The sequence below is a fragment of the Symphalangus syndactylus genome, chromosome 16 (genome assembly GCF_028878055.3).
Source record: "Symphalangus syndactylus isolate Jambi chromosome 16, NHGRI_mSymSyn1-v2.1_pri, whole genome shotgun sequence".
Taxonomy (NCBI): domain Eukaryota; kingdom Metazoa; phylum Chordata; class Mammalia; order Primates; family Hylobatidae; genus Symphalangus; species Symphalangus syndactylus.
Window position 1 is genome coordinate 61,083,239 of NC_072438.2, and position 559,166 is coordinate 61,642,404.

Consider the following 559,166-nt stretch of genomic DNA (forward strand, 5'->3'; position numbering starts at 1 on the left):
TAAAAGAAATCTATTTTTCTGAATGTCATTTTCAACAATGGGCTTAAAATATTCAGTAAATCATACTCTAAACAGATGTGCTGTCATCCAGGCTCTGTTGTTTCTAGAGCACAGGCAGGGTAGATTTAACATAATTCTTAAGGGCCCTAGGATTTTGAAATGAGAAATGAGCATTGGTTTCAACTTCAAGTCACCAGCCGCATTAGACCTTCACAAGACAATCAGCCTGTCCTTTGAAGCTTTGAAACCAGGCATTAATTTCTCTCTGGCTATGAAAGTCCTGGATGACATCTTCCACTAGAATGCTGTTGCATCTACATTAAAAATCTGCTGTTTAATTTGGCCACCTTCATCAATGATCTTTGTTAGATCTTCTGGATAACTTGCTGCAGCTTCTACATCAGCACTTGTGGCTTCACCTTGCCCTTTTATGTTACAGAGATGGCTTCTTTCCTTAAATTTCATGAACCAACTACTGATAGCTTTAAACTTTTCTTCAGCTCCCTCACCTTTCTCAGCCTCCATAGAATCGAAGAGAGTTAGGGCTTTGTTCTGGATTAGGCTTTGGTTTAAGGGAATGTTGTAGCTTGTGTGATCTTCTACCCAGACCATTCAAACTTCCTATCAGTAATAAGGCTGTTTTGGTTTTTCTTATTATTCATGTGTTCACTGTAGTACTTTTAATTTCCTTTAAGAAATTTTTCTTTGTATTCACAACTTGGCTGTTTGACACAAGAGGCTTAGCTTTCAGCCTGTCTTGGCTTTCAACATGCCTTCCTTACAGGCTTAATCATGCATTTCTAGGTTTTGATTTAAACCTAGAATGAGAGACATACAACCCTCTTTTACTTGGACACTTAGAAGCCACTGTAGGGGTATTACTTTGCCTAATTTTGATATTGTTGTGTCTCAAGGAATAGGGAGGCTCTGGTAGAGGGTGAGAGATGAGAGCGGCCAGTGAATATAGCAGCCAGACACACACATTATATATCAATCAACTTGTTACTAGTGGAAGAGATCTGAGTTACCCCAAGTTACCAGCAGCCTATCCTTGCAGGTCCATAGCAACTTCAGTCCTGGCCTCCTCAGAGAAGAAAGAATTTGACTGAGAGACCTAAAGCAGAAAAGAGACTGAGGCAAGTTCCAGAGTAGGAATGGAAGTTTATTTAAACAGGCCTTAGAACAGGAAAGAAAGGAAGGTACGCATGGAAGAGACCCAAGTGGGCATGTGAAGGTTGAAGAGAGAAGGCCGGCCAGGTGCAGTGGCTCACGCCTATAATCCCAGAACTTTGGGAGGCCAAAGCAGGTGGATCATGAGGTCAGGAGTTCAAGACCAGCCTGGCCAAGATGGTGAAACCTTGTCTCTACTAAAAACACAAAAAATTTAGCTTGGTATGGTGGTGGGCGCCTGTAATCCCAGCTACTCGGGGGTGGGGGGTCTGAGGCAGAGAATTGCTTGAACCCAGGAGGCGGAGATTGCAGTGAGCTGAAATCGTGCCACTGCACTCCAGCCTGGGCGACAGAGTGAGACTCCGTCTCAAAAAAAAAAAAAAAAAGAAAAAAAAAGGAGAGAAAGAGAGAGAAGGTCAAGTGCCGCATTTAACCATGATCTTAGGATGGGCTCCCTGCATGCTCAGAGCCCTCTTTACCCTTGGGAAGTGAGCACACACAGTGATTTTATGGATTTATACACATGTCCATCTGAGGCTTTCTTCCTTTTTCCAGTGGAGTGTACCAAAAAAATCATACTTCATTTTTGTCTCTTAACCGGCATGCTCAGGAAGTTGCCTCTCTCTGGGGCCTGCATTCAATTAACATTTTGGTGTTAACAGGTGTGGGCCATCAGGAAATGGCCTTTCCCTGGCGCTGCCAAATTATCATTTTTAGAGAGGCCATGTGATAATTGCTGAACCATCATCACCCAACATTTCTAGTGGGTGGGTGGCGGGGGAGAGCCCTCTCCTGCCTTGCTCACGCCTAACTACCTGTAACAGATTCAGTTCACCATTTTATAATATATGAGCATGATCTGTGGTCCCCCAAAACAATTACAGTAGCAACATCAAAGATCAGTGATCACACAGATCACCCTAACAGATACAAAAATAATGAAAAAGTTTGAAATATTGTGGGAATTACCAAAATGTGTCACAGAGACACAAAGTGAGCACATGATGTTGGAAAAAAATGGCACCCATACACTTGCTCCATCAAGGTTGCCTCAAACCTTCCATTTGTAGTAAACTCAGTATCTGCAAAGCACAATAAAATGCACAATAAAACAAGGTATGCCTCTCTATGCTCTCACAAACCTCTGTATTTTATCTTAGAAACACTCACCACAACTGTAATAAATGATTGTTTATTCTTTCTTTCCAGTTAATCCCTAGCTCTGATTCTCACCCGCAAAGAACTGGGCCACCTTCCCTGCTTTATCCCCACTATGCCTAAACACATAGTGTTCCATAAACACTTGTTTAGTGGCAATAAATATAGCAGACACGTTTATTTGCCATTTTATAAGGAAAAAAGGTACAGATACATAGACGACCTATTTTCTGATACCAAATCAGGAAAAGAAGAGTTCTCCATCTTTGGCCAAGTTTTTTTTTTTTTTTTTAAACAGCTTTACTGAAGTATAATCGTTTTTTAGCTTATTTAAAAATAAGTACCACTCCACTAAAACGCGCTCTGTGGTTAGTTCTCGGCTGGACCGTTCAAAAGGCTGATCCTTACAGCCTTTATTATTAATACAACCAGGTCGGACCGCTCTTGCGTGGGACACCAGAAATAAAAATCAAAGAGGAGCCAACCCGATTCCGAACAAGGAACCACCCCTCCCCTTCCTACACCTCTTCCTGCTCCGCCCTTCGCAGGGAACGCAGCGAGGGCAGCCTCCGGAGTGGAGGGGCGGGACTTCCGGCCCTCCCCTGTCGTGGAGGGGCGGGACTTCCTGTCTTCCCTGTTGCGGAGCGGTGAAGCGGCTGAGGGCGCTGGTTTTGAACCGCTCTTGTGCTGTTTGCGCTTTCTCCTAGTAGTTACAGTTGGCGCTGTCTCCGCTTTCCTGTTGCCTGGTGGGCGTCTTGGCCAAAACACTCTCCCTGCCACCTTATTCCTCTAGGGTTGTGATTTTTTTCTTTCCTCAGGAAATATCACTTGCTGGTAATTTGTCAAACTCAAGAAAACCCTGAAGAAGCAGTCGTGGGCAGGCGCCGACGCTGCGGCTTCCAGAGCATTTTGGCAAATCAAAGCCAGGGACCGTTGCTGGGCCTCATTTCCGCAACTTTTCGGCTCCGAACTGCTGTGAGTGGAAGACTTTTGGTGGTGGTTTTGATCAGGCTCCTTCTGTAACTAGAGACTATAGCATTTTGAAAGAAATGAGATTCTCATTCATATCAAGAACAGACTTGTGGATTTTTGAGTGTTAAACATACCCTGACGTAATGTGCTGGGTGATGAGAACGCAAGCGGGAATGAGACTGTAGAGATGAGAATGGCAGTGTGGGTTGGAGCCGGGTTATGCTTTCCTATGGTATGCCAAGAACCTTAGTCAATTACACTGTTTCTTGTGTATGCTTGATTATTTAAAATTAGAAAACCGCCTCAGTAAAGCTATTAAAAAAAGAAAAGAAAAAGACTTGGCCAAAGATAGACTATTTTTCCCAAATTGGAATCAGAAAATGTCTTCCATCTATGTATCAGCACCCGTTTCTTCCCCTAAAATACCAAGTAGACATATCCGATATATACGTGTGTGTTTATATATATATCTGTAATCTATATTGCCATTTGATAAGTACGTAAACAGGTGATGTAAAGCAGTTGGTATGGTCTAACTTGTGGAAAGTTACCTATGACATCAATACTAGAGATGGATTGGAGAGAGAAGAAATTCCAGACAGTTGCAGGAGTTGGAGAGTCTATGGGCTGAAAAAGAGAAAGAGGTAGAGAGAGCCAGGTTCCGAGGACAGAAAATCAACAGGACTTGTTACAGGGGCATGGAGTGGAAAGTCAAGTTTTAGAATATTGGCTACTAATAATGAGACACCATTAACTCAAATTGCAAATTCAAGAGGAGCAATTTACTTGTTTTTCATCATTCAAATATTTATTGTGCCATTACTATTTGCCTACTACTGTTTTAGATGCCAGAGATACTGTTGAATATAAGACAGATAAGGCCCCTGCTTCGGTTGAGTTTATATCCTAGTGGGAGAAAACAAAAAGCAAGTAATCAATTTTGATGATAGATTCTATGAAGAAAAAACTTGAAGAGGGATGACAAATGATTGGGAGATGTTTGGGAGTAACTTTAACTTAGTTGGTCGTTAGGCCCTTGTAGGAGTTACATTTGTGCTGAAACCTTGATGATGATAAAGAACCAGCCTTGTGATTAGCCAAGGAAAAGACAAGGCAGGCAGAAAGAACAGTGCAAAGATGGGAAAGCGCTTGTTTAAAGAACATTAAAAATGCCAATGTATCTAAAGTGTCCTGTAGAAGTAGGAGAGAGTTGAGAAATTACATTGGGAGAGGTAGATAGGACCAGATTGTGTGGCCTTTGTAGGCCATAGTTTAGGAGTTTGTATTTTATTCTAAGTGGAAATGGAAGGTACTGGTGGGTTTTAAGCCACGAAGTGATAGATGTGATTTTCATTTTAAAAGATCCCTCTGGGTACTACTGTATGCAGACTGGATTTGAGAGAAGAGATGAGAGTGAAAGTGGAATTAGGGGATATTACAGAAGCCTGCTTTTGGTAGAAGTGATTAAGTTTCATTTTAGTTATGTTAAGTTTGATTTATCTATAGGACAGGGACATAGAGAGCGGTCTAGCAGGCAGCCACCTGAAAGCTCTGTGAGAGGTCAGGTACATTTAGAAGTTCTCTAGAGAAAGAAAATAATTAAAATTGTGTGAATCTACTCAGGAGAGACCATGTGGTTAAATATTTACTTATATCCTGACATATCCTCAGAAGATTACAGATGATATCACCTACAGCTGATTACATACATTAAAAGGGGTAAGGTTAAAAAAAGACAAGGTGGGCCGGGTGCAGTGGCTCACGCCTGTAATCCCAGCACTTTGGGAGGCCAAAACGGGTGGATCACGAGATGTGGAGTTCGAGACCATTCTGGCCAACATGGTGAAAACCTGTCTCTACTAAAAATACAAAAAATGAGCCGGGCGTGGTGGCACGCACCTGTAGTCCCAGCTACTCAGGAGGCTGAGGCAGGAGAATCACTTGAACCGGGGAGGCAGAGGTTGCAGTGAGCCCAGATTGCGCCACTGTACTCCAGCCTGGCAACGGAGCGAGACTCCGTCTCAAAAAAAAAAAAAAAAAAAAAAGAGGAGGTGGGGCATAAAAGTGACATGAGTGTTAAGAAGGGATGAAATATGGACTAAGGTCAGGTCTTGAAGAATCTTTGATTTAAGGGAATGGTGAAGAAGAATGATTAAAAACAGAAGTGAAGAAGAAAACTGTGGCAGCCCAATGTTGAGGGGAAAAGAGAGTTTGGTGCAAGGGAATGTAGACAATGCTGTTACACGTTGATGAGGTTTAGTAGGATGAAGACTAAAGTCATTGGGTGTAAGAAGACATTGGCGACCATTGGGAAACAGTATCAGTAAAGAGACAGAGGTGAAAGCTGGATTGCAGTGAAGACTGATAGGAGAGAAGGTTGGTAGTGAGTGAGTACTACACTTGAGCTGTTTATAGGTGGGAAATAGGGATAAAGTGGTGGAAGTGTTTTCTATAGAAAGTTATTTTTTTCTGGCACGTAAAACTTGATCATCTGGGTAGTAGAAGGGGATAATGTGGAAGGGGATGGGGTTAGTGTTAGAAAGGAATAAAAACATTTCATAAGATTGATTGAGTGCCTGCAAGGCAGCATCCACAGTGCTGGTCACTATCATATTTGTTTTCTCTTTTAATCCACACAACAATCCTGTTACTACTCCCATTTTACATGAGGAACAACCTGAGACTTACAGCTAGCTAGTAAATGGTAAGGTGTGAATGAAACCCAACTCTTTAGTTCCCCTTCTGTCACTGCTATATGGAGAGCATAAGTGATTAGAGGTAGAGAAGAGGAAACTGAATGCAGCGAAATAAGGACAAATCCAAGACAATAGGAGATTAAGTTGCTCAGTAGTAATTAAGAGCTATTTCTTTAATGCTAGGGTAGAGATAGGATTCCAGGTATTTGGATTTCTTCTTCAGAGTCCTTTTCCCGTAGGCCTAATAGTTACTTTCTGCCTGTCTTTTGAATTTGTATTACAAACAATTTGCTGCATTCTTACCGTAAAGGTGGAATTTGCTTATTATTTGAAATTTAAAATGAGATAATGAGCATGTAATTTATAGAAATTAAATGTCTTTAGGCCGGGCGTAGTGGCTCATGTCTGTAATCCCAGCACTTTGGGAGGCTGCAGTAGGCAGATCACAAGGTCAGGAGTTCCAGACCAGCCTGACCAATATGGTAAAACCCCGTCTCTACTAAATTACAAAAATTAGCCAGGCATGGTGGCACACACCTGTAATCCCAGCTACTCAGGAGGCCGAGACAGGAGAATCGCTTGAACCTGAGAGGCAGAGGTTACAGTGAGCCGAGAAAACGCCACTGCACTCTAGCCTGGGCGACAGAGTGAGACTCCATCTCAAAAAAAAAAAAAAAAGGAATTAAATTTCTTATTGGTTATGTTCCTGCATTGGATTAAACTTCTAGAAATTATAAGCTTCTAAATAATGAGCATATAATTTACAAAAATTAACTTTCAGTAGAAGTGAAGCTATTAAAATTATAAAGACAGTTATCACTTGTGGTTGTCTCTTCTTGGTTATGTTCCTCCATTGGAGTAAACTTCTAGGGGTTAATTAAGGCATTTTGTTAAGGATATTCATTTCAGATTTATCAAGTGTAGTTAGTATTCTTAACAAAAGTAAATGCAATGGCAATGTCATCTTCTTAGAAAATGCACCCTTTTATTTTGATAAAAGTTTTGTACATTAAGAGAACTATTTGTGCTATTGTTTTTCCTATTCCATTCAGTCTTTGACTTAGAAGGATATCTTATCCTGTCATAGTAATGGCAGCCGAACTGCGAATGGTACTTTATGAAGATGATTCAGTACAAGTGCAATATGTTGATGGTTCCACATTGCAACTTTCTCCCTGTGGCTCTGAATTTTTATTTGAAAAGTCACCACCTGTTTCAGCACATCCTTTAGAACAACCAGAAAGAATTCGCCAAAGGACACATTTTGTCATTAGCACTTACAAAGTAAGTAAAGATATCACATAAACAACTTTTTTGTTTTTTAGAGACAGGTTCTTGCTCTGTCACCCAGGCTGGAGTGCAGTGGCACTGCCATAGCTCACTGCAGCCTCGAACACCTAGGCTCAAGTGATTCTCCTGCCTCAACCTCCTTTTACAAGGGAGTTACTCTAGGACTACAGGTGTGCACTACCACATCTGGCTAATTTTTAAATTTTTTGTAGAGCATTGTCTAGCTATGTTGCACAAACTGGTTCTCACACTCCTGGCCTCAAGTAATCCTCCCATCTCGGCCTCCCATTATGCCAGGATTACAGGTGTGAACCACCGTGCCTGGCCAAAACTACTCTTTGAATACCAAAATATTGTTGATGTGGCTAGAATATGAAAAGTAATTAAGTATTATGGATTATACTGTACTGTCATTTTTAATTGATTTTCAAATCATTTTACATTAAGGTTACATTTTATATTTCTTTTCATAGGAGCAACTACAGCGAGCCCTAGATTTTCGAAACTCTTCAGCTACTTGCCCTTTTTTATCTGAAACCATCATACCTTCTGAAAGAAAAGAGGTGAATTTTTTAACTTCATTTTTGTTAGTATTATTTGAGGACAAGTAACTAGAAACAGGTAATTTAATATTTAGCCTTTTTTTCTTTTTCAGGACACCTGGGGATACATTACTATAAAACATTGAAGTTACATAGTGTATCCCCTTGCCATTTTCTTTGTATCCAAGCATTATAACTAGAATGTTTTAGATTGGTGACTTTTTCATTCTCAGAGGTCTCAAAATTAAGAAATTATGTGACCATTTTCAGTAACAGCATATTTGTTAATGTATAGTAGAGATATGTAACTATGGGTATGACCTTTATTATTTTGCTTATATAGTATTGTATTTGGACTTTTAGGAATAATAACTGTCATTTACTGAGGGTTTACTATGTCCAACAACTATGAACAATATTAAAAATATTTAATAACACCATACTGATCAAAATGGATGTCCATCCAGTCAAAACAGGTATATTGGCTAGATGGCAGCCTCTTTTTTTTTTTTCTGAGACAGAGTCTTGCACTGTCGCCAGGGCGCAATCTTGGCTCACTGCAACCTCCGCCTCCCAGGTTGACGCCATTCTCCTGCCTCAGCCTCCCAAGTAGCTGGGGCTACAGGTGCCCGCCACCACGCCCGGCTAATTTCTTGCATTTTTAGTAGAGATGGGGTTTCACCGTATTAGCCAGGATGGTCTCAATCTCCTGACCTCATGATCCGCCCGCCTCTGCCTCCCAAAGTGCAGGGATTACAGGCGTGAGCCACCGCGCCTGGCCGGCAGCCTCTTTTTATAGGCAAGGAAATTATGTCTTAGAGAGTTTACCTAATTTGTCTATGGCAGTTTTCTAAGTGGCAAAGTCAGGATTTGAACCTAGTCTGTCTGACTCTGTAAACTCTATTTCTCAACTACTTTCTGCTACCTTTCTATGCTGTCAAGATGCTTGCCTGCCGGCTGAGTAATTTTATATTGTCTCGTGGCAAAGGAGCCATAAAAAATTAAAAGTTGTAACTTAGCCTAGAATGGTAATTTTCCATTGTGTCTTTTGAGTCACTGAAACTGCCTAGCTTGTTGCTGATGCTGCAGCAGGATTATTAGATAGTCTAATTCTAAAAGAGGACTTTGATGACCATCCTTACAAACCAGCTTTGCTGTCAATAAATACAGCTCTCAATTTTAGTGTCCTAACATTGTACATATAGATAGCATGGTAAATTTAGGAAGCTTTCTTGACAATAGTTTGTGTAAATGTAAGGTTTTACATAAATGGAATTGAAATGCTAAATGCTTGGCAAAATTAATTCAGTAAAAACCTCTCACACAATATCTACTGTTTATATCTTATATGAAAAGACGCAACCAACACTGTTACTTGTTATGAGTCTGTTATTAGTCAAGATCAATTTTTCTTTGAGTAATTAAACTTCTTTAAAGTTTCCTCTAAGCCTCCTGAAATTTATTTTAGTGTATGGTGTGCCAGGTACTGCCTAGGATGGGTACTTTTTACATGTTACCTTATTTAGTTCATGTGATAACCCTGCAAGACAGAATTTCCCAAATGCTGTTCAGTAATTCTAGTACTAGTTTAAATAATTTTCTCTTTTCCCTCTTGCTCTGAAAAACTTCTGTTATCTCATGTAACATTTTAAGATATGATTGAGTTCGTTTTTGAATTTTCTGAGTTGTTCTGTCAATAATTTTTGTGCTAGTCCTGTACCATTTAAGCTATGGTTGCTTTTATTTTTTTTTTTATTTAAAACTTAAAGAAAAATTTTTAGCTATGATTGCTTTTAATATATTGTATCATAGTGTTGGTCTTCCCTTATTTCTAGTTTTTTTTTCAGAGTAAACTTTTGCAGGGTGAGGGGAGGGGTACAAATCTGTTTATCTCTAATTCATTGTACATTTAAAACCAAAATACATTTAACACTAAATATGACCATTTCTCTCATTTTGTGTCTGTTTTACATCTCTTTTTCTTAAGGGTGATAATCTTAACAATATCAGATATTCTCTGGAAAATCATATATAGGCTGAGATCTGACCCTCCATTTTTTCATTCTCTGCAGATAGTAAAACACAAATATTTAAGAGCTTTCCTACACAATACTTAAATATCAAATGTATGGAAAAATTGGACTGTTAACAGAAAATACTCACCATCTCTTTTTCCCCCCTCATTGCAGCGTATCTTCATTGACATCACAGAAGTGAGATGGCCCAGTCTGGATACAGATGGTACCATGATATATATGGAGAGTGGCATTGTGAAGATAACATCTTTAGATGGTCATGCATACCTCTGCCTGCCCAGATCTCAGCATGAATTTACAGTACATTTTTTGTGTAAAGTTAGCCAGAAGTCAGACTCATCTGCAGTGTTGTCAGAAACAAATAATAAAGCCCCAAAAGATAAACTAGTTGAAAAAGCTGGCAAAATCTGTGTACATGGAAATTTATCAGGACAGAGACTGAAGAATAAAGAAAATGAGTTTCATTGCCAGATCGTGAAATCCAAAGAAACTTTAAAGAAGATGAGTTGTGTAAATGGAACTGAAGGCAGGGAAGAGCTGCCTTCGTCTGGTACAAAGCACACATGTGTATACACATGGGTCAAGCAGTGCTGGTCTGTGGCTGCCTGTCCAGAGGAATGGAAATATCCTTTGTCTTTAGCACTTCATTTTCATAATAAAATCAGCAATATGTCTAAAATTGATGCACATATAACTCAGAGTAGATTTTTAACTTCTGATATTTCCGAGGAAAGAGGAGAAGTGGTTTCTGTTCTTCCCAGGGCCCTGTCACTCAGCTGTCCAGTCCCACACCTACACAGGTAATGCAGTAATGGCTATTGTTCATGAAGCTTTTATCAGAACCAGTCTTAACCTGGATAATTTTCTTTTTATCTGATACCATTCACAAGGAAAGTTTATCTCATCCAAAATTTTGCTTTTAACTGATAGTAAATAATTTCCCTAGCAGATATGTTGCTTACGTTTCTTACTCTGTGTCCATGCATTGAATGTAGAAGGCTGACTCTACACTAGATACTGTGCTAAGTCCAGTAACTGCAGAGATGACTAAGACACAGTCCCTGCTTTATAGCAACTTAGAATCTAATGAAGGTCACTGTACCTAAAAAGATTATTAAAGTATGCTAAATGATAGGACAGGAGTCCGCACAGGGCTCTGTGGGCCCAGGGGAGCACCTGCTGCCGCTCACTGGAGCCCGTGACCTTGCTTGCTGGAGTGTGGATCTGACACAGTTTTTTGTCCATACCTAGCTTCAGAGGCTGCCCCTGTCTTTGGTTCACTGACTATAAATACGTCTGTTTTCAAAAGGGGTACACATGGAGTGGCTTCTGTAAGGCTAAGTAGAAAACTTTTAACTCCACTAAGGATTGTAGATTTGTAACATCAACTTTGCATAAATAGTGCAAATAATAATGATAAAAACTAACACTTACAAAACACTTATGTGCCAGGTACTGTTGGACTTTACCCATTTGATTCTCAAAGCATTCCCATGAAGTTAAAAAATGTATCATCCCTATATGTAGAGGAACTTGAGACACAGAAATGTTAAATAACTTGAGGAAAGGTACACAGCTAGTACTTGTAAAATTGAGATTTGATCCCAGGCAATCTCTGAGTATACATTTGTTATTTAAAACAAAAATATGGGAATGACTGTTAGGCTTGTCATGATTATCTGGTTAAAATGAGAAAAGTATTACGAGTACACATCAAAAGGGAATTATGCTTCAAAAGTAATGATTTTTCAATAACTTACCATGATGTTTAGGTTGAAATCCATGATCCTTCACATAGCTTACCAGGTGTTTTGTGATCTGGTCCCTTCCTATATCTGTAATCCTCAACTCTCTCACTACTCTTGCCCTTGCTTTCTCTATTCTTGCTAAGCTGGACTTCAGCAATCCCTAAAATGCTTGCTCAAGCACTCTGTGACCACTGTACCTACTCTTTACTCTGCAGGAGCGCTCTCTCTTTCTCTCTGTCAACTGGCTAACTTGTGCTCATTTCCAGGTTTCAGCTTAAACCTAACTTCTTTAGAGTGGTTTTCCTGAAGACTCTAAACAAGTTAAGTCCTATACAATTCCGTAGCATACAGTACTTGCCTTTTCTTTGCACTCAATGTTTATTATTTGACGTCCCTGCTGAGGGCAGGGACCATGTCTACCTTTTTTTGGTTGTTATATCCACAGTGTGTATAGCACAGTGCTTGGCCCACTATAGATATTTTAGTAAAATTTTTTTTTTTTTTTTGAGATGGAGTCTCGCTCTGTCACCCAGGCTGGCGCGATCTCAGCTCACTGCAACCTCCGCCTCCCGGGTTCAAGTGATTCTTCTGCCTCAGCCTCCTGAGTAGCTGGGATTACAGGCACATGCCACCATGCCTAATTTTTGTATTTTTAGTAGAGACGGGGTTTCACCATGTTGGTCAGGCTGATCTCGAACTCCTGACCTCGTGATCCACCTGCCTTGGCCTCCCAAAGTGCTGGGATTACAGGCATGAGCCACTGTGCCTAGCGAATCTAGGCTAAATTTTAAATGTTAGTAAAACTTCATGTAATTGTGCTGAGATTCAATAATGAGATTATTGAAAATACTGAAAAAACATGGAAAAAGACTTGCTTTTTACATTTCATTAATATATCTTCATATTAATTTTTATTCTTTGATCTAGTGAGTTAAACAAGAAATTAATCCTGTTACAGTAGCACCATTTTGTTGACTTATAAAGGCAATTATATTGAGCAACCAGAAGTAATAGCTTGTATTTTATCCTTCACAGGTGGAATTTTTGTGATTCACTTTTACAGAGACAATCTGATGAATATTCCTATCCTGAACTAGTGAAAATGGTTTGGTATAAAGGTGTTACATATAGGTAAGGCACCTATGTTGGCTTCTGTGTTGGAGTTAGAGCTGTTTATTGATGTCACAGAGAAGATGGGACTAGCCTTGTAGACAGACTCTCAGAAGAGGACACAGTTCTGTTGGGCCAACTGTGCTCCTGTGTTTGATCCTGAGTTTTACAGGTCTCAAAACTGATGTTATTAGTGCACACAAGCGTCTTGTGACTCACTCACATTAACCATTTTTATAAGACTTATGTGGTACCTCCAAAGCCAATGAGGGATTGATTTGCTAGTGAATGTAACATTCATATCAGTTATTTAGGATACCCCTTCCAAGCATTGGAGGATCAAGTTGTTTGAAATAGTCAAAACAGAATTGCTTGAGCATGGAATTAGAGAAGTTAGATCACCTAAGGGAGATTTTAGCCTTCATTCACAAAGCAAATACTCACTGAGTGGCCGCTCTGTGCCAGCACTGTTCCATTGAATTATCCCTACCCCACAACAAAGGACACCCTTCTAGTGACTAGAATACTAGTGTTAGCCAGTTTGAGAGTTTCACTTCCATGAAAAATGCTAGAAGAGCACTGCTGAATTTTTGGAGAGCGAGGGGGCTCTCCTTTTCCTATGTGAAGACCTATTCCTTCTAACAACATATTCTAACATATATGTTAATAAAATTAACTTGGCTTAAGTTTCTATTTGGTATATACCCAGTACCTTGATTGTACCTGGCTGCTCCAGGTACAGCCACCTTTTCTTAGGGATAGCCCCTTGTGCAGATGGCTAATCTTATCCATAAAGTATTGATTCCACTAGTTTCATTAATCTATTTATTTTCAGGCTCTGGAAATGTTGTATTTAACTCGTATGCCATAGACATTGCTTTGGTGACCCTTATATGCCAGCGTTGTGATTAGCAGTGGGGATATCAAGAAGATGATAAGTCAAGATGCCTGAATTCCAGAAGCTCTTAGTTTAGTTGTTGAAATAAATGCATAAACCAATTCTATTTATCTTTTTGTGAAAGAGTTAATTTAGCTGGTTGGGTTCAGAATATGAAATTATCTGCTTCACTGGACAGGCAAAAAGACTGTGCTGCTTTGCTTAGATTTTGTTACTGTTTTTTGATGACTATCTTCATGCATGTTTTAATCTCAAGTGGAAAAAAAATTTTAATGGTTATTTCTCTTTCTTAGACTCACCCATCAAAATATGAACTCAATAGAGATTTATTCTGGGGATGGATCTGTTTTCAAATCAGAAGGGGCTTATTTTGGGAACTATTTTACTTATTATTCCATTCAAGAAGGATCAGAAGAGGTAAGCCAACAATGAACTCAACTCAAGAAGAGTTTTGCTGTATAGCTCTTTCTAAATAATTCCAAATATATATGGGAAATTTGGTCATTATATAACATTGCTTCCTACTCCCCAGTCTGGAGAATTAATATAATCTTACTGCCAGCATTGGTACAGTAATTATTAACCACCTTATTTTTACTGTATTTTCACCTGCTATCTCCATTTGCCTAAGCAGTTCGTGTTTAAATCAGAAACTTCCTTTTGTCGTAGACTTTATTGATGGAAAATGCTGAAACCAGTACCATTACTTCAAGTTAATACACTACTTTGAATTAATATTTGTACATTGAAAAGCAAAAGCACATTCTTTTTTCCCCATCATGTAATTGTGTATTTTAAGCACCTCTTAACTTCTAAATCTTTATGTACAACTAGACCGTTGAACAAGATTCTTCTCTGTTGCTGAAAACAGTGAAACATAACATGCTATAATTACCAGCCCATAGTCTTAATAATGTCAATATTTTGTTAATGAGTTTTAATTTGCTTATTGCCCCTCTGATATTTGACATCCACCCTTTCACAGCAATCACTATAGTATCACACTACTTTGCATGCTAGAACAAAATAAGTATGTTTTCTCTCTTCATTACAGAGTGGAGTATTTAAATACTAATCAGATTATCAGAATGCCTAGGGAATAGAGTTAAAAATTGAGATTGTTTTTAACTATGGAGATTTCAAACATATACAAAAGTAGACAAATATAATGGACCCCTATGTATCCATCACCCATCTTGTTCATTTATACTTCCTGCTACTCCCTCCACTCCCTGTTTATTTTTAAGTAAATCCCAACCAAATATTGTTTTCTTCATAAATACTTTAGTATATATTGGAAGAGATTTCCAACTGGGGCCTATTTCTAGGAAAGTATTTAGTAAATAAATATTAATTGAACAGTAACTCTTTGGCAGGCATTCTGGTAAGCACTGACAAGGATGAAGATGAAGAAGAGTTCCTGCCCTCAAGAGTTCACAGTCTTGTGTTCAGTTAGACAGGCAAACAAGCAAATGAGATACAAGCATGCCCAGTAACATGTATATGTATATATGTGTATATGTGTGTGTATATAGTACATCAGACAATCAAGTGAGCAAGCAAATAGAGTAGGTATGCATAGTCACATTGCCGACTGCTGTATATCAGAGGGTTTGCAAAATTTCAAGATAAAAGGAGTGTATCTTCCTGGAGCTTCAATTATACTAAAAGCTGTTGTGGGAGGGGGTGATATAACATTGCTTCCTACTCCCCAGTCTGGAGAATTAAATAATATAATTTGCTTTTTATACTAAAGCAAATATATCATGGAGTAGAAGCATGAGCTTTTGGGTTAAAAAGCATTTGGGTTAAAACTGCCTTGGGCTTCACTCTCCAACCTTTGTGTGCAACACATTCATCCTTCTCTGCTTTAGTGCAAAGGTTTAGAAACAATTGACCCTCTTTTTGGGATAAAGTTGTTTGCTCCTTACTTTAACCCAGACTCCAAAATAAATTTCAGATGAATTAAAGAGCTAAATGTAAGAAACCAAACTTCGTAAGTGTTAGAAGAAAATATAGAAGAACAATGTTTAAAATCTCTAGGTAAAGGAGGCCTTCTTAAGCAGAATACAGGAAACCAGAAGGCATAAAAGAAAAGTTTGACAAGCTTGAGATCTTCAAACTTATGTTAAATTATAAATATTTAGGCTGGGCACAGTGGCTTATGCCTGTAATCACAGCACTTTGGGAGGCCAAGGCTGGTGGATCACATGAGGCCAGGAGTTCGAGACAAGCCCAGCCAACATGGCGAAACCTCGTCTCTACTAAAAATACAAAAATTAGCCAGGCATGGTAGTGCATGTGTGTAATCCCAGCTACTTGGGAGACTGAGGCATGAGAATCGCTTGAACCTGGGAGGCGGAGGTTGCAGTGAGCCAAGATCACGCCACCGCACTCCAGTCTAGGAGACAGAGCAAGACTCTGTCTCAAAAAAATTTTTTTAATTAAAAAAAATTTTAGAATTTCTGTTAAAAAGATAAGCAAAGGCCCAGAAGATATTCCACACTATAAATCAGTAATAGACCAAAAAAACCAAAATCCCTAATAGAAAAATGGGCAAAGGGTAAAAAATGGATTTAGCCATAGAAAAGATAATGTAAATTAAAAAGTCATAATATTTGAAAACATATTCAACTTAACTACTTGCATCAGGGAAATGCAAATTAAAATATCAATGACATAACATTTTTCCCTTACCAAGTTGTCAATAACTAAAAAGACTGATGACATCTTCTGCTGGGAAGGGTATGGGAAAAGGGGTGCTTTCATAGTGTTGGTTGAAGTGTTAATTGGTTTGGCTTTCGTAAAGGACAATTTGATAACATCAAATGAAATTGATGAGAAATTCTGCTGCTCCGTATCTGGCCTAGAAAAATATTTGCACATGTGTTCAAAGAAGCATGGCCAAGGGTGTGTTTTGTGGCATTATTTGCAGCAGCAAAAAATCAAAAGCAACCTAAATAAATGTTCATTAATAGGGGAATGGTGAAATAGTTGTAATTATCAAATTACAGGAATGGTGTGCAGTAGTTGAAAAGAATGAGGTAGATGTCGATGCATAGAGTAATAGATTCTGGAAGATCTCAAAGATATTGTTGAGCAAATAAAGAAACTTGCGTTAGAACACATACAATGATATCTTTTTTGTAAAGAACAAAAAATAAACCCCATACCTATATAGTACTTTCTGTAATACACATGCACAAGCACAAGAAAGGATCCTGGGCAAATACACACTGAAGTAGCTACGTTTGGGAAAGAGTGTGGGATTTTTTGAGGGAAGAGAAGTCTGAGAGGACTCAATTTTCATACTTTTTTAACTTTTTTTTTTAACAAAAACGTAATGTATTATTTACTGTGTAATTAAAAATTGAAATAGGAAAGATTGACAAGTACTCACAGTGTAAGTACTTCCATAGAGATAAGAACTTGGTGCTTTGGGACCACATAAGAAATGGCATGTGACCCAGTGTTTGAGGCTCCAGAAACAACTCCTGAAGGAAAACTTGGCTAAGCTAGGATCTATAATTCCAAAGGAGGAGTTGTACAAAAGACAGATGGAGGTAGGAGGAGCATATAGCTAAGGGAACAGTTTACTTTCTCAATTCTTTGCATGGCTGGCTTCTTGTCATTTCTATCTAAATGTCATCTCCTCACAGAGGCTTTTCCTGACTATTCAAATTAAAGAAGCTACCCAAGACACTCCCTATCATGACATCCTCATCTTTTTTCTTCAAAGCACTGAATATTGGGTGACATTTTCTTAATGATGTATGTTTGTTCATTATCAGCCACACTAGAGTTAAGCCCTATCTTATTCAACACATTATTATTGCTGGTTCTTAGAACAGTTTATAAATGGCACCTAACTGGACACAAGAGCCTGGGATGAGTGTGGAATGTTGAAGGAAGTAAAAATGTTGTAATTTGTTAGGCCAAAACATAGATGGGATGCTGGGGGAAATGTCCAGAGAAGAAGCCAGATCACTAAGATGGCCAGCTTATAACTGGAGCGAGAGAAACCTCACTGCATTTGGGGAACCATTGAAGGATTTCAAGTAGGGAAGTGACATCAGATTTTTGTTAGATTATTTCAGAGGAAGATGAACTGGGTGGGAAAGAGGTAAAACTTGAAGCTGTAGAACCAGTCAGAAGACATGTATAGTAGTTCAAGTGAAGGCCAGGCAGTGGTAGGAAAAATGGGAAGAAATATTAAGGAGACAGAACTGATTGCTGACTGGACACGGAGGATGAGGAAGGAGTTGAAAGGGATGCCAAATTATTAATCAATGAATGGTGGTGCCCAATACTGTGTGAAACCAAAGTTTTTATCAAATCTAAATTTTTTTGATGATGGCTTTTTTTTCTTTTGCACCTACCATGAGATGTCAATTAAGGATTTGAGATTATTAAAATTCAACTATATCTCAACCCCCACCTGCCTAATAGATTATAAGACACAATTGTAAGATGGATCCAGATTTCAGAGAGGTTAAATTGTGAAAAATGAGCATTTTAGAGTTGATGAAATAGAATATTGGAAATAAGAACTCAGAGGGAATTCAATATCCAGTAGAGAAAGACATGAATAATTAAAACATGGTATTTTGAGTGCTTGCCATGTGCTAAGCACTCTGCTAATAAATGATAATGATACAGACATGAGCAAAACAGACACAGCCTCTTCCTTCATGGAGCTGCATTCTAACAGGGAAAACAGACATTAAGTAAAAAACTATTAAATTGAAGTTGTATTTAAAACCAAGAGGCAGGATTAGAGGGAACTGTGCTTGTGGACATAACTAGGGGATTTCTTCTAGTCTGTGGGACCTCTGCAATGGCTTCCCTGAGATGGAAGGAAAAACAGGTGCTAGCCAGGCAAAGGGAGGTGCTGGAGGAGGGAACTGAATTCTAGGTAGAGGGAACAACGTGATAAATGACATACCAAAGGTAAATACAGCGTAGAGAAAGTGAAAGTGCAAATTTTGAAATGACACTAATTCCAGTTTTAACATGGTGATGTTGAGGTGTCTGTTTTCATAGCCAAAAGAGAAGCCCAATAGAGATTTAGATAGTCAGTTCTGTAGACCAAGATAAAAGGACAGAGACTTTTGTTTGGTACCTATTATATGCTAAATTCTGTCCCAGGAACTTCATATGTATATTATATCATTAATCCTCAGATAAATCTGGATGGTAGGCAGTATCCCCATTTCACAGGCTGCAGGCACTGAGGCTTACAAAAGGTTGTATAGCCTCCTCATCATTATAGTTGGTAAGAGGCAGACCTGCGATTTGAATCCACATCTGTCTGACTTGGAAGCCCATCTTCTTCCCCTAATGGTAAAGAGTATGAGCTGCACTCTATTGGTGGTTTAAATCAGATCTCTACTGTTTCTTAGCCCTCAGTCTCAGTTTTCTCATCTGAAAAACAAGCATTAATAGTTACCTCAGAATTATTTTGAGGAATAAATGAGATAATCCATGTAAAGTGAGTTAGGATAGTGCCTAGCACATAGTATCTGCTCCACAAATGTTAGCTGTTGCTATTATGATATTTAATGTGAACACAGCTTTGGACCCTTTTAGGATTATCTAAAAAGAAGTCAGAAGAGAAGGCTGGAGACAGAGTTCTGGGAAACACTAGCAAGTCTGAGGAAGAGGAAATTCAGAAAGAATTTTAAAATAACATGTTTTTTCAAATTTCAATAACCTCAGACTGTAAATAATTTTTTCTTCCACAAACTGTAACAGTATTTCTTCCATTAATGTAGCAAAACGGTATATTCATTCAATTAAAATAGTTTTTTTAAAATCTATATGGCAATTTCTTTTTGTCTTAAGGGAAAGGGGTGGCTCACGATAAATTTCCTGCTAATGTGTAGGAAAATTAGTTTGGTTACCACGTTAATGTAAATATAGCTAATATTTAAATTGCGCAATAAGTTATAAGTTTTTAGAATGTAACTTTTGGGCCAGGCACAGTGGCTCATGCCTGTAATGTCAGCACTTTGGGATCCCTTGAGCCCAGGAGTTTGAGACTAGTCTGGGTAATATAGTAAGACCTCGCCTCTACAAAAAACTTAAAAAATTCGCCCGGTGTCGTGGCATGTGCCTGTGGTCCTGGCTACTTGGGAGGCTGAGGTGGGAAGACTCCTTGAGCCACAGAGGCGCAGTGAGCTATAATTGCGCCACTGTACTCCAGCCCCGGGCAACAGAGTAAGACCCTGTCTCAAAAAAAAAAAAAAAACCCATAAAAAAAAACTTTTGAATGAATTCTATATTTTTAAAAAATGGGAAAATGGCTTTTTTTTTTCACAACGGTTTTGCCACCAGAACACAGGTGTCATGAAAACTACCCCTAAAAGCCAAAATGGGAAAGGAAAAGACTCATATCAACATTGTCATCATTGGACATGTAAATTCGGGCAAGTCCACCACTACTGGCCATCTGATCTATAAATGCGGTGGCATCGACAAAAGAACCATTGAAAAATTTGAGAAGGAGGCTGCTGAAATGGGAAAGGGCTCCTTCAAGTATGCCTGGGTCTTGGATAAACTGAAAGCTGAGCGTGAACGTGGTATCGCCATTGATATCTCCTTGTGGAAATTTGAGACCAGCAAGTACTATGTGACTATCATTGATGCCCCAAGACACAGAGACTTCATCAAAAACATGATTACAGGGACATCTCAGGCTGACTGTGCTGTCCTGATTGTTGCTGCTGGTGTTGGTGAATTTGAAACTGGTATCTCCAAGAATGGGCAGACCCAAGAGCATGCCCTTCTGGCTTACACACTGGGTGTGAAACAACTAATTGTTGGTGTTAACAAAATGGATTCCACTGAGCCACCCTACAGCCAGAAGAGATATGAGGAAATTGTTAAGGAAGTCAGCACTTAACATTAAGAAAATTGGCTACAACCCCGACGCAGTAGCATTTGTGCCAATTTCTGGTTGGAATGGTGACAACATGCTGGAGCCAAGTGCTAACATGCCTTGGCTCAAGGGCTGGAAAGTCACCCATAAGGATGGCAATGCCAGTGGCATCACGCTGCTTGAGGCTCTGGACTGCATCCTACCACCAACTCCTCCAACTGACAAGCCCTTGCGCCTGCCTCTCCAGGATGTCTACAAAATTGGTGGTATTGGTACCGTTCCTGTTGGCCGAGTGGCGAGTGGTGTTCTCAAACCCGGTATGGTGGTCACCTTTGCTCCAGTCAACGTTACAACAGAAGTAAAATCTGTCAAAATGCACCATGAAGCTTTGAGTGAAGCTCTTCCTGGGGACAATGTGGACTTCAATGTCAAGAATGTGTCTGTCAAGGATGTTCATCGTGGCAACGTTGCTGGTGACAGCAAAAACAACCCACCAGTGGAAGCAGCTGACTTAACTGCTCAGGTGATTATCCTGAACCATCCAGGCCAAATAAGCACTGGCTATACCCCTGTATTGGATTGCCACACGGCTCACATTGCATGAAAGTTTGCTGAGCTGAAGGAAAAGATTGATCGCCGTTCTGGTAAAAAGCTGGAAGATGGCCCTAAATTCTTGAAGTCTGGTGATGCTGCCATTGTTGATATGGTTCCTGGCAAGCCCATGTGTGTTGAGAGCTTCTCAGACTATCCACCTTTGGGTCATTTTGCTGTTCGTGATATGAGACAGACAGTTGCAGTGGGTGTCATCAAAGCAGTGGACAAGAAGGCTGCTGGAGCTGGCAAGGTCACCAAGTCTGCCCAGAAAGCTCAGAAGGCCAAATGAATATTATCCCTAATATCTGCCACCCCACTGTTAATCAGTGGTGGAAGAACTGTCTCAGAACTGTTGGTTTCAATTGGCCATTTAAGTTTAGTAGTAAAAGACTGGTTAATGGTAACAATGCATCGTAAAACCTTCAGAAGGAAAGGAGAATGTTTTATGGACCACTTTGGTTTTCTTTTTTGCGTGTGGCAGTTTTAAGTTATTAGTTTTTAAAATCAGTACTTTTTAATGGAAACAACTTGACCAAAAATTTGTCACAGAATTTTGAGACCCATTAAAAAAGTTTAATGAGAAAAAAAAATGGGAAAATGAAAAAGCATCATAAAATACCATGGTTTTATGGGCTTTATTTTGTTAAAATCTACTCATCGTCACTATTGTAAAAACTTATTTCAAAGAAAAACAGCTAAGTAATAAAGGCCAAAATTTATTATTAATGAGATTTTTCATTTTAACTAATTTTCAGAGAGAAGAGAAAACTTACTCAGTAAATAACCTTCCTCCAGATAGACCAGGAAGTCCATTCTCTGTCCGTTCTCTAATTAAACAGGCAACAAGGTAAGTTCTTCCCATTCAATTGAATAAAATGTTATATGTCTAAACATCTTGGCACATTTTCTTGTGATTAACGATAAGATTAAGAATTGGCAGGTACAATGGAAATATATGCCTTCGGTAAAATTTGTCAACTTTTTTGGTGTCATAATTTATATAATAAGGTAATTTTTATGTCATTTATTAAGAGTACTTCTGGGTTTGTAATTTAAATACGGAGAAATATCCATATTTGGTGAGCAAGTGCTGAGAGGAAGTAAGTGCCCTTTCACTGCATAAGTGTGGCATCATTATTGTTCCTTGAAATCAAGTTGGAGATTTGATGTTACATTTAAAGTTTTTATACTTCTTTTTTTTTTTTTGAGATGGAGTCTCGCTCTGTCGCCCAGGCTGGAGTGCAGTGGCGCGATCTCGGCTCACTGCAAGCTCCGCCTCCTGGGTTCACGCCATTCTCCTGCCTCAGCCTCCCGAGTAGCTGGGACTACAGGTGCCCGCCACCACACCTGGCTAATTTTTTTGTACTTTTAGTAGAGACGGGGTTTCACCGTGGTCTCGATCTGACCTCGTGATCTGCCTGCCTTGGCCTCCCAAAGTGCTGGGATTACAAGTGTGAGCCACCGCACCCGGCCCTATACTTCTTTATTATCTTCAGAGTAATAGATTTCTGAGAATATACTAATGATAAAGCATAGATTGGTTCTTTGGTTCATATGTTTTTAAAATTCTCTCAATCTATAACACCCAGAAGAATGCAAGTGGACTGTTGTTTCTTTTTATAAATTTATGTACAAGCAATTTCCAAAATAGATTTGAAGAAGCATATTCTGTAATTTGATTTCCTAGGGATAGTTGATTCACATCCCTACCATTTTTAGGCTATGTGAAACCTTCCAGGCAGTGTGAATCTATCACCTCTTAAAAAGGAGTTCCTGAAAATTCTGTCCATGGAACCATTTCGTTGCTAAAAATTAAAGGAATAGCCTTAAGTAGGTAAGATTAGCACAAAGGGAAACAACAGTGGTTCCCTTCTAGGGGCTTAAGGATTTCTGGAGAAAAAAAGAGTTCCCAACACATTTCAATGGAAATGATTTACTGATCATCTAAAATGTTGTATGGCAGTGAAAATGGGTTGCTAGAATTGGAAAATGTCATTTGCAAATGTTTAGTATTTTTTGTGTTCACAGAATTCTTCAACATTGTGTGAAGATGAGACTTTCTTTAAGCCATAACTATCGTATATGCTGCTGGAAAATGGTATGTTAAAATTATTTTAAAAGCAAGATATTTTTAAATTGTTTTATTGTTTGTATCCATACTTTTGAGTTCAAACAGTTTTCCTCTAAGTCATGTGAGAAATGCTTGTAACATTAATGTTGGTTTAGTCAGAAAAATACCTACCTAGTAGACAAGCGCTGAAAGTTCAGGCTTTTATGTTATAGTTTTATTGTATGTGGTTTGTTTTTATTTTTCGTGAAGAGGAACGGATAGGGGAACTGATTGGATTTGAAGTATGTAAAAACATTAGTCATTATAAACCATGATATTATAGTGTTCTATATTTTCATAGCCGTAAAAATAAATTCCTTAATGCTGATTTGGAGGAAGTGATTCTCAGACTTTGATTTCTGTATCTGTATTAATTTAATTACAAATCTATAAGCTCCTAATTTTTGTCTATAATGGATGTAAAGTTCAGAGGAGAACAGTGACTTTACAAAGATATTAGAACTGAATCTGCTTGAAAAAAAGACTGTTATGGGTATCCACTTCTGGAAAAATTAAAATATAAGGATTTTACAATATTCGACTTCTGAATAAGTATCCAAAATTGCCCTAGAGTCATTAATATTCATTTAAATCTTGTTCTTAGATAACTCTATTTCCTGATATTTTTATTTACTTGGTTTTAGGTACGTGGGATAAATGATAGCAATATACTGCCTTTGGTTTTGAAAGAGTCACTCATACCCAACGTGGGAAGATTTCTTGCCTACTCTGATGACAAAGTACATGCTATCTTTTTAGATGGCATTACTCTAACCCTAAATTGGAATTTCAGCTCTCCTATTGAGAAGAGACAGGTGGGTATACTTCAGACTTAGATCTATTTTTTATTGGTTATCTGTGGAAAACAGAACAAAGAAAATAAAGTACCACACTATTTTAGTTCATTTTTTGAAGTATAAAATTTGTCAAGAGGCTTTACTGATCTCTTTGGATTTCCTAGCAAAAATCAGAATGATTTGACAAATAGTCATTTTTCTAAAGATAACTGATTATAGAGAAAGGGATTAGTATTTTCATTTGCTTTGATAATTACCTATGAGTGGTGGTTACATAACACCCATATCTCATGTAAACAACATTTAAACTGTTGCATCTTTAATGATTCCTCTACTTATTTCTTTAAGTTAATGAAGTTAGAATAGGTTGTTTATGTTCTTTTTTGCAGTTCTAAAATGATAAAACTTATCTTTCCACTTCTTAAGGTAAATCAAGGTCTTAACTTAGGTTGGTGTAAGTTAACTTTTCCTGATGGACAAGATCAGTTAATTCAAATTGAACACCCTGAACCATATGAAAGGTACTGAAAAGCAATTTTAAAAATTATTTTTATGTTTTACTTTTAACTAACAGAGAAGAAGCAATAAGCATTATTTAAGTGTTATATATATTTTTAGTTTTTCCATGTGGATAATAATGAAGGCATTTCAGTCGTTTCAGAGTTGATAGTTGTACTTGTGTTTAGCATAACTAAATAGATCAAGTCAGCTTTTTTTTTTTTTTTTTGAGACAGAGTTTTGCTCTTGTGGCCTGGTCTGGAGTACAATGGCACGATCTCAGCTCACTGCAAACTCCGCCTCCTGGGTTCAAGCGATTCTCCTGCCTCAGCCTCCCAAGTAGCTGGGATTACAGGCATGTGCCACCATGCCCAGCTAATTTTTGTATTTTTAGTAGAGATGGGGTTTCTCCATGTTGATCAGGCTTGTCTTGAACTCCCGACCTCAGGTGATCTGCCCACCTTGGCCTCCCAAAGTGCTGGGATTACAGGCATGAGCCACCATGCCCGGCCTTCAAGTCAGCTTTAATCATTTCATTTGTATTCAAGTAACTTTTCAAAATGAAATGTGTTATAGACATACTGATTTGCTGTGGAAGCTGGATATGGTCAGCTGTGTTAACAATTAACTAATCCTCTAACCAATTTGAAATAAGGTTTGCAACCACAAATAACTAAAATTGTGTATATTTCTATAAAGTGGATAAAATTACCCAATGATTACTCTTAAAATGGGGAAGATTCTTCAGCTTTTTATGAATTTTTTTCTTTTGGTTTATCTAATTTATTACAGTAATTCTACTTGTGATAGTCTTGAGATTTTAGTGATTTTACTTGAGAATATTCACAAAAGAATTGCTTTTTATTACCTCTTGAATGTATTTTTCTGTTGGGTTTTATTGTGTTTCAGTCTAAGTGCTCATTCATTGCTATTAATGATTTGCCTCAAAAAAGATAGTTTCTTTAGCAAACATTTCTGTTGATTCAGCCAATCATTTCAGATCATTTTATTAAACTTGATACTTGTTTTAGATACGTAGTAAGTTACATATAATTATACATATGCATACAAGCATATGTGTATATGCATTAGCAGGTGTTTTTTGGTTTAAATTTTAGTAAGCAAATGCTCACTTAGTCTTATTATGTGTCGATATTTTTTGATAAAACTTAAACGTATTTTACTTTGAAAAACTAAAAGAATTAGAACATTTAAAATTGAACTTTAAATGAAATCCAAATATCACCTTTATTTTGATTCTTAAATGTCACTTGTATTAATCACAAATATAAGTAAATCATTTTATTCTTGATGAATAATGGAAAAAACTTGGCTTTTCTATGACCAGGGAAAAATATTTTGAGAATTGCCCAGTAAATGCTTCACTTTAACATTTTTTCTTTATCCTTTTTTCCCAAATTGTCTAATTATTTTTACATTGGTTTATAATTTTATAATGTATTCATTTTTCAAGTATTTCTTTTAATGTATTCACTTTAGATATGTGACAGCAGTAACATCATGGTGCAGGAGACTGACCCAGACTAGTCCCAGAGAGATGCCCACTCATTCGTCATCTTCTGTTCTCCAAGAAAATTGGTATTTTTCTTTTAAACTTAATCTGTTTAGAAGAGCTAATACTTTAAAAAAATTAAAATGTCAAACAGTAAACTGAGACTTTTTTCCCTAAAAAAAACTTTCTTAGTTTTGAATATGTTTAACTCCTAAAGTATTTTTGAGAGCTTAAGCTTGAAAATAATTTATTTCCAATCAGACATCTAATTGATTACATTTCATCATATTCTATTTTACCTAAAGGTAAGAAAACCTTGCATTGACAACTTAACATGAAAATGAGTGGCTCTTTTTATGTGACAAATTCATCCTGAAAACTTTATGGAAAAATTTAAAAGGGATTCTTAAATTTTTAGTAATGTTGAAGGAAATAAAAGGTTTAATAACATAAGCTTTCAGAGAACATTGATTTTTAAATAATTTGTCATATTAGTTATTTCCCCCAAATTAACTGGCAGATCAAATAAAGCAAGTATTTTAGTCCCTCCTGTGTGCTTTTCAGTGTGCAGGGTACTAGAACTGGGCTTCAAGGGAACTTTTTGTGAAAATATAAGACATTTTAGGGAGGAAATAAGGGCAGAAGTAAAAAGGATATTTTAGCTTGTGGAGACAGAAGATAGTTTTTATGGAACATATGCTATCTATTAGTATATAGTATGAGTTTTGAGGGCTAGGAATGGATCTTATAATAAATAGGAGTTCAGACCTGATGGAATTAGAAGGTCCTAAATGGAAAAATGATAGGAAGAAAGGTCATTCGAAGATTAGTGTCACTGAGAGTCTAACCTGAATATATGGGAAGACAGGGATACCAGGAACAATTTGGGAAGCTTTTTAAGTAAGTTTTGTGAGGTGACCTGACATAGTGTAGTGATACAAAATGTAAACATTAAGCCAATTTTTGTTACCTTTTCCTAAGTCCTTTCTTAGAACAAATCAAATCATATCAGTAAGCGTTATTTGACTATCTCAGGTATCTAAGGATCCAGCTTTGCAGATCCCTCATCCTTTAGCTGTAGCCTGTTTGAAAGCAGAAAAGTTGCCAAAGTAACTAGCAAAAAACAATTGTGATGGAAGGAAAATCGTACTTGTCTATAAAACCGTCACTTCACCATTGCTTAGCTGGCAGTTTGTAAAATATCATCAGCCTTTTTATTTGAAAGCTGAGAAGAGGCTGTCAATACACACTAAAAACTGCAAGTAGAGATTGGTGATAGCAGCTAAAGGTGAAAGTAACTAGGAACAGCAGAGGCAAGATAAAGAAATTGAGGAGTAGCTCCATTCCCCTTATAAAGCCTTAGGTATCTCCACTTTGGTTTTTCTTATCAAAGCGGGTAGGTTGAAGGAAGAAACAAGATTGTACAATAAAAAGCTACCTAAGTTGTATTGTAGTATTTTTTTCCACCACACCCTCCATTATTAGCTTATTAATTCAACTTTTTAGTTAAAAATTGTACATGTTTCATAAAAAGTTCATTATGTGAGCAATAACAATAAAGGTATTGTTTCTTACATCCAGAAAAATGTGTCGGGTTTTTAAAAAAAAAAAAAAAAAAAGACATTTTGCAATAATGAAGAATCAGGTGGTTATTGGAGTAAGTTGTATCTAAGTTCTTTGCCACAGGTGTTTAAAATTATGAAATTTCTTTTCATTCTCTATCCATAGGCTGGAGTACAAGGGAAAAGAGTACAAGCTGATAAGGAGGTGCATGTGATCTGTTGTAGTAAAGCCAATAAAGCAGACAAGTCACACACCGTACTACGAACTGTGAAGATTTTTCTAGTGACTTGAATATTTTAGACTAATGTCTTCATTAATTTTGCAGAGAGCTAGTCAAGTTACAGTTTGTAGTTGTATGCCATTGCTCGTATTTCACTCTAAGTTGATAAGAAAAAGGATAAAGAAGAGACATTTAGGGGTTCTGCTGGAGATGTATATATTAACCCTCTACTCCATACCGGTTGTCCCACTATCTTTCTATAGAACATGGTAAGAGCTAATGTTTATCATGTTAACCCTTTGTGCTTAAAAAAACAATGAAATAAGTAGGTAGTCTATTCCAGAAGGAATTTAATAAAAAATAGTTGTTTTGACACGTAATTCAACTATTTAAAAACTTGGATCTCCCATACCATCCATTCCCAAAGAGTTCCATATAAATGAGGTCTTAATATATGCACAAGTACAGAAAAATAAAAAACCCTTTCTTCTGAGAGAAACTAGGTAGGAAGAGCAGGAAGTTAAATAGTTCAAGAGAAGATATTACAAATAAGTATGTGATTAATTAATATGCTATAGGAATTCAAGGAAGGAGAGAGCACTTCTTTCACAGAAGGAATGGAATTTTAATAGGTTTTTAAAGTTTGAGTAAACTTTAGGGAGGAAAGTAGAGTGTATGCTAGGTTAGTACTAAGAAGTAACAGGAAGGCCCATTATCCTCAAACGTCAATATTTGATTACAAATTCCTTGAATTGGATTTACAAGGGGTAGACTTTTATTCACTTACCTTTAAAGGCACTCAGTATCAGTTGAGTCAAGTTGATTTGTTGCTAAATAAAGGTAACATAAAGAGAATTCTTCTGCGTTCTTCCATTTAAAATTCTAACCTTTATGAAAAAAAAGTCAGGTACGCTTATTTGAAATACCATGAATACAAAAGAACTGAATGAATTTTTTCTTTTTCCTTGGACAGGTCTGTTGCCTCTGAACTTGAAAAGATACAGAAGTTTAACTGTATCCTTTAAACAGAATGCACTGTCCTACATAATTACTCTGTTTCATTCTAGGCTTAATTCATGACTTCAGTACTTTGTGAATATTAATCTATACTTAATATATTGCTAACCTTTATTGAGTCAGCAAATACCTAAGATTGTAATTTAAGATGGATCTTGTCCATAGAAGGTATAGCATGTTAACATTTTTACCTTTCTTTGAGTTTAAATTGGGCAAAGAACAGTTATTTAGGGTTAAGTTCTCCTTTGGAGGCTTTTAATTATATTATAAAATTTTAACTTTAAGACCTCTTTTTTTAATGAAATATTTCATTCTGTACATTCTCACCCAATTCATCTAAATTTGTTTTCTCTTGTGGTTTTTCTCTAATCTTATTCAAATAAGTTCTGTAGTGAACAGGTTTTTCATTCTAAATCTTTTTAAATTAAAAATAGACACTACACAGATTCCTTATAATCCTGTCATCCTACTCTTTAATTCCCATATCATTTCTTCACTTAAAGAAATGTTACTGAAATTTTCATTTCCTCTTTACCACCAAACCTCCACCCAAACACACACATATACACTCTGTTCTCTTTCCCCCTCCCTTATACTGTAATTAGTTTCTTCATCTACAAGGAGCAGACTTGATAAGTCTTGCAGTTCCAACTCTATTTTGAATCCAAGAGGTCTTCCAGCTGAGAAATATTTTAATATGAAGCCTATGCTTTCTGTATATAAAGATATTTATATAGTGAAAAATGTGGGGAAAATCTCCTTAACTAAGCAACTTAGTGCTACTAGAGAATAGTGGTATCCTAAACCAGATTTCTAACAAGAAAAATGAACAGTCTTTTGATCATTATAAACCAGGATCTTCAGAAACCTTGCTAGAAGTTAATGAAAATAGAGTATCAATAGCATTGAAAAAAACCTCTGAAATCCTTCACGATATTGACTGTCTTCTATCAAACTCTAAAAAGTGAAAAATTGAATTATTGCAACATATTATTAAAGTTTAAGGATGTTGTTTCAAGTGACTGGTATAAAATTACTAGTAAGCCAAGATATTGTACGTATTACCCCTGCACAATGATTGTGAAAGAACTGACATTTAACTTTGAAGGTATTTTTATTTAACTTGTACTTAAAATATGTATTTATATTTTAATAATAAATAACTATTTTGAAGTTTTGAACTGTTTCACATTTAATTCTTATTTCAGATTAACAAGAAAAAAATTTGTAACATTATAAAGTTGTTGCTGTTTTTATCTTGTGGAGCATTCACTATTAATCTTCAGGTTTTTTCATTTTGTTTGTTTTTACTGTTTGAGATACGGTCTTGCTTTTGTCACCCAGGCTGCAATGCAGTGGTGCAATCATAGCTCACTGCAGCCTTGAACTTGTGGGCTCAAGGGATCTTCCCACCTTAGCCTCCCGAGTAGCTGGAACCACAGACATGTACCACCACGCCTGGCTAATTTTTAAAAATATTTTTTGTAGAGACAGGAATCTCCCTATCTTGCCCAGGCTGGTCTTGAACTCCTGGCTTCAAGCTATCCTCCTGCCTCCGTTTCCCAAAATGCTGGAATTACAGGTGTGAACCACTGCACCCGGCCTCTTTTTTTTAATATGCAGAATTGTGCATTTGTTCACTTGCTATTTGGTCCCTTTACTCCAAGTATTTTTCAATACAGCTATAAGACAAGAACCAGATCTCAAAAACAAAAACGGAGACAAGTAACATTGTAAACTAAAAATCAGGCACTTTGGCAAAGACTGTATCTAAACTGTCTCATGAACCAGATACTTTCTTTCAAACACAGGAAAAGATTTATGCTGCAAAATGTTTAACAGAAATGAGCTCACCAAAAGTGCTATTTATTATAAGCTTGTCTATTAGGAAAGAACAAAACCACATATCTATAAAGACGTCAAGCTTACACCAAACACAACCAGAAATGTCCTAATTTTCTGATTTCTATAAAAGACCTGGCTCTTCAAATAAAAGGGAAGCAGTAACAGAGAAAACGAGAAAAATGGGGAGAAGACTGTAGATCAGGAATGATAATGTCACCAAGTTAAAGGGGCACAATGCCTTTTTTTTTTTTTTTTTTTTTAGTTCCTCTGACACTGGATTCCTTCACATTTCAATTCTCAAACACGTACCATTTCCTCATAAGGGCCTTCCTTACTACCTGACTAAAGTTAGCATCTCCCAAGTCTATTACATCACCCTATTTACTTCCTTTATAGTACTTACTACAATCTGTCTAGCTTGTTTCCTTGTGGCTTACACCCTCCACTAGAACTTGAGCTCCATAGTCATTCCGTAGCACACTGAGAGCACTCTGTTTGTATAAATGAATCAGTAAGCTGGGCACAGTGGCTCACGCCTGTAATCCCAGCACTTTGAGAAGTCAAGGAGGGGGATCACTTGGGCCCAGGACTTCAACACCAGCCTGGGCAACATAGGGAGATGCCCGTCTCTACAAAAAACTTAATTACCTGCACGATGGCATGTGCCTGTGGTCCCAGCTACTCCAGAGGCTGAGGCCGGAGAATCCCTTGAGCCCAGGAGATCAAAGCTGCAGTGAGCTATGATTGCACCACTGCACTCCAGCCTGGGTGACAGAGGGAGACCCTGTCTCAAAAAAAAAAAAAAAAAAAGCATCTACAGGCAGTAGACTGACTACAGACAAAAGAACTATTATTACATTGTTCGGGTTTGCATGAAGCCATCTATGTTGTTCCTCAATAGCTCCATAAGGCCTAGATTATAAGATTTTGTACCACACTGCCAAAAGGGTAATGCCAAATTATTACTGCATTCAGAAGGAGAAAATTAGTCCTTAACATGGCTAAAAGCACTCGAAATTATAAATACATTTGCTGAGAGATACTTTAAATTCATTTAAGGTATGTGGGAGTTAAAAGGTGTTTCATTTTCCCTGTCAGTTGGGTCTTTTACATTGGCTAAGAACCAACAGTGTGACAAGAAATGAGTTCTATGATTGAGAAACTCTAAGATTCTGGGGGTGGCCTAGGAGTTTACTTTGAGATTGAAGTTTATTTTCTATGGTCAACTACGATGATAATACGATGGTCACTTTACGATGGTACCACCCCTTGCTTTCCATCTGACACTTGGTTTGAGATGATAATTACGATGATACCACCCCTTGCTTTCCATCTGACACTTGGTTTGAGAAACTGTAGGTAGGAAAGGGAAAGAAGAATGTCCCTCGTTGGGCCTCTTCTTTTGGGCCTGTGCCTCCTAGAGTCAAATGTCAAGCTGGTATTTCCTTGGTGCTAAGAGAGCAACCACCACTCTGAGGCAGAGACGGGATGGGACCTAGCCAAAGTCCCAGTAAACAAACTATCTTGTAAGCGCGATTTAATTAGGGTCAAAGTACTCTGTATGGACTTGCTTTTTCGACTTCTGAGGATTTAGTAGTCATGATTAAGTGTTGTCACGCTACTGCGGTCTACAAACAGTAGCTCCACAACATCCGCCCGCATCGTGGCAAAGAACTATCAAGAAATCCCCAAGGGGGCGGTGAGGAGCCGCCGGTCGGCCAGGTCGCCCGGTCCCTCAGTCTGGTGAAAAGCTCCGTTGCCCACCCTGAGGGGTTCGCGGAAGGAAGTTGGCAGTATCGCTGCACCTTCGAGACGTGACGGCCGAGGCTCCTAGCTCAAGCTTCTGGTAGTAAGGCCTGTGTGCCTGGCATTCGGGGAGGCCACTTTTCTGTCCCCAGCTTCCGGGCCACCACTTGGGTGCGTCGTGGGGATGTCGGCAGCTACGTTTGCGGCACGGCTCCGGCTAAACTGAAAAACGAATCCTCAGGTTTGACAAAAGTAAACTAAAAAGACACTTTTCTCCTCTCAGTCTGACGTCCCAAAAGTTTCCTTTTTAGGGGTCGGGGCCTACGGTGGGCGAGGAGAAACTCGAGGTATCTACCCACCGCACCAAACAGTACTCATGCGTCGCTTCCTTTCGACTTGGAGCTGGCCAGTATCCCGGCGTCCTCTCCGCCGAGGCTGCGGTTTGAAGCCACTCTGGCCGGCAGCCGGCGTCTCTATGGCTCCGACCGAGGGGCGGAGCCGCTGCTCGAGGGGCTGCTGGTTTGAACTCAGAGAACCCGGGGTGGGTACGGCTGAGCCGCTGCGAGGGAGTGAGGGGAGGGGGCCGGATGGACGCCGCGGAACTGCGTCCTGAGGTGGGAGACGGGAGGTGGGGACCACTGAGTCTGATGTCTGGAGGGTCCGGTTGCGGGTCGGAGGGCGTGCTGGAACAGCCGGCACGCGGGAGCCAGGAGCCTGCTGGGTGCGTGTGACCCACGAGCTGGCACTGTCCCGCGGCCCTGGGGTCTGCGAGGAGCCCTGGCGCCGCCCTCCGGCTTTGCGTTTTTTCCAGATCCCTAGAACCCCAGCCCTCCGCCTATGCTCCGCGCCCCTGGCCCAGGGTAGGGTTCCGGGAGTTGCCGAAGGAGCCCATTGCTGTCCTTAACTGGTTGTAAGAGCCTTTCGCGCCCCGGAGCCCTTGAGACTTGAATGCTGAGAGTGTGACATGTTTCTTTCCCTGCAGCCTGGCCCATTTTTTTAAATGACATTTAAAAAATTATTGCATCACACCAGACTCAGAAAAGGATGTCTGGGAACTTCTGAGGCTTGAAACATGTTGAAATACAGAATTTTGTTTTATTCGTAATGGGCATAGGAACTAAACATTTTAAGTGCAGATATCTGATGGCTATAAAAAGTTGCAGTGAAAGTAAGCAAGATTTGTGTTTCCTTTCTTTGTCAGTTAATTGCATCAGATTTGGCATCTGCTTTTGTTATTTTTCCGTTAAAGAAATTAAATATATTAAGTTTACAGCAACTACAGTTCAGTGAAGAGGACTTACTGGTAAAGCATAATAAAGGCAGTTTCTTGAATTTGGACCATGTTTTGACCTTGGGTTTTTGCATATAATGTGTAAGGTTGGTGGGGAAGGGGGAAGGTTAAAACAGATGACATTTACTTAGAGAATGTATCAGCTCTTATTTGTTTTGACAGAAATAATGTCTAAGATTATTAGCAAACAATACATGATAGCGTATAATTAAAGTGACCAGCTAATTATATGTGGAATTCAGGAAGGAGAAAAGTACTGCAATGTATACTCTGAAGGCCCCAAAGTTACTGGTATTTGCTATAAGGGGGATGGGGTGTGACAAAGTTTGGCCATTGCAGAAAGTGGCTTCTGCGAGTCATAGGGAGGAATTTATAATATGTCAGTTATGTCAGAGAAGTTATCCCAAACAGTATCTTTAGTTCATAGGCTGAGGATTTATTATGTGATTACCCCTTGTATTGGTAAAATGGAATATTTATTAAATACCTTGAGCACATTGGATTTTAAGCATGACAAGTTTAAAAGAGATCACTACTCTTAACGAACCTTATCAACAAAAGTGAATATGTAAAATAAAAGCTTATGAATTTAGGAGGTTCGGGAGTCCGTTTTATTTGTAGGGGGAGGAATAGGAAATGGAAAAGGAAATAAAAAGTTTAAGAAGAAAAATGGGTACCCTTAGGTGTATTATTCAGAGACAATAAGTAATACAGGAAGAACACTTATTAAATTTCTCTTTTGCTAATACTCAGACTCTGAGCCAGATGTTAAATATCTGCACCAAAAGTTGGAGTAAAATAGATGCCAGAAATTTGGGGTTCTGGAACTGCAATTATACCTTTCTTAAAAATAGAAATAGTACTCTTCTACATATCTATTGTGTAATAAATTACACCAAAACTTAAAGGCTTAAAATAGTAGACAGTAGGGGCCGGGCGCCGAGGCTCACGCCCGTAATCCCAGCACTTTGGGAGGCCGAGGCGGGCGGATCACGATATCAGGAGATTGAGACCATCCTGGCTAACACGGTGAAACCCCGTCTCTAATAAAAATACAAAAAAATTAGCCGGGCGTGGTGGCAGGCGCCTGTAGTCCCAGCTACTCGGGAGTCTGAGGCAGGAGAATGGCGTGAACCCGGGAGGCGGCGCTTGCAGTGAGCCGAGATCACGCCACTGCACTCCAGCCTGGGCAACAGAGCGAGACTCCATCTCACACAAAACACAAACAAACAAAAAAAACAGTAGACAATAATTTTATTCTTTCTGTGGGGTCAAGACTTAGCTGGCGGTTCTGGCCCAGGGTCTCATGAAGTTGCAGTCAGGATGTCGGCAGTGGCTGTGGATATCTGAAGGGCTGACTGGGGCTGAAGGATCTGCTTCCAAGTTCACTGTGAGCTTTTTCCTTCCTCTTTCATCAGCAAGCTGTTTTGTAGTTTCCATTAATAAAATGGCATTCGCATTATACCCATTATGTATAATGTATGTGTTCCTATTCGTAAACCGTGATACAGTTATTTGTAAACAGTAAATTTTCCTTGTTGAGGTCGCTTTAAATTTGGATCATCATGTAAATACTTCAAGTAATCTTTTGATTTTTCACTTTGCTCATGACACTTTATTAGCAAACTAATCCTTTTAAAATCTGCTCATCATGTAAAATGTAGGGTTAGTAGGTTTGGTGTGGTAGTTTCTGCCTGTAGTCCCAGCACTTTGGGAGGCCAAAGTGGAAGGATCACTTGAGGCCAGGAGCTAAAGACCAGCCCGAGCAACACAGTGAGACCCCATCTCTACAAAACACTTTAAAAACAAAAATTTAGCCAAGTATAGTTGTGCATTTCTGTAGTCCTAGCTACTCAGGAGGCTGAAGCAGGAGCCCATGAGTTCAAGGTTACAGTGAGCTATGATCGTGCCACTACACTTCAGCTTGGGCAACAGAGATACCTTGTCAAAAAAAAAAAAGTAAGCCGGGCGCAGTGGCTCACGCCTGTAATCCTAGCACTTTGGGAGGCCAAGGCGGGCGGATCACGAAGTCAGGAGATCAAGACCATCCTGGCTAACACGGTGAAACCCCGTCTCTAGTAAAAATACAAAAAATTAGCCGGGCATGGTGGCGGGCACCTGTAGTCCCAGCTACTCGGGAGGCTGAGGCAGGAGAGTGGCGTGAACCTAGGAGGCAGAGCTTGCAGTGAGCCGAGATCGCGCCACTGCACTCCAGCCTGGGCAACAGAGCAAGACTCCATCTCAAAAAAAAAAAAAAAGTAAGGTTATTAACATTTAAATATATGTTGTGATTATTAAAAATTGCTTCATGACTGAAAGAAAATATAATGGACTGGCTTTATAAGGACATCATGAAATTTGCAGTTAAGTGGATATTGGCTTTTTATTTTTGTCTCCCTTCTGGAATGAGGGTTGAAAATAAATTTGTAATTGGGTCAGGCTCAGTGGCTCACTCCTGTAATCCCAGTGCTTTGGGAGGCCGAGACGGGAGGAACACTTGAGGCCAGGAGTTTGAGACCAGCCTGGACAACAAGGGGACCCTGTCTCTTCAAAAAAAAGAAAAAAGAAAAAATTGCCCAAGCTTGGTGGCACTTGCCTGTAGTCCCAGCTACTCAGGAGACTGAGTCAGGAGAATTGCTTGAGCCTAGGAGTTAGAGGCTACAGTGAGCTAGGACCATGCCCCTGCACTCCAGCCTAGGCAACAGAACAAGACTTTGTCCCTAAAAAAAGAAAAGAAAATTTGTGATAATATATAAACAAAGATTGAGTGGCAGCAGAGCTTTTGTGTTAGGCGTCTGTGTAGTCTGTGCCCAGCCTAGGTTCTTCTCATACCTGAATGGCCTTCTTTCTCCTTAGGGCTAACTTACAGGCCATACTTTACTGAAGGAGGGGAATATTGCTGCGGCTGCTCTGGGTTGGCCATTAATTCAAGTTTTCAGTGTCCCTGTTTCAGTCCAGCTAAATGGATAAGGGCATTTATTTTTAGTTGAAAGGGACATTTTATCAACTTTAAAGTTATATGCATTAAATATTTAAATATGTTGACTTCTTTATCCATTCAGGTGTTGAATGTTTGTTTTCTAAAGGAGACAATGATTCATAATTTGTGACACTATAAATCCTGAGGTTTATAGAAAGGATTCATGACTTTGTAATGGAGGTATCTTTTGCATTTTTTGTATTTTGGTAACATCTCTTGGTTGAGAGTACCTGGAAATCATTATTTCCAGATCCTGGAAGAATCTATAGAAAATAATCCATCTTAATGCTTTAGAGAACAATTTTAATTATTGCAAATGATCAAGAATGAGCATTGTTGTAGACTCCATTATCATTTAAAAAATAGTTGTTATCTGCAAAGTGAGTATGCGTCACATAAGGAATCTGCATAAGTTATTTCTTGTGTCTATTATTACATAACTATGAACAAATTGTTTTTATGTTATACAATAAATTTGATTTATGAGATTGGATGTAATTTTATTAATACCAATTAGTGTTATATATTTAATATGTTTATTAATATATATTTATAATGTTATACCTTTTTTATTACCTTTTTAAAATTACAATTTTAAGAGGCTGACTTTAACAATCAAGTATAAGTTGTTTAATTATTTCTGGCTTTAACTTTTCAAAGTAGCTTTATTGGTTTTATGGTCATAATAGTAAGACATTGAAATTTTTCAAAAATTCAAAAAAGGAAAAAAAGTAATGATTACATTTGTAAGCCCACCACTGAGAAACAAACCAAATGAACAGCCTTCCAGATTTTTTAATAGACCTGTATATATTTTTTTAACAAAAATGTAATTTTTTACATATTATTTTATAGGTTATCTTTTAAATTTTAATACTTAATGAACATCTTTCTATGTCAGTAAATATGAGAATAAGTATTTTTTAATGGCTGCATATTTGTGGAATTTATTTCACTAGTGCCATATTTCAGACATATACATTATTTTAAAATTTTTCTTGTAAACAATGCTATGCTGAACATTCATATATAGCTGTTCGTATTTATCTAATTATTTCCTTATTTTCCTAGAATTGGAAATGTAGCATCAAAAGTGTTTGCTTATTTTTTGTGGTTTTTGATACATAGTCAAATTGACCACGAGAAAGTTTATACCAGTTTACACTCTTGCCAATAATCTTTGAGAGTGATCATTATTTCCCTACTCCTACTATCACAGAGTATTAGTAATCTTTTGTCAGTCTTACATTGAAATCTCATTGTTATAATTTGAATTCAACTGATTACTAATAAAATTGAAATCTTTTCATATTTTTTGACCATTTGTATTTCTTTTCCAAATTGTCTTTTTATGTACATTGCCCACATTATTATTAGGATGCTTATTTCTGTATTAATTTTAAGAGCCCTTAATACATTAGGGCTACTAATCTTTCTCTGTCATAAATGTTCTAAATTTCCTCCATTTATTTGTCTTTAACTTTGCCATGCAGAAACTTTATTGTGTAGTCATGCTTATCAGATTTTTAAAAATAATTTTGAGCTCTTCTAGCTAAAAGCTTTACATTATTGTGTAGTCATGCCTATCAGATTTTTAAAAATATTTTTGGGCTCCTCTAGTTAGCTGGACTATGTAGAATTCTATTGACAAATGCATATAAATATCCTAAATTTGATAACCCAGTTGATTACAAAAGCTATCTAACCATGAAAGTTTTCCAGGCAGCTAGTCAACCAAACTGATTCCCTTTCTTAATTTAATCAGAGAAATGGTCTGTATTGTAAAACATGGGGTGTGACATTTTAAAATCTAAAGTTGTTTATATAAAATTACATTATACAGACTGAAAGTTGGTTATCCAAACTAGGTTTGTCTGATGATTGATTTTCTTCAGTGGTATTTAGTAATTATAGCCTTTTCTACCTACTGATTACCAGTATGGACAGGTCATTTCCTGTTCAATGTAATATATCTGGGAGGTTCCTCTTCCAGTCCATTGTGAAGGAAGATAGAACCCATGTTCTTCTATACAGATGTTCCTTTACTTATGATGGTGTCCATGTCCTGATAAACCCGTCGTAAGTCAAAAATTACATAAGCTGAAAATACATTAATGCCCACAAACCCACTGTAGAGTCAAAAAAATAATAAATTGAACCATCGTAGGTTGAAACCATCTGCATATACTGAAAAGGCCACATACTGTTCTGTCTTCTCCAGCCTTGCAGCTTGAGTGTGGTCATATGACCTAGACTTAGCCAGTCAGACACATACCTTACCCCACTCCGAATTTTGTATTGAGAGCAAGGAAACAAATAACTGCCAACAATCTTTTATAGCAGCAGCAGACAGGGCAGCACTGGCAGCAATGCCATTGGAAATACCTGGTGACAGGAGTTTGGGCAGTGCAAGCGGGTCTTGGTGGCAGGGAAATCTTCATCCGAACAGTTGTCTGGTGTCCTTTTTTTTTTTTTTTTTGAGACGGAGTCTCGCTCTGTTGCCAGGCTGGAATATAGTGGCCCGTTCTGCTCACTGCAACTTCTGCCTCCTGGGTTCAAGCGATTTTTCTGCCTCAGCCTCTCAAGTAGCTGGGATTACAGGCACACGCCATCACGCCCGGCTAATATTTTTGTATTTTTTTTTAGTAGAGATGGGGTTTCACGGTCTCTGATCGTTGGTCAGGCTGGTCTTGAACTCCTGACCTCGTGATCCGCCCGCCTTGGCCTCCCAAAGTGCTGGGATTACAGGCGTGAGCCACCGCCCCCGGCCTGTGTCTGGTGTCATTTTAACTGAAGGTCTTGAGGGATAGTTTTGAAGCCTGGTTTTCAAAACCTGACAAGTCTGTGATTTCCCCATTTCCTTATTTGTTGTTGTTTTTCAGACAGGGTCTCACCCTGTCATTTAGGCTGGAGTGCAGTAGGGCAATCGTAGTTCTTTACTGCAGCTTCAAACTCCTAGACACATGTGATCCTTCTACCTTAGCCTCCCGAGTAACTAGGACTACAGGTGTGCACCACCATGCCTGGCTATGTTTTTTTATTTCTAGGACAGACAGTCTGTGTTGCCCAGGCTGGTTTCAAACTCCTGGACTCATGCAATCCTCCTGCCAGGGCCTCCCAAAGTGCTGGGATCACAGGTGGGAGCTACCACACCTGGCCTCAAAAATTTTAATAAATTTTTTTTTACTTATACAAAACTGTTTTTGCCCTTCCTTGCACTTGGAACCATAGTTGATAACGAGATTTGGGTCAAATATTATATCATTCCTCTACCAATTCAGAATTATGTACACATTTCTCCCCACCATATACATACTGGGTCTGGTTCTCGATTTTGTATTCACCTTTATGTACTCACATTATGCTACTTTTTTTCAAAAGTTTATTAGCATGTACTCTTTCAAATGAAATTTAAAATTATTTTGTGAAGTTCCTAGAAGAAAATCCCTTTATGATTTTGATTAAAATTGCATTAAATTTATAGATTAATTTGGAGAGAATAACACCATCAGTGTTGTCTTATGCAAAAAAAAAAAAAAAAAGATCTGGCTTGGGTATCAGTTAGGATCCATCAAAGAAGCAGAACTACTTTGTGAGCTAAAGACCTATGAAATTATGGGAGGTGGTAGAGCGGTCTGCAGACTTGCCTCCGAGTCTCTCGTTCAGCCTGAAGTTGCTGCAGATCAACTAGACTGGCAGTCAGACAGGGATACTGGATGTGGATGAGAGAAAGGACAAACTGAAATCCTTGGGGACAAAACGGAACCTGCATCAGCCTCTCACCAACCCTAGTTTTGATGCCTGAGTAACCTACAGGAGAGGATGACACTTTCGATGTCAGAGCTGCACTTGTGGGCCCAGGATTTGGAGAAGTGGAGAGAAGGTCTGATGGGAGTTGAAGGAGCTGCAGGTCCAGCTTCTTCCCCATGCCAGCAAGGTGAGCTAACAGATCAGCAGCACATGCAAGCTTCACAGTGTGCTCTGCATTGACCTTCACGGTGTAAAAAATATGACTTGCTTCATTTGTGAGTTCCGTATAATGTCTCCTGTAGCCAACAGTACCCAGAAATATATAAGGAAGGGAATTCTGGGAAATGTTTTTAAGTCTGAGTTACCTGAGTTGATACAGTACAAAGCCATTAGAGCTCTAGTTAATTGATATTTTTCATCTTTTAATAGAGTTTTGTTGTTTCATTCTTGCTATTTTAATTCTTGGCATTTTGAGTTGCTGTTGTGAATGTTCATTTTGCCATCTTTCTTCTTATGATTATTGCTATTATATTGAAAAATTGTTTTAGTTCATATCGTGAACTAACCACATTTTTCAACTTAAATTCCAACAGTTTTGTGTTGGTTCTCTTGGGTAGGCCGTCATTTCACCTGCAAACTAATGTAATTATCTTTTCCTTCCTGATAATGTAATGACACATTTTCTTCCCTCCCTCTCCCGCCTTTATTCTTTTTCCTCATTACATTGATTAAAACCGCCAGAACAATGTTATAATAGCTATACTGTTTCTGACTTTTTTTTTTTATTATACTTTAAGTTCTGGGGTACATGTGCAGAATGTGCAGGTTTGTTGCATAGGTATACACATGCCATGGTGGTTTGCTGCACCCATCAACCTGTCATCTACATTAGGTATTTCTACTAATGCTATCCCTCCCCTAGCCCCCCACCCACCTATAGGCCCTGGTGTTGCCCTCCCTGTGTACCCTCCCTGTGTCCATGTGTTCTCATTGTTCAACTCCCACTTGAGTGAGAACATGCGGTGTTTGGTTTTCTGTTCTTCTGTTCTTTCCAGCTTCATCCATGTCCCTGCAAAGGACATGAGCTCACTCTTTTTTATGGTTGCATAGTATTCTGTGGTGTATATGTGCCACATTTTCTTTATCCAGTCTATCACTGATGGGCATTTGGTTCCAAGCCTTTGCTATTGTAAACAGTGCCACAATAAACATATGTGTGCATGAGTCTTTATAGTAGAATGATTTATAACCCTTTGGGTATATACCCAGTAATGGGATTGCTGGATCAAATGGTATTTCTAGTTCTAGATCCTTGAGGAATGGCCACACTGTCTTCCACATTGATTGAACTAATTTACACTCCCACCAACAGTGTAAAAGCGTTCCTATTTCTCCACATCCTCTCCAGCATCTGTTGTTTCCTGACTTTTTAACGATCACCATTCTAACTGGCGTGAGATATGGTTTTGATTTGCATATCTCTAATGACCAGTGATAATGAGCCTTTTTTCATTTTTTTGTTTTTTAAGACAGAGTTTTGCTCTTGTTGCCCGGGCTGGAGTGCAATGGCGTGATCTTGGCTCACCGCAACCTCTGCCTGCTGGGTTCAAGCAATTCTCCTGCCTCATCCTCCCAAGTAGCCAGGATTACAAGCATGCGCCACCACGCTTGGCTAATTTTGTATTTTTAGTAGAGATGGGATTTCTCCGTGTTGGTCAGGCTGGTCTCGAACTCCCGACCTCAGGTGATCTGCCTGCCTCAGCCTCCCAAAGTGCTGGGATTATAGGCGTGAGCACCGCCCCTGGCAAATGTCTTCTTTTGAGAAGTGTCTGTTCATATCCTTCGCCCACTTTTTGATGGGGTTGTTTGCTTTTTTCTTGTAAATTGGTTTCTCTGTAGATTCTGGATATTAACCATTTTTCAGTTGGATAGATTGCAAAAATTTTCTCCCATTCTGTAGGTTGCCTGTTCGCTCTGATGATCGTTTCTTTTGCTGTGTAGAAGCTCTTTAGTTTAATTAGATCTCATTTGTCTATTTTGGCTTTTGTTGCCATTGCTTTTGGTGTGTTACTCATGAAGTCTTTGCCCATGCCTATGTCCTGAATTGCCTAGGTTTTCTTCTCAGGTTTTTATGGTTTTAGGTCTTATGTTTAAGTCTTTAATCCATCTTGAGTTAATTTTTGTATAAGGTGTAAGGAAGGGATCCAGTTTCATCTTTCTGCATATGGCTAGCCAGTTTTCCCAACATCATTTATTAACTAGGAAATCCTTTCCCCATTGCTTGTTTTTGTCAGGTTTGTCAAAGATGAGATGGTTGTAGATGTGTGGTGTTATTTCTCAGGCCTCTGTTCTGTTCCGTTGGTCTATATATCTGTTTTGGTACCAGTACAATGCTGTTTTTGTTACTGTAGCCTTGTAGTGTAGATTGAAGTCCAGTCGCGTAATGCCTCCACCTTTGTTCCTTTTGCTTAGGATTGTCTTGGCTATTTATGTGTGCTCTTTTTTGGTTCCATATTAAATGCAAAGTAGTTTTTTCCAATTTTGTGAAGAAAGTCAATGGTAGCTTGATGAGGATAGCATTGAATCTGTAAATTACTTTGGGCAGTATGGCCATTTTCATGATATTGATTCTTCCTATCCATGAGCATGGAATGTTTTTCCATTTGTTTGTGTCCTCTCTTATTTCCTTGACCGGTGAGTGGTTTGTAGTTCTCCTTGAAGAGGTCCTTCATATCCCTTGTAAGTTGTATTCCTAGGTATTTTATTCTCCTTGTAGCAATTGTGAATGGGAGTTCACTCATGATTTGGCTCTCTGTTTGTCTGTTATTGGTGTATAGGAATGCTTGTGATTTTTGCACATTGATTTTGTATCCTGAGACTTTGCTGAAGTTGCTTATCAGCTTAAGGAGATTTTGGGCTGAGACGATGGGGTTTTCTAATTATACAATCATGTCATCTGCAAACAGAGACAATTTTACTTCCTCTTTTCCTAATTGAATACCCTTTATTTCTTTCTCTTGCCTCATTGCCCTGGCCAGAACTATGTTGAATGTACAATTAAGTTATTATTGACTGTAGTTACCCTGTTGTGCTATCAAGGACTAGGTCTTACTCATTCTTTCTTTCTTTTTTTTTTTTTTTTTGAGACGGAGTCTCGCCCTGTAGCCCAGGCTGGAGTGCAGTGGCGTAATCTCGTCTCGCTGCAACCTCCGCCTCCTGGTTTTGAGTGATTCTCCTGCCTCAGCCTCCTGAGTAGCTGGGATTACAGGTGCACGCCACCACACCCAGCTAATTTTTGTATTTCTTGTAGAGACAGGGTTTCACTGTGGTGATCAGGCTGGTCTTGAACTCCTGACCTTGTGATCCACCCACTTCGGCCTCCCGAGGTGCTGGGATTACAGGTGTGAACCACCACGCCTGGCCTTCTATTTTTTTTAGTACCCATTAACCATCCCCACCTCCGCCTGCTGACTCCCCACCACCCTTCACAGCCTCTGGTAATGATCCTTCTACTCTCTATGTCCACGAGTTCAATTGTTTTGATATTTAGATCCCACAAATAAGTGAGAACATGTGATGTTTGTGTTTCTGTGTCTGGCTTATTTCACTTAGCAAAATGTACTCCAGTTACATCCATGTTGTTGCAAATAACTGGATCTCATTCTTTCTTATGGCTGAATAGTAGTCCATTGTGAATATGCCCCACATTTTCTTTATCCATTCATATGTTTTTAGACACTTAGGTTGCTTCCAGATCTTAGCTATTGTAAACAATGCTGCAGCAAACATAGGAGTGCAGATATGTCTTTGATATACTGATTTCCTTTCTTTTCAGTGTATACCCAGCAGTGGGATTGCTGGATCATATGGTAGTTCCATTTTTAGTTTTTTGAGGAACCTTGAAATTGTTCTCCATAGTGGCTGTACTAATTTACATTCCCACCAAGAGAGTTCAAGATTTCCCTTTTCTGCACATCCTTATCATCATTTGTTATTGCCTGTCTTTTGGATATAAGCCATTTTAACTGGGGGAGATGATACCTCATTATAGTTTTGATTAGCATTTCTCTGATGATCAAAAATACTGAGCACCTTTACATATGCCTGTTTGCCATTTCTATGTCTTCATTTGAGAAATGTCTATTCAAATCTTTTGCCCATTTTTTATTAGATTATTGTATTTTTTTTCCTATAGAGCAGTTTGAGCTCTTATGTATTTTGGTTATTATTCCTTTGTCAGATGGATAATTTGCAAATATTTTTTCCCATTCTCTGTGTTTTTTCTTCACTTTACTGATTGTATCCTTTGCTGTGCAGAAGCATTCTAACCTGATGTGATCCCATTTGTCCATTTATGTTTTGGTTACCTGTGCTTGAGGGATATTGCTCAAGAAATTTTTGCCACACCAATGTCCTGGAGATTTTCCCCAATGTTTTCTTGTCATAGTTTAATAGTTTGAAGTATAGATTTAAGTTTTTAATCCATTTTGATTTGATTTTTGTATATGGTGTGAGATAGGGGTCTACTTTCATTCTTCTGCATATAGATATCTAGTTTTCCCAGTACCATTTGTTGAATAGACTGTCTTTTCCCCAGTGTATGTTCTTGGCACTTTGTCAAAAATTAGTTCACTATAGGTGTGCAGATTTGTTTCTGGGTTCTCTATTCTGTTTCATTGGCTGATGTGTCTCTTTTTATGTCAGAACCATGCTGTTTTGGTTACTGTAGCTCTGTAGTATAATTTGAAATCAGGTAATGTGATTCTTCCAGTTTTGTTCTTTTTGCTTAGGATAGCTTTGGCTATTCTGGGCCTTTTTTGGGTCCATATAAATTTTAGGATTTTTTTTTCTGTTTCTGTGAAGAATGTCATTAGTATTTTGATAGGGATTGCATTGAATATATGGATTGCTTTGGGTGGTATGGACATTTTAACAATATTGATTCCTCCAGTCCATGAACATGGATTATTTTTCCATTTTTTGGTGTCCTCTTCAATTTCTTTCTTTACTGTTTTATACTTTTCATTATAGAAATCTTTCACTTCTTTGGTTAATTCCTAGGTATTTAATTTTATGTGTGGCTATTATAAATGGAATTACTTTAAAAATTTCTGTTTCACACTGTTCAATATTGTCGTATTGAAATGCTAGTGATTTTTGTATGTTGCTTTTGTATCCTGCAACTTTACTGAAGTTGTTTATCTTCTCTCTTTTATCTTCCCTCTTTTTTTCTTAGTCTGGCTAGAGTTTTGCCAATTTTGTTTAACTTTTAAAAAAACCAACCTTGTGTTTCATTGATCTTTTGTATTTTTTTATTTCAATTTTATTTATTTATTCTCTAATCTTTATTATTTCTTTTCTTCTACTAATTTTGGGCTTGGTTTGCTCATGCTTTTCTAGTTTAATAGTTTTAATAGTTTTCTTGTCATGTCTTTAGGTTTTTCCAAATATAAGATCATATCATCCGCAAACAAGGCTAATTTGACTTCATCCTTTCCAATTTGGATGCCTTTTATATCTTTCTCTTATCTGATTGCTCTAGCTAGGATGTCTATTACTGCTGAATAACAGTGATGACAATGGGCATCATCCTTATCTTGTTCCAGATCTTAGAGGAAAAGCTTTCAATTTTCCCCCATTCGGTGTTGTGAACATAAAATATCTGAGACAGCTCTCAATCAGTTTAGAAAGTTTATTTTGTCAAGGTTAAGGATGTGCCCGTGACACAGCCTCAACAGGCTCTGATGACATGTGCCCAAAGTGGTCAGGGTACAGCTTGCCTTTATACATTTTGGGAGTCATGAGACATCAATCAGTGTGTGTAAGATGTATGTTGGGGCTGGGCGTGGTGGCTCACATCTGTACTCCCAGCACTTTCGAAGGCTGAAGCAGTGGATCACTTGAGATCAGGAGTTCGAGGCAGCCTGGCCAACATGGTGAAACCTCATCTCTACTAAAAATACAAAAATTGGCTGGGCATGGTGGTGTGCACCTGTAATCCCAGCTACTTGGGAGGCTGAGGCACAAGAATCACTTGAACCTGGGAGGTGGAGGTTGCAGTGAGCTGAGATTACACCACTGCACTCCAGCCTTGAGGTGGCAGAGCGAGACTCCATCTGAAAAAAAAACAAAACAAAAAAGATGTATGTTGGTTCCTTCTGGAAAGGCGGGACAACTCAAAGGGAAGACTTCCAGGTCATAGGTAGATAAGAGACAAAAGGTTGCATTATTTTGAGTCATGGCCCAGCCTTTTACTAAATACACAATTTTGTCTGGCTCAGTGAATCTGCATTTTTACATAAATAGGGCAAAGGAAGCAATCAGATATCCATTTGTCTCAGGTGAGCAGGGGGAGGATTTACTGTCCTGCACCTGTGAAGCCATCAGTTTACGTTGCCAGGGTGAAATTCAATGGAACTCTTTCAGGGTAAAGATCTTGAGATCCACAAGGAATTTCCTTCTGGGCAAATTGTGAGGGAGGTATTTAGCTTTTTATCTTTGTAGCTATCTTATTTGGGAATAAAATGGGAGGCAGGTTTACCTGACATAGTTCCCAAGTTTACTTTTCTCTTGACTTAGTGATTTCAGGGTCCCGAGATTTATTTTCCTTTCACAGTATGATACTAGCTATGGATCTGTCATATATAGCTTTTATTATGTTGAGGTATGTTCCTTCCACACCCAGTTATTTTTAGGGTTTTTAAAACAAATAAATGTTGAATTTTACCTAGCCCTTTTTCAGCATCAATTGAAATGATCATATGGTTTTTGTCCTTCATTCTATTGATATGATGTATCACACTGATTGATTTGCATATGTTGAAGCATCATTGCATCCCAAGGATAAAGCCCACTTAGTCATGATGAATGATCTTTCTAATGTATTGGTGAATTCACTTTGCTAGTATTTTATTGAGAATTTTTGCATCAATATTCATCGGAGATGTTGGCCTTTAGTTTTCTTTTTTGTGTGTCTTTGTTTAACTTTTCCAAAAAACAACCTTATGTTTCGTTAATCTTTTGTATTTTTTCATTTCAATTTCATTTATTTGTTCTCTGATCTTTTTTATTTCTTTTCTTCTACTAATTTTGGGCTTGCTTTGCTCTTGATTTTCTAGTTAAGATGCACTATTAAATTGTTCATACGAAGTTCCTCTTTTTTGATGTAGGCATTTATAGCTGTAAAATTACCTGAGTACTGCTTTTGCCATATCCCTTAGGTTTTGATATATTATGTTTCCATTATTATTTGTTTCAAGAAATTTTTAAATTTCCTTCTTAATTTCTTCATTGACTCACTGGTCATTCAGGAGAATATTGTTTTATTTCCATGTATTTGTATAGTTTCCAAAATTCCTCTTGTTATTAATTTCTAGTTTTATTCCACTGTGGTCAGGGAAGATGCTTGATATTAATTCAATTTTTTTTAATGTTTTAAGACTTGTTTTGTATAGTCTATCCCTGAGAATATGCATGTGCTGAGGAAAAGAATGTATATTCTGCAGCTCTTAGATGAAATGTTCTGTAAATATTTATTAGATCGATTTGGTCTGTAGTGCAGATTAAGTCTCGTGAACCCTAAAAATTTGAAACAGGTTTCAGTTAATTTAGAAAGTTTATTTTGCCATGGTTGAGGATGCACCCATGACACAGCCTCAGGAAGTCCTGATGACATGTGCCCAAGGTGGTCAGGGCGCAGCTTGGTTTTATACATTTTAGGGAGACATAAGACATCAATCTGTAATGCCCAACTTCATTTTTACTAACCCTGTTTTTAGACTCTCCCTTTTTCCTTTAATCACTTAGCCTTGTTTCCACCTGAATGGACTCTCCCTTAGCTAAGAGAACCAGACAGACTCCATCTTGGCTCTTTCCCTGGCAGCCCCTTCCTCAAGGACTTAACTTGTGCAAGCTGACTCCCAGCACATCCAAGAATGCAATTAACCAATAAGATACTGTGGCAAGCTATATCCGCAGTTCCCAGGAATTCATCTGATTGATAACGCCCAAAGCCTCGCGTCTATCACCTTGTAATTGTCTTAAAGCCCTTGCACCTGGAACTGTTTACTTTCCTATAACCATTTATCCTTTTAACTTTTTGCCTACTTTACTTCTGTAAAATTGTTTTAACTAGACATCCCCCCGACTCCCCTTCCTAAATCAAGGTATAAAAGTTAATCAAGCCCCATCCTCGGGGCCGAGAGAATTTTGAGCGTTAGCCGTCTCTTGGTCGCCGGCTAATAAAGGACTCTTAATTCGTCTCAAAGTGTGGCTTTTTTCTAACTCGCTTGGGTACAACAAATCAATATGTAAGGAGTACATTAGTTCCATCCAGAAAGGCAGATACAGCTCAAAGTAAGGCCCCCACCACTGAGGGCTTCCAGGGCACAGGTAGGTGAGAGACAGATGGTTGCATTCTTTTGAGTTTATAATAAGTCTTTCCCAAGAAGGCACTCAGAATATGTATCTATCTCTGCGAGCAAAGGGATGACTTGAATAGAATGAGAGGCAGATTTGCCCTGAGTGGTTCCCAGCTTGAAAGGACCCAAGATATTTTCCTTTCACAGTCTGATGTTTCTTTGTTGATTTTCTGTCTGGAAGATCTGCCCAATGACAAAAGTGGGGTGTCAAAGTATCCAACTATTATTATATTGGGGCCTATCTCTCTCTTTAGCTCTAATAACATTTCCTTTATATATCTGGGTGCTGCAGTGTTGGTTGCACATACATTTAAAATTGTTATATCCTCTTATGGAAATTACATCTTTGTCATTATACAGTGACCTTGTCTCTTATACTTTTTGTCTTGAAATCTATTTTGTTTAGTATAGGTATGGCTATTCCTGCTCTTTTTTGGCTTCCATTAACATGGAATATCTTTTCCCATCCCTTTACTTTCAGTCTATGTGTGTCTTTATAGGTAAAGTGTGTTTCTTGTAGGTAACAGATCAATAGGTCTTGGTTTTTCTTACATTCAGCCAGTCTATGGCTTTTGATTAGAGAGTTTAGTCCATTTATATTTAATGTTATCATTAATAAGTAAGGACTTACTCTTGCCACTTTGTTGTATATTTTTTTGGTTGTTTTATGGTCTTTTCTTCCTTCTTTTTTTTTTTTTTTTTTTTTTTGAGACAGTGTCTCTCTCTATTGCCCAGGCTGGAGTGCAATGGCACAATCTCAGCTCACTGCAACCCCCACCTCCCAGGTTCAAGCAATTCTCCTGCCTCAGCCTCCCAAGTAGCTGGGACTACAGATGTGTGCCACGACATGCAGCTAATTTTTGTATTTTTAGTAGAATTGGGATTTCACCATGTTGGCTTGGCTAGTCTCAAACTCCTGACCTCAAATGATCCACCCATCTTGGTTTCCCAAAGTGCTGAAATTACAGGCATGAGCCACTGCATCTGGCCTCTTCCTTCTTTCTTTCCTTCCTGTCTTCCTTTAGTTAAAATGATTTTCTCTGGGGATGGATTTAGTTTCTTGCTTTTTATTTTTTGTGTATTCACTGCATGTTTTTTTGGTTTGAGGTTATTATGAGGTTTGTAGATACTCTTACAACCCATTATTTTGCCTGATAACAACTTAACACTGTCTGCATAAACAAATAAACAGCAAAAAGAAAACTAATAAAAACTCTGTTTTAACTTCATCCCACCCGCCTACTTTTTCACTTTTTGTTGTTTCTATTCATGTCCTATTGTACTATGTCTTGAAAAACTGTAGGCATTATTTTTCATTGGCTCATCATTTATTCCTTCTACTTAGGATAAGAGTAGTTTACATTCCACATTTACAGTATTATCATATTCTGTTTTTGTGTGTACTTACTATTACCAGTGAGTTTTGTACCTTCAAATTATTTCTTATTGCTCATTAACATCCTTTTCTTTCTGACTGAAGTTCTCCCTTTAGCTTTTCTTATAGGACAGATTTGGTGTTGATGAAATCCCTCAGTGTTTGTTTGTCTGGGAAAGTTTTTATTTCTCCTTCATGTTTGAAGGATATTTTTGCCAGATATGTTATTCTAAGATAAAAGTTTTTTTTTCCTTCAGCACTTTTAAGATGTCGTACCACTCTCTCCTAGCCTGAAAAGGTTTCCACCGAAAAGTCTGCTGCCAGATGTACTGGAGCTCTATAGTATGTTATTTGTTTCTTTTCTCTTGCTGCTGTTAGGATTGTTACTTTATCCATGACCTTTGGGAGTTTTATTATTAAATGCCTTAAGGTAGTCTTCTTTGGGTTAAATCTGCTTGGTGTTCTACAAGCTTCTTGTACTTGGATAGTGATATCTAAGTTTGAGAAGTTCTCTGTTATCCCTTTCAATAAACTTCTACCCCTATCTCTTCCTCTGTCTCATCTTTACGGCCAATAACTATTAAATTTGCTTTTTTAAGGCTATTTTCTAGATCCGTATGTGTGCTTCATTGTTTTTTATTCTTTTTTCTTTTGCCTCTTCTGACTGTATTTTCAAATAGCCTAGCTTCAAGCTTACTAATTCTTCCGCTTGATCAGTTTTGCTATTAAATGACTATGGTGCATTTTTCAGTATGCCAATTGCATTTTTCAGCTCCAGAATTTCGGCTTGATTCTGTTTAATTATTTCAATCTCTTTGTTAAATTTATCTGATAGACTTCCTTTTCTGTGTTATCTTGAATTTCTTTGAATTTCCTCAACACAGCTATTTTAAATTCTCTGTCTGAAAAGTCACGTGTCTCTGTTTTCCAAGATTGGTCTTTAGTGCCTTATTTAGTTTGTTTGGTGAGGTCATGTTTTCCTGGATGGTGTTGATGCTAGTAGATGTTCTTCAGTGTCTGGGAATTGATGACTTAGGTATTTATTGTAGTCTTCATTCTTGGGGCTTATTTGTACCCGGCCTTCTTGGGAAGGTTTTCCAGATATTTGAAAGGACTTTGGTGTTATAATCTAAGCTATATCTGCTTTAAGGGGCACTCCAAGCCCAGTAATGCTGTGGTTCTTGCAGACTCCTAAAGGTACTGCCTTGATGGTCATGGACAAGATATGGGAGAGTTCTCTGGATTACCAGGCAAGGACTCTTGTTCTCTTCCTTTACTTTCTCTCAAAGAAAGATTCTCTCTCTGTGTTCTGAGCCACCTAAAGCTAGGGTGAAATAACGCAAGCACCCCTCTGGCCACAACTACCATGACTGTGCTGGGTCAGACCTGAACCCAGCATGGCACTTGGTCTCACACAATGCCTGCTATATTCACTTCCTGGCTACTGCCTATGTTTGCTCTAGGCCCTGGGACTCTACAATCAGCCAGTAGCAAAGCCAGCCAGGCCTATGTCCTTCCTTTCAGGGCAGTGAGGTCCGCCAGGCCCTGGGTGGGTCTAGAGATACCATCTGGGAGTCAGGGACTAGAGTCAAAAACCTTAGATGTCTACCTGATGTTCTATTGCACTGCAGCTGACCTGGCACTCAAACCACAAGATGCAGTTCTTCCCACTTTTCCCTCCCCTTTCCAAAGACAGAGGAGCCTGACTCCATAGCCACCACCACCCCAGGTCGCAAAGAATACTGCCAGAACACTGCTGATGCCCCTTAAGGCACAAGGTCTCTTAAGTCAGTTTGTGGTGGATGCTGCCTGGCCTGAGACCCACCCTTTAGGGCAGTGGGCTCCTCTCTGGCCCAGGGCAGGTCTAGAAATGCCATCCAAGAGTCATATCCTGGAATCAGGAACCCCAAGAGCTCACTTGGTGCTCTATCCTCCTATGCCTGTGCTGGTACCTAAGGTGAAAGACAAAGTCCCCTTTAGTTTTCCCTCTGCTTTTGTCAAACAGAGGGAGTTTTTTCCCATAGCCACCACAGCTGATAATGTGCTGAGTCTCACCTGAAGCCAGCAAGTCTCAAGAGGCTCACGCAAGGCCGTTGATGTAGTACCTGCGTATCACTGCTGGTTTTTCAGGTCCCAAGGGCTCTTCAGTTAGCAGGTGATGAATGCTGCCAGTTTTGGGTCCTGTCCTTCAAGGCAGGGGTTTCCCTTCTGGCTCTGAGTATGTCTAGAAATGACATCTGGGAACTAGGGCCTGGAATGGGGGCCTCATGACTCTGACCAGTGTCCTGTCTTGCTGTGGTTGAGCTGTTATTCTCCTCAAGCAAAAAGAAGGGGTCTCTTTTGGAGCCTCAAGATGTGCAGCATGGGGTTAGGTGAGGGTGATGCCAGGGCGCCTTTGGCTGCCCCAGCTGGGGGTCTCAGTATGTCATGTGCCCACCCAGTCGACTGTCTCTGGGCCTAGTTCAGCTCTAGGACTCACCTAAGGGTGAGTAGTAGTCCTTAAGGCCTGCACTGCCTTTCAAGTTTACCTGGAGACAGAAGGCACTGTAGCCCTCAGTGGCGAGGTTTGCAGAAACTCAAATTTGGACCAATGGAATGGGCATTTTCCCTCTGGCTTGGGCTAATTTAAATGCTCCTTCCATGGCTGGACATCAACTGAGTTTAGTCTGGTTTTCCTTTCTGCTCTAACAGGACAGCACTGAGTTCAGTGCCTCAAAACTGCTGTGTTCTCCCTCCCTCAGTGCCCAGAGATGCTCTCTGCCCCCACTCTGCCACTTCTAGGGTGTAGAGGAAGGGTGGCGTTAGTGATTCAGGACTGTTTTTGCTTTTTTGTGTTTGTTTTTTAATCTCTTCTGTGCCTCTTTCAGTGGTGTGAAGTTAAAACCAGGTACTATGAGTCTCACTTGATTTTTGGTTCTTATGAAGGTGTTTTTTTTTCTGTGTAGATAGTTGTTGACTTGTGTTTGGGGATGATTGGTGGAGCCTTCTATTCTGCTATTTTGCTCTGCCTCCCTAATTCAAATATGTGGTTAACTTTTATGGGGTTTCCATGAACATTTGAAAAGAATGTGTACTGCTTATAGCAGGAGTCCCCACCCCCAGGCCATGGACCAGTACAGGTTCGTGGCCCATTAGGATCCAGGCCACAAAGCAGGAGGTGAATGGCAGGCTAGCAAGTGAAGCTTCATCTGTGTTTACAGCCACTCTCCATCCCTCACATTACTGCCTGAGCTCCACCTCCTTTCAGATCAGTGGCAGCATTAGCTTCTCATTGGAGAGCGAACCCTATTGTGAACTGCACATGCGAGGGATCTAGGTTGCGTGCTTCTTATGAGAATCTAATGCCTGATGATCTGTCACTGTCTCCCACCATCCTAAGATGGAACTCTCTAGATGCAGGAAAACAAGCTAAGGGCTCCCACTGATTATACATTATGTTGAGTTGTGTAATTATTTAATTATATATTACAATGTAATAATAATAGAAATAAAGTACGCAATAAATGTAATGCACTTGAATCATCCCCAAACCATCCCCCTCCCCAGTCCATGGAAAAATTGTCTTCCACAAAACTGGTCCCTGGTACCAAAAAGGATTGGGACCACTGCTTCATAGCGTGTGAAGTTGTACACCTGAGTATAAAATAAAATTTATAAATTATATTATTCAGATTATGCCTTTTATCGACCACTTAATTTTTTACTGCTGTGTTGTTTGACATGTAAGCATCCTCTTACCCCATAGAACTTTACTGTGATGTGAATATGTTATCCTTTTAAGTTCTAATTAATCATTTTTACCTTGAATTCTGTGTTTGCAGTTAATATTACCATTCTACTTAATTTTGTTTGTATTTCTTAGACATATTTTCTCATCTCTTTATTTTCTATATTGTTAAGACTTTTTGTTTGAGGTGTGTTGTTTTGAACAATAATTTAGTGATGTTTTCTTTTGCCCCAATCTGATTATGTTTGTCTCTTTATAGAGAAATTTAACACATTCACATTTGTTGTGGTATTTGTATTTTATTTGGTCCCTATTGCTTTTTGCAGAGTGGAGGTGAGCTGCAGGGAAGTAAGGTTTTCTTTTTTTTCTTTTCTGTCTTGCTGTATTGATCAAATTTTCTTTATTTGTCTCCCTTCCTGCTAGAGATTGAGAAGTTCTACTGCTCAGTTTCCCCTACCCCCCAAAATCATACATGGGTGTATAATTTCTAGGGCAAAACTTTTAAAATTCACAGTTGCCACATAGGTGCCATAATTTAGCTATGCATAGAATGCTGCAGCCTATGATCTTTTTCTCTCAGAGTTCTGTAAATGTTACCTCACAATATTCTGACATTTAGGGTTGATGATAATCACATTCTCTTTCTTTTGAAGATAATTTTTTTTTGGACATAGAAACTCTAAAGGTTTTCTCTTTATTTTTGGAAATTTTTTTTCAATGCCCAACTCTGTCTTATATTTTCCCCTTAAGCTTTGGAAAAATTCTTTGCAAATGTTCTCATTTACTAATTTTGATGTTTGAAAGATTCACGCCACTGTGCATTGCTTCAGTGCAGAGTAGACTTTGCATTGAGTTTTTATTTGGGTAATCAACTTTTTCATTTCCATAGTTTCTTGTTTTCATATTTCTCCTTTTTTACAAAAGCCTGCTGTTTTATAATCAATGAAGTGTACCTTCCTAACTTTTTAACATCTTTGTTGGAGTATAATTGACATGTAATGAACTGTATATGTTTAAAATATACAGTTTGATATGTTTTGACATACGTATGAAACTGTGAACCATGGAACTATCACCACAGTCAAGATAATGAACATATGCGTCCCTTACCAAAGTTTCCTTATGCTCCTTTTTAATCATTCCTGCCTCTCCTGTCTTCAGGAAACCATGGATCTGCTTTCTGTCACTATAAATTAGTTTGTATTTTGTAGAATTTTAAATAAGTAGAATTATACTATGTACTCTTTTTAAAAGCATATTTCTAGGCCAGGTTCAGTGGCTCACGCCTGTAATCCCACCCAGCACTTTGGGAGGCTGAGGTGGGAAGATTGCTTGAGGCCAGGAGTTGCAGACCAGCCTGGGCAACATGGTGAAATCCCATCTCTACAAAAAAATTTAAAAATTAGCCAGGCATGGTGGCCTGTGACTGCGATTCCAGCTACTCAGGAGGCTGAGGCAGGGGGATCTCATGAGCCCAGGACGTAGAGCCTGCAGTGAGCCATATTCACACCACTGTACTCCAGCCTGGACAACAGAGCAAGACCCTGTCTCAAAAAATAAAGAAAGAAATAATTTTTTAAATTAAATAAATAGAAATGGAAACATATAGCAAGGCATGATGGCTCATGCCTATAGTCCAAGCTACTCAGGAGGAGAGGTGGGAGGATCACCTGAGACTAGGAGGTCAAGGTTACAGTGAGCCAAGATCAAGCCACTGCACTCCAGTCTGGGCAGCACAGTGAGACCCTGTCCTCAAAATAAATAAATTTAATAAAAACATTTCTAAATGAAAATTTTAAACATAGAGAAAAATATAATGAACTACAGAACATCTATTACCTAAATTTATAATATTTGTTGGTGGTTCATTTATTTAATTGTTAAAAATAAATTGACTTTATTTTTAAGTTTTTGTAAGTTTTTTTAGTTAATAGACTTTATAAACTGATATGGTTTGGATTTGTGTCCTCACCCAAATCCCATGTCAAATTGTAATCCCCAGTGTTGGAGGAGGGGCCTGGTGGGAGTTGACTGGTTCATGGGGGCAGATTTCCGCCTAGGTGTTCTCATGATAGTGAGTGAGTTCTCACGAGATCTGGCTGTTTAAAGTGTGTAGCACCTTCCACTTTACTCTTCTACTCTGGCCATGTAAGACGTGACTCCTTCCTCTTTACCCTCCGCCATGATTGTAAATTTCCTGAGGCCTCCTCAGCCATGCTTCCTGTACAGCCTGCAGAACTGTGAGCCAATTAAGTTTCCTTTCTTTGTAAATTACCCAGTTTCAGGTAGTTCTATGCAAGAACAGACTAATACATAAACCTAAACAGTAGTTTTAGGTTTACAGAATAATTGAGCCAATATTGAGCATCTTATAGATGCCCTTTGCCCTGCATACATTTTCCCCATTATTAACATTTGCAATAGTGTGGTATATTTGATACAAGTAGGGAACCAATATTGATATGTTATTATTGACTAAAGTCCATACTTTACATTAGGGTTCATCCTTTGTGTTGCACAGTTCTGTGGGTTTTAACTGTGTAATTTTTGTTTGTTTGACTTCTTTCACTTACTATAATCATTTCAAGATTCATTCATGTTTTTATGTGTATCACATGTTTGTTCCTTTTTATTCCACCTTTTGTTTATTCACATGTTTGTGGACATTTGAGTTGTTTCCAACTTGGAACAAATTCAGATAAAGCTGCTATGAACATTCATGTGTAAGCCTTTGTGTACACATATGCTTTTGGGAAAATACCTAGAAGTGGAATGACTGGGTTATATGGTAACAGTACGTTTAACTTTCTAAGAAATTGGAAAACTGTTTTTCTAAAATAGTCATACTGTTTTTTATTCCAACCAGCAGTGTATGAGTTCTGGTTGCTCCACGTCTTTGTCAACATCTAGGATTGTCAGTCTTTAATTTTAGCCATCTTAACAGGTGTGTGATATCTCATTTTTAAAATTTGCATTTCCCTAATAATTAATGGTGATGAACATATTTCTTATACTTATTGGCTATCTGAATATCATCTATGGTAAGGTACCCATTTTCACATCTTTTGTCCATTTTTGTATTGGTTTGTTTTCCTATTACTCTGTTTTGAGAGTTCTTTATATATTGTGGATGTAAGTCCTTTATCAGATGTAAGATTTAAAAATTGTTTTTTCTTTCTCTTGACATTGTCTTTCAAAGACCAGAAGCTTTTAATTTTGATAAAGTTCAACTTACCAATTTTTTAATGGATCAAGCTTTTGGTATTGTATCTAATAACTCTTTGTGTGACCCAAAGATAAAAAAATACTTTATGTTTTTTTTCCAGAAATTTTATCTTTTTATGTTTTATTTACATTTAGGTTTGTGATTCGAGATAATTTTTGTATATGGAGTAAGATATAGATTCAGGTTTATGATTTTTGCATATGGATATCCATTTGTTCTCACACAATTTGTTTAAAAGAATATTCTTCCTCCATTGATTTATCTTTGCACCTTTATCAAAAATTAATTGATCAGGCTGGGCATGGTGGCTCATGCCTGTAATCTCAGCACTTTGGAAAGCCAAGGATCACTTGAGGCCAGGAGTTCGAGACCAGCTAGGAGTTCGAGGCCTCTCTAGAGATAGGGAGACCTTGTCTCTTTGAAAAAAAAAAAAAAAAGCATGGTGACACACATCTGTGGCTCCAGCTACTCAAGAGACTGAGTTAGGAGGACTTCTTAAACCTGGGAGGTAAAGGGTGCAGTGAGCCATAACTGTGCCACTACACTCCAGTAAAACTCTGTCTCAAATAAAAAAAAAAAAACTGGCTGGGCATGGTGGCTAATGCCTGTAATCTCAGCTCTTTGGGAGGCTGAGGTGGGTGGATCACTTGAGGTCAGAAGTTCGAAACCAGCCTGGCCAACATGGTGAAACCCATCTCTACTAAAAATACAAACAAAATTTAGCCAGGCATGGTGGCGGGCACCTGTAATCCCAGCTACTTGAGAGGCTGAGGCAGGAGAATTGCTTGAACCCAGGAGGCGGAGGTTGCAGCAAGCCAAGATCACGCCACTGCACTCCAGCCTGGGTGACAGAGTGAGACTCCATCTCAAAAAATAAATAAATAACTAAATAAAATTGACTAGGTATGTTTGGTTCCATTTCTGATCCCACTCTGTATTCTGTTTTGTTGGTCTGTATGTCTGTCATTATACCAATACTACACTGTTTTGATTACTGTAGCTTTTTTTTTTTTTTTAAAGACAGGGTCTCTGTGTTGCCCAGACTGGCATGCAGTAGCACGATTACAGCCCACTGCAGCCTCAACCTCTGGGGCTTAAGCGATCCTCTCACCTCAGCCTCTCAAGTAGCTGGGACTACAGGCATGCACCACCACGCCTGGCTAATTTTTTGTTATTTGTAGAGACAGTGTCTCTCTATGTTGCCCAGGTTGGTCTCGAGCTCCTGTCCTCAAGCGATCCTCCTGCCTCAGCCTCCTAAAGTGTTGGGATTACAGGTGTAAGCCACTGTGCCCAGTCTGCTGTAGCTTTATAATGAAACTTAAAATAAGATGGTATAAGTAGTCCTCCAACTTAGTTTCTCTTTTTCAAAATTGTTTTATTCTTCTAGGTCCTCTGCAGTTTTAGAATATATATAATGAGCTATGTATAGCTTTTATTGCAGAATAGAAGTTGAGTTATTATCAATAAATCAGTTATTCTTTAGTCTCAGGATTAAAATAAAACAATGTAGAAGAAAAAACTTCATGTGTCACACTTTAGATAGACAGATATTTTCTAGCTAGGTAAATAATGTCAATATTCTGTGCCACGTGAGAACTCAGCATAGAATTATGATTGCATTTTTATATCAGTTAAGGTTATTTGGTTCAAGGCAACAGAAATGTAAAGGGGATTTATTGGGAAAATGCTGGGGTAGCTCATTGAAGTGGAGGGGGAGCTGCAAGATCTAGGGTAGCTCTGAGAACCTTTAGACATTGGACATAAGTACTCACTGTCGTCATGATTCTATTAGCGTTTCTCCTTTGTGCCTCTCTGGGATTTTATTTTCCTAGGCTATTTCATGTAGTGGAGCCCATGGCCTCCAAGAAGAGGAATTTTCTCTACCACTAAGACAAATTTTGGAAAGGAATCTGATTGGCTCAGCCTGGGCCACTTTCGTTACTAAATTAGTCACCATTATTAGGGAAATGGAAAACTGTAATTGGCGAGCTCTGGAGTTTAATGTGAGAAAGTTTTCCCAAAGGAAGGGATTACTGTTGTCTGAAGTACGGAAAGTAGTTGTTGGGTACACAAACCCAGTGGATATTCACCACCATGTACTACACACAGCTGAGAGATAGAACTATTTGATGACCTTAAAGCAATAGATTGCAGTTGGTGGGCTTTCTGAAATTCTCCTTGATACATACTATGTACCCTGTTTTTCCTAAAAAAAAAAAAAAAGAAAAACTATTCTCCTTGGGCTATATGGCATATTATATGTAACATGTAAAAGTTGCCAGTATTTACATCTTGGTTTTATATTTGTGAAATTATTGCTGATACTGTTTTGTTTAAATATTATGTGGTAGTCCATAATCTTCATTCATATTTTTCTCTACTTTCTCCTTTAGGGTGCTGGAAATGTAAACAAGAATAGACTGTTCATTCCTGATGGCTTTTAGTCTATACTAACATATTGTTTGTCATGGCATCCGAGACTGAAAAGACCCATGCTTTACTGCAGACTTGTAGCACTGAATCTCTTATTTCCAGCCTTGGTCTGGGGGTATTTTGCCTCGTAGCTGACAGACTTCTCCAGTTTTCCACAATTCAGCAAAACGACTGGCTTCGTGCTCTCTCAGATAATGCAGTACATTGTGTAATTGGCATGTGGTCATGGGCGGTAGTCACTGGAATCAAGAAGAAGACTGACTTCGGAGAAATCATTTTAGCTGGATTTTTAGCCTCTGTTATTGATGTAGACCACTTTTTTCTAGCTGGATCCATGTCTTTAAAGGTAAAAAGCATAGGCTTAATTTTTCTGATCTTTAATTTCCTTAGCACTATTTTGCTGATCTTTACAGCATCATTTAGAACTAGAGAAGATTTGTCTTAAAATAGGAAAGCACATTCATTTAACCTTTTTGACCACTTAGTACTTCCCTAAAGATGCACACAGACATGTTGCTAACCAAATTATTTGCCATCACAAACTGCTATGGATTCACATAGAGCAAAGACCCACGAACTGTACCTAAAGAGTTCGGTGCTGGCTTACAGAGGATGTGTTTAGGCAGGTCTTGAAGAATGTATTAGCAAACCGGTTTAAATTAACAGGGGTGATTCTCAAGGGTGTCCTGGTTCTTTTTGTATCAGTGTAGTTTCTTCAGGAGCACACTTAACATTTCCCCCTTATTCTTTATGTTTTACAGTTAGTATACAGCTCCTAAGTACTCCATAAAAGTTGAATAGCTTTAAGATGATTCCCAGTCCTGAGGAATGACTTGAACAGATTAATTCTCCCAGTCCCTTTTGGGGCGAAAGGCATGTATTTCAACTGGACTGGCTAGAACACAGTCCCTTGTGGAGAAATTGAGGAATTTCACTGAGGCATTCAGGAGTTCAGTTATATAGTTCAGAAATGAACTAAACTTAAAATGTTGGTTCAGATAATATTTTCTAAATGTCAGAAGATTTGCCTACGTTTTATGTGTTTATGATCTATAAACATTTCAGGAAAGAAATCTAAACTCATAGAGCAAGGACTTTCTGTTTCATTCACCCCTGGCCTAGAACAATGCCTGGGTTACCTAGTAGATATTCAGGAAATATTTGTGGAATGAATGAGAAATATTCACTTTTTCCTATTATGCATCAAGTACCAGGTATTTCTCAGAAATTGTTTCACTTATTTAGAAACTTAATCAGTAAAGAATCAGTAATTGCTAATTAAAGACAAACTTTTGTGCTATAAGTAGAGTTAGCATAACATTTTGTTTAAGATTGAAATGAGAAGACTTGAGTTTGAATCCTGGTTGTTTGGTGTTAGTAGAGTACTTTTCTTTTTTTTAGTTTTTTTTTAATTTTTATGGATTTAGGGCCACAAGCACAGTTGTATAATGTGTATGTATTGCATAGCGGTAAAGTCTGAGCTTTTAGTGTACCCATCACTCTAATGCTGTACAAACAGTATTTTATCTCTCACCTCTTCTCACTCTCCCACCTCTTGGAGTCTCCAATGTCTGTTATTCCACTCTGTATGTCCATGTGTACCTGTTGTTTAGCTCTCGCTTACAAGTGAGAACACACGTGGTTTTTTACATTCTGTTTCTGCATCATTTCACTGAGGATAATGGCCTCCAGTTCCATCCATGTTGCTGTACAAGACATGATTTTATTATTTTGTATGGGCAAGTAGTGTTCCATGGTGTGATTATATATCACATTTTATCCAGTCATCCACTGATGGACACTTAGGTTAATTCCATGACTTTGCTATTGTATATAGTGCTGCATAATCATACAAGTGCAGGTGTCTTTTTTATATAATGATTTTTTCTTTTCTTTTCTTTTTTTTTTTTTTTTTTTTGAGATAGGGTCTTGCTCTGATGCCCAGGCTGGAGTGCAGTGGTGTGATCACGGCTCACTGCAGCATCAACCTCTTGGGCTCAGGCGATTCTCCCACCTCAGCCTCCTGAGTATCTGGGACCATAGTCACACGCCACCATGCCAGGCTAATTTTTAAAAAATTATTTGTGGAGGCAGGGTCTCCCTATGTTGCCCAGTCTGGTCTCAAACTCTTAGGCTCAAGTGATCCTACCTCCTCAACCTCCCAAAGTGCTGGGATTACAGGCATGAGCCACTGTGCCTGGCAATGATTTATTTTATATAATAACTTATTTTCCTTTTGGAAAATATTCAGTAGTGGGATTGCTGGATCAAAAGGTAGTTCTATTTTTAGTTCTTTGAGAAATCTCCATACTGTTTTCCATAGAGGTTATACTAATTTATATTCCCACCAACAACGTATAAGTGTTTCTTTTTCTCTGCATCCTTGCCAACATCTGTTGGTTTTTGACTTTTTAATAATAGCCATTCTGATGGTATGTGATGGCATCTCATTGTGGTTTTAATTTGCATTTCTCTGATTATTAGTGATATGGAGCGTTTTTTCATGTTTGTTGGCTGCTTGTGTGTCTTCTTTTGAAAAATGTCTGTTCATGTCCTTTGCCCACTTTTTGATGGGGTTATTTGTTTTTTTCTTGTTGAGTTATTTGAGTTCTTTGTAGATTCTGGATATGGGCCCTTTTTCAAATGAACCCTACTTTCTCCCATCCTGTAGGTTGTCTGTTTACTCTATTGATTATTTCCTTTGCTGTGCAGAAGCTCTTTAGTTTAATTAAGTTCCCTTTACTTCTTTAAGTTTTAATTTCTTCATCTGTAATATGTGGATTATAACATTACTTACCTTGTGGGGTTGTTGTGAGGATTAAGTAAGCATGATAAGTGACATGGCCTGATAAATATTAACAGTAAATGGGCCGAGTGCAGTGGCTTACGCCTGTAATCTCCCAGCACTTTGGAGGCTGAGGCGAGATCAAGAGATCGAGACCATCCTGGCCAACATGGTGAAATCCCGTCTCTACTAAAAATACCAAAAAAAAATTAGCCGGGCATAGTGACAGGTGCCTGTAATCCCAGCTACTTGGGAGGTTGAGGCAAGAGAATTGCTTGAACCCGGGAGGTGGAGGTTGCAATGAGCCAAGATCATGCCATTGCACTCCAGCCTGGGCAAGAAAAGTGAAACTCTGTCTCAAAAAAAAATAAATAAATAAAATAAATGTTAGAGATTGGGATAAGCTATGAAACATTATAAAATATGTGATTCATAAATGTATTCATCTAGAATTTATTCTATTATAATTTTTAAAAGCATTTAGGCTGCATAACGTATTTATCCTTTAATTCACTTAGAAGCACTATTGTTAAAAATATGAATTATAGAGTTAGACAGACCCAGGATCAAATCCCAGCTGTGCCACTCATTAACTGCACAGTATGGGGGAAGGAACTAGCCTCACTGCCTCAGTTTCCTCTGCTATAAAATGCTACTTACCATATAGAGTTGTTATAAGGATCAAATGAGATAGTGCACATAAAGTACAGCATAGTGCTAGTATTAATCATTATTTTTGAATTAAGTATTAAAATATTTTACATCCACCATAAGGTGGTATGTGATTATCAGTAATAAATATCAAAACTGAATAAGTATTCATGACAGTGATCTATTTTTACTTCTATGATAATTCCACTTTCTTTCCTTATTCACTGTTTTTCTATTAGTAAAAAAATCAAAGGCCAGGCACAGTGGCTCATGCCTGTAACCCCAACACTGGGAGGCTGAGATGGGAGGATCACTTGAGGCCAGGAGCTGAAGACCACCTTGGGCAACAGAGCAAGACTCCATCTCTACAAAAAATAAAAAACTAGCCAGGCATGGTGGTGTATGCCTATAGTTCCACCTAATCAGGAGGCTGAGGCAAGAGGATCACTTGAGCCCGGGAGTTACATTGAGGTTACAGTGAGCTAAGATTGTGCCACTATACTCCAGCCTGGGCTTTGAGACAGCACAAGTCTCTGTCAAAAAAAAAACAACAACAAAAAAACACTACATTGACATTTTAGAAATCAGCCAACAACAAGAATTTCCAGTTTCTTTTTTAGCAGCTATTAATAGAAATAGATGTTAATTCACAAATAAGAGTATGAAGAATCAGTATGGCTGTAAACATATCCCGAGCATAACTCAACATCAGGTTATTGCTTTCTTGCAAGTAGTGATTACCATAGGCTCCTTAATCCCATCCTGTTGAAAATGTTGTACTTCCTATTAAAGGTGTCACCAGTCTTTCCAATCAGTTCTATGATTTATATTTTACTAATATGGATTATAAACTAAACCTTTATTACTATAGTACATAAAAGTGCTTTTGTTGGGGGGAGAAATCTGATGCCAGTGTAATACTATTGCCTTTGGAAGTTATTTTATCTTTTGCGTGGAGGGCTTAAAAACTGTTCTTTTATCATTATTACCGTAATAGCTCTACTAAATTGTCTCGAAGCTTATCATTGAGTCAGTTTTTTAAGATGGGTTCTTTTAATATATTCGCGTTTTTATTTTTGGTTTTCTTGGATCATAGCTTTAAATACAAGTTCCATTCTATTTCTTTGTTTTTCTTCTTTAGGGACTTCAGTTATACGTATGTTGTTTCTTTTTGCCTGTATTCTGTTTCAGCTATTTGCCACCTGACTGTTTTTACTTTTTTCCTCATATCATTTTTATTCTCTTGGTTGGTTTCCTGCATTTTTTCTTTTCTTTTCTTTCTTGAGACAGAGTCTTATTCTTGCCCAGTTTGGGGTGCAGTTGTGCGATCTCAGCTCACTGCAAGCTCTGCCTCCTATGTTCAAGGGATTCTCATGCCTCAGCCTCCTGAGTAGCTGGGATAACAGGCATGCACCACTATACCCAGCTAATTTTTGTATTAATTTTTTCAATGTTCCTTATTAAACTTTCATTTGACCTATTCTCCCTTGGATACATTGCAATATAGTCATTTATTAGATTGTTTTTGTTTTTTTCCATACTGAGTTTAATCAGTTATTATCTTTTTTTAATCTATTTTTTTCCATTTTTGAATTTCTTATTCAAGATTTTTTATTCCCCATATGGTTGTTTGAGATTTAATTTAGTTTGGAGTCTTGTGATATAATTTTCTTATGTTTTATGTAGTTAAAAAAAATTTGTTTTTTTGTATTTGTTACTAGGAACAGGATTCAAGAAATGGTTCTTTTTTTTTTTTTGAGGGGGGGCGTTGTTTTTTAGACAGAGTTTCACTCTTATCGCCCAGGCTGGAGTGCAATGGTGTGATCTCAGCTCACCGCAACCTCCACCTCCCAGGTTCAAGTGATTCTCCTACCTCAGCCTCCTAATTAGCTGGGATTACAGGCATGCACCATCATGCCCAGCTAATTTTGTATTTTTAGTAGAGACGGAGTTTATTCATGTTGGTCAGGCTGGTCTCAAACTCCTGACCTCAGGTGATCAGCCCACCTCAGCCTCCCAAAGTGCTGGGATTACAGGTGTGAGCCACCCCACTTGGCCTGATATTTTTATTCTGTTTTTTATTTTCCTCCTATACTAGCTTTTTATAGATTTGTTCTATTTTATCACTTTATTTCATGATATTACTTGATTCTTTATTCTAACACATTCTTGGTTAAGTCAGTGTTAGTAAAAGGACCGATGATGAACTTAACATATTGTGGATATAGAATTTAAAAACAAAGGTGAAGACAAAAGTAGAATAATAATACAGAAATGGTACATGTTCTGATGAAGTAGAAGTAAAACAAAATATGGAGGAGAAGGCAGGGAAAGAGGAGCGTAAAATAAACTCTTTGATGTTCATACCATAGGTGAGAGGTAAAGAATACTCGTTTGAGGAGAGGGTTTACAGGATTCCTTGTTCAAGGGTGGTCTGATTTGACAGTGGGACAAGGTACAGTCTCTTTAATAAGTAACTTTTTTTCATGTGGTCGGAACATTGTCTGATTTTTGTTTGTGTTTTTTGGACAGGAAACTACATTTCTTCCTTTTACTACTTCTTTTCCTTTTCACCATCCAGTCTCCAAAGGGTGTCTCTCCCTTTCTTACCATCATCTCCCCCAGAATCAATACCTTTCAGAGTCTTGAAGGTCCACTTTTAAGTCCTTTCCCTGCAGTTAGTGCTCTGACCTACTAGGACACTCTTCAGTATTTTCACACTTAAGCTGAACTTCCTAGTGGTAATTTTAGATCAATCTTAGGTTTCCCCTCTTCTCTCTTCAATATAGTTTTTCCTGACTTGGATGGAAGTGTGAGAGAGAGAACCCACTGATTTGGTGTTTATTTTAATACTTATGGGTAATTTCAAATATGGGCATTCTCTGGCTTCTGTTTATGCTGAGGGTTTGAGATTTTGTGTAGTTTTATTTCTCCTTCATGTTTTGTAATACTTTTAGAGGATATGTGCGGAGATTCAGATTTAGACAATCATAACTATCCTCAGCTTTATTTTTGTTTAGGGATTATCTCGCTGCAAATTAGTCTTTAAAGCAGGTGGGAACAAAACCCTACTCATGAATCATTCAGGGATTAAGCCTGAAATTTTTATTGGTTCAGATATTGAGTATACATTTTGGTAGTGGTTTAGAAATTTACTGAAGTTTGCCGGGCATCATGGCTCACATCTGTAATCCCAGCATTTTGGGAGGCCAAGGTGGGTGGATCACCTGAGTTCAGGAGTTCGAGACCAGCCTGGCCAACATGGTGAAACCCCGTCTCTACTAAAAATACAAAAATTAGCCGGGCATGGTGGCAGGTGCCTATGATCCCAGCTACTCGGAAGGCTGAGGCTGGAGAATTTTAACCTGAAAGGCAGAGATTGCAGTGAGCTGAGGTTGTGCCACTGCACTCCAGCCTGGGCAACCGCGCAAGACTCCATCTAAAAAAAAAAAAAAAAGAAATTTACTGAAGTTTATTTAACTCAATTTTAGAGTACGTGTTTAAAATAATATAATTTTTCTAAATGTTGTAAATAAATTCCAAAAGTGTTTATAGCTAATATAAAATGGATATAATAAAAATATTTCCCTCTTTTGCCTTGACCAAAGAATATTTTATTTGGTTGTGAGATATTTTTTACAGTGCTTTTAGAGGCCCTGGGTAATTATATAAAACTGTAAATTACACAAACCGTACACTTAGATTATAAATTATGTTCATATTGTGAATTTTCTAAGCAAATAATGGGAAACTTAAAAAATTAATCTCCATATTCCTGAGACCTTGATTTTATTTTTAATGTAAAGGATATCCTGCTCACACTTTTATATTCTTTTATATATATATATAATTTTGGTATATGTATTCTGAAGTGGCATAGAACATCTGTCTTTTGCATGTCCAATAGACTCGGGAAAATATTTTAAAAGATTAAGAAGCATGTATAAAATTTTGTTTTGCTAGAAAGGAAATGATACTCGCTATTACTTTGCTCCCTCAGGCTGCTTTGACTCTTCCACGAAGACCTTTCCTTCACTGTTCTACTGTGATACCCATTGTGGTTCTGACCCTGAAATTTACTATGCACCTTTTTAAGCTCAAAGACTCATGGTGCTTTCTTCCCTGGATGTTATTTATATCCTGGACTTCACATCATATCCGAGATGGGATTCGTCATGGTTTGTGGATATGCCCATTTGGAAAAACTTCTCCTTTGCCATTCTGGCTTTATGTAATAATCACATCATCTTTACCTCACATCTGTTCATTCGTTATGTATTTAACAGGAACCAGACAAATGATGTCTTCAAAACATGGAGTTCGTATTGATGTCTGAGGTAACCACACGGCAGTCTTAGAGAAGCAAATGGCTCAGATGATGATAATTAAGAGTAGCCAACATTAAAGTTAATTTTTAAAAATACAGTTAGGTGTTTACATTATTTACTTATTATAATTCTGGAATCCTCTTGCTCAGGAAGCATGTACAACTTTTTAAAAAATTATACTTGTTATTATTCTACTTCTCTCTTCTATGACAACTCTAGTGCAATATTAGAGTTTCATTTATTCCACACACACTTGATCTTAGCCAAAAGGCCGAGAAGCGATCATTTATTCCACGATATATTTTTATTGTTTTTTTCTGTGTATCTGGCTTTACTAGTAGTTCTTTTAGATTAACATCCAGTTCATTTTCTGGAAATATACCTGGAATTTAGTCCATTTCCTAATGAAAAACAGCTCAAATTTTAGGGTAACTAGTTTGTAAAGAGTTAACATTATATTTGGATCCAATTTTCTTGAGATATTGAAATAGTGAAATCACCAAATAAATGATATGAATCATTTAACTATACAAATGTATAGTTAATGCTAACATGTATTTATTTTCATATATGTTGATCCTGAGTGAAATTTAATTTGCAGAATGCTTTATGAGTTATGATTACTGGCAAAACCTTCAGAACACTTGTGACACATCATTATAATATCCAGTAGCTAACATTAGATCTAGCTTATTATTTCAGAAATTAATTTAGGAAATAATTATTAAAACATGTTGGCTACAGTAACACTTTACTGAAGTAGTATTTTTTAGTATCTCTAGCCTAGAATCTCATGTGTCAGTTTTAACTGTTTTGAAAAACATAACTAAATGTAATATTTGTTAATAAGTAACATTAACAAAATATTGATATTGGGATCATAACCATAACATTTGAATTCATGCAAAAAAAAGACCAGAAATGTCATTTCAGATGTAAATTCCTGAATGTACCATTAAAATTGTTTTAGTTGCTATCAGTTTGTTTATATACTATTTTATATACTATTCTATTTTACTCTGCCTGATACTGAAAGACAGCATATATTTTTTTCAAAATAAAGTTTTAGGAAATTTGCTTTTTCCTTTTTCTTTCAGGTTGATCTTCTATTAAAATGATTCCTCTTTATTAGAGAAGGAAAATTTAGTTGCTATACATCTTATATTTGCACAGTTTATTAAAATCCGTGCCCTAAAGGTACCTGCTTTTCTCTGTGGCATATATGGCACCTGCTGTCTTCAGATTTTCTTACAGTTTTGTGATTTATAATGCTAGTGATTGGTGCCTTATTCTCTGAGGAAAGATGGAGGGTTCATAAAGCAATGCCTTATCCACAGCAGATTTTCTTGTATATCAAGTTAAACAGAATTCTGTAAATTATTATGAAGGTTCAAGCTCTTTAGGGGAGTTTTTTTTCTTGTTGTTAACAAATTGGTTGCAATCTATTATATTTTGCAATTGATTAGATACTACAGTCTACTTATTTTTCAAGAGTAATTATTGTATAAGTTTGGTTGGTATAATGGTAAATATTATATAGTGGGGGAAAATTTGATTAGAGTTTTTTTTAAGCATCTGACTTCAGAAACCCATGGAAATAAAGTCTGTATCTTGTGTAACAATTCCTGACTAAATTGCAAAACCTATTCTACTTTTTCTTTCTTCATATTAAACAAATAAATATTATTAAAAATATAGGGCCTTATTTAAGAATGCTACATAGCGACCAGACGCGGTGGCTCACGCCTGTAATCCCAACACTTTGGGAGGCCGAGGCAGGCAGGTCACTTGAGGTCAGGAGTTTGAGACCAGCCTGGCCAACATGGTGAAACCCCGTCTCTACTAAAAATACAAAAATCAACTGGGCGTGCTGGTGCGCACCTGTAGTTTCAGCTCGGGAGGCTGAGGCAGACAATGGCTTGAACCTGGGAGGCAGAGGTTGTAGTGGGCTGAGATGGGGCCACTGCACTGCAGCCTGGGTGACAGAGGGAGACTGTCTTAAAACATAAAAATAAAATAAATAAATAAGAATGCTACCTAGGCATTTTTTGAGTTGTCATAACTTTCCTTTATTAGAATGGGAATTCACTTTTGAACATAACTTCTTGCTTAAACAATACTGCACATTTTATGTGTGGGTTCATCGTGGTTCCTACCTCTACCATCAGAAATCTTCCTTGTCCTCTAAATCAGCAGTCCCCAGCCTTTTGGCACCAGAGACTGGAGGGACTAGTTTGGTGGAAGACAATTTTTCCACAGATGGCAGGGGCGGGGTGGGGGTGCGGACGGTTTCAGGATGAAACAGTTCCATTTTAGATCATCAGGCATTAGATTCTCATAAGGAGCTTTCAACCTAGATCCCTTGCATGCGCAGTTCACAGTAGGGTTCCTGCTCCCATGGGTCTCTAATGCTGGAGCTGATCTAACAGGAGGTAGAGCTCAGGTGATAATGCTCGCTCACTCACCACTCACTTCCTGCTCTCTCGCCCAGTTCCTAACAGGCCATGGACCAGTACCTGTCCACAACCCAGGAGTTGGGGACCCCTGATCTAAATGGACCCCAAAAGTTGTGATTATAATGTCTGGAAAACCAGCAACCACCTCCCCATGCCCACACTTTGTTTTTGCTTCTAGTGAAAGAATTTGTGTCAATACAACGTTGTGTTTGAAAGTTAGATTGTACCTTATTTGCATGTGTGCATTTTTCTCCATCCTCTAGACTAACTTCCTTCACCTAGTGTTTGTTTCTTTACTGTTTCACTGATCCGACCTCCCAGTCTACCATTCTCTTTTCTTGAGTTGTGTTATTCATGCTGGCTTCTGGACAACTTCTGCCACTGAACTATATTCTACTCATCCCCAAGCCCAGCTTTCTTTAATGGCAGGCTTAAGAATCCCGTTGTGGAGAACGCCACAAAGATACTCCTTGAGAAGAGCAACTCCAAGACACATAATTGTCAGATTCACTAAAGTTGAAATGAAGGAAAAAATGTTAAGGGAAGCCAGAGAGAAAGGTCGGGTTACCCATAAAGGGAAGCCCATCAGACTAACAGCTGATCTCTCGGCAGAAACTCTACAAGCCAGAAGAGAGTGGGGGCCGATATTCAATATTCTTAAAGAATTTTCAACCCAGAATTTCATATCCAACCAAACTAAGCTTCATAAGTGAAGGAGAAATAGAATCCTTTACAGACAAACAAATGCTGAGAGATTTTGTCACCACCAGGCCTGCCTTACAAGAGCTCCTGAAGGAAGCACTAAATATGGAAATGAACAACCAGTACCAGCCACTGCAAAAACATGCCAAATTGTAAAGACCATCGATGCTAGGAAGAAACTGCATCAACTAATGAGCAAAATAACCAGCTAACATCGTAATGACAGGATCAAATTCATACATAACAATATTAACCTTAAATGTAAATGGGCAAAATGCTCAAATTTAAAGATACAGATTGGAAAATTGGATAAGGAGTCAAGACTCATCAGTGTGCTGTATTCAGGAGACCCATCTCACCTGCAGAGACACACATAGACTCAAAATAAAGGGAGGGAGGAAGATCTACCAAGCAAATGGAAAACAAAAAAAGGCAGGGGTTGCAATCCTAGTCTCTGATAAAACAGACTTTAAACCAACAAGATTAAAAGAGACAAAGAAGGCCATTACATAATGGTAAAGGGATCAATTCAACAAGAAGAGCTAACTATCCTAAATATATATGCACCCAATACAGGAGCACCCAGATTCATAAAGCAAGTCCTTAGTGACCTACAAAGAGACTTAGACTCCCACACAATAATAATGGGAGACTTTAACACCCCACTGTCAACATTAGACAGATCAACGAGACAGAAAGTTAAAAAGGATATCCAGGACTTGAACTCAGCTCTGCACTAAGCAGACCTAATAGACATCTACAGAACTCTCCACCCCAAATCAACAGAATATACATTCTTCTCAGCACCATATCACACTTATTCCAAAATTGACCACTTAGTTGGAAGTAAAGCACTCCTCAGCAAATGTAAAAGAAAGAAATTATAACAAACTGTCTCTCAGCCCACAGTGCAATCAAACTAGAACTCAGGATTAAGAAACTTACTCAAAACCACTCAACTACATGGCAACTGAACAATCTGCTCCTGAATGACTACTGGGTTCATAACAAAATGAAGGCAGAAATAAAGATGTTCTTTGAAACCAATGAGAACAAGACACAACATACCAGAATCTCTGGGGCACATTTCAAGCAGTGTGTAGAGGGAAATTTATAGCACTAAATGCCCACAAGAGAAAGCAGGAAAGATCTAAAATTGACACCCTAATATCACAATTAAAAGAACTAGAGAAGCAAGAGCAAACACATTCAAAAGCTAGCACAAGGCAAGAAATAACTAAGATCAGAGCAGAACTGGAGGAGATAGAAACACAAAAAAACCCTCCAAAAAATCCATGACTCCAGGACCTGGTTTTTTGAAAAGATCAGCAAAATTGATAGACTGCTAGCAAGACTAATAAAGAAGAAAAGAGAGAAGAATCAAATAGACGGAATAAAAAATGATAAAGGGGATATCACCACTGATCCCACAGAAATACAAACTACCATCAGAGAATACTATAAACACCTCTACGCAAACAAACTAGAAAATCTAGAAGAAATGGATAAATTCCTGGACACATATACCCTCCCAAGACTAAACCAGGATGAAGTTGAATCCCTGAATAGACCAATAACAGGCTGTGAAGTTGAGGCAATAATTAATAGCTTACCAACCAAAAAAAGTCCAGGACCAGACAGATTCACAGCCGAATTCTACCAGAGGTACAAGGAGGAGGTGGTACCATTCCTTCTGAAACTATTCCAATCAATAGAAAAAGAAGGAATTCTCCCTAACTTATTTTATGAGGCCAGCATCATCCTGATACCAAAGCCTGGCAGAGACACAACAAAAAAAGAGAATTTTAGACCAATATCCCTGATGAACATCAATGCAAAAATCCTCAATAAAATACTGGCAAACCGAATCCAGCAGCACATCAAAAAGCTTATCCTCCATGATCAAGTTGGCTTCATCCCTGAGATGCAAGTCTGGTTCAACATACGCAAATCAATAAACATAATCCATCATATAAACAGAACCAAAGACAAAAACCACATGATTATCTCAATAGATGCAGAAAAGGCCTTCAATAAAATTCAACAGCCCTTCATGCTAAAAACTCTCAATAAACTGGGTATTGATGAAACACATCTCAAAGTAATAAGAGCTATTTATGACAAACCCACAGCCAATATCATACTGAATGGGCAAAAACTGGAAGCATTCCCTTTGAAAACTGGCACAAGACAGGGATGCCCTCTCTCACCCTCCTATTCATCATAGTGTTGGAAGTTCTGGCCAAGGCAATCAGGCAGGAGAAAGAAATAAAGTGTATTCAATTAGGAAAAGAGGAAGCCAAATTGTTCCTGTTTGCAGATGACATGATTGTATATTTAGAAAACCCCATCGTCTCAGCCCAAAATCTCCTTAAGCTGATAAACAACCTCAGCGAAGTCTCAGGATACAAAATCAGTGTACAAAAATCACAAGCATTCCTCTACCAATAACAGACAAAGAGCCAAATCATGAGTGAACTCCCATTCACAATTACTACAAAGAGAGTAAAATACCTAGGAATCCAACTTACAAGGATTTGAAGGACCTCTTCAAGGAGGAACTACAAACCACTGCTCAATGAAATAAAAGAGGACACAAACAAATGGAAGAACATTCCACGCTCATGGATAGGAAGAATCAGTATTGTGAAAATGACCATACTGCCCAGGGTAATTTATAGATTCAATGCCATCCCCATCAAGCTACCAATGACTTTCTTCACAGAATTGGAAAAAACTACTTTAAAGTTCATATGGAACCAAAAAAGAGCCTGCATTGCCAAGATAATCCTAAGCAAAAAGAACAAAGCTGGAGGCATCACACTACCTGGCTTCAAACTATACTACAAGGCTACAATAACCAAAACAGCATGGTACTGGTACAAAAACAGAGACATAGACCAGTGGAACAGAGTAGAGCCCTCAGAAATAATACCACACATCTACAACCATTTGATCTTTGAGAAACCTGACAAAAACAAGAAATGGGGAAAGGATTCCGTATTTAATAAATGGTGCTGGGAAAACTGGCTAGTCATATGTAGAAAGCTGAAACTGGATCCCTTCCTTACGCCTTATACAAAAATTAATTCAAGATGGATTAAAGAGTTAAATGTTAGACCTAAATGAGAGTAGCACCTCGCCCGGCCAATTTTTTTGTATTTTTAGTAGAGACGGGGTTTCACCATGTTAGCCAGGACGGTCTCGATCTCCTGACCTCGTGATCCACCCGCCTCGGCCTCCGAAAGTGCTGGGATTACAGGCATGAGCCACCGTTCCCGGCCCTTTTTTTTCTTTTTCTTTTTTTCTTTTTCTTTTTCTTTTTTTTTTTTAAGACAAGGCCTTGCTCTGTCACCCAGGCTGGAGTGCAGTGGCATGACTGCATAAAAACCCTAGAAGAAAACCTAGGCAATACCATTCAGGCCATAGGCATGGGCAAGACTTCATGACTAAAACACCAAAAACAATGGCAACAAAAGCCAAAATTGGCAAATGGGATCTAATTAAACTAAAGAGCGGCCGGGCGCGGTGGCTCACGCTTGTAATCCCAGCACTTTGGGAGGCCGAGGCGGGCGGATCACGAGGTCAGGAGATCGAGACCACGGTGAAACCCCGTCTCTACTAAAAATACAAAAAATTAGCCGGGCGCGGTGGCTGGCGCCTGTAGTCCCAGCTACTCGGAGAGGCTGAGGCGGGAGAATGGCGTGAACCCGGGAGGCGGAGCTTGCAGTGAGCCGAGATTGCGCCACTGCACTCCAGCCTGGGCGACAGAGCGAGACTCCGTCTCAAGAAAAAAAAAAAAAAAAAAAACTAAAGAGCTTCTGCACAGCAAAAGAAACTACTGTCAGAGTGAATAGGCAACCTACAGAATGGGAGAAAAATTTTTACAATCTACCCATCTGACAAAGGGCTAATATCCAGAATCTACAAAGAACTTAAACAAATTTACAAGAAAAAATCAAACAACCTCATCAAAAAGTGGACAATGGTGTGAACAGATACTTTTCAAAAGAAGACATTTATGCAGCCAAAAAACACATGAAAAAATGCTCATCATCACTGGCCATCAGAGAAATGCAAATCAAAACCACAATGAGATACCATCTCACACCTGTTAGAATGGCCATCATTAAAAAGTCAGGAAAAAAACAGGTGCTGGAGAGCATGTAGAGAAATAGGAACGCTTTGACACTGTTGGTGGGACTGTAAACTAGTTCAACCATTGTGGAAGACAGTGTGATGATTCCTCAGGGATCTAGAACTAGAAATACCATTTGACCCAGCCATCCCATTACTGGGCATATACCCAAAGGATTATAATTCATGCTGCTATAGAGACACATGCACATGTATATTTATTGCGGCACTATTCACAATAGCAAAGACTTGGAACCAACACAAATGTCCATCAATGATAGACTGGATTAAGAAAATGTGGCACATATATATACCATGGAATACTATGCAGCCATAAAAAATGATGAGTTCATGTCCTTTGTAGGGACATGGAGGAAACTGGAAATCATCATTCTCAGTAAACTATCGCAAGGACAAAAAACCAAACACCGCATGCTCTCACTCATAGGTGGGAATTGAACAATGAGAACACATGGACACAGGAAGGGGAACATCACATTCCAGGGACTGTTGTGGGGTGGGGGGAGGGGGGAGGGACAGCATTAGGAGATACACCTAATGCTAAATGACAAGTTAATGGGTGCAGCACACCAACATGGCACATGGATACATATGTAACAAACCTGCACATTGTGCACATATACCCTAAAACTTAAAGTACAATAATAATTTTAAAAATGTGGCACATATACACCATGGAATACTATGCAGCCATAAAAAAGGATGAGTTCATGTCCTTTGTAGGGACATGGATGAAGCTAGAAACCATCATTCTGAGCAAACTATCGCAAGGACAAAAAACCAAACACTGCATGATCTCACTCATAGGTGGGAACTGAACAATGAGAACACTTGGACACAGGGTGGGGAACGTCACACACCGGGGCCTGTGGTGGAGTGGTGGGAGGGGGAGGGATAGCATTAGGACATATACCTAATGTAAATGATGAGTTAATGGGTGCAGCACACCAACATGGCACATGTATACATATGTAACAAAGCTGCTAGTTGTGCACATGTACCCTAGAACTTAAAGTATAATAATAAAAAAAAAGAATCCCTATTGTGAATGGATAAAAACTCCCTTTTTATTTTATTTTATTTATTTATTTATTTTGAGATGGAGTCTCGCTCTGTCGCCTAGTCTGGAGTGCAGTGACATGATCTCGACTCACTGCAACCTCTGCCTCCCAGATGCAAGAGATTCTCCTGCCTCAGCCTGGGATTACAGGCACCTGCCACAGTTGGCTAATTTTTTTATTTTTAGTAAAGATGGGGTTTCATCAGTTGGCCAGGCTGGTCTCGAACTCCTGACCTCAAGTGATTCGCCTGTCGCAGCCTCCCAATAGTGCTGGGATTACAGGCGTGAGCCACCGTGCCTAGTCAAAACTCCCCATTTTATTTTCACCTCTTTAACTTGGCCCTTTCTCTGAGGCAGCAACCTTCCCACTCTGACTCTTAGGCAGACACCCTTGGCTCCTGTTTCTTTTGGCTGGTGGAATGATTACTTAGTTTGGCCCATTTAACCAACTGGTCTTTGCTCACCGCTGTCAGAGTTCTCAGTTTTTTTCATTTGATAGCTCATTATGTTGCTCACTTCAAATCCTCCTCACCTTCTAAGACTCACTTTCCCCTTCTTTGATGATATGAGTAAAAAGGATCCCCTTTTTCCTTTTATTCCAACCCTTGCTTTTATCTTTCCCAGTTACAGATAACCTGCCTGAAACCTGGACTTTTGCATTCCCCTATTCTATGCCACTACTCTCATTGCCACATCACATCAGCCACTTATCAGTACAGTGGGCCCCTGTACCTCCTTCTTAGATGATACTGGTCACCTCTGAGATCTTAAGCTTTGTTTCCTTTCTCTAGACCAGTAGTTCTCAAACTCTACCATACATCACAATCACATTCAGGGCTTGTTAAAACCTGGACTGCTTGGGACCCATCCCCAGAGTTCTGATTTGGTAGGTCCTGATCACTTACATTTCCAACACATTTCCAATTGATGTCGATGTTGCTGGTCAGGAATGATATTTTGAAGACCACTACTCCAGAACCACCCTGCTTCTTTAACTTCATTTTCCTCATCTGTCTTTTTTTAATTGAGCCAGCTGCTCTGCCTTATCGATATCTTTAATTTTTCTTAAATGTCCCTCATCACCAAGTCCATCAGCCGTCTGCTGGGTACATTTAACTCTGCCAAGGCCCTACCTGTACAGTGGTATAAGTTCAGTCACCCATCAGTGCAATGTACAGTACAGTGTAAATTACTGTGCACTTCCTCGTGTATCATACAATTAGTCAATCTAGAATAGTCTATGTAGAGGGCTTTTCCCAGTTCTACTTTAGGCCATATGTCTTTGAAGTAGTTATGGAAGCATGCTGACTTGGCTTACTACAACTCATGCAATCTAACTTCAGCCAGGTACTTGATAATGTGTTCCTCACTACTGAACATTGTAGTGTGATATTGTAACATGGAATGTCTGCTACACCACAGCTTTCTGATAGTGGCATAGGCTTGGGTGGGTGCTTAAGCATAACTGATCATACTGACCTCATGACCCCACTCTATTCTCTTCCCTCCCCCACACTGACATACCACAGGAGGGTGCCCTTGACCCTTGACGCAAGTGTTGCCAACTGACAGCAGGTTAATCTTTGGAGATGACCTGATAAAGAAGTTTTGACCAATTCCTTAGAGAAGAGAAAGCACCTTAGAACCTTAGAGAAGAGAAAGCAGACAGCACAAGCCACAACATATGCACAACCGGTAAAGGTTAATATTTTCCTTTTTTTTTTTTTTTTTTTTTGAGACGGAGTCTCGCACTGTTGGCCAGGCTGGAGTGCAGTGGCCCGATCTCGGCTCACTGCAAGCTCCACCTCCTGGGTTTGCACCATTCTTCTGCCTCAGCCTCCCAAGTAGCTGGGACTATAGGCGCCCACCACCATGCCCAGCTAATTTTTTTTTTTTTTTTTTTTGAGACAGAGTCTCGCTCTGTTGCCCAGGCTGGAGTGCAGCTGCACGATCTCGGCTCACTGCAAGCTCTGGCCTCCCCAGTTCACGCCATTCTCCTGCCTCAGCTTCTCCGAGTAGCTGGGACTACAGGCGCCCGCCACCACGCCCGGCTAATTTTTTTGTACTTTTAGTAGAGACGGGGTTTCACCGTGGTCTCGATCTCCTGACCTCGTGATCCACCCGTCTCGGCCTCCCAAAGTGCTGGGATTACAAGCGTGAGCCACTGCGCCCAGCCAATTTTTTTGTATTTTTAGTAGAGACGGGGTTTCACCATGTTAGCCAGGATGGTCTCGATCTCCTGACCTCGTGATCCACCCGCCTCGGCCTCTAAAAGTGCTGGGATTACGGGCATGAGCCACCGTTCCTGGCCCTTTTTTTTCTTTTTTTTTTTTTAAGACAAGGCCTTGCTCTGTCACCCAGGCTGGAGTGCAGCGGCATGACTGCAGCTCATTGCAACCTTGACCTCCCAAATTCAAGCACTTCTTCCACCTCAGCCTCTTGAGTAACTGGGACTACAGGTGCAATATCGTGCCCAGCTAATTTTTTAAATTTTTTTTTTTTTTTTGTAGATGCAGGGTCTCACTATGTTGCCCAGGCTGGTCTCAAATTCATGGCCTCAAATGATCCTTTTGCCTTGGCCTCCCAAAGCGTTGGTGTGAGCCATTGCACCTGGCTTATGTTTTCAACTTATATGAAATCCAGGGGTATTTTTCAATCCATTCTATGGACTTTTTTTGAAGGATATACTTTTTTACTAAGAGTTTCAGTTGATGGACTCCGTTTCCCAGAGCTACAGAATGATGAGTGAGGTCATTCAGTCCTGTGCTCTGCCTTCAAATTGGATGAGCCCAGTGACTGTCAAGCCTACTTTTACAGCTTTCAAGAGAATTTCAAATTCTTTCTGCTTTTTATATCCTGCTCCAAAGAAAACACAAGGGTTTTTTTTTTTTCCACATTATCTGTATGCATAGTCTGCACATGCCCTCTGATTTGTGGTATAACAGAGCTTATTGGCACCTTGCACAATTTTATGGCAACAACACAAACATCAGGATGATGGAGTAGGTAACATACTCAAACCTCTGAGTGTGGACTTCTGTAGAATCTTTCAAATATAACTGTGCCATATTTTAAGTGCCATGGCCTCCTGAGCATGGATAATGATGTATATTGTGTTGCATTTTAAATTCTCCCTGAAAAGCAAACTTAGCCACCTAGCAATTTATTTCATATACCAGATTATGAAGCAGTAAAATGCAAATATGATGAGTCTAAATGTCTACCCCACAAATTAGAAACCAGTAAAGTCTTCTGATTTCTGGGGTATAGAAGTGACTCTCACTCCTTGGCTGGTGTGGGTGCCATGCTGAGGAGTTTAGCGACCATGAGCAAGCACTTTTGACAATTGTGCTGGTTTCTTCCTCACCATATATGGCTGGATCTCAGTGGAAATGTACGGGACTGAAAGCAATTATGCATCATTTGACAAGCAGTGTTCACTATTTTATATATTTTGTGCCCTCTTCTGAATGTTGTCACACATGCATGTGGGGGAGACAAAGAGGAATTTAATGGGATTTTACTAGTGTGCCAGAGTATCCTGCCAAATGTCTGTCATGTTAGATGGTCTGTGATGCACTAACTACAAAATATAATACATATATGGCCAAACAATAATGTGTCTGGGCCAGGCACGGTGGCTCATGCCTGTAATCCCAGCACTTCGGGAAGCCGAGGTGGGCAGATCACTTGAGGTCAGGAGTTCGAGACCAGCCTGGCCAACATGGTGAAACCCGTCTCTACTGAAAATACAAAAATTAGCCAGGCATGTTGGCGGGTGCCTAATAATCCCAGCTACTTGGGAGGCTGAGGCACGAGAATCACTTAAACCTGGGAGGCAAAGGTTGCAGTGAGCCGAGATCATGCCATCGCACTCCAGCCTGGGTGACAAGAGCCAGACTCCATCTCAAATAATAATAATAATAATAATAATGAGTCTGTCAAAAGTTTTCTGTTTGTTTTCCTGTGGTTTTTCCTCTGGGCCCAAATCATGACCTTAAAAAAAGAAAATGTTGATCTAAATGTTATTCACAAAGTTCTAAATCTAGAGCCCTTAAGGAATATCTTAATTAGTAACTTCTTCTATGTGACTCATTATGTCTGTTTCATGTGATGAAAAGACATACTGAACTTAATTCTAATGGAATCTGCAGATGTGGTAACAGGTTGATTTTCATCTAGTTTTGTTACGAATTTATAGATATTTTGTGATTGGAGTACTTTTAACTTCTCAGTTACATCAAGAAATGCTTATTTCTGGCCAGGCGCAGTGGCTCACGCCTGTAATCCCAGCATTTTGGGAGGCCGAGGCAGGTGGATCACCTGAGGTCAGGAGTTCGAGACCAGCCTAATCAACATGGTGAAACCCCATCTCTACTAAAAATACAAAAAAAAAAAAAAAAACAAAAAAAACCTAGCCAGGCGTGGTGGCAGGCGCCTGTAATCCCAGCTACTCGGGAGGCTGAGGCAGGAAAATCGCCTGAACCCGGGAGGCAGACGTTGCAGTGAGCCAAGATTGCACTACTGCACACCAGCCTGGGCAAAAAGATCAAAATTCCATCTCAAAAAAAAAAAATGAAAGAAATGCTTATTTCTGATTATTGCTAATTATTACAAGTATTGTAATTGTTATGTTATAGAAACAATCTATTAAAACGTAAATCCCAAGATATTTAATGTAACTAAAATGCAAAATAAAACATTAACAAGGTTTTTTTAAAATTCTCAGTTTGGTACATTTTAAAAAGATTGATAATAGTATCGGCAAGAGGTGTAAGGAAATGGGCACTGTTGGTGAAACAATAAAATCACACTTTCTTGCTAGAGATAAATTTGGTAACATGTTTTAAAAGTACAAGCCATTTCACTCAGAAATTCTATTTTAGGAATTTATTCTAAGAAACAAACAAGTAAGTATACAAAGGAGAGGGATTTCTATTGGTTGCTTCAGATGGCAAAAATAAAACGAGACAAAACTTGCAATCGCCTGAAAGTCTGACTAGAGGATTAGTAGCCTAAGCTATTGTGCAAACAATGGAATACTAATGGCTAAATCACTTAAATGGATGAAGGAGATAGATGTAATGATATGCAAAAATGTCTGTACGAAATATTTTAAAAATAAAAGCCGGTAATAAAACAGGATGATTCCATTTTTGTAAAATAGGCATATACATGTGTGTAGTGTAGAAAACAATTCTGAAACCCAGCTACCAGGCAATTTACAATGGTCACCTCAGGAGTTGGGGGAGTGGGTCATGAGGAACTTCTGCTTTTACTTTATATATTGTATCATGTTTTACAATAAGCATGTATACTTTTATATGACACAGAGGTAGCTCCATTTCCTATCACAAATGCAATTCTCCGTCTACGGAGCAGGTCTGGCCTGACACCAGCACCTGACTCTCCCCGCAACACACCTCAGACTGGTGCTGATTGTTCTGGTGGGTCAGTGAGCCGAGCTACTGATGAGCTACTCTGTTTCCACACTGGATTCAGCACCTCATTTAAGCCCACATAGCTGTCCTTATTATTTAATCTGTTATTTCATCAGACTCCAGCTACATACCAAGATCTATTCCAAGCCAGAAGGTTCACAGCCATTTCATTGATCTGAGAAACTCATGTTAATAATCAGTCTCCACAATTACTTTGCACTTTGCATAAATCAAAGGTTCTGCCACCTGCATCTCCTTGGCATTTCTTTACTTGCCAGAAATAACAATAATAATGAAAGGGTGTATGAAGCATTTTACCATTTCTTCTGACTTTGCAAGGAGTCAGTTTGACTTACATATCCAGTATCGCAATTAATATTGTTGCTTCAAGGTCTGGGCAGCATTCCAATTCCATCAGCCCCACAACTGCCTGCACAGGAGGGGAATGTCCGTTTAGAGGTCTAGCACATATCCTGATCTTCCTAAGACCTCTGTGTGAGCCTTCAAAGAAGGTGGTCATCTGAATTCACACCCCCTTACTCATTTGGTATTAATTGGTCTTATATTGAACACTGCCCAAGTTTCCAGGTCAGTGATATTGACAGCATGCACATAAAGTGGAAGGCAGAGAGAAAATTTTCCCTAAGTATCCAGGTGATACTAAATAAAGTCTAAAATGTGGGACAGTGGTTACATAACAGGCACATATAACATATCTTAATGACAGTAGTAAAGTATTCCTGAGAGTACTATTAGGAAACATTGTATGCTGCAGAGGCCCTGTCTCTCTTGGAAAGCCATGTGTAAATATCACAGTTCCCTCTTCCTGGAGGTCCACAGCTGATTGCTCAATGTCTGACAATAGTCTCTCAGTGTTAGGCCTGGTTCCCTGGCATGCAGAGACTCTAGTGTTTCTCCAGATTCTAAAATGATTGGCACAGGTTGCTCTTGTGCAATCTGGCCTCCAGAGAAGATGGCTTGGGCCCCAGGCCAATCGTGGAAAGGGCTCTCCCATTGCTAGGGTGTGACATCTAAGACAAACCACTCTGCAAGCCCTCTGCTTCCTTCTCCATATACCAATCCAGGTGAGATCAGATGAAAATCAACTTCAAGGGATCTTTGAAAACTACAAAAGGGTGGAAAGGAAGTATGGAAGTGAGGAATTCTGCCTACTTGGACTGCTTAGGGGTTATAGGGTATGAGTTTGTGTCTGTGTATACAGTATTACTTTTCTTTTGCTGCTGTAATAAATGACCACAAACTTAGTGCTTTAAAACAAGACACATTTATTATCTTATAGTTCTGTATGTCAGAAATCCAACACAGTCTCACTGAACTAAAATGAAGGCATCAGGAGGAAAGTGTCCATCTGGAGACTCTAGGGAAGCATCTGCTCCCTTGTCTTTTTCAGCTTCTGGATACCACCTGTGCTAAGACTCAATGCATCCCCCCAAAAGGCATACAATCCCCCTGTGATGGCGTTTGTAGGTGGGGCCGTTTGTAGGGCAGAGCCCTCATGAATGGGATTAGTACCCTTATAAAAGAGACTCCAGAGAGCTCTCTCGCCTCTTTTACCCTGCGAGGTTATAGTGAGAATTCAGTGTGTGCAACTCAGAAAAGAACATTAATCAGAAACTCGACCTTGAGAACTATGAGAAATAAATTTTTGTTGTTTATAAGCCACCTAGTCTATGGTTTTGGTTTTTTCATTTGTTCGTTTGAGACGGAGTTTTGCTCTTGTTGCCCAGGCTGGAGTGCAATGGTGCAATCTCGGCTCACTGCAACCTCCACCTCCTTGGTTCAAGTGATTCTCCTGCCTCAGCCTCCCAAGTAGCTGGAATTACAGGCATATACCACCATGCCCGGCTAATTTTTTGTATTGAGTAGAGATGGGGTTTCACTATGTGGGTCAGGCTGGTCTCAAACTAATGACTTCAGGTTATCCACCCGCCTTGGCCTCCCAAAGTGCTGGGATTACAGGCATGAACCACCGCACCTGGCTAGTCTATGGTACTTTGTTATGGCAGCCCAAACTGACTCAGACAACCTGCAGGCCTTCGCTTGTGGCCCTTTATTCTGTCTTAAAAGCCAGCAATGGCAGGTCAATCCCTTTTCATATCACGTCTCCCTGATCCTCCTTCCATAGTCACACCCTCCTCTGACCACAGCCAAGAAAGGTTCTCTGATTTAAGAACCCAAGTGATTAGACTGGGCCCACCTGGATAATTCGTGAGCATCTCTTCAGCTGAAGGTTCTAATCATGTCTACAAAGCCTCTTTTGCCAGGTTGCAGGGACTTGGAGGCCATTACTATATTCTACCTGCTATGACTGCTTCAGTATTTTCAGTTGTTGTAGTTTGTTAGTGGTTTTGTTTGTTTAATACAAGCTGGTGGGTCACCTCCCATACTCCTGAAACCACTTTCTAAAGTCACTATGCCCTGGACATCGCTGTGTTCCTGGTGTCTTTGGAGAAGTCATCATCTGTTCTGAGCCAACGAGGGATAGGCCAGATGCTTCCCAAGATTCCTTCCTGCTCTATTTTTTTATAATCTCCAGCTCTTTGTCCAAGTAATGCTGGGGCTCCTCAAATTCTGGGGAAATGGCCCGCAACTTGCCTTGTCAGTTAAGTTCATTCTTGGGATATGCTTTTCTCCTTCGATATCAACGGTTGTATTTTTCCTTTATTTTCTCCATGTAGAACTACTGCATCTTTAGAAAAACCCTTTCTCTATTCTCCACGAAAAAAACTTTAAATTCATAAAAGTCTTATCAGGGCCAGGCATGGTGGCTCACACCGTAATCCCAGCACTTTGGGAGGCCGAGGTGGGCGGATTACCTGAGGTCAGAAGCTCAAGACCAGCCTGGCCAACATGGTGAAACTCCATCTCTACTAAAAATACAAAAATTAGCCAGTGTGGTGGCACATGCCTGTAATCCCAGCTACTCGGGAGGCTGAGGCAGGAGAATCACTTGAACCTAGGTGGTGGAGGTTGCAGTGAGCCAAGATCATGCCACTGCACTCCAGCCTGGGTGATACAGTGAGACTCCGTTGCCAAAAAAAAAAAGAGTCTTATCAGTTAAACGTTTATAGCCCTTTTGATGAAAATGAATATAATATTTGCCCTCACAGAATACTGGTTTAGTTAGCAATTGAACAAATGTTCAATGTGTTCCTATTATGTAGCAGGCCTTGTATTAAAAACTAATATTCTAATGGTGGAAAAAAACAGGCCCCATCTTAAAAGATCTCCTAGGCTAGTTGGAAGATGGACAGGGAGACAGGACATTTCAGTAGAGGGTGGTAAGTGCTGCAGTCAGGTCAAGCACAGGGGCTTGGAGGTCCCCCTAGGGAAGACAGGGAAGCTCCCTGAGAACCAGTAGCTGAGCAAGAGGTCTTCAGGTGAAAGTGAATAAGGTGATGGAGAACTGCGGAGAAGCTCCCTGAAGGCAGAGAGAATAGCATTTACAAAAGCCTTGAGTGGCAGCTGGTCAGTGGGGTTGTAGGAAACGCAGGAGCAGAGTGTTTGAGGTGTGAGAGTGACAACAGTTGAAGTCGGTAAGCTAACCAGAGCTGGGTCCTGGAGAACCCTGTATACCTCTTAAGGACTTAGGAACTTACCTTGAGGCAATGCAGAAGCATTGCAAGGTTTAAGCCTGAGAATGGCATGATCAGGTTTGCCTTTCTTCCTAGAGGTGATAATTGGGAGCTGAATCCAAAAGCTCCCAGATTTTAATTTGTGTCTTGTAGCTATGTACACTTCCCATCAAGAACTTCAGAGGTTAGAGGCATAGCAGCTAAGAAGCCTCTATACAGATTCAGTATAATGTGGGCTGACTCTTAATATGGGCTATTTACAATCTAAAAATAAAGCACTAAAGGCTGGGTGCAGTGGTTCATGCCTGTAATCCCAGCACTTTGGAAGGCCAAGGCAGGCTGATCACTTGAGGTCAGTTCAAGACCAGCCTGGCCAATGTAGTAAAACCCCATCTCTACTAAGAATACAAAAATTAGCAGGGCATAAAAATACAACAATACAGATGGTGGGCCCCTGTAGTCCCAGCTACTAGGGAGGCTGAGGAAGGAAAATCACTGGAACCTGGGAGGCAGAGGTTGCAGTGAGCCGAGATCGGGCCACTGCACTCCAGCCTGGGCGACAGAGAAAGACTCTGTCTCAAAAAAACAAACAAAAAAACCAAAACAGCAACAACAACAACAACAACAAAAACCCACTAAAAATAATATCTAAACAAAAGTCACCCCTACCTTAAGCAAACCAGGGACACATTCCCTGTCCTCTGGATTGTAGCCTTTTGGGATCAAGTCCAGCTTCTACGCAGAGCGCTGGACTGTTTGCAGTGCCTGGAACTGAACATGGTCTGGCTCCCTATGCGTACGCTGTTCTCCGAGAAGCTTTTCCTCCACCACTTAAATATCTGGGTAGCCGCTACTTAAGAGAGAGTGCCTCAAGTGTGTCCTGTTCTGCAAAATATCTTAGACCTTCTCCATCTGACTCCAAGAGGTAGCTACGGCTCCCACTTGTGCACATTCTTCTGTATCATTCTGTTGTGTGGTTATCACATTAATGTGATGGCAAGAGCTAAATGCTTTTCCTGTCCTTTTCTTATTCAGCTACTTCATCCCCCCACCCCTGCCCCCACCCCACACCACCACCACAAAGGCCAGGAAAGAAGCCTTGTAATTAGAACATGTGTGGACATGCACCGCTTATTATCAGTTAGTGTGGTATGCTCAGTCAAGGCAAACGCCATCTTAGTATAGTAGCCCTAGGATATTAGTTAATAAGAAATCAGTTCAAAGATACATTAGTGAAAGGGATAGGACTTTCTCACCTCACTGGGGGTTCAGAAGAAAATTAATTTGGGGATGCCGAACCAACCACAGCCCAGAAGGGAAGAACTTCACAGTGTTTCCCTCATCCTTACCTTTTGCTGAGTAGCAATAACTTGGCAGAGAGCAAGGGACCAGGCTGCAAATTCTGCAAGTCCCCAGATGGCACTGATAAGGATTAACACGTGATTATTTCCACAGAGGGACGCCAGAGCCTGGGGTGAAGGAACACTGAGGCCAGGTCAGCTATGGGGAGGAGGCTGCAGGGAGGGAGTAGCAGTGGGAGAGATTGGAAATGATGTCCACGTGAAGAGGCCCTCTGATGGCCCAGGCAGGTGAAGACGTTCTCCCAAAGAAAGAATGATTCAAACAGTACGTGTTCACTTAGAAAAAAAACAAGGAAATATCAGGAAAATTGATGGATGAGGCATACTAGAGGCTCCCACACTTTCTTGGCTTACAGTTGATGTCCTTAATGTCTCAGTAATTTTTTTTTAACTGCACCACTAGTCCGAAAGAAATACCAGTTTCTGTTTTTGTTTGTTTTTTGAGACAGAGTCTCGCTCTGTCACCCAGGCTGGAATGCAATGGCGCGATCTCGGCTCACCGCAACTTCTACCTCCCAGATTCAAGCCATTCTCCTGCCTCAGCCTCCCGAGTAGCTGGGATTACAGGTGCCTGCCACTATGCTTGGCTAATTTTTGTATTTTTAGTAGAGACGGGGGTTTCACCTTGTTGGTCAGGCTGGTCTCAAACTCCCGACTTCAGGAGATCCACCCACCTCAGCCTCCCACAGTGCTGGGATTACAGGTGTGAGTCAGCGCGCCCAGCCAGTTTCTGTTATTTAGTTAGATTTGAACAACCTAATGGTATTAGTTATGCCATGTCCAACAGATGTCTCCGTTTCTCTGAAAATTTTAAAATATCTCACAGCACCACTGAGTTTGTTTCAGCATTCTGGGTTGCCTCCGCACATAGTTTGGGAACTGCATTATTAATTTTAATAATTAATATTGAATGCTTACATTAGTTTTGAGAACTCCAGCAGTCAACTGGACTGCTGAGAGGGACTAGTTAGTCCCTTTCACTAACATATCTTTGAACTGGTTTTGTATTAACTAATAATATCCTGGGGCTACTATACTAAGATGGTGTTTGCCTTGACTGAGCATACTACACTAACTGATAATAAGTGGTGTATGTCTACACGTGTTCTAATTACAAGGCTTGTCTAGTAATATACTTGGAATTTAAAGGTTTAACTTTATCTTTTTTCTACACAGTTAACCAGTTGTTTCAAAACCGTTCATTGAATAATCCACAGTTTTCCCTGATGTAGAATACTAACTTTGCAATATATTAAATTGGCACGAGCCTTTTTTCTGGTTATGCATCAGTGATACACTAACTTAATTACAGTAAATTTATAATATATTTTAACATCCAGAAACGTTACTCATCCCTCACTGCTCTCCTTTTTCTGATTTCCCTGGGGGTGTTTTTATTCCTATTAGCACAAGGTACCATTCTGCTCTATGGTTCCCAAATTATTGACTGACCTTAGGCAAGTCACCTAACTTCTATGCTTTAGCATATAATAAGGCTGGTGATGGTGATATGGGAATGAATTTGTATGCATATATCTGGAAAGCATGAATGCTAAAAAAAAAAAAAAAAAAGAAAAAGTTATAAATTTAAGCCAGAAAGGACACTATAGAGTTAACCAGGAATAAGAAAGTCAGTGCAAGGGAAATTCCCTCCATTGGCCCCAGGTCCAAACTTTGTTCCTAATGACTAGTCCTGCATTCTTTCCTCTCTGTTTACTTTGGCATACCTCATCACACATTTAATTACAGAGTGTAAACTGTGAAACCACAGCACTGAAAGGAACCAAACCTGGCTCTCCTAAAAGCTATCTCAGCTGGAAAATGTTCCATCTTGTTTCTAAATACAGATTTCTGAAATTCTCTCTCTCTCTCTCTCACTGCCCTTGGTCCTTGTTTCAAAACTATAAATCTTCTGGTGATATATTTTTACAACTAATTATCCTCCAAGAGTAATTTATTATTTTCACTGTGGTATATAAAACAATCTCTTCTGAGAAATGAAAATTTAAAATATTATTACCAATTAGGCTATAGATATTCAGAAAAGGCCAACAGTACCAATTGTAGACTTCTGTGACCACACTGGCAAGATTTTGCTTATGTAATGAAGGCCTTCTCATTTAAGTTATCCAACTCATGATTCATTCAGTGAACACTAGTCATCTACCATTTGCCGAGCACTGAGCGAGGCACTGGAGATCCTGCCTTCACTGAGCCCACACTATTGGAGGAGAGAGGCATGTACAGAGATATTTTCAATACTGTGAGATAATTTGGCACTATATATGAAAAAGTGATTTCTATGGGCATACCCTTTGACAATTTTCACTTCTAAGAATTTATTTTATTTTTTTCACGGCAGAGTCTCACTCTGTCACCCAAGCTGGAGTGTAATGTCGCAATTTCTGCTCACTGCAGCCTCAACCTCCTGGACTCAAGCAATCCTCCCACCTTAGCCTCCCGAGTAGCTGGGACTACAGGCACACGCTACCATGCCAGGCTATTTATTTTTATTCTTTGTAGAGACAGTGTTTCCCCATGTTGCCTGGGCTGGTGGTGAACTCCTGGGCTCAAGTGATCTGCCCACCTCGCTTTCCAAAGTGCTGGGATTACAGGCAAGACCCACCATGCCTGGCCCTAAGAATTTATTTAAGAACACCTAGGTGCAGCGCTCACTCCTGTAATCCCAGCACTTTGGGAGGCCGAGGAAGGCGGATCACAAGGTCAGAAGTTCGAGACCAGCCTGATCAACATGGTAAAACCCCGTCTCTACTAAAAATACAAAAATTAGCTGGGCATAGTGGCACACACCTGTAATCCCAGCTACTCGGGAGGCTGAGGCAAGAGAATCACTTGAACCTGGGAGGCAGAGGTTGCAGTGAGCCGAGATTGTACCACTGCGCTCCAGCCTGGGCAATAGAGCAAGACTCTGTCTCGGAAAAAATAAATAAATAAGTAAATTTATTTATTTAAGAAAATATTGAAATGGATGAACAAAAGATATATGAATGACTATCACAGCATTTCCACAATAATAATCATCATCAGGAAAGAGACAAAATCAAACTACCTAAATATCCAGCAACTGGGAGAATCAAGTAAATAAACTATGACAAAACCATGTGATTGAATACTGTCAAACCACTGAAAGAAAAAAACTATACAAATCTATAGATATAGCTACGGGTGGTGATTCCTGATTTATTAACTGAAAAAAAGTCACAAAACAGGAAGTGTTATATGACTATTTTTGTAAAAATAAAATACACTTACGAACAAATTTTTAAAATATGAAAGGATGTACATCCTAACATTAAAAAAGAGTTATTTAACATTTGATTGGATTGTTGGTTATAAATTATTATATGTAAATGATTATATGATGGTTTATAATATGAATTGGGTATCTGGTTATAGATTATTTTTGTATTTTCAAAAAATAATATAGTGTAAAACCTAATTATATATTCATATATACATTTTACAAAGAACATGTATATTTTTAGTCAGAACAAAAGTTTCTAAACCTAAGGCGTAATACAGTAACAGTGATTCAACAGGCATTCCTTTCAGTAACGGGAATATAGCACCTTCTGTGTGTTGGGCCTGAGCCGCACTAGACGAGGCAAAGCTAACGGGAGGGGTTTCCTGCTCTCAAGGCCCAGCCTAGAAGGTTGTGAGAGCAGAGGGTCACCCACCGGAGCATGGGGAAACATGGATGGGCAGCAAAGAGATACACAGAGTGTCATTGGAGCTGTGCCTTAAAGAATGAGGAAGAGTTTCCTAGACGGTATGGGAAAGGCTGTGAAGGTTGTCCAGGCAAGGGCAATAAGATCAGAGTCTCAAGAAAAAACAGAAAGGTCAGGGCTGCAGATGGTTGTACAGTTTGCACTGCAGAAAGCTACCTGCTGAGGAAGGAGGAGTGGGGCGGATATGCAGGATGGGCTTCACTCGCCAAGTTATACGTCCCAGTTGCAACCACCCAAAGAAGTATCCACTCCCCCTCTTTTTTTTTTTTTTTTTTTTAATAGAGGAAAGGGGACTTTTGTTTCTGCAAGCACCTTCTGCTTGTGAAGCTGTGGGTCTGGAGGCTTTGTCCACCCAGAGAGGGATACCTTTTCCTATTTACAGAAGTTGCACTGAGGGCTTTGAAACCTCTGTCCAAAAAAGTCCTTAAATCCTGACTTGGGAAAAACCATACCTGACAATGTCTTCCTGAGGATGAAAGAGCCCTGTCATGTGCTCTCTAGAGCCATTGTAATGCATGTGATAGGCTTTATATAATAAGAGCCATCATTGCAAGATGCTGGGAAGATGTGGAAAGTGTTGCCGAGAAAAAATTAAAATTAGGTAAATGTTTCAGCTTAACAGCATGAATATGTATCTAAGGCCTTTCAAATAAGGATTCCTTTTTACTTTGCAATTCCGCTTTTCAAAAAAAATTTTTTAATGCTTTCTAAAGAATAAGTATAAAGGTTTGAATGTGATTCATTGCAGAAGTTATTTATAATAGTCGAAAAAAAATCCATAATCTTGGTTGAGTGCCCTGGCTCACACCTATAATCCCAACATTTCGGGAGGCTGAGGCAGGTGGATTATTTGAGCCCAGGAGTTTGAGACCAGCCTGGGCAACATGGCAAAAACCCATCTATATAAAAAGTACAAACATTAGCCAGGCGTGGTGGTGTGCACCCACAGTCCCCACTACTCGGGAGGCTGAGGTGGGAGGATCACCTGAGCCCAGGAGGTCAAGGCTGCAGTAAACCAAGATTGTGCCACTGCACTCCAGACTGGGTGACAGAGCAAGACCCTGTCTCAAAAAACAAACCACAATCTTAATGTTCAGCATTAAGAACAGTTGGTTGGTTCAATAAAGTACAATACCTCTGTATTAGGAAATACTAAACTAGGCAGCAGTTAAAAATCATGTTTTAGGCCGGGCATGGTAGCTCATGTCTGTAATACCAGCACTTTGGGAGGCCGAGGTGGCGGATCACCTGAGGTCAAGAGATCAAGACCAGTTTGGCCAACATGGCGAAACCCCATCTCTACTAAAAGTAAGAAAATTAGCTGGGCATGGTGGCACTCGCCTGGGAGCTACTCGGGAGGCTGAGGCAGGAGAATCGCTTGAATCCAAGAGGCAGAGTTTGCAGTGAGCCAAGATTGTGCCACTGCACTGCAGCCAGGCTGACAGAGCGAGACTCCATCTAAAAAAAATAAAAATCACATTTTAGAGCTGATTCATTTCCAGACTAGGTGAAGTGCCTCTGCAACAACACCCTAAGCACTGTGCTTCTCCTGTGTTTGCACTGAGCAGACTTTATTGCTGTGGCTTACTGAATTGTGTGTCCTCCCTGCAGACAGAGACCATGTCTCTTTTGTTCACCATTTGTCTTCAATGTCTAGCACAGTGTCTTACATATAGTAAGTATTTCCTTTATCAAGGTTTAGTCAATGAATGAATTACTAGATATGTACAGAAAGAAGACTGGAAGAATATATGCCAATAGATTAAGAAAGCTATTTTTTTATATTTAAAATGTTTACTTCTTTATACTTTTTTACATGTTCCAAATTTTCTACAATGGCCCTAGTATAATTTTGTAAACAAAAGAGAACATACTATTTTTAAAATTTGTAACTCAGCAGCCTGCCATAAAGTATCTGGAGCCCAATTTTTTTTTTTTTTTTTTTTTTTTTTTTTTTGAGACGGAGTCTTGCTCTGTCACCCAGGCTGGAGTGCAGTGGCGCGATCTCGGCTCACTGCAAGCTCCGCCTCCAGGGTTCACGCCATTCTCCTGCCTCAGCCTCTCCGAGTAGCTGGGACTACAGGCGCCCGCCACCACGCCCGGCTAATTTTTGTATTTTTGGTAGAGACGGGGTTTCACCGTGGTCTCGATCTCCTGACCTCGTGATCCGCCCGCCTCGGCCTCCCAAAGTGCTGGGATTACAAGCGTGAGCCACCGCGCCCGGCCTGGAGCCCAATTTTTAATATAAGACTTCTGTTTGGCTCTGCCCTACTTTAGCAGATCTATTAACTACAAATCAGAACTCAAGTATTGCCGGGCGCGGTGGCTCACGCCTGTAATCCCAGCACTTTGGGAGGCCGAGGCGGGCGGATCACGAGGTCAGGAGATCGAGACCATCCTGGCTAACACGGCGAAACCCCGTCTCTACTAAAAATACAAAAAATTAGCCGGGCGTGGTGGCGGGTGTCTGTAGTCCCAGCTACTTGGGAGGCTGAGGCAGGAGAATGGCGTGAACCCCAGGGGGCAGAGCTTGCAGTGAGCCGAGATCGCGCCACTGCACTCCAGCCTGGGTGACAGAGCAAGACTCCGTCTCAAAAAAAAAAAAAAAAAAAAAAAAAAAAAAAAAAAAAAAAAAAAAAGAACTCAAGTATTACACAGGTTAAAAAGTGATTATTCTCAATGCCAAAGGATTTATCAAAAGGGTCCATTACATTATAAATTATCCTAGGATATTTAAATGTTGATATGATTTTCAAAATATTCCATCCAGACTGGGCACGGTGGCTCATGCCTGTAATCCCAGCACTCTGGGAGACCAAGGTGGGTGGATCACTTGAGGTCGAGAGGAGTTCGAGACCAGCCTGGCCAACATGGTGACACCCTGTCTCTCCTTAAAATGCAAAAATTAGGAGGGTGTAGTGGCACGTGCCTGTAGTCCCATCTCCTTGGGAGGCTGAGGCCGGAGAATCTCTTGAACCCGGGAGGCAGAAGTTGAAATGAGCCAAGATTGTGCCACTGCACTCCAGCCTGGGTGACAAGAGCGAAATTCCATCTCAAAAAAAAATTTTTTTATATATATATATATATACACACACACATATATATATATATTCCATCCGTATACTAATTTTCCAAGACAAATATTCAAGGAAGCTTCAGTGGCTTAATTTTATTTTGTGCAAGTTACTGTTTGGAAATCATCCTCCTAATCCAAGCAGGTCATTTTGCCCAGTGCAGGGATGGCAGCAGATATTTTTATGATCATTTGAGATTTACAATTTACTTCTTTTTAAAGTAAAAACTACATGGTTCTTACTGGTAATTTTTTTTGTTTTTTTCCTAAAAGGTTACATCTAGATGTTCTTAGCCAGGACCATTTCATAAATGGAAAACACAAAACCAGACATAGTTTTAGGTCCTCAACTGTTTCATTCTATGGCTCAACTATCCTCTGGGCCCTAACGGCACACATTTCTATCTCCTCATTTTCTTTTGCAGAGTCCCCGTGCACAGAGAAAAATATTTAGGTAATCAAAGTTATTCATCCGAATCCACCCCTTTGGGGCTCCTTCCTAGTTTATGGGTGGTCTATGTCTGCCTAGTTAGCACCCCTCTCAAACACAGACACACATGCCCCATAATTATAAATTGTCCTGTGTTCTCTCCAGACAAAAATCCCATGGTTCAGTTTTTCTCTCACTCCAAACAAAACTGATGTGCCCAGCATTCCTCTTATTCATGTCTTAATACAAAAACTTAGTAAAAAAAAATGACATGGCATAGGGTTTTTAGTGGTTTACAGGTTCCTGTTGGCAGATGTCAGGCTTGCTTTTTAGCACCAGGGTAACATAATACCCTCCCATAAGGTTGTAATTCCAGTGGTGGTAATTTCATGAGTGCTTTAATAGTTTCGGTTCTACATGTTATAGCAACTGTCTTCTAGTAAGCACTACCCAACCCACGAACCTGTTCCAGTGCCCCCAGGAAAGTGTGGATGAAAGGTAGAATGCTAACAACCCAAGGAGGAGTCCCTTTGTTTTCCAAGTCCCTGGATTCTGTCCCTATGCCTTCCTGCTGGCAGGGGCAAGGTGGCATTTCCTAGCAGAAGAAATATGCACACAGTGAAAGAGAAGCTGTCTTGTCAAATACAAAAGCAAATAAAAGTACACGAGTGAATACAGGGGGCCTAATTGCAGGCTCATTCAAATTCAGTCCAGCCTTTCTTGTCAGTGCCCTAATAACTCTGTGTGAATTTTGTCCCACTGGATTAAAAATCACTCCTATTATCCAATCGCCACCCTTCATCTGAACAGAGCCATTTTCTCCTGCAACAAAGTCATCCTCAGGAGGGGACTATGGTTGGGAATTTCAGTTGTCTGGCAGGCTGGTGAATGTTTAGGTACTCGTGTTGAGTTTGCAAATCTTCATGGCTGTTTCAGACTATAATTTTTGCACAGCTTCCCCCACTTTTTTTTTTTTTCCCCTAGTGACAAGGTCTCGCTCTGTCGCCCAGGCTGTTATACAGTGGCGTGATCTTAGCTCACTACAGCCTCAACCTCCTGTGCTCAAGAGATCCTCCCACCTCAGCCTCTCAAGTAACTGAAACTACAGGCTCATGCCAACACCCAATGCAAATATGTGATCTACCCATGTGATTTGAAATATTCTGGGTTTCAATTACATATATAACTGTTTTAGTCTGTTTTATGCTGCTATAACAGAATATCTCTGTTTGAGGAAAAAAACTCTTAAACTGTTTTTCCTCTGCTCTCACACCACAAAAATCATCAACACAGAAGACTTCTATAACCAAATATGTAGGGGGTACATTGGTGCATACACCAAGCAGCAGACACCAGCTAGGTGTCCTCCAATTCAGTTCTGAGACTATCTACCAAGAGATAGTGCCAGAAGCACAGGTTGAGGGTTCAGTCCCATGAGATCACCCCCTACTTCCCACCAGGCACAAGTCCAGACCTGCAGAACTTTGAACAACTGGCTCCAAGTTGGGATTCCCACAACCCCTCTATGGGTTTGATTAATTGGCTGGAGTATCAGGGGAAATTCAGCCAGATATCAGGCAAAATTCACCCCCGATATTTCACATAGGTTATTTTCTATATTCCCTAAGTGTTGGCCAGTCTGAGAAATAAAGGGACAGAGTACAAAAGAGAGAAATTTTAAAGCTGGGCGTCCGGGGAGACATCACATGTTGGCAGGTTCCATGATGCCCCCTGAGCCGTAAAACCAGCAAGTTTTTATTAGTGATTTTCAAAAGCGGAGGGAGTGTATGAATAGGGTGTGGGTCACAGAGATCACGTGCTTCACAAGGTAATAGAATATCACAAGACAAATGGAGGCAGGGCAAGATCACAGGACCACAGGACCAGGGCAAAATTAAAATTGCAATGAAGTTTCAGGCATGCATTTTCATGGATAACATCTTATCAGGAGACAGGGTTTGAGAGCAGGAGACAACCGGTCTGATCAAAATTTATTAGGCAAGAATTTCCTCATCCTAATAAGCCTGGGAGTGCTACGGGAGACTGGGGCTTATTTCATCCCTACACTTTGACCATAAAAGATGGCCACCCCCCAAAGCTGCCATTTTAGAGGCCTGCCCTCAGGGACACATTCTCTTTCTCAGGGATGTTCCTTGCTGAGAAAAATAATTCAGCGATATTTCTCCCATTTGCTTTTGAAAGAAGAGAAATAGGGCTCTGTTCCACCCGGCTCACCGGCGGTCAGAGTTTAAGGTTATCTCTCTTGTTCCCTGAACATTGCTGTTATCCTGTTCTTTTTTCAAGGTGCCCAGATTTCATATTGTTCAAACACACATGCTCTACAAACAATTTGTGCAGTTAACACAATCATCACAGGGTCCTGAGGTGACATACATCCTCCTCAGCTTATGAAGATGATGGGATTAAGAGATTAAAGTAAAGACAGGCATAGGAAATCACAAGGGTATTGATTGGGGAAGTGATAAGTGTACATGAAATCTTCACAATTTATGTTCAGAGATTGCAGTAAAGACAGGTGTAAGAAATTATGAAAGTATTAATTTGGGGAACTAATAAATGTCCATGAAATCTTCACAATTTATGTTCTTCTGCCATGGCTTCAGCCGGTCCCTCCATTCGGGGTTCCTGACTTCCCACAACACTGGAGTGGCTCACAGAATTCAGGGAAATACTTACATTTAACGGTTTATTATAAGAGACAGTACAGAAGATACAGATGAAGGCCAGACATAGTGGCTCATGCCTGTAATCCCAGCACTTTGGGAGGCCAAGGCAGGAGGATCACTTGAGGCCAAGGTATGGGGGAAGGGATGCAGAGCTTCCATGCCCTCCCTGGGCACGCCACCCTCTAGGAACCTCCACATGGTCAGCTATCCAGAAGCTCTCCAAACTCTGCCCTTTTGGGGTTTTACAAAGGCTTCATTACATAGGCATGATTAACAACCATGTAGAAATGTGATTAGACAAAAAGCACATAATCTAAACCCAGCAAGTCCTGCCTGTTCAGGCTTTTCTTGGCCTGTGTAGCATTCCTTCCTCTACAGTACGAGACAGAACCCTTTCTGGAATGAGGATATTACGACCCACAATCAGATTAGAGTCCTGCCTTGGGCAGGTGAAAGAAAAACAGAAGGTCAGAGAGAGATTCGGTTTCCTGAGGCCTGTTCCTGAGGCCTAAAGTGCCCCAACATTATAATATAAAAAAAGACTGGGCTGGGCACGGTGGCTCACGCCTGTAATCCCAGCACTTTGGGAGGCCAACGTGGGTGGATCACAAGGTCAGGAGTTCAAGACCAGCCTCTGGCCAAGATGGTGAAACCCACTCCAGCCTGGGCGACAAAGCGAGACTCTGTCTCAAAGAAAAAAACTATAACAAGGGTTATGGGAGTTATAAGCCAGGAACCATGGATGAAAGCCAATATATATATCATAACATGACAACCCGAGACTGAGCAATTTATAAATAACAGAACTGTATTCTCTTACAATTATGGAGGCTGGGAAGTCCAAGATCAAGGCACCAGTGATTTCAGTTTCTAATTCCAAGTTGATGCCACTTTGCTGCATCTTTTGGAGAGAAGGAGCATTGTGTACTCACCTGGCAGAAGAGCAGAAGGTACCAACACATTCCCACAAGCCCTTTTTATAGTAGCATTCATCCATTCATGAGGGTGGAGCCATCATAACCTAAACATTGCCCATTAGGCCTTATCTCTCAGCACTATTAGGGATTAATTTTCAAAATGAGCTTTGGAGAAGAAAAAAATATTCAAACCACAGCAGTAATTTGAAAATATAAAAAGAAATGGGTGAAATTAATTTTAATAATATATTTTATTTAGCCCAAAATGTCCAAAATATTATCATGTAATCAATAATCAGTATAAACTTTATTAACAAGATATTTTATATTTTTTTCTGTACCCAGTCTTTGAAATCCAGGGTGAATTTTATACCTATAGTACATCCGAGTTTGGACTAGTCACATTTCAAGTGCTCAAGAGCCACTCAAGAGCACAGTTCTAGAGGAAGCATGGCATGACTTTGGAGGTCATCTATTCTGACTTGTTATTTACAGCAAAGTTAAGTACATCGCCCGAGGTTATACAACTTATTAGTAGATGAGCAATTAGAATCCAATTATCTTCACGCTACCCCATGGTTTTATTCACAAAGCTGATTGGCAGCAAAGCTGAACTAGTGCTCATGCCTCTTCACACCTGCTCTTGGGCTCTCTTCTACAAGGCGTTGCCCCTCTTTCCTGTCTTTCTCCTAAATAAGCTATTGTAAAAAGCTTCACTGGAAACAATTTGGCTGTGAACCAAGACTAGAGTGGGGTTTAATACTTCCATATCTTTCCACAAAGATAAATTTTTTATGACTTGTCACCCTTGTCCCCAGAAACCCATGGTTTCCATAAGCTACTTAAAAACTGATTATGCAATGGGTCTCAACATAAGTGTCCATCAGAATCACCTATGGAGCTTTTACAAAATTCAAATGACTGGTCTCCTACCCGAGAGTTCTTGTTTACAAATCAGGGAAAGGGGAGAGTCATGTAGATTGATTTTTTTTTTAATGTTTCCCAAAGGATTCTGATGCACACCCCATCTCACAGTGACCCTGCCAGCTGCCAGATCTCCACTGACATCCCCTGGCCCCCAGGCAGGGTGAACACAAGTTAGGAGCTTGATAAGTCTGGGAGGAGCCTGGTCTTAAGGAAAGAAACATGAGAAATAGATACCCTGAACGCCTCCCAGGGCGGGGCCACCTGGCTTACTTTTCCTCTACACTTTTCTCTGTGCCCAAGGACACCTTTAGCCTCATTTCCTGATCGAACAGCCTCACTTGTGTTGCTGTCAGTGCCAGTAGGGCAGGCAGGAATGCAGCAGACAGGACTCGCCATCATGGCCTTGGCTGTCTGTGCAGCCCTACATGCCTCAGAAGGTGAGTGGGGGCACTGGCCACTTAGGCCTCCACTGGAAGGGGGGTATCTCCCAAATCTGTGCTGGAAAGATTGAGGTGGGGCAAGAATATCTATCTCTTCAAGCAGGAATTTCCAATTGATTTCTGATTACCTACAAGAGAATGACATAGGTTTAAATTCTAGATCTCCCAGAAGTTTCAGGAAGGAACCTCATTCTAACAGGCATACTAGAAATTTTTGCCACCTGGAGGATGAGGTCCTTCCATATAGGTACCCCTTCAAGCTGTGTTTCCTTTTCTGATGACAGTATCTTAGAAAATCCCCAGCTAGAGGCTGGAGTAAAGCCCCTACTATTCATCTGTCTTCCTCCACACCCCAACCTGCTGAACGGTCTGAACACAAGTGTGCACATTCCTGGAGGGAAATACAGACTTGGCCAGCTGCATTCAAATTAGGTAAGTTGTAAATTTCCTGAGCGAAGTCAGCCCTGTGGGTACAGAAAACTGAAACTTCAGTCTGATCTTTAAAAAGGGAGGGCAGAGCTGAGCACAGTGGTGCATGCCTGTATTCCCAGCTACTTGGGAGGCTAAGACTGGAGGATAGCTTCAGGCCAGGAATTCAAGATTGCAGTGAGCTACGATCACACTGTGAATTGCCACTGCACTCCAGCCTGGGCAACATAGTAAAACCCCATCTGTTAAAAACAAAAAGAGGGGAGGGGAGGGGAGAGAGAAGGAAAGGAAGAAAGGAAAGGAAGAAAGGAAAGGAAAGAAAGAAAAAGAAGAAAAGCAGGATGAGGGAGATTGAACCATACAAATTATGTCAAAGAGAATTTAAATTGTGAGTTGCCAGCATGTATATGGAGATTGTAACTGCATTTGAACTAGAAGGAATCTCTTCTAAAGTAGCATTCACTACTATATTCAGGAAACCCTAAGTGTCAGTACTTCATACTTGACCAATGACTCTTTTCCATTGTCATCTTTTCTTTAAGCTTTATCCTGAACAGATTCTCTAAGTCTAGAGCAGAGGCAGAATATAAGTCTTCTTTGGTCTGCTTTTTAAAAAGTTGAGCTAACATTTTAAAACTGAAAGCTTTCTCATGTACATACTCATACATACACGCATACAAATTGGATTTTAAAGCTTTTCTTGAAAAATCAGATGTGGCAACAATGATTCCGCCATACCGTGGCAAGAACTGGCTAAAACAGATGAGCCTCTGAAGTTTGCTGTATTAACTGCCTGGTCCCTGCAGGCATTTGCTTAGGGACTCCAGTATAGTCCATCAATGTACTGGGCTTATACAAATAAGCAACAAAAAACACCTGGACAATCTCTTCTCAATTTCTACTAATCTATCTATCTTACCAAGATAAAGACAAAAATTTGTCACTTTATGTTTCTGTAACATTTCTCAGAAAAATTCACCATTGAGATTTTGGGACTCATTTTCACTATTTCTGAAAGGTCTACCTGCTAAGGCTTCACTCCTACCTCTGGTAATTCCACCAACTCAAATTTTTTACATAAAACTTTGAAATGTGTGCCTCCATCCAGCTTCCTGACCTACTCCCACCTGTCCCTACAGCAGCAGCTCTCCTACAGGAGAGAGGGAACAGCAGGTCGAGGAGGCAGAGGTTAATGAGGAAGGCTCTGCCATACCCAGGACCCACCTTCACGTGGGACTGAGTCCTGGTAGAGACGGTGGGGTGGGACGGCAAAATGCAGAGGTGTGTGAAAAGGTAGAGAGACCCAGCAATAGCCTTTTGGGTTAGTCTCGATGCTTTACCTAAGGCAGTTTAGACCACAGGAAAATCACATTGCCTGAGAAGCTCCAACCTTCTGCCATTTAAAAATAAGTGATACTGGGTAAAAATACACAAGTAGGCCTGAGAACAGTTGCGGAACAGAGGGGCAACACCACAGCTATTCTTAACAAACTTCCACTCAAGTGTCCATGTAAGCCAGGTGCCCTGTGGGAGGCACTTAAGTGATTCTGGCTCCAGGGAGGGGGTGGAAAACCAAGTGGGGAGGGAGGAAGGTAGAGAACACTCAACAACTCAACAGTGCAGAGAAGAGGACAGGTGGCCTTGGCAAGGGGAATAGGGAAATGGCCTGTGCCAGTTTGGAACTTTGGGAAATATATTTTGTTTTCTTCAGGCAGAAAGCTGTTCCCTTATCTTAATGGTGACTTAAATGGCTATCTTGCTGTGATGGCTCAATAACTGGCATTCCCTAAGTGTTTTGCACAAATCAGGAAGCAGGTGACTTTATGTATAATTAAAAGCCTTGGATTCTGCCCAAAGGTAGGGCACACTCCACCTCTGCTGACGTGGCTGCTGCCTCCCAGAACTCAATACTGAATCCATAAACATGTCTATCATCCTGTTTCGGTGGCCCTGAGCCCGATTATTTGAACCCACAATCTAGGGCTTTGTGGGCCTGGCTGTTTTATTGTACATTAAGATTAAGGCTCACTTGTGCCCAGCAGATTCAAGTTAGGAGGCTTTGCTGCAGTGAGTCCCAAATTGCCTTCCCACTGACAACCTTTCTTCTCAGAGTACAATGGCTACTGAATCACACCAATACTTGTAGAGATTTGCTGCTTGCATCCTAAAACGTTTATCTTTTGTTTTAATCATAAGACTCTGGCTAGGGAAGGTTACCACGAATATACATTTGTGACTCAATGTTGTTCTGCACAATTGGGACTCTCCAACTGTGGTCCCTAAGAGGTCTGACATAAGTGGGACTACAGGTGCATGCCACCACACCTGGCTAATTTTTTGCTTGTTTGTTTTTGGAGATGGAGTTTGTTTCTCTTGTCACCCAGGGTGGAGTGCAATGGCGTGATCTCGGCTCACTGCAACCTCCGCCTCCTGGGTTCAAGCAATTCTCCTGCCTCAGCCTCCTGAGTAGCTGGGATTAGAGGCATGCACCAGCACACCCAGCTAATTTTTGTATTTTTAGTAGAGACGGGGTTTCACCATGTTGGCCAGGCTGGTCTCGAACTCCTGACCTCAGGTGATCCACCCACCTCAGCCTCACAAAGTGCTGAGATTACAAGTGTGAGCCACCATGCCCAGCCACACAATTTTTGTTGTAGAGATAGAGTCTCACTATGTTGCCCAGAGTGGTCTCGAACTCCTGGCCTCAAGCAATTTTCCTGCCTTGGCCTCCCTGCCTGTAATCCCAGCAATTGGGAGAATGAGGCAGAAAGATTGCTTGAGCCTGGGAGTTCAAGGCTGCAGTGAGCCATGATCGCACCGCTGCACTTCAGCCTGGGTGACAGAGTGAGACTCTCATCTCAAAAAAAAAAAAGTAAAAAATTACCAAAAAAATAAAATTACCAAAAAAGTCACAAAAATTAAAGAATTTATCCTAATATTATGAAAGTTACAAATACTTGGTGTATTTTCAAATATAAAAATATAAAGAATTTTAAAAAAGGAAAGTCCCTCTTCATCATTCCTTTAATCCCTCTCCCTTCTCCAGAGGATTCTGCATATCCTTCCAGAATTTCCTCTATTCATTTGGCAATATGAACCCACACATACATCCACACCAATTTTTTTTTTATCATACTTTAAGGTCTAGAGTACATGTGCACAATGTGCAGGTTTCTTACATATGTATACATGTGCCATATTGGTATGCTGCACCTATTAGCTCATCATTTACATTAGGTATATCTCGTAATGCTATCCCTCCCTGCTCCCCACACCCCGCGACAGGCCCTGGTGTGTGATGTTCCCCACTCCATGTCCAAGTGTTCTCACTGTTCAATTCCCACCTATAAGTGAGAACATGCAGTGTTTGGTTTTCTGTCCTTGCGATAGTTTGCTCAGAATGATAGTTTCTAGCTTCATCCATGTCCCTACAAAGGACATGAACTCATCCTTTTTTATGGCTGCATAGTATTCCATGGTGTATATGTGCCACATTTTCTTAATCCAGTCTATCATTGATGGACATTTGGGTTGGTTCCAAGTCTTTGCTATTGTGAATAGTACCGCAATAAACGTACGTGTGCATGTGTCTTTACAGCAGCATGATTTATAATCCTTTGGGTATATACCCAGTAATGGGATGGCTGGGTCAAATGGTATTTCTAGTTCTAGATCCTTGAGGAATCACCACACTGTCTTCCACAATGGTTGAGCTAGTTTACAGTCCCACTAACAGCGTAAAAGCATTCCTATTTCTCCACATCCTCTCCAGCACCTGTTGTTTCCTGACTTTTTAATGATTGCCATTCTAACTGGTGAGAGATGGTATCTCATTGTGGTTTTAATTTGTATTTCTCTGATGGCCAGTGATGATGAGCATTTTTTCATGTGTCTTTTGGCTGCATAAATGTCTTCTTTTCAGAAATGTCTGTTCATATCCTTCACCCACTTTTTGATTGGGGTTGATTTTTTCTTGTAAATTTGTTTCAGTTCACTGTAGATTCTGGATATTAGCTCTTTGTCAGATGGGTAGATTGTAAAATTTTTTCTCCCATTCTGTAGGTTGCCTGTTCACTCTGATGGTAGTTTCCTTTGTTATGCACAAGTTCTTTAGTTTAATTAGATCCCATTTGTCAATTTTGGCTATTGTTGCCATTGCTTTTGGTGTTTTAGTCATGAAGCCCTTGCCCATGCCTATGGCCTGAATGGTATTGCATAGGCTTTCTTCTAAGGTTTTTGTGGTTTTTGGTCTAACAGTTAAGTCTTTAATCCATCTTGAATTAATTTTTGTATAAGTTGTAAGGAAGGGATCCAGTTCCAGCTTTCTACATAAGGCTAGCCAGTTTTCCCAGCACCATTTATTAAATAGGGAATCCTTTCCCCATTTCTTGTTTTTGTCAGGTTTGTCAAAGATCAGATGGTTGTAGATGTGTGGTATTATTTCTGAGGACTCTGTTCTGTTCCATTGGTCTATATCTCTGTTTTGGTACTAGTACCATGCTGTTTTGGTTACTGTAGCCTTGTAGTATAGTTTGAAGTCAGGTAGCATGATGCCTCCAGCTTTGTTCTGTTTTGCTTAGGATTATCTTGGCAATGCAGGCTCCTTTTTGGTTCCATATGAAGTTTAAAGTAGATTTTTCCAATTCTGTGAAGAAAGTCATTGGTAGCTTGATGGGGATGGCATTGAATCTATAAATTACCTTGGGCAGTATGGCCATTTTCATGATATTGATTCTTCATATCCATGGGCATGGAATGTTCTTCCACTTGTTTGTGTCCTCTTTTATTTCATTGAGCAGTGGTTTGTAGCTCTCTTGAAGAGGTCCTTCACATCCCTTGTAAGTTGGATTCCTAGGTATTTTGTTCTCTTTAAAGCAGTTGTGAATGGGAGTTCACTCATGATTTGGCTCTCTGTCTGTTATTGGTGTATAGGAATGCTTGTGATTTTTGCACATTGATTTTGTATCCTGAGACTTTGCTGAAGTTGCTTATCAGCTTAAGGAGATTTGGGGCTGAGATGATGGGGTTTTCTAAATATACAATCATGTCATCTGCAAACAGGGACAATTTGACTTCCTCTTTTCCTAATTGAATACACTTTATTTCTTTCTCCTGCCTGATTGCCTTGGCCAGAACTTCCAACACTATGATGAATAGGAGGGTGAGAGAGGGCATCCCTGTCTTGTGCCAGTTTTCAAAGGGAATGCTTCCAGTTTTTGCCCATTCAGTATGATATTGGCTGTGGGTTTGTGATAAATAGCTCTTATTATTTTGAGATATGTCCCATCGATACCTAATTTATTGAGAGTTTTTAGCATGAAGGGTTGTTGAATTTTGTCAAAGGCCTTTTCTGCATCTATTGAGATAATCGTGTGGTTTTTGTCTTTGGTTCTGTTTATATGATGGATTATGTTTATTGATTTGCATATGTTGAACCAGCCTTGAATCCTAGGGATGAAGCCCACTTGATCATGGTGGATAAGCTTTTTGATGTGTTGCTGGATTCGGTTTGCCAGTATTTTACTGAGGATTTTTGCATTGATGTTCATCAGGGATATTGGTCTAAAATTCTCTTTTTTTGTTGTGTCTCTGCCAGGCTTTGGTATCAGGATGATGCTGGCCTCATAAAATGAGTTAGGGGGATTACCTTTTTTTCTATTGACTGGAATAGTTTCAGAAGGAATGGTACCAGCTCCTTTTTGTACCTCTGGTAGAATTCGGCTGTGAATCTGTCTGGTCCTGGACTTTTTTTGGTTGGTAGGCTATTAGTTATTGCCTCAATTTCAGAACCTTTTATTGGTCTATTCAGAGATTCCACTTCTTCCTGGCTTAGTCTTGGGAGGGTGTATGTGTCCAGGAATTTATCCATTTCTTCTAGATTTTCTAGTTTGTTTGCATAGAGGTGTTTATAGTATTCTCTGATGGTAGTTTGTATTTCTGTGGGATCGGTGGTGATATCCCCTTTATCATTTTTTTATTGCATCTATTTGATTCTTCTCTCTTTTCTTCTTTATTATTCTTCCTAGTGGTCTATCAATTTTCTGGATCTTTTAAAAAAAACGAGCTCCTGGAGTCATGGATTTTTTGAAGGGTTTTTGAATCTCTGTCTCCTTCAGTTCTGCTCTGATCTTAGTTATTTCTTGCCTTCTGATAGCTTTTGAAAGTGTTTGCTCTTACTTCTCTAGTTCTTTTAATTGTGATGTTAGGGTGTCAATTTTAGATCTTTCCTGCTTTCTCTTGTGCACATTTAGTGCTATAAATTTCCCCCTACACACTGCTTAAAATGTGTCCCAGAGATTCTGGTATGTTGTGTCTTTTTTCTCACTGGTTTCAAAGAACATCTTTATTTCTACCTTCATTTTGTTATGTACCCAGTAGTCATTCATGAGCAGGTTGTTCAGTTTCCATGTAGTTGAGCGGTTTTGAGTGAGTTTCTTAATCCTGAGTTCTAGTTTGATTGCACTGTGGTCTGAGAGCCAGTTTGTTATAATTTCTGTTCTTTTACATTTGTGGAGGAGTGCTTTACTTCCAATTATTTTGGAATAAGAGCAATGTGGTACTAAGAAGAACGTATATGCTGTTGATTTGGGGTGGAGAGTTCTGCAGATGTCTATTAGGTCTGCTTGGTGCAGAGCTGCGTTCAATTCCTGGATATCCTTGTTAACTTTCTGTCTTGTTGATCATATTGACAGTGGGTTGTTAAAGTCTCCCATTATTATTTCGTGGGAGTCTAAGTCTCTTTGTAGGTCTCTAAGGACTTGCTTTATGAATCTGGGTGCTCCTGTATTGGGTGCATATATATATTTAGGATAGTTAGCTCTTCTTGTTGAATTGATCCCTTTACCATTATGTAATGGCCTTGTCTCTTTTGATCTTTGTTGGTTTAAAGTCTGTTTTATCAGAGACTAGGATTGCAACCCCTGCTTTATTTTTGTTTTCCATTTGCTTGGTAGATCTTCCTCCATGCCTTTATTTTGAGCCTATGTGTGTGTCTCTGCAGTTGAGATAGGTCTCCTGAATATAGCGCACTGATTGGTCTTGACCCTTTATCCAATTTGCCAGTCTGTGTGTTTTAATTGGAGCATTTAGCCCATTTACATTTAAGGTTAATATTATTATGTATGAATTTGAGCCTATCATTATGATGTTAGCTGGTTATTTTGCTCGTTAGTTGATGCAGTTTCTTCCCAGCATTGATGGTCTTTACAATTTGTCATGTTTTTGCAGTGGCTGGTACTGGTTGTTTCTTTCCATGTTTAGCACTTCCTTCAGGAGCTCTTGTAAGGCAGGCCTGGTGGTGACAAAATCTCTCAGCATTTGCTTGTTTGTAAAGGGTTTTTCTCCTTCACTTATGAAGCTTAGTTTGGGTGGATATGAGATTCTGAGTTGAAAATTCTTTTCTTTAAGAATGTTGAATATTGGCCCCCACTCTCTTCTGGCTTGTAGAGTTTCTGCTGAGAGATGAGCTGTTAGTCTGATGGGCTTCCCTTTGTAGGTAACCTGACCTTTCTCTCTGGCTGCCCTTAACATTTTTTCCTCAATTTCAACTTTGGTGAATCTGACAATTATGTGTCTTGGAGTTGCTCTTCTTGAGAACTATTTTGTGGCATTCTCTGTATTTCCTGAATTTGAATGTTGGCCTGCCTTGCTAGGTTGGGGAAGTTCTCCTGGATAATATCCTGAAGAGTGTTTTCCAACTTGGTTCCATTCTCCCCATCACTTTCAGGTACACCAATCAGACGTAGATTTGGTCTTTTCAAATAGTCCCACATTTCTTGGAGGCTTTGTTTGTTGCTTTTTACTCTAAACTTCTCTTCTTGCTTCATTTCATTCATTTGATCTTCAATCACTGATACCCTTTCTTCCACTTGATCGAATTGGCTACTGAAGCTTGTGCATGCATCATGTAGTTCTCGTGCCATGGTTTTCAGCTCCATCGGGTCACTTAAGGTCTTCTCTATGCTGTTTATTCTAGTTAGCCATTCATCTAATCTTTTATCAAGGTTTTTAGCTTCTTTGAGATGGGTTCAAACATCCTCCTTTAGCTTGGAGAAATTTGTTATTACCAGTTGTCTGAAGCCTTCTTCTCTCAACTTGTCAAAGTGATTCTCCATCCAGCTTTGTTCCGTTGCTGGTGAGGAGCTGCATTCCTTTGGAGGAGAAGAGGTGCTCTGATTTTTAGAATTTTCAGCTTTTCTGCTCTGGTTTCTCCCCATCTTTGTGGTTTTATATACCTTTGGTCTTTGATGATGGTGACATACAGATGGGGTTTTGGTGTGGATGTCCTTGCTGTTTGTTAATTTTCCTTGTAACAGTCAGGACCCTCAGCTGCAGGTCTGTTGGAGTTTGCTAGAGGTCCACTTCAGACTCTGTTTGCCTGGATATCACCAGTGGAGGCTGCAGAACAGCAAATATTGCAGAATGGCAAATGTTGCTACCTGATCCTTCCTCTGGAAGCTTCATCTCAGAGGGTCATCCAGCTGTATGAGGTGTCACTCGGCCCCTACTGGGAGGAGTCTCCCAGTATGGCTACTCAGGGGTTAGGGACCCACTTGAGGATGCAGTCTGTCCATTTTCAGATCTCAAACTCCATGCTGGGAGAACCACTACTCTCTTCAATGCTGTCAGATAGGGACATTTCAGTCTGCAGAAGTTTCTGCTGCCTTTTGTTCAGCTATGCCCTGCTCCCAGAAGTGGAGTCTACAGAGGCAGACAGGCCTCCTTGAGCTGCAGTGGGCTCCACGCAGTTCGAGCTTCCTGGCCATTTTGTTTACCTACTCAAGTCTCAGCAATGGCAGACGCCCCTCCCCCAGCCTCACTGCTGCCTTGCTGTTCAATCTCAGACTGCTGTGCTAGCAGTAAGCGAGCCTCCGTGGGTGTGGGACCCTCCAAGCCAGGCGCAGGATATAATCTTCTGGTGTGCCGTTTGCTAAGACCATTGGAAAAGTGCAGTATTAGGGTGGGAGTGTCCCGATTTTCCAGGTACTGTCTGTCACGGCTTCCCTTGGCTAGGAAAGGGAATTCCCCGACCCCTAGCAGTTCCTGGGTGAGACAACGCCCCGCCCTGCTTCAGCCCATGCTCCATGGACTGCACCCACTGTCCGACAAGCCCCAGTGAGATGGTCCCGGTACCTTAGTTGGAAATGCAGAAGTCACCTGTTTTGTGTTGCTCATGCTGGGGGCTGTAGACTGGAGCTGTTCCTATTCGGCCATCTTGGAACTGACACACACCAATTTTTTAAAATAGAAACAGGATCACAATCTACATATTGTCTTAACACATATTTTAATCATAGGTAACAGTATATCTATTCAACATAAAAAGTTAATTCTGAAAATCTGCATCTTCATCTTATATAAAACATTTAAACTTCCCAGAACAATTGGGAATGTTAATGTTTCATTTATTCATTTATTATTCATATTAATCAAGGTCCTATTAGAAGACAGAAACCAGATAATGTGAAAGTTTAATATGAACAAACTATTAACTATAACAAGAGATAGGCTAGAAAGAAAGATAATTTTAAGGAATGTAGGAAAAGCAGATATTCCAAGGGCTAAAACAAATCACTCAAGGAAGAATTCCTGCATCCTTACCCGCCCCAGCTGAGATCCAGCCATGGCTCAACAAATGGCAGAAAAGTCACCTGTCTGTACTGGCAGAACATGCTGGATATCCACCTTCTAGTTTGCAGGGGAAAGTCCTTCACAGGGAAGCATCTCACTGGATGCACTGGGCCACAAACCTGCCTGTAGGGGTGCTGCTAATTGCCATGCACTGGAGAAGCTAACGCACTGCAGAAGCTGGGTCTACAGGAACCTAAAGAGAGAACCCTGGAGCCAGGGAGGAAAACCCCCTCTTCCTGCAATGTCCCTTCAATATCTTCTATAGATAAAGTTTAACAATGTTCCAGCTAGCCAAGGAAAAATATTTAAGGGCCCATCTCAATTTCATAGAACAGGAAATTAAGGGTGAGTTTGAAACTGAGGGAAAATAAATAAACAAGTGGCCCATTCCACAAACATTTAATGGGCACCTGTATACTTACTATGAGCCAGGGACTGTACTGCATATTGGCCCGCATATGTCCTTTTTGTTTCCGTTTATTGAGTGTTGTTTGTCACTCCTGTTCTAAGCACTTAAATGTACAAACCCATGCAATCTTCACAATAACCCTGAGGTAGATGCTAGGACCATCCCCATATTACAGAAAAAAGGATTGAGATACAGAGAATTAACTCACTTAAGGTCAGCTAGTAAGTAGCAGAAGCAGAATTTAAATCTGGTAGTCTCCACATGCTTAAGTACCATGCTACAAAGCCTCTCAGGATGTTTTTATGGCACACAATTATCCAAACCCCTTCAAGATATTCCCTGACCACTCTAGTGTCTGCATCATGTTAAAGCAAAGAAAAATCCCCATCCACTCTCCATGCCCCCAAACATTATCCCAGGGTTCCAAAAAGTACCTGGCAAGACTTTATTTGGGAATAGCAGTTCCATACATCATGGATTAGTGAGTCCTATCTGCCCACTTAGTGACAGCAGTGGTCATCTGTCGGCACCCACTGCATGATCTGGCTACATTAAGGTGTGAGGTCCACAAGAATGGAGAGATGTGTTCTAACCACATTCTGAACATTATGTGTTGCCTTTTTTTTTTTGAGACGGAGTCTTGCTCTGTTGCCCACGCTGGAGTGCAGTGGCATGGTCTCTGCTCACTGCAACCTCTCCCTCCCAGGTTCAAGTGATTCTCCTGTCTCAGCTTCCTCAGTAGCTGGGATTACAGGCACCTGCCACCACGCCCGGTTAATTTTTTGTATTTTTAGTAGAGATGGGGTTTCACCATGTTGGTCAGGCTGGTCTTGAACTCCTGACCCCATGATCCGCCCACCTTGGCCTCCCAACGTGCTGGGATTACAGGCGTGAGCCACTGCACCCAGCCTGCCCTTCTTAAATTGCACTCAGTCTTGAGACACTGCTAGCAGCTAAGTGAATCTTTTGTATCATTTTTATCTTTAGTCTGCAAATCCTTTCTCCAATAATTGCATGTGCCTTTCTTTACTCTGTTTCTGTTTTGCTGTGTTCTATATACAGTACCAGTGCTTTTCAAACTGCATTTCTAATCAGCTCCCAGGTGATGCCATTGTTGTGGCTCTGAGAGCCACACTTTGAGTAGTGAGATCCTATACAAAACATCCAAGTACGAGAGGAAGCTGTTCACCTCTCTACAGTGGCAGGATCCTTTCCTTAAAAGCCAAAATCTGCCAGGCGTGGTGACTCACGCCTGTAATCCAGCACTTGGGGAGACAAAGGTGGGAGGATAGCTTGAGTCTAGGAGTTCGAGACCTGCCTGAGCAACAGAGTGAGACCCCGTTCTCCAACAATAACAAAACCCAGAATCTAACTTTTGTATCACAAATTTGATGTGTAGTGCCAACAGTTCTTGAGCACTAAGAGATCTTTACAGCCCTCTAGTGACCAAAACTGGATCATAGACAGAACCAAAACATGGACTCACATTCCTGGAAAATCATCCATACACTTAATACTGGGAATAATAATGACAACAACCCAAAACTAATAGAAATAACACCAGAATAAGGCCAGGTGCAGTGGCTCATGCCTATAATCCTAGCACTTCAGGAGGCTGAGGTGGGAGGATTGCTTGAGGCTAGGAGTTTGAGATCAGCCTGGGCAACATACAACACCCTGTTTCTGCAAAAATTTTTAAAAATTAGCCAGGCATAGTGGGGTGCATCTGTAGTCTGACCTACTTGGGCAGCTAAGGCAGGAGGATCACTTGAGCCTGGGCATTCAAGGCTGCAGTGAGCCGTGATCATACCATTGCGCTCCAGTCTGGGCAACAGAACAAGACCGTCTCCCGCCCCCCAAAAAAAGAAAAGAAATAACACCATAATAAGACAAATAGGAATGCTTTTAATCAGATACTAAAAACATCTTTAAAATATTACATGTAGTGAACAAATGATTTATCATATTAACTGACCCCTTATTACTTCAATGTGCAGGGATGGTATCTATGAAAAGCACTGTGTAATTGTAGGTAATTTGGGACATAAGATCTTGACCAAAAACAGAAAATACTATTCCTAGAAAAAAAGCAAAAATATTTTGGACATTAAAAGCCTTAAAACAAGATAAAAATGAAACACTGATAAGATCAGAGCTTAGTTCAGTCCAAGAAACTTATTTAGCACTAATACCAGACAATGTGCTATGTGGTGGGGGGTTACAAAGATGCCCTGTGGGAGCTTACAGTCAAAAGACAGTCATATAGACTCTTAATGTCATACATGGTAAAGACTAAGATATAGGAAAGCACAAGATACTGTGGGACCTCAGATTCAAATGGGGAAATGACAAAGTTGGAAGAAAGTAGACAACTGAGAGGTTCAGCACTCCAGAAGCCAATTAATAAGGTCTTGAACTAAGAGTGGTAACAAGGATGAAGAGGAGACAGATCTGAAAAGTGTTAAGGAAAATACAATCTACAGGAGTTTGGCCATGGGAGTGCAGAAGGAAGATGGAATTACAGTTGGATAACAGTATAAAGTGATTAAACGAGATGAGAAAAGGAAAACAGAAGTAGATTTAAAGTGGCAGGAGATGATGTCTTCAGTTGTGGCTCTGTTGAGTTTGGGGTGCCTGTGGGATATCCAAGTGCACGTTCAATAGCAGGTGGATAGACATCAGAATATTTGGGTAGAGCTAAAAAACACATTTTGAAGTTACTGACATAGTGAAAATTTTAAACATGAGATGTGGAAAGAAAAGAGCAGTAGGTTAGGGATGGAACTTTGAGAATGCTAACTATTGAGGAGAGGGCAAAGGAGGATGCATTCAAGAGGCAGAGAAAGTAATTTCTCTTTTTTTTTTTTTTTTTTGAGATGGAGTCTCTCTCTGTCGCCCAGGCTGAAGTGCAGTGGGACAATCTCGGCTCACTGCAACCTCCACCTCCCGGGTTCAAGCAATTCTCTGCCTCAGCCTCCTGAGTAACTGGGATTACATGCGTCTGCCACCATGTCTGGCTAATTTTTTTGTATTTTTAGTAGAGATGGGGTTTCACCATCTTGGCCAGGCTGGTCTTGAACTTCTGACCTCGTGATCCTCCTGCCTCGGCCTCCCAACGTGCTGGGATTACAGGCATGAGCCACCGTGCCCAGCCGTAATTTCTCATTATTCAGAAAATTAGAAGAGACTAGTAACTAGGAATATGGAAATTTTCAAGGAAGGAATGGGTAAGTGTTAAATGCAGCAGAGAGGTCCAATGAGACAATGTTAGAAAAATGTCTGCTCAGCCTGGGCACAAAGTGAGACCCCGTCTCTACAAAACAATAAAGAAACTAGGCGGGCATGGTGGTGTGCACCGGTGGTCCCAGCTACATGGGAGGCTGAGGCAAGAGGATCACTTGACGCCAGGAGGTGAAGGCTGCAGTTAGCTGTGTTTGTACCACTGCACTCCAGCACTCCAGCTTGGGTGACAGAGCAAGATCCTATCTAAAGGAAAAAAAGAAAAAAAAAAGTCTGCTAATTGCTAATTGTAGGCACCCTGAGGGCAGGTACTATGACTAATTCTTATATACTCGGCGTCTGTTACAAAGACTGATACAATGCAGGCAGCACCCTATAAATACTTCTAGAATTTTACTGATGTGACAATCACTTTAATTAGTAAAATAGCACACTTCTACGATTCAAAAAGAAACAGGTCGGTACTAGATATTGTAGACATTTTTCCCAAGGGAGCTTTTTCTTGACCCAACTGAGCCTAAATTTTTAGTAGAAAAATATTAATAAAGGAAATATAGAAAATACCTTTCCAACAGAAAGAATAAAAAGCAAAGAAAAAGTATTTAAAAACGCAAAAGAGAATAAATGAATACAAACCAAAAGATTAGTGTAGCAATGTCAGTAACAGAAAAATATGACTTAAGCAAAAAGTTATGGTAGAAATAGAGGAATCTTAACCGAAAGATAAAAAAGTTCACTTCACAGAAAAGCTGTCTCTAGGGCCCAGACTCCTGTGAGGCAAGAGAGGTGACCGAGTCGTGAAAATGCAGTCACATTTTGTTTTTATTTAAAATTGCAGCATTTTACTAATTATAGACTTTTTGCATTAATTTTTATTTTTTAAAATATTGCATCCAAATATTGCTTATCTTCATTACGGAGTTCTTTTGGCGGTCCCTTAAATTCTGCACCTGAGGCTCGTGCCTCATTTTAATCCTGGCTGTGGACCAGGAAGGTACTTGGACGTCTGAAAACATAACCCCAAGTGTTATATCACGTAAGTAGACAGAAATGCAAGAAAAAAAAAACTGGCATAATCCCAATAACAGTGGGAGATTTTAACATATCCGCATCAAAAGCTGACCGATCAATTAAAAAAAAAAAAAAAAAACTAGTAAAGGTTAGGGAATGCGCGCACAATACAACTAGTCTTCTCCTGCAGCTCTGTGAAGGGCAGCCCGCGGTAGGCTAGGCCTGGTCCTGGGCGCCCCAGCCAGCTCCCCCGGGTCCAGGCGTGCGCTTGCGGGCGACGTGGGCGTCTGGGCATCCGGCCGTCACGCGCTGCCTGGGACTCCATCCTACCCTTCGCGTAGTACTTGTTACACTTTGGCAGCTTCTTCACGCCGGTCCTATCCGCGCGCCGGTAGGAACAGTCCACCGCCTTAAAGAAGCCTCCTCACCAGGTCAGTGGCGCCAAGCAGGTTGCGCACGCGCAGAGGCCGGAAGGGCGGCTGGACGTCGCCCAGGTAAACGACGTCGCGCGCCGCCCATTTCTTGTTGCTGTCGCTCTGCACTTCTCGCGCTCTTCCTTGCTCTCTGCTTCGGCTACCGCCCACTGTTTTCCACTTCAGTTTCTCCTGGTCCACGGCAGCCACGACTACAGATACGAGTAGCGCGACAGCCGCAAAGCGCCATAACGTCGTGCTTTTCTTTTTTCTTTTTCTTTTTTTTTTTTCCCTCGTGCTTTGTTTCCTCTGATTTTCCTTTTCCGGGTTTTTAGTTGAACACACGTTTTTTTCGTGTATGTGTTTTAAATAAATGCATTTAGGGCTAAATTGAACTGTATCCCACCCATTATAATAAATAGTACTTTTACTATTTTCCAGAATAAGATTTTGTGGTTTCCTCTTTAACCCATGAGTTGAATGCTTTGTTTCTAAGCTTAGAGCCAAACATTTATTTATTATTAGAGACAAGGTCTCTGTCGCCCAGGCTGCAATGCAATTGTCAGAGGCGAGTGAACCAGAGCAACTCCATCTTAAAATAGGAGCTAGGTAAAATGAGGCTGAAACCTACTAAGTTGCATTCCCATCTAAGTCACAGGATGAGATAGGTCAGCACAAAATACAGGTCATAAAAGACCTTGCTAATAAGACAGGTTGCAGTGAAGAAGCCGGCTAAATCCCACCGAAACCAAAAATGGCCACAAGGGTAACCTCTGGTCGCCCTCACTACTACACTCCCTATCAGCGCCATGACAGTTTACAAATGCCATGGCAACGTCAGGAAGTTACCCGATTTGGTCTCAAAAGAGGAAGCATGGGCCGGGCACGGTGGCTCACGCCTATAATCCCAGCACTTTGGGAGGCAGAGGCGGGCGGATGACGAGATCAGGAGATCGAGACCATCCTGGCTAAAACGGTGAAACCCCGTCTCTGCTAAAAATACAAAAATTAGCTGGGTGTGGTGGCGGGCGTCTGTAGTCCCAGCTACTCGGGAGGCTGAGGCAGGAGAATGGCGTGAACCCGGGAGGCGGAGCTTGCAGTGAGCAGAGATCGCGCCACTGCACTCCAGTCTGGGCAACAGAGCGATACAGAGCGATACTCTGTCTCAAAAAAAAAAAAAAAAAAAGGGCGGGGGAAAGGCATGAATAGTCCACTCCTTGTTTAGCATATCATCAAGAAATAACCATAAAAATGGGCAACCAGCCACCCTCAGGGCTGCTCTATGAAGTAGCATTCTTTTATTCCTTTGCTTTCTTAATAAACTTGCTTTCACTTTGCACTGCGGACTGGCCCTAAATTCTTTCTTGCATGAGATCCAAGAACCCTTTCTTGGGGTCTGGATGTGGACCTCTTTCCTGTAGTGCAATGGCAGGATCAAAGCCTCCAACTCCCGGGTTCAAGCGATTCCCCTGCCTTAGCCTCCCAAGTAGGTGGGCCACAACGCCTGGCTAATCTTTTAAATTTTTTGTAGAGACAGGGTCTCACTATGTTGCCCAGGCTGGTCCCGAACTCCTGGCCTCAAGCAATCCTCCCACCTCAGTCTCCGAAAGTACTGGGATTATAGATTATATGAGCCACCACATCTGGCTCAAACTTTTAAACTATTACTTTGCACAGGAATCTTCACTTCAAACACTAAGAATTTTAAAAAGGAGTCATGACTGCAAATACAGTGAGATAAAGCTATGACACTTTGTGAGAATAAAGTAGAAATTGTGGATAAAATGAACAATTTCTTGGAAAAATAATAAATATATAAATATATGTAAATATATATATTTTATATATATATAAGTAAGCCAATAACAAATCCAACTTAAACATCTTTCCTCAGACACCAGGCCTAGATAGTTTTTGAAGTTTTACCAAAAACTGGAGGAACAGAAAATTTTTCTTATACAAACTCTTTCAAAGGATGGAAGAACAGAGAAAACTACCCAATGCATTGTTGAGATTAACATACCCTTAATACCCAAAACATGGGTATTAAGGTATAGATGGTATACAGGGTATAAAAGTATAGATTAATTTATGAACAGAGGTGCAAAAATCTTAATAAATAGCAAATCTTATACAAGATATAAAAATTAATATATTATGAATAAGTATGGTTTATCCCAGGAGGGCAAGGAATAAAATAGATTAATCCACCACAGCAATTTAAAGTTATGTATTGAACTTTCAATGGGCTAGGTACTGTTCTAGGCATTTAGCAAAGTAACAGATTTTAAAAGAGAAAAATCCTTTATTTCCTACACAGGAATTGAGAGGAAAGAGAGAAAAATGACGATTTACCTATAAAACTGGAGTATCTACTCCAAACTATTACAAATAAAAAAATTCAGCAAGGTTGCTGGATACAAGAGCAACATTAAATAATCAATAGAATTCTTTTTTTTTTTTTTTTTTTTTGAGACGGAGTCTCGCTCTGTTGCCCAGGCTGGCGTGCAGTGGCGCAATCTGGGCTCACTGCAAGCTCCGTCTCCCGGGTTCACGCCATTCTCCTGCCTCAGCCTCCCGAGTAGCTGGGACTACAGGCACCCACCACCGCGCCCGGCTAATTTTTTGTATTTTTAGTAGAGACGGGGTTTCACCGTGGTCTCGATCTCCTGACCTCGTGATCCACCCGCCTCAGCCTCCCAAAGCGCTGGGATTACAGGCGTGAGCCACCGCGCCCGGCCTAATCAATAGAATTCTTATACATAAAAATTAACTAATTAGAAAAAAGTATTTTTAAAAAGTTCATTCACAATACAACAAAATATATAAGGTACCTAAATATAGATCTAAGATATATGACATTATCTTATCATTTTCTTCATAAAGATCTTGGAGGACCAAGAAAATCTGAATAGCTAGAGAGATAATTCCATACTGATGAATGGGAAGACAATATATTTCAGATCTTAGTTGTAAATTTAGTGCAATTCCAACCACAATTCCTGAAATTCTTAAAGAACTGAGCAAACTGATTCTAAAATTTATCTAAAAGGTAAAGGATCAAGAACAGCCAAGACAATTTTGAAGAATAAATTGGGTGGGGAGACTTATTGTATCAAGTTTTGAGATTTATTAAAAAGTGTCTTAGTTGAGACATGTGGAATTGATGCAGAGATCAATAAGTAGAGCATGAGACAGAAGAAAAAGCCCAGAAACAGACCTATGTGTATGTGTAAACTTGAAGATTTAAGGAGTGTCTGCATATCATTGAGATGGGGTGGTTCTGTTATGGAAAGAGAACAATCCTGCCAATGAAAGATTCCTCTGTACCAATACAGAAGAGAAAAAAAAAGTATTACTGAGTAAGCATTAACGTATTTACAAGCATGTATGGCAGCACAAAAGTGACTATGAAATTGGAACAGAATTTTATATAGCATAGCAGAAGAAAGAATAACTTCTCGCCTCCTCAAAAGATAAAAGGGTCACACCTTGTCACAGTTTCTACACGTCTTGTGAGAGACCCTGAGCTAAATCCAGAGGTGTTTTTAAAAATACATCTGGAGGTTATTTGGCCCTTGGCCTTGGATATATATAGCTATTATTACAAAAACTGAAGAGTGGGCTTAATCCTTGTAGAGATTGATCTCAATCCAAAAGTAAAGATTAAGATACACTATGTCTTCAAAGAACCTCATCTTAAGAATGGAGGAAAGGAGGCCAGGCGCGGTGGCTCACGCCTGTAATCCCAGCACTTTGGGAGGCTGAGGTGGGTGGATCATTTGAGGTCAGAAGTTCAAGACCAACCTGGCCAACGTGGTGAAACCTCACCTCTACTAAAAATACAAAAATTAGCTGGGCATGGTGGCCGGCGCCTGTGGTCCCAGCTACTTGGGAAGCTGAGGCAGCAGAATCGCTTGAACCCAGGAAGTGGAGGTTGCAGTGAGCCGAGATTGCGCTACTGCACTCCAGCCTGGGCAACAGAGTGAGACTCTGTCTCAGAAAAAAAGAAAAAAAAAAAAACGGAAGAAAGGGATGGGTGTGGTGGCTCATGCCTGTAATCCCAACATTTGGGGAAGCCAAGGTGGGCGGATCCCTGGAGTCCAGGACTTGGAGACCAGCCTGGGCAACATGGCAGGACCCCCTTCTTTTGAAAAGACTTTTTAAGTAAAAAATACATACATTTTAAAAGTATGGAATAAAGGGGGAAATGGTTTCTTTGCCCTTTGTAAATGGAGAAAAAAATTTCATTTACCACTACAGTTCTGAGACAATAGATATTCTTATGCAAAAACCTTTTTTCTGACTCACAATCTATAAAAAATAAATTACAGGGGTAAAAAAGCTTTGCTTTTTAAAACAAAATTATTATTATGTTATTTTTATGACATCTGACTATGGGAGGATTTGCTAAATAAGACATAAATAGCAAACTGTAAGGAAATACGTCAAAGTTAAAAGATACACTTACCAAGGGGGAGAAAATATTTTCTAATTACTGAGAAGAGATTAGTATCCCAAATATTTTATGAGTTCTTATAAATAATTTTTTAAAAATCAAGGTAAAAAAATAGCTGGCAAAAATAAGATTTGGCAATTCAAAGAGAAAATGTGAATGATTAATAACTTACCAATAGGGGAACACAAATGAAGCCACATTAAGGTACAATTTCAACCCCATCAGATTGGCAATATTTTAAAACGACATTATGAAAAGTTGTTGAGAATGTGCAGAAATGGAACTCTCATCAACTGCAGGTATGAGTGTAAATTGGTATAATCACTTTGTAGAGCAATTTGCTGATATGAAATATAGTTAAAGATGCATATATCCTACAACCTAGCAATTCCATGTGTAAATCTGTTCTCCAAGAACAGTGGTTCTCCAAGTGTGTTCCAGGACTAGCAGTATCAGCATCACCAGGGAAGTTATTAGATATGCAAATATTGGCCCAGCACGGTGGCTCACACGTGTAATCTCAGCACTTTGGAAGGGCAAGGCAGGCAGATCACTTGAGGTCAGGAGTTCAAGACCAGCCTGGTCAACATGGTGAAACCCTGTCTCTACTAAAAATACAAAAATTAACCAGGCGTGGTGGCACACACCTTTAATTCCAGCTACATGGGAAGCTGAGGCAGGAGAATCTCTTGAACCCAGGAGGCAGAGGTTGCAATGAGCCGAGATCGCGCCACTGCACTCCAGCCTTGGTGACAGAGTAAGATTCCATCTCAAAAATAAATAAACAAATAAATAATAAGATATGCAAATGTTCAAGCCTCCCCTCAGATTTACTGAATCAGTAAGAGAGGGATTTGATTTTGATACACATAAAAGTTTGAGAACCACTGCTGTAGAGAAATTCTCACACAAGCCCCAAGGAGACATCTAGAAAAGCAAATAAAGTATAACCAAAAGGTCTAAAACGTGCCAAAATGTATGTATTCAAATTCCAGCCCCACTATTTATTTCTTGGCCCTTTGATCTCGGGGAAGTCATGTAGTTTTTCTGCATATATTAATCACCATTTTATAAATGGTGATTAATATACTTCCTTCTGCATATAGTTGCTGTGTAGATTATATAAATTAATTCACACATGGTAGTTACACTAGTGCCTGGCACACAGTAAGAACTCAAAAAATGTCTGTTATCATTAGGATGTTTGTTGTAGCCTTGCTTATAACAGTAAATTACTGGAAACAGCTACTTAAAAATAAGACTGAAGGCAAATATGGAAAAGATTTAACATAAATAACATTTGGGTGATGAGTATATAGGTATTTTTATTATTCTTGGTAGTTCCTCTGTGTTGAAATGTTTCACAAGGAAAGGGGAATAGTAGTAAAGTCGTCATTTATTTATTCACATCTACATTTCCACAGAAGTATTAGTTTAGGTGAATTATCATGTCTTGATTTTTAAAGTTTCCATAGAAAGAGGTTACCGAACTTGTGTTATTGGTATAAAATATAAAGCTGTCTGGCCTCAAAATACTTTTCATGTCATCCTCCTACAACTTACATTCATAAATTCTATATTCCAACCAAATTTGCATGAATCTGCCTTTTCCCACATTTGTATCTTTGCACCCACTGTCTCTATATTTACTGCACTATTCATATTCTATCCATTTTTCACATTTTCAGCTCAAATGCCGCCACCCTGATAAAGATGGACCCCAGTCGCTATAATTTATCTCTTCTGCCTTTCAGTGTTCCAGATACCATTCTGTTTATCACATAGCCCTTGCCACATTTTCTCTTATGTTAGAAATGTTTTCCCTCTACTTTCTTTGACACACACTCTACAGAAGCACACCATTATTTTAATTTTATTTTGAGATTGATACAATCTCAAAAATGCCAGAGCAAACTGATTCAAATATGATTTACATACTGATTTCACTTCACTGCACAGACACATCAGATGCTACCCATGGAACTCCTATACTCTGGCTTCACTGGCCGGTGAGTAGAAATTGTGATGTTCTGGGTCCCCACTTTCTTGCCTGGTAGTAATTACAAAGTTGCTGCAGGATTTCTCAATCCAAATATTCTTGACAATTCTCAAATAATGGGTCCTGGAGAAGGGTACTTTCCCTCTAAGAGTCTGGGGGAAGTTGGTCTGATAGTGTAGGAGGGATGATCCCTTGCATAATCAGAACCCTTACTCCCAGTTTTGTGGTTCCTCTGTTGGACAGCTGCTCTAGATCCATTTGAAACCCACTGGTGGTTGCCCACTTCTCCAGAGAGCTGACCTCAGTGCTTGCTTCTCAGGCCAGCTGGAAAACGCATCTGCTGATCTCACAAATCACTTTTCAGAGAAATTCCCAGGTGGATCTGTTGGGCTTTGTCCTTCCCAAAGCAAAGGGAGCACCTGTAGGAGGGGTTAGGGAAGCGGTTGGGGGTGGATCAGGCAAAGTCTTGCATTATACCTCAGATCCTTGCTCGTTCATACCTCTGGACTCCGCAGCTTTATTAAGCCCACTCTGCAAGACTTCTCTTATTTTCAGTAATAGTCACATATTTCTCTTCGGGGGAACCCCTTCTCCATCAGACAGGTTTGTGTTTGTGTGAACTCCAATTCTGGAACATAAGCTGGTTATTTTCCAATATATACCTGACCAAGGTGGTCTTTGCAGACAGGTTTTGGCCTCCCCGATCTCTTATCAGCTTGCCTCCCCGACGACCCCTCCAACAACCATTGTTCAGTATCATCTGAACAAAACTATGTAAATGCTGAAGAAATGTCACATAATTATCTTTTTCAGCCTGACACATCAAAATCTCTCCTATATAGAAATTCTGGAGTCATAATTGAAATAAAGGGAAGTAGCTGATGGCTTTTTTAAAATGGAACTATTCTGACAGGAGGCTGCAGGATGGAACCTCTAGGGGGCGATGTTATCTAACAGAATTTTACAGTTGCCCTATTCGGAAATAACCCAGTTTACATTCTCCATTGCCTAACTTCCCGTGTTCTCTCCAAAGTTGTTTCCTGGCCTCTTATATTTTCTGCTTCCTGTGGAGGGCGCTAGTTGCACCTACTAACATGTAATAAATGCTGGCCTGCTTCTTGCCTTTTTATAGTTAATCTGACTCAGATCAAGTGATCTCCAGCTGAGCCCATCCTACGTTTATATTAATATTTGAGAAACGCAATCCAGTTTACTAAGTATATATAGGCCCCCGGTACTCTTCTGGCTTAAGACTGTTTGAATTGGCCGGGCGCGGTGGCTCACGCTTGTAATCCCAGCACTTTGGGAGGCCGAGGCGGGCGGATCACGAGGTCAGGAGATCGAGACCACGGTGAAACCCCGTCTCTACTAAAAATACAAAAAAATTAGCCGGGCGTGGTGGCGGGCGCCTGTAGTCCCAGCTACTCGGAGAGGCTGAGGCAGGAGAATGGCGTGAACCCGGGAGGCGGAGCTTGCAGCGAGCCGAGATTGCGCCACTGCACTCCAGCCTGGGGGACAGAGCGAGACTCCGTCTCAAAAAAAAAAAAAAAAAAAAAAAAAAAAGACTGTTTGAATTGATATCACTCAGATAACTCAAATTCCTAAACACACAGATTTTCTTGTGATTCTTAATTGCTACCATGCTTCTGAAAGTACGTTTCCTATTAGACATGCTTGGGTCACAGCTAATCTTTGAGGCTAGTAACCTTTCATCTTTCTACCTTCAGGGTCTAGCGTAGTGATTCACATATAGTGAGATGGGTGAATGAATGGGTGGATACGTGGATAAACCCAATACCTTGTTCAGGATATTAAGAGTTTGATTTAGGCAGCACAGCATAGCTAAAGAAAGAAACAATTAGTTTTAGGAAATAAATGCATTAATAAATGTAGGAACAACCAGTATTCACACACCATAAAATTTTCCATTTTAAAGTATAAAATTCAGTGGTCTTCAATATATTCACAGAATTGTGTGATCACCAATATCTAATTCCAGCACATTTTCATCACTCCAAAAAGAGATCTTGTATCTGTTCGCAGTCACTCCCTGTCCCCTCCTTTCATTCAACCCTCTCCATCCCTTAGCCCCCCAGCCCCTGGCAACCACTAATCTACTTTCTGTCTTTATGAATTTGCCCATTCTGGATCTTTCATATAAAGGGAATCATACAGTATGGCCTTTTGAATCTGGCTTCTTTCATGTATAATCCCATAACACTTTGAACATAACTCTTTAACACTTATTTTTCTGTGTTGGATTATTATGGCTTGCCTCCCACTGGACTATTAAGCATCACAAGGACAGATTACGCCTTATTTCAACTTTGAATGCAGAGCTCAGGGCCTGTCACAGAATGGGCAATCAGTAAATGTTTGCTGAACAAATGATGCTTTTCCAGTTCCAAAATGCATGAAACACCGTGTTGACCTCACTCCTTTCATCTTTGATCAGTCTGCAGTACCACCAGAATCCTTGTCTGTAACTCTTTTCATCTCTTTCACTTGTTTTGTGTCTTTGCCTAAATTTACATTTTCTCTTTCACAAATACAGCTTAAAGTCCAGAAAGTGGGAACACGTCCTGCCCCAAGTCTGTATTCACAAAGCCATGTTTGCCCCTTGTTTGTGTGGATTAACATTCTGTTTCTCTGAAATCTTCAAAATGAGAACCATGCCAGTGTTCTATAAACTGTAAGATTTAACATTTTCTTTCTTTTCTTCTTTTAGCCATACTTCCCATTGCCTCCAGCTGTTGCACGGAGGTTTCACATCATATTTCCAGAAGGCTCCTGGAAAGAGTGAATATGTGTCGCATCCAGAGAGCTGATGGGGATTGTGACTTGGCTGCTGTCATGTGAGTGCCTTTCAGCCGGGAGGTCTAAACCTGCACAGTGATTATTTCCCTGACCAACGAATAACAGGTTGGAAAGGCTTTGCATGATTACAACATACAATCAATCATCCAAACAAGGGAGGGAAGAGTAAATATTCTGTCCGTTAGGCCCCAGGCTCCCTGGAGTAAATCCATAGTCTCTCTGTCCAAAGATGTCCTGAGCCCCATACCAGCACACCATCTACTTCCACCCTGTAGTGCTGTGGTTAGGACTGAATTCTCCCCGTCACCAAAAAGTGTTCATGACTTTCCCAAGCAAAACAAAACCCCAAACAAAAATAACTCTGTTATATTTCATGGCTTTTAACCTTTTCCAGTACATGGGTTGCTGTCATTTCTACTTTATGAATTCATCAGGAGCATATTATAAGGTTCAAAAAGGTAGGCCGGGTGTGGTGGTTTATGCCTGTAATCCCAGCACTTTGGGAGGCCAAGGCAGGGGTATCGCTTGAGCCCAGGTGTTCAAGACTAGCCTGGGCAACATGGCGAGACCCCATCTCTACAAAAAACTTTAAAACTAGCCAGGCGTGGTGGCATGCACCTGTAGTCCCAGCTACTTGGGAGGCTGAGATGGGAGGATCATTGAGCCCAGTTCGAGGCTGCAGTGAGCCGTGATCATGCCGGTGCACTCCAACCTGGGTGACAGAGTTAAATCCTGTGTCAAAAAACCACCACCACCACAACAACAAAAAGGCAAAGAAAAACAAAAGATTCAAAAAGAAGCGTGGAAAGATCTATACCTGTCGCAGTGCTATATGCAATCCAATCACAAATGCCAATCCAATCTCTGCTTTTGATTCTGTCGTGTTGATTCATGGTGAAGCCTCCCACCCCTGCTCCTGGCTCAGTTATTAAAAGATTTGTTTGTATATGTACTTAACATCTCTATGGAGGCTCTAACATCTGAACTGCATTGGTATTTAGTAAATCTGGATTCTGACAACAATGCCGTGAGGAAAGCATAAATGATCTCCCAATCATACACAGGAGAAAGCTGTGACTCAGGTTACACAGTTCACTTGTGTACAGCTCATGAATTGCAGAAACAGGATGTGAACCCAGGTCTCTTAGTTCAGAACACTGTATACCTCCAATGTCATTCTAAAGCAGTGGTGGGACTAACCATAAAATGCCCTCTCCAAACTCTACTGCATCCGAGTATCAGGCATCTCCCTGGCATGCTGGTTTAACACCATTTGTGGCTTCAGGTGATGCTAGTGGGTCATTTGGTGCTCCTTTCTTTGGGCTATAAATAAACCCATTGCTTAAGCCTGAGCTCCTGAGTCACTCAGAAACCTTATTCTTTCAGTGAATTCAACAAATATTTATGAATTAACGATTATGCGCCAAGCACTGTTCTATATGCTGGGGATGCAGTGGTGACAAAATGGGTTCTGTCTGCCTAGAGTCTCGAGGGGATTCTTTATCCAGCTGGGTTCTGCAGATCATCTTAATGATTTGAGATGATCTCTGGAACTTGAAATATATTTTCCCCCTTTTCAGAAGGGATTTATCCATTATTCAATTTTGAGGAAAAACTGCTCCAAGATAAGTGTTCTTAAAAGTTCAGAGGAAGAGTTTGTAAGATGTCTGTTGATAAGGCTGGGCGCGGTGGCTCACGCTTGTAATCCCAGCACTTTGGGAGGCCGAGGCAGGCGGATCACGAGGTCAGGAGATCGAGACCATGGTGAAACCCCGTCTCTACTAAAAATACAAAAAAATTAGCCGGGCGTGGTGGCGGGCGCCTGTAGTCCCAGCTACTCGGAGAGGCTGAGGCGGGAGAATGGCATGAACCCGGGAGGCGGAGCTTGCAGTGAGCCGAGATTACGCCACTGCACTCCAGCCTGGGCGACAGAGCGAGACTCCGTCTCAAAAAAAAAAAAAAAAAAAAAAAAGATGTCTGTTGATAGACTTTCATCAGGTTAGGGGCTGTGAACTTCCTGAAATTTTTGTGTATGAACTTGCGAGCATTTTTAGAAGGTCCATAGGTTTTATAAGATTCTCAAAGGTTCTGAGATCGAATAAAGTTTAAAGATCACACTCAGGGTCAGATGTAGGGGAGGAAACAATTCTTGATCCAAACTTGTATTAAGCATGAGTGTCTTTGTGGGAGAAGGGAGAAGACTGAGAATTTTCTCAGCATCTCCTCAGTTCAAGCCACTACGTGGCTCCATTGGCTCAGGTGGTTTAGTCATTGGGAACCAGCATCACCCGTGGCACTCCAGGGGCTACATACCAATGAGGATTCTGAGGGGTGCTCCAAGTTCCCAGCTTCTTTGAAAAATCCCTTGGTACATGTCTGGCCGAGATTCTACCAGTCTTTTATTTAATCTTAAAGAATATTGTTGGTAATAGTTGGAAAGTAAAAAGTTCATAGACAATGCATGGGCAATGCTCTAGGTAGTTAGAAACAGCTGGATATCTGTGTTGAGTGGACACAGCTGCACTAAATCTGTCTGAACCTGCTCCAGTTGCTCTGAGAAACTCCAAATTTTCAACTCCTCTCAATTCCTTCCACCTCATTGGCATATATCACCTCAGACTTGAAGCTTGAAGCTCGTGAGGGCTCCAGTAGGACTCCCAGAAAGGCTTGAAGAAAAAAAACAGAGGAAGTTTCTGTGGGTGTATAAGAGAGTGGAGGTTATCTAGGGAAGGTATTGGTAACAGGATTTTCAGGAATGTTTCTTTGGGATAAGCAGGTGTCAGAGATCTGAAAAAGGCATAAGAACAGAAATGATGTTTCGCTGTGATAAGGGAAAATATAATCAGTAACGTAAGTCTTCATTTTCAAAAGGACTCAATTTTAATTAAAGAGGAGCTAGGAAGCCAATCAGTTGGATCTAAAAATATTTACTTTATTCGAGCACAATTTGTAAATTGACCTCTCTGTGCTAAGAAAGCTGAAAAATACAGAGTTGTTATGACCTAATCTCAAATAAAATTAAATTCAACTCTGTAGTATTTTTTAACCATGAATTACAGATCCTATCTGTTGTGTTTCCTGATGTTCAACATAAATAGATAAAGATTCTCTTGTTTTCAGATTAGTTTAGTATGGAGCATGTCTTTACTTATCTAAAATGTAGTCCCTTATCCCTGACTGGGTATAAAGACTTTAAGATTTGAGAAAGTGTTTAAGATGCAGAAAGCATTACTAACACTGGAAATGTAATTCCCAAGTAGCATGTATTACTAATAACAATTAATTAATATAAATCAACATACAGTTAACTTACTAGGCTTCTTTTTCTTTTCTGCCTAGAAATAGGTCCTTTGTTTCATACCTTATAAATGGTCATTGTAGTTTTTGATGCCTGAGACAGCAGTTTTCTTGTTCAAACTCCTCTACAGTGACTTCATTAATGAGCTTCTGGATGTTTCTGAACATGAATACAATAAAAGGTTGTTTATCATGGCCAGGCGCGGTGGCTCACACCTGTAATTCCAGCACTTTGGGAGGCTGAGGCGGGCGGGTCACGAGGTCAGGAGATCGAGACTATCCTGGCTAACACGGTGAAACCCCATCTCTACTAAAAATACCAAAAAATTAGCCTGGCGTGGTGGCAGGCACCTGTAGTCTCAGCTACTCGGGAGGCTGAGGCAGGAGAATGGCGTGAACCCAGGAGGCAGAGGTTGCAGCGAGCCAAGATCTCACCACTGCACTCCAGCCTGGGCAACTCCATCTTAAAAAAAAAAAGAAAGAAAGAAAAAAAAGTTGTTTATGTTGGGCAGAGGCCTGAGGATTCTTGAATCAAACAGACATTTTTTGTTGTGAGAAAATTTGAGGTTTTTAAATAGAATTATCTGGAAGGCTTGAGTAGTTTTTCAGATGTGGGTGTGAGGCACTTGTTGTGTTTAGAGGAATGGGTAAAGAAATAAAGCTTAAGGGATATTAAAGGTATAATCTCTATGGCAGGGCCACCCCTTTACGTCCATCAGACTATCTCCAGCTATCCTCCTGAGGGTTAAGAAAAAAAAAAATCAGGGGATTGGCCTCAGGATTTCTTACAGTCAAAACTCTCCACCTACAAACTCACCATTGGGAAGGTGGAGATTGGTGCCCATCAGAATACTGTGGAACTGCGAGTAGGGAAAGGAATGTGGAATAGGCCAGCCCCCTTTCCAGCATTACTTCATCTCTTTCTATCCTGGTGGAAAATACATGGGATCCAAGTAGAGATTTAAGAAGTTTTTAAACTTTAGGATTCTAAAACATCATAGGATCTCAGATTTGGGAGCTGTATTCTGGTAGCTGATTTTTTTCCCCAGTTGAAATTACATTGAGAGGTTGCCTCACCAGCAAGTCTTTGAAAAAGCCCACATGCTAGTTGTTGCCTGTTTTCCTATGGTCCTCCACCTTTCTGAATCCTCTGTCTATATCTCTTCCATCTGGTTCTCTCCTTCAGCCCCGGTGCCAATGCCCCTCCCTGAATCCCATCTCTCTTATTTTTATAATGGACTTGAATCCTAGGTCTTTCCTGTGTAACTTATGGGCTTATCTGCGTGTCACAGAAATCTTTTTTTTTTTCTTTTTGAGACAGAGTTTCCCTCTTGTTGTCCAGGCTGGAGTGCAGTGACACAATCTCAGCTCACTACAACCTCCCCCCTACAGGATTCAAACGATTCTCCTACCTCAGCCTCCCAAGTAGCTGGGATTACAGGTGCGTGCCACCATGCCCAGCTAATTTTTGTATTTTTTTTTTTTTTTTTTTTTTGAGACAGAGTCTCGCTCTGTCGCCCGGGCTGGAGTGCAGTGGCGCAATCTCGGCTCACTGCAAGCTCCGCCTCCCGGGTTCACGCCATTCTCCTGCCTCAGCCTCCGAGTAGCTGGGACTACAGGCGCCCGCCACCGCGCCCGGCTAATTTTTTGTATATTTTAGTAGAGACGGGGTTTCACCGTGGTCTCGATCTCCTGACCTCGTGATCCGTCCGCCTCGGCCTCCCAAAGTGCTGGGATTACAAGCGTGAGCCACCGCGCCCGGCCTAATTTTTGTATTTTTAGTAATAGAGACGGGGTTTCACCACGTTGGCCAGGCTGGTCTCGATCACCCGACCTCAGGTGATCTTCCTGCCTCGGCCTCCCAAAGTGTTGGGATTATAGGCGTGAGCTACCGTGCCCAGCCTGCATGTCACTAAAATCTTTATCTGCTCAGTTTCTTTCTGACATCACAGGGAGAGGCAAGAGTTGTAGTCCTTTGGAAAGGGTAGGAGCTTCAGTGCCAGTTTTTTGTTTGTTTGTTTTTGTTTCCTACACAGCAGTGCTGCAGCCACGTTTTCTCCTATGATAGCAAACCAACTGACCATAGTGAGAATTAGGCTGTTGTTTTTTTTTAAGACTCTCTATCTAATACACATAGGGAATATATTGTTCTCTTATTAATATGCTCCACTTCTTTCAAATTAATATTCCCCACATGCTGGCTTTATTATGTTAAAGCTCATTTGTAACTTTCCCCCCATTCTCCCCACTTTTCTCCCATTTCAGGAGTCCCTACATTAGCTGAAAAAGATTCAGCTTGGGTCATCTAGAAAAATAGCAGCTTACTCTCTACCCCACCTCTGTTTTTTCCCTGAATAACAGAGTCAGGAGTTCCAATTTATCTGGATACAGAAATATTGTATATGTAGAGCCAGCAGGATTTGTGACATTTTGTAAGAGCTGATGACCCCTCATGGGGAAATTAGAAGTCACCAATATCTTTTTCAACAAAAAAAATTCTTCTAGTTACCAGAAACTGTGCATGCTATAGCATTCTCCCAGCCCATTGTGAAAACTTCATATAGAAAAATGAAAATGAGCCAGGTGCAGTGGCTCATGTCTGTAATTCCAGCGCTTTGGGGGCTGAGGCAAGTGGATCACCTGAGTTCAGGAGTTCAAGACCAGCCTGGCCAACATGGTAAAACCCGATCTCTACTAATAATACAAAAATTAGCCGGGTGTGGTGGTGCACACCTGTAATCCCAGCTACTTGGGAGGCTGAGGCAGAAGAATCACTTGAACCCGAGAGGCGGAAGTTGCAGTGAGCCGAGATCACGCCATTGCACTCCAGCCTGGGTGACAAGAGCGAAACTTCATCTCACCAAAAAAAAAAAAAAGAAAAGAAAAGAAAAATGAAAATGAAAGCACATTCTGAACTGTGGCATAGATCTATATCATATTAAAATGTTAACAAATGCCTAGAATATCTTAGTTTTGTTTTGTTAATTTAAGTTTTAAATTAAGTTTAAGTTTTAAATTAGTTAAAGTTTTGAATAAGGCGTTTTCAAGACACTTCTAGATTATTCCTCCTTCAAGGAGCATAACTCCAGTAGGAAAGATGAGACAAGTACTCAGATAAAAGACAGAATAAACTAAGTGCCAGAAAAGAGATAACTCTCACCGTGGAGAATCAGAGGGGAAAAAAGACGGCATCTAGCTGAGAGAATCTACAAATCCTTACGGATCAGAAAAACCTTAAACAGCCGGGCGCGGTGGCTCACGCCTGTAATCCCAGCACTTTGGGAGGCCGAGGCGGGCGGATCACGAGGTCAGGAGATTGAGACCATCCTGGCTAACACGGTGAAACCCCGTCTCTACTAAAAATACAAAAAAAAAAATTAGCCGGGCGTGGTGGCGGGCGCCTGTAGTCCCAGCTACGTGGGAGGCTGAGGCAGGAGAATGGCGTGAACCCGGGAGGCGGAGCTTGCAGTGAGCCGAGATCGCGCCACTGCACTCCAGCCTGGGTGAAAGAGCGAGACTCCATCTCAAAAAAAAATAAAATAAAATAAAAAGAAAAACCTTAAACAAACCTTAAGGATGTGTTTGAGATGGGCTGTGAGGATGAATTGGTTTTGTTGGGTTCACTTGGTTTTTATTATTGTCTCTTTTCCTCCTTTTCTTCTTCCTCTTTTTTCTCTTTCCTTTTCTCCTTCTCCTGCTCCTCAACAAATTCCTTCTTCTCCTCCTCTTTCTTTTAATACTCTCTGCTGATATCTGAGGACCCACAGGCAGCAGTGTTTGAAAGTCAAAATTGAACCTTGTGGTGCTCAGCTTTAGAATTCACTTCATTTCTTTTTTTTTCTTTTCTTTTTTTTATTATACTTTAGGTTTTAGGGTACATGTGCACAATGTGCAGATTTGTTACATATGTATCCGTGTGCCACGTTGATTTCCTGCACCCATTAAAATTCACTTCATTTCTACACTGAATTCAGAAATTTAGTCTGAATTTAGTCTCTAGGAATACAGTGTCCCAAAGTGGGAGCTGCATGTAAGTCACTAAGTGATTATTTATATATGTTTTATTTCAGTGACTTTCTTTTGCTTCCTTTTCTAACAGCCTTCATGTCAAGCGCAGAAGAATCTGTGTCAGCCCGCACAACCATATTGTTAAGCAGTGGATGAAAGTGCAAGCTGCTAAGAAAAATGGTAAAGGAAATGTTTGCCACAGGAAGAAACACCACGGCAAGAGGAACAGTAACAGGGCACATCAGGGGAAACACGAAACATACGGCCATAAAACTCCTTATTAGAGAGTCTACAGATGAATCTACAGAGACAATTCCTCAAGTGGACTTGGCCATGATTGGTTGTAAGTTTATCATCTGAATTCTCCTTATTGTAGACAACAGAACAAAACAAAATATTGGTTTTTAAAAAATGAACAATTGTGCAGTATACAAATGTAGCCAATAATATACTCAACTGGAAAATGAAATGAAAAGATAATACTAGCTGGGTACGGTGGTTCACTCCTGTTATCCCAGCACTTCGGGAGGCTGAGGCAGGAGGATCGCTTGAGGCCAGGAGTTTGAGACCAGCCTGGGCAACATAGCAAGACCTCATTTCTACAAACAAAAAAAAAATTAGCCCAGCATGGTAGTACTTGCCTATAATCCCAGCCACATGGGAGGCTGAGGTGGAAGGATCACTTGAGTCTGGGAGAGTTTGAGGTTGCAGTGAGCAGCCTGGGTGACAGAATGAGACCCTGTCTCAGGGCCGGGCACGGTGGCTCACGCTTGTAATCCCAGCACTTTGGGAGGCCGAGGCAGGCGGATCGCGAGGTCAGGAGATCGAGACCACGGTGAAACCCCGTCTCTACTAAAAATACAAAAAATTAGCCGGGCGTGGTGGCGGGCGCCTGTAGTCCCAGCTACTCGGAGAGGCTGAGGCAGGAGAATGGCGTGAACCCGGGAGGCGGAGCTTGCAGTGAGCCGAGATCGCGCCACTGCACTCCAGCCTGGGTGACAGAGCGAGACTCCGCCTCAAAAAAAAAAAAAAACAAAAAACAAAAAACAAAAAAACAAAAAAAACAGAATGAGACCCTGTCTCTAAAAATAATAATAATAATGATAGTGCTTATCTTCATATAATATTTTAAGAGGAGCATATAGATATAACTTCTCCCAACTTTTTAATTATAGTTTTCCAAACTTACAGAGAAGTTAAAAGAATGGTACAATGAACATCTATATATCTTTCACCACAATATTAATCATTGTTAATATTGTGTCACATTTGCTTTCTCTCTCCTCTCTTTGTATGTGTTTCTGTATAAAATATTATAACTTTTTAAATATATCTTGTTTGCTAAACCATTTGAAAATAAGTTACAAACATCATGACACTTCACCCCTAGTTTCTTTTTGGTGTTATAACTTGACATACCCTAAAATAAAGACATTTTTCTACATAATCACCTTACCAGTTTTATACCTAAAAAATTAACAGTTTCATCTAATATATTCCATATTCAAATTTTCCCAACTATTTAGAGAGCATTTTATGTAGTTTTTTTTTTCACTCCAGTAATCAATCAAGGTTGACATACATATTGCAAATAATTGTTATTTTTCTTTAATATCTTTCAATCTAAGAAAGTTCCTCTATCTTTTTTTTTTTTTTTTTTAAATTATTTTGTTGAGGGAGGGTCTTGCTGTGTCTTCCAGACTGGAGTGTAGTGGCACAATTTTGATTTTGGCTCACTGAAGCCTCAACCTCTAGGGCTCAAGCAATCCTCCCACCTCAGCCTCCTGAGTGTCTGGGACCAAGGTGCATACCCACCACACCCGGCTAATTTTGCTTATTTTTTGTAGAGACAGGGTCTCACTATGTTGCCCAGGTTGGTCTCAAACTCCTGGGCTCAAGCGATCCTCCCACCTTAGCCTCCCAAAGTACTGGGATTATAGGTGTGAGCCACAGTGCCTGGCCTAATTATTTTCTTATGATCAAATTCAGGTTTAATGTTTTTGGTTAGGAATATCCTATGTGAATTCGTATACTTATTTTGTCATTTAGAGTTCATAAATATTAGGGTTTATTTTCTAAATAGAAAAGTTTAAACTAAATATAACTTCAAAACGTCTAGTTTGAGTAGCTACCATTGTTTGGATTGAAATTTTCTGATACTGAAAAGAACAAAAAGCCTGCCTTGCTGCCCAGAACCTTTTGCCTCCCCCAGTCAGTTCTTGGAGCAGCACTAGTTAGGGGCCCAGAGTTCCGTCCTCTGTGTGGTGATTTTACGCTCTGCTTTAACAAGGAGTCTACATCTTTTAGCTCCTATCCCACCCTTCTCACACCTTTTTGTTGTTGTTTGGTTGTTTTTTTTGAGACAGAGTCTCACTCTGTTGCCCAGGCTGGAGTGCAGTGGCACAATCTCGGCTCATTGCAACCTCTGCCTCCCGGGTTCAAGTGATTCTCTTGCCTCAGCCTCCCCAGTAGCTGGTATTACAGGCGCCCAGCCACCACACCCCGCTGATTTTTGTATTTTTAGTAGAGACAGGGTTTTCCCATGTTGGCCAGGCTGGTCTCAAACTCCCGACCTCAAGTGATCCACCCGCCTCTGCCTCCCAAAGTGCTGGAATTACCGGCGTGAGCCACCGTGCCAGGCTCACGTGTTTGAGTTGATACCATTGTGCCATTCCTCTTTTGGCCTCTTTTTTGTCCATAGAGGCTTCAAGATAGATAGGTAAGAGCCCAGTAGTGTTCACAAGAAGCCAGTAGAGAGCAGGAGCCACTGTATCAGGTGGCAGGTGTCCCGGGCCTTCCTGCTGGCTAGTCCCAAGCAGTGGTGTTGCCAGGATGTCTTGGAGGTGATAATGGGACACACAGAGGCGCTGAGTCTCCATAGGTTAAAATGCCACCAAAACTGGCCTTTGCCTAATATCCCTCATTGACTATTTAGCATTTAATTTATTTATTTTCCTGACATTTCTGCAAGCTTTGTATTTATATTTCCACTTTATGAATGAGGAAACTTGAGGCTCTTAGAGGTAAACTGACTTGCCCAGGTCACACAGTAAGTGGCAGAGACAAGCTTTTTAAATAAGAAAAAATTAATAAAATATAATATGCGAGTAACTTAAAATATTAATAAACCACAATTTTAAATTAATTAACCATGATAACCAACATTAATAAAAGTTAAGATACCAAAACACTGGTGTCTAATTCTTTCAACGAACAACTTGAATTATTTTCCATTTTGTTTCTTCTTACTAGTTCGAGCTGCAATTCTACACAATTTTTGGGTAGCTATGAATGACAGTAGGTTTACATGATATATTTTAAAAACTGATTTTTCTGCAATGCAAATAATTGAAACTTTGTCTGAAGATAGTGTGCCTGGGAAACCAGATTTATTTTTATTTTTATTTTTATTTTTATTTTATTTTATTTTTTTGAGATGGAGTCTTGCTCTGTCACCAGGCTGGAGTGCAGTGGTGCAATCTCAGCTCACTGCAATCTCTGCCTCCTGAATTCAAGCAATTCCCTTGCCTCAGCCTCCCAAGTAGCTGGGACTACAGGTGCGCACCATGTCCAGCTAAATTTTTGTATTTTAATAGAGACAGAGTTTCACCATGTTGGCCAGGATGGTCTCAATCTCCTGACCTTGTGATCCACCCACCTTGGCCTCCCAAAGTGCTGGGATAACAGGCGTGAGCCACGGCACCCAGCCAAAACCAGACTCTTAAAGAAATTACATTTTACAGGTTATTTCATGTGTTTAGTAAAACATAATTGTATCACTGTTACTGTACTATGTACTATTATTGTACTAAGAGTAAATACTGTTACTATATCATGAGTTACTGTATTATGAGTAAATCACCTGGTTAATCCTTTAAGTTTTCTTTTTGAAAAGTTACATTTTTATTGAAGTAATATAGGTGTGTGATTTAAAAAATCAAAAGTACAGCAGAATTTATAATAAAAATAACATCCTCCCACCCTATCCTCCCTATTCCTAGACCTATCCTTGAGGCAACATCTTGTAATCCTTTTTTTTGAGACAGGGTCTTGCTCTGTTGCCCAGGCTGGAGTGCAGTGGAGCAATCTGGGCTCATTGCAATCTTGACCTCTTGAGCTCAAGCAATCGTTTTACCTCAGCCTCCCTAGTAGCTGGGACTACAGGCATGTGCCACCATGTGTGGCTGTTTTTAAAAAACTATTATTTTCTGTAGAGACAGGGTCTCGCTATGTTGCCCAGGCTGGTCTTGAACTCCTGGGCTTAAGCAATCCTCCCATCTCACCCTCCCAAAGTGCTAGGATTACAGGCACCAGTCACTGCACCTGGCTTTCTTAATCCTTTAAAAAGTTTAAGTTCTAGTGGTTACTTCTGTTATTTCAAATGAAATGCTTCAAGTATCATTTCTTTGCTTATCTCCTCCCTTCTTTCTCCTCATCCTAGTGCTTGATGTTTCATTACAATTATTTTTCTTTATCTCTGTAACTTTCAGTAATATACTTGTCTTCCATTTATTAGTCTTTTTAAAATAACTTTTTCTTTTTTTTTTTCTTTCTTTTTTTTTTTTGATACAGAGTCTCACTCTGTCACACAGGCTGGAGGGCAGTGGCAGGATCTCAGTTCACCCCAACCTTTTTCTCACGGGTTCAAGGGATTCTCGTGCCTCAACCTCCTGAGTAGCTGGGATTACAAGTGTGCGCCAGTACGCCTGGCTAGTTTTAGTATTTTTTGTTACAGACAGGGTTTCACCATGTTGGCTGAGCTGGTCTCAAACTTCTGATCTCAAGTGATCCATCTGCCTTGGCCTCCCACAGTGCTGGGATTACAGGCATGAGCCACCGCACCTGGCCTATGTATTAGTCTTTATATAAGATGTACGTAATACTCCATACTCCTTTCCTTTTCCTCCTATTGAAACTGTTCCTATAAACTTTATAAAATTAATCAGAGAAGAAGAGAGGGTGAGAAACATAAATAACCCAAGCTTGCAGCACATTCAGCATTAATCACTAGGTCAGTTTGCTTGCTGACCCCTTCCTCATAGTTGTTTGGCTATTGCTTCAGAATTACGTGGAGTCTGTTACAAGATTATAGTTCCCCTTAACTGCTCTATAGATAATAGCTTGAACATTATGAAATGTTAAGTTTTCCCTTCGAGACATTCTTTCAGGTCCTGCATACTGATGAAACTACTGATGTCAGCTGGTCTGAAGGACCCTACCAGAAGCTAAATCATCAAAGAATGCAATTTCCATATCCTAATGATTTAATCTCCCTTACCCTGACCAATCAGTGACCCAAATTTTCCAGCCCCTTGCCTCCCATGATCTTCTTAAAAACCCCAGCCCAGAACTCTTCAGAGATTTAAGAATCTCCTCCTACCTCCTGACTCAGCACCATGTAATCATTAAACTCTCTGCTGCAAACTCTGCTGCCTCAATGTATCAGTCTGTGACTGCACAGTGGGTGTATAAACCTGTTGGTCTTATGACACTATCCTCCTATGTTATGTCACATCAGCTATACTTTTACATTTACATGTCTGATGTTGGTCATTCTAACTCTGCACTGTAGTAATAATTGTCTTTCCTGTTTTGCTTAGGGCAAGGTTTCACAATCCTGGCACTACTGACATCTTGGGCTGATAATTCTTTGTTGTGGGGGGCTCTCCCCTATACTCTAGGTGGGTTAGTAGTATCTCTGGCCTCTACCCACCAGATGGCATCCAAAAATGTCTCAAGATATTGCCAAATGCCCCCTGGGGAGGGGTATAAAAATCTCCTCTAACCCCAGTTGAAAACAACTGGTCTAGAATCTAAGGTAGATTTCAAAATTGAAAACCAGTGTAGTCGGAAAAATCTGAGATGACCCCTAAATTTTCTGCCCTGGTATGGACATACCTCCCAAGCACCAATCTAGGTGCTGCAGTGAAGGTATTTTGCAAATGTAATTAAGGTCACAAATCAGTTGACCTTAAGATAGGGAAATTATCCATGTGATAGTGACTTAATCACAGGAGCCCTTTCAATTTTTTGAGACAGAGTTTTGTTCTTGTTGCCCAGGCTGGAGTGCAATGGCACAATCTCAGCTCACCACAACCTCCACTTCCCAGGCTCAAGTGATTCTCCTGCCTCAGCCTCCCGAGTAGTTGGGATTACAGGCACACACCACCACACCTGGCTAATTTTTTATATTTTTGGTAGAGACGGGGTCCACCCGCCTCAGCCTCCCAAAGTGCTGGGATTACAGGCATGAGCCACCACCCCCGGTCCCAAGTTCTTTATATAGCCTACTATTCTTGCCTTTATCAGTCACTCGAAATCTTGAGATGACCACTTGTGCATTTGAAGCTGTTTATAGTTCTAAGATTTTTAAGTAACAGCATTCATGTCAACTGCATTGCTGGGGAGGGCTGTGCCCTTCAAAATGAGTGCAAAATGTCTGCCTCCAGATCCCTAAAAGTGGGCAATGACTTTTCTTTTCTATCAGTTAGCAATGGCTTTTTTTTTTTTTTTTTTTTTAGCTTTCTGTCGGTTTCTGATGGGTGCTTCTGTTTCTGGCTACCCTGGGTTGGTAGATGAGTTTTTACTCCTTTTTTTTTTTTTTTTGAGACGGAGTCTCGCTCTGTCCCCCAGGCTGGAGTGCAGTGGCATTTTTACTCCTTTTAATAGGAAGACTATTGGCCTGGCGCAGTGACTCACACCTGTCATCCCAGCACTTTGGGAGACCGAGGTGGGTGGATCACGAGGTCAGGAGTTTGAGACCAGCCTGGACAACATGGTGAAACACCTTCTCTACTAAAAATACAAAAAATTAGCTAAGCATGGTGGCAGGCACCTGTAATCCCAGTTACTCAGGAGGCTGAGGCAGGAGAATTGCTTGAACCTGGGAGGCAGAGGTTGCAGTGAGCTGAGACCGCAGTATTGCACTCCAGCTTGGGCAATAGAGCGAAAGTCCATCTCAAAAAAAAAAAAAAAAAAAAAAAAAGGAAGGCTATTGTAGCTTTCAATTTAATCTGAATTGGAAAGATCTTCCAGGCCAGGCACGGTGGCTCATGCCTGTAATCCCAACACTTTGGGAGGGCAAGGCGGGTGGATCACCTGAGGGTGGGAGTTCGAGACCAGCCTGACTAACATGGAGAAACTCCGTCTCTACTAAAAATACAAAATTAGCCAGGAATGGTGGTTCATGCCTGTAATCCCAGCTACTTGGGAGGCCGAGGCAGGAGAATCACTTGAACCCAGGAGGCGGAGGTTGCGGTCAGCCGAGATCTCACCATTGCACTCCAGCCTGGGCAACAAGAGCAAAACTTCATCTCAAAAAAAAGAAAAGAAAAAGATCTTTCATTTTGTAGAAAATGGATTTTGTGGGTAATGCCATTAAACTTCACTATTTCAATCCAAATTGGGATGGCTAGCAGACAATCTAAAATGCTTCACTCATTCTATGAAGCTTAACTAGAGAATGAGAGAGGACAAAGATGACCTAAATGGGGTATTAGTACGCATCCCTGTGAGATCTGAATTTTTTTTTTTTTTGAAACAGAGTCTCACTCTGTCGCCCAAGCTGGATTGCAGTGGCTCGATCTCGGCTCACTGCAAGCTTCACCTCCTAGGTTCAAGTGATTCTCCTGCCTCAGCTTCCTGAGTAGCTGGAATTACAGGCGTGCACCATCACACCTGGCTAATTTTTGTATTTTTAGTACAGATGGGGTTTCACCATGTTGGTCAGGCTGGTCTTGAACTTCTGACCTCGTGATCCGCCCACCTCGGCCTCCCAAAATGCTGGGATTACAGGCGTGAGCCACTGAACCCAGCCTTGAATTTTTATACTATCACAGAATAAATAGAACTATGACATATGTTTCACAATTACATAGCTAACTCGATCTTCTTTTGACAATTCTAGCACATTTTTTTACAATGATAAAATCATTGTTTCCCTCTGGTAAATGTGGGTGACTCCAAGCTCATTCCTTCCTAATGCCATGCTTGTGCTCTTCCTCACTATTCCTGACAGATAATTGATTAACTGGCATATTGCAGCCTCTATATATTCTTGCCATTCTACCTCTATGTAAACTTACCAAAACACTACGGCATCTCCTTTCTTCATCCAGGGTTTAGCACATAGTCGGCACTCAGTAAATATTTATTGATAAAACAAATATATGTAGGCAAATGACATCTTATTTGCTCAATTACAATGAAAACAAAACACCACAGAGCAGTCATGCACTCTTGAGATGACCAACTTCCACTGAAAAATGAGAAGGCTACTGAGAGTTAAATTCTGCCAAGACCTGGCCTAGGAAACTATGTTAAATTAAGCCAGTGTGACTGGGCTCCAGCGTTTCCAAGTTTTTCCTAATATCAGACTTTTCATGCCCTCGGCCTGTCTATAAGATAGACTTATCTCTATTTCTGCTCATTTTTCTCCCAGGCCATAATTATATGCATTAGTGAGTTAAAAAACCTTCTTTGCACAGTAGGTAGGACAGGAGAAACGGCTTCTGGAAGACCAACTTTGCTAAACGCAGGCCACAGTGAAGACAAATGGCACAATCTGTGAGAAAAGTCAGTTTTGGAAACAGTGTGGGAACATAGTGGCCTTGGAGATTATAAAAGATGAAGAAAGGAGGTGATGCCCTGTTGATTCTTTACTTGGAGAGTTACCCTGGACCAATCAGAAGGGCTAAAATTTAAAAGATAAAAATATGAAGTGTTAGTCCGGGTGTGGTGGCTCATGCCTGTTATCTCAGCACTCTGGGAGGCCGAGGCAGGTGGATCACCTGAGGTTGGGAGTTCAAGACCAGCCTGACTAACATGGAGAAACCCCGTCTCTACTAAAAATACAAAATTAGCTGGGCGTGGTGGCACATGCCTGTAATCCCAGCTACTCGGGAGGCTGAGGCAGGAGAATCACTTGAACCAGGGAGGCAGAGGTTGCAGTGAGCTGAGATCGTGCCACTGCACTCCAGCCTGGGCAAAATAGTGAGACATCATCTCACAAAAAAAAAAAAAAAAAAAAAAAAAAAAAAAATCAAGTGTTAGTAAGGATGTGGAGCAACTGGAACTTTTATGTGTGTGAGAGGAGGTGCAAATTAATAAAATCATTTTGGAGAACTGTCTTCACTATCTAGTCATATACCTATGCTATGACCCAGAAATTCCACACGTGTGTATTAATAATATCTAGTTAAGTGAATATGTTCGCCAAAACACATGTATAAGAATGTTCAGGCTGGGCGTGGTAGCTCACGCCTGTAATCTCAGCACTTTGGGAGGCCGAGGTGGTGGATCACCTGAGGTCAGGAGTTTAAGACCAGCCTAGCCAACATGGCGAAACCCCATCTTTGCTAAAAATACAAAAATTAGCCGGGCGTGGTGGTGAGTGCAACTGTAATCCCAGCTTCTCAGGAGGCTGAGGCAAGAGAATCACTTGTACCTGGGAGGCAGAGTTTGCAGTGAGGAAAGATCATACCACTGCACTCCAGCCTGGGCAACAAAGCAAGACTGTCTCAAAAAATAAAATAAAGTCAGATAACAGCTCTAAAAAAATAAATAAATAAATAAAATAAAATAAATAAAAATAAAAAGAATGTTCATAGCAGCCCCCAAACTGGGAACTACCTAAATGTCCATCAACAGTAGAATGGATAAATTCAAAATATTATATGCATATAGTGAATATAACATTTGGCTGGGCATGGTGGCTCACCTTTGTAATCCTAGCATTTTGGGAGCCCAAGGTGGGTGAATCAGTTGAGGTCAGGAGTTTGAGACCAGCCTGACCAACATGGAGAAACCCCGTCTCTACTAAAAATACAAAAATTAGCTGGGCATGGTGGCACACACCTGTAATCCCAACTAATCAGGAGGCTGAAGCAGGAGAATCTCTTGAACCCGGGAGGCAGAGGTTGCAGTGAGCTGAGATTGCCCCACTGCACTGCAGCCTGGGTGTCAAAGCAAGACTCTGTCTCAAGCAAACAAACAAACAAAACAAAAAGAATATAACTGTGTAAATGAGAAAGGACGTCTAAAGGACATGAGTCCTCTTCCAGGACTCATGAAACAATACAGATGTATCTCACAAGCATAAATATAATTAAATTGTAAATGAAGTAGAAAAGTTTTGCAGATGACATGATTCTATATCTAGAAAACCCCATAGTCTCGGCCCAAAATCTTCTTATGCTGATAAACAACTTCAGCAGTTTCAGGATACAAAATCAACATACAGAAATCACTAGCATTCCTATACACCAAAAACAGCCAAGCTGTGAGGCAAATCAGGAATGTAATCCCTTTCATAACTGCCACAAAAATAATAAAATACCTGGGAATACAAGGGAGGTGAAAGATCTCTACAATGAGAATTACAAAACACAGCTCAAAGAAATCAGAGATGACACAAACAAGTGGAAAACATTCCAAGTTTATGGTTAGAAAGAACAAATATCATTAAAATGGTCATACTGCCCAAAGCGATTTACAGATTCAATGCTATTTCTATCAAACTACCAATGACATTCTTCACAGAACTAAAAAAAACTATTTTAAAATTCATATGGAACCGAAAAAGAGCCTGAATAGCCAAGGCAATCCTAAGCAAAAAGAACAAAGCTGGAGGCATCACTTTACTGGACTTTGAAGTATACTACACGGCTACAATAACCGAAACTGGTTAGATCAATGGAACAGAATAGAAAGCCCAGAAATAAGGCCACACACCTACAACTATCTGATCTTCAACAAAGCTGACAAAAATAAGCAATGAGGAAGGGATTCCCTATTCAATAAATAGTGCTGGGATAACTGGCTAGCCATATACAGAAGATTGAAACTAGACCCCTTCTTTTTTTTTTTTTTTTTTTGAGACAGAGTCTCGCTCTGTCACCCAGGCTGGAGTGCAGTGGTGCGATCTCGGCTCACTGCCAACTCCGCCTCCCAGGTTCACGCCATTCTCCTGCCTCAGCCTCCCGAATAGCTGGGACTACAGGTGCCCACCACCATGCCCGGCTAATTTTTTTGTATTTTTTAGTAGAGATGGGGTTTCACTGTGTTAGCCAAGATGGTCTCGATCTCCTGACCTCGTGATCCGCCCGCCTCGGCCTCCCAAAGTGCTGAGATTACAGGTGTGAGCCACCGCGCCCAGCCTAACTAGACCCCTTCTTTACACCATATATAAAAATCAACTCAAGATGGATTAAGACTTAAATGTAAAACCCAATACTACAAAAACCGTGGAAGACAACCTAGGCAGTGCCATTCTGGACATAAAAACTGGCAAAGATTTGTTGATGCAGATGCTAAAAGCAATTGCAACAAAAGCAAAAATTGATAAATAGGGTCCCATTAAACTAAAGAGCTTCTCCACAGGAAAAGAAACTATCAACAGAGTAAATAGACAACCTTCAGAATGGGAGAAAATATTTGCAAACTATGCGTCCGACAAAGGTCTCATATTGAAATGCAAATCAAAACCACAATGAAAGACCATCTCACTCCAGACAGAATGGCTATCAAAGGAATATGTCATTCTATTATAAAGATACATACATGTGCATGTTCATTGTAGCCCTATTCACAATAGCAAAGACATGGAATCAACCTAAATGCCTATCAGTGATAGACTGGATAAAGAAAATATGGTACATATGCACCATGAAATACTATGCAGCCATAAAAAGGAACGAGATCATATCCTTTGCAGAGACATGGACAGAGTTGGAGGCTATTATTCTCAGCAAACTAACACAGGACTAGAAAACCAAACACTGCATGTTCTTACTTGTAAGTGGGAGCTGAATGATGAGAACACATGGGGAGGAACAACACACATTGGGTCCTGTCAGGAAGTGCCAGGGGAGGGAGAGCATGATGAAAAATAGCTAATGGATGCTGGGCTTCATACCTAGGTGATGGGATGATCTGTGCATCAAACCACCATGGCATGTGTTTACTTATGTAACAAACCTGCACATCCTGCACATGTACCCCTGAACTTAAAATAAAAGTTGAAGAAAAAAGGTTTCGTATCCAGAATCTATAAGAAACGTAAACAAATTTACAAGAAAAAAAACATTAGAAAGTGGGCAAAGGATGTGAACAGACACTTTTCAAAAGAAGACATACATGTGGCCAATAGGCATATGAAAAAAAGCTTAATATCACTAATCATTAGAAAAACACAAATCATTTTGCATTTAGTACATATACACCATGAAATACTATGCAGCCATAAAAAAGGAGATCATGTCCTTTGCGTGGACACGGATGAAGCTGGAGGCCATTATCCTTAGCAAACTGATGTGGGAACAGAAAACCAAATACCACATGTTCTCACTCGTAAGTGGGAGCTAAATGATGTAAACACATAGACACAAAGAGGGAAACAACAGACATGGGGGCCTACCTGAGGGTGGAGGGTGGGTAGAAGTAAAGGAGCAGATAAAATAACTATTGGGTATGAGGCTTAGTACCTGGCTGACAAAATAATCTGTACAACAAACCCCCATGACATGAGTTTACTTATATAACAAATCTGCACTTGAACCTAAAATTAAAAAAAAAAATCCCAAAAAAATCGTGATAAAAAAGAATATTAATATTATTTCATTTCTTTACGTGGGTCTGGGGACCAAGGGAGAATATTATTTCTTAAAGCCAATGTTGACATTTGAGTTTTCATTTGTGCAGCATTACCTGGTAGTGTAATTGCCCAAAGGGTTCTTCTTGTCTGCTACATGGATAAACCAATTCACTGAGACAGCATTATTGCGGTAAAGAGTTTAGTTTACACAAGACCAGCCAGGTGGGAGGACAGGAGTTCATTATTACTCAAATCAGCCTCCCTGAGAACCCTGAATCCTGAGTTTTTATGGATAATTTGGTGGGCAGGAGACTAGGGAATGGGTGCTGCTGATTAGTTGGGGATGAAATCACAGAGATGTGGAAAATGGTCCTCATGCATTGAATCTGCCTCTAGGTGGGGGCCATGGGACTGATTTTGAGTCATGAGTCACAGACCTGGGGGATGTCATTCAGTAGCCAGAATGCAAAAGTCTGAAAAAATCTCAAAAGACCAGTCTTAGGTCTTACAATACTGATGTTATGTGTAGGAGCAATTGAGGAAGTTACAAATCTTGTGATCTCTGGCCACATGACTCCTGAGCAGTAAAGTATTATAGAAAAACAATCTAGGGGAACAATGGCTGCTTATTGTTGGGAACAGGCCCCCAAATCTGGCCCAAAACTGGCCCCAAAACTGGCCATAAACAAAATCTCTGCAGCACTGTGACATGTTCGTGATGGCCATGACACCCACGCTGAAGGTTGTGGGTTTACCGGAATGAGGGCAAGGAACACCTGGCCCACCCAGGGCAGAAGACCACTTAAAGGTGTACCTAAGCCACAAACAATAGAACGAGCAATCTGTGCCTTAAGGACATGTTCCTGCTACAGATAACTAGTCAGAGCCCATCCCTTCATTTCGACCCATCCCTTTGTTTCGACCCATCGCTTTGTTTCCCATAAGGAATACTTTTATTTAATCTATAATCTATAGAAACAATACTTATCCCTGGCTTGCTGTTAATAAATATGTGGGTAAATCTCTGTTCAGGGTTCTCAGCTCTGAAGGCTATGAGTCCCCTGATTCCCACTCTGTACTATATTTCTGTGTCTTTCTCTTAATTCCTCTAGCACTGCTGGGTTAGGGTCTCCACAACTAAGCTTGTCTCAGGAGCTTATCATTTAGCTATACCTACACTTTAGCAGAATTCAGGCCCCTTTCATAATCCTAATCTTGTGGCCTTTCATTAGTCTTACAGACATGGTTTCAGTCCCTGAACAAGGAGGGGATCAGTTTTAGGAAGGGATTATTATTATTCTGGCTTTATAACTAAACTATAAACTAAATTCCTCTCATAGTTAGCTTGGCTTTTGCCCAGGAGTGAGTGAGGACAGTCAGCCTGTGAAGCTAGAAGCAAGACAGAGTCAGTCATGCTAGACCTCTCTTGCTGTCATAATCTTTGCAAAAATGATTTTAGTAGAAAAAGTATGGGACTATTTGGGTCAGACAGACCTTGATTCAAATCCTTGTAATTAACATTGGTTTGTTTATCCGTAAATATATATATTTTTAATTTGCTTAAAAGATTATGAGGATTTAATATAAAGCACAGTGCTTGACATAAGAGTTGCTCCGTAACTATTATCTCTGTTTTGGTGAAGACCTAATTCCCAGCAGTTGCTGGATAAAATTTATTGAAGACCAATGGTTTGGACTGGTCTCCTGCACTAGGTCCAACAGATCAAACAAAAATGAAGTTACTTCTGCTGAAGTTCCACACCACCAAACGGAAACTAAGTTATCTGACCCTCCAACAAACGAGAAGAGAGAAAGATAGCCAAATCTTCAAACAGGCCAGTTTTGGCTGACATAAGGAAGTCCCCTCTGCTTTAACCTTTACAAGGAAAGCAATTTTGAAATGACCAATCTGCTTTTTGTTCTCTGTTTTTGCTTTTTTGTGACCTTTTCTGTCTATAAAGCCAATTTCCTCTGTTCAGCTCATGGCAACATTCGTTCTACTTTGTACGATAAGGTGTTGCCTGATTCTAGAACTCCAAACAAAAGCCAATTAAGATATTTCAGCTAAATTTTTTGTAATTTGTCTTTTGACACACTTGAGCACTTATTAAATATTACAGCTTTGGCTGGGCGCGGTGGCTCACGCCTGTAATCCCAGCACTTTGGGAGGCCGAGACGGGTGGATTGTGAGGTCAGGAGATCGAGACCACGGTGAAACCCCATCTCTACTAAAAATATACAAAAAAAATTAGCTGGGCGCAGTGGCGGGCGCCTGTAGTCCCAGCTACTCGGGAGGCTGAGGCAGGAGAATGGCGTGAACCCGGGAGGCGGAGCTTGCAGTGAGCCGAGATCGCGCCACTGCACTCCAGCCTGGGCGACAGCAAGACTCTGTCTCAAAAAAATAAATAAATAAATAAATAAATAAATAAATAAATAAATAAATATTACAGCTTTGCCTCAGCCATGCTGCAGAAGTTGGGGAAGGGCCTGTATTGTGCTTCAGAATGAATTGCTAAGAGGAGAGCTGTATCTTCACAAGGCCTGAGTGGTGACATTAGGGGCTGTCACTAATAGAACAGAAGACATCTGTGCCTCTAAAAGCAGCAATTTAATGTGGGGCATTAATAGCTGAGGTAGTGACAGGGCAGCAGAAACAAGGCCTGTCCCTGAGCACAGTTGGGACAATACCCTTGGGCCCTGGGTGGAGGTGAGAGTGTCACACTGAAGAAAGGAAATTTTTGACAGTTAGTTTGGTGGAATTACAAGATATCTTAATTGAGCATCAGAATAACATGCCCCTGTCTTGCGGTCACATCAGTTATTTTTTTCACACCATGAAATTGGCTTCTGTTTCATTGATTTAGATTGGATTTGGGAGTAGTTTGAGAAAATGTTGTAGCCTACACTCCCCTTCCCTTTTTTTTTCCCCCTTTCTTTCAGGAACATCAGAGACCTGGGTGGGAGAGAGTAAGAGAAAGAACACAAGAGTAAAAAATAAAATATAACCACAGCTTTTGGAAATAAGGAGGAGAATTTGGGAGCTTGATTATGTTTTTGCTTTTGTTGTTTTCCCATTCTGCTTCACCTTCCACCAAGCCTACTTCCCCAATGCCATGGCAGAAGATCAATGACAACAACTCTTAATCTTTTCTGACAGGCTTCACTATCCTGAACGGTGTCAAAGAACTGGTTCTTCCCTGCACTGAAATTGGAGTCTATTATGATGGTCCATTGTATACTGAATCATTGGCCCCAATTTTTTGTTCTTCCCTGTATGCACACCCTTTGCCAAGTGACTTTGCAGTTCCTCCCACAAACACAGAGTGTATTTCTTCTCACCTTGACTTTGGACTTGACCGCATGACTAACCGGCATGTTAGCAGATGTGATGCAAAGGAGAGCTTGAAGAGTATTTGTGCAGTGGTGCTTGCCCTCTTGTACTCTGCCACTGCCATAAGAATGCTCCACTCTGGGTAGCAACTCCTTCCATTCTGGGTCCTAGAATGAAAACACCCCAGCACAGATCTAAACTGGCCAGACCCATATTTTGAACAGAGCCATTCGGTTGAACCTACTCTGGATCAGCTGACCCCTAGCTAACCTGCAGAGGTGAACAAATAAATGTTGCTGTTTTAAATCATTGAGCTTTGGGGTGGTTTGTTTTACAGTAGTAGCTGACTAATGCCATATTTCTATAGAAGAGAGGTAGAGAGAAATGTATGCTTTTTTCATAGGAATTCATCTGTCACAGGGGAAATCCTGCTACATCAGGGAATGGAAGAGAGGAGGTGATAAGCCAGAGTGACAATGAGGTTGTGAGAAAAACAAGATAAATCTGGGGGATATTACAAAATAAAGTCGGCTTGGCATGGTGGCTCACACCTGTAATCCCAGCCTGGGCAACATAGTGAGATCCATCTCTAAAAAGAAAAAATAGGCCAGGCACAGTGTCTTATGCCTGTAATCCCAGCACTTGGCAGGTGGTGGGGGGGCCGCCAATGCGGGTGGATCTCCTGAGGTCGGGAGTTCAAGACCAGCCTGACTAACATGGTGAAATCCTATCTCTACTAAAAATACAAAAAATTTGCTGGGCATGGTGGCAGATGCCTGTAATCCCAGATACTTGGGAGGCAGAGGCAGGAGAATCACTTGAACCCAGGAGGCAGAGGTTGCAGTGAGCCGAGATCATGCCACTGCACTCCAGCCTGGGCAACAAAGACTCTGTCTCAAAAAAAAAAAAAAAAAAAAAAAGCTGGATTTGGTGGCACGTACCTGTAGTCCCAGCTACCTGGGGTAGTGGCAGGGAGGGTAGGGCTGAGGCAGGAGGATCACTTGAGCCTAGGAGTTCAGGGCTTCAGTGAGCCTTGATCATACCGCTGTACTGCAGCCTGGGTGAGAGATCAAGACTCCTGTCTGTAAATAAATATGTCAGAAGTATACTGCCCTTAAAGTGTGGGCTGAGCATAATGATTCCCTTTTAAAGAGCACAGTATACAAAGTGGGAAAACAGTAACTTTATAGTGGAAAACCCTGGTAAACATCGCCTCATCATCAAGGTTAACATCAACCGCAATAAGTCATGTTGATAGTATGTACCCTTGGTATGATTTAATGAGAATGGCACTTTAACCTCGGTGGTCTTTCCTCCAGAAAACCTATAACCCCAGTCTTGCCATGAGAAAAACATTAGACAAACCCCAATTGAGGAACGTTCTACAAAATAGTTGACTAGCGTTTCTCAAAACTGCCAAGGTCATCAAATACAAGGAAAGCCTGAGAAATCGCCACAGCCTAAGGTGATATAATAATGTGGTGTTATGTGATATCCTGGATGGGATCCTGAACAGAAAGAAAACACTGGGTAAAAACAGAGGAAATCTGAATAAAAGCATAGAATTTAGTTAATGATAATGTGTCAGTATTTGTTCATTAGTTATGACAAATGTACCATATGTAAGACATTAACAACTGGGGAAACGGGGTGTGGAGTATATGGGAACCCCATATAACATTCATAATTTTGCTGTAAACCTAGAACTACTCTAAAATTAAAAGTGTATTTTTAAAAAATCAGAAGAATACTTTAATCCAATTCTCACATCCCTCCAGAAGTCTTTTTTGTTTTGATTTCACTCATTGATACATTCTCCCTCTCTTTCTTCAAGGCCTAGAAATGCCAGTTCACCAATTCTTCTCAAGACAGTATCTTCCATTCTTTTTGTTGTTGTTGTTGTTGTTGTTTTTGTTTGTTTGTTTGAGACAGGGTCTGGCTCTGTCGGCCAGGGTGGAGTGCAGTGGCGTGATCATGGCTTACTGCAACCTCTGGCTCCTGGGCTCAGGTGATCCTTCCACCTCAGCCTCCCGAGTAGCGAGGACCATAGTACATGCTACCATGCCTGGCTGATTTTTGTATTTTTATTTTCAATTTTTATATATTTTTAAATTTTTGTATTTTAGTAGAGACAGGGTTTCACCATGTTGCCCAGGCTGGTCTCGGACTGCTGGACTTAGGCAATCAACTTGCCTTGGCCTCCCAAAGTGCTGGGATTACAAGCATGAGCCACCACGCTCGGTCCCTTTAATTCTTTTCTTTTCCTTCATTTGTTCATATGTCACCTGTAATCATTCTTGTAGGCAAGCTGCCCCAGGCAAAGCAAGACAGGGCAGGACAGGTAGGGCAGTCGTACCAGTCCCACCTACTTACTATCACCTCAGCAATTCAAACAGTTGGATAAAATACCATGTCTTTCCTCAGAGTAAAATTACTTTGGAACTGTGAAAACAAGGGGAATTCTTATTTTAGATATTGAAAAATCATAGAACTTAAGAATGTGGCAAGTACTTGGAAAATCTCTCATTTTAAAGATGAAGAGGACAAGAGCCGGAAAAGGTAAGGTTGAAAAGGGTAGGCTCAAAACCATGGTTCCTGCTTTAGAGATCATATGTGCAGTTTATCACACATAATTTTTTTTAATTTTATTATTATACTTTAAGTTTTAGGGTACATGTGCACAAGGTGCAGGTTTGTTACATATGTATCCATGTGCCATGTTGGTGTGCTGCACACATTAACTCGTCATTTAACATTAGGTATATCTCCTAACGCTGTCCCTCCCACCTCCCCCCACCCCACAACAGGCCCCAGTGTGTGATGTTCCCCTTCCTGTGTCCATGTGTTCTCATTGTTCAGTTCCCACCTATGAGTGAGAACATGCAGTGTTTGGTTTTTTGTCCTTGCAATAGTTTGCTGAGAATGATGATTTCCAGCTTCATCCATGTCCCTACAAAGGACATGAACTCATCATTTTTTATGGCTGCATAGTATTCCATGGTGTATATGTGCCACATTTTCTTAATCCAGTCTATCATTGTCGGACATTTGGGTTGGTTCCAAGTCTTTGCTATTGTGAATAGTGCCACAATAAACATACGTGTGCATGTGTCTTTATAGCAGCATGGTTTATAATCCTTTGGGTAGATACCCAGTAATGGGATGGCTGGGTCAAATGGTATTTCTAGTTCTAGATCCCTGAGGAATCACCACACTGACTTCCACAATGGGTGAACTAGTTTACAGTCCCACCAACAGTGTAAAAGTGTTCCCATTTCTCCACATCCTCTCCAGCACCTGTTGTTTCCTGACTTTTTAATGATGGTCATTCTAACTGGTGTGAGATGGTATCTCATTGTGGTTTTGATTTGCATTTCTCTGATGGCCAGTGATGATGAGCATTTTTTCATGTGTCTTTTGGCTGCATAAATGTCTTCTTTTGAGAAGTGTCTCTTCATATCCGTCACCCACTTTTTGATGGGGTTGTTTGTTTTTTTCTTGTAAATTTGCTTGAGTTCTTTGTAGATTCTGGATATTAGCCCTTTGTCAGATGAGTAGGTTGCAAAAATTTTTTCCCATTCTGTAGGTTGCCTGTTCACTCTGATGGTAGTTTCTTTTGCTGTGCAGAAGCTCTTTAGCTTAATTAGATCTCATTTGTCAATTTTGGCTTTTGTTGCCATTGCTTTTGGTGCTTTAGATATGAAGTCCTTACCCATGCCTATGTCCTGAATGGTATTGCCTAGGTTTTCTTCTAGGGTTTTTATGGTTTTAGGTCTAACACATAAGTCTTTAATCCATCTTGAATTAATTTTTGTATAAGGTGTAAGGAAGGGATCCAGTTTCAGCTTTCTACATATATCACACATAATTTTTAGGGAAATAATTACCCAGATCAACTCCATTTATTTCAGAAAATATTTAAGCATCTACTTTGGGCCAGGCATTGTGCTAGATGCTGAAGACAATAGAAATATGAGCAAGAATACTACCTGTCCCCAAGGAGCTTCCAATGTAGGGATGGGAGAGAAATAACACCAATATGTGGAATAACTATAATGTAAGTAAGGGTAGTATATGTGCCATAAGAGATATAAGGTGTTGAGAAAGCTGACATGACATCCAGTCAAAGATATCAAGAAAGGACTCATGGGTGGGGTATCATTTGCAGTGGGTTTTGAAGGATGGGTCAGACTTTGATGGGTAGAGATAGGGTGGCAAGGCATTCTAGACAGAAGAAGAGCAAAAGTCAAGTCAGAAATGTGGGAATATATAGATTGAAGTTGAGGAAGAGGAAATAATTTGGTTTGGTAAGAAAATTCTGCAAGAATAGGCCAGGATACTATGGACAAAGGACTTTGGATGGCTGTAGCTTTGGTATTTAATTCCCTAAGAAATGAGGAATGCCTGGTTTGTGCCACTAGCAGAGAAGATGTGGGACTTTACCTGGCTTGGTGTTCTCCAGTTCAGAATGATGAGAAGGTAGAGCCACCCTCTACCCACAATGTAGAGGCAGCACATAAGCTAGATTGGAGGAAGGCATGTCCCTTGAATGAGGTGGGAACACACTGGGAAATCCAAAGTGGTCTATGAGAATGTGGGGCTGAAGCAGTACAACATAAGCATAGGCAAAAGAATGGTTAAATGTGAGCCAAGAGGTATGAGACATGCATAGGGGTTAGGCCTTAACTGCAGAACTTTTTTCTTAAAAGAACAAAGAAGGCCAGGAGATGTCCTGAGCAGTGAGTTATGGAGCAAGAGGAAGGTGAGCTAGGAACTTCAGGAAACTCTACAAACAGGAGGCCCATTAGTCTGGAATACTCTCTTATCCTGATCATCAAGATGGTACATATGGAAATTAACCTAGTATGATAAGTATAAAGTTCTAAAGTGAGTGTCAGAATGAGATGCAGATTTTCTTTCTTTTTTGTTTTTAAGAGGCAAATAAAAGTAATCTTTAAATCATTTGAAAAACATGGTGTTTATTTGTCCAATACAGACTCAAACTTAAATGCTATGGTTATAATTTCCAAACTTCTGCAAAATTAACATTTATATATACATATGGGTTTTGTTTATAGAACAGTATTTTGCAATCAACAAGTTTTAGAGAACAATATATCTTTTTTTTTTTTTTTTTGAGACAGCATCTGGCTCTGTCGCCCAGGCTGGAATGCAGTGGCGCGATCTCCGCTCACCGCAACCTCCGCCTCCTGGGTTCACGCCATTCTCCTGCCTCAGCCTCTGAAGTAGCTGGGATTACAGGAGCCCACCACCACGCCCGGCTAATTTTTTGTATTTTTAGTAGAGACGGGATTTCACTATGTTAGCCAGGATGGTCTCGATCTCCTGACCTCATGATCCACCCGCCTCAGCCTCCCAAAGTGCTGGGATTACAGGCATGAGCCACCACGCCCGGCCGAGAACAATGTATCTGGTTACAATTCCACATATCTGTAGTAAAGACAAAGCCACATAATATTCATGATGTTAAATCTGGCTCTGAATAACCTAAGGTACAAAATTTTGACCAAATATCAAAATTATAATAATCCGATCTTAAAAATTCAACCCATATGAAACTACTTTTTAGAGAGTAAATGTGCTGTTCAGTAATTATTTCAATAACCCTTTCTTTTTATGAGTATCTGCAAACTGATCCTTTTCTTTAATCTTCGTGACTCACCAATATTTCAAAATGACTTCTTTGCTTCCGTGTTACCATGTCAGTACCCAGGGATTTCTGAGGCAGCATAAATTTGACTTCATAAAAGGAATGGATACTTTAACAGTGACAGTTTTTAAATCTGTAAACTCAATAATCACATTAGTAATTCAGCAACTATAAAAACATTGAGATTGTGGCACTGCAAGCCAGAATCTCTTTGTGCTTTTAAAATTAAGCTGCTTTTGCATCTTTTTGGTATTTTATCAGCCATCTGTATTTCCCTTATAATAATAAAAGAATATATTTAAAATAAATTTTAAGATTAAATGTCCTGGGGGGGCTTATCAATACTTTTTTTTTAAACACAGTATAAATCAATTATCTTTTTTCCTTCAGTATTTGGAAGAGCAAAAATTATTTCTGGTCCCTTCTTAGATCAATCCACACCACTTTTCATGACATATAACACTGAAATTTACAGACATCCCTGAAATGTTTTTAAGTAAACGAGTGAATCACAGTGGAGTCTCTGTCAGTTAACAGTGTAGATCCATTTTTTTTAAAAAAACTGAATATTAAAAGAAAATCTTCAAGCTAAAAAACAAAAGCCTCCTAAGAACTAATGCCGAGTGTGTGTTGTCAATGATTCGATACTTTTATCCCCTGACTGATTTAGACTCCTCCTCCTCATGTTGTAAGACATGTTTGCTGAAATCTTCTCGCCAAGCTTTTGGGACACCTGGATGAAGAGGCTATGCTACTGTAGCATCTAAGGGAATAGTGGCACCGTTTCTTCCCTAATAGACTTCACATCCAAAGGTGAGCAATGAGTCTCACTCCCCTGCATTTACCAGCATCTTATCAGGAGATAATACTTGCTGTGCAAATTGATAACAGCTGATCCTCCCGCCCCCCCCCACCCCACCCCCCCCCCCACTGTCAATATGAGGTTATCATCAGTTTGTCATTAGATGCACTGGCCTTTCACTCTTTCAATCAGAAAAGCTGTGGCTTACTTTAAAAAGGTCGGGGAGGGACAGGGAGAAATGAAAAACAAAGAGTCTAAAGACATAAAATCGCATAGCTGCTCTAATTGGAGTCTGTAAACAGAGAATAGGTTGAATTTAGGTAATCCCAATCTATGAGAGTAAAAAGGCATCCGCAGCAGGCTTTTATCCAGCCAGCTTCTTTGAGACCCTTCATGGGTTTTGAGGTCTACAAAGTATGCACTAAAATACCCATACTTCAAAAAGCAATAAGGCAAATAGTATAATCATTATTCCAAAAGCTACAATGGTAGTGTAGGCATACATAGTATAATTTAGTTACAATGTGTGGTACTGTTTCTATTATATAACCATATTAACTGTTTATTTCCTACATAATTATAAATTCAGCTGGGTTTCAGTTGAACAAAAAACATCCTTGTATCACCGTTGATAGTTGGCAATAGCTCTTTGACAGCAGTTTTTATTTTGCTGTAGAAATTATCCTTGAACTGAAAAAAGTCCACAATCCAATGTCCAGTCATTAAACACTATCATATTTGTGAAGAGCTTCTTCCAACTTCTGGGTCACTTTTTGGAAAAATATTATTTGTTATAAGAAATGCTGGAGATGCAAATTTTCAAAGGAAATGCTCAAGCCTTGGTTTGGATTCACAATTCTAAAAACATCCAACTCATAATAAGGGTGTGATGGTCAGTTTTATGGGTCGACTTGGCTAGGCTACTCTACAATTCCCAGTTATTCAATCAAACACTAATCTAGGTGTTGCTGAGAAGGAATTTGGTAGACATAAAGTTCATAGCAGTTGCCATTAGGGGCATTATCTAGATAATCTGGATGGGCTGGATTCAACCAGTTGAAAAGCTTGAAAAGCAAAGCTGAGACTTCCCTGAAGAAAAAGCAATTCCACATGCGGAGTGCAGCTGCAGCTGTTGCTTGAAGCTCCAGCCTGCTGTTCCTGAGGGCTTGCTTTCCGGATCTGCCTAGCCAGTCCCCACAATTGTGTAAGTCAATCGCTTGAAGTAAATCTTTGACTATGTGTCTCCTGTTAGTTCAGTTTCTCTGGCTGAACCCTGAATGAGTTGAAAGAGGAGTGCTCAAGAGACAAGTTAGGTGAGGAAGTTTTCTTTGGAGAGAGGTATGCTTTGATTTCCTTCCCTCAAATGGGATGGGGCTTCCATGGGACTCCTAAGAATGTGACATGTGCTCTATGAAGTTGGGGGCAGCATGGACTGATGATAACAGGTTCTCAGGATGAGAGCAGGTGGGCTACCCTCTTTAGCAGACAAGCCACCTAAAACCAGGACAGAGACTTCCAAGTAAAAATATGAATTGAATATACATTGACATTTACTCCCTTGTGAAAACTGACTGAAATGATAGTACGTGGACTTTGTAAAAAATCATAAGAATAGGAAGCCTAAGAGGGGAAACAACAGGAGCAAGATTTTCTTGGGAAGGAAATAAAAGAGTGATTGAAAAATCTAGCAGAACCTATCAGTATCGTCTGAGTACATAACCAGCTATTGGAAAAGAAAAAAAAAATCTCAATATTCCTTATGGGAACAACAGAAAATACAAAAACTCAACTCCAGATTCCCAGAAGAGGCCTTTGGGTAAGCACAGACATTCACTACTTTAGTGCTGGATTACTCTGAATTTTCAAAAGTGGATATTAGTGTCAGAAGATACAATTAACTTAATATCACCATAAAATAAAGCCAAATCAATATCTAGGGGTATTGGTTATGGGTTTGTTTCCTCTCAGCTTCAAATTCACTCTGTTAATTTCCCTGCGCTGTGAAAACAGTTCTGGGATGTTCAAAGGATTTTCCTTTGCCAGCTGGCACGATGTTAAGCTTTGTCAGTGGAGGGGCTCTAGAAAGACATTGCAAGAGGGAAAAAGGGGTTTTGCTTTCTGATTCCCTGTGCTTCTCTCAGCAGGCTCCTGCAAGAGTTTAGTGTGTGGTGTGTGGGATGAGGCAGTAGCCCCCAGAGGCCAGCAGCACTCCCCTTCCCAACACCAGCCCCCGGTCTTGAGCAGCTTTGTAGCCCAATGCCTCTGGTGAGCCCCAACAATTTTCCCCAGCACCCTGGAGAATAAATTTCCACAAATTCCAGAGGACATGCCACCACAGTGACTTCTGTGCCTTTCCGTGAGCCACAGCCAAGTTCTCTCCAGCAAAGTCTGGCTCTCAGCCGAGTGCGGGGGCTTTTCCTTGGATGCTCCATCTCACCTAAGAGACCTAGGGATAGTGCCTGCTCTTTATATCTGCTATTCCTGTATTCTTTAGAATTCTCTCTCGACTACTCAATCTAGGTACACCAATCTCATCATTTAGTGCATAATTCTTTATATTAAACCTTTCCTGCTTAAATTACTATGTGTTTCCTCTTTCCTGATTGGATTCAGACTGAGACAAGAAGAAAAAAGTAGCAAACTAGATACACATTAAATTTTTAGAATTTTACTTTATTTTGTTGTTTTGTTTTGTTTTTTGTTTTCGAGATGGAGTCTCCCTCTGTCACCTAGGCTGGAGTGCAATGGCACAATCTTAGCTCACTGCAACCTCCGCCTCCTAGATTCAAGTGATTCTCCTGCCTCAGCCTCCCGAGTAGCTGGGACTACAGGTGCGTGCCACCATGGCTGGCTAATTTTTCTATTTTTAGTAGAGACAAGGTTTCACCATGTTGGGCAGGCTGCTCTTAAACTCCTGGCCTCAAGTATTCCACCCGCCCTGGGCCTCCCAAAGTGCTGGGATTACACGGTGAGCCACTGCGCCCAGCCTAGAATTTTACTTTGAAAGTACAAATGGAATAATTTGTATAAATCTGTTTGAGTCTGCTAGTGCTACATTTAAAAACTGTCCTCTTCTCCTGTCAAGTTCTTAAACGATTGCCGAGTCAGACTGAAGTATTGCCTATATTCCTGCTAAGAGTCAAGGTAAAGGACATGATCCAGGTGTGTACAGCATCAGTGGGCTTCCTAACGCTGAACCTCTGAACTGCAGACTCACCCTCTCAGGCACAGGCAAGGGTGCACCAGGACAAGCCTCTTTCAGAAGGGCAGGGCTGGTACTCCAAGCTTACTACATGGTAAGGGCAACACAGCTCATGCAGTCTGGCGGTGGCTCCTAAGATGGAGAGGAATGGGCTGGGGCCACAACTTCCTGGTTTCTTCTTCCAACCCTTAAATTAGGTAAATCAGTCTTTCCTCTTGGAGAAGGAGAGAGTAAGTGGGTATGGAGACACCAGGAGTATTTTACAATGATGCTCTCCATGTGCCACTCCCTTCAACAAGGTCCATGCCATTTTCATATTACTTTTCTGGATTTCACAAGGATGTATAAAAAAAGACACAGGCATAGTTGGATTATAACACATATCAGTTAAAATCCCATGTTCATAATCTCCTAGTGCTTATATGGGTCATGAAATAACATTAGAGGTTGTGTTTTGTTTTGTTTTTTTAAGAGTTTGGTTTTCTATTGAACATGTTACAAAAGATATTTCGTCAAAAAAGACCAAAGCCCATGCATCATCAGACTCCTCGGATTCTTCTTTCTTTGATTCCACTTCCCTCTCTTCAGCTTGGGCTGCAGTGGTGGAGGGAGCAGGACCTCCCACTGGTGCAGCACCAGGTGCTGGAGCAAGTCCACCAGCCTCTCCAGCGCATATGAGGCTCCTGATGTTGACATTATCCAGGGCCTCTGCAAAACAGCCAGGCAAGAAAGGTTCAACATTTCCACCAGCTACTTTAATGGTGGCATTTATCTTATCTTCCATGATGGTCACCTCAACATGCAGAATGGGGCCTGAGTAGATGCAGGGGAGCTCAGAGACAGAGTCCATGGTGCAGGCGAGTACGGGGCTGATGCTGCTGGGAGTGGTGCTCATTGTCAGATCAAGTGAGGGCCTCACTCCAAGTCAGCTTTAGCTTCCTCGGAAGAACTCAGCACCTTGGCAGCAGATGACAAAAGGATTTTTGTTCATTCATTGGTATGGTTTTTTTTTAACATAAATATGTACAGAAATTTCAAAAGGTGCAACCATAGACATAGTTAGACAGCCATTGTATCAGACACCAATTCCAATTGGTTTAAACAGAAAAAGGATTTATTAAAATGATACTGGGCATCTCAGAATTTCTAAGAAGGCTGAAGAATCAGGTCTAGAAAATGGGCAGAAAGGAAGGGTTGCTAGTCATTCAGCACAGCAGCCATAATCATGCCAGTCAGGAAAGACCTATCTCCTCTGCAGGATGCTGGTGCTGTGGCTTGCACCACTGGTCCTGAATACTCTCTTGGCCTTTGCCCCTAGATAACAGACAGGGCAGCCACGGCAGCCATTGTCAGAAAGAACTGTCCACTTGGCTTGCTTCTTTCCAACACTAGCTTCAGATTCAAAGTCCCACTTAGATGCATCTGACTGGCTGAACCCAGGTCATGTGCTTTCTTTCCAACTGTTGGGTGATCTGGGAAAGTGATTATCTGTTGCTCCCATCTTCTTACTGTGGAAGGAAGACAGCAAGAAATGTTCATAGGGAATTCTCTAAATATAGAAAAGAGATCCACATACTAAGAAGTCAAGAAAAAAAGGGCAAATGTGCACTACAACTATTTATTGCTTTAGTGCAAGTAGCCACATGTTTACACGGATTAAAACAGGTCATGCTGGCCCGGTGCGGTGGCTCAGCCTGTAATCCCAGCACTTTGAGAGGCCGAGGGGGGCAGATCACTTGAGATCAGGAGTTTGAGACCAGCCTGCCCAACATGGGAAAACTCCATCTCTACTAAAAATACAAAAATTAGCCGGGTGTGATGGCGGGCACCTGTAATCCCAGCTACTTGGGAGAATCTCATGAACCCGAGAAGCAGAGGTTGCTGTGAGCTGAGATCGTGCTACTGCACTCCAGTCTGACTGATAGAGCGAGACTCCATCTGAAAAAAAAACAAAAAAACAGGTCATGCCTAAACCCACGATTTTGTATCCTGTAGCACCTTCATGTTCAGCAGAGAGATGAAACACAAAGTTCTACTTTTAAAGAATTAAAGTCCACAAAACAAAAAGGTTAATACAGCAATAAATGTTTTTCTTCATTTAAACTAGGAGAACCAAGAAAGAAATATCTAAATCAAGAAATATTAAAGTTTTCATATTTACCATATCATACATTTTACCTTTTTTTAAAATTTTTTTTATTATACTTTAAGTTTTAGGGTACATGTGCACAAGGTACAGGTTTGTACATATATATACATGTGCCATGTTGGTGTGCTGCACACATTAACTCGTCATTTAACATTAGGTATATCTCCTAATGCTATCCCTCCCACCTCCCCCCACCCCACAACAGGCCCCAGTGTGTGATGTTCCCCTTCCTGTGTCCATGTGTTCTCATTGTTCAATTCCCACCTATGAGTGAGAACATGCGGTGTTTGGTTTTTTGTCCTTGCAATAGTTTGCTGAGAATGATGGTTTCCAGTTTCATCCATGTCCCTACAAAGGACATGAACTCATCATGTTTTATGGCTGCATAGTATTCCATGGTGTATATGTGCCACATTTTCTTAATCCAGTCTATCATTGTTGGACATTTGGGTTGGTTCCAAGTCTTTGCTATTGTAAATAGTGCTGCAATAAACATACGTGTGCATGTGTCTTTATAGCAGCATGATTTATAATCCTTTGGGTATATACCCAGTAATGGGATGGCTGGGTCAAATGGTATTTCTAGTTCTAGATCCCTGAGGAATCGCCACACTGACTTCCACAATGGTTGAACTAGTTTACAGTCCCACCAACAGTGTAAAAGTGTTCCTATTTCTCCACATCCTCTCCAGCACCTGTTGTTTCCTGACTTTTTAATGATGGCCATTCTAACTGGTGTGAGGTGGTATCTCATTGTGGTTTTGATTTGCATTTCTCTGATGGCCAGTGATGATGAGCATTTTTTCATGTGTCTTTTGGCTGCATAAATGTCTTCTTTTGAGAAGTGTCTCTTCATATTGGTCGTCCACGTGTTGATGGGGTTGTTTGTTTTTTTCTTGTAAATTTGTTTGAGTTCTTGGTAGATTCTGGATATTAGCCCTTTGTCAGATGAGTAGATTACAAAAATTTTCTCCCATTCTGTAGGTTGCCTGTTCACTCTGATGGTAGTTTTTTTAACACCCCACTGTCAATATTAGACAGATCAACAAGACAGAAGGTTAACAAGGATATCCAAGACTTGAACTCAGCTCTGCACCATGCAGACCTAATAGACATCTACAGAACTCTCCACCCCAAATCAACAGAATATACATTCTTCTCAGCACCACATTGCACTTATTCCAAAATTGGCCACACAGTTGGAAGTAAAGCACTCCTCCGCAAATGTAAAAGAACAGAAATCAAAACAAACTGTCTCTCAGACCACAGTGCAATCAAACTAGAACTCAGGATTAAGAAATTCACTCAGAACTGCTCAACTACATGGAAATTGAACAACCTGCTCCTGAATGACTCCTGGGGACATAACAAAATGAAGGCAGAAGCAAATATGTTCTTTGAAACCAATGAGATCATAGACACAACATACCAGAGTCTCTGGGACACATGTAAAGCAGTGTGTAGAGGGAAATTTATAGCACTAAATGCCCACAAGAGAAAGCAGGAAAGATCTAAAATTGACACCCTAACATCATAATTAAAAGAACTAGAGAAGCAAGAGCAAACACATTCAAAAGCTAGCAGAAGGCAAGAAATAACTAAGATCAGAACAGAACTGAAAGAGATGGAGACACAACAAACCCTTCAAAAAATCGATGAATCCAGGAGCTGGTTTTTTGAAAAGATCAACAAAATTGATAGACCACTAGCAAGACTTACAAAGAAGAAAAGAGAGAAGAATCAAATAGACACAATAAAAAATGATAAATGCGATATCACCACCGATCCCTCAGAAATACAAACTACCATCAGAGGATACTATAAACACCTCTACACAAATAAAGTAGAAAATCTAGAAGAAATGGATAAGTTTCTGCACACATACACCCTCCCAAGACTAAACCAGGAAGAAGCTGAGTCCCTGAATAGACCAATAACAGGCTCTGAAATTGAGGCAATAATTAATACCCTACCAACCAAAAAAAAGTCCAGGACCAGATGGATTCACAGCCGAATTCTACCAGAGGTACAAAGAGGAGCTGATACCATTCCTTCTGAAACTATCCCAATCAATAGAAAAAGAGGGAATCCTCCCTAACTCATTTTATGAGGCCAGCATCATCCTGATACCAAAGCCTGGCAGAGACACAACAGAAAAAGAGAATTTTAGACCAATATCCCTGATGAACATCCATGCGAAAATCCTAAATAAAATACTGGCAAACTGAATCCAGCAGCACATCAAAAAGCTTATACACCACCATCAAGTTGGCTTCATCCCTGGGATGCAAGGCTGGTTCAACATACACAAATCAATAAACATAACCCATGACATAAACAGAACCAAAGGCAAAATCCACATGATTATCTCAATAGATGCAGAAAAGGCCTTCGACAAAATTCAACAGCCTTCACGCTAAAAACTCTCAATAAATTAGGTATTGATGGAACGTATCTCAAAATAGTAAGAGCTATTTATGACAGACCCACAGCCAATATCATACTGAATGGGCAAAAACTGGAAGCATTCCCTTTGAAAACTGGCACAAGACATGGATGCCCTTTCTCACCACTCCTATTCAACATAGTGTTGGAAGTTCTGGCCAGGGCAATCAGGCAAGAGAAAGAAATAAAGGGTATTCAATTAGGAAATGAGGAAGTAAAATTGTCTCTGTTTGCAGATGACATGATTGTATATTTAGAAAACCCCATCGTCTCAGCCCAAAATCTCCTTAAGCTGATAAGCAACTTCAGCAAAGTCTCAGGATACAAAATCAATGTGCAAAAATCACAAGCATTTCTATACACCAATAACAGACAGCCAAATCATGAGTGAACTCCCATTCACAATTGCTGCAACGTGAACAAAATACCTAGGAATCCAACTTACAAGGGATGTGAAGGACCTCTTCAAGAGAGCTACAAACCACTGCTCAATGAAATAAAAGAGGACAGAAAAAAATGGAAGAACATTCCATGCTCATGGATAGGAAGAATCAATATCGTGAAAATGGCCATACTGCCCAAGGTAATTTATAGATTCAAGGCCATCCCCATCAAGCTGTCAATGACTTTCTTCACAAAATTGGAAAAAAACTACTTTAAAGTTCATATGGAACCAAAAAAGAGACCGCATTGCCAAGACAAGTGTAAACAAAAAGAACAAAGCTGGAGGTCACCCTACCTGCTACAGTAACCAAAGCAGCATGGTACAGGTACCAAAACAGAGAGATAGAGCAATGGAACAGAACAGAGGCCTCAGAAATAACACTACATATCTACAACCATCTGATCTTTGACAAACCTGACAAAAACAAGAAATGGGGTAAGGATTCCCTATTTAATAAACGGTGCTGGAAAAACTGGCTAGCCATATGTAGAAAGCTGAAACTGGATCCCTTCCTTACACCTTATACAAAAATTAATTCAAGATGGATTAAAGCCTTAAATGTTAGACCTAAAACCATAAAAACCCTAGAAGAAAACCTAGGCAATACCATTCAGGACATAGGCATGGGCAAGGACTTCATGACTAAAACACCAAAAGCAATGGCAACAAAAGCCAAAATTGACAAATGGGATCTAATTAAACTAAGGAGCTTCTGCATGGCAAAAGAAACTACCATCAGAGTGACCAGGCAACCTACAGAATGGGAGAAAATTTTTGCGATCTACCCACCTGACAAAGGGCTAATATCCAGAATCTACAAAGAACTTAAACAAATTTACAAGAAAAAAAACAAACAACCCCATCAAAAAGTGGGCAAAAGATATGAACAGACACTTCTCAAAAGAAGACATTTATGCAGCCAACAGACACAAGAAAAAATGCTCATCATCACTCGTCATCAGAGAAATGCAAATCAAAACCACAATGAGATGCTATCTCACACCAGTTAGAATGGCGATCATTAAAAAGTTAGGAAACAACAGGTGCTGGAGAGGATGTGGAGAAATAGGGACGCTTTTACACTGTTGGTGGGAGTGTAAATTGGTTCAACCATTGTGGAAGATAGTGTGGCAATTCCTCAGGGATCTAGAACTAGAAATACCTTTTGACCCAGCCATCCCATTACTGGGTATATACCCAAAGGGTTATAAATCGTGCTGCTATAAAGACACATGCACACGTATGTTTATTGCAGCACTATTCACAATAGCAAAGACTTGGAACCAACCCAAATGTCCAACAATGATAGACTGGATTAAGAAAATGTGGCACATATACACCATGGAATACTATGCAGCCATAAACAATGGTGAGTTCATGTCCTTTGTAGGGACATGGATGAAGCTGGAAACCATCATTCTGAGCAAACTGTCACAAGGACAGAAAACCAAGTACCGCACATTCTCACTCATGTGGGAATTGAATAATGAGAACACTTGGGCACAGAGTGGGGAACATCACATACTGGGGCCTGACGTAGTGTGGGGGGATGGGGGAGGGATAGCGTTAGGAGAAATAACTAATGTAAATGATGAGTTAATAGGTGCAGCAAACCAACATGCACATGTATACATATGTAACAAACCTGCACGTTGTGCACATGTACCCTAGAACTTAAAATATAATAATTACTATATATTTTTTTAAAGAAAAGAAAAATAAATAAATAAAGATCTAACCTAGACTAATGAAAAAAAAAAAGACATTTACTCTGCATTTCACTCCATCCTTGGCTACCTTCCCCTTGTTCTTCAGACTCTCCTCCCAGGCCCTCTTCTTGTTTACTTATATCCAGCCCCGTAAATAACACTGAAAGTTTGCTCACAGACACTCGACTCTTTCTCTGACACCATGAGAATCGAATCTCCCCATCTACACAGTTACCTCATCAGTCCCCATTACAACCTCTGACGGCTGCCACCCTAGCTGGATCCTTAGGAGTCTGGGTACAAGACACCTCTTTTACTACTCCTTCTCATCTTCTCACTTTGCATTTCCAATTTTGCTTTGCAGAAGTCCTCTTCTTCTTCTGTGGCTCCTCCATCTACATGTGTCTACCTGCTAACTGGACAGGTACATGTACACTAGTTTTTCCTGTTCCCAAAATTCAATTTGTAAACGGGACCGAACAACTTCCTGTCCCCCTCATGACACCAACCAGACAGAGAAGAGTTATTCCTCTAATCCCTCTATTTGTATGTTTAGGACTTTCTGCTTCTACTAATGCCCTTGGAGCCGGAATAGCAGGCATTTCAGCTTCTGTCACAACCTTCTGTAGCCTTTCTAATTACTTTTCTACTAGCATTACAGATATATCACAAACTTTATCAGCCCTTCAGGCCCAGGCCCAGGTCGACTCCTTTGCCACAGTTGTCCTCCAAAATAGCTGAGGCCTTGACCTACTCACTGCTAAAAAAGGAGGATTGTATATTTTTAAATGAAGAATGTTGTTTTTATCTAAACCAATCCAGCCTGGTATATGACAACATAAAAAAGCTTAAAGATAACTCGCCAGCCAGGCAAATAATTACGCTGGACCCACCTGGAGACTTTCTAACTGGGTGTCTTGGCTCCTCCCTATTCTTAGTCCCCTGGTACCTGTTTTTCTCCTTCTCTTATTCGGGCCTTGTGTCTTCCATTTGGTTTCTCAATTCATACAAAACCGCATCCAGACCATCACCAATAATTCTATACGACAAATGCCACTTTTAACAACCCCATGGTACCATCCTCTACCCCAAGATCTCCGCACAGCCTAAATTTCTATTCCTTGTAACTCACTGTAAAATTTTCTTTAAGGTGTCCATGCAGTCCCTGGTCACGTTGAAGCAGTCCCGAGAAACATCACCCCAACCCCAATAATCCCCAATAAAACTTATATTTTCTTTATCTTTTCTTATAACTTTATATTTTATAAATAAAAAGACAGGAATGTCAGGTATCTGAGCCAAAGCTCAGCCATTGTAACCCCTGTGATCTGCACATATATGTCCAGGTGGCCTGCAGGAGCCAAGAAGTCTGGGGCAACCCAAAACTACAGAATAAGTGAAACAGCCAGCTCCTGTCTTAACTGATTGACCAACCTTACAATATTCCATTATGACTTGTTCCTGCCCTGCCCCAACAGATCAATCAATCTCGTGACATTCTTCTTCTGGACAATGAGTCTTATGATCTCCCCACCATGCACTTTGTGACCCCTCTTCTGCTGACAATAGATAACCACCTTTAACTGTAACTTTCCACTGTTTATCCCAATCCTATAAAACTGCCCCACGCCTATTTCCCTTTGCTGACTCCCTTTTTGGACTCAGCCCACTTGCCCCCAAGTGACATAGACAGCCTTGTTTGCTCCACCAAAGCCTGTTGGTGGACTCTCTTCACACGGACGCACTTGACACTCACCACTGCAGATGAAAAATATATTAATCCTAATGTCTGGTCCAAAGAAGGAAACCAAGGGAAACTCCAAGTCCCTCTGATCCACATCAAGCTAAAAACCCCGGGAGAAGTAGTAAGAAGGAAGCAATACCCTATTCCCCTAGAAAGTAGGATAGGGTTGAAACCTATAATCGAAGGCCTTATTAAGGATGGGCTTCTTGAGCCCTGTATGTCCCCTTACACCCCCCCCAATACTGCCAGTAAATAAATCAGACGGGTCATATCAGCTAGTACAGGACCTTGGAGCTATCAACCAAATAGTCCAGACTACCCACCCTGTTGTCCCCAATCCTTACACCATTCTTAGCAAGATTCCATATAATCATCAATGGTTTACTGTAATAGATTTGAAGGGTGCTTTTTTGGGCATGGCCCCTGACTGAAGATAGCTGAGATATATTTGCTTTTGAGTGAGAAGATCCCCACTCAGGGCAGAAACAACAATATCGATGGACAGTCTTGCCCCAAGGGTTCACAGACTCCCCTAATCTTTTTGGCCAAATTTTAGAACAAGTACTAGAAAAAGTTGTCATCCCAGAACAAATATGCCTTCTCCAGTAAGTGGACGACATTCTTACATCTGGTGAAGATACAGAGAAGGTGGAATGGCCTGTTTTAGCCTTACCCTCCCTAGAAAAGCCATTCCACCTTTTTGTTAATGTGTACAGTGGGGTAGCTTTAGGAGTGCTGACTCTGGCTGGGCACGGTGGCTCAAGCCTGTAATCCCAGCACTTTGGGAGGCCGAGGCGGGCGGATCACAAGGTCAGGAGATCGAGACCATCCTGGCTAACATGGTGAAACCCCGTCTCTACTAAAAATACAAAAAAAAAAAAAAAAAAAAATTAGCTGGGCGTGATGGCAGGCGCCTGTAGTCCCAGCTACGCGGGAGGCTGAGGCAGGAGAATGGCATGAACCCGGGAGGCGGAGCTTGCAGTGAGCCGAGATCGTGCCACTGCACTCCAGCCTGGGCGACAGAGCAAGACTCCATCTCAAAAAAAAAAAAAAAAAAAAAAAAAAAAAAAAAAAAAAAAAGGAGTGCTAACTCAAGAATACAGACAGAGGCCACCGGCAGCCTGTAGCCTTCCTATCAAAGGTCTTAGACCCAGTAACTTGTGGATGGCCTCAATGCATTCAGTCTATCGTGGCTATGGCAATACTAGTCAGGGAAAGCAGAAAGTTAACCTTTGGAGGAAAATTGACAGTAAGCACACCTCACCAAGTTAGAACTACCAGAAAGCAGGGAGATGGCTTACTGAACCAAGAATCTTAAAGCATGAGGCCATTCTATAAGAAAAGGATGATTTAACATTGACTACTGATAATTCACTCAACCCAGCAGGTTTCTTAACAAGGAATCCAAATCTAAGGAGGGAACACACATGTTTAGATTTAATTGATTACCACACAAAGGTTCAACCAGACCTAGGAGAAACCCCCTTCCGGACTGGATGGCACTTATTCATAGATGGTTCCTCCCGGGTGATTGAGGGAAAAAGACACAGTAGGTATTCAGTGATTGACGGAGAAACTCTCATAGAAATAGACTCAGGAAAATTGCCCAACAGTTGGTCTGCTCAAACGTGTGAGCTGTTTGCACTCAGCCAAGCCTTAAAGTACTTACAGAACCAGGAAGGAACCACCTATACAGATTCCAGTATGCCTTTGGGGTGACCCGTATGTTTTGGAAAATTTGGACTGAACTACATCTCATTAATAGTAAAGGTCAAGACCTTGTTCACAAGGAGCTGATCACCCAAGTATTGAATAATTTTCAGTTGCCGGAAGAAATAGCTATTGTCCATGTTCCCGGACACCAGAAAAATCTTTCTTTTGAAAGTCGAGGAAATAACCTAGCAGATCAGTAGCCAAGCAGGCTGCTGTGTCTTTTGAATGTGTATTTTTCACTTAACTCCCTACCTCCCTCCTCCTACCATAATCCCCATTTTCTCTTCCACCGAAAAAGATAAACTAATAAAAACAGGTGCTAAAGAGAATTCAGAAGGAAAGTGGATACTGCCAGACCAGAGAGAAATGTTATCTAAACCCCTTATGAGGGAAGTCGTATCCCAACTACATCAGGGGACCCATTGGGGGCCCCAGGCCACGTGTGATGCCATTCTCAGAGTTTATGGTTGTATAGGAATTTATACCCTGGCCAAACAGGTTACAGCTAGTTGCTTAGTATGTAAGAAAACTAATAGACATACTACAAAAATATTACCACTCAGGGGAAGGAATCCAGGCTTAAAGCCATTCCAAAGTATCCAAGTTGATTACACAGAAATGCCTCCAACAGGTCATCTAAAATATTTACTAGTGATAGTAGACCACCTCACTCACTGGGTCGAAGCTATCCCCTTTTCAAATGCAACAGCCAATAATGCAGTTAAGGCCCTAATTGAAAATATAGTACCCAGGTTTGGACTAACAGAAAATATTGACTCAGACAATGGAACTCATGTCACCGCACACATTATTAAAAAGCTATCCCAAACATTAGATATTAGATGGGAACACCATACTCCCTGACACCCACCCTCATTAGAGAGAGTAGAAAGAATGAATCAGACTCTAAAGAACTACTTAACCAAATTAGTCTTAAGAGACTTGATTGCCATGGACCAAGTGTCTTCCTATTGCCCTGCTGAGAATTCGAACTGCACCACGGAAAGACATTGGTCTTTCTCCTTATGAGATGTTCTATGGATTACTATATTTGCACTCTACTGCTGATATTCCTACCTTTGAAACAAAAGATCAATTCTTTAAAAATTATATGCTTGGTCTATCTTCTACTTTCTCTTCTCTTAAAACTAAAGGTCTATTAGCACAGGTGCCGCCCTTGGAGTTCCCGGTGCATCAACATCAGCCTGGGGATCACGTCCTCATCAAGAGCTGGAAAGAGGAGACGCTTCAGCCAGTCTGGGAAGGTCCTTACTTAGTGCTCCTAACTACTGAAACTGCAGCCCGCACAGCAGAGAGAGGATGGACTCACCACACCCGAGTCAAGAAAGTGCCACCCCCTTCAGAGTAGTGGCCATAGTCCCAGGGGAAAACCCTACCAAACTAAAGCTAAGAAGAATTTAACTCTCTTTCATCTATTCTATTAACTTTCTTCTTTCCTCACTCTGTCGCTGATCATCTAGTTATTAACATAACCAAGTCAATTTCACCTCAAACTATTGCATTTGATGCTTGCCTTGTTATACCCTGTGGTGATTTGTCAAGTCAAAGACAGCTCTCTACTTCAGAAAAGTACCTCTGTCCCTTCTGGCTCTCCTCATACTGGGCATTAGTGAATTGGGACCATTTAATTCGGGGAGATTTTGATAAAGACCCCAGTGGCAACCAGGAGTCTTGCCCCCGCCGACACAGAGCTATTGTGCTGTAGTTGGTCCAACGTTCTGTGGACCACCAAAGAGCAAGGATGGACTGCCCTGACCAGTTTTTGTTATTTCCTAAAACCATACATTCATTTTACTAAATGGACAGCCCCTGCTAACTGTCAGCTAAACCAGTGCAATCCTATATAGGTTATTATCTTGAGCCCCCAAAGTTATTCCCCTTTTCTAAGCCAGTTCCCTTCTTTAAGCCGGTTTTATGGCATGGGGGCTAGGTGTCAGGGACAGACCCTATTGGATCTTTGAAATGCATTTTTTGATCCTCTGCTGCCTGCTCCCACCTTTAAGCCTTTTTCCAAAACCTCTCACAACGGAACCATTGTTCCTCCTCCATCTAACAACAAGGCCAAGATAGCGATGGTAGAAGCTAAAGACTTAAAACAAACTTTGGCAACTGAGACAGGATACCAAGATGTAAATGCCTGGTTGGAATGGATCAAATATTCCATCCACACGTTAAACAAAAGCAATTGTTATGCTTGTGCACACAGCAGGCCAGAGGCCCAGATTGTCCTCTTTCCACTAATGTGGTCCTCCAGTCAACTGGGCATGGGCTGCATGATAGCTCTTTTCCAGAATTCTACAGCTTGGGGTAACAAGTCGTGCCAAGCTCTCTCTCTACTATATCCCAAAGTCTGACACCCTGTGGGTCAGCCCCCAAGGGCCATTCAGCTTCCATCTCCCAACACTAAGTTCACTTCGTGTGTCTCACAACAGGGAGGAAACTTAGCATTCCTTGGAGACCTGAAGGGATGCAGTGAGCTTAAGAATTTTCAAGAGCTTACCAATCAGTCAGCCCTTGTTCATCCCTGAGTGGATGTGTGGTGGTATTGTGGCGGATCTTTACTGGACACTCTGCTGAATAACTGGAGTGACACTTGTGCTTTAGTCCAGTTGGCTATCCCTTTCACCCTGGCATTTTATCAACCAGAGGAAGGAAAGATAAGACATCGTAAAGCGAGAGAAGCCCCTTATGGGTCTTTTGACTCTCACATCTATTTAGACGCAACTGGAGTCCCACAGGGAATACCAGATCAATTTAAAGCCTGAAATCAAATAGCTGCAGGATTTGAGTCAATATTTTGGTGGGTGACAATTAATAAAAATATAGATTGGATAAACGACATCTATTACAACCAACAGCGATGTATTAACTACACTAGAGATGCTGTTAAAGGAATAGCTGAGCAATCAAGCGGCTATTAGCCAGATGGCTTGGGAAAATAGGATAGCCTTAGACATGATATTAGCAGAAAGAGGAGGAGTTTACGTCATGATTAAAACTCAATGTTGCACCTTCATCCCAAACAACGCCACCCCTAACAGAAGTATAACAAAGGCATTGCAAGGTCTGACTGCTCTAGCCAATGAGTTAGCCAGCAACTCAGGGGTAAATGACCCCTTTACAGGATGGCTAGAAAAGTGGTTCGGTAAATGGAAAGGAATAATAGCCCCAATTCTTACCTCCCTCATAGTCATAATAGGTGTACTTATTCTTGTCAGGTGCTGTGTCATACCATGCATCTGTGGGTTGGTGCAGAGGCTCATTGAAACGGTACTTACTAAAACCTCCCTTAACTATCCTCCACCTCATCCAGAAAAGCTTCTTCTTTTGGAAAATCAAGAAGAACAACTAAGTCAAGACATGTTAAATAAGTTTGAAAAGAAAGCTGTAAGAAAAATGCAAGAGGAGGAAGTTGTTAAATATGAATTCTAAATTTCTCTTCAAAGAATTAATATGTCAGTATGTTCCATTCTTTGCCTTCTACTTTTAAATGTAACTTCCTAGTAAAGCAACCTTTTCTGATTACCTACTCCAACCTGACTCATTCTCCACCTTGACTCATTACAATTCATTCTCTACCCTAACTCATTTCATAACCATTTTTCCCGCCAAACCACTCACCCCATCACTCTCTTTAAATTAGTCAATCGGAATTAGTTTAGCCTGTGCAGTCTAACCCTAGCCAATAGGGGAACGACACAGCAGTAGGGACCACGTGCGTCAGGAATAAGAACCCCTTTCCCTCCCTTGTCCAAGTGCGCACTCACCATTGCTCCATCTGTAAGGGTGCACCCTTCTATAGAAGTACCTTGCCTTGGCTGGGCGCGGTGGCTCACGCTTGTAATCCCAGCACTTTGGGAGGCCGAGGCGGGTGGATCACGAGGTCAGGAGATCGAGACCATGGTGAAACCCCGTCTCTACTAGAAATACAAAAAATTAGCCGGGCGTGGTGGCGGGCGCCTGTAGTCCCAGCTACTCGGAGAGGCTGAGGCAGGAGAATGGCGTGAACCCGGGAGGCGGAGCTTGCAGTGAGCCTAGATTGCGCCACTGCACTCCAGTCTGGGCGACAGAGCGAGACTCCGTCTCAAAAAAAAAAAAAAAAAAAGAAGTACCTTGCCTTGCTGAGAATTAAAAAGAAAATTTTATATTTGAGTGCTATTTCTTCTGCGGCACGGAAACGTTATTTATAACAAGATCTTCTGTATCTAATTACTAACCCTTTTTGTTCTCCATTGCTTGGCTTCCCAGTAATCAATAATCATGCTCACTTTGCTTAATTGAAGATTAACGTGATCAAAAAGATGGTCTGTTCCTTGTAAAAATTTCCAGTTGTGTAAGATGGTCATTCTCATGACCATCTGGCTAATCATTTCTCATTGTGTACTCCTGGAGTTGGAATTATTTGCAATTCTTTTCTAAGGACAAAACTGTATCTTCTTTCCTGTGTTTGTCCTTATTGCCTTTCAGCATATTCCAATATGCCAAGAATTTTAATCTCCTACCCCACCCCAAATTGCTGTTGATCACAATCAGGCAATGTCTCTCTCTCTGTTTACTATCTAGTTACTTTATGTACATATGAAATGAGTCATGGGCAATACTGTGGAATGGAAATCATTATTGAATGGTCCTCTTCCCCCAAGTCATTTATGCCACCACTTCACAGTGGTTCCATTTCCAATTATTTTGCCACTTTGCTGCTGACAATGTGTCTTACTAGGTTAGCATCTATAGTGGTTAAAAAAAATCTCCCACAACAATAATTGTGTGAATCACAGAATTACCAATGACCCCTTATCAATAGCATTCTTGTTAATTAAACTGAGATGGGGAGAGATACAAACAACTCCGAACCTCACTCATGGTCCCCCACCAAAGCTAAGTATTATGGCTTCTCTCTCTGACCAGATAGAGGCAGAGTTTATTGCAAAGCCACAAGTGTCCTCCTTTGGATTCCCCCAAATAGTGTTTCAGTGAATTCCTCTACCTTGAATTGCTCCTCTCTATTTGCTGGGGGAGTTAGGCAGTCCGTATCCGATGGATTTACTATGCCGACAATTACGTGGCCTTTCCACGTACCACATATGAAGCTTGGAAGATACAGTGGGGAACAGGCCAAATGGAGTCCCTTTCCTCAGAGTGCACGGCCTGGCAAAAATCCTTGAATTCAGTATCAACTTCCCTTCACAGGCAAGGCTCTGCATCCTCCCCACGGATGCCTAGTCCTGAAACCATTTTGTTTTAGGTTTAGTTAGAAAGCTTTGTCTCAAGAGCACTTTTGTTTGTTTGTTTTGTTTTTTTCAAGTCAAGGTAGTTTTGAATAAAGGAGACAATATTTGAGTATTTACAAATCGGGTATTTAGAATATTTACACATATACAAGTTCCGGGTGAAGTATTCTGCTCCAATTTGTAATCTAGGCACACTTTGCTAGAAAACGTTAAGACTGAATTCAAATCAAGTACAGTATTTCAGAAATCTTTCAGGTGAAGCCTAGCTCTGGTTGCTAGGCAACCTGACAGACTCCCAAGCTGGGACCAACTCGCCTCCCACACTTGACCATCTCTCCAGCGGTGGGACGCGGAGTACCCATTGGCCCGCATCTCCTCTCACTTAGTCCCAATTGGTCCGAGAACCTCTCACTCCGCTCCCGTTGGCTCTCGCCGTATCTCGCAGCTCCGTCATTGGCAAGTGGGCTCTCGTGCCACCCCACGTCAGTCTCTCACACCACTTCCTCGGCCCTGAGACTTTGTCCCCGCCCCTTCTCCCCGCCCTTTCCAGCCACGAGGGAAAATCCTAGCGAGCCACCGCCTCTAGTTTCCTTTTGATTGGTAGAAGCCGGGCTGAGGGGGCGGGCGCTGCCGGGCAACTCTACCGGTCGCGATTGGCTGCTGGAGCCACCGTCCCGCCTCCCAGCGACTCTCGGCGGTGCCGGAGTCGGGTGGGTTGGCGGCTATAAAGCTGGTGGCGAAGGGGAGGCGCCGCGGACTGTCCTTTCGTGGCTCACTCCCTTTCCTCTGCTGCCGCTCGGTCACGCTTGGTGAGTGTCCCGCGCGGAGGAGTAGAGCTGGGCTGCGGCGGTGCAGCGGGCGGGGTGTGGGCCAGAGAGAGGCGGTGTCCTTGACTAGGCCCGAAGGAGCTGGGCTCTGGGTCAGGACGTAGGCGTGGATCTTGCCCGGGAGGATGGGGCACCGTGAGCGGGGCCGGGCGGGGGCTCCCTCATGAGGGACCTGAGGCCGACCGTAGCGGATCTGAGAAGAGCCGAGAACACAGGCGAGTCGCGGAGGGGAGAACGCGAGAGAGCGTTGAGGTCTAGGTGTTCTAACGACATAGGAGTTGGAGGTGCCAGAGAGGCAGCTGTGACCGCCTAGAGGGGAGTGGGGGGTGTCAGGAGCGGGAGAGGAGAGTTGGGCTACCAAGGCTTTTCCAGAGCCTTGGTTAAGGGTGGACGCCAAAGGATGGGTAAGATCCTCTTTAGACGGAGGCTGGTAGGTTCGCAGGGGGTGTGTCCTGCTGCCACATACCGAGTTGATGGAAAGAAGGGAAGTGGGTAGCATTACTTTTCTTCCTCAGCTCAGGTGCAAGAAAGCGTTCACAACCGTGATTTAGACCTGGCCAAGTACTGGGGCTCAGTCTGTACTTGCTTCAAATCGCATAGATCACTGCCTCCCGCCTTCCTGCCTCCATATTTTTTTTTGTCTACGTTTTAAAAAATAGGCTTCCTCGGTGTTCTGAAATCCCACATCTCTCTCCTGCTAATACCTTCGGGACCAGCTTTAGGTGATACAGTGTAATGGGCAGGCACTCACAGAGTCCTCACACAAATAGGTTTTGGATTAAGCTAAGGATATTTCAAAGCAAGTATATGGAGTCTTTGAAAACGCGCGTCTAGCCTTGACCAGTGATAGAGAAACGATTATTCTGATCCACTCTGGAAGAGGGGATTTGGGGAACAAATAATGTGAGGTTGTGCCTGTTTGTCATGCTTGTCCCTATGGCCTTAGCCTAAAGGCATCACTAGCTGCTTTCACTGCTCACCTTTGCTGCAGCTCCCCACCTTCCCGAGGATGCTCTTGCCACCTGCTGCAGTAGGATGATGTGTTCTGGCTGCTGCTAACTAACATTTGCTCTGTTTCAGGCATGAATCATGAAAAACAATGACAAGATAAACAACAAAATTAAGACTAATGGAAGTGCTCCTAGAATTAACAGATTTTTCCTTCTGAGATGGGTTTTGGACTTTATTGCACAGATACTATTAGATGAGAGGCAGTTGAAAGTCCTTAACATTATCCGTGTCAGTAGTTCTTTGCACTTGAGATACCTAAGCAGCTTGTGTTCTTTAAACTGTATTTTAAAATTGCAGTTATTTTTGTGTGAAGAAGGGGGCAGGGATAGCATACCTTATGGGAAGAGAGAAAGGCTTTCTTTGTGTCTACCTTTGTAGATATTTCTCACCTAAGTTTGTAAGTTTGCCCTCTATTCAGTTCTAGTTTAGTTCAGCTCAATTCTAGTGTAATCATCAGTAACCCCAGCACTCAGAAGGTCTGACTTATGCTGTGGGGAGGGAGTGTAAAAGGATATTTTATGTTTGGAGCCGTAGGCCACATCATTTGGGCCTTGTTTTAGTTTTGTTTTTCATCTTAAATATCCTTCCAGATTGCTTTTACGTCTTGTTTCTTTTAATTCTGGATTGATTTTGAGATTTTGACTTAGATTTTAGATAGCTTTTCTCAGAAGAAATAAATGCAAAAACCCCAGATATTGTTGTAACATCAGTTTCCTGTGTTCTCTAGAATCATTTAAAACCTGGTTGGATCTTCCATAATCCAGTGGAACTGGATATGAGATGTAGCTGGAGAAGTTTGTTTTGCTACATATCAGACTCTCCAATTAGTTTCATTTAGAAAGGAATATAGCCTTATAATTTTATGCTGGGTTACTGTGGAACCAAATATCATAGAAGGATGTGTGATATTTTTATGTTTTTCAAGAAGGTAGTATAGATTTAAAAGCTGAGATACATATTACCTGTTCTAATGATAGGACTAGATTTTTTTTTTTTTTTTTTTTTTTTTTTTTGAGACAGAATCTCTCTCTGTCGCCCAAGCTGGAGTGCAGCAGCGTGATCTCGGCTCACTGCAACTTCCGCTTCCCGGGTTCAAGTGATTCTCCTGCCTCAGCCTCCCGAGTAGCTGGGACTACCAGCATGTGCCACCACACCCAGCTAATTTTTTTGTATTTTTAGGAGAGATGGGGTGTCACCATGTTGGTCAGACTGGTCTTGAACTCCTGACCTCAAATGATCCGTCCACCTTGGCCTCCCAAAGTGCTGAGATTACAGGCATGAGCCACCATGCCTGGCTAGAACTAGATTCTTAATCTCTTCATCCTAATGCATGGCGTGTGTTGATGTTCACTTAATGTCTGTCAACTGAGTGTAGTTACACCAGTAGCGGAGAGGCTAATCTTTGAAAGCTTGAAGTGTTGTCTTCATCTTTGCAGGGTTTGTAGTTGTGTGTGGATGCATATGGGAATGATTGTAAGACCAACAAATGTTTTCTGATTCCATATGGACTTCTTACATTTTTCACCTTGGAATCTGGGAACAATTGAAACCTACCATTTGCCTTGAACAGTAGCAGTAGAGAGCCAATTTCTTTAAACCAGACATTATGGTGCTGCAGCTCATCTCAAAAGTGATAGCAGGCTACTCTGGACACACTACCTATAGAGTAGCCCTGCTCTGCAAGGAGCAGTAACAAATTTAAAAAAAAATTAAAAAGTGATAGCAGAAAGCACTTACTACTGAGGGCTGCTATAAGTATTAAATCTAAAAGATTTGTCCTCTAATAGTTATAACTCCAAATTCAGCCACTGAAAAATGTGACAATTGAGTATGCTTTACTTCAAGGTCTCAAAGGGATTTCAAAAAATCAAAATATATAGCCCCTCTCCCAATAGAAGTGTAGGAATCTTGTATGGATAAGAAGACTGCCCATAACTAGTTTTCCATAGAGAGTAGGCTATGTAGACTTGGGTATGAATGACCTACCTCTGTAGAAGTGCAGGTCCCTGATTAGAAAACTTATTTGCTGTGTGATTTATCGAGGAAACCTTCCAGGAAGAGGTGACTTAGAACAGGGCCTTGAAGATAGGTAGAATCTCTGATAGGCAGACCAGTAACTCTGGGAGGAGGCAGGGATGTCCATGCTTTTTACTTGGAGAACTATTCCAGAGGCTACAGGTTTGGGCAAGTCTTTCTTAACATTAGTTTTTACTTGCTCGCTCCTAAGGAGGAAAGGTTGCCAACTTGTTCTTAATTTCCTAGATTTATCTCCTGTAACAATGAGAAAGATCAACAGGTAACTGTTTATATTTTATAGTTTACATACCAAAATGTGTAGGCGATGAACTTGTCCAACCACTTGTTTGAATCAAGGCTAAGGAGGGAGCCAGAAGGAAGTATTCAGAAACACTGAGTAAACTCCAGAAGAAACTGCCATTGCATAAATCTGGTTGGCCCTAGGCAGTCTTATCATTCTTGTGTTTTAGTCTTTGCCAGACTCAAAGTGCCTATATTTCATCCCATGAGTCTGCAAACCTGCTTTGTGGTAACCTGCCTGGCTACTTGCCATTCATTAACTGCTTCTTGACCCATGTTGATTCCCTCTGTCACTTACTCCGTAAAGACTTGTTAGAAATAAGCTTGTGATCTGCTTGAGACTTTGGCAATACTGGTTTAGCCAGAATAGAGAAATCCTTAAGTAGCACAGCAGTCCTTTCTGAATCTTCTATTTGTTTCTTCTTTGTTCCCTGTGTGTCTCCCACCTAACCTCCCTTTCCAATTTAAGTAATCAAAATAGAAAGAGGGGCTTAGGCAAGGTGGCTCACGCCTATAATCCCAGCACTTTGGGAGGCCAAAGTGGGTGGATTGGTTTAGCCCAGGAGTTGGAGAACAGCCTGGGAAACATGGCAAAACCCCATCTCTACAAAAAATACAAAAATCAGCTGTGTATTGTGGCATGTGCCTGTAGTCCCAGCTACTTGGGGGGCTGAGACAGGAGGATCACTTGAGCCTGGGAGGTCGAGGTTACAGTGAGCAGTGACTGAAATGCCACTGCATTCCAGTCTGGATGACAGAGGGAGACCCTGTCTCAAAAAAAAAAAAATTGAGGGAATATAGGCAGTGCAAGGAAAGGCAGAATATAGGCAGTTCAAGGAAAATTTCCTTGATACAAGTAGTGTCAAATGCATATACATACATGAACATCAAGAAGAAATATTATTATTTAAGTAGTCTTAACGTGGAGAAGGAATCATGTTTTTCAAGAACTAGTCTCTGTGGTCTGCTTAATTTGCAGAAGACAAAGGCATAATTTGAGATAATAAAGAACAAAAGATAGGTTATTTTCTCAAAGTATGTATAATACTGTAATTAGAGACATTTTTGGAATATTGTAGTATTCTTTGCCTACAAAACTCAAGATCTATTTCTTTTCATAGGGCGGGGGGCGTAGGTGGGTAGTAAACTTAGTTAATGAAGTAAAAGGCGCTATGGCTGTGAAGGGCTCTTAAATTATGTAATTATGTAAAAAAAGTAAAGCTTTATTAAATATTAATAACATCCAAATGTAGTCACCAGTGAATCCATTAAGGACAGATGCTAAATTTGCCAGTGATTAAATAGAGAGCAGAGGAAATGGTGTATGCTGTGTTAAACATAGAAGCTGTCATCTCAAGTAACAATCAGTCTTTCAAAACAGATGGACTGAAGAATATGTTCCAGTCAACTTCTCAAATTATTTCTACTGAATTTACATAATAATGTTTAATGCTCCTTTGTCTAAAAGCTTAATTTTTTAACATAAGCAGTAAGAGGGAAAATCACTTTATAAAAGGTTGGGAGGGTGAAGGTGGCAGTGTTGAAAATGATTAGGTCTTGCTAGAAAAAATACCTTTATTTTCTTTGAAAAACACTTATAAGAACTATAAGAACTAAGGTAATAGTCAATGTATTGGTGCTTTGTCTTACAAAGTGTCTTCACATATTTTATCATCTTAGCAATCCTTCACAGTGATCTGGGGAGGGCAACTGTATTAGCTTCATTTTATAGATGAGGAAACTGAGGTCCAAAATTGCTGCCAAAGCCACAGTGCAGGCTCTTGACTGCATAGATCTCTTTACTCTAGAAATTTGCTAACTCATTACCACTTGTTTATATTCCTTTCCCCCAATTCTTGAAAACCTTGGTTTAAAGCCTCAATTGGTGACATGGGCTTCTTATTTCCTTGAGGTTTTTTTGTTTTTTCCTTCCCACAATAGTAGGCTTCTTATATCCGTTTATTACCAGGACTGAACCTATCACTATAAGGGCTATGAAAATAAGGGGGAAAATGTTCTATAAGCTTTAAGTATGATTTTTTCTAAGCAAATGTCAAATTCTATTCTGCATAATGTAATTGGATAAGGAATTGCTTATTTTAACTCACTTTGAATTGGATTCATTAGTATTTGAATTTGGGTAGTGATTTGTAACTTTAAAAGCAGTTCTTATTTGAAATTCCTAGTGCCCGAAGGAGGAAACAGTGACAGACCTGGAGACTGCAGTTCTCTATCCTTCACACAGGTATGGCATCCTGTCATGCTGCTTAAGGAAAGTATTCCTCTCTAATGGAAGGAGGAAATTTGGTATCCTAGAGCAAATAACTATTTGTTTGTGCCATATGTTCTTAAAACCCCTTTTAGGGTTCTACCTCATCTTTAAAATTTTGTTAATGCTGTAATGCTTCAGGAAACTAATTTTATGTTTATTAGACTAATGTTTAAAATCTAGAAACAAATTTTAAAAATTAGTGTTCACTCATAAGAGAAAAAGTACATATAATAAAATGTAACTACATGAACTACTTAATCAGAAACAATCAGAAGTAAGCATGTCTGCCATTAGTGCTTTTTAAATTACAGCCCCAAAAGATATGTATCTGGGCTGTGGATGAATGTTTAAAATTATGTAAGAATGGGCCAGGCACAGTGGCTCATGTCTGTAATCCCACCACTTTGGGAGGCTGTGGCGGGCGGATCACTTGAGGTCAGGAATTCGAGACCAGCCTGGCCAACATGGTAAAACCCAGTCTCTACTAAAAATACAAAAAAATTAGCCAGGCTTGGTGGCAGGTGCCTGTAATTCAAGCAGCTTAGGAGGCTGAGGCAAGAGAATCGCTTGAACCCAGGAGTCGGAGGTTGTAGTAAGCCGAGATTGTGCCACTGCACTCCAGCCTGGGCGACAGAGTGGGACTCTGTCTCAAAAAAAAAAAAAAAAAAAAAAATTATGTGAGAATGGACAGTAATTGCAAATGTGTTTCAACTGGCAATCTAATTATTTGCAGCCATTGCTTTCTCATATTGTCAGGGAGTGCTTCTCTTACGATTCTGCTTTTTTTGTATTTCAAGATTATGATTTCCTATGGGTGTTAATGACTTTAGATTAGAAGTCTAGTACCATTTCATTTATTCAACACTAGCGTCTACCATATGCCGAACAGTGGGCTGGGTACCAGGGACACAAAAATGAACAAAGCACAGTTCCTGCTCTCCAAAAGCTCCTTGTTTAATGCAGAGAGGCTAAGCCTAAATAATAGAGGAGAAACTTGGCAGAGTTTGAAATATAAATTGAATTTTCCATATCTGAAATGCTTGGGACCAGCAGTGTTAAAGATTTTGGATTTTTCTGGATCTTGGAATATTTGAGAAAACATACCACCCCTAATCTGGAAATCCAAAATGTTCCAATGAGCATTTCCTTTGAGCATCATGTTGGTGCTCAGAGAGTTTCAGATTTTGGAGCATTTCAGATTTTGCATTTTTGTGTTAGGAATGCTCAACCTGCAGCATCTTGACAATGGTTAGACATGCAGTTTGGAAAGAACTGTTGGCCTGTGACAGAGAAGAGGGCAGAGGCAGAGCTCAATTAGGAGGTACTGATGCTGAAGTCCCTCCCCAACACAGCCATTGAGGAGCTAGGTTAGGACTTCCCTTGCACCAGTATCATCAGCTAGCTTCCCTCCCCCTTTTTTCTCCTTTCCAGTTCTCTTTCATTTCCAGATTTATTCTCAGTATAACTATATAGGTCTTTTATGTATTCTAGGCAGGAAGCATTCAGAAAACAATAACAAGGCTGTCTTACCTTGCTTTACTGACTCTGGAAATAGGATATGGAGTTTCTTTTGTCCACCAGAGGGAGTGAGCCCTCACTTTAATGAGACTTATTTAAGACTTTAGTCCTCTGTTGGTACTACTTCGTTGGAAGACTTGAAAGGTTTACAAAGTTCTCTGAAAGTTGCCTTTTCTTTCATTTTTTAAGGATGGAATTTAAAAAGAAAATGTATATATTTTATTACAGAGTCTTCATTATTCTCTTTAGACTTATTTTATGGTGAATATAGTACTCTGAAAATAATAAAATGCATTATCTGTAAAAAATTAAAAACATGTAATTTTTTTAACCATCAGATTTTAAAAATTATATTCTACTTAGAAACTTTTTGTGATTTATCTCTTCTTTAAAATTTGTTTAAATTTTTTTTTTGAGGTGGAGTCTCACTCTGTGACCCAGGCTGGAGTGCAGTGGCACGATCTTGGCTCACTGCAACCTCCGTCTCCCAGGTTCAAGCGATTCTCCTGCCTCAGCCTTCCAAGTAGCTGGGATTACTGTTGCCCGCCACCACAACCAGCTAATTTTTGTATTTTTAGTGGAGAGGGGGTTTCACCATTTTGGCCAGGCTTGTCTTGAACTCCTGACCTTAATAGATCCGCCCACCTCGGCCTCCTAAAGTGCTGGGATTACAGGTGTGAGCCATCACACCCGGCCTCTTTATTCTTAAATAGTGAATTAACCAGAATATTGTATTCTCTGGTAGGGTAAAGAGTGAATACCATAATGTGAGCACCTCAGACCTGTAGCTAGTCTTTTTTTCCCTAATTTATATCTAGCTATATCTAGCCTATTTCAGAGAGCATTTGAAAGGACAATGTAAGAGCACATGCTCATAGGATAGTTAAAAGTAACATTTGCTGGGCACGGCAGCTCACGCCTATAATCCCAGCACTTCGGGAGGCCAAGGCGGGTGGATCACTTGAGGTCAGGAGTTTGAGACCAGCCTGACCAACATGGTGAAACCCCATCTCTATTAAAAATACAAAATCAGCTGGGTGTGGTGGCACCCGCCTGTAATCCCAGCTACTTGGGAGGCTGAGGCAGTAGAATCGCTTGAACCTGGGAGGCGGAGGTTGCAGTGAGCCAAGATCACGCCATTGCACTCCAGCCTGGACAACAAGTGAAACTCCATCTCAAAAAAAAAAAGTAACGTTTGAGACCAGAAACTATTAACTTTCTGTTCTTCTAAATGTCATGAAAGCAATTATTTCTCTGTATTAATTTTCCTGTCAACTTAATCACTCTCTTTCTCAATTTGAACCAAAGGCTAAATATTTCAGATTAGATGACTTTTTACCAAGAACATAATGGGAAACACATTGGCTGTCAGAAACCCTCAGAGAATGAGTAATATTGACTGAGTTGGACAATGTAAAAATGTTTTTTTCCATCAAGGTCAGAATCGTGTTTCACTTTCCATTTGATGTATGTGGGTTATTTTAGTTAACCTACATTTTTTGTTTGTTTGTTTTCAAATGAAACACGTCATGTATTTAATGTAGGACATTTAGGAGTCATAGAGTTGTACCTTATTTTAGGAGTACTATAATACAAAGAATTGATCAGAGCTGGTCAGACTGTGACAAATACAGATTAATTCTGAAATGGAAGCCTTGCATTATAGCTTTTTATAGAGAATTGTACAAGCATTATAAGCATAATTAAATATATTGCCAGTGTTGCTACATGATGCTCTTAAAAGACTAAACTGAATTTATTAGTGAGTACAAGTATACTGCAAACTGGTTTATACCTTCAAAAAGATATATTACCTGTTCACTTTATTTCCAATAGTGTTAAAAACCACTGAGCCAGGCAAGGAAGACCATACTGTCTTCAGCATGTTTAAAGCAGTTTGAAGAGTTGAAAAGAATCTAAAGGGTAGCCTTGTGGGAAAGGCTGGGAAGGTGGTTACTCCTACTTTGGTTACTTAAGAGATCATATGTAGGAGCTTATAAGCCTATGGACTAGTTTTTTTCTGGTAACAGTAGTTGTAGGGCTCTTTCTTGTGGACTATCCAGTATCTTATTTTGCTGTAAACTTAGAATCCATGCCTAGTGGCATATTAGACAGCCCTTTTATATTTTCATTTCAACTTCAGCAAAGTGGGCACCAACTTTATCAAAAAATTGATGGGGAGAGTTTGTTGAAGCTCAGAGTGAGGATGGATGTAGAACATTTCAAGTGCTTCAGATCCAGAAAATCAGTAGTCTTCCATCTGAGTTGTAGACACAGGAAAGGAGTTGAAGATGAATGGAGTAGGAATGTAAAAGCCTTATCTTTATCCTCCCCAGCTTTAGGTCTTAACAAGAATGAGCCTCCCTTAGTCTTTCTTTATGCCCCTGTCCCTGAATGTTGGTGATGACATTGTTTTTCCTGTATTGAATACAGAAATATGGCAAGTAATTTAGGAATTAAGAGGATATAATTCGGAAGTAGATTGTTGTGTTTAGGGATTTTTCTTTCCATTGTGGAATTGAGTAGCAGTGGTGTATATACTATTTCTCATAAAACGGGCCATACAGTAGTCTAAGACATGAGGAGACCTTAAGGAACTTGGACTTAGTTGAGGTGACCAGACTATTTAATCTGCTTAGGTGCCACAGCAAAATACCATAGATTAGGTGGTTTAAACAGCAGACATTTATGATCTCATATGTCTGCAGTCTGGAAGTCAGGGTGCCAGCATGGTTGGTTCCCTATGAGGGCTCTCCTCCTGGATTGCCCGTGTCCTCACATGGCACAGAGAGAGTATGACAGCATGAGCAAGCTCTCATGGTATCTACTTGTAAGGGCACTGATCCCATCATGAGGGCCCCATCCTCATGACTTCATCTAAACCTGATTATTTTCCAAAGGCCCCATCTCTAAATGCCATCACATTGAGAGTTAAGGCTTCAACATATGCATTTGGTGGGGAAACCCAGACATTCAATCCATAATACAGGCAGATATTTGGGAAGTAACACAGTTGAAGCACTGAATGCTGTATTTCATACTATCTAAAGAATCTAGGATGTAATTAAGATGCTCCATTGCCAATTAAATGAAGATACAATGCTTTTTTGATTACTTAGAATTTTTTAAAGAGCTCTTTTAGAGTTAGACATAGATTTTTGTCATATGTCACTTGCACATTCGATAAGATGGAAAACACAAGTGAAAAAACACATAAGGAATTGCTAAATTTCACATATTTAGAGTCTGCGTCCTGAATTGTTTTTGGAGTCAGAGTTGTTAATACCTGTAATTTTCCATTAAACATCCTCTGTGCCGCCAAGAGAATTGGTGATGTAGCATTCCTTTCAAGAGCCCAAAAAAGAATGTGGAGGTTTTGGTGCTGGCCTTCAGCTTTGCAATTATGCAAAGCCAGCCTACTTTGACTCCTGCTTAGGGATTCACCACCTTTTACTTCCTTCCCAGTCCATTTGGTTCCTAGAGGGTGAAATGAGTGCTCCAGTATCATTTCTGGGAATTTCTTTCAGGCTGTTTCTTGTTGACTGTCATCTGCAAATGTCATGCTGGCAGTTTTGTTATTTTCCCATGTGTAAGCAATGACAACATCATAATTGGCTTCTGTCTGATAGCAATTGTAAGAGGAATCCCAATTTCTGAAATGTTACCCAAAAAAGTGACTTTTAATTGACGAAGTATGATGGTGTCGAAGGATAGGCAAGAAACACAAAAGGTAATTTAGAAAGGTTTCATGGGTAAAATGTGACCTATGTGATCTAGGGCTATAAAGGATTTCAATAAGCAGAAGCACGAGGTGGGTTGTTGAAGAAAGCACTAAATGTTTTTGGATAAAGAATATAATAATTTGAGAGTAAAGAGTAGAGGGAGGGTTATGTAGGTAAGTAGTTATAAGATGGGGAAAGATTGGGTAGTATTTAGCATTTATCCTTGATGTTGACTTTAGTGTAGTTCTCTTTGTGTGTTTTCTAGTATAAATTGCATACATGAAAGTTAAGAATCTTGTGTTAAGTCCCATATAGGAAGGAAGTAGATAGGAAGACCAAACTGGAAAAATGTATGGAGATGTTGGTGAAATGACAGGAACGAAAGCAGCTTGCCTGAGCCTGATCTCTTCACTTCCTCAGTGGTGGTTCTGAGCACTGGTTTGGCTGAACTCCACTTACCAGGGAAAAGAGCATAAAGGAGACAGGGTTTGTGTGGAAGAAGTGGGGGTAGAACAAAGCGGAGAGGATCTCTGTTCATTTAGTGTATCTGACAGTGTGCTTATCAAGTCATAAAACACTTGAGGATGGAAATCTGGAAGTCATTCTATACATTTTCTTCTTTCCCTAACATCTAGTGAGTTACAGTTTCTGCTAGTTCTTTTGCTTTTTCCAAGTTTTTGGAGGCTGTTCCTCTTCATTCCACATGTAGTAAATGCTCTAGTTCATGACCCATGTCTTATCTGGACTGCCATGTCAGCTTCCTAACTCATCCATTCACAGCACCAGTGACTGTAAAACAGCATTAGTGATGATAAAACAGTGGCTGTCAAACTTTTTTGACTGTGGCTCCCAGTAAAAATGCACTTTGTATTGCAACTTATGTATACTTTATATATGTATGAATAATTAAAACAAAAGGTTGATTCAAGAAAAATCTTTACATTTACCCTGTGCCATGCAATCTTGTATCTTGTATTCTTTTCTGTTTCATTTTTTTAAATGTGTGCTTGCCATCCACTAAATTGATTCCAGAGTTGGAAAAACACTGACCTGATAACTGATATCACCATGTTATTCCTTTTCTTAAACTCTCCGATGGCTTCTTACTATCTTCATGATAAATTTGAAGCCCTCAACATCAGCATACCAGAACCTTCATGACCTAACCCTTACCTAGTTATCCTAATCTATTATTTACCTGATCCACTCAGCTCATGTTTCATTCCAATAGAAAAGTAAAGTTTTTTGTAATTCCTTGTAGCTTGCCTTTCTTCATGGTGTCCACTCTGTTGAAAATCTACTACCCTCCGTTTCTTCAGTGCTTTACTGCTTACTCCTACCTATTCCTGGGGCTCACGTCAGGCCCCTATAACCAGGATGCTTTTCCTAACACTCCTTGCCCTACCACCAGGCTGGGTTAGGTAGTTCTCCAGTATATAATGTGGCTCTCAATGTTGTTACCTGTTTATTATTATGTGTTTTTCTCTTATTATCCCATAAAATAGTGAATATTTGAGAGGATAAGGAAGTCTCCCATTAAACATCCCTAATGTTTAGCATGTAACATGTTGGCATTGTTTGGATGAATGAAAAAAAAAAAAAGATTCTTCTGTTTGGAAGGAAGATACAACTGGTATCCCTTAAGTCTTTTTTTTTTTTTTTTTCTCTTTTCTCTCTACAGACAAGGTCTCACTGTCACCCAGGCTGGAGTGCAGTGGTGCAATCACAGCTCACTACACCCTTGTACTCCTGGGCTCAAGTGATCCTCCTGCCTCAGCCTCCCTAGTAGCTGGGACTGCAGGCATGCACCACCATGCTCAGCTCATTTTTTAAAAAATTTTTGTTGAGGCAAAGTCTTGCTGTGTTGCCTAGGCTGGTCTTAAACTCCTGGGCTCAAGTGATCCTCCTGCCTCAGCCTCCCAAAGTGCTAGGATTATAGGTGTGATCCACTGCACCTGGCCCCTTAAGACCATTAATTGCAGAGCATCAGAGGACAAATGACATAAATACAGGATTTGACTTTCATTTTAAAGTATCAAATTAGTGGTAGGTTAACAAACAAGTGATACAGAATGTTCATGAATCAGTTCGGCCCAGGTAACTCATAAACCAAGACCTTTGGGTCAATGAAATTCTGCCACCTAAGTAGCACCATCCAATGATGTCATACCTAAAAAGGAAATTGAGTTGTAGAATTTTAGGTTTTAGGATTCTTTCTGTAAAACTGAGGAGCTGTGCCACTCTTCAAAGCCTCACAACTACATTTCATTGGTTCTTATGCCATCTGGGTTCTGGTTAGAGGGCTGATGGAAGTACTCAAGAAATATTAGAAGGTGGGAAGAAGGTACCTCTCTTGTTCTTGTCAGTGGCAGCAGCAACAGTGGGACTTTGGGTCTCTGGGTTCCAGCTCAGCAGCAGAGGTACTAGTACTGTAGCTGGTAGTGCAGGCACATGGGATCGGAAAACCACCTTTCCCGCTTTGTTCTTCCAGCCCAGCCAACAAGTTTGTAGCTATTTTCCTGCATTAAAACTCCCCTCTGTTTGAAATATCTAGAGTAATTTTTCTTTTCCTGACTAATACAACCTGTTAAAGAAGCTGAAGCTCTGATAAGTTAAATGCCCAACAATGGTCTTGAATAGCTAGCAATTTTTGTTACTATTGGTAAGTAAATCTAGACACCACTTTTTAGTCCCTTTTTTAAAAGAGGACTGGTTTATCTATGATGAATAAATGATTGATTGATTGATTGATTGATTGATTTTTACTTTTTCTTTTTTTTTTTTTTTTGAGATGGAATCTTGCTCTGTCACCCAGGCGGGAGTACAGTGGCGTGATCTCTGCTCACTGCAAGCTCCGCCTTCTGGGTTCACGCCATTCTCCTGCCTCAGCCTCCTGAGTAGCTGGGACTACAGGCACTCGCCACCACGCCTGGCTGATTTTTTTGTATTTTTAGTAGAGACGGGGTTTTACCTTGTTAGCCAGGATGGTCTCGATCTCCTGACCTCATGATCCACCCGCCTCGGCCTCCCAAAGTGCTGGGATTACAGGCATGAGCCACCGTGCCCGGCCTAATTTATTAAAACTTTCGGGTGGTCAGGTAATTCTGATTTGTCAGCCATATTTCTAAATTATCATTGTATTTTATCTTACAGTTCTTTACAATGTAGAAAATCTTATTTGCATGTTGTTTACCTCTAATAATCATGTTTTAAATCTAGAGATGCCCAATTTTGAATAAAATGGAAGCCTTTCTAAAAGACTATAATTTTAAGTGATAATATTCCATTCATATAATAATTGCTACTTCACATGTGCACAGTTGAGTGCCCTAAATACTAAACTTAAAGAAACTAAACTAATACTTCAGATGATTGCTAAACTCTTAATATCTATTTCTCAATTTCAAAGTTGAAAACCAGCAACTTATTTTTTTTTTTTGAGATGGAGTCTTGCTCTGTCACCCAGGCTGGAGTGCAGTGGCGCGATCTCGGCTCACTGCAAGCTCCGCCTCCCGGGTTCACGCCATTCTCCTGCCTCAGCCTCTCCGAGTAGCTGGGACTACAGGCGCCCGCCACCACGCCCGGCTAATTTTTTTGTATTTTTAGTAGAGACGGGGTTTCACCGTGGTCTCGATCTCCTGACCTCGTGATCCGCCCGCCTTGGCCTCCCAAAGTGCTGGGATTACAAGCGTGAGCCACCGCGCCCGGCCTGAAAACCAGCAACTTATAACCTAAAACAATGTTTTTTTCTGTTTCTCCTTTCTAAAGCTCTTTCACCATGCCTGGATCACTTCCTTTGAATGCAGAAGCTTGCTGGCCAAAAGATGTGGGAATTGTTGCCCTTGAGATCTATTTTCCTTCTCAATATGTTGATCAAGCAGAGTTGGAAAAATATGATGGTGTAGATGCTGGAAAGTATACCATTGGCTTGGGCCAGGCCAAGATGGGCTTCTGCACAGATAGAGAAGATATTAACTCTCTTTGCATGACTGTGGTTCAGAATCTTATGGAGAGAAATAACCTTTCCTATGATTGCATTGGGCGGCTGGAAGTTGGAACAGAGACAATCATCGACAAATCAAAGTCTGTGAAGACTAATTTGATGCAGCTGTTTGAAGAGTCTGGGAATACAGATATAGAAGGAATCGACACAACTAATGCATGCTATGGAGGCACAGCTGCTGTCTTCAATGCTGTTAACTGGATTGAGTCCAGCTCTTGGGATGGTATGTTACATGCCTATTCCCCGCCGTCCCCCAAAATTTTTTTCTAAGGTTCAATAGACCCAAATGACACTTTAATTAATGCAATATGCAAACTTTTGTCATTTATCCTTGTTTAGATATATTAAGAAAGATATTATACCTGTCTGTCGTTATCCGAATTGTGAATTGGTTATCTTATCTTGTAGGACAAATGGTCTATTCAAAATTTAGTCAATGGATGACAGAGCCTTGGCAGATGAATTAAAAAAAAAAATTAGAGCATTTTGTTTCTTTATCAAAGAAGGGAAAAGCATATTCTGGGGAAAATATAACAGACTTCAGTTTCCATGTATGGTTATAGTGTTGAATTCCTTCTTGTGAAATAACAAAAAATATTTTTCAGGACGGTATGCCCTGGTAGTTGCAGGAGATATTGCTGTATATGCCACAGGAAATGCTAGACCTACAGGTGGAGTTGGAGCAGTAGCTCTGCTAATTGGGCCAAATGCTCCTTTAATTTTTGAACGAGGTAAGTGCTTAGGAAAGCATTTTTGTTTTTTTTTTTTAGCACAATATGCTGAGAAATTTGAAAATAGAAATAGGAGCTGTCGCTTACTTAATGGTCATTAAATGCAGGTACTACTTGCTAAGAGCTTTATGTGTGTTATCATATTTATGTTTTTTTTTCTTTTTTTTTTTTTTGAGACCGAGTTTCGCTCTTGTTGCCCAAGCTGGAGTGCAATGGCACGATCTCGGCTCACTGCAACCTGTGCCCCCAGGTTCAAGTGATTATCCTGCCTCAGCCTCCTGAGTAGCTGGGATTACAGGCACGTACCACCATGCCTGGCTAATTTTTTGTATTTTTAGTAACAGAGTTTCACCATGTTAGCCAGGCTGGCGTCAAATTCCTGACCTCAGGTGATCCGCCCCCCTCAACCTCCCAAAGTGCTGGGATTACAGGCATAAGCCACCATGCCTGGCCTGTATTTAATCTTTATAGCAGTTTTATGAGGTAGGTGGTGTCACCCACTTTACAGAGAAGTGGGTTAATGTAGGGTTTAAATGATAAATAGTAACTTGCTCATAGTCACTGGCAAGTTTAATTTGTCTTCAGTATAGTAGAGTAACTGTGATCTCTGTTAGAGTTATGAAACTGGCATGGAAAGTTGTATACCAAAGGAGTCTTAGGACTGTCCATGGATACTGTTATGTGTCATTTCGCTTATATTGGCTTCACTTTGTGATTTCTCTAAGTGGTGAGAATTGATCAGATAGTTAAGGAGGGTCCTTAGATAATGCAGCATACTTACTAACATACAGACATCAAGAAGCAGAAATATATAGATATCTTCCTTTTGGATTCTAATAGGGCTTCGTGGGACACATATGCAACATGCCTATGATTTTTACAAGCCTGATATGCTATCTGAATATCCTATAGTAGATGGAAAACTCTCTATACAGTGCTACCTCAGTGCATTAGACCGCTGCTATTCTGTCTACTGCAAAAAGATCCGTGCCCAGTGGCAGAAAGGTAAGTTTTACCCATTTTCCTTGGTTTTGGTATCAGTTGAGAGCAGTGTAATGTACTAGGTATCTTTGGTAAGCAACTCCTTTGTGGGCATTTTTCATTTAATGTCCTTTTACCATTAATTCCTCATTCACCAAACAACGTTTTCCCATAGTTTCTGGGAAAGTGTAATTTACTAGAAGAGGTAAACTTTGGAACTGAGGTGTATCTCTGCAAAAATATTTAGGTCGGTTTACCTCTTGTAAGAAAACCAAACTGGAGAAAAGAAGGTAAGTTGAATTTTGTTCATCTTTTGAGAGAGGTATTTTAACAAAGTTTTGGACTACAGCTGTGATTCAGGGAAAACTAATGAAAATGAACTACTAAAGTGATCTTCCCCCAAAAATAATCTCTTTGCACTTGACCTGTGAATTTGTATTTGTTTTTTTACTGTCATCATTAATCTGGAAATTTGTTGAGGCACTGAAAGGACAGTATTTGAGTTAGTGCTATCATAACACATTATTACATAAAGTATACTTTTTCTATAGTCCAACTTTGCTTTTTAGAGGTTATGAGAAAGGGTTAAAAATCATATTCAATGACAAATATCAGTGAATTTAGTGGCTTTGGATAAGAAGCATTCTTGCAGTATATATTAACAGAACAGTGGTTTTCTAACTTTTTTATTAGGACCCACAGTAAGAAGTACATGTTACATTGTATGTGTATGCCAGACTGAAACAAAAATGTCATGACATTACTTACCCTTGCTGCAAGTTATGCAGTTTGCTATTTTGCTACTGCATTTTGTTTTTTAAAATACTCTTTTATTAAAAAAAATAATAATAATCCTGACCCACTAAATTGATTATGTAACCTGCTAATGTGTATGACTCTTAAATTTGAAAATTAGTGACATAGTACATATTGTTTCATCTTTCAGTGTCTTTTTAAATGTATATTTTAAGGTATAGAGAGGTTTCATTATACCGTGTATTTGTGGTTGCTGTTTAAACATATACAAATATCCTAGCTTTATTCTAAAGTCAAACTTTAAAATTTCATGGCTTATATGAATTTCATAGTTTCCTTGGACTTCTCTTTCAGAGGGAAATGATAAAGATTTTACCTTGAATGATTTTGGCTTCATGATCTTTCACTCACCATATTGTAAACTGGTTCAGAAATCTCTAGCTCGGATGTTGCTGAATGACTTCCTTAATGACCAGAATAGAGATAAAAATAGTATCTATAGTGGCCTGGAAGCCTTTGGGTAAGAGGAGCTATTATGAGTTTTTTCCTTCTATATTAGAACATTTTTAATATCTGTTAAGCTGTTATTTGTACAGACCTGAGAAATTGAGAGTCAGAAGAATCTTAGAAGTCATCCGGTCTAATCTATGTGTCTCAATCAGTGAAGAATCTAAGTCCAGAGAGGTGGTAGTTACATGCACAAATTCTTTAGACATTTCTATTCAGATTTTCTGATTTCTTTCTTTTAGCTCCATTCATGTTGTCTTGATAAAATAACTGCACAAGGGCCTATATTCACTACAGCAGGCTCTTAACTCCTTACCTCTCTCAGCACCCATGCCCTTTTCCATCCTGCACACTGCCACAGCTGAAGTCAGCATTTGTACTCCACCTGCCTTTTTCTCACTTTAGGCTCCGTAGCATGCTATGCGTGTTCAACTCATTTTGTTTCTCCCTGTGTCTCTTGTGTGTCCTTTCTCTATCTGATAAAATTATACTTGACTTTTAAAACTTGGCTCCTGTAATACCATGACTTTTCTAACTAAATAAACATTATTATGGACTTGAAATAGTATTCTATTCAGTGACAATAAAGCTACAGTGGGTCTATTAACCTATTCAAATCAAGCAGTCTTAACTTGATTATGAAAACTTTTGAGAAAAAGAACCATATATATACAACTATTATGATTTCTCTAGCAATTAGATTGCTGCTACTTGGCTTTTAATAAATGAGAAAACAATTATATACACTTAAAGATTTGAATCCTAATTAGGCCTGCTGTTTAGTGTAATAAAAACATAGGCTTTGAACACTGTAAAACTGTAAAATAAATCTTTCAGGGATGTTAAATTAGAAGACACCTACTTTGATAGAGATGTGGAGAAGGCATTTATGAAGGCTAGCTCTGAACTGTTCAGTCAGAAAACAAAGGCATCTTTACTTGTATCAAATCAAAATGGAAATATGTACACATCTTCAGTATATGGTTCCCTTGCATCTGTTCTAGCACAGTAAGTATAAATTTCACCTACTACTTAACTCCCCTTATTTGGGAGATGTTAGATTTCTAAGACCAAATCTGGTGTCAAGCATGTTGGTGGTAGATCACAGAAAATTTTATCTTGAGGCTTTCTAATCTGCTGTTGTCCATTGACTTGAAAGGTGTATAGGTTGAGGCTACAGTTCTTCCAGAACTATTTGTTAATTTCATACTGGCTTTCCCGGCTTCTGTTTTCATGGTTTTTTAATTCTTGACCTACAGTTGAACCATAAATACCTGGTTGATGAAGTAACTTGTTTTGTGGCATGACTTTCACAAGCTCTGTCATTCCCCACAAGATGAAAACTCATGTGCTGCAATATTAAAACTAAGTTAGATTCCCTACTGTAATATTAACACTTTGAGTTAGATCCTTAAAACTTTAAGTTAGATTCTACTTTAACTTACAGCCTAAATTTTTATTGCTACTTGTATAGCTTCCCACACACTGTAGCTTTGGATCAGTTAAACTTCTTAACTATTGTTATACCCTACATAGGTACTCACCTCAGCAATTAGCAGGGAAGAGAATTGGAGTGTTTTCTTATGGTTCTGGTTTGGCGGCCACTCTGTACTCTCTTAAAGTCACACAAGATGCTACACCGGGTAAGTGCTGAATCTTTCAACAAGAATGTATTGAGAACTGAGGCTGGGCACAGTGGCTCACACCCATAATCCCAGCACTTTGGGAGGTCGAGGCGGGCAGATCACCTGAGGTCAGGAGTTTGAGACCAGTCTGGCTAACATGGTGAAACCCCATCTCTACTAAAAATACAAAAATTAGCTGGGTGAGTTGGTGCATGCCTGTAGTCCTAGCTACTCGGGAGGCTGAAGTAGGAGAATCGCGTGAATCCAGGAGAGGGAGGTTGTAGTGAGCCAAGATCACACCACTGTGCTCCAGCCTGGATGACAGAGCGAGACTCTTTCAAAAAAAAAAAAAAAAAGAATGTATTGAGAACTACTCTGGGGAAGTTGATTTAGCAATCTTCTCAAGTGAGCACCTGAATCTGTCCCACAGATCATTACAATATTTTAGTCTTCATTATTTCTTTCAGTAGGTTTTTACTCTCTGCCCTAAAAATCTATCCAAAAAAAAAAAAAAAATTCTACATTATCTGGATAAAGGATAGGACTAAGTTATCTAATTTTTATAGGCTTATGGTCTTGGCTATATTTAAGGTCACTTTTGTGCTTTCCCTGAGCAGGAAAGAGCAAAAATGTAGAGATAAACTGATGAAAACTTGACATTACTTTTTAAAATTATACCACGGGCCAGGTGCAATGGCTCACACCTATAATCCCAACACTTCAGGAGTCTGAGGTGGGAGGATTGCTTGAGGCCAGATGTTCAAGGCCAGCCTGAGTAACATAGTGAGACCCCATCTCTATAAAAAATAATAATAATAAAATAATTATACCATGGATTAATTGTAGACAAGTTATTTTTAGTTTCAAATTCTACCTATTTCCTAACTTGTCTAGTGGCAGATACTCAATAATAGATTTCTAGTCTGACATCATAGGAGATTTGTCAAATAGGTATCATCTTATCTTTTAACTAATCAATAGCCAGTAGTTTTAACAAAAATGAAAAGTTGTTTTGTCTCATTTGGCAACATTTACTTAGGCTTCTTTTGGACATGATTTTTCAAAAAAATCTTTTAATGTTGAATTATTCCCTGTTTTAGGATCTGCTCTTGATAAAATAACAGCCAGTTTATGTGATCTTAAATCAAGGCTTGATTCAAGAACTTGTGTGGCACCAGATGTCTTTGCTGAAAACATGAAGCTCAGAGAGGACACCCATCATTTGGGTAAAAATATTAAATGTTCTTTAAGTTAACCCAAAAGCTTATTTGGAGGGCTGATATCATTAAGGATGCTACATATAAGATAAGGATATCAAGACTTTACTCAGTACTAATCTGATGTCAGTGAAAATTATTGGGATATATGAAACTTATCTTTAGTTTTATTACCAGATGAATTGTATATCATAACTAATTGTAGATATTCTCTCCCTTTCCTTTAGTCAACTATATTCCCCAGGGTTCAATAGATTCACTCTTTGAAGGAACGTGGTACTTAGTTAGGGTGGATGAGAAGCACAGAAGAACTTACGCTCGGCGTCCCACTCCAAATGATGACACTTTGGATGAAGGAGTAGGACTTATGCATTCAAACACAGCAACTGAGGTAAATAAAAGAGTTCCCATCTCCATATCTTAGGGTTTAGGAGACCTAACTGGGATTTAGCAACTTAAATAAATGTTAGTAAAGAAGAGTAATTCGTAGTAAGGGCTCTGGGAGTAGATTCTAGCTGTACTATTTCCAGTTGTATAAAGTGTTTTGCATTTGAATTATTAATATTTAAAGAATATACAGTAAAGGCCGAGTGCGGTGGCTCATGCCTGTAATCCCAGCACTTTGGGAGGCTGAGGCAGGCAGATCATGAGGTCAGTCTCTACTAAAAATACAAAAATTAGCTGGGCTTGGTGGCACGTGCCTGTAGTCCCAGCTACTCAGGAGGCTGAGTCAGGAGAATCACTTGAACCAGGGAGTCAGAGGTTGCAGTGAGCTGAGATCACACCACTGCACTCCAGCCTGGCAACAGCAAGATTCCATCTCAAAAAAAAAAAAAAAAAAAAAAAAAAATACAGTAAATACTAGGTTTTATTAATGATACCAGGATTTAAAGGAAGACTGATATAGAGAAAAGGTTCATTTGTGATGTGTGTCTTTGTGAGAGATGGAGTAGAGGGACAAGGATCCTTTCACATCTCATCCCAGATCATGGTCAAAATCTGTCCTCAAATTGTCAAGAAGTAACAATCATAGCTATGATTTGAATTCCTCTTATCTGCTAGGCACTTTACTTACATTTTCTTATTTAATCCTTACAACAACCTCCTTGAAGTTTATAAATGATACTGTCCTCCCTTTAGAGACGAGCCTCCAAGAAGTTACATTACTTGCCCAGGATTATAGGTAGTAAGTGGTGAAGCCGGGTTATAAACTAAGGACTTTATAACCTTGAAACTACTTATTTATCTGCTTATTACAAGTTTGGTAAATGGATAGTCTTGCTTTTTGCTACTATACAAATTAGGTAGCAAGTCAAACCGCCACTGTTTGAGTTGCAAATACAAGATGTAACAAGTAAAATACTGTATGTGGTGGGTCTCTGTGGCAGGCTTCCTCTCCCCCCATATGGATAATTGTATACTAAATTCACCATAAGGTGAAAAATGGGTATTGAGTTCCTTTCATGAAAAGTTATATAGAATATATATTTAGCATAAACTTCTCCAGAGTTGTCCTTTATTAAGTTTCTTTACAGAAACTTTAATTGGTGCCATGATTCTTGTGGAGGAAAGAATCATAAGAGCCATCAACTTTTTTCCTTTCATTTTAGCATATTCCAAGCCCTGCCAAGAAAGTACCAAGACTCCCCGCCACAGCAGCAGAACCTGAAGCAGCTGTCATTAGTAATGGGGAACATTAAGATACTCTGTGAGGTGCAAGACTTCAGGGTGGGGGTGGGCATGGGGGTGGGAGTATGGGAACGGTTGGAGGCATGGGATATCTGGGGATAATTTTAAAGAATTACATGTTACGTAAATTTTTATGTGACTGACATGGAGCCTGGATAACTATCGTGTACTTGGGAAAGTCTCTTTGCTTAATTTGCTGACATGCTTCCTGTTGTGGTCTAGCCAATGCCAAATGTACTCGAATGATGTTAAGGGCTCTGTAAAACTTCATACCTCTTTGGCCATTCGTATGCATGATGTTTGGTTTTTAAACATGGTATAATGAATTGTGTACTTCTGTCAGAAGAAAGCAGAGGTACTAATCTCTAATTAAAAAATTTTTTAACATGTAAGAATTTTGTACTTTGAACAACAAGATTACAGAAAGTACTTGTGGTTTTGGGAAAACATTTCTAGCTTGGGGAATGTGACAACATTCCCAGTGTGGTAAAATTGGAGTAAAATGTGGTAAAATGTGATATGCACAAACCCTTTGAAAATAGCAAAACAAACATGCCCTTTTTCTAAAATTGAAGAAAAGAGTTGGGACAATAAAACACTGGCTCTGGAATCTGGAATGTTAAGTCCAGGCCAGCAGTGTCAAAAGTTATTGTAATGACCTCTGAACTGCCATTGAACAGGCTTCTGGTATAGAAAACATGGTACATTCAGGAGCTGTGAATATAGCTCTAGGTATGCTCCTGAATCAGTTCATGGTAGATTATGCTGAACAACAGTGAGATGTTATTGGAGGTGTGGATGAGGGAGTTTGTTGTTGCAATCCTTCTTTGCACCTTATTTTAAAGAATAAATGAAACATTTTTCTGGTTGCTTTTTTAAAAATTTAAAATGGAAGGGAAGAATAGGGGCAGGGCATTATTAGGCTATTTCTGATGCTTCAGTGTTATAAATTCAACATATAGGCTGACAACCTAAATTCATGGTGTAACACGTGAATTTTTTTCCTTTTTTTTTTTTTTTTTGGTATCTGTTCAATGAAAATAAGGTACGACCCAAGTTTTTACCTAGTCTGACTAGAAGTATTCCACTTCAAGGTCTGAAGCAGGACTTTTACCTTAAAAAAAAAAAAAAAAAAAACTATCACACAGGATAGATAAGAAGATTGGTTAAACAGTTTTGTGTAGATCTTTTTGGTGCTGAACTATGACATGAGCCTTATAGATTGTAAAATAGAGATAGTTGGAACTAATGTACAGAACTAAATTTTTTAAACTTTATTTGCTGTTAAATTCTGTGAAGTTTCAGTTATCTAAAATAAACATACACAAATATGAAATGTAATGTTTCAGATTGCAAGGTAATATGTAATAGTAGTGTTTGTATTATACTCTTGTCTAATATTAACTAGTAGTATTTTGATTTGTACAGTCATAATTTGTTAAAATGACTTCATTTAACATTCACTGATACAGATTAATAATGTAAGTTCTGATTTAAAGAATGGTGGGAAAATGGTGCATGTAATACTTTTGCAAGTGTTGGGGAGATCGGTATGTTTTGAAAAGAGTAATTTAACTTTTGGGTGCCAGGAAATGGGTTTTCTCAAAGTCCATTGCCGGCAATGGGCAGGCCTACAAATACTGGCACAGAGCATTAATCATACACCTTATTAACGGTGAGGTGAATAACTTTGAAATAAAGTTTTAGAGAAATATTTCAGATACTTGAGTATTCTTTTTCACTCTAGAACTAACAACTTAGGCAAGAAATCAGCTAATATTCTATTTTTAAATATGGGCATTAATTTCATTTCAGTTCATTCACTCATTCCATTCATTTATCATTTCACAAACATTTGAAATCCTAATATAAGCAAGGTGCTCTGCTTAAGGCAGAAATTTGAAAATGTACAAGTTGTATGGTCTTGTCTTTAAGGAGCTGTTCATCTAGAATGGAGGAATTTACACTGATAATTATTTCTACACTTGAAACAAATTAACTCTCAAATTGGGTGGCAAGCATATATAGACTTTGCTATAAATATTTATGAAATGAGTTACTGTTTTCCTTAAAAAAGCTAAGACTAAGGGCTGGCAATCAAGAGCAAATTTAGTGGTGAACATAGAACTGCCCACTACCAGCTAGAGCCTCCAACCTAAAAGTCCCATGTTGCTAGTGATCCCCAGGGGTTTTATAGAAGGAATCCCTGCATTGGCAGTAATTTTGGATTAGATGATCCCTAAGAGCACTGTCAACTCTTAGGATTCTATGAATTAGGAAATAAACCGAATTATATATTTTCTAATACTGATCAGCTCATATTTTATCATCATGTCATGTCTGGCTTTCATACTTAGTAATAATTTACTTTCTGGGTCATTTAGAGGCTAGCCTTCTCTAAGGTCACTTCTGCTTGCACATTCTAGGGTATTATTTAGTATGGCTTTAAGAATTCAATCTTTCCCCCTCTCCTTTATGGAATGTGTGTTTCCTCTATTTGTACACTTAACTTGTTGTCCTAAGTTTTTATTTTTATGGATACTAATGAGTAAGTTTGAGGTTGACACTAGACCCAAACAGATGCAAGCAGCCACTTTCTGTCCTCTTGTGACACAGTTGAAACACTTTATCTCTTGTCTGCTCTTGGAGTGTCCTGAAAGAAACACTGAAGTGGAAGTCAACAGAGCAAGGGTAACAGGATCTTTAAATAATTTAAAGTTGTCTAATCTTGACATAAAAGTGGTGAACCCTTTCTTTAAAATTTCTAGCAACTGCTCTTAAGTCATAGGTTCCTCATTTTTTCTTTACTGGTGGTGGGAGAAAATAGTTGATCTGTGATTTTTGTTTTCATCTCCCCAAATTATGTTATAAAGGCAGTACTTTGATGCTGAAGATTATGATTAGAAATCCTCAGATGGTTTATATATTGGGGCTTTATCTTTTAATATTAAAAAGAATGTCTTTCCTGGACTACTTTATTCAGTAGTGAGCGCTATTCATTCTGTGTATATTCCTTATTCAGCCTTGCAGACTCCTGTGGGATCTGGTCTCTGCCTGCTTCAACTCAGTACCATACTCACCAAGGCTTAGTATGTCTTCACCCACTCTCCCTTCTCTTGCATTCCTCAAACATGCTGAGTTTATTCCAGCCTTAAGCCTTTGATCTATGCATCAGAAATGTTGGGCCCCACTTCAGATCTTGTCTGCCCTGCCTTCTACTCCAGTCACTGCTGTGGCAACTAATTCCATGAAGTCTTTGACTAGGTTCTCAGAGAATATGACAGTACCTCTCTTTGGATTCTAGCTGTATACCTTTCACTTCAGCCTCCCTGACGTGGAATGTCTGCAGAACTTGCTTGGTACTCCCAATTTCACAGCCCAAAGGTGCAGGAGAGTTAGGTGCCCATGGGGCCATCCTTGACCTAGGTGGAAAGTTGCTAGTGGATAACTGATTACTCCTTTCATCCCCTGGGCAGACAGTTCTGAAATGCATTTCATAAGTCTCCTCAAAAGAGGAGGAGACTTCTGTGGCGGGTTTGGCAATAACCATCCTTATATTGGCTTTCCTCTTTTGTTTCACTCCTGTGCATCTCTTCTTGCATGCTGGGATCATTTCTCAAATAAATGACTTTCATTCAAGCTTTTCTCTCAGGCTCTGTTTTTTGGGGAATCCAAACTACGACCATTGGTACCCAGAATGGCCCTAGAAAGCAGGCATTCAGGATGGGAGATTGGAGCTGGTTTACTCACCAAATGACAAAAACCTCATTGCAGAATGATGCCCTCCCAACCCCTACCAAAGTTGTCCATTCCCAGAATCTGAATATGCTACCTTAAATGTCTGAGGCAGGTGTGAGTAAGGTTAAGAACCTTGAGGTGGGGAGATTATCTTGGATTGTCTGTGTAAGCCCAACCTTACCATGTGGGTCTTTAAAAGCAGAGAACCTTTCTTGGCTGGTGGTCAAGGGAGAGCGACTACAGAAGGTTGGCCAAAGAAATGCAATGTTGCTGGCTTTGAAGATGAAGGAAGATGACCATGAGCTAAGGAATGCAGGCAGCCTCTAGAAAGTTAACAAGGAAATGGATTCTTCCCCTGGAGCCTCCAGAAAGGAGCACAGCCCTGGAAACACCTTGATTTTAGTCCATTGAGACTCATGTCAGACTTCTATCTCCCAGAGCTGCAAGATGATACATTTGTGTTGTTTTAAGCCACTAAGTTTGTGAATTTGTGATGACATCAGGAGAACATTGGTGCAGTGTTGGTAAGCAAAGTGGTGATAGCCTGTGGCATGCAGGAGCAGCACAGTCACCACTGACACTGTCATCTGTAGGTGTAGGTAAAAGATGAAGCATTGGATCCTGTAGTACCTATGGCACTTGAACAGTAGAGGGCAGTGATAAAGACTGTGGACTTGGCCAGCTTTTATTAATTGCTTTGGAAGCCTGGAAAACAAAATAACAGGCTCAAGTCAGCCAACTGTCAGTTTAAGGCAAGGTTGAAGGAGAGCCTTATCTCCTGCAGTGGAGAGAAAACTACCTGAAATAGGCCCAGTATCTAGTTGTAAGATTGGAAAATACTGTCTTGACATTTTCCTTTATGAAAGTTTAGGTTTGACAAAAAGAGAATGGGACACTGAGACCTAAGTTAGTAATACAGTGGATGACCCTGAAAATATTGCAAACCTGGATTTTCCTAATGTGGGGCTGGCAGCAGCAGCTCATGCTCTCTTGCCTGAAGAGCTTGCCAAGACTTCCAGTGAGGCAGCTCTTGACCTCCACATTCTCTTCCAAAACCCTTATTATTCTCCAAACCAAGAACCAGGGTGACTTCTCAGTAGAGCCTGAGTGGAGAAATACAACCCCCTGTCTGGGGGAAAATAGTGTGGATACTGAAGGAACTGCAGAACCTGATATATACTGTCAGGAACCAGGGGGAAATGTGTGTGAATGATTTTGAGGGGTTAAGCCAAAGGTGGAAGTTGAGGGAAGAATATAAGGCGGGATAAGAAAGATTACTATAGGAGCCGGGCACAGTGGCTCATGCCTGTAATTCCAGCACTTTGGGAGGCTGAGGCAGGCAGATCACCCAAGGTCGGGAGTTCGAGACCAGCCTGACCAACATGGAGAAATCCCGTCTCAACTAAAAATACAAAATTAGCCGGGCGTGTGGCGCATGCTTGTAATCCCAGCTACTCGGGAGGCTGAGGCAGGAGAATCGCTTGAACCCGGGAGGTTGCGATGGGCCAAGATCACGCCATTGCACTCCAGCCTGGGCAACAAGAGTGAAACTCTGACTCAAAAAAAAAAAAAAAAAAAAAAAAAGATTACTATAGGAATGTTTACCCATGACTTAGGAGTGAACAACACCTGAATTTGGCCATAATATTCTGTTGGGATGGCTGCTGAAGCTTGGATATGATTATGGCACACAGTAAATGAGGTGAAGATGGTGGAACTGCCTTGGTATGGTATTGAAGAAAGAGTTGGAAAGTTCCAGGAGGTGTGAATGTTAGAATGGATTCATTATGTGAGACTGAACAACCATCTAACTACATTCCTCAGGAAGACATTGCCTTCACTAAGGCAATATAAAATGCACTGGTTTGCAAACTGTTCATCCAACAAGGGACTAATGTCCAGAATATACAGGGAACTCAACAGCAAAAAATAATAATAATAATCTCATTAAAAAGTGGGAAAAGGATCTGAAAAGACATTTCTCAAAAGAAGACATACAAATGGCCAAGTAAGTGGAAAAATGTTCAACATCACTAATTATCAGGGAAAGGCAAATCAAAACCGTAATGAGATAGCATTTCACCCCCAGTTAGAATGACCATTATCAAAAGGACAATAACAAATGCTGGTGAGGATGCAGAGAAAAGGGAATTTTTTGTTTTCTTTTTGTATTTTTCTAGAGAAAAGGGAATTCTTATACACAGTTGGTGGCAATATAAATTAGTACAGCCATTATTGGAAGACAGTATAGCGGTTTCTGAAAAAACTAAAAATACAACCACCGTGGGATTCAGCAGTCCACCTACTGGGTATTTATCCAAAGGAAAGGAAATGAGTATATCAAAGCAATACCTGTGCTCTCCCATGTGTGTTGCAGCACTATTGTCAATAGCAGAGATGGGACCAACATAAGTTTCCATCAACAGATGGATGGATAAAGAAAATGTATATAAACACGTTGGAATATTCAGCCATAAAAAAGAATAAAATCAGCCGGGTGTGATGGCTCATGCCTGTAATCCCAGCACTTTGGGAGGCCAAGGTGGGCAGATCACATGAGGTTAGGAGTTCAAGACCAGTCTGGTCAACATGGTGAAACCCCATCTCTACTAAAAATACAAAAATTAGCTGGGCGTGGTGGCAGGCGACTGTAATCCCAGCTACTGGGAGGCTGAGCAGGAGAATCACTTGAACCTGGGAGGCGGAGGTTGCAGTGAGCTGAGATTGGCGCCACTGTACTCCACCCTGGGCGACAGAGTGAGACTCTGTCTCAAAAAAAAAAAAAAAAAAAATGAAATCATGTCATTTGCAGCATTATGGATGGAACTGGAGGTCATTAGGTAAAGTGAAATCAGCCAGGCACAGAAAGACAAATATCACATGTTCTTGTATATAAAAGCTAAAAAGTTGATCTCATGGAGGTAGAAAGTAGAATGGTGCTTAATAAGCTGAGAAGGATGGTAGGGGTGGAGGATGGACAGGTTGGTTAATGGGTACAAACATACAGTTAGAAGGAGTAAGTTATACTATTTGTTTTTTTTGTTTTTTTGTTTTTTTGTTTTTTTTGAGACGGAGCCTCGCTCTGTCGCCCAGGCTGGAGTGCAGTGGCGCAATCTCGGCTCACTGCAAGCTCCGCCTCCCGGGTTCACGCCATTCTCCTGCCTCAGCCTTTCCGAGTAGCTGGGACTACAGGCGCCCGCCACCACGCCAGGCTAATTTTTTGTATTTTTAGTAGAGGCGGGGTTTCACCGTGGTCTCAATCTCCTGACCTCGTGATCCGCCCGCCTCGGCCTCCCAAAGTGCTGGGATTACAAGCTTGAGCCACCGCGCCCGGCCTAAGTTATACTATGTGATAGCACAGCAGGGTGACTATAGATAATAATTTGTTGTATATTTCAAAATAGCTGGAAAAGTTGAAGTCTTCCTAACACCAAAAAATGATAAATGTTTGAGGTGATGGGGTATCCTAAATACCCTGATTTGATCATTACACCTTCTATACATGCATCAAAATATCACATGTACCCCATAAATATGTACAATTGTGTATGAATAGAAAATAATTTTTTTTTAAAAAAAGGAATGCACTGGTGAGGGTTGCAACAGCACCTAAGAAAAGCTCAGTGGTGGCTGCCCATTGTAGGCATGGGTTGATGGTAGGAAATTCTGCCATGGAATTGAGCATGATATCATCAGTGAGGATGATGAGACTAGAATGCTAGAGGTCATGTATTATTACTTAAATGTCAGAGGCAAGGTGGACACAACATAATAAACAGTAAGGCTGGAGTGGAAATCAATCAGGCTGCCTTGATCTGCAGGGCTTTGTGACAATGGCTAATAAATCATGGAATTTTGGGAGGCAGCTGACTAGTGTGTTACTTGACTTGTATGACCAAAAAAAGAAAAATCAGAAAACTGGTGAGCATAAAGCTAAGGTAGCCTGTCACAATGGGAAAATCACGGTCTCTTCATCACCTTCCAGATCTAAGTCAATTTACAGATCCAGTGCACAATGAAAAGGAGGACTGGTCTTGAGGAAAGGCTTTGCTTTCACAAGTATATATAATGTACATACCCAGAATTTTTCAGAACTGGGTACCATTATGGCTTTGCATGTAGATGAGGGGTTATGGAAACCATATGATAAAGGGAGTTCTGGCCAAAGTCTATCACATAATGGTTCCCACCTTGGAATTATTCTCCCAATCTCTAAGTATATATTTGGGATCAATATACTTAGACCTCTGAGGAGGTCTTAGACCTGTGAAGTAACAACCATTATGGGAGAAAGAGGAAACCTCTTTCTGGCCATGTTAATAAATCATGAGCAATCCACATGAGGAATGGCAGACATCAGTGTCACCATCAAAAAATGTTAGGGATGCAAGTGTAATGGGCTCCATCATAATCTCATTTAAGTTACCATCAGACTTCTGAAAAACAGCAGATGGATAATGGAGAATGATGGTGGACTACTGCTAGTCTCAGTTGTAGCTGCTGTATTGGATGTGGTATTTTTACTGGCAGCCTCTGGCATTTGATATGCAGCTAGTGATTTGGCAAATTCATTCTTCTAAATTTCCATCAGAAAGGAGGATCAAAAGCGGTTCACATTTCTCTGGGATGGAGAGCGATTCTCATTTACTCTATTGCCCCAAAACAATCTTAAATCTCCTTCTCTATATCACAATATAATCCAAAAGGACCTTGATCATCTTGACGTTCTACAAGACATCATGCTGGCCCACTATATTGTGAGAGCATGCTAGGGGGATTGGCTATCAGGAAGTGGCAAGTATTACAAATGCCCTAGTAAGGCTTACATGCACCAGAGTGTGGATTATAGACTCTATGAAGAATCTGGGGCATGCCACATTGATGAAGAGTTTAGAAGACCAATGAGTTGAGGCATGCCTAGATATTTCTTCTATAGTAAAGAACAATTTCTTGCACCTCCCACCTCTTAACACTAAGATAGAGGCATAGGATTTAGTAGGTCCCTCTGGACTTTGGAAGCACATATATTGTATTTGGTGTATTCCTGCCACCCATTTAACAGGGCTGCCAGTTTCAAGTGGATCCCATAAAAGAAAGATTACAGCAGTTTTGGCTTCTGAGCAAACTGCTACTCAGGCCGTGTGTGTGGGGGGCCTCTGGAAAGCCCCAATAAGAGATAACGCCATGCTTCCTGCAACAGAACTACTGAGACTCCTGATGTGCTACTGGGCCCCAGTGGAGGCTGAGAACCTGATTATGAGATACCGAGGACTAGGAAAACAGACCTGTTAACGTATGAGCTGGGCATTATCAGATCCATGGAGTCATGAATTCAGATGGGCCCAGGAGTGATTCATCCTTATTGGAATTGATATCTCAGAGTATGGATTTGCCTTTTCTGCCTGCAATGTGTCTTTCCATACAAGCACACAAAGACATAGAGAATACCTGACTCACTGTCATGATATTTCAAACATTGCCTCAAGGACCACTTTTTTGATAAAGGAGTTGGTGCAATGGGCACATGACAACGGGATCCCCTCATCTTACCATATACCTCAACACCAGAAGCAGCCAACATAAGTAGAACAATGGAATGCCTCAGCTAAGACACCAGAGGTGAGAGAGCAGCCTGCAGGGTTGGGGTGCTGTCCTCCAGGATTCAGTAATGTGCTTTAATAATGACTGATACATGTCCCGATCATTAAAACACACAGGTCTGGAAACCACTAGGTGGAAGTAGATTGACTCCTGTCACCATCACGCAATTGGTGACTCACTTGATTAATTTCTGTTCTTTTTTTTCTACAATCTAGGCTAGATTAAAAGGTTTGGTTCCCAGGGGATCAGGGATGCTTTCATCAGGGGACTTGATAAGGGTTCCAGTGAATTGGAATCTACAAGTTTCCCATGGTCACTTTAGGCTCCCCATGCCAGTGGACAAGCAGGCAAAGAAAGGAGGTATCATACTGGTGGTGTACCTCTTCCCTCCTGCTCCAAGACTTCTCTGACATGAAGGCAAGGGAAGCATAGGGAACCCACTTGGCACTCACACAGCACAGTCTGGGAGTGCAGGGCAGATGACACAAAGGGCCACCCTTGATCAGCAGTGAGCAAGAGCTTATGGTTAAATGCTTTCCCCTTTCATACCCAGGGCAGATACCTGAGATGTGTTTCATCAGGCTCCTCTGAGGATACTGCAAAACCAAGCACCAGAAACTGTAGCACTAGCTAACTTGCTAATGTGTCTGTGTACTAGCTTTTCCTGTTTCCTCTGTCCTTCACTCCTGTGCTCTGGGATCACTTCCCAAATAAACTACTTCACATGGAAGCCTTTGTCTTAGGCTCTGTTTTGGGGGGAACTGAGTCTGAAACTCTTAGCTGCCTGGAATGCTCTGGCATTTTGTAAGAGTCACTCCTCCTTCTCATTCAGATCTTAAACTGATATGTACTCAAAGTGGCCTTCCTTAATGACTAATCCAAAGTAGCAAGCCTCTGATATCAGATCACCCCTTTTGAATTCTCTGCATAGCATCTATCACTGATCTTTTTCTTTTTTAAAAAATGTAGTTCTTAGTACCTTTGTCCTGGGCTAGAATGCCCTGCACATGAGAGGAGGGACCTTGCCTATTTATTTCTTGCTGTTTCCCTAGCGCCTTAAATAGTGCCTGACACACAGGAGGCACTGGATAAATATTTCTTGATTAAATGAATGAACGCTGAAATTTGATAATAAAACAAGATCCCAAATCAAGCCAGAATCTGAGCTAATAGACTTTTTGGAGAAAAAAATGCATATCTCAAATTTAAGTTTATTTAAAAATTACAAAAATGTCTCCACTCAAGTTGTCCTTGAAAAAAATTTAGAAGCAGCAACAATGATCTTGGTTAATTGCGAGCAGTCTAGTGCAATTTATAAAATCGAACAAAATTTGGATGTGTGTCTTATCCCTCTATAGACACGGGACCCTTTTTTGAGATCTCTTTCTTTAGGGTCTGGTAGCATCATGACTGGGACACTTTCCAAAGCCTTCTTCCTTTGGACTCTATGTAAAATAATTCTATAGACCCCTGTAATTGAGCTGCGAGCATCTCTCCCTTGGTTATTTCGAATATGCTCTTCTGTAATGCCCAAATGTTCTAAAGTGCTTTTGACCTCGTTTTCTTCTTCCTTGAGAGTGCTGGTTTCCGACAAATGTTTGGGATCCAGTTGGAAAGGTTCCAAAGGTGTAGGGTATGGCACCCCTTGCATCCATTCATCATTCATGATGCAGTCGATTCCGTACCTCTCCGTGGGGATCTGCTGAAGGACTCCTCGGATGAGTCGGTGGCAGGGCTCTGACACGTGCGGCGGTACACTGTATGTGCCCTCGAGGATGCTCTTTTTTAGTTTGGCCACGGTTTCTGCCCGAAATGGCATGATGCCAGTCACCATGAAGTACAAAAGCACCCCCAAGGCCCAGATATCCACGTAAATGCCGATGTAGTGCTCGTCCCGGAAGAGTTCAGGCGCAGCGTAGGGAGGAGAACCACAGAAAGTGTTCAGCATTTCACCTTTTTTGCTTACTGTGCTGAATCCAAAATCGCCCACCTTCACACAAGTATTACTGGTATAGAATACATTTTCTGCTTTCAGATCTCTATGAATAATTTGGTTTTCATGCTATGGAAGAAGACATAGAGAAAAGTCATTTTTACGTAAAATGTCAAAATAAAAATGTATCAGTTGCTCTGAAACAGTGAGATAATGATGGTGGAATAACAAATACAGTGAGGATCAACTTAAGTCACGATAGCAAACCCTGTCATAACCTTTAGCCCAGTGTAATGCCCACACCTCCCCAAATAGACCAAAGTTCCTATTCTATGTGGTAAGGGTTGGAGTCTGTTCCACACATGTGGACTCAGAAACTAACACCAGAAATAAGACCCAGATCTTATGAAACTACACATTCTGAAATACAATGAAACAGTAATCCTTAGTTGTTGAGGTCATACATGGATTTTTCTGGCTGATGGATCGTTTGATCAGGAAGGCTTGGAGGCCTCCCCTGACTTTCCAGCCACGCTTTTTGGGGTGGACTCTTTTATCTTTACAGAATTCAGCAAAGGGAGGTGGTTGCATTTGGCAAGGATCTAGCCACAGAACACACTGTGGATTGTGGGCACATGCTCCACTCCCACCCTTGCATCCTGAATCCAGACAATCTTCAGAGGACCCTTGACCTGTTCAGTCCCAAGGGCTCTTGGAAAATGGCTTTGTGTTTGTCACCTTTCCTGATGGTCCTCCTGGAATAAGAATCCAGGCTTTGGAGGGGACAGTCTGGTCAATTCTAGGTTCAGCTATACCAGCTGGGTACTGTGAATGTCAGTTTCCTTCTTTGTAAAGTGGGGTACTGATAACCATAGGGTGTGGTGAGAACTATATATGATGCTAACTATATATGATGAGAACAGTGCTCAGCATGGTCTTGGCATATAAACAAACTCAATAAGATGTGGATCTATGGCTATGAAACACACTTCCTGTTTGCAGAGAGTTGGAGAAATGGCAGGGCGTAGAGCTGCTGAAGACTAACATCTGTACCTTCTATTGCTGGATTCTCTTCTGTTCTCCCACCAGGTCACTTTTCCAAGTAGAATGTGGAAGACTCTTTGCCCATCTGTTCTATTACTTGGTATGGGTCTGGCTTATTCTCTGGCCCTGGGAAGCTCACCACAGCTTAAAGCCACTTAAATGATGATTGGTCATATATCACAGGTCTGAAACACCCACGACCACTACTGTCAAGTTCTTCTCCCTGGCTCACTTCTTTTTCTTCCTCCTCTCCTTCCCTACTGCTATTTTGGGCCCTCTAGGTCACAAATTCCCTTGCAAATTCTCCCTCTTTTACCGCATTGCTAGCATGGACTGTTTTATTTGACTTTTTCAGTGCCTGGCATGTAATGAGGTTCACTGTGGCTCACTGATCCCAGTTCTTGCTCCCACAGCCATGCAGGCTGAGAAGTGAATTGGAAATAGCCTCTCAACTAATATAGACCCTAGACAAGTGTCTCTTTTCTGACAGAACCATTCAACTGGGATCTGAGTAAAGACGGTGACTGAACAAAACTTTTGGTAGTAAAAGTGATAGTCAGGTCTGCAAGTCAGGTTCCTCCTGTATGGCCTGCAATACGGCCAAAAATAAGGAGGCAGCAAAACAGCCAGTTCTTGGGGGAACTACAGAGTATGCATTGGGAGTCCAGATTTATCTAAAGAAGTAAACAAAGAACTAAAATAAGAATGACACAACTGGCCAGGCACGGTGGCTCACGCCTGTAATCCCACTACTTTGGGAGATCAAGGCAGGTGGATCGCTTGAGGTCAGGAGTTCGAGACCAGCCTGACCAACATGGTGAAACCTCATCTCTACTAAAAATACAAAATCAGCCAGGCATGGTGGCACATGCCTGTAATCCCAGCTACTTGGGAGGCTGAGGCAGGAGAATTGCTTGAACCTGGGAGGCGGAGGTTGCAGTGAGCCAAGATCATGCCACTGCACTCCATCCTGGGTGACAGAGCAAGACTCTGTCTAAAAAAAAAAAGAAAGAAAGAGAAATGGAGGGAGGGAGGAAGGAAGGAAGGAAGGGAAAAAAGAAAGACAAAACCAAGTGTTAATCTACTGGGCACAGAGGAAATAAGAGCTAGGGGATCTTACTGAAGGCAAAATATCAGTATAACTGATGTGAGATTGAAGAACATCTCTCTCTCTCTCTCTCTCACACACACACACACACACACAGAGAATGGGGGTGGGAGAGAGAGAGAGAGAACTAAGCTGGGCATTAAGTGTGGATAGGATTTAGAATATGAGATGTCATATGAGGGCATCCTAGACAGAAGTAGGAAAGCAAAACCAAGAAGCAGTGAGGAGCCAGCTATCCAGATAGTGGAAGATGAGGTTGGAGAAATGGGTATGGCCAGGGGGTGGGTGATATTCATCAGCTGCTCCCAGTGATTCCTGCCAATGTCTGCAGAAGCTAGGAGGTTGGCGTGTAACTGGACATCCCTGGATGTTGCTTCACAGGCAAGGAGCACGATCCCAGCCAGACTTCTGACTCTCAGAAGGGACTACTGTCTGCTTTGTAGGACAAAAGCCCTCTGGGACACTTGAGGGTTGGTAACCTAAAGCCCTGTGCTCCCAATGTCAGTGGAATGGGAGCAAGGTTCTCACTCGTCACCCCTGCTCACCATGTGCTTCACGGCAGACACAATCTGGGAGAAGATGAGCTTGCTTTCTGGTTCAGAGAGCTTCCCCTCAGTGCTAATTTTTCCGAAGAGCTCCCCACCCCCTGCATACTCCATCACCAAGTGCAGCTTGGATAGGGTCTCCACTACTTCGTAAAGGCGGATGACGTTGGGATGGTGCAGCTTTTCCATGCTGGAGATTTCTCGGGATAGTAGCCTCTGGGTTTTCTGGTCTAACTTGGTCTTGTCCAGGATCTTAATGGCCACCTTTTCTGGAAGGAAAAAAAGTAAAAAATGTGCCAGAATTCATAGAAGCATAGAGAGAACTGGAGAGGACCTGGATCAGCTCCTTTCCTTTACTAGACACAGAGTGGCTGTTCCCAAGCTCAGAGAGCTCATCAGGGAATGACAAAGCAATGCTTGAGCCCAGCATCAGTGCCCTTCCCTTGGATCAGTGTGAGTCTTCCACACACAGGTTTTGATGCCAAGTCCTGCCTCCCAAGGAAAGTCTACAGATAAAGCTGGAGCTCCTTTGCTAAGCCCGGAGAGCACTTCTTGATGAGACCCAGCCCATCTCATCAGCCTCACTGTCCATCATTCCTGTCCACCATCCCCAACGCCCCATGCACCCTTCATTGCAACCATTACAGAACTTTTTGTTGCTCCCTGAAAAGGTGCTGAACATTCATGCCTGCAAGCTTTTCTCTACCTGGATCGTTCTCTCCATCATTCCTTCCCTGTTCTTTACTCTTGTTTTCACTCATCAATATAGTTTGGACATTTGTTCCCACCCAAATCTCATTGAAATGTAATCCCCAATGTTGGAGGTGGAGTCTGGTGGGAGGTGTTTGGGTCATGGGGGCTGATGTCTCATGAATGGCTTGGGCCATCTCCTTAGTGATAAGTGAGCTCTCGCTCTGAGTTCACATGAGATCTGGTTCTTCAAAAGTGACAGGATCTTGTGGCATGTTCCCCCAATTCACACTCCTGCTTTCACAGTGTGATGTCCCTTCCACCTTCCACCATGATTGGAGCTTCCTGAGGCCTCTACAGAAGCAGATGCCACCACGCTTCCTGTACAGCCTGCAGAATCATGAGCTAATAAAACCTTTACTCAATTTTGGCTGGGCGCAGCGGCTCACACCTGTAATCCCTGCACTTTGGGAGGCCAAGGCGGGAGGATCACGAGGTCAGGAGTTTGAGACCAGCCTGGCCAACATGGTGAAAACCCGTCTCTACTAAAAATACAAAAATTAGATGGGCCCGGTGGCAGCCACCTGTAATCCCAGCTACTTGGGAGGCTGAGGCAGGAGAACCACTTGAACCCAGGGAGGCAGAGGTTGCAGTGAGCCGAGATCGCACCACTGCTCTCCAGCCTAGGTGACAAAGCAAGACTCCATCTCGGGAAAAAAAAAAAATTACTCAATTTCAGGCATTTCTTTATAGAAATGCGAGAATGGCTTAATACACTCATCATTAACTCCTGATGATCCTTCAGGGTAAGCCTCAGAATGAACCTCTTCAGGAAGCCTCTGTAACACTTGTCCTAGGATGTTCAGATTCTGTGCACTTGGAGCCGCAATGTACTGTAATCTCAGCTAACTGGTCTGTAGATGTCACCTCCCTTGTTTATCTCCCTCTCTTGCCCCATTCCCATCATGAACTGTTTTATTTCACTCTCAGTGCCTGGCATGTAATGTCATGTACATGACACACCAGTACCCAGTGTTGACAGAGTGCTGGTGAGGCCAGGAGGAAATCAACACTGCAATGGGCTGCTGGTGGGAGCATTAGTTGGTACAATGGTTCTGGATTGTACTTTGGTATTATGTATTGAAATGCTAGAAAATAGTTGCACCTTGGGACCCAACCATTTCACCTTTGGCAATCTTAAAGAATCTGATGCATGTACAAGGATGCATGTATAAAAAGGCTTCTGTGATATTGGGAATAGCTGAAGTATCCAGCAAGAGAGATAGTTAAAATAAAGTGTGGTAGATCTAATTTTATAATTTCACACCATGAAGCTATCAAAAATAATGATGCTAACTTATTTATTAATATGAAAAATGTTCAATATACAAGTGAGGAAAAATACAAATACATATTTGCATAGACAAAAATCTGGTAGCATATTTACCAAAATGTTTAGAATAGAGATTTTCTAATTGGCAGATCACAGATGGTTTTCCTTTCAATTTAGTTTTGCCTATTTGTATTTTCAATTTTTTATCAAAATATGAATATAGACTTATTGTGTAACAAAAATGATTAATGTTAGAAAATGAATGAATCTTGACTCCAAAGTGAAACATCATTCATTTTTTGTTTTGGCTCAAACTGTACCAGACTTTGAATTAGATAACAAAGAGGTTACCCAGCAAGCAAACAGACGGAACAGGTTCCCAAAGTACCTGTTTGACCTACTTACAAAATAACTGCCTTGAAGAACTTTAGCACTGTGATTATTAGCACTAAAATGGATACAGCTAGTTTAAAATAGGAGTGTTATTGATATATTAAAGTAGGTCCAGTGGGACTTCTGGAATGGAAAAAGGGTTCACTGGTGTCTGCTGTAGCCAGCTCCCCCGCCCTCGCAGGAGGCAATACTGAGCTGTGGAAGGGCAGCTCTAAGGGAGCAGGAGCAGAAAGTTTGCTTTGGGGCTTGAATAATCTCAGCTGGCAATCAGCCCCAGCAAAAGAACCTCCAATGGCAATCCTTGGGGCACTCTTCTTCCCCTTTCTTTTCTATTTTTCAGTCTTTAGGATTAAGAGTCCCTTCACCTATTTATCTGAAACAGAAACCTGGTTTTGTGTAGCATGTTGGGTAAGCTGTTGTTTTAAGGGCTAGAATAATGAATTCCACCCTTCGATTTCCTGTAGAAGAACCCACTGCTTCTCCTCAGTTCTCCCACCACTGACTCAGGTGTCAGTTAAGGTATCATCACTCTGCTGCCCCCTCCTCCCTGTGGCCACCATACACCATTCTATCCACAGTGAGTGTTCAACAATCAGGTGATGGGTGTCAGGCTGCCATCACAAATCTCCCTTTAGCACCATCCTAATTTTCTTTTTCTCTTTTCCTTTCATGGTTCTTAGCAAAGGCTTCCCTCCCAGAGCCAGGTCTAGAGTGTGTCAGGAGAGTCATTGTAAGGGTGAAAGCTTCCTTAAATCCTCTGCCCTAGGTGCCTCAATGGCCTCACCTCATGTGCAATCACCCTACAGGCAGGCCTCGTAACATAAATGTATGATCATACTAAACACTTTAGAAGCCCTGGTATTCCACATTGTCACTAAGTGGTAGAAACTGCTATTCCATGAAGAGCTAGATCTCTAAATCTGCTCTTTCAATAAATGTTCAATAAGCACCTACTATACACCAGGCAGTGAAAAAGACAAACACTGTTCTCACAGTCCAATGAGAGAAAGACTAAAAAAAAAGTCCCTTCTTACGAGCATAGCACCTATTAGGAAGGGATACAGACAGAGAATGGAAAGGCACTCTCTGGGTAAGGGCACTTAAATTGTGACCAGGAAGTGAGGAGAGAGGCCTCATACTTGGCCCAGGAGCTTGGCAAGTGTGATGCCCAGGTGAGACACAAGGTGTGTGCTTAAGGAACTCACTGTTCTGGAAAAGCAGAATGAGGAGGGGTGGCTCCAGATCAGCCTGGTAGTAGGTAAAAGTCAAATAAGCCAGGAGATTGCTTTAGAAATGCAGGCTTTAACTATAGGGCAATGAGAAAACATAGCGAGGTTTTAAGAAAAACGGTTGTAATCTGAGTCCCATTTAAAAAGAGCACTCTGGGCTGGGTGTGATGCCTCACATCTGTAATCCCAGCACTTTGGGAGGCCGAGGGGGGTGGATCACGAGGTCGAGAGTTCGAGACTAGCCTGGTCAAGATGGTGAAAGTGAAACCCCGTCTCTACTATAAATACAAAAAATTAGCCAGGCACGGTGGCAGCCGCCTGTAATTCTGGCTACTTGGGAGGCTGAGACAGGAGAATTGCTTGAACCCGGAGTGGGGGAGGTTGCAGTGAACCAAGATCACACCACTGCACTCCAGCCTAGGCAACAGAGTGAGACTCCATCTCAAAAAAAAGAAAAAAGCACTCTGGCAAGATGTGAGAAGTGCAGAGAGGAGCAGCAAGCCTGGGAGCAAGTGGGGGTCTAGGAGGGGATGATAGAAACCCCAGAGAGAGGACGCTCTGGTGGTGCAAGGGGAGAGAGAGAGAAGTAAACAGATAGAGGCCAGCATGCCCTTTCTCCAAATCTGATGAGAAGTCTGACACAGGTCCCACCTAGCGGGCAACACATTCTTTAAACCAGGACTCCCAGTGCCAGGGTGGTAATAGCAAAGCAAGGTTATTGTATGCAACAGGGAGTCAGTGGGGATGGTGAATTCTTGAGAGTAGCTGCCCCAGTGGAATGGGTGGCTCTACTCAAGGCCACACAATGGTTACTATTTGGAATGCAGGCTCAGTGTTGTCAAACCTTCTTCTGATTTCTTTTCAAGAGAAGCCAGACATCTGAAATTTTATGCACAATCTTCCAATTATTAAGTATCAACAACTAATTCAAATTTTACAACCTAGATTAGACCAAGCAACATACATCTACAGGACCAAGGGGACAAAGGGAAGGGAGCAGATATCAAAACCTAGGAAGATAGTTTTGTGTAGAGAGAAGCTGAGGCTTTCCTTCTAGACACACAAGTTGCCTGAGTCAGCCTTACAGTGAGGGGCTGGGGGAATAAGATCAGGCCCTGCCTCTCCTTCCTTCCCCTGCAAAGCCTCCCTAGAGATCAAGTCAACTGGAACCCAGAGGACTAAGGAGATTTGATGTAGTCCTGGGCTGAGAGCAGAATGAAGAAGGGTGGAGAGTAGATCTGCAGAGGCAGATAGAAAATATCAGGTACAGGCCGGGCGCGGTGGCTCACGCTTGTAATCCCAGCACTTTGGGAGGCCGAGGCGGGCGGATCACGAGGTCAGGAGATCGAGACCACGGTGAAACCCCGTCTCTACTAAAAATACAAAAAAATTAGCCGGGCGTGGTGGCGGGCGCCTGTAGTCCCAGCTACTCGGAGAGGCTGAGGCAGGAGAATGGCGTGAACCCGGGAGGCGGAGCTTGCAGTGAGCCGAGATTGCGCCACTGCACTCCAGCCTGGGCGACAGAGCGAGACTCCATCTCAAAAAAAAAAAAAGAAAATATCAGGTACAGTGGGCTTAGGGGGAAAAGTGCCAGGAGCATTGGGGGCATAAAACAGGGGGATGTACCCCTGGTCTGGGGGTTAGGGAAAACTTTTAACACATTCTCTGGAGTCCAAGAGTTAGCTAGAGAAAAGTAGGGAGAGGTTCTAAAAGTAGGGATGGGGAGGACAGAAGATCTTGGGGTAGGAAAGACCTGAAACATTAGAGTTATGGTCTACAAGCTTTTTTGATTGTCTTCCTTTGTCAATAAAACATTTTTTTAATATTCAACATCATTAGTTGCTTTATTGATAATAGCTCCAAACTAGAAAGAATCTACATGTCCTCAGCTGGTGAATGGTTAAACAAATTGTGGTATCTTCATACGTGGAATACCACTCAGCAATAAAAATTGATCAACTATTGACACAACAGCTTAGATGAATTGCCCGAGAAGTATGGTGAGTGAAAAACGCCAATCCTAAAAGGTTACTACTGTATGATTTCTTGTATGTAATTTTCTTGAAATGACAAAATTATAGAAATGGAGAACAGATTAGTAGCTTGCAGGAGTCAGGGACAGGGTATGGGGGTTAGGAGGTGGCTACAGAAGAGCCACTTGAAGGGCCCTTGTGATAATGGACTTGTCCTGTATCTTTACTGTGGTGGTGAATATAACAACCTATTTATGTGATAACATTCCATAGAGTTAAAATACATACACACGCATGAATACAAGAACTGGGAAAATCTTAATAAGATCAGTGAATTAGATCAATATGAATATCAAGGTTATGACTATAGTTTTGCAAGATGCAAGTTTGTGTGAAACTGGGTAAACGGTACATGTGGTCTCTGTACATATTCTTACAACTGCATGTGCATAATAAAACATTTTTGAGCACTACTCTAATATATGTATATGTATTTATAAAGTGTATCCATGTACTACTGATTTACACATTTTCAATATATATAATCACAGAAATTAAAAATATATAATCACAAATAAATAAGTTCTAGTATTTTTTTTCCTCATCCCAGTGAATCACCTTGGGCATCCTCTGGGGGTACATGCGCCCTCAGAGATGACTGACTTTGGCTGGGCGCGGTGGCTCATGCCTGTAATCCCAGCACTTTGGGAGGCCGAGGCGGGCGGATCACGAGGTCAGGAGATCAAGACCATCCTGGCTAACAGGTGAAACCCCGTCTCTACTAAAAATACAGAAAAATTAGCCGGGCGTAGTGGCGGGCGCCTGTAGTCCCAGCTACTTGGGAGGCTGAGGCAGGAGAATGGCGTGAACCTGGGAGGCGGAGCTTGCAGTGAGCCGAGATTGCGCCACTGCACTCCAGCCTGGGCGACAGAGCGAGACTCCGTCTCAAAAAAAAAAAAAAAAAAAAAAAAAAAAGAGATGACTGACTTTGAAGAATTGAAAGAAGAGAGTAGGGCTGGCATATGGGGAAGAAGGAAAAATATAAGCCAAAAAAGAGGCTGGAGAGTTGGCCATAGCCAAGGTCTTGTGAGTCATTTCACATTAAGGGCAGTAAGAAGCTGCTGGAAGCTTGTAAGTAGAGAGTTACATGATCAGGCTTGTAATTTCTAAAACATCACCTCTGGCTGCTATGGGGGAAATGACATAAACATGAAGACAAATTACAGTAGCTTAATCCAATGAGAAAAGGAGGAGATATTTAGGAGGTGAAATCAATACAACTTGGTGTTTGGGTGTTAGGGGTTGAGGAAAAGGTCAAGGTTTCTCAGTTCAGTTGAGCAACTGGGAGGCTGGTGACATTCACTGGAGGAGGATCTCTATTAATGTTATCATGCCTTTGGGCACTCCCTAAGTTCCCCTGTCTCTCTCCCAGGTTGTTGTGTTCACTTTGCTAAACCATGACTCTGGTTAAATGCAGCTTCCCACTACTCTCTGCCTGCACCCATGCTGTTGGACATAGTGGCTTGTCTCACTTTGAATTTCTGGTCACTAACCTCAGGTGGCCCTTTAAAGCTCCTGGCAGACATACTTTCCCTAGTCCAATAAACCTCATACACTTTTGTATAACTCTTTCATGGCTTCTTTTCTCTCATCAAGTCTCTAATGCCTTCTTCCACTCCTCACTCATAGATGGTAACCTTGCTTACTATATTGAGTAAAATAAGCAATAGAGGAGAATTTCCTCAAGTCCTTCCCACCATGTCTTCCAACCTACTGGAATCTGTCTTCCTTCATTTTACTTTGGATAAACAATTCCTACTCCTATCTAAGGCTTAGCTAAGACTCCTTTACATGTTGAATAGATTCTATCTACTCTCATATACTAAAGAACAGCCCTCCAAAAATGTTTTTTTCTTCTCTCCTGCATCATTGATTTTCTCTTCCCACTGGATTGTTTCCATCATCACACATTTATGTCATTAATAAAAATCTTCCCCTCAGCAGAAACCTTACACGCCAGAAGGGATTAGAGTCCAATCTTTAGCCTCCTTAAACAGAATAAATGTCAGTCAAGAATTTTGTGTCCAGCAAAACTAAGTTTCAGAAATGGAGGAGAAATAAAGTATTTTCCAGACAAGCAAATGATGAAGGAATTTGTAACTACCAGACCAGCCATACACAAAATTCTAAAAGGGCTTCTAAATCTTGAAACCAAAAGTTGACATGTATCACAATAGAACCTCTTGAAAGCATAAAACTCACAGGGCCTATAAAACAATAAGACACACACATGCCTGGGCACGGTGGCTCACACCCGTAATCCCAGCACTTTGGGAGGCCGAAGGGGGCGGATCACAAGGTCAGGAGATCAAGACCATGATGGCTAACATGGTGAAACCCCATCTCTACTAAAAATACAAAAAATTAGCTGGGCATGGTGGCGGGTGACTGTCGTCCCAGCTACTTGGGAGGATGAGGCAGGAGAACGGCGTGAACCTGGGAGGTGGAGCTTGCAGTGAGCAGAGGTTACACCACCGCACTCCAGCCTGGGTGACAGAGCGAGATGCTGTCTCAAAAAAATAAAATAATAAAATAACACACACACACACATACAAAAGGATCCAGGTAATAATCAACATGATGACTAGAATTGTACCTTACATCTCAATGTTAATATTAAACATAAATAGCGTAAATGCTCCACTGAAAACATACAGATTGGCAGAATGGATAAAATATCACAAACCAAATATCTGCTGTCTCCAAGAGACTCATCTAATGCCTAAGGATTCACATAAACTCAAGGTAAAGGGGTGGGAAAAGATGTTCTGTGTATATGGAAACCAAAGGCTAGCAGGAGTAGCTATTCTTTTTTTTTTTTTTTTGAGATGAAGTCTCACTTTGTTACCCAGACTGGAGAGCAAGGTGCAATCTCGGCTCACTGCAACCTCCGCCTCCCGGGTTCAAGCAATTCTCCTGCCTCAGCCTCCTGAGTAGCTGGGATTACAGGTGCCGCCCACCATGCCTGGCAAATTTTTTTGTAAATTTAGTAGAGATGGAGTTTCAACATCTTTGTCAGGCTGGTCTTGAACTCCTGACCTCAGGTGATATACCTGCCTCGGCCTCCCAAAGTGCTGGGATTTACAGGCGTGAGCCACCATGCCCGGCTAGGAGTAGCTATTCTTATATTAAATAAAACAGACTTTAAAGCAACAACAGTTAAAAAAAAAAGAAAAAGACAAAGAAGGTCATTATAAAACCACCTTTGCAAAAATTATATCACCGAGAGAATTATGAAAGTGGGGGACATCTGATCTAGCCAACCTCCCTCTTGCCTTTAGCCTTCAAGCTGCCTTAATTATTCCTGGGCTTAGTCTTGGCTAGCTTTGGGAGACATTTAGTTTGTAGTTTAAATGATGATAATCTTTCCCAAAACTCAACCACCTTTGTAAAGCTAATGAGAGACCACCAGACTTAGGAGGAGGAGAAGAGCCTGAATTCTGCTAAGGTGTGGATATAAATGATTGCCAGCCATTAATCCAGAGGTCACAGATATGCGACTCCCCCAATTACTCATGAAGATAACATCACTATTGTAGAACCTAAGATTAGCCTTTTGAGATATCTTTTCAGGTTTTTTGCATGTCTGACACCGATGGCTTCACTTGGACCCATATGGACCCACCAACCACGCCTGTGGCCTCACAGAAGTGAGTCAGCACAAGAGGACAGCTTCAACTCCCTGTGATTTCATCTCCAACCCAAACAATCAGCAGCAAGCACCTGGTCTGGTCAGCCCAATCCCTTCCCCCAAACTGCCTTTGAAAAACCCCTAACCTACAAGCATTTGATGAGATTGATTTGAGTAATATCTCCATCCTGGTTTGACCACATGGCATGACTGGCCTTGCATCAATTAAACACTTTCTTCACCACAATGCCATGAATTGATTTTGCTTGTGCAGTGGGCAGAAATAACCTGCTAGGTGGTTACAATTATATAATGATAAAAGGATTAATCTGACAAGAGAATATTATAATCCAAAATATATGTGTACCTAACTATGGAGCTCCAAAATTCATAAAACAGTTACTACTAGACCTAAGGAAAGAGATCATGAGCACCACAATAATAGTGGGATACTTCAACACCCCACTGACAGCACCAGACAGATCATCAAGGTAGAAAGTCAACAAAGAAACAATGACTTAAACAATACTCTAAAACAAATAAACCTAACAGATATTTACAGAACATCCTACCCAACAACTATAGAATATACTTTCTTCTCATCAGCACATGCAGTATATTCCAAGATAGACCATATGATTGGCTACAAAACAAGTATCAATAATTTTTAAAAATCAAAATCATATCAAGTATCTTCTCAGACCACAGTAGGAAACAACTAGAAACCAACTCCAAAAGGAATTCTCAAAACTATACAAATACATGGAAATTAAACAATCTGCTCCTGTATAAATTTTGGGTTAACAATGAAATCAAGATGAAAATTTAAAAATTACTTGAAATGAATGATAATATGACACAGTTATCAAAACTTCTGAGATACAGCAAAAGTGGTGCTAAGAGGAAAGTTTATAGCACTAAATGCCTACATCAAAAAGTCTGAGAGATCACAACTTGACACCCTAACATTGCACCTCAAGGAACTAAAGAAACAGGAACAAAAGAAACCCAAAGCCAGAGAAGAAAAGAAACAACAAAGACCAGAGCAGAAATAAACGAAATTGAAACAAAAATATTACACAAGATTAGTAAAACAAAAAATTGGTTCTTTGAAAAGATAAACAAAATTGATAAACCATTAACTAGATTAACTAAGAGGGAGAAGTTTTGAATAAGTTCAATTAGAAATGAAAATAGAGACATTACAACCAATGAAACAGAAATACAAAAGATCAATTGAGATTACTATGAACACCTCTATTCACAAAAACTGAAAAACATAGAAGAAATGAATAAATTCCTGGAAATTTACAACCATCCCAGATTAAATCAGGAAGAAATAGAAATCCTGAACAGACCAAATAACAAGCAGTGAGATTGAATAAGTAAAATTTACTGATTGAAATTGCCAGCAACAAAAAAGCCTGGGGCCGATGGATTCATAGCTGAATTCTACCAGACAGCCAAGGAAGAATTGGAACCAATCCTATTGAAACTATTCAGAGATTGAGAAAGAGAGGATCCTCCCAGACTCATTCTATGAAGCCAGTATCACCCTGTGCCAAACCCAGGAAATGACATAACAAAAAAGAAAACTACAGATCAATATTCCTGATGAACATAGATGCAAAAGTCCTCAACAAAAGACTAGCAAACAGAATCCAATAGCAAATCAAAAACATAATACATCATGATCAAATGGGCTTTGTCCCAGATATAGAGGGAAGGTTTAACATATGCAAGTCAGGGTGGAGGTTCAAAGATGGCCAAATAGTAACAGCTCCAGTCTACAGCTCCCAGCATGAGTGATGCAGAAGACAGGTGATTTCTGCATTTCCAACTGAGGTACCACATTCATCGCACTGGGGCTTGTCGGATAGTGGGTGCAGCCCACAAAGTGTGAGCCAAACTAGGGCGGGGCATCGCCTCACCTGGGAAGTGCAAGGGGTTGGGGAATCCCCTTTCTTAGCCAAGGGAAGCGATGACAGAAGGTACCTGGAAAATCGGGTCACTCCCACCGTAATACTGTGCTTTTCCAACAGTCTTAGCAAATGGCACACTAGGAGATCATATCCTGCACCTGGCTCAGAGGATCCCATGCCCATGGAGCCTCACTCACTGCTAGCACAGCAGTCTGAGACTGAACTGCAAGGTGGCAGCAAGGCTGGTGGAGGGGCATCCGCCATTGCTGAGGCTTGAGTAGATAAACAAAGCAGCTGGGAAGCTCGAAATGGGTGGAGCACCCCGCAGCTCAAGGAGGCCTGCCTACCTCTGTAGACTCCACCTCTAGGGGCAGGGCATAGCTGAACAAAAGTCAGCAGAAACTTCTGCAGACTTAAACATCCCTGTCTGACAGCTTTGAAGAGAGTAGTGGTTCTCCCAGCACGGAGTTTGAGATCTGAGAATGGACAGACTGCCTCCTTAAGTGGGTCCCTGACCCCTGAGTAGCCTAACTGGGAGGCACCTCCTGGTAGGGGCCAACTGATGCCTCACACAGCTGGGTGACCCTCTGAGATGAAGCTTCCAGAGGAAGGATCAGGCATCAACATTTGCCATTCTGCAATATTTGCTGTTTTGCAGCCTCCGCAGGTGATACCCAGGCAAACAGGTCTGGAGTGGACCTCCAGCAAACTCCAACAGACCTGCAGCTGAGGGTCCTGACTGTTAGAAGGAAAACTAACAAACAGAAAGGACATCCACACCAAAACCCCATCTGTAGGTCACATCATCAAAGACCAAAGGTAGATAAAACCACAAAGATGGGGAGAAACCAGAGCAGAAAAGCTGAAAATTCTAAGAATCAGAGTGCCTGTTCTCCTCCAAAGGAATGCAGCTCCTTGCCAGCAACAGAACAAAGCTGGATGGAGAATGACTTTGATGAGTTGAGAGAAGAAGGCTTCAGACAATTGGTAATAACAAACTTCTCCAAGCTAAAGGAGGATGTTCGAACCCATCTCAAAGAAGCTAAAAACCTTGAAAAAGGATTAGACAAATGTCTAACTAGAATAAAAAGCATAGAGAAGACCTTAAATGACCTGATGGAGCTGAAAACCATGGCACAAGAACTATGTGATGCATGCACAAGCTTCAGTAGCCAATTCGATCAAGTGGAAGAAAAGGTATCAGTGATTGAAGATCAAATGAATGAAATGAAGTGAGAAGAGAAGTTTGGAGAAAAAAGACTAAAAAGAAATAAACAAAGCCTCCAAGAAATATGGGACTATGTGAAAAGACCAAATCTACATCTGATTGGTGTACCTGAAAGTGACGGGGAGAATGGAACCAAGTTGGAAAACACTCTTCAGGATATTATCCAGGAGAACTTCCCCAACCTAGCAAGGCAGGCCAACATTCAAATTCAGGAAATACAGAGAACATCACAAAGATACTCCTCGAAAAGAGCAATTCCAAGACTCACAATTGTCAGATTCACCAAAGTTGAAACGAAGGAAAAAATGTTAAGGGCAGCCAGAGAGAAAGGTCGGGTTACCCGCAAAGGGAAGCTCATCAGATTAACAGCAGATCTCTCGGCAGAAACTCTACAAGCCAGAAGAGAGTGGGGGCCAATATTCAACATTCTTAAAGAAAAGAATTTTCCACCCAGAATTTCATATCCAGCCAAACTAAGCTTCATAAGTGAAGGTGAAATCCTGTACAGACAAAAATTGCTGAGAGATTTTGTCACCACCAGGCCTGCCCTAAAAGAGCTCCTGAAGGAAGCACTAAACATGGAAAGGAACAACCGGTACCAGCCACTGCAAAAACATGCCAAATTGTAAAGACCGTCGATGATAGGGAGAAAACTGCATCAACTAACAAGCAGAATAACCAGCTAACATCATAATGACAGGATCAAATTCACACATAACAATATTAACCTTAAATGTAAATAGGTTAAATCCTCCAATTAAAAGACATAGACTGGCAAATTGGATAAAGAGTCAAGACCCGGCCGGGCGCGGTGGCTCACGCTTGTAATCCCAGCACTTTGGGAGGCCGAGGCGGGTGGATCACGAGGTCAGGAGATCGAGACCACAGTGAAACCCCGTCTCTACCAAAAATACAAAAAATTAGCCGGGCATGGTGGCGGGCACCTGTAGTCCCAGCTACTCGGAGAGGCTGAGGCAGGGGAATGGCGTGAACCTGGGAGGCGGAGCTTGCAGTGAGCCGAGATTGCGCCACTGCACTCCAGCCTGGGCGACAGAGCAAGACTCCGTCTCAAAAACAAAAAAAAAAAAAAAAGAGTCAAGACCCATCAGTGTGCTGTATTCAGGAGACCCATCTCACATGCAGAGACACACATAGGCTCAAAATAAAGGCATAGAGGAAGATCTACCAAGCAAATGGAAAACGAAAAAAGCAGGGGTTGCAATCCTAGTCTCTGATAAAACAGACTTTAAACTAACAAAGATCAAAAGAGACAAAGAAGGCCATTACATAATGGTAAAGGGATCAATTCAACAAGAAGAGCTAACTATCCTAAATACATATGCACCCAATACAGGAGCACCCAGATTCATAAAGTAAGTCCTTAGAGACCTACGAAGAAACTTAGACTCCCACACAATAATAATGGGAGACTTTAACACCCCACTGTCAACATTAGACAGATCAATGAGACAAAGTTGTTAAAGCACAATAATAATAAAAAAAAATGTGGCACATATACACCATGGAATACTATGCAGCCATAAAAAAGGATGAGTTCATGTCCTTTGTAGGGACATGGATGAAGGTAGAAAGCATCATTCTGAGCAAACTATTGCAAGGACAAAAAACCAAACCCTGCATGTTCTCACTCCTAGGTGGGAATTGAACAATGAGAACACTTGGACACAGGGTGGGGAACATCACACATCGGGGCCTGTCGTTGGGTGGGGGGAGGGGGGAGGGATAGCATTAGGAGATATACCTAATGTAAATGATGAGTTAATGGGTACAGCACACCAATATGGCACATGTGTACATATTTAACAAACCTGCATGTTGTGCACATGTACCCCAGAACTTAAAGTATAATAATAAAAAAATCTGCAATATATATATACATATATATATATATACAAGTCAATAAATATGATAAATCACATAAAGAGAATTAAAAACAAAACTGTGTGATCATCTTAATAGATGCAGAAAGAGCATTAAGTAAAATCTGGCATTGCTGTATGACAAAAACAATGTCATGACAAAACCCAGCATTGCTTTATGACAAAAACAATGACAACAAACTAGGCATAGAAGGAACATAACTCAAAATAACAAAAGCCATATATTACAAACCGAAAGCCAACATCATACCGAATGGGGAAAAGTTGAAAGCATTCCCCCTGAGAACTGGAACAAGACAAGAATGCCCACTTTCATCACTTCTATTCAACATAGTACTGGAAGTCCTAGCCAGAGCAATCAGGCAAGAGAAAGAAATAAAGGACATCTAAAGTGGAAAAGAGAAAGTCAAACGATCTCTGTTTGCTGATGATATGATCATATACCTAGAAAACCCTAAAGATTCCTTCAAAAGACTCGTAGATTTTTCTCTTTTTTTAAAACTAACAACCAACTGATCTTCAACAAAGCATACAAAAACATAAATTGGGGAAAGGACACCCTATTTAATAAATGTTGCTGGGAAAACTGGATAGCCCCATGTAGGAGAATAAAACTGGATCACTCTCACCTTATACAAAAATCAACTCAATATGATTAAAGACTTAAATCTAAGACCTGAAACCACAAAAATTATAGAAGAAAACAGGAAAAACTCTCCTGGACATTGACTTAGATAAAGAATTTATGACTAAGATCCCAAAAGTAAATGCAACAAAAACAAAAATAAATAAATGGGACCTCATTAAACTGAAAAGCTTCTGCACAACAGAAAAAATAATCATGAAAGCAAACAGGCAATCCACAGAATGGGAGAAAATATTTGCAAACTATGTAACTGACAAAGAACTAATATCTAGAATTTACGGGGAACTCAAACAAATTAGCAAACAAACAAACAAAAAAAGATCTCATCAAAAAGTGGGCAAATGATATGAATAAATATTTCTCAAAAGAAGGCATATAAATGGCCAACAAACATATGGAAAAACACTCAACATCACTAATCATCACAGAAATCCAAATTAAAACCACAGTGAGATACCACCTTATCCCAGCCAGAATGGTCATTATTAAAAAGTCAAAAAACAGTAGATGTTGGCATGAATGTGATGAAAAGGTAACATTTATACACTGCTGGTGGGAATGTAAATTAGTGTAGCCTCTGTGGAAAACAGAACAGAGATTTCTAAATCTAAAATCTAAAAGTAAATTAAAATATAAATCTAAGAGTAGATCTACCATTTGATCCAACAATCCCCTACTGGGTATCTCCCCAAAGGAAAAGAAGTCATTATATCAAAAAACACCTGCATGCATGTTTATTGCAGCACAATTCACAATTGCAAAGATCTGGAACCAACCTAAGTGCCAACCAACCAATGAGTGGGTAAAGAAAACGTGGTATATATACCATAGAATACTACTCAGCCATGAAAAAGAATAAAATAATGTATTTTGCAGCAACCTGGATGGAGCTGGAGGCCATTGTTCCAAGTGAAGTAACTCAGGAATGGAAAATCAAATACTGTATGTTCTTACTTAGAAATGAGAGTTAAGCTATGGGTATGAAAAGGCATGGGCTTTGGAGACTTAGAAGGGGTAGGGTGGGAGGTGGTGAGGGATTAAAAACTACGTATTAGGTACAATGTACACTACTCAGGTGATAGGTGCACTAAAATCTCAGATTTCACCAGTATACAGTTCATCATTGCAACCAAAAACCACTTGTACCCCAAAAGTCATTGAAAAAAATTTATAAGTAAAAATGTCCCCAATAAAAATGCATATAAGCCAGGCTCAGTGGCTCACACCTGTAATACCAACACTCTGGGAGGCCAAGGCAAGAGGGTCACTCGAGCCCTGGAGTTTGAGACCAGTCTAGGCAACATAGCAGGACCCCATATCTACAAAACATTTAAAAAATTAGCCAGGCATGATGGCATGCCCCTGTGGTTCCAGCTACTCCAGAGGCTGAGGTGGGAGGATCACTCGAATACAGAAAGTCAAGGTTGCAGTGAGCTGTGATTGTGCCACCACATTCCAGCCTGGGTGACAAAGCAAAACCCTGCCTCAAAAAAAAAAAAAACAAAAAAAGTTTACCAAAAAGACTTGTACTAGAATGTTCACATCAATATTATTCATAATAGCCCCAAACTGGAAACTAGAAACTAGTCACATCATCAACAGTTGAATGGATAAATAAATTGTGGTACTACATTCATACAATGAATTACTGTATATATGGCAATGAGCATGAAACATCTAAACTACATAAAACAGTATGGATGGTAGTTACAAACTTAAAATTGGACAATTGAAGTAAGACAAAAGAATACATATTGGATGATGCCATTTATGTAAAGTTTAAAACAGTCAAAAGCAATCTATGGTATTAGAAGTCAGAATAGTGGTTACACTTCAGGATGTAGAGAATAGAATGGAGGATGACGAGCAGGTGGAGGGCAGCGCTCTGAGTACCAGAAGTGTTCTGTGTCTTGATGTTGGTGGTGCTTCCATGGGTCTTTTCAGTTTGGAAAATTCATTGAAGTGAATACTCATGATTTTTATACTTTTTTGGTATTGATATATGTTAAACATAAAAAGGTTACGTGTGTGGTTATTTTGGTTTTGGTTTTAAAGACAGGGTCTTGCTATGTTGCCCAAGCTAGATTTGAACTCCTAGGTTCAAGCGATCCTCCCAGCTCAGTCTCCCAAGTAGCTGCGGACTATAGGCACGTGCCACCATGCCAGGCTTAACAAAAAAAAAAAAAAAAAAAAAAGGTATAAAAAAATCACAAAAAAGCCTCTCTTGACTCCACTTCCCCCTCTAGCATTAGACCTCTTTCTCTCATTCTCTTTATAGTAAAACGCCTTTAAAGAGTTGGTCAAAACCGGGCACAGTGGCTCACGCCTGTAATACCAGCACTTTGGGAGGCCAGGGCGGGTGGATCATGAGGTCAGGAAATCGAGATCACCCTGGCTAACATGGTGAAACCCCCGTCTCTGCTAAAAATACAAAAAATTAGCCAGGCATGGTGGCACGCACCTGTAGTCCCAGCTACTCAGGAGGCTGGGGCAGGAGAATCGCTTGAACCCAGGAGGCAGAGGTTGCAGTGAGCCGAGATCACGCCACTGCACTCCAGCCTGGGCGACAGAGCGAGACTCTGTCTCAAAAAAAAAAAAAAAGAGTCACTTTACTGTCTTCAATTCTCCCCTCATTATCCTCTCTTGAACCCAAGAGATAATGCTACTAAAAATGCCCTCCTCAGGGTCACCAATGACCTCCAAATTGCTAAAATCGGTGAGCAGTTCTCAGGCTTCAATCTTCCTCTTAAAAACACCTTTTTCACTTGGTTTCTAGGACAACCCACACTCCTGGCTTTCCTCCTACTTCTCACCACTTCATTTAAGACTCCTTAGCTGTGTCCTTTTCACCTCCCTAGCCTCCTTTTCACCTCCCTAGCCTCCTTTTCACCTCCCTAGCCTCCTTTTCACCTCCCTAGCCTCGTTTTCACCTCCCTAGCCTCCTTTTCAATGTTGGATACCTGAAGGCTTAGTTCTTAGCCCTCTTCTCTGCAATCACCTCCTTGGTGATTCCATATGCATAAATACCCTGCTCACTTGGGTGTCGTCTTAGTTTGGGTTCGGCCAGAGCCAGACTCTGAGGCAGAGGTCCAAGTGCAAGCAGTTTATGAGGGAGGTGATCCTAGAAAACCCTAGCAGAAGAATGGGGAAGTGAGACAAGAAAGGCAGCCCATAGAGGGTTTATTAAACAAGTGTCCAGTGAATCCTGCTAAGAGTTATGCCTGAATTTCATTGTTAGGAGAGTGAGAGAACTGGAGTATTTATACATTAACTTCTACCAGTCAGTAGTTGCTGGCCACTCCACCAGGAAGTGCATTCTGTACTTCTGGGCTACCATGCATGCAGAGTAGGCTCCAACGGCTAGAGAAAGCCCAGAGGCAGAGAGACAGAGAAACTAGCAGTGGAAGGTCAGTCCTGCAAGCACTGAAATGGTAAGGCCCAAGGGGGCATGGGGGAAGCACTCACAACGTCTGCTCTGTAGTGTCATAAATGTGTAACAGGCATGTCAAACATCACACGTTCAAGACTGAGCTCTTGATTTCTCCTGACCCAAACCTGCTTCTCCTAAAATCTTCCCCATGTCAGTCAATGTAAACTGTTCTTGTGTTTACCTAACCTTTTGAGTATTTGACTCTTCTCTTTAATATTCCACTTTCAATCTGTTAGCAAATCTTGCAATCTTTAACCTTTTAAATATCACCAAGCTCCAGCCACTTCTCAGCATTCCACTGCTACCTTCCTAGTCCAAACCACCTTTATCTCTTGCCTGGATTAATACAATAGGCTCCTAATTGATCTCTCCTTTCTTGCCTTCTGCGTCTATTTTCAACAAAGCTGCCAGAGTGATACTGTTAAAGCATAAGCCAGATCATGTCACTCCCCGGTTCCCTCTGATGGCTCCTGTGAAATCCCAGGAAATCCCTGGTTCCCTTTGTGAAATCCCCAGTTCCTTCTGATGGCTCCTGTAAAATCCCAGGAAAAGCCAAACTTCTTACTTTGACAAACTTGGTCCTCCACAATCTGTTCCTTGTTACTCTCTGCCCTTTCCCCTCAGCTGTTTCAAGAGTACTGCAGGCGTCTCCCATCTGGACACTCTTATGCCTGCCATGCCTTCTGCTTGATGGAGTTCCCCCATGCATAGCCATTTCCCTCATTTCTTTCAGTTTAATTCTCACCTCCTCAGTAAGGCTGTCCTGGCCAACTTATCTAAAAACTGTCATCCTCAATGCTTTCTATCTCCCCTCCTGCTCTTTCTTTTTTTTTTTTTTTTTTTTTTTTTTTTTTGAGACGGAGTCTGGCTCTGTCACCAGGCTGTAGTACAGTGGCACGATCTTGGCTCACTGCAACCTCCCCCTCCTGGGTTCAAGCGATTCTCCTGCCTCAGCCTCCCGAGTAGCTGAGACTAAAGGCGCACACCACCATGCCCAGCTAATTTTTGTATTTTTAGTAGAATTGTGTTTTCACCATGTTGGCCAGGATGGTCTCCATCTCTTGATCTCGTGATCCACCCGCCTTGGCTTCCCAAAGTGCTGGGATTACAGGCGTGACCGACCGCGCCCGGCCCTCTTTTCTTTCTTATCACATATCGCTACATAATCCAATGAATATTTTACACATTTATTTTTGTCTGGCTTCCCTCTCACTACAGTGTAAGTTCCATAAGGACAGAGATTGCTGTCTATTTTGTTCACTTCTGTATCACCAGTCTCTAGAATAGTGGCTGTTGCATAGTAGGTGCTAAACAAGTATTTGTTGAGTGAATAATCTCACTGAAGAACCCGGAGTATTATCATCATAGTGTGCACTCGATTTGCACCTGGCTTTTCACTTACTCTCATGTCCTGCCCATCTTCCATGTTACCACAGAGTCTTCACAATCATGATTTCTCATGGCTGTCCACTGTATATGCTTTACTTGACCGTTCCTATATCATTGGATCCCATAAGTTATTACTAGTTCTCGACACTATAAATAACACGACAATGAACTTTTTTTGATTATAGTATTTCCAATATACAACTCATTTTAAGGGTGAATTCACTAAATCACTAACTAACCATTTTTAAAGTAAGAAAATACAATTTCGAATTGCTATTTCAATGAATGTATTCAAGGGGGGAATCAATTTTTAAAACCAGTGAGCAGCCAGGTGCAGTGGTGCATAGCTGTCCCCCATGCTACTTAGGAAACTCAGGCAGGAGGATTGCTTGAGCCCAGAAGTTCTTGAACAGCCTGGATAACCATAGTTGAGACTTCATCTCTAGAAAAAGCAAAACAAGACAAAACCATTGGGCTATCTTTATGAAGCTCTGCTACAGACTGAGTTCGTGCTGTAGCCCTGTCCTCCAGGGAGATCATAGCATACAGCACCTACCAGAAGGTGCTGCTATGCATTGCTCCCTCGAAAATCTCTTCCTCCACCACTCCTGGCTTTTCATGAGAAGTTATACTAACTTAATTCACCAAATATTTGTCGAGTGTTTATTATTTATAACACACATGAAGGAACTTTAAGGATCAATGTGATATAATATCTGACACCAAGGAGCTTGTAACTAGGACTCCCAAGATTTTCACTACATCCCAGAGTTTGTTAAGCCTCAAATCTTTATGTATCATACTTTCTCTTGGGCTCCAAGAAAGCTGCTAGACCCATTCATTTCATGAATTCCATATACCTCCAAGTCAGTGCTTCCGAATATTTACTCTCAAATCCACTTCTCCTGTAATTATTTACTGGTAAGGCATTAAAACTGGAAACTCGGAGTCATCGTCAGTTCTTCCTCTCCCATGTCCCATCCTGCTCTCACCCATACCATTGATCACAAGGTTTTCCAATATCCTAAGACATGTTTCAAATGCATCCCCTTCTCTCCATTCTCACTGCCACTTCTCCTTAGTTGAGATGAACATCATCATCCATCTGGACCATTTTTCTGACTTCCTTGACTCTCCTTACTTTCCAGCTTCAATTCACATTCCTCACTGAAATAAGCTCAGATTAATCACTTGCATTAATGGCTTGCTTAAAGCTCCTAAACGACTGGGCGCGGTGGCTCACGCCTGTAATCCCAGCACTTTGGGAGGCTGAGGCGGGCGGATCACGAGGTCAGGAATTCGAGACCAGCCTGGCCAAGATGGTGAAACCCCATCTCTACTAAAGATACAAAAAAAAAATTGCTGAGCATGGTGGTGTGTGCCTGTAATCCCAGCTACTCAGGAGACTGAGGCAGGAGAATCGCTTGAACCCGGGAGGCAGAGGTTGCAATGAACCGAGATCACGCCATTGTACTCCAGCCTGGGTGACAGGGCAAGACTCAGTCTCAAAAAAAAAAAAAAAAAAAAAAACTCTTCAATAGCTTTCCAATACCTAAATGACAAAATCCAGATATGCAAGAAGATTTTCCATGATCAAGCCCCATCCACCTTATCTCTTTCCCATGACTCTGTGGGTGCACCTCATGCTCTAGCTTTGCTGAATTACTTTTAAATCTCCAAATACTCCCCACACTGGTTCATGCTTCTATGTACTTTACATCCTATCTCTCTTTCTGGAGTTCTCTTTCCCCCTTCTCCTGTGAAATTGCTCCTCAGACCTCAAGACCCATCACAAGCCTTTCCTGCTCAATAGACCCTTCCTGGATTCACTGGGCACAGGTAAGCACATTCTTGCTGCCTTACTCTGGACAGCATTCATCAATTGTTTCCTGTCTGCCTCCGTTAAACTGCTGTAAGTTCCTTATCAGGCACGTGCTTACACACAGACACACACACACACACACACATATATATATAATTTATATTATATATATAAATTATATATTACATATATATATGTAAAGGAGTGAAGGCCAGTCATGGTGTCTCACACCTGTAATCCCAGTGCTTTGCGAGGCTGAGATGGGTAAATCACTTGAGCCCAGCAGTCCAAGGCAGCAGTGAGCTTTGATCGCATCACTGCACTCCAGCCTGGGCAATGAAGCAAAACTCTTCCTCAAAAGGTAAAAAAAAAAGGAAGGAAAGAATGAATTAATAGATAAATAGATAAATAAAGTGGGAGGAAGAAAGGATCCTAGAAACATGAGACTAGAATAGCAGAAGGAAGAAGTCAGAAGGGCAGCAACAGAAAAAAAACACCCACATCCGCTGCCACTTCTTTTGTTTGTGACAACAGATGGGACATAAAATATTCAGAAGCCAAATGTATCATCTCTTATGAGAAATTTCTAATCAGTCTAAAAGGAGGCTCATGATGACTGTCAACCTTCACTAGCAGCTTGGAGAGCCCAAGGGAATTCCAAACTGTGAGCTATAAAAATAAACCCCAGCCAGCAGGGACCCATATTGGAACCTCCTTTGTAGAGATCCAGAGCACTTGGTGCTTTGTATTTCTTTCTTTTTTTTTTTTTTTTTAACTTTTTAGACTACTGTCCTGGGAGCTGCCTGCTCCTGGCACTGAAATTCTCTGCTTTCCTGGGAATCTCCTCTATTATCTTATTCAAACTGTCCTTATATTCCTAGAAAACCTGATGACAATTCTGGGCAAGTTGTTTTGGTGTGGGGGCCATATTTGTACAAACTGCTATCTGTTTTCCTGCCCCTTTTTGCACATACTGTCCCAGAACCAGCAGGTGAGACTGTTTCTTTGACAACAGAGCTACTCTGTAGCAGGTTAGGTATAAGGAGGGCATGTTAGTGAGGCCACACAAGGCACCCACCCATACCCACACAGCGGGAAAATGCCATGCTCTCTGAAACTCACGGGGACAAGTATGAAGTTAATTTTGTAATACAACAGACAAGAAGTCTTTGGAACCCGAGAAGTAAGTCAGTATATAAACACCAATTATTATTCCACCTTTTTTTGTGTGTCCTTTCACATAATATCCTGTCTACAGAATTGGGCACTGTCTTGCTCCCGGCTTGTAGAAACTTCTCGACTTAGCTAGCTAATGTCTCTATGGTGGATATGTCTGTCAATTTTCTCCCTTCTCAGAGACTTCTTTGGACCTTTGGCTCTGCTGAGACAGTAGTGGCTCACGTGACTCAAAGGGCTACAACTCACTGACGTGGGCATGCCCTTGACTCAAAGGTAGTTCATTTTCAGCTGGCTAGTAATCAAGTATATGCTTTCTCTTTAAAATTTGAAGTGAAACAGAATGAAACACATGGGATGGAGATGGTCAATAACGTTGAGAGTTTATGTAGATGTGGGACTGGCAACAACCATTTTTGGCCGTGATATACCTTCTGATAATTAAGTGTGGAAAACCTTTTTGCAGAAAGAGGTATAAAGATGAAACAAACTCATCAAGAAAAGTAGAAATGAGAAAGCACACAGCCCAGAGAAAGTGAAGATCGAAAGAATATCGTTTTAAGACCCGGCCCTACTTCCCTGCTGTGGGTCCATAGAATTCCCCTGTACTCAATACATGTGAGTACTCAATTCCATGTGAATTCCTGTAAACAGGTTCTAAACCGTGGGACAGCCTTTTCTGAGCCTCCATTTCCTCATTTGTAAAACATGGAAGGACTAGATGATGTCAGTATTTCCCAAAGTGGAACCTTTAAGACTCATGAGGTTGAAATGATTTTAGGGCATGGAAACAGCCTTAAATGGCACTGAATCACAGCATAAAAACATGATTCCCATTTCAGCTCTCCTTTAATTCTCCTAATTAAGGCAAAGAGAAAGTCTGAGATTGATTGCTAGCATGTTTTAAAAATTACTTTGTTACTTGTAATTTTCCTTTAATATTTTTTAATTTGTTTGCATTATATTTATTTTTACCATCACCTTCTATTAATAGTAAGTGATACTGGTTTTTGTTGTAATAACATTAAATACCCTTTTGAAATAAATTTAATTAAAAAGTAACGTTATAGCAATGACAGCTACCATTTTGAGTGGTTACTATATGTCATGTACTTCACATACATTATTTCCAATTTCCCCAATAATTCTAAAAATCATTATCTCTATTTTACAGCTGAGGCAACTGAGGACCAAAGAGATTAATATGCCTAAAGTCAGAAGCCTAGTAAGTTATTGAATGAGTATTTCAGATAAATTTGTCTGGTCCCCAAGTCCACACTTTTCCTACTGTCCCATCCTGCTTCCTTTCTATTGGAATCTAACATCTGAACCCACACTTGTATGAAACTGCTCAAAGTTGGCCTTATGCAGTAGCCTGTGCTCAGACTGTAGCTCTGTGACCCTTCTGCAGCATTGGACACTTTTTTCTAAATTCCTCTCCTTGTTTGGCTTTATCCAACTTCTCTTGTAACCTTCCAAATCACATCTTCTGTCTCGATTTTTGGCCTTTCATCGCCCTATGTGTTTTATCTTTTGTCTTTCATGCTGGCTCTAGACTACCGAAAAGCAACATTAGTCCCTATGAGATTTGAGTTACAGATAGGTGTACTCTATAAGTAAGGATTCAAAAGCTGCTCTTTTGGTGCTGTGTGTTAAAATTGTTCAATGCATGCCCTCTGACCAAGACAGCTAACTTCTAGGAATGTATGCTGAGAGAAATCATACGTATATGCAAAGAAGTATGGGAAAGAATAATCTCTGCAGCATTATAATTAACAGCAAAACTTTAGAAATGATCCAAATGTTAACCAATAGCGGCTGTTAAAGAATTTATGCCGCAGCTATATGAGAAACAATATGTCCTCTTTAAAAGATGAGAGTATAGATAACAAATACACATATATAGATAATATATACACATAAATAGAGATATCAAAAAATATCTATATTTAATGACATTGAAAAATCATAGTGTTCATGGAGCAACAGTGAATGATTCCATTAGCATATTTAAAACTAATCCGGCCAGGCAAGGTGGCTCATGCCTGTAATCCCAACACTTTGGGAGGCTGAGGGGGGCAGATCACGAGGTCAGGAGATCGAGACCATCCTGGCTAACATGGTGAAACCCCGTCTCTACTAAAAATACAAAAAATTAGCCGGGCGTGGTGGCAGGCGCCTGTAGTCCCAGCTCCTCGGGAGGCTGAGGCAGGAGAATGGCGTGAACCTGGGAGGCGGAGCTTGCAGTGAGCCTAGATCTTGCCACTGCACTCCAGCCTGGGCAACAGAGCGAGACTCTGTCTCAAATAAATAAATAAATAAATAAAAATAGGCCGGGCGCGGTGGCTCACGCTTGTAATCCCAGCACTTTGGGAGGCCGAGGCGGGCGGATCACGAGGTCAGGAGATCGAGACCACGGTGAAACCCCGTCTCTACTAAAAATACAAAAAATTAGCCGGGCGCGGTGGCGGGCGCCTGTAGTCCCAGCTACTCGGAGAGGCTGAGGCAGGAGAATGGCGTGAACCCGGGAGGCGGAGCTTGCAGTGAGCCGAGATCGCGCCACTGCACTCTAGCCTGGGCGACAGAGCGAGACTCCGTCTCAAAAAAAAAAAATAAATAAATAAATAAATAAATAAATAAATAAATAAATAAAAATAAACTAGCCGGGCAAGGTGGCGCATGTCTGTAATCCCAGCTACTCGGGATGAGGCAGGAGAATCACTTGAACCTGGGAGGCGGAGGTTGCGGTGAGCTGAGATCATGCCATTGCACTCCAGCCTGGGTGACAGGGCGAGACTCCATCTCAAAAATAATTAATTAATTGATAAAAAAAAAAAAAAAAAAAAGACTGAGCAAGTGGGAACTGCTTCTGCCTGACTGCCTTTACCTGGGACATTGGTCTTTTTTGGCCTCCAGACTCAAGCTGAACGTGGCTCTTCCTGGGTCTTGAGTCTGTTGGCTTTCAGACTGGAACTTACACCTCTGGCTCTGCTGGGCCTCCAGCTTGCTGACTATGGATCTTAGGGGCAGTCTCCATAATTGTGTGAGCCAATTCCTTGTTAAGTGTCTCTCTCTCTCTCTCTCTCCCTGTCTCTCTTTTCTATTGGTGCCGTTTCTCTGGAAAACACTGACTAACACACCAATCCTCCAGATTCTTCTCTTTGGCATCACCAGCTCCTTCCTCTTTTCTATTTTGACTGACATCCACCTAGCTCAGGATATTCTTCCCTGTGGCTGAACCATCACCATAGATTCCTGATAGCTCCCTGTCTCCTGCATCTCTTGCTTTTCAACCTTCATTCTCATCACTGTATGGTTAACCTTACAAAAGCCCAATTCTAATCACAAAAATTTTAAAGTCTTCATTGTAAGAAAAACAATCCAAAATCCTTAGATAACGTTCAAAGTCCGCTATGATTCAGCCACAACTAAGTTTTCCAGCCCCTTACCCTACTTCCCCTACTGTTAGGGTAACAGTACTATATGTCATTTTCCCCACATTAATGCGTTTGTTCACATTCTCCTCTAACTAACCCCCAACCCTCCTCTGTCCTATAATCACTGCCTATCCAAAATCTTATCTTTCCTTGAGGTGTAGCTCAAATTTGATCTTCACGTAAAGCCTTTCACTGTAGTCCTAAGGTGGAAGAGTCTCTTTCCTTCCTTTAAGCTCATAGCTTTTCTCTTCTATGTTTTTCAAATTCTGGTTTGTATTATACTTATTTGTACACATCTTCTCTTCCCTTATCCTTGAGGATGAAGGCTGTATCTATTTCATCTTTATATCCCCCAAGGCCTAATATAGTGCTTCTATTGTTCACCTAAATGAATAATAAATGAATATTCTCTCAAGTGAAATGAAATTTGAAAGTTAAATGTAGCATGGAAACCTGACACAATACCTCATAATTGATTTCAAAATACAAATAATACTTAGATTACCCATTTGTGGCAACTACCAAAAAAGTACTATTTTTTTTTTTTTTTTTTTTTTTTTTTTTTTTTGAGACGGAGTCTCGCTCTGTCGCCCAGGCTGGAGTGCAGTGGCGCGATCTCGGCTCACTTGCAAGCTCCGCCTCCTGGGTTCACGCCATTCTCCTGCCTCGGCTTCTCCGAGTAGCTGGGACTACAGGCGCCCGCCACCACGCCCGGCTAATTTTTTTGTATTTTTAGTAGAGACGGGGTTTCACCGTGGTCTCGATCTCCTGACCTCGTGATCCGCCTGCCTCGGCCTCCCAAAGTGCTGGGATTACAAGCGTGAGCCACCGCGCCCGGCCAAAAAAGTACTATTTTAAAAGCTGTCGGCAGTATGTGCAAGTTGCTGTAGGCAAGTATTTCTTAGTGTTACATGTTAGTTAGAATCACCTGGAGAGTTTCCAAATACTACCCATGCCCAGTCCCACTCTAGACCAATCGCATCAGAAGCTCTGAGGGTGGGTTCTAGGCACTAATTCTCTTTTAAACCTTCCCAGGTAATTCTAACGTGCAGTCAGTTGAAAACTATGGCTGTAGGTCATGGCAGCTGCATTGATCTCAGTTTGTGTATTGGGATGGGCAGGAATGAACTTCTGATAAAGATACTTTAGTTGATCTTTGGTTGCACAAAGGCAAGGCAAGGCAAGGCTTATTAAGCATCTAACTAACATTTGTTGAGCACTTATTAATCCTTATGATACCCTATGAAGTAAGCAGTTATTGGCTGCATTTTATAAATGAAGTATCTAAGGCTCAGACAAGTACTGTAATTTACCCATATGAGTAAGTAGAGTAGCCAAGATGTGAAGACATGAACCCAGATACACAGGCTTCAGAGCAAGAGTATAGAAGACGTGAAACTCCAGTGACTTGGGAGTGTGTGGGTCAGTTGTGGTGGGGAGGTACATGTATACACACATGTCTGTGGAGCTTTTTCTATAAAGGCCAGCCACAGGGATTGGAGGGGCATGGGATTGGGGATTGGAGAAGAAAAGGAAGCAAAAAACAACTATAATATAAGAAAAGAGGGGCCTTGGAGACATGGTGGCTGGCTGAGTCCAAGCAGAGAAAATGTCAATCAGGGACTCTCGGGAGACGGTAGAGTCCATGGGTTTTAGGACTCAGTAAATTATGCCGAGTTGTAAGGTGTTCTGTTTCTGTCTTGTAAGTCCTTTACGATAATCCCCAGACTTCTGCTAAGTTACAGGTACCTTGGGGAAGTGCCCACAATGGGGTCGGAGCAGCAGACGGGTGCTGGGCTCTCCATATGGTTTCTCCCTGAGGCCAAAGTGCTGGGTACTGCTAGTCCAGAATCTCAGAGTGTCCAGTAGCCAAGCAAATGGGGAGTGAGGAGCCAACAATGAGAGCTAGGACAGGGTGCACTGAGCAGAAAAGGTTCTTAGATCAAATCGCTTTTTCTCAAATATGACAGAAGTAGCAGCCTCTGGATGGAAGGGAAACTGGACCTGCTATCCAGAGACAGCGCCCATCGGGAGGAACTCCTGTGCCACACTGTGCCATTGTCACTGAGACACAAATATAAATGGAAACTATAAATATGGGCTTGGGAGATGAGGTGGCTTGAGAGATGAGGTGGCTTGGTTCCAAGCCACACTCCACTCCACTTCTCAAGGGCCTCACCGGAGAGGACAGATTCTTCTTATGTTTGAGTAGGTTTATCTGCATGGTATGGTGGAAGGGTTTTTGGAGTCAAAAACCCCTAAGATGGAACTGAAGACACATTTACTTTCTTTGGATCTCAGTTTCTCTATCTGCAAAATGGAAACAAATATTGACCTCACATGGTTACTCTGAAAATTAACTGAGAAGACCACAGAAGGCGGCTGGCACAGGATGTGGGCCTTGCAGGGGCTCTGCTGAGGTCACTTTACTTGTTTCCTTGGCCCTGGCCACCTAACCCCGCTCCTACACTAGGTCCCAATACTGCCAGGGATGACCCTTGGGAAGTCGGATCCTACCTTTGGTTAGGGAGTGAATCCCAAGCTTCACTTGGGAGAAGTTTCCACTTCCAATTTCCCCTCGAATTCGGTAGAAGCCTATCCGTTTTCCCAGCGTGATCTCCCTCACCACCTTCTCATCCTGGGACATGTCCTGTGTCAGTTTCTCGAAGGGCGTCAGCTGGCGGGGCTGTCCCTCCTCGCCCTCCTTGCTGCTCTCGGTCTGACAGCCACTTTCTACACTGTCGCGCCGATCCCACCGGGCATAGTGGGGGTTCACCAGGCCACCTCCATTCATATACACTGCAGTCATCGTCCACAGGGGCTCACGTCTCCATCTCAGCGAAGAGGCAGGTTGTGCAGGAGCAGAAGAGGCTCAGAGGGTGGGAGATGCCAACTGAGGACAGCAGATGCCCAGGGTTCAAGAGAGTTTTCCTGAGAGCTGAGCAGCCTCCCTCTCGGCTTTAGTGAGAGGAGGGCAGTGAACGTGGTAGCTGAGTCTGCCCAGCCCAGCCAGGAGCTGCTCGCCTCACTCAAGACATTTCCCACCTTCCCTCACGTTGAACTTGCAAGCTTTAGCTGTACAGTTAGGCACATGTTACATACCCACTGCCCTGATGGGACTCCAGGAACTTTCTGGCCAGACGTGGAGTCTGATGCTTTGTGGTAGGTGGCTGTGCCCCAGGACAAAGGCTTCTGTTTGCTATTTCCCTTAATGGCCAGAGAATCTTGCACTCTAGTGTGTAAATGCCCCTGGGAGGCCCCTAAGACCCTGCTGCGGGATCTCATCTCTGACCTTCATTTCATGCTTCTCTTGCTGTCAAGCCGCAGGGCGCTGGAGACCTAATAATCCGGACCCCAGGAAAGAAGAAACTTGCAAATAAGCCTTCTGGTCACACAGGCAGCCAGAGAAGGATTTAATCCCTGCAATGTCACTTTAGCCGGCCTTTATTTAGATGAGCCTTCCTCTAAGCCGTGAGCTGTCTCGAAAATTTGGCTGGTTCAACCTAAGAATAGAGAGTAAGAAATTTATTAGCCTATGCTAATGTACTGTACAGGATTTGTAATGAATGTGAAACTGCTTTGTAAGCATTGATCTAAAAGTACTCCACAAATTTATGACTCATATCAGTAGTAGATGCTTGATTACATGTGATCTAGTAAGAAGAAAAGAGTATATACACACACCTCTCAACCTACATTTTAGAAAAGTCCCTAAGGTCTGTACATATTTCTACCAAAGCAATTTTTCTATTTCTTAAAGTTTAAGAAAATATGCATATTGCCTTGCGTTGCTTTAAAACCAAATTTTAAAAATAATATGATAGCAATGATGAAAGATTCTGGATTACTAATCGTTTTCGAAATTTCTCATATTTATTCAAATAATAATATTTTATCTCCTTTACTGCTTTATGTTCTTGTACAACTTGTCCTATACTAGTTGCTTCCACTCTTTCTTCCTATGTCATTTTATGACAAAGGCTGATTTTTCCTCCTACATTTACTTTTTGAATTTTTCTGAGCAGGTGTCAGTGTCTAGGCCCAGCACCTTACTTTGAAGATGTGGAAAAGGAGGGTTTACAGCATTGCCAGTGATAAGAAATGCTGCCCACCTACGATGTCTTCTGGATGTTTTTTTTCTGCACTCTCCAGCAGGAAATACTCTCTTCCTCTCTGAATTCCCACAGCACTTCATGCATTTTCCAGAATGTCCCATCTCAATGAAGGTGGGAACTGGTTTTGACTCGTATGTATGTCCTGCTCCCCTCCTCTCTCCTTCAAAATGGAGTATAAGTTCTTACATATAGAAAGTGTTTACTAAGTAAATATGTGTTAAACTTGATTTTTGGACTTGAGCATTCCAAACCAAAAATTTGACTGAAAACATGAGAGACTGCCTTGAAAGTATGGATTTCCAACTCTGCTTAATAATATCACATTATTACAATTAAGTACAAATAAGGCTTCCTAACCTTATACTTAAGGTTAAGTATGGGGTTGCCAAATAAACATAAATAAGGGGGCCGGGCGCGGTGGCTCACGCTTGTAATCCCAGCACTTTGGGAGGCCGAGGCGGGCGAATCATGAGGTCAGGAGATCAAGACCACGGTGAAACCACGTCTCTACTAAAAATACAAAAACATTAGCCGGGCGTGGTGGCGGGCGCCTGTAGTCCCAGCTACTCAGAGAGGCTGAGGCAGGAGAATGGCGTGAACCCGGGAGGCAGAGCTTGCAGTGAGCCGAGATTGCGCCACTGCACTCCAGCCTGGGCGACAGAGTGAGACTCCGTCTCAAAAAAAAAAAAAAAAAAAAAAACATAAATAAGGGAAGTAAAGAGAAGGTTGATGCCCAGTACTGCTCCTATTTCTGGATAGGGAGAAAGGAATCTGGAAGAAGGATGAAGAACATAGGCTTAAAAGGGACCAGGTATCAGTAACTAAGCACATCTCTAGGTTAGAGACGGATTAGGATGTTTTTTAAAAACATTTTTAAGATAAAGGTCCCCTTAGCAGGGTGTGGTGGTGTACCCCTTAGCAGGGTGTGCGCCTGTAGTCTCAGCTACACCTACAGACTGAGGTGGGAGGATGGCTTGAGACCAGGAAGTGGAGGTTGCAGTGAGCTGAGATCAAGCCACTGTACTCCAGCCTGGGTGACAATGCCAGACCCTGTCTCAAAAAAACAAAACAAAGCAAACAAACAAAAAAGGTAAATGTTCTTAATTAGAGTGAAGAAAATCTAAGTCACTGATTCTTCTTCCTTTTCTTTACCCACCTCTACCTCCCAAAGTGCTGGAATTACAGGTGTGAACCACTGTACTCAGCCAAAATCACTGATTCTTAATTATCCTGGGGTCACAGACTCCTTTGAGATGCTAACAAAACCTATGACTTTATCCCCAGGAGGAAAAAAAAAAAAAAAAACCTCACCCATACCATTTGCATCCAATTTTAAGATGACATTCTGAAACCCATCAGGTTAAGAATCTCTGTGAAGGTCAAGTGGCACTAGATCTTCCCAGATTCCTGGCAGAAAAACACCATGCAGCTTATGACAGACTAGAATGAAGTAGTAATTCTGCAAGAAACTTTAGCTTAACCTAAGGAAAAAAGAAAATATAGATTTTCCATAGAATGCAGTGCTTGATCACTTTGATCACTTTGTGTTCTAACAGACTCTCTGAAGAACTTACTGGCTCTGTGTCCTCATTACTGTGCTGTCCTTGTCACTAATGTACTTGGGCCACAACTACATAAGCACCAGGAGGGCGCGGGGCACAGTGGCTCACGCCTGTAATCCCAACACTTTGGGAGGCTGAGGCGGGTGGATCACCTGAGGTCAGGAGTTTGAGACCAGCCTGGCCAACATGGTGAAACGCCATCTCTACTAAAAATACAAAAATTAGCCGGGCATGGTGGCACACACCTGTAATACCAGCTACTTGGGAGGCTGAGGCAGGAGAATTGTTTGAACCCTGGAGGCAGAGGTTGCAGTGAGCTGAGATCGTGCCACTGCACTCCAGTGTGGGCAACAAGAGTGAAACTCCGTCTAAAAAAAAAAAAAACACCAGGTGGGCAGGAACCTGTGCTTTACTCTTCCCTCTGTCTCTGGGAGTTCTGCGCAGGAGTTGATAAAAGTTTGTTGAAGAAGGAATGAACTAATTTACCAATTAATCCACCATTACACTTAGGTAAGATTTAGTAGAGGTAAATATTTTTATTTTTTAACTACTAACACTATCCCAGAATTTAACTATCTCAGTTTATTCCAGTCCACATTTCTAAGATTTGGGCTACCCTTTACTAGCTATTAGAATTCCTGGCCCCATCTTCTTGTGGAGTTAAAAGCTTAGTCTAAAGTCCATCATCCCCCTGAGAATTGTGACAACTGCTTAGAAATGCAAGTCTCCCCCATCCCTGCCCCTTCGATAGAATCAGCTCCCCACAGGCACCAGGCTTCCTGCCTCCCTCTGCACCTGCTCCCCTCCATCTCCTGCCCAGCTGCTGCTTCAGGGCTTGTTCTCTGCTTTCCTGTTCCCCAACTCTCCTGATTTGGGCTCTATATCCTGAGCTCTATTCAGGCCCTGGGATTTACAGTAGAGTTTGAGACTTCAGGTGCCTCCCAGGAATTCCTCTCCCTCCCTTCCCAATTCAACAGAGAGGGAGGGCACAGATACAATTGCCAAATATGATCAGTCTCTGTCTTGAATTACATACCCTAACACCCACAAATGAAACTTCTTGCAAAAGGGTCTTGAACCAATTGTCTTGCCTTAGTGGTTGAGGAGACAGTTAATCTTCCATTTAGATCTGATAAAGTGTTTTTGTTACACTTTTACAAATGTTGCTGTGGTTTGCATTGAGGATGAATTGCGACTTGGGGCAGCTAGCAAGCCAACTGGGGGAAAGGCCAAACCCCTATCTCACTCCTACTTCAAAATAAGTTCCAAATAAATCATCTAAGTAAATGTAATATAAACAAAATCATGAAATACTAGAAAAAAATCAGAAATTTTTTTATGATCTCAGCGAAGGCCATTAAAGAAAACATTGAATTTGACTACATAAAACTGTAATTTTCTGTTTGCCCAAAAGTATCATAAACAGACAGGCAAAAATCAGATGATAACCTGATAGGGAAAACTTTCCAACAAATATAATAAACAAATAAAAAATAAACAATTTTCTAAGTAAAGCATTTTACAAATCGATTTTTAAAATACCAATATCCAGTCAGGTGTGGTGGCTCACTCCTGTAATGCCAGCACTTTGGGATGCTGAGGTGGGGGATCACGAGGCAAAGAGATCGAGACCCTCCTGGCCAACATGATGAAACCTCGTCTCTACTGAAAATACAAAATATTAGCTGGGCGTGGTGGTGCACACCTGTAGTCCCAGCTACTCAGGAGGCTGAGGCGAGAGAATCACTTGAACGCAGGAGGCGGAGATGAGACAGTGCCGAGTGCCGAGATAGCACAACTGCACTCTAGCCTAAAGGCAGAGCAAGACTCCATCTCAAAAAAAAAAAAAGAAAAAGAAAAGAAAAATACCAATATCCTCCCAAAAAAGAAAAATGATAAAGAACATGAGCAGATATTTCACAGAAAATACAAATGACACCATAATACATAAAAATGTACTCAACCTTACTTAAAGAAATACCCATAAACTACACTAAAATTAGATTTTTCACATGTTAAATTTGAAAGCTGCAAAAAAAATTTTGATAGTGCAATGGTGAGAGATAGTATGGGGAAACAGGAATTCTCATTCATTGTTACTGAAAGTATAAATTGGTACAATTGCTTGGAGGGTAATTTGGCTGTAACTATTATTTACAAGTGTATGTGTTCTTTGCTTCAACAATTCTAGAATTTCTCTTCGCACACATGTGCAAAGATGTGTATTTCTGACATAAAGATGTGAAAAAGAATGAGTTACAGTATCCAAGATATACTGTTAAGAGGTGGGAAGAGTGTTTATAAAGTGATAATCAGGAGTGTAAGAAAGGGCCGATCATGGTGGCTCATGGCTGTAATACCAGCGCACTTTGGGAGGCTGAGGTGGGTGGATCATTTGAGGTCAGGAGTTCGAGACTAGCCTGACCAACATGGTGAAACCCCGTTTCTACTAAAAATACAAAGAAATTAGCCAGGCATGGTGGCACACACCTGTAATCCCAGCTACTGAGGTAGGAGAATCGCTTGAGCCCAGGAGGAGGAGGTTGCAGTGAGCCAAGATCACACCACTGCACTCCAGCCTGGGCAACAGAATGAGAATCCATCTCAAAAAAAAATAAAAAGAAAAGTGTAAGAAAGAGGCGGGAATCCCTAAAAACAGGTAGAGTTATTGCATCTGGTGAAGGGACTTGTTGGACAGGGGAATGGAGTGGAAAAACAGGTATACTTTTTACTGCTTACTTTTTCATATGATTTACATTTTTTTTCATGTGCGTATATTTACCTTTAAAAAGAAAATAGGCTGGTTGTGGTGGCTCACACCTATAATCCGAGCACTTTGGGAGACTGAGACGGGTGGATGGTTTGAGTTCAGGAACTCAAGACCAGCCTAGGCAACACAGTGAGACCCCATCTCTACAAAACAAAATAAAGAAAATTAGCTGGGTGGCACACACGTGTAGTCCCAGCTACTCAGGAGGCCAAAGTGGGAGAATCACTTGAACCTGGGAAGTCAAGGCTGCAGTGAGCCAAGATCACCCCACTGCACTTCAGCCTAGGCAACAGAGCGAGACTCTGTGTCAAAGAAGAAAGAAAAAAAGAAAAGAAAAAGGAAATAATTAAAAATATTTATTGTGTTGCCACCTTACATAGTTGGTGTACAATAGGTTTGCTTTACTTTTGGTTACACAGGGAAATTATCATACCTGATTCTCTAATATCTAATGGATTGCTTTTAAAATAAAAAGATAATTCAGGACTTCTGGTGAAATATGGTAGAATTTATTTCTACTTTATTCCAAAAAACAAAAAGCCTCAAAATGACAAAATAAGAGGAGAAAAGGTACAAACCCATGAGGATAAAAAGAATAAGAGTGGAGGCCAGGCATGGTGGATCACCTGAGGTCAGGAGTTCGAGACCAGCCTGGCCAACATGGTGAAACCCCCGTCTCTACTAAAAATACAAAAAATTAGCCAAGCGTGTGGCGCATGCCTGTAATCCCAGCTACTTGGGAGGCTGAGGCAGGTGAATCACTTGAACCCGGGAGGCAGAGGTTGTAGTGAGCCAAGATTGCGCCATTGCACTCCAGCCTGGGCAACAAGAGCGAAATTCCATCTCAAAAAAGAGCAGGTGCAGTGACTCACACCTGTAATCCCAACACTTTGGGAGGCCAAGGCAGGCGGATCATGAGGTCAGGAGTTCGAGACCAGCCTGGCCAACATAGTGAAACCCTGACTCTACTAAAAATACAAAAAAATTAGCCCGGCATGGTGGCAGGCACCTGTAATTCCAGCTACTCAGAAGGCTGAGGCAGGAGAATCGCTTGAACCCCGGAAGCAGAGGTTGTAGTGAACCAAGATTGTGCCATTGCACTCCAGCCTGGGCAACAAGAGTGAAACTCCAACTTAAAACAATAAATAAATAAAAATAAGAGAGGAGATAGCAGCAGAGAAATGTCAATACATTTTTGGGGAGATGGAGAGATGGAAAGAAAATTAGTGATAAGCAACTTTGCAAAGACAAGGAAGAAAACTGCAACCTAAATTCCTACATAAGGGCATGCCAATGAGATTCACCTTTCTGAGTGCTCAAAAAGGCTTCAAACTATAAGAGACCAAGTACCTCAAAGGTTAGAGGAATAAAGCAGGATCAAAATCATGGAAACTATTTGAAGGTAGAGCAGTGAGACCCCACCCCCCACCCCCGCCAGCCTTTCCCTCCTCAAAGATAGGTTGTTACTTTCTCTACTCCACCCCAGCTCAGAAACACAAGCCACAGGACAGAGGATTAGGTAAAAGTCTGTGTTGTAGAATCCCTCATTCTCTTCTCCTTGTACTCTCGGTTCCCAGAACGGAGGAAAATAAGCTTAAAAACCTCAAGGTTGGCTACTCCTCTTTTGGATAGACTAACTCAAGAGAAAAGACTTTCTGAAACCTACGTTTGAAAGTTCTCCATCAAAAAAGCCACATAGCCATCTACCGCACAATCCTCCAAGTGCCAGTTTCATGCACAGGCAGGGAGCTTCCAACCAAGTTTCAGTGCCTTCGGCTTAGAATGAATGACTGAATAAATGTTCAGTCAAGAGGCATGAGACATCTGAGGAAAGGCTCCAAAATGAAAGAAAGAAACCATGCTCAACCTAAACAACCTCTACAACAAAAAGGAACTTGAAGGAAATGGAGAGCCATGAGGAAGCAGAAGATAAAAGATAAGGTATTGGATTCATAAAACCAGAACAAATGCTAAAAACAAAAAAAAAATTTTTTAAAGACAATTCAGACAACAAGAAAGAGCTGTCTTGGAAATTAAAGAATTAAATTGGCCGGGCGTGGTGGCTCACACCTGTAACCCCAGCACTTTGAGAGGCCGAAGGCGGGCGGATCACGAGGTCGGGAGATCAAGATCATCCTGGCACAAGATCATCGTGCCACTGCACTCCAGCCTGGACGACAGAGCGAGACTCTGTCTCAAAAAAAAAAAAAATAAATAAAATTAAATTGAAGAATTGTGAAAGAAAAATCTAGAAGAGATAAGCAATATAGAAGACACGAAAGCTGGGTAATCAACTCAGAAAGTCCAACATCTAATTATTAGAATTTCCTGCTACACTATTATGCTCCCAATAAAGTAAAGCATATGGTTTCTGCTGTACCTGAATTGCCAGCAAATCTCAGAAATTTAAAAAACAGTACAGTGATAAAAAACTCTGAATTCTTACACATTCTAATGGAATAAAAAGTAGAAGGAAAAAATCTAAAAGAAAAGATAAATCCCGTTTGGGTGTGTGTATCTATGGGTATTTAAATACTCATTTTTATTTTGCATAATTTTTTCCTAGAGATCTTCCGTAGAAATCTAGAAATAGGAGTTCTGAAGCACAGGTTCTGGGGTTGCTCTAAATAGTATATATTTTTGACTACTTTCTAGTAGAGTCCAAAACATCAAGCTTCATAATGTTGAAAGCTAAGCAAATAATGGAAGTGATCACATACCTAATTAAAAACGAAATTTCAGATGTAAGTGAGTTTTTTGTTGTTGTTCTTTTGCCTTTTGCCCTTTAGATTTTGACCAATTTTTATGGACATTAATGAGAGCTTAGAAACTCAACCAGACAAAATTATGGAGTGACATCACTGCAGATCAAAGCCTCTGGAGGAGGTAGAATGGTCCTTAATTATTAGCTTGCTGTTGCTATATAGCAATGCATTAAATAAGATGAAAGAAAACAGAGCTTACTTGGTAATTCATTTTCTTGACTTATAACCCTCTGTGAAAATAATATCAATGAAAACCATCTCACCTTTTTTTTCTCTGAGTTTAACTTACAAAACTTCTGGGCAAGGCTCTTAGGCAACCTTTTCATTGGTTGGCAAGGCCAGGCACTGGTTTCCTTAAAAGAAAAGCTGGATTTTCTCTACGTGTGGCAACAAGGTTCAAGACAGCTAGTCCTCAGTTATAATCCTTCTCGGGCAGGGGCACCCTCAGGGAGAATAGTTAGCAAATTCATCTCATTTGAAAGTTTATTTTACCATTTTGAAATCATTTGTATCATCTTTGCTTTTAGCTTAGCTCTTTATTTCTCAGCACGCATGTCAAGATCCCCATGCAGTGCAATGGGGGAAATTCCAAAGCAAATGGAAAAGCAGTCAGTATGGGCTGGTTTCTAGGACAGCATTTCTGCTCTGTGACACCACCTCTCCCCTACATGGTCTCAGAGGGAGGCTACTCAGCCCAGGTCTACCCTCATCCAGTTCACACCCAGCATCCAGGGACAGTCCATCCAGTCTGATGGATTTACATCAGCTCTTCCCATATATACTTCTACCACACTTGAGGTTCCCTTTGCCATCAACGCCACAGACTCAAACGCCTAGAACAGTGCAGGAGTTCTACGTCAGTGACCAAGTGCAGTGCCTACGCCTGGCATGGTGAAGCAGCCCTTGCTCAGCTCCAGCCAGGGCAGCCATGCCAGAATGCAGGTTTACTTTTGCCAGATCTAATAATTCTTGAAAAGAAACTGGCAATTAAGAATTTTTTGGTAAACTCTCTCAATTTTTTATTTTTTAGTTTTTTTTTATTTAGAGGCGGGGTCTCACTATGTTGTCCAGGCTGGTCTTGAACTCTTGGCCTCAAGAAATCCTTCTGCCTCAGCCTCCCCGTAGCTAGGATTACAGGTGCAATCCATCCACCATGCCTGGAAACTCTGTTTTTTTTAATATTTATGTTTTTTTGGTGGTTTTTAAATTTTGTTCTGTTTTTTGTTTGACACAGGATTTCACTCTCACCCAAGCTGGAGTGCAGTGGTGCAATCACAGCTTACTGCAGCCTTGACATCCCATTGCTCAGGTGTTTCTCCCACCTCAGCCTCCTGAGTAGCTGGGACTACTGGTACACACCACCATGCCTGGTTATTTTTTGTAAAGACAGGGTTTTGCCATGTTGCCCAGGCTGGTCTGCAACTCCTGGTCTCAAGTAATCCACCCTCCTTGGCCTCCCAAAGTGGCTGAGATTACAGGCATGAACAACCATGCCCATCAACTGTCAATTTTTAAAGTATAGATTAACTACTTTTAAAACACTGGCCAAGTGAAACTGAAGGGTCAGGCTGGATTTGGCCTCCAGGTTGGCCATTTCCAGGCTATGTTCTAGGTTTCATGGGAGAATCATCCAAAAAAAAAAAAAAAGATGGGGAGGGAATAGTTCATAGGTCCATAGTGAAATACATCTGGAACTGCTGCACATTATACCCCTCTTAGATATTTGCATTAGTACCTTACAGTCTTGTAGTTTTAAAGCCACACGCACAAACAAATGTCTGTTTAATTCAGCGGTCCCCAAGTTTATTTAACCATCTAATTCATCCTTACTGAATACATTTTTGTCATTGACATTTTCCTTATGACTCTAACCTCAGAGGTGGACAAAGCTGTCAAATATCTGTAAGAATTTAGGTCCCAACAGGAAGATTATGAAAATGATTCAGTATAGAATGAAACAGAAAATAGATAGTTGAGTTTAATCCACTAATGCAGCAGACGGGGTGGGAGTTACCCATCTGTGGGGTCTAGGATGACACAGTAGTAGCTTGACAATTGAGTATCTCTTAACCTTGGGAAGATTTAGTGTTAAAAACAAAAATGCTTAAGAGACTCAAACCCTCCAGTATTAATATTTTTGTCTTATGAACTTGTATGAAATTGGTATTTCAATGTACTTGTTATGTGAAGATAATTTGGCATAATAAAGTAACAAAATAGTTTTTTGACTCTAATTTAAAATGAAGAATTAGATAATTAATTTAGATTTGTGATTTTAAGTTGAACTTTCATTGTTTTAAAATAGCACTGAATGAAATGTATTTAAAAGAGCTTAAGGTTCACCCTTGTCTATATGTTTAAATCATTATATTTGTAAGCATTGCTAGTATTCTGGAAGCAGTTTCATTATCAAAGTTTTTAAAAGGAAACAAATTATAAATGCAGTTTAAAATGGTTAAAAAGGTTTCATTAAGCTTTGAATGGAATCAAACACTAATCCTTAAAAAATTATTGTCAGACAAAATAATATGTCTGGAATTTGCTTTAAAATAGGCCGGGCATGGTGGCTCACGCCTATAATCCCAGCACTTTGGGAGGCCAAGATGGGCAGATCATGTGAGCTCAGGAGTTTGAGACAAGCCTGGCCAACATGGTGAAACCCTGCCTCTACTAAAAATACAAAAATTAGCCGGGTGTGATGGCAGACGCCTGTAATCCCCGCTACTCAGGAGGCTGAGGCAGGAGAATCACTTGAACCCAGGAGGTGAATGTTGCAGTGAGCCAAGATCGTGCCACTGCATTCCAACCTGGGCAACAGGGCAAGACTGTGTCAAAATAATACAAAATAAATAAAATACAGTAAAATAAGTCCCCATCCCCATGTTGGCCAGGCTGGTCTTCAACTCCTGACCTCAGTTGATCTGCCCACCTCAGCTTCCCAAAGGGCTGGGAATACAGGCATGTACTACCATGCCCAGCCAATGGGAGTTTAAATTAAACAAGATTAGCCATGAGCTGGGAATTTTTTATGCTGGGTGATGAGGGTTGTAATGTTTGTGTATATCTAAAATTGCTTATAATACAATTTTTAAAATAATTGTCAAAATTAGCCACATTAAAAAATATAATATTTGTAATAAGATGCTAGGCATTTTACAACAGGCAACAGTGCTCATTAAATGCATGCATGACTGACTGAATGAATGACACGACATGACAACTCTGTAAAGTGAGGTATTGTCATTCCCTTTTCACAGATACAAAAACCAAAACCATCTGAAGTTAAGGCAGTTGCCCTTGATTTCTTGACTATTAGCTCTATGAAGGTGAAAACTGTGTATTTAAGTAAACATTACAGCATGTGAAACCATGAATTTCAAAGATCTGAGGTAGAGAATGAAGTCACGTCCCAATAGAAACCCGAGTTTCTGCAATGAAAATTTTCATCTCATTTATAATTCATTTCCAAAACACAAATCTTCCCATCTTCTCTGAGGAAGATGGGAATTAAGATACTGAATGGAATCATGTATTGAATCACAAGAAGGTGGCCCTGAGCAGCAAAACAAAATGTATGCTTCATCTGCTCAGAAATAACTAATTTAGGAAACGGTGCGGGAACACTCATACCCGTTTGCAGCTCATGGTTTATTTTTAGGGAATTAAAAATATTTGTAAGTCAAAGCAGAAACTGCTCTTTTGCTGTCTTATAACTTTCTTCAGCTCTAATGTAGTGTGCTCACTAAGAAGCGGAGAACACTTGAGCGATGCCCTTAGGGGGTGTTAGAAAACCTCGTTTTCTATTTGAGCAAAACTCAAGAAAGTCTGTCAGGGTAACAGGCTGCAAGGCTATGGCCACGGATAAGGAAAAGAGTGTTGTGGAACAAAAGCTCTTAGTTTTATCATCATAAAATGTTCAAGTGGATTTGAAACCTTTATTAGGAGCCTCTCATACCTGGTAAGTGATCCCTTCACACAGAATAAGCAACCCATCTGATAATTTTTAAATATTTACCCAGCACTGGAGGTAAGTGAGAGGTGGCAGTTGTTAGGGACAAGAGGAAGGTTAAGTTTGTTTTTTTTTTTTAAGTGTCACTCTTGCCTTAGAAGAAGGAAAGAAAATAATAGGCAGGTTCTCTTACACCAACCACCTAAGAGTCGCACTGTAAGAAGCAACAACCTCTCCTTGTCTCCACCATCTGCTTGGCAGCCGCGAAGCAGTAATTATGCGTGAGTGCATCTCCATCACATTGGCCAAGCTGGTGTCCAGGTTGGCAATGCCTGCTGGGAGCCCTACTGCCTGGAACATGGCATCCAGCCCAACAGCCAGATGCCAAGTGACAAGACCACTTGGGGAGGAGATGACTCCTTCAACAGCTTCTTCAGTGAGATGGGCTCCGGCAAGCATGTGCCTAGGGCAGTGTTGCTAGACCTGAAACTCATGGTAATTGATGATGAAGTTTGCACTGGCACCTACCACCAGCTCTCCCACCCTGAGCAGCTCATCACAGGCAAGGAAGACGCTGTCAGTAACTATGCCTGAAGGCACTACACCATTGGCCAGGAGATCACTGACCTCGTTTTGGACCAAATTTGTAAACTGGCTGACCAGTGCGTGGATCTCCGAGGCTTCTTGGTTTTCCACAGCTTTGGTGAAGGAATTGGTTCTGGGTTCACCTCCCTGCTCATGGAACAACTCCCGGTTGATTACGGCAAGAAGTCCAAGCTGGAGTTCTCCATTTACTCCACCACCCCAGGTTTCCACAGCTGTAGTTGAGCCCTACAACTCCATCCTCACCACCCACACCACCCTGGAGCACTCTGATTGTGTCTTCATGGTAGACAATGAGGCCACCTATGATATCTGGCACAGAACCTTGATACTGAACGCTCAACCTATACTAAACTGAATAGGTTGATAGGTCAAATTTTGTCCTCCATCACTGCTTCCCTGAGATTTGATGGAGCCCTGAATATTGATCTGACAGAATTCCAGACCAAGCTGGTACCCTATCCCCCCATCCACTTCCCTCTGGACACATATGCCCCGTCATCTCTGCTGAGAAAGCCTACCATGAAACAGCTTTCTGTAGCAGAGACTGCCAGTGCTTGCTTTGAGCCTGCCAACCAGATGATGAAATGTGAGCCTTGCCATGGTAAATACATGGCTTGCTGCCTGTTTTACCATGGCGACATGGTTCTCAAAGATGTCAATGCTGCCATTGCCACCATCAAGACCAAGCATATCATCCAATCTGTGGTTTGGTTCCCCCATGGCTTCAAGGTTGGCATTAACTGCCAGCCCTCCCACTGTGGTGACTGGTGGAGACCTGGTCAAGATACAGAGAGCTGTGTGCATGCTGAGCAACACCACAGCCATTGCTGAGGCCTGGGCTTGCCTGGGCCACAAGTTTGACTTGAATGTATGTCAAGATGCTTTTGTTCACTGGTGCATGGGTGAGAGAAGGGAGGAAGGAGAGTTTTCTGAGGCCGGTGAGGACATGACTGCCCTTGAGGAGGATTATAAGGAGGTTGGTGTGGATTCTGTTGAAGGAGAAGGTGAGGAAGAAAGAGAGGAATACTAAAGTGAAAATGTCACCGAGATGCTGCTTTTACAGGGAAGCTTATTCTGTTTTAAACCTTGAAAAGCCGTGGTCTGATCAGTTAATTTGTATGTAGCAGTGTATGCTCTAATATACAATTACTGACCTATGCTTTAAAACATGAATGCTTTTGCGGACCCAAACTGTCCGTTTCTGTGATGGGTTTTAAAAATAATAATAATAATAAATGTTTTTTAAAAGTGAACAAATATGTAGTAACAATCTGAACGAACAGAATAAATAATACTTTTAAAAAATCTTCATAGATATGGAAATTTAATATGTAATAGAGATGGCATTTCAGACCACTGGGAAAAGGTAAATGATTCAATATTATGATGCTTGCAGGGGCTAAACCAAGAGATGGCTTTAGTTTTCACACCACCGCAAATTCTTCATTAGCCCTCATTCTTTGACACAGATAAGAAAATTATATATCTATAAATACAGATATATAGATATGGATAGAGGAAGAGATAGAGTTTCACTCTGTCACTCAGGCTGGACTGCAGTAATGAGATGATGGCTCACTGCAGCCTCGATCTCCTGGACCCAAGCAATCCACCCAGCTCAGTCTCCTGAGTAGCTGGGACAACAAGCTTGTGCCAACATGCCCAGATAATTTTTTATTTTTTGTAGAGATGGTGTCTCACTATGTCGCCCAGGCTGGTGTTGAACTCCTGAGCGCAAGTGATCCCCCCCGCCTCAGCCTCTCAAAGTCCTGGGATTATAGGTGTGAGCCACAGCACCCAGCCAAGAAAATAATATATTTTTTGATTAGTGTAAAGTGCCATGCAAATACAGAGGCTCCTGCCTCTTCTAGTAATATTACTATTCCAAGACACACCCATATAGAAATGCTGGAGTCACTACTGGGTGTCAGGACAGACCACGTGCATATGTATGTAGTGCGTACTTGTACATGCACAAAAAAAGCTCTAGTAAAATGCAGATTGAACTAGTGGGTGACAAATGGGGAAGGAGTGTGAGGTACAGAATTGGGGAGGAGTGAAAATGAGTGTGATGGGGGTTGTTAGTTATCCCCCTTTCATCTGTTCTTTCTTCTATAGCAGCGGTTCTCAGCCTTAACCTGCATGAAAATCACCAGAGAGCATTCAAAAAATGCAGAAGTCTAGGCCCTGCCCCCCAAATACTGTGATTGAATTGGCCTGTGGAGTGGGAGGTGTCTATCTGTTTAAGTTTTCCAGGTGATTCTGTCGTGCAGTCAAATTTGAAAACCACTATTCTGTAACAGAGAAGTTTTAGGGGCAGGGCGCGGTGGCTCACGCTTGTAATCCCAGCACTTTGGGAGGCCGAGGCGGGCGGATCACAAGGTCAGGAGATCGAGACCACGGTGAAATCCCGTCTCTACTAAAAATACAAAAAATTAGCCGGGCGCGGTGGCGGGCGCCTGTAGTCCCAGCTACTCGGAGAGGCTGAGGCAGGAGAATGGCGTGAACCCGGGAGGCGGAGCTTGCAGTGAGCCGAGATTGCGCCACTGCACTCTAGCCTGGGCGACAGAACGAGACTCCGTCTCAAAAAAAAAAGTCAGAGAAGTTTTAGCTGGGCACATTGCTATCCAACTGAGGACTGTATTTCCCGGTTTTGGCTATAGTTTAGTTTGGCCATGTATCTGAGTTCCAGTCATGGGCTGTGAGCAGAAGTGACATATGTGACTTCCATGTTGTGACCTTAAAAAAAAGAAGCATGACCTCCCACCCGTTCCTTCTTCCTTCTTCTTGCAAGCTAGAATGTGGACACAATGGGGTAAATGGAAACAGCCACCTTGGACCAAGATGGAAGCCATGTGCTGAGAATTGCAGAGCCACAGAGAAGGAGCCTAAAGCCATCACTACACAGTCACCAGATCAACCCAGGATTGCTACCTTGTATATTATGACGTGACAGATACAAGATTCTATCTTCTTTAAGGCTTTATTGTTTCGACCTTTGTTATGGCAACCCAGTGTTTGTGCAAGAGGGCCCTCATTTCTTACTCCATTTGTTTCTGGGTTGTTTGAATGTTTTATAACATGTATAATTAGTTTTATAACTTGAAATTTATATGTAATCGGTATCTGTTTATCTATAGGTAATGATAGAGATATTTCAAAGGAAGTCCTCACTCTTAAAAAAAATAAAAGAGGCTAAAATTAGGCTGGGCATGGTGGCTCACGCCTGTAATCCCAGCACTTTGGGAGGCCAAGGTGGATGAATCACGAGGTCAGGAGTTAGAGACCCTGGCCAACGTAATTAAACCCCATCTCTACTAAAAATACAAAAATTAGTTGGGCATGGTGGCATGAGCCTGTAGTCCCAGCTACTCAGGAGGCTGAGGCAGAAGAATCACTTGAACCCAGGAGGCAGAGGTTGTGGTGAGCCGAGATCGTGCCACTGAACTGCAGCCTGGGCAACAGAGCGAGACTCCATCTCAAAAAAAAAAAAAAAAAAAGGCTAAAATTTAAAAAAGAAAAAAAAAGATACAGATATAGGTTGATATTGATGAATATGTATAAATAGAGACAGATTTTATCTGTCTTGTCTACATCTATCTGTATAGTCTATAGAGGTTTAGATAGGTAGATATAAAGTACAGTGTACCAATGACAGAGATTCCTGATTTTAGTTTTCTGATACATCAAAATATTTCCAATTATTTATACCTTCAGGCAAATTAAATTAAAGAATCTTTTTTTTTTTTTTTATTTGAGATGGAGTTTTGCTCTCGTAGCCCAGGCTGGAATGCAATGGCGTGATCTCAGCTCACTGCAACCTCCACCTCCCGGTTCAAGCGATTCTCCTGCCTCAGCCTCCCACGTACCTGGGATTACAGGCTCCTGCCACCATGCCCGCCTAATTTTTGTATTTTTAGTAGAGAAGGGGTTTTGCCATGTTGCCCAGGCTAGCCTCGAACTCCTGACCTCAGGTGATCCATCTGCCTTGGCCTCCCAAAGTGCTGGAATTACAGGCATGAGCCACCACACCCGGCCCAAAAGTCTTTATTGAGGACTGGTCATGTTAAAGAAACTAAGGTGAAGCCAGTAAGTGTGTTATTGTTTTAAAAAGTACTACATTCACTTGTGAGTAGCAAATTAATTTCGACAAAACAATATCATCTATATTTTTCATGTAATACTGTTAATCTAAATTTCATGGGTTTGAAGGTTTTTTTGTGTGCTTAACTCAGTAAAATTTGTTTTGCCCTTCCTTCCTTCCTTCCTTCCTTCCTTCCTTCCTTCCTTCCTTCCTTCCTTCCTTCCTTCCTTCCTTCCTTCCTTCTTTCCTTCCTTCCTTCCTTTCTTTCTTTCTTTCTTTCTTTCGCCCAGGCTACAATCTACTCCGCTTGCTGCTGCCCGCGCCGCGGACTGCCTGGGACTGCCGGCGCGCGCGACCACTCCCTGCCTTTTCTCCTTTCGCTGCAGGCACGCGTTCGCCATCTTGGCCACGCTGGTCGCCAGCTCCTGACGCCGAGTGCTCTGCCCGCCTCAGCCTCCCGAGGTACTGGGACTACAGACGGAGTCTCGCTCACCCAGTGCTCGGTGTTGCCCGGGCTGGAGTGCGGTGGCGTGGTCTGGCCTCGCGGCAGCCTCTGCCCCCAAGCCGCCTGCCTTGGCCTACCAGGGTGCTGGGATTGCAGCCCCTGCCCGGCCGCCGCCCCATCTGGGAGGTGGGGAGCGCCTCTGCCGGGCCGCCCCGTCTGGGAAGTGAGGAGCGCCTCTGCCCGGCCGCCCCATCTGGGAAGTGAGGAGCGCCTCTGCCCGGCCACCCACCGTCTGGGAAGTGAGGAGCGCCTCTGCCCGGCCGCCCCGTCTGGGAAGTGAGGAGCACCTCTGCCCGGCCGCCCCGTCTGGGAAGTGAGGAGCGCCTCTGCCCGGCCACCCATCATCTGGGAAGTGAGGAGTGCCTCTGCCCGGCCGCCCCGTCCGGGAAGAAGTGAGGAGCGCCTCTGCCCGGCCGCCCCGTCCGGGAAGAAGTGAGGAGCGCCTCTGCCCGGCCGCCCCGTCCGGGAAGAAGTGAGGAGCGCCTCTGCCCGGCCGCCCCATCTGGGAGGTGAGGAGCGCCTCTGCCCGGCCACCCATCGTCTGGGAAGTGAGGAGCGCCTCTGCCCGGCCACCCACCGTCTGGGAAGTGAGGAGCGCCTCTGCCCGGCCGCCCCGTCTGGGAAGTGAGGAGCGCCTCTGCCCGGCCGCCCCGTCTGGGAAGTGAGGAGCGCCTCTGCCCGGCCACCCATCGTCTGGGAAATGAGCAGCGCCTCTGCCCGGCCGCCCCGTCTGGGAAGAAGTGAGGAGCGCCTCTGCCCGGCCGCCCCGTCCGGGAAGAAGTGAGGAGCGCCTCTGCCCGGCCGCCCCGTCCGGGAAGAAGTGAGGAGCGCCTCTTCCCGGCCGCCCCGTCCGGGAAGAAGTGAGGAGCGCCTCTGCCCGGGCGCCCCATCTGGGAAGAAGTGAGGAGCGCCTCTGCCCGGCCGCCCCATCTGGGAGGTGAGGAGCGCCTCTGCCCGGCCACCCATCGTCTGGGAAGTGAGGAGCGCCTCTGCCCGGCCGCCCCGTCCGGGAAGAAGTGAGGAGTGCCTCTGCCCGGCCACCCATCGTCTGGGAAGTGAGGAGCGCCTCTGCCCGGCCACCTATCGTCTGGGAAGAAGTGAGGAGCGTCTCTGCCTGGCCGCCCCGTCTGGGAAGTGAGGAGTTCCTCTGCCCGGCCGCCCCGTGTCTGGGTAGAAGTGAGGAGCTCCTCTGCCTGGCCGCTCCGTCTGGGAGGTCTACCACGGAGGCCAGAAGCAATGTGGGGGCTGGACGTGGTGGCTCACGCCTGTGGTCCCGGCACTCTGGGGGGCGAGGCGGGTTGATCACTTCGGGCTAGGAGTTCAAGACCAGTCTGGCCAACTTGGCGAAACATGAAGAATACAACAGACAAACCAACCAACCAACTCAGTGACAACAAAACAGGTCTACCCTGGAGTCATACTCTAATTTTTTCTATTTTCCTCCCTTTCTGATCCTTTATCCCACTTTCTTTTTCTTCCTCTTCCTTCTCCCTCTTCTTTTTCAAATAGAGGATTGAGTTATTATCACTGATCCATATAAAGTCCCTCTCTCATTTATTTTAACTCCCACCCCCCATTTCTATTCCCCAACTTCCCATGTGCAACCTTCCTAATATGTTTGATACGCATCTTTTTGTTTGTATGTATTTTTAGAAAATGTTTATTGTTTTTGTATGCAAAAAAAATTAATAAAAAAAAAAAGAAAAAGAAAAGAAAAAAAGATTTGTTTTGCTTTATATGTATACAAGCTTTAAGGAAAAGAAAGTTAATTAATTAATTAATTGTTTTTGAGACAGGGTCTCATTCTGTCACCCAGGCTGGAGTAAAGTGGAAAGATCTCAGTTGACTGCAACTTCCACCTCCTGGTCTCAAGAGAGCCTCAGCCTCTCAAGTAGCTGGGACCACAGATGTGCCCTGCCACACCTAGCTGATTTTTTTGTAGAGACAGGGTTTTGCCATGTTGGCCAGGCTGGTCTTGAATTCCTGGGTTCAAGTGATCTGCCTGCCTCAGCCTCCCAAAACGCTGGGATTACAGGAGTGAGCCACAGCACCTGGTTGGGAAAATAAATTTAAATTGGAGTTTTATATTTGTACATTTTCAGTATCTTTAATGTAAAATTTTTGCTTATATTTATTTATAATAAAATAGGTCTCGGCCAGGCACGGTGGCTTACGCCTGTAATCCCAAAACTTTGGGAGGCTGAGGTGGGCGGATCATGAGGTCAGAAGATCGAGACCATCCTGGCTAACATGGTGCAACCCCATCTCTACTAAAAATACAAAAAATTAGCCGGGTGTGGTGCCGGGCACCTGTAGTCCCAGCTACTCGGGTGACTGAGGCAGAAGAATGGTGTGAACCCAGGAGGCAGAGGTTGCAGTGAGCCGAGATTGTGTCACTGCACACCAGCCTAGGCGACAGAGTGAGACTCCAAGTCAATTAAAAAAAAAAAAAAAAAGGTCTCAACCAAGGAGTTATGAGAATTTAGTTCCTTTAAAAGTTATCAGTACAAACACAGTTTTGAGAAACTCTGCTTTTGAGGGAGATTCCCCCAAATTAAACAACCGAGTGAGGTCATGGAATAATATAGACTCAGGGTCAGAACAAGGTTACAGTCTCAGCTTTCCCACGACATGTCTTTGTGATCTTGAGCCAGTCTTTTCCACTCTCTAGGTTCAGTATCTTTACTGGCAAGTGAGAATGTTGGAACCTATGATATTTACAGATCATTCCAGCCCTGCCCTTCTGAGATCCTGGATTAGTCAATATGGGGTGAATTGCAAAACATTTGTGAAAAAACCTCTTAAGTCCAAGTATCACATTGCCCCCTTCTGGACCTTTGTAGTATCCACATGGATGAGATTAATAAAACCCATAAAAATAATAAAAACCCATAATAAATAATAAATTTTAAAAAACCCATAATAAACCCTAGATGGACTTGTGAAATAGCATAGCCCGATTCCCTTTCTCCCCTCAGACAACCTAGAAAGTCATATTTGAAGGTGCTCTACTAGAAGTGTTAGAGGACAACCCAGGAAAGGAAAAAGGGCAAAGGGTAGCAAAGGAGTGGGAAACACAGGGATATGGAAGACGGGTTGGATTCGAGAGAGTTTTACACAGTTCTATCTCCAGCTATTCCCCCAGTATAAGAAATATTGTTAGCTATCTATTATCAAGTGCTTACTATGTGCCAAGAACCAATTCTTTTATTTTTTTATTTTTATTTTATTATTTTTTTTCTTTTGAGACAGAGTCTCGCTCTGTCTCCAGGCTGGAGTGCAATGGCATGATCTCGGCTCACCGCAAACTCCGCCTCCCAGGTTCAAGCGATTCTCCTGCCTCTGCCACCCGAGTAGCTGGGATTACCGGCATGCGCCACCATGCCGAGCTAATTTTGTATTTTTAGTAGAGACAGGGTTTCTCCATGTTGGTCAGGCTGGTCTTGAACTCCTGACCTCAGGTGATCTGCCTTCCTCAGCCTCTCAAAGTGCTGGGATTACAGGCATTAGCCACTGCGCCCGGTGAACCAATTATTTTAAAATCCTCCCAGCAACTCTTCCAGCTAGGCACGGATTATCTGTGCCCCAAATGGAACCTGCTTGTTCTCACAATCTTGACCCTTTTCCACTCTGTCCAAGTCATCCCCATACTGTGAGGACGGCTCCTGCCCCCACTGCCTTCTAGACGCCTCCTTTGACTACTTCAGAGTACTTTGACTACCACACTCACATTTCCCTCTGCTACTATCCTGTGCCACTTGAGATCTGTATCCCATAATCTGGTCCTTGACTTCATATCTTTCTAGCTCATTTGTGTGAGTTAAGCCTCCTCACAAGCTATCCTTGAGAGCAGGGTCCATGCACTGAGGGGTTCATCCACCAGCTCTACCTGCCATCACACGCATCATGCTGAGTGCATTATACTTGACACTCAGAAGATGACTCTATCTTCACCATGTCCTCCATCTAGTTCCTCTTTAGGAAAAACTACTGTCCTTTGGGGAGTAATCTCTCATATTTACTTTAAAGTATGAGAACTAAACTTCCGATTTTCTTCCCCAGACTTTTTCCTCTCACAGTTTTCCCCATATTGGTTAAATGGCAAGACATCCTTCTAGCTGAAGCAAAACATCCTCACTCCTCTTTCTCTCTCATACCCTAATCTGTCAGCAAATCCCATTGGCTCTACCTTCAAAATATTTCCAGAACACAGTCATTGACCATCAAGTATAAGCCACTACTGGCTTTTGATCCTGTTACAGTTACAGCCTCTGTCCTTGCCTGCCTCCTGCCCACCTTTAACAGGGTTTGTTTCAAACAAAGCATCCAGAAAGATCCTTCTAAAAATATCAAATCATGTCACTTCTCTACTCAAAACCCTTTGATGGCTTCCCATCTCACTTAGAGTAAAAGCTAAAACCCTTAAAAGGGCATTCAAGGCCCTACCCAATATGGTCCCCATCCTTCCTAAAGTTATTCTCAATCACACCCTTGAAACTACACCCCAGCCATGCTGGTCTCCTCCACTCTTACTTGAAGGCACCAGGCGTGCTCCTACCTTCTGCAAATTGCTACTCTTCCTTTAAGACTCATTTCAGTGATACTTCTTTCAGGAATCTTCCCTCACCGACCCACTCACCATAAACCATGTAGAGTTCTCTTTTGTACTTCCAGCACCTGCAGTTAACATTGTGATTTTCTCCACAACTTTGTACAGTTATGACTTTTATATCAGGCTGTCTCTCTTGTCAGGTTGTCAGCCTCTTAAGGGTGGTGACCCTTTTTGACTTTGTTTTTTTTTTTTTTTTTTTTTTTTTGAGACGGAGTCTCGCTTTGTCACCCAGGCTGGAGTGCAGTGGCGCAATCTCGGCTCACTGCAAGCTCCGCCTCCCGGGTTCACGCCATTCTCCTGCCTCAGCCTCTCCGAGTAGCTGGGACTACAGGCGCCCGCCACCACGCCCGGCTAATTTTTTGTATTTTTAGTAGAGACGGGGTTTCACCGTGGTCTCGATCTCCTGACCTCGTGATCCGCCCGCCTCGGCCTCCCAAAGTGCTGGGATTACAAGCGTGAGCCACCGCGCCCGGCCCCTTTTTGACTTTGAAGACAAATAAGGAAGCAAATACTACGAAGACAACAAGCAGTTTTCTGGCCATCACAGAGAGGTTATATATGCTACTGAAATGAATGGCAGAAGCACATCCTGGGATGTGAATGGAAGCCTGGTGCCTCTTGAGTGGCTTCATTGGCTTCACTGTATGACTGAAGATCCTCCTATAAAATCACCTATTGCTAGTAAATTTATTTGGACAAGCCATAAATTCATTGTGAGTAGCACCCCAGAATATGTACTTTATTCAACCACTAGAAAGATTCAGGAGAAGTTCCCACCTTCAAAACCTTCAAGTAAAGACAATGAAACATAATTTAAGCATGCAAAACATGGGACTTTTCATGAAACTGCATAAAATTTTACTGCTTACGAGTAACTTAATTGAAATTGTTCAACTTAAAAAAAAAGAAAATAACTTTTTTTTTTTCTTTTTTTGAGACGGAGTCTCGCTCTGTCGCCCAAGCTGGAGTGCAGTGGCGCAATCTCGGCTCACTGCAAGCTCCGCCTCCTGGGTTCATGCCATTCTCCTGCCTCAGCCTCTCCAAGTAGCTGGGACTACAGGCGCCCGCCACCACGCCCGGCTAATTTTTTTGTATTTTTAGTAGAGACGGGGTTTCACCGTGGTCTCGATCACCTGACCTCGTGATCTGCCCGCCTCGACCTCCCAAAGTGCTGGGATTACAAGCGTGAGCCACAGTGCCCGGCCCAGAAAATAACTTTTATCTGAGGAATGCAAGTCCTTTTAATTGTTAGGTCCAGAGAGATATCAAAATAAGACAGTAATCACGCCTTTTTGAGCTATGTAGTTATCTCTTTTTTTTTTTTTTTTGGAAAGAGGGTCTCGTTCTGTTGCCCAGGATGGAGTGTATTGGTGCAATATGCAATCATCTCTTGACACTGCTTGCTATTGCCACAATTAGCTAAAAACTAAACTAATAATTCCACACTGGCCACTATAACCCTGACACTGTAGCTTAAGAATATATAGTCAATCGCTAATCAATGTTATGTCTGTAAATGAATGAGAATTCCTGGAAAACAACTTTGTATCAGCCCACTCTTTTTGTATCTGTCCGCCTTTTAAAAATCCACTTGTGGCCAGGTGCGATGGCTTAGGCCTGTAATCCTGGCACTTTGGGAGGCCAAGGCAGGTGGATCACAAGGTCAGAGGTTCAAGACCAGCCTGGCCAAGATGGTGAAATCCCATCTCTACTAAAAATACAAAAATTAGCTGGGTGTGATGGTGGACGCCTGTAATCCCAGCTACTCAGGAGGCTGAGGCAGAGAATTGCTTGAACCCGGGAGGCGGAGGTTGCAGCGAGCCAAGATTGTGCCACTGCCCCCAAGCCTGGGTGACAAGAGTGAGAAGCTGTCTCAAAAAAAAAAAAAAATTCACTTGTTATTGCTGTTAATCAGAATGTATTTTCAGGGCAACTTGAATCTGTGCTCTCAAGTTGTAATCCTTAAACTTGACCCAAATGAACCCTCTACTTATATTAATTTTGTCTCAGCTTCTTCCTTTTAGGTCAACAAACCAATCCTTCAGTTACTGAGGGACAACTGTACATTCTGTGTTTCTGCTAAGGAAATTGACTGGAACGGACCTTATAGTTCTACAGTAAAACAAATCTTTTTTTTTTTTTTTTTTTTTTTTTGAGACGAGGTTTTTGCTCTTGTTGCCCAGGCTGGAGTGCAATGGCACGATCTCAGCTCACTGCCACCTCTGCCTCCCGGGTTCAAGCGATTCTCCTGCCTCAGCCTAACAAATCTTAATTGTACAAATGAATTGTACTTCAGGGGTCCAAGCAACACAGGTAGATTATGGGGCACTTCGATTGGGGGTGTTAGGGGCGAGGGGACAGTGCATAGGTTCTTGTATTCAGTGATGAAAATAAAGTAATATATTCAAGCTTTCTACTGTATCTTTCTAATCAATGGATTTTTTTTTTAAGCCTCAGAAAGAATCTTTCATGATGCTGCTATTTTTGCACAATAAAATCAACTAGGGACAGTCTTTAATTAGTGTTTTAAAAGGCTCATACATTTACATTAGAAACATCACCTTTGATGCCTTTGATTCCTGAGCCCATTGATCTGCCAAAGCGTTGAAATCTGAGGCAGGAATTCATTTATGTCAACCTAATTTGAAACAAAAGCAGCTGCTTTCCTGCCCTCTGAATTATCCATCTAGGGGCTCAAAGGTTTCCCACCTATCAGATTTTCTTCTCTGTTATGGTAACCTCTGGAGTGAAGCTGATTTTTCAAAGGCAGAAAACAGCTCTTTGCCATGGTAATCATTTAACAAAAGGAAAGTAACATTAATAAGAAGAGAGTTGTTGGTTCTTAATAGCTCAAGCTGTATGATAGATATGTACATACATGGCTGTTACTATGAAAATGTCCAGGTAGCAAGGCAACATGGAAAATGAGATATCCAAAATTTTATTGAAATTTAGAGGATAATCTCAATGAACTATTCTGGCCCTTAATAATAATTATTATGTCAATAACAGCTAGCTCTTATATAACACATTTTATGTGGTAGGCATTATTCTAGATACTGTATGTGTATTAACTATTTAATCCTTACAAGAATTTTAGAAGGTAGGTGCTAATATATCAGGTTTACAGAACAGGGAGCTTTAGTCAGCACAGGGAGATGCTATCAGGTGACTCTCCCCAGCTGGGATTCAAGCCCAGGCAGGGAGGCCCCAGCCTCAGGGTTCTTAAGCACCACTATGTGCTATATAGTTATTTCCTGAATGTTTTTATAACAACCTAACTTTTTTTTTTTTTTTGAGATGGAGTCTCGCTCTGTTGCCAAGGCTGGAGTGCAGTAGCACGATCTCAGTTCACTGCAACCTCCGCCTCCCAAGTTCAAGCGATTCTCCTGCCTCAGCCTCTTGAGTAGCTGGGATTACAGGCATGCACCACCACGCCAGGCTAATTTTTGTATCTTTAGTAGAGATGGGGTTTCACCGTGTTGGTCAGGCTGGTCTCAAACTCCTGACCTCGTGATCTGCCCACCTCGGCCTCCCAAAGTTCTGGGATTACAGGTGTGAGCCACTGTGCCCAGCACAACCTAACATTTTTTTAATGTCCAGGATTTAATACTTGGTATAAGGTAAGCTGAACACTTTGTTATATGCTGTCTCTAGCCTGGTAAAAAGCAGGCTTTCTTTTTTCTTTTTTTTTTAAAGGACAGGGTCACTCTGTAGCCCAGGTTGGAGTACAGTAGCAAGATCATAGTTCACTGCAGCCTTGAACTCCTGGGCTAAAGTGATCCTTCGGTCTCAGCCTCCCAAGTAGCTGGGACTAAAGGCATTCGCCACCATGCTCGGCTAATTATTTTTCTTCATTTTTTGTAGAGATGGGGTCCCCCTATGTTGCCCAGTATTGACTTTGACTCTTGGGCTCAAGCAATCCTCCCACTGCGGCCTCCCAAAGTGCTAAGATTACAGGTGTGAGCCACACCTGGCCCAAAGTAGGCTTTTGATAAATGTTTCAGGGGTGAATGAATGAGTAAATAAATGTGGAATACCACAGGTTTTCTCTCAGTTGCCTTAGTCTATCACTAATAGTTTTCGTCTCTCTCTTCTCACTGCCCACCCAGCAACCTACCAGTTTGATTATTATAAATTCATCCTGTCTTTCCTCTGCTCTGTCTTAAACCATAAGATTGTATTTCTTATTCTTCAGTGATTGGGCATCCTGCTCAGAATTCACAAAGGCAGCTGACAATACCCTGGGGGAATGTGGGACATAAGGCAAGGCCAGAATAACTTTTTCACAAACGAAATAGATGGCCTCAGTACCCCAGAAGCAGCACCACTGTAGAGCCATAATAGACACTGAGATGAGCCAGAGGTCGTGTCTGTCCACTTGGAAAGCAAAGGGACTGAAACTCTCATGCCTCCTCCTCCAAGATCTGCACTAACCACAGAATGCTTCATCCGTTTATTCAACATTTACTGAGCATCTACTACATGCCAAGCACTGTGCTGGACATAAAATGCATAAGACATAGTTCCTGTCCTCAAGGAGCTACTTGTATCTGTTAAGATTAGCCTAAAGCTGCCTGCTTAAATATTCTAAGTTCAGCCTATTGGTTTCTCTGTAATAGTAAACTGTAACCTAACTAAATGCATAAACAGATTAACCTACCCTTGTGCCAGTCATCAAGTTTCAACCAATGAAAGGCAGCCAACTGTTCAAACTGTGTTCAAACAGGGCAAACGCTGAGCTATAACCAATCCGGCTGTTTCTGTACCTCACTTCCATTTTCTGTGCATCACTTTCCTTTTTCTATTCATAAATCTTCTTTGACCGCACAGCTGCCCTGGAGCCTCTCTGAACCTGTTCTGATTCAGGGGCTACCCAATTGGAGAATCGGTCTTTGCTCAATTAAACTCTTTAAATTTAATTCGTCTAACGTTTTTCTTTTCTTTTCTATCTTTTTCCTTTCCTTTTCTTTTTTTTTTTTTTTTTTTTTTGAGACAGTCTCACTTGTCACCCAGGCTGGAGTGCAGTGGCGCAATCTTGGCTTACTGCAACCTCTGCCTCCCAGGTTCAACAATTCTCGTGCCTCAGCCTCCTGAGTAGCTGGAATTACAGGTATGCACTACCACACCCAGCTCAGGTTTCACTATGCTGGCCAAGCTGGTCTCAAACTCCTGACGTCAAGTGATCAGCCCACCTCGGCCTCTGAAAGTGCTGGGATTACAAGCATGAGCCACAGCACCCAGCCTAAGGTTTTTCTTTTGATAAATCAGAAAGGCACTCTTTTCTCTCTGCCCCAACAGCACCACAACCCACTTAACAGTATTCTTTTAATCTCTTCCTTATTTATCTCCACACCTTATTGGGACTCGCTGGGAGTTCATTTATTAATGTCTATATGGAGATCATCATTCATTAATTTGTGTATCAAGTGAGCACCCATATGTGGCAGACACTGTTCTAGGAGAGGGGATGTCATGAGGGCAGAGCAGAGAGCATCTCTGCACTCTTGGGGCTTATCATGACCACCCTATGCTTACAGCCTTCTCTCATGACCCCCCTATGCTTACTACCTTTTTCTCTCAGCTTCTTCAAAGCACTTAACGTTATATAAAGTAATCATTATAACCATGTGTCATATTTTTAACATATACAGATGTAATACATATAACAATAATGGCATAATGAAGGAAAGGAGGAAATGGAGCTACAAAGGAATGAAGTTCTGGATCTCACTGAAATGAAGTTAGTATAAATCTAAACTAGGTTTTGATTAAGTTAAAATTTATATTGTATGCCTTAGAGCAAATGTTAAGAAAATAAAAATATATAACTACAAAATAATTAAAGAGAGCCACCGTGGGCCAGGCACAGTAGCTCACGCCTGTAATCCCAGCACTTTGGGAGGCCGAGGCGGGCGGATCACCTGAGGCCAGGAGTTTGCGATCAGCCTGGCCAATGAAACTCTTTCTCTATTAAATATACAAAAATTAGCCGGTCGTGGTGGTGCACGCCTGTAATCTCAGCTACTCGGGATGCTAAGGCAGGAGAATCGTTTGAATCTGGGAGGTGAAGGTTGCAGTGTGCCGAGATGGTGCCACTGCACTACAGCCTGGGTGAGACTCCATCTCAAAAAAAAAAAAAAAAAAAGATATCCACATGCAGAAGAATAAAGTTAGACCTTTACCTTAGACCATAAACAAAATTTAATTCAAGATGCATTAAAGATCTAAATGTAAGAGCTAAAGATATAAAACTCTTAGATGAAAACGTAGGCATAAAGCTGCGCAACCTTGGATTAGGCAATTGTTTCTTAGATATGAAACCAAAAATACAAAAATATAAGCGATAAAAGAAAAAATACATAAACTGGGCATTATCAAAATTTAAAAATTGTATGCACCAAAGGACACAATTGGCTGGGGCACGGTGGCTCACGCCTGTAATCCCAACACTTTGGGAGGCCGAGGGGGGCGGATCACGAGGTCAGGAGTTCAAGACTAGCCTGGCCAACATAGTGAAACCCTGTCTCTACTAAAAATACAAAAATTAGCCGGGTGCGGTAGCATGTGCCTGTAGTCCCAGCTACTCAGGGGGCTGAGGCAGGAGAATCGCTTGAACCCAGGGGGCGGAGGTTGCAGTGAGCCAAGACTGCACCATTGCGCTCCAGCCTGTGGGCGACGGAGCCAGACTCCATCTCAAAAAAAAAAAAAAAAAGACACAATCAAGAAAGTGTAAAGATAATTCACAGAGCTTGTATTTGTATATGGAATCTGTAAGTAACACAACTCAATAATTGTTTTAATATGACCTGATATCATTTGGATATTTGTCCCCTCCAAATCTCATGTTGAAATTTGATCCCCAGGACAGGTACGGTGGCTCACACCAGCAATCTCAGCACTTTGGGAGGCTGCGGTGGGAGCATCACTTGAGCCCAGGAGTTTGAGACCAGCCTGTGCATCATAGTGAGACACTGTCTCTACAAATAAAATTTTTAGAATTAGGTGTGGTGGTTCATGCCTTGTATTAGTCCTTTCTCATGCTACTAATAAAGACATACCTGAGACTGGGTAATTTATAAAGGAAAGAGGTTTAATAATTCATGGTTCCACAGGGCTGGGGAGGCCTCAGGAAACTTATAATCATGGCAGAAGGTGAAGCGAACATGTCCTCCTTCACGTGATAGCAGCAAGGAGAAGTGCTGAGCAAAAGCAGGAAAAGCCCCTTATAAAAGCAACAGATCGCATGAGAACTCACTCAGTATCACAAGAACGGATGGGGGAAACTGCCCCCATGATTCAATTATCTCTGCCTGGCCTCTCCCATGACACATGGGGATTATGGAAACTACAATTCGAGATGAGATTTGGGTGGGGACACAGCCAAACCATATCATTCCTGTAGTCTCAGCTCATGGGGGATGGAGTGAGGGCACTGAGGTGGCAGGATCTCTTGAGTTGAGAAGTTGAGGCTGCAGTGAATGTGACTGTGCCACTGCACTAGGGCTTGGGAGACAGAACGAGACTCTGTCACGAAAAAAAAAAGAAAGAAAGTAAAGAAAAAAAAATTTGATCCTCAGTTTTGAAGGAGGTGGGACCCAATGGGAGATGTTTGGGTCATGGGGAAGGATCCCTCATGAATTGCTTCATGTCCCCTGTGTTAGCGAGTGAGTTCGCTCTGTTAGTTCACAGATTGCTGGTTGTTCTAAAGAGCATGGCACCTCCTCCTCTCTCTTTCACTCCCTCTCTCGCCATGTGCCACATTGGCTCCTCTTGCCTTCCACCATGAATGCAAACTTCCTGAGGCCTCACCAAAAGCTGAGCAGATGATGGTACCATGCTTCTTGTATAGCTGGCAGAATTGAGAGCCAAATAGGTCTCTTTATAAATTATCCAGTCTCAGGTATTCCTTTATAGCAATGCAAAACATACTAATATATCACCCAATTAAAAATAGACAGAGGAGGCCGGGCATGGTGGCTCACGCCTGTAATCTCAGCACTTTGGGAGGCCGAGGCAGGCAGATCACTTGAGGTCAGGAGTTCAGGACCAGCCTGGCCAACATGGTGAAACCCTATCTCTACTAAAAATACAAAAATTAGCCGGGCATGGCGGTGGGTGCCTACAATCCCAGCTACTCAGGAGGCTGAGGCAGGAGAATCACTTGAACCCAGGAGATGGAGGTTGCAGTGAGCTCAGATCGAGCCACTGCACTCCAGCCTGGGTGACAGAGTGAGACTCAGTCTCAAAAAAAGAAAAATAGAGGTCTGGGCATGGAGGCTCACACCTATAATCCCAGCACTTTGGGAGGCCGAGGTGGGTGGATCACCTGAAGTGAGGAGTTCGAGACCAGCCTGGCCAAAATGGTGAAATGCTGTCTCCACTAAAAACACAAAAATTAGCCAGGCATGGTGGCACACACCTGTAATCCCAGGTACTCGGGAGGCTGAGGCAGGAGAATTTCTTAAACTCGGGCAGAGGTTGCAGTGAGCCAAGATAGTGCCACTGCACTCCAGCCTGGGTGACAGAGCAAAACTCCATCTCAAAAAAAAAAAAAAAACAAAAATAGACAGAAGATCTGAATACACATTTCTCCAAAGAAGATATACAAATGGCCAATAAGCACATTAAAGGATGTTCAACATCATTATCCATCAGGTAATGCAAAACCACAATCAGATACCACTTCATACCTGCTAGAATAAAGAAGATAATTAATAACAAGTGTTGGCAAGGGTGTGAAGAAACTGGAACCCTAATATGCTGCTGGTTGGAATGTAATATGGTGCAGGACTTTTTTTTTTTTTTTTTTTGCATGTCCACACAAAAACTTGTACATGAGTGCTCATAGAAGCTTTATTTATAGTAGCCAAAAAGTAGAAACAATCCAATATTCATCTACTGATGAATGGATAAATACATGTAGTAATCCATACAATGGAATACTATTCAGTAATAAACAGAAATGAAGTACTGATACATACTACAACATGAACGACTCTTGAAAACATTACATTAAGTGAAAGAAACCGGTCACAAAGGACCACATTGTATGATTCCATTTACATGAAATGTTCTGAAGAGGCAAATTTATAAAGACAGAAAGTAGATTCATGGTTGACTGGAGTATGAGGGGAGAGACTGGTAAAGCTGGCTAAGCAAAGCAGGGTTTCTTTTTAGGGTAATGAAAATGTTCTAAAATTGATTGTGGTGGTGTATGCACAACTCTCTGAATATGTAAAACTATTGAGTTGTATACTTTAAATGAGTGAATTGTATGGTATCTGAATTATATCTCAATAAAGCTGTTAAAATAACTAAAGGAATTAAAATGTCACACTAGAAAATATTCACTTCATGCAAACCATCCAGCCAGCTGCTCCCAAAATCCTTTTCCTACCTTGACCACATTTTTGGATTAAATATAACTTCTGATTCCAGACCATTTATGTTCTCTTTCTGTCATTCCCATCTCTGCCCACATTTTCCAGCCAGCTTACATTCTCAACAACTATCTCCATTTTCATACCTTTATTTAGATCCTGCCTACTGGTCTTTGCTCAAACTGTCCAAAATATAAAGACTTATACAATCGGGGAAGGCAAGAAATTGAAGACACCTCAGTGCTTCTCTCCTCCTTACCTCCTCACTTCATGGATTAGGAGAAAAAGGACAAAAAGGTTACATGATTTGTCCACAGTTACCAAAATACTTCTTGCTCACCTCTTCCAAAAAGCCTTCATGCACTAAATGCCAATATTTCTGTATCTTTTTACTCAAGCTCTGATACCTTTCTTTATTGCACTACCAAAAGATATGAAATGCACTCATCTTAAGAGATTAACATTTAAATGCATATCCTGCATCTCAGAGAAAAAAGGCAGCCTTTTGTGTTCATGGTCATCGCATCTGATTTCTCTCCTGATACAGCTTTTCTTTCCTCAATTATCATGAATGACAGTTCAGAATTCATAGGGGGCTCACTTAGTACCAGCCCTGAGCAAACACAGAGTCAGACTCACCAGTTTCCATTTCCTCAACTCACTTCAAGAAAACCATGCCTGGGGTCTTCAGAAAAAGCCTTATTTAGTCCATACAAAACAATACTACATTTTAAAATGCTGCTCAGGAAATAAAACGGCAATAAAGGATATTTACATTTGTTTATAGGTATATACCTATATGTACACCAAGATCAAAAGAATGAGTTGGTTTTTTCAAATCAAATAAATATTCATCATGATAGGAAACAGAAAAGCCTCTTGGGAGTGCCTCCCTCCCCAGTGATATATTTCCCGGGGAGCCAGGAAAACCATAAATTACGTAGTATCTGCAGTCATTCTGGACTTTACAGGAAGATAAAATATGTCAAATCCAAACTGGCCCTACATCTGAAAGGAGCACAGTAATAATAACGTAAATCCACTAAAGAACAAGAATCCTGAAGTCAAAGCTCATGCAGGTCTACTTGGCTTGGGAAAGCAAAGCAAACTGCTTGTTAAAAGGAAAAGATGGGACCAGGCACGGTGGCTCATGCCTGTAATCCCAGCACTTTGGGAGGCCCAAGTGGGCAGATCACTTGAGGTCAGGGATTGGAGACTAGTCAGGCCAACATGGCAAAACATCATCTCTACTAAACATACAAAAATTAGCTGGGCGTGGTGGCGCGTGCCTGTAATTCCAGCTACTCAGGAGGATGAGGCAGGAGAATCACCTGAGCCCAGGAGGCAGGGGCTGCGTGAGCCGAGATTGCACCACTACACTCCAGCCTGGGCAACAGAGCCAGATTCCATCCCGAAAAACGAAAAAAAGATGGGCCTTTTGCTGGCTAAGCCTTTACTACTCCAAGAACTGCTGGGCCCAGGAGGCATCCACACAGAAGACCTTCATCCTTCATGAGTGATGAAGAGAAAGGCAAATGTAATTAGGCACACTTCCCTCCCCAGAGCGGGAACTGATGTGCAGCTGATTGAAGAAGTGATTACACAATGTTGGAGAGGCATTTAAGTGTTGCTCACCAGGGAGCCAGAGGGCTTTGGGAGCCAGTTCTGAGAATTACACACTGTTCCATAGTACTTGCTAATTGACCCGGTATTTTTGGCTGAAAACATTTCCCCAAGGAGGTAAGTGAAAGCAGATAATGAGGACCTGTCATCTCACAGGGCAGCTTATGAGCAAAGCTTGAGCTCTAGAGACTGGACATTATTTAAATGCAGAAAACTACAAAAAGATCACAGCCTGAACATAAATAATATTCAGAAGTATGCATGGAGAAGGTTTCTGATTCTCAGTTCACATCTACCCCCACCTCTGTACAACTTCAGCTTGAAATTTAAGAATTATTTATAAGTGTGAAGATAAGGAGGGTGTAAGTTAAATAACCATGAAGTCCACAAAATGGGCACATTTCTGAGAGCTTCATGATAGTCACTATTCATGTAATTGGACATCTATTCATAAATAAGGAAAGATACTTGCAAAGTTCAAGAAAAGTTCTGCACAAATGAAGGCCCAGTTGTTGCCAGGAAGGAGGGAAATGAAATTGGGGTAGAAATGGAGAATTCAAATTCTTTCAAGTTTACCATGTATACTTCTGGGTGTGTTTTTATTGTTGATGATGATATTGTTTTGCCTACTTATAATTACAACACAGATTTTCTTGGTTTAAGGGCTAAAAATATGCATATATTTCTACTGTGATCTGGGAATGTGGCCTCTCTCTGATAACCATGTATGTAAAAGTAAATCCTCCCTGATACAGTCAACTGGCTCAGCTGCCTGGGATGGTCGAGTCCAGCATTCCAAAACTGAGATATTTTTCGCTGGGTGTGGTGGCTCATGCCTGTAATGCCAGCACTTTGGGAGGCCGAGGTGGGAGGATTGCTTAAGGCCAGGTGTTCAAGACCAGCCTGGCCAATATGGCGAAACCCAGTCTCTACTGAAAAAATACAAAAATAAGCCGGGTGTGGTGGCAGGCGCCTGTAATCCCAGCTACTCGGGAGGCTGAGGCAGGAGAATCACTTGAACCTGGGAAGCGGAGATTACAGTGAGCAGAGAATGTGCCACGGCACTCTAGCCTGGGTGACAGAGCGAGACTCCGTCTCAAAAAGAAAAAAAAATTAGCTAGATGTGGCGGTGCGTGCCAGTAATCCCAGCTACTTGGGAGGCTGAGGCATGAGAATCACTTGAACCTGGGAGGTGGAGGTTGCAGCGAGCCAAGATCATGCCACTGCGCTCCAGCCTGGGTGACAATGAATGAGACCCCATCTAGAAAAGAAAAAAAAGAAAAGAAAAGAAAAGAAAGGAAAAGAAAAAGAAACAAGAAAGAAAGCAAGAAGAAAAAAATGGAGATTTTTTTCAAAGTTTTGAATCCAGAAATAGGATGACTTAGAAAAAATGGTATCAGGCACCAAATAAGTGGTTGTAATGGTGACATAGTTACCAGTTGCCTGAATACACCCTCTGGCAAAGGTGGATGCTTAAATATTGATGAAAAACAGTAAATGGCACATATGGGAGCCCATACTCTGCACATATGGGAGGTACTCTGCACCTGGGCGAACACAGAGGGGAAGCTGAAGCTATAATTGAGAATATATCTGGTACACATTCTAAATTTGCTTTTGTTTGCTCTTGAAGTTAGGGCTTTGAGGCTCTTGAAAGGAAACAGTGCAATGAACACTAGACCCAAGTGCATGGTGAGAATATGCTTCCCAACAGAGTCTTTGGGGCTCTAGAACATTCAGGAGCAATCGCAGTGATATATTTAGTTGCTGCCTGGAGCCTTGTTCCCAGACGTTTAGAGTTGGTGTCTCTATCAGGCTGCATCTTCTCCTTTTGTCACTGAGCCACAGTCCCAGAGTGACTGCGGGGACTGGGTTATCTTTGTACACAGGAGCCACTAAAAGGAGGAGGACTAGAGATGGGAGGAAGGAATGAGGGAGCCCTGCTGAGCCCTCCTCTCCTGAGCCCCAGGGTTGCTTCTGGAGCGTCATGACAACGGTGCTGAAACCATGGTATGTTACAGCCAGACTCTGGTCCTGAGCATTTTAAAGACTGTGGAGGGATTTATTTTTGGTCCTCACGTGAGAGTATTTAAAAATCCCTATTGGAGCCTGGGCTAAGCTCAAAGGATAGATGGCCTCTGCAACAGGAACAGGTTGGGACCATTCCTGTCTGGGAGGAGACCTCTGTCATGTGTTGGGAAGGATAAGGAACAGAAACCCAGAAATGATGTGCGATCCGTTGGCCAAGCAGGAAACCTAGGTGCCATTCCTGTCCTCCACCTTCCCCTCACCCAATCCTGTTGATCCTCCCACTTCCACACCACCCCAATCCTTTTACATTTCCATCCTGGGATCCCACAGTAGGTAGAGATGCACATGCTTTAAGACACCAGCAGACCAGGGGCATCCAAGAGAGGGGGAAATAAAAGTCTTAAAATACTTTTATATTCAATATATATATTTCTCAATGCATCTAGGTAATCATCTTAAGAAAAATCCGAATTTTGTTTTTGTTAGTCTTATATGGTTAGCTTTGCTTGAATTTTGAGTTGCATGTGTGGTTTGATGAAGGGTGATGGACTCTAATGGTCTTAATCCCATCCTGTGCCTAGGTGGCTGAAAGAACCTTCTAGCAGGCTTCCCTACTTCCCATCTTAATTTTATTCCCAGCTCAATTTTATTCTCCAGCAAACCACTTGTGCGATTATTCCAAAATGTAGATTTTACCATAGTACTGCCCTGCTTAAAGTCCTTCATTAAAATGTCTATAGGATAAAATTATATTTCCATTGCATGGTCTAGAAAGCTCCTCAAGATCTAATTCTTGGCTTTATTTCTAGCTTCATTTCTCATCTCCCCTGTTCCCACTTGCCCCCATCCATATGCCCTATATTTGAGATGTCTCCAAGTACTTGAGGTCTCACCAACATCCTGTTGGGGCTTAGCAGCCAATATTCCAAAATATGATACATTGACATGCTGAACTGAAGAAACTGCAAGTTCTCACTGACATTCCCCCCAGTCCCCATGGTCGTTCCCAAAGACCTTGGTGGGTGTGGATCTTAGACAGACAACTTCTTTGGGAAAGCTGAAGCTCTTGTCTGCCTAAGATCCCGACCCAAGAAGAATAATTTTTTTTCTTCCCCACCACAAGAGTAAGAATGTAACCACAACTGAGCAGACCAGAACCTTTCCCTGTCAAAGAGACCTATTTACAAGTTAATCTCTGTTCCCTATTGGTTCATTGCCCCTTAAGAGAATTCCTTTCCACCCCCCTCCTATAATCTCTTTTGCCAGAATCCAAGTCTTCTTTCTTTCTTCTTTCTTTTTTGAGAAAGGTTCTCGCTCTATCACCCAGTCCAGAGTACAGTGGCGCAATCTTGGCTCACTGCAACTTTGCCTCCTGGGTTCAAGCGATTCTCCTGCCTCAGCCTCCTGAGTAGCTGGGATTACAGGCACCTGCCATCATGCCCAGCTAATTTTTGTATTTTTTGTAGAGATGGGGGTTTCACCATGTTAGCCAGGTTGGTCTCGAACTCCCGACCTCAAGTGATCCGGCTGCCTTGGCCTCCCCAAGTGCTGGGATTACAGGCGTGAGCCACCACACCCAGCTCCAAGTCCCCATTCTTTCTGTAACATCAAGATGTGATGGTAGATAAGCTTCTGTACCTCATTGGGGGTTAGGTCTTAATTCTGAAGCCCCCGTGTATACATGTTAAACAAATTTGCATGCCTTTTCTCCTATTAATCTGCTTCACGTCAGTGACTTTTCAGTGAACCTGCAGAGGGTAAAGGGAACTTTCCCCTTGGCTCCCCTACAATCCCATGAAGTTTCATGCTTCTGTGTCTTTGTACATGACAATACATAACATTCCCCCTGCATATAATGTTGTCCTCAACCCATACCCCATTGAACCTCCAAGTCTCTGTCTCTCTGTGAAGTCTCTGACTCCCTCCAGTCCGTGGTGCCCCAGAGTATTTTATGCACCCCTCTGTTGATAATTGACTCTCTGTAGTATAAGCTTTTATGTGCACATCTCTCTTCACCTGAGGGCAGGGAAGATGTTTTATGTATCTCTATCTCTAAACAGTGCCTGGCACCTCATAGATACTCAATACATGTTTATGGAATGGATAAATAAATAAATAAAAACTGGTTTTACTTTGTTACTGAGCACAAAATTTGTTTTAAATTCTTGTTTTACAAGAGATTAATTTTATTCCTTTTCTTATCACAACCATCTAATGGTTGAAATTCTACCTATTATTCAAATTCAGCTTAAATTTGCCCCTCTCCTCTCCTCCCCTCCCCTCCCCTCTCCTCCCTTCCCCTCCCCTCCTGGTCTCTTCTCTTTCTAATACCCTAAGCGGAATGCAGCTTTTCCTCTGGTATTTCCAACATCTTCAAATCCTGTCTGGTGTTTCAGTTACTGTGTACATACTTGTCCTCCCCACCGTAATGTGCGTTTCTGTGGGGCAGGTCCTTGATCTTACTCATTTCAGATTCTGGGCACCAGGGAAGAGTCTGTAACCACTGGCTGAATTGACTTGAATTGTTCAGATGTTTTTAAAGGTAGCATGGGGCCGGGTGTGGTGACTTATGCCTGTAATCCCAGCACTTTGGGAGGTCCAGGTGGATGGATCACTTGATGTCAAGAGTTCGAGACAAGCCTGGCTAACGTGGTGAAACCCCATCTCTACTAAAAATACAAAAATTAGCTGGGCGTGGTGGCGCCTATAATCCCAGCTACTCTGGAGGCTGTGGTGGGAGGATCACTTGGACCCGGGAGGTGGAGGTTGCAGTGAGCTGACATCATGCCACTGCACTCCAGCCTGGGCAACAGAGCGAGACTCTGTGTCTCAAAAAACAAAAGAAATAAAATAAAATTAAAATAAATAAATAAAGGTAGCATGGATACCAGAAGATACAGAAATAGATACTTCTCTCATAAACATCCTTTTTTGGTTAAAAAAAAAATCACCACAAACAACTGTTCTATGAAGAAAAATAAAAGGCAAAAATTTAAAAGCAACCAAATAAAAAAAGCAAAACCCTTTCCAGTGTTTTCTCCTGAAACAAAAGCAGGTTTGTTCAATGTGCCCCTAAACCGGAGCACCTCTCTAGCTGGAAAATTTCTGAAACATTGTGGGTTTGATGAGCTGCCCCATTGCTTTTGCACAACACTCTTAGGGCTCCCAGCGAAGCATACCTCAAACGCGGGTAGACATTCCTAAGGCTACTGAGTTGGAGGCATTACAATGTTTACAAACCAGCATTTGCTCCAGCCTGCAGACAATAAAAACAACCTGATTACGGTTTTCCCTTGGAAGGCTGCCGAGGTTAAAATGATCACACCAACAGTAAAAGAGGCTCCATTTTCCCTCTGCTTTTATTTTTAGGGTGTGAAGTGTTAGTCGCTTCCAGCAGAATTTACTTTATTTTAAAGCATGAGACATCATTCCTGTTCTATTTTCAAGACCTTCTTTGCACTTCTCAATTTCTCCAAGTAGTTCTGGAAATGTACACACCCATGGACTTGCCTTTGCCCGAGTTCCTGTTCCTTGCCTTCTTTATGTTTACACTTCCCTAGGGGAGCCAAAACCAACACTAATTAGCAGTGAATTAAATCTCACCTCTAGGATACTAAAAGGTCAGTGTTTGTTTACCCAGGATTCCAACCATCTCTAGTCCCTTTCCCCCAAAGATCAAAGACTTGCAGTTAAATATCCAGCCTTGAAGGAAAGTTCTGAGATCTGCTTCAATTATACCATTTATTCCTTAAGTTTTATTTCCCCTATCATAAGATGTCCTTTCATGCCCATGTGGTTTTACATACCCAGTTTTCCCTAACTGGAACACACTTGCTCTTTTCTTTTCTTTCTTTTTTTTTTTTTGAGATAGAGTCTCGCCCTGTTGCCCAGGCTGGAATGCAGTGGTGCGATCTCGGCTCACTGCAACCTCTGCTTCCTGGTTCAAGCGATTCTCCTGCCTCAGCCTCCCGAGTAGCTGGGACTACAGGCGTCTGCCACCACACCCGGCTAATTTTTGTATTTTTAATAGAGACAGAGTTTCACCATATTGGTCAGGCTGGTCTCGAACTCCTGACCTTGTGATCTGCCCTCCTCGGCCTCCCAAAGTGCTGGGATTACAGGCATGAGCCACTGCACCCAACCACACTTGCTTTTTTCTTTTTTTTTCTCTTTTGTAATTTTAATTGAAGCAATTCCTATTCATTTGAAGCAATTCCTATTCATTTTTTTAACTCTCTCTTGAAAGCACCAAATTTTAATACCTAAGTCAATTCTTGGGGAAAGAAACACCATCAAGATCTTTCCTTCAGCACAAAACAACGATGTTCATTCCTCCAAACATCCAAACTGAAGATCTACCAAAACAAAAACAAAAGCCCACAGAGAAATAAAAAGGAACGAAAATCACATTCCACGGGGGGTCAGTGTATTTAGCTGTCTTCGTTGTGCTGTCTAACCATCCTTCAGCTGACTTTCAAAAAAATAACACCCTAAGCTCATCAAAATATATATTTTCCATTTGCTTTTTAAAATTAAAAATAATAATTAAAAAAAGGAAAACTTTGAGGAATTCACAATCAATTGCCTGACTCATTTTGATGTCATGTACAGCATATGGAGGTCAGGAAGGCTATTGCAGCACATGTGATTAGGGGCTATTCATCTTTAAGGTTTAGCTTTCTTCCAAAGAGTGTAAAATACCCACAATTCCAAGTATGAAGAGACACAGATGCTCTCCTTTGAGAATTCCACAGGACAATACAGGCGCCCCAGCTGTTCTTCACAGAGCAACAGCGCTTCCGTCAGATTGACACAGTTCCCCTGTGTAAAGTATTTCCCATCCTGTTTCAATACTTTCTTTTTTTTTTTTTTTTTTTTTTTTTTTTGAGACGGAGTCTCGCTCTGTCGCCCAGGATGAAGTGCAGTGGTGCAATCTCGGCTCACTGCAAGCTCCGCCTCCCGGGTTCACGCCATTCTCCTGCCTCAGCCTCTGCGAGTAGCTGGGACCACAGGCGCCCGCCACCACGCCCGGCTAATTTTTTTTGTATTTTTAGTAGAGACGGGGTTTCACCGTGGTCTCGATCTCCTGACCTCATGATCCGCCCGCCTCGGCCTCCCAAAGTGCTGGGATTACAGCCTGTTTCAATACTTTCATTGAGAGGTCAAGAATCAGTCTGAGAAACTCCCATGTGGAATCTTCTTCTGGAGACATGGAGATTGGAACAGCTGTCAAATCATTAATCATATAATAAAATTATCTCCCTTCTTTGGTGTACCTCTTCAGTACCAGAATACAGTCTTCTATTAGAACCTGAAAGCAGTCTCCTTTAAGATTGTCTAAGACATCACCACACGTTTTTCGCATATTCTTACATCCATTGATCACCATTTGATCAAGCTCTACCATAGTGACCATCTTTGCTTTTAGTTTGACTATTTCACACAATATGCCCCCATCTCTGTCTCCCAGAATGAGTACATCTTTGCCAGTGTAATCTTCTTTGCCACTGCCCATGATGGCCCAGGTATACGCCAAATCACTCTCTACCAAATTAACATCCCCACTCAGGATGAGAATATTTCCAAACTGCTTCGAGTGTAGAATTTTTATATTTTGATAAGATGAATCTTCGTCACACACCACCTCAATCTATGTCATATTCAACCAGGCGCCCGTCGGTAATGGGCCAATATCTGTTGATGGCTCCTCCTCGAACTATGGGTGGTAATCGTTTTACCCACCCAGTACTGTCCTGACTCAATTCTACTTTGTTCAAAATACCATCAGTCTCTTCTTTGCCTTGTGCATCACCATCGTAACTCTGAAGATCCAGCAACACAATCCATGTGAGTAAATTCTCAAATTGGCAAAGCTGCCGTTCTTGTTTGTGCAGGTTGCTAAATAGCCATGGTCCTTCCAGGTGTGCACCAACTCCACCATCCCCTGATCCTGGAAAATGGACTGGAGGCCTTTTAGAATGGTCTCACCACCAGCTTTGGTGCCAAGCATGAAGTCAAACATGCTGTGCTGCTGCCTTAGTGAGGCGAGCCCCTGTGCCATGCCTGGGGGAGTAGCCTTGGGAGACTGGGGGGCCGAGTCAGGCTGCAGCAGGCAGGGAGTGTGCTGCACCAGGGAGGCCAGGACTAGCACTTGCTCTTTTCTTATTCAGCCTTCAAGAGCCTCCTAATTTACTTTCCTAAATTTTCTTTTTTTCTCCCCAACCCTATTTTTTTTTTTTTTTTTTTTTTTGAGACAGGGTCTCACTCTGTCACCCAGGCTGGAGTGCAGCAGCACAATCATGGCTCACCACAGCCTCGACCCCTGGGCTCAAGCAATCCTTCTCCCCTAGCTTCCCAAGTAGCTGGGACTACAGGAACGCACCACCCCTCCTGGCTAATTTTAAAAAAATTTTTAGTAGCGACAAGGTCTCAATATGTTGCACAGGTTGGTCTTGAACTCCTGGGCCTCCCAAAGTAATGGGACTACAGGCATAGAGCCACCCCGCCCAGTGGCATTTTCTTTTCTCTACTTACCCAGAGTTCATTGCTCCATCTTACTATTTCCACTGAACTCTGCTCACACTTTGAACTGACAGAGTATAAATTTATATTTTCATTACGTTTAGCCTCTCTAAGACTGATCTGCTGCTGCTTATTTATCTTCATATCTTCAATATTCCCTAGTATGTAGTGCAACCTAGGATATGGTAGGCACCAAATAAAAGTAGTAAAAACAAGCAGGCTGGGGGCGGAAGCTCATGCCTGTAATCCCAGCACTTTGGGAGGCCGAGGCGGGCGGATCACAAGGTCAGAAGATCAAGACCATCCTGGCTCACACAGTAAAACCCTGTCTCTACTAAAAATACAAAAATTTAGCCAGGCGTGGTGGCGGGCACCTGTAGTCCCAGCTACTCGGGAGGCTGAGGCAGGAGAATGGCGTGAACCCGGGAGGTGGAGCTTGCAGCGAGCCAAGATCGCACGACTGCACTCCAGCCTGGGCAACAGAGCGAGACTCTGTCTCAAAACAAAACAAAACAAAAATAAGCAAACAAGAAGTAAAGCATCATTTGTGAAAGGTGATATAAACCACAAAGCAGTAGCACTTTTTGAAGGACACTTGAAAGTAGCCATTTTTTTAAATTTTTATTTTTTGTAGAAATAGAGTCTTGCTATGTTGCCCAGGCTGGTCTTGACTCCTGGGCCCCAGTGGTCCCCCCCTACCTTGGCCTCACAAAGTGCTGAGACTGTAAGCATGAGCCACCACACCCAGCTGGAAGTAGCCATTGTTTTAGTTGGTGTTAGAGTAGTGTTGCTAGCATTTTATTCAATGTAACAGGGAAAGTATACTAAAAGCTACTTTTATTAAGCACTTACTATACACCAGACATTGTGCTGCATATGCTTATGTGACTAATTTAATCATTACAACAAACTCTGTAAGATAGATATTAAAATTCTCACTGCCTTGATGAGATTACTAAAGAGGATGAGACATTTGTCCAAACTCAGAGAGCTAGTGAGTGACAAGGCCAGTCTGGGGTCCAGTTTCACCTAATTCCACTTCTGCCTCCCTCTGGTGTGCAGTGGAACCTAACACTACGAAACAGGCCACTGCCATGAAGTCCAGCATCAGCCTGGGATGGCATAAGTCAGTGATAGTAGCAAGAGCAGGCAGGAGAATTAGTAAGGAAGATTCTTTGACGTGCCTTGTTTTTGTTTTTTTGTTGTTGTTTTTTGTGTTTTTTTTGAGACAGGGTCTCCCTCTGTCACCTAGGCTGGAGTTCAGTGGTGCAATCACAGCTCACTGCAGCCTCGACCTCCTGGGCTCCAGAGATCCTCCCACCTCAGTCTCCCAAGTAGCTGGGACTACAGGCGAGCACCACCTCACCTGGCTAAATTTTGTATATTTGATTTTGCCATGTTGCTTACGTTGGTTTTAAACTCCTGGGCTCAAGCAATCCACCTGCCTCAACCTCCCAAAGTGCTGGGATTACAGGCGTGAGCCACCACACCCAGCTGTCACTTTTTTTTTTTTTTTTTTTGAGACAGAGTCTTTTTCTGTCACCCAGGCCGGACTGCAGTGGCACCATCTCGGCTCACTGCAACCTCCGCCTCCTGGGTTCAACTGATTCTCATGCCTCAGCCTCCCAAGTCGCTGGGGTTACAGGCACCCACCACCACGCCCACCTAATTTTTTGTATTTTTTAGTAGAGACAGGATTTTGCCAAGTTGGCCAGGCTGGTCTTGAACTCCTGACCTCAGGTGAGCCGCCCACCTTGGCCTTCCAAAGCGCTAGGATTACAGGCGTGAGCCACCACGCCTGGACTGTGCCTTGTTTTTGAATTAATCATTGGAACTATCAGGCTGGGTGTGGTGGCTCACGCCTGTAATCCTAGCACTTTGGGAGGCCGAGGCGGGCAAATCACTTGAGGTCAAGAGTTCGAGACCAGCCTGGCCAATGTGGTGAAACCCCGTCTCTACTAAAAATACAAAAATTAGCCAGGCGTGGCGGTACGTGCCTGTAATCCTACTCAGGAGGCTGAGGCAGAAGAATCTCTTAAACCCCCAGGAGGCGGAGGTTACAGTGAGCTGAGATCAAGCCACCGCACTCCAGCCTGGGCCACAGAGTGAGACTCCATTTAAAAAAAAAAGCCATTGGAACTATCAGTGATAGTAAATACACAAACACAAATTACACCACTTTTTTTTTTTTTTGGAGACAGAGTTTAACTCTTCTTGCCCAGGCTGGAGTGCAGTGTCGAGATCTCAGCTCACTGCAACTTCTGCCTCCTGGGTTCAAGTGATTCTCCTGCCTCAGCCTCCCGAGTAGCTGGGATTACAGGCGCCTGCCACCATGCCCAGCTAATTTTTGTATTTCTAGTAGAGACGGGATTTCACCATGTTGGCCAGGCTGGTCTTGAACTCCTGACCTCAGGTGATCCGCCTGCCTCGGCCTCCCAAAGTGCTGGGATTACAGGCATGAGCCACTGTGCCCAGCCAAAGGAGGGATTTTTTATGGAAAGTTGGGACTAGCTCTGGTAATGTCACCATAGTTCAATAAAGAAACACCACAGATTAGTATACTATATGACTATTGTTAAAAGAAAAACCTTAGCCAAATTAAGTTTAACAGAGTTTAGCTGGGCAAACAATTATTCATGAATTGGGCAGCTTCCCAAGCCAGAGTAGGCTCAGAGACTCCAGCACAGCCAAGTGGTGGAAGATTTATGGACAGAAAAAGAAAAGTGATGCACAGAAAATGGAAGTGAGGTACAAAAACAGCCGGATTGGTCATAGTTCAACATTTGCCTTATTTGAACATGGTTTGAACAGTTGGCCACCCTCCATTGGCCAAAACTTGGTGACTGGCACAAAAGTAGGCTTCTGTCCATTAATAACTGCATTTAGGTTATAGTTCACAATGTACAGAGAAACTTTTAGGCCAAACTCAAAATATGTAGGGAAGCAGCTTTAGGCTGAACTTGATTTAACACTATAGATACCCTAAAATGTTAATAGCAGTAGCATAAATTTAATCCTAGAGCAGTAACAATTGCTCTTCTTGGGAACTGAGTGGAGCCTAGGAGGGAGGTCTTCTTGTGCAGCTGCTAAGTAGTGAAGGGGCTATGGCGGGTCTGTGGGGCTGGGGGGATGGTGGAAGGTGGTTAGGAGCAAAACTAAAGGCTACCAACAAACGTTCCAGCAGAAGCAAAATAGTCATCAAAAGGCTGGAGCTGAAGAGCAACCAGCAATGGACTGTGTCCAGATGATGAGAACCGTGAAGCGCCACTGAAAAACTCAGGACATGGAGCCAGCAGCAGCTAAGCTGAGCATGGCAGTGAGGCTTTCTAGGGTCTACTACTCTGCAATTTGAACCAGGTATGTTGTGAGGTCATTGAACATTGTAAAATGGCTCAAAACTCAGAATAAAACAAGTATTTTTATCCCTTGTCAGTCTTTCCTCCTTCTGACCCTTCCAGCACACCCGTTTTCACACTGACCTTTTTCTTCAACGCTGCTTAGTAAATGGCAAAAACAAATGGCAATTTACTTAGCTGGATGTGAGGCACTTCAGGGTCTTATCTCAGTTTTCCTCTGCAATCTTACTTCTTTTTTTTTTTTTTTTTTTTTTTTTGAGACGGAGTCTCGCTCTGTCGCCCAGGCTGGAGTGCAGTGGCGCAATCTCGGCTCACTACAAGCTCCGCCTCCCGGGTTCATGCCATTCTCCTGCCTCAGCCTCTCCGAGTAGCTGGGACTACAGGCACCCGCCACCAGGCCCGGCTAACTTTTTTTGTATTTTTAGTGGAGACGGGGTTTCACCGTGGTCTCGATCTCCTGACCTCGTGATCCACCCGCCTCGGCCTCCCAAAGTGCTGGGATTACAAGCGTGAGCCACCGCGCCCGGCCGCAATCTTACTTCTTAATACTTCGCTAAACCAAATTAACCTGAGGCTCCAAGCCGACCGGCTGATTCAGTTTCCCTTGATTACCCAAGCACACTAGGGGACTTTTAGGAGTCCACTGGGGAGGGGCTTGTAGGATTTTTTAATCTCGCATTTTGTATTGGAATAAACAAACCCAGAGGGGTAAAGAGACCGTGGCAGGGATGAGACTAGAACCAAATGTCTTTACTTTGTCTCTTTCAGCTATATCAGCTCACCAACCAGCCTAACAGAATGAATAAATATCTAAAACAAATTTGGGGGCTAGGCACAGTGGTTTACACCTATAATCCTAGCACTTTGGGAGGCTGAGGAGAAAGGATCGCTTGAGCCCAGGGGTTTGAGGCTACAGTGAATTATGCCCATGCCATTGCACTTCAGTCTGCACGACAGAGGGAGATACTGTTTCTGAAAAATAAAAATAAAAAAAATTGGGGGGATTTAAAAGTCAAGCTAAGAAAAAAATTAATAACCATAAATGTTTTCCTTTAATATCAACTCAAAAGAAAATTTGGAAGCTGCAAATATTTTGTCTTGATAGAGGAGGAGTTATTATCAAATAGCTCAAGGTCACAATCTACTATAGGCTCAAGAGAATAATTTAGAAAAATATCTTTTTTTTTTTTTGAGAGGGAGTCTCGCTCTGTCACCAGAGTGGAGTGCAGTGGCACGATCTTGGCTCATTGCAACCTCTGCCTTTATGGTTCAAGTGATTCTCCTGCCTCAGCCTCCTGAGTAGCTGGGACTACAGGTGCATGCCACCACGCCCAGCTAATTTTTGTATTTTTAGTACAGATAGGGTTTCACCATGTTGGCCAGGATGGTTTCAATCTCTTGACCTCATCATCCACCCACCTCAGCCTCCCAGAGTGCTGGGATTACAGGCATGAGCCACCACGCCCGGCCAGAAAAATATCTTTCTTCTCACATGTTAAACTTTTGTGGTAGGCTTTGTAATAGCAAAAAAATATATTTGGCTTCACAAATATGAATGGCTGTTTTATTTTGTGTCATCAGTTCTAAGAACGCTCTTAGACCCAATCATATCTTAGCATTGTACCTCATATTACAAAGTGTTCATCATTCAAACAAAGGCAGCATGAAAACTTTGTTGTTGGTCTTCAAAAAGTCCCTGGCATATCAACTGTGTTGTACTTTTCCTTTTTTTTTTTTTTTTTTTGAGATGGAGTCTTGCTCTGTCACCCAGGCTGGAGTGCAGTGGTTCCATCTCGGCTCACTGCAAGCTCCGCCTCCCAGGTTCACGCCATTCTGCTGCCTCAGCCTCCCCAGTAGCTGGGACTACAGGCGCCCGCCACCATGCCCAGCTAATTTTTTATGTTTTTAGTAGAGACAGGGTTTCACTGTGTTAGCCAGGATGCTCTCGATCTCCTGACTTTGTGATCCGCCCACCTCGGCCTCCCAAAGTGCTGGGATTACAGGCGTGATTTTTTTTTTTTTTTTTTGAGATGGAGTCTTGCTCTGTTGCCCAGGCTGGAGTGCAGGGGCGCCATCTTGGCTCACTGCAACCTCTGCCGCCCAGGCTCAAGCAATTCTCCTCCTTCGGCTTCAGAAGTAGCTGGGATTACAGGAGCCTGCCACCGCGCCCAGCTAATTTTTGTAGCTTTTAGTAGAGACAGGGTTTCACCATCTTGGCCAGGCTGGTCTTGAACTCCTGACCTCGTGATCCACCCACCTCGGCCTCCTAAAGTGATGGGATTACAGGCTTGAGCCACCGCGCACAGCCATTTTTGCGTATTTTAAACTGGGTCCAACCCAGTTACTTCTCTCGCCTTGGTGTTACACTTTCCCCATGTATTTCCTCTCCATTCAGACCAGCTGACCTCAACTCTTTGTCAATTCATACTCATTTCTCTCCCTTGTAAACTCAGTGTACCTCCTGCCTGTACCACACAGGCAATCACTGCATGTAAACTTGATTTGTTGTGTATCTTACGGTTGTGTTCTAGCTGTCTTAATAACTACTACTGGCAGGGCGCGGTGGCTCACGCCTGTAATCCCAGCACTTTGGGAGGTTGAGGCAGGCAGATCACGAGGTCAGGAAATCAAGACCACCCTGGCTAACACGGTGAAACCTTATCTCTACTAAAAATACAAAAAATTAGCTGTGCGTGGTGGCGGGTGCCTGTAGGCCCAGCTACTCGGGAGGCTGAGGCAGGAGAATGGCGTGAACCCGGGAGGCGGAGCTTGCAGTGAGCCAAGATCGCGTCACTGCACTCCAGCCTAGGAGGCAGAGTGAGACTCCGTCTCAAAAAAAAAAAACTACTACTTAATGAGAGCCTACAATAAATAGCAAGTGCTCAATAAGAAGGGTGAACATAGAATCTGTCATTCAAACCAGGACACCTCTGAGAGTGGGGTGCTATTAATAATTGCACTAGGACGGCCGGGTGCAGTGGCTCAGGCCTGTAATCCCAGCACTTTGGGAGGCCGAGGTGGGCAGATTACCTGAGGTCAGGAGTTCGAGACCAGCCTGACCAAGAAACCTCGTCTCTGCTAAGAATACAAAATTTGCTGAGTGTGCGTGATGACACATGCCTGTAATCCCAGCTACTCAGGAGGCTGAAGCAGGAGAAGAATCACTTGAACCCAGGAGGCAGAGGTTGCAGTGAGCCGAGATCACGCCATTGCACTCCAGCCCGGGCAAGAGCAAAACTCTGTCTCAAAAAATAATAATAACAATCACACTAGGACAACAGGTGTAAACTGGGGTTGCACTGACAAACTGGGACATATGGCCACCCTATCAATAAGTGATAGTGTGGCAGACATCACTGCAGCCTGGCTCACTCAACATCACTACTAACTCTCTTCTCCTTTCTTTGCCTTCTGTTATAGTAGCTGGCGATCCCAGTTTCCCTTTCTCCCTCAAAGATAGGGACAGCTCTGAGACAGAGTTTTGGCCAGTGAGACCTTAGTGTGGTGTTTCTGATAATTAGTGCTTTCCTGCTGAAAGAGGATAGTTGCAGCTGGAGCAGCTCCTTTCATTTTCTTCCTGTGTGGAACTTACAGAGGAGTAGTAGCCACCTAGAGACCATGAAGTGAAAAATATGAGGGCAAAAGGATGGATAGCAGAACAGAAAGAGGAATAAACTAGGTCTGTGATGGCAGCTAAAACAAAGCTATTAATTGCTTATCTAGACCTCTTCTTCTGCAAGAAAAATAAACTTGTAGCTAAGCAGGAAGATTCTTTTTTTTTTTTTTTTTTGAGTCGGAGTCTTGCTCTGTCACCCAGGCTGGAGTGCAGTGGCGCAGTCTCGGCTCACTGCAAACTCCGCCTCCCGGGTTCACGCCATTCTCCTGCCTCAGCCTCTCGGAGTAGCTGGGACTACAGGCGCCCGCCACCACGCCTGGCTAATTTTTTGTATTTTTAGTAGAGACGGGGTTTCACTGTGGTCTCGATCTCCTGACCTCGTGATCCACCCGCCTCGGCCTCCCAAAGTGCTGGGATTACAAGCGTGAGCCACCGCGCCCGGCCAGCAGGAAGATTCTTTAGTTAATTGCAGCCCAAAGCATTCCTAACATAGAAGACTAGTCATTATTTCATTTCAACTACTTTATACATATATATATATTTTAGTAGCGATGGAGTTTCATTTATATATACATTTTTCGTATATATAATATATATATATATATTTTTGGAGACAGAGCTTCACTCTTGCTGCCCAGCCTGGAGTGCAATGAATGGCACAATCTCAGCTCACTGCAACCTCTGCCTCCTGGGTTCAAGCTATTCTCCCGCCTTAGCTTCCCAAGTAGCTGGGATTACAGGCATGTGCCACCACGCCCAGCTAATTTTGTATTTTTGGTAGAGACGGGGTTTCTCCATGTTGGTCAGGCTGGTCTCGAATTCCTGATCTCAGGTGATTCGCCCACTTTGGCCTCCCAAAGTGCTGGGATTACAGGTGTGAGCCACTGTGCTTGGCCTTTTATACATATTTTTAAAAATCTTTACAACAGCCCTAAAAGGTGCCTGCTATTATCCTCATTTTTCAGATGAAGAAACTAAACTTCAGAAGGACTTGGTAACTTGTCCAAAGCCATGCAGGCAATTAACATCCAAGTTTAATTTCAAGCCCAAGACTGTCTGACCTCAGGGTCTGTGCTTCACACACAACAGATGAGGCTTCTTCACCTTGTCTCATGAGCAGGAGCTGTGTGTGCCACAGGCAATCCCCCCTAAACAGACGCTGCTAGAAAGTAGGAGGATAAGCAATAGATCATGTTCTGAAATGGTTAAAAGAGAATATGAAGTGGGCTGGAAAGGTTTGGCTTTTCAGTAACCATTAGTTAATAAAGTCCGCTCTTTTTTTTTTTAAGTTCAAGTAATCACTGTTGAAAATAAAAGGCAATAAAAATAAAGACAGTTTTCACTATAGAAAGAAGGAAAGAAAGAAGGAAGGAAGGAAGGAGAGAGAGAGAAAGAAGAAAGAAAGAAAAAGAAAGAAAGAAGGAAAGAAAGAAAGAGAAAGAAAGAAAGAAAGAAAGAAAGAGAAAAAGAAAGAAAGAAAGAAAGAAAGAAAGAAAGAAAGAAGAAAGAAAGAAAGAAAGAAAGAAAGAAAGAAAGAAAGAAAGAAAGAAAGAAAGAAAGAGAAAGAAAGAAAGAAAGAAATCATATTGGCGGGGTGAGGGCGCAGAGCAAGACTCCTCCATCAGAAAAAAGAAAAGAAAAGAAATAGATCATGTTTTCCCCCTACTTCCTTGCCCTCACCCCTACTCGAAGCAATGTGAGGTTGCTACCCCTCTTACTCTACTATGGAATACTCCTTCAATATCAAGATGAAGTGTTCAACAAACATTATTTTTAAGCTCCGTCCTCCACGTTTAAGTGTACAAGTTACTCCCAGGAACACAATGTAGATATAACTAAATCTACAGCTAGTGGGGCAAGGTAGATGCATAAACAGATCATCTAAATATAATGGCCAAAGGCTAAACTAGAGATAGATACAGACAGGGTGGGGCCCAAAGAGAACATCTGAAAGGAGATAAGGCCTGAAGGAATTTGCAGGTGTGATTCAGCAAGTACTGAAAGATAGAGAAATGTAGGTTAGGGAAATGGTAAAATGGGAGAGGGGGTATGGAGTATGGATCATGGAAATTGAGGCAGTATAAAGGGTGGAAAAATCAGTACCTCTGTGTTATACAGGAGCTCAAGGGCTGGTGCTGTTGATTACACCTGAGGGAGTATTTGGCTACATTTCAAATTTCCAAAAAGTTTAAAAGGCTCTTTAAAAATCTTCATGATTAAAAATGACTAAGCTGTATTTTATTAGCCAAGAATCGAACTAATTTGACCAGGCATGGTGGCTCACGCCTGTAATCCCAGCACTTTGGGAGGCCAAGGCAGAAGGATGGCTTGAGGCCAGGAGTTCAAGACCAGCCTGGGCAACATAGAGAGGCTCCCCCCCACCACCAACAACTCTACAAAAATAAAAAGCTTAGCTGGACATGATGGTGTGTGCCTGTAGTCCCAGCCACTCTGGAGTCTGAAATGAGAGGATCACTTGTGCCCAGAAATTCTAGGCTGCAGTGAGCTATGATTGTACCACTGCACTGTAGTCTAGGTGAGTGAGATCCTGTCTCTAAATGAAACATAAAAATAAATAAGTCAATAGATTCTGTCCAAAATTGATAAATCAAGAACCAGTGGCCAGGCATGGTGGCTCATGCTTGTAATCCCAGCACTTTGGGAGGCCAAAGTGAGAGGATTGCTTGAGTCCAGGAGTTTGAGACCAGCCTAGGCAACATAGTGAAACCTTGTCTTTACCAAAAAAAAAAAAAGCTGGGCATGGGCACGGTAGCATGCACCTATAGCTCCAGCTACTCAAGAGGTTGAGGGGGAAGGATTGCTTGAACTCAGGAATTTAAGGCTGCAGTGAGCTGTGATCACACCACTGTACTCCACCCTGGGCAACAGTGTGAGACCCTGTCTCAAAAAAAAAAAAAAAGAAAAAACAACAACATAAGCTAATTATTCGGACATAGGGAGGTAAGTGATTAAACAGCCAAGAGTTCAAAATGATTGCCTCTGGAGACTGGGACTGTTGTTTTAGTTATAAGCTTTTATTATTTATTTATTTAATTTATTTATTTATTTTTTTGAGACGGAGTCTCGCTCTGTCGCCCAGGCTGGAATGCAGTGGTGCGATCTCGGCTCACTGCAAGCTCCATCTCCCAGGCTCAAGCCATTCTACTGCCTCAGCCTCCCGAGTAGCTGGGACTACAGGCGCCCACCACCACGCCCCGCTAACTTTTTCTTTTTGTATATTTAGTAGAGACGGAGTAGGCCAGGCACGGTGGCTCACGCTTGTAATCCCAGCACTTTGGGAGGCCGAGGCGGGTGGATCACGAGGTCAGGAGATCGAGACCATGGTGAAACCCCGTCTCTACTAAAAATACAAAAAATTAGCCGGGCATGGTGGCGGGCGCCTGTAGTCCCAGCTACTCGGAGAGGCTGAGGCAGGAGAATGGCGTGAACCCGGGAGGCGGAGCTTGCAGTGAGCCGAGATCGCGCCACTGCACTCCAGCCTGGGCGACAGAGCGAGACTCCGTCTCAAAAAAAAAAAAAAAAAAAAAAAAAAAAAAAAAAAAAAAAAAGAAAGAAAAGAGACGGAGTTTCACTGTGTTAGCCAGCATGGTCTCGATCTCCTGACCTCATGATCCGCCCACCTCGGCCTCCGAAAGTGCTGGGATTACAGGCGTGAGCCACTGCACCCGGCCAGTTATAAGCTTTTAATATACTCTCATAAAATTAGGTGAATGCAATATGATGATAACAATTTGAACAATTTTTTAAAGTAAAAAGAAAAATTTCAGATGCAATTATGTAATCAAGTGTATCCATATATTATCCCAACTAGATAATTCCAACAAATAGAGATGCAGAAAGCTTCTTGGTGGCCTTAGGATTAGGGAGAAAAGGTCTAATGAGCAGCTAGTTCAGGAGACCGGAAAAGAAAGCTGCCTCAGCCCACACCACTTGGATGGGTGGCAGAGAGTCAGAATGAACTAAGATCTGCCGCTAAGGCCTCCCAAGTCACACGATTTTGCTAAATAGGGTACTTACTGCTTTCTGGAAAACCATCAATGTTCTCTGTGGAAGATGGGGAGTGGAGTTCTTTTTAGTTTCCTATTCTGCAACTTGGTTTTCCTTCTGTGCAACCCTCTTTACACTTGATGTTTTCGCTTTTACTTTCTTTCTATTAATCTGCTTTCTCCTTACAGTTTTTTCCCCTTAACAGTTTTATTTTGCTGTCTAATCTTAAATTCTTCCCGCTATCCACACCCTGAATTTCTCTAAGTCTTGGCTAATGCTCATATTCATAATGCTCATGTCAGACAATTTAGATTTTTGTCTCGATTTTCCAAGTGGTTAGCTGAAATCGCTTTTTTTTTTTTTTGGATTCAGAGTCTTTCTGTGTCTCCCAGGATGGAATGCAGTGGCATAATCACAGCTCACTGCAGCCTTGAATCTCCCAGCCTCAAGCAATCCTCCTCCCTCAGTCTCCCCAGTAGCTGGGACTACAGGCATGTGCCACTACATCCAGCTAATTTTTAAAAAATGTTATAGAGACAGGGTCTCACCATGTTGCCCAGGCTGGTCTCGAACTCCTGGGCTCAAGCAGTCCTTCTGCTTCAGCCTCCCAACGTAGTAGGATTACAGGCCTGAGCCACGGCGCCGACCTATCACTTGGCTTTTGAACACAACTTGTCCATCTGTAAAACTGATTAATATTCCTCAGGTTGCTATATAGTAATGGCTAAGCTAACCTTGAAGTTCTTGGGAGAAAGTAATTTAAGAACTATGATGTGGCTAATTCAAGTTGTAGACTATTATCTTCATAAGCAATTTGAATATTTTCTCCTTCTCCTGAAAATTAAAACTTCAATTCTAGAGACTTTTTCTAGAAAGATAATAAGAAACGACAAAATACAGAATGAAACAAATTTTATGGACAGTTTGTCCTTTCAACAAGTGAAAGAAAATCAACCAACGAATTAAAACTCTTTAATCCCTAGAGAAATACAGTGATCAGATTCAAAGAATGAAGTTGGATTTAATGTTATATTTTAATTTTTAAGTTTCTCAAACTGAAACTATATATGTGACTAAAAACATTAACCTACTAAGACAAAAATCTTTGCTTTGGTTTTTTTAAAAATGTATGAAAAGTCTGGCAGGCACGTGTAGTCCCAGCTCCTCAGGAGGCTGGGGGGAGGATCCCTTAAGCCCAGGAGTTTGAGACATGCCTGGGCAACATGGCGAGACCCAGTCTCTAAAAACAAAAAGAAAATCAAACAAAACTGTAAGTCTGAGGGCTTCAAGCTGTCTAATCACATGCTATCAATGTTAGAATTTGAAGCTCAGAAATTGTGGGTGTGTAATGAATTATGGTTCTTTAAAGAAACCAACATTTGCTGATAAAAGTATTTGAAATGGTACCACTGCTTGCCCCAAATTAAGCTTTCTCAACTAAAAACCTAGGGTTAAACCAAGAATATAAAGGGCACTGTAACCCATCTGTAGTTATTACTGGGGAATTCAGATTTCATATAAACCTGTCTTTATTTTAAATGTAGTTAGAAAAAAAGCACACACCTCAAACCAAATATCCAATCCACATTTTTTCCTAACACAGGAGGCTTCTCTGAAGGTTTTTCCAGGCTTACCATTTAACAGTGGTCCAGCTAAAAATAAACCCATAAGGGCTTACTAGGCAAATTCAATGGCACACCAAACACCAGTCCATGGGGAGTTGGATTCAGCTTTTTCCCCACTAGCCTCTCCCAGGACCCCCTCCCTACATTCTCCCATCTCCTAATTAGAAAGCTAATTAGGCTTCCAAATGTAAATGCTAAATAGAGAGGGCGATCTGGGCTCAGGCCAGGATTCCTGGAACATCTAACACCCTCCTCTGTCCTCTGTTCGTGCAGTGAGCTGTGGGAAGAGAGCTGGGCAGCATGACTATTTGGGGCCATTTAACTTGCTGGAGGGCAGTGTTTACTCTCATTTGTCTGAGCAGAAAGCTGTGTTGCACAGACTGCAAACTCTGAAAAAAAATTTTAAAAAAAAACATGCCTTGGGATTTTAGTACTTTAAGGGAAAAAGTAAGTACATTTTCATAAACTCAATTATTACCATGGTGGAGGGTACAAAAGAAGGTCCTCTCCAGAACAGTTCCTGGTTCTAACTAGACAGCCTCTCAATAGTGCAGGGCGACTTCTTCAGTAACCATGACAACCAGAATTAGAAGTGCCGTTGCAACACTAACAGAAACCATCTTTTGAAGCGGTTCTGTGAATCACATGGATTACTGATGATGCAAGTTAGTGTGATACATACTTTTTAAATATTAAAAAAATCTTATTACCATAAACAAATATTCACCTTAGATTCCCATTTGAAATCTTGACTTGGAATCACTTTTTTTCATCTGGTTTTGTTTGTTTCCCTTTTGGATTCCCGCGGCCTCGATTGCAAACGCGATTTGTGTAATTTCCAAACTTGTCAGAACCGCATGGGTAAGAGCTTAGAATGTGATTCATTCGCTCTTATTTTGAAATGGGATGAGGAATGGGGTGGGGGAGGGTAGGTAGACAGAGAGCCCTCTTGTCTACTATACTCAGGAGGACGAAAACAGGGGAGGGAAGGGGAAAAGAGAGGAGAAAGGGAGAAAGGGAGGGAGGAGGAGAAGAGAAGGGGAGAGGAGAAGGAGGAGGAGGAGGAGGAAAGGAGGGAGGGAGAAGAGGGAAAAGGAGGGAAGGAGGGAAGGAAAAAACGGAAAGGAAAAAAGTGCCATAGCAGAATCTTTGCTGCCCGTGTTATCTATTGCCTTGACTTCTCCATCTGCCCGGATATGTCAGGCACGCAGAAGCTGGCTGGAATCGATATTTTAAAGACCCGCTTGCGATCTTTTCCTGGTCGTATCAAGGAGTCCTGGAGCTTCTAATATTCCTGGAGGGATATCCGGGAAGAGGAAACGAGGCTCTTCTTTACTTCGTGCGGTCTTCCAAAAGAAGCACCTTTCTCTGGGGAGCGTCGCGGCGTGGGGTGCAAGGGAAGGTTTTGTTCTCCTGGGCCACAGGCATTAGATGTCAGTTACCACCAGCACCGGCCGGCGCGCGTGGGGAGGTCATGCCGGTCCTCTGCCCTTGTAACAAACTCTCCAGATCTGGGCTGGTGCCTTAGGGCTCTGGTCCAGCGCACCCGCTGTGTGCACCGCTAGGCGCTAAGCTGCCCTCCTCGGCTCACGTGTGGACGCGCACGCAGACACGAGTGTCCACACCATACAGGGACATGGGTGCACACACACGCACACATAGACATGGGCGCCGCACATGACACGGGCACCGCACATGATACGGGCACACACGCGCGAGCACGCCCTCGCCCTGGCTCTAATGCCCCCTCCTCTCGCGTGCGGATCGTCCTGGGCAGGTGTAGGGGTACGCCCCAGAAAGTGCCTAACCTTCTTCTGACCCCACTTCGCAGACACCCCGTGGCAGGGCTCCATTTCTCCCTTGGGTCGCGGGGAGGAGAGGCGCCTCCTCCTCAGCCACCCAGGTCTGCAGCCTAGCAGAGGAAGGGTGGCGGGGTGAGGGTGCTGGCGGCGAGTCCCCCAGCCCCTCGCTTACCTTCGTGGCGACGCCAGCTCTTGGGCTTGGCTGCACAGCGCCAGGCTAGTCGCGCGGGGTGGTTGCCTCTGGAGCAGGAGCGGTCGGTGTGTGGATGTCCCGAGGTGAGGGCGCCGCTGTCGCGCCTGAGGCTCATGGAGCTGTCAGGGGCGGCCGACCTGACCGGCAGCGGCCCAGGGCAAACCCCGCCCTCCGGCCTAGGCCGGCTCCGCAGCGGGGACCGAGACGCCCCTCAGCGTTTCCTGAAGGACCAATCCGGAGCGGCGGGCTGGCCTGGCGAAGGAGGGAAAGGGGGGCCGGTAGTGCACCAGGACGCCGGCCTGGACCTCGTAGGCTGGTTTCTATGGCAGCCAGGAGGGAGGGGCGAGAGGGAGGGGACTCGCGGCGCAGGGACACCCAGTGCAGTCGCTCGGGGAGGGGGGTGGTTGGGCCTGACGCAAAGAGGACCCTTTCTAGAGCCTGGATGGGAGCAGCGACACGGCCGAAAGCGGGCTGACACAGCTCCCACCGACGTACGCCTCGTGCCGAGCGGTTCCGGCGCTTCAGCAAGGGTTTCCATGTCCTTGGGAGACCGTGACCCAGTAATCCTCCCAACAGAGAGGGGGTTTCCAGCAAACCACCGTGACAGCTCCTCCAGGTGAGTCGGGCAGGGTTTAGGTTCTGCAGAAAGAAGTGCTAATGTCACCCTCTGCCTGGATTCCTGGCATACATCGGTTCCCCTGGTGCTACTTTGTCAGTGGCTCCCTAATCTCCTGCTATGGAGATACTCTCGGCTGTGACCCTCAGATGCCAAAGATTATTTTTCTAGTTTACGAACTAGAAATACCGTCACTGGATTGAACGTAGAGTTGGAAATAGGATTCGCAAAATACTAAAACATACCGGTTATTTACTGAAGTTTAAGCCCTTCCTTTTACAGAAAGAAAAAAAAAATCTGAGTTCAGAGGGGTCAGTTAACTTAGCAAGGGTCACACAACTGACTAATGGCAGAGCCAGGACTAGACACCCTAAGTCATAGTTCTGTGAGCACTCTTTCTACTTCCTCCTGCTCTCCATCCTGTATTGATTGCCAGGGCAATATTTACAAGAGCAAAAGTGTTAAGTAGCAAAATAACCCATGTCGACAAATCTTTTATGGTAGAAATTAGGGAACCCCAAATTTCCTTTTTTGCTATTTGCCAGGCATTGTAATAAACACTTTTACAAAGAGTAACTGATTAAATCCTCGTGGTAATCTATGGGTTAGGTACTGTTACTGTCATCCTTGTTTTGATAGATGAAGAAACTGAAGCCCAGAGAGGTTATAGGATTTGATCAAGATCACACAACTGTTGAATGCTGGCTCTGGGACTCTAACTCAGTTTGTTTGACTCCAGAGTTGGTGTTCTTTATTACTTTCTCTCTGCTGCCTGTTTGTGTGATGATTAAAGGGGTCAGGAACGGGAAGGGCAAGAAATAAAAACCTTGGACAGCTCCATGCACTGACCGTTGAGACTGGAAAGAAAATTGAAAGAACCTGAAACAACTACTGCCTTGGCTTCTGAGAGTGGTCATCTATTTATGTAGAACAAGGGTTCTCCCGAGAAAATTTGTTTCTAAAGAGACATCCCCTCCTCAAAAGACAAGAGGTTTTTTTTTTTAAAGTAATCTTTAAAAGAGTACATGCCATCAGTCTATTTTCTTTCTAATGCAATAAAATGCAGGGAGAAACTCTACATATTTTTAAAGATATAAAAGACCCCTTGAATTCAAATACACAGAATAAAATTTCATAGGGAACTTGCCTAGAAACCAAGAGCCTCAAACACCCAATCTGACAGAGGCTGTCTGTGACACAGATCCTCACCATCACACCCCAAAGAGCATGCACAAGGCAGAGTTGATGCTAGGTTCTAGTAGCTTAAAAGGTTACTGAAGACTTTAGGCTAATACCATCACATTGGGAGTTAAGATTTCAATATATGAATTGGGAGATACAAAAATTTAGTCCATAACAGAACCATTCCCAACTTTTATCTTTCTTTCAGGAATCTCTATTTTATACTATGTGTGTCAGACCTTCTCATTCTATTTCATGTCTTTTCTCATATTCTCTAGATTTTTAATATTTTGTGCTACATTCTAGGTAATTTCTTCAGATCTATCTTCTGTTCATGAATTTTCTCTTGCCCTATATCTAATCAACTGTTTAACCTGCACACTGACTTTATGATAATGCAAATATAATTAAATCAAGAGGTTTGAGAGTGCCGCTTTCAGTATCTTTCACAGCAGGGGGTGAATTCATAGTTTAAAATTGAATCACTTATTTGCAACAAATAGTATTATTAAAATCCCTTCTTAACTTTTTAGGAAACTTGTAAGAACTAATATTTCTTGTAAAAAACTTTTTTCTGAGGTTTAGCAATTTTTTCTGCTTTCCTTCTTATTTCTGTTAAATCCAATAAAAATTAAACTGAAAGGCCGGGCACAGTGGCTCACTCCTGTAATCCCAGCACTTTGGGAGGCCGAGGCGGGCAGATCACGAGGTCAGGAGATCGAGACCATCCTGGCTAATACGGTGAAACCCTGTCTCTAATAAAAATACAAAAAAAAATTAGCCGGGCGTGGTGGCAGGTGCCTGTAGTCCCAGCAACTCGGGAGGCTGAGGCAGGAGAATGGCGTGAACCCGGGAGGCGGAGCTTGCAGTGAGCCGAGATCGCACCACTGCACTTCAGCCTGGGCGACAGAGCAAGACTCCGTCTCAAAAAAAAAAAAAATAAAATAAACTGAAAGAATTAAAACTAGCATGACGACCCTGTTTTTATTTTTATTTATTTTATTTATTTATATATATTTTGAGATGGAGTCTCACTCTGTCGCCCTGGCTGGAGTGCAGTGGCGTGATCTCGGCTCACTGCAACCTCTGCCTCCCAGGTTCAAGCTATTCTCCTATCTCAGCCTCCCAAGTAGCTGGGACTACAGGTGCCCACCACCACGCCCGGCTAATTTGTTTGTTTGTTTTTGTTTTTGTTTTTGTTTTTTGAGACGGAGTCTTGCTCAGTCGCCCAGGCTGGAGTGCAGCGGCGCAATCTCAGCTCACTGCAAGCTCCGCCTCCAGGGTTCACGCCATTCTCCTGCCTCAGCCTCCTGAGTAGCTGGGACTACAGGTGCCCGCCACCACGCCTGGCTAATTTGTTTTGTTTTTAGTAGAGACGGGGTTTCACCGTGGTCTTGATCTCTTGACCTCGTGATCCGCCCACCTCGGCCTACCAAAGTGCTGGGATTACAGGCGTGAGCCACCGCACCCGGCCTAATTTTTGTATTTTCAGTAGAGACGCGGTTTCACAATGTTAGGCAGGATGGTCTCGATCTCCTGACCTCGTGATCCACCCGCCTCGTCCCCTCAAATGCTGGGATTACAGGCGTGAGCCACCGCGCCTGGCCTAATTTTTGTATTTTCAGTAGAGACGGGGTTTCATCATGTTGGTCAGGCTGGTCTCAAACTCCTGACCTCAGGTGATCCACCCGCCTCAACCTCCCAAAATGCTGGGGTTACAGACATGACAACAGGCGTGATATCTCATGTCTAAGATTCCAAGCTATTGGATCTTCATTTGTGTGTGCATATACATGTTTAGATGTGTTTATTTGTATGTACACTTATTGTTATATGTTGTATCTACCAAAATTGGCTTATAAGTAAAAGAGCACTCATAAATTAAGTAAAGAAGCCTAAGCAATTTTAAAGTTCACATGACTTAAGTATAACTTAACTAAATAAGCTAGCTTTTTTTTTTTTTTTTTTTTTGAGACGGAATCTTGCTCTTTCACCCAGGCCGGAGTGCAGTGGCGCTATCTCAGCTCACTGCAAGCTCCGCCTCCCGGGTTCACGCCATTCTCCTGCCTCAGCCTCCCGAGTAGCTGGGACTACAGGCGCCCACCACCACGCCCGGCTAATTTTTTGTATTTTTAGTAGAGACGGGGTTTCACCGTGTTAGCCAGGATTGTGTTAGCCAGGATTGTCTCGATCTCCTGACCTCGTAATCCACCTGCCTCTGCCTCCCTAAGTGCTGGGATTACAGACGTGAGCCACGGCGTCTGGCCTTTTTTTTTTTTTTTAATACTTTAAGTTCTAGGGTACATGTGCACAACATGCAGGTTTGTTACATATGTATACATGTGCCATGTTGGTGTGCTGCACCCATTAACTCGTCATTTACATTAGTTATATCTCCTAATGCTATCCCTTCCCCCTCCCCCCACCCCACTACAGGCTCCGGTGTGTGATGTTCCCCACCCTGTGTCCAAGTGTTCTCATTGTTCAATTCCCACCTATGAGTGAGAACATGCGGTGTTTGGTTTTCTGTCCTTGCGATAGTTTGCTCAGAATGATGGTTTCCTGCTCCATCCATGCCCTACAAAGGACATGAACTCATTCTGTTTTATGGCTGCATAGTATTCCATGGTTTATATAAGCTAGCTTTAAAATTATTGGTGGAATAAAAATAAAAATGCCTTCAGAATTGTCAGTATACATTTTGTCTGAATTTTATGTTTGTCTTTGCTAGATATTTTGAGATGTCAGCGTTTGGCATAGAAGGTTATAAAACTATAAGCCCAGCCAAAACAAAATAATCTTGGTTTGTGTGCTTTCTTTAGACGAATGAGAGTAATTTATAAAAGGAAAATGTCTTGGGCCCCCCAAAAATTACTAGGCTGAAGAGAAGATTTGGGCTGGGAGCTGCCTGGGGAAGGCCTGCCTCTTTTTCTGTTCAGTCTCACTGAGATAAATGTATATCTAATTGCCTCCTTTGGAAAGGCTCATCAGAAACTCAAAAGAATGAAACCATTCCTTTCACACCTACCTGTGACCTGGAAGCCCCAAGCCCCATCCCTGGCCTTTCTGACCTAATCAATGTTCATTTTACATGTTAATTGATGTCTCCTGGCTCCCTTGTTAAAAGTGAAAGAATTGGCCAGGCACGGTGGTTTACCCCTGTAATCCCAGCACTTTGGGAGACCGAAGCAGGCAGATCACGAGGTCAAGAGATTGGGACCATCCTGGCCAACCTGGTGAAAACCCGTCTCCACTAAAAATACAAAAATTAGCTGGGCGTGGTGGCGTGTGCCTATAGTCCCAGCTAATCGGGAGGCTGATATAGGAAAATAGCTTGAACCTGGGAGGCGGAGGTTGCAGTGAGCCGAGATCGCACCACTAACACTCCAGCCTGGCGACAGAGTGAGACTCCGTCTCAAAAAAACAAACAAACAAACAAACAAAAAAAGTGAAAGAATTGAGTATAGTGAATGGAATAAATATTTTAGGTAAACTTTTCTTTTTTTTTTTTTTTTTTTGAGACGGAGTCTCGCTCTGTCGCCCAGGCTGGAGTGCAGTGGTGCAGTCTCGGCTCACTGCAAGCTCCGCCTCCCGGGTTCACGCTATTCTCCTGCCTCAGCCTCTCCGAGTAGCTGGGACTACAGGCGCCCGCCACCACGCCCGGCTAATTTTTTGTATTTTTTAGTAGAGTCGGGGTTTCACCATGGTCTCGATCTCCTGACCTCGTGATCTGCCCGCCTCGGCCTCCCAAAGTGCTGGGATTACAAGCGTGAGCCACCGCGCCCAGCCTTAGGTAAACTTTTCGCGTAAATTTAAATCTTAGAGTTATTTCTGACGCTCATTTAATATCTGGGTCATTTCCAATTATGAAAGGGTTGTGGCCGGGCGCGGTGGGTCATGCCTGTAATCCCAGCACTATGGGAGGCCGAGGCGGGCGGATCAGGAGGTCAGGAGATCAAGACCATCCTCACTAACATAGTGAAACCCCCGTCTCTACTAAAAATACAAAAAAATTAGCCGGACGTGGTGTGGCGGGCTCCTGTAGTCCCAGCTACTCTGGAGGCGGAGGCAGGAGAACGGCATGAACTTGGGAGGTGGAGCTTGCAGTGAGCCGAGATTGCCCACCGCACTCCAGTCTGGGCGACAGAGCGAGACTCCATCTCAAAAAAAAAAAAAAAAAAAAAAAAGAAAGGGTTGTGATATGGGGAAATATGTTTCTAAAATTGTGGAATTGTTCTTATGTATAAATGCCTGTATCTGATAGTTGAGGATTTCTTGCTTTTTACGGTCTCACAAAAGTTTTAAGTTACCAAGGATAAGAATTCTCCTTAACACATAATTCTGTTTACAAAATGTGCCAGAAACCGTTATGTTATTAGTAAGAAAAAGAATAATTTTGTCTAGTTCAGAAGTTATCCGAAAGTTAGTTCAGGCCAGGCGCGGTGGCTCATGCCTGTAATCCCAGTACTTTGGGAGGCCGAGGCGAGCGAATCACGACGTCAGGATATCGAGACCATCCTGGCTAACACGGTGAAACCCCGTCTCTACTAAAAAATAAAAAAAAAAAAGTAGCCAGGCCTGGTGGCGGGCGCCTGTAGTCCCTGCTACTCCGGAGACTGAGGCGGGAGAATGGCGTGAACCCGGGAGGCGGAGCTTGCAGTGAGCCCAGATCGCGCCACTGCTCTCCAGCCTGGGCGACAGAGCGAGACTCCGTCTCAAAAACAAAAAACAAACAAAAAAAAGTTAGTTCAAATTACAGATGTGGAAAGGTTATTTATGAAACGATGTAGTAAGGAATCATTAAGTAGGGGAGAAAACTATGGGAAAAGTTTGTATAATAAAAATATTCTTTAAAACCTAATAGAGAATTGGAGACATTTGGCTAATTAACATTTTCACAGTTAAAACTCTTAGTCTTAATTAAAGTAAGAAGTATTGTAGAGAAATGCATCAGCAGTTTGGCAACTTTTTAAAAAAATATATTTAAGGATCTAATTCGGTTCTGTGGATAGTTAATTTGTTTCCTATGCATTTCTAGCAAGCCATCATTTGTTCTATTTATGGAATTCCTAAGCTATCTTTGTCGGGCCCACAGCAATTAATGGAGCACGCTAGTCTTTTAACTTTTTTTTTCTTTTTTGGTGGGGGGTGGGGATGGAGTTTCACTCTTGCCCAGGCTGGAGTGTCATGGCGCCATCTCGGCTCACCGCAACCTCCGCCTCCCAGGTTCAAGCGATTCTCCTGCCTCAGCCTCCCGACTAGCTGAGATTACAGACATACGTCACCATGACCAGCTAATTTTGTATTTTCAGTAGAGACGGGGTTTCTCCATGTTGATCAGGCTGGTCTGGAACTCCCGACCTCAGGTGATCCGCCCACCTTGGCTTCCCAAAGTGCTGGGATTACAGGTGTGAGCCACCACACCCGGCCTTAGCCTTTTAACCTTAAACTCATTTTTTGGATTTTAGGCTTCTCGATACTTTAAGTGTGTTGAGTATACTCAATATGTATGGGATTTCTAAAATTCTAATGTCTAAGTATATGCTATCAATTATAATTATGGTTATTATGTTATTGTGAACCACAGAAATAACCAAATATCCTTGCATAAAGCTACTAACCCAAGTAGAACAAAAAAATTAATTAAATACCAAGGAAATACTTTGTCAGATTTTCATGTTAAACCAGCTGATACTAAAATTGTTTAAATATACAATTTAGGCTGGGCGCAGTGGCTCACACCTGTAATCCCAGCACTTTGGGAGGCTGAGGCGGGTGGATCACAAGGTCAGGAGTTCGAGACCAGCCTGGCCAATGTGGTGAAACCCCATCTCTAATAAAAATACAAAAATTAGCTGGGCATGGTGGTGTGGGCCTGTAATCTCAACTATCTGGGAGCCTGAGGCAGGGGAATTGCGTGAACTTAGGAGGCAGAGGTTGCAGTGAGCTGAGATCACACCACTGCACTCCAGCCTGGGCAACAGAGCAAGACTCCGTTTCGAAAATAAATAAACAAACAAACAGTTTAAATAAACTCCATGGTCTAAGTCAAATCACCCATGATAACCCATCAGTTATCAAAAACTACTGGTATTCAAGAGGATATAAGTCTAATGTTAATTAAGCATGGACTCATGGAGAACCAGGATAGACACCTTGTCGTTCCTGAGTCCTTAAAGCTTTTATTATTAATAGTTCTGTATTCCATGACTCATCATGGAAAAGATAAAATGATCCAAATTGAATACATTGGTGTCGTGACTTGTAAGTTACTAAAATAGTTTATAACCAATGTTTGATCCCATATTCCTGGAAAAAACAAAGCTTCAGGTATATTTGGTCACCTGATGGGCCTTTTAAACATTTTTTTTTTTTTTTTTTAAGACGGAGTCTCAGCTCTGTCGCCCAGGCTGGAGTGCAGTGGTGCAATCTCCGCTCACTGCAAGCTCTGCCTCCCAGGTTCACACCATTCTCCTGCCTCAGCCTCCCAAGTAGCTGGGTCTACAGGCACCCACCACCACGCCCGGCTAATTTTTTGTATTTTTAGTAGAGACGGGGTTTCACCGTGTTAGCCAGGATGGTCTCGATCTCCTGACCTCATGATCTGCCCCCCTTGGCCTCCCAAAGTGCTGGGATTACTGGCGTGAGCCACCGTGCCAGGCCTTAAACATTTTATAAAGGGATTTCATTCAATTATTATTTTCAATGTATGTTTTCTGGTGGTATACAAGCTCTCCCATGGAAGAGAGCTGATGTTACAATGGTAAATTATTATGCTATAGTGTATTTTCACCAGGGAAAGCAAGCTTTTTATGGTTTGAATCTTCTGAGAACATTAAAGAAAAACTATTCTTGCCATCTGCACTACAATAAAACCTCGGAACCTTGAACTGTGGATACATAATCTCACAACTAAGAAGGGTCCCTCCACGCTCTTGGAGCGGTACATCCACTGGAACCCTTGGGGTAAGACTAACCAGGGAAGTTTCTCCTCAGAAGAAGATGGCATCCTTGATGTGAACAACTTTTCCCATGTTCACAGATTAAGATTTCTATCATGAAACTCCGAATTTTTTTTTCTTGCTTATGCCTCTATGAACAATAAAAGTGAAAAGGTCTGTTATGTGCATTTATGGGGTATACTTTTATTTGTGAAGAAGTCTACAGCCATCCTTATACATGGATAACCTTATACTTTGATAGATAAAAAATAGTAGGCCCAAGGCTAAGCATGGTGGCTCATGCCTGTAATCCCAGCGCTTTGGGAGGCTGAGGCAGGTGGATCACTTGAGGTCAGGAGTTAGAGACCAGCCTAGCCTGGCCAACATAGTGAAACCCTGTCTGTAGTAAAAATACAAAAATTAGCCAGGCATGGTGGCGGGCACCTGTAATCCCAGCTCTTTGGGAGGCTGAGGCAGGAGAATGGCTTGAACCCAGGAGGTGGAGGTTGCAGTGAGCCGAGATCCCGTCACTGCACTCCAGCCTGGGTGACAGAGCAAGACTCTGTCTCAAGAAAAAAAAAAATGACAGCCCAATGTAGGTAACAAACTTTAATGGTACATATGCTGCCTCATAATCAGTCAGAAACAGAACATTGGCTAACTCCTCTTAACCCACATTGTGGTCTAGAGAGAACATTCCTGGAAGGCCTTCACTCTTCTAGGACATCATTCATTAGGTCATTTTTCCACGGTTTGGAGTAAAAACGGCAATAATTAGAAATGTAGCCAGGCGCGGTGGCTCATGCTTGTAATCCCAGCACTTTGGGAGGCCGAGGCAGGCGGATCACGAGGTCGGGAGATTGAGACCACGGTGAAGCCCTGTCTCTACTAAAAAATACAAAAAATTAGCCGGGCGTGGTGGCAGGCGCCTGTAGTCCCAGCTACTCTGAGAGGTTGAGGCAGGAGAATGGCGGGAACCCAGGAGGCGGAGCTTGCAGTGAGCCAAGATTGCACCACTGCACTCCAGCCTGGGTGACAGAGCGAGACTCCGTCTCAAAAAAAATAAAATAAAAATAAATAAATAAATAAATAAATAAAAGAAATGTATCCCCCATAATAGGCTCTATAGCAGATTTTTTTTTTTTTTTTTTTTTTTTTTTTTTTTGAGTGGAGTTTCGCTCTTTTTGCCCAGGCTGGAGTGCAATGGGCAACTGCATGATCTCGGCTCACTGCAACCTCTGCCTCCCAGGTTCAAGTGATTCTCCTGCCTCAGCCTCCCGACCAGCTGGGATTACAGGCACACACCATCATGCCCGGCTAATTTTGTATTTTTTTTTTTAGTAGAGACGGGGTTTCATCATGTTGACCAGGCAGGTATTGAACTCCTGACCTCAGGTTATCTGCCCGTCACTGCCTTCCAAAGTGCTGGGATTACAGGCGTGAGCCACCACTCCCAGCCTACGCAGATTCTACCGTAAAGGCTACAGTTACACAACAGACTTTGTATTCTCTTGTGAAAGTTATGATAGAATTAGCTGAACAGAGAAGTATCTGTGCAGCTGCTGGCACTCATGGCCTTTGGAGAAAACATCAGGTATTACAGAAATTCAGTTGTAGGCCGGGCATGGTGGCTCACACCTGTAATCCCAGCACTTTGGGAGGCCGAGGCAGGAGGATCACGAGGTCAGGAGATTGAGACCATCCTGGCTAACATGGTGAAACCCTGTCTCTACTAAAAAAAATACAAAAAAAATTAGCCGGGTAGTCAGGCTTGGTGGCGGGCGCCTGTAGTCTCAGCTACTCTGGAGGCTGAGGCAGGAGAATGGCATGAACCCGGGAGGCAGAGCTTGCAGTGAGTGGAGGTCGCGCCACTGCACTCCAGCCTGGGCGACAGAGGAAGACTCCGTCTCAAAAAAAAAAAAAAAAAAGAAAGAAATTCAGTTGTAACAAATTAACAAAGAAACTGCTTAGTTAAGTCATTCTTTGATCAATTTGATTTTAGGAGGTTTGGTTTATGGGAACCTCAGGTAAGGAGCATACTTCGAACTCTTGGTATTATCCTCCCAATGGTCATAATAATAGTCTCCCTGGTGTGCTGTATTCTCTCACAGGTTTTAAACGCTTGCATGCAGCCATCTCTAGAATGTCATATGATCTCTCTTCAACTGGAATGACAGGAGCTGAAAGAAATATGCAACCGGACGGGTGTGGTGGCTCATGCCTGTAATCCCAGCACTTTGGGAGGCCGAGGCAGGCGGATCACCTGAGGTCAGGAGTTTGTGACCAGCCTGGCCAACATGACAAAGCCCCGTCCTCTACTAAAAATACAAAAATTACCCGGGCGTGGTGGTGAGGACCTGTAATCCCAGCTACTTGGGAGGCTGAGGCAGGAGAATTGCTGGAACCTGAGAGACAGAGGTTGCAGTGAGCCGAGATCGCAACACTGCACTCCAACCTGGGCGACAGAGCAAGACTCCGTCTCAAAAAATAAAAAAAATAAAGAAAAAAATGTGCAACTAGGAAGATCATAACCTATAAATGACGTGCTAAGACTGGAAACCCATGATGAAGGTAACTGAGAGTGGCACTAAGGCCCTAAGTTTTGGTCACACTCTCACCAAAGTGAGAACCTGCCCCAAAAGGGGTTTTTTAAACAAAATTCTGGGAGGCTATTGTTTTGGACTAAGCTCATGCACTAGGCCCCAGTAGACCAAACCAAACCAAAATGGAGTTGCTTGTGCTAAGACTTTAAAGAAACACATAGATTCTAGAACAAGCCAGGTTTTGTTTTTTTCTCTTGCAAATCTCTCCTATTTTATTTTATTTTATTTTATTCTATTTTATTTTTTTTTTTTTGAGACGGAGTCTCGCTCTGTCACTCAGGCTAGAGTGCAGTGGCACAATCTTGGCTTACTGCAACCTCTGCCTCCCAGGTTCAAGGGATTCTCCTGCCTCAGCCTCCCGAGTAGCTGAGATTACAGGTTTGTGCACCACCACGCCCGGCTAATTTTTGTATTTTTAGTAGAGACAGGGTTTCACCATGTTGGTCAGGCTGGTCTCGAACTCCTGACCTCGTGATCTGCCTGCCTTGGCCTCCCAAAGTGCTGGGATTGCAGGCATGAGCCACTGCGCCCAGCCCTCTCCTGCAAATCTCTATAACACACATTCCTGACAGCATAGGTATCCACCCCATGAAGTTCCCATTAAATCTTTTTTTTTTTTTTTTTTAAGACGGAGTTTCACTCTTGTTGCCCAGGCTGGAGTGCAATGGCACGATCTCAGCTCACTGCAACCTCTGCCTCCTGGATTCAAGCGATTCTTCTGCCTCGGCCTCTCTAGTAGCTGGGATTACAGGCGCCTGCCACCACGCTCAGCTAATTTTTTTGTATTTTTAGTAGAGACAGGGTTTCACCATGTTGGCCAGGCTGGTCTTGAACTCCTGACCTCAGGCGATCCACCTGTCTCCAAAGTGCTGGGATTACAGGTGTGAGCCACTGCGCCCTGCCTAAATCTTTTAATTAAATTCATTTCCTCTTGCCTAGAGACTATGAAGTTTCAGTTGATTATGCAACAAAGGTTCCAGCCACTTCCAGGTGAAGAAACCACTCGTGGCCATCAAGAAGCTACCCTGCCTCCACTAGACAGAGCAAAGCGAGAGTTCCGTTATCCCCAATAGGTAGGGACTACACCCCAAGCCAGCATGTAGCAGTTACAGAAGAAAGACCATAGGTCCCTCCTCCTCCCATAAAGATTTATGAGGATCACATCTCTCAGTGGAGAGATGAGGCAGGAAAATAGGGTCTAGAGGCAGGGAACCTAAGGCCAATTCACAGGAAATATCCTCTCCATAGGGCATATGCTGAGTAAATGACTTTGTAACTTTACTGCATCCTCTTCATTTACATAGGGCATACATCAAGTAAACAATGGAATCCTCTAGAGGGTATTTAAATTCTCCAAAATTCTGTAACAGGGCCCTTGAGCCCTTATGCTTGGGCCTGCTCGCACCCTGTGGGGTGTATTTTTATTTTCAATAAATCTCTGCTTTTGTTGCTTCATTCTTTCCTTGCTTTGTTTGTGTATTTTGTCCAATTCTTTGTTCAAGATGCCAAGAACCTGGACACCCTCTACCGGAAACAGGTGTGGGGTCCAACAATGTGTGTTTCAACAAGATTCTGATGTTTGCTGAAGTTAGAGAACCATTCCCTAAATGATGTAGTCTCAGGGCAAGAAGATACTAAAAGGCAATTGGCTGCATGTATCTTGCTGGCTTTTCTGATCTCTTGTCCCCTCCACTTCCAACTCCATCAAGAGCTGGTATGGATTCCAAAAAAGAAGGTAGCTGATTGTCCTATGCTTTGTGCAATCCAAAGTGGCCAACCACAGAGAAATCTCATGGCGAGTTATTTTAGTGACCAAGAGTGTAGTCTGTGAAGTCTGGCTTGCTCAGTTCAAATACTGGCTCCACTTCCAACAAACTGTTTTTTCAGCTTCTCCTTCTCTTCCTTTCCTCTGTTTATAAAATGATAGCTAATAATACAGTAACTTCAGTGAAGTCATTGAGATAACTAAATGTATTCAAAATCATAAAAGATAGCTATTACGTTACAATAAAATTTTTCTTTCCCAGACTGCATTTTGGTACAAATATAAAGGTGAGGATATTGCTTCAGTTGAATAGTTAAGAGTCATATTCGGCTGGCCACAGGGCCCCTGCCTGTAATCTCAGCACTTTGGGAGGGCGAGGCGGGCAGAGCGCTTGAGCCCGAGAGATTTAAATCAGCATGGGCAACACAGAAAGACTATTTCTACAAAAAATGCAAAAAGGAGCTGGGTGTGGTACACGCACCTGTAGTCGTAGCTACTCAGGAGGCTGAAGTGGGAGGATTGCTTGAGCCCAGAAGGTAAAGGTTGCAGTAAGCAGAGATTGCGCCACTGCACTCTAGCCTGGGTGACACAGCGAGACCCTGTCTAAAAAAAAAAAAAAAAAAAAAAAAAAAAAAGTTTTTATAGGGACATGTTGGGTTGCAGGAAGCGCAAAGAGAAGATTGAATTGCAGGAAGGACAAAGAGAAAAAGATTGAATTCACATGCTGCCTTCTTTACCATGTCAATAGAATTAATGAAGTTACATTTGTAGGGCAGGGAGTAGAGGTTTTTTTTTGTTTTTTTTTTGAGACGGAGTCTCGCCCTGTCACCCAGGCTGGAGTGCAGTGGCGCGATCTCGGCTCACTGCAAGCTCCGCCTCCCGGGTTCACGCCATTCTCCTGCCTCAGCCTCTCCGAGTAGCTGGGACTACAGGCGCCCGCCACCACGCCCGGCTAATGTTTTTGTGTTTTTGGTAGAGACGTGGTTTCACCATGGTCTCGATCTCCTGACCTCGTGATCCGCCCGCCTCGGCCTCCCAAAGTGCTGGGATTATAAGCGTGAGCCACCGCGCCCGGCCTGGGAGTAGAGTTTTAAGAAGTCCAGACTATTATGACAGCCTCTGTTTTTTTTTGTTTGTTTTTTATAGGTTTTAAAGTAATAAATGTCTGGGCTTCTAACTATGAAGGATTTTATTAACTGGTGGGGTGATGAGGGTTTAATTCCTACTTCTCATTTGAATTCTTTATGACAAATCCTGTAAGAGGTATAGCACAGCTCAGCAGACTACACAAGAAAAACAGTCTAGACCTCCCTCTCCTGATGTAATTAACACAAAGGTCAGTGTTAACCTAATGAATTCAAAGCTATTACATTTTCTCCAACAATATCAGGCTAAACTTTCTAGGTCAGGAATTTGTTTGTAATTTTGCACGTAAGAGTTATAAAATACTTTTTGTGTGACTAGTTTAATGATCATAGAATCACTTGTTTAAAACAATCAACCCATGTTAAATTGAAAATGTGAATTAAAATCCACTTGACTGGTAAAGGCTATCTACATTTAGGCCTCACTCTATGGCTTGATAAGCCTGTTGGCTTATTCAAACTATGAAGTGGGCAGTTAGTCTAGACAACTTTCATGGACCCTTCTAATAATGAAATCTTTAATTCCAAATTCAAACTAGTGGGAGCAGCAGCATTCAAATTCTCAAATGTTCCTACATTCAGTATTATCTGAGTATGGTAGCCTTTTTATTTTTGTTTATTTATTTACTTATTTATTTAGAGACAGAGTCTTGCTCTGTGGCCTAGCACCATGCCTGGTTCATCTTGTATTTTTAGTAAAGATGGGGTTTCACCATGTTGGCCCAGGCTGGTCTCGAACTCCTGAACTGGTGATCTGCTCGCCTTGGCCTCCCAAAGTGTTGGAATTACAGGCGTGAGCCACCATTTCCAGCCAGGTAGCCTTTTCAAACTGGTAAGACTACAAGAGCCTTCTGGTTTTGTACATATCCAAAAGATGTCTAGCTTTTAAATGTATTGCTAATGTATTCAGTTTAGTTTTTCTTTCAATCTCAGATGATAGGTGTGGTATAATAAAAAAAAATAGGCCAAGCGTGGTGGCTCACACCTGTAATCCCAGCACTTTGGGAGGCTGAGGTGGGTGGATCACCTGAAGTCGAGAGTTCGAGACCAGCCTGATCAACATGGTGAAACCCCGTCTCTATTGAAAATACAAAAATTAGCCGGGCATGGTGGTGCATGCCTGTATTCCCAGCTACTCGAGAGGCTGAGGCATGAGAATCGCTTTAACCTGGGAGGTGGAGGTTGCAGTGAGCAGAGATCGCGCCATTGCACTCCAGCCTAGGCAACAAGAGTGAAACTGTCTAAAAACAAAACAAAACAAAAAAATGGATTTGGGTTTTTCTCCCCGGTTCCTTGCACACAGCTCCAAAAATCCTTGGAATTTCCAGAATGTCGTTATTCATTACAAGCCCCTTTTGACCTTACCAGCTTATGCTAATGAAGTGACTATTGGCAGGGGGCCCCCTAGATAGCTTCAAGATGGGCGCGGGTCACTAGAGGAACCAATCATATTAAAGGGCTACAACTATTACCCCCACCTGAGACCTCCAGGGAGAGGAGGGGCTGGAGATCGAGTCCGGTGGCCAATAATTTAATGAGTCTAGGTTATAAAATCTCAGTAAGGCAGCTTCTGAGTTGAACACATCAACATGCTGGGAAAGTGGCATGCCAAGAGAGGGCAGAGAAACCTCTACTATTCTCCTCCACAACCCCCTCCTCCCACCTTACTCTATGCATCTCTTCCATTTGGCTGTTCCTGAATTGTATACTTACTGTAGTCGTTAAGTATAGTGCTTTCCTGAGTTGTTTCAATGCATTATTGAACTTGGTGGGATGGGAAGCCCATAAGAACAGTAAAGTTACAGTTGGCTGGGCAGAGGCGCGGGTAGCCTGTTGATCTCATTTGTGGCTGGTGTCTGAAGTAGGGGCAATTTTGTGGTACTGAGCACTTAACTTGCTCTAAATCTGGGTGGTGTCAGATTGAATTAAGACACCCAATTGATGTCTGAGAATTGCTGTTGAAACGGAGAATATAGAAAAGCCTCTCATTGTTCTCAGTGCACTTGGGACTTCTTTCTATGTGATCATCATTGCACACTCTACTGTTCAACTTGGTAGCTCATACCGTAGACTTATCTTAAAACCCCAGTAGAAATAGAGTAGAATACTGGAGGACTAAATATCCAGTTTGCGTCAGTACTTGATAGCTGTTTTATGTTCTACATAAAGTGCTTTCCAACTACAAAATGTTATTCAACATACAGTTTATCACCAGTAGATAGTTTTCCTCTACTTTTGCAATCAAATTTACTAGCATTCTGGGTACACTGATAGCTTCTATACCTTTTGGGAAAAGAAAAATGAACTCTTATCTGCATCTCACATCTGCCTCGAAAGGTCTTGACAAATGGGAAAACTCAATAATTTTAACACTTTGATGTGCCTTTGCCCTTGATCTTTACCTTGTCAGAACTCTTGTTTTAAAATCCTTGTTTCATACCTTAGCTTAAGGGCACGGTATGCCCTATTTTCAGCATTCAAAATTCACTAGATACTAACTAGCAATTTACATATTTGAGACCACTATCTGTTAGGGTTTTTTTTTCTTAACTCAGGAACACTGGCATCCTAAGGCAAACTGAAAATTCACTGGGATATAATTTAATTATATTATCGGTATTTTCCAATTTCAAATAAAAAATATACTGTTAAATAAGCTTTGCAGTAGGTACCCAACTACCAAACAGTACACACTTGGAAGTGTTCACACCCCTATTTTGATCTTAAAAACACGGCCCCCTTAATACAATGGTTGGCTTTATCTTCAGATTTATATCTAAATCTGACTTCTCCAATGGTGGGAAGCCACTCTCTTCAGTGTATTTTTGTAAATGTGATAGCATTTAACATCAGGATTACCAAAGGGGGCTAATCGCATTGGTCTTTTACATTTGACACAGTTAAGTGGAGAATTCCTGCTGTTGTGCCTACCATGTAAGAACTATTAACACAAAGAATATGAACTTCTTCCATGCTTTTGAGCTGATTTTTGGGGGTTGGAGGTGTGATTAAAAATTTATCACAATTCATGCATCAGTCATGTTAACACGAGTAAAGACACATGAGGAACTATCTCTGCCCAGATATAAACTTTCACACCGGTAATTTTTTAAAAAAGAGTCATGAACACATAATTTTAAAGTTTACTTAAAAAATGTAAAGAACTCCCAATATTTAACAGGTAAAGAAAATAGCATATTGGTTTATGTGTTTGTTATATTTTATTTTCCAAGTAATACTGATTAAAAATATTTACACACCTACTTTTAAGTCCACAGTTTAGCACTCTTATTTGTATGGCTTTAAAAGTTATAGCACAAGATCTTTACATTAAGGATCGGGGGAAAAGATTCCATTCAAAACAAAGCCTGATAATTATATACATGTCTTTCTCAGTACTTTATTTTAAATACATTAATTTTTAAATGCTGCTCACCTTTTTTTCATCTGGTGGTAAAATACTAGTGCAACTTTTCATCAAAATAAAGTTTACCACAGATATAAATAAATTTTCCCAATTGAAAATGGCCCTTCAGTGGCCATTAAATAAAATTTCTTAACCTAAGTGAAAAAGAACTTGGTGGTTGTCATTATAAGCAAAAATATAAAGTATTATAGCATCATCTACATTGCTCCTTACAACACAAACTTTGAAAGAACCAGAGATGCTTTACAGAAGTTCAGTTGGTTCTGAGAAGGCACATGGGTGTGGATTTTTTTTTTTTTTTTTTTTTTTAAACATTCTAGAAATTTTGCCACCACCACTCTTTCTGTTGCAGAGACGGCATCTGTGACTACTGGGGTAGACAAGAACGTTGTTCAAACTAAAGAAAGCCAGAAGCCAAAATTTAACTGCACAGTAACGATGCACTTTTCATCATGCAGCCTTGTGTTTCCTATATTATTCAATTTTCTAACATGCATTAGAATACATAAACTTGTATTCTAATGATTTAAGTTTGTGATTTTACAATATGGAAAAAATTTGAGGAAGAACATGACCTGGGAAAGAGAAAAGGAAGAACTTTTACCACAATGAAAATAGATACATTCGTACCCAACTATATAATAAGAATATAATCCATTTAAGTTTCCAGAAATATACTTCTCAAAACTCCCCTTCAGTTATGGAAAAGATCCCTCCACTGTGGCATTAAGTAGGGGGAGGGGAATCAATGTGTTTCAACAGAAACAGTTCAGCACAACAGGAAACAGCTTAACTTTGGTCCACTTGTCTGTTAGGCTTAAGGACAGTCATACTGCCCATAATCAGTTCAAAAACCCAACAAGTAAATTAAAAAATATATTCATGTGTAATTTCATTCTAAAACTGGCATAGCTGTTCTGTCCTCATTCTCTGCCTTTTCTGCTTCAGAATCCACTGTTGGCTTGGTCTCTAAATCCTCAGCATCTTCGTGATCTTCCCTGGCAGCCTCAGCAGCATCTGCTTGGCTAGACTCTCTCTCCTCTTGGTTCATGATTTCTGGGGTCACGTGGTCCAAATCTGCTTCTAGAAGTTCAGTTTGTACTTCCACTGGCATTTGATTGACCCGTTCAACATGCAGCTCCTCTACATGTACTTCAGTACCTTCTTCAGTCTGAATTCGGCCCACTTCTAGATAACTCACTTGGACCTGCTCGGGAAGCTCACTCATGTGTGAATCGTGCACCTGGCTGTCCTGGAGCAGATCTGGATGGACTTGTTCCACAGTCACTTGTGCTGAATCCACCTGAACCTGAAGCAATGGTAGCACATGCACCTTCCCAACTTGTTCTATAATAGTCATTGATGTTACAGGTTCAGTTTGCACACGTGTTTCTACTGAAAGAACTTCTTCTGTTACTAGACGCTCTGAAATATTGTGAGCATCACTGAGATGCCTCCTTAATTCATTTCCTTGCATAAACCACAAATCACATAAAGTACAATGGTTGGGTTTATCTCCAGTGTGTATTACCAAGTGATCTTTGAACTGGTCCCAGCTGTTAAACACACTGTTGCAGACCTGAAATAACCAAAAACATGATGTAGACAATACTTATATCCAAACTGAAGGAAATATGAATGCATTTATTCTCTGTAAAGAAAAGGTTGAAGGCTTATTCTGTAAATATTATAAATATGGTACCTGCAATAGAATCTAGTCCAAGCTATTTCATAATTCTTTGGTTCATTTGGACTTCTAGCTGACATAGCTAGTAACTTAAATAAATTTTTTTTTTTTTTTTTTGGAAACAAAGTCTCACTCTTGTCGCCCAGGCTGGAGTGCAATGGTGCGATCTCGGTTCACTGCAACCTCTGTCTCCTGAGTTCAAGGGATTCTCCTGCCTCAGCCTCCCAAGTAGCTGGGATTACAGGTGTCTGCCACCACGCCCGGCTAACTTTTGTATTTTTAGTAGAGACAGGGTTTCAGTATGTTAGCCAGCCTGGTCTCGAACCCCTGACCCTCAGGCAATCCACCCACGTCGGCCTCCCAAAGTGCTGGGATTACAGGTGTGAGCCACCGTGCCTGGCCACCTAAATACATTTTGAGAAACATTTCAATACTGCCTTCATTGTTTAAGCATCATATAAATTCTAGAAACATAAAGTAACAATATTTTAATTTCTCCCATAACATAGAACATTTATCAAATAATGTATTTTTTGTATTTTTGTATCAAATAATGTAATAATTGTTTGATATTTGATATAAAAATACACTAATCATGGGGGAAAAAATCTAATTACAGCTGAAATGCTTCCTCCAATCCCTACCCCAAATTTTAATAATTGCTCCATGGTTAACTATAGTTCCAGATTGTTATTTAGGACATAATTTTTATTGACACTGGTGTCATCTAGGGTTGGGTTAAAAAAAACTAATTTAGTCCCCAAGACAATAATGTTCTTTATTCTCATTTCTTTCCAGACCGTCAGCCCCTATACCTTTGCTTGAGACTCTGTTTCCCTTTGCTTTTGATGACTGCAAACACAAGACTCCCTTGTTAAGAACTGAATGCATGTATCTGCACATACCTGGCATTCGTAGAGCTTCTTCCTTCCTTTTTTTGCCCCTACTCCAGTTTGGCATGCAGTGAGGTGACATTTGAGAGTGCTATTTCTAGCAAATCGTTCATGACAATTTGGACATTCAAAAGGTTTTTCACCTATTAGAAGGGAAAAAAGATACGGTGGCAAATTAAGAAAAATCCTAAGAGCAAATAATTCTAAACGTTTACTTTTTCTTTTTGGGTAATTTTAATACTAAATTCCTAAAAGGAGAAATCACAATTCATAATTCAAATATTTTCACCATATTCCAAAGACTTTTCTAGAGGTAGCAAAAATAATAAAATTTAATATTTAATTGTATATATGCTTTGACAAAGATAAATACAATTTGCATCTAAATTCTGTTCCACATCTTTGCACTTCTTAAAAAAATTATTTTCCCTTAGATAAAAATCATGATCAATCTCTATTTTGCGGAATTGCATCATTATCCTTTCTGCATTTTTTGCACACTTACCATGTGCTAGACCATGTGCTAGGTGATGAAGGTAAGAAGATAAACTGTCCTTCTTTGCAAAAAACTTCCTATCAAAGGCCAAGGTATAAAGATGAAATACATGAAAATAAACAAATGCAATGCGCTGTAAAAGATCTGTCACAGAAAAGAGCGATGGAGTATGTACTGCAGCAGCACAGAGGAGGGGGTCAATTCGGCCTGGAATAAAATAGGAGGAAAAAAAAGAGGCACGAAGGTATAAAACAGTACGGTGGGTGAGGAGTAAGGAGGGAGGAATCAGTGATGGAGATTCTCAGATCCCTGGCTTAGAATACCAATGAGAATAAAGAAACAGGACATAGGAGTCCACGTAGGTTTGGAGCAGGGTATGCTGGGAAAGACTATAAATTCAGTTTTGTGTCTGCTGAGTTGAAGGTTCTCAGAACAGAGTGGAGATGTCCAGTAGATAGCTGTAAAGGTAATTCTGGAGCCAAATAGAGGGTGATTTATATATAAATTAGGTTTTTTTCTTTTTTTTTTTTTTTTGAGAGTCTTACTCTGTCACATAGGCTGGAGTGCAGTGGCACAATCTCGGCTCACTGCAACCTCCGCCTCCCGGGTTCAAGTGATTCTTGGGTCTCAGCCTCCCGAGTAGCTGGGATCACAGGTGTGCGCCAGCACGCCCGGCTATTTTTTTGTATTTTTAGTATAGATGGGGTTTTACCATGTTGGCCAGGCTGGTCTCGAACTCCTGACCTCAGGTGATTTGTCTGCCTTGGCCTCCCAAAGTGCGGGGATTGTAAGTGTGAGCCAGCGCACCTGGCCAAATTAGGGGTTAAGTGACAGTAAAAACCTCCAGATAGGAAAACATTTCTGAGTATGTTGTATGATAACAAAAATCAAGGGCAGAACCCAGTTAAACACCAAGTTAAAACAGCAGGTAGATGAGCCAGTGAAGGAAATGAAATAGTCAGAAGTAGAAGGAAAGAAAACAAGGAAATTACTTTAACTAGTGATGTAATTGGATCAGAAGGCCCACTGCCATGGGGCAAAAGTGAGTGAGAAGGATGACCATGAAAACAGTCAGTACCAAAATTCCTTTAAGAAGGCCTACAAGGCCAAACAAGGTGGCTTACGCCTGTAATCCCAGCAGCACTTTGGAAGGCCAAGGCAGAAGGACTGCTTGACGGGAACAGCCTGGGCAACGTAGTGAGACTCCATCTCTATTTAAAAATAAAACGGCCAGCCGGGTGCAGTGGCTCATGCCTATAATCCCAGCACTTTGGGAGGCCGAGGCGGTCGGATCACTTGAGGTCAGGAGTTCAAGACCAGCCTGGCCAACACTGCGAATCCCCGACTCTACCAAAAATACAAAAATTAGCTGGGCATGGTGGCGTGAGCCTGTAGTCCCAGCTACCTGGGAGGCTGAGACAGACCTGCTTGAACCCGTGAGGCAGAAGTTGCAGTGTGCTGAGATCACCCCACTGTACTCTAGCCTGGGTGACAGAGTGAGACTCCATCTCAAAAAAATAAAAATAAAACGGCCTACAAGAGAGATGACTAGCTAGAGGGGAGCATGTCAATAATAGCATTCTTTTTTTTTTTTTTTGAGATGGAGTTTCGCTCTGTTGCCCAGGCTGGAGTGCAATGGCATGATCTCAACTCAGTTTCACTATGTTAGTCAGACTGGTCCTGAACTCCTGACCTCAAGTGATCCACTGTGCCCAGCCAATAACAGGATTCTTTAAGCCAGGAGAGACGTCCATTATTTATTTGTTGTTGGGCAAAGAGGCAATGGAGAAAGGAGATGGAATGACAGATGGGACATGGTTTTAGAGGGACATCAAGGTATGGGATCCAGAATTGGCTTTGAAGAAAAGGGAAATCTCTTTCTCTAGAATAAAAGAAGAGGGGACAGGCCAGGTGCGGTGGCTCACACCTGTGATCCTAGCACTTTGGGAGTCCAAGGCGGGTGGATCACGTGAGGTCAGGAGTTGGAGACCAGCTTGACCAACATGGTGAAATCCCGTCTCTACTAAAAAAAAAAAAAAATTAGCTGGGGGTGGTGGCGGGTGCCTGTAATCCCAGCTACTTGGGAGGTTGAGGTACGAGAATCACTTGAACCCGGGAGGCAGGGGTTGCAGTGAGCCGAGAACAGGCCATTGCACTCCAGCCTGGGCGACAGAACGAGACTCTGTCTCAAAAAAATTTTAAAAAAAATATAAAAAATTGCCGGGTGTAGTGATCACACCTGTAATCCCTGCACTTTGGGAGACTGAGTCAGGCGGATCATAACGTCAGGAGTTCGAGATCAGCCTGGTCAATATGGTAAAACCCATCTCTACTAAAAATACAAAAAAAAAAAAAAAAAAAATTAGCTGGGTATGGTGGCAGGCGCCTGTAGTCCCAGCTACTCGGGAGGCTGAGGCAGGAGAATTGCTTGAACCTGGGAGGCGGAGGTTGCAGTGAGCCGAGATTGCACCACTGCACTCCAGCCTGGGTGACAGAGTGAGACTCCATCTCAAAAAAAAAAAAAAAAAAAAAAGAGGGGACAAAGATGAATGCTGTTACAGGTAAGTTGGGGGTTGGAAGATAAGTAATCTGCTGGAGATGGGGTGTGGACAGAGGTCTTGAATATATGGGGAAGCTCTGAAATAGCAATTACGAAAAAGAGATAAATCAGACACTAAAGTGCTTAACTTAAGGTTTGAGATACGAATTTTCTCCAGCAATGCTCAGCAACCAGCGGGTAGGAGTAAATAACTGAATGATTCCAGGATGGAAGGTGGAGCTCCAGTAATGAGGAGGTCCTAGACGTGAGCCTCACACTTAAATACAATGACACAGTCAAGTAATTGAGCTATATGTATTATCTGACAAAACATTTATAGCTTATTTTGTACAATTTTTATGTGATGAAAAGTTAATTTGAGAGAAAAGACCTAATTAGCTCAAATTAGTGTAATACAGAAACTCTTTTCAACTCCCAAAATTGGCAATAATATTACTAAATGGTTTAGTGGTTTTATCAATGAATAATTTTTCATTATCAGTGAGACCTGGAAACAAATTGGCATAGCCTCTCCTTAAATGACAATTTGATAATCTTTGTCAAGATATAAAATGTGCATATTAGGGAGGCTGAGGCAGGCAGATCACAAGGTCAGGAGTTTGAGACTGGCCTGGCCAACATAGTGAAACCCCGTCTCTACTAAAAATACAAAAAATTAGCCAGGTGTGGTGGCGGGTGCCTGTAAGCCCAGCTACTTGGGAGACTGAGGCAGGAGAATTGCTTGAAACCAGAAGTGGAGGTTGCAGTGGGCCTAGATCACGCCACTGCACTCCAGTCCAGGTGATAGTGCGAGACTCTGTCTCAAAAAAAAAGAAAAAGAAAAAAGTGCATATTCTTTGACCTGGCAATTCTGCTCTTAAAAATGAAATTACTTGAACATATGAAAAGGCATATGTACAAGTATGCTTACTACAGCGTAGTCTGTAATACCAAAAGCCTAGCAACAACCTAAATGTTCATCAACAGTAGTTGATGATATACCCATAGATTAAAATACTGTGCAGCCACAGGAAGAAAATTTAAATACTCATGTTACATATTTTTTAAAATGACTCCAAGATAAATTAAATGGCATAATGCTGTACTACCGCATGCTCGTTTGTTTTCCCAAAAGCATGCATGCCTGAGTGTCTATGGCTACCTGAAAATGCAAGGAATGTATCTGATAAATCAGAAAAGGATAGCAGTAGTTACTTCAAGGGATCTAATTGAGTAGAAACGAGACTCAATTTTCATTGTGCCATCTGAGCTTTTTCCTATTTAAAAAATTTAGTAAGCTCAGTAAAACGTAGAAATAGCATCATATTATCTTAGATGTGTGGACAGTACAGTTTTCAATGTGCTTTCACCGTTTTCTTATTTGTCACAACCCTATAAAGTAGGTATCTTTATCCTTATTTACACAGACAAGAAAAGCCCAAAGACAAAGTGACTGGTCAAGTTCATCATGCTGGCAAATGCTGAACTGGAGATGGAACTGAAATTCTGATTTCTGAACACACACTCCCTCTATGATTCCACACTACCTTTCTTGGAAACCAGGGAGTAATTGTTTGAAAACATGGCTAAAGGTTACCTCTAGGTTCTGTTTGACACTGTGTGTCCCACAGGTATATCTGTCAACATGTCTGGTATTTCCCTCCTTCCCCATCTGTTTACTCTTCTACATATTTTTTTCTAAGTTAATTAGCCTCCAATCAAACAGCCATCCAAATCAGAAAGCTGGGACTCACCAGCTCTCTTTTACTCCTACACCTCACCGACCACCAAATCCTATTGATCCAGGCTACCTAATGTTACTCAAATATCTCTTTTCCACTGACACTGCCTTTACCCAACCTCCCATTCTGGTTTAGACAACTTCAAGATTCCTCACTGAGCTAACAGGTTTCAACCCACTCCAATCTATCTTGCCAGTCATCTCTCTAGAATATGAATCTGATGAGATCTCTGCCTGGCTGAAACTCCTTTAAAATGACCCAGTCTTCCAAGATATTATTCAAACTCACTAATGGAATTTATGAAAATAACTACATGATCTCAAACTCATCTCTCATTACTCTCCCTCTTTCTTACCCTTACTCCACTCTAGATCTCCCATATGATGGCCAAGTGCGTGTCACATGGTTAGCCCTTCCAACCCTCTGGCCACATCTCCTGGCATTCCTCTACTTGAACCTAACCCTCTGGCCATAATGCCCTAACAGTGATCCAAACAATTTGTTTCCTCTCATTCCTCTGTGACTGTGTATGTTTCATTTCCTTTGCCTGGAATACCTGTTTCGAGGCTAACTCCTTTTCCTTTCTGAGTCCTCAAAGGGTAACGACCCCCGGAAGCCACCTGCTATAGTTTGAATGTTTGTCCCCTTCAAAACTCAGGTTAATACTGAAACCCCAATCTGGTACTATTGAGAGGTAGGACCTTTAAGAGGTGATAGGATCATGAGGGCTCTGCCCTCATGAAGAGATTAATCCATTCATGGATCAATGAATTAATGGGTTATCATGGGAATGGGATGGGTGGCTTTAAAAGAAGAGTAAGAGAAACCTGAGCTAGCATGCTCAACTCCCTCACCATGTGGTGCCCTGCATGGCCTCAGGACTCTGCAGAGTCGCCACTGGCAGGGCTCTCACCAGATGTGGCCTCATAACAGTGAACTTCTTAGCATCCAGAACTGTAAGAAATAAATTCCTTTTCTTTATGAATTCTCCAGTTTCAGGTATTGTTATAAGCAACAGAACAGACTAAGGTATCACCTTTGTCTCTTCCATCACAAACAAGCAACCCAGGCAGGCATTCCCACGGGATTCTGCTTACTTTGCTCAGCACTTAACATGTTACACAGATTGTACATGCTTGTCCCCCGCCAGCATATCCTGAGCTCCTTGAAGGCAGGGACTCTAAAACTGTTTTATATTCATGGCCTAGTGGTATATGGCATTATCATTGCTATTTTCCAAATAAAAATAAATTCAGAGGATAAAAATTAGCTAAAATTTTACAAATCAAGCCATGGATTACAGTGCATGCTTTAAGAACATACAAGAGGCCGGGCGCGGTGGCTCACACCTGTAATCCCAGCACTTTGGGAGGCCGAGGTGGGCGGATCACGAGGTCAGGAGATCAAGACCATCCTGGCTAACACCATGAAACCCCGTCTCTACTAAAAATACAAAAAATTAGCGGGGTGAGGTGGCGGGCGCCTGTAGTCCCAGCTACTCGGGAGGCTGAGGCAGGAGAATGGCGTGAACCCCAGGGGGTGGAGCCTGCAGTGAGCCGAGATCACACCACTGCACTCCAGCCTGGGCGACAGTGATCTCAAAAAAAAAAAAAAGAACATACAAGAAACCAAACCATTAAACTAATAAAAATATGCAAAATACGAAACTAATGGGGTATATGTTTTGAGAATAAGAAACAGGAAGAGGACTGTCTCCTGTCTTCACAGTTTGTTACAAGGAAAAATGAACCATTTTTTATTAACTTAAACATAGTTTAAAACTGCTTACAAACAGACCTAATTTTATTGTGCTTTACTTTATTGGACTTTTTGAAAAATTGAAGATTTGTGACAACCCTGTGTAAAGCAAGTCTATTGGTGCCATGTTCGCCAACAGCATGTACTCACCTCATGTCTGTCACTGTAATTATTGCAATATTTCAAATTTAAATTTAAATTTTTAAATTATCTCTTATAATGATCTGTGATCAGTGATCTTTGATGTTACTACTGCAATTGTTTTGGGGTGCCCTGAACCACACCTATAACAAAGAACTTAACTGATAAATGTTGTATGCATCCTGACTATTCCACCAACCAGCTTTTCTCTCTTCCCTCCCTCTCTCAAGTCTATTCCTTGAAACAATATTGAAATTAGACCAATTAATAACTTTACAACAGCCTCTAAGTGTTTAAGTGAAAGTCACGTGTCTCGGCCGGATGCGGTGGCTCATGCCTGTAATCCCAGCACTTTGGGAGGCTGAGGCGGGTGGATCACGAGGTCAGGAGTTCAAGACCAGCCTGGCCAAGATGGTGAAACCCCGTATCTACTAAAAAATACAAAAAAAATTAGCCGGGCCTTATGTTGGGTGCCTGTAATCTCAGCTACTCAGGAGGCTGAGGCAGAGAACTGCTTGAACCCGGGAGGCGGATGTTGCAGTGAGCTGAGATCACACCACTGCATGCCAGTCTGGGCGACAGAGCGAGACTCCGTGTCAAAAAAAAGTCATGGCTGGGCGTGGTGGCTCTTGCCTGTATTCCAGCACTTTGGGAAGCCGAGGGGGGTGGATCCACAAGGTCAAGAGATCGAGACCATCCTGCCTAACATGCTGAAACCCTGTCTCTACTAAAAATACAAAAAATTAGCCAGGCGTGGTAGCAGGCACCTGTAGTCCCACCTATTTGGGAGGCTGAGGCAGGAGAATGGTGTGAACCCGGGAGGCAGAGCTTGCAGTGAGCCGAGATCGTGCCACAGCACTCTAGCCTGGGTGACAGAGCGAGACTGTCTCAAAAAAAAAAAAAAAGAAAAGAAAAGAAGAGAGTCACGTGTCTCTCACTTCAAATCAAAAGGCAGAAGTGATGAAGCCTGTGACAGCAAGGAATATCAAAAGTAGACAGGCCGAAAGCCAGGTCTCCTATGCCAGGTAGTTAAGTTGTGACTGAAAAGGTGAAGTTCTCTAAGGAAATTAAAAGTGCTACACTAATGAACATATGAATGGTAAGAAAGCAAAATTGCCTTACTGCTTATGGAGAAAGAGTGAGTAACCTGGATAAAAGATTAAACCAAACAAACATTCCCTTTAGCCAAAGCCTAACCCAGAACAAGGCCCTTTCTTCAATTCTATGAAGGCTGAGAGAGGTAAGAAGTTGCAGAAAAGGTAGAAGCTAGAAGAGGTTAATGAAATTTAAGGAAAGAAGCCATCTCTATAACATAGAAGTGCAATGCGAAGCAGCACATGCTGATGCAGAAGCTGTAGCAAGTTATCCAGAATACCTAGCTAAGATCACTGATGAAGGTGGCTACATGAAACAACAGATATTCAATGTAGACAAAACAGCCTTGTATTGGAAGATACCATCTAGGACTTTCATAGGGAGAAGTCAATGACTGGCTTCAAAGCTTTAAAGGACAGATAACTTTCTTGTTGGGAGCTAATGCAGCTGGTGATTTTAAGTTAAAGCCAATCATTCATTTATCACTCCAAAAATCCCAGGGTCCCAAAGAATCTTATTACATGTACTCTGCCTGGGCTACAGAAATGGAAGAACAAAGTTTGGTTGACAGAACATCTGTTTACAGCATGGTTTATTGACTATTTTAAGCCCACTGTTGAAACCTACTGCTCAGAAGACTCCTTTCAAAATACTACTGCTCACTGACAATGCAGCTGGTCACCCAAGAGTTCAGAGGAGAGGTACAAGGAGATTAATATTGTTTTTAGTCTGCAAACACAACAGCCACTCTGCAGCCCACAGATCAAGAAGTAATTTTGACTTCCCAGTCTTATTAAGAAATACAAGGCCACACCAGAGATGCATGCACAAAGAGGATAAAACCATGTAAGGACACAGAGAGAAGGTAGCCATCTGCAAGCCAAAAAGAGAGGTCTCGAAAGAAACCAACAGATTGATCTTGGATTTCTAACCTCTAGAACTGTGAGAAAATGAATTCCTGTTGTTAAACCTAAAAAAAAAAAAAAGAAAGAAATACAGGGCCAAGCATGGTGGCTCATGCCTATGTTCCAAGCCTAGGCAACATGGTGAAACCACGTCTCTACAAAAAATAGAAAAATTAGCTGGGCATGGTGGCACACATCTGTAGTCCCAGCTACTCAGGAAGCTGAGGCAGAAGGATCACTTGAGCCCAGGAGGTCGAGACTGCAGTGAGCCACGATTGCGCCACTGTACTCCAGCCTGGGCAACACAGCAAGACCCTGTTTCAAAGGAGAGAGAGAGGAGAGAGGAGAGGAGAGAAGAGAACAACTACTATCTTAGAACTAATTACCAGTATAGAAATTGGTTGAAGTTAAAAAACAATGAAGTGGGGGTTCGGTTTGCTTAATGTGCTCAACTGTTCCTCCAATGGGTATATGGTTCAATAATTTATAACAACTACTTAAATTACTTATCTCACATCATTTCTAAGGGAAAGACAAAGACATACAACATAATGTACTTTAACCCTATATTCTGCTGTCCAATCCAAAATAAAAAATCTAAGACCTGAGAGGCACATTTAAAGTAACATCCAAAGTGGTCCATATTGTCCTATTTTCTAAGAGGTAAAAGTCAGTAGGCAATGTTTTGGGTAAAAGAGGTAACTGCGGCTACTTTCACATTCATAGGCTATAAAAGCTACTGATTATCCTGATTATCTGCTGGGGTATTGGAAACTGCTATCAAAGTTTGCAAGTTACTTACCAACGTTTGTGTATTGTGCTGCTGGTATAACAATCGTTTTGCATAATTAACCCAATTACCACAAAAATGTTCACCAACAGACTATTATTCGTTTTCTAAGGACCAAAAATTATAACTATAGGCAGTTTCCAATTACATAAAACAGGTAGGCATCCCTTGGTATATGCGGGAGATTGGTTCGTATAGCAAAATCCACGCACACTCAAGTCCTGCAGCTGGCCCTGTGGAACCACACATACTAAAAGCTGGTCTTCTACATACATGGGTTCTGCATCCTGGGAATACTATAATTTTGATCTATATTTAGTTGAATGAAATCTGCATATAAGTGGATGCAAGCAGTTCAAACCCATGTTGTTCAAAAGTAGACTGTATATACCTATGTTTGAAATCAGAAAGCATTTTCCCAAAAGATTTCATAAACGCTTATTAGTTATCCAAACTAGTACCTTAAAGACTTTTAAATCCATACGGAGCCTTAAGTACAAGATCCCTTTGCTATTCCTGTATTTACTCAGTCCTCGAATACTGACAGTAAGTTTGGACAGTGAGGGCGGTAACATCATCTGAATCTATGTGGTTCCTTAATTTCAAATGATGTATACCAAGTGACAGTGACAAACCTATTTTAAAAAACTTTTACCAGAAGCTCTCCAAACTCCAGCATCAAAGAGAAAGATTCTGAATACTGTAGGATATCTGTTATATTTACTGTATTAAGTCTAAACAGCCTTAACCACCACATATAACAAAGACTTGGGAACAAATGTCCAGAAGTCTGACACTTAGCATGCTGTATTAACTGCTCTCTCCATACCCTTGTAATAGTAGGTTTAGGGACTATCCAAGATTCAATTCGTTGGTGGTAGCTACTGTGTCTGGTGTAGGAGACCCAGCAAAGATTGTTTGGGGAGTGGAAGCAAGCAAGAGACCTGAGCAAGGTCAGGAACTCTTGACAGGGAGATGACTGGAATAGCGGATGAAGAACTATGTGGGCGAGGCCCTGAGGTAAATTTCTTGGGACATTTCCATCATGCCTGCATGGCTCCCAAGAGAAGTATAAAACATCTTATTCTCCTCAGCTCCCTGGATGTCCGCCAGTCCTGACATATTTGCTGTTGAAAAGGTGGAGAGAGATGGACATACATTGCCTACTAACCAAAGCAGGTAACTCAATGTACATTAAAAAGTATAAACATGGGCCGGATGTGGTGGCTCATGCCTGTAATCACAGCACTCTGGGAGGCCGAGGCGGGCGGATCACGAGGTCAGGAGTTTGAGACCACCCTGGCCTGACCAATATGGTGAAACCTCGTCTCTACTAAAAATACAAAAATTAGCCAGGCGTAGTGGTGCTCGCCTGTAGTCCCAGCTACTCGGGAGGCTGAGGCAGAAGAATCGCTTGAACCCAGGAGGCAGAGGTTACAGTGAGCCGAGATCGTGCCACTGCACTCCAGCCTGGGCAACAGAGCAAGACTCCATCTCCCAAAAACAAAAAGGAAAAGAAGTATAAACATGTCAGAGATTGCTTTTTTTTTTTTCCCTCCTTGAGACAGAGTTTTGCTCTTGTTGCCTAGGCTGGAGTACAATGGCGATCTTGGCTCACTGCAACCTCTGCCTCCCGGGTTCAAGCAATTCTCTGGCCTCAGCCTCCCAAGTAGCTGGGATTACAGGCGCCTGCCACCACGCCCAGCTAATTTTTTGTATTTTTAGTAGAGACGGGGTTTCACAATATTGGTCAGGCTGGTCTCTGAACTCCTGACCTCAGATATCCACCCACCTCGGCCTCCCAAAGTGTTGGGATTACAGGCGTGAGCCACCGCACCCGGCTGTCAGGGATTGCTTGTAAATGTACTCTAAGTAACACGACATAAGAAATGTAAAAATAGAAATGGTAATGTCTCACTATAAGATTTAATTATTTATAATCTTTAGGAAATAAATCACAAACTATTTTCTCTATTTCTTTGAAAAATATAAAAATTGGGCAAGGCATAAAAGTAACAATTACTTCCAAAGTTGATACTGATTTGCATTTAAAGCACCAATATTTGAACAGGTAATACTATAAAAACAACATGTACTTAGACTACACATTAGAGATAATACATTAGATGGCTTCTGAGGCACTATTTTTTTAAAAAAGGATTTAGATATTTAAATTTGAAGTGCATGTGGGAAAAAAAAATCTTAACAAAGTATTTGCTCATTACCTGTATGTTTTCGAAGATGTTCTTTAAAATGTCCAAAATGGTCAAACTGTTTCTCACAGTACTGACATACGTGAATTTTTTTCCCAGTTCTTTGCTTCTTACTGACTCCACCTTCTTCAAGGTGGTAACAATTTAGGTGCTGTTTCCATGCGCTCTCTCGAAGATATCGTTTATTGCATATTTCACACTTGAAACTCTCAGTGGAGTGTGATTTCATGTGTTCCTTAAAATGGTAAAACAATTTAAATGAACGGTTACATTTCTCACAATGGAACAAGTCCTTCACATGTGACAGCTGAAGTTCCACAATTTCAATACCTTCTACCTGTTTGCTCGTGGGGTCAGATGGACAGCCATCTTCTTTTATCTGCCCTTTTCTGTCACCTTGACGGTACTTGCTGGTAATATCTGCCAACAGTGCTAGAGCAGAATCATCAGAGGAACCTGTGCTCTGTATGTACTTTACGGACTGCTTGGCAGAAGCCACTTCCTCTAATGTTTCGATGCCTTCATCTTCCACTTCAATGGTGCCTTCGGCAATCTCTACCTCAATTTCAACAGGTTCTGATTCTGCAGATGGCAACGACTCAGTGATAACATTTGAAGTTTCTGCAATCTTCCTTTTTTTGGCCTCATTTTTTCCTGTGGTATTTTCCTCTAATGGAGCTGAGTTTTCTTTGTTCCTGAAATACATAACGTAGGGGTTTAAAAAATCTGTAAGAAAATCCTACCAGGCTTTTTTGAAGAAACTGATAAAGTGGCAATAAAATTTATATAAACAGTTAGAAAACAAGACTGCAGGGCTTATCCTACCTGATTTCAAGACTCAAAGCTACAGTAATTAAGACAATAGTACTGGTGAAAGCATAGACACGAAGGTTAATGGAATAAAGTCCATTGAAATAGACCCACGCTTAGTCAACTGATTTTTTTGGGGAAAAAAGGGTGCCAGCCAGGTGCGGTGGCTCATGCCTGTAATCGCAACACTTTGGGAGGCCAAGGCAGGTGGATTACCTGAGGTTGGGAGTTCGAGACCAGCCCGACCAACATGGGGAAACCCCGTCTCTACTAAAAATACAAAACTAGCCGGGCGTGGTGACATGCCTGTAATCCCAGCTACTCGGCAGGCTGAGGCAGGAGAATTGCTTGAACCCAGGAGGCGGAGGTTAGGGTGAGCCAAGATCACACCATTGCACTCCAGCCTGGGCAACAAGAGTGAAACTGTCTCAAAAAAAAAAAAAAAAAAAAAAAGTTTCAAGGTAATCATTTAACAGTGGTGCTGGAACAATTATGTGCATGGGAAAAAAAAGCCTCAACCTTTACCTCATATCATACATGAAAAATTAATTCAAAATGGATCACAGACCTAAATTTAATAATTAAATTCAAGTGATGTGAATTAATTATTAAATTTCTAGAAGAAAACAGGAGAAGACCTTAGTGACATTGGTTAGTGAAAGATTTCTCATTCTCTCACCCAGGCTGGAGTGCAGTGCTGTCATGTTGGCTCATTGTGGCTTCAACCTCTTAGGCTCAAGTGATCCTCCCACCTCAGCCTCTCAAGCAGCTGGGACTACAGATGCATGCCATCACACTCAGCTAATTTTATTTTTCATAGAATCGAGGTCTCACTATGTCACCCAGGGTGGTCTTGAACTCCTGGGCTCAAGTGATCCTCCTGCCTTGGCCTCCCAGAGTGCTAGGATTACAGACATGAGCTACTGTGCCCAGCTGAAAGACTTTTTTTTTGTTTGTTTTCTTTTCTTTGAGATGGAGTCTTGCTCTGTCATCCAGGCTGGAGTGCAATGGCGCAATCTTGGCTCACTGTAAGCTCCGCCTCCCAGGTTCACGCCATTCTCCTGCCTCAGCCTCCCGAGTAGCTGGGACTACAGGCACCCACCACTACGATCAGCTAATTTTTTGTATTTTTAGTAGAGATGGAGTTTCACCGTGTTAGCCAGGATGGTCTCGATTTCCTGACCTTGTGATCTGCCCAAGCCTTGGCCTCCCGACGTGCTGGGATTACAGGCTTGAGCCACTGCGCCCAGCCTACCCAGCTGAAAGATTTCTTAAACAGCATACAAAAGGCAGAAATCATAACAGCAAAAAATGATAAAATAGATTTCAGCAAAATTAAAAACTGCCCTCTGAAATACAGTTAATAAAAAAGCAAGCCACAGGCCAGAAGAAAATATCTGTCAAAGATCTTTTTTTTTTTTTTGAGACGGAGTATCTCTCTCTCTTGTGGCCCAGGCTGGAGTGCAGGGGCACTATCTTGGCTCACTGCAACCTCTGCCTCCCGGGGTCAAGTGATTCTCCTGCCTCAGCCTCCCGAGTAGCTGGGATTACAGGCTCCCACCACCATGCCTGGCTAATTTTTTGTATTTTTTAGTAGAGACGGGGTCTCACCATGTTTGCCAGGGTGGTCTTGAACTCCTGACCTCAGGTGATCTGCCCACCTCGGCCTCCCAAAGTGCTGGAAGTACAGGTAAGAGCCACTGTGCCCAGCCTAAAGATCTTATACCTAGAGTGAAGAAAGGATTCTCACAACTCAATAAACTCAGTAAAAGACAACACCTGTTGGGAGACAATTCTCCTTGAGCCTCTTCAGTTTCCTCACATTTTGTGAACTGAAAACTTTTGGTTTGGATGTTTGCAGTATAGTATAGGTGAAGAAAGGGCAGGTTTATTGTCCAATCTAATAAAGAGAATACCCCCACTCTGGGAAAAACGTTAGGCAGGTTTGTTTGTAGCCCACTATAAAAAATTTGGGATTCCTAAGCTGGAGATTCTTCAGCTGTAATATAAATCAATCATATGCATTCACCTGGGCTACTCTATGTCCCTTTTTTTTTTTTTTTTTTTTTTTTTTTGAGACGCAGTCTCGCTCTGTCGCCCAGGCTGAAGTGCAGTGGCGCGATCTCGGTTCACCACAACCTCCACCTCCTGGGTTCAAGCGATTCTTCTGCCTCAGCTTCCCAGATAGCTGTCTCCCGGGTTCACGCCATTCTCCTGCCTCAGCCTCTCCGAGTAGCTGGGACTACAGGCGCCCACCACCACGCCCCGCTAATTTTTTGTATTTTTTTAGTAGAGACGGGGTTTCACCGTGGTCTCCATCTCCTGACCTCGTGATCCGCCCGCCTCGGCCTCCCAAAGTGCTGGGATTACAAGCGTGAGCCACCGCGCCCGGCCTCACTCTATGTCACTCTTGTGGGACTTGAGGGGAAGGGAAAACTGGTATAAAAATGAAATTTATATTGCTTGCTATGTAGAGAGTAATAAGGTCCTTTCTTTCTGACTCAGAAGTCTTGTATCTTCTTCCAGCATCCATGACACTGTGGCAGGAAAACTTGTAGGCTTGCAAGTAGAGTAAAATCTCAGATCCCTCATAGCTCTTGCCAGTTTTCTGGCATTGAGAATAAGATGCTGGGGGAAAAAAAAGGCTTTCTGGAAAAGGAAGGATGAGGCATCACAGAGCAACTGATCGGATTTGAGGGAAGTCCACGGGAACCAGCCGCAAACATGTTGACTACACTGTACAGTCAACAAAGCAATAAATGGCCCTCTACTTTACTGCCTATTATTATGGGTTGAATTGTGTTCCCGCAAAAGGTATGTTGAAGTCTTGGCCCCAGTATCTGTGAATAGGCCTTATTTGGAAATAAGTGTGCAGATATAACTGAGTCAAGATGATGTCTGGCCGGGCACGGTGGCTCACGCCTGTAATCCCAGCACTTTGGGAGGCCGAGGCGGGCGGATCAACTGAGGTCGGGAGTTCGAGACCAGCCTGACCAACACAGAGAAACCCCATCTCTACTAAAAATACAAAAATTAGCCGGGTGTGGTGGCACATGCCTGTAATCCCAGCTATCTGGAAGCTGAGGCAGAAGAATCGCTTGAACCCAGGAGGTGGAGGTTGTGGTGAACCGAGATCGTGCCATTGCACTCCAGCCTGGGCAACAAGAGTGAAACTGTCTCAAACAAAACAAAACAAAAAAACACCACCAGGTGCAGTGGCTCACGCCTGTAATCCCAGCACTTTGGGAGGCCAAGGCAGGCGGATCAACTGAGGTCGGGAGTTTGAGACCAGCCTGACCAACACAGAGAAACCCTGTCTCTACTAAAAATACAAAATTAGCCAGGCATGGTGGTGCATGCCTGTAATCCCAGCTCCTCGGGAGGCTGAGGCAGGAGAATCGCTTGAACCCAGGAGGTGGAGGTTGCGGTGAGCCGAGATGGCACCACTATACTCCAGCCTGGGCAGTAAGACTGAAACTCAGTCTCAAAAAAAATAATGAGGCTATTAAGACAAGCCTTAATTCAATACAATTAGTGTCTCCACAAGGAAGAAGAAACCTGGACACAGGAGAAAGCCATTATGAAGACAGAGAAGATGGCAATGTGAAGATGAAGGCAGAGACTGGAGTTCTGCTACCATAAGCCAAGAAACACCTTTTAGCCAGAAGCCAGAAGAGGCAAAAGGGATGCTCCCCTTAGCGTCTTGGGAGGGATCATGGCACTATGAACACCTTGATTTCAGACATTTAGCCTTCAGAACTGAGAAACAACACGTTTCTGTTGTTTAAAGCCACCCAGTTTATGGTACTTTGTTACAGTAGTAGCTTTAGGAAACAAAAGTACCTATTAATGAAGCAAAACTTGGAAGGTGGTTGCAGGAAGAGTATTGGGCAGCAAGTTCAAGAATAGCTGCTGAAATGGTGCCCTGGTTATTGCAAACTCTTCTGTGGGAAAAAGAGAGACTCTTTTATCAATCTGGTACCATGTCTGCCCCATGGTTAACAACCATACTAAGATTCATTGGGAATGGGTGGGTGGGACAGAAGGTTCTGCCTCTTTTCAGACAAGTTACAATAACATGCACCTACAATGAATGTAAAAGAAGGGAAATTTGCGATTGCTATAGGCAGAAGCCAGGTGAGTCACAGCTTTGGACTGTTCACATGGGAGATGAGGGGAGAACATAATGCTTATCGAGGAAGAATGATAAAACTTGGGCCAGCTTTGGGCTCTGTCCTTCCTGCAGTTTATCAAGCCCACCTTTGATTCATTTGGAGAGGACAGTAAAAGGTCTCCAAGTTTTTTTTGCAGTCAGTCTTGGCTTCTATAAGGGCCCTCTTCTTTGAGACAAACTCCTATGGGAAACCATAGATAAGATACTGAATATATAGAGCCTTCCAGTCCAATTGGGTTTACAATGCTGATGAAGATTCTCACTGGGGAATGAGAAAAGGATCCAAAGTAATATGAATTCTTGTGGTCAATGCTGCTGAAAAGCTCCCTAACCTTTATGTTAAAACCAGGCAAAAGAGTAACAACAGGGCAGCAATGTCCAGAATTAAGGTGTAATTTTTTTTTTTTTTTGGTGGGGGTAGAGAGACAAGGTCTCACTATGTTGCTCAGGCTGATCTCAAACTCCTGAGCTCAAGTGGTCCTCCCACCTTGGCCTCTCAAAGTTCTAGGATTATGGGCGTGAGCCACTGCGCCTCGCTAAGGTGTACTCTTTGGTCACTACTGTGCAAGTCAAACCTGAGTCAAGTCAAAAAGACATAAACCTCATAATCCCAACTGCAAAGTAATACGCAGGGAGCCGATGAATCAAGGAATCCCCAAAGCTGAAATAGATGGGTGTCAGCAGGGATGACATTACACTGACTGAGGTCACTGGGTGGGCTGAAAACACTGGAGGTTTGTTTAGTCAAGCTACATGCAGCTTCTGTGCTGCTTGAAACCAAAAGTAAACGTGCCTTACTTATTGGCACAGTCACTTTTCTCCCTCCACATCTCCTCCTCCTCTACCCTCTCCTTTGACTTCAGTGCTTTTAGGAGAAAGATAATTAGGAGTGGAGCCAAATTCTCCCTATTCCCAAAGGGGACTGAAAGCAATATACTCATCCAAGTATACTGGGGAAAACTCAGGAATGGGAGGATTCAAACTTCCATGGCTATGTCAGATTAAGGTGCCAAACTCACCATACCACTTTTCCATGGGGAGAGGATGGACTTGCATTTTTTAACTGATGGGGTTTGCGCATGGTTCACAGCAGCAACAGGACGCTATCCTGACCTTGTGGTACGGCTGATTCTATGTATACTGTTGTTGCTTCAACATGTGAATGTACAGCAGGAAGTGCATTTATACTTCTTCATCCCAGAAGTACCAGAGGGAATCACCCCAACTGGGAAGAAAAGCTAACAGAACAGTGGAGCAAACCTCCCTGACATTTGCCACTAGTGGTGAGGTCAGGATTTAGTGCAGTGTCTCTATCTTCTGATGTCTAGTTTATGTTATATTGATGATATCCTATTGACTGGTAAATCAGAAGTCTCAGTCTCAAAGACTGACTGCAATGTTATCACACCTCCATCAGCAGGGGTTGCTGATAAACCCCAGCAAATTTCAGAGGCCTACTCATCAGGTAAAGTTTATAGATTCACAACACTCCACCCATCCAGCAGTAAAAGAAAAACTGTTTCTTCTCCTACCCTCCTCCCAACAAAAATAAAGCCCAGCATCCTATTGGACTCTTTGGGTGCTGGACAGTATGTGCCTTACCTAGGCATTCTACTTTCTCCTTTCTATCAGCTAACCTGCAAGCAAAACAGCAACCTCTAAGTGGGGCTCCAACCAACAGGCTGCTTTGGAAGTTAACAATCGAACTGCAGTGCATTCTCTCTACCCATAGGGCCCCACAATGCTAATGAACCCTTTGAGCTACTAGTCTGAGCCTGATGCTTTTGTAGATTAGAGCTTCTGGCAAAAGGAGGCAGCCTCTACCCAACGGTTATTCCTTGGGTTTTGGACTTGCTGAACCCTGACACAGCTCCCAAAGTACACCAAATCTGAGAAAAAAAAATTAGTTTGCTGTTGGGCTCTTGTTGAAACTGATCCCTAACCACCCATGCAGGCCCTGAGGTTCTCCAGTCTAATACTCCCATTTGGGGGTGAGTCAACTCAAACTTCATGACTAACAAGGTGAGAAATGCCTACCAAGTGTCACTTGTCAAATAGAAATGGTATATTTAAGAAAGTAGTGGGCCCCCTTGGCCATCATGAAAAAGCAGCTCCCCAACTGTTGCCCAAAGCAAAGTCACTAGATTAATGGAGCCCTTAATTAACTGATGGCTTGGCTAAGCTGAAATTTGATGGTGTTCACTGGGCTGCTGCAAGTGCTCAGCCTCTGCACCAACAATGAAAACCCAAAGCAGACATGGTCATTCTGCTCAGTGGGAAGAACTCAAGGCTGTCCTCATGACTCTGGTCAACATTCCCCCAAATTAACCTTGCTATATTTTTACTGGCACTTACGTCGTTGCCAATGGTCTAGCTGTTTAGTCTGCTACTTGGAAGACTTGGCAAATTAAAGACATCCACGATTCTGGGGCCACAACTGTGTAAAAAATAGCAGCTGTTGCCGGAACTCTCTGGGTCACTCATTTAGATGTGCAAGATAAGGGACTATTCTCTAATGAGACCAACTGGAATCAAGATGCTAACCAAGCCTGCACTGCCCAGACTGCCACTAATGAAGCCTACAGCCAACATTATTCTGGATATGGTAACACATGCACCACCATCAGAGACTGGGCACAAATTAGAGGACCCTATGTTTCTTATGCAGAAGTCTGCCACTGTTAACGTCAGACTTGACACCTGTTACAACTTGGTCTGCTTGTCTCATAGCAAAGGATCACATAACAGTCACAGAGCACTGTCTCTGACTGTTCCCTGTAGACTGACTATACTGAAGCTGTGACCCCACTGCAGGGCTATCAGTGGTGCTTCACCATTGCCGACATTTCTGACACTTCTTTTTTTTTTTTTTGGAGACGGAGTCTCGCTCTGTAGCCCAGGCTGGAGTGCAGTGGTGCGATCTCAGCTCACTGCAACCTCCACCTCCCTGGTTCAAGTAATTCCCCTGCCTCAGCCTCCCAAGCAGCTGAGATTACAGGCACACGCCACCACCCCTGGCTAATTTTTTTGTATTTTTAGTAGAGACAGGATTTCACCACGTTGGTCAGACTGGTCTCAAACTCCTGACCTCAGGCAATCTGCCCACCTCAGCCTCCCAAAATGCTGGGATTACAGGTGTGAGCCCCTCCACCCTGCCATGCTGACACTTCTTTAGGTTACACTGTTACTGTTCCAGTTTCATCAGCTGGTTCTGGCCACACTACTGTGGCTCTTGAAACTAATTATGTCTTATGTTCACCTTTCTAGACCATCTGCAGTCTGATAACGGTTCAGCTTTATCACATACACAAAAATGACCACAAAAGCTAATGAATAACAGTCAAGGTACTGATGGACATTTCATGCTACCATCCATAGATACTGAGTACCTTGTTGAGTATGGCAACAGCTTTCTCAAACACTGACTCAAAATGATTTCCGACTCTACTTCCCTCACCTCCTCTTTGTCCAAAAATCTGAGTAAAGCAGTTTGATCACTGAATTTAGCTGTCCCTAGAAAGGGATCATGTCTTCTTGGCTACTTCCTGGATAATGATGAAGACAGAAGGGGAGGGAAGTAATATAAACCCAATCTGAAAAAGTAGGATTCTGTGCCCTGAATATGTATTTTGTCTTTTTGAGATTGAGTTTCGCTCTTGTTGCCCAGGCTAGAATGCAATGGCACGATCTCGGCTTACTGCAAACTCCACCTCCCAGGTTCAACTGATTCTCCTGCCTCAGCCTAAGTAGCTGAGGTCACAGGCACGTGCCACCAGGCCCAGCTAATTTTGCATTTTTTTTTTTTTTTTTTTTTTTTAGTAGCGATGGGAGTTCACCATGTTGGTCAGAGCTGGTCTTGAACTCCTGACCTGCCCGCCTCAGCCTCCCAAAGTGATCTGCCCGCCTCAGCCTCCCAAAGTGCTGGGATTACGGGCATTAACCACCGCACCTGGCCCACCCTGAACATTCTTAAACATTTTCTTTTCCCAACAATAATCCTGGAATAGCCTGGTACCTCTTAAAGGTGACAGCCTGGTCAAAGCCAGGGTTAGGAAATTTGAACTTCATTCTAGTTCAGCCATCTGGATTCTCTTAATGGAGTGACATCATCTTATAGGAATACTGACCACTTGATTGAATTCACTGCTTGCCAAGTACACTCACTTATAATAGCCCATGTGAGCCAAAGTGGGAAATATAATGGGTCTCTTAAGTTTTAAATGTCCCTGCCCTTCTTGTACCTGACCACACCAGATGAAAGGTCTGGGTAAGAGGAGGGGATGACTGGAAAACAGGTGAAGGAGGAATGACAACCTTGCCATCTAGGGAGAGAAACATCTTACGACTCCAGAAGATATGGGGCAGGGAGGGACAACAATCTTTGTCAAGCTGGGCGTGGTGGGCTCACACCTATAATACCAGCACTTTGGGAGGCTGAGGCAGGAGGATCGCTTGAGTCCAGGAGTTTAAGAACAGCCTGGAAAACATAGTAAGACCCTATCTCTACAAAAAATTATAAAAGATTAGCTGGGCATGGTGGCACATGTCTACAGTCTCAGCTCCTTTGGGAGGCTGAGGCGGGAGGATCATTTGAGCCTGGGAAGTTATAGCTGCAGTGAGCTGTGATTGCACCACTGCACTCCAGCCTGGGTGACACAGTGAGACCCTGTCTCCAAAAACAAAACAAAACAAACCAACTTTGTCTTTCAGAACTGCCTCTAGAACCCTTCAAGTTAAGAAAAATGCTCAGCTGCAGGTCTCTCCAACGGCTATAAGCATTTTTAAACTGACTGCTGTGTTTGCCATTCCCTGCCAGGTGGTTTCCCTTAACTTTACCAACATGTCTTCTAAAAGCAGCTGGGGATGACTCCTGTGTGTGGCAGGCAAAACACCATGCTCCACTACCATTCTCATAGCTGAGATCAGTCCATGAGGTGGAGTTACTACTCAACTCAGCTGGCATTCAGGAGCTTGTGATAAACAGGACAGACTTGGCTGGGCGTGGTGGCTCACACCTGTAATCCCAGCACTTTGGGATGCTGAAGTGGGCAAATCACTTGAGGTCGGGACTTCGAGACCAGCCTGGCCAACATGGTGAAACCCCGTCTCCACTAAAAACACAAAAGTTAGCTCAGCCTAGTGGCACGTGCCTATAGTCCCAGCTCCTGGGGAAGCTGAGGAAGGAGAATCGCTTGAACCTGGGAGGTGGAGGCAGTGAGCCAAGATCACGTCACTGCACTCCAGCCTGGGCGACAGAGCGGGACTCCATCTCAAAAAAAAAATAAATAAATAAAAATAAATAAATAAATAAATAGGAAAGAAGTCAACTGACTGTCCTGTCCTCACAGTCTCTCCAAAAACCAGAACTAGACTCAACCATTCTAATTGAACTGGGAAAGGAGACTACATTGGAGGCCATGTCAATCTGTGCCTCTACACTAATGCAGGTCCTACTTTGGAGGCATGAACAATTGCAAACAGTACTTTTCTTTCAGGGTTCCTATGTGCCCCTGGGACTGTGCTTCTTGCGTGGAAGCCAGGTACTAATTTCCTTGCCCCACAAAAATACAATGACTCGCAAGGCGCGGTGGCTCACGCCTGTAATCCCAGCACTTTGGTACTCCGAGGCAGGTGTCTCACTTGAGGTCGGGAGTTGGAGATCCGTCTGGCCAACATGGAGAAACCTCATCTCTGCTAAAAATACAAAAATTAGCAGGGTGCAGTGGCAGGCGCCTGTAATCCCAGCTACTAGGGAGGCTGAGGCAGGAGTATTGCTTGAGCCCGGAAGGCGGAGGTTGCAGTGAACTGAGATTACGTCACTGCACTCCAGCCTGGGCGACAGAGTGAGACTCCATCTCAAAAAAACAAAACAAAATGATGACTTACACCTAAGAGGTGGTTATAGGAGACCATCAAGTGTTTAAGGAAGATCAAGCAGCCCTCGGGTGACTGTGGAGGTCTCATTTAAGGATACTCTTGGTTAGAAATTCTCAAAAGGATGCTTCCTAGAATAATAACTTATTTATGCACATCCTGTGGGCAGTTTTCCCTAATAGGAGTAATCCAATTAAAAAAGTGGTACAACATTGTGCATGACTTAAGCTGATATGTTCACTGGTATCACTTGGGCTCTGGAAGGCATTTATGTCAGCTTCAAGCCACTGGGGCCAGGTTTATTATGAATGAAAAACTTGCCCTAGTAGACATCCTCCCTACGGGACAATGTGGACCTGTATAATTGTAAAACATCTTGCTATACTTAGATTAATGCCCAGGGCTAAGTGGGAAAGTCAATACAGAAACCGAAAAAGAAAGTCACCTGTTTTTCTAGGGATTTGCTCAGTTGGCTGAGTCCAGAATGAACCTTACTGTGGTGGGTGCATGATTAAGGTCAACACGGCAGGGTGGCCAAATCCTGCTGCTTGAAGTTCTGTTGACTTCAATAAATCCTTAAATAAATCCAGTATGAGAAAAACTGAATGGATTAGGTCCTGGTCCCTGTGTTTTTTGTTTGTTTTTGGGACAGAGTTTCACTCTTGTTGCCCAAGCCAGAGTGCAATGGCACGATCTCAGTTCACCGCAGCCTCAGCAATTCTTCTGCCTCAGCCTCCTGAGTAGCTGGGATTACAGGCATGCGTCACCACGCCCGGCTAATTTTTTTGTATTTTTAGTAGAAACGGGGTCCCACCACGTTAGCCAGGCTGGTCTCAAACTCCTGACCTCAGATGATCTGCCCACCTCGGCCTCCCAAAGTGCTGGGATTACAGGCGTGAGCCACCGCACCCAGCCAGGTCCTGGTCCCTATGGTCAGATTAATCAGAGTGGCTAAAGAAGTGCTGTACTTATGGGGAAAATTCAGTACCAGCCAGGATAATATAGAAACAAGGATATGGAACAAGACAACTCTCCATGGATACTCATGTTTCTGCATGTCTTATAAACAAAGACATTGAGAGCCTTTTATTTTGGACTATCTTTTCAAAGTTATCTGTATAGAAAAGGACTTTGGAAAACAGAGCCTGTCCTCTTCCAGAGTGGAGAGTAAGTTTATTTATTGTCCAGTATAATAATGCTTCTTCTACAGCAAAGGTTAGGCAGGTTTGCTTGCAGCTCATATAGAAGATTTGGGTTTCCTAAAGCTCAGAATTCCTCAACTGTGATGCAAACAACTGTGAGCACGGTACACACCTAGGCCACTGTGTCACCCCCTGTGGGACTAGGAGGACAGGGAACAAGAAACACTGATACAAACATGGAACTCATGCTGCTTTCTTTGCTCTAAGTAATCAAGCCCTTTTCTGACTCAAGAGTCTCATGTCTCTTGCCGGCATCCATGAAACTGTTAGCTATAAAGTTACTACCTTACAAATAGGATAAAAAAATCAGACCCCTGCAATGCTGCCCCCTTCTTGACAATAACCCCATTTTAAAAAATAGGCAAAAGATTTGATCAGGCACCTTGCCAAGGAATACAAACAGATGGCAAAAAAAGCACATTAAAAAATATCCAACACCATTAGTCATTAGAGAAATGCAAATTTAAACCACCATATACCTACCAGCCCGGCTAAAATAAAAAAGCCTGACCATATCACGTATTAACAAGGCTGTGAAAAACTGGAGCATTCATAGGCTGCAGAATGGAATGTAAAATGGCACAACCATTTCTGAAAAAGAGTCTGGCGATATCTTAAAATATTAAACATGTATTTACCATACAAGCCGGCTATTCTACTAAGAGGTATCTACCAAGAAAAATGAAAGAATATGTCCAAAAACTTGTTATAGAAACATTCATAACCACTTTATTTGTAATAGCCAAAAATTGGAAACAACCTAAATGTCCATCAACAGGTGAATCAACAAATGGTGATATATCCATACAATGGAATACTTAGCAGGAAAAAGGAATGAACTACTTATACGCACACTAATATACATGAATTTCTTTCTTTTTTGATCCACCCACCTTGGCCACCCAAAGTGCCGAGATTATAGGCGTGAGCCACCGTATCCAGCCTTTTTTTTTTTCTCCCTCTGTCTCCCAGGCTGGAGTGCAATGGCACGATCTCAGCTCACTACAGCCTCTGCCTCCCAGGTTCAAGCGATTCTCCCCCCTCAGCCTCCCAAGTAGCTGGGATTACAGGCATCGCCATTATGCCCAGCTAATTTTTGTAGAGACGGGGTTTCGCCATGTTGGCCAGGCTGGTCTTGAACTCCTGACCTCAGGTGATTTGCTCGCCTCGGCCTGCCAAAGTGCTAGGATTACAGGCGTGAGCCACTGTGCCCGGCATGAATTTCAAAATAATTATGGCAAGTGAAAGAAATTAGACAAGCACTACCATACTATTACATGCACATAAAATTGTAGGGATGAAGACAGGAATAGGGAGAGAGGAATGGATTACAAAATTGCACAAGGAAACTGGAGAGTGATGGATGTGTTTATCACTGTGATAATGGCTTCACAAGAATGTACATGCATGTTAAAAGTCATCAAACTGTGTACTTTAATATGTGCAGCTTATTATATATTATACCTTATTAAAGTTTTAAAAATATTAATACTACAATAACATACCACTATATACCCAATTAGAATGACTAAAGCAGGAGTCAGCAAACTCTGGCCTAACAGTAGTAGCATGTTTTATACCAAAGTTTTATTAAAACATAGCTACACCCATTCATTTACATACTGTCTATAGCCGCCTTGCTACAACAGCAGATCTGAGTAATTGCAACAGAGACTATATGGCATTTAAGTCTAAATATTTATGTCCCTTTAATAAAATGTTTGTCATCTCCTGACCTAAAGTTTAAAAAACCTTTGACAATATCAAGTGCTGGTAAAGACAGGGCATAAGTAGTTGTGTTGCACTCAAATATGTAAATGGATAAAACCACTTTTTATTTTGAGACAGGGTCTCGTTCTGTTGCACAGGCTGGAATGCAGTGGCACGATCACTGCTCACTGCAGCCTCAACCTCCTGGGCTCAAGCAATCCTCCTACCTCAGCTCCCCAAGTAGCTGGGACTACAGGCATGTGCCACCACACCTAGCTAGTTAAAAATTTTTTTTTTTTTTTTGTAGAGATAGGGTCTCACCATGTTGCCCAGGCTGGTCTTGAACTCCTGGGATCAAGGTATGCTCCCACCTTAGCCTCCCAAAGTGCTAGGATTACAGGCACGTGCCACCATGCCCAGCATATAAAACTACTTTTTTCTTTTTTTAAGGAAAAAAAAAGCGCTCTTGTCGCTCAGGCTGGAGTACAATGGCACGATCTTGGCTCACTGCAACCTCTGCCTCCCAAGTTCAAGTGATTCTCCTGCCTCAGCCTCCCAAGTAGCTGGAATTACAGGTGCCCACCACCACACCCAGATTTTTTTTGTATTTTTAGTAGAGATGGGTTTCACCACGTTGGCCAGGCTGGTCTCAAATTCCTGACCTCAGGTGATCCACCTGCCTTGGCATCCCAAAGTGCTGGGGTTACAGGCATAAACCACCACACCCGGCCATAAAACCACTTTTTAAAAAACTTCCAAACTGTTTTCCAAAGTTAAACGTACACATATCAAACAACTAAGCTCTATTCCACTTCCAGATGTTTACTAAGGGAAATGAAAGCATATATCCACTCAAAGATTTGTATACAGCAGCATTATTTTGATAAAAACTTAAAAAAAAAAAACACGCAAAAGTCATCAGATAAACTGTAGCATACCCACACTGTGGAATACTACTCAGCAATGAAAAGGAACAAAATAACATCCACAACCACCTGGACAAATCTCTAAAGCACAATGCTAAGGTAAATAAAGTCAAACATGAACTTTGTACGGTACACTATAGAAAAACTAGTGATAAAAATCAGATCAATGATTGCCTAGGGCTAGAGATCAGGATCAACTGCAAAGAATCATGAGACAAGCTTCTAGAATGATAAAAGTGTTCCCCTGATCTTGATTGTGGTCGTATCTGTATCACTGTATATATACATATACACGTATATATACATATATATACGTGTATATGTATATATACGTATATATATGTATATACACATATATATACGTATATATATGTATATATACATACATATATATATTTTGAGATGGAGTCTCTGTCATCCATGCTGGAATGCAATGGCGTGATCTCGGCTCACTGCAACCTCTACCACCAGGGTTCAAGCCATTCTCCTGTCTCAGCCTCCTGAGTAGCTGGGACTACAGGCGCACGCCACCATGCCTGGCTAATTTTTGTATTTTTAGTAGAGACAGGGTTTCACCATATTGGTCAGGCTGGTCTCAAACTCCTGACCTCAGGTGATTGCCTGCCTCGGCCTCCCAAAGTGCTAGGATTATAGGCATGAACAACCACACCCGACTCATACAGTTTGTTGTTGTTGTTGTTGCTGTTGTTGAGATGGAGTCTCGCTCTGTCGCCCAGGCTGGAGTGCAGTGGCACAATCTCTGCTCACTGCAAGCTCCACCTCCCAGGTTCACGCCATTCTCCTGCCTCAGCCTCCCGAGTAGCTGGGACTACAGGTGCCCGCCACCACACCCAGCTAATTTGTTTTGTATTTTTAGTAGAGACAGGGTTTCACCATGTTAGCCAGGATGGTCTCGATCTCTTGACCTCATGATCCGCCTGCCTTGGCCTCCCAAAGTGCTGGGATTACAGGCGTGAGCCACCGCGCCCAGCCATACAGTTTTAAGTTAACAGTAATGTAATTTCAGCAAAGCAAAATGAGGTCCTAATTTCTTTTTCGGTGTCGTTCAAAAAGTTTACACTATATTCCAAAAATAATTCCATACTGCATATGTGAGAAGAGCACCTTATGCACCTTCTGTATTTGCAAAATAGTTATACAGTTGCCTTAAGTAGTCCAGCTAAATTAATTTTTATTCCTAAATTGTTAAGCCTGTTAAATCATATGTCTTCCTAAAGTCCCATGAAGCCCTTGGTTATTGCTTTTGTGGTCATTCCTTTGATGACAAATATTTGCTCCATTAATATGAAATTAATACCCCACTTTGCAATGCTCCAATACCAATTCTACCACAACTTTCCGCTTAAGGATCAACTCACGGTATAATCAGTTGGAAGACATTTTAAATGACAAACTCAACTTGTCTGGTATCACTAACACAAATAACTACTAGAATTTATTAACAGTTGAAACTGTTAACTCTTGCCTGGCCACTCACTTTTAAAAGGAATTCCTATTTGAAATATATTAAAATGAGGAAAAAAATTGTGCATCTTATGTTGAAAAAGTATGTTTTTTTTTTGTTCTGTTCAAGTACAAGTGTTGGTAAATTGTAAACTACTTTTTTTTTGTTTTGAGATGGAGTCTCACTCTGTCACCCAGGCTGGAGTGCAGTGGTGCGATCTTGCTTACTGCAACCTCCGCCTCCCGGATTCAAGCGATTCTCCTGCCTCAGCCTCATGAAAACTGGGATTACAGGGGCGTGCCACCATGTCCGGCTAATTTTTTGTATTTTTAGTAAAGACGATGTTTCATCATTTTGGCCAGGCTGGTCTCAAACTCCTGACCTCAAGTGATCCACCTGCCTCAGCCTCCCAAAGTGCTGGAATTACAGGCATGAGCCACTGCACCCGGCCGTAAACTACTTCTTAGCCAGTTTTCTTATGCTTGTCTTAACTATAGGTATGACCTCTGAACTCAGATCCCCATCCCAAACAGGAATAATTAAAGAACAAGAAAAAGTGCTGCTACCAGGCTTTTGTTTTGCAGAGTGGGATAAGCCAGCCTGTATTCACAACTGAACAGCAAGGAAAGAGATTTTAGAGGCTTATGAGGGAATGGACATAAACCTGGCAACTGAGTCTAAGAGGCATAATTTCGAGGTAGTTTTTAAAACCCATCCACAAATGCCTCCTGAAGATGAAAAAAAAAAAACCAGATAATCCCTGTCTCAGAGAGGTTGGAGACTATTAGAAAAATGTGGGAACACTAATATGATTACTGTTGTAATGGAAAATGTAAAACATAAAAATACAGAATAATAGAAGTACCTAAGTCAACCTGCTTGGCTCAGTAAGGAAAAGCTTCAGAGAACAGGTTGTTGGCTCTCACCTGAGACCAGAAAGATGAGTAAAATTTTGCCATGAACAAGCAGACAGATGGCATTCCAAGAAATGAAAAGAACATATGCATAATCATGTTATTATGTGGCAGATATTGTTTTAAGAGCTTTACATGTACTACTTCCTTAAAAGATAAATCTAAGGATAAAATATTTGGAGATTTGATCTGACTCACAGCTCACTTTTCAAATAGCCGTAACCACAAGACATTTGTCAAAAAACAATCAATGGCAACTGTTTATCATTGCACCTACTGTGGTGGCATTACAAGTTTGGGCTATCAAGAAGCTGAACAAAAACTGAAAGGAAAAACTGAAGAATGAGATGTTCATAGGGGGCTTTAAAAAGCTCTGACAGACTGGATGCGATGGCTCATGCCTGTCATCCCAGTACTTTGGGAGGTTGAGGCGGGTGGATCACCTGAGGTCAGGAGTTCAAGACCAGCTTGGCCAACATGGTGAAACTCCAACTCTACTAAAAATAAAAAAAATTAGCTGGGCATGGTGGTGAGTGCCTGTAATCCCAGCTACCCAGGAGGCTGAGGCAGGAGAATCACTTGAACCTGGGAGGTGGAGGTTGCGGTGAGCCGAGATCATGCCAACACAAAACTCTGTCTCAAAAAAAAAAAAAAAAAGGCCGGGCACAGTGGCTCATGCCTCTAATCCCAGCACTTTGGGAGGCTGAGACGAGTGGATCACAAGGTCAGGAGATCGAGACCATCCTGGCTAACACGGTGAAACCCCGTCCCTACTAAAAATACAAAATATTAGCCGGGCGTGGTGGCGAGTGCCTGTAGTCCCAGCTACTCAGGAGGCTGAGGCAGGAGAATAGCGTGAATCCGGGAGGCGGAGCTTGCAGTGAGCCAAGATGGCACCACTGCATTCCAGCCTTGGGAACAGAGTGAGACTCCGTCTCAAAAAAAAAAAAAAAAAAGCTCTGACATATTCCAGAGAACCTACAAGGCCATGCACATGCACAGAGCTGTATACATGTCCAGGAAAGATCTTAGCAACTCCCATCTCTATCTGACCTTGAGGTTCTGTTAACACAGCAAGTAAAGGCTAAAGCAGTTGTAAACTGCTTGATGGGACACTGATAGTGTGCTCTATAAAGAGCTCCCCAACAAAAATGTGGAGACTTACTGCTTTAAGACATTTAAGAAAATTTCTGTCCAATGATCAGTTTGTTCAGTAAACTACCTATGCAGAGACTTCAATGGCCATACACACAAAATATAGACTGTACAGAATTATGTGAAAGGAATTACAGAAGTCCAGGAAAGTCGCTAAACCAGTAACAATAAGAAACGATGTCTGCCTCATCTAAACTAGTTCCAGTGGGATAGGAAATTAAGAAACTTCAAATACAGTATGTAGTCGAAGATGATAAACTTGCAACAGTGGAGATGCAGATCACTGCTTCTGAGGACTATGTGCAGTCAATGGATGTGGCTGCTTTCAACAAGATCTAAAATCCATCCTGGATCACTGCACTTAAATAAAAGCTTGGGGCCGGGCGCAGTGGCTCATGCTTGTAATCCCAGCACTTTGGGAGGCAGAGGCGGGCGGATCACAAGGTAAAGAGATCGAGACCATCCTGGCCAACATGGTGAAACCCCCATCTCTACTAAAAATACAAAAATTAGCTGGGCGTGGTGGTGTGTGCCTGTAGTCCCAGCTACTCAGGAGGTTGAGGCAAGAGAATCGCTTGAACCCGGGAGGCAGAGGCTGCAGTGAGCCGAGATCACGCCACTGCACTCCAGCCTGGTAACAGAGTGAGACTCTGTCTCAAAAAAAAAAAAAAAAAGCAAGAAACCATGTCTGGCCAAGTATGGTGGCTTATGCCTGTAATCCCAGCACTTTGGGAGGCTGAGGTGGCCACATCTCTTGAGCTCGGGAGTTCGAGACTAGCCTGGGCAACATGGTGAAATCCTGTCTCTACAAAAAAATACAAAAATTAGCCGGGCATGGTGGCAAGCATCTGTGGTCCCAGCTACTTGGGAGGCTAAGCTGGGAGGATCTCTTGAGCCTGGGAGGTTGAAGCTGCAGTGAGCTGAGACTGTGCCACTGCACTCTAGCCTGGGTGACAGAGCGAGACCCTGTCTCAAAAAACCAAACCAAACCCAAACAAATCATGTCTGAGAGACAGAATGGGGGTGAGGAAGGTGGGAGGTGGGATCTAAATAAAACTTATTTAAAAATATCCAATTTTTGGCCAGGCGCCATGGCTCATGCCTATAATCCCAGCACTTTGGGAGGTCAAGGCAGGTGGATCACGAGGTCAGGAGGTCAAGACCAGCCTGGCCAAGATGGTGAAACACCCTCTCTACTAAAAATACAAAAAAATTAGCCAAGTGTGGTCGTGGGCACCTGTAATCACAGCTACTTGGGAGGCTGAAGCAGAGAATTGCTTGAACCCGGGAGGTGAAGGCTGCAGTGAGCCGAGATCTGCCACTGCACTCCAGCCTGGGCAACAGAGCAAGACTCTGTCTTAAAAAAAAAAAAAAAACATTTTTTTTCATTTTGAAAATTGGACTTTTTTTTTTTTTGAGACAGAGTCTCTCTCTATCACCCAGGCTGGAGTACACTGGTGAGATCTCGGCTCACTGCAACCACCACCTCTCCGGTTCAAGCAATTCTCTGCCTCAGCCTCCCGAGTAGCTGGGATTACAGGTGCCCACGACCACACCTGGCTAATTTTTTTGTATTTTTAGTAGAGACGGAGTTTCACCATCTTAGCCAGGCTGGTCTTGAACTCCTGACCTCATGATCCACCCACCTCGGCCTTCCAAAGTGCTGGGATTACAGGTGTGAGCCACTGTGCCCGGGCCAAAAATCTAATTTTTAACAAAAAAAATGATGAGACATACAAAGAAACAGTAAAATACGGCTCATGCACGGGGAAAAAAGTCAACAGAAACCATCCCTGTAGAAGCTTAAACACTGCATTATTATAAACAGCCAACATACAATACTACTGTCTTCCTCTTTTCAAAGGGAACTCTTCAGAACATATTACATGCCTATCTGGTTCAAGAAACAATTCAACATGTTACTGTGTTTATATTGAAAAGCACTGACGGTTTTAGGTACTACTGGGATCCCAGTTTTTTGTTTTTTTTTTTTTTTTGAGACGGTCTCACTCTCACCCAGGCTGGCGCGCAGTGGTGCAATCTCGGCTCACTGCAACCTCTGAGTCTCCCACGCTCAAGCGATCCTACCACCTCAGTCTCCTGAGTACCTGGGACTACAGGTGCATGCCACAGTGCCAGCTAATTTTTGTATTTTTCATAGAGTTGGCATTTCACCATGGTGCCCAGGCTGGTCTCAAACTCCTGAGGTCTAAGTAATCCACCCACCTTGGCCTCCCAAAGTGCTGGGATTACAGGTATGAGCCACTGCACCAAGCTTGGGATCCCAGTCTTGAACCTTCTCCAAAGTGACATACCACTCACTATCATGAGCAGCAAAAGGGCCACAGAGAACATTCTTTTGGAAGGCTCTCATTCAAGATTTAACCACAAATCTGATATCGCCCCATCCATATATATTTCCTTTAATCTTTTTGAGAAGAGATGGCCTGATCAGGTTTATATCCTCAGAACGCATCTCTATTTTGACATCCATGCTCAGGTCTCTCTGCAAGAGTACTGATCTGGTTTTAATTGGCATGTATCCATCTATCTATTCACAAATGTTTCCTGTACACCTGCTATATGCCAGGTGCTAAGCATCAAAGAACATATATATGCATCAAGCTCTTGTCAGAAAAGTTTAATCTTGAACTGTCAAACTAAGAGATGATATTTATGGACGAGTACAGTTCAGAATTCTTAGAGTCATCTAAATTTTTATCTCTTAAAAAAACTTTTATTCGGCCAGGCACGGTGGCTCACACCTGTAATCCCAGCACTTTGGGAGGCTGAGACGGGCAGATCACTTAAGGTTGGGAGTTTGAGATCAGCCTGGGCAACATGGCGAAATCCTCACCTCTACTAAAAATACGAAAATTTGCTGGGCATGGTAGCGGGCACCTGTAATCCCAGCTACTCAGGAGGCTGAGGCAGGGAGAATTGCTTGAACCCAGGAGGTGGAGGTTGCAGTGAGCCGAGATTGTGCCACTGCACTCCAGTCTAGGAGACAGAGCAAGACTCCATCTCAAAAAAATAAAATTCCAGTAGAATCCTCAGAGAAATAAATTTTATCTTTTAACTAAACCACAACAGTGAGTTAAGATTAAATCATTGTGCCACTATGTGAAACTGATTTTACCGAACTGTTTTGGCATCACGCCAATGATCTGTATTGAGAAACATAAAAAACAGTACCAGGAGGTAATAGTTCATACTTAGAATACTCAGAGTCATTTAGCCAGACACCATGCAAAATGCTTTGCATGCATTAATTCACTCAACCCTCACAACTAATCAAATCCCATATAGAAAGTACCGTTAATTACTCTCATTTGACAGAGGAGGACACAGCTGACAGGAGGGTTAAGTAACCTAATTAAGGCCACACAGTGGTAGAAGCAGGATGTTAACCCAGGGAAACTGACTCCAGAGCTCTTGTTCTTAGTAACTATGTTACACTGCCATTATTCATCAAGTAAGGATGTTGAGGTCTTTGTTCATTATATCCTTTCATGTTTACTTTTTTTTTAAAAAAAAAAAAAAGGGTCTCACTTTGTTCCCCTAGCTGGTATGTAGTCAGTGGCGTGATCACAGCTCGCTGCAGCCACAACCTTGCCAGGCTCAGGTGATCCTCCTACCTCAGCTCCTGAGTAGCTGGGACCACAGGCATGCACTACCACGCCCAGCTAATTTTTGTATTTTTTGTAGAGGGGGTTTCACCATGTTGCCCAGGCTGGTTGTGAACTCCTGGGCACAAGCTATCCATCCACCTCAGCCTTCCAAAGTGCTGGGATTACAGGCGTAAGCCACTGGGCCTGGCCTAATGTTTTCTTAATACTTCTCAGGAGAAATTTTAATACTAGGAATGGCTCCTCAGCAATTGATTTGTTCTCGTCCTCTAACAAGGAATAATGTAACTGAATACTCTTTTTCTTTGAACTAGGTGCACTTAGGGCTAGATTTAGCACATCTACTATAGACCTTATGGTATGCGTTTTTGGCTATCATACTTCTAACTTGAAATGATTATCTCCTTATTCCACCAATTTATTTATTTCCACCTATTTCCTTAAACAGTATTATGTTAATCTTTGTAAGCCAAACCCTTTGTAGGATAAGGCTTGGTACAAACAATAACTTGAATCCAACAAAACAGTTTATAAGGATCCAGATCCTTAAAAAGCTGTCTAGACTTATTACATACCAAAGATGCTACTTTAATATTAGCAGTTTTAACACATGAACAGAAAATCAAAGTCAAATGAAAGAACAATCAGTATCCAGAAAAATTTTTTATAGATCCTTAAATATTCTTAATTCTTCTGAAGAACTCTTGTTCTTCATGGCATGACACATACTATAAGTTCTTCACTAACAGAATGAACATGATTGAATATGACTATCTGAAACCCATTAAAGAAATTAAGTACCTGACTTCAAGGGCTTTGATAGCTTCTAGCATTTGTAGAAACTCTGCTGCTTTCCATACATCATTGGCTTCTTCTTCTCCTTGTATCATTAATTTTGCTGTATATGTGAACTCAATTAAATGGCGAAAGGCCATTTTACTAACACCTGTAAAGAAGATGTACATTAGAGCATGTAATCATATTGACTCAAATCTTACAATGTTTAGTAAAGAAAGAAAAAGCCCAGGGCTTGGAGCTTGATGAGTATTTATTTTTGAAAACTATTTTCTGGAAGAATTCTCATTAGCAATACAATAATATTACAGCCAAATTTCAGCACTACCTAGCTGGAAAATCTTAAACTACTTTAATATTTTTCCGGAAGATTTCCTGAGGCTCTTGGAGAACAGTAAGATTCTATCACTCAAATATATGAATTGGCTATTACATGTCAGACATGCTACATTTCTTGCCAGGGAGATTACAGCTGTGCCAACTCAGCTCCAAAATCTTCAATAGCTTTTCACAACTTAGCAAACAAAATTTAGTACCTCTCTGACTTTATTTCAAGGCCCTTCACATTATTTTCCAATTTAGCTTCCAAATTTTAAACGACATCACACACACACTATATACTATTTCTCAAACAAACCCTGCACTAATAGCTGACTTGCCTTTATTTATTTGAGATGGAGTTTCACTCTTGTTGCTCAGGCTGGAGTGCAACAGCGTGATCTTGGCTCACAACCTCTGCCTCCCAGATTCAAGAGATTCTCCTGCCTCAACCTCCTGAGCTGCTGGGATTATAGGCAGGTACCACCACACCTGGCTAATTTTGAACTTTTAGTAGAGATGGGGTTTCTCCATGTTGGTCAGGCTGGTCTCAAACTCCCGACCTCAGGTGATCTGCCCGCTCAGCCTCCCGAAGTGCTGGGATTACAGGCGTGAGCCACCGCGCCCAGCCTGACTTGCCTTTATTAATACCCTCCTAGTTGGATGCTTAATCATTTTATCTCTGGTTATACTCATCCTACCACCCACCCCTTAAAGGTCCAACTTTAATATCACATGTTCAATGAAACCTTTTAACATTTATTGTAATAAGAACATGAGATCTACCCACGTAACACATTTTTAAGTGTACACTATTGTTGACTCTAGGTACAATGTTGCACAGACCTCTAGTTTATTCATCTTGCTCAACTGAAACTTTATGCCCGCTGATTGGTAACTCCCCATTTCCTCCTCCCTCCCAGCCCCTAGCAACCCCTATTCCACTCTTTCAATCTATTTGAGATAGCTCATATGACTGAAAGTGACTATTTTAGATTCCTCATATAAATGGAAATATGCAGTGTATGTCTTTGTGACTGGCTTATTTCACTTAGCATAATGTCCTCAAGGTTCATCCATGTGGTTGCATATGCAGAATATCCTTGTTCTTAAGAGCTGAATAGTATTCCATTGGATACATATACTACATTTTCTTTATCCATTAATCTGTTGATGAATATTTATTTCCTCTTGTGGCTATTGTAAATAGTGCTGCAATGAACATAGGACTGCTAAAACTTCAAGATCCTGATTTCAGTTCTTTTGGATAAATGTTCAGCAAGTGGGATTGCTGAACTTTATGGTATTTTAATTTTTTAAGGAACATTCATACTGTTTTCCATAATGGCTGCACCTATTCCTGCCAACATTGTGCAAGGATTCCAATTTATTTATATCCTCACCAATACTAGTTGTCTTTTTTTTTTTTTGATAGCCATCCTGGAAGGTGTGAAGTGACTGATACCTCATAGTGGTTTTGATTTGCATTTCCTTAATGACTAGTGACACTGACCATTTTTTTCATGTATCTGTTGGCCATCTGTATGCTCTTTTTGGAGAAATGTCTATTCAAGTTCTTAGCACATTTAAAAAAACATTTTTAATTTAATTTTTTTCTGCATCATTTGGACTGTTTTTAATTGGGCAGATATTTTTTACTATCAGTTGTGGGAGTTTCTTATATATTTTTGGGATTCATTCCTTATCATTTATTTGGTTTTGCAAATATTTTCTCCCATTCCTTAGATTTCCTTTTCACTCAGTTGTTTCCTTTGCTGTACAGAAGCTTTTTAGTTTGATGTAATCCCACCTGTCTTATTTTCTGTTGTTGGCTGTGCTTTTGATGTCACATCCCCGAAATCACTAAGAATGATGTTGTGAAGCTTCCCCTCATGTTTTCTTCCAGGAGATTTACATTTTTTGATCTTATGTCTAAGTCTCCAATTCATTTTGAGTTTTTTTCTTTTTATGGTAGAGGATAGGGGTCCAATTTCATCTTTTTTCATGTGAATACCTAGTCCTTCCAACATCATTTGTTGCAGAAAACATTCCTTCCTTATTGTGCATTCTTGGCATCCTTGAAGATCAGTTGACCATATTATCTGCATGTTTTCATTTGTGGGCTCTTTATTCTGCTCCATTGGTTTTTATGTCTCTTTAAGCTAGTCCTATACTGTTTTGGTTATTGTAGCTCTGTAAAATACTTTGGTATCAAGAAGTATGATGTTGGCTGGGCGCAGTGGCTCATGCCTGTAATCCCAGCACCTTGGGAGGCCAAGGCTGGTGGGTCACCTGAGGTCAGGAGTTCGAGATCAGCCTGGTCGATATGGTGAAACTCCGTCTCTACTTAAAAAAAAAAAAGAAAAGAAAAAAGAAAAAAAATTAGCTGGGGGCGGTGGCACGCACCTGTAATCCCAGCTACTTGGGAGGCTAAGGCAAGAGAATCACATGAACTGGGGAGGCCGAGGCTGCAGTGGGCCAAGATTACACTACTGCACTTCAGCCTGGGAAACAGAGTAAGAGTTCCTCAAAAAAAAAAAAAAAAAAAAAATGATGCCTCTAGCTTTGTTCTTTCTCAAGACTGATTTGGCTAGTCCATGATTTTCTGTGGTTCCGTATGAATTTTAGAACTGCTTTTCCTCTTTCCATAAAACAAAAAAAAAATTCCATCAGGATTTTGAGAGGGATTGTATTGAATCTGTAGCCCACTTTCTGTAACACAGGCTGGATATCCCTCATATGAAAAGCTTGGGATCACAACTGTTTTGGATTTTGAAATATTTGCATTATACTTGACACAGGTTGAGCATCCCAAATCTGAAAATCCGAAATCCAAAATGCTCCAACAAGCATTTCCTTTGAGTCATGTTGATGCTCAGAAAGTTTCAAATTTTATAGCAGTCCATTTTTTTTTTTTTTTTTTTTTTTGAGACCAAGTCTCACTCTGTTGCCCAAGCTGGAGTACAGAGGTGCGATCTCAGCAACCTCCACCTCCCGGGTTCAAGTGATTCTCCTTCCTCAGCCTCCCGAGTAGCCGGGACTACAGGCACACCACCATGCCCCGCTAATTTTTGTATTTTTAGTAGAGAGAGGATTTCACTACATTGGCCAGCTGGTCTTGAACTCCTGACCTTGTGATATGCCCGCCTCGGCCTCCCAAAGTGCTGGGATTGTAGGCGTGAGCCACTGCACCTGGCACTGCACCTGGCAAGCAGTTCAGATTTTCAAATTTGAGATGCTCAATCTGTATGGACAATTTAACAATACTAAGTGTTCTAAATTCATGAAGATCTATTAAGTGTCTTTAGTTTCTTTTTTCTTTCTTGAGACGGAGTCTCACTCTGTCGCCCAGGCTCGAGTGCAGTGGTGCAATCTAGGCTCACTGCAACCTCAGCCTCCTGAGTAGCTGGGACTACAGGAATGGGCCACCATACCCAGCTAATTTTTGTATTTTTTTTCAGAAGAGACAGGGTTTCATCATGTTGTTCAGGCTGGTCTTGAACTCCTGACCTCAAGCAATGCACCCGCCTCCGCCTCCCAAAGTGCTGGGATTACAAGCGTGAGCCACACTGTGCCCAGCCCCATTTCTTTCATGTTTTATGGTTCTCATATTGCATGTCTCTCACCTAGGAAGGTGAAAGGTTAAGCCTATTCCTAGTTACTTTATTCTTTATGGTGTCAATATAAATGGAATTGTTCTCCTAATTTCCTTTCCAGATAGTACACTGTTAGTGTATAAAAATGCAACTGATGGCCGGGCGCAGTGGCTCACGCCTATAATCCCAGCACTTTGGGAGGCCGAGGTGGGTGTATCACCTGAGGTCCAGAGTTCGAGACCAGCCTCAACATGAAGAAACTCCGTCTCTACTAAAGATACAAAATTAGCCGGGCGTGGTGGTGCATGCCTGTAATCCCAGCTACTCAGGAGGCTGAGGCAGGACAATAGCTTGAACCTGGGAGGCCGAGGTTGTGGTAAGCCGAGATCGCGCCACTGCACTCCAGCCTGGGCAACAAGAGCAAAACTCGGTCTCAAAAAAAAAAAAAAAAAAAAAAAAACGCAACTGATGGCTGGGCGTGGTGGCTCAGGCCTGCAATCCAACACTTTGGGAGGCTCAGGCGGATGGATCACCTGAGGTCAGAAGTTCGAGACCAGCCTGGCCAAAATGATGAAACCTTGTCTATAGTAAAAATACAAAAAAATTAGCTGGGTGTGATGGGGGGCGCCTGTAATTCCAGCTACTCAGGAGGGTGAGGCAGGAGAATCACTGAACCCAGGAGGTGGAGGTTGCAGTGAGCCGAGGTCACACCACTGCACTCCAGCCTGGGCAACAAGAGTGAAACTCCATCTCCCAAAAAAAAAAAAAAAAAAAAGCAACTGACTTTTGTATGCTGATTTGGTACCCTGCAACTTTACTAAATTTATTAGTTCTGGTAGTTTTTTGTGTCGTCTTTAAAGTTTTCTATATATAAGATGTCATCTGCAAAAAGAGATTGATTTCTTCCTTTCTTACTTGGATGGCATTTACTTCTTTTTCTTGCCTGATTGTTCTAGAGAGGATTTCCAGTACTATATTGAAGTGATAAGAGTAGGCATCCTTGTCTTGTTCCTTGATCTTAGAGAAAAAAGTGTCAGTTTTTCACCGTTGAGTATGCTAGCTGTGGGCCTTTATTATGTGGAGATAATTTCCTTCTATTCCTCATTGGTTCAAGAGTTTTTCCTGGGAAAGGGTATTAAATTTTCTTCAAGGCTTTTTCTTCATCTATTGAGATGCTCATGTCATTTTGCTTCTTTATTGTTAGTATGGTACATCACATTAACTAATTTTCGTATGTTGAACTATCCTTGCATCCTAAGGATAAATCTCAGTCATGGAATATGATACCTGTACCTTGCTGTTAGAATCGGTCTGCTAGTATTTCACCGCAAAGTTTTGCATCTATATTCATCAAGTATATTGGGCTATAGTTTTCTTTTTTGTGGCCTGTCTTGCTTTGGTACTGGGGTAATGCTGGCCTACCAATGAATTTGGAAATACTCCTTCCTCTTCGGTTTTTTTGGAAGGCTGTGAGAAGGACTGGCATTAATTTTTCTTTTAACATTTCATTGAATTAATCAATGAAGCCATCTTGTCCTATGCTTTTCTTTGTTGGAAGGTTTCTGACAACTGATACAAGCTCTACAGCAGTTGTAGGTCTGTTCACACTTTCTATTCCTTCATTATTTAATTCATTTATGCCTAGTGTTCCATTATTTGAACGCTAAGCATGTGGGAGTTATTAATATTCTACTGCTTCAGGTCATCACCAAGGTCTGATTTTTCAAATTCAAAAAACTGCGATTTCAGGCATAAATGGGTTAACCATTAAACATTCTTTAATTCTCCAAGGTTCAACTCTGTAAACTCTGTACCCATTCTGATAATGACAATTCATGGACATCTCTTGACTGTAAACTACTTGAGGAAAGTGATTTTTGATCTGTATACTCACATCACAGTACCTAACAGTGCTTCCTAAAAATGCAAGAACACAAAGCAGGAATAAATGAATAAATACTAAAGTCACCTTCTTTTCTTTCTTTTTTCGAGATGGAATTTCTCACTGTTGCCTGGGCTAGAGTGAAATGGCGTGATCTCAGCTCACTGCAACCTCCGCCTCCCCGGATCTAAACGATTCTCCTGCCTCAGGCTCCTGAGTAGCTGAGATTACAGGTGCCCACCACCACGCCTGGCTAATTTTTTGTATTTTTAGTAGAGATGGGGTTTCACTATGTTGGCCACGCTGGTCTCAAACTCCTGACCTAATGATCCGTCCGCCTCGGCCTCCCAAAGTGCTGGGATTAGAGGTGTGAGCCACCACACCAGGCCTAAAGTCACTTTCAAAATTATGCATTTATCATTGATACTTTTGACGGTTTTGTGTTTAAAATTTAGTCCTAAAGTGATACTCTGTTTCTTTATATCTCTCAATGCTATATATTATTGGTTCAGTCTGCTAATGAAAGGCTATGAGACACTATTAAGAAAAACAAAATCTACATTTAACATAGATTTTAGGCTAAGAAATGCCCAAGTCCAAACTGCACACAATAGGTAAAACTGCAATTCACAAAAATATGTTTTTCCCATCTGTTTTACACATCTGAATGCAGCCCTCAGGACAACACTAAGAATGCTGGTGGAATATCATTTAAGTGTTCAAAGCGGCATCTTCTATTTGTGTAAAGAAAGGTTCCTGGCCGGGCGCAGTAGCTCACGCCTGTAATCCCAGCACTTTGGGAGGACGAGGTGGGCAGATAACTTGAGGTCAGGAGTTCGAGACCACCCTGGCAAACATGGTGAAACACCAACTCCACCAAAAATATAACAAAACTAGCCAGGTGTGGTAGCGCGTGCCTGTAATCCCAGCTACTGGGGAGGCTGATGCAGGAGAGTCGCTTGAACCCAGGAGGTGAAGGTTGCAGTGAGCCGAGATCATGCCACTGCAATCTAGGCTGGGCAACAGAGCGAGACTCTGTCTCAAAAAAAAAAAAAAAAAAAAAAGAAAAGAAAGGATACCATTCAGGAAGTTAGAACTTTCATGTTTTACTCACAGCTCTTCCATGAACTGAGTGAGCTGGGGCAATTCAGAACCTCTGAGCCTCAGCAAACTCATTTTCAAAACGTCTAAAAGCAATCTGAATATTGAGAAACACCATAAAATATAAAAAGACCGAGTTACACTACCAAATAAGCAAACAAAAATAACTGGACTCACTAAGGGCTAGTTTTATTTGGTTCCCTTTGTATTTTTTCTCCTTGTTGCTTTCATTTATTCTTTAGTATATGACAGTAGCCCAAGGAAAACACAACTAGCTTTTGCTGTCTTTCAGAAGTTTTGCCCAAAAGTTTAAAAACACAAGAAAAATCCTTTTTAAAAACAATGTGTAAATGTTTCCAAAGTAGAATGAAATTTTGATTTTTAATCTAACACACATACATAACACTTACTATATATATAAAAAGCAAGGCTCTAAATACTTTACAAGCATTAACTCACTTAATCCTCATAACAACTCTATAAAGTGATAAAACCCAGATGGTCTGACTCCTAAGTCTACGACAAAGATTTTAAATACGATACTAACAGGATAAAAACTTCAAACTTTTCCTTCTTGCTTGGAAAAGTTTGAAGATACATGTTCTCATTCACTATAGGTTCACAATCTCTTACTCATAATTCTAAAGTCCCCCCATTTTTTTTTTTTTGTACACACGCACGTATGCCTACCCATGTTATTCTCTGGTGGTAGGATGGGTGAATTACTGCTTATTCTTCCAATTTACATCTTGACCTTTATTAATATTTTTACCAGAAAGACTTTGCTGAACTCTTGAGGGAACCATATGCTAAGGATGTAAACTATATTAGCTAGAAAATCTTAATACCACCAGGATTCTCAAATATATCAGAATTTCATGATTGTTCCTCTGCTTTCCTGCTCAAGTCCAAACACTTGTTGATAATCTTTTGAGGGGGATCTTCCACTTGGAGAAAAGTTCGTATGCCATGTCAACACAAAAGTGGTCAAAAAATGTGATAAGGGCCAGGTGCGGTAGCTCACGCCTGTAATCCCAGCACTTTGGGAGGCCAAGGAGGCCTCCTGAGGTCAGGAGTTCGAGACCAGCCTAGCTAAAATGGTGAAACCCCATTTCTGCTAAAAATACAAAAAATTAGCCGGGTGTGGTGGTGCACGCCTGTAATCCCAGTTACTCCATAGGCTGAGGCAGGACAATCGCTTGAACCTGGGTGGTAGAGGTTGCAGTGAGCCGAGATCGCGCCATTGCACTCCAGCTTGGGCAACAAGAGCGAAACTCCATCTCAAAATAAAAAAAGTGGTAAGCTTGGAGGCTGGGCGCTGTGGCTCACACCTGTAATCCCAGCACTCTGGGAGGCCAAGGCGGGCAGATCACCTGAGGTCAAGAGTTCAAGACTAGCCTGGCCAACAAGGTGAAACCCCATCTGTGTTAAAAATACAAAAATTAGCCAGGTGTAGTAGTGAGCTCCTGTAATCCCAGCTACTCAGGAGGCTGAGGCAGGAGAATCACCTGAACCCGGGAGACGGAGGTTGCAATGAGCTGAGATTGTGCCACTGCACTCCAGCCTGGGCGGCAGAGTGAGGCTCCATCTCGAAAAACAAAATAGCCGGGCGTGGTGGCTCATGCCTATAATCCCAGCAGTCTGGGAGGCCGAGGCGGGTGGATCACCTGAGATCGGGAGTTCGAGATCAGCCTGACCAACATGGAGAAATCCCATCTCTACTAAAAATACAAAAAATTAGCCGGGCGTGGTGGCGCATGCCTATAATCCCAGCTACTCGACAGGCTGAGGCAAGACAATCGCTTGAACCCGGGAGGCAGAGGTTGCGGTGAGCCGAGATCACACCATTGCACTCCAGCCTGGGCAACAAGAGCAAAACGCTGTCTCAAAAAAAATAAAAATAAAAATTAACAAATGTGGTAAAAGAATCGAACCATCAACCACTTCAAAACTTTTCTCATTTAACAACCAGCACTATTAACGTTCAGGAAAACTAATTTTGATGGTAGGAGAAGAAAGTTATCAAAGCAAAATTATCATTTTGAATCTGCTCTTACTCTTATATTACTCATCTCACAATATGTATACATTATTTCTCTCCCTCACCACCATACTGAATCAATGACAAATCTTTTTGATTTTGTTTTATTATCTCTCAGCCACATTGCCTCTACCTTCCTGTATCTTTTTTTTTTTTTTTTTTTTTGGAGACAGAGTCTGGCTCTATCGCCCAGGCTGGAGTGCAGTGGCCCCATCTCGGCTCACTGCAATCTTCACCTCTCGGGTTCAACCAATTGTCCTGCCTCAGCCTCCCCAGTAGCTGGGACTACAGGCACATGCTGCCATGCCCAGCTAGTTTCTGTATTTTCAGTAGAGACAGGGTTTCACCGTGTTGCCCAGGCTGGTCTCAAACTCCTGAGCTCAGGCAATTTGCCCGCCTCGACCTCCCAAAGTGCTGGGATTACAGGCATGAGCGACCGTGCCTGGCCTCCCATTTCTCTTAAAACCAGAAGTTTCAGCTGGGTGTGGTGGCTCATGCCTCTAATCCCAGCACTTTGGGAGGCCGAGGCAGGCGGATCACGAGGTCAGGAGTTTGAGGCCAGCTTGACTAACATGGTGAAACCCCGCCGTCTCTACTAAAAATACAAAAAGTAGCTGGGCGTGGTGGCACGCACCTGTAATCCCACCCACTCGGGAGGCTGAGGCAGGAGAATCGCTTGAACCCAGGAGGCAGAGGTTGTAGTGATCCAAGATTGTGCCACTGCACTCCAGCCTGGGTGACAGAGCAAGACTCCATCTCAAACAAACAAACAAAAAAAGAAGTTTCTCCATAAATCTGGCAGCAAAATTTGATCTCAACTGACATGAGGCTATGTCGTCTTTATCCCACTTATAGTGAATACTAATATGCTATGCCGCTAAACTATTAGTATTTGTATTATGTTTCTCATTACCCTTAAAAAAATTCTAAAATCTGGAATGTTGAGAAGTATGTCTGGCCTCCGAGAAGATTTGAATAAGGAATTGTGGACCTAGCTCCCTGTCTTGACTGTTAAGAATCACCTACAGACTAAATAAAGTATTGGTACCAAGGGCTGGGTGTGGTGGTTCATGTCTGTAATCCTAGCACTTATGGGAGGCCAAGGCAGGAGCATTGCTTAAGGCCGGTAGTTCAAGACCAGCATGGGCAAAGTAGTGAGATCTGTTCTCTACAAAAAATACAAAAACTAGGCTGGGCATGGTGGCTCATGCCTGCAATACCAGCACTTTGGGAGGCTGAAGCAGGCAGATCATTTTAGGTCAGGAGTTTGAGACCAGCCTGGCCAACATGGTGAAACCCTGTCTCTACTAAAAATACAAAAAATATTAGCTGGGCGTGGTGGTGGGAGCCTTAATTTCAGCTACTTGGGAGGCTGAGGCATGAGAATTGCTTGAACCCGGGAGGCGGAGGTTGCAGTGAGCCAAGATCACACCACACTGCACCCCAACCTGGACAACAGAGTGATACTCCATCTCGAAAATAGTAACAATAATAAATAATAAATGAAAATACAAAAACTAGCTGGCCTTGGTGGTATGTGCCTGTAGTTAGAAAGCTGAGGTGAGAGGACTGCTTGAACTCAGGAGGTCAAAGCTGCAATGAGCCATGATGGTACACTGTACTCCAGCCTGGGTGACAGAGCAAGATCCTGTCTCCAAAAAGAAAGTACTGGTACCTGATCTTTGGAATCAAAACTGGGATAAATATCTGGGTTTTTGTTTTTTTATTATGAGCACCCCAGGTGCTTTTTTTTTTTTTTTTTGAGATGGAGTCTCGCTCTGTCGCCTAGGCTGGAGTGCAGTGGCGCCATCTCAGCTCACTGCAAGCTCGCCTCCCAGGTTCACACCATTCTCCTGCCTCAGCCTCCCAAGTAGCTGGGACTACAGCTGCCCGCCACCATGCCCAGCTCATTTTTTTTGTATTTTTAGTACAGACGGGGTTTCACCCTGTTAGCCAGGATGATCTCGATCTCCTGACCTCATGATCCGCCTGCCTCGGCCTCCCAAAGTGCTGGGATTACAGGCATGAGCCACCGCGCCTGGCCCCCAGGTGCTTCTTACTTATATGACCAGCCCAACACTGTCCTAGGAACAAACCAGTGACCTAATTAGCTAACATGAACCAAACTGATAACACTTGCCCAGCTAAATGAAGTGATGGTAGATACATAATAATTATACGTCTATCAAGACTAGTTTGGTAACTTAACAAATCTCAGCAATCCCTTACTCCCTTCATAACAGAAGTGTGCAGAATACAACTTTTCTAAGAGAGTATCTAAGGAAAATGTTAAAGTGAACAACTGAATCTGAGTCTTCTCCCTGACAGAAATGCTTAGAAAGGAGTAAAAGGGGGCAGCATTCTGGCATTACTCTAGACTCAGGGAATCCCTGCAACTGGTGGAAAACTCCTACTCAAAAAAGATGTATAAACACGTACTACAAGGATGTTTTGTTCTTGATAGCAGGGGCTAAAATTTCTGGACACTATGGTAGAGCTGCTGTTACAGAGAAACTAAGTGCCATGGATCTGTGGTTTCAGGTGAAGTAGATAAAGAATGAATTTAGAAAACTGGAGGTTCGGGTTAGAAGGTTGTGTGTTCTGAACAAAAAAATGAATGTCTGCTGAAGATTTTATATGGTGTGAATCCAAGCCACAAAGCTGAGCTGGGATCTAATTAGCTTCAATAGCAACAAATCTGATTTGAAGTCAAAGATGAACCTGTGGTTCTCATCAAAGGTAACTTACTTTAACCAGGAACACAGAAAACACGGAGGGTGAGCTCAGCTTGCACCTAATGAGTTTATACTCATAGAGAATATTACAATCTAAATTTATATACACGTCATTTGCTTTTACGCAATCCTGTAAGACAGTGGTCCCCAACATTGACTGCACACTAGAATCATGCTAGGGCAGTGCTGCTCAAATTTTACTGTGCGTAGGCATCATCTGGGGATCTTGTTCCAATTCAGCAGGTCTGGAATGGAACCTGAGTCTACATTTCTAACAAGTTTCCAAATGATCCCCATGTAGTGGTCCTCAGACCAAAACCTACATAAGCAAGAACCTAGAGAATTTTTAAATATAGTTGCCTGGATCCCACTCCTGAAAGACTTTTAATTATCTGGAGATACAACCTGGGCATTTATATTTGTAATAGCTTCGCTGGTGTCTCTAATGCCCATCTAATGTGCCATGCTAAAAGTCATTATTTATATTTTACGAGTGGGGGATGGGGTCCCAGTTCTAGCTAAGACGGAGAAAGCACCATTCCACCCTATCTTGTCCATTGATTACTACTAAAAATCCTGGAAAGAATACATAAAGCAAATATACAAGAACTCTGAAAAGTTAAGTTGAAGCAAGCAGACTGGGAAGAGAAATCAAAACTCAAAACCGCAGTGAGTTTCCTGGTTTGTTTCTCCCACATATGTCAGCTTAGACTTGAGGACAGCCCAAATCTCATTAACTGTGCAGTGAGTGAAGACAAAGTTCCAAGAGAAACTCCTTCTGGCTAGAGAACCAGAAAAGATGATGAGTGGGAGAGGGACAATGGGGAGGGGTGGGTATCTGGTAATTTTTCTTCTCTCTTAGCTCTGCCTCAAGGCAAGCCCCAATCCTGAGTCTGCACACCTATGGCTGGTGGCTGTCTCCTAAACTCTAAAAGAAAGTTCTTCTGACAAAAGAACTAGGAAAAAGACGACGATCAGAAGAATATAGAAGACGGAATTCATTTTATTTTTTTCTCTAACTTTTCTCTCTCTCCATTTTGTCCAGGAAATGAGCCCCTCTACAGAAAACATATGAAAGCACAAAGTTAAAATCCCAGTTTTCTCACCAAAGAACCACGAAAAGAAACTCTTGGGAGCTGGCCGGGCGCGGTGGCTCACACTTGTAATCCTAGCACTTTGGGAGGCCGAGGCGGGCGGATCATGAGGTCAGGAGATCGAGACCATGGTGAAACCCCATCTCTACTAAAAATACAAAAAAAATTAGCCGGGCGTGGTGGCGGGCTCCTGTAGTCCCAGCTGCTCGGGAGGCTGAGGCAGGAGAATGGTGTGAACCCGCGAGGCGGAGCTTGCAGTGAGCTGAGATTGCGCCACTGCACTCCAGCCTGGGCGACAAAGCGAGACTCCGTCTCAAAAAAAAAAAAAAAAAAAAAGAAAAAGAAACTCTTGGGAGCCTGTGTATAACGGAAGTCATGGAGAGGAGAAACGTCCTCTGAATTTGTGTATACAATCTCAAGTTTACCACCAAGATGCCCATGTGTGAACTGACCCAAGGCAGCAGAGCAAAGGTGTTGAGAACTGCACAATGGCATGGATGGCACACCTGGGACCTAAACGGCAATACAAACATTTTGAAAACTAAGTTCAAACTGGATCCACAGCCCACAGAGGCAGTCTGAACCTAACCAGGTTAACTGCCCGCTAAAGCAAAACCAAAAAACCAAAAATATTTTCCAGAGGATTTTAACAGTATCCAGTTTTGTAACAAAATATTCAAATGTCCATGACATACTCCAAAATTACGTGACATGAAAAATAAGGAAGCCAAGATGTCTAAGGTCACACAACACACAAACAGTTAGAGCCAGGGCTAAAACTCAGTTTTCTAACTAACCATATGCCCAGGGCCTTTCTCCACAGCCAGGTGACCTTGCTAGACAGTACAGTAACCCCAAAGTTAAGGGCTTAAGATACTGAGCCAAATTAATTATTTAAACCTGAATCTGACCAAATGACAGAAATAAAGTGTGTGTCTGTTTTGCTTTCTTATCTATCTAGAGTTCAAATACTGAAGACTTATGCGTGCCACAGACCTAAATCTCAAGGTGACTAGTCTTCAGAAGACCAGGCTCTACTTCTACTTCTCCAGGTAATGTGTGCTCATTCTACTAGCAACAAATATTCCAGCTTGGGCCACTTTTTCTTTTTCTTTTTTTTTTTTTTTGAGACAGAGTTTCACTCTTGTTGCCCAGGCTGGAGTGCAATGGCGTGACTCGGCTCGCTACAACCTCCGCCTCCCAGGTTCAAGCGATTCTCCTGCCTTGGCCCTCCTGAGTAGCTGGGATTACAGGTGCCCGCTACTACGCCTGGCTAATTTTATATTTTTAGTAGAGACGGGGTTTCACCATGTTGGTCAGGCTGGTCTGGAACTCTTGACCTCAGGTGAACCGCCCGCCTTGGCCTCCCAAAGTGCTGGCATTACAGGCATGGGCCACCGCATCCGGCCAGGCCACTTATTTTTTAAGACTTAAAAATTCTGCTCAGACTTGGCCAGTCATGGTGGCTCACGCTTGTAATCCCAGCACTTTGGGAGGAAGAGGCGGGTAGATCACCTGAGGTGGGGAATTCGAGACCAGCCTGATCACGCCATTGCACTCCAGCCTGGGTAACAAGAGCTAAAATCCATCTCCAAAAAAAAGAAAAAAAAAAAAATTCTGCTCAGACTCAAAACTCCTCTTTGAAATCTTTCCTCTCTAAGGAAGACCAAACCACTCATTCTCCCTTTTCAGTGGTACCATTTCACAGTAATAGTCTTTGCAATACTTTTTGTACTCCTTTATTTGCCTGTTGCTCACCTGCTATGAAATTTTCCGACTTCTTTAAGGGACATCTTATTCATTAATTCTTCATCTCCTGGGTCCTAACATAGTACATAATATATTATAGGTATTCAATATGATAAATTGACTTTTTTTTTTTTTTTTGAGATAGGGCCTTGCTCTGTCGCCCAGGCTACAATGCAGTGGCAAAATCATGGCTCACTGCAGCTTTGACCTCCTGGGCCCTAGCAATCCTCCCAGGCCTCAGCCTCCTGAATAGCTGGGACCACAGGCATGTGCCATCAGACTCAGCTAATAATTTTTTAAATTTTTTGTAGAGAAGAGGTCTCCCTAATGTTTCTTAGACCGGACCCTGTTTATCAAGTTTTGACAATGCACCAAATATTATGCCAGGCATTCTGCGTGTTATTGCAATTAGTCTTTATAATCCTATGAACCCACTTTTCAGATGAGGAGAAAAGTATGCAATTGAGGTAAAGTAACCTGCCTGGGGTCACGTATTTAATAAGCCTCAGGTGTGAATGAATTCATGGAGGCTTGCTTTGTAGTAGAAACCACTATCTGGGCAGTTAGAGTCTCACTTTATTAAGTTTTGTGGATTTTCATAATTTTATCTCTGTCCTGATTATAGATATTAAAAGATACTCTAGCTGCAAATATATCAGCTATAATGCTAAACTGGAATATACCAAAATTAAAGAATATTCTTAACTCTTTTTTGTTTTCTTTACTCCCCTAGGCATCAAAGGGAAAAAAAGAATGTTTCTACGCAACCCATTCAGAACAAAGAATATGTACACAATGAAACAGATATAAAACCAAAATCCAAGAACCCTAAAAGAAGCTAAAATTCTGTAATTACGTAGGCAAACGCTTATTTCCCGCTGTTTTAGATTTTGATGCTGGTGGTAGGGGAGGAGTTACTGCAGCAGCAGAAGAAAAAGCATGGTCATTAATAGCACAAACTTAATTCCTTGCTAGTTGGGCAACCCTGGGCAAGTAACCTTTTAGAGCCTGTTTCCTGAAGTGTAAATTATTACAAATAACACCACTTCCTTTTTGAAAAGAAAAGAAGAGACAAGACAAGACAAGACAAGACAGGATCTATGTTGCCCCAGGCTGGCCTCGAACTACTGGGCTCAAGCAATCCTCCTGCCTCAGCCTCCTGAGTACCTGGGACTACAAGCACAAGCCATCCTGCCCAACACCAAAGGTTGCTGTGAGTCTTAGACGATACACAAAACTACATATCACAACGCCTGGCACTTGGCAGGTTATTATTAGAAAAATGTCTAGAAAGTACAAAAATCACTTTTTGCTTCAAAGTAACAGGTATTGATCCATCCCATTGTAAAGTCAGAATTTCCTCTAAATGCTACTTCAGCTCATTTTTCCTAGCTTTCTCCCTATTATGGCAGCCCACTTCACACTGCATGTCACCTGTACCTCTGCTAGTACATCACTACTTCCGCTATAGAGTACAGTAGAAGCTTCTACTGTAACTTGCAGCATCTCCACCAGTCTGAAAAGTAAGCCCACTGAACAAAGATAGTAATTCACGTTTAATACGTGTTTTCAAAAGACAATGACCACCAGTTTCCACAATGGAAAAGACCAACATCTACCATCTAAGTTTTTCCTGGCAGATCATTCAACCAAGCACTTCACTGAAAGTAAGACTTCTCAGGTATCAAAAGAACAATTTATCCACCTTTACCTATAGGAATTACTGATGCCTATTTCCTATGGTTGTCTTGCTAAACTGTCTAAAACTGCTTCACCAATTGTTTGCTAAGCACTGTATTTAAAACAAGCATTTAAATAAAATGGCTTCTTTGATTTATTAAATTAAAAAAAAAAAAAACAATCATTTACCTTCTATCTCCACCAAAGGTTCTTGGGTAAACTCCTGAAAGAATTTGTAGAAGAACTTACTACAAGCAGCCAGAACAGCCTTGTGAGCCTTAAAATGGTGTCCTAGGTAAAATAAAAAAAAAAAAATCATACACAAGCACGAAAATCAAATGTATTGACTATAAAAAAGACTTAAAAATCATATAAAGCAAAATAGGTCTTCCTTCATTGCATAACTATAGAAGTTATTGAACTAAATGCAGGATATTCTTGGCAGCTATCTTGGCAAATGTTAATCTCAATTAGATATAAAGCTAAATCTTCACTTCGCACCCCTTTAGTTTTATAAAGCCTAATTTACAACAGTAGGTAAGGAGCCTCTTGACACTTTGTTATTTCCAATTAAGTAGTGAGAAGCATATCCAACTCAGTTGAAACTGCTAAATAAAAGGACAACCCAAAAGGTCGCATATCATTTGGAAAGAGAGAAAAAGCCGTAAGCACAAAGCTGGATATGTCTGCTATGAAAAACATTTTAATATGCCTAATATTTGGAAGCTCCATCTATGGTAGACCCATAATTTTAAAAACAGCTTACTTGAGAAACCTATTTTCACTAAACAGAAAACATACCCAAGCTGGATTTCCTTCCATTATAGAGACAACTCCTAAGACTGGTAAAGACCCCATTTTATTTTGGAGATTCTCAAAGGGGGTATGAGTGCTGCAAAGGAATCTCCCTCATTCTCCCTTCAAGACCATTTGGGAAACTAGAAAAGAAATCAACACTTCCCAAATGACTCCTGTAAGGGACTTCTCAAAGCTTACCAACAAGAGTCTATCAACCAAACATTTTGAGACATCCTGTCCCCAACGACATCATCTTGCACTCAACAGGATGTAACAAGTTAAAATGAGATGAACACCAGACTACGTGGAAAGCATAACTGACCAACCAGCCTTCTGCAGCACGCTCTGTGTGAGTGGACACTGACAAGTGCAATCTGGTCCCAGTGCACGCACTCTGCAGACTTCGGTAGGGAGACCATAGAGGATGGGTAAAAAAAAAAAAAAAAAAAAAAAGGCGGGTGTCCGAAGGACAGAAAAAAACTGAGGCCAAAAATTCGCTCCTCTACCCACTGCCCTACCCACCGTCGACAATTAGGGTGATGTCAGTAAACCGGTCCTGTTCTCGCTGTTCATTCAATCGGTCGAGGATCATTTTATGATGTTCAGGGAACTCCTGAAGGCATTCCATCGTCTCTTCAGCCTCCATGGCCGTCGGGCTGCTCTACAAAAGAAGAGCATGATAATGTACACCCATGAGCTCCAGCCGAGGAACAAAACCCCTAAAGCATAAAACAACAACAAAAAAACCCAGCAACGTGAAAAGAAGGGGGGAGGGTGAAGCAAGAGGAGAGGAAGGCGAGGGAAGAAAGGCGAGCCGAGCGGCCGCGGCGCGTTGAGACCGGAGCCGCGGCCGCGGGACTCCGAGCCTGACCTAATTGGAGTCGGGAGACGCGAGCTGGAGCGGGGTGGGCAAAGCGCCGGAGGCTCCGAGCGCCGGGGCGCGCAAGTCCAACAAGGGAGGGGACTCGACAGCCGTGGCGGCCCTCTAACGGCCCGCCAAGCCCTTCTGCCCGGCCGGGGCTCCCACCGCCCCGGGACCCGGTCCGGCCCGCGACCCACAACGACTCTCGGGTCGCCTCTCCCTCCCCCGCCCTCCCTCTTCTCCCCCGCCCCGACCGGGCCGGCACTCACTGAGGGAAGGAGGAGCGGCCCAGGCTTGCGCGTCACTTACGTCGACGCACACCGTCACCGCGTCGAGCTCCGGCTGACGCGAACGCCTTCCGGGCGCCGACCAGCAAGGGAACGGAACACGCCTCTACCCACACCCCTCAGTGGATGGGCGGGGCCAAGCGCGGGGATTTGGCGCTCACGAAAGGCGAGGGCTTGCTCTCTGAAAAGAAACCGGGCAGCGGTTTCTTGGGCTTGGGCTCGTACAGGGTCTGGCAGTGCTAGAAGCTGGGAACCTAAGTCGCCACCCTTCCACCTCTCACCCTCCCCAGCTTGACTCCAGGGGCGGACACTTCCCAACCCGAGCCCAGAATGAACTCGCCAACCGTCCTCACAGCCCAGCTGCTGCGCGGCCCCTCCCGCCCCGCCCCCTTCCTTCCAAGACCTTGGTTGGCCCGCCTTACCTAGCTCGTGAGCCGCCCTCCTTCCTCTCCGTCCCTCAGAACCTCTTGTTCCTTGCTTTCCCCTCCCAGGGCATAATGCTCCCCACACCTTTCCTGACCCCTAACCCGTGGGTCGCCCTCCATTTTCTTCGTGAGAGCCAGGGCTCCCCCTCTGCTTGGGCCCCGCTGGCGCACGTGCGCTCGGTTGGGCACCCGGGCGGCCGCGGCGCCGGCAGCGGCGGGCGCGGGCGCGAGCACGTTCGGGCCGCCCGGAATCTTCCTCCGCGAATCGCGCCTTCCCCGCGCCCGGCCGCAGCACGTGCTTGCTGGGCTCAGGACCTGGAGCTGCTCAGAATTACTTACACCGGATCCCCTTACTGCAGGCCTTCCCCACTCCTTTAAAGAGTCCAGGTCGGCGCAGTGGCTCATGCCTGTAATTCCAACACTTTGGGAGGCCTAGGCGGGCGGATCACATGAGGTCAGGAGTTCGATACCAGCCTGGGCAACATGGCGAAACCCCGTCTCTACTAAAAATACAAAAATTAGCCGGACATGGTGGTGGGCGCCTGTAATCCCAGCTATTTGGGAGGCTGAGGCAGGAGAATAGCTTGAAGCGGGGAGGTGGAGGTTGTAGTGACCTGAGGTAGTGCCACTGCATTCCAGCCTGGGCGACAGAGCGAGACTCCGTCTCAAAAAAAAAAAAAAAAAAAAAAAAAAAAAAAAAAGGCCAGTGACTCACAGTCAGCTGCATGTGACTACTTCCTTAATTCCTCCAAAGAAATATTATATATAAATACATTTTGAGGATAATTCTGTAATTGAGATTTACTTTTTTTTTTCTCTCAAAGAACTTGAGAATTGGGATTACGGAGGAACTCAAATAGCTATATGCAAATAATGTAGTCATAACTTCAACAGACATGTATTGAGAATCCTAGTACTAGGCACTGAGAAGTCCAGCTGTGAACAAGGTATATGTGGTTTCTGCCTTTCTGAATCTTAAGTCTGGTAGAGTGCATAGATATTTTGAACAGTAATTGCCTAGGTGCTTACTGATGAGTTTTGCAACACCTGAAGAACGAAGTAACTGGGTGTCAAGGAAAGCCAGCTGACCTGTAAGAAGAGATGTGGGCGGGCGCGGTGGCTCATGCTTGTAATCTCAGCACTTTGGGAGGCCAAGTTGGGGAGGAGGAGTTGAACCCAGGAGTTTGAGGCCAGCCTGAGCACATAGCGAGACCCCATCTGTATTAAAACAAAAAATGTTTTTAAGTGATGTGAAGTCTAAGTGTTCTTAGCCAAAAGTATAGCACATGCGAAGGCACCAAGATTATAGCATTCAGGAAACTGAAACAATGTTGCTGGATAGACGCACAAGGGTGCCTTATAAACAGTGTTGAAGATGTTAGATTTTATTTTTGCAAGGGGAATCCTTGACGCATGGTGACATCCTAAGATTTACTTTTTAAAGAGATAATTCTAGCCCCAATTTGGAGAACAGATTAAATGGGACAAGCTGCTAGGAGTAGAGATCAAGTGGGAGACTGTTAGTAATGTAGATGAAACCATGGGGGAAAATGGAACTAGAGAGCTGGTCAGAATCTAGAGATAGGCTGGGTGCAGTGGTTCAGGCCTGTAATCCCAGCACTTTGGGAGGCCCAGTCGGGGAGGATCGCTGGAGCCCGGGCGTTCAAGACCAGCCTGGGTGGCATGGTGAAACATCGTCTCTACAAAATACAAAAAAATTAGTGATGGTGTGCATCTATTGTTCCAGCTACTTGGAAGACTGGGGTGGGAGGATCGCTTGAGCTCAGGGAGGTTGAGGCTGCAGTGAGCTAAGATGGTGCCACTTCACTCCAGCCTGGGCAACAGAGTGAAACCCTGTCTCAAAAAAAAAAAAAAAAAAAAAAATCTAGAGATAGAACCAACATTAGCTGTAAAGCATGCCATAGATACTAAATAAATATTGCTGGATATATTGGTGACAAGGGAGAAGGAAAAGTCAAAGATGGCTCCTGGATTTCTGGCTTGAGCCAGTAGATTGTTGGTACCATCTACCAAAATAGGAAATACAACTGGCGGAGCTGAATGGGGGGAGAGGATGGAACGAGAGGTGTTATTATAAGGAGATAATGTTAGAGGCCCTTGGATATATGGGCCTATATATAGTTTAGGGAAGAAGACTAACCGTAAAGATAGAGATTTGCAAGTTTACAGCATAAAGGGAATATTGAAGTGTTAAGAATAGATGGGATTGTTTAAAGAGAGTCTGCAGGAGTGACAGGCTAGCAGCTTGTAGATTGAATTGGTGTTTTAAAATATTATCATCAGCTGGTGGCTCATGCCTGTAATCCCAGCATTTTGGGAGGCCGAGGCGGGTGGATCATGAGGTCAGGAGTTTGAGACCAGCCTGACCAACACGGTGAAACCCTGTCTCTACTGAAAATACAAAAATTAGCCAGGCATGGTGGCATGCGCCTGTAATTCCAGCTACTTGGGAGGCTGAGGCAAGAGAATCGCTTGAACTCAGGAGGCGGAGGTTGCAGTGAGCTGGGACCGTGCCACTGCACTCCAGCCTGAGCAACAGAGGAGACTCCATCTCAAAAAAAAAAAAAAAAAAAAAAAAAGGCTGGGAGCAGTGGCTCGCACCTGTAATTCCAGCACTTTGGGTGGCTGAGGCAGACAGATCACGAGGTCAGGAAATCGAGACCATCCTGGCTAACACGGTGAAACCCCGTCTCTACTAAAAATACAAAAAAATTAGCCGGGCGTGGTGGCGGGCACCTGTGGTTCCAGCTACTGGGGAGGCTGAGGCAGAAGAATGGCATGAACCTGGGAGGCGGAGCTTGCAGTGAGCTGAGATCGCGCCACTGCACTCCAGCCTGGGTGACAAAGCGAGACTCCACCTCAAAAAAAAAAAATAAAAAAACCACATAAATTAAATTAAATATTATCATAATTGTTATTATTCACAGAGCCCACCACCGTGCCTGGCTAATTTTTTGTATTTGTAGTAGAAATAGAGTTTTGCCATGTTGTCCAGGCTGGTCTCGAACTTCTGACCTCAGGTGATCCGCCTGCCTCCTCCTCTCAAAGTGCTGAGATTACAGGCGTGAGCTACTGAGCCTGGCCACGGTATTTCTTAAGATGAAGAAATTGGACCCAAAAATAAGCTTTTTGGAAATTCCAGTATATAGGGCCGCTCTTCTTTTACAGCAATTGAATTTAACCAAATGGAGAACCCTTTTCTACATAGGATTTGAGCTGTCCAGTTCACTATAATCCCCACCAATTTCTAATGTTTTAGACTCAACTATCATTCATTTTCTTTATTTGCTTAGTCCCTAAAGGCACTTGAGTTTGGGACTCCTAGTCTATAGGGTCAGAATGGAAGAGAGTGTAGGACTTTTTATCTAAAAAGTATCAATGTTTATGGATTGAGTAGAAAAGGAAGAAGCTGAAAGGACTGAGCACTGCAGTTGAAGAAAGATGGAAAACTGGAAGAGTATGACATCAATAAGGCCGTGAAAGGAGAGTGTTTCAAAAGAGAGGGTGTGGGCCAGGTGCAGTGGCTCATGCCTATAATACCAACACTTTGGGAGGCCGAGGATCACCTGAGGTCAGGAGTTCGAGACCAGCCTGACCAACATGGAGAAACCCCATCTCTATTAAAAATACAAAATTAGTCAGGTGTGGTGGTGACAGGCGCCTGTAATCTCAGTTACTCTGGAGGCTGAAGCAGGAGAATCGCTTGAAACCAGGAGGCGGAGGTTGCGGTGAGCCGAGATGGCGCCATTGCACTCCAGCCTGGGCAACAAGAGCAGAATGCCATCTCAAGAAAAAAAAAAAAAAGGTGTGGTTAGCAGTACCAAATGCTACCAAGTGGTCAAGCTAAAAAAAGATTGGAAATGGTCTGGTATATTTAGCATCATGAATGTCTTTGGCAGAAGACCTTAGCAAGAAAAGATTTAATGGAGTTCCGAGGGGAAGAGAGGGGAGGTGAGAAGTCTATATTCAGGTAGGTTAAGGAATAGCTAGGAAAATTGGGACAGCAATTTTAGAACTTTCATTTAAAAATGAGAGAAGAGTTGAAAGGAGTACCTATAGAGTCTAGCCAGTTTTACTATTTTTGTGTGTTTGGATGGGAGAGACTTAGGCTATTTAAATGATGTGGGGGAAGGATCCAGCAGAGGAAGAAAATGAAAGTACAAGAGGAAAAGGAGCTAATTGTACAAGAGAGGGATTAATGGATTGAAAGTTATCAGGAGTGTAGATTTGCTTTCAAGAAGTTAAGGAAATTCCTATCAAACTGAAGAGCTCTATTTTCTTCGTGAAATAGATGGTCAGGTCATCTACTAAAAAGTCAAGAATAGGAGAGAAAAAGTGTTTATGTGTTGGGAATGAAGAAGTTTGAGACTGGAAGATGTATTAGTTATCGAAGGCGATGTAACCAATTACCCCAAATCCTAGTGGCTTAAAACAATATTATTATTTCACATTTTCTGTGGGTCAGAAATCTAAGTGTCACATAGTTGGGCTTTCAGGGTCACTCACAAGGCTCCTATCGAGTTGTCAGGTAAGGTGGCTTTAATCTCAAGGCTCCAATGGGGAAGGATCTGCTTCCAAGGTCACTCAAGTGGTTCTTGACAGAATTCAGTTCCTCCCTGGCTCTTAGACTGAAGGCTTCAGTTCTCTGCAAGGCCTCTGTTCATGCCAGGCTCTCCACAGGACATGGCAGCTAGAGTCAATCAGAGTGAGAGCGCAAGAAAGGGTGAGCAAGACAGAAACCAAAGTCTTCTTGTATTCCAATCTCAGAAGTGACATTCCATCACTTTTGCCATATTCTATATTTTAGAAGTAAGCCACCAGGGTCAGCCTACATTCAAAGGAAAGTAATGACACAAAGGCAGAAATAGCAGAAAGCATGATCATTGAGAACAATCATAGATGCTGCCTACCACGGAACAGAATGGAAAGGATTTGAAATGGACCCTGGACACAGTAATAACACAGTAGCATCAACAGGAAGCACAGCAGTAATAGCATGCAGTAGGAGTTGGTGGCCAGGAATTTATATGATAGCAATCTGCCGGACATTATGATTTCCACTAGTAACATTCGTAGTCAGGTACATGGTAAATGACTTAGAATGAGTTAGTGTTAAAACACAGTTCCCTGTGGTGCAGATGTTGTGCCAGTTAATAAGCAGGTTTATAGATTTTCTGTGGAATCAAAATAGATTATTCAAACTTAGAATTAACAAATAGTTCTGGCTATCCTAGTTTTATCCAGGCACTTTTATAGGTTTTAAGGCAACATTAGGAAGGAAATAACAGAGTGGTTAAGAAGGTTGGTTTGGGAGCCTGAGTTGAAATCTTGTTTCAACCTAATAGCTGGGTGATTTCAGGCAAGTAGTTTAACTTCATTAAGCTTCCATTTCCTCACCTTTGAAACAGTGTTGTGGGAAGCAAATGAGGTAACATACAGGAAACACTTGGATTAGTAGCTGGTATACATCAGCTTTCAGCAAGCGGTCATTATCGTTGTATTCTAGCATAAGATTTACATTCTACCTGCTGGACTTAAAAAAAAAAAAAAAAGTGGCCAGGTGCAGTGGCTCACGCCTCTAATCCCAGCACTTTGGGAGGCCAAGGCAGGTGGATCACAAGGTCAGGAGTTTGAGACCAGCCTAGCCAACATAGTTAAACCCCGTCTCTACTAAATACAAAAATTAGCCAGGTGTGGTAACGCGCCTGTAGTCCCAGCTACTCGGGAGGTTGAGGCAGGAGAATCGCTTGAACCCAGGAGGTGGAGGTTGCAGTGAGCTGAGATTGCGCCACTGCACTCTAGCCTGGGTGACAGTGAGACTCCGTCTCAAAAAAAAAAAAAGCATTTATGGAACAAAAAATTAGCTTGTCTTTGTGTTTGCCCAAAGGAACTGAAAATTCAGGGCATCCCCAATGAGCCCTCAGATGCAGCAAGATGAAAAAAGGATCATGACAGGTCCAAACATTTTTGGAAGAGCACATGATATTTTACATATGCCACAAGTAAGAAACTGACACAATTGTTAGGGCTATTTCCTTCTTTTCTTTTTCAGGCAACCTGCTGGACTCAGGAAAGCAGCACACACTTAAGGAAAGTTACTTAGTTGTTTCCCAGCTGGTGGATATTGGCCTTTACTTAGTAAACTAATTCTGGCTTGGAAACTCCCAATTTGGAGGGTACTGCATCATTCCTGTGGTGCTGGGAAAGAAGGCAGGACAGGGCCCAGGTAGCAAAAATCACAGAAGACAGTGTGCTAAATAGGGATTGCACACCAGGCCAGACGTTTTCTTTTCAGCAGTGTTGTTCCCAGTGGCGGCTAAATCCTTTGTCCAAGTTTGGCTCTTGTCCCATCTTGGCATAATAATATGAAATGCACTAACAACCAGGTGTGGGAATAGTTGCTGCTCTCCTAAATTGGAGACCTCCAGGACGTTGTTATTGTCAAAGGGTCCACTAATATCCAAGTGTTGCTGCCTTTATTGTTTTATTTTTATTGCAAACATGGAACTCATTGGACCCTGCTCCTTGATCTTTTTGTGGATCAACCTCTTTTCCTCTACCTCTTAGCGCTGGAGTGCCCCAGTTCATCACTTTTTTCTTTTTTCTTTTTGAGACAGAGTCTTGCTCTGTCGCCCAGGCCGGAGTGCAGAGGATATGATCTAGAAAACAAACAAAATTGGCTGGGCACGGTGGCTCATGCCTGTAATCCCATCACTTTGGGAGGGCGAGGTGGGCGGGTCACTTGAGGTCAGGAGTTTGAGACCAGCCTGGCCAACATGGTGAAACCCCACTTCTACAAAAAGATAAGCCGGGTGTGGTGGCGGGCGTCTGTAACCCCAGCTACTCCGGAGGCTGAGGCCGGAGAATCGCTTGAACCCTGGAGGTGGAGGTTGCAGTGAGCCAAGATCGCACCCCTGCACTCCAGCCTGAGGGACAGAGTGAAAAAAGAAAAAAAAAAAAAACCCGAAAGATTGAGAGAAAAAAGCAAACTGACTATAGGCATCTCAGAACCTGAAGAATGACACAGTGGCAAACTCCTTGAATTTTCTTTTTACATGTCACAGACTTTGAGTTAAAGAAGCTGGACAAGCCAGGAATGCCAATGAGCACAGGCAAAAACAAAACTCTTAACGAAAGCCTGCTCCTTAGCCAAAGGCTCAGGAAAGGGGCTGTCTAGCAAAACAAAACTTTTAGACAAAAGTCATAGTATTGAGGCCAAATACCACAGTAAGAAATGTGACCCCACCTGCATCCATGTCAGAAGGCTGTGGTGGCCAGCACAGGGGCTCCTACCTGTAATCCCAGCACTTTGGGAGGCTGAGGCCAGCGAGTTTCCTGTGCTCAAGAGTTCAAGGCCAGCCTGGCCCACATGGTAAAACCCCATCTCTTCTAAAAACATGAAAATTAGCCAAGTGTGGTGGCACGCCTGTAATCCCAGCTACTCAGGAGGCTGAGGTGGGAAAATCACCTGAGCCCGGGGAGGTTGAGGCTGCAGTAAGTCAGTGCCCTTCAGCCTGGGTGACAGAGCGAGACCTGTTGTGGTGAGGAGCCTAAGCATCTGCCTTCTTCAGGCTATAACAAGGCACCTCAATTCCCACCTTTTTAGGGTGGTGTCAGAGGCCAAGTAGCAGCTCAGACTTTCATCCACACCCAGCAGTAACAAGGTTCTCTTTCCTCTTCTCCTAAGGTAATGTCAGAGGAGGCTTGATGGAGAGTCAGGACTTTCACCATTATTCTGCAGGAATAGGACCATCTTCACTTGCAGTGCTGATGCAGGCCATGAGGGGAGCCAGAACTCCTGCTCTGCCCAGTAATAACCAGGTGCAACCTCCTCTTTGGGTGTCAAATGGAGGTCAGGTGGGAAACTTGGACTTCTACCTCCATCTAGCAGTAATGAGCTGGCATCCCACCTCCTTCCTCTATGGGAGCAGTGTCATAAAAAGCCAGGTAAAACAGATGGTTCAAAGAAAACTCAGAGGCTCATAACTTCTGAAAATATACAGGTTTCAATTTTTAAAATCACTCATACTTCAAAGCAAAAATCAGGAAACTCTCAAACTAAATGTAAAAGATAATAAATACATGCCAACAGATAAAAGAGTTGTTGTAATTAGTAGACAAAACCATGATAAAAGCCATGATAAAAAATACTTCAAGGAGAAATTATGAACATGCTTGAAACATTTTTTTTTTTTTTTTTTTTGAGATGAAGTCTCGCTCTGTCGCCTAGGCTGGAGTGCAGTGGCGCAATCTTGGCTCACTGCAAACTTGGCCTCCCTGGTTCATGCCATTCTCCCGCCTCAGCCTCCCAAGTAGCTGGGACTACAGGCGTCCGCTACCATGCCTGGCTAATTTTGTTTTTGCATTTTTAGTAGCGATGGGTTTCACCACGTTAACCAGGATGGTCTCGATCTCCTGACCTCGTGATCCGCCCGCCTCGGCCTCCCAAAGTGCTAGGATTACAAGCATGAGTCACTGTGCCTGGCCGAAACAATTTTTTTAAACCTCAGTAAAGTAATAGACAATATAAAGAAGAAGCAAATTGAAATTTTATAACTGAAAATTCAATAACTGAAATTAAAAGTTCAGTGGATGAGCTGACCGGCATACTAGAGAATACAGAGAATTAGTGAAGTAGAAAACAAAAGAATCAAAACAACCCAATTTAAAGAGCAGAGAAAAAATTGATGGGGAAAAAAAAAAAAAGAAAACCAAAAATAAGTAGAGCATCAGGAATCTGTGGGGCTATAATAGAAGATTTAACATTTGTGTTCTCAGAAACCCTGAAGAAGAGGAGAAAGAGTGAGGCTGAGAAAGTACTTGAGGAAATAATGGCTGAAAACATCCCAAATTTGGTAAGATTTGGTAAGATTCAAGATGCTGACCAAACCCTAGAAAGTATAAACTAAAATAAATCAACACCAAGAAACATAATTAAGCTTATAAAAATTAAAGGCAAAAAAAATTATTGAAAGCAGTCAGAAAAAGAAACAAAACCCAAAACTTTGCCTACAGAGAAAAACAGTTCAAATGACAGCAAACCTCTGATCAGAAACCACAGAGGACAGAAGGAAGTGGCACAATATTTTTTATGTTGCTGCTGCTCAATTCTCAACCGCCTATTGAGATTCCAAATACCCATTTATTAGGCTTTCTTGTCGTACACTCTATGTCTTTTCCCATCTGTTCTGTATTTCCCATCTCTTGTCTTTTCTCCTTGTTTCCTCATGGACATTTTCTTATGATTTTTCTTCCAGTTCACTAATTCTCTTCAGCTGTGCTAATCTTCTGTTAAACTCATTGAGTTATTGATTTTGCTGCTATATGTTTCATTTATTATTATTTTGAGACAGAGTCTCACTTTGTCACCCATGCTTGAGTGCAGTGATGCGATCTCAGCTCGCTGCAGCCTCTGCCTCCCAGGTTCCAGCAATTCTCCTGCCTCAGCCTCCCGAGTAGCTGGGATTACATGTGCCCACAACCACACCCAGCTAATTTTTGTATTTTTAGTAGAGACGGGGTTTCACCATGTTGGCCAGGCTGGTCTCAAACTCCTGACCTCAAGTGATCCACCTGCCTCGGCCTCCCAAAGTGCTGGGATTACAGGCGTGAGCACTGTGCCTGGCCATGGCTGCTTTATGTTTTAGTTATTTTTGCTTCTTTATTATCATTTCTAATTTGCTATGAGTTTCTCAATCTTGTCTTTTATTTTCTTATTCATATTGAATGGTATTTTACAGTCTATGTCTCAGTATCTAGAGACTGTTTCGTTGTTGCTTCTCTCAGTGTTTCTTCATGTTGTTCTATTGTCTTACTTACCTAATCATTTTTTTTAAATTGAATGCTGGATACTGTATGTGAAATTTTTTACAAATAATTTAAGGCCTGCAATAATTTTATCTTTCTCTATAGAAGAATTTTGCTTTTGGTTGGCAGCTAGGGGTATTGGCAATTGGGATAACCTTAATTCAATTTTAGAAATGTAGATAATTCGGCTGGGTGCAGTGGCTCACGCCTGTAATCCCTGCACTTTGGGAGGCTGAGGCATACGGATCACAAGGTCAGGAGTTGGAGACCAGCCTGGCCAACATGGTGAAACCCTGTCTCTACTAAAAATACAAAAATTAGCCGGGCATGGTGACACATGCCTGTAATCCCAGCTTCTCGGGAGGCTGAGGCAGGAGAATCACTTGGTCTCAGGAGGTGGAGGTTGCAGTGAGCCAAGATTGCACCACTGCACTCCAGCCTAGGTAACAGAGCAAAACTGTCTCAAAAAAAAAAAAAAAAAGAAATGGAGATAATTCGAAGATTAACTTACTTCTTTTTGAGGACTAGTTTATTACCAGTTCTCCTTTATTCCTAAGGTGTAGCACCTTAGGCTTTTAACCCACATCTGAGGCCTCCTCTTTATTAAGATTGTTTGGAGCTGGGCGCGGTGGCTCACACCTGTAATCCCAGCACTTTGGGAGGCCAAGGTGGGCATATTACCTGAGGTCAGTAGTTCGAGACCAGCCTGACCAACGTGGAGAAACCCTGTCTCTACTAAAAATACAAAATTAGCCAGGCATGATGGTGCATGCTGTAGTCCCAGCTACTTGGGAGGCTGAGGCAGGAGAATCGCTTGAACCCGGGAGGCAGCGGAGGTTGTGGTGAGCTGAGATCATGCCATTGCACTCCAGCCTGGGCAACAAGCAAAACTCTGTCTCAAAAAAAAAAAGATTGTTTGGATTTATTCTCATTGTTCATTTCTGAGATGTTATCACTTAAGACTCCTTTAAATATTCCATTTTTGTGTAAGTTGGTAATCAATGTTTTGTCGTTAGTTGGGTCAGACAGAGTTAAGAGGGAATCAGTGCCCATGCTCATGGCTAGCTTGATAGAGATAGTGATCAATGAGTTTCAAAAGCCTAGGAGAAAACCAGGGAGAGATAGTGAGAAAGCATGAGTTTAGTCAGGCTCCCTCTCTCATCACCCCTTGTGTGTAAACTTTAGAGTCCAGAGCATTATTTTTAGTGATGAAGGTAACACTTTCTTATATGTTCATTGGGTTCTTCTGAATCTTTTAAGCTCCTGTTGTTTTCTTTGAGGGCCAAGCAAACAGAGTCCTGGCCAAAAAATAACATTATAGTGGTGAAGATAGAGACATTGAGGGTTGTATTGATAACGTGTGATAGGGAGAAGATCTGGATGGTTTTAGTGCAGGCCCTTGATTTGAATATACTTCTAATCAAATAACTTGTGTTTTCCTGAAATAGAGATTACTAATAATATCACTTAATAAGATGACATTAGTTACATAAAAACAGACAAGGTAGCCGTTATCAACACATTTAGAATCTTTACTGAAAAAATAAGAATAGCAGAATAGGACATGGAATTAATTGAAAAATAAAGAATACATAGAATGATAAAATTCAGCAATCTCATGGCTCTGACTAAAAAAAATATTTTTAAAAATTCAGCATGCTTTCTCTCAGCACTGAGCAGTGCAGTTTAGGACATGTTTTTGGCAAATTGTTGGTATTGGTTTGTCTTAAAGGATTCATGCATAGGGCTTAAGAAAGCTGGCCGGGCGCGGTGGCTCACGCTTGTAATCCCAGCACTTTGGGAGGCCGAGGCGGGCGGATCACGAGGTCAGGAGATCGAGACCACGGTGAAACCCTGTCTCTACTAAAAATATAAAAAAAATCAGCCGGGCATGGTGGCGGGCGCCTGTAGTCCCAGCTACTCGGAGAGGCTGAGGCAGGAGAATGGCGTGAACCCGGGAGGCGGAGCTTGCAGTGAGCCGAGATTGTGCCACTGCACTCCAGCCTGGGTGGCAGAGCGAGACTCCGCCTCAAAAAAAAAAAAAAAAAAGAAAGCTTCCTCTTACACGGTACTAAAGTGGCCTGTTAATGTGTCTCTCGCCCCTAGATTAGAATTTTTTTGAGGAAACTGAGACTATATCTTCTCTGTGGTCTCCTAGACATCATCAGGGCCACTTTCATTTTAGAGGTTCCTGGTATATTAAAAAATAAAGAAATCAGCCAGGTGCGGTGGCTCAGGCCTATAATCCCAGCACTTTTGGAGACCGAGGCGGTCGGATCACGAGGTCAGAAGATTGAGACCATCCTGGCTAACACAGTGAAACCCTGTCTCTACTAAAAATACAAAAACATTAACCGGGCGTGGTGGCGGGTGCCTGTAGTCCTGGCTACTTTGGAGGCTGAGGCAGGAGAATCGCGTGAACCCAGGAGGCAGAGCTTGCAGTGAGCCGAGATCGTACTGCTACACTCCGGCCTGGGGGACAGAGCAAGACTTCATTTCAAAAAAAAAAAAAAAAAAAAACCAAGAAATCCCAAGTTTCCAAAAATTGTAGCCTATTTTAAATATTTACGTTTAACAAATTTCTACTTTTTCACAAATCAGAATATAATACAATATAATCATGCTTTTCAAAAGCTAATTTTCAGAATTCTAAGAAAGGACATATTCTTAATAAGTCATCGTGCCCTAGGGGGACAAAAATTTAAAGTTGAAGAATTAGCATTTTCAGTCCTGTCACTGTAGCACTATCTGTGAGGCCTTCCACATATAAGAAGTGTCACGTCAAATGTGCCTGCTGTCTCCCTCAGCCCAAATTCTTGTCTTGGCCCTGGTCTTATTCATCTTTGTACCACGAGCCTAGTACAGTGGTTGCTTCATGGCGGACACTCAACAAATGTTTGTTGACATTTGTTTTTAAACTAAACTGTTTCAAGAATGATTCATTTGCCTTCTGAAAGTCAAGATACCAGAAAATGAGTTTGCTATTCAGTTTCTAGAACTCCTAAAGCACTATTTTACACATAATTTTCAGGCTTTGCCAAACTGTTACTAAACTTACAGTGGATGATTGTCTTTCATGCTTTGCCAACATGTTTCAAATTTCTGGTATGGAAAAATCTAAGCATAAAGGATGTGTGTGTGGAGTGGGAGGGAAGGCAGTAAATACCTCAACTCCTGACCCCATGAACCCATTTTGTTAGGGATAAAACCAAGGGTTGACTCATTGAGGGACTTTCTAGAGTCATCTCAGGTGTATGCTAGACATGAAAGTCCTGGAAAGTTCTAGAAACATCCCAGTCTGTGGAAAGCAGCACCATCTCCTCGTGGCTGAATTTAGAACGACAGCATTGATCAATTCTCTTAGCACTGTATGGGCCAGGGTCGACACGCAGCAAGTCTTATGGAGCCTGGTGTGCTGCTGCCCTCTAGTGGTTCTTCGGCCCGTGCAGGACCCACCGCTTTTCTCCCACAGTGAGGGGGCAGCAAAACTTCCAGGTTATCAAACGCTGAAATCCGCTGGGCTGCTGAAACCAGCCAAGTCCATGGTCTTCCCCTCAAGGCACCCGAGATCATCAAGTAGTGCAGGAGTCATCAGGCCCAACACTGGGAGAGATGAGATTTGGTCCTTCAACTGAAATGCAGGATCGCACCGCTAGTCCTCTTCAGTGCCATTCCCTGCTTTCAAAGATACAAAACCAAGGGGACGAGGACCAAGGACAGAATGGATCTACCAGCAGGAACCCAAAGCCAAACTGTCTTTCTCCCCACTCCCCCGCCCCCCCGCAAATGAATTAGGTTATCGTTGGGAGGGAGGGCATGTGGCAGTAGTGTCTCTAGTGGACAAAAGGTGACATGTCCGTTGTAGTTTGATTCACTCTTCAATTCTCCTGGTTTGTTGTTGTTTATATTTCCCAACCAAGGCTTCCTGTCCTCTCAGTTTTCTTTCTTCCACATTATTTTTCTCCCTAGATTCACTTGCTCGGATAGCTCCTAGATCCTGTGCCCTCATCGTCTTTTCCAAGGCCATCATCAGGACTCATGCAGGCTTTTTTTTGAGACGGAGTCTTGCTCTGTCGTCCAGGCTGGAGTGCAGTGGCGCGATCTTGACTCAGTGCAACCTTCGCCTCCCGGATTCAAGCGATTCTCCTGCCTCAGCTTCCTGAGTAGCTGGGATTACAGGCACATGCCACCACACCTAGCTAATTTTTGTATTTTTACTAGAGACAGGGTTTCACCATGTTGGTCAGGCTGGTCTCGAACTCCTGACCTTGTGATCCACCCGCCTCTGCCTCCTAAAGTGCTGGGATTACATTTGTGTTCCTGGCTGGTTGTTGAGGAAAGAGGAGATTGGCGGGGTGGGTGGTGGTGGGGAGGGTCACTGGCGGAACTGGCCCTTGGTCCTGGGTATCTTGGCTTTGTTGGCCAAGGGGTGTGTGGTGGGGTTGTCTGTGGTTAGGGTTTGAGGGCTTCTGGGAGGGGGAAGCCGGCCAAGGGTAGAGAGCTGCCAGAAGTCAAAATTGGGGACATGGGTTGGGCTGCCAAAAGATTCAGCAGACAACAGCCCCCGCAACTGTGCTTAGCCCTGAAATGCCTCTACTGGGTCCTCCTAACATTTAGTCCGAGTGTGTCAGGGCGCCTTTCTGAAGCCTTCCTGTTGCTCTCCCTGCCATCTCTACCATTCTCCTGCTTCTTAATGCTTTGGATCAAATAATCGGGCTGGAGAAGAGCAAGTGGTAGGGGACAGACGTCTGATTCTGGCCTATTCTGCAGTCATCCAAGCATGGGTTTAGAGAATGGCATTTTTCTGTTTGCAGGCAGGGTAGGCCTGTAGACTAGGGATTGTGTGTGGGAGGCTCCAGCATGGTCAGTGACAATGGAGCTGTAATTATTGATCTCAAATTCAATCATACAATCTCGGTACACCTGGGACTTGGGATTGGGGTAGGTCTGGAATCTGGTTACGTGGGAAACCTTTCCTTGGACAATTTTCATCTAAGAAGCGGCACTTTCATCTTCATGTTTCACTTTCAGTTTCATGGTTCTCTCCCACACCCCACCCAACCACGAGCACTCCCAGTTCCTAAGCACACCGCACTCCTGATGCCCCCATTTCTGGACTAGTTCGGTGCTCAGCAGGGATTGGAGGAGCTCCTTGCTCCTGTTCTGAACGCTGTGTTCATGGAATTTGGCAGGGCGTGGTGGCTCATGCCTGTAATCCCAGGGCTTTGGGAGGCTGAAGCAGGAGGATTGCTTGAGGCCAGGAGTTGAAGACTAGCCTGGGTAACACGGGGACACCGCCCCCGCCCCCGTCAAAACACACACACACAAAGTAAAATGAAAAAAATAAAAATAAAAAAGACAGGAATTAACACGTACAGAAGAGATCAAAATGTCCATTTAAATATTTTACTTACTTCTTTGTGGGAGAGCATTAAGAAAAAATATTTATAAACTTTCAAGATGAAATGTTGAGAGTTTTTCTTCTTTTGTATTTTTCTTATCTAAAAGTTGTGATCATAAAAAATAAACATTCTCAAAATATCCTAAAAACAAAATATATCTTGAATATTTACATGTTTTATTAAGGAATCTAGATTCTTTTTTTTTTTTTTTTTTTTTTTTGAGATGGAGTCTTGCTCTGTCGCCCAGGCTGGAGTGCAGTGGCACGATCTCGGCTCACTGCAAGCTCCGTCTCCCAGGTTCACGCCATCCTCCTGCCTCTGCCTCCAGAGTAGCTGGGACTACAGGCACTTGCCACCATGCCCAGCTAATTTTTTTGTATTTTTATTAGAGACGGGGTTTCACTGTGTTAGCCAGGATGGTCTCAATCTCCTAACCTCGTGATCCACCCGCCTCGGCCTCCGAAAGTGCTGGGATTACAAGCGTGAACCACCGTGCCCAGCCTAGATTCATTTCTTTAAGAATATTATTTTTAAAAAGGATGTAATAAGTTTATAGACATAAAATTGAATGTGATATCACTCATATTTCCTTTTCTGGTTTTTAGGAAAAGAAACAGCACACTCAAATAGTTTAAGCATATAGATTTATTAGGGGTTACAGATAACTTAAAATTTGATGGAAAGGTGAAGGCAGATTTTCAACTGAACTTCAGGAATGGCTCTCAGAACCAAACTGCAAAGAACCAAACTGCAAACTGGCTCCCTAAGGGTGAAACTGCCAGAAATTTGAAAACACTGAATCAGGTAAGTATCACCCCAGCTGCCCTTTTTGAACTCTCGTGCATGTTGGCTGTTGTGTTGGTATACACAGGGCAAGGAGACATTCCCAGAGTTGAGAGAGGCCAAAACACTGAGATCCACCTGCCTAAGAATCAATGACTGAAATTGCCAAGATGCTGCAGTTCCTTCAAGAAGACATAGATGCTGCATCCCAATGGGGCTTACATTAGCTAAAAGCCAGCACTTGGGGAGGTGGACAGATACATGTCCAGAGTGCCTTGGAGAGCACAGGCCACCCCTGAAGCAGTGAAGAAAGGCTAAATACGTGGTGGAACCAGGAAGGAAAGGAACCCCAGACTTGCTCCTGGCTCACAGTACTGCCCGCTTCCCCATGCAGAGACACCCCAGTGAGGGCCCTCATATTGCCCTTGTGGACTTCGCTGGGAGTGAACCCTTCAGACCTAAGAGCTTCTAGGGCTCAGTTATTGGAAACATTTTCAATTTTATTCTTCTGAATGACTTAAAGATTTTTCAATTAGAAAAACTCTCTTCATGAATGACATGTACTAATGTACTAAAGAACTTTGCTTGTAGATCTACTTAGAATTGTCACACTTCTTCTACTACTGATTACTACTGTAATCTACTGGGATTACAGGCGTGAGCCACCACACCCGACCTTTTGTTTTTTCTTTCTTTCTCCTTTTTTTGAGGTGGAGTCTTGCCCTGTCGCCCAGGCTAGAGTGCAATGGCAGTATCTCAGCTCACTGCAACCTCCACCTCCTGGGTTCAAATGATTCTCCTGCCTCAGCCTCCTGAGTAGCTGGGATTACAGGCGCCTGCCATCATGCCCAGCTAATTTTTGTATTTTTAGTAGAGACGGGGTTTCACCATGTTGGCCAGGCTGGTCTGGTACTCCTGACCTTGTGATCCGCCCACCTCGGCCTCCCAAAGAGCTGGGATTACAGGCGTGAGCCACGGCGCCCAGCCCAAATGTGCTTTTCAGTAAAGGGTTGGGAAAAAATAAGTTAGAGTGCAACTGCAAATTCCAAAATGATTAAGCCCTTGGAAATAAAATGGGATACATGGTTTCAAAGATATCCAAGAGGTGGCATGTGCAGTAAGAAAGAACTCAGCATTGGGCAGGCTGGTGGCTATAGCACCAGTGCTGAGAAGGCAGGATGTTAAGTAGGAAAGAAAAGCCCTTAGAGCAAGGCACAGTTCCAGGATCCCTGTCCACATGGACAACATGATCCTAGTCTCTCATGTCTGCCAGCTCTTGGGTCTTCTGGCTTTTCTTAGTCTCACTCAGCCACGTGGTTTGTAGCACTCACTTCCCTTGAAGGCACTTGAAACTGGGACATCTGTCCACAGACAGGCCTGTCTGGATAGCCTCCCAAAATGCTCATGGCAATGAGAAAGTCTCTGAGTCCCAGTCATTTACCTGCACACAGAGTAGTTCCCATCTTAGCAAAACTGGGTGTTCTCTGAGTATCACTCAGCACGTGGAAGCTGTCCAGACTTCTGTCCTGTGCAGGCAGGCTGTAACCTGGGATCTCTGTTCTTGCATGCAGATAAACATACAGTCCTTCAAACCTTCAAGTTCCTAGATGGTGAAACAATACATCTGTGCTGAGAGTGAGGAGAAGGATGCGATGGTCTTCCAGTTTTGTACTTTCACACTTCTGGGTCATCAGAAACCAAAGATTTGCCTTGGTTTCCCAAAGTGTTGGGATTACAGGCATGATCCACCACGTCCAGCCTCAATTATTGTTATTATTTATTTATTTATTTTGAGACAGAGTCTTGCTCTGTCACCCAGGCTGGAGTGCAGTGGCACCATCTCGGCTCACTGCAAGCTCCGCCTCCCGGGTTCATATCATTCTCCTACCTCAGCCTCCTGAGTAGCTGGGACTACAGGCACCTGCCACCACGCCCAGCTAATTTTTTGTATTTTTAGTAGAGATGGGGTTTCACCGTGTTAGCCAGGATGGTCTCGATCTCCTGACCTTGTGATCCACCTGCCTCGGCCTCCTAAAGTACTGGGATTACAGGCATGAGCCTCCATACCTGGCCCTCAATTATTTTTGATAGGTTTGTGTCAATATTTCCATGATATATAACAATTCCTTATTATTCTAGCAATCTTTTCCTCATCATTTTGTCTTAGTTCTACATAATTCTTATACTGAGGATTAAACTGAAGCATGGCTCTAACCCTGAAACTTCCCTAATAATTTTTAATCTCAATGATATTGTTTGAATAGTTGCCCCCTCCAAATCTCATGTTGAAATTTGGTTCGGGACAGAGCAATGGCTCACACCTGTAATCCCAGCACTTTGGGAGGCCGAGGCGGGCAGATCACAAGGTCAGGAGGTCAAGACCATTCTGGCTAACACAGTGAAACCTCGTCTCTACTAAAAATACACACACACACACACACACACAAAATTACCCGGGCGTGGTGGCGGGCACCTGTAGTCCCAGCTACTCGGGAGGCTGAGGCAGGAGAATGGCATGAACTCGGGAGGTGGAGCTTGCAGTGAGCCGAGATCGTGCCACTGCACTCCAGCCTGGGCAACAAAGCGAGACTCCATCTCAAAAAACAAATAAATAAATAAATAAATAAATAAATAAATAAAATAAAAAAGAATTTGATAATATTGGAAGTGGGACCTAAAGGGAGGTGTTTGGGTCATGGGGGTCGAGCTATCATGAATGGCTTGGTGCAGTCCCCAAGTAATAAGTAGGTTCTCACTCTATTAGTATATACAATAAAAAGAGAACCATGTCAAAAGGTACCCAAGACACACCAAGAAAGCTCAAACTTGAAGACATGTTTTTAATATGTAAATGTGTATGAATGGATACATACAAAATGTGTTTAAAATCTGTTTGAGCTGCCACTGTCAGATTCAATGTATAGCTAGCATTAATTTGCTGTGGTTAGAGGGCATCAAGATCTTCCCAGAAATTCAGAGCCTTAGGTAATTCAAAGGAAGATTCTGTCAACATTTATACCTAAGCTTGACAGCCCTGATGCCTCTTTGGACCTGGCTTGGAAATATGATCCTCTATTGTAGCAATTGCACCTTGTTGCTGAATGATGTCATCATCCACAAGATGGATCCATTCTTGATTCTCACCCTATTGACTTTTTTCCATTGCAACCATAACATGGGCTAGCTGCTCTACACCTCTCCAGTGGACTTCAAGTGCTGCTGAGCTCAAATAAATCTTGTCTGTCCCACCATTTTAACCAGATAGGCAGAGCTCTTCTGTCTTAAGTGTCTCATAAATCTTTCAACTAGGTAAACTTCTAGTGCTATGCTTCCTCTGACCGTTCTGCTATTCTGTTTTCCTGTGCCATGATTTCTCATTAGGTTTTCTACTATTTTTGTTTTCTTCTTCTTTTTTTTTTTTGAGATGGAGTTTCACTCTTGTCACCCAGGCTGGAGTGCAATGGCACGTTCTCGGCTCACTGCAGCCTCTGCCTCTTGGGTTCAAGTGATTTCCTGTCTCAGCCTCCCGGGTACCTGGGATTACAGGCACCCGCCACCAAGCCCAGGTAATTTTTTTTTTTTTTTTTTTTTTTGTATTTTTGGTGGGGACAGGGTTTCACCATGTTGGCCAGGCTGGTCTCGAACTCCTGACCTCAGGTGATCTGCCCACCTTGGCCTCCCAAAGTGTTGGGATTACAGGCATAAGCCACCAAGCCTGGCCCTACTATTGCTTTTTTAAGCCCTAAATTCAAGGACAAAGGTCTGGCTTTGAAGAGAGTCACCATGTTCAGTAACCTTTCTGGTCTTCAGATAAGCTCTCCCAATGATCTTGGAGTTTGGCTGTATTCCAAATGGTCTCTTCACTGTGTCTTTCCTCTCTCAGTAGGTTGTAAGATGTGTGAAAGCTGTAGCCAGTCCTTCATCTTTGTGTATATGGCTCCCATCACCGCATCTGGCATATAGAAGGATATCAACACATGCTTGTGAAATGTTGAAACGAATCAGACTTTTACATTAAGAATGATATTTGACCAAAAAATCTGTATTTGTATCTGTCAACTTAAAAAAATCACACAATTATTAATTTAGAAAGGAGATTTTCTTTTCTTTTTTTTGAGACAGGGTCTCACTCTATCACCCAGGCTGGAGTGCAATGGCACAATCATGGCTCACTGTAGCCTCAGCTTCCCCAGACTCAGGAGATCCTCCCACCTCAGTCTCCTTAGTAGCTGGGACTACCGGCATGTGCCATCATGCCTGGCTAATTTTGGTACTTTTTGTAGAGATGGGGTTTCTCCATGTTACCCAGGCTGGTCTCAAACCCCTGGGCTCAGGTGACCCCTCTGCCTCCGTCTCCCAAAATGCTGGGATTACAGGTGTTAGTCACTGTCCCCGGACAACTTTATTTCTTTCTTCTTCTTTTTTTTTTTTGTTTTGTTTTGTAGAGACGTGGTTTTGCCGTGTTGGCCAGGCTGGTTTTGAACTCCAGGCTGGTTTTGGCCCCAAGTGATCTGCCCACCTTGGCCTCCCAAAGTGCTGGTATTACAGGTGTGAGCCACCATGCCCAGACTTAATTTTATTTCTTATAAATTGTTACGGCCTGTAGGGTGGTTATTCTGACAGGCTGGAAAGTGTAGTCCCCAGCCAAAGACAGAAGCAGGCACTTTGAGGAAGTAGAGGGTGGAACAGGGATTTATGTTGAATGGGTTGACCAAGTATACATATTCAACAGGTTACAGGAGGCATATAAATATTCATGAATGTGTTCCTAATGCATGTGTACTGAATAAATATGCCTGTTACATATAGTCCATATTCATTCTGGGGTGGAGACAACATTCAAATATATTACAATTAGGCCATATATGTCAAAAGGTGAAGCAGGGACATGAAGGCACTCAAGTGAGCAGCCTCTGTGAACAGTCCATGCTGGTGGTCTTCTTATTAGGAGAAAGTTACTGAAATCAGTCTCTTGTCCAATCAAAGCTGCAGTTACAGCTTGTGGAACAAGGGCCTCAGTTAGTCACTGTCTGGCGATGGATGAACTGTAATGGTTTTAATAGTGATTATCTCGAGGCCAGTGCTTGATTAGCTGCTAGAAAAAACAAAAACAAAAACAAAAAAAACCCTTGTGGTAGTTAGAACATAATTTGTTTTTTAAGTGTAGAGATGTGTGATTTAACCCTTGCCTGGCATAGCCTTAGGTCTCATTTATAATTTGGTGTCTTTATGCTACAAGGAGTCTGTTCTGTCAGTCTCATGATCCCTGTTGTAATAATAATGCTAGTCAGTCATGTTTAAACTGCAAAAGGGAGTAGGTGTAACAAGCTGTGTCTGACCTCCTGTCTTGTCATAGCTAGGAACTCAGGTTTCTCTGGGGTCCCCTTGGCCAATAGAGGGTCCATTCAATTGGTTGGAGGCCTTAGGATTTTATTTTTAGTTCTCATACCCCTTGATGTTTTTGCAAACAGAATGTTTGACTCAGATGAAAACGTATTACAATACAATTTCATTATGGCTATGATATGAGAAGGAAACACAATCCACTTTCAGACAGAATACTCCAAGAAAGGTACTGTTTTACATTTGTTCTCATTACTTTATCTTTGAATCCATGATAAAATCAATAATAATGATATTAGTATTAATAGCAATTGACCAAATTATTTTCTGCTATGCTCTGTTGAATATTCACTTTTATATGGAATGCCTTCATGAAAGCCACCTTGTAAAATGAGAGCAAATTTCACTTCCATTTCAGAGATGATAAAATAACTGAGTCAGCCAGCCGGAGAACTTGGTTTCTTGCTATTACACATGTACACACACATTCTGAAATCCTTCTAACTTAGCAAGTCATCAGTAAAAGCCAAAACTGGGCTTGTGAAAGTCCAAGTTAGGAATGTACAACTATCTCTGCCCCCCCTCTAATCCAAAACCCAAACCAGTCCTTAGGCATCTGCCCAGGAATTCCTCTGCTAAGAGACCTGGGTTTCAGAACTACCTACATGATTTGGGGCAATAATCAGCATTCTACAAGCCAGTGTCCTCCAAAAGAGCTTCCTTCTAGGAAGCTAATACTTTTCTTTTCAACTTCTAACCCAGTCTGTCACCAAAAGGATTTCACTCTAGAAAATTTCATCAAAGGTGATTGGCTTTTATGTTTATAACACCAGGCCATTCTTCTGTTGCGATCAGCTCTGGGCTTCCTGTCACCACCCAGCTTGCCCCTATCTGTTTGGGACTGCCTAATCAGCCAGAAGACCACAAAAAAAGGGCACTCATCCTTTGTCACCTGGAACAGGACAGATGTGAAGCACTTTCAACAACTTGTGCTTGAGGCCTGGGATTCCGTAGAGCATGTTCCAGTGTACCAGACGATTCAAGTCCCTGGCAGCCTGCTTTCTATCCAAAGCTGGGCCACCTCTCTTGGGACCACCAGGACATTGAATTGCTTTCCCATTCCTGTGGACTTCTGAAATGGGCCCACCTGAGACAGGAACCCAGAGTGCATAGCACCTTTAGGCCGGGCACAGAACCACCCACCTAGGAACCTATGACTGCAACCCAGGAGGAGACACAGATACCCCCAGAGATGCCCCCAAGTCACAGCCTCCCTTGAGCCCTGCCAATGCACTCCCTGACTGCCTCACTTGGCTGGATCACCCTGCTCCAGGAACAGACAACCGGAGCCTGAGAAATCAGATGATGGAGACCTACCAAGCATCACCCTCCTCCTGCCTCCCAACAGCCACCACCCAGTGTTCCAAGTCTTGTTGGCAGTAGAGCCCTGGAGCAGTGGCTGAGTTGATGCAAGGCTGCCTCTGCCACCTGCCTTTGGCCTCCTTGAGATTTCTCTCACTGAGACTCTTCAATGGCTGATCCTGTGCCAAAAGGCATTGTTACCATGACACCTCTAGGTTTGCTCAAACACAATGGTAGAGATCGTGCCTGCAGAGGACTTTGTACATGTGTTTTTGCCCACGTGATAAAACTGTGCAAAAATGCAAAATTCTTACCCATGCATGTTTCTGGTTTGGCTGCTGAGGAAGGACAGGGAGCAGAGGAGCTGGTGGCCGGGGGCTGGGCCAGGACAGGTGCATGGCCCTTGGTGCAATAGGGAGGAGTCCAGCATGAACACAACTTTTATTTGTATAGAGGTGGCTGGGTGTTTTAAAGGGAGATGGAGGGATTGGGAGGGGTGTGAGTGAGGAAGACCTGAGTAGAAACAGGAAAGTGAAAAATTATAGAAAGTGGAAAGGGGGGATTGGTCCATATGAACTGAGTCTCCTAACTGGGGCTAAACAAAGCGAGGCTCCTGCCCTCCCACAGAGGCTGGGAGACAGGAGCCCTATTTTCAGGTCTTGCCTGGAACACACAGTATATTCTTTTTGCAGCCTTGATCTTTCTCAGTCAGGCATCTAAAGGAGGGCTAGGGTCATCCCAGAGTTGTGGCCTGGAGCTGTTAGACACTGTGTTAGTGTTTTTCCAGTCTTTATAGACCAAGGTTGAAGCTTAGTAAAGAGTACTCCCAGGAACCTGTCTAGAGATTGCTCAAGGAGATAATCTTTGTTAATGTCAACTAAAGAAAAAAAATCAAGCTTTTAAAGATTTAAATTTGGTTTTATTTAGAAGTCTTTCTGAGGACTACAGACTGAGGACTTATAGCCCTGGAGGAGTCTTTTAGAGAGATTTTGCAGACTGCTTAGTAACACCGTTTCTGTTCATAACTTATATACAGGTCATGGAGGTTTCAGTATGCCTTCAGAACTTACATCAAACTTGCTCAGATTTTGCATTAAAGCAGAATCACATCAATGCTTGGGTGCAAGGGTACATCTGGTTATAGATTATAGAGCATAATCATTAACCCTGTCACATATTATCTGTAGGAAAATATGTGTCACATATTATGTGCAAGGACTGAGTTCATTTATATGTTTTTTTTTTTTTTGAGATGGAGTTTTGCTCTTGTCGCCCAGGCAGGAGTGCAGTGGCGTGATCTTGGCTCACTGCAACCTCTGCCTCCCGGGTTCAAGCGTTTCTCCTGCCTCAGCCTCCCGTGTAGCTGGGATTACAGGCACCCGCCACTACGCCCAGCTAAATTTTGTATTTTTGTTAGAGATGGGGTTTCACTATGTTGGCCAGGCTGGCCTTGAACTCCTGACCTCAGGTGATCCACCTGTCTTGACCTCTCAAAGTGCTGGGATTACGTGCATGAGCCATTGAGCCTGGCCCATTTATCTTTTAAGGAACATAGTGACTCAGACAGGAGATGTGGGGGGCAATGTGCTGTATCCTGCCTGTTTTTGTTGTTGTTGCTGTTTGTTTGTTTGTTTGGACAAACTCTCACTCTGTCACCCAGGCTAGAGTGCAGTGGTGCGATCTCGGCTCACTGCAACCTCCACCTCCAGGGTTCAAGTGATTTTTGTGCCTCAGCCTCCCGAGTATCTAGGATTACAGGCACCTGCCACCACGCCTGGCTAATTTTTGTATTTTAGTACAGACGGGCTTTCACCATGTTGGCCAGGCTAGTCTCAAACTCCTGACCTCAGGTGATCCACCTGCCTCGGCCTCCCAAAGTGCTGGGATTACAGGCGTGAGCCGCTGTGCCCAGCCCGTTTTGTTTTTAAAGCATTCTCCCAGATAGAAGGACATCATCACAGAGTCAGGGGCTTTGTGAAATTATGCTGGCAAAAGAAATGAGCAAACATGGCTTTTTACATTGCAACTTTGTCTCAAGTAAGTTACTGGGGATGTGGGGCCAAAGGGGAGGCACCTTCCTGCGCCACAGGAAAGCTGGGAACGGAAAGAGAAGCCAGGAGTGCAGGATGGGGATACCAGAATACTCCGGGGTTTGCAGAGCTAGGACCTCAATTTTGGGTGGGGACCAGGATGCCAAACCAATCTCCAAATTGACTTCTGTCTAGGTTCCTGGATGCTGTTCCAGGTGTTGAAGAAAGGGTCAACCTAGGATCAGTGTGGTGGCTCATGCTGAACTGGGAAGATGCATGAGGAAGAAGCGGAGAGAACCAAGAAGTCACTTAGCAAGGCCAATTCCGGAAGAGCACATGTGGGGAAAATGGGCTTAAGGGGAGCCAGGAAAGTTCTAGTGGAAAGACAGCATTGGTCCAAATGAATTGAGTCTCCTAACTGGTGAGGCCAATTCTGGATGAGCAGATTTGTGAGAAATGGGCAAAGCCTTCCCTTTTCCAGGATATGTGGGTTTCCTTCATCACAGTGGCCACCACATGAACTTCTAGGATGAAGGGGTCAAAATCTCCTGGCAACCTTGAGCTTAAATTGTGTTTGTGTAACACCTTCCCTAAGGTTCCAATAAAATTACTAGGGGGTTTTACAGAGTGAAGTAGAAGGGACTGACAAAGACCCTCCTTGGCCAAACCCTAGACACAGTCTCCTCTCCCCTTTCCCACCTATGCTTGGACCTTGGACATTGCCTCAAGAGCCCAGTTTTAGCCAGCATCCCCTATCTTCAATATCTGATTCACCCTCGATATCTGACCACATTCCTTATTCTCCAATTGATATCTGATCACCCTGGTCTGCCTATAGCAAGAATACTGTTAGGTCGCTTTAGAAAAAATTAACCTATCCTTTTAGTAATTTTCCATTCACTAACCCCTGTCCTTCCCCACGTTCCATCCCTACCTCTCAGTCTTTGGCTGTAAATCCCTTATTTTCCTTGTATTAGGAGCTGGGATCCCAATGTATATCCTCTACTGCAAAGTACACCTATGGCAATAATGCTGAATGAAGTCTGCTTTACCATCTTAACAACTGTGTTACATTTTTTTCTTTAACAGAAATAAACTGTGTTTGCGCTTTTGAAGAGGTAGGAGACTTTCTGTCACATAAGTCCCATATCCAGTCCTGAAGCCTCTTCTTGCCTCAGAGTTGTTAGGGCTGGTTTCCTGAGGAAATAAAAACATTTCACTCCAAAATCTATTTGTTTGACATACTTCGTGATAGTGGTTCAGAGGGCCTGCAAACAGAAGTAGTCCTAAAAACTGTTTTGTGGGGGAGACACCTTCATCTGTAGAGAAAACCTGTATTGATGTAGCCAGACTTAAGCCCCCATTCTTTCTGGTAACCTTAAGTTGGTATATAAATATTCATACCCCATTGTTAGGGTAATCACTTGCGACTTTCCCCCAATGCATGCTAGTAAATTTCTATACCATCTCCCCTAGTAATCGGCCTTTTGTCAGTTGATTTTTCATCAAACCTTCAGAGGATGAAGGGAAATATTCCCTTAGCTTCTACAGTTTTGGTGCTGTCAGCAGGATCCCAAAGTCTCTTTGCTGTTCTGGAAACTGCAGTGAAGGGAACCTAGGACCTGACTAGGTGGCAGAAAGGTAAGATTTTCTTACCAACCAGCCTCTCTGTCTCTCTCTCTGTTGAATCCAGTCAAGTGGATGGCAAAAATCACTGTATGTCTCTTTTTCCTCTGCAAAATTTTGATTAATAGGAGAAAAATATTTGTGTGGCTAGTAGTGGGTCTAACAACTCTGATGTACTTTTTGGTATGAATATTCATATTGTTTGGTCTTTTTCCTCCCAGAAACAGTTTTCTTCTTTGTCTTTTTGTGTTGTTCTGTGATAAAGAAGGACACCATAGGGTGGAACATGGGCCTAAACCTCCTATAAGCCCGTTTTTCAAGCCAACCCTGAAAACTGGTCAGTTTTGATTGTGATCAGAGCAGCATATAAACTTTGCTGTGGGTCTCCAAAATAAAAACTGGATGAGGTTCCCCTCTTGTCTTGTTTTATGTCCTTGAGCTTGACCTGTGACCAAGTGGGAGCACTCTCTGTCTCCGACATTTGGGTGGCATGATTTTCGGATCATGTCTGGTGGCCAGTCTGAAAATGGCTGGGAACCAGAGTCATATAAGATTTGAAGCAGTACACTTTTTGTTCCAAATGTGTCAAGCTCTCGAGGTAGTTTGTCTTTAAAAGTCCCATCTCGGCTGGGCGCGGTGGCTCAAGCCTGTAATCCCAGAACTTTGGGAGGCCGAGGCGGGCAGATCACGAGGTCAGGAGATCGAGACCATCCTGGCTAACACGGTGAAACCCCGTCTCTACTAAAAATGCAAAAAATTAGCCAGGCGTGTTGGCGGGCACCTGTAGTCCCAGCTACTCAGGAGGCTGAGGCAGGAGAACGGCGTGAACCCGGGAGGTGGAGCCTGCAGTGAGCCGAGATCGCACCACTGCACTCCAGCCTGGGGGACAGAGCAAGACTCTGTCTCAAAAAAAAAAAAAAAAGTCCCATCTCTACAGGGTTTTTGGTTGCCTCAACCCTTGTTGCCTGGTTAGGGCTAGAAAAGTCCTATCCGCCTACTTGGTGTCACAAATTAAGAGGTCTGTGACTGGTGATCCCCACAAATTTCTAAGTCACCAGAGGCACGGTATGCACAAACAGCATCCTTAACCATGTGTGGCAACAAGAATCTTTCCATCTCGGCCTATTCCTGGGAGTAAATTATTATAAAGACATAAAAATATAGTTGTTGGTAAGAAAAATGTTGTTCAGTTTTGAGGGTTTTGAGACGGGGTCTCACTCTGTTGCCCGGGCTGGACTGCAGTGGTGTTATCAGCTCACTGTAACCTCAAACTTCTGTGCTCAAGGGTTCCTCCTGCCTCACCTTCCCAAGTAGCTGGGACTATAGGTGCACACAACCATAACTGGCTAATTAAAATTTTTTTTTTGTAGAGACGGGATCTCAGTTTATTACCCAAGCTGGTCTTGAACTCCTGGACTCAAGGGATCCTCCGGCCTCAGTCTCCCAAAGTGCTGGGATTACAGGTGTGAGTTGCCACACCTAGCTTAGTTTAGATGTTTTACTGTTTTAAATTTTTAATAGTTAATGATAGATAAAACTAAATTTAAAAAATTATAAAAGGTTATAAAAGGTTTATACAAATCTTATCTTCTGTGGTCAAAACTAACTGAGGTTAGAGAGACCTGTTCGTAAGGTTTCACTAAAATTAGCTTTAGCATTAATAATATACTGATATAGAGATAAAAATTTTTTAACAACATTTCCATATAAGAGATAACAAATACAAGATTTTTTGTTCACCTTTTAAATACATTGCAAAAGAAAAAAGAGAGCTTGCCTCATGCTGTCTTTGTCTTTTTGATTGTTTAGAGAACTGAGTCTCCTCTCTATCAAAGAGTAAGGGTTTTTGCTTTTTGAAATCTTTGAATTATCACTTTGGCTAAATGAGTAACTTATTTGTGTAAGATAAGGATTACTTATGTGTAATTCGATTTTGATCCAGGGTTTGAAACCTTTCTTATTTTCCTATCAAGTATTTTAAGCCTTTAATAGTTGACAAACTTCTCAAAATCAAATTTTATATTCTAAAATTAAGCCTTTTTGACCTGAAACTAACTTTTAATTTTGGTATATAAAAATCATATGGAAAACACTGTCAAATAGAGTGGTGTTTAACTTTGAGTTACATTTGCAGAAATGTGTTATTAATATGTGCTCCAAAATTGTATGAGATTCCTAAAATTATGATATGTCTTGGCTTATGTTATGAGTCATATGATTATTGTGTTAAATTGTTATATGGCAGAGAAATAAGCAAATTTTCTTGTCAATTGTGTCCTTTTTTTTTTTTTTTTGAGATGGAGTCTCGCTGTCACCCAGGCTGGAGTGCAGTGGTGCAATCTCAGTTCACTGCAAGCTCCACCTCCCGGGTTCATGCCATTCTCCTACCTCAGCCTCCTGAGTAGCTGGGACTACAGGTGCCTGTAACCACACCCAGCTAATTTTTTTTTTTGTATTTTTAGTAGAGATGGGGTTTCACCATGTTAGCCAGGATTGTCTCGATCTCCTGACCTTGTGAACTGACTGCCTTGGCCTCCCAAAGTGCTGGGATTACAGGCATGAGCCACTACACCTGGCTGTCAATTGTGTCTTTACGGCTATTCTAAGTCTTTTGTCATCCATAGACATTTATTGTTTTATTTTATTCTTCTTGAAAGACAGTTTATAATCAGCTATAGTCCAAAATTTGATTCTTCTTCAAAAAAATTCATAATAAGGATCCTGACAAGTACTCTTGAATACAGGTTTTTGATAACTTTGGAGATCATAACATTGAACAACATGAAAATTTTCAAGACTCTAGTAAACAAAGTTAATAGGTTCATGAAAGTTGATAACTTCAAGCAGAACAGGAATGAATTACATGGAACTAAACTGATAAAAGACTAAAATAATTTTTGTAACTTTTTTGCTTAAAATATTGCTGATTCTTTTTGTGTTTTGTTTTTGAGTCAAGAAAAACTTTTATTTTAAACATTAATATTTATAGTTTACAACAATTGGTTAGAATATACTTTTGTGAATAAAATTGAAACATTTGCCGAGCGTGGTGGCTCACTTCTATAATCCTAGCACTTTGGGAAGCCGAGGCAGGCGGATCACGAGGTCAAGAGATGGAGACATCCTGGCCAACATGGTGAAATCCCATCTCTACTAAAAGTACAAAAATTAGCTAGGTGTGCTGGCACATGCCTGTAGTCCCAGCTACTGGGGTGTCTGAGGCAGGAGAATTGCTTGAACCTGGGAGGTGGTGGTTGCAGTGAGCTGAGATCACACCACTACACTCCAGCCTGGTGACAGAGTGAGACTCCATCTCAAAAAAAAAAAAAAAAAAAAGGAAACATTTATCTTTCTCTACCCGATTTCTCCAAAATTTGGAAGCTATTTGTGAGTATTCTTAATTTATAGCAATATAGTTATTTGCATACACTCAGTAAGAATCTGCTTTCTTTTGTAACAGCTCACAATTGGATATATTGGTTATTTTACCAAGGCTTTAACTGAAATGATATATTTTTAGATATGACCAGACTGCTTTGAGCAATTTAGGTTGTCTTCCTAGAGGAAATAAAAAGCCCCCTTGGAAAGACTGGCTTGGTGCCTCATCTACATGGCTCCCTTATGAGGTTCCTGACCTTGTGGTAAGTAAATAATATCACCTTATGACAGGCCCAAGACTCTCCAGATATTTTGGGAACCTCAAAAACAGAGGAATTCGCTGGTTTTATACACACATATTTTATACAGTTTTATACACTGGTTTTATAAGCACAGTCTGATGGCAAATCTTTGGCTTGGCTTCTCAGCTTTAAGAAGCTTTTAAAAGTCTGACCTGAGATTCCTTATGAAAAAGTTCTAGTGGCTGAGCACAGTGGCTCATGCCTGTAACCCTAGCACTTTGGGAAGCCGAGGTGGGCAGATCACCTGAGGGCAGGAGATCGAAACCAACGTGGCCAACATGGCAAAACCCCGTCTCTACTAAAAATATAAAAATTAGCCAGGTGCAGTGGTGGGCGCCTGTAATCCCAGCTACTTGGGAGGCTGAGGCAGGGAATCACTTGAACCTGGGAGGCAGAGTTTGCAGTGAGCCGAGATGGCACCATTGCACTCCAGCCTGGGCAACAGAGAGAGACTCCATCTCAAAAACAAAAAAAAGAGGCCGGGCGCGGTGGCTCACGCTTGTAATCCCAGCACTTTGGGAGGCCGAGGCGGGCGGATCACGAGGTCAGGAGATGGAGACCACGGTGAAACCCCATCTCTACTAAAAATACAAAAAAAAAAAAATTAGCCGGGCGTGGTGGCAGGCGCCTGTAGTCCCAGCTACTCGGAGAGGCTGAGGCAGGAGAATGGCGTGAACCCGGAAGGCGGAGCTTGCAGTGAGCCGAGATTGCGCCACTGCACTCTAGCCTGGGTGACAGAGCGAGACTCCGTCTCAAAAAAAAAAGAAAGAAAGAAAGAAAAAGTTCTAGCAACCAACTTGAAAAATGCCTATATCACTAATCACTATTCTTGCTATACTTTATGCAAATAATCAGGCCAAATATAGTAAGACTAAAACATGTTACAAATAAATTCATCTTACTATGATTTATCTTTGGTATAAATGAGACTAAAGAAAGAAAAATTGCGGGGGCCGGGCGCAGTGGCTCGAGTCTGTAATCCCAGCACTTTGGGAAGCCGAGGTGGGCGGATCATGAGGTCAGGAGATCGAGACCATCCTGGCTGACATGGTGAAACCCCGTCTCTACTAAAAATACAAAAAATTAGCCAGGTGTGGTGGTGGGCACCTGTAGTCCCAGCTACTCAGGAGGCTGAGGCAGGAGAATGGCGTGAACGTGGGAGGCGGAGCTTGCAGTGAGCGGATAGCACCACTGCACTCCAGCCTGGGTGACACAGCAAGACTCCACCTCAAAAAAAAAGAAAGAAAAATTGCATTTCAGAAAACACACTGTAGTACACCTGTTATTAGACTCTAGCCCTGCCCATTGTTTTTGAGTTTTTGTTATTTGGCTATAATTTAGACCAAATACTAAATATTTTTGTCTCTACAAGTCTCCGAACTAATGTTTCCATTTTTCTTGGTTAGACTCACTAAAGATTAAAATTGTGCTTTTTCTTAAAGCCCTGCCAACTGAAGTTAGGCAATATAAACTTCAGGAAAAATCACCAGAGCAACTTACATATAACAGCTAGGAAGGGAAAATAAAAATACTAGGACCCCAAATTCCCTAAGTCAAAGGGAAAATTCAAGCTTGGACCCAAGTCACATAAAATGGCCTCTTATTTTTTCCTCTAAATAGATAGCTACAAAGACAAAAGGCTATGTACCATCTTCACAGTTTGCTCACAAGGAAATTTCTTGTGGACTTTGATATCTTTACCCTAAAATAGTTCTGTTGAATTTCACCCTAACAATGTAAATTAACAGCTTATCTTCATGGGTACTGGACAAAGGACATAACTAAAAGACAACCCTCCACCCACCTGAACCTAAAATGTACCCAATGTACCCCTGAACCTAAAATAAAAGTTTAAAAAATTGATTAGATTCTGATGTATCTTTGTCCACTCCTTTATTTTAAACTCTTTTTATCATTTTACTTTATGTCTTCAAAATAGCATAGAGTTTGAAGCTATAATTTATTTCTCTCTTTATTTTTTAAGAGATGAAGTATTACTCTGTCACGCATGCTGGAGTGCAGTGGCATGATTATAACTCATTACAGCCTTTAACTCCTGAGCTCAAGCAATCCTCCTGTCTCAGCCTCCTGAGTAGCTGGGACTACAGCTGTGTGACCCCATACCTTGTTGTAGTTTACTTAATTAATGCAATTGTACTTATCTTTTCACAGGGTAGTTCAATACACTGATTGTATAAGTGGGAAAAGTGGCATCCCCCTTGTCCAGTTTCTATAAGGTACAATTATACCTGAATAATTTTAGTTTCATGTCTCATCTTTTAGTTCTCATCACTAAACTAATGAATTATCTGGTTGTAGAGTTTGAGAGGGGATCTGCACATGAAAAGTTTGGCCCCTCACATTCCACTCTCTTTTATTAAGCCAACTCCTCCTGGAAAACTGTGCTATGCTTGCTTCTCCATGCCCCACATTTCGTAAACACACAGCCTCACTTGAGGAAACTTGAGGTTGTGTAACTCTTCCTGAGGCTGGATAGATAAATGCAATTTTGCCGTTCAGTGTCAAGAGGTCCATTTTTGGTGTTAGCATTAGGCCCATCTTCCAATTTAGTTTATTGTGTGTGATTTTCCTGTATCCCTTATTTCCAACCCTTCAATTCAAGATAACCATCCACAGTTGGTTATTTTATCACTAAATTGAATATTCTGTTGTTCACCTTTTTACATAGTTTTATTTTTATCAATATGTATCTACATATTGTGTGTTTTTGTTAATTTTATAAAATAAAATTGTGTTCTGTGAAGAGAAATTAAACTTTGGGACCCCAAACTCATTTAGCCAAAGGGAAAAGGTAAGCTGGGAACTGGGTCACACAAACCTGCCTCCCGCTTTTGATTCCTAAATAAGATGGCTGCAAGATGAAAAGCTACATACCTCTCCCATATTTTGCCCACAAGGAAATTCCTGGTGAGCTGTTAAAACTTCACCATGGCAATGCAAATTGATAGCTTATTTTTACATGTGCAGTCACCCTGCTCACCAGACACAAATGCATATCTGATTGTTCCCCTACCCCATTTTGTCTGTTATCTTATGTAAAATGCAGATTCCTCATATTTTTCCTCTGCCCCTTTGGTTTATGTGAAAACCGTGCACTTCTAAATATCCTGCCCTTTCCACTTTAAATTTGGAGCCCTCAAAATCATCATCAGAGAAAGGCATAGACCTGTCTCCTGGGCATGTCCTTAACTTTGGCAAATAAACCTCCTAAAATGATTGAGACTTGTCTTGTCATTTTCCTCAATTGACAGTTCTATGTAGTCTTTTAAACTTTTTCTCTTAATATTATGTTGCCATAATGCAGCCATGATTTTAAGTAATATTGTAGTTTATTCTGATTTTTGTAAAATATTCCATTCTGTGAATATAATATGTTCTTTTCTATCCGCTCTATTGTTGGACTTTCAGTTCCTTCCTCCTCAGCAAATTTTTGTTACTGTGAACAGTACATATATGGACATTCTCTTCCATGTTTCCTTGTGTACATGTGCAAGAATTTCCCTTGGATATAGACGTAAGAATGGAATCAGTGGATTATGAGATATTCCTAAACTTGTTCACTCTATCTTTCCATTTTAACAGGAAAGTTCTTACTTCTCAGTCTTATTCTTTGTAGACTACCATTGAATAAAGTCCTCAATCAACCATCCATACCTACTGCAGATTCTTCTAGATGCTGATGTATGTGGAACCCAGAACTCCTATTCTTGGCACCCATATAAGTAAATTTTATTTGTTCTGCATTATGTTCTAGTCTTCTTGATATAGCACTTTAAAAAATCATTTTCATAGAAATTCATATGGTTTCTAATAAATTAACTATCTTTTGCAACTGTTTTGATATGTAAGCAATGACACCCAAATTCAGATTTCATTGTTGTCCCTTAGGGGTATCCTAGTATCTGACTCTAGTTAGGGGTTTAGAATTAGTTATACTGGCTATGAGACTTCCGTTGAATTGACATTCTTTTAGGAGCTGCTCAAGTAAGAACTTTCTAGTATCTTCAAACAAAAAAAAGGACCCACCTACTCAGACAGAAAGTCTATTTTTTAAAGGAAGCTTAGAGAGATTTGTGGGGTTCAAGGTTATTATATTTATACAGATCTACCCAAATTTACCCCTTTGATTTCAGAGTCCCATTACTTGCTAATCAATCCCATTGCTTGTACATAAAAGATATGGTAAAGGTGAATTCACCATATATATATAAAATTTAGAGACAAAGTCTCAATATATTCTCTAGGCTGGCTTTGAACTCACTTCCAGCAATCCTCCTCTGGCCTCAGCCTTTTGAGTAGGTGAGACAACAGGTATGTGCCACCCTGCTTGGTTCTTCACCTTATATTCTGTTTTTGTTTTTTTTTTTTTGGAGATGGAGTCTCACTCTGTCACCCAGGCTGGAGTGCAGTGGCACAATCTCGGCTCACTGCAAGCTCCACCTCCCGGGTTCAAGCAATTCTCCTGCCTTAGCCTCCTGAGTAGCTGGGACTATAGGCACACGCCGCCAGGCCTGGCCACTTTTTGTGTTGTAGTAGAGATGGGGTTTCACAACGTTGCCCAGGCTGGTCTCGAACTCCTGAGCTTAGGCAATCCGCTCGCCTCGGCCTCCCATAGTGGTGCAGTGGTGCAGCTCACCATAGCCTCCAACTTCAGCCTGGGTGCATTTCAGCCTGGGTGACAGAGCAAGACTGTCTCAAAAACAAAACAAACAAACACAATTTTACATTGGTTTATTAAAATAACATAAGCTATTGTTGGCTATACATTTTTCTTTATGTCACTAATTTCAGGAAAAAGAAGGTAATGGGTGAGACTCACATTGCCCAACTTGTGGTAACATTTTAGGCTATTAGTCTGGAAACAACAGGAAAGAAAAAAAAAACCAAAATTTATTTATTTATTTAGAGATGGAATTTTGCTCTTGTTGACCAGCCTGGAGTGCAATGGTGCGATCTTGGCTCACGGCAACCTCTACCTCCTGGGTTCAAGTGATTCTCCTGCCTTGGCCTCCCGAGTAGCTAGGATTACAGGCTCCCACCACCACACCTGGCTAATTTTTTGTATTTTTAGTAGAGACGGTGTTTCACCATGTTGGCTAGGCCGGTCTTAAACTCCTGACCTCAGGTGATCCACCCGCCTCGGCCTCCCAAAGTGCTGGGATTATAGGCGTGAGATACCGCGCCTGGCCCCAAATTTATTTTTTGCTTATTTATTTTTTATTTATCTTAACATTTTTTAGAGATGGGTTTTCTCTCTGTTGCCCAGGGTGAAATGCAGTAGCCTGATTATAGCTTGCTGCAGTCTCAAACTCCTGGGCTTATGTGATCCTCCCATCTCAGCCTCCTGAGTAGCTGGGATTACAGGCAAGAGCTGAGTTGCTGCCCCTGTCAAAATGCCTTGAAACAATTATTCCTGGGTATGGCTGAGAGGGATGTCACTGAAGGCTCTTGCTCAAGTCTCTCTGAGCCTGATAAATTTTGCATACTTTACATTCCTCAGGCTGCTTTGAGCCACTTTTCTTTCCTACCCTTAATGCCCACCTGACTGTGGTCAAATCTATTGTTCTAACTCATTTTAGAAGCAGAATACCTTTGTAGATGATGAAAAAACCTGACCTCTACCTTCTTAAATTCAGTGTGTAGAGCCTGTCACTTTTTTTTTTTGAGGCGGAGTCTCGCTGTGTTGCCCAGGCTGGAGTGCAGTGGCACAATCTTGGCTCACTGCAAGCTCTGCCTCCGGGGTTCACGCCATTCTCCTGCCTCAGCCTGCTGAGTAGCTGGGACTAAAGGCGCCCGCCACCACGTCCGGCTAATTTTTTTTTTTTTTTTTTTTTTTTGAGACGGAGTCTTGCTGTCGCCCAGGCTGGAGTGCAGTGGGGCGCGTTCTCGGCTCATTGCAGGCTCCGTCCCCTGGGGTTCACGCCATTCTCTTGCCTCAGCCTCCCCAGTAGCTGGGACTACAGGCGCCCGCCACCTCACCCAGCTAATTTTTTGTATTTTTAGTAGAGATGGGGTTTCACCGTGTTAGCCAGGATGGTCTCCATCTCCTGATCTCGTGATCCGCCTGCCTTGGCCTCCCAAAGTGCTGGGATTACAGGCGTGAGCCACCGTGCCCGACCCACGCCTGGCTAATTTTTTGTATTTTTTAGTAGAGACAGGGTTTCACCGCGTTAGCCAGGATGGTCTTGATCTGACCTCGTGATCTGCCCACCTCGGCCTCTCAAAAGTGCTGGGATTACAGGTGTGAGCCACCGCACCCAGCCCCAGCCTGTCACTTAAACTGATAAAAGACAGATTAACAGTAGAAAAATTTTATTTTGCATACATAAGGAGGCTTCACAAAAGAGAAGTGAAAACCCAAGTAGGAGTTTAGGGCTGGGGGCTTATATACTATTTAACAAGGGGTGATACATTGTGAAGAGAATAGAATAGTCAAAGGAAAAAGGAGCTTTGTGATTATCAGGGGAGGGAGTAAACAGTGAGAAAGTGATTAGGAAATGTCTGGCAAGTAAGGTTTGTTATGCAGTCTCAAGTCCTCTCTGGTGATAATACATGTCCTCAAACAAGCATTGTGGGGGAAAGAAAGAGAGATCAGGCTGTTACTGTGTCTATGTAGAAAAGGAAGACATAAGAAAGTCCATTTTGATCTGTACTAAGAAAAATTCTTCTGCCTTGAGATGCTGTTAATTTGTAACCCTAGCCCCAACCCTGTGCTCACAGAAACATGTGCTATATTGACTCAAGATTTAATGGATTTAAGGATGTGCCTTGGTAAAAATGTTTGCAGGCAGTATGCTTGGTAAAAGTCATCACCATTCTCCAATCTCAAGTACCCAGGGACACAATGCACTGCGGAAGGCCACAGGGACCTCTGCCCAAGAAAGCCTGGGTATTGTCCAAGGTTTCCACCCACTAAGATAGCCTGAGATATGGCCTCGTAGGAAAGGAAAGACCTCTATCCCCCAGCCCGACACCCATAAAGGGTCCGTGCTGAGGAGGATTAGTGAAAGAGGAAGGCCTCTTTGCAGTTGAGACAAGAGGAAGGCATCTGTCTCCTGCTTGTCCCTGGGAATGGAATGTCTCAGTGTAAAACCCGATCGTACATTCTATTTACTAAGATATGAGAAAACCACCTTATGGCTGGAGGTGAGACATGCTGGCGGCAATACTGCTTTTTACTGCACTGAGATGTTTGTGTAAAGTCAAAACATAAATCTGGCCTATGTGCACATCCAGGCACAGCACCTTTCCTTAAACTTATTTATGACACAGAGTCCTTTGCTCACACGTTTTCCTGCTGACCCTCTGCCCACCATTACCCTATAGTCCTGCCACATCCCCCTCGCCAAGGTAGTAGAGATAGTGATCAATAAATACTGAGGGAACTCAGAGACCAGTGCCGGTGCAGGTCCTCACTTGCTGAGCGCCAGTCCCCTTGGCCCACTTTTCTTCCTCTATACTTTGTCTCTGTGTCTTATTTCTTTTCTCAGTGTCTCGTCTCCACCTTGCAAGAAATACCCACAGGTGTGGAGAGGCAGGCCCCCTTCAAGTATTAGAGTAGAAGAGTTTCCTTCTCTTCCAGGTAGGGAAGAGATTGAAGCTTTTATAAATGGAAATTTTTTTACAAAAGCAAAATGTATGCCCTGCTTTTCAGCAGGAAAGGGAGGTCAGAGATCCTCATATGTCTGCTATTTCTAATTTCTTTTTTTCTCTTTTTTTTTTGAGATGGAGTCTTGCTCCCATCACGCAGGCTGGAGTGCAGTGGAACGATCTCGGCTTATTGCAACCTCTACCTCCTGGCTTCAAGTGATTCTCCTTCCTCAGCCTCCTGAGTAGCTGGTATTACAGGTGTGCCCCACCACGCCTGGCTAATTTTTGTATTTTTGTATTTTTTTTTTTAAGTAGAGATGGGGTTTCGCCATGTTGGCCAGGCTGGTCTCGAACTCTTGACCTCAGGTGATCCACCTGCCTCGGTCTCCCAAAGTGCTAGGATTACAGGCATGAGCCACTGCACCAGGCCTGCTGTTTCTATTTTTTTTTTTTTTTTTTTTTTGAGACAGAGTCTCGCTCTGTCACCCAGGCTGGAGTGCAGTGGTGCAATCTTGGCTCACTGCAAGCTCTGCCTCCCGGGTTCACGCCATTCTCCTGCCTCAGCCTCTCCGAGTAGCTGGGACTACAGGTGCCCGCCACCACGCCCGGCTAATTTTTTGTATTTTTAGTAGAGACGGGGTTTCATCGTGGTCTCGAACTCCTGACCTCGTGATCTGCCCACCTCGGCCTCCCAAAGTGCTGGGATTACAAGCGTGAGCCACCGCGCCCGGCCCAGGCCTGCTATTTCTAATTTTTTAACTGCTCAAAATAATCCATAGGCTAAAGTGGCATATATTGGGATGGCACATCCTGATCCCCTTTACATCTCAGACTAACTCTGATAGAGATTCTAGCCCTCCCTGGGCTCATCAGAAAAGAAGTTCTAGGCACATTAGAAACATCTCAGTCATTTAAAATTCTCTAGCCTAGGAAGGTTCAAGTTAAGCCTTCCAAACAATTGGAGTTCACTGCGGCCTACCATCTGCAACTTTTTCATGCCATACACTCATTTCTGATGGGCACATCTAATTCTGTCTTAAAATACAAGACAATACTGAAGACACACAAACCTATACATCCAACTTAGACTCCGATGCTCCATGGTTGGATTCCTTCTTATTCACTAGACAGCTCTTTTGGAAGCCCTCAGACAACTCTAAATCAAGCCTGCCTCTCTTTAGGGATTCCTTATCTTGGTTAATGATATCTAGAAAAATACTTTAATACAAGTAAGAAACTAGGACACAGTTTTATCTTTTCTTGTTTCCTTTCTTACTTGCTTTCTTTCTATCTCCCTTCCCTTCCTCCTTAACTATAACCCTAACTCTAATTATATCCATGTGAATACTTCAGGCTATATTACTTATCGCCATCTATATATGCACTCCCCTTTCTGGGATAAGTTGTAGCTTTGCTTTCACTTTCCTCAGCGGAAGTTTCTTGGGTATGTCTATCCAGAAAGACACTCTCTGTGTTCCCCACATTTTCTGGGAAAGAAGAGACTCTCACAAGTCCTCTTAGTGGTTCAAATTAGCACCATTATAACATTCATGGATTCGGGATACACTGTTCCCAACTGGAGCTCTGCTTTCACAAGACCAGGTTCATACTTGAAAGATTCTCTCTGGGAACCGAAAGCTTGAAGGGATGAGTAACTCCTCCCTTCTCAGGCCCAGTCCCAAGGCACAAGGCCACTTGCACCAGCAGCGTGTGTCAGCAAGATAGCAGAAGCAGGAAGAGAGCCGGCCGGAAGACACGTACCCTGGCCAGAAGACACGTACCCCTGAAGATCGAGAAAGAGGCCGTCGCGTACTACCTAGCAGTCATGGTAGACTGGGACACTTCCTGTTTACAGAAGACTATAAACCCCCTGTCCCGTCCTCAGTTGGGGCTGATGCCATTTTAGGCCTCAGCCCACCTGCACCCACATGCTCATTAAAACAGCATGTTGCTCCACACCTCCTCGTGTTGTCTTTTGGCGTGCTCTCGGGGTTCGAACCAATACAAGAACCTTACATCTAGTGCCGAAACCAGGGAGGGGCTCTGGTCCACATCCCCCATGGACCTACTCCTCCACCCTGGAGAACAGGCCACAGCAGCAGAACAAAGGAAGCTCCTCAGCCTCCAGTCACCTCTCTGTGCGTGCACATTGGTCACTGATCTTGCCTATTGGTAAGTTTCCCTAGGAGCCCAGTTAACAAGGGAAAAGCCACATGGCCTCTCTTGGTTTCTACCGTCCAAAAATCCAACGCTGGTCCAGCAAGGCTCCAGCGTGTGCCAGGCACTTGCTGATCATCTGATCATCTGGTCTTAGGGAGATGCCTCTAATCCATTTGATCCCGTTCCAGGAATGAAAAAGGTAGCAGTGATGGTTGCTCCTTTTATCGTCTCCCTCTGGCCATCCAGGACGGTCTCCTTTTTCCCTGTTCTCCCGAGCCTACCCTCTGTTATGGGAAACTCCCGGTCCTCCGTTCCAAAAAACAGCCCTCTAGGCTGCCTCATAAAAAACCTTCAAACCTTAGGTCTCAGGCAAAATATCCACCCTAAGTGCCTTGTCTTTTTTTGCAATTCAGTCTGGCCACATACGAATTGGATAACGGGTCCAAATGGCCTGCAAATAGAACATTCGACTTTTCAATTTTAACTGACTTAAGCAATTATTGCCAACGACTAGAGAAATGGGGAGAAATTCCTTATGTCCAGGCCTTTTTGCACTCAGATCACAACCCGACCTCTGCAATTCTCGCTCACCTGTTCAAATCCTTCTCCATTCTTGCCACCCCGATTGCCTTTCTCCTCCTAACCCTGCCTCTTTTTCCTCGTTAGATCCAGCAGACTGCTGTCCACCCCTCCCAACCCCTACCTCTTCCTCTCAACCGTCTACTTTAGCCCAAGCTTCCTCGTTGTCTTCTCAACCGCCATCTTCCCAGCCACCATCTTCCCAGTCAGCAGTATCTGCTTCTTTTCCTACACCATCCCCTCCTCAGGACAATTCTAGTATTGCCTGTACCCATTTTCCTCACCCACTGCCCTCTCCTGAGGCTTGTAAACCCATCCCACCACCTTACGCCCCTATCTATCCTCCACTGCCTGTTAACTCAACCCCCCTTTCCCCTTCACTCAGCAGGAACCACTTCCAGGTTCTTCCTTCTCTCCTGTCCACACTCGTTCAGGTGCCATGTTTGGCCATGTCCCGCCCTTACTTCAGTGCCTGTGCTAGAGTGCCCCCTTCAGGAAGTAGCAGGAACTGAAGGTATTGTTCGAGTTCATGTTCCTTTCTCCCTCACTGATCTCTCTCAAATTAACAAAAGACTCTGTTCATTTCCAGAAGACCTGACCTCTTATATTAGGGAGTTTCAGTACCTTACCGAGTCTTATGAACTAATCTGGCATATCCTCTACGTTATCCTCTCTTCCACCCTCACCCCAGAAGACGGGGACCATATCTGGACCCTAGCTCAGGCGCATGCTGATCAATTCATCACCAAGCTCCTGTCCAGCCTACTGGCACACAGGCAGTCCCCAACCAGAACCCCCACTGGGATTATCAAGACAGGGCCTCTAGACGCCGCCATTGAGACCACGATTGTGTCTCCTTGCAGGACTCAAAAAGGGTGTCCATAAAGCAATAAACTATGAAAAACTTTCAGAAATCCCCCAAGATCCTGATGAAAAAACAGCCCTTTTTCTCTCTCGTTTAACTGAAGTCATGAGAAAATATACCAACCTAGACCCAACCAGCCCAGAAGGAACCACTATTTTAAACCTTCAGTTCATTTCCCAATCCACCCGATACTCGGTGTTAAGCTTCAGAAGCCTGATGATGGCCTTCAAACCCCACAATGAGACCTTCTTAATTTAGCCTTCAAAGTCTTTAACAATCATGACAAGGAAAATTAAAGGCAAAAACACGCGGAGTTTCAAATGCTTGCCTCTGCCATCAGGGGCCCTGCAGGCCCACAGGGCCGCAGCTCCACACAGAAGCCTCCTGGCAATCCACCTCCACCTGGCGCATGTTTCAAGTATGGCAAGGAAGGCCACTGGTCTAGACAATGCCCAAACCCAGGTAAGCCCACCAGGCCACGCCCTCTCTGCAGAGGACCCCACTGGAAGTTGGACCGTGAGCAGCCCCCGCAAGGACCACTCCCATCCCTTCCTGAGCTGGCCAAAACCTCCTACTCGGATCTCACTGGCCTTGCCACTGAAGACTGATGGTGCCCTGGAACGGACGCCCCGGCAACTACCATTGCTTCATCTACGACAAGGTAACCCTAATGGTGGCAGGTAGGCCAGTATTTTTTCTTATTTAATACCGGGCAACCTACTCTGCTTTACCTAATTTTTCAGGACCCACCCAGTCCTCCCAAGTCTCTGTTGTGGGAATTGACGAGCAAGTCTCCAAACCCCGAGCCACCCCTCCACTCTTCTCCTCCCTGCATACCTTTTCCTTCACTCACTCTTTTTTAGTCCTGTCCTCATGCACAACTCCACTCCTAGGCAGACATCCTTTCAAAGTCCACACTATTCTCCACTTCCACGTTCCCCATAGTACCCAACACATCAACCCATCCCCTAGCCCCGTGCTTACCAAACTATCCTTAAAAAATCCTGTCTTAAGAATTCTCAGCCTGGCCAGGTGCCGTGGCTCACGCCTGTAATCCCAGCACTTTGGGAGGCTGAGGTGGGAGGATCACCTGAGGTCGGGAGTTCGAGACCAGCCCGACCAACATGGAGAAACCCCATCGCTACTAAAAATACAAAATTAGCTGGGTGTGATGGCGCATGCCTGTAATCCAAGCTACTCGGGAGGTTGAGGCAGGAGAATCGCTTGAACCTGGGAGGCAGAGGTTGTGGTGAGCCAAGATGGTGCCATTGCACTATAGCCTGGGCTAGAGTGAAACTCCGTCTCAAAAAAAAAAAAGAATTCTCAGGGAGATGGATTTGAGAATGAACTCCTGTCCTTCCACTTGGCCAGCCCTGCGATTATTAAAGTCTTTCTTTGCTGCAAAAAAGCTGCTGTTCTCAGTGCACTGGCCTTTGTGGACAATGGGCAAGATGAAACCTTTGGGTGATTACACCCAACCTACCCAAAAAAGAGATTCTCTAAAAACTGTCATATCTTTTATCTATTCTTCTAAAGGACCATTTATCTTCCAAAAAATCATTTGTGGCCGGTGCGGTGGCTCATGCCTGTAATGCCAGCACTTTGGGAGGCTGAGGCAGACAGATCACGAGGTCAGGAGATCGAGACCATCCTGGCTAACACAGTGAAACCCTGTTTCTACTGAATATACAAAAAATTAGCTGGGTGTGCTGGCGGACGCCTGTAGTCCCAGCTACTCGGGAGGCTGAGGCAGGAGAATGGCGTGAACCCCGGAGGCAGAGCTTGCAGTGAGCCGAGATCGCGCCACTGCATTCCAGCCTGGGCGACAGAGCGAGACTGTCTCAAAAAAAAAAAAAAATTCATATTTCCATAAGTGCCCCTCTGCCCCTCCCCATCTCCTTAATGACATAGGATTTTTCTCGGCAACTTTGCCAGCCAGAGACGTCTGGCTGGTGATGCCCTACCCAGGCCTTGCTGGAGCCCAGGCTAACCACAGGAGATGCCCCATCTACTCAGCTTGCTGGGCTGTGCCTGGCATGCCTTCTGGTGCAGATCCTATGGCCACTGCGACTGTGCACTCAGCCCCTGGCAGGAGGGGTGTGTGAGCTAGTGAGTGGGGTTCCACTGGTTGCTCCAAGCACCAGCACAGGAGCAGGCTCTGTGTGGGACTTGTGGCTGGACCAGGCATGTTGCAAGTGACTCCTATGGTGGACTCTGGCATCCAGATGAGGGGAATGTGATGGCACCCAAACAGGGATGCCCGTGACCCCAAAGCCCCAGAATGGGTGTTACAACATGCTAATAGCTCTTTCAGTCCCGCCCTCTGCAGCCCGAAAGATGTCAGCGTGTTAACAGCTCTGTCAGTCCTGTGGTCTCGCTCTGGCCTACAGCTCCAGGGCTGGCTTGGCCCAACAGCTGCTTCCTGTATTACAGCCTTCTTTGTACCCATGTTAGGTGGGTCCTGAGTTGTTGTCCTGCATCCAAGAAGAATGAGGTTATGCTGAGAATCAAAAAGTGAGAAGGGCAGAGAGGAGTTTTATTGAGCCACAAAACAGCTCTCAGTGGAGAGGGGATTCAACGATGGTTCCCCACCAGAAGTTGGATGGTCTCTCTCCCAATGTGGCTGGGTCCCAGTCTTTTATAGGCTCAGAATGGGGGAGTGCATGCTGATTGGTTTGTGCATATGCAAAAAAGGCTAAAACAAAGGCACCACTCAAAGATGGGCACAACTGTGTAAAAAACCAATTAGGGAAGGGCAGGTATATGTAAAATAGGTGAAGTGTGGGGATCAATCAGAGGAACGTGCACTAGGTGAAGTGTGTGGATCAATCAGAGGGAAGTGCGCTAAAGGGGAAGAGAGATTCTTAATCCGGTCCATGGATTTACTGGAGACTTATAGCTTGGCTTTCATGCTTTAAACTGTCTTTGGTTTGAAGGTGGGGTTTCACCAGGGACCTGCCCTTGTCTCCCCTAGGATTTGTCTGCCTCCTGCCACTATCATTAAGATGGTATCTAAAGTCTCAAATTTCACCACACTTTTGGATATTCAGTTCTTTCTATGATGCCTCCATGCACATTAAACATTAAAAAACTTGGCCGGGCACGGTGCCTAACGCCTGTAATCCCAGCACTTTGGGAGGTGAAACCCCGTCTCTGCTAAAAAATAAAAAAAATTAGCTGGGCATGGTGGCGGGAGCCTGTAGTCCCAGCTACTCAGGAGGCCAAGGCAGGAGAATGGTGTGAACCCGGGAGGTGGGAGCTTGCAGTGAGCCGAGATGGCGCCACTGCACTCCAGCCTGGGAGACAGAGTGAGACACTGTCTCAAAAAAAAAAAAAAAAAATTAAAAAACTTATATTCCTTTTCTCCTGTTAATTTGCCTGTTGTCAGATGAATTCACAGCACTCCCTGCCCAGCCATTGAATCTAAGAAGGTGGAGAAAAAGTATCTCCTCATCTATGCTGGAAAGCATGAATGTGGATTCTTGCTTTTCTAATCTATGACTTGCATAGCTTCTGTGCAACAACCTGACTTCCCAGACAATTCACCTGTGCATACCACTTCTGTGTAAAGACTACCCTTGGGTTTTTTTTTTTTTTTTTGAGACAGGGTCTCGCTCTATCACCCAGGCTGGAGTGCAATGGTGCGATCTTGGCTCACTGCAAGCTCTGCCTCCTGGGTTTACGCCATTCTCCTGCCTCAGATTCCCGAGTAGCTGGGACTACAGGCACCTGCCACCACACCCGGCTAATTTTTTGTATTTTTAGTAGAGATGGGGTTTCACCATGTTAGCCAGGATGGTCTCGCACCGTGTTAGCCAGGATGGTCTCGATCTCCTGACTTCATGATCTGCCCACCTCGGCCTCCCAAAGTGTGATTACAGGTGTGAGCCACTGCGCCTGACCAGTCTTTTTTTTTTTTGAATGTTTAAAAATGTTTCCATTTTGTGCCACCTTCCTTTAGTCAATAATAACCCAAGTTTTGTTATTATTAATTGGTTTAGCTAGGTTTATCTTGATAAAGTTTTACAAAAATATACTTTGCGGCTGGGCACTGTGACTCATGCCTGTAATTCCAGCACTTTGAGAGGCCGAAGCAGGTGGATCACTTGAGGTCAGGACTTTGAGACCAGCCTGGCCAACAGGGTGAAACCCTGTCTCAGCTGGGCGCGGTGGCTCACGCCTGTATTCCCAGCACTTTGGGAGGCCGAGGTGGGTGGATCACAAGGTCAAGAGATTGAGACCATCCTGGCCAAGATGGTGAAACCCTGTCTCTATTAAAAGTATAAAAATTAGCTGGGTGTGGTGGCGGGCGCCTGTAGTCCCAGCTACTTGGGAGGCTGAGGCAGGAGAATCGCTTGAACCCGGGAGGCGGAGGTTGCAGTGAGCCGAGATCATGCCATTGCACTCCAGCCTGGGTGACAGAGCGAGACTCCATCTCAAAAAAAAAAAAAAAAAAGAAAGAAACCTGGTCTCTACTGAAAATACAAAAATTAGCCAGGTGTGATGGTGTGCACCTGTAATCCTGGCTGCTTGGGAGCTGAGGCAGGAGAATAACTTGAACCTGGGAGGTGGAAGCTGCAGTGAGCCGAGATTGTACCACTACACTCCAGCCTGGGGAACAGAGCGAGACTCTGTCTCAAAAAAATTGCTTTTCTTTATTCTTTGTTTCTTCTTCTATATGACAAACAATGAAAGAAAGTATTAAAGGCTGGACATCATTTGTGGTTTGTGTCCCACAGTTTGCATTCTAGATTTGATCTGGTGTCTAGAACCTGCATACACTTGACATTGCCACCCAGCACCCAACTCTACCACATCTGTATTAGTCTGTTCTCACACTGCTATGAAGAAATATCCAAGACTGGGTAATTTATAAAGAAAGAGGTTTAATTGACTCACAGCTCTGCATGGCTGGGGAGGCCTCAGGAAACTTACAGTCATGGTGGAAGGCACCTCTTCAGAGGGCTGCAGGAGAATGTGTGCCAGCATGGGAAAATGCCAGACAATTATAAAACTATCAGATCTCGTGAGACCCACTCACTAACACGAGAACAGCATGGGGAAAACCACCCCCTTGATTCAATTATCTCCACCTGGTCTCACCCTTGACACATGGGGATTATTACAATTCAAGGTGAGATTTGGATGGGGACACGGAGCCAAACTATATCAGCATCTCTCCTGACTTTCCAAATGCAAATGTCTTATAGTCTCTTGCTGAGGAATATACAGTTCCCGACTTGCCCTTTCTCTGACCACCCCACACAAACACCATACTGGAATCATACAGAATCTGAATGCCGGAACTAGAATGCCCCCTCCTTTAGGGAAGTAAGCTCCATAACTCCTGTCCACATTCCTAACCTGGAAGAGTGACCCCTTCCCTCCAGAGGTGCTGATCCCAGCATTTTTGCTAAAATAGGAACTAGAGTGGAAACGGAGAGAGGAATGGTGGGTGAGATACTTTGTTTTTTTCAAAAGCTCTGCACAGTATCTTCAATTAGATAAAGTGGCTGTAACTTTTCTTTTATTGACACTGCCCTCTTTCCTTTATTTTACTGCCTGCAAAAGAAGGCAATTGAAGAAGCCTCAAGTACCAGAGCAGGTTTTGGCTAGCTGAAGATAGGGTAAGGTATAGAGGGGAAGACTGGAGGTGACCATCTTGGGAGTGGGTGAGAAGTGACAGCCCAAAATAGGTCTTCTTACCTCTCTGGTACATTCTGTGCTCTTCTCTGGTCTGACATTCGCCCAGGTTCATCCAGAAAAAGATGGAAATGATTTGAACAGGATAAGCTAGGGTGAGGATTAGACATGATGAGTTCAGCTGGAGACACTCATGGTAGAGTCTGGAGGTCTCTGGGGGATCACTTCCAAAAGTGCAGATTTTTAGAAAAACAAGAAAGGTTCTGGAAAGGGATGTTTTCCTTCTGCTCAATGGCAGTTTGAGGCTTCCTGTAAGAAAGGAGTTTGTAGCATCAGTATATTTGACAAATGTGGGAGAGGGAAGATTCAAGAGCTTGAAATTGCATTGCACTTCCCAAAGATGGAGAAGACATCAGGGATGAATTTCAAAGGTCAAAGGTGATAGAAATCGGGAACTGCCCTTTGAGGATTTCAAGGGGAGAGGGAGAGGTACCTAGCTGCCGGGGCAGGCCTGAAGCCTGGGTCAGGCGGCATTGTGTTTCACTCTCCACGGAGGTCTTGGACTGACAGCTTCAAGTTCCAAAGGGATGAGGTGTTGGCTTCGCCCGTAGGAGCCTGGAGGGCTCTGACCAAGGAGAAGGGCGGAGCCCAGCCACTGGAAGGTTTGTTTCTTGCAGTGGAAGACGGTTGTCGACCCGGATGGCTTTTACTTTGTTCCCAGGGCCAGCCCAATCCGCCCGATTCTCGGTCCCTATACTGCCTCCTTTTCCCATGCACATCGCAAGGGGTCGGTTGATGGGGCCCCCAGTATGACTTCGCTATGAAAAATAAAGGTCTTCTTAGGCGGGAGGGGATTGATTTGAGGACGGAGGGTGGCATTAGTGCCAGCAGCACTTTGTCGTAGTGGCACTGGGTGGACAGTTATCACTTGCAGTCCGCTCGTTTCTCAGTGCCCACGGTTTCTCACTGACAGTGCAGCTCGTTTCTCAGAGCCGGCAGATGTTCATGGGCAGCACGATCGAGCCAGAAGCAGTATTTGTCCTGGTAAGTCATTTCCCAACTGCCGAAGTGTACTAGGTTCCAGTCCCGCTGGTTTCTCGAATCTGCTGGTCCCACGCGAGCACCAATAGGTAAACCCAGCCGGCAGTTTCCGGCTAGCACTTTTGCTATTTGGAGACATTAGGAAGTTATGTGGTGGCTCCGTGCCCTCCTTTCTCCATCCGAGGCCGGTGTCCTAAAGTCGGTGTCACGGTGGCAGCACCCAACGTTTTGTTGGCTCTTTCGCCAGCAGCACCGACCGGGGGGTTTTCTGTCACAGCACTTGTTGCACCGAATTTCTCGGTCGCAGAACCTCTCTTTTCCGAGGGTCGACATTTTCTCCGTTGACAGCACCGTTGGTTGCGCCAAAATAGGTGTTGTCCTTGGGAACTCCTCCGGCTGGCGTCACTCTTAGGGTCCTGGCACCGCCATTTCGCCAAGCCGAGTTCTCTTGGTCGCGGCACAGCTTGTTCCTCGGTGCCTCCATTTTCTCGGTGGCGGCAGCGCTCTGGTAGCCGATCTGAGGGATTTGGAGTCGCAGCCAGTTGCGCAGAGTCTGGGGTTCCCGGGCGACGCCGGCGCTGGGCGGGGGAGCCCGCCGCTCCTCCTAGCCAGAGACAGAGGAGCTGCGCGGGCGCAGTCTCTTCACAGCGCCGCGAGCGCCGACGCACTGGGTTCCAGAACCCAGTCCCCTGGCGGCCCCGCTGGCGTCTCTGTCGCAGGCCTCTGCGGTTTCGCGCGTAGTTGGCTTCTTGGTCCTAGCAAGTTTCGATTTCGCGTGCCTGCTATTTCTACCTCTTGTCCAAATCACTAGCCAAAAAGTGATTTCTCAGCCTAAGCAAGTCCCGATTTAGGGCTAACATCGGTCAAGTCCTGGCTGCGATTTCTTGGTCCTAGGGAAGTCACTGTTTAGCTGTAGCAAGGCAGACTTAACTGTGCGATGATGACTTCTTTTCTTTTTCTTTGGTTCTTTTTCTTTTCTCTTTCTTTCTTGATACGGGGTCCGGCTCTGTCGCCCAGGATGGGGTGCAGTGCCGCGATCTCGGTTCACTGCAACCTCTGCCTCCCGGGCTGAAGCGATCCTCCCACCCCAGCCACCGGGGTAGCTGGGACCACAGGCATGCGCCACCACGCCCGGGTAATTTTTTGTATCCTTCCTAGAGACAGGCTTTCGCCATGTTGCCTGGGCTGGTCTCAAACTCCTGATTTCTTAGTCTGACCAATTCAGAGTTTAGCTATTTCTTACCGTAGCAAGTTGAGAGTTATTCCAGTTTGCGATTTCTAGTTGTGAAAATTCTGGCTTTAACCATGCCTACATAATTTTAGTAGCAGCAAATTCCTGTTCCGTAATAGGAACCCCCATTATAGCCATGCGTGCGGTTTATAACTCCTGTATTAATCTAGGTACTGCAGAATGCAATTTAAAAGAATTTAGCAGTGTCTGGAATTTTTAAATCATACCAAGTTAGAATTCGCAATAGTCTCGCCCTGGCTATGCTGGCGATTTTTCACTCATGTAGAAGTTGGGGTACGTCGGCTACAGATAATTGTTGATGTCGCAAATACCGGTTTAACCATGGCTGTTTCTTCTTAATCCGAGGAAACTTCGGATAGGCGCAAGAGGCACGGGTTTAGTGCTAACAAATATAATGGTAGGATCGCACCATTCGACACTGTTTGCAATTTCTTTGTAGGATGCTTTGTATGTTTTGCATACTCAAATTTTTTTTTTTTTTGGTGTATCTTGTTCTGGCAGCGAGGTTATCGGTGTATTTTGTTTTCATTTATATTTGCTTTAAAAAATTTAATTATTTTTTAATTTAAATGTTACGGTATTTTTTTCTTACCCACTGACTTCCCCGGTAGAATAAATGTGGCGTATTTCTTCTACTGATTTTCAGTGTCACGTCTCAGGTTCTTTCTAACTTGCCTTCTCCCGTGAGCACTGAAGGCGAACTGGTGCCCCACCGCTAGCGTTCTCTTCCGCGGCTCTGCTCTTTTGCCGAGCCAGCGGTTTCGCATCCTCACTTTGGCCACTAGCGGCGACTCCGTGTTTTCTCGGTTGCTGCGCTCTTGGTAGCGCTGAACAAAACAACATTCCTCGTTCACAAGACTCAGACTTTCTTTGTGGTATCGTTTCCTGTGTCCTAGCACGGCTACTTTCCCCGGGCTGGCTGTCTCACTGTCTCAGCACCGTGATTGGGCAAGACTGCTGGCAGGGCTTGGCCTCGGTTTTTCTGTCACAGGCGTATTTCACTGGGTAGGCGCTTTCTCGGTGGAAAGCACCCTACAACCTTCCAACCACCGATATTTCTCAGAGACGAGTTTCTTAGTAGCAATGCCTTAACTGCGCCAAAAATAAAGTTTGCCGCAGGATACACCGCTATTAAGTGTGACACTTGATATTGATGCAGGATTTTGGCTCCTCAGCTCAGCTAAGTCCAGGTTGTTGTTGTTTTTTGGAGACGGAGTCTCGCTCTGTCGCCCAGGCTAGAGTGCAATGGCGCCATCTCTGCTCACTGCAGCCTCCGCCTCTCAGGTTCAAGCGATTCTCCTGTCTCAGCTTCCTGAGTAGCTGGGATTACAGGCACACGCCATCACTGCCAGCTAATTTTTGTATTTTTCATAGAGACAGGGTTTCACCATGTTGGCCAGGCTGGTCTTGAACTCCTGACCTCAGGTAATCCACCCACCTCGGCCTCCCAAAGTGCCGGGATTACAGGCGTGAGCCATCGCGCCCGTCTACGTTCAGGTTTTTGTTTCACCATCAGGAAGAAATAGGCACGCAGATATCGAAGAGTGAGTGCAGTAGAATTTACTAAGCGACAAGGAAAGCTCACAGCAAAAAGAGGGGTCCTGAGAGCAGGTTTCTGGTTGCCCCCTTAATATTTAAATACAAGGGCTTTTATATAAAAGCGGATGGGGCTAAGTTCCCTGTTTGTATAAGGCGCGAATTCCTGGTGGCTCCACCCCCATTCCCCCAGTGCATATGCGGGCCCTTAGTCAGCAAGGGCATATTTAGGCCAGGCCCCTGTGCAAGTTCTTTTATTCCAGAGGTTCTCTGGAGACCCTTCCCTTACTGTGTGCCTAAAGCAAGCTGGCTAACTCCTTTTCCTGTGTCCCAGTACCCCTGGTTCCTCAGACTGGAACTTTCTCAGTTGCAGCACCGCTCACTTGTCAAAGCAGGATTGACCTCCGTGGCAGCACCGCTGGTGGGTCCAGCCCGCAGCTTCTCCTAAACAGTTTCGCTAGTTTCTGGGTCCTAGCACTGCTAGTGGTACCATAGCGGCTCTTCATGGGTCGTGGACTTGCAGGATGTGTGCCAACTCCATCCCACGCTGCCTCCCTAGGTTCAGCAGCCGGGCAAAAGGAAGAGACTCCTGCAAAGGAACAACGTCGAGGGTTGGATATTTAGGAGCCACATTTATAGGGGCTTTTCTTTCTTTAAAAAAAAAAAAAACACAACTGGCCATTAGAAGCACGACACTGAGTAATAGATAAGTCCTAATCATAGTCTTTATTTTAAGACATGTTTTCATAACTGGCATATGCACTTATATTTGGTTATCCACTTGTTTATAATAATGCATTAAACCCTAAAAATGACACACTGATTTTCAACAGTTATTTCAGAGATGCATGGTATCCATTTCCTGTTGTTCAGTTTCTGTCCTTCCATCTGCCTTTACATTTCTATTTTTAAAATGTTATTTTTTTCCAAATTCCATCCTGCCGCCTTTCTTTTTTCTTTTCTTTCTTTTTTTTTTTTTTTTTGAGACGGAGTTTTACTCTTGTTGCCCAGGCTGGAGTGCAATGGCGAGATCTCGGCTCACTGCAACCTCCGCCCCACCCCCTCCCCAGGTTCAACCAGTTCTCCTGCCTGGGACTACAGACGCGCGCCACGATGCCCGGCTAGTTTTGTATTTTTAGTAGAGATGGGGTTTATCCATGTTGGTCAGGCTGGTCTCGAACTCCTGACCTGAGGTGATCGGCCCCTCCTCGGCCTCCCGAAGTGCTGGGATTACAGGCGTGAACCACCGCGCCCGGCCCATCCTGCCTTCTTTTTTTTTTTTTTTTTGAGACGGAGTCTTGCTGTTTCCCAGGCTGGAGTGCAGTGGCGTGATCTCGGCTTACTGCAAGCTCCGCCTCCCGGGTTCACGCCATTCTCCTGCCTCAGCCTCCCGAGTAGCTGGGACTACAGGTGCCCACCACCACGCGCTAATTTTTTTTTTTTTTGTATTTTTAGTAGAGACAGGGTTTCACCGTGTTACCCAGGATGGTCTCCATCTCCTGACCTCGTGATCCGTCCGCCTCGGCCTCCCAAAGTGCTGGGATTATAGGCGTGAGCCACTGTGCCTGGCCCCATCTTGCCTTCTAAAACCATCTCGTCAGATTCTCAAATCTTTCTGACCCTGTATGCTATATTTTCTGATATCCTTTTAAATTTTCTTACCTTCTTCTGTTATTTCCTTTTTATGCAATTCTTCTTTATAGAATTGTAGAGTTTAGCAGTTTTCTCATTTTGCTTTTGTTGCACCTGATTTTTAAATGTTCCTTTCCTTTAAGCTCTGTTGAGCTTAAGTGCCTGTGATTTATGAGCCATTTCCAACAATCGGATTCCATGGTGCCCTCAAAGCCCTCATCTCTATGGCTAACATAGGAGATGAAAGCTCAGTTCCCAGAGTACCCAAACACCAGCCACTAGAAGAATCAATGAAGAGAGGGAGAGAAAGAAAAGCAGACTGTTAGACTCAGAATAGGAAGAGAGAATGGTCACATGGGAAGCCTGCTTCATATCCAAATCACAAAAACACTTTCGAATTCCACTTTGACAACTTATTGCCATTTTCTTATACTGATAATTGGTATTTAATTAATCTAACAAGAAGTACAAGGCAAAGACAGTTTTATTCCCACGTTCCATTCAGATTGTAGCACCTAAGCTCCTTTATATTCAAATTCAGAACTGTCACTGTGTGAAAAAAAAAAAAAAGTCTTCATAGCTAGGCCAAATTAATGCCAACACCAAGTTTCTGGGTTTTAGTTTCTGACATCTAAGGTCACAGAAAAGTTTCAAAGTCCAAAGGGTGATTGCTACTGCATGTTTTTTCATCTCTTTCTGAAGGCAACCATTTTTCTGTACATGACACATTGCAGGTTGAAGCTATGAGGATGCATAAATCTTTTTCCTGGGATACCTGCAGGAAGGAATGAGTCTCAGATGCTGCAGGCCCCGAGATGGGTAGAGATTGTGAGAGAATAGCCTCCTTGGGCCAAGTATGCACCGGTGATGTACTTGAGCCTTCAGTGTTGCTAGATCTTGAAGTTTTGCTGAATATTTGGTTTTGCTGGATCCAATCCATGTGGATTTTTGAGGTAGGGGGGACCCACATTGGCAGAATTATGCAACTGCCTGAGAATGCCTGACCTGGAGCTGATACCCTGAAATGCCATGGTTGTCAATTCAAAAAGCACAGGGCTGGGGGTCTCCCTCATGGCCCCCTAAATTTAATTTGCACCTCCACCCTGTAAATGTAAACTTCAGACCATTGAGGGAATATTTATTGACAGTTGTTCTCTGCTCTCAGCAGGGAGGCCAAGCTCAGTTTCAAGAGAATCCCAGGACAGTGGACCACTGTCCCTTCCCACCCTGGTGATATCCATAGCTATTCAAAGGCTCCCTGGAGTTCAGCCTCCAGCTCTGATCTGGGCCCCAGTCCCTTTCATGCCCCTGCCCACCTGTATGTGTTTACAATCCTGACTCCACCAACCTCAAATCTACTTCACAGGTGGAGAATATAGAAGAATGCTTTAATCCTCATGTACAAAGAACTATGAATTCTAAGATCTGAAAGTAGAGTTCCTTAGCACATTGTTGATTATGCAGATAGAATTTTTCCAATTGAAAAACCTTGAAAGCATTCAGAAGATGAAGAACAAAATATGGAAGGATCTCTACTGCAGAGACTTCCAGCTCAAGGCAGGGCACAGTCCCATGAAAGTCCCCAAGAACTGCATGAGGGCTCCCACTGGGGTGCATGGGCTTCTTCCAGGGCATTGTTATAAAGGAGTGGTGCCATGAGTCATGACCAAGACTGGGGTTCCTTTCTTCTCTGGGTTCCAGACTGTCCTAAGCCTTAGTTTTCAGCAATTTCTTGTGGGCAGCCTGGGCTCTGCTCTAGGCATCTATCTGTCCAGCTTCGCAGGTTGGCATCTCCTGGCTGGGTCATGGCCCATTATGTTGTCTATAGGATACACTTATTTTTCTTTTTTCTTTTTTTTTTTGTTTGTAGGCTATTTATTGGGAAGTTGTTTTTTAAAATGCTACTTTCTTTCTTAAATTTTTTTTATTATACTTTTAAGTTCGAGGGTACATGTGCACAATGTGCAGGTTTGTTACATATATATACATGTGCCAAGTTGGTGTGCTGCACCCATTAACTCATCATTTACATTAGGTATTCCTCCTAATGCTATCCCTCATCCCTCCCCCAACCCCATGACAAGCCTGGGTGTGTGAAATTCCCTACCCTGTGTCCAAGTGTTCTCATTGTTCAGTTCCCACCTATGAGTGAGAACATGTGGTGTTTGGTTTTCTGTCCTTGCGATAGTTTGCTCAGAATGATGGTTTCCAGTTTCATCCATGTCCCTACAAAGGACATGAACTCATCCTTTTTTATGGCTGCATAGTATTCCATGGTGTATATGTGCCACATTTCCTTAATCCAGTCTATCATTGATGGACATTTGGGTTGGTTACAAGTCTTTGCTATTGTGAATAGTGCTGCAGTAAACATACATGTGCATGTGTCTTTATAGTAACATGATTTATAATCCTTTGGGTATATACCCCATAATGGGATGGCTGGATCAAATGGTATTTCTAGTTCTAGATCCTTGAGGAATCGCCACACTGTCTTCTGCAATGGTTGAACCAATTTACACTCCCATCAACAGTGTAAGAGTGTTCCTGTTTCTCCCCATCCTTTCCGGCATCTGTTGTTTCCTGACTTTTTAATGATCGTCATTCTAACTGGTGTGAGATGGTATCTCATTGTGGTTTTGATTTGTATTTCTCTGATGGCCAGTGATAATGAGCATTTTTTCATGTGTCTGTTGGCTGCGTAAATGTCTTCTTTTGAGAAGTGTCTGTTCATATCCTTTGCCCACTTTTTGATGGGGTTGTTTGATTTTTTCTTGTAAACTTGTTTAAGTTCTCTGTAGATTCTGGATATTAGCCCTTTGTCAGATGGGTAGATTGCAAAAATTTTCTCCCATTCTGTAGGTTGCCTGTTCACTCTGATGATAGTTTCTTTTGCTGTGCAGAAGCTCTTTAGTTTAATTAGATCCCATTTGTCTATTTTGGCTTTGGTTGCCATTGCTTTTGGTGTTTTAGTCATGAAGTCATTGCCCATACTTATGTCCTGAATGGTATTGCCTAGGTTTTCTTCTAGGGTTTTTATGGTTTTTAGGTCTAATATTTAAGTCTTTAATCTGTCTTGAATTAATTTTTGTATAAGGTGTAAGGAAAGGATCCAGTTTTAGCTTTCTACATATGGCTAGCCAGTTTTCCCAGCACTATTTATTAAATAGGGAATCCTTTCCCCATTTGTTGTTTTTGTCAGGTTTGTCAAAGATCAGATGGTTGTAGATGTGTGGTATTATTTCTGCGGGCCCTGTTCTGTACCATTGGTTTATCTCTCTGTTTTGGTACCAGTACCATGCTGTTTTGGTTACTGTAGCCTTGTAGTATCCTTTGAAGTCAGGTAGCATGATGCCTCCAGCTTTGTTCTTTTTGCTTAGGATTGTCTTTGAAGGGGGCCAGTCCCTCCACACCTGTGGGTATTTCTCGTCAGGTGGGATGAGAGACTGAGAAAAGAAATAAGACACAGAGACAAAGTATAGAGAAAGAACAGTGAGCCCAGGGGACCAGCGCTTAGCATATGGAGGACCCACACCAGCTGTAGTCTCTGAGTTCTCTCGGTATTTATTGATCACTATCTCTACTCTCTTGGTGAGGGGGATGTGGCAGGACTATAGGGTAATAGTGGGGAGAGGGTCAGCAGGAAAACGTGAACAAAGGACTCTGTGTCATAAATAAGTTTAAGGAAAGGTGCTGTGCCTCGATGTGCACGTAGGCCAGATTTATGTTTGACTTTACACAAACATCTCGGTGCAGTAAAGAGTGGTATTGTCGCCAGCATGGCTCACCTCCAGCCATAAGGCGGTTTTCTCCTATCTCAGTAAATAGAATGTACGATCGGGTTTTACACCAAGACATTCCATTCCCAGGGACGAGCAGTAGACAGATGCCTTCCTCTTGTCTCAACTGCGAAGAGGCCTTCCTCTTTCACTAATCCTCCTCAGCACGGACCCTTTATGGGTGTCGGGCTGGGGGATGGTAAGGTCTTTCCCTTCCCATGAGGCCATATCTCAGGCTGTCTCAGTGGGGAGAAACCTTGGACAATACCCAGGCTTTCTTGGGCAGAGATCCCTGCGGCCTTTGACAGTGCATTGTGTCCCTGGGTACTCGAGACTAGAGAAGGGCGATGACGTTTACCAAGCATACTGCCTGCAAACACATTTTTAACAAAGCACATCCTGCACAGCCCTATATCCATTAAACCTTGAGTCAACACAGCAAATGTTTCTGTGAGCACAGGGTTGGGGCTAGGGTTACAGATTAATAGCATCTCAAGGCAGAATAATTTTTCTTAGTACAGAACAAAATGGAGTTTCTTATGTCTTCTTCTTTCTGCATAGACACAGTAACAGCCTGATCTCTCTTTCTTTCTCCCACAGTCTTGGCAATATGGGCTCTTTTTTGGTTCCATATGAACTTTAAAGTAGCTTTTTCCAATTCTGTGAAGAGAGTCATTGGTAGCTTGATGGGGATGGCATTAAATCTATAAATTACCGGCCGGGCGCGGTGGCTCACGCCTGTAATCCCAGCACCTTGGGAGGCCGAGGTGGGCGGATCATGAGGTCAGGAGATCGAGACCATCATGGTTAACACGGTGAAACCCTGTCTCTACTAAACAAAACTACAAAAAAATTAGCCGGGCATTGTGGTGGGCACCTGTAGTCTCAGCTACTCGGGAGGCTGAGGCAGGAGAATGGCATGAACCCGGGAGGCGGAGTTTGCAGTGAGCCGAGATCGAGCCACTGCACTCCAGCCTGGGCGACAAAGGGAGACTCCATCTCACAAAACAAAACAAAACAGAAAAAACATCTATAAATTACCTTGGGCAGTATGCCCATTTTCACGATACTGATTCTTCCTATCGATGAGCATGGAATGTTCTTCCACTTGTTTGTATCCTCTTTTATTTCATTGAGCAGTGGTTTGTAGTTCTCCTTGAAGAGGTCCTTTACATCCCTTTTAAGTTGGATTCCTAGGTATTTTATTTTCTTTGAAGCAATTGTGAATGGGAGTTCACTCATTATTTGGCTCTCTGTTTGTTATTGGTGTATAGGAATGCTTGTGATTTTTGCACATTGATTTTGTATCCTGAGACTTTGCTGAAGTTGCTTATCAGCTTAAGGAGATTTTGGGCTGAGACGATGGGGTTTTCTAGATATACAATCATGTTATCTGCAAACAGGAACAATTTGACTTCCTCTTTTCCTAATTGGATACCCTTTATTTCTTTCTCCTGCCTGATTGCCCTGGCCAGAACTTCCAACACTATGTTGAATAAGGGTGGTGAGAGAGGGTATCCCTGTCTTGTGTCAGTTTCCAAAGGGAATGCTTCCAGTTTTTGCCCATTCAGTATATTGGCTGTGGGTTTGTCATAAATAGCTCTTATTATTTTGGGATAAGTCTCATCAATACCTAGTTAATTGAGAGTTTTTAGCATGAAGGGCTGTTGAATTTTGTCGAAGGTCTTTTCTGCATCTATTGAGATAATCATGTGGTTTTTGTCTTTGGTTCTGTTTATATGATGGATTATGTTTATTGATTTGTGTATGTTGAATGAGCCTTGCACCCTAGAGATGAAGCCAACTTGATCATGGTGGATAAGCTTTTTGATGTGCTGCTGGATTCAGTTTGCCAGTATGTTATTGAGGATTTTTGCGTCGGTGTTCATCAGGGATATTGGTCTAAAATTCTCTTTTTTTGTTGTGTCTCTGCCAGGCTTTGGTATCAGGATGATGCTGTCCTCATAAAATTAGTTAGGGAGGATTCCATCTTTTTCTACTGATTGGAATAATTTCAGAAGGAATGGTACCACCTCCTCTTTGTACCTCTGGTAGAATTCGGCTGTGAATCCGTCTGGTCCTGGACTTTTTTTGGTTGGTAGGCTATTAATTATTGCCTCAATCTCAGAGCCTGTTATTGGTCTATTCAGGGATTCAACTTCTTCCTGGTTTAGTCTTGGGAGGGTGGATGTGTCCAGGAATTTATCCATTTCTTCTACATTTTCTAGTTTATTTGCATAGAGGTGTTTATAGTATTCTCTGATGGTAGTTTCTATTTCCGTGGGATTCGTGGTGATATCCTCGTTTTCATTTTTTATTGCATCTATTTGATTCTTCTCTCTTTTCTTCTTTAGTAGTCTTGCTAGTGATCTATCAATTTTGTTGATCTTTTCAAAAAACCAGCTCCTGGATTCCATTGATTTTTTGAAGGGTTTTTTGTGTCTCTATCTCCTTCAGTTCTGCTCTGATCTTAGTTATTTCTTGCCTTCTGCTAGCTTTTGAATGTGTTTGCTCTTGCTTCTCTAGTTCTTTTAATTGTGATGTTAGGGTGTTAATTTTAGATCTTTCCTGCTTTGTCTTGTGTGCATTTAGTGCTATAAATTTCCCTCTACACACTGCTTTAAATGTGTCCCAGAGATTCTGGTATGTTGTGTCTTTGTTCTCATTGGTTTCAAAGAACATCTTTATTTTTGCCTTCATTTCGTTATGTACCCAGTAGTCATTCAGGAGGAGGTTATTCAATTTCCCTGTAGTTTTGTGATTTTGAGTGAGTTTCTTAATCCTGAGTTCTAATTTGATTGCACTGGGGTCTGAGAGACAGTTTGTTATAATTTCTGTTCTTTTACATTTGCTGAGGAGTGCTTTACTTCCAATTATGTGGTCAATTTTGGAATAAGTGCGAGGTGGTGCTGAGAAGAATGTATATTCTGTTGATTTGGGGTGTAGAGTTCTGTAGATGTCTATTAGGTCCGCTTGGTGCAGAGCTGAGTTCAAGTCCTGCATATCCTTGTTAACTTTCTGTCTTGTTGATCTGTTTAATTTTGACAGTGGAGTGTTAAAGTCTCCCATTATTACTGTGTGGGAGTCTAAGTCTCTTTGTAGGTCTCTAAGGACTTGCTTTATGAATCTGGGTCCTCCTGTATTGGGTTCCTATATATTTAGGATAGTTAGCTCTTCGTGTTGAATTGATCCCTTTACCATTATGTAATGGCCTTCTTCTTCTCTTTTGTCTCTTTTGATCTTTGTTGGTTTAAAGTCTGTTTTATCAGAGAGTAGGTTTGCAACCCCTGCTTTTTTTGTTTTCCATTTGCTTGGTAGATCTTCCTCCATCCCTTTGTTTTGAGCCTATGTGTGTCTCTGCAGGTGAGATGGGTCTCCTGAATACAGCACACTGATGTGTCTTGACTCTTTATCCAATTTGCCAGTCTGTGTCTTTTAATTGGGGCATTTAGCCCATTTGCATTTAAGGTTAGTATTTGAACTTGATCCTGTCATTGTGATGTTAGCTGGTTATTTTGCTTGTTAGCTGATGCAGTTTCTTCCTAGCACCAATGGTCTTTACAATTTGGCATGTTTTGCAGTGGCTGGTACCAGTTGTTTAGTGCTTCCTTCAGGAGCTCTTGTAAGGCAGGCCTGGTGGTGACAAAATCTCTCAGCATTTGCTTGTCTGTAAAGGATTTTATTTCTCCTTCACTTATGAAGCTTAGTTTGGCTGGATATGAAATTCTGGGTTGAAAATTCTTTAATTCTTAAATTCTTTAAGAATGTTGAATATTGGCCCCCCCCACTCTCTTCTGGCTTGTAGAGTTTCTGCTGAGAGATCCACTGTTAGTCTGATGGGCTTCCCTTTGTTGGTAACCTGACCTCTCTTTGGCTGCCCTTAACATTTTTTCCTTCATTTCAACTTTTGTAAATCTGATAATTATGTGTCTCGGGGTTGCTCTTCTCGAGGAGTATCTTTGTGGCATTCTCTGTGTTTCCTAAATTTGAATGTTGGCCTGCCTTGCTAGGTTGGGGAAGTTCTCCTGGATAATATCCTGAAGAGTGTTTTCTAACTTGGTTCCATTCTCCCTGTCACTTTCAGGTACACCAATCAAATGTAGATTTGGTCGTTTCACATAGTCCCATATTTCTTGGAGGCTTTGTTCATTTCTTTTTATTCTTTTTTCTCTAAACTTCTCACTTCATTTCATTTATTTGATCTTCAATCACTGATACCCTTTCTTCCACTTGATCAAATCGGCTACTGAAGCTTGTGCATGCATCACATAGTACTTGTGCCATGGTTTTCAGCTCCATCAGGTCATTTAAGGTCTTCTCTATGCTGTTTATTCTAGTTAGCCATTCGTCTAATCTTTTTTCAAGGTTTTTAGCTTCTTTGCGATGGGTTTGAACATCCTCCTTTAGCTCGGAGAATTTTGTTATTACCGATCTTCTGAAGCCTACTTCTGTCAATTCGTCAAAGTCATTCTCTGTCCAGCTTTGTTCAGTTGCTGGCGAGGAGCTGTGATTCTTAGGAGGAGAAGAAATGCTCTGATTTTTAGAATTTTCAGCTTTTCTGCTCTGGTTTCTCCCCATCTTTGTGGTTTTATCTAACTTTGGTCTTTGATGATGGTGACCTACAGATGGGGTTTGGTGTGGATGTCCTTTTTGTTGGTGTTGATACTATTCCTTTCTGTTTGTTAGTTTTCCTTTTAACAGTCAGTAACCTCAGCTGCAGGTCTGTTGGAGTTTGCTGGAGGTCCACTCCAGACCTTATTTGCCTGGGTATCACCAGTGGAGGCTGCAGAACAGCAAATATTGCAGAATAGCAAATGTTGCTGCCTGATCCTTCCTCTGGAAGCTTCGTCTCAGAGGGGCACCCAGCTGTATGAGGTGTCAGTCGGCCCCTACTGGGCTGTGTCTCACAGTTAGGCTACTTGGGGGCCAGGGACCCACTTAAGGAGGCAGTCTGTCCGTTCTCAGATCTCAAACTCCGTGCTGGGAGAACCACTGCTCTCTTCAAAGCTCAGATGGAAATGCAGAAGTCACCCGTCTTCTGTGTTGCTTACACTGGGAGCTTTAGACTGGAGCTGTTCCTATTCAGCCATCTTCGAATGATCTCAGCATACACTTATTTTTCAAGTGAGTATAGCTCTTCTGTGGTTTCAGCCATTGGCCCCAGAGTGTGGGTCTCAACAACATTTTTGTCCCCTTTAAACTTCAGAAATGACTCTAGCCTATGTAAGCCCAGCATGGCAGCCTGAATGCACTGCACTTCATATGTGCACAGAACTGGGGACATTGGCAGTGGTGGCTCAGTGCAGTGAAGTTGTCCTGTGCCCAATCCTAGCTTACTTTAGGCTTAAGCCAGGTGGCATGTGGGGCTCTGGACATGCTGCCTTCAAGACAGCTCTTCCAAAGATGATGAATGGGGCTCCATATTTTAGCCTCCAGATCAGGCCAAGCTATGTGGCTTGTCTAGGAAAGAGAGTATATGATTCTGTCCAGTACAGACTGTGCTTTTATAGTATGTTCTGTCATATACAGAATGGCAGACACCAAAATCCAAATAGTTGGGAGATGATCACTAATTTGTCTGGAAAAATTTCTTCAGGACCTGGTAGGATTAAGGTGAAAACTGTAGGCACAATTGAAAGTCAGCAGGGTTGTTATGATTGAATCAGACAAGAAAGAAGAAGTGAGGGAAATTCCATGGGAGGGTAGAGTCCAGTTACTAACAGTGTCTATTGTAGGAGAGAAGAAGTTAATAGTTTTTTGTCACCCATTGCCAGGGTTATGGCTTGCAATCTTACAACAAAACACAGATTAACGAGAGAAAACCATTAAAAAATTATTTAACAAAGTTTTCCATGACAAGGGAGCCCTCAGAAATGAGGACCAAAGACCCAATGAAAAGTATGTATTTTTAGGCTTGGATTCTATGGACAAGTCATGTAGAAGTATGATTGGACAATAAGTGTATTATCTAGTGCTAATAAATGGACACTGGGGAACCCAGAAATGGCTCTCTGCTCAGATTCTTTTGGCTTCTGGGTAAGGAAGTACTCCTCTGGAATAAGGGCTTTATGCCCTACTTTCAGGAGAGGTAGGTCAGAGCATTCCTTTATAGCCAGCTGCTACACAGAAAGGCATAGTGGTTGTGGTAATACTGACCTTCTTGCTTCTGTGGTTTTCTCAATTGCCAAGGTACCATGAAACCTCCTTATAAAGTTTCTCAGTTCAGGAACTGGGTCGCTGTATTATCTAGTCATTATACCAGTTTCTCACTCCTGAGAATAGGGCAGTCCAGTTAAACAGTTAACAGGACTGTCTCAAGTCAGGTGGTGGGACTGCAGAATGGCATCCACCAAAGTTAGGCCTAAGCAATCATTCATTTAATAAGAGATATTTCCAGCTGGGTGTGGTGGCTCATGCCTGTAATCCCAGCACTTTGGGAGGCCGAGGCGGGTGGATCACCTAGGGAGTTTGAGACCAGCCTGACCAACATGGAGAAACCCTGTCTCTACTAAAAATACAAAATTAGCCAGGCGTGGTGGCACATTCCTATAATTGCAGCTACTCAGGAGGCTGAGGCAGGAGAATCACTTGAATCCGGAAGGTGGAGGTTGCAATGAGCCGAGATTGTAGTATTGCACTCCAGCCTGGGCAACAAGAGCAAAACTCTGTCTCAAAAAAAAAAAAAAAAAAATTTCATTGAAACGAGAAAAACAAAGGTTAATGTTTGGAACTGACTATAAACTCAGTTTTTTTAGTCCAGAGGGCAGCCAGTCAGAAATTTTTAGATGTTGAGCTTGAAGTATCTTCAGTTTGAATGGGGGCAGGCAGTGGCAATCTGACAGAATTTCCTGGTTTGCAGTTTGCATGAGGTGTTCTGGTGAAATTTCTGAGTAGTCCACGTATGAGTGGTGGTATTTCTCTGCAGTCTCTATTAACCCATCCAGCTTCAGCTGACAAGACTTCAGGAAAACTGTAGTTTAATTTCAGCAGTTCAAGGCAGAAGGGTAGAAGAAAAATCAGAAATATTAGTTTTAAGAGCCATAGCTAGATTTTTTTTTTTTTTAGGTTAAGTCTTGCTCTGTCACCCAGGCTGGAGTACAGTGTCACCATCTCCACTCACTGCAACATTCACCTCTGTGTTCAAGCAATTCTCCTGCCCCTGCCTCCCGAGTAGCTAGAATTACAGGCGCGCACCACCACACCCAGCTAATTTTTGTATTTTTTGTAGAGATGGGTTTTCACCATGTTGGCCAGGCTGGCCTCGAACTCCTAGCCTCAAGTGATCCACCTGCCTCAATCTACCAAAGTGCTGGGATTACAGGCATGAGCCAATGCATCCAGCCTTTTTTTTCTTTTTGAGATGGGGTCCTTGCTTTGTAATTGAGGCTGGAGTGCAGTGGCACAAACAAGGCTTACTGCAGCCTCAACCTCCTTGGCTCAAGCAATCTTTCCACCTACTTTCCAAGTAGCTGCAACCACAAGCACATGCCTCCATGCCCAGCAAATTTTTGAACTTTTTGTAGAGACGGTGTTTCACCTTTTGCCCAGGCTGGTCTCGAACTCCTGGGCTTCAGCAATCCTTCCACCTCGACCTCTCAAAGTGCTGGGATTGCAGGTGTGAGCTCTGACACGCAGCCCATTGCCAGATATTACAGGAAACAAAAAATTCAAGATCCAGTCTAGATTTCAGGTAGGTGACAAAACCTGAAAAACAATGAGCTGGAGTCTAATAACAGGTGCACTATAGTTTTTTTCTCTGAAATTTTTTTCTCTATACTTACTCCCTTTTTATCAAACATTATCAAAGTATTAGTAAGAGTAATTTGTTTGCAAAATAAATTTAGTGTCTTTAAAATTGGCCTAATATTTACACAAGTGCAGCAGGAATAGTGTTTTACCACATAGGCTGTCTTTAAGTTGGCTTTTCTGGATCTCTTAATAAGGAATCTCAAATTAGACTTTGAAAAGCCTCTCAAGGCTAGGAAACCATACCAGGATCTTGCTATCACACTTTGCCTGGAATACCTATAGATTTCAGTGAATTCTTCCCTTGTCAAGGTCCTCCAAATATCCTGATGTTCCTTGGCCTGCCAGGAAGTGACATTTCTTACTCACCTGTAAGGCCAGGAACCCTTTTAAACCAGACCAGTTTCTCAAGTCTGAGTGTGTTGTTTCTGTTCCTAAAAACCACAAAAGAAACAAAACAGTGATATTACATTCAACATGGTAACAACTCTGAATCTTTGTTCTAACAGTGGAAATATAATCTTTCTAGGGATTAAGCCCGGTCTCCAGAATGTACCGAAGGCCATAGGAAAATAAGATCCAGATGTTTTTTAACAGCACCTCCAAGGATGAGCTGAGGGTTTCTCAGTATAGGGGAAACTGTCACAAGGTATACCCTCTTTCCTTTTGAAGCAGTAAAAGAAGTTCTCATTCTTCCCCATTCTTTGTTCAAAGCATATGAGATATGACCCAGCTTTATAGTTGTCATGCTACCTTATATGCATGTAAATCTGTTAAGGCTAATTCAATACTAGTGTTCTCCCTCTCTTCTGTTGGGTACACAGGGGTCTTTTTGTTGTCAGGATTGTTTTATTTCTCCCACAGTGGATATATTCTTCCCCTTTGTTTCATCCTAAGTGGATTATTCTTAGAAGCTGTCATAGACAGGGCTTCCCAGAAGATAGTTCCATGTGATCAGGCAAACTGTTGTGTTCAGGGTAGGTTCAGTTAATAGAACCCAGTGTTCATAAAAGTAGTGGGGGATTCTTTTTAAGAAAAAGAATAAAAATTTTGAGTACAAAATTACAGACCTGTTCAAATGGATCCTAAAAGGTAAGCTTCCTTAGCTGCATGGTAAATTCGCCTCTGACCCTGCGTGATACCCAGTATGGGCCAATGAGGTAGTATTGCGGGAAACTGAGGACCAGAGAGACTGATATGGAGAACAGGAGGATTGTTTATTTTAGGTACGCACTGGCTCAGTGGATTTGCATCCAAAAAGCTGAGCCTAGAACAAAGACAGAGTGGGGTTTTTATAAGCTGGCTTACAAAAGTAAAACAAAAGCAGCTAATCATATGATAGGTCACATAATCTATAGCATAGCATAACTTGTGGCCTTGCATAGCTGGTGGTCTTGTGCCTGTATTGAAAGAAAAACAAGAACTGGCTAAATACAGACATTTATAAAACATAATCTTGCTTAAGAAGCCTGGAAGAGGAGTAACGGTAAAAGAATTTGTCTTTCTCTCTCTTTTTTTTTTTTCATTCAACCTTGCTCTGCGGCAGGGGTGGGTGTCTGGAGTCCATTCCTTTGGCCTTGGCTTTCTAGACAGGGGTCCTTGAAGTGAGCTTGCTAGGCAGAAGAAAACTTGTTCTTTTCTTTTTAATCCTTGCCCTGCCTGTTACCTTTCTTGGAGTGAATGAATGCATATTTATTTTTAAATTTTTTGCCTCAGTAGCACACCATTGAATTGTCTCTTACTCCTTCCTATTCCAATTACCCTGTCTTTTAACTCCCACTTTCTTAAAAAAACCACTTTTGAATTAAAAAGTGTCACATAAGTTTTCACTTTAGCTAATGCTTCCTGTGGAAGCCAGGCCAATAAAATATTCCTCTCTGTTTACCTTATATGCTTTGACTTTTTTCTTCTGCGGACTGAATCCTACATAATTCAATCTGTATTGAAAATATTATGAGGATGCCTACAAAAATAGAATGATTCAGGTCACTATTGACCTTTGAATGGCCCCGAATGAGACATGATGCCAGTATTTAATAAGTCTGCCTGAGCAGGGCAGAAAAATTAAAAGGCCCTTTTAAGTATCAAGCAAGTATGAATATTTGTATGCCCATTTTGTATATCACTCTTGTCAATCCCCCAATTTTTTGGTTAGCCAAGAGCGCTCATGATCACAGGTGTTAAAAATTATAATGTATTAGCATACTGAATCCAGCAATATATGTTTTTAAAAATACATCATGATCTAGTGGGATTTATTCCATGAACTCAATATTGGTTTAGCACTTGAAAATCAGTTAATATTAGTCAACACATTAACATTAAAAAGGAAGTAAACCATGTGATAATATCAGTAGACGCAGAAAATCTTTTAAGAATTTAACCCCTTGTCATTATTAAAATAAAACATATCTTAACAAATTAGAAAAAGTGGATTCCCTTATTTATTTAAAGCTATATCTATAAGAGACATACACAGTTAATATTCTATCTTGAAAGAAATAAAAATGTTTAACCCCAAAATATATTTATTTGACGTATTTTCAGATGGCTGTCAGAGAACCAGCAAAATAAGTAGCCCTGCAATGCTGTGGTTTGCGGGAAAAATCTGCATCTGTAGAAAATCTGCATTGATTCATACAGGCCTTCTCTTGTCTGGATCTAGGAAGGATTAACAGAGCCTGAAACCTTAAAAATTTTCTCTCTCCTATAACCTGTTTTGCCATGATGCACTTTTTTCTGTAACCTCAAGATGGTATATAACCTCCTGCACCTCACTGAGGGGCTGGGCAATCATACATTTTATATGTGTTTTCTTCTGTTAATCTACCTCTGTGAGTTGATTTTAGAGCAAACTTTCAGAGTGCTAAGAGAAAGATTTCCCTTGGCCCCTGAAGATTTGGTGCTGTGAGCAGGAACCCAAAGTTTGGCTCTTTTGGAAGCCCACAGTTGAGGGAAACCAGGAGCTGATCAGCCAGCATAAGGATAAAGAATTTTTACCAGCCAGGTTCCAGGCCCCACTCTGTGGAATGTGGTGAAGTAGACAGTAAATATCACTCTGTATTTTTCCTGTCCAAAATATTGACTGATGGGAGAAAAGGATTTGTGTGACTACTGCTGGTGTATCAACTCTGGTGTACTTTTTGGTACTTTGTAGTATGAATCATGTTGTTTCATCCCCTTTCCTCCCAGAATAGTCTTTTCTTTGTCTTTATCTTTCTGTGTTGTTCTGTCATAAAGAGGAGTAAGGAGTACAGCAGTACAGTACAGATGAAGGTTTTCTCTCATCTTGTTTTTTTTAAATTTAATTTCTTTTTTTTTAGACAGAGTCTTGCACTGTCGCCCAGGGTGGGGTGCAGTGGCATGATCTGGGCTCACTGCAACCTCTGCCTCCTGGGTTGAAACAATTCTCGTGCCTCAACCTCTGTGTAGCTGGGATTATAGGCATGCACCACTACACCCAGCTAATTTTTATATTTTTAGTAGAGACTGGGTTTCACCATGCTGGCCAGGCCTCAAACTCCTGGCTTCAAGTGAGCTGCCCACTTCAGCCTCCCAACGTGCTGGGATTACAGGCGTGAGCCACCAGTTCCCAGCCCTATTTTGTTTTTGTTTTAGAGACAGGGTCTTACTCTTTCACCCAGGCTGAAATGCAGTGGCATGATTATAGTTCTCTGTAACTTCAAACTTCTGGACTCAAGCCATCCTCCTGCCTTAGCCTCCCTAGTAACCAGGACTATAGGCTCATGCCACCATACCCAGCTAATTTTTAAAAAATACTTTTGTAGAGATGGGACTCCCTATGTGCCCAGCCTGCTTATGAACTCCTGGCCTCCCGAAGCACTAGGATTACAGGTGTAAGCTACCATGCTAGGCCCGAACTAATCAATATGCCAGAGGTATATTGGTATATTGGTATATTGAGGTGGTGTATTCTGGTGTCCAACAGTCATATTTTGAGAGAGTGTGTCCAGAATAATCAACTCAGAACGTAGGTTACTATCTTGAACTGGAGTGTTAGGGAGAAGGGACACAGTAAAATCACACACACACAAACACACTACATTAGAAGATGAGCCTTAAATTTGCACCAATAATTGATTTCTTAACTCCAAATGCTAAAATTACATTTATCTATTCAGCCACAGACAGAGCTATATACACTCCAACTTCCCTGAGTGAGGCTGTGCATCTACAAAATGGAGAGAACTGAGAAGCAAGCCCAGCACAAAGCATGTGCTCACCACATTTTTTGGTTGAGAATGAAACAAGATAAAGCACAAAATATAGTTTGCATGGTGTCTGTCACAAATAATGATTTTCATGCCACAAACCACACAATATGTGAGGAGAACTAAAAGGAGAGGCAGGAAGCTGAAAGTGTTTATGAGAAATTGCACCTTACAGATACTGGAGGAGTGGGGAAGATGATTTTCCCACTTACCCAACCATTTCAGTGTATTGAGCTACACTGTGAAAAAAACAAATGCAATAAAAAAAAAATAGGTTTCAAAAAATTACAACTCGGCTTGGCATGGTGGCTCATGCCTGTAATCCTGGCACTTTGGGAGGCCGAGGTGGGTGGATCACATGAGACCAGGAGTTCGAGGCTAGCCTGGCCAACATGGTGAAACCCTGTTTCTTCTAAATATACAAAAATTACCCGGGTGTTGTGGCAGGAGCCAGTGGTCCCAGCTACTCTGGAGGCTGAGGCACAAGAATGGCTTGAACCTGGGAAGCAGAGGTTACAGTGAACTTAGATCGTGCCACTGCATTCCAGCCTGGGCGACAGAGCAAGATTCTGTCTCAAAAATAAACAAACAAGTGAACAAAATAAAAATAATTTAAAAAATAAAAAATCACAACTCTAATCTCTCTGCTATTTTCAAGACATAAACAAACTAAAAAATGGCACTAAAGATTGAAAATAAAGGAGTGGATACCTGAATTTAATCAATTCTAGGGTAAATTTTTTTCTCATTTATTTTTTTATCTTTTTTTTTTTTTGAGATGGAGTCTCTCTCTGTCGCCCAGGCTGGAGTGCAGTGGCGCGATCTCGGCTCACTGCAAGCTCCGCCTCCCGCGTTCACGCCATTCTCCTGCCTCAGCCTCTCCGAGTAGCTGGGACTACAGGCGCCCGCCACCACGCCCGGCTAATTTTTTGTATTTTTTTTAGTAGAGACGGGGTTTCACCGTGGTCTTGATTTCCTGACCTCATGATCCACCCGCCTCCGCCTCCCAAAGTGCTGGGATTACAGGCATGAGCCACCGCGCCCGGCCTTCTCATTTAGTATCTCTGAAATATGTACATATTTTTAAGTGGGTGGCCTCTTACCATTGGGACACGGTATAATTTGCAGCATTTTCCTCTGTTAATGGTATATGTAATAATGTCTCAGGTGACCCCTTCTTACAGAGGTTGTAATCCCAGCTATATTATTTTTTATTTTATTTTCTGAGACAACGTCTCCCTCTGTCACCCAGACTGAACTGCAGTGGTGCAGTCCCAGATCATCATTCACTGCAGCCTGGATCTCTAGGGCTCCAGAGATCCTCCCACTTCAGCTTCCCGAGTAGATGGGACTACAGGCACTCAAGACCAAATCCGACTAATTTTTCAATTTTTTTTTTTTTTGGTAGAGGCAGGATCTCACTTTGTGCTTAGGGTGGTTTTGAACTTCTGGGCTAAAGAGATCCTCCTGACTCAGCCTCCCAAAGTACTGGGATTACAGGAGGGAGCTACTGCTCTGGGTCAGCTTTTCTGCTAAAATGCTTTGCTGAGGTGGAAATGAGGAGGGTGAAGCAGTGGGCGGGCATTTGTTTAAAAAGGCTCTACCTAGGCTGTTCCATCTGGTGAAGTGCTTGTAACTTTTAAGGTGGAAACGATGCCATTTTTCCTTTATTCTCCCGTCTGTAAGACCAGAAGGCAATTGGAGGATACTCAAATACCAGGGAGAAACCAGGTAGCAGAAGTAGTAGTATAGTGGGAGGGGAAGCTCAAAGCAAACGCCTGGGGAGTGAGAATTGCGACCCCAAATTGGGTCTCCTGACTTGTCAAGGCCCATCTCTGGGCTCCTCTGCACCTGTCCTCTGCCCAGGTTCATCCAGAAAAGGGTGGAATTGGTTGCATGGTGTTTTCAGGATGCGATTGGGAGATGATGCGTTCGCGTGGGAACGCTCCTGGTAGGGTCTTTAAGTCTCTTGGGGGGATTACATCTGGATGTATAATTTTTTTGGGGGAAATGTGAAAACTTATGGGAAAAATATGTTTTTCTTCCAAGCAGTGGCAGTTCCTTATTTCCTATGAGGAAGGAGTTTATAGCCCCACTCTTGACTGAAAAGTGTGAGAGAGAATTCAAGCGCTTGAAAATTCACCTGTTTTGCATTTCTAGAAAGACAGAGAAAGCGTCAGTGATCCATTTCACAGATCAAGGGTATAGGAAAGTGGATGGCACTTTGAGATGTTCATTAGGTTTGGAGAGGGAGCAGACGTCTGCCATCAATCCCACCTCTTGTGCTGGAGTCTTGCAGTTCATTTTTCTGTCCTGCCCTCTTCCAACTCCTATGCCCAATATCAAGGACATATGACAGAGCTAACCATCAGAATCAACGAGCGGTTCCCACAGAGTTCCGTCCCGCAGGAGAGGTACCGGGACAGGCCGGGGAGACCTGAAGCTGCGGTCAGAAAACGCTGTGCCTTAAACGCTCCTAGGGAACCTTAGCCCGAGACTTTCAAGTTTCAAGGGCAAGCCCTTGTCGGCTCCTCCTGTAGGATCCTGTGGGCTCTGGACCGGGAGGAGAGCCTGGGAGCGAGGGGTGGCCTGGAAAAGCCAAATCACGGAGGTTAGATGGCTGTTTCCGGCATGGGAAGCTGTTGGCAACCAGAATGGTTTATACTTTGTTCCTGGGACCAACAGGATCTGCTTGGTTCTCGGCGCATAAGCCGACTACTCTACACCTGCGCAATGCACTGGGTGGAATGCAAGAACAATACAGACTTCCTGCGGGCCTCGGTGGCCCACGCCTGTGATCCCAGCACTTTGGGAGGCCCAGGCGGGCGAATCGCTTGAGCTCAGGAGTTCGAGACCAGCCTGGGCAACATAGCGAGACCCCCGTCACAAATACACATATAATATATAATATATCATATATGATATATATATCATATATAAAATGATATATATGATCATATATAATATATATCATATATAAAATGATATATATGATATATATGATCATGTATAATATGATATATATGATCATATATAATATGATATATATGATCATGTATAATATGATATATATGATCATATATAATATGATATATATGACATATATGATCATATATAATATGATATTTATGATATATATGATCATATATAATATGATATATCATATATAATATATCATATATGACACATCATATATAATAGTTTATTATATTATATAATAAACTATATTATAATGTTTATTATATAATATTTTATATTACATACACAATATGTTATATATTATATAATACATGATATAATTTATATATTATATATCATATATTATATATAACATGATGTCATGTATGACATATTATATGTAATATATAATACGTGATATATTATATAGTATATGATATATAAATTATATATTATATAATATATGCATTATCATATATTATATAATTATATTATATATTATATGTTATATACAATATGTAATATATAATATATATAATATATATATATAAATTAGACGGGGGTGGTAGCACTCACCTGTGGTCTCAGCTACTCTAGAGGCTGGGGCGGGAGGATCGCTGGATCCCAGGAAGTCGAGGCTGCGCTGAGCCAAGATGACACCACTGCACCAGCCTAGGCGACAGAGGAAAAAAGAAAAGAAAAAGACAGCAGACTTCCCTAAGCCCGTGGGGGACAGAGTGGGTAGAGCCGGTAGCACTTTGGTGGCACCGAGTGCGCAGTTGGTGGGTCGCTGCACCGTTCCTTTCCCAGCGCCGGCGGTTTCTCACTGGCAACGCCACGCCTTTGTCAGCGTTATCCGATGCTCTCTGGAGGCAACCTTCTTTCCGCCAAAAGTTGTCTTTTGCAACTGCACAGGCATTTGCTACAGGCAGGTGATCGCTGGGTCCCAGCGCCGCTGGTTTCACAACTTCGCGGGTGCCCCCCACCATCCCCAGCCCGCAGCATCATCGGTGAAGGGAGCCTGCGGTTTCTCCGCCGCGCCTTCGCCCGTTGCGTCCTGCGAAGCCAGTGGAATCGGTGGTCACAAGGTTGGTTTCACCAAGTCCGGCGTTTCTTGGCACCGGCACCGCTCTGCGCTTTTGCTGGCCCAGGCCGGTCTCAGCACCGTTAGGTGCTCTCTAAAGGCTACTGTCTGTCGTGGGTAGCAAAGCTGCTATGGGACGACAGTTTTTTAGAAGTTTCTAGTCCAGCCCATCTGGCGGTTTCTGGATCGCAGAACCACTGGTTGCGCGGAGCTGGATGTATTTCTGTGGCCGCGCATGTTTCTCTGTCGTATCCCCCACGGCTGTCTTCCAAATCGCGGTGTTTCTCTGGCCCCACCGCCACGTGGGCAACTTCTTCAGTGTCTGCGGGGTTCGCTCCACTGAGTTGCTGGTTTTGATCCGCGCTTTCTCCCAGAGAGCAGACCAGACACTTTTCTGTTGGTGTCAACTGGTAGTTGTGCTGTGCACAGTTTCCTCGTCTCGGTGCCGGGCTTTCTCCATCCGAGGCCCTCTCGTGCCAGCGTCGCGGTCGCAGCACCCGGCGTTTCCGTTGGCTCTTTCGCCGTCACAGCACTTGTTGCACGGAGTTTCTCGGCAGCCAGACTTCTCTTTGTTTCTCAGAGTCGACGGTTTTTTGGTGACAGCACCGTTGGTCGTGCCAAAACAAATGTTGTCCTTGACAACCCCGCCGGCTGCATTCCCTTTCAGGCTCCTGGCACCGCCATTTCGCCGAGCCGTGGTCTCTTGTTCACAGCTCTGTGCCTCCATTTCTCGGTGGCGGGCAGCCCTCAGGCCGCGGATCTGGGAGATTCAAAGTCGCAGCTGCCCCAGTTGCGCCGAGTCTGGCGTTGTCGGATGGGTGCTGCAGGGCTGGGCGGGGGGAGCCCGACGCTCCTCGGAGCCGGTGACAGGGGAGCTGCAGGGGCACAGTCTCTTCCCAGCGCCGCCGCGGCCGCACGGGTTCCGGCTCGGCCTCCAGAACGCAGTCCTGCGGCGGCGCCGCTGGCGTCTCTGCCGCAGGACCCCACGGTTTCGCGCGTCGTTGGCTTCTGGGTCCTAGCAAGTTTCGATTTCGCGGCCTTGGGATTTCCACCCCCTGTCCAAGTAGGGGAATAGCCAAAATGTGATTTCTCAGCCCAAGCAAGTCCTGACTTCAGACAAACACCGGTCTAGCCCTGGCTGCGGTATCTAGGCGGTAGAAAGTCACCGTTTCCCCATGCGAAGGCGAAGTTACTCTGTAACTCATTTTTCAGCAGCTCCGGGTTTCCAGTAGCCTCGGATTTCTAATCATAACAACCATGGGGTCAGCCTAGCCTCAAGTTTTTTAGTCCTAGCAAGTTCCGGTTTCCTACTGGTAAGACTTGCTTTAGCTGCGCAAGAAACGTTTAACTCCTATGGAAATATGGGTACCAGCGAATGCGCTTTTTTTTTTTTTTAAAGGTTTAGTGATGACCAGTTTAGCAGTGTTGGGAGCTTTTATAACAAGTTTGGTTTCACAATATCGAGTCCCGTCTTAGCTATGCTTGTATGTTTTAAAACTCCCGTGGAAGTCAGGAAATGCCGGCGAACGCGATTTCTCAGTTTTACCAAGCTCTCTTTGACAATAGCAAGTCCTGCCCATCGAGACTTTTTCCTCCAGTAGACCAAATCGGGATATAGCAGCTACTGCGATTTTTTAGACGTAGCTAAACACGTTTAACCGTGGCTATTTTTGTTTGTTTGTCGTAGCAAATTATGACAGGAGCAACCTGCAGGGGTTTAGATCTGACAGAAATATTTTAATGGTAGGCATTGCATTGCTTAGCCATATTTGAAATTTCTTCTTTGTAGGGTTGATTCTCTGTAATTTTTGCTAATCTTAAAATTATTTTTGTGTCTTGCTCTGAGGACAGCGTTACCGATGTGTTTTTCAGTTTTACTTGCATTTCAGACTTTCATTATTTCACATTTTTATTTTTATTTCAATGTTATGTTTTTTTCTACTAATTTTGACCGTCTCGGATTCGTGCTTTTTGACTTTCATTCTCTTTTTTTTTTTTTTTTGAGACGGAGTCTTTCTCTGTCCCCCAGGCTGGAGTGCAGTGGCGCTATCTGGGCTCACTGCAAGCTACGCCTCCCTGGTTCAGGCCATTCTCCTGCCTCAGCCTCCCGACTAGTTGGCGCCTGCCAACACGCCCGGCTAATTTTTTTTTTATTTTTAGTAGAGACGTGGTTTCACCGTGTTAGCCAGGATGGTCTCGATCTCCTGACCTCGTGATCCGCCAGCCTCGGCCTCCCGAAGTGCTGGGATTACAGGCTAGAGCCACCGCGCCCGGCCTTGACTTTCATTCTCTCAGGAGGCGGGGAGCCGAGCTCCGTCTTAGCCTCGCTGGTATCAGGTTCTGGGTGCTGTCTGGCGGCTCCGCTTCCTATGCGGAGCTGGCGGTTTTGTATCAGCACGTTTGCCAGTAGCGCCCACTGGGCGTTTTCTCAGTTGCTGCACCCAACGTGACATTCCCCGTTCGCGGGGTCCTTACTTTCTCAGTGCTGTCACTTTCTCGGTCCTACAACCGCTAGTATCTCCTAGGAACTTCCTGAACCCCGTTTTGCGGTGCAGAACGGTGATTGCACCGAGCCGCTGTTGGCACTAGTAATTCTGTGGTACCATTAGCCGGCGCTTTTTCTGTCACAACCCATTAAAACGGGTTAAAACATATTAAACCTATCAAACACATTGAACGGATTAAAACACATTAAAATGCCACAACACGTTTTTCTGGTACAGCACATTGAAACGGAGTTGGTTCATTCCTCCAAACACGTTGCTTAGGTGTGGAAGCACCGCTCTTTTCTAAGAGCACGCGGTTTCTCTTTAGCACCACCCGTTATGGCGCCGAAACGGGTATTCGTTTGGCAATACCAGCGCTATCCGCTAGGTGCCGGCGCTTGCTAAGTCCAACGCGCCGGTTTCTCGTTCGCAAGGTGGTTAGCGCAGAGCCCTAGCGGGACAGTTTTCCGGTGGCAGCAACGCTCATTTCCCGGAAACGGGTGGTTCTTGGCCCTTGCAGCGCTCTTTAATACCTGCGTTCTGTAGCGCTAGTTCTCTGCAAGGTTTGCTTAGTGTCATTTCATTTCGGTTTCTTTTCTCGCTATGTTTTTCTGTCGGAATTACGGTTCGTTTTGGCTCTATGTACTCTCTAAAATGTTATCGTTTTTCATTTGTCTACTAATTTTCGTGCATTTGTTACTACTGAGTTTCTTAACATCTGACTGGCCTCCGCCCACGGGCTCTGGAGAGCATAAATACTCAGGCTGATGTTAGTGCGGCAGACTCTCCCTCCTTGATCAGCGCAAACGTTGGTCTGAGGCTTAAGCGATGGAGAAACATTTTCTTGGCTGTGTGAAGCGGGCTTGGGATGCCGCAGAGGTGGCGCCAGAGCCCCAGGCTCCACCTACTGTGAGTTCAGAAGATCGTGGGCCGTGGCCTCTTCCTTTGTATCCAGTACTGGGAGAGTACTCATCGGACAGCTGTGATTTGGGACTGCTTTCCAGTCCTTGCTGGCGGCTGCCTGGAGTCTACTGGCAAAACGGACTCTTGCCTGGAGTCCAGAGCACCTTGGAACCAAGTACAGCGAAGCCCACTGAGTTCAGCTGGCCGGGGACGCAGAAGCAGCAAGAGGCACCCGTAGAAGAGGTGGGGCAGGCAGAGGAACCCGACAGACTCAAGCTCCAGCAGCTTCCCTGGTGCAGGCCTCCCCATCCCGGGGACAGACAGCAGGACACCGAGGTCTGTGACAGCGAGTGCCTTTTGGAACGCCGCCATCCTCCTGCCCTCCGTCTGCGGCGCCACCTCCCGGGTTTCTCAGACTGCCTGGAGTGGATTCTTCGCGTTGGTTTTGCCGCGTTCTCTGTACTCTGGGCGTGCTGCCCACGGATCTGTGGAGCTAAGCAGCCTTAGATAGCAGCAGAAGGCTTTTCGGATTCTCCTCCTTGAAAAGATTCTCAGTTACCAAACGTCTCCACCTAGAAAATAAAAATACATTAAGATGTACTTTCGTTGCTGGTCGTGAGTTTTTAAATTCTCTTTTCCCTGACGTTTCTTTTTTGTTTCGCGTCGCTTATTACTTTCAGTTTCCTTGCATTTTAAACATTTAAATTTATTTCATTAAGTATTTCATTCCTATCTGTTTTAACTTTGAGAAATCTATTATACGATTGTAGAATTCTTAGAGTTTTTGGCAAATTTAAAATTTGTTTTTTCCATTGTATTTTTAAATCTTATTCCTATTTTTCTAATTATTGCTTTTTAAATATATTGTTTGTTTACATTTAATTTTATATCATGTCTTTTACGTTATTATAACATCTTTTTAATTTTAATGGTTAATTTTATTTTTAACAGCGGTCTTTCTTTTTTTCAGTATATCAATTCATTGTGTTTTACACTCAGGAATTTTATTCACGGTCATAAGACTGAGAGGTTTATTAATCTTTGCTATTTCTCGTGGAAGGACCACGCAATTACTTATATTAATACAACTTCACAGATGACCAGTTCTTAATATTACTTATTCTGGCGGGGCAGCGTGGCTCACGGCAGTAATGTCAGCACTTTCAGCGGCGGAGGCATGCGGATTGCTTGAGCTCTGGAGTTTGAGAACAGCCTGGGCAACAGGGTGAGGCCTGTGTCTACAAAAAATACAAAAATTAGCCCGGTGAGCTGGTGCGCACCCGTAGTCCCAGCTGCTCCGGAGGCTGGGGTGGGCGGGTTGCTTGAGCCCGGTTTCGGTGCAGCCACTCCGAAGGTTCTCGGTTTATCCAGCTGTGTTTTGGAACAAATGCCAATTCTTCCTGGGAGCAAGTGTCTCTCAGTCGCGTTCCTGGCTGTTTTCTTCAAAAGCAGCCGTTTCTCCTGGTAGCACCGCTTGTTGGCGACGGCGGATTCTTTTCCGTGGCAGTGCTGGTCGTTTCATGGAGTGGCCGGTTTCTCACTCGCACGGTGTCGGCTGGCAGTTATTCCGTGGAGGCGCAGCTCTCAGCCGCTTCCCTTGGTTCTCGGTGTCGGCTGTCCCTGTAGCGGCGTTTGCGGCGGTATTTCTGTCACAATCGAGTCTGTGTTTTTTCGATGACAACGCCATTCATTTCTCTAAACCAGGCTATGTCTGGAATTGGCAATTTCTCTTGGTCACAGAGTCCTTGGTTTCGCAGAGCCTGTTGTTTCCAGGTGACTGGACTGCTGTTTGCTCCGTGCGAGCAATGTTGCACCCAGTACCGTTAGGTGCTCCCTGTTGGAGTTTTGAGACAGCGTTTTGAGATAGGTGCCCCAGCACTCCAGACCTGGCACCTGAAGAAAGCATTATCGTTTCAAGCTCAGTAGGGGCAATAGAATGAGTGGTGTTAGAGAAAGCAAGCAGACGCTTGAAGAAAGGGCCACTCCATAGTAGTTTTTGGCTTTTTTTTTTTCACTTTTTTTGAGACAGGGTCTGGCTGTGTCACCCAGGCTGGAGTGCAGTGGCACAAGCATAGTTCACTGCAGCCTCAACCATCCTGGGTCATGTAATCCTCCCTTCTCAGCCTCATAAATACTTGGGACTACAGGTACGTGCCACCATTCCTGGCTACCGTGTGTGTGTGTGTGTGTGTGTGTGTGTGTGTGTGTGTGTATGTGTGTGTGTGGAGACAGGTTCTCTTTCTATTACCCAAGATGGTTTTGAACTCCTGACCTCAAGTAGTCGTCCTTCCTTGGCCTCCCAAAATGCTGTGGTTGCAGGTGTGAATCACCACAGGCTGCCTATTTTCGACTTCAGATAAAATAATTCAGTACCCTGAAGTCTATGTGAAACAAAACAAGGTAATAAATTACTAATCCATATCTCTGAACAGCTGGTGTCTTTCTGTGCCTTAACTCAATCAGAAGCCTGGGAGCAAAAGTAGCTCTCCAGTGCGTCCATACAGGTTGCTTCTTGCAACATAGTGCTGACTGAAGAGCCTTAAGTGTATCTAGAGAGGCAAACTGCTACCTAGCAGTGTCTTTATGTTGATCAACCTATTCAGAATGGTAGCTTTTTTTTTTTTTTTGAGACAGTCTCCCACTGACACCCAGGCTGGAGTGCATTGGCATGATTTCGGCTCACTGCAACCTCTGCCTCCTGGGTTCAAGTAATTCTTGTTACTTAGCCTCCCGAGTAGCTGGGATTATAGGCATGCACCACCACACCCGGCTAATCTTCTCGTATTTTGGGTAGAAATGGGGTTTTGCGATGTTGGCCAGGCTGGTCTCCAACTCCTGGCCTCAAGTGATCTGCCCACCTTGGACTCCCAAAGTACTAGAATTTCAGTCATGAACTACCCCGCCTGGCCCACAATGGTAACTTTTAAAAATGGTCTGACAACAACTCTGTACTCAAAATTTCAACAAATTAGATACAATGCATCAATCCTGCAAGATCCAGTCTACCCAACTCATGAAAAATAATCTGTAAATTTTTGCAATTATTAAAGATATTGAATTCATGGTCAAAAATCTTCAAAAAAAAAAACAACCTAGAGTTTCTTACCATTTCACTGACTAATTTTACCTAATATTCAAAGAATAAATAACATAAATTCTACACAATTTATTCTAGAATATAAAACAATATGGAATGCTTTCCAACTTATTTTATGAGATCAGCATTTTCCTGGCAAACAGAAGACACTAAGAGAAAACAACTGACCAAGATTTCACCTAAACATAGATGCAGAAATCCTCACCAAAATACTAACAAATAGAAATCAGAAATGTATGTTAAAGAACGATACCATGCCCAAGTAAAGTTTATTCCACATGTAAGTCTGGTTTAATACTCAAAAGTCAATTAGTATATTCCACCCTATTGATAGGCTCAATGAGAAATACTGTATAATCCTGTCAAATGATGCACAAAAAGTATTAAGAAAATCTATATCCATTCGTGATTTAAAATTTAAAAACCAACTCTCAGCACTGTGGGAATAGAGGGATTTTCGTCAACCGTGCAAAGAACGTCTACAAAAACCTATAGCAAAATTGTATGTAATCGTGACAGACTCAATGCTTTTCCATGAAATCAGGAACAAGGCCAAGATATTCGCTCCAACCATTTCTATTCAACGAGGTACTGGAATTGTTCGCCAGTGCAATAAGGTGGGAAAAGGAGTAAGAAAGTATATACGTTGGAAGTGAAAAAATGAAACTATCGGCCGGGCGCGGTGGCTCACGCCTGTAATCCCAGAACTTCGGGAGGCCGAGGCGGGCGGATTACAAGGTCAGGAGATCAAGACCATCCTGGCTAACACGGTGAAACCCCGCCTCTACTAAAAATACAAAAAAATTGGCCTGGCATGGTGGCGGGCGCCTGTAGTCCCAGCTACTCGGGAGGCTGAGGCAGGAGAATGGCGTGAACCCGGGAGGGGGAGATTGCAGTGAGCCGAGATGGCATCACTGCACTCCAGCCTGGTCCAGAGTGCAAGACTCTGTCTCAAAAAAAAAAAAAAAAAAATGAAACTATCCATACTTGCAGAACATGAGCCTATAGAGAAAATCTTAAAGAGTCCAGAAGAAAACTTCCAGAAATTATGAGTTTAGCAAGGCCTCAAGATAGAAAGGTGCAAACCTTCAGAGGGAAAAAGTTCCAGGGCCTCAGAACAGGAGAATTTCCTGCAGTAAGTTCTCAGGTCTGCTGCCTGTTCACCGGATTTCCTGTAGGCTCAGCCTGTGAGTCACCAGCCATGCACGACCCCTGGCCTATTCTCCCCTCCAATCTCTGCATAAGACACACACTTTTTGTACTTTTTGTTTGCCCTGCAACTAGCAAATCTAGGGGATCCAGGATCCCCGTGATAGTCCTGACACCAGCAACCAGCCACCCCGCCCCTGAGCCTCATCCTTACCCAACATCAACAGGAACACAGGCAACAGGAATTTCACATTTGTGTACAATTTTATTGAGAAGGGGAAAGAAAAAGGCACAAAGTGATCGAAAGGCAAAACTTCTTCCATCGTGTTTCAGCGAACTCACGTGTTACTGTAACAACATCTGTTACAAGAGATCGTCCAACGGAAGGTCTTAGCGGAAATCTCAGGGCTCAGGACCCCAAAGACACATTGGGCTCGGTGGACACATTCTTAGGGCGTCTGCCCCAAGCGCATGCAATCTGCAGCCAGCAGTCTTGGAACTTTGGTTGGTGGCTCCGAGGTCAGCAGTAGGCTGACACTCTGAAAGGTCTCCTCGGACGGACCTGTCCGGCTGGAGTTGTCTGCCTAGCGAGCGAGGGGCGAGTTGCGAGGGAGGCTGCGGGGGCGGGAGTACGTTGAGACCCTATGCAGCCTCTTGCTATCGCGAGGGCTCCTGGGGATCCTCCTGGGTCTCTGGCGCGGGATCCAGAGCCGGCGACTCTGCGCCCCGCCTCAAGGTGCTCTGAGGCTTGGGAAAGAGATCTTTTCGCAGGCAGTTTCAGCAAAGAAGGCAGTTTTCGCACGCAGGGAGCGGAAAGTAGGTCCCAGTGGAAATCCAGGCCGTCCCAGGAGAGCTCGCAGTGGTAAGGAAAGGAAGGGAGCATCCAGGACACCGAATGTGCTGAGCTCAGGGCTGGAGGCATCTGGCCCCGCCGCCTCCTTTTCAGAATCCCGGGCCTGCCAAAGTCCGAGGGGAGACAGCAGCTCCACAGCAGCTCCTTCGCGTCTTTCATTCACCAGCTGACGCCGGGTATGTGGGACTCAGAAGTCAACATCTTTTGCGTTTTTATACTCTTCTGGCCTCCTGGGGGTCCACATCAGATTTCAGGGGGGTGGGTGGAAACCTTAATCTTAGGAGCAAATTACGTCAAGAGATGGAATTAATGAGATTTACATAAAGTCCTATCATCTGAGATGAAGTTATCTAGTTAAATAGTTTGCTTTAGGGATTGAGAAGAAAAAATACTATCTGGTGCAGGGAAATCTGTTTTGGGGGACCCTGGTTAGAAAGTTCATTATTGCGCCCAAATGCATTACTAATACTGGAGCAGACTTGGATCCTTTTCTACCCCAGAGCAATGCTTGTCAGATGCCTGATGGGTCATAATGTTACTGAGGAGCAGGCCAGAGTAGTCGCCAATTTTTAAAATAAAAATACCTGTTTTGTTTTTTTGTTTCTTTTGACACGGAGTTTTGCTCTTGTTGCCCAGTCTGGAGTGCAATGGCAAGATCTTGGGTCACAGCAATCTCCGCCTCCTGGATTCAAATGATTCCCCTGCCTCAGCCTCCCGAGTAGCTGGGGTTACAGTCGCTCGCCACCATGCCCAGCTAATTTTTTGTATTTTTAGTAGATACGAGTTTCACTGTGTTGCCCAGGCTGGTCTTGAACTCCTGACCTCAGGTGATCCGCCCACTTCGGCCTTCCAAAGTGCTGGGACTACAGGCGTGAGCCATCGCGCCTGGCCTTTTATGGTATTTCATAATACTATTTTGTGTTATGTGGCCTCTTTTTAAATTTTAATTTTAGATTCAGGGGGTACATGTGTAGGTTACAAGGGTATATTGTGTGATGCTAAGGCTTCTATTGATATTGTCACCCAGAGAGTGAACATAGTCCTCAGTAGGAAGTTTTTCAGCCTCTACCACCTTATCTCCTTCCCTCCTTTTTTTGTCCTTCAGTTTTCTGTTGTTCTCATGTATTTTATTTTATTTTATTATTTTATTTTATTTTAATTTAATTTAATTTCATTGAGACAGGGTCTCACTCTGTCGCCCGGACTGGAGTGCAGTGGCATGACCTTGGCTCACTACAACTTCCACCTCCCGGGTTGAAGCAATTCTCCTGCCTCAGCCTCCCGAGTAGCTGGGATTACAAGCGCCCACCACCATGCCAGGCTATATATATATATATTTAGTAGAGATGAGGTTTCACCATGTGGGCCAGTCTGGTCTCAAACTCCTGACCTCAAGTGATCCCTCCCTGCCCCTCTGCCTCGGCCTCACAAAGTGCTGGGATTACAGGCATGAACCACTGCACCCTGCCCTGTTCTCATCTTTATGTTCCTGTGTATCAGGATTACCTCCTACTTATAAGTGAGAACATGCAATATGTGTTTCTGCATTAATTTGCTCTGGGTAATGGCATCCTTACAGAATAGTTTGAAGTTGGATAATGTGATGCCTCGGGCTGCTGCTTCTTTTTTTTTTTTTTTTTTTTTTTTTGCTTAGGATGCTTTGCCTATTACTTGACCAATTCTTTTTTCTTTTTTTTTTTTTTTTTTGAGACAGGGTCTTGCTCTTTCACTCAGGTGAGAATGCACTGGCATGCCCTTGGCAGCCTCGAACTCTCAGGCTCAAGTGATCCTCCCCCTTCAGCCTCCAGAGTAACTAGAAATACAAGTTTGTGCCACCATACCTGGCTCATTATTTTTTACTGTAGTTTTTGTAAAGATAGGGTCTCACCATGCAGCCAAGGCTGGTCATTGCCCACTTCTTAATGTGGTCTTACTCTCCCAGTATTGTCTTCTACTGCTGAATTGCTAAATTTAAAGTATTGCAGAATTTGGTTGTACGTGTGCAATAATATACAATGGAGCAGACAGGGCACACAATCCCCTGGGCTCAGAGTTGGCCTCTGGAGTCCTGGTGCCTGGTCTGTTGAATCCCAGGCCTGATGCACCCCAGAGGAAAGTCCTGCCCCTGCTGCACCCCAGGAGGAAAGTGCTGCTTCATGGCATCCATCTCACAATTGGTGACAGAGTATCTGGAACTTAGAAATCTCCAGTATTTGTGTTTTTATACTCTTCTGCTCTCCTGGGTGGTTCCAACCAGATAACAAGAAACTGGATGATGACTTTAGTCTTAGGAGCAAATTTCCTTAGGAAATTAATGATATTAACATAAAATCCTACCATCTGGGGTGAAATTATCTAGATTAGGACAGATTGGTTTTGCAGATGAAAGAAAAAAGTACTGCCATGTCTGTGGAGGAAAAGCTGTTTTTATGGTGCGTGACTTTAGAAAGCTCATTATTGCCCCAAATCACATTGCTAGTCCTAGAGCAGAGACTAGAACCCTTTCTACCAGGAGAAAAGCTTGGGGGTAATGTATAAAGCAGATACGGGGTGTTATTGAGGAGCTGGGTAAGCATAGTTGCCCAGTCCATAATGTGGTCTTTCACTCTCCCAGTTTTGTCTTCTGCTGAATTGCTATATTAAAAAGATTTTGGCCAGGTGCAGTGGCTCAGAGCTGTAATTCCAGCACTTTACGAGGTGAGGCAGGCGGATGACTTGAGCCCAGGAGTTTAAGAGTATCCTGGGTAACATGGTGAAAAAAGAATACAAGAATCAACTGGGCAAGGTGGTGCATGCCTATAGTCCCAGCTACTTGAAAGACTGAGCCGGAGAGCCACCTGAGCTTGGGAAGTTGAGGCTACAGTGAGCCGACCTTCAGCTTACTGTACCCCAGCCTGAGCAATGGAGTGAGACCCTGTCTCAAAAAACAAAAAGAAAAAAGATTTAGGCTGGGCACGGTGGCTCACGTCTGTAATCTCAGCACCTTTGGAGGCCAAGGAGGGAGGATCACCTGAGGTCAGGAGTTCGAGACCAGCCTGACCAACATGGTGAAACCCCGTCTTTACTAAAAATACAAAATTAGCTGGGCGTGGCGGCACATGCCTGTAGTCCCAGCTACTCGGGAGGCTGAGGTAGGAGAATTGCTTGAACCCAGGAGGCTGAGGTTGTGGTGAGTCGAGATCGCCCCATTGCACTCCAGCCTGGGCAACAAGAGCAAAATGCCATCTAAAAAAAGAAAGAAAGAAAAAAGATTTCAACACTTCTGCTTGTGTGTAATAGCAAGAAGTCTCAGGCCCCACTGGCTAAGTTACAGAGAGGGTTACATGCCATTCTAGATGTGTGAACCTCTGTAATTTATCTAACCTGGTAGCCTTTATTTAAACCACCTCCGAAATGGAAGCCAAATGTGCTCTCATTTTACAAAGTAACTATCAGGGATACTTTTGATGGAAAAACTTAATGTTTGGACAGTATCTGGTTGAAAGTAATTAGGTCAGTTTTTAACAATATTATCATTATTGATTTTATCATAAACTGAAAGATATTCTTAATCAGAACGAATGTAAAATGAATCCTTCTTTGTTGTATTCTTTCTGTGGATTTTTTCCTTTTCACATCCTCTGTGAAACTGGAATTTGTCTGAGTTAAACATGCTATTTGCAAAGCATCAATGGATACAATTATAGAATTACCTAATTAAACATTATTGTTTACTATTGTAAAATCTGATTGATCCCAACATTTAGCAAGCATGTTTTGATACCCTACCTTGTTCCAGGGGCTATAAAGGGAGCCACAAATAGAAAGATGAGGAACTGGCTGCAGTTTTCACAAGTCTTACTAATGAGAGAGTAAAGACTCTGTCAGGAGATCATTCAGAACACAGCTAACTCTGTGTTTATTCCAGGAGCTGATTTGAAGATCAGAAAGAAAAGGTCTGAATGGAAGCTTCCCTTCAAAGCTATGCTTCTTTTTACTAGAAAAAAGGAAAATATACAATTATACAACAGGAAGTGAAAAAAATGAAACAGAATGAGAATGACAGAATAGATACAGAAGGCAGAAGATTGAAAGCTCTTGTTAGGTGAAAGGTTTATGGACTCTAGGTGTCTGGAGAATGGATCCTGAGAGCAGGAGCAACTCCTACCTGCCAGTATTATTCGAGAAGTACCAGTGGTGATCCCAGAAAACCAGCTTTAGCATTTTTTTTTTTTTTTTTTTGAGACGGAGTCTTCCTCTGTCGCCCAGGCTGGAGTGCAGTGGCGTGATCTTGGCTCACTGCAAGCTCCGCCTCCCGGGGTTCACGCCATTCTCCTGCCTCAGCCTCCCAAGTAGCTGGGACTACAGGCACCCGCCACTACACCTGGCTAATTTTCTGTATTTTTAGTAGAGACGGGGTTTCACCGTGTTAGCCAGGATGGTCTCGATCTCCTGACCTCGTGATCCGCCCGCCTCGGCCTCCCACAGTGCTGGGATTACAAGCATGAGCCACTGCGCCCGGCCTTATAACCCTTTTCATAACCTTTCATAATTTTTTAATAAGAATGGGTTAATAATCCATGAAAACATTGTTGCTGTTTTCCACAATGGTTGAACTAATTTACACTCTCACCAATAGTGTATAAGCAAAATTTTAACATTTTCTTAAAAAGTACTTGGAAGTTTGCATTGACATTGAATCATCTTGAGGTGGAATTTTATAGCTTTTCATACTTTGGAACCCCACCTGGCTTTGGTCCAAACCCAGAACAAAGCAGAGCCTTCTCTTACATACAAATAATTGCCCTGCTGCTGTAAACTTCCACAGCTTGCATGAGGAAATTCAATTTAAAAGGAGAACTTGTATAGCTTTCAAACATACTAATTTGTTTCATAATAGTAACTTGCTCTGCAAGTTATTTTAAACCATCATTAAAGCCAGTGTTTGCCGGGTGCGGTGGCTCACACCTGTAATCCCAGTGCTTTGGGAGGCCAAGGAGGGCGGATCACGAGGTCAGGAGTTTGAGACCAGCCTGGCCAACATAGTGAAACCCAGTCTCTACTAAAAATACAAAAAATTAACCAGGCTTGGTGGCAGGCACCTGTAATCCCAGCTACTTGGGAGGCCGAGGCAGGAGAATCGTTTGAACCTATGAGGCTGAGGTCGCAGTGAGCTCAGATCACACCATTTCACTTCAGCCCGGGCTACAGTGCGAGATTCTGTCTCAAAAACAAAACAAAACAAACAAACAAACCAGTGTTTTGGTTTGCTACTTAAGTATATTTGGAGTGAAAATGATCACTAAAATAATATATGACTCTAACAAAAATGCTTTCATTGTAATAAAATGTACTATATTGATTTGCCAAAGTTTTGCAACCTAGTAAAGGTTGCAAAAGGTCCTTGGATTTGTAGTTTGTGATTTAACATGCTGTACCATGGACTGGTTATGTTAACTGGAAAAATAAATTTGTTACTTGAAAATCCAAACAAAACAAAAAGTGGAGGCAGATTAAAGAGGACCACAGGAAGATTTGTAGCCTTGTGCCTTCTGAGTTGACAACCACAGAGTTCCAGGGCATTAACTCCAGATCAGACAATTCCAGGCAGCTACAGAAGTCTCCCCTGGTGAGTCTTGCCTATGATCTGGAAGTCCAAGATCAAAGCACCAGATTCAGCTCTTGGTGGGGATTCTCTTTCTGTCGTGCCAATGGCCATGTTGTAGCTGTGTTCTCACATGGCACAGAGGGAAAGAAAGGGGGAGAAAGGGGGAGAGAGGGAGAGAGGGAGAAGGGGAGAGAACAAGAAGGACATGGTATCTCTTCCTTTTCTCAGAAGGCCGCCAATCCCATTATGAAAGCCCCAACCTCATAACTTCATCTTAACGTACTTGTCTCCCAAAGGCTCCATCTCTAAATACCATCACCTTGTGGATTGATCAAAATCATTATGAATTTTGGGGGACACAATTCAGTCCATAGCACCAAGTCTATGTGATGCTGTCATAATCTCTGCCCATCTCAGGGCCTGCATCAACTGAGACTCATTTCTTTCTTCGGGCATTTCAGAAGACGGAGATTAAAAAAAAAGGGGTGGGGGGCAGCAGAGAATACAATGCACTGACTAATTAATTAATTAATTAATTCTGAGACAGCATCTCACTCCAGCACCCTGGATTATTTGGGTTACTTCAGTGCCCCTCTGGCAGGTGGTATTGTTTCACATTCATTGCTTGCCTGTATGGGGGCAAGTACACAGGCATCCATTGGGCCAATCCCCTTTTCGTAGCTTGATTACTTTCCAGACTCAGATCTTATTCTTACTCAGCTCATTGAGGTCCACTAATGCTTAACTCATAGTATAGATTTTATTTCACATTAATGGATTCAAAAGTGTGACCAATGCCCAATGTCACAATTCTTTTTTAATTGGAAATGACCTAGACATTCAATAGTATCTGAAATAATTTTAATAGTTTAAGTTACATTAAGAGTTCACCTACAAGCATTGATTCCATTTATATTTATTCAATTTATTCATCTGTAGCAGTTTATCTAGATTAGTTTTTAGAACTAAGACATTAGACAACATAATTATCACTCCAAGTTATTTCTTTGTTAACAATTTGCATAGCCTGTGAATATCAGGTGTTCACCTACACAAAAATCTTAAACACATGGGCATGTTTTTCTGATAATTCAGAAAAATTAATTGTTCTTATGGAACAAACAATATTAAATTTGTCTTATTTATCAAAAAAGTCATTCAAAGAAGGATTATTCTGTTTTTGGTTGAGTTTATGGTCTTATAACCTTCATGTAAAATTCTAGCATGTTCAAATATTTAGCAAAGGCAAATATAAAACTCATCTAATTAGTAAAACCAGACAAAAATGTATGCTTACAATTCCAAAGACATTTCTATTTTTATTTTGTGAATAATTTTAAAGCAAGCTTATTATTAAAGATTACTAAATTCACACAAATTTGAAAAGCATTTGGACTTTCTTGCTAAATTTATAAGCACTCATTTACTTATAAGCCAATATGATGCCACTTTGGACATAACATATAACATAATACATGTAACATGCATAGAAACACATAGAAACACGTATCCATACACACAAAGATCAAATCGATGTTACCGTGAAACTCTAGCCATGACATGGCATCATAAACTCATTATTTTACAAAAGACAGCTGGAGTGGATCCAAATTATTTCAGGACAGGACAAAACTGGGACCTCTCCACATGGCTAAACTTTATCTGCCCTGATAGGTAATCCAATTAGTGCTGTGGACCAAACCTTTGGCTAATGCAGTTTCCATAGTAGTTTTATATGTAAAACTTTTTTAAACCATTTTTTCCTTCAGTTTCAAATTAGTTTCCAATGTTTACATCTTAGCTAGAACTGGCTGAACTGCATACAAAAAACAAAGTTTCCAGGCCGGGCACGGTGGCTCACGCCTGTAATCCCAGCACTTTGGGAGGCTGAGGCGGATAGATCACGAGGTCAGGAGATCCAGACCATCCTGGCTAACATGGTGAAACCCCGTCTCTACTAAAAAAATACAAAACATTAGCCGGGAGTGGTGGCAGGCACCTGTAGTCCCAGCTACTCTGGGAGGCTGAGGCAGGAGAATGGTGTGAACCCGGGAGGCGGAGCTTGCAGTGAGCCGAGATCCCGCCACTGCACTCCAGCCTGGGCGACAGAGCCAGACTCTGTCTCAAAAAAAAAAAACAACTTTCCAATAGCCTTCAATTTGCATTATCATAAGCGGTGCATACACAAAAATGGGCCTTAGCTCCTTCTCAGTTTGGGAGAATGTTAAAGCGCCAGGATTATCTCATCACAATGGTAATCATGAACAGAATCTGAGAGACCAAAAGGATAAATCAGGAAGGGGCATCTCTGGAGGGAATCATGCGGCAATCAACAATGTCCATATAGGGTGAAATTGCCTGACTGTTCAATAATTGTGGGCCGCTGCTATTTTCACCCTTTCAATGATTAAATGTTAAAATACCTGACAATACCAAGTGTTAGAAAGCATATTAAACTTCAGAGTATCTTATATATTGTAAGTGGTAACATGTATTGGTACTATCACTTTGAAAAACAATCTGTTGTCTTATGAAGCTGCAAGTTACATATCTCAAAACCTACCAATTCCATTTCAGAGTACACACCCAAGAAAAATCCTTGCACATACATATACACTAGGAAATATGTAAAAGAATATTAATACCTGTGCTGTTAACAGTAACAAAAACCTGGTGGGGAGGGAGGATCCAAAGGTTCTCACTGAGGTTTTAATTTCCGTTTCCCTGATGATTAGTAATAAAGAGCATTTTTTATATATGTTGGCTATCTGTATGTCTTCTTTTAAGAAATGTCTTTTCAATACAATAACTGAACTGATTGCAGAAAAGTTTGCTCGTGGCTTTGGACCAACTCAGTTCCCCCACTTTCTTGCTTGTAGTTCTCAAGAATAACTGTAGAATGTGCTGGGAGTGCAACATCCTAAAATAAGGAGGAAGTGGCTGAAACAGCCTGGCCTCTATTCCTGTCTCCACCTAGCACAAGATGTCCTTCAACCCTTTAGCCCAGTGTGCAAGGTGAGCTGCCTGTTGGGGTCCCTCAGCTGTGGTGCAAGAAGAGCATGTGCAGTTAAGACACCATCTACCATAGGCAGCTTTCTGAGTTGCAAGGGACCAACACACAATGAAACCTAGTCTTGCTATCCCTTGCTCCCTGTCTGTAAGTATGAATTTGTTTCGTATAACTTGCTTATGAATATCTTATGTCTCAGTTGATTCAAAGAAGTTGGTAAGCAGTGCACAGTTAACCTGCTTCACACTTACAATTTTCTGATCTTTCACAAATTACTGGGCATCGGTCTTACATCACTGCTCTTTTTGAACCCCGGGATATGATAGAAACAACTATTCAGTTTAAATATTTATTTATTTTTGGGACGGAGTCTTGCTCTGTCGCCCAGGCTGGAGTGCAGTGGCCTGATCTCGACTCACTGCAACCTCCGCCTCCCAGGTTCAAGCGATTCTCCTACCTCAGCCTCCCAAGTAGCTGAGACTACGGGCGCCACCACACCTGGCTACTTTTTGTACTTTTAGTAGAGACGGGGTTTCACCATGTTAGCCAGGCTAGTCTCAGACTCCTGACGGGGCTCACGCCTGTAATCCCAACACTTTGGGAATTAATCTTTAGAACTGGGACATTTTCCCTAACCACCTCCAAGCTCCCTCCGGAATAATCCTTTGAGCTTCCCTCCCATTCCCCTTCATTGCAAACACCACACCCACACCCTGCCTTCAGCCTAGTATCCATCCTACCAAACGCACACACTCTAGCTCAAAGATACAGACTTACGTCTTTCCCACAGCCCTGGCTCTCGGTCTCTCCTGTACTACTACCAGAACGTTTGGGGTCAGAAATCGGATATCTACACTTCCCCGTCTCTCAAAAGAGCTTCCCTCCTTAGGCGTCCGGAGGTCTCTTGGATTTTCCACTGCTAATCCTATCTGTCTTCACTAGACTCACTTCCCACAACTTGCTCCAGGAGAGGCCTACGTGGACACTGAAGGCGACTGGGGCGGTTCCTCTTCTGATGTAGTTAGCTCTCAGTTAGCTCACCGCCCAGTTCTCCTGGATCTCTCCGGGCTGGACCGCCTCGTAAGCAGGAGGAGCATAAAAGGCGGGGGGCCCCACAAGCTTGAGCTTCTGAATCCCCTTGTCTCTGTAAACTTCCACTGGAAGAAGCGATGCACTGGCGAAGCCGTGTGAGGGGGGTTTTTGGTTCCGGAGAGACAGCGCGAGAGCCCCAGTGGGAACCACCCGGAGACCCAGAAGATCGAATTCGTGGGGCGGCGCGTTACCTTCCAACACCGCTGGGCCCCCACTCTGAGAACCAGGATCAGCTGTACTGGGGCTTCACCACGGGACAGGAGCGCGTTCTTTGGATTCCCCTGGTGCGGCGTGCACAGCCTTCGGACCGAGTCCACGCCTGCCACCCAGGAGGAGCCCCAGGCGCAGGCAGGAGTGGCGGCCGCAGCCTCGTCGGAGGAGCCCGGTCACTGCGCTCCGCGGCCGCCACACGCGCTGCGATCGGCCCTCTTCGAAGACTGGCCGCAGCAACCAGAGAGGTCTGACGAGGGGGACCTCTCGGAGCGTCGTCGCCCTGCTACTGAGCCTTGGCGGCCACCGGGCTCAGTCTGGAGGCTTCCTTGTGCAGCATAGGCCGCCTGTCTGCCAAGAAGACCGCAGCCTGCCTGGGACGGCCGCCCTGGGCGCTCAGAAGCCAGGAGATGTCCAACGGGGCCCTTGGGTACCTGACCCTCTGCCCAAGAACTGGGTTTCCGTAATGCCTCTGCTCTGTTCCCACGCCACTCAAGAGGCTGTGGCTGAGCAGCGCTTCGGACACATTATTCTCTGTAGTCTGTTCTCGGAATAAAATTCAACGCCAAGGCAAAAGTCTGCATCGCGTGTGTTTCTGGCCTAGCTTTTGGGGATGGATGGACCAATGCAAGGGCTGGTCTGACTGGGGATCCCTGTGCTGTCCCGAACAACGCCAACGCCGGACATTCTCAGGCTTCCCGGCCAGGCAGCAGGGAGGGAGCCAGGGCCTCCCGGGCCAAAGGGCGCGCCTTCATCCACCTTCCTCCAAACACACTGAGCAGCCCAGGCTTCCTGTCTACCTGGAGCACCAGGTCCATCCCAGAAAACTTACCATCCTTCTCCTGGTCCTGCTTCTTTTCCTTCTCCCCCTCCTTCTCAGACTCTCCTTAAACCCCCTGTGCATCTCAAGCCTGCACACAGAGAAAGCAGCCCTTTGTCCCCACCTCCCCCTTCCCACTCCCAGCCATAGAGTTTACTTAGTGCCCCCCAGCCCTGTCAGGATGTGCTTTATTCCGACGCTTATTCCAACTGGGGAAGCCTTACAGGCCCCTTTCCTCCCTAGTTCAAAGGGACCTTGAGTCTACTGGAGCCAGAGCGCCCACACCCTGGATACCTCCATGGACTTCACAACATACACAGCCCCAAGTGGGGCAAAAGACCATTCCTTTGGGCAAGAAACTTCTGTGGTGGCTTGTAGGCTCCTCTTTCTTTTCTGGGACCTCTTTACTCAGTTCTGTGCTTTTCACTTCTCTACTGGGAAGATCTCAACCCTCCCCTCCCTTCCTCTGCCCACTGTCACAGTACATACATACACACATACACACACACACACACACATACACACACACACACAGGGATACATCCACCTGGGGCTGCCCCCATGTTGCCGTTGCCCTCCTCTGTCCTGCCTGGAGTCTTCTGTTGTCTCTGTGTATAGCTGAAGGTGGATGTTGTTGCTCATCCACCTTCACTGCCCTGTGCTCACCACACTGAAGAGCCAAAGTAGTAAAATGGGATTGAATCTTGTCCTCTGGTGGACGAGCAGCTGTCCTGGTTTCTGCCTCACACTCCAAAGGAAGTGCTTGAATGCTTTTTTCAGCTTTGGTAACCTGTTGATCCACCAGGATAACCTATCACAGATAGGACCCAGATTATCTACCTGTGATGGAGACAGTCATACCCCACCCTGGAAGTCCCTCACTGCTCTTCCTGGTCTTCTTTTCTCACCCAGAGACAGAAGAAGAACATCCGCGGGGTTAAGAAATCAATGACTGCCTAAGTTTCCTCACTTCCACATCACTGCCTGAGCCATGTCAGTTAGGCATCTCATGAGTCATCCAATGCGTCCTGGACGAGACCATTGTATTAGCCCTTGAAATTCCAGAAACGGTAAGGGTCCTGCTGAAAGCTCCTGGCCCAATATTCCCTGGCATAATTTGGAATCCAGTTTCCCATTGACTGTTGCCAACTTTGAAACGCAAAGGCATCAGCACAGGTGCTGTGCTTTATAAGGTTCTAGCAGACACAGGGTCAAAATCTGTAAAATAGTAAAAGACGTTTATTCTGAGCCAAACATGAGTGTCCAATGGCCCATGAAAGAGCCCTCAGGAGATCCTGAAAGCATCTGCTTTAGGCGTTCAGGGCACAACTTGGTTTATATATATTTTAGGAAGACATGGGATCAATACATGAAAGATGTGCATTGGTTCAGTCCAGAAACACAGTATAACTGGAAGCAGGATCTTCCAAGTCCAAGGCAGATTCAAAGATTTTCTTATTGGCAATTTGGTTAAACAATTATTATCACTAGAAAGGAGTGTCTGGGTTACCTTGAGGTATTGTGGAGACCAAGGTTTTACCATGCAGATGAAGCCCTCCAGGTAGCAGTCTTCAGAGAGCTAGATAGTAAATGTTTCTCATCAGACTGAGTCTGTTCTATCATTAATTCCAAAAGAGAGGAGAATATTATGGGGCATGTCTGGATCTCCCGTTCCATCATGGCTTGAAACTCCTTTTTTTTTGAAACCAACTCTTTTTTTTTTTTTTTTTTTTCCCGAGTCTTGCTCTCTAGCCCAGGCTGGAGTGCAGTGGCGTGATCTCCGCTCGCTGCAAGCTCTGCCTCCCGGGTTCACGCCATTCTCCTGCCTCAGCCTCCCAAGTAGCTGGGACTACAGGTGCCTGCCACCACGCCTGGCTAATATTTTAGTATTTTTAGTAGAGACGGGGTTTCACCGTGTTAGCTAGGATGGTCTGGATCTCCTGACCTCGTGATCCTTCCGCCTTGGACTCCCAAAGTGCTGGGATTACAGGCGTGAGCCACCACACCCAGCCTGAGACCAACTCTTGCTCTGTCACCCAGGCTGGAGTGGAGTGGCACGATTTTGGCTCACTGCAACCTCTGCCTCCTGGGTTCAAGCGATTCTCCTGCTTCAACCTCCCTAGTAGCTGGGATTACAGGTGCTCACCACCACACCCAGCTAATTTTTGTATTTTTAGTAGAGTTGGGGTTTTACCATGTTGGTCAGGCTGGTCTTAACTCCTCAGCTCAGGTGATCCGCCCCCTTTGGACTCCCAAAGTGCTTGGATTACAGGCGTGAGCTACCATGCGGTGGGGAGGCTGGGGGGCAGGAACTACTTTTTCAGGCTAACTTTGAAATCCCCTTGGCTGAGAGAAGGGGTCCATTCAGATGTTTGTGTGGGGTCTTCAAATTTTATTTTTGCTTTACAGTAACAATGAAGTAATAACCATATACAAGTTTAGCAAATGATTGAGCCCTCATCCACTGTGGTTATATTTATGTCCTAGTCTGAAAACCAATCCCAGTTCTCATTTTTAAATTGTTTTCGTAACTATTCCTGGATACAAGGACTCTACAGGCTGGGCCCAGTGGCTCATGCCTGTAATCCCAGCACTTTGGGAGGCTGAGGTGGGTGGATCACCTGAGGCTGGGAGTTCCAGACCAGCCTAGCAACATGGAGAAACCCCGTTTCTACTAAAAATACAAAATTAGCTGGGCATGGTGGTGCATGCCTATAATCCCAGCTAGTCGGGAGGCTGAGGCAGGAGAATCACGTGAACCAGGGAGGCGGAGGCTGCAGTGAGCCGATATCGTGCCATTGCACTGGATCCAGCCTGGGTGACAAAAGCGAAACTCAGTCTCAAACAAAAGAAAGGAAAAAAAAAGGATTCTACCTGTCAGACTTCAGACAGGAACTGAAACCAAAGCAGCCAACACCGTGAGAGCCAAACTAATGCGCTGCCACCTTACTGCCAGGCCATAACCAGAATGACTGTTCATCTTTTTAGTATCTCCTGTCTCACCAAGTCAGGCTACCATTGACAAAGACTAACTGTGACCTCGTTGGCAAGGCAAATTTAGAAATGGAGGTTTTAGGAGTCCAGGCCCACAGTTCAACAGAGAAGACAGAAAGGCCTAAATGTGCCTGAGCACAAAGAATAAACACAGTAAAACAAAAACCAGGTGTGTTTTTAGAGCTACATTTAACAAATGTCTTCTTTTAACACAAAAATGCAACGCACTATCACTGGACTAACTACAAGATTAGACAACACAAACATTTTATTAGATGACACAGTGCCATAGGCAATGAGGTCGTCTAAGTGATCACAGTTTAAAAATTGAGACACGACCGTTTTCATTCCCATCCATGAAGCTCTGTGGCTGTAGGTACAATCTCAATTGGAGGAAAAATCTAACATCTAAATTTGAGGTTCTTCTTGAGTCTGAGGCCTTGGCCAATCGGAACTTCCATGGATATCCCCTCACCCCATTGGCTCCAAGCCTATACATCTTATTAGATTTAAGCTTAGTCCTCTGATTGGGGTCTTGGAACCAGGAGGCTGGCTCTTGGGATATCTTCATCAATGTTTTTTCAGATTTTTAAATACATTTTTTTTTTCAAAAATAGGGACCAGAGGATAGCATTTAGGTTCTAATGAGAGAATAGAGATCTGAAATTTGAACAGGGGGTTCCCAATGTTGTTCCACTTATTTTTTAAATATCAGACTATGCAGTCTCATTCCTACCTATTTCTCTGCATGGCCATTTGTACCAAGTACTTCCATAATATAATCCAACTTACAAATATTTATAATATGCAGCTGAATTCAATACTGTAAACTTAAGAATCATATCTCTTTAAGTAACCCCTTAACAGTTATCTGATTATGGTTCAAATCTAGGTATTCTAATTCATTCTGGAAGCAGATACCTCTCAGATGCACTCTGAGTATATTCAAGTCCTCCATAGGCTCACTCTAAAGGAGGCAAAGTTCTAGCTGCACTAGAAAGAAACATTTGAGTCACTCCAGATGTCCAGCCTTGTTAAAGTCAGACCTTCAAAACAATTGAGTTCACTGGGGTCCAGCATCTCGACCCCTTTATGCCATATATTCACATATCCACTTCCTTATTTTGAAATACAAAGCAGCACCAAATTCACACAAATCTTTTGTTTCCCCCACTTGAGACAGAGTCTCACTCTGTGGCCCAGGCCTGAGTGCAGTGCCACAAACACGGCTCACTGTAGTCTCGACCTCCTGGACTTGAACAGTCCTCTCACCTCAGCCTCCTCAGCAGCTGGCACCAAGGTGCATGCCACCATCTTGGGTTATTATTTTTTATGTTTCATAGAGATGGAGTCTTCCCATGTTACCCAGGCTGGTCTCAAACACGTGAGCTCAAGCAGTTCTCCACCTCAGCCTCACAACTTGCTGGGATTACAGGCTGGGCCACCATGCCTATCGAAATTCACACAAATCTATACCCCCAGCTCAGACTCTGATGCTGCAGGCCTATATTCCTTCTTATTTCTTTATGCCTCTTTTGGAAGCCCCCAGACAATTCTAAATCCAGTCTTACTCAACTTGAGCATTCCTTATCTTGGTTAATGGCAGCCAGAAAAAGTAGTTTAGTACAATGCAGAAATTTTATCTTAGAATAAATTTTATTTTTTCTTGCTTCCTTTCTTCGTCTTCTTCGCTTTTTTCTCCCTTCTTTCTTAAACATAACCCTAAGCCTAAATCTATCCAGTTGAGTGAATACTTCATGTCATATAACTTGTCACCCTCTACATCAGCATCCCCCCTTCCCAGGAGAATTGCATCTTCCCTTTCACTTTGCCCAGCAGAGGTTTCCAGGTAAGTCCATCCAGAAAGATTCTCCTGGTGTTCCCCAGATTTTAAGGAAATGCATGTGCCTCTCACAAGGCTGCTTATTGGTTCAAATTAGCACCATGACATTCATGAAATCTGTTACACTGTTAAATCAGAATTCTGCTTTCAGAATCCTAGGTTCATAATGTCCCAAATCACCACTGATTTCTTCCCACAGGAAAGACACACACATGTAAGTAACTGTTAGTCAAAAGTTTATCAGGAGCTCTTGGAACCCGTCAGTGAATACAGCCCTAAATTATTAGAAGCAAATGGAACCAGGAAGAAGAAAGTCTGCAAAGAAACAGGAAAGAGAACATGTGTGGAGGTGCATTGGAGTAGTAGTCACACGGCTCCTCAGTACCCTGCAGGGTCTAGTGTATCCTGGGTTTTAAAATCTATCAAACATTTGTGGACAATGTTTTACAAAAAAAAAACAAAAAAAAACCAGAAACAAACAAACAAGAAAACTTTCAGCTACACAGTGAATGTAAAGCAGAGGCCAGACAGGAAGGAGGAAGGGGGAATTTTCAATCCCAGAGACCAACAGCAAATGGTTCATTTTTTTGTAGGTGAACCTAGTGACCTAGTGGAGTCCTGCTTTGACACCGAGCATAATTCTTCACTTTCTAATTCTAGGTGACTTACCCTGGGGCATTTTTGCCTTTTACTTTCTGTCTAGCCTCCTCTATGGTCTTTGTTTTTACCTACTCTACTAGACTTACTGGTTATAAGTGTTAAATTTTTTTCTGAGCCTAAAATCAAGAGTCAATACCTGACGAAGAAGCAGATTGTTAAAACCAAGAGTTTCTCTGTATCTGGAAAGTATTAATATGGATTCCTGCCTCCTAATGCATTAGTTGCACAGCTTCTGGCAACATAGCCTCACCTCCCACCTCAGCCTCCCAAAGTGCTGGGATTACAGGCATGAGCCACCACACCCAGTCTTTTAATATATTTATTGTCTCTTCATTAACAAATACTAAGTGTCTATATTGTGCTACATAGTGATCAAGGTCCCAGAGATAAGTGATCAACAAGCAGACATGGACTTGGCCATAAAGTGTTTGACACCTTCATGGGTTGAAAAAGACAGTAAACATGACAACAAATAAATAAATAAACAAACAGTGTTTATATGTAAATGCTATTAAGAAACTTAATGCAAGTTAGTTGGAAAGGTAACTAGGAGGATGCTATATTAGATAGTGTAGTAAGGATAGAATTATCAGAGATACTTCCACTTTGATATGAATAATGCAATGAACAAAGAAAAAAAAATCTGAGCCAGACACAGTGACTCACACCTGTAATCTTAGCATGTTGGGAGGCAGATACGGTAGGATCACTTGAGGCCAGGCTTGCCAACTGTAGGGAGACCCCCTGAAACTATTGCTATGGAATAAAAGATGAAATGCTCCTGATTATTGTAAATACAAAGTTGCATGCAGGATTGTGTAAAGACAATGCCAGGTTGGACTGCCAGAATGAGCCAACAGCATGTGATGTGCTTCCCCCTGCAGAGAGCCTATGAACAGATGTGCAGTCAGGGAGGTTTCACTTCACCAAGATTCCTATCCCAGAAAAGCAGATGTTCATAGCTCTGGGAATGGAATGTGACCCTTGTGGAGAGCCTATAAACAGAGGCATGGGGGGTGCCTGTTCATATGGATAAGATAGGGCTGTAAAAGCCCTCATCTTGCCACAGTTCTTCTAGGCCTCTTTAGGTTAAGGCATACTCCCTTCTGAGAATTTCTGGTCTAACTGGTTGTCTAGCTTCATGTCCTGTTTCTATTGATTGTTTGTAAGCAGCTTTTGCTGCAACTGTTACTGCTGATTAATATCTTGCTAATCGAGGGGGTGGAGCCAAGATGGCCAAAAAGGAACAGCTCCAGTCTACAGCTCCCAGCGTGAGCAACGCAGAAGACGGGTGACTTCTGCATTTCCAACTGAGGTACTGGGTTCATCTCACTGGGGAGTGTCAGAAAGTGGGTGCAGAACAGTGGCTGCAGCTCACTGAGTGTGAGCTGAAGCAGGGCGAGGCATCACCTCAACTGGGAAGTGCAAGGGGTCAGGGAATTCCCTTTCCTAGTCAAAGAAAGGGGTGACAGACAGCACCTGGAAAATCGGGTCACTCCCACCCTAATACTGAGCTTTTCCAGCAGCACCTGGAAAATCGGGTCACTCCCACTCTAATACTGCACTTTTCCAATGGTCTTAGCAAACAGCACACCAGGAGATTATATCCTGTTCCTGGCTCAGAGAGTCCTATGCCCACGGAACCTCGCTCATTGCTAGCACAGCAGTCTGAGATCAAACTGGAAGGCAGCAGTGAGGCTAGGGGTGGTGTGCCCACCATTGCTGAGGCTTGAATAGGTAAACAAAGCGGCCAGGGAGCTCGAACAGGGTGGAGCCCACAGCAGCTCATGAAGGCCTGCCTGCCTCTGTAGACTCGACCTCTAGGGGCAGGGCACAGCCAAACAAAAGGCAGCAGAAACCTCTGCAGACTTAAATGTCCCTGTCTGACAGCATTGAAGAGAGTAGTGGTTCCCCCAGCACACAGCTGGACATCTGAGAACAGACAGACAGCCTCCTCAAGTGGGTCCCTGACCCCTGAGTAGCCTAACTGGGAGGCACCCCCCAGTAGGGGCAGACTGACACCTCACACGGCCGGGTACTCCTCTGAGACAAAACTTAGAGAGGAACTATCAGGCAGCAACATCTGCTGTTCACCAATATCTGCTATTCTGCAGCCTCCGCTGCTGATACCCAGGCAAACAGGATCGGGAGTGGACCTCCAGTAAACTCGAACAGACCTGCAGCTGAGGGTCCTGACAGTTAGAAGGAAAACTAACAAACAGAAAGGACATCCAAACCAAAACCCCATCTGTACATCACCATCATCAAAGACCAAAGGTAGATAAAACCACAAAGATGGGGAAAAAACAGAGCAGAAAAACTGGAAACTCTAAAAATCAGAGCATCTCTCATCCTCCAAAGGAACGCAGCTCCTCATCAGCAATGGAACAAAGCTGAATGGAGAATGACTTTGACGAGTTGAGAGAAGAAGGCTTCAGAAGATCAAACTACTCTGAGCTAAAGGAGGAAGTTCAAACCCATGGCAAAGAAGTTAAAAACCTTGAAAAAAAATTAGATGAATGGCTAACTAGAATAACCAATGCAGAGAAGTCCCTAAAGGACCTGATGGAGCTGAAAACCAAGGCACAAGAGCTACGTGAAGAATGCACAAGCCTCAGTAGCCGATTCAATCAACTGGAAGAAAGGGTATCAGTGATGGAAGATCAAATGAATGAAATGAAGTGAGAAGAGAAGTTTAGAGAAAAAAGAATAAAAAGAAATGAACAAACCCTCCAAGAAATATGGGACTATGTGAAAAGACCAAATCTACGTCTGAATGGTGTACCTGAAAGTGACGGGGAGACTGGAACCAAGTTGGAAAACACTCTGCAGGATATTATCCAGGAGAACTTCCCCAATCTAGTAAGGCAGGTCAACATTCAAATTCAGGAAATACAGAAAACGCCACAAAGATACTCCTCGAGAAGAGCAACTCCAAGACACATAATTATCAGATTCATCAAAGTTGAAATGAAGGAAAAAATGTTCAGGGCAGCCAGAGAGAAAGGTCGGGTTACTCAGAAAGGGAAGCCCATCAGACTAACAGCGGATCTCTTGGCAGAAACTCTACAAGCCAGAAGACAGTGGGGGCCAATATTCAACATTCTTTAAGAAAAGAATTTTCAAACCAGAATTTCATATCCAGCCAAACTAAGCTTCATAAGTGAAGGAGAAATAAAATGCTTTACAGACAAGCAAATGCTGAGAGATTTTGTCACCACCAGGCCTGCCCTAAAAGAGCTCCTGAAGGAAGCACTAAACATGGAAAGGAACAACCAGTACCAGCCACTGAAAAAACATGCCAAATTGTAAAGACCTTCAAGGCTAGGAGGAAACTGCATCAACTAACGAGCAAAATAACCAGCTAACATCATAATGACAGGATCAATTTCACACATAACAATATTGCCCTTAAATGTAAATGGGCGAAATGCTCCAATTAAAAGACACAGACTGGCAAATTGGATAAAGAGTCAAGACCCATCAGTGTGCTATATTCAGCAAACCCATCTCACGTGCAGAGACACACATAGGCTCAAAATAAAGGGATGGAGGAAGATCTACCAAGCAAATGGAAAACAAAAAAAAGCAGGGGTTGCAATCCTAGTCTCTGATAAAACAGACTTTAAACCAACAAAGATCAAAAGAGACAAAGAAGGCCATTACATACTGGTAAAGGGATCAATTCAACAAGAAGAGCTAACTATCCTAACTATATATGCACCCAATACAGGAGCACCCAGATTCATAAAGCACATACTTAGAGATGTAGAAAGAGACTTAGACTCCCACACAATAATAATGGGAGACATTAACACCCCACTGTCAACATTAGACAGATCAACGAGACAGAAAGTTAACAAGGATATCCAGGAATTGAACTCAGCTCTGCACCAAGCAGACCTAATAGACATCTACACAACTCTCCACCACAAATCAACAGAATGTACATTCTTCTGAGCACCACACCACACTTATTCCAAAATTGACCACTTAGTTGGAAGTAAAGCTCTCCTCAGCAAATGTAAAAGAACAGAAATTATAACAAACTGTCTCTCAGACCCCAGTGCAATCAAACTAGAACTCAGGATTAAGAAACTCACTCAAAACCGCTCAACTACATGGAAACTGAACAACCTGCTCCTGAATGACTACTGGGTACATAACGAAATGAAGGCAGAAATAATAAATAAAGATGTTCTTTGAAACCAGTGAGAACAAAGACACAACATACCAGAATCTCTGGGACACATTTAAAGCAGTATGTAGAGGGAAATTTATAGCACTAAATGCCCTGAAGAGAAAGCAGGAAAGATCTAAAACTGACACCCTAACATCACAATTAAAAGAACTAGAGAAGCAAGAGCAAACACATTCAAAAGCTAGCAGAAGGCAAGAAATAACTAAGATCAGAGCAGAACTGAAGGAAATAGAGACACAAAAAACCCTTCAAAAAATCAATGAATCCAGGAGCTGGTTTTTTGAAAAGATCAACAAAATTGATAGACCACTAGCAAGACTAATAAAGAAGAAAAGAGAGAATAATCAAATAGACGCAATAAAAAATGATAAAGGGGATATCACCACGGATCCCACAGAATTACAAACTACCATCAGAGAATACTATAAACACCTCTACACAAAGAAACTAGAAAATCTAGAAGAAATGGATAAATTCCTTAACACATACACCCTCCCAAGACTAAACCAGGAAGAATTTGAATCTCTGAATAGAGCAATAACAGGCTCTGAAATTGAGGCAACAATTAATAGCTTACCAACCAAAAAAAGTCCAGGACCAGATGGATTCACAGCTGAATTCTACCAGAGGTACAAGGAGTAGCTGGTACCATTCCTGCTGAAGCTATTCCAATCAATAGAAAAAGAGGGAATCCCCCTAACTCATTTTATGAGGTCAGCATCATGCTGACACCAAAGCCTGGCAGAGACACAACAAAAAAAGAGAATTTTAGACCAATATCCTTGATGAACATCAATGCAAAAATCCTCAATAAAATACTGGCAAACCGAATCCAGCAGCACATCAAGAAGCTTATCCACCATGATCAAGTGGGCTTCATCCCTGGGATGCAAGGCTGGTTCACCACATGAAAATCAATAAACGTAATCCCGCATATAAACAGAACCAACGACAAAAAATATATGATTATCTCAATAGATGCAGAAAAGGCCTTTGACAAAATTCAACAACACTTCATGCTAAAAACTCTCAATAAATTAGGTGTTGATGGGACGTATCTCAAAATAATAAGAGCTATCTAGGACAAACCCACAGCCAATATCATACTGAATGGGCAAAAACTGGAAGCATTCCCTTTGAAAACTGGCACAAGACAGGGATGCCCTCTCTCACCACTCCTATTCAACATAGTGTTGGAAGTTCTGGCCAGGGCAATAGGGCAGGAGAAGGAAATAAAGGGTATTCAATTAGGAAAAGAGGAAGTCAAATTGTCCCTGTTTGCAGATGACATGATTGTATATCCAGAAAACCCCATTGTCTCAGCCCAAAATCTCCTTAAGCTGATAGGCAACTTCAGCAAAGTCTCAGGACACAAAATCAATGTGCAGAAATCACAAGCATTCTTATACACCAATAACAGACAAACAGAGAGCCAAATCATGAGTGAACTCCCATTCACAATTGCTTCAAAGAGAATAAATTACCTAGGAATCCAACTTACAAGGGATGTGAAAGACCTCTTCAAGGAGAACTACAAACCACTGCTCAATGAAATAAAAGAGGATACAAACAAATGGAAGAACATTCCATGCTCATGGGTAGGAAGAATCAATACCGTGAAAATGGCCATACTGCCCAAGGTAATTTATAGATTCAGTGCCATCCCCATCAAGCTACCAATGACTTTCTTCACAGAATTGGAAAAAACTACTTTAAAGTTCATATGGAACCAAAAAAGAGCCCACATCGGCAAGTCAATCCTAAGCTAAAAGAACAAAGCTGGAGGCATCATGCTACCTGATTTCAAACTATACTACAAGGCTACAGTAACCATAACAGCATGGTACTGGTACCAAAACAGAGATATAGACCAATGGAACAGAACAGAGCCCTCAGAAATAATGCTGCATATCTACAACCATCTGATCTTTGACAAACCTGACAAAAACAAGAAATGGGGAAAGGATTCCCTATTTAATAAATGGTGCTGGGAAAACTGGCTAGCCATATGTAGAAATCTGAAACTGGATCCCTTCCTCACACCTTATACAAAAATTAATTCAAGGTGGATTAAAGACTTAAATGTTAGACCTAAAACCATAAAAACTTTAGAAGAAAACCTAGGCAATACCATTCAGGACATAGGCATGGGCAAGGACTTCATGTCCAAAACACCAAAAGCAATGGCAACAAAAGCCAAAATTGACAAATGGGATCTAATTAAACTATAGAGCTTCTGCACAGCAAAAGAAACTACCATCAGAGTGAACAGGCAATCTACAGAATGGGAGAAAATTTTTGCAATCTACTCATCTGACAAAGGGCTAATATCCAGAATCTATAATGAACTCAAACAAATCTACAAGAAAAAAACAAACAGCCCCATCAAAAAGTGGGCAAAAGATATGAACAGATACTTCTCAAAAGAAGATATTTATGCAGCCAAAAGAAACATGAAAAAATGCTCATCATCACTGGCCATCAGAGAAATGCAAATCAAAACCACAATGAGATACCATCTCACACCAGTTAAAATGGCAATCATTAAAAAGTCAGGAAACAACAGGTGCTGGAGAGGATGTGGAGAAATAGGAACACTTTTACACTGTTGGTGGGACTGTAAACTAGTTCAACAATTGTGGAAGTCAGTGTGGTGATTCCTCAGAGATCTTGAACTATAAATACCATTTGACCCAGCAATCCCATTACTGGGTATATACCCAAAGGATTAAAAATCATGCTGCTATAAAGACACATGCACACCTATGTTCATTGTGGCACTACTCACAATAGCAAAGACTTGGAACCAACCCAAATGTCCAACTATGATAGACTGGATTAAGAAAATGTGGCACATATACACCATGGAATACTATGCAGTCATAAAAAAGGATGAGTTCATGTCCTTTGTAGGGACATGGATGAAGCTGGAAACCATCATTCTCAGCAAACTATCGCAAGGACAAAAAACCAAACACCTCATGTTCTCACTCATAGGTGGGAATTGAACAGTGAGAACACATGGACACAGGAAGGGGAATATCACACATGGAGGCCTGTTGTAGGGTGGGGGGGGCGGAGGGATAGCATTGGGAGATATACCTAACGTTAAATGACAAGTTGAGAGGTGCAGCACACCAACATGGCACACGTATACATATGTAACTAACCTGCACGTTGTGCACATGTACCCTAAAACTTAAAGTATAATAAAAAAAAATCTTCCTAATCCTAGGTTATGGAAAGACTGTGTTTCTGTTTTAAGGCTCTGTTAGAAATTAGTGATGCACACACTATATTGTAAATTCTTATCTGTGTATACTGTACGTCTGCATACCGATGTTATGTTAAAGAATTACTTCATCCCCACGTGAACATCTCACCTCATAATCAAACGACTCTAAATCCCTCACTAACCTACCCCCGCCCTCACTAAACTTAATAATAAATACTGGTATATCCAGTGCACTGGCGGCATCACAGGACCAGAGGCGGTGACCCCCCTGGACCCAGCTTTCACGATTTTGTGTGTGTCTATTATTTCTCGACCTGCCAATCCACCTGGGAACAAAGAAAGAGCCCTATTGCATTGCGGATTGCTGGCCAGATCCCACAATAGCTAACATGGTGAAATCCCATCTCTACTAAAAATACAAAAAACATTTGTCCTGAGTGGTGGCACACTCCTGTAATCCCAGCTACTTGGGAGGCTAAGGTGGGAGAATCAATTAAACCCTGGAGGCAGAGGTTGCAGTGAGCTGAGATTGAGCCACTGTACTCCAGCTTGGGAAACACAGCAAGACCCTGTCTCAAAAAAAAAAAAAAAAAAATTGAAGGTGGAGTTACCATCATGAGACAAGATTCTAAGACTAGAGCAACTTTATTATGCGCTGGACATGGTGGCTGACATCTGTAATCCCAGCACTTTAGGAGGCTGAGTCAGGAGGATTACTTGCGGCAAGAACCCAAAACCAGCCCAGGCAACATAGCGAAACACCATCTCTAGGAGAGAAAAAAAAAGCTTTTAATTAACTGCATGTGGTGGTTTCTGCCTGTAGTCCCAGCCACTCAGGAGGCTGAAGCAAGAGGATTGCTTGAGCCCAGGAGTTCGAGGCTGAAGTGAGCTATGATGGTACCACTGCATTCTAGTCTAAGCTATAGAGTGAGACCTTGCATCTAAATTTAAAAAAAAAATATTACAGCCATGAACAGAGATAAAAAAAAAATAGTCACTTTCAGTGACCCAAGTGGGAGGTATCTAGACTAAAACAATCTTCTAGTCTTCTGCCCAAGATGGCCTGCTGACCTCCAGGCAAACATAATACATGATTAGGTAAAGATAGAAGTTTTGATTTAGTTTTGATTGATTGCTGATGATACAATGCCCACATACATGATATTGACTCTATAAATTATGAGGTTGGCCAAAGATATAGCCAAGGCATTTTTAAGGAAGCTGTAACTGATGATGCTTGATGGTGTGTTCTACATTTTCTCCTTATGTATATCAGATTAGTTGACCCATATATAAGCTGACCTCTTTATCCTCTAGGTTGTGACACACTAATCTTCCAGGATATAACAGAAAATAAAGTGTAAAAGCAAAATACTATAGGCAATTCTTTAACCCATTTCTTCTTTGCCCTGAGAATACTGGCAGGTGGCACATGCAGGTACCGCATTTACCGAGACCATTCATGGATTCCTTCTTTTTCTTTCCTTTTTTTTTTTTTTTAGAGGAGTTTTGCCCTTGTCACCCACGCTGGAGTGCAATGGTGCCATCTCATCTCACTGCAACCTCTGACTTCTGAGTTCAAGCAATTCTTCTGCCTCAGCCTCCTGAGAAACTGGGATTACAGGTGCACACCACCACACCCAGCTAATTTTTGCATTTTTATTAGAGATGGGGTTAAAGGTCTCTTTCACAGTTACTGGAGGCTACTAGAACTTAGATTTAAGTATAATAGTATAATTCTAGTATGTGTAAATCAAAATTCCTTAATAAAGCATCACCAGCCTTAGCAGTTTTTGTCTAGGGTAGCTGAAAAGAACTACTACATTCCTTTGTACAGTTTGGAGGGAGAGGCATGTCTGCATTAATGGCTGGACAGCAGGTCTTTGCCTGGGTAACACGGATCCCCTTTGGGAACTGTCACTCCTATGTGTGTTATACCCATCCAGAGCACTGCCGACTCTCTACAATGCAAGTTTCCATTCATTGTTCACTCCTAGAGAGACGTATCCCAGCTACGTGCTCAAAGAAATGATAAAGCTAGTTTTCTGGGATCACCAGTAATTACTGGCAGGTAGGGGTTGCTCCTGCTCTCGTGATCCACTCTCCAGACACCTACAGTCCATAAACCTTCACCTAACAAGAACTTTCAATCTTCTGCCTTCCATATCTATTCTGTCATTCTTATTCTGTTTCTTTATTTTTTCCTTTAGTTTTCTATAGTTGTATATTTTCCTCACTTCAAGTAAAAAAAAACATGGCTTTGAAGGGAAGCATCACATTCAGACCTTGTCTTTTTGGTCTTCAAATCAGCTCCTGCAATAAACACTGAGTTAGCTGTGTTCTGAATGTCCTCTTGACAGCGTCTTTACTCACTCAGCAGTTAGAGTTGTGAAAGCTGCAGCTAGTGTCTCATCTTTGTATTTGTGGCTCCCTTTACAGCACCTGAAACATGGTAGGGTATCAAAACATGCTTGCTAAATATTGGGATTAATCGGATTTTATAATAGTAAACAATAATATTTGATTAAGTAATTATATAATCATATCCATTGATGCTTTGTAAATAGCATGTTTGACTCAAAGGAATTCCTATTTCACAATGGATATGAGAAGGAAAAAAATAATCCACAGAAAGAACACAACAAAGAATGATCCATTTTACATTTGTTCTGATTAAGGTTATCTTTCATTCCATGATAAAATCCACAATGATAATATTGTTAAAAACTGAGCAAATTACTTCCAACCAGATACTGTCTAAACATTAACTTTTGTTATGAAAAGTATTCCTGGTATTTACTTTGTAAAATGAGAGCGCATTTGGCTTCCATTTCAGAGGTGGTTAATAAAGGCTACAGGGTTAGATAACATGTTGAGGGTCACTCATCTAGAAAGGCATATAACCTGTCTGTAACTTAGTCAGCCAGTGGGGCCTGAGCCTTTAGCTTCCTGCTGTTGTACACAGAGATGCTGAAATCTTTTTTTGTTTTGTTTTTTTTTTTTGAGACAGGGTCTCACTCCATTGCTCAGGCTGGAGTACAGTGGCTCAATCTCGGCTCACTGCAGCCTCAACTTTCTGGGCTCAGGTAATTCTCCTGCCTCAGTCTTCCTGCCTCAGTCTTTTGGGTAGCTGGGACTACAGGCACAGGCCATCACACCTGAATAATTTTTGCATTTTTTGTAGAGACAGCCTTTCGCCATGCTGTCCAGGCTGGTCTCCAACTCCTGGGCTCAAGTGATCTGCCTGTGTTGGCCTCACAAAGTGTGAGATTACAGGTGTGAGCCACTGCACCTGACTGAAATCTTCTTAATATAACAATTCAGTAGAACACAAAACTGGGAGAGTGAAAGACCACACTAACAATGGGCAACTATCCTTACCCTGCTCCTCAATAACATCCCAAATCATCCCTTGCACATTCCCCCCAAGCTTTTCTCTGCTGGTAGAAAAGGTTTCAGTGTCTGCTCTTAAGACAAGCAATGTGATTTTGGCAATAATGAACTTTCTATAAGAAAGCCAGGCACCATAAAAACAGCTTTTCTTCCACAGACATAGTTGTACTTTTTCCTTTATTTTTGAGACAGAGTTTCCCTGTTGTTGCCCAGGCTGGAGTGCAATGGCGTGATCTCGGCTCACCGCAACCTGTGCCTCCCAGGTTCAAGTGATTCTCCTGCCTCAGGCTCCCAAGTAGCTGGGATTACAGGCATGTGACACCACACCAGGCTAATTTTGTATTTTTAGTAGAGACGGGGTTTCACTTCGTTGGCCAGGCTGGTCTCGAACTCCTGACCTCAGGTGACCCACTTGCTTCCACCTCCCAAAGTGCTGGGATTATAGGCCACTGTGCAGCCACTTTTTCCTTTCATCTGCTAAACCAATCTGACACTAATCTAGATAATTTCATCCCAGATGATAGGATTTTATGTTAATATCATTAATTCCATTTTCTGAGGAAATTTGCTCCAAGACTAAAGTTACACCCAGTTTCTTGTTATCTGGCTAGAACCACCCAAGGGAGCAGAAGACTATAAAAACACAAATACTGGTGATTTCTGAGTTCCAGATACTCTGTCACTAGTTGTGAGATGGATGCAATGAAGCAGCACTTTCCTCCTGGGGTGCAGCAGGCCTGGGATTCAACAGACCAGGCTCTAGGACTCCAGAGGCTGCCAACCCTGAGCCCAGGCCATTGTGTGCCTTGTCTGCTCCCTTGTATGTTATTGCACACATACACCCAAATTCTGCAATACTTTAAATTTAGCAATTCAACAGTACATGACAAAACTGGGAGAGTGAAAGACCACATTAAGAATTGGGGACCGGGCACAGCGCCTCACACCTGTAATCCCAGCACTTAGGGAGGCCAAGGCAGGCAGATCACGAGGTCAGGAGATTAAGACCATCTTGACTAACACAGCGAAACCCTGTCTCTACCAAAAAAAAAATACAAAAAAAAAAAAAAAAAATTAGCCAGGTGTGGTGGCACGTGCCTGTAGTCCCAGCTACTCAGGAGGCTGAGGCAGGAGAATCACTTGAACCCCGGAGGTGTAGTTTGCAGTGAGCGGAGATTGCACCACTGCACTTCAGCCTGGGAGACAGAGCAAGATTCCGTCCCAAGAAAACAAAAAAAAACAAAAATTGGGCAACGACCAGCCTGGGCAACATGGAGAAACCCCATCTTTAGAAAAACTACAAAAAGAAATTAGCCAGGCATGAGGGGCACACACTCGTTTTCCCAGCTACTTTGGAGCTACTCTGGAGGCTGAGAGGGGAGCCTGCAGGTCGAGGCTGTCAAGAGCATGCCACTGCATTCCCACCTGATCTACAGAGAAAAACCCGGTTAAAAAAAAAAAAAAAAAAGCCGAGGCATCACATTACCCAACTTCAACCTCAAACTATTCTGTAAGGATACAATTATCCTAAGCAAATTAATGCAGAAACAAATATTGCATGTTCGTCTCACTTGTAAGTGGGAGCTTAGCCTGGTGTACCGGGACATAAAGATGAGAACAATAGACAACTGGGGACTCCAAAAGGAGGGAAGGAGGGGCATAAGGAGGTAGAGGCTGAAAAACTTCCTACTGGGGACTATGTTCACTCTCTGGGTGATGGGTCAATAGAAGCCTCAGCATCACGCAATACATTTTTGTTACAAACCTACACATGTCCCCTTGAATCTAAAATTAAAATGTAAAAAGGTCAACATATCACAGAATAATAATATAATGAAATACCACAAAAATGATCTTTTGATTTAAAAAATGGGCAACTACCCTGGCCTCCTCCTCAGTAACATCCCCATCCTTAGGCATCTGACAGGCATTGCTCTGGGGCAGAAATGAATCCAGTCTGCTCCAGTACTAGCAATGCATTTGGAGGCAATAATGAACTTTCTAACCAGGGTCCCCCAAAACAGCTTTCCTTGCACAAGAAGTTAGTACTCTTTCTTTTCAATTTCTAAAGCAAAGTATTAACTACATAACTTCATCCCAGATGTTAGGACTTTACGTAAATCTCATTAATTCCATGTCTTGATGTAATTTGCTCCTAAGATTAAGGAGATTAATCTAATTTGGACCGCTCATGAGACCAGAAGAGTATAAAAACGCAAAAGATGTTGACTTCTGAGTCCCAGATACCCGGTGTCAGCTGGTGAAAGAAGGACGCGATGAAGTTGCTGTCTCCCCTCGGAGTTTGGCAGGCCCGGGATTCCACAAAAGAGGCGGCGGGGCCAGACGCCTCCAGCCCTGAGCTCAGTAAATTCGGTGTCCTGAATGCTCCCTTCCTGTCCTTACCACTGCGAGCTCTCTTGGGGCGGCCTCCTAGGTTCCACTGCGACCTACTTTCCGCTTCCTGAGTGCTTCTTTGCTGAAACTGCAGGCGAAAAGATCTCTTTCCCAGACCGTAGCGCACTTTGAGCCGGGGCCTAAAGTCGCCGGCTCTGAATCCTCGCCGGCAAATAGGAGTAGCCGCAGGCGCCCTCCGGAGAGCTGGAGGCTGCAGAGGGTCCCAACGGACGTCTGCCCCCGCAGCATCCCTCTCAACTCGCCCCTTGCTTCGTGGACAGACGACTGGAGCCGGAGAAGTCCGTCCGAGGAGACCTTTCAGAGTGTCAGCCTACTACTGTCCCGCAGAAGCCACCAACCGAAGTTCCAAGACTGCTGGGTGCAGATTGCATGCGCTTGAGGGCAGACGCCCTAAGAAGGTGTCCACCGCCGCCTTCGGAGTCCTCAGCCCTGAGATTTTCGCTGAGATCCTTCCATTGACGATCGTCTTGTAACAGATGATGTCACAGTAATACCTGAGTTCTCTCAAACGCGATGGAAGAAATTTTGCCTTCAGATCAGTTTGTGCCTTTTTCTTTCCCCTTCTCAAAATTGTACACAAATGTGGCCGGGCGCGGTGGCTCACGCCGGTAATCCCAGCAATTTGGGAGGCCCATTCGGGTGGATCACTTGAGGTCAGAAGTTCGAGAACAGCCTGACCAACATGGTGAAACCCCGTCTCTACTAAAAATACAAAATAAGCCGGGCATGGTGACGCATGCCTGTAATCCCAACTACTCGGGAGTCTGAGGCAGGAGAATCGCTTGAACCCTGAGGCAGAGGTTGCAGTGAGCCGAGATGGTGTCATTGCACTCCAGCCTGGGCAACAAGAGCAAAACTCCGTCTCAAAAATATAAAATGAAACAAAATAGGACACAAATGTTAAATTCCTGTTTCCTGGGTTCCTGCTGATGATGTTTGGTAAGGACGGAGCATAGGAGCCGGGCGGCTGGTTGCTGGTGCCAGGACTGCCGGGACTCTGTGTCGCCAAGGTTTGCTGATTGCAGGGCAGAAGTAGTGTGTCTTATCCAGAGACTGGAGGGAAGGATCAGCCAGGGGTTGTGCATGGCAGGTGACTCACAGGCTGGGCCTACAGGAAATGGGGTTAACAGGCAGCAGGCCTGAGAACTTAGTGCAGGAAATTCTCTTGTTCCAAGTCCCTGGAACTTTTTCCTTCTGAAGGTTTGCACTGTTATATCTTGAGAGCTTGCTAAACTCACTCATGAGTGCTGGAACTTTTAGACTCCTTAAGATTTTCTTCATAGACTCATATTCTGCAAGTATGGATATTTTCATTCTTTCGCTTCCAATTTTTATGCTTTTTAACACATTTTCTCACCTTATTGCACTGGCAAACAATTCCAGTACATTGTTGAATAGAAATGGTGAGAGTGGATATTTGTGCCTTGTTCCTGATTCCATGGGAAAAGCGTTGAGTCTGTCATTACATACAATGTTTGCTATAGGTTTTTGTAGACTTTTGTTTTTGGTTGAGGAAATTCCCTCTATTCCCATGATGCCGAGAGTTGGTTTTTAAATTTTAAATCAGAAATGGTATAGATTTTAAGTGCTTTTTGTGCATCATTTGATAGGATTATACGGTGTTTCTCATCTAGGCTATCAATAAGGGAAATTACATTGTTTGACTTTCGAGCATTAAACTAGCCCTCCATCTGGAATAATCTTACTTGGGCACGGTATTGTTCTTTTTTTTTTTTTTTTTTTTTGAGACGGAATCTTGCTCTGTCACCCAGGCTGGAGTGCAGTGGTGCGGTCTGGGCTCACTGCAAGCTCCTCCTTCCGGGTTGACGCCATTCTTCTGCCTCAGCCTCCCAAGTAGCTGGGACTACAGGCACCCGCCACCATGCCCTGCTAATTTTTTGTGTTTTTTTTTTAGTAGAGACAGGGTTTCACTGTGTTAGCCAAGATGGTCTCGATCTCCTAACCTCGTGATCCGCCCGCCTCGGCCTCCCAAAGTGCTGGGATTACAGGCGTGAGCCACTGCGCCTGGCCCAAGGCATGGTATTGTTCTTTAACATATATTTCTGACTGATATTTGTTAGTATTTTGGTGAGGATTTCTGCATCTATGCTTAGGTGCAATATTGGTCAGTAGTTTTCTCTTAGTGTGCTGTGTGTGCCCGGAAAGTGCTGATCTCATAAAATAAATTGGGAAGTATTCCATATTCTTTTATTTACTAGAATAAATCATGTAGAATTCAACTTATTTATTCTTTAAATATTTGGTAAAAATTAGTCAGTGAAATTGTAAGAAACTCTAGGTTTGTTTTTTGGAAGATTTTTTGACCATGAATTCAATATCATTAATGATGACTGTGGATCTTGCAGGGTTGATCCATTCAATCTAATTTGTTGAATTTATGAGTATAGAGTTGGTTTTAGATCATTTTAAAAAGTCACCATTGTGGGCCAGGTGGGGTGGCTCACCCCTGTAATCCCAGCACTTTGGGTGGCCAAGGTGAGTGAATCACTTGAGGCCCAGAGTTCAAGACCAGCCTGGCCAACATAGCAAAACCCCATCTCTACTAAAAATACAAAAAATTAGCCAGGCGTGGTGGTGCACGCCTCTAATCCCAGCTACTCAGGAGGCTGAATCACAAGAATCACTTGAACCCAGGAGGTGGAGGTTGCAGTGAGCCAAGATCAGGCCACTGCATGCCAACCTGGGCGACAGAGCAAGACTTTTCTCAAAAAAAAAAAAAAAAAGTTATCTTCGTGAATACATTGATCAATATAAAGACGCTGCTAGCTAACATCAGTTCGCCTCACTAGATCTGTTTACCAGTCTGCAGCCAGCTCTATGTTGCAAGAAGTAACCGTTATGGACTGCACTGGAGAGCTACTTTTGCCCCCAGGCTTCTGTTTGAGTTTAGGCACTGAAAGACACCAGCTGTTCAGAGATATGGAGTAGTAATTTATTACCTTGCTTTGCTCCCCCTGGAGCTCAGGGTATTGAATTATTTTATGTAAAGTGAAAAATAGGCTGGCTATGGTGGCTCATGCTTGCAATCACAGCACTTTGGGAGGCCAAGGCAGGAGGATCCCTTGAGGCCAGGTGTTCAAAACCAACTTGGGTAATAGAGTTAGAACCTGTCTCCACAAAGAATAAAAAAATTAGGCTGGGTGCGGTGGCTCACACCTGTAATCCCAGTACTTTGGGAGGCCAAGACGGGTGGATCACCTGAGGTCAGGAGTTCAAGACCAGCCTGGCTGACATGGTGAAACTCTGTCCCTACTAAAAAATACAAAAATTAGCAGGGCGTGGTGGTAGACACCTGTAATCCCAGCTACTGGAGAGACCGAGGCAGGAGAATCACTTGAACCCAGGAGGCGGAGGTTGCACTGAGCCGAGATTGCACCATTGCCTGGGCGACAAGAGCAAAACTCCATCTCATAAAAAAAATATATAAATAAATAAATAAATAAGCCAGGCATGGTGACATGTACCTGTAGCCACAGCTACTTGGGAGGCTGAAGAAGGAGGACTGCATGAGCTGAGGTGGCCGAGGCTGCAATAAGCTATAATTGTACCACTGCACTCCAGCCTGGGTGACAGAGTGAGACCCGGTCTCAGAAAAATAAAAGGGAAAAAAAAGGCCAAAAATACTGTGGAGTGGCCCTTCCAGCACTTGCTTGCTTTCTCTAACACCACTCATTCTCTTGCCCCTACTTAGCTAGGAATGGTAATGCTTTCTTCTGGTGCAAGGTCTGGAGTGCTCCCTACCTCTTGTTTGTTTCCTTTTACCTGTCCACAAATGCTGATTGTAAGTAGTCAGTTACTTTATTAAACACTTCTCAACTACCCCTTTTTGGGCATTCATTTTATGCACCAACGTGGATAACACAGATTCCACTGGCAAGTATAAAATTACTCCAAAATATTTAGCAAAGCAAAATATTTCATCCTGGGGCATTTCAGAGTTTGGACAAAGAAAGTTGATGTGCCAGAGCAAACAGACTGAGTGTCTGCTGAAGCAAAAGAAAAGGACAGTGACATGTCATGGAAGCTGAAGAAAAACATTTGCTATACAAAATGCTGAAGAGAGGTTGATGTTTGTGGGAACAGGAAAATGAAATTGTGGAATGAAAGATTCATTATACAGGATTCACTGGGATGTGAAAATTGGAGATAATGAATATACAGTCCTTATGTTACGTTTTTAACCTTTTATTTAAAATAATTTAAAATTTACAAGAAAAAATGCAAGAAGGAACCACAGAAATCCAGCATACTTTTTTTTTTTTTTTTGAGACAGAGTCTCGCTGGAGTGCAATGGTGCAATCTCGGCACACTGCAACCACCACCTCCCGGGTTCAAGCCATTCTCCTACCTCAGCTTCCTGAGTAGTTGTGACTGCAGGCATGAGCCACCATGCCCAGCTAAGTTTTGTATTTTCAGTAGAGATGGGGTTTCACCATGCTGGCCAGGCTGGTCTCGAACTCCCAGCCTCAGGTGATCCTCCCACCTCTGCCTCCCAAAGTGCGCGGATTACGGGAGCAAGCCACCGCACCCAGCTGCAGCATACCTTTTATCCATATTCCCTCCCCTCCCCTCTTTAAAGAATTTGGGGCCACCACAGTGGCTCACACCTGTAATCCCAGCACTTTGGGAGGCCAAGGTGAGTGGATCACCAGAGGTCAGGAGTTCGATACCAGCATAATCAACATAGTGAAACTCCATCTCTACCAGAAATACAAAAATTAGCCGGGTTTGGTGACATGCACCTGTAATCCCAGCTACTTGGGAGGCTGAGGTAGAAGAATTGCTTGAACTCAGGAGGCAGAGGTTGTAGTGAGCCGAGATCACACCACTGCACACGCATGGGCGACAGAGCAAAATTTTTTTTTAATTGTAAAAAGATTATACAACTTATGGCCAGTAAACTTTAATATTTAGTGTGCATTTCCTAAGAACAGGGATATTGTCTTTCATAACCTTACACAGTAGCACAGTACAGTTATCAATTGCAGAAAATTTAACCTTACTATAATACACCAGCACTACCATCAGCCTGGGTATTTACGTCTCCGGAGCTCGTGGGCAGAGGCAAGCCAAATATGAAACTCAATATTAATAAATGCATCAAAATTAGTACACAAATGAGTACACAAATTAGTACACAAAATTAGTACACCACCCGGGAGGTGGTGGTTGCAGTGAGCCGAGATTGCACCATTGCACTCCAGCGAGACTCTGTCTCAAAAAAATGAAAAACGATAAAATTTTAGAAAGCACATAGAACCAAAACAAACCGTAATAATTCCGACGGAAAAACAGCGAGAAAAGAAACCGAAATGAAACTGACACTAAGCAAACCGTACAGAGAATTAGCCCTACAGATCGCAGGGATTAAAGAGCGCTTCAGGGGCCAAGAGCCATCTGTGTCCGGGAAATGAGCATTGGTGCCACCAGGAAACTGTCCGCTAGGGCTCGGCACTACTAAGGACCTCGCTAACAATAATCTGGCGGCGCTGGGACTCAGCAAGAACAGACACCCAGCGGATTGCCCTGGTGATACCAAACATGTCCATAAATGGTGCTGCTAGAAAGAAACTGCGGGCTCTTAGATAGGACTCCTGTCTGGAGAAATGAGCTGACTGTGTTTAAGTGTGTTGTGACAGAAAAATGTGTTGTGGCATCTTACTGTGTTTTAAGTCCTTTAATATGTTTTAACCCGTTGTAATGTGTTGTGAGAGAAAAAGCCCCGGCTAACGGTACTGTGGAATTACTAGAGAGCACAGCGGCTGGGTGCAGTCACCGGTCTGCACCGTAAAAAGGGGTTCAGGAAGTTCCTACGAGACATTAGCGTTGCTAGGACCCAGAAAGAGACAGCACAGAGAATTTACGGGCCCCGAGAACGTGAAACGACCTGTTGGGCGCTAAGAACGGTGCACCAACTGAGAAAACGCCCAGTGGGCGCTACTGGCAAAAGTGCTGACCCAAAACCGACAGCTCCGCATAAGAAGCGGAGTCGCCAGACAGAACCCGGAAACTGGCAGCAGCAAGGCTGAGACCGAGATCGGCTCCCCGCGTCCTGAGCATGCAAGTCAAGGAGCACGAAGCTGAGACATTTAAAATCAGTAGAAAAAAATACATAACATTTGAATAGAAATACAATTTAAAAATAATAGAAGCCTAAAATGCAAATAGAAATGAAAGGCAAGCACATCGGTAATGTCGTTCTCAGAGCAAGACACAAAAAGACAATTAAAAAACAAGCAAAAATTACTGAGAACCATTCCTACAAAGAAGAAATTACAAATGTTTGTAATGCAGTCCTACGACTAGGATATCCCTATCCGATCTAAACCGGTACATGTTACACCTAAGTCTAAATATCCTACCAAATTAAATAAATAAATAAATAAATAACAGTCATGGTTAAACCTGTTTAGCTTAGACTATAAAATGGTAGAAAAAAAAGTCGCTTTCGGCGGGACTTGCGGTTGTCAAACGGGGCTTGGCAAAACTGAAAAATCGCGTTTGCCCGCATTTCCTGATTTCCAGGGGAGTTTAAAAAACACAAGCCTAGCTAAGGCGGGACCCGCTATTGTGAAACCAAACTTAGTATAAGAGCTCCCAGGCCCTGCTAAACTGGTCATCGCCAAGCCAAAAAAAAAATCGCATTCGCTGGTGCCCAGATTACAGGAGTTAAACGTCTCCTGCGCAGCTAAAGCGGAGCTTACTAGTAGGAAACCAGAACTTGCAATGACTAAGAAACTTGAGGCAGAGCTAACCCGGGGTTGTTAGGATTAGAGTTCCGAGGCTACAGGAAAACCGGAATTGCTGAGATCTGAGTCACAGGGTGACTCAGCCTCGTTACGATGAAACAGTAACTTCCTACTACCCAGAAATCGCAGCCAGGGCCAGACCGGTGTTTGTCCTAAGTCGGAACTTGCTTGGGCTGAGAAATCATATTGTGACTATTCCACGACTTGAACAAGGGGTAGAAATCGCAGGCACCACGAAATAGAAACTTGCTAGGACCAAGAAGCCAACGACGCCCGAAACCGTGGGGTCCTGTCACAGAAACCCCAGCAGCGCAGCCACCGGACTGGGTCTGGAGGCCGAGCCGGAGTCCGTGCGGCGGCGCTGGGAAGAGATGGCGCCCCGGCAGCTCCCCTGCCACCGGCCCCGAGGAGCGGCTGGCTCCCCCAGCCCAGCGCCGCCGCCGCCCGGTAACTCCAGGCTCCGCGCAACTGGGGCAGCTGCGACTCCGAATCCCTCACATCTGCAACCTGGGTGCTGCGGCCACTGAGAAAATGGAGGCGCAGACCGACGAGCTGTGCCGCGACCAAGACACCTCGGCTGGCGAAGTGGCGGTGCCGGGAGCCTGCGAGTGACGCCAGCCGCCGGGGTTGTCAAGGTCAACATTCGTTTTGGCGCAGCCAATGGCGCCGTCACCAGGAAACCATCGACTCTGAGAAAAAACAGAAGTTCGGCCACGGAGAAACTCCGTACGACAAGGGCTGTGACAGAAAAACCGCCGACTCCGTGCCACTGGCAAAACAGCCAATGGAAACGCCGGGCGTTGCGACCGTGACACCGGCACTAGAGGGTCTTGGATGGAGAAAGCGGCGCACGGACACCAGGAAACTATGTGTAGCACAACTAGCAGAAAACCGTCTGGTCGGCCATCCGGGAGAAAGTGCGGATCAGAAACAGGCGACTTCGTGCTGAGAATTGCTTCAACCCAGGAGGCGGAGGTTGCAGTGAGCCAAGATGGCACCACTGCACTCCAGGCTGGGCAACAGAGCAAGACTCCATCTCAAACAAAACAAAACGACATGAGAGAAAAACGTCAATCTGTACACCTCTTTATGACAGAACAACACAGAAAGAGAAAGACAAAGAAAAGACTACTCTAGGAGGAAATGGATGAAACAATATGATTCTTACCACAAAGTACCAGAAAGTACACCAGAGTCAATACACCAGCACCGGTCACACAAATCCTTTTCTCCCATCAGTCAAGATTTTGGACAGGAAAAATGAACAAAGAGTGATATTTACTGTCTACTTGACCAAATTCCACAGAGAGGGGCTTGGAATCTGACTGGTAAGAAATTCTTATCCTTAGGCTGGCTGATTAGCTCCTGGTTTTCCTTAACTGTGGGCTTCCAAAAGAGCCAACCTTTGGGTTCCTGCTTACAACACCAAATTTCTAGGGGCCAAGGGAAATCTTTTTCTTAGCACTCTGAAAGTTTGTTGTAAAATCGACTCACAAAAACAGAAGATTAACAGGGGACAAAATGTATGATTGCCCAACCCCCCAGTGAGGTGCAGGAGCTTGTATACCATCTTGAGGTTACAGAAAGAAGTGGATCATGGCAGAACTGGTTACAGGAGGGAGAGAAGATGAGGTCTGCTAGCAATGGTAGTCTTGTTATGTACATGAAACCTCACAGATAGCATTCCTCAGGGAACTGTTTCCTTAAGACCTTTAAAGGTGTCAGACTCTCATTAATCCTTCCTACATCTGGAAAAGAGAAGGCCTGTATATATCAATGCACGATGGCATTGCAGAGCTGCTTCTTTTGCTGCCTCTGACAGCCATCTCAAAATATGTCAAAGAAATAGATTTTGGGGTAAAACGTTTTTATTTCTTTCAAAGTGGAATATTAAGCGTACGTCTCTTATAGATACACTTTTAAATAAATAAGGGAATCCACTTTTTCTAATTTGTTAAGACATTTTTTGTTTTAATAAAGAAGAGAGGTTAACTTTTAAAAAGGTTTTCTACATCTACTGATATTATCATGCGGTTTTATTTCTTTTTACTGTTAATGCGGTGAATAATATTGATTGATTTTCAAATGCGAGTTCCTGGAGTAAATCCCACTAGATCATGATGTATTTTTAAAATATATATATTGCTGGATTCAGTATGCTAATACATTGTTCATAATTTTTAACATCTGTGATCATGAGAGACATTGGTTGACCAAAAATGGGAAATTGACTAGAGTAACAAACAAAATGGGCTTACAAATATTCATACTTGCTTGATACTTAAAAAGGCCTTTTAATGTATTTTTCTGCTCCACTCAAGCAGACTTTTTAATTTCTGGCAAGAGGTCTCATTCAGACTGTTCAAAGGTCAATATTAATCTGAATCATTCCACATTTGTAGGCATCCTCATTATCTTTGCAATACAGATTGAATTATTGGGGATTCAGACAGCAGAGGAAAAAAGTTAAAGCATGTAAGGTAAGCAGAGCAGCATATTTTATTGGTCTGGCTTCCCCAGGAAGCATTAGCTAAAGTGAAAACTTATGTGAGACTTTTTAAGTCAAAAGTAGTTTTTTTTTTTTTAAGAAAGTGGAATTTAAGAGAGGGAAGTGGAACAGGAGGGAGTAAGGGGCAATTCAATGCTGTGCTACCTCATTGGCCCATGTGGGGTATCATGCAGGGCCACAGGCAAATTTACCATGCAGGTAAGGAAGCTTAGCTTTTAGAAGTCCTTCGAACAGGTCTGTAATTTTGTACTGTAAATTTTTATTCTTTTTTTTTTTTTTTGAGTTGGAGTCTCACTCTGTCACCAAGGCTGGAGTGCAGTGGCGTGATCTCGGCTCACTGCAACCTCCACCTCCCAGATTCAAGTGATTCTTGTGTCTCAGCCTCCCAGTAGCTGGGATTACAGGTGCCTACCACCACGCCCGGCTAATTTTTGTATTTTTAGTAGAGGCAGAGTTTTGCCACATTGGTCAGGCTGGTTTTGAACTTCTGACCTCAGGTGATCCACCTGCCTTGGCCTCCCAAAGTGCTGGGATTACAGCCGTGAGCCACCGCACCCGACCATCTTTTTTAAAAAGAGAATCCTCTACTACTTGTATGAACATTAGGTTCTATGAACTGAACCCACCCTGAACACAACTGTTTGCTTGATCACATGGAACTATCTTCTGGGAAGCCCTATCTATGACTGCTTCTAAGAATAATCCATTTAGAAGGAAAGAAAGGAGAAGAATATATCCACTGTGGGAGAAATAAAACAATCCTGACAACGAAAAGGCCCCTCAGTACCCAATAGAGAGAGAGAACACTAATATTGAGTTAGCCTTAACAGATTTACATGCACATAAGATAGCATGACAACAACTATAAAGCTGGGCCATATCTCATGTGTTCTGAGCAAAGCCTCGGGAATTATGAGAACTTCTTTTACTGCTTCAAAAGAAAAGCAGGCACACCTTGTGACAGTTTCCTGTATACTGAGAGACCCTCAGCTCATCCTGTGGGTGCTTTTTAAAAACATCTGGATGTTATTTTCCTATGGTCTTGGGTAAACTCTGGAGACCGGGCTTAATCCCTAGAGATATTATATTTCTACTGGTAGAACAAGGATTTAGAGTTACCATGTTGAATGTAATATCACTGTTTTGTTTCCTTCATGGTTTTTAGGAACAGAAACACACTCAGACATGAAAAACTGTCCTGGTTTAAAAGGGTTCCTTTCCTTACAGGTGAGTAACAATTGTCACTTCCTGACGGGACCAGGAACATCAGGATATTTGGAGAATCTTAACAAAAGAAGAATTCATCCAAATCTCTAGGTATTGCAGGTGAAGTATGATAGCAAGATCCTGGTTTGGTTTCCTAGCATCTGGACGCTTTTAAAAGTCTTTTGAGATTCCTTATGAAAATGTCCAGGTAAGTCAACTTAAAGAGAGCCTACACTGCAGCATAAGTTCCTAGTTATCATTGCTGAAGTAAAGTTATCATTGCTGAGAGTACCATATCATCCTCTGGAGAAACTGAACTTCTATAGAGTTAGTTCTACTTATAGTGCAAAACAGTGCTTCAAGTTAGAGTCAGCATATTTACTGATTCTATGCAGTGACCAGTGCTATGTTTCTCCAGATTTGTCAAATTATACCTTTTCCTTTAATCGGTGTGGGCTCATAGTTGTCACAATTTGTGTACTAGGGGTGAGAGAAACTGTAGTTCTTCTCTCTAAAGAGCTCGAATTTTGTCTGACCTAGTTTTATTTTTCTTTCTTTCCTTTTTTTGTTTTTTCGGTGTTTCTTTGTTACCCAGGCTGGAGTGCAATGGCGCGATCTCGGCTCACTGCAACATCCACCTCCCCAGTTCAAGAGAGTCTCCCGCCTCAGCCTCCCAAGTAGCTGAGATTACAGGCATGCACCACCACGCCTGGCTAATTTTGTATTTTTTAGTAGACACAGGGTTTCTCCATGTTGGTCAGGCTGGTCTCAAACTCCTGACCTCAGGTGATCCACCTGCCTCAGCCTCCCAAAGTGCAGGGATTACAGGTGTTAACCATGGTGCCCGGCCCTGTCTAACCTACTTTTCAAAACCAAAAAGATGAGCAATAAGAGGGCAGTTAATTAGCAAGAACTCCTTCCCTAAGATCTCATTCTAAGGTTGGGAGATAGGACAACAGACAGGAAGAAAGATGTCAGAAAAATACATTTAAGAGAAAAATGTTCTTTTGGCAGGCCTAAGAGATTTCCTATTAGAGTGTGTTAAGGGTCTCTCCTAGCATCTTCAGATTGTTCTGTCATCACCACCAGTGTTTTCTGAAAGCTTCCTCCCTTTCCCACCCCCTCCCTCCCACTCCAGAAAAACCACACATAAGGTTAAGCCTCCTATCCAGTGTCTCCTGGAAGTCTGAGGAAGTCACAGGTGCCTCTGTGGTCTGGGGATCCCAGTCTTGGAATGAGAGTGAGTTCTGGGACAAAGGTGAAATCAGACATGGTAAATCAGATACTTAGCCTGTTGTAGGCTGGTGGTTTAAATGTTAGGATTCTGGCATGATCTTGCTGTGGTTCAAATTTCTCTCCTCTTTGACTTTGAGAAGTTAGTTTAATCCTTGTGTTTCATTTCCATTGTTAGTAAAACCAGATATAATTGCAGTACTCATTATATCAGTGAGGTTAATGGGTATCCTTCCTTAAGCATAGTCTAGCACCATTTAAAATAATAAACATTAACTAGGATTTTATTCTAATTACTCCTTTCCAGCAATTCTAGGGGCTATGTTTTCCCCAGTATTAGTTCTATAGTGCGTGAAAGCTCAGACTTTCTTCTCTGGAAGCTACTTTCTAAACCCCTTTCACCCTACCTCTTTATTAACTAAGATATCCACCTTACCCTTTCCATCTTTTCCTGTCACCAACATTCTCTGTGGCTGTATCATGTCCGGAAAATAATCATCAGGCATTTCACAGTAAATTGTAAGAGCATTGCTAGTGTTCACATGTTTAATCACGGGATGATACTTCTGCTATCTCATCCTCAATTCTGATACCTCCAGTTCGTGTTTGCTTATGAAACAGGGACCACTTGAGGGACAGATAAGTTTGTTACATGTTGTAGGCACTGATGTGCTTTTATTTAAATACATTGATTTTCTGGTTTTATCGTTTTTCTCATAGTTGTCACCAACTTGTGGGCTCATAATTGTTACCAACTTGTGAAGTAGGGGTGAGAGAAACTGTGGTACTTCTCTCTAAATAGCTTGAATTTTGTCTGACCTAGTTTTCAAAAGCAAAAAAAATGAGCAATAACAGTGCAGTTAATTAGTAAGACCTCCTTACCTAAGATCTCATTCTAAGGTCTGGGAGATAGGACAACAGACAGGAAGAGGGGTGTCAGAAAAATACATTTACGAGAGAAACGTTCGGCCAGGCACCATGGCTCATGTCTGTAATCCCAGCACTTTGGGAGGCCAAGGCGGGTGGATCACGAGGTCAAGAGATCAAGAGCATCTAAAAATACAAAATTAGCTTGGTGTGGTGGTGCGCACCTGTAATCCCAGCTACTCTGGAGGCTAAGGCAGGAGAATCACTTGAACCAGGGAGGCGGAGGTTGCAGTGAGCCAAGATGGTGCCACTGCACTCCAGCCTGGTGACAGAGCAAGACTCCGTCTTAAGAAAGAGAGAGAGAGAGAGAAATGTTCTTTTGGCAGGCCTAAGACCCTAAGGGAATACATGTTAAAAAAAAAATGGTGGGGGATAAAGAGAAAAATCATTAAAGATGAAAAATTGCCAGAAATTCCCTTGTGTACTTTTCCCCTTGCCTCTTACTTTCTGGTTTCTGAAACAATAACTGATCAATGGGGTGTGCTGAGGGAGTAGAGAAAGAATGAATAGCCCTGAATGCACTGATAATAGACTGCTTGCCAATAACCACTGATAGAGTTTGAATACAATTCTACAATGGGAAAAATATTTTTAAACATATGTCTGATGAAGGATTGCTATCCAGAATAAATTAACACTTTCTAAAACTCATCATCAAAAAACAAACAACCCATTTCAAAAACAGGCAGAGGACTTGAATAGACATTTCTCCAAAAAAGACATACAAATGGCCAATAGCACATGAAAGAAAAATGTCCAGCATCCCTAATTCTTAGGGAAATGCAAATCAAAACTACAATGAGATACAGGTACCACTGCACATCCGCTAGGATGGCTACTATTAAAAAAACAAAAGATAACAAGAGTTGGCAAGGATACAAGGAGTTTGGAACCCCTATGTATGCACTGTTGTAGGCATGTAAATTGGTACAGCCAATGTAGAAAACAGAACCTTCCTCAACAAATTAAAAATAGAATTACCATATGACCCAGCAATTTCACTTCTGGACATATACTCAAAATAATTTAAGGCAGAGTCTCAGGAAGATATTTGTACACCCAGGTTCATAGCAGCATTATGCATAATAGCAAAGATGAAGAAGCAACTCAAGTGTCCATTCACATATGAAAGGATAAGCAAGACATGGTACATATAGACAGTCAGCCTTTAAAAAGAGGGAAATGCTAACAGGCTACATCACAGATGAACCTAAGGGACATTATGCTAAACGAAATAAGCCAGTCACAAAAAGACAAATACTGTATGATTCCACTTACATGGGGTACTTAGGGTAGTCAACATCATAGACACAATGTAGAATGGTGGTTGCCAGGGATGGGGGAGAGGAAAGTGGGGAGTTATTCTTTAAAGGATACAGAGTTTCACTTTTAGAAGACACAAAGAGTTGTGGAGATGGATGATGACAATTGTTGCAAAGCATTATGAACTGTAGGCTTAATGGTTAAGATGGTAAATTTTATGTGTATTTTACAGAGAGAGAGAGAGAACTGGGCACTCGCTCTTGCATTCTCTTCACTAACATCCCAAATGTTCATTTATAGATAGTCGCCCAAAGCGTTTTTCTCCTGGCAGAACAGAATTCCAGTCTCTGCTCAGGAGTAGCAATCTGATTTGGGGAAATGATAAACTTTGTATAAACCAGAGTCCCCCACAACAGCTTTCTCTTCATAGGCCCAGTACTAATTTTTTTTTTCATCCCCTGAGACAAACTATTTGACTCTGGATAGTTTTCACATGAGATGATAGAATTTGATGTTAATGTCATTAATTCCATTTTCATATGCAATTTGCTTCTAGGATTAATGTCACCAGCCAGGTTCCTAACCTATGTGGAACACGCAGGGCCAGAAGAGTATAAAATTGCAAAAGCTGGTGGCTCCTGAGTCCAAGAGTTCCTGGTTTTCCTGGACACAAGCGATAGCGCAGCACTTTCTTCCCCATGTGCCAGAGGCCTGTGGTTCTGCAGAAGAGGACCGGAAACCCCAGACACTGCAAGCCCTGAGCTCAGTATATTCTGGGGCCTGTCCTCTCACTTTCTATTTCTTGTGTGGCCCTCATACTCGTGCCAGCTATCCTGGAACAGCCAAGAATTCAATTGTGACCTGCTTCCTCCCTCAACCTCTTCTCCCCAACCTCCCCATCACACTTATTCTTTGGGAAGATTTGTAAAAATTAAGGTTATTATATCCATGTAACTTTCTGTATTTCTTTTAAACTCCTTGTGCTACTAAGTCACACGGCTTTGACTCCTGGATCTAAAAAAGTCACCAACTCTGGCTAAATCTTAAACATTGACAGCAATTGAAGCCTCATCTTCAGACCTAGGAGAAGATGAAAATCAGAGTAAGCTGCAGTCATGAGACATGGGTCCAGAAATTAAAACTCTTCAACCCCTCTAGTCCCAGGGACTATTGCAGAAGAAGTGGGTGTGTGAGCTTGTAAGGATCCATTTTAAGAGATAAAATTAGTTCAGAGTTTCTCTATAAATTAAACAGTTGCATTTGTTGTTGTTTTGAGACAGTCCAGTTATGTCATCCGAGCTGGAGTGCAGTGTCATTATCCTGGCTCACTGCAACCTCTGCCTGGCAAGACTCCTGGCACCTCAGCCTCCCAAGTAGCAGGGACTACGGGGGTGCACCACCATGCTTGACTAATTTTTGTATTTTTATAGAGACAAGGTTTCACCATGTTGCCCAAGCTTGTCTCCAACTCCTGAGCTCAAGATAGCCGCCTGCCTAGGCCTTCCAAAGTGCTGAGTTTACAGGCATGAGCCACCGTGGCCAGCCTATAAATTAAACATTAATGTCAAAGGAACACTGATGCAAGACAAGCATGTGGGTCCCTGTGTCAGATTAACAATGTTTTCTTGGAGCATTAACACATTCTTTACTTAAAAATTATGAAAGGTTATGAGAAGGTTTACAAAAATTATATCTTATTCTCAAGATGATGAAAATTTAATAGATTTGTCTGTAAAATTTAATTGACTTCATCCTGTCTTTATTAGGTTTTATTGTTTGGGAAAGTAAGTCTCAAAGAGTAAAGTTTTTGACTTTTTGTTTTTAAAATATTTGAGTTACCACTTTGACTAAATGAGTGACTTATTTTACAATGACCTGTGATGCTATTTTGTGATATTGTGTTTTCAACCTTTGATGTTTGACAAACTTTCCAAACTCTAAATCTAAATTCAGTGTTTTGGTCTCATTAATTTTTTTGACATTACATCCCCTGAAATCCAAAGAGACATATTTGGCTTATTGCTATAATAAAATCATCATTATCAAATATGAAATGATGTGTAACCTTCTTTGGCTTGTATTTGTGTAAATGTGTTATTAGTATGTGTTCCAAAATTGTATGAAATTCTTGTGATTCTGATATGTCTTAGACTATGTTATCAGAACTAATTATGATTATTATATTAAACTGTTATGTGCCATAGATATAACCAAATTTCCTTGCTAATTGTGTCTTTAACCATGGCTGTTCAAATACTTTTGTCACCCACAATCATTGTTTTACTTTGATCCTTCTTTAGGGTGGTTTATAGTCAGTTATAGAGCTCTGAGGACTACTCTTTCTTTTTCTTTTGCTTTTTTTTTTATGAGATGGGTTCTCGCTCTGTCACCCAGTCCGCAGTGGGGTGGCATCACTGCTCACTTCAGCCTCAGTCTCCTAGGCTCAAACAATCCTCCCACCTCAGCCTCCCAAGTAGCTGAGACTACAGGCGCACACCACACACCCAGCTAATTTTTAAAATTTTTGTAGAGATGGAATCTCCCTATGTTACCCAGGCTGGTTTCAAACTCCTGGCTTCAAGCAATCCTGCCACCTCAGCCTCTCAAAGTGCTGGGATTACAGCCATGAGCCACCACACCCAGCCTTTTAATACATTGTCTCTTCATTAACAGATAGTAAGTGTCTATATTGTGCTACAAAGTGATCAAAGTTCCAGAGATAAGTGATCAACAAGCAGAAATGGACTTGTCCATAAAGTGTTTAACACAATCAGGGACTGAAAAAAAACAAAGCAGTAAGCATGACAACAAATAAATAAGACAGTGTTTATGTGATAAATGCTATCAAGAAAACTAACGCAAGTTAGATGGAAAGGTAACTAGGAGGATGCTATATTAGCTAGTATAGTAAAAACAGAATTATCAGAGATACTTCCACTTTGATACGAATGATGCAATGAACAAAGCAAAGAAAAAAAAATCCCGGCCTGGTGCACTGCTCACCTGTAATCCTAGCACTTTGGGAGGCCAAGGTGGGCAGATCATTGAGGCCAGGAGTTTGACACCAGCCTGACAAACATGATGAAAACTCATCTCTACTAAAAATACAAATAAATTAGCTGAGCATGGTGGCCCACACCTATAATCCCGGCTACTCAATAGGCAGAGGTGAGACAATCGTATGAATATGGGAAGTGGAGGTTGCAGTGAGTCAAAATCACACCACTGCACTCCAGGCTGGGCAAGAGAGCAAGACTCTGTCTCAAAAAAAAAAAATCTGAAGGTGGAGTTACCATCATGAGAGAATATAAATTACAAAGATTCTAAGACTAGAGCAACTTTATTATGGGCTGGGCATAGTGGCTTACACCAGTTATCCCAGCACTTTGGGAGGCTAAGGCAGGAGGATCACTTGAGGCTAGAATCCCAAAACCAGCCCAAGAAACATGGTGAAACCCCATCTCTACACACACAAAAAAAGTGTTTAATTAGCTGGATGTGGTGGTGTCTGCCTGTAGTGCCAGCCACTCAGGAGGCTGAGGCAAAAGGATTGCTTGAGCCCAGGAGTTGGAGGCTGAAGTGAGCTATTATGGTACCACTGCATTCTAGCCTGAGCTACAGAGTGAGAGGCCCGGTCTCTAAAATTTAAAAAAAAAAAAAAAAAAAAAAGTTGGCTGGGCGCAGTGGCTCACGCCTGTAATCCCAGCACTTTGGGAGGCCAAGGCGGGTGGATCACAAGGTCAGGAGACCAGCCTGACCAACACGGTGAACCCCAGTCTCTACTAAAGATACAAAAAATTAGCCGGGCATGGTGGCAGGCACCTGTAATCCCAGCTACTCAGGAAGCTGAGGCAGGAGAATCGCTTGAAACCGGAAGGCAGACGTTGCAGTGAGCCGAGATCACACTATTGCACTCCAGCCTGGATGACAAGGCGAGACTCCGTCAAAAAAAAAAAAAAAAATTTTATTACCATCAGAGTGAACAGGCAACCTACAGAATGGGAGAAAATTTTTGCAATCTACTCATCTGACAAAGGGCTAATGTCCAGAGTCTACAATGAACTGAAACAAACTTACAAGAAAAAAACAAACAACCCCATCAAAAAGCGGGCAAAGGATATGAACAGATACTTCTCAAAAGAAGACATTTATGCAGCCAAAAGACATATGAAAAAATGCTCATCATCACTGGCCATCAGAGAAATGCAAATCAAAACCACAATGTGATACCATCTCACACCAGTTAGAATGCTGATCATTAAAAAGTCAGGAAACAACAGGTGCTGGAGAGGATATGGAGAAATAGGAACACTTTCACACGTTGGTGGGACTGTAAACTAGTTCAACCATTGTGGAAGTCAGTGTGGCGATGCCTCAGGGATCTAGAACTAGAAATACCATTTGACCCAGCAATCCCATTACTGGGTATATATTCAAAGGGTTATAAATCATGCTGCTATAAAGACACATGCACACGTATGTTCATTGCGGCACTATTTACAATAGCAAAGACTTGGAACCAAGTCAAATGTCCAACAATGATAGACTGGATTAAGAAAATATGGCACATATACACCATGGAATACTATGCAGCCATAAAAAAGGATGAGTTCATGTCCTTTGTAGGGACGTGGATGAAGCTGGAAACCATCATTCTCAGCAAACTATCACAAGGACAAAAAACCAAACACGGCATGTTCTCATTCATAGGTGGGAATTGAACAATGAGAACACATGGACACAGGAAGGGGAACATCACACACCGGGGCCTGTGGTGGGGTGGGAGGAGGGGTGAGGGATAGCATTAGGAGATATACCTAATGTTAAATGACGAGTTACTGGGTGCAGCACACCAACATGGCACATGTATACATATGTAACTAACCTGCACGTTGTGCACATGTACCCTAAAACTTACAGCATAATAAAAAAATAATAATGTTTTAAAAAGTTTATTACAGCCATGGACAGAGAGAAAGCAAATAATGGCTATCAGTGACCTAAGTGGGAGGTGTGGGCAGCAAGCCACCCAGGTGCCGAGGCAAGAGACCGAGGACACGAGCTGTTCCAGTATAATAAAATATGAAACAGGAATAGTTATACCAGATCTAGATCTTAGATATGATTATATATGAATATCATTAATCATTAGTTTGTAGCAATTACTCTTTATTCCAATATTATAATAATCCTCGCTCTATAATCATAACCTAGGAAAAACCAGGCCATACAGAGATAGGAGCTGAGGGGACATAGTGAGGTGTGACCAGAAGACAAGAGTGTGAGCCTTCCGTTATGCCCAGACAGGGCCACCAGAAGGGCTCCTTGGTCTAGCGGTGACGCCAGCATCTGGGAGACACCCGTTGCCAGGCGGACCGTGGCCTAGCGGTAGCAAAAAGTGTCAAGGAACAACACCTGCTACTTAGCAGACGGGGAAAGGGAGTCTCCCTTTCCCCGGGGAAGTTTAGAGAAGACTCTGCTCCTCCACCTCTTGTGGAGGGCCTGACATCAGTCAGGCTTGCCCGCAGTTATCCGGAGGCCTAACCGTCACCCTGTGATGCTGTGCTTCAGTGGTCACGCTCCTAGTCCTCCTTCATGTTCCATCCTGTACACCAGGCTCTGCCTTCTAGATAGCAGTAGTAAATTAGTGAAAGTACTAAAAGTCTCTAATATGCAGAAATAATGGCGTAAGCTGTCTTTCTCTTTGTCTCCTCTCTCTCTCTGTCTCGGCTGCCAGGCAGGGAAGGGTCCCCCGTCCAGTGGACACGTGACCCACGTGACCTTACCTATCATTGGAGATGATTCACACTCTTTACCCTGCCCCTTTTGCTTTGTATCCAATAAATAACAGCGCAGCCAGACATTCGGGGCCACTACCGGTCTCCGTGCATTGGGGGTAGTGGTCCCCCGGACCCAGCTGTCTTTTCTTTTATCTCTTTGTCTTGTGTCTTTATTTCTACACTCTCCTCGCCGCACACAGGGAGAAGCCCACTGACTCTGTGGGGCTGGTCCCTACACGGAGGTAACTAGACTAAAAGAATCTTGTAGTCTTCTGCACAAGATGGCCTACTGGCTTCTAGGCAAACATGATACGTAATTAGATAAAGATGGAAGTTTTGATTTAGTTTTCATTGAATTGCTTAATTACAGTGTTTACTAATTTCTGACAGCAATTCTTTTAGGGAACCAGTTTGTAATGTGGTTCAGAAAATCATTCCCTGACATTCAGCCTAAAATCTGTGTCTACACCTTTTTATCAGATTTTAAGTGACTTTTATCCCATAATAAATCTTTTTATGCTTATACTATTGAGAGTGTTTTGTTTCTTTTCCTACACACCATATAAAAATGCAACAGTAACATCACATTTAATATGGTGAGTCTTAATCTGTAGTTGAGCCACTGGAATTTAGATTAGTCCTTCTAAAGGTAAAGCTGAATCTCAAGTTTTTACAATGTAGCAATTTATCCAAGGTTATGGGACAAATAATATGTAGACATTTCTTAAAAGTACCCCTAGAATGAGCTGAGGGTCTCTCAGCAGATAGCAAGATACTATTGTAAGGTGTTCTCTATTTGAAGAAAGAAAAGAATTCATCCTGCTTCCCCCTGCTCTGCTGAAAATGTATGAGATGAGGCCTAACTTTGTAGTTCTCAGACTACCTTACATGCATGTTAAATGCCAACTCAATACTAGCATTCCCTCTCTCTTCTACTTGGTACACTGGGGTCGTTTGTTGGGAGAATTGTGTTATCTCTCCAACAGTGGATATATTCCATCCTTTTATTCCTCCTGAGTGGACCGTGCTGAGAAGAAGTTATTCATACGGCCTCTCAGAAGATGGTTCATAAGATTGAAAAATCAGTGGTGTTCAGAGTGGGTTCAAATTTGTGGAATCAGTATTCATACAGGTAGTAGGGGATTTTCTTTGACAGAATTACAAAAATGTTTTAGGTCAAATGTTTTACAAACTCTTTGGAAGTTTGCCTTAAAGTTAAACTTTATTGGTTTGATAATAAAGTCACCTCTGGTCATGCTTGATACAAGATTGAGCAACTAGGAAGCACAGCATTGAATATGCTCATCCCTGCCCCTCTCCTCTTTCTTCTCACTCCCACTTTCTAAGGACAGCACTCTTTAATAAAGCAATCTCACATGAGTGTTTATGTCAGTAATATTTTGAGGGGAAAGCCAGGCAAATAAAATATGTCTCTCTGCTCACCTCATATACCTCAGTGCTTTTCCCCTGCTGTTGGAATACTCAAAAATTCATTCTGTATTAAAATTTGTTTCAAAGTCTCTTCAAAAATAGAATTGACTGAGGCCAATCTTGACTGTTGACATGCTGCAAATGAAACATGTCCCCTGTATTTGAAAAGTCTTTGACTGAGTGGAACAATCACATACACAGAAAGGCCTTTCTAAATATCAACAAGTTTAAGTATTTATATGCACATTTCATTCATCACTCTAGTGCCCCCTCCTCAGTTTTTTCATCAGGGAATACTTCTCAAAATTACAGGGCAAAATCATAATATGTTAGCATTCTGAATCCAGTAATATACTTTAAAAAAATGCGTCATAATCTAATGGAGTTTTCAGGAAGTCAACTTGGGTCTGTCATTTGAAAATCAATTTGTTATTGTCCATATTAGCAGTAGAAAAAATATATGATAATCTCAGAAGATACAAAAAAGCTTTTTGAAAATTCAACCCTGCTTCATTATTAATATAAAAATCATCATAGTAAATTGAAAAAGAGAATTCCCTTAATTTGATAAAGCATATCTATAAGAGGTGTACACCTAACATCTCATCTAATCGTGAAATATTGAAAACTGCCAATTTCTTATTGAAATGAAAAAAATGCCAATACCTGGACCCATTTTCTCACCCCCTGCCCCGCCCTATTACCACCTGATCCAATAAAAACCCAAGGACTTTCAATAAGGCCTTCCGAAATGATAACATTTGCACCATAATCCTTTCACGGTCTGAAGCAATAAGCAAGGCAAATAAGTGTTAATCCCCACATGATTGGATTATGTCCGACTTCCTGTACAAGACAGAATGCTATAAAAACCCACAGTCAGGGATGGACTGAGCCATTTGCTCTATTCCTAGACCAGCTAGGCCTGGTCAAGCCTTGGAAGGCTGAAGCTATGGAGTTCCATCCATCAACCTTGGAAGAGCTGTCTTGGAGGCAGGCAGGTCCAGAGCCCCACATGCCATGGGACCTGAACCGAGAGCAAGCCTGGGCCTGGGCACTGGATAACTTCCCTGTGCTGAGCCGCCACTCCTGCCAATGCCATCAGCTCTGTGGGAGCTCTGCTGCGGGCTGGCTGCTGCACTGCGCCTCCACCGGGCACGGAGCCCTTCCCGGAGATGAGAGGGGCCAAAAACGGCCTCGAGACTGCCATGTCGAGGAATCAACGGCTGAAACCACAGACGGGCTCCAGGCACCTCAAGAAGACGCAAATGCTACCGACGGCGAGGTCCAAAGCGGCCTGATGCAGCCTGGAGATGCCAGCGCCTGCGGAGGTGGAAGGACACAAGCCCATGGCGCCCTCTGCAGTTCAGGCCGCCCCCGGAAGCTGCGGAAAACCCAGGGTTCCATCAGGAAGGAACTCGGAAAGGAGGGGAACCCCAGCCTTTCTGCAAGCCTGCGGCACGACCTGCTTCAATGAACACTGCCCCGGAAGGAGCCCGAGGCACCCCAGTGAGGACCCTCATTCTGTCCCTGCGGACTTTTACGCTGGAACTGTGCCCTGCACGCACAAGAGTCTTGAGGTCTCTGCTGTGGAGATCATTCCTTAATTTGTTCTTCCTCTCCTCAACCTCCTAAACATTTTTCATTTAGAGAAACTCTCTTCATGGAGTGAATAATATGCAATCTGCTAAAGAACTCTTCTTGCAAATGTACTCAAAATTGCTGTGGCTCTTCCATGGAAACTGCACATGTATTGAATAAAGCCTTCCCCTATTCTCCACCTGTGGAATTGATTTCAAGCTGGTCAATCAACATTGGTATAGATGGGCCTGAAGGAGACAGAAAGGGGGCAGGGACCCAGCTCAGAGGCTTTTTTTTTTTTTTTTTTTTTTTTTTTTGATGGTCTCTTGCTGGCTGGGTCTCCCAGGCTTCCGTGCAGTGGCGCAATCTTGCTTTAGTCTAAATTCCAGGGGGCCTTTAAGGAGCTGTGGATACTAACAGAGTGGGAGGGGACAGCTGGGTGGATCACTTGCTGGAGTTGCTTCAAAACTGACTGTGGCCCTCCAGATGAAGCCAGGAAATAGACATTAACAGTGTTCTTTACATCAGGGGTCCCTAACCTTTGTGACACCAGAGGCTGGTTTTAGGGAAGGCAATTTTTCCATGGGTGGGGGTTGGGGAGACAGGGATGATTTGGCGATGAAGCTGTCCTACCTCAGATCATCAGGCGTCAGATTCTCAGGAGAAGCGCGCAAGGTAGATCCCTCGCATGCGCAGTTCACAATAGGGTTGGCGCTCTTCTGAGAATGTAAGTCACGTCAGTCGTCAGTCAGATAAGCGGAGCTCAGGCTGTAGTACTCGCTTGCCTGCCAGTCACCTCCTGCTGTGCCGCAGGTTTCCTGACAGGCCACCGACCGCTGCCGGTTCGCTGCCTGGGGACTTGGGGATCCCCGCTTTAGATGGTTTAAAGGTTACGTTGTCATAAGGGGTGAAAGAGGGGTTTGGGATGTCCTTCGCGTGAGGCCGATGGTGCCCGCATACTGCGAGGCTGGCTGGAGTGCTCTTTATGGCGTGGGGCAGATGTAACCTCTTTGCCTCATTTTCCCCTGCGCTGCCCAGACGTCTCTCGGACTGTCTGCAGCATCAAGATGTGGGCTTCAGAGCACGTTTTTAGCACCCGTGGGAAACTGTTACAACAGCTGCAATGCAGAAATATCGAAGCGCTGTGAACCCGAGCATGGTGTGGGTTGACGTGTTCAACAGACGTATAGATCCCTCCAGAGAGTTGCACAGCTACAGACTTCTCCGCACAGTGGGAACTGCAAACCTCTTACTGGTGCAGCAAAACCCAAAACATATGTACTAGAATATTCTGTAGTTAATCCTGTAGAGAAAACAATGGAACTTAAATCTACTAATATTTCACTTACAAACATGATTTCAGTAGATGAGAGATTTATACACAAAGCACATCATCGGGACCCCCCAAAAAAACTATTTTGACTCAAGAAGCCACAATCACTGAAAAGAGGTAGCCTCAGCAGTTACCTTGAAGGACTGATGGCAAGAACGATACCTTCAAATGCTAATAAAGGCCGAGAAGCACTGAAATGCGTCATACAGAAATTACATGTTAAGACTGAAGAATTGACAGCTTCCGCCAAGAGGAAGCCTAACAACTTCGATGGCTGCGGCGGCAGCAGCATTTGTAGAGAATTGATAATGAACGTGTGAAGACAACGTCAAGAACCCCACGTCTCTCCAAGCTGGCAATATATTTATTTTAAAAATATAAATATGTTTTAAGTAGAATTTTTTGAAGTAGGCTGATATAAGAATGTGACATTACATCAAAAAAAAGAGATGCATGGCCTCTAAATAAAAGGGATCAGCTGAAATTCGTGTTGTTTGAAATGACTGTCTGATTTTGAGGACTCCTAACGATTTTTTGAAAGCAATCCTTTTTAACGTTCATTTTAACTTCAGGGTGCATGTACAGCTTTGTTAAATAGATAAACTTTTGTCACAGGGGTTTGTGTACACATTATTTTATCACCCAAGTAGGATGCCTCCTGCCCATTAGTTATCTTTCCCAATCTTCTGCCTCCTTTCACCATCCACCTTCAATAGGCTCCAGTGTCTGTTATTCCCCTCTTTGTGTCCATGTGTTCTCATTATTCAGCTCCAGCTTATAAGTGAGGACATATGGTATTTGCTTTTCTGTTCCTGCATTGGTTTGCTAAGGATAATGGCCTCCAGCTCTATGTTCCTGAAATAGACATGATCCTGTTCTTTTTTATGGCTGCATTGTATTCCATAGTGTATACGTACTACATTTTGTTCATCCATTCTACCTTTGATGAGCATTTTGGATGATTCCATGTCTTTGCTATTGTGAATGGTGCTGCAATGAACATCCACATGCGTGTGTCTTTATGATATGACAATTTATACTCCTTTGGGTAATATCCAGTAATGGGATTTGTGGGTCAAATGATATGTCTGTTTTTTGGTCTTTGAGTAATTACCACACTGTTTTTCACTAAGTTTGAAATAATTTACACTCACTAACGGCATATAAACAAAATTTTAACATTTTTTAAAGTGCTTGGAAGGTGACATTGATGTTGAATCAAGATAGAATTTTAAAAGTTTTCACACATTGCACCCCTACCTGGCTTTGGTCCCATGCCAGAACAAAGCAGAGCCATCTCTTATATACACACAATTGCCGTGTTGCTGTAAACTTCAACAGCTTGCATGAGGGAATTCAATTTAAAAGGAGAAACTATGTAGTTTTCAAAGACCTTAATTCGTATAAAATAACTTGCTCTGCTATAAACCATTATTAAAAACCAGTGTTTTGGTTTAGTACTTAAGTATATTTGGAGCGAAAATTATCACTAAAATAATATATGTCTCTAATAAAAGTATGCTTTTATTGTAATAAAAAGTACTATATTGGTTTCCCAAAGTTTTGCAACCCAATAAAGACATTACCTTCCTTGGATTTGTACTTCGTGATTTAATATGCTGTGGCATGGGCTGGTTGGTTATGTTAACTGGAAAAATAAATCCCTTACTTGAAAATCAAAATAAGACAAATAACAAGGAGTGGGGGCAGATTAAAGAGGACCAGAGGAAGATTCTTAGCCTTGTGCCTTCCGAGTTAACAACCACAGCGTTCCAGGGAATTAATTCCAGATCAGACAATTCCGGACAGCTACAGAAGTCTCCCCTGGTGAGTCTTGCCCAGGATCTGGAAGTGCAAGATCAATGCGCCAGTGATTCAGCTCCTGGTGAGGGCTGTCTTCCTGTCTTGCTGATCGCCATGTTGTAGCTGTGTTCTCACATGGCACAGAGAAAAACGGAGAGACAGAAAGGGAGAGAAAGTGAGAGACGGAGAAGGGTGGAGAATGAGGGAGACATAATATCTCTTCCCCTTCTCATAAGGGCACTAATCCCATTATGAAAGCCCAACCCTCATAACCTCATCTAAACACAATTGTCTCCCAAAGGCCCCATCCCTAGATACCATCACCTTGTGGATTAGCTAAACAAAATTATCAAGAATTTTGGGGAACACGATTCAGTCCATAGCACCAAGTCTACGTGATGCTTGCTCTCATAATCTCTGCCCATCTCAGGACCTGCAGCAACTAAGACTCATTTCTTTCTGCAGCCATTTCAGAAGACTGTGATATAAAAATGTGCCATAGAGAATACATTCATTTGGGACTTTTAAACTCTCTTCCCTCAAATGCATTAATTAATAAATTAATTAATGTTAACATCTAGTTTATGGGTTCTGATTAACACCCATAAACTAGATGTTGACACTAAATTATTTATTTACAAATTTATTATTAATTTATTGTAATAAAACAATTAATTAATTTTGAGATAGTGTCTCACTCTAACACCCTGGATTATTTGGGTTATTTCAGAGTGTCCCTCTGGCAGGTGGTATTGTTTCACATTCATTGCTTGCCTATATGGGGGCAAGTATACAGGCATCCATTGGGTCCATCCCTGTTTATTCCTTGATTACCTTCCAGACTGGGACCTTATTGAGATTCACTAATGCTTAACTCGTAGCATAGATTTTATTTCACATTAATGGGTTCAAAAGTGTGACCAATGCCCTATGTGATAATTCTTTTTAACTCGCAAATGACTCAGACACTCAATGGTATCTGAAATAATTTAAGATTTTAAGTTACATTAAAAGTTCACTGGCCGGGCACGGAGGCTCACGCCTGTAACCCCAGCACTTTGGGAGGCCGAGGCGGGTGGATCACGAGGTCAAGGAGATCGAGACCATCCTGGCTAACATGGTGAAACCCCCTCTCTACTAAAAAATACAAAAAAATTAGCCGGGCGTGGTGGCGGGCGCCTGTAGTCCCAGGTACTCGGGAGGCTGAGGCAGGAGAATGGCGTGAACCCGGGAGGCGGAGCTTGCAGTGAGCCGAGATCACGCCACTGCACTCCAGCCTGGGCGACAGAGAAAGACTCCATCTCAAAAAAAAAAAAAAAAAAAAAGTTCACCTACAAGCATTGGTTTTATTTTCTTCATTTGTAGCAGTTTATCTAGATTAGTTGTTAGAACTGAGACATTAGACAAAGATAATCATCGCTCAAAGTTTTTTTTTTTTTGTTAACCATTTGCATAGCCTGTGAATATCAGGTGTTTGCCTAAGCAAAAATCTTAAACACACAGGCATTTTTGCTGATAATTCAGAAAAATTAGCTGTTCTTATGGAACCAACAATGTTAAATTAGTCTTATTTATCAAAAAAGTCATTCAAAGAAAGAGTATTCGGTTTTTGGTTGAGTTTATGGTCTTATAATATTCATATTAAATCCTTGCACTTCAAAATATCTAGCAAAGGCAAATATAAAACTCATCTAATTAGCAAACCCAGACAAAAATGTATGCTGACAATTCTGAAGACATTTCTATTTTTATTTTGTCAATAATTTTAAGGCAAGCTTATTATTCAAGATTACTAAACTCACATAAATTTGAAAAGCATTTGGGCTTTCTTACTAAATTTATGAGCACTCATTTACTTATAAACCAATGTGGTGCCATTGTAGACATAACGTATAATACATGTAACATACACAGAAACATGTATCCATACACACAAAGATCAAATCGATGTTACCGTGAATCTCTAGCCATGACATGGCATCATAAACTCATTATTTTACAGAAGACAGCTGGATCCAAATTATTTCTGACAAAACTGGGACCTATCCTCATGGCTAAACTTTATCTGCCCTGATAGGTAATCCAATTAATGCTGTGGACAAAAACTTTGGGTAAAGCAGTTTCCAAAGCAGTTTTATTTTTAAAACTTTTTTCAACCTTTGTTTTGTTTGTTTCAAATACGTTTCCAATGTTTACTTCTTATAGAACTGGCTGAACTGCATACAAAAAACAAGCTCTCCCATAGTCTTGAGTTAGCAGTATTACAAACGGTAAGAGCACGAAAATGGGCCTTAGCTTCTTCTCAGTTTGGGAAGATGTTACAGTGCCAGGATTATCTCATAACAATTGTAATCATGAACAGAATCTGATAAATCAAAATGATGAATCAGGAATGGGCATCTGTGGAGGGAATCCTGTGGCGATCAACAACATCCATGTGGGGTGAAGTTGCCTGACTCAACAATTGTGGGACGCTGCTGTTTTCACCCTTTCAGTGATTAAATGTTAAAATACCTGGCAATACCAAGTGTTAGAGAGTATATGAAACTTTAGAGTATCTTATGTATTGTAAGTGGGAACATGTGTGGTACCATCACTTTGAAAAAGAATCTGTTGTCTTATGAAGCTGCAAGTCACATATCTCAAAACCTACCAATTCCATTTCAGAGCACACTCCCAAAAAAAGTTCTTGCACATAAATGCATACCAGGAAATATGTAAAAGAATGTTGGTATCTTCGCTTTTAACAGTAACAAAAACCTGACGGAAAGGGAGGATCCAAAACTCCATTATTAGGAGAGTGGATGAAAATTATTACGATATATTTTCAAAATGGAATATTTTACAAAGTCCAAATAAGTAAATCAAATTACTCAAAAGTCTGGTTGCACCATAACAATATAATGTTCAGTAAAAAAAAAAAAAAAAATGGTTGATAAGACTACATAGAGCATGGTTATATTTTATAAAGTTAATATTTTAAAAATGCCCATTAAAATATGTAGATACATATTGATAAATAAATCTAAATTAAAAATAAGCAATTGAATAACAAACTCAGAATTCACATTGGTTATGTTGATTTAGACAGTTGGGAGAAGGGATACAAAAAATCATATCCATAAAAAATTAAATTGAAAGATAGACCTTAAATTTACACCAAAAATGAATTTCTTAATGCTGAATGGCGAAATCACATTTACCCATCCATCCACAAACAAAACTGCGCCACCTAAAATCTCCCTGAGTGAGGCTGTGCCTCTACAAAACAGAGAAAATGGAAAAGCAAGCACACTACAAAACTACCACAAAGTGTATTTTCCAAGCAAAGCTGGCTAAAAGAAAGGGAACAGAATTGGAGGGACCAAACTTTTTATGTCCAGGTCCGCTCCCAAACTCTACATCAGACAATATTTGAGTTAGGTAATTCTCTGTGTCATGATTTCTAGTTGAGAAGTAAATAAGGTAAAGTAGAAACTACACTTGGCAGAGGGCCTGTCACAAATCACCATTCAATATGAACTACTCAATCTTGGGGGGGAACTAAAAAATGGGGCAAGAATATAAAATTGCTTATGAGAAGTTACTTTATGGAAATTGGAGGGGGGAAATGATTTCCCCACATAAACAATTTTTTTCAATGTTTTGAACTACTCTGTAAAAAGACAAATGCAATCATATTAATATATTTTAAAAATTACAACTCTAAGCTCCTTGTTATTGACAAGAAGTAAACAAAATAAAATGACACCAAGAATTAAAAATAAAGAACTGAATACCTGAATTTAATCAATTGTAAGATAAGTCATAAGATAAGTCGTTTGCCATTTTCATATCTCTGAAACAGGTATATATTTTAAATCTGGTAGTCTTTCAGGACTGTGACGTAGTTTAATTAGCAGATTTTTCTTAGTAGTATTGCAATAATGACACATCTTACAATGACTAGTTTCTTAGATTGAGGAAATTATAATTCTAGACAAATGTTAAGCCAAAGAAGGCCAGTGTAGCTCTAGTACTACTTTGGCTTAGCCTCTGTCTTCAAATTACTTGGCTTGCTGAAATAATCCAATTAGGTCATCTGAAACAAACAAACAACAACAAAAAAAAAACAGGACAAACCAACACAAAAGATGTGTCTGATTGTTACAGGACCAACAGGTTTGGATACCTGCTGTGCGGAAACATAAATATACACCAAAACACTGAAACAGCAGGGCTTGCAGCAGAAAAAGAATGTAATGATAGCAGGGCAGCCAGGTGAGGAAACAGGAGGGACCCTCAAATCCACCTCCCTGAGAAATTCTGGTCTGGAGGTGTTTGTTTTTGCTTTGTTTTGTTTTGTTTTGTTTTGTTTTTAACAGAATCTTGCTCCATCATCCAGGCTGGAGTGCAACAGTGTGATCTTGGCCCATTGCAACCTCTGCCTCCCGGGTTCAGGCGATTCTCCTGCCTTAACCTTCTCCTGCTTCAGCCTCCTGAACAGCTAGGATTACAGGTGTGCACCACCACACTAGACTAATTTTTGTATTTTTAGTAGAGATGGGGTTTCACCATGTTGGTCAGGCTGGTCTCGTACTCCTGACCTCCTGATCTGCCCACCTCAGCCTCCCAAAGTCCTGGGATTACAGGAGTGAGCCACTGTGCCCAGCCCAGGTCTGGAGTTTTTAAGGAGATTGTGGAGAGCAAGAGACTGAAAAATTGGGGTCATTGATTGTTTGGGGTAAAGGGGATGAAATCATCAAAATATAGAAACTGCATTCTTTGGTGAGCCACCTCCTCATGGGGTCTTTCAGACTAGCTGGCATCAATAGTTTTATCAGTCTTCAGGACATAAAAGAATATCTCAAATGAAAACCTTGGCATTTTACAATGTTCAAGGTGTTCTCCACAGAGCAGTTAAGGGAAACTATAATCTTGTGATAGGGTCTGCATAATTCTGACAGGGTATAATTATTCTGCATAATTATTCTCATAATTTGGGGCAATGAGCACCAAAGAACTATGAGCAAGAAGGCCAGAGAGCAAGGTGACCTAACCATTAATGCTGAATGTACTGCAGGCTTGATATATTTTTTATTCTCCTTCTCCCATTTTCCCTGATTAACTTTATAAAGTTTATAGGAATGGTTTCATGACTGTCATATCCATTCGGAAATTAATTTTAAGGAAAAATTTTAAAATGGATATCTTTTCAAATAACGTATTATATTTTATTTCTATTATTTCATTGCATAGCAAACACCATTGTTAGGAATAAATTTGAGAATATATTTGGAAATGCAAAATGGCAAAAGGCATTACATCCCTCGTCCATGGTGCAACATGAGCATATGCAGCCGAGACTCCATCCACCTCTTTTCCGGATACTGAAATGTTAAAATTGGTAGTTACTGATGAGAGGAACTGCAGTGGAAGTAGGAATAATAGAGGAAGGAGAATAACTTAAAAAAATGCATATAATCACATAACATATAAGGGTCTTGCAAAAAAATACTGTAAAAAGCATCATATTAGCTCAACATATTTGCCCTTTTTTTTTTTTTTTTTTTTTTGAGACGGAGTCTCGATCTGTCACCCATGCTGGAGTGCAATTGTGCGATCTCTGCTCGCTGCAAACTCCGCCTCCCGGGTTCACGCCATTCTCCTGCCTCAGCCTCCTGAGTAGCTGGGACTACAGGCGCCCGCCACCATGCCCGGCTAATTTTTTGTATTTTTAGTAGAGACGGGGTTTCACCGTGTTAGCCAGGATGGTCTCGATCTCCTGACCTTGTGATCTGCCCACCTCAGCCTCCCAAAGTGCTGGGATTACAGGCGAGACCCACCACGCCCAGCCAAAAAAAATTTTTAAGGTACAATTTTATGTAAGGCATAGGATTCTTCTTTTTCAAAACCCAACCTAATTATTTCTTTACTCATTTCCCTACTTGATATGAATGCCTGATAACCTGGGACTTCAATCCAGCTCCAGCATGAACTATCTTTGTGATCTTGGACTGTGGTGTAAATTCACTGAGCCTCATCTTTAAACCAAGCAATACCTCTTGGATATGCTAAAACATCAAATATAAGTGTATTTTGTCTAGGCATGCCTGACACACAGAGTTTCTAGAGGAAAGATCCTGCCCTCTAAGCCCTGGTGCAACAGACATCACCACACCCATTCCTGGGATCCCTGACTGTACTTCCTGTTTCCTGGATATCTTTTCAAATAATGTATTATATTTTATTTCATCTCTGAATGATTACATAAGAGGTCAAATTGGCTCCTATTTTACAAAGTCCCTTTCATGAATACATTCCTAGTAAAAGTTAATGTTTAGAGATTGCTTGGCAGAAAATAATCTCAGTTGTTAATAAAATCATTAATTTTTGTTTTTTATGGCTTGAAAGATAATTGTAATAAAAACAAATATAAAATGGTGACTTCTTTGGTGTATTTTTTCTGTAAGTCAATTTTTTCCATTTCAGGTCATATCCATAGTGAAATTATAATATGTCTTCATCAGAGTCAAATATTCTACTTACAAAAGCATCGGCGTAAATAGAAAATATTCTATTTACAAAAAAACAGAATTTCATGATCAGATATTATTCTTTACTGTTAATAAAGTAATAACATGCCAGACTGAAGCCAACATTTCACACCCATGTGTTAATATTCTACCGTGGGCAGGGTATGGTGTCTCACACATGTAATGACAGCTCTTTGTGAGCAGAGTGGGGAGGATACATTGAGGCCAGGAGTTCAAGACCAGCCCAGGCTGCATAGAAAGATCCTGTCTCTACAAAAAAAATTATCTTATAAATTAGCCATGGGTGGTAGCACACAGACCTAAAGTCCTAGCTATTCCGGGTGCTGAGGTGGTAAGTTTCCCTTAGGTGTGGGAGGTAGAGATTACAGTGAGCTACAATTGTGCCACTGCATCCCAACTGTTACAGGACCAACAGATTCATATGCCTGCTGCACACTAACATACCAATTACACTGAGACAGCAGAGTTTGCATCGGAGAAAGAGTTTAATGATTACAGGCTACTGAGTGAGGAGACAGGAGCAAACCCTCAAATTCATCATTCCAGAGAGTTCTGGGCTACAGTTTTTAAGGGGATTGTGGAGGGTGAGAGGCTGGAAAATTGGAGAAATTGATCAGTTGGGGTAGGGAGATGAAATCATCAGGATGTGGAAACTGCATTTCTGGTGACTCACCTTCTCATGGGATCCTGCGGAACAGCTGGCATGAGTAGTTTTACTGGCATGCAGGACCTGAAACAATATTTCAAAGGGAAAACTTAATGTTTCCTTAATATTTAAGTTGTTATCTATAAAGTAGTTGAGGGGAACAATAATCTTGTAGCAGAGCCTACATACTTCTGAGGAAATAGGCAGCAAACAACTATAAGGAAGCCAGTCAGGGACAAGTTGACCTAATGATTAATGCTGAGTGTGCTGGGATATAGTATGGATGTTTGTCCCTGCTCAGATCTCATGGTGACTTATAATCCCCAATGTTAAAGATGGGGCTTGGTGGGAGATATAGGGTCATGGGAGTGGATTCCTCCATGGCTTGATGCTGTTTTGCAATAGTAAGCTTTCGCACCATCTCATCATTTAAAAGTGTGTGACAACTCTCCACCACTCTCTCTCTCTCTTGCTTGCGCTCTGACATGTGATGTTCCTGCTCCTCCTTTGCCTTACAACATGACTGGAAGCTTCCTGAAGTCTCCCCAGAAGCAGACGCCACGATGCTTCCTTGTACAGCCTGCAGAACCATAAGTCAATTAAACCTTCTTTTGTTTTGTTTTGTTTTTTACAAAATGCCCAGTCTCAGGTATTTCTTTATAGCATGCAGTAATGGCCTAATACATGCTACATGCTGAGTTTACATTCATTTCTCTCTGATAAAGTTTAGATGACATTTCTCCTCCAAATATCATGTTGAAATGTAATCCTCAATATACAGATGGGGTCTGGTAGGAGGTGTTTGGGTCATGGGGGCAGATCCCTCATGAATGGCTTGGTGCCCTCCCCGCCATAATGAGTTTACAGGAGATCAAGTTGTTTAAAAGGAGGCCCGGTACCTCTCCCTCTGTCTCTTGCTCCTTCTTTCACCATGTGATACACATGTTTTTCCTTTGTCTTCCACAATAAGTGGAAGCTTCCTGACACCCTCAATAGAAAACGCTAGTGTCATACTTGTACAGCACAAAACTGTGAGCCAAAATAAAAATCTTTTCTTTATAATTTAATCAGTCTCAGTTATCCATTATAGTGTGAACATCAAATATCTGAGACAGGTCTCAGTCAATTTAGGAAGTTTATTTTGCTAAAGTTAAGGGCACGCACCCATAACACAGCCTCAGGGAGGTCCTGACCACATATGCCCAAGGTGGTCATGGCACAACTTGGTTTTATATACTTTGGGGAGACATGAGACATCAATCAATATACGTAAGATGTACATTGGTTCCGTCCGGAAAGGCGGAAAAACTCAAAATCGGGAGGGGGCTCCCAGGTCACAGATTGGTAAAAAACAAACAGTTGCATTCTTTTGAGTTTCTGATTAGCCTTTCTAAAGGAGGCAATCAGATATGTATTTATCTCAGTGAGCACAGGGATGACTTCGAGTTCTATCTGTGCTTTGTCCACAAGGAAATTCCTTGCGAGGGTGAGGGAGGTATGTGGCTTTTTTTTTTCCTTTGAGAGCAAGTTTTGCTCTTGTTGCCCAGACTGCTGTGCAATGGCAGGACCTCAGCTCACCACAACCTCCACCTCCCAGATTCAAGCGATTCTCCTGCCTCAGCCTCCCGAGTAGCTGGGATTACAGGCATGTGCCATCACAACCGGCTAATTTTGTATTTTTGGTAGAGACGGGGTTTCTCCATGTTGGTCAGGCTGGTCTCAAACTCCCGACCTCAGGTGATCCGCCCACCTCAGCCTCCCAAAGTGCTGAGATTATAGGTGTGAGCAACTTTGCCTGGCCGGTATGTAGCTTTTTCAACTTAGCAGCTACATTCTTTAGGAATAGAATGGAAGGCAGGTTTGCCCTAAACTTCCCAGCTTAACTTTTCCCTTTGGCTTAGTGATTTGGGGGTCCCTGGATTTATTTTCCTTTCACGTTTCCTCCCTTTTCTTTTTAAATTCTTTCAGATAAAGCATTTTACAAGAAAGTGAGTCTCCTCTAACATGATATTTGGAGGAGAAGAGTCATCTGATCTCTCATGGCTACAATGGTTTATTCCCAGTTGGGTAGGACCCACATTATTAGGAGAGCTCATTTTTAGCAGGTTGTGAAGTCTCACAACCTATGAAGAGAAAATACGGGTAGGAAAGGAGAAAAACAGCAACAAACAAACAAAAAAAGATAATTCTGGAAAATCGATATGGGCCATAATACTTTGAAGTCCATACATCAGCAGGCAGGTATGAGAGTGGTTTATGGATGTATGTAGGTTGTTCTTACTTACTTCTGAAGTTTAAGTTGTCTAGCTTCATTTTGCAGGGCTTTAAGAAAGCACAGTTTACTTTTCAGTGATTTCAAATTAGGAAAAATGGGGAGGGCAAAGGAAAAGAAATAAGAATTGAAAACATTATTTTGGAGACTTTTAGCCAGAAAAAAAATTTGGAATTCAGTCCAAACTGTAGAAAATAATAAAAATTAAATAACATCAGGCAAGACTAGAATCTAACAACATGTATACTATAGTTGTTGAAACATAATTTTTCTCTCTCTAGTTTCCCATTTTTACTGAAGAGAAATCATGGTAGGACCTATTTGCTTTATTATACTTGGCCTAATTATTTGTATAAAGTGCCGCAAGAACAATTATTTTTCACACAAGGCTTTTTAAATGACTTTGATGGAACTTTGTTCCATAGAAAAAGTCTCAGATAAGACTTTTTAAAAGCCGAGCCCAGCCATGGCTTTGTACCATCGAATACATATGAGTTGGGTAAATTCCCCTCCTCTTGAGGTCCCAAGATGACTTGGGGCTCCTGGGCTTGTCAGAAAGTGACATTCTTTACCTACCACAAGTCAGAAACCCTGTATAGGGACTGTGTAGACAAGGTTTGGGGCCTGTTTTCCCAAGGGGCTTTTATTGGCTCTGTAAGTCAAGTTTGACTCCTTAAAGAAAAGTGCACCATTTCAGTCAAAGCCTTGGTAAAATAACCAGTTTCTCCAATGGTGTTCTGTTGCAAAAGAAAACATTCTTATTGCACTTATGCAAATAACTACGTTGACATAAATTAAGAATATTCACAAATGGTTTCCAAATTCTGGAGAGATCAGGTAAAGAGAAACAAATATGCTCTAAATTTTGTTCATCGGAGTATACTTTACTGAATTAAAAGCTGTCAATAGCTCAAAAGTAAAGTTTCCTTGACTCAGAAAAACATAACAAAGGATCAGCAATTTTTTAAGGATCAGCAATTTTTTAGCAAAAAAGTCAACAATATCACTTCAGTCTTCTATTTGTTCGGTCCATGCAATTAACTCCTGTTCTGTTTGATATTCACAAATATCTCAGTTCTCCATGAGAGTCCTAAAAGTTTACTCCTCTTTTCTACTTTTTTAAAAAAAAATTTCCCAAGCAGACTCATGTCACATTTTCCTTTGTTCTAATGTCACAATCTCCAGAGTAATTAGAAACCTGCATTCAAAAACACCTATCAAAGTCCAATAGCTAATTATAAACGACCTTTTGAAGAGGACTAAAAATAAGACAATTGTCTGTGGATGACAAAGTCTTAGGACAGGGTTTTATAATCTATCAAACATTTGTGGAGAGTGTTTTACAAAAAAAAAACAAAACCTTTGAGCTACACAGTGAATGTAAAGCTGAGGCTAGACAGGAATGGCATAGGGTGGATCTTCAGTCCCAGAGATCAACAGCCAATCGTTCATTTTTTGTAGGTTAACCTGATCTGGTGGAGTCCTCCATTGGTACCAAGCACAGTTCTTCACTTTCAACTCTAGATGACTTACCCCGGGGCACTTTTACCTTGTGCTTTCTGTCTAGCCTCCTCCACAGTCTTTCTTTTACCTACTCTACTAGACTAAGTGATTATAACTGTTATCATCCTTTCTGAGCCTATAATCAAAAGTCAGTACCTGACAAAGAAGCAGATTGTTAAATCCACGAATTTCTCTGTATCAGGAAAGTATTAATATGGATTCCTGCCTCCTCATTCATTAGTTGCACAGCTTCCTGCCACATAACAACTGGCCAGAAGATTCACCTGTGCAAATCGCCGGAGTGTTGGAGACTTTGCTTTTCTTTGATCCCTCCCACCATCCACCCAGTTTTTCTGTTTTGTGTCACTTTCATTTGGTTAATAATATTCTAACAATATTTATCATTATAGTTATCTTGATTCGATGCAATTTTTCTTAATGAGACTGATAAAAATATTAGCCTTTCTTAATTCTTTATTGTTTTGGATAACACACTGGAAAGGGAAATAGGAAAGGCTTTACATCATTGGTCATACGTGCTCCACAATTTGCCCTCAAGTTTGATTCCTAGGTCCTACCACCCACACAAAACTGCCATTGTCAGCCTGCTCCAATTCTACCCAATTACTAGCCATTGTCATACTTCAAAGTTTCTATGACCACCTCCAAAGGAGCACAAGTTTGTATTTGATCCCTTTCTGACCTCCCTGGAATCCACCCCACCTCCAATCACACTAGGCTTAGAATCTAAATTCTGCCACTATCTTGGTATCAGTCTCTGTAGGGAAGCAGCCTGCAGCCTCCTATGGACTCCCATCAAAGCAGGTTACATATTCCCGCTGCAGGGTGCTGCTCACAGATTTTTTACTAAGATGGGAAGCTGGAGTAGAAATGGGAAGAGAGGGCGGGGCGCGGTGGCTCACGCCTGTAATCCCAGCACTTTGGGAGGCCGAGGTGAACAGATCACGAGGTAAAGAGATCGGGACCATCCTGGTCAACATGGTGAAACCCCATCTCTACTAAAAATACAAAAATTAGCTGGGCATCGTGGCACGCTCCTATAGTCCCAGCTACTCAGGAGGCTGAGGCAGGAGAATCCTTGAACACGGGAGGCAGAGGTTGCACTGAGCCGAGGTTGCGCCAGTGCACTGGAGCCTGGTGACAGAGCAAGACTGTCTCAAAAGAAAAAAAAAAGAAAAGAAAAGAAAAAGAAATAGGAAGAGAGAACTGATGGTAGGTATTTTGCTTTGCAATGACTCCAGACTGCTCTTCTATTTGATAGTGTCTGTAACTATGTGGGTGAGATCAGTGCAGTTTTTCCTTTATTCTCGCAACCACAGGACCAAGAGGCAATTGGAGGAGCCTCAAATAGCAGGGAAGGTTTTGGCCAGCTGAAGAAGGGGTATGGTGGGAGGGAGATACTGAGGCAAATGCCTTGGGAGAGGGAATTGCAAGGGCAAAATAGATTTCCTTACCTGGCAGTGCCTTCTCTGCCTTTGTCCTGCCATCCCCTTCTGCCTAGGATCCCCCAGAAAAGGATAGTAGTGGTTTGCACAGGAGCAGAAGTGGTGAAAATGGGAAATGATGAGTGTGGATGGAGATGCTCGTGGCAGGGTCTGTAGGTCTGTTTGAGGGGGCTCAACTCACAAAGTGCAGATTTTTATTGAAATATGAATGCTTGTAGGAAAGGACATTTTCCTACTGAGCAGTGGCAGTCCCATATTTCTTCTCAGAAAGGAAGTAGGCCTCAGTCTGATTGAAAAGTGAGGAGAGGGAGGATTCGACACTTACAAGTTCACCTGCATTGCATTTCCCAGAAGAAAGAAAAAAATCAATAATGCATTTCAAAGATCACGGTGCTAGAGACAGAGAACCACAATTTGAGCTTTTCCCTGGGCTTAGAGGCGGATGTCTCGCTGTCAATTTCACGTCCAAAGCCGGAGTCTCGCAGTCCATTTTTCTCCCCAGCTGTTTTAGAACTATCCCCAAATATCAAGGATATCTGAATGAGTGAACCATCAGAATAAGGAGCGATTCCCACAGAGTTCCATCCCACAGGGAAGGGACGGGACCAGCGGGGCAGGCCTGAAGCCTAGGTTGAGCGGCACTGTGCCTTTCATTCTTCACCGAGATCTTGGACCTAGAGTTTCCAGGTTCCGAAGGGATGCGGTTGTTGACCTCTAGCCTAGAATCCGTGAGGGCTGAACCGGGACGAAGGCCTAGGACAGAGAGGTGGTGTGGAAGGACCCAGCCGCGGCCACTGGAAGAGCAGCTTCCTGCATTGTAAAGTGTTCGCGACCTGCATTTGTTTTGCTTTCTTCCTGGAGGAGCCAAATCCGTCCCATTCTGGATCCTTATTCCGGCTCCTTTCCCTCTGCGAATCGCACTGGGTCGGTCGCGGGGCCCTCAGTAATTAGGGATCACGGTTCAGCCAAGAAAAATACAGGTTTTCTTAAGCCTGAAGCCACCGACTTGAGAAGGGAGCGTGGGAGTAACGCCAGTAGCAGTTTTTTATTTCGTTTTCGTTTTTATTTTCTGGTCACTAGGCCACCAAAGAAAGTTCCACCCAACGGCCAGACGATTCGTCGCGGCGACGCTCCTTTCCCTGAACAGAGGGTTTATGGCTGACACCTCCACTTGTTTCTCAGAGCCGGGTCTGACTGCCGGCTGCACCTTTGAATGGCGACCAAAAAAGACATGCATTTGTCTGGCAAAGTCGCTGGCGTTCGCCTGGTGCCCGCGCTTGCCGGGTCCTAGCGCAGCCAGATTCGCACACCAGCGAGTCCAGCGCCCAGCGCCACTCCTCCCTCGGATCACCGGTTTCTCACATGCACCTCCGCGGCAGCACTGGCCTGACAGTTTTCCGGTTGCGACAGCACTAGTTGAGCCAAACAAAACGTTTTCCTGCTTGCTCTGGGCGTCCCATTATCCGTCCGAGGCCTTCTAGTCCCGGTGTCACGGTCTCAGCACCCGGCGTTCGTTGACTCTTTCGCCAGCGGCGCGGAGCGGGCGGTTTTGCTGTCACAGCACATGTGGCACGGAGTTTCTCGGTGGCCGAACCCCTCTTTTTTCTCAGAGTCCACCGTTTCTTCGCGTCAGCGCCGTTGGTTGCGCCATAAGGAATGTTGTCCCTGACAACCCGCCGGCTGCAGTCATTCGCAAGCTCCGGGCACCGACATTTCGCAGAACTGAGGTCTCTCGGTCTCAGCGCAGCTCGCTGCCCGGTGCCTCCATTTTCTCGGGGCGACAGCACTCAGGTCGCGGATCTGAGGGATTCGGAGCCTCCCCAGCTGCGCTGAGCCTGGCGTTCCCCGGGCGGCCGCGGCGGCGCTGGGCTGGGGGAGCCCGCCCCTCCTCCGAGCCGGTGGCAGGGGAGCTGCCCGGGCGCCGTCTCTTCCCAGCGCCGCCAGCCCCGCCGCAGAACCCGCAGAACAGCTCGGCCTCCAGAACCCTGTGCTGTGGCGGCGCCGCTGGCGTGTCTGTCGCAGGACCCCGCGGATTCATCTGTCGTTGGCTTGTTGGTCCTAACAAGTTTCGATTTTAGGGTGCCTGCGTTTCCTTTTCTTTTCTCTTCTTTTCCTTTTGTTTTGTTTTGAGACGGAGTCTCGCTGTGTCGCCCAGGCTGGATGGCAGTGGCGCGATCTTGGCTCACTGCAACCTCTGCCCCGCAGGTTCAAGCGATTCTCCCGTCTCAGCCTCCAGAGTAGCTGGGATTACAGGCGCGAGCCACCACGCGCGGATAATTTTTGTATTTTTACTAGAGGCGGGGTTTCACCATATTGACCAGGCTGGTCTCGAACTCCTAACCTCAATAATCTGCCCGCCTCGGCCTCCCAAACTGCCGGGATTACAGCACGAGCCGCTGCGCCAGCCGGTAACTACGATTTCTACCCCCTGGTTCAAGCCGGGGAATAGCCAAAATGTGATTTCTCAACCCAAGCAAGTCCCCACTTAGGACAAACACCAGTCTAGGCCTGGCGGCGATTTCCAGGTCGTAGGAAGTTGACGTTTCGCCACAGAAAGGCTGAGTGACCCTGTGACTCATTTCCCAGCAACTCCGGGTTTCCTGTAGCCTCGGATTTCTAATCATAACAAACCCGGAGTTAGCCCTGCCTCAAGTTTCTTTTTTCTTTTTTTTCTTTCTTTTTTTTCTTTTTTCTTTTTTTTTTTTTTTTGAGACAGAGTTTCGCTCTTTCGCCCAGGCTAGAATGCCGTGGCACGATCTCGGCGATCTCGGCTCACTGCAACCTCCACCCCCCGGGTTCAAGTGATTCTCCTGCCTCGGCCTCCCAAATAGCTGGGATTATAGGCGCCCGCCATCACACCCGGCTAATTTTTGTATTTTTAGTAGAGACGGGGTTTTGCCACGTTGGCCAGGCTGGTCTCAAACTCCCGACCTCAGATGATCCACCCGCCTCGCCCTCCCAAAGCCTCAAGTTTCTAAGTCGTGGCAAGTTCCGGCTTCCTACAGTAAGCCTTGCTTTAGCTGCGCAGGAGATGTTTAACTCCTGTAGAAATCTGTGTACCAGCGAATGAGATTCATTTAGGTTTAGCGATGACCAGTTTAGCAGTGCGTGGGAGCTCTTACACCAAGACTAACTTCGCAATATCAAGTCCCGCCTTAGCTATGTTGGTGTTTTTTAAACTCCCATGGAAGTCAGGAAATGCCGGCAAACGCGATTTCTGGTTTAGGAAGCTCGGTTTGACAATAGCAATTTCCGCCGAATGCGACTTTTTCCTCTTGTGGACCAAGTCTGGATGTATCAGCTACTAAGATTTTTTAGTTGTATACAGGTTTAACCGTGACTGAGTTTTGTTGGTTTGTTGTTGTTGTTGTTGTTTGTTTTTGGTTTTGTCTTAAGAAATGTAGACTTAGGTGTAACATGTACCGGTTTAGATCTAACAGGGATATCCTAATCATAGAATTGCTTCATTTAGCAATACTTGTTATTTCTTCCTTGTAGGGTTGGTTCTCTCTAATTTTTGCTTATTTTTAAATTCTCTTTTTGTGTCTTTTGCTCCGAGAACAATGTTAGCGGTAGTTTCCAGTGTGTTTGCTTTGCCTTTTTATTTGAATTTTAGAATTTATTATTTTAAAATTTTATCTTATTTAAATGTTATTCATTTTTCTTCTACTAAGTTTGAGTGCCTCAGCTTCGTACTCCTTGACTTACATTCTCTCAGGAGCTGGGGAGCCAAGCTCGGTCTCCGCCTCGGTGGTGTCAGGTCCCGGGTTCTGTCTGGCGGCTCTGCTTCTAATGCGGAGCTGGCGGTTTTGCAGCAACGCTTTCCCCAGTGGCGCCCACTCGGCGTTTTTTCAGTTGCTGCACCGTTCTTAGCGCCCAACGGGACGTTTCCCGTACGCGGAGTCCATAAGTTGTCTGTGCTGTCACTTTCTTGGTTCTCGCACCGCTAATATCTCCTAGGAACTTCCTTAACCCGTTTTACGGTGCAGAACGGTAATTGCACCGAGCCTCTGTACCAACTAGTACTTCCGTAATCCGGCTCTTTTCCTGTCACAACACATTGAAACATGTTAAAACACATTAAACGGATTAAAACACATTAAAACGTCACAACATATTTAAACCGAGTCGGTCCATTCCTCCAGACAGTATGTTTCGGGGTGGAAGCACCCCTCCTAAGAATCCGCAGTTTCTTTCTAGCAGCACCGTTATGGCGCCGAAACGGATATTTGTTTGGCAATACCAGCGCTATCCGCTAGGTGCCGGCGCTTGCTCAGTCTCAGCGCCGCCAGGTTCTTGTTAGCGAGGTCCAGAGCAGTGCAGAGACCTAGCGGACAGTTTTCCATTTCCCGGACACAGACGGTTTTTGGCCCCTGAAGAACTCTTTAATCCCTGCGTTTTGTAGCGCTCGTTCTCTGTAAGGTTTGCTTAGTATCCGTTTCACTTCGACTTCTTTTCTCGCCATGTTTTTCTGTCGGAATTACGATTTGTTTTGTTTCTATGTGCTCTTTAGAATTTTATCATTTTTCATTTGTCTACTAATTTTCGTGCATTTGTTACTATTGAGTTTCATAATATCTGGGTGCCCTCTGCCCACGAGCTCCGGAGAGCACTACCATACCCAGGCTGATGGTAGTGCTAAAAGTTCTGCTTCCTCTCGTCGGTCAGCTCAAACGCTTATGTCCTCCTGCTCTGAGGCTTAATTAAGCGATGGAGCAACATTTTCTTGGCGATGTGAAGCCTGCTTGAGATTCCGCAGAGGTGGTGCCTGAGCTCCAGCCTCCACCTATTTTGAATTCAGAAGACTGTGGTATTACTGTGTGAGCCACCACTTTGGGAGGCCAGCATGGGCAGATCACTTGAGGTCAGGAGTTGGAGACCAGCCTGGCCCAAGTGGTGAAACCCCATCTCTACTAAAAATACAAAAATTAGCCGGTGATGGTGCATGCCTGCAATCCCAGCTACTCAGGAGGCTGAGGCAGGAGAATCTCTTGAACTCGGAGGCAGAGGTTGCAGTGAGCTGAGATCGTGCCACGGTCCTCCAGCCTAGGCAGACTGAGACTCCATCAAAAAAAAAAAATCTTAGAGTTATATTATATGAAATAATAGATAGTCATTAAATGTCTGGGTCATTTTCAACCTTACAAAAGTATTGTAGGCAAACACTTTTCCAAAGAAAAAGTGTTATTATTAAAATGAAAATAATTTTATCTAATTCAAAGGTTATTTAAGAAAAAGGTAAAAACATACTATACATTTTATCAAAATAATTCCTATGTAACTATTACTAGGTTTTTATTTGCTTAGAAAAACTGAGATTAAAAAAGGTTATTATATCTACATAACTTTCTGTAATTCTTTTAAAGTTTTTGTGTTACCAAGTTACAGGGCTTTCACTCCTGGGTTGAAAAAGGTCACCAACTCCTGCTAAATCTTAAACATTAACAGCAACTGAAGCCTCATCTTCAGACCTAAGAGAAGATGAAAATCAGAAGAAGCTGCATTCATGAGACCTGGGTCCAGAAAATTAAACTATTCAACCCCCTAGTCCCAGGGACTATTGCAGAAGAAGTGGGTGTTTGGGCTTGTAAGGACCTACTTTAAGAGACAAAGTTAGTTCAGTATTTCTCTATAAACAGTGGTTTTGTTTTGTTTTGTTTTGTTTTGACAGGGACTAGCTCTGTCACCTGGGTTGGAATGCAGTGGCATGATCCCGGCTCACTGCAACCTCCATCTCCCAGACCCAAGCGATCCTGCCACCTCAGCCTCCTGAGTAGCTGGGACTGTGGGTGTGTACCACCATGCCTGGCTAATTTTTGTATTTTTTTATAGTGACAGTGTTTTATCACGTTGCCAAAGCTAGTCTCAAATTCCTGAGATCAAGGAATCCACCCACCTATGCCTCTCAAAGTACTGAGATTACAGATGTGAGCCACAATGGCCAGCCCATAAATTAAAGATTAATATCAAAGGAACACTGACGCAAGACCAGTCTGTGGGCCCCTGTGTCAGATTAACAATGTTTTCTTGAGGTATTAACCCATTCTTTTTTAAAATATTATAAAAGGTTATGAAAGGTTTATAAAATTATAGCTTCTGGTCAAGATGATTAAAATTTAATACATTTGTCTATAAGATTTGAGAAATAGGTTTAATTGGCTTCATGCTATCTTCATTAGGTCTTATTTTTTGGGAAAGTAAGTCTCAAAGAGTAAAAGGTTTGGCCTTTTTGTTTTTGAAATATTTGAGTTACCACTTTGACTAAACGACTGACTTATTTTACAATGACCTGTGATTCTATTTTGTGATATCAAGTGTTTTAAACATTGACCTTGTTTTAAGTATTTGACAAACTTTCTAAAATCCAATTCAAATTCAGTCTTTTTTACCTCATTAATTTTTTTGACATTAAGTCCCCTGAAATCCAAAGAGATATATTTGGCTTATTTGGCATAATAAGATCACATAAGATCTTGGCTTATTTTGCATAATAAGATCACATAAGAGGCATTATCAAACATGAAACGATATTTAACTTTCTTTGGATTGTATTTATGTGAATGTCTTATTAGTATGTATTACAAAATTGTATGAGATTCCTGTGATTCTGAAATGTGTTAGTGTATGTTATCAGAACTAATTATGATCGTTATATTAAACTGTTGTATGCCATAGCTATAACCAAATTTCCTTGCCCCTTGCATCTTTAACCACTGCTATTCTAATACTTTTGCCATCGACAATTATTGTTTCACTTTGATCCTTTTATAGGATTGTAATCAGCTATAGACCTCTGAGACTACTATTTTTTGTTTTTTGGTTTTTTCTTTTTTTTGAGATAGGGTCTCATTCTGTCACCCAGGCTGCAGTGTGGTGGCATGATCACTGTTCAATTTACCCTCAATCTCCTAGGCTCAAGCAATCCTCCTACCTCAGCCTCGCAAGTAGCTGAGACTACAAGTGCACACCACACACCCAGCTAATTTTTAAATTTTTCGTAGAGGTAGAGTCTCCCTATGTTACCCAGACTCGGCTCAAACTCCTGGGCTCAAGCAGTCCTCTCATCTCAGCCTCCCAAAGTGCCAGGATTTCTGGAATGAGCCACTACACCCAGTCTTTTAATACATTTATTGTCTCTTCATTAACAAATGCTAAGTGTCTATATTGTGCTACAAAGGGATCAAGGTCCCAGAGATAAGTGATCAACAAGTAGACATGGACTTGGCCATAAAGTGTTTGACACCTTCATGAGTTGAAAAAAGACAGTAAACAGGACAACAAATAAATAAATAAGACAGTATTTATATAATAAATGCTTTTTGTTGCTGTTGTTGTTTGTTTGTTTGTTTGTTTTAAAGACAGTCTCACTCTGTTTCCACTGCTGGGGTGCAGTGGCATGATCTCGGCTCACTGCAACCTCTGCCACCTGAATTTAAGCGATCCTCCCGCCTCAGCCTTCCGAGTAGCTGGAACTACAGGCGCTCAACATCCCGGGTTAATTTTTGTATTTTTAGTAGAGACAGGGCTTAGCCGTGTTGGCTAGGCTGGTCTCGAACTCCTTACCTCAGGTGATCCACCGGCCTCGGCCTCCCAAAGTGCTAGGATTACAGGCATGAGCCACTGCGCTCGGCCCTAATAAATGCTATCAAGAAACTTAACATAAGTGTATTGGAAAGATAAGTAGTAGGATGCTATATTAGCTAGTATAGAAAGACTAGAATTATCCGCGATACTTCCACTTTGATATGAATAATGCAATGAACAAAGAGAAAAAAAAATCTGGGCCAGGTGCAGTGGCCTACATCTGTAATCCTAGCACTTTGGAAGGCCGAGGCAGGAGGATCACTTGAGGCCACGAGTTTGAGACCAGCCTGGCCAACATAGTAAAACCCCCTCTCTGCTAAAACTGCAAACATTAGCCAGACATGGTGGCATGAAACTGTAATCTCAGATACACGGAAGGCTAAGGTGGTAGAATCATTTAAACCCAGGGGCTAGAGGTTGCAGTGAGCTGGGATCCTGCCACTGCACTTCAGCCTGGGCAGCAGAGCAAGATGTTGTAAAAAAAGAAAAAAGAAAAAAAACGAACAACAACAACAAAAAAAACTGAAGGTGGAGTTACCATCATGAGTGTGAAGGTGGAGTTACCATCATGAGAGAAGAATCTAAGACTAGAACAACTTTATTACGGGCTAGGCATGGTGGCTAACATCTGTAATCCAAGCACTTTGAGAGGCTGAAGAAGGATCACTTAAGGTCAGAAGTCCAAGACCAAACCAGATAGCATAGTGAAACACAATTTCTACCAAAAAAAAAAAAAAAATTATTAGCTAGGTGTGGTGGTTCCTGCCTGCAGTCCCAGCTGCCTGTAGTCCTAGCCACTCAGGAGGCTGAGGCAACCACCAACCTAGCAGCATGGTGAAACCCCATCTTTACAAAAAATACAAGAAAAATTAGCCAGGTATGGTGGCACATTCTTGTATTCCCAGCTACTCTGTAGGCTGAGCGGGGAGGATCACCCAGCTACTCTGGAGGCTGACGGGGAGGATCCCTTGAGCCTGGGAGGTCCAGGTTGCCAAGAGCATGACACTGCATTCCCACCTGAGCTACAGCAAAAACGCTGTCTCAAAAAAAAAAAAAAAAAAAAAAAAAAAAAAAAAAAGACAATGAATAGGCAAAGCATCTCAAGCAATAAATAAATAAATAAATAAAGAAGCCCAAAGCATCACATTATCCAACTTCAAACTATTTTATAAGGATGCCATTATCCTAAGCAAATTCATGCAGAAACAAATATTGCATGTCCTCACTTAGAAGTGGGAGCTTAGCCTGGTGTACAGGGACATAAAGATGAGAACAATAGACCACTGAGGACTCCAAAAGGAGGGAGGGAGGGACATAAGGGGGTAGAGGCTGAAAAATTTCCTCCTGTGGATTTAGTTCACTCTCTGGGTCATGGGATCCATGGAAGCCTCAGAATCACGCAATATATTCTTGTAACAAACCTACATAGGTACCCCCTGAATCTAAAATTAAAATGTAACATGAGTCAACATAACACGGAATAATAAAATAATAAAATATCTCCTCAAAAAATGACCTTCTAGTTTTAAAAATGGGCAACTACCCTGGCCTGCTCCTCAGTAACATCGCGATCTTTAGGCATCTGACAAGCATTACTCTGAGGCAGAAAGGAATCCAGTCTGCTATAGCAGTACTAGCAATGCATCTGGGGACAATAATGAACTTTCTAACCAGGGTCCCCCAACAGGGCTTTCTCTGTACAAGAAAGGTAATATTTTTTCTTTTCAATCCCTAAAGCAAACTATTTAACTAGATAACTTCATCTCAAATGATAGGACTTTATGTTAATCTCATTAATTCCATGTCCTGATGTAACTTGCTGCTAAGAATAAGGTTCACACCCACCTCCCTGCAATCTGATTTGGACCACCAATGAGACCAGAAGGTTACAAAAACGCAAAAGCTATTGACTTATGAGTCCTTGATACCCTGTATCCGCTGGTGAAAGGACGCGCTGGAGTTGCGGTCTCCCCTCCGACTTTGGCAGGCCCGGGATTCTGCAATGGAGGCGGCGGGACCAGATGCCTCCAGCCCGGAGCTCACTACATTCGGTGTCCTGGATGCTCCCTTCCTGTCCTTACCACTGCGAGCTCTCCTGGGGCGGCCTAGATTTCCACTGCCACCTACTTTCCGCTCCCTGAGTGCTTCCTCGCTGAAACTGTCGGCGAAAAGATCTCTTTCCCAAGCTTCAGAGTACCTTGAGGCGGGGCGCAGGGTCGCCCGCACTGGATCCGGCGCAGGCAATTCAGGAGGAGCCGCAGGAGCCTGATGTTTCCAACCTAGGCAATCAATAGGGTGAATCATATTGATTGACTTTTGAGTACTAAACCAGCCTTACATGTGGAATAAACCTTACTTGGGCATGGTATTGTTCTTTAACGTACATTTCAGATTTCTATTTGTTAGTATTTTGGTGGAGATTTCTGCATCTATGTTTAGGTGCAATATTAGTCAGTAGTTTTCTCCTAGTGTACTGTGTTTGCCAGGAAAATGCTGCTCTCATAAAATAAGTTGGGAAGTATGCCATATTCTTCTATTTTCTAGAATAAATTTTGTAGAATTCATCTTATTAATTCCTTGAATATTAGGTAAAATTAGTCAGTGAAATTGTAAAAACCTCTAGGTTTGTTTTTTGGAAGACATTTGACCATGAATTCAGTATCTTTAATAATTTCAAACATTTACAGATTATTTTGTGTGAGTTGGGTAGACTGTGGATCTTGCAGGATTGATCCATATTATCTAATTTGTTAACTTTATGAGTATAGAGTTGTTTTTAGACCATTTTAAAAAGTTACCCGTGTAGGCCAGGCAGGGTGGCTCACACCTGTAATCCCAACACTTTGGGAGGCTAGTGTGGGTGGATAACTTGAGGCCCGGAGTTCAAGACCAGCCTGGCCAACGTAGGGGAACCCCATTTCTACTAAAAATACAAAAACATTAGCCAGGCATAGTGATGCATGACTATAATCCCAGCTACTCAGTAGGCTGAATCACAAGAATCACTGGAACCCAGGAGGTGGAGTTTGCAGTGAGCCAAGATTGTACCACTGCACTCCAGCCTGGGTGAGAGAGTGAGACTCTATCTCAAAAAAAAAAAAAAAAAAAAAAAAAAAAAAGTTACCGCTATGTATATGTTGATAAACCTGAAGACACTGGTAGCTAATATCAGCTTGCCTCTCCAGATCTGCTTACCACTCTTCAGTCAGCACTATGGTACAAGAGGTAACTTAAATAGGCGGCACTGGAGATCTACTTTTCCCCCCAGGCCTCTGATTGAGTTTAGCACTGAAAGACATCAGCTGTTCAGAGATACAGAGTAGTAATTTATTACCTTGCTTTGTTCCCCCTGGCCTCAAGGTACTGAATTATTTTATCTAAAGTCAAAAATAGGCTGGCTGTGGTGGTTCATGCCTGAAATCACAGCACTTTGGGAGGCTGAGGCAGGAGGATCAATTGAGGCCAGAAGTTCAAAACCAACTTGGGTAACAGAGTGAGATCCTGTCTCCACAAAAAATTAAAGAATTAGCCAGGCATGGTGGCACATACCTGTAGTCTCCGCCACCTAGGAGTCTCCGTGAGCTGAGGTGGTTGAGGCTGCAGTGAGCTATGCTTGTGCCACTGCACTCCAGCCTGAGTGACAGAGTGAGACCCTCTCTCTCTCAAAAAAAAAAAAAAAAAAAAAAAAAAAAAGAAAGAAAAAGAAAGAAAATAATACTGAGGAGTGACCCTTTCCTTTAGCAGTTTCTTGCTTTCTCGAACACCACTCATTCTCTTGCCCCTGCTGAGATACAAATGGTAATGCTGGCCGGGTGCGGTGGCTCATGCCTGTAATCGCAGCACTTTGGGAGGCCGTGGTGGGCAGATCATCTAAGGTCAGGAGTTTGAGGCCAGCCTGACCAACATGATGAAACCTCATCTCTACTAAAAATAGAAAAACTAGCCAGGCGTGGTGGCAGGCACCTGTAATCCCAGCTATTCAGGAGGCTGAGGCAGGAGAATTGCTTGAACCTGGGAGCTGGAGGTTGCAGTGAGCCAAGATCATGCCATTGCACTCCAGCCTGGGCAACAAGAGCGAAACTCCATCTCAAAATAAATAAATACATCATAAGTTTTTTCTTTTTTTTTTACACATTTTATTATACTTTGCCATGCCCTTGGTTTTTGCCCCCAGTTTTCCAAGTGCAAAAATGAATGTAACTACCTCACACCCACTGGCATGACTATTAAGAAAACCAGAAGAATGTGGAGCACTTGGAACTTTTGTGCACTGTTGGTAGGAACATAAAATGATGCAGCCACGATGGAAAACAGCATAACAGCTCCTCCAAAAATTAAAAATAGAATTAGCATGAGATCCGGCAATTCTCTTGCTCGGGATATACACAAACATTTGAAAGCAGGCACTTGAATAGATATTTATAAACCTGTGTTCATAGGAGCACTATTCACAAAAGCCAAAAATATGAAGGCAACCCAAGTGTCCATCAATGGATGAATAAATAAACAAAATGGAGTATGTATATACAACGGAACATTATTTAGCTTCAAAAAGGAAGAAAATTCTCACACATGCTGCAACATGGATTTACCTGGAAGACAACATGTTAAGTAAAACAAGCCGGTCAAACAGGACAAATACTGCATGATTCACTTGTGTGAGGTACCTAGAGTACACAAATTTATAGAGACAAAGTAGAATAGTGGTTTGCAAGAACTGGAGTTTGCAAGAAGCTGAAGCCAGCTTCCTGGGGTCACCAGGAGAATTCCCCCAATAAGCACTTGCCATCTAGGGCTATCGCTTCTCTCAGGGTTCATTCTGCAGACACCTAGAGTCCACTTCCAGGAATTCTTTGCATTTCTGGTCCCAAGGAATTCCCACTCTTCCTTTTAATGGAGACTATATGTTTTCTAATGTTAATAACATTTGCCTCTTGTTTGTCTAGATTTGACATTGCACTGGAGTGTGCAGGTTCATTTCTCCAAATTTGGGACTGGATGGAAACTCTTTGGAAACCAAGTTATTTTCCAGTATCTTACAAAGAATGGACATTATTTTTATCTTTCTTTACTAAAAAAATGAAGAAGAAAAGGCCTGGTGAGGTGGCTTATGCCTGTAGAAATGTGATGCTTCCAAATTGAATGGGTGAAAGTTAAAACCAACATGTATATTTTCCCTGAGAAACTACAAAGATCATTTAATTATACCCAATATTACTAGAGATGTGTGGCAAAATACACTCTATTTCTACACAAGTATTTGTACAATTTTGCCTCAGCAACTACAGAGATCATTTAAATTATTATACCCAATGTTACTGAAGATGTGGGGCAAAATACACTCTAGTTTTGACAAGTATTTTACGAATTAAGTACTATATTTTCAAGGACAATATAGGAGTATCAATTAAACTTATCATACACAATCATAATCAGAGGGTTTTTTTTTTTTCTTTGAGGACTGTATCCTTTAAAGACTTTCCCACATGGAAAGAATGGTGACAGACAAAACTTGAAGAGAGAAGACTTTCTAACAATAAGAAAACAATAATCACAATACATAGCCTTATCATAGTTCAGGGCAGGATCTCCTTGCAAATGAGTATAGATACAAAATTTATACTCTATTAAAAAAATCCAAAACATTACCTTTCAAAACTCTAGGAACTTCCAAGTTGTTAATAAGGAAACTTCTTATGGGACTCTATTTGATACTTCCACTTTCAAATAATTACAGAAATATTTGAAACTACTTCCCCTTCCCAATGATGAAGTATTACTCTCCAAATCTGGGAGAAGTAAAGATTTTTTAAAAATTCCTGGCACCCTCTAAACTTTCTTCTTTCTTGCCTTTCTCAGATACTTTTTTTTTAGACACGGCCTCACTCTGTCACCCAGACTGGAGTGCAGTGGTGCAATCTCGGCTCACCACAAACTACCTCCACCTCCCAGGCTCAAGTGATTCTCCTGACTCAGCCCAAGTAGCTGGGATTACAGGCAAGCGCCACCACGCCTGGCTAATTTTTATTTTTGTTATTTATTTTATTTCATGTTATTTTATTTTATTTTATTTTATTTTTTTCGAGATGGAGTCTCGCTCTGTCGCCCAGGCTGGAGTGCAGTGGCGCAATCTCGGCTCACTGCAAGCTCCGCCTCCCGGGTTCACGCCATTCTCCTGCGTCAGCCTCCCGAGTAGCTGGGACTACAGGCGCCCACCACCACGCCCGGCTAATTTTTTGTATTTTTAGTAGAGACGGGGTTTCACTGTGTTAGCCAGGATGGTCTCGATCTCCTGACCTCCTGATCCGCCCGCCTCGGCCTCCCAAAGTGCTGGGATTACAGGCGTGAGCCACTGTGCCCAGCCTCAGATACCTTTATTAGAAATAAAGGCCAATCCATCAGAGAAATGCAAATCAAAACCACAGTGAGATACCATCTCACACCAGTTAGAATGGCCATCATTAAAAAGTCAGGAAACAACAGGTACTGGAGAGGATGTGGAGAAATAGGAACACTTTTACACTGTTGGTGGGACTGTAAACTAGTTCAACCATTGTGGAAGTCAGTGTGGCGATGCCTCAGGGATCTAGAACTAGGAATACCATTTGACCCAGCCATCCCATTACTGGGTACATACCCAAAGGACTATAAATCATGCTGCTATAAAGACACATGCACACGTATGTTTATTGTGGCACTATTCACAATAGCACAGACTTGGAACCAACCCCAATGTCCAACAACGATAGACTGGATTAAGAAAATGTGGCACATATACACCATGGAATACTATGCAGCCATAAAAAATGATGCGTTCATGTCCTTTGTAGGGACATGGATGAAGCTGGAAAACATCATTCTCAGTAAACTATCGCAAGGACAAAAAACCAAACACCGCATGTTCTCACTCATAGGTGGGAACTGAACAATGAGAACTCATGGACACAGGAAGGGGAGCATCACACTCCGGGGACTGTTGTGGGGTAGGGGGAGGGGGGAGGGACAGCATTAGGAGATATACCTAATGCTAAATGACGAGTTAATGGATGCAGCAAACCAACATGGCACATGGATACATATGTAACAAACCTGCACATTGTGCACATGTACCCTAAAACCTAAAGTATAATAAAAATAAATAAATAAATAAAGGCCAATCAGAAATGAACCCAAAGTATTTAAGAACCATGAACCTCTCTGCTAGATGTCATTTTCATCAATTCCTCATATGTGTGAACATGCTTTAGCCAAAGACCATCAGAAACTGAATTTGCAGTTGAAGAAACTAGATTTGTTACTCCTCACCCAAGAACTTATCATGGAGAACCACGAGCTGTCTCAAAATGAGGGTGTTAGAAAGGACATTTTAGTGGATTCAGGCTTGTGTTTGCTGATTTGAGGTATTAAAAAAAGTCACTGAAAAAGAACAATTATATAAAGTAATTGTAATTAATATATAATGAACATTTACATTGTGCTAGAGTGTTCTAAGATCTTTCAATACTATATAACTCAGGAAAAAAGTGGACACCATGTTTAGTGTAATATGCCACTGAGTTTACTGAAAAGGAATATGAAGCATAAGATTTCAGTTTACTTTTTAAATGTTAGACCTTATAGCGTATAAGTGATGGAGACCTGGTTTCCTAGGTCTTCACCACCAAGGTATACAGGTCTAGTCGCCTGGCTTTACAGTCTTTAGGTAATCATTGCCTACCTAAGCTGCCCCACTCACATTTCAACTAGTCAACATTTCTGCCAACCCACCCTCCAGAACAGCAATTTGTAGAGTTGGGGACTACAGTACCACTTCCCAGGCACTTGTCAGAGCCCAGGAAGAACTTGGAAAGATAAGAGCTTTCGGCCAAAGACAGTCCTACCAAGTATGTGCTTGGGTTGAGGAATCAAGGAATGTAAGTGGGAGGAGTCCTGGCTTCCTTCCTACCTGCACTACTTACCCAGCAACAGACTTCTGACTTGGTCTTAATCCTAAAACAACAACAGTCAAACAAAACAAAAGAAACAAAAGTCATTTGATGTTTCTCTGTTATCGTATTGAGAAAGACAACTAAACGTTGACAAAGAATCGTGAAGGCAAACTTTTTTAAAGAACATTATTATTATTATTATTATTACTGAGACGGAGTCTTGCTCTGTTGCCAGGCTGGAGTGCAGTGGCAGGATCTCGGCTCACTGCAACCTAGTCCTCCCGGTTCAAGCGATTCTCCTGCCTTAACCTCCCGAGTAGCTGGGAATACAGGTGGGCGCCACCACCCCCGGCTAATTTTTGTACTTTTAGTAGAGGCGAGGTTTCACCATGTTGGCCAGGATGGTCTCGATCTCCTGACCTCGTGATCCACCCTCCTCGGCTTTCCAAAGTGCTGGGATTACAGGTGTGAGCCACCGCACCCGGCCCGGATAGACATTATTGTAACTGATAATTGTTTCCAAAAGGATGATCCAGTAGAAGCTCTAAAATCTCAGGTAGTCTAGTCCCCAAAATCCCTGGATAATGCAGCCCGGAGCTTGGGGAGAAGTAAACATCAATTCTTCCCCAGGAGGGAGGAGAAAGCCAAGTGCAGCATCCGCGGACTTGGCACTGCAAAGGACGTCGTTCCTAAATATCCAACCCTCGGGGTTGTTCCTTTCCAGGAGTCTGTTCTTTTTGCCCCGTAGCCGAACCTAGGCAGGCAGCGTGGGGTGGAGTCGGCAAACGTCCTGCAACCCATGAAGAGCCGCTATGGTACCACTAGCGGTGCTAGGACCCAAAAACTAACGAAACTGCTCAGGAGAAGCTGCAGGCTCGACCCACCAGCGGTGCTGCCACCGAGATCAGTCCTGCTTGGACGAATGAGCGGTGCTATGACTGAGAAAGTGCCAGTCCGAGGAACCAGGGGTACTGGGACATAGTGAAAGGAGTTAGCCAGCTTTAGGGAGACTGTAAGGGAAGGGTCCCCAGAGAACCTCCGACTGGTGTTTTGTGCAGATAAGGGAACTTGCACAGGGGACTTGCCTAAACATGCCTGCTGCGGACTAAGAGCGCGCATGCGCACTGGGGGAATGGGATGGCGCCACCAGGAATTCTCGCCTTATACAAACAGGGAACCCAGCCTCATCAGCTTTCACATAAAAGCCTTGGTATTCAACTGTTAAGGGAGCAACCGGCAACCTGCTTTCAGGACCCTTGTTTTTGATGAGAGCTTTCGTTTACGCTTAATAAATTCTACTCCACTCACTCTTCGATATCCGCGTGCCCACTTCCTCCTGATCGTGAGACAAGGACCCGGATATAGCTGAGCTTAGAAGCAAAAATCCTGCATCAATAGCAAATGCCCACACTGAACGACTAGCGGCGTACCCAGCGGCAAACTTTACTTTTGGCGCAGTTAAGGTATTGCCACTAAGAAATCGCCGTCTCTAAGAAATATCGGGGCTTGGAAGGTTGTACGGTGCTTCCACCGAGAAAGCAGCTACCCAATGAAGCGCCTGTGGCAGACAAACCGAGCCCAAGCCCTTCCAGCGAAAGTGCTGAAAGAGCGCCTCCTCGGCCAATCACTGGGCTGAGACCCTGAGACAGCCAGCCCGGGAAAGTGGCGGTGCTAGGAGAGAGGAAGCGTTACCACAAAGCACTTCGGAGTCTTGTGAACGAGAAACGTTCTGGGTTGTTTTGTTTTTGAGAAGGAGTCTCGCTCTGTCGCCCAGGCTGGAGTTCAGTGGCGCAATCTCGGCTCATTGCAACCTCCGCCACCTGGGTTCAAGCATACTGCCTCAGCCTCCCGAGTAACTGGGATTACAGGCACGCGCCAACACGGCCAGCTAATTACTGTATTTTTAGTAGAGACGGGGTTTCACCCGCTGGCCAGGCTGGTCTCGAACTCCTGACCTCGAGTGATCCACCCGCCTCGGCCTCCCTAAGTGCTGGGATCACAGGCGTGAGCCACAGCGCCCAGCCGAAACGTTCTGTTTTGTTCAGCTCTTCCAAAGGTGCGCAGCCGAGAAAACACTGAGTCTCCGCTATTGGCGAAAGTGCTGATGCGAAACTGCTGACTCCACATAGGCACAGAGCAGCGGAAGAGAACCCTAGAGACCAGGCACCAGCCCTGCTCCCCGGCTCACGGGAGAAGGCTAGTTAGTAGGAAGCTGAGACATAATACTCAAAATCCGTAGAAGAAATTATGCCACATTTACTCTCCTGGGGAAGGCAGTGGGTAAGAAAAAATAAAATACATAACATTTAAATAAAAAGTAAAATAATTAAATTTGTAAAGCAAACAGAAATGAAAATAAAATACACCAGTAACCTCGCTCCCAGAAAAAGACACATCAAAAAAAATTTTTTTGAGTATACAAAACATACAAATAACCCTACAAAGAAATTGCAGTGTTGAACGGTGCGATCCTACGGCCATATTTGTATTAGCACTAAACCTGTGCCTCTTGCGCCTATCCGAAATTTCCTCGGGTTAAGAAGAAACAGCCATGGCTAAACCGATACTTGCGACACCAAAAAGTTCCTGTAGCCTAGACACCTCAACTTCTGCCTGAGTGAAAAATCACAAGCACAGCCAGGGCGAGAATCTCTATTGTGAAATCACACTTGGTATGACTAAAAGATTTCAGGCACTGCTAATTTTTTTTTTTAATTACATTCTCCAGTACCCAGATTTCTACAAGACTTAAAAACCGCACGCACGGCTATAATGGGGGTTCCTATTACAAAACAGGAACTTGCAAGGACTACAAATATGTAGGCGCGGTTAAAGCCAGCATTGTTACAACTAGAAATCGAAACTGGAATAAATCTCAACTTGCTACGCTAAGAAATAGCTAAACTCTGACTTGGTCAGACTAAGAAATCGGGAGTTTGAGAGCAGCCCGGGCAACATGGCGAAACCCCGTCTCTACAAAAAATTCTGGGTGTGGCGGTGGGGAGCCTGTAGTCCCAGCTGCTGGAAAGACTGAGGCGGGAGAATTACTGGAGGTTGCAGTGAGCCGAGATCGCACCACTGCACTCCAGCCTGGGAGACAAAAACGGACAAACAAACCAACAAACAAAGTTAACATTCTGAATAGGTTTATCAACATAAAGACACTGCTAGCTAACATTGGCTAGACTCTCTAGATCTGCTAGAGATATTTGCCTTTCTAGATCTGCTAACCATGCTTCAGTCACCTCTATGTTGCAAGAAGTAACCTGTATGGACTGCACTGGAGAGCTACTTTTGCTCCCAGGCTTCTGATTGAGTTTAGGCACTGAAAGACACCAGCTGTCCAGAGATATGGAGTAGACCTTGCTTTGTTCCCCCTGGGCCTCAGTATATTGAATTATTTTACCTGAAGTCAAAATTAGGCTGCACTGCGGCTCCAACAGTTCCAGCAGACACAGGGAGGGCAGCACTGAAAGGGCAACAGTTCGTCCTGGACGTCTCAAAGTCCAGCCCCCGGTGATCCCGGCAGCCATCCGCCAGACCCTCCGAGGCCACATCTGCCTCACTTCTCAATTGAGCCATCTTCCCAGCATAAATAGCCGCTGCCTCCTCCTCCTCCGCCCTCTCCTCACACCCCCTGTGAATCTGAAGCCTGCACGCAGGAAAAAGCAGCCCTTTTTCCCTCCAACATCCCCACCCTCAACTCTCAGGCGTAGAGTGTGCTTAGTGCGTCCCCAGCCCTGTCAGTTCTTCCGACTCTTATTCCAACTCGGGAGCCCTCACAGGCGCCTATCCTAATTGGACCCTAGGGACCTTGAGTCTACTGAAGCCAGGAAGCCCACCCCTTGAAAACCTCCAGCGACTTCACAAGGATACCCAGCCCCTAGTAGGGGAAGAGACCATTCCCTGGGGAAAGAAAGTTCTGTGGTGGCTTGTAGGTTCCTCTTTCTTTTCTCTGACCTCTTTTCTCAGTTCTGCTCATTTCACTCCTCTAGTGGGAAGACCTCAAACCTCTTCTCCCTTCCTCTACCCACTGTCAAGGTACACACACACACACACACACACACAGAGAGAAAGAGAGAGAGAGAGAGAGAGACATCCACCTGGGGCTGCTCGACGTTTTCCTCCTCTGTCTTCCCTGGAGTCTTCCCTTGTCTTTCCTGTGCAGCAGAAGGTGGATGGTGATTCTCATCCACCTTCCATGCCCTATGCTCCCCACACGGAGGAGACAAATTGGTGAAATAGGATTGATTTTTGTCCCCTGGTGGACCAACAGATGTCCTGGTTTCTGCCTCACACACCAAAGGAAGTGCTTGACTGCTTTTTTCAGCTAGGTTTAACCTGCTGATCCATCAGCATAGCCTGTTACAGATAGAATCCAGGTTATCTACGTGTGCTGGAGACAGCCACATGCCACCCTGGAAGTCCCTCATGGCTCTTCCTGGTCTTCTTTTCTCAGCCAGGAGATAGAGGAAAAGCATCAGTGGGGCCGGGAAATCAATGACTGCCTGAGTTTCCTAAATTCCACATCACTTCTGGAGCCATGCCAGTTAGGGATCTCAACAGTCATTTAATGTGCCCTGGGGGAGACCATTGTAATAGCACTTGAAATCCCAGAGACAGCAAGGGTCCCACAGAAAGCACCTGGCACAGTATTCCCTGGTAGAATTTGGAATCCAGTTTTCCATTGAGTGTTGTCAATTTTGAAACCCAGAGAAATCAGCACACGTGCTGCTCTTCTGGGAGGTCCAGCAGACACAGGGTCAAATTCTGCAAAACAGTTGATGAGATTTATTGTGAACCAAATGTGAGTGACCATTAGCCCATGAAACTGCCATCAGGAGATCCTGAGAACATGTGCTTCAGGTGGTCAGCACACAACTTGGTTTATATATATTTTAGGAAGTCATGAGATCGATACATCTAAGGTGTACATTGGTTCCGTCCAGAAAGGCAGTATAACCGGAAGCCCGATCCTTCAAGTTGGAGAGGTTCAAACATTTTATGATCGGCAATTTGTTGCAATAACTATTATCTCCAGAAAGGAATGCCTGGGTTGCCATAAGGTGTTCCAGAGGCAAAGGTGTCGCAGATGAAGCCTCCAGGTGGAAGACTTCAGAGAGACAGATTGTAAATGTTTCTAACCAGACTTAAAGAGTCTGTTCTATCAATAATTTTAAAAGACAGGAGAATATAATGAGGCATGTCTGACTCCCCCTTCCCAGCATGGCTTGAAACTACTTTTTCAGGCTAACTTTGGAATGCCCTTGGCTGAGAAGAGGGGTCCAATCAGACGTTGGTGGCTGGGGGCTTCAAATTTTATTTTTGGATTACAATAGCAATGAAGTAATAACCACATTCAAGTTTAGTAAATGCATGAACCCTCATCCACTATGGTTATGTTTATGTCCTGGTCTGAAAACCAATTTGTTTCTTTTTTTTATTGTTTTCTGGAATTATTCCTGGACATGAGGACTCTACCTATCAGAGTTCAGATAGGAAAAGAAACCAAAGCAGCCCACACTGTGAGAGCCAAGCTAATGTGCTGCCATCCCACTGCCAAGCCATAACCAGAATGACTGTTCATCTTTTTATTGCCTCATGTCCCACCAAGTCTGCCTACCATTATGACCCTGTTGGTAAGGCAAATTTAGAAATGGAGGTTTTAGGAGTCCAGGCCCACAACTCAAGGGAGGAAACAAAAAGGCATAAATGTGCCTGACCACGAAGAATAAAGACAGTAAAATAAAAACTAAATGTGTTTTAAAAGCTAAATTTTAAAAATGATTTTTTTTTGGGGGGGGATGGAGTCTTGCTGTGTTGCCAGGCTGGAGTGCAGTGGCGGGATTTCAACTCACTGCAACCTCCGCCTCCCGGGTCCACACCTTTCTCCTGCCTCAGCCTCCCGAGTAGCTGGGATTACAGGCATGCGCCATCACGCCTGGCTAATTTAGTAGAGATGGAGTTTCATCATGTTGGTCAGGCTGGTCTTGAACTCCTGACCTCAGGTGATCTGCCCGCCTCGGCCTCCCAAAGTGCTGGGATAACAAATGACTTCTTTTAACACAAAAACCCAATGTACTATCACTGTACTAACTACAAGATTAGACAACAAAAAACCATTTTATTACATGACACTATGCCATAGGCAATGAGTTCCTCTAATTGAGCACGGTTTAAAAGTTGAGACATGACCATTTTCATTCACATCCATGAAGCTCTGTGGCTGTAGGTACAATCTCAATTGGAGGAAAAATCTGACATCTACATTTGAGGCTCATGAGTCTGAGGCCTTGTTCGACTGGCCCTCCTGTGGATATCCCCTCGCCCCACTGGCCCCAAGCCTACACATCTTATTAGATTTGAGCTTAGTCCTCTGAGTGGGGTCTTGGAACCAGGAGCCTGGCTCTTGGAATATCTCCATTAATGTTTGCTGAGTTTTTAAATACATTTTTTCTTTTTTTTTTTTTTTTCCTGAGACAGAGTCTCACTCTGTCGCCCAGGCTGGAGTGCAGTGGCGCGATCTCGGCTCACTACAAGCTCCGCCTCCTGGGTTCACTGCCATTCTCCTGCCTCAGCCTCCTGAGTAGCTGGGACTACAGGCGTCCACCACCACGCCCGGCTATTTTTTGTGTTTTTAGTAGAGACGGGGTTTCACCGTGTTAGCCAGGATGGTCTCGATCTCCTGACCTCGTGATCCACCCGCCTCGGCCTTCCAAAGTGCTGGGATTACAGGCGTGAACCACCGCGCCCGGCCTTAAATACATTTTTTCAAAAGTAGGGATTAGAGGATAGCAGTTAGGTTCTAATGAGAGAAAAGGGATCGGAAATGTGAACAGGAGTTTCCAAATGCTGCTCCACTTATTTTTTAGATATCAGACTCTGCAATCCCCTTCCTACATTTATCCCTGCATGGCAATTTTTACCAAGTGCTTCATAATATAATCCAACTTACAAATATTTATGATATTCACCTGAATTCAATATTGTGAACTTAAGAGCCATATGTCTACAATAACCCGTTAACAGCCATCTGATTATGACTCAAATCCAGGAATTCTAATTCATTCTGGAAGCAGGTACCTCTCAGATCCACTCTGAGTATACTCAAGTCCTCCACAGACTTACTCTAAAGGAGGCAAAAGTTATAGCTGCACTAGAAACATCTGAGCCATTCCAGATTCTTCAGCCTAGCAAGGTTAAAGTCAGACCTTGAAAACAATTGAGTTCACTGGGGTCCAGTATCTGGACCTTTTATGCCATATATTCATATATCCACTTTCCTATTTTGAAATACAAAGCAGCACCAAATTCATACAAATCTTTTCTTTCCCCACCTTCAGTCAGAGTCTCCCTCTGTGGACCAGGCAGGAGTGCAGTACCACAGACAGGGCTCACTGCAGTCTCGACATCCTGGACTTAAACATTCCTCTCACCTCAGCCTCCACAGCAGCTGGCAGCAAGGTGCATGCCACCACCTTGGGTTAATATTTTTTATTTTTTTGTAGAGATGGGCTCTCCCCATGTTGCCCAGGGTGGTCTCAGACTCCCGAGCTCAAGCAATCCTCAACTTCAGCCTCCCAAAGTGCTGGGATTATAGACCTGAGCCACCATGCCCAAATTCACACAAACCTATTCCCCCAGCTCAGACTCTGATGCTGCAGGCCTGTATTCTTTCTTATTTACTGAATGGCTCTTTTGAAAGCCCCCAGACAATTCTAAATCCAGTCTTACTGAACTTGAAGATTCCTTATCTTGGCTAATGACAGCAAAAAATAAAATAAAATAAAATAAATATATATATATATAGTTTAGCAAAATTCACAAATTTTATCTTAGAATAAATTTTGTCTTTTCTTGCTTCCTTTCTTCCTCTTCTCCCTTTTTTCCTTCCTTCTTCCTTAACCATAACTCTAATTCTAAATCTAACCAGGTGACTGAGTGCTTCATGGCATGTTGCTTGTCACCCTCTACATCAGCATCCCCCCTTCCCAGGAGAAATTGCGTCTTCCCTTTCACTTTCCTCAGCAGAGGATTCCTGGTAACTCCATCCAGAAAGATTCTCCTGGTGTTCTTCAGACTTGAGGAAAAGCAGATTCCTCTCACAAGGCTGCTTGCTGGTTCAAATTAGCACCGTGACTTTCATGAATTCCATTATACTGTTAAATCAGAATTCTGCTTTCAGAAGCCCAAATTCACAATATCCTGAAGCACCACTGATTTCCTCCTACAGGAAAGACAGACACACACACACATAATTGTTAGTCAAGAGTTTATCGGTCACCAAAATTGGGTAAACTCTTGGAACTTGTCCGTGAATACAGCCCCAAATTACTACAGCAAATGGAACCAGGAAGAAGAAATTCTGTGGAGGAACCAGCAGGAAGAACATGTGTGGAGGTGCATTGGAGTGGTAGTCACAGGGCTCCCCTGCACCTTGCAGGGTCTAGTGGATCCTGCAGTTTATAATCTATCAAACATTTGTAGAGAGTGCTTTACAAAACAAACAAACAAAACAAACAAGAAAAACAAACACAAAACCCTCTAAGTTACAGGTAAGCTTAGGACAGGCAGGAAATTGGGAGGGTGAATCTTCAATCCCAGAGACCAATAGCAAATGGTTCACTTTTTGTAGGTGAACCAGAGGCATGGTGGAGCCCTCTGTTGGCACCAAGCAGAATTCTTCATTGTCTTAGTCTAGATTACTTACCCTGGGACATTTTTACCTTGTACTTTCTGTCTAGACTCTTGCATGATCTTTGTTTTTACCTGCTCTACTACAGTTATAACTGTTACCATCTTTTCTGAGCCTCAAATCAAGAACCAATACCTGACAAAGAAGTAGATCGTTAAAACCAAGAGTTTCTCTGTATCAGGAAGGTATTAATATGAATTACTGCCTCCTAATTTATTAGTTGCCCAGCTTTCTGCAACATACCAACTGACCAGAAGATTCACCTGTACACACCTCGTGAGTGTTGGGGACTTTTTCTTTCTTGGTCCCTCCCACTCCCCACCATTTTTCTGTTTTGTGTCGCTTTCATTTGGTTAATAATATTCTAACAAGATTTGCCATTATAATTAGTTTGATGAGATTTTTCTTCATGAAATTGAACAAAAATATCAGTCTTTGTTAATTCTTTATTATTTATTGTTTTGGATGACACACCAGGAAGGGAAATAGGAAAGGCTCTACATCATTTGTCGTATGTGCTCCACAATTTGCCCTCAAGTTTGAATCCTGGGTCCTACCACCCCCACAAAACTGCCATTGCCAGCCTGCTCAATTCTACCCGATCTCTAGCCATTGTCATGCTGCAAAGTTCCTATGACCTCCTCCCAAGAAGCTCAATTCTGTACTTTACCTCTTCCTGACCTCCCTGGAATCCACCCCGCCTCCAACCACACCGGAATTAGAATCTGAATTCTGCAACTACCTTGATGTCAGTCTCTGTAGGGGAGCAGCCTGCAGCCTCCTATGGACTCCCATTAAGACAGGATATTCCTTCCATCTAGGGGTTGCTGATTGCAAGTTTTTTGCTAAGATGAAAAGCTGGAGTCAAAATGAGAAGAGAGGAGTCGTGGCAGGTATTTTGCTTTGCAATGGCTCCAGACTGCTCATCTATTTGATAAAGTGGCTGTAACTATGTGGGTGGGAACAGTGCAGTTTTTTCTTTATTCTCCCATCCACAAAACCAGGAGGGAATTGGAAGGGCCTCAAATGCCAGGGAATGTTTTGGCTAGCTGAAGACGGGGTAAGGTGGGAAGGAGATATTGAGGCAAACATCTTGGGAGAGGGTGAGAATTACAAGGCCAAAATGGATTTCCTTACCAGGCAGGGCATATCTCTGCCTTTGTCCTGGCATGGCCTCTACCTAGGATCCCCCAGGGAAAGGATAGTTTGGTTTGCACAGGAGCAGCAGTGATGAAAATGGGAAATGATGAGTGTGGACGGAGATGCTCGTGGCAGGGTCTGTAGGTCTGTTTGAGGGGGCTCAACTCACCAAGTGCAGATTTTTATTGAAATATGAATGCTTGGGGGAAAGGACATTTTCCTACTGAGCAGTGGCAGTCCCATATTTCTTCTCAGATGAAAAAAAAAATAGGCCTCAGTCTGAAAAGTGAGGAGATGGAGGATTTGAGCACTTACAAGTTCACCTGCATTGCATTTCCCAGAAGATAGAAAGAAATCAATGATGCGTTTTGAAGATCGTGCTGCTAGAGACAGAGAACCACAACTTGAGCTTTTCTCTGGGCTTAGAGAGGAGATGTATGTCTCGCTGTCAATTCTACATCCAACGCTGGAGTCTTTCAGCCCATTTTCCTCCCCGGCGGTTTTTGAACTACTATCCCCAAATATCAAGGCTATCTGACAGAGTGAACCATCAGAATAAGGAGCGATTGCCACAGAGTTCCATCCAGTAGCGGAGGGACTTGATGTGCGGGGCAAGCCTGATGCCTGGGTCAGGCGACACTGTGCCTTTCATTCTCCACGGAGATCTTGAACCTAGAGTTTCCAAGTTCCGAAGAGATGCGGTTGTCGACGGCTCTCCTAGAATCTCTGATAGCTCTGAACGGGGACTAAGGTCTAGGGCAGAGGGATGGTGTGGAAGGACCCAGCCACGGCCATTGGAAGAGCAGTTTCCTGCAGTGTAAAGCTGTTTGCGACCCGCACAAGCTTTAGTTCTCTCCCAGGACGAACCACATCCGCCCCATTCACGGTCCTTATTCCAGCTCCTTTCCCTCTGCGAATCACACTGGGTGGGTCGCTGGGGGCCTCGGTAATTGCGGATTATGGCACAGCCAAGAAAAATACAGGTTTTCTTAAGCCTGAAGCCACTGACTTGAGGGGGGAGAGTAGGAGTAATGCCAGCAGCAGTTTTGTATTTCGTTTTTTGTTTTTATATTCTAGTCTCTAGGCCACAGAGAATGTTGCACCCAGTGCCAGTCGATCCGTCACGGCGCCGCACCTTTCCCTGAACGGAGGGTTTGTGGCTGACATCTCTAGTTTCTCAGAGCCTGGGAGTGATCGCTGGCTGCACCGTTGATGGCGCCCAAAAGAACGCGCATTTGTCTTTAGCGACAGCGCTGGCTTTCGCCTCGTGCCCGCGCCTGAAGGGTCCTAGCGCCGCCAGATTCTCACACTCGCGGGTCCAGCGCCCAGCGCTGCTCCTCCCACCAATCATCGGTTTATCACACGCACTTCATTGGCAGCACTGGCGGGTGAGTTTTCCGATGGCGGCGGCGCTAGTTGGTCTGCATGAAACGTTTCCCTTCTCGCTCCGTGTGTCCCATTCTCCATCCCACGTCCTCCAGTGCCGGCGTCATGGTCGCAGCACCCGGCGTTCCCGTTGGCTCTTTTGCCAGCTGCGCGGAGCCGGCGGTTTTTCTGTCACAGCACTTGTACGGAGTTTCTCGGCGGCCGAACGTTTTTTTTCTCAGAGACGACGGTTTCTTGGTGACAGTGCCGTTGGTTGCGCCGTAACGAATGTTCTCCTTGACAGCCCCAACGGCTGGCGTCACTCACGGGCTCCAGACACCGCCATTTCGCCGAGCCGAGGTCTCTTGGTTGCGGAACTGCTCCTGGCTCGGTGCCTGTATTTTCTCGGTGGCTACAGCCCCCAGGTCGCCGATCTGAGGGCTTCGGAGTACCGGCCGGGCGTGGTGGCTCACGCCTGTAATCCCAGCACTTTGGGAGGCCGAGGCGGGCGGATCAGGAGGTCAGGAGATCGAGACCATCCTGGCTAACACGGTGAAACCCCGTCTCTACTAAAAATACAAAAATATCCCTGTAGTCCCAGCTACTCGGGAGGCTGAGGCAGGAGAATGGCGTGAACCCGGGAGGCGGAGCTTGCAGTGAGCCGAGATCGCGCCACTGCACTCCAGCCAGGAGCGAGACTCCGTCTCAAAAAAATAAAATAATAATAGTAATAATAATAATAATAATAATTTTGTCTAATTCACAGATTATTTGTGAAACAAGATAAAAGAAACCAGAAAAAAAGAGAGAGAGAGAGATAGGCCAGGTGTGGTAGTCTGTAATCCCAGCATTTTGGGACGCTAAGGAAGGCAGATCACTTGAGATCAGGAGTTCAAGACCAGTCTGGCCAATATGGTGATACCCCGTCTCTGATAAAAATACAAAAATTAGGCCAGGCACAGTGGCTCACGCCTGTAATCCCAACACTTTGGGAGGCCGAGCAGACGGATCACGAGATCAGGAGATCGAGACCATTCTGGCTAACATGGTGAAACCCCGTCTCTACTAAAAACACAAAAATTAGCAGGGCATGGTGGTGGGCGCCTGTAGTCCCAGCTACTCGGGAGGCTGAGGCAGGAGAATGGCGTGAAGCTGGGAGGTGGAGCTTGCAGTGAGCTGATATCGCACCACCGCACTCCAGCCTGGGCGACAGAGCAAGACTCCATTTCAAAAAAAAAAAAAATTATGTTATCTAGTTGGCTATAAATAACGGGAAATTATAATAGTCTTTCTAGAGATTGGGCTTTGATATAAAAAATATATTAATACTCAAAAGACTTGGTTAGAACAACATTTTTGTAAAATATTATTTACTCTTAAGTTATAAGATATTTTAATTTACCTAAATTTTCAACTTTTATTGCATCTCAATGTTTTCAGCTTTCTCTCTCTTTATTTTTTATTTATTATTATAATTATTATTATTGTTATCATTATCATTATTTTCTCTCTCTCTTTTTTTTAAGATGGAGTCTCGCTCTGTCACCAGGCTGGAGTGCAGTGGCGAGATCTAGGCTCACTGCAACCTCCACCTCTCAGGTTCAAGCGATTCTCCTGCCTCAGCCTCCCAAGTAGCTGGGACTACAGGCGCACACCACCACGCCCAGCTAATTTTTGTATTTTTAGTAAAGATGGGGTTTCACCATGTTGGTCAGGGTGGTCTCAATCTCTTGACCTCGTGATCTGCCCGCCTCAGCCTCCCAAAGTGCTGGGATTACAGGCTTGAGCCACCGCGCCGGGCCTGTCTCCTTTTTAAGGCCTGAGATAATAACTCCCTCCTTCAATTTTTTTGTCAGCTCCTGTAACTTTTTTCCTTAGGTTTTAACTGTCGTTTGTGGTCTGATGCTAAAAAACACTTCATCTTTAGGATCAAAACGAAACGTTTTCTTCCAATACAACATTCTGTGCTCTTGACTTTTTAAAATATATCTAAATTGTTCTATGAAACCAAAAAACTTCACTTATGTCCTGGGACACACTCTTCTTTGTCTAATTAATTCAAGTGCCCTTTTCGTTAGTTTTGACTTGAAGGTTGTCTAAATGGAATCTCCATATGGAAAAGCATGTACTTTTTTGCCTTTTGGTAGCCAGCCTGAGAATAACATATTTTACATTTTATCAAAATAATTCCTATGTCATTACTAGGTTTTAATTTGCTCAGAAAAACTTAGATTTAAGGAGGCTGAGGCGGGCAGATCACGAGGTCAGGAGTTGAAGACCAGCCTGGCCAACATAGTGAAACCCAGCTCTACTAAAAATACAAAATTTAGCTGGACATGGTTGCGGGTGCCTGTAATCCTAGCTACTTGGCAGGCTGAGGCAGGAGAATCCCTTGAACCTGGGAGGCAAAGTTTGCAGTAAGCCGAGAACGAGCCACGGCATACCAGCCTGGGCAACAGTATGAGACTCTGTCTCAAAAAAAAAAAAAAAAGAAATAAGAAAAAAGAAAAAGAAAAGAAAACTGAGATTTAAAAAAAATTAAGGTTAATTAAGGTTATTATATCCATGTAACTTTCTGTATTTCTTTTAAAGTTCTTGCACTACTAATTTTCAGGGCTTTGACTCCTGAGTCTAAAAAGGTCACAAACTCCCGCTAAATTGAGAGCAATTGAAGCCTCATCTTCAGATCTGGGAGAAGACGAAAATCAGAATAAGCTGCAGTCATGAGACATGGGGCCAGAAATTAAGACTATTCAAACCCTCTAGTCCCAGGGACTATTGAAGAAGAAGTGGGTGTGTAAGCTTGTAAGGACCTATTTTAACAGATAAAAGTAGTCCAGTTTCTCTATAATTTATAGAGAATTTAATTTAAACAGTTGTTTTTTTTTTTCCAGATAAGGTCTGGCTCTGTCACCCAGGCTGGAGTACAGTGGCATAGTCCTAGCTCACTGCAACCTCCACCTCCCAGGCTCAAGCGATCCTGCCACCTCAGCCTCCTAAGTAGCTGGGACTATATATGTGCACCAACACACATGGCTAATTTTTGTATTTTTTGTAGACATAGTGTTTCACCATGTTGCCCAGGCTGGTCTCAAACTCCTGAGCTCAAACAGTCTGCCTGCCTAGACCGCCCAAAGTGCTGAGTTTACAAGTGTGAGCCACCACAGCCAGCCTATAAAGTAAACGTTAATATCAAAGGAACAATGATGCAAAACCAGCATGTGGGACCCCATGTCAGATTAACAATGTTTTCATGGATTATTAACCCATTCTTATTAAAAAATTATGAAAGGTTATGAAAAGGGTTATAAAAGTTGTATCTTATGGTCAAGATGATTAAAATTTATTAGATTTGTCTATAATATTTGAGAAAGATGTAATTGGCTTCATGCTGTCTTTATTAGCTCTTATTGTTTGGGAAAGCAAGTCTCAAAGAGTAAAAGGTTTTGGCTTTTAGTTTTTGAAAACTTTGAGTTACTGCTTAACTAAATGAATGACTTATTTTACAATGACCTGTGATCCTGTTTTGTGATATCAAGTGTTTTAAGTCTTTGATGTTTGACAAACTTTCCAAAATCCAATTCTAAATTCAGTCATTTTTATCTCATTAATTTTTTTTGACATTGAGTCCCCTGAAATCCAAAGAGACATACTTGGCTTAGTTGGTATAATCACACAAGAAGTATTATCAAATATAAAATGATATGTAACCATCTTTGCATTGTATTTATGTAAATGTGTTATTAGTGTTTTAAAATTGTATGAGATTCTTACGATTGTGATATGTCTTGGTCTATGTTTTCAGAGCTAATTATGATTATTATATTCAAATGTCATATATCATAGATATAACCACATTTCTTTGTCAGTTGTGTCTTAAACCATGGCTATTGTAAGACTTTTGTCATCTACAATTATTGTTTTACTTTGATCCTTTCGTAGTGTGTTTTATAATCAGTTATAGAGCTCTGAGACTACTCTTTGTTTTGTTGTTGTTGTTGTTGTTTGTTTGTTTGCTTTTTGAGACAGGGTCTCAATCTGTCACCTATACTGCAGTGTGGTGGCATAATCACTGCTCACTTCAGCCTTAATCTCCTAGACTCAAGCAATCCTCCCACCTAAGCCTACCAAGTAGCTGAGGCTACAGGCACGCACCATACACTCAGCTAATTTTAAACATTTCGTAGAGATAGAGTCTCCCTATGCTGCCCAGGCTGATCTCAAACTCTTGGGCTCAAGCAATCCTCCCACCTCAGCCTCCCAAAGTGCTGGGATTACAGGCATAAGCCACCACACCCAACCTTTTAATACATTTATCGTGTCTTCATTAACAAATACCAAGTGTCTATATTGTACTACATAGTGAACAAGGTCCCAGAGATAAGTAATCAACAAGCAGACATGGACTTGGCCATAACGTGTTTGACACCTTCATGGATTGTAAAAAAAAAAAAAAAAATAGCATGACAACAAATAAATAAAACAGTGTTTATATGATAAATGGTATCAAGAAACTTAATCCAACTTAGTTGAAAAGGTAACTAGGAGGATGCTATATTAGCTACTATAGTAACGATAGAATTGTCACAGGTACTTCCACTTCGATATGAGTAATGCAGTGAACACCACCAAAAAACAAACAAACAAACCTAGGCTAGGTGCAGTGGCTCACACCTGTACTCCTAGCACTTTGGGAGGCCAAGGCAGGCGGATCACTCGAGGCAAGGAGTTCAAGACCATCCTGGCCAACACGGTGAAATGCCATCTCTACTAAAAATATAAAAAAATTTGCTGGGCGTGGTGGCCCACACCTGTAATCTCAAGTTAAGCTGAGGCGAGAGAATCGTTTGAACCCGGGAGGCAGAGCTTGCAGTGAGCTGAGATCACACCACTGTACTCCAGCCTGGGCAACAGAGCAAGACCCTGTCTCAAAAAAAAAAAAAAAAAAGGTGGAGTTACCATCATGAGAGAATATAAAGTACAAAGATTCTAAGATTAGAAAACTTTATTATGGGCCGGGCATAGTGGCTCATGCCTGTAATCCCAGCACTATGGGAGGCTGAGACTGGAGGATCACTTGAGGCCAAAAACTCAAAACCAGCCCAGGCAACATAGTAAAATACCATCTCTAGTAAAAAAAAAAAAAAATTTAATTAGCTGGATGTGTTGGTGTCTGCTTGTAGTCCCAGCCACACAGGAGGCTGAGGCAACATAATTGTTTGAGCCCAGCAGTTCAAGGCTGAAGTGAGCTGTGATGATACCACTGCATTCTAGCCTGAGCTACAGAGTGAAACCTTGCCTCCAAAATAAAAATGTTTGTTACAGCCACGGACAAAGAGAAAGCAATTAATGGCTTTCAGTGAACCAAATGGGAGGTATCTAGACTAAAAAAATCTTGTAGTCTTCTGCCCAAGATGGCCTGCTGGCCTCCAGGCAAACATCATACATGATTAGATAAAGATGGAAGTTTTGATTTGGTTTTGATTGAATTGTTAAACTACTGATGATACAGTGCCCACGTATATGATATTGACTCCATAAATTATCAGGTTGGCCAAAGATGTAGCGAAGGCATTTGTAAGAAAGCTGTAACTGATAACGCTTGATGGTATATTTCTACATTTTCTTCCTAAGTTTATCAGATTAGTTGACCCCTATATCAGCTGAGTTCTTTATTCTCTAAGTTATGACATGCTAATTCTTGCAGGATGTAACATAATATAAATAAAGTGTAAAAGCAAACTACTATAGGCAATCATTTAACCCATTTCCCATTTGTCCTGAGAATACTTGCAAGTGGGGCTTGCAACTGCAGCATTTACCCTCAAATCACTTCAGATTTCTTTTTTTTTTTTCAGATAATATTATAATTGCAGTTTGTGTAAATCAACATTCGCTAAGAAAGTATCACCTGCCTTAACAGTTTTTGTCTGGGGAAGTTGAAAAGAAATAGTACATTCCTTTAAACACGTTGGAGGGAGAAGCATGTCTGCATAAGAGGCTGGACAGCAGGTCTCTGCCTGTGTGACATGGGTCTCCTTTGGGAATGGTCACTACTCTGTGTGTTATACCCATGCAGAGCACTGCCAACTCTCTACAATGCAAGGTTCCATCCACTGTTCACATCTAGAGAGACACATCCAGGCTACATGCTCGAAGAAATGCTAAAGAGGCTGGGCGCGGTGGCTCACGCCTGTAATCCCAGCACTTTGGGAAGCCGAGGCTGGCGGATCACGAGGTCAGGAGATGGAGACCATCCTGGCTAACACGGTGAAACCCCACCTCTACTAAAAATACAGAAAATTAGCCAGGTGTAGTGGCGGGTGCCTGTAGTCCCAGCTACTTGGGAGGCTGAGACAGGAGAATGGCGTGAACCCAGGAGGCAGAGCTTGCAGTGAGCCAAGATGGCGCCACTGCACTCCAGCCTGGGCGACAGAGGGAGACTCCACCTCAAAAAAAAAAAAAAAAAAAAATGCTAAAGCTAGTTTTCTGGGATCACCACTGGTACTTCTCGAATAATACTGGCAGGTAGGAGTTGCTCCTGCTCTCAGGATCCATTCTCCAGACACCTGGAGTCCATAAACCTTTCACCTAACAAGAGCTTTCAATCTTCTGCCTTCTGTATCTATCCTGTCGTTCTCATTCTGTTTCATTTTTTTCACTTCCTGTTGTATAGTTGTATATTTTCCTTTTTTCTAGTAAAAAGAAGCATAGCTTTGAAGGGAAGCTTCCATTCAGACCTTTACTTTTGGTCTTCAAATCAGCTCCTGGAATAAACACAGAGTTAGCTGTGTTCTGAATGATCTCCTGACAGTCTTTACTCTCTCATTAGTAAGACTTGTGAAAACTGCAGCCAGTTCCTCATCTTTGTATTTGTGGCTCCCTTTATAGCCCCTGGAATACGATAGAGTATCAAAACATACTTGCTAAATGTTGGGATCAATCAGATTTTACAATAGTAAACAATGTTTAATTAGATAATTCTATAATTGTATCCACTGATGCTTTGCAAATAGCATGTTTAACTCAGACAAATTCCAGTTACACAGAGGATATGAAAAGGAAAAAAAATCCACAGAAAGAATACAACAAAGAAGGATTCATTTTACATTCGTTCTGATTAAGAATATCTTTCAGTTTATGATAAAATCAATAATGATAATATTGTTAAAAACTGACCTAATTACTTTCAACCAGATACTGTCCAAACATTAAGTTTTTCCATCAAAAGTATCCCTGATAGTTGCGTAAAATGAGAGCACATTTGGCTTCCATTTCGGAGGTGGTTAAAATAAAGGCTACGGGGTTAGATAAATTACAGAGGTTCACACATCTAGAATGCCATGTAACCTCTCTGTAACTTAGCCAGTGGGGCCTGAGACTTCTTGCTATTACACACAAGCAGAAGTGTTGAAATCTTTTTTCTTTCTTTCTTTTTTAGACGGCATTTTGCTCTTGTTGCCCAGGCTGGAGTGCAATGGGGCGATCTCAACTCACCTCAACCTCGGCCTCCTGGGTTCAAGCAATTCTCCTGCCTCAGCCTCCCGAATAGCTGGGATTACAGACATGTGCCACCACGCGCGGCTAATTTTGTAGTTTTAGTAAAGACGGGGTTTCACCATGTTGGTCAGGCCACCACCGAGAAGTGGAGGCACAGAGGTGTGAACAAGAGACCACGTCTCGGCGAAATGGCAGTGCCGGGTGCCTGAAAGGGAATGCAGCCAGCGGGGTTGTCAAGAACAACATTTGTTTAGGCGCGACCAACGGTGCTGTCACCAAGAAACGGTCGACTCTGAGAAAAAAAGAGAAGTTCGGCTGCCGAGAAACTCCGTGCAACAAGTGCTGTGACAGCAAAAGCGCCGGCTCCGCGCCGCTGGCGAAAGAACCAACCGAAACGCCAGGTGCTGCGACTGCGATGCCCAGCACGAGAGGGGCTCGGATGGAGAAAGCCCGGCACCGAGACGAGGAAACTGTGCACAGCACAACTACCAGTTGACACCAACAGGAAGTGTCTGGTCTGCTCTCTGGGAGAAAGCGCTGATCAAAACCAGTAACTCAGTGGGGCGAACCCCGCAGCCACTGAAGAAGTTGCCCACGTGGCAGTGGGGCCAGAGAAACACCGCGATTTGGACGACAGCAGTGGGGATACGACAAAAACATGTACAGAAGTACAAACAGCTCTGCGCTAATATGATATTATATAAGACGTAATATATATTCTATAAAATGTAATATACTAAATATAATATATAACATATAATATAGTAAATATAACATATAGCATATGATATATAATATTAGACTGTAATATATATTATATAAGATGTAATATATTATGTGTAATATATAAAATACAACATATAATATGATTATATAATATATTATAATGTATATATTATAAAATATGATTATATAATATATTACAAATTATATATTATAAATTATGATTATATAATATATTATAATTTATATATTATATAATATAATTATATCTAATAATTTATATATTATATAATATATTATAATTTATATATTATATAATATATTATAATTTATATATTATATATTATATGATGATTTATTATGATATAATAGTAATATTATATGTCATATACTATGTATTATATATTGCATATTATATAATATGTAATATATTACATATTCCCTCTATATATTGCATCTTATATAATATATATTACATATTACATATATATAAATTAGACGGGGGTGGTAGCACTCACCTGTGCTCTCGGCTACTCTAGAGGCTGAGGCGGGAGGATCGCTGGATCCCAGGAAGTCGAGGCTGCGCTGAGCCAAGATGACACCACTGCACCAGCCTAGGCGACAGAGGAAAAAAGAAAAGAAAAAGACAGCAGACTTCCCTAAGCCCGTGGGGGACAGAGTGGGTAGAGCCGGTAGCACTTTGGTGGCACCGAGTGCGCAGTTGGTCGGTCGCTGCACCGTTCCTTTCCCAGCGCCGGCGGTTTCTCACTGGCAACGCCACGCCTTTGTCAGCGCTATGGGATGCTCTCTGGCGGCAACCTTCTTTCCGCCAAAAGTTGTCTTTTGCAACTGCACAGGCATTCGCTACGGGCAGGTGATCGCTGGGTCCCAGCGCCGCTGGTTTCACAACTTCGCGGGTGCCCCCCACCATCCCCAGCCCGCAGCATCATCGGTGAAGGGAGCCTGCGGTTTCTCCGCCGCGCCTTCGCCCGTTGCGTCCTGCGAAGCCAGTGGAATCGGTGGTCACAAGGTTGGTTTCACCAAGTCCGGCGTTTCTTGGCACCGGCACCGCTCTGCGCTTTTGCTGGCCCAGGCCGGTCTCAGCACCGTTAGGTGCTCTCTAAAGGCGACTGTCTGTCGTGGGTAGCAAAGCTGCTATGGGACGACAGTTTTTTAGAAGTTTCTAGTCGAGCCCATCTGGCGGTTTCTGGATCGCGGAACCACTCACTGGTTGCGCGGAGCTGGATGTACTTCTGTGGCCGCGCATGTTTCTCTGTCGTATCCCCCACGGCTGTCGTCCAAATCGCGGTGTTTCCCTGGCCCCACCGCCACGTGGGCAACTTCTTCAGTGGCTGCGGGGTTCGCTCCACTGAGTTGCTGGTTTTGATCCGCGCTTTCTCCCAGAGAGCAGACCAGACACTTTTCTGTTGGTGTCAACTGGCAGTTGTGCTGTGCACAGTTTCCTCGTCTCGGTGCCGGGCTTTCTCCATCCGAGGCCCTCTCGTGCCGGCGTCGCGGTCGCAGCACCCGGCGTTTCCGTTGGCTCTTTCGCCAGCGGCGCGGAGCCGGCGGTTTTGCTGTCACAGCACTTGTTGCACGGAGTTTCTCGGCAGCCGAACTTCTCTTTGTTTCTCAGAGTCGACGGTTTCTTGGCGACAGCACCGTTGGTCGCGCCAAAACAAATGTTGTCCTTGACAACCCCGCCGGCTGCGTTCCCTTTCAGGCTCCTGGCACCGCCATTTCGCCGAGCCGTGGTCTCTTGTTCACAGCTCTGTGCCTCCATTTCTCGGTGGCGGGCAGCCCTCAGGCCGCGGATCTGGGAGATTCAAAGTCGCAGCTGCCCCAGTTGCGCCGAGTCTGGCGTTGTCGGATGGGTGCTGCAGGGCTGGGCGGGGGGAGCCCGACGCTCCTCGGAGCCGGTGACAGGGGAGCTGCAGGGGCACAGTCTCTTCCCAGCGCCGCCGCCGCCGCCGCCGCCGCCGCCGCCGCCGCCGCCGCCGCCGCACGGGTTCCGGCTCGGCCTCCAGAACGCAGTCCTGTGGCGGCGCCGCTGGCGTCTCTGCCGCAGGACCCCACGGTTTCGCGCGTCGTTGGCTTCTTGGTCCTAGCAAGTTTCGATTTCGCGGCGCCTGGGATTTCCAGCCCCTGTCCAAGTAGGGGAATAGCCAAAATGTGATTTCTCAGCCCAGGCAAGTCCTGACTTCAGACAAACACCGGTCTAGCCCTGGCTGCGATATCTAGGCCGTAGGAAGTCACCGTTTCCCCATGCGAAGGCGAAGTCACTCTGTGACTCATTTGTCAGCAGCTCCGGGTTTCCAGTAGCCTCGGATTTCTAATCATAACAACCATGGGGTCAGCCTAGCCTCAAGTTTCGTAGTCCTAGCAAGTTCCGGTTTCCTCCTGGTAAGACTTGCTTTAGCTGCGCAAGAAATGTTTAACTCCTGTGGAAACATGGGTACCAGCGAATGCGTTGTTTTTTGTTTTTTGTTTTTTGTTTTTTGTTTTTTAAGGTTTAGTGATGACCAGTTTAGCAGTGTCGGGAGCTCTTATACCAAGTTTGGTTTCTCAATATCGAGTCCCGTCTTAGCTATGCTTGTGTGTTTTAAAAGTCCCGTGGAAGTCAGGAAATGCCGGCGAACGCGATTTCTCAGTTTTACCAAGCTCCCTTTGACAATAGCAAGTCCGGCCCATCGAGACTTTTTCCTCCTGTAGACCAAATCGGGATATAGCAGCTACTGCGATTTTTTAGACGTAGCTAAACACGTTTAACCGTGGCCGTTTTTGTTTGTTTGTCGTAGGAAATTATGACAGGAGCAACCTGCAGGGGTTTAGATCTGACAGAAATATTTTAATGGTAGGCATTGCATCGCTTAGCCATATTTGACATTTCTTCTTTGTAGGGTTGGTTCTCTGTAATTTTTGCTTATCTTAAAATTATTTTTGTGTCTTGCTCTGAGCACAACGTTACCGATGTGTTTTTCAGTTTTACTTGCATTTCAGACTTTCATTATTTCACATTTTTATTTTTATTTCAACGTTATGTATTTTTGTTCTACTAATTTTGAGCGTCTCAGATTCGTGCTTTTTGACTTTCATTCTCTCAGGAGCCGGGGAGCCGAGCTCGGTCTTTGCCTCGCTGGTATCAGGTTCCGGGTGCTGTCTGGCGGCTCCGCTTCCTACGCGGAGCTGGCGGTTTTGTATCAGCACGTTTGCCAGTAGCGCCCACTGGGCGTTTTCTCAGTTGCTGCACCCGACGTGACATTTCCCGTTCGCGGGGCCCTTACGTTCTCCGTGCTGTCACTTTCTCGGTCCTACAACCGCTAGTATCTCCTAGGAACTTCCTGAACCCCGTTTTGCGGTGCAGAACGGTGATTGCACCGAGCCGCTGTTGCCACTAGTAATTCTGTGGTACCATTAGCCGGCGCTTTTTCTGTCACAACCCATTAAAACGGGTTAAAACATATTAAACCTATCAAACACATTGAACGGATTAAAACACGTTAAAATGCCACAACAGGTTTTTCTGGTACAGCACATTGAAACGGAGTTGGTTCATTCCTCCAAACACGTTGCTTAGGTGTGGAAGCACCGCTCTTTTCTAAGAGCGCGCGGTTTCTCTTTAGCAGCACCCGGTATGCCGCCGAAACGGGTATTCGTTTGGCAATACCAGCGCTATCCGCTAGGTGCCGGCGCTTGCTAAGTCCAACGCGCCGGTTTCTCGTTCGCAAGGTGGTTAGCGCGGAGCCCTAGCGGGACAGTTTTCCGGTGGCAGCAACGCTCATTTCCCGGAAACGGGTGGTTCTTGGCCCTTGCAGCGCTCTTTAATACCTGCGTTCTGTAGCGCTAGTTGTCTGCAAGGTTTGCTTAGTGTCATTTCATTTCGGTTTCTTTTCTCGCTATGTTTTTCTGTCGGGATTACGGTTCGTTTTGGCTCTATGTACTCTCTAAAATGTTATCGTTTTTCATTTGTCTACTAATTTTCGTGCATTTGTTACTACTGAGTTTCTTAACATCTGACTGGCCTCCGCCCACGGGCTCTGGAGAGCATAAATACTCAGGCTGATGTTAGTGCGGCAGACTCTCCCTCCTTGATCAGCGCAAACGTTGGTCTGAGGCTTAAGCGATGGAGCAACATTTTCTTGGCTGTGTGAAGCGGGCTTGGGATGCCGCAGAGGTGGCGCCGGAGCCCCAGCCTCCACCTACTGTGAGTTCAGAAGATCGTGGGCCGTGGCCTCTTCCTTTGTATCCAGTACTGGGAGAGTACTCATCGGACAGCTGTGATTTGGGACTGCTTTCCAGTCCTTGCTGGCGGCTGCCCGGAGTCTACTGGCAAAACGGACTCTTGCCTGGAGTCCAGAGCACCTTGGAACCAAGTACAGCGAAGCCCACTGAGTTCAGTTGGCCGGGGACGCAGAAGCAGCAAGAGGCACCCGTAGAAGAGGTGGGGCAGGCAGAGGAACCCGACAGACTCAAGCTCCAGCAGCTTCCCTGGTGCAGGCCTCCCCATCCCGGGGACAGACAGCAGGACACCGAGGTCTGTGACAGCGAGTGCCTTTTGGAACGCCGCCATCCTCCTGCCCTCCGTCTGCGGCGCCACCTCCCGGGTTTCTCAGACTGCCTGGAGTGGATTCTTCGCGTTGGTTTTGCCGCGTTCTCTCTACTCCGGGCGTGCTGCCCACGGATCTGTGGAGCTAAGCAGCCTTAGATAGCAGCAGAAGGCTTTTTGGATTCTCCTCCTTGAAAAGATTCTCAGCTACCAAACGTCTCCACCTAGAAAATAAAAATACGTTAAGATGTGCTTTCATTGCTGGTCGTCAGTTTTTAAATTCTCTTTTCCCTGACGTTTCTTTCTTGTTTCGCGTCGCTTATTACTTTCAGTTTCCTTGCATTTTACACATTTATATTTATTTCATTAAATATTTCATTCGTATCTGTTTTAACTTTGAGAAATCTATTTTACGATTGTAGAATTCTTAAGAGTTTTTGGCAAATTTAAAATTTATTTGTTTTTTCCATTGTATTTTTAAATCTTATTCCTATTTTTCTAATTATTGCTTTTTAAATATATGGTTTGTTTACACTTAATTTTATATCGTGTCTTTTACGTTATTATAACGTCTTTTTAATTTTAATTGTTAATTTTATTTTTAACAGCGGTCCTTCTTTTTTTCGGTATATCAATTCACTGTGTTTTACACTCAGGAATTTTATTCACGGTCATAAGACTGGGAGGTTTATCAATCTTTGCTATTTCTCGTGGAAGGACCACGCAATTACTTATATTAATACAACTTCACAGATGACCGGTTCTTAATATTACTTATTCTGGCGGGCCAGCGTGGCTCACGGCAGTAATGTCAGCACTTTCAGCGGCGGAGGCATGCGGACTGCTTGAGCTCAGGAGTTTGAGAACAGCCTGGGCAACAGGGTGAGGCCTGTGTCTACAAAAAATACAAAAATTAGCCCGGTGAGGTGGTGCGCACCTGTAGTCCCAGCTGCTCCGGAGGCTGGGGTGGGCGGGTTGCTTGAGCTCAGGAGGTCGAGGCTGCAGTGAGCCGGATAGCACCAAGGCCCTCCAGCAGAGCGCGACCCTGTCTCGAAATAAATAAATAATTGAAAAGATGACTTATTCATGGGTCTCAGGGCTAGCAGTGTTTCCTGCGTCTTTTTCTTTGGAACAGTTTGGCGTGGCTTCTAAGAGAGCTACCAATTACTTAATGGTACCACAACTGGGTTTAGCAATTCCGGTAGGCGCAGCAGGTCCGGCTTGGCCCTGCCTGCTTTGACTGCCTTTTCGGGAGTTTTAAACCTCCTACACTCGGAATATAGCCCTGATTGTGGTTTCTCTGCGTAGCAAGTTCGGACTTAAGCGGAATTAAGTATCGGCTTATTTCGCCTGCGATAAAGATGCTTAATTCTGCGTTCGAAATATTCTGAGCGAGTCCTGGGTTAGGGATTTCTTAGAGTAACAAGTGCATGCTTCGATTCTAAGTGCCCCCTGTGAATGTGATTTCTTAGCTCTTGCAAGTCCATATTTAGTCGCAACCAGTCCTAGTATAGCCGTGCCTACGACTCCTTAGTCCCAGTAACTTTCGGTTTCATGATGACTTATCCTGCTTTACTTATGCCTGAGTTTCAAATATAGAAGTCCGGGCATGAAGGTGAAGAAGATATTTTAGGAGTAGGAAGTAGCGGTTTAGCAGTGTCTGCAGTCGCTTAGTTAGAAGTCCTGGTGAGACCGAGCAGATATTGATATAGGCCTGACAGCGTTATCACCTCTGTGAAACCACATCGTTTAGAAGTGTTTGCATTCTCTTCTTTGTAGAGTCCATTTTTCCACGTTTTGCTTAGTTTTGGATTTTCATTTGATGAATCTTCCCAAAGGTATTGTTTTCAGTGTGTATGTGTGTGTGTGTGTGTGTGTGTGTGTCTGTGTGTGTCTGTGTGTGTTTCAGCTAACTTGTCCTTTAACAAAAATTGTTCCTAATTTTTGTTTTGCTGACCCTCAGCTTTATGCTGCCTGGTTTGCGCTGGCCTATAATCGCCGGAACTAAATATTCTACTCTGTTGGCCTAACTGGCCTTTCGTCGATGGCATTACTGCTAGTTTTGCCCCTCTAGGGGCTCCTCGGTGGTAGCACTGCCGGTTGCTTCTGTGAGACTTGCTAGAGCCCAGGACGCTGAAGTGCTGGGTGACCCCGTTTCGGTGCAACCACTCCGAAGGTTCTCGGTTTATCCGGCTGTGTTTTGGAACAAATGCCAATTCTTTCTGGGAGCAAGTGTCTCTCAGTCGCGTTCCTGGCTGTTTTCTTCAAAAGCAGCCGTTTCTCCTGGTAGCACCGCTTGTTGGCGACGGCGGATTCTTTTCCGTGGCAGTGCTGGTCGTTTCATGGAGTGGCCGGTTTCTCACTCGCACGGTGTCGGCTGGCAGTTATTCCGTGGAGGCGCAGCTCTCAGCCGCTTCCCTTGGTTCTCGGTGTCGGCTGTCCCTGTAGCGGCGTTTGCGGCGGTATTTCTGTCACAATCGAGTCTGTGTTTTTTCGATGACAACGCCATTCATTTCTCTAAACCAGGCTATGTCTGGAATTGGCAATTTCTCTTGGTCACAGAGTCCCTGGTTTCGCAGAGCCTGTTGTTTCCAGGTTACTGGACTGCTGTTTGCTCCGTGCGAGCAATGTTGCACCCAGTACCGTTAGGTGCTCCCTGTTGGAGTTTTGAGACAGCGTTTTGAGATAGGTGCCCCAGCACTCCAGACCTGGCACCTGAAGAAAGCATTATCGTTTCAAGCTCAGTAGGGGCAATAGAATGAGTGGTGTTAGAGAAAGCAAGCAGACGCTTGAAGAAAGGGCCACTCCGCAGTAGTTTTTGGCTTTTTTTTTTTTTTTTTCACTTTTTTTCAGACAGGGTCTGGCTGCGTCACCTTGGCTGGAGTGCAGTGGCACAAGCATAGCTCACTGCAGCCTCAACCATCCTGGGTCACGCACTCCTCCCTTCTCAGCCTCATAAGTAGTATTATATTATAATAAATTATCATATATTATATAATATATAAATTATAATATATTATATTATTGTATCATATCCGTTATATATTATATATAATATATTACATATTATATAATATATATTACATCTTATATAATATCATATATGTTAATATTATATAATGTATAGTATATCACATATTATATAATATGCAATATATTACATATTCGCTCCATATATTACATCTTATATGTCATATATTATAAAATATATATTTTATATATATATTATATATATATATATATAAATTAGACGGGGGTGGTAGCACTCACCTGTGCTCTCGGCTACTCTAGAGGCTGAGGCGGGAGGATCGCTGGATCCCAGGAAGTCGAGGCTGCGCTGAGCCAAGATGACACCACTGCACCAGCCTAGGCGACAGAGGAAAAAAGAAAAGAAAAAGACAGCAGACTTCCCTAAGCCCGTGGGGGACAGAGTGGGTAGAGCCGGTAGCACTTTGGTGGCACCGAGTGCGCAGTTGGTCGGTCGCTGCACCGTTCCTTTCCCAGCGCCGGCGGTTTCTCACTGGCAACGCCACGCCTTTGTCAGCGCTATGGGATGCTCTCTGGCGGCAACCTTCTTTCCGCCAAAAGTTGTCTTTTGCAACTGCACAGGCATTCGCTACGGGCAGGTGATCGCTGGGTCCCAGCGCCGCTGGTTTCACAACTTCGCGGGTGCCCCCCACCATCCCCAGCCCGCAGCATCATCGGTGAAGGGAGCCTGCGGTTTCTCCGCCGCGCCTTCGCCCGTTGCGTCCTGCGAAGCCAGTGGAATCGGTGGTCACAAGGTTGGTTTCACCAAGTCCGGCGTTTCTTGGCACCGGCACCGCTCTGCGCTTTTGCTGGCCCAGGCCGGTCTCAGCACCGTTAGGTGCTCTCTAAAGGCGACTGTCTGTCGTGGGTAGCAAAGCTGCTATGGGACGACAGTTTTTTAGAAGTTTCTAGTCGAGCCCATCTGGCGGTTTCTGGATCGCGGAACCACTCACTGGTTGCGCGGAGCTGGATGTACTTCTGTGGCCGCGCATGTTTCTCTGTCGTATCCCCCACGGCTGTCGTCCAAATCGCGGTGTTTCCCTGGCCCCACCGCCACGTGGGCAACTTCTTCAGTGGCTGCGGGGTTCGCTCCACTGAGTTGCTGGTTTTGATCCGCGCTTTCTCCCAGAGAGCAGACCAGACACTTTTCTGTTGGTGTCAACTGGCAGTTGTGCTGTGCACAGTTTCCTCGTCTCGGTGCCGGGCTTTCTCCATCCGAGGCCCTCTCGTGCCGGCGTCGCGGTCGCAGCACCCGGCGTTTCCGTTGGCTCTTTCGCCAGCGGCGCGGAGCCGGCGGTTTTGCTGTCACAGCACTTGTTGCACGGAGTTTCTCGGCAGCCGAACTTCTCTTTGTTTCTCAGAGTCGACGGTTTCTTGGCGACAGCACCGTTGGTCGCGCCAAAACAAATGTTGTCCTTGACAACCCCGCCGGCTGCATTCCCTTTCAGGCTCCTG

General features: G+C 42.6%; 11 protein-coding genes, 6 long non-coding RNA genes and 6 pseudogenes across 60 annotated transcripts; 13 read left to right on the forward strand and 10 right to left on the reverse strand.

The window, feature by feature from the left end:
- Window positions 1-2,872: 2,872 nt before the first annotated feature.
- On the forward strand, window positions 2,873-29,993 carry C16H5orf34 (chromosome 16 C5orf34 homolog). Of its 8 annotated transcripts, none has more exons than XM_063619517.1 (14): window positions 2,873-3,303; window positions 7,084-7,280; window positions 7,760-7,849; window positions 10,018-10,664; window positions 12,648-12,743; window positions 13,914-14,037; window positions 21,850-21,941; window positions 23,123-23,192; window positions 23,849-24,019; window positions 24,428-24,522; window positions 26,000-26,098; window positions 27,741-27,779; window positions 28,769-28,809; window positions 29,590-29,993. In XM_063619517.1, the coding sequence occupies exons 2-14, from the start codon at window positions 7,086-7,088 to the stop codon at window positions 29,778-29,780; spliced, it is 1,950 nt and encodes a 649-aa protein (XP_063475587.1). In that variant the 5' UTR covers window positions 2,873-3,303; window positions 7,084-7,085; the 3' UTR covers window positions 29,781-29,993. The 8 variants fall into 8 exon arrangements, 7 of the variants coding, with proteins under 7 accessions (XP_063475587.1, XP_055101642.1, XP_063475586.1 ...); XM_063619516.1 differs by having other exon boundaries at window positions 2,933-3,303; window positions 7,049-7,280; XR_008651596.2 differs by having other exon boundaries at window positions 2,958-3,303; window positions 7,049-7,280; window positions 27,741-28,064; window positions 29,590-29,640.
- LOC129464443 (elongation factor 1-alpha 1-like) lies at window positions 19,961-21,409 on the forward strand (annotated as a pseudogene).
- Window positions 29,979-40,602, reverse strand: LOC129464627 (uncharacterized). Its single transcript, XM_055246009.2, has 3 exons — window positions 40,322-40,602; window positions 32,768-33,253; window positions 29,979-32,625 (listed from the first exon to the last, which is right to left on the reverse strand). The coding sequence occupies exons 1-3, from the start codon at window positions 40,600-40,602 to the stop codon at window positions 32,598-32,600; spliced, it is 795 nt and encodes a 264-aa protein (XP_055101984.1). The 3' UTR covers window positions 29,979-32,597.
- On the forward strand, window positions 32,354-68,991 carry TMEM267 (transmembrane protein 267). 6 transcript variants are annotated; one of them, XM_063619522.1, is made up of 3 exons: window positions 32,354-32,503; window positions 59,566-59,951; window positions 67,042-68,991. In XM_063619522.1, exons 2-3 carry the CDS (start codon window positions 59,640-59,642, stop codon window positions 67,375-67,377), a joined length of 648 nt encoding a protein of 215 aa, XP_063475592.1. In that variant the 5' UTR covers window positions 32,354-32,503; window positions 59,566-59,639; the 3' UTR covers window positions 67,378-68,991. The 6 variants fall into 6 exon arrangements, with proteins under 6 accessions (XP_063475592.1, XP_063475591.1, XP_055101649.1 ...); XM_063619521.1 differs by lacking the exon at window positions 32,354-32,503 and adding an exon at window positions 32,531-32,655; XM_055245674.2 differs by lacking the exon at window positions 32,354-32,503 and adding an exon at window positions 32,872-32,944.
- Window positions 67,519-67,652, reverse strand: LOC129465104 (uncharacterized; annotated as a pseudogene).
- Window positions 68,992-113,447: 44,456 nt separating the features above from the next.
- On the forward strand, window positions 113,448-145,954 carry CCL28 (C-C motif chemokine ligand 28). Of its 3 annotated transcripts, none has more exons than XM_063619886.1 (3): window positions 113,448-113,516; window positions 122,685-122,811; window positions 130,170-131,072. In XM_063619886.1, exons 2-3 carry the CDS (start codon window positions 122,762-122,764, stop codon window positions 130,360-130,362), a joined length of 243 nt encoding a protein of 80 aa, XP_063475956.1. In that variant the 5' UTR covers window positions 113,448-113,516; window positions 122,685-122,761; the 3' UTR covers window positions 130,363-131,072. The 3 variants fall into 3 exon arrangements, 1 of the variants encoding a protein (XP_063475956.1); XR_010116354.1 differs by lacking the exon at window positions 113,448-113,516 and adding an exon at window positions 145,828-145,954 and having other exon boundaries at window positions 122,697-122,811; window positions 130,170-130,421; XR_010116355.1 differs by lacking the exon at window positions 113,448-113,516 and adding an exon at window positions 145,611-145,656 and having other exon boundaries at window positions 122,697-122,811; window positions 130,170-130,421.
- Window positions 145,955-156,188: 10,234 nt separating this feature from the next.
- On the reverse strand, window positions 156,189-156,526 carry LOC129464909 (large ribosomal subunit protein P1-like; annotated as a pseudogene).
- A 281-nt stretch (window positions 156,527-156,807) lies between these two features.
- LOC134732694 (uncharacterized) lies at window positions 156,808-170,970 on the reverse strand. Its single transcript, XR_010116120.1, has 3 exons — window positions 170,890-170,970; window positions 157,506-157,614; window positions 156,808-157,184 (listed from the first exon to the last, which is right to left on the reverse strand). It is a non-coding gene; the product is annotated as an uncharacterized lncRNA (long non-coding RNA).
- An 818-nt stretch (window positions 170,971-171,788) lies between these two features.
- On the forward strand, window positions 171,789-196,022 carry HMGCS1 (3-hydroxy-3-methylglutaryl-CoA synthase 1). Of its 4 annotated transcripts, XM_055245784.2 has the most exons (11): window positions 171,806-171,942; window positions 177,474-177,532; window positions 186,568-187,025; window positions 187,408-187,533; window positions 188,374-188,538; window positions 189,625-189,790; window positions 190,615-190,785; window positions 191,314-191,420; window positions 192,503-192,628; window positions 192,847-193,010; window positions 194,230-196,022. In XM_055245784.2, the coding sequence occupies exons 3-11, from the start codon at window positions 186,578-186,580 to the stop codon at window positions 194,317-194,319; spliced, it is 1,563 nt and encodes a 520-aa protein (XP_055101759.1). In that variant the 5' UTR covers window positions 171,806-171,942; window positions 177,474-177,532; window positions 186,568-186,577; the 3' UTR covers window positions 194,320-196,022. The 4 variants fall into 4 exon arrangements, with proteins under 4 accessions (XP_055101760.1, XP_055101759.1, XP_055101762.1 ...); XM_055245785.2 differs by lacking the exon at window positions 177,474-177,532 and having other exon boundaries at window positions 171,789-171,942; XM_055245787.2 differs by lacking the exon at window positions 187,408-187,533.
- An 8,816-nt stretch (window positions 196,023-204,838) lies between these two features.
- NIM1K (NIM1 serine/threonine protein kinase) lies at window positions 204,839-294,081 on the reverse strand. 3 transcript variants are annotated; one of them, XM_063619873.1, is made up of 6 exons: window positions 293,644-294,081; window positions 242,997-243,127; window positions 239,970-240,133; window positions 237,055-238,040; window positions 208,278-208,546; window positions 204,839-205,709 (listed from the first exon to the last, which is right to left on the reverse strand). In XM_063619873.1, the coding sequence occupies exons 4-6, from the start codon at window positions 237,344-237,346 to the stop codon at window positions 204,960-204,962; spliced, it is 1,311 nt and encodes a 436-aa protein (XP_063475943.1). In that variant the 5' UTR covers window positions 237,347-238,040; window positions 239,970-240,133; window positions 242,997-243,127; window positions 293,644-294,081; the 3' UTR covers window positions 204,839-204,959. The 3 variants fall into 3 exon arrangements, with proteins under 3 accessions (XP_063475943.1, XP_055102593.1, XP_055102592.1); XM_055246618.2 differs by lacking the exon at window positions 239,970-240,133; XM_055246617.2 differs by lacking the exons at window positions 239,970-240,133; window positions 242,997-243,127.
- LOC129465003 (tubulin alpha-1A chain-like) lies at window positions 249,976-251,479 on the forward strand (annotated as a pseudogene).
- On the reverse strand, window positions 276,612-279,897 carry LOC129465005 (spermine synthase-like; annotated as a pseudogene).
- Window positions 294,082-294,162: 81 nt separating the features above from the next.
- On the forward strand, window positions 294,163-364,616 carry LOC129465007 (uncharacterized). The gene is made up of 3 exons (XR_008651823.2): window positions 294,163-294,280; window positions 361,985-362,075; window positions 363,506-364,616. It is a non-coding gene; the product is annotated as an uncharacterized lncRNA (long non-coding RNA).
- Window positions 311,119-416,897, reverse strand: ZNF131 (zinc finger protein 131). 17 transcript variants are annotated; one of them, XM_055246606.2, is made up of 11 exons: window positions 414,230-416,897; window positions 413,800-414,045; window positions 371,352-371,535; window positions 367,914-368,042; window positions 365,773-365,911; window positions 364,642-364,743; window positions 348,263-348,407; window positions 325,940-326,297; window positions 325,615-325,837; window positions 313,936-314,066; window positions 311,119-312,922 (listed from the first exon to the last, which is right to left on the reverse strand). In XM_055246606.2, exons 4-11 carry the CDS (start codon window positions 368,040-368,042, stop codon window positions 312,236-312,238), a joined length of 1,914 nt encoding a protein of 637 aa, XP_055102581.2. In that variant the 5' UTR covers window positions 371,352-371,535; window positions 413,800-414,045; window positions 414,230-416,897; the 3' UTR covers window positions 311,119-312,235. The 17 variants fall into 17 exon arrangements, with proteins under 17 accessions (XP_055102581.2, XP_055102580.2, XP_063475935.1 ...); XM_055246605.2 differs by having other exon boundaries at window positions 325,615-326,297; window positions 413,800-416,897; XM_063619865.1 differs by lacking the exons at window positions 367,914-368,042; window positions 371,352-371,535; window positions 413,800-414,045; window positions 414,230-416,897 and adding an exon at window positions 367,164-367,491.
- Window positions 382,471-391,198, forward strand: LOC129465008 (uncharacterized). Its single transcript, XR_008651824.2, has 3 exons — window positions 382,471-382,858; window positions 388,309-388,409; window positions 389,014-391,198. It is a non-coding gene; the product is annotated as an uncharacterized lncRNA (long non-coding RNA).
- On the forward strand, window positions 406,435-414,813 carry LOC129464628 (transcription factor NF-E4-like; annotated as a pseudogene).
- A 657-nt stretch (window positions 416,898-417,554) lies between the features above and the next one.
- On the reverse strand, window positions 417,555-439,294 carry LOC129464707 (uncharacterized). 8 transcript variants are annotated; one of them, XM_063619878.1, is made up of 5 exons: window positions 438,709-439,294; window positions 438,489-438,584; window positions 431,092-431,156; window positions 430,435-430,579; window positions 428,797-429,935 (listed from the first exon to the last, which is right to left on the reverse strand). In XM_063619878.1, exons 1-4 carry the CDS (start codon window positions 438,899-438,901, stop codon window positions 430,547-430,549), a joined length of 387 nt encoding a protein of 128 aa, XP_063475948.1. In that variant the 5' UTR covers window positions 438,902-439,294; the 3' UTR covers window positions 428,797-429,935; window positions 430,435-430,546. The 8 variants fall into 8 exon arrangements, 7 of the variants coding, with proteins under 7 accessions (XP_063475948.1, XP_063475947.1, XP_063475950.1 ...); XM_063619877.1 differs by having other exon boundaries at window positions 430,435-430,600; XM_063619880.1 differs by having other exon boundaries at window positions 428,797-429,946; window positions 430,514-430,680.
- A 588-nt stretch (window positions 439,295-439,882) lies between these two features.
- LOC129464465 (annexin-2 receptor) lies at window positions 439,883-442,985 on the forward strand. The gene has a single exon (XM_055245719.2). It carries the CDS (start codon window positions 442,311-442,313, stop codon window positions 442,890-442,892), a length of 582 nt encoding a protein of 193 aa, XP_055101694.1. The 5' UTR covers window positions 439,883-442,310; the 3' UTR covers window positions 442,893-442,985.
- Window positions 442,986-456,068: 13,083 nt separating this feature from the next.
- LOC134732695 (uncharacterized) lies at window positions 456,069-457,941 on the forward strand. The gene is made up of 2 exons (XM_063619324.1): window positions 456,069-456,228; window positions 457,024-457,941. The coding sequence occupies exon 2, from the start codon at window positions 457,251-457,253 to the stop codon at window positions 457,635-457,637; it is 387 nt and encodes a 128-aa protein (XP_063475394.1). The 5' UTR covers window positions 456,069-456,228; window positions 457,024-457,250; the 3' UTR covers window positions 457,638-457,941.
- Window positions 457,942-473,300: 15,359 nt separating this feature from the next.
- Window positions 473,301-483,974, reverse strand: LOC134732809 (uncharacterized). Its single transcript, XR_010116366.1, has 2 exons — window positions 483,831-483,974; window positions 473,301-473,578 (listed from the first exon to the last, which is right to left on the reverse strand). It is a non-coding gene; the product is annotated as an uncharacterized lncRNA (long non-coding RNA).
- Window positions 482,209-493,067, forward strand: LOC129464859 (uncharacterized). Of its 2 annotated transcripts, XR_010116364.1 has the most exons (4): window positions 484,905-485,042; window positions 486,117-486,194; window positions 487,389-487,549; window positions 491,409-493,067. It is a non-coding gene; the product is annotated as an uncharacterized lncRNA (long non-coding RNA). The 2 variants fall into 2 exon arrangements; XR_010116363.1 differs by having other exon boundaries at window positions 482,209-485,042; window positions 487,451-493,067.
- Window positions 493,068-502,139: 9,072 nt separating this feature from the next.
- Window positions 502,140-518,873, reverse strand: LOC134732807 (uncharacterized). Its single transcript, XR_010116356.1, has 3 exons — window positions 515,213-518,873; window positions 509,990-510,046; window positions 502,140-502,903 (listed from the first exon to the last, which is right to left on the reverse strand). It is a non-coding gene; the product is annotated as an uncharacterized lncRNA (long non-coding RNA).
- A 35,388-nt stretch (window positions 518,874-554,261) lies between these two features.
- On the forward strand, window positions 554,262-554,942 carry LOC129464853 (annexin-2 receptor-like). The gene has a single exon (XM_055246290.2). It carries the CDS (start codon window positions 554,262-554,264, stop codon window positions 554,841-554,843), a length of 582 nt encoding a protein of 193 aa, XP_055102265.1. The 3' UTR covers window positions 554,844-554,942.
- The last annotated feature ends 4,224 nt before the right edge of the window (window positions 554,943-559,166 follow it).

Coding starts and splice junctions, on each gene's coding strand:
- C16H5orf34 (XM_063619517.1), top strand. CDS start 7,086: ATGGCAGCCGAACTGCGAATGGTACTTTATGAAGATGATTCAGTACAA. Junction 14,038..21,849: donor TTCAAGAAGGATCAGAAGAG/GTAAGCCAACAA, acceptor ACTAATTTTCAG/AGAGAAGAGAAAACTTACTC. Junction 26,099..27,740: donor TCTGTTCTCCAAGAAAATTG/GTATTTTTCTTT, acceptor CTCTATCCATAG/GCTGGAGTACAAGGGAAAAG.
- LOC129464627 (XM_055246009.2), bottom strand. CDS start 40,602: ATGGGGAAGAAGCTGGACCTGCAGCTCCTTCAACTCCCATCAGACCTT. Junction 33,254..40,321: donor GCTGAACGAGAGACTCGGAG/GCAAGTCTGCAG, acceptor ACCCTGGGCCAG/GGGCGCGGAGCATAGGCGGA. Junction 32,626..32,767: donor CGACGCATGAGTACTGTTTG/GTGCGGTGGGTA, acceptor TTCGTTTTTCAG/TTTAGCCGGAGCCGTGCCGC.
- TMEM267 (XM_063619522.1), top strand. CDS start 59,640: ATGGCATCCGAGACTGAAAAGACCCATGCTTTACTGCAGACTTGTAGC. Junction 59,952..67,041: donor CTGGATCCATGTCTTTAAAG/GTAAAAAGCATA, acceptor TTGCTCCCTCAG/GCTGCTTTGACTCTTCCACG.
- CCL28 (XM_063619886.1), top strand. CDS start 122,762: ATGTGTCGCATCCAGAGAGCTGATGGGGATTGTGACTTGGCTGCTGTC. Junction 122,812..130,169: donor TGTGACTTGGCTGCTGTCAT/GTGAGTGCCTTT, acceptor CTTTTCTAACAG/CCTTCATGTCAAGCGCAGAA.
- HMGCS1 (XM_055245785.2), top strand. CDS start 186,578: ATGCCTGGATCACTTCCTTTGAATGCAGAAGCTTGCTGGCCAAAAGAT. Junction 187,026..187,407: donor TGAGTCCAGCTCTTGGGATG/GTATGTTACATG, acceptor AATATTTTTCAG/GACGGTATGCCCTGGTAGTT. Junction 193,011..194,229: donor ATTCAAACACAGCAACTGAG/GTAAATAAAAGA, acceptor CTTTCATTTTAG/CATATTCCAAGCCCTGCCAA.
- NIM1K (XM_055246617.2), bottom strand. CDS start 237,346: ATGACTGCAGTGTATATGAATGGAGGTGGCCTGGTGAACCCCCACTAT. Junction 208,547..237,054: donor GATTCACTCCCTAACCAAAG/GTAGGATCCGAC, acceptor TTTTCCTTCCAG/AAAAGGTGGCCATTAAGATC. Junction 205,710..208,277: donor TGTCTGCCGTGAAGCACATG/GTGAGCAGGGGT, acceptor CTTCTTCCATAG/CATGAAAACCAAATTATTCA.
- ZNF131 (XM_055246605.2), bottom strand. CDS start 368,042: ATGGGGTCTCGCTATGTGCTCAGGCTGGCCTCAAACTCCTGGGTTCAA. Junction 364,744..365,772: donor CATCACCCTAATTGTCGACG/GTGGGTAGGGCA, acceptor TATTTTACCTAG/GACACCATTTTAAGGCTCAC. Junction 348,408..364,641: donor ACCTTTGGTGGAGATAGAAG/GTAAATGATTGT, acceptor TCTTCTTTACAG/GTGTTAGTAAAATGGCCTTT.
- LOC129464707 (XM_063619874.1), bottom strand. CDS start 438,901: ATGGTGGGGGGCACCCGCGAAGTTGTGAAACCAGCGGCGCTGGGACCC. Junction 438,585..438,708: donor CCGGCGCTGGGAAAGGAACG/GTGCAGCGACCC, acceptor TCTGTCGCCTAG/GCTGGTGCAGTGGTGTCATC. Junction 432,123..438,488: donor TAGAGTAGCTGAGACCACAG/GTGAGTGCTACC, acceptor CTTTCAATACAG/GCACAAGACCACCAGCTATG.
- LOC129464465 (XM_055245719.2), top strand. CDS start 442,311: ATGGAGAAACATTTTCTTGGCTGTGTGAAGCGGGCTTGGGATGCCGCA.
- LOC134732695 (XM_063619324.1), top strand. CDS start 457,251: ATGCACTGGCGAAGCCGTGTGAGGGGGGTTTTTGGTTCCGGAGAGACA.
- LOC129464853 (XM_055246290.2), top strand. CDS start 554,262: ATGGAGCAACATTTTCTTGGCTGTGTGAAGCGGGCTTGGGATGCCGCA.